Source organism: Cyanistes caeruleus, chromosome 1 (genome assembly GCF_971803275.1).
Source record: "Cyanistes caeruleus chromosome 1, bCyaCae1.hap1.1, whole genome shotgun sequence".
Taxonomy (NCBI): Eukaryota; Metazoa; Chordata; class Aves; order Passeriformes; family Paridae; genus Cyanistes; species Cyanistes caeruleus.
The window spans coordinates 99,149,332-99,726,047 of NC_141701.1; the positions used below are offsets into that span (position 1 = coordinate 99,149,332).

At 37.9% G+C, this 576,716-nt stretch overlaps 7 protein-coding genes and 2 long non-coding RNA genes across 26 annotated transcripts; 5 read left to right on the forward strand and 4 right to left on the reverse strand.

The window, feature by feature from the left end:
- Positions 1–4,885: 4,885 nt before the first annotated feature.
- LOC147655767 (uncharacterized) lies at positions 4,886–20,067 on the reverse strand. Its single transcript, XR_015274664.1, has 3 exons — positions 19,871–20,067; positions 9,589–9,700; positions 4,886–8,185 (listed from the first exon to the last, which is right to left on the reverse strand). It is a non-coding gene; the product is annotated as an uncharacterized LOC147655767 (long non-coding RNA).
- Positions 20,068–20,102: 35 nt separating this feature from the next.
- On the forward strand, positions 20,103–25,126 carry YAE1 (YAE1 maturation factor of ABCE1). The gene is made up of 4 exons (XM_023919537.2): positions 20,103–20,377; positions 21,222–21,541; positions 23,155–23,276; positions 23,737–25,126. The coding sequence occupies exons 2-4, from the start codon at positions 21,425–21,427 to the stop codon at positions 24,158–24,160; spliced, it is 663 nt and encodes a 220-aa protein (XP_023775305.2). The 5' UTR covers positions 20,103–20,377; positions 21,222–21,424; the 3' UTR covers positions 24,161–25,126.
- On the forward strand, positions 20,315–83,251 carry RALA (RAS like proto-oncogene A). Of its 7 annotated transcripts, XM_086844580.1 has the most exons (6): positions 52,788–52,833; positions 53,920–53,975; positions 71,804–71,958; positions 72,816–73,024; positions 77,404–77,578; positions 81,299–83,251. In XM_086844580.1, exons 3-6 carry the CDS (start codon positions 71,845–71,847, stop codon positions 81,419–81,421), a joined length of 621 nt encoding a protein of 206 aa, XP_086700706.1. In that variant the 5' UTR covers positions 52,788–52,833; positions 53,920–53,975; positions 71,804–71,844; the 3' UTR covers positions 81,422–83,251. The 7 variants fall into 7 exon arrangements, with proteins under 7 accessions (XP_086700738.1, XP_086700688.1, XP_086700706.1 ...); XM_086844612.1 differs by lacking the exons at positions 52,788–52,833; positions 53,920–53,975 and adding an exon at positions 20,315–20,377; XM_086844562.1 differs by lacking the exon at positions 53,920–53,975 and having other exon boundaries at positions 52,703–52,833.
- On the reverse strand, positions 25,486–52,523 carry LOC111923673 (mediator of RNA polymerase II transcription subunit 1-like). The gene is made up of 18 exons (XM_086844545.1): positions 52,382–52,523; positions 52,123–52,231; positions 39,673–39,776; positions 38,456–38,540; positions 38,045–38,099; positions 37,472–37,604; positions 36,421–36,449; positions 34,210–34,281; positions 34,042–34,116; positions 32,825–32,895; positions 32,419–32,484; positions 31,908–32,016; positions 31,092–31,213; positions 30,629–30,741; positions 28,749–28,944; positions 28,337–28,432; positions 27,791–27,899; positions 25,486–26,723 (listed from the first exon to the last, which is right to left on the reverse strand). Exons 2-18 carry the CDS (start codon positions 52,187–52,189, stop codon positions 26,453–26,455), a joined length of 1,773 nt encoding a protein of 590 aa, XP_086700671.1. The 5' UTR covers positions 52,190–52,231; positions 52,382–52,523; the 3' UTR covers positions 25,486–26,452.
- A 6,843-nt stretch (positions 83,252–90,094) lies between the features above and the next one.
- Positions 90,095–91,633, reverse strand: LOC111923912 (uncharacterized). The gene is made up of 2 exons (XM_086844746.1): positions 91,458–91,633; positions 90,095–91,333 (listed from the first exon to the last, which is right to left on the reverse strand). Exon 2 carries the CDS (start codon positions 91,255–91,257, stop codon positions 90,130–90,132), a length of 1,128 nt encoding a protein of 375 aa, XP_086700872.1. The 5' UTR covers positions 91,258–91,333; positions 91,458–91,633; the 3' UTR covers positions 90,095–90,129.
- An 8,722-nt stretch (positions 91,634–100,355) lies between these two features.
- Positions 100,356–147,920, forward strand: CDK13 (cyclin dependent kinase 13). Of its 5 annotated transcripts, XM_086844671.1 has the most exons (15): positions 100,356–100,653; positions 101,472–102,173; positions 112,116–112,721; positions 115,886–116,053; positions 116,315–116,454; positions 118,367–118,537; positions 126,962–127,151; positions 129,629–129,685; positions 132,351–132,452; positions 132,570–132,647; positions 134,600–134,716; positions 135,655–135,786; positions 138,109–138,314; positions 141,168–141,728; positions 142,817–147,920. In XM_086844671.1, the coding sequence occupies exons 1-15, from the start codon at positions 100,649–100,651 to the stop codon at positions 143,671–143,673; spliced, it is 4,092 nt and encodes a 1,363-aa protein (XP_086700797.1). In that variant the 5' UTR covers positions 100,356–100,648; the 3' UTR covers positions 143,674–147,920. The 5 variants fall into 5 exon arrangements, with proteins under 5 accessions (XP_086700797.1, XP_023775635.2, XP_086700779.1 ...); XM_023919867.2 differs by lacking the exon at positions 100,356–100,653 and having other exon boundaries at positions 100,837–102,173; XM_086844653.1 differs by lacking the exon at positions 100,356–100,653 and having other exon boundaries at positions 100,837–102,173; positions 141,345–141,728.
- An 11,628-nt stretch (positions 147,921–159,548) lies between these two features.
- MPLKIP (M-phase specific PLK1 interacting protein) lies at positions 159,549–170,580 on the reverse strand. Its single transcript, XM_086844762.1, has 2 exons — positions 168,517–170,580; positions 159,549–163,626 (listed from the first exon to the last, which is right to left on the reverse strand). The coding sequence occupies exons 1-2, from the start codon at positions 168,868–168,870 to the stop codon at positions 163,423–163,425; spliced, it is 558 nt and encodes a 185-aa protein (XP_086700888.1). The 5' UTR covers positions 168,871–170,580; the 3' UTR covers positions 159,549–163,422.
- Positions 170,581–170,646: 66 nt separating this feature from the next.
- SUGCT (succinyl-CoA:glutarate-CoA transferase) lies at positions 170,647–486,266 on the forward strand. 8 transcript variants are annotated; one of them, XM_023919527.2, is made up of 15 exons: positions 172,872–172,920; positions 173,006–173,948; positions 174,790–174,841; positions 174,939–175,012; positions 177,155–177,240; positions 178,020–178,070; positions 181,892–182,012; positions 207,696–207,787; positions 215,484–215,627; positions 232,797–232,892; positions 288,334–288,405; positions 293,024–293,121; positions 304,396–304,498; positions 434,224–434,287; positions 485,931–486,266. In XM_023919527.2, the coding sequence occupies exons 2-15, from the start codon at positions 173,819–173,821 to the stop codon at positions 486,092–486,094; spliced, it is 1,347 nt and encodes a 448-aa protein (XP_023775295.2). In that variant the 5' UTR covers positions 172,872–172,920; positions 173,006–173,818; the 3' UTR covers positions 486,095–486,266. The 8 variants fall into 8 exon arrangements, with proteins under 8 accessions (XP_086700834.1, XP_086700808.1, XP_086700826.1 ...); XM_086844682.1 differs by lacking the exons at positions 172,872–172,920; positions 173,006–173,948 and adding an exon at positions 171,020–171,244; XM_023919524.2 differs by lacking the exons at positions 172,872–172,920; positions 173,006–173,948 and adding an exon at positions 172,476–172,711.
- Positions 486,267–567,558: 81,292 nt separating this feature from the next.
- On the forward strand, positions 567,559–569,564 carry LOC111923964 (uncharacterized). Its single transcript, XR_002861372.2, has 3 exons — positions 567,559–567,663; positions 568,448–568,518; positions 569,433–569,564. It is a non-coding gene; the product is annotated as an uncharacterized LOC111923964 (long non-coding RNA).
- Positions 569,565–576,716: the final 7,152 nt, after the last annotated feature.

A 576,716-nucleotide genomic window follows, 5' to 3' on the forward strand; every position in this document is an offset into this window, starting at 1 on the left:
TGTTTGTTTAGTTTATTTTTATTTGCAGGTAAAAATTCTCCTTGAGACTGAGATTACTATTAGCCTTGGAATATCTTCCAGATGGAGTATTAAAACAAGATTGAAATCAGAGAACAGGGAGGCCTTCTCTGAACTGGTCTGACCCTGTTAGCACATTTTTCTGGGGTATTAAATATACACATAAATTACTGGTATAAAACAACCTAACATTTCTTCCAGTTTCTGAGTGCAACCGCTTTAGTCTCTATAATCTGAAACTGAAACCTTTCTTATGCAGATAAGAGGAAAAATTCAGTGTGTTTTCCTCACTCTTCAGCAGCACTTGTAGAGAACTGGAGCCAGAAGAGAGCTTAATCCCAAGTCTTATAGCATCACCTGCTGTTCAAAATATATATACCAAAAAAATAAATTCTGCTAAGTTTAGTAGGGGAAAAAAGCCTGCACTTAAGCCCTGTATGAAAAGGAGCCTGCATTATTGAGAGGCTGGAGTGCAGAAAGTTCAACACTTTTGATAGTCCAGGGTTTTGTTCCTTAGGCCAGCCTTCCAGCCATAGTTTGGTAAGGCTAATGTACTATGTTAACGAAAGTTCTTCACCCCTGAGCTGAAGGAAATGTTGTAACTGATCTGCTCTCTTCCTCCTGCATCATGTTATTGTGAGGAATAGTCACTCTAGGATCTTTCTGTCCATAAAGAAGTATTCAGTGGGACAAGCACTAGTCTAAGTATCAAAGTCTTGAGGTAGAGTCTACTTGCCCTGGCTGACTGTCCTCATGATCTAGATAAAAATCTTTGTTTCTTCTTGTGTCAGTCCTCTCTGTAAAATGTAAAGTAGGCAATGCTCAGACTTGGAAGATCTACAGTTCCTAGCTCCCTCATTTACCAGCTGCTTAATTTTTGGCACTGTCGAGCTCTCCAATTTCCCTACCAGTAAGACATGACCAACAGCTCGTAGTTTGGTAAGAATAATTCAGCTACGCATTGGCCCTTTGCTAACCCTCTGGAAGATATGAGATATCAAAAAGACTGAGATGCTTAGGTAGCCAGATGCTGAAGAAATCTACCTGCATTTGATATAAGGAATCTATACAGTTGGATATATTTCAGCTTTGTCACTCCAGAAAGCCCTCCCTACACCCAGGATACATGAAAGGCCTCAGATGACATTATGTTCAGTGGTAGTCAAGGACAATAAACCCTTGAGATGGATGAGAAAGATCTGACCTAATGAACACTGTTGTATGTCACTATAGAGATTCTGTGAAAATATGATAAATGAAATGGTTCTTATAATGTAATGAATTAATGTGCATACTTGAGTGATTTTTTTCTTTCTAAGACACATGTAGGATAGATTTAGACAAATAAGAAAAATGCTGCTTTTCTGCTTTCAAAGGAATTCTTTGCACCCTGTTATATGAATTGTTGTATTTCACTACATTTTATTTCTTCATAGCATATTGACAAGATCTTCCCATTAGTATCCCCTGTTCAGTGGTTTTAAAATGAAAATAAGAATCTTTGCATTTATTGTTGCAGTTGTGCCACTAAGTAGTGGTTAAACTACAAAATTAAATATTCATGCTGGGTCCTGAAAGTTAGCATCAAAAGACCTTAATGTTTTTAGTCTGTAGGTGCCATCTGATGTCAGTGCTCCATAGTCAATGCTCATGAACAGTTGTACAGAATCAAAGTTATGATGCTATCAATTTCCTTATGATGTCAGCAGTCCTGCTATTAGCTATGGTAAGAGATGCTGGAAGGACCTTGTCTCTAATACTGCATACTCAGTTTTATGATGGTGCTGGAGGTCAGATAAATGGTGGCAGAACAACATACTGCATAACTGAATTGAGGAGATGGGACCAAGACAACCTAAGTTGCCAAACATTAGGCCTCAGTGGGGTGTTAGTAAAAGAAAAAAGATTAATCAATGATAGATTCAAATGTTTTAGTTGTGTTGGTGAATCTTCAGAATCTTTATTTCTGAAACAGTATTCTGCTTTCCTGAACAAGGTATCAAACAAGACTATTATTTAGCCATGGCTAGTTTAGTCAAAAGGGATACACTTGAAAAGCTTCTTCACATTGCTTTTTCTTAAGGCCAGCATATGACATCCTACTACTGGACTGTCTGGGAGTTTTTTTATTGACCACTTAAATTTTCACCTTAATACAGCATTTACTACCATACAAATATGGTTATGTAAGTATTTTCTTGGGTCTCAAAGTCCTGCATGGTACACCTGAATTATCAAAAAACTCTTGTTTTTTGACATATCCCATATCCTTGTTTCTTGATTATCCTCAGTGCATTTGTATTATATTGTTAAAACACAGGGCAGTCACTACTTCAGGTATATTGATGGAGCATATTGTACTATGTATTGTGGCTGTTCTGCTGGGAAAAGGGACCCCTTGAGCAAAGTTGATTCAGGCCACTCTCCTCTGCATGGCAGGCCAGGGATACGCCCCTGAGGCCAGGCCCCTGGGCAATGTAAAGCTACAGAGCTGCAGAGCCCTCTAAGCTACACGGATGAGCCCCATTTAGATCCTCTGAGGGGATAGAACTCCTGCCATTTGGTGACCTGCAACCAGAGGTCAGCCATTGCCTTAATATCAGTCCAAGTCCATTTTAGTGGGATTTAATCTGAGCCATGAAAACACAATTCATTTCTTGCAGCTTCACAGTCTCCCTGGCATTGTGTCCATGTACCTATTACTATTTTCTAAGTCATTAAAACAATCTTTGTTTCCTGAACGACAGCAGAAGACTTTGACTCTCTCCTTCCACCTGTGCACGTAAGAAAACACAAAATAGGCATGATTCTCTTCCTCTACTGAAAATCATTATCTACAATCACTCTTCAGTCATTCCCCACTCTTAATAAAGCACTTGTCCTTATACAATCCAACACCTGATCCCCAGAGTATAGGATGCAGTTTCATATTCCATACAGATTTCTTCCACTCTGCAAGTACACGTGCAGCACACATGTGGCTCACTGAGGTTTTCACATCAGGAATCTTCTCTTTTTTCAGCAGTAATGGGTTCAAGCAAGCTTCTAGATCCAAATAACACAAGGTTCTCCTTTTGTCCTCATGAATTTCACCTAGTGTGCTGTTGCTTCAAACTTGAATAAAGAAACAGGGAAAACAGAGCCACACACCAGCATGCTTAAAGCAGACCTGTCCTTTTGCACCTAAAGCAAGAAAAACTTTATTAGGATCTGTCTGATACAGACAGACAGATCAGGAGATTACAGCTTCATAGGTCATCAGGAGGGAGCAGCAGTAATAAAGAAGACAGATGACCTGTGGTACTCCTGACAGTCGCTGCTGTATCAACAGAGGTGCAAGTGTTTGTACCACATCTGGACAGCTGATACCATTGTTCTGAAGGTACTGCCTGAATGATGAGTGACACAGCCCTAGACAATGCACTGTGGGGTGTAGGTGGGGACAAATGTTGCCCCTAAAGTCTCTCTCCGACACACAGGGCTGCCTCATCCTTTGTGGTCCAGCAGGGACCTTTTTGCTGGTATAATCCTACATGTAAAAAAATGTGTTACAGCAAACATTATGCAGTCTCTTACTGATAAGACCGGTCTCTTTCATGCTCAGTTAGAACATTTTTGTTATGCCAGGAGTTCTGAGAGACACACTGTAATCAAAGAGTCTTGCAGGAAACTTCTCCTTTAATAATGATCTTGCTTCCTTTTTTCTGTTCTCCTGCAATGAAAGAAGTGACATTTTTCCTTAATAAGAAGGACTGGAGGCACTGAATACCACGGTATAGTACAGTATGCTGCTGCTGTTTCAGTGGAAGCTTTGTCTCATTGACAGTTGCTGTCACAAGCATCAATAATTTAAAGCCACAGACACTGTGAAGTTGTAAATAATTTAAAAAATGTAATTCATGTCCATTCTTATTGCTGCAGCTCAGTCAGGATCCAAACAGTTTTATACCTGTATTTATACAAAGGAGCAGACACAATAGCCAGCCTGCAGCAGTTCCCTCAAAACAGGTCCTATTATTTTTATTTAGTTAACATTTCAATATTATGTACTTGAGAACAGAGGCTCTAACGTACTGTAGCACATTGAAGCAGCAGATTCTGAAGTTCATTCAGTCAAAGGTTCCCCAGAAGAATGGGAATATCACTAACTCATTGAAAACCCTTAAATAAATAATATTTTTGCACACACATGCTGAAAACCCCACAATAAAAGCAAGCAAGAAAAAAAAACAAAGGAACAAATCAAAACAAAACCCCAAATCTACAGTTCTCATTGCTTGCCAGAATGTTTTACAAAAATATACCAAGTCAAAGGATAATTGAGATGTGCTGTACTTAATTCTTCCTCAAAGGAACATTAAAATAAGAAAAATCTACAAAAACTACCCAAAAACCCCAATCCACAAACAACAACAACAACAACAACAATAATTCTGAAGTTACATAGGTCTTGAAAAAGCTACACATCTTTTTTTCCCTCTTCACAGAATTAAGAAATACTGGTTGCAAAGACACTTAGTAAAATTTTGCTTAAGGAAATCTTCCTGACAAGGACTCTTTTGAACAAATTCAGATTCCTTTCCTGATATGAAGCATTCATAAATTAGATTCTAATTACTTACCAGGGTTAAAAGCCACGGGGCTAGGCAAGTCTCCCAAGTGACATGTGCCTCTGAACCACAGGCATTACAGTATTATTGAGATATATTGAGGGATTAATTCTTATTTGTAAAAGGAAACATCAAGAATAAGTGCAGTTACACTCATGAGAATATTCCTGTTACCAATGTAATTTACATGCATTAATATTTTTGTCCATACTCGTAAAGTTACTGAGTAAGGCTATTGAACTTGTTACTCTGTTACATTTTTTTTTTTCAAATTAAGTTAATAGAAGTCTTTTAATGTGAGCCTCATATAGGGTTTCAGAAAGGTTTTTCTTATTTATTTTTTTGTTTATCGTTTTCCTTGTCTTTCATAAAAGGAAGAAAAAGTTGTGAATTTTGTATTGGTTTGAGCAATAAGAAAAATAAAACTCTCTACAAATCTCAGACTTCTGTATATCATTATGATATGCCAGCTTTGTGGCTGCATCCAGAACTGACCCCAGATTTCCAAAACTTAAACTAATATTCTTTCCATTGGAAATTATGGGTCGTAGACTTATGTCTTGCCCTTTTACAATTAAAGAGCTGATTTTGACCACCTTTTTCTGCAACAGCAATTCAAGCACACTGACAGAGGCAAGGTACACAGTAAGTTTCAGCACCACTTTCTTACCAGACTGCCCACCAACAGACTGAAATAAGAGACCACAAGGCAACCCCCCTTCCAGTCTCCTCTTAATAGCATATAGTGTCTGGCAGACATCTAGTGTCTGGGATGGATGTGTCTTAGAAAAGAGGCAAAACTCTCATAATCTCCCAGCACATGGTGCTCTTTGTGTTACAGCTGACTAACAGGTAATAGTTAGGAATAAAGTGTTTGATGAAGTGTTTCACTGTGCAATGTAATCAGCAATAAAATTGTTATAGAGCATGAGCTGCAAGCTTCAGTTAGTCTATTTTAAGCAGGTTTTTAAATATTTGAATCAGGGTGAAAATATCCAACTATTCAAACTGGATTTGAAAATCTTCTGAAAATATCCATTATTCCTTCCAAATGCAGCCTTTAGCTCTTTATAGGTATGGAAATGCTAACTCCTTTATTCCAGGTAGTTGGAATAATTAATAACATTGAGATAAATTCATTCATCATTCCTGCACCAGATTGTATGAATATCACAAAATAAAAGAATAAATTAATACAATAGTAAGTTGACATACAGATCCACATCACAGAAATGTCTAGAGCTCTCAGTGTATGTTTGATGAGAGTTTCTTACTCAGAATTACTAAGGCCTGGTTTTATGCTGCAATAATTTGAAATCCTTAAGTTAGATCTTTCTATAAATGAAAATGTTTACAGTAATAAGCAAGAAAATCTTGGACTGTGTTATCTAGTAAAGAGGGCTTCATGGTTCTTACCAAGGATTCCATTTTTACCACCTTGGGTCCCACAACATATATATATCTGGTATTTTTCAAATGACATCAAAGACTTTTTTACCATTTCTCCTTGCCTTTCAGGCAAAAGGAAGGCTCAAAATAGCAAGTTACCAATTCTAACTCATCACATGCCTAAATCTTTAAATTATAATCATTCTTGCACTGCATATTTATGCACAGGATATTGAGCTTTCCTTTTCTAGCCCCATTTTTTAGGTAGTTATTAAAGGGAAATCTTTAAAATACCATTATCAAAACAGTTCCTAAGAATTAATTTTTATCTGTTTTACAAATATCCAAGGCTCCAACACCTCTGTCCTTGATGAACTAGAATTCCCACAGAACCTTCCACTGGAGGAAATTATGTCCTTTCTCCAAGTTGTAGGAGCTGAGCACTAGCCAATCAGACACAGAGCCATTGAACACAACCCTCTGGCTACATCCATCCAGCCAATTCCTTATCCACTGGAAGTCCATCCATCAAATCCATGTCTCTCCAATTTGGAAATCAGGATGTCTTGTGGCACCATGTCAAAAGCCTTACAGAAATCTTGATAGATTACATCTGTTGGTCTTCTGTTGTTGACTGTTGCCATCACTCCATCATAGGATTGATCCTGACCACCCTACTGGTCAGGCTGCTTTCCCCAGCATTCACTGGTGCTTCTTCCTGTGGCTCTATTACATCTACAGTTCAACACTCTATGCCTTGAATAGGAACATGCTGCTCTTTAATATTTTCATTCACTTCTCTGGGCCTTATCTGACTTAGATATTAAGAAGCAAGGGTGAAAGGAAAAATGGAAAAAGGGTGGAATCAAGACAGGCAAGTTCAGAGCTGGAGGCATCAGGTTAAGAATTTTGAGAAAAATGGGGTTTTTAGCTGAGAAACATAAGAAACTTCACCTTTGTAGGTAGAGAATGTGCAGTGAAATATTGTGTGCTTGTCTATGTACTAGAGTCATTTATCCACTTCCAAAACTTCAGTATATAACAGTACTTACCTAACAAGAAGCCTAACAAGGCTTTTCAGAAAGTTATTTCAAGAAGACTAATATTTATCTATTTCATCCATATTCTGACTATGACACCTACAGGCCAGAGGAGAGTTGTGCAATAGAGTGAAAGTTATTTTTAGGAAAAAAAAATTGTTGCCCACTGCAACACAAGAAAAAATATTTATGATGAAGAATATACCACTCCTGTTATTGAGCTAATAACAGTTCTGAATTCACAGGCTTTTTTTTATTTCTTTTAATCTGAAGTGGAGCAAACAATTGCCTTCCTAAATATCTCCAAGGATATTTTTAATAGCATAGTGGTAGATTAGTGAGAAAGAACTTTACAAAAGGATTGTGTAATTCCTGGAAAGGAATTACATTATATTTCTCCATATAAGAAAGCACAGAATGTTAAATACAGTACTTTTCACTAATGGCTATTGAAAAGTTACTGCCTGAAGAGAACTGTGACAGTTTTTATCTTCAAATTGAAAGAGGTCAGGAAAAAAAGAGCGTTTGCAACAGGGTGAGTGATGCTGTAATTTATGTTTGCACTGGGTCCCACGAAAAAATGAATTTAAGTTGCCTTGGGCTGGTGAGGCATGGTGTTCAACCCAGCTGTGATTACAGCTTTGGTAGTGACTCTACAAAATGAAAATTTGTTCAGGAGAACTTGACCACATGGGGAAGGAGGTGAGGTGTCAATACAGAATAAAGAAATAGAAAATGCATGGTAATATTTTTATCTGCTGAAGAACAGAAAGGTCACTAGTTTTATTTTTTTCCCTGTGATCTCCTTAAACATGTCACATTACTGGGGAAACTACTGGGATAATACATTACATCCAAAAGATCAACATGAGTTAACATCAGACACTAATATATGGTTATCAGCTCTTTATAATATACAGTACAGATACACAACAGCCTTAATCAGGCATCAGAGCTGCTGCCCAATGCTTTTGTTCTTTTTGTTTTGCGTGCCAACTATCTGGTGACTGTTTCCTTGGTTTCCAAATCTTCCAGTCTTTGCTTTGTCCTCCTCTTCCTCCTTTCATAGAACAATTTCTGATTCTTCTTATGTATTCCTTAATACTTCCCAATGGTAAAAACCATATCCTGGGTGAGAAAATGGAAAGTTTATTTCAATCTACTCTGTGAAAGAAGTGGAAACTATAGGCAAAACTCTATTTATTACAGTGAGAGATTTCTAACCATGACTGCTGTTAATATTGCCAGAAACTAACAAAAGACAGTTTAATGATTGGATATCTTTCACCACCAACTTCATCTACCATCTTCTGTGGTTACTCTGGATTTAATTTGGTTTACCAGAAAAGAATTTTCCTCTTCTAGTCTACACCAATTAATTGGTACCACATCCTCCTTTTATTCACTTTTATTCATTTTTATTCACTTTATTCAATTACTATTATTATTGCTACATAGATATAACTAATTCTTGTTTGCATTGTATCTTTTTTAGACAATGGTCTATGGCATCAAACTCAATTTATTTTAATTTTCCTTCAGCATCTTGTCTTGTGACTTACTGATTCACAATTGAAGGAAAATAATTCAGTTATCTTTGTGCAGAAACAAGGGACTTTTAGAGCTAGTATTTTTGTCTCCTGGGTTTACTAAGGTGGTTTTTTTGCTTTTATTCTTATTATATATATTTATGTAGCTGTGTTAATTATATTTTGGGTTGACTTTGCATGAAAAGCATATCTCTGATTATTAGCTGAATTTTGCAAGATTAACAGACCCGGGAGTTTTTCATGTCAGTTTCTCTGTCTGTACATGGAAGGATTTTCATTTCATTCAAAAGGTGTCCTTTTGCTGGAAATTTGCTAAAAGCTCTTCCAGTATTCTTTAGGAAAAATCTTTTTGAGGACATATGATCCAGCTTCTGTTCATAAAGCTTCAGCCATTAAAGACTGGAAGAAGCCTATTCCATTGTCTGAAATGATGAAGGATTTCTCACGGATTCCAAAACTTTTGTGTGTCTTTCCTGTTCCAGGAAGAGATTGAGAGAGGGGATTGGCTGGGGTGGAAAGATCAATGGGAAAACAATTCTATAGATGTCATTATCTCCTCCTGTAAATGAAGGGCTGAAATTTGTTTCTCATACAGGAAGCCACCTTGCTTCAACCAATTGTCATCTCAACAGCGAGGGCTAATCTCGGCTCAGTGAATCTAGTACAAATCAGGCTACTCTCCTGATGGAGATGGAGTGAAAGAATTAGGCAGATATTACTTCTTACACAACTCCTGTATTGTGCTTATATTCCAAAATTAGGCACTTAGGACTGTGTAAATGTCTCAGGCAATGAGATCTTAAAGGCTTGTGAAGAAGAAGCCTTGCTACTAAAAAAAATTCTTAGAAAAGAATCTACTTTAGCTTCTTCTCTAACTTTAAATCCCCAAATTCAACACTAGGAACACACTAAGATTCACATTTTGCTTGAGAATCTTATCCCTAGAGCCAAAATACAGATCAGTTCAGGCTTTTCTCTTACACTATTATTTGCAATCATAATGTGCTTCCTTTACGCTTAGCGATAACTTATCTATGATGTTTAATATTGCTCAGTTTCTTCTTTCACATCTTCATCATGCAGACACTCAAATCTGAGACAGAAAAAAAAAATTCCTAAGAAATACTATGACAAATAAAGACCATCTGGTAGGCATAAACATAAATGAGATGCAAAACAAAAATCTCAATAAACATTGAATCAATCCAGTATACATGCAAAGTCTCAAAACAGAATTATTTTGCAGTGAATAATGTGTACCAGTGCAGTACTACGCAGAGTGTGATTAATTTTCACAGTCCAATGAATTTCCCCACCAATAAAAAAAAGCCAGTTCAAATTTATTTTGCAGTATCAGTCTTAAATTTCATTCATTCATTTACTCTAAAGTACATTTGTTGTGATTTTTATTAATGACACTGTACTGGGAAACATGTTTCATAAACCTAAACATATATTCAAACAATATTCTTATTATTTTAGCTTCAAAATCTGAAAAGTTCCTTGCTTTCTGTTACAGATTGGGAAAATGTATACAGCAAGAAAAAAGTAACATATTTAAGGTCAGGCCACTAGTTCTGATCTGGCAAAGAATTGATTGCCCATAAAAAATTTGACAGAAGTTTCTTTTTGTTGCAGACACAAAATGCTACTGAACAGCCCCCACCTTAACACCAAGGACTACACTGTGTCCAATATTCAGCTGGGGCACATGGCTTGAAATCATGCCAGCCTAGTCAACTGTTCAATCAGTGTCAGCAAAGTTGCATCCAAGGCTCATGTCTCACTACTACACCCTGCAGCTCAAAAACAGGGCAGGAGAGATAGCGAAGGGATGATTGGACTTTTTGCAAGTCCACTAACAGCTCAGTGAAGGGAGGACATCATGTCACCTCATATGTAGTCTTCTCTCAGAAATAAGGTTTAGAAACCAGCAGCTAATCTGTCAAAGATTTAGTCTAAATCTTAAAAAATCCTTCTGGTTTCCATTCCTGATATTCATGTCAAATTATGGTACATCCACTGATATTCCATTTTCTCTTAATCTGCGCAAAGAAAAATTTTAAAATCAAGATTTTAAACCAAAGAAAGCTCATAAAACTCTCCTTACAGGTCTATACAAAAAAACAAAAAAAAGGCAAAACAAAAAACCAACGAAAAACAAACACCACCACCAATAACAACAACCAGGGGAATGGGTATAACTTCAGGAGCATGCCAAATTACAGAAAATTTTAAATTATTTGTTAATATTTAATGAATGAGTGATATACACTATTGCATCATTTAGCAGCAGAGTGTTCTTTTGCATGGCTTTAGATTCTGTAGATATTTTCACATAGTACATCTACTTTCCTTTTCCTTTATTTTTTCCCCCTGAATACTTAGGAAATATCCACTGAATAGGGTAGAAACAGAACATCTACAATCTCCCTCACTTTTTTGATTGGGTTCAGCTACTTTGAATCTGCTGACTTCTAGCCATACGGCAACATGGGATCCAAGCCCACAGTGGTTATTGAGACTGCCTTTCCTCTCAGCTGGTGGTAACGTGAGGGATTAGGCCTTTTCTAAGCTACAGAAGTCACAATGAGCATTTCATCTTACAAATGGTTCTGCTCTCACCAGAAGTCCCCATGCTCTATAGAATCTGTCAAAGCCACATCATATATGGCATCTGCTGTGAAAACCCACTGACAGAACCCCCTAGCTTTAACCACATTTCTGAAGCATTTTAGAAATGTGGTAAGCTTCAAGTGTGGAATAAATAGCTGGTTTCTTAGAGTTTATCTTAAGAGTTCATAATTGTTTTATTTGACAATACCATCCCTACCTCAGCTGAGCTCTAAGGCTACGTGGTCCTCACAATTACTATCTTATTAATATCATAGATAGCTAAAGAAGAGGAGGTGTCCTGTGAACAGGAGAAAGGTACAAAAATTCCAGGTTTTGGGCGACCCTTTTTCCACACAGTCTGCACTATGCTAAACATATACATTCACTTGTGTATTAAATACACCTGTACCACAGAAAAATGTTATTACACCCTTCTCCTAACACTTTTCCCCATAAAATTTCATTTATCTGGTGGCTATTCTGTGCCCTTCCATATAATTCTTCGTATTCTGTACAGGTAATATTTGTTTTGATTTCCCCAAATGAAGCAAGATTTTTCCCAATCTGCCCTCTTTCTCTCTTTATTTTATGTCACACCAATTCTTCTGTACTAATTTCAAACACTTTTTGGTCTCCATTCTTATGGAAAGACCAGTGGGTACCAGTGGCCCTTCATCATATTCCTCTCATTGTTTCCCAGTCTCTGGTTAGAGCTCTTGGCACCATTCTTGCAAATGATGCATTACAGGAATTCTCATCCTTTAGTACTAAAATAAATTATTCATATTCTTTATAAAAAGAGCATTTTTATTGCTGCTATTTAAATAATATGCCAAAAATACATGGTCTGCAATATTTTTTGTCCATCAATCAATCCATGAATTATTAAGAAATATTTGTATTAATGTGTCTCTGGCACTAGTTCTTTGGAGTCAGAGAGATAGATAAATATCCTCTTAACATAGAGTCTTAGACTGACAGATGTGGGAGGCAGTGTTGGTAGTTGCTGTAGGCATTATGGGAAATACCTAAGAGCTGGCAGAAAAGAAAATATACTTTTCTTGTAATTACAGGGTGATTTCTTCTTTCCCCTTCCTTTCAGAGAGGGAAGGCGCTGCAGTTCAGTAATGAATTTGTTGTACACTGAATCCAGACTGAATCTGGAGGGAGACAATGAATAGGCCAGTAGAAAGGATTGAATGCTGATGTCAATTAGACCGAAACCATGAAATAAATGAGGGGCTCTGGTAGTTGTTCTTCATAACCACTTCAGTTTAGTATGCAAGGGAATGCTTCTGTTTTATTGCAATAGTAAATTTCAGAGCCCAGAGAAAGAAAGAATATTGGCGTTTCAATCAGGGGAGCTTCACACACATGCAGCCCACTCAACTCAGTGTTGAAAGCTTTATGAAGTCAGGCCTGTAGGATATCCAAGAGATTACTTACAAGATTCTAAAGGATGGATTTTTACAAAATCCTTATAACACTGCCTGGTGCCCTTGTTGAAGTGAATTTGAAATACACTCATGAGCTCCTCAGAGTCTGCAGACAATACTTGTAAGTATCAGTGTGTACAAGCCTACCTACATTTAATAAAACAAACAGACAAATGCTTGCTTCAAATACAAAGATAAGGTGTCAATATTTGATTTCTTTTTTTTTTTACATCAATGGTGTTTGTAAGGGCTACTAATAATTTTCATTACCCCATCAGTCAATCAGAAAGCAAGCTTTGTCTCTGTTGTTTTAGCTCTGAAAGAAAGCTGGAAGCATTGCACAGGAATATGGCAGAAGGAATGACAAACAAGACAAGGATTTATGGTCTCATGTAATCACAGACTACACCATCTTATGTCTTAATATATTCTGAGAACCTTCTTGAGAAGCTAATATTGTATGAGGAGACAACGTAACTCTCAGCACTATATACTCTTTCTTTTTATAAAAAAAGGGGAACTATTCCATCTGTGCTAAGATGATTCTCAGAGGACCTGCAGATTTTCTTTGGTGAAATTATTAAATAACAATCTCTTTAATAAACTGGAAATTTCTTTGCCAAACATTGTGATAAAGGGTGCTACGCAATGGAATCTGACATTAAAAAAAAATAAAAAAAATAAAAAAGTTTTAATTAGTTACTTTATTCAGAAAAATATTTTACATGTGAAATTTTTATAGAGTTCTGGTAACAGTACTGACAGTTAATTTAAGTTTATACCATACTTATAAATAACAGGAATGGACCCGGATATTAATATTCCTCAGACAAGTAGTACCTTAAAACCTTACGTACCATTTTAATATTTATACATTGTATAAACCATATATACAATGTGATCAGTTTGCAATTGCTACGTAATTAAAAGTACGGCACAGTTCGCATTTTGACATGTATTTTTCAACTGAGTTGAAGTATCTGAGCAAAGCTTCTCAGAGTAATTGATGCCTGTACGTGAGTCAGAAAGAGAAATGCCTGGAATCTGGTGGAGGAAGAAATAAAACTAAGTAACCCATTTCTATAGAGAGCTTTTTGCCATCTCTGAGCACAGATTGCCTCAAATCAGTTTCCTTTACATTTCATCTCCTGCAACTTGGAGTTCCTGAAATGTTACCATGGAATTTGATTCCTTGCCTTCATGAGGTGCTGAATTCATCCTAGTTTTGCTTGTATAATTGCTGCATTACTTGTAAAATTGTTTAGTTGCAACTAGTTAGCTGATGCATTGAGTCAGTAGTAAAATACAATCCATAGTTTTGCAGATGTGACCTCATTTTTTTCACAAAAAGCAAGGAGAGTTCATAACTCTTTTTTCTACTTCTTTGAAGAACTTTGAAGCTCTTTATTGCTGTTTAAAATATGAGTCAAGCCTGAGTGGTGTATCTCACCGAGCCACTCATTGCTGCTTTCGGATGAGCAAAATAAGGCAGCTTCAGGCTTTGAATGTATCATATGTTTACTCTAAAGCTGGGCCTGAGCTTGCAACATGAGCACTGACATTTCAGCTTTCTTAAAGAGCTAGAAAGTCTTCCACTGCAGAAGATTTGATGAGAAAGTTCACCTTCTCTGTGATTCTGCACACTGAGAACTGTGTTACCCTGAGTGCAAACCCACAGCAACTACCTCACTAGCCTCAATACTTCTCCTCAGTTTAAGTCAGGGTGACGGATACCGACTACAATAATTCAATGAAAAAATGTACCTAATGTTACTTGCTTACATGTCAGTTAATTATTGGGTCAAATTAACTGCATTTGTTTGCTCCTGAGCAAGATACTGTGGAAAAGTTTGGGCAGGTAACTGCATGTAAATTTATATAGTTAAGTCCTGTGAAATAAATTTGGAGTAGCTGTGAGAAACCTTGCTCCATCTCTTCCAGATTAATGAGCAATGCTCAAGACATGCCCACTGAAGATTTCATCTTGTTTAAAATGACAAAGTCCCTGTACATTTGGCTGCATGACACCTGCATTTGCTCTTCAAGACAGCACCTTCCACTGACACCAGTGATAATTGTAAAGGAGGAGCATATCTGAATTCACAGGTCTGAGAAAATAACCCACAGAAGTGATAAAATCCCATCCAAGGAAAGGCAGGAGAATAAATCCCTATTTAGCTACTATCTGAATGTTATCACCTTCGGGAAGTTAAGCATAACTCAGAGCCATAAGCGTACTTGCTCTTCCAGCATTGGTTAAGAGCATAGGACTGAGAATGGGAGAAGAAAAGGGAAGGACTTTCCCTAAGAGAAGGGAAAGTCACTGCCCAATAGCCCTGCCAGGGATGGTGCAGTAATGTCAAACATGTCATTTGGTTGCAGCAGCAGCAGTTTTAAAGTAAAAAATGGGCAAAAGGAGCATAAACATTTTTCCATGCCCAGCATTATACTGTCCTGGACAATTGTTTTGTCTCAGTTAGCAGGGCCATCCTCTGGGACCTTAGGTAGCCATTTACAGGTGACAATGGCTCTGTAGGAGGCTGTAGCTCCCTGTTAAGGGAGTCCCAAGAGGTCCAGCACTGCCAGCTCACTTTCTTCCTCAGCTGAGATATGAGTTCCCCAGTAGCCTTTGTGCAAGCACAGTCAGCCAACCAATTATACACTGCAGATATGGCATACATGCTGCACTGGAGTTGCTCCAGTGTAATCCACATGTAACTCAAAAACCACCATTTAACTACCCATGTCATAACCTCCACCTTTCTGAAACTGTGCGTTGCCACTGAAACAATTGTTTTCTCCTGGTTTCAGGTGCCAAGAAAATTAGTGCACTCCACAGGTTTTACGACTTCTAGCAGTTCTATTCACTTCAGACAATTGTATCAGCATTGTACTACCGCTGCTATTCCTGCAGTTTGTCAGCATTTGCCTGAGTTTATACAAAGGATAACACAGAGAGAGCAATTCTTCTCTGACAAAAGCAAAAGGCTGGCATTTCTCTCCTGTGGAAGAAATGAAGTGTGACAAAAATTCTGTGTAATTTGAATAGAGATGCAATTCGCTGGAGAAATCCATAAGCAGAATACAGCATTCTACTTGGATCAATTTCATTGACAGTAAACATTTGCATATTATGGTCAAGTATCATACAAACAAGAAAGGCAGCTCTGCATCAAAAATAATCTTATTTAAGAATATCTGAGTCAGAAAGCTTTGGAGTCCTGATTTATTGATGATACAAACCCAGTGATACTCATCTCTAATATTACAATTTCAGTAGACACATGATTCAGTTACACAACTGAAATGTAGAACTTATTTCATTTTCTTGCCCTTATTGACATAACCTTTTTCTGTTCATGTGGAATTTCACACAGTAAAAAGCTCATTGTCAACAGATTGAAGACATTTAGGAATATTCTTTCCTTGTTTCTCTGTTGTATATTCTAAAAATAATACTGTAGTCCCTACACTCTCTTCTGTCAACATTAATTTTGAGCTGGGATGTGTATACAGCTCATTTTGATCTCAGCCATGCTATCTTTTTTGTAGTGTTAGAGTTGTTATCAGAGCTCCAGAATAAAAATATGGGTTACTTCGAGGGACAACAAATTTTTCTTATTTGAGGAGAAAACTAAGGAAAATAACAGAAGGGAATTGTTTTGGTGTTAATAAAGTGTACATTTTGCTCTGCTTAGTATGCAGCACTGCAGAGTACAGTTTTCCAGACTGCAAGACCTGAGGACATTCAAAGAAAGCCTGGGGAAAGCAGGAGGTAAAAAAATATTCGTTTGCTTAGCTATTTCTGCTTAAAATTCAGTTTAAGCCCAACTGCTCGAAGTTCATGAAATGGACAGGAAAGGTTTCTTTGCCAGGATCTGAAATGGTAATGATTCTGCAAATAAGAAAACTGTCCTGTTGTAATATTTAACTATCAAAGTTCTGTGCTTTGGTTATACAGGTGAAGGAAGAGGTAGAAAAAGTATCCTCTCCCTTGAAAACACTTGTGTAAGAATTAATGGCAAGAGAGCTTTAAAGACTATTGTGATGCTTGGAAGTGAATGCTAGACATTTACCTTTGATATATTCTTTACCATATTCTTCCATTTTCTTCTGACATTAAATTTGACATTTTGACCCAGAGAGTTTTTGTTGTAATATTATTGTATGCTATTAAAGAAGAGAGAAGTGATTTCACAAAAGCAGAGAAGTAATTCATATGTATTAGTAACCTTCATCAGAAGAGGGTGACAGGGCTTCACTAGTAAATTGTCTTCATACCCTGTGTGAGAGATATAATAGGAAAATACAGAAGTGTATGTTTATTACCATGCCCTGGTAATGATCATTGATCCTAGAAGTTTATTTTAACCCTCTTTTTCAATTTAGGGGCATTATAGTCTCCTATGCTATGAGCTGCAATTTTTAAAACCTCATTAAACCTATGACCTTGCACTTAACCTGTTTGCTCACTGTTTCCTTCTCTGTGGTAGCAAAGGATTTATGTGCTGGAGGTCACTGTATCATTACTGAAATTCAGCCAGCAGTACACAACTCCACAGCCCATCCATGCATAAAGAAAAGATGCACAAATCCAAGATCAGGACAGAGACATCGACTGTGTGTGGGTATGTGTTTCTTGATGCCATTGTAGGCAGTCCTACCAGTGCCCTGTTATCATGATATTCACAGAAAACAGCCTAGAATCTGAGCAGGCAGTAGAGCCTCATACCTGGAAAAGACTACAGAGCTGACCATAGAATATGTACACATTTTGGGAGAGGCTTACGGTTTAATGCTCTTTGGAAACACTGTGCCATGTTTAGTGTTTGCATACACCATCTCTATTTAATATTGATGGTTTCCATTCTCACATTTTGATAGCTTGATCTTTTTCATTATGTTTTTGTCTTGTTTACTATAGAAGACAAGTAAAAGTTTAAATTATTTAAGTGTTGAAATTTATTCAAATACAATTTAAGAGCTGTGCTTTCTTAAAAGGATTATATTACTCCCAAAGTTGGAGTCAATGAAACACATCTCTGTCAGTCCAAAATCATTGCATGACTGGAGAATAATTTATGTTGTAAATAGTCCTCTGCCCTGGGTCCTTCACAAGGCTTTACTCAATTCTGCCTGAAACAACAGTACACAGCAACAGAAATTGCTGTAGTGAGAAGGAAAGGAACCCGCTCCACAGAGTGGCCTGTATACAAGTCCTGGACAAGATAATCAACCACCCTTCAAAAAAGCTTGAAATCTTGAGGTCTCTGCATTATGACAAAATCCACTGGATGCTCCCATCAATTTCCATTTGAGAGACAAAGTTGTATAATAATGAACTGAATAAGAGCTTTAGCTGAAGCATTATAAGCATTATATGCAATAAAAACAGTGCAAAGGAACCTTATGCTCATATATTTCACTTCTGGAGATCACACATGGCTGATTGTTTAACGGCAAAACTTACTGCTAAGATGAAGCCGACAGAATTCCTGTGTAATGATCTCCTGAAATCTCTCAGTACTGCTAATCTCTGTGTACTGACCCCTCTAGAAGCTCTCCCCAGTACACCAGGCAAGCAGGGCTCAGTAGCTGCTGAGATGCAGCATGAGCTGCTGCATATTCATGTTCCAGAAGTACCTCTGGTATATCAAATACCCTAAAATTAGCCCAGTTTTAAACTTAGATATTCCACTGGCAAACTTTACAATGGGACACAAGTCAACTACTCTGTTTTGCACAGTTTCAGGTCACTTTATTGTGCAACAATATCAGAATTGTTTTTTAGCTAGTGAAATATTGCTCTCCTGTTTTGATCTTCTGATATGTGTCTTGACAGAGTGTCACTATAATACACAGACATTGCCCCATTTAGAACAAATATAAGTGTGGAAAACATCCACACCCCGAGGCACCACACCTCACCCCCAATCCCAGCACTCCTGTCCAGGCCATTAACACAGAATCAAATTGTCTTCAAGTTGTAGCTGTACTTGGTATCCCAACAATGTTGCTCTAGGTATACAATGATTCACCTAATTATCCACCCACAACTGAAAACAGAAAGGGGTGGAAATATAAGATTTCTTTTTTTCTCATAATTATAAGGACTCGTTCTTAAACATGTGTGTGGGATGATCAACTTTGTTAAATTTAAGACATTTAAACTGATAGTGTGAACTGGGAAACTCTCAGCTTCCCTGAGCCATGACCTGTGTATCTTTTCCAGAAGAGCAAGAGGCAGAGGAGACAGAGCAGAAGATGATAAGTAAAGGGTTAGTCCAAGTTTAATAGTGTTGTTGCCAGATGAAGAATTGTTTCCACCTGGTGAAAATTTGCTAAGTGTCATTAAACAGTTAATGTTTCTGTTGCCAGAAGGGTTTTTCGTGACTGTGCATTTGTGTGTGCAAGCAATAGTCAGTGTTTCTATCAGGTTTTTTGGAATAGCAGAGCTAGGCTCTGCCAAACAGGAGTTGGAAGTGACAGAAGTGGGCTAGGAAATCAGCTGTCATTGACACGTGTAGTAACTGCTGAGGAGCAGATATGCAGTTGTGGTCATATAGAGGCACCAGTGTCATTTTGACACCTGATACACGAATTTTTAGACAGATTTGGGTTACTTGGCTACTCCTACCTCGGCGTTCAACCACCAGCGAGCATCCAAGATGGGCCAGAAGCAGGAGGACAAGGCTATCTGCAGAGCAGAAGGGAAAGGGAGTGCAGTAGCTGCACAGTTTACAGCATACGCTTGTTCATCTCCTGGTTCCTGCAGAGCACAGACAGGCCCTGCTGCTGTGCTTGCAGTGTCCCAAGCCGTGCTGTGAGGAATGTCCCCAGCCACCCCGGGACAGGAGACGGGACAGCCGGCAGTGGCCGGGGAGTGCGGGCCCCTAGAGGAGCATCGGGCTGCCAGGGGCCGCAGGCGCTCAGCACAGGGCGGCATTTACTGTACAGCCTCTGACAATTCGGAGGAACAGGCAGCTTGAATTCAAGCTCGATGTACTGTGTGTTCATGAAGATAAATCAGCTTTAAACGTTTGCTCATAAACCAAATGCGGCATGCACCAACATTGTCGTAATTTATGTACTATACTTTATTGTGTTTTATTTATGTCAACAGGATATTCCTGTTCTAGTCAAAGTCGGCAATGAAACACTTGACTCCCGCTGGCACCTTTCATATTAAGAAGGATTTATTATTCTAATACCTGGGTCTTGTAGAGGATAGCTTAAGGGCATGCTTCACATAAAGTGCTTGACGATTCTGAAAGTCAACAAGGCAGATTTTTTATTTTAAATTCCACCGTTTGTGACCGGAAAGAGGATGAAACCTTCGTGCCCCGAGGAACACTTTACCCTGGAGTTGTCCTGAGGGCAGTGTGGCAGCCACGCGCCACCGCCTCCCGAGAAAGGGGCGGTGCTGCCGGCGCGAGGGACCCCGACCGCGGCGGCTCCCGCCCCTCGGCGCGCGGGGCCGCCCCGCCCCCTGCAGGGGGCTGCGCCCTCACTCAAGATGGCGCCTCCAGGGGCTCTGACGGGATATGACGTCAGAGTGCCGCTAGCCAAGATGGCGGCTGTTTATCTGCAGCCTCCTCGGAACTTGCCCTTGTCCAACATGGCCGTAGCAGTCCAATTACTTCCGCCGGCAGCGACGTCCGTGTGCCCTCAGTGAAGATGGCCGAGCGCAGCGCGGTGTGCCGGTGGATGCAGTGAGGGTCAGTGTGCGGGCCGGGCTGGCGGCGGCGGCTGTGCGAGCAGCGCGGAAAGGCGAGGCGGGGGGAGGCAGCGTCTGTGGCCGGGCGGGGGGCAGGAAGGCTCCCCCAGCGTGGGGGCCGCTTCTGGGGAGATGGGGCCCTGCGCGGCCGTGAAATGGCGGCCGGGGCCTGGCCCTGCCTGCGGCTGTGCGGCCGGGGGATGCCCCGCTTGCCACCGCAGGCTGCAGGACCCCAGCCGCTTTGGCCCAGCGCCATGGGTTCTCTGAGAGCCGCCGGTGTCTCCGCAAGGAACAGTGTGCGTTCTAACAATTTACAGCGATGCAAATGAATTAGTTTTGAGACGCTTCTCAAAGTTTTCGTCGTAGTAAAAGACTAAATAATCCGAGAATTTCTCCTGTGCACTGCAGCAGCACTTGCTGAATTTTATTCAAAATTGAAAGAACCGTTTCAGTTTTATAAGACAGTTAAGTATTTGGCATAAACAACAAAAGTGTAACTCCAAGGTGAAAGTACTTTCCAGTTGTTAATTCTGTAGGTGTTAACATAACTTGTGTGTAGTAAGTTGTGTACGCAATACAAATATAGAAAACTGTGTTTGTACATACAGCCTGTATTACTTAGGGCACCACATGGAGGCTCTATATGACTATTTGTCAGCTGCTGCTGGAATCAAGTCATAAAGTTGTTTCTGCCAGCTATCCTTGTACTGGCAGTATTCAGAAATGATTTGTTGGTGTCTATATATGTGTCAACGCCATAAAGTGGGAAGGAACTATCATAAATTGCCCTAATATATCTCAGAAGTTACTTTATGAATGATGGTCTGACTGCCTTTTCTTGACAGATGTACCCCAATGGCACACAGCACCAAGTTCCCATGTACAGCTTGAATAATCAGCTCCATACCTGGCTTCTCTTCAGAGCTCACAGCTTTGGCAATACTTCCAATATGACACTTTGTCAGAGGCACTGAGAATGTCTCTCAGAAACTTCTGAGAGTTTTTCAGTGTTTTTTCCACATAAACGGGGTCATAGGGCACTGCTGTTATGTCTTGGGTACGAGTTGCAGTGAGCCAATCCAATGAAGATATATTTGATGAAGATGCAGATGAGATGTATCTACTGCAGAAGGAATGGAACAGCACTATGAAAAAGAGATTGAAGGTATTTCTGTAAAAATGGTTTAATATTCTTTTTAGTCATTTTAGATTTACTGACACATAACTTGATACACATGTGAATTATTTAAAGGGAATAGTAAAAGTAGCTGCCTGAAAGTTACTGTGGCATACTTTCTTCTGAATATCAGGAAAATATGGCAGAAATTTACATAAGGACTTCTTAACAGTCACTAGAGCAAAGTACTGCTTTACCAAAAGACATTGTCTCCCTCTGCACAACCATGTGCATTTATAAAAGGCAGTGCTGAATTGTGATGCAAGCTACTTCCCTTGTACTTGTAGGTATACTCCTAGTAAATATAGGGCAACAGAGCTGAACAGTGCTAATAAAGGAATGTGAGATGACTGGGGTTTTGAGTAGAGTTACTCATCAGTCAGATTATAAGATGTGTGACTCCATGTACAACCACAATTGGGCGTTGTGGTCTGTGTAGGTCTTTGGTTGATTTATTCTCCTAGTGAAATATATATTTTATTAAAGCTGCTTTCCACAGCCCTTGCCTCTCTGAAGTTCTGCAGGGAACAAAACAAGTTCATAAACAGTTTAGTTTGACAGATACTGCATCATTCAGAGTGGGCCCAGTAGGGCTCATCTGGTAACAGTTGAGTAGAGTTTGGCTGAAGAACATGGATGGAAACTATTGTGTAGGCTATTGATGAGGAATGGTATTACAGCAGATCTGGTGTAGTGTCCTTCATCTGAGTTCCATGAAAGGACTGTTTTTCGTAGGGAACTGTTCTTACAGAAATCCCTCTGATATATTTGAGTAGATTCTGCAAAATCATGAAGCGTTGTTGAAATTAGAGTTGTATGTTGTGCAAAATAAATTTTTGTGTTCCAGACTACTTTTCTAGCAAGGCCACCATGAGCAAAAGGGAGTTTTCACTTTCACAGCTTGCAATTTTGGTGTGAAAAAAGTTAAGAATTATTCTATGTAATGTTGTAATGTAGTTATAATAGAAAGTATTTCACATTACAATCATTAGCTTTTTACTTAAAGAAAGCAGTCCCAATGTTAAGTGTATTTATATGTGACTCAGTCAATCACTGTCTCCTTTTCTGGTATAACTCTCAAATGCAGTGAGGTCCAGCAAATAAAGGAGAAGTGCTCAGCAGTTAGTTTTGGGAAAAATAAATGGATTGCATGCAGATGGATTACAGATGGGAGAGTACCTTTGCTAAAGGGGAAGCTTGGCAGCCTGCATACCATTTTAGATAGAAAAAAGAAGTCTGTGTGGTATTTTTAAGTCCATTTCTCTCAAAGGAGTTGGTAATCATTAAAAGCAAACATGCTCTTTTTTTTTGCTCTTTCTAAAAGAAGTTTCCCTATTTTCTGACTTTCTGGAAATCCTTTTGGGAAAAGTAAAAAAAACTTCATCTTACAGGTCGGTAAATCATAATACACTGCAACAAGCATGTTTTGGTTTGGCAGTGGGGGATGTAGCTGCAAAGGATGTTCAGATACAGAAGCTGTAACTTGAAGAGATTAAATACTTCTGATACTTGTTTAAACTTTTTTATTATTATTGTTACGTATTTGTCAGAGGTCTACTGTGTCATGTTGTGAACAACCTGTTTCGCTGCTCTTGTTACAGGAAGGCTATAGGGATGGAATTGAGGCTGGGAAAGAGCTTGCTCTCCAGACAGGCTTTAATCAAGGTTACAGACACGGTGCCGAGCTGATGATTACATGTGGCCAGTTCAAAGGAACCCTGAAGTAGGTTGAAAACTCCTTAAGGTCAAGTGTATGTGGAGGGTGTGTAACAGGATAACATGCATTCAGGTTTTTGTTTGTTTTAATTTAAAAAACAAACCAAAAACTAAAATAAACACACAAAAACAAACAAACAAACAAAAACCAGAAAAAGAAACAACTACACATTTTAAAACTGTCCAAAGTGAGCAGCCTGAGAATTCCCAGATCTTGAAAACAGGGAATGCCTACCTGGGAGTAGAAGTATAATTTCTAAAATATCTCTTTCAGTTGCTCTTTCAAAATTGTCTGAATCTACATATTTAAGCTTAATCTTTAGATCTACTGCCTGAATTTTCCATAAAGTGTGAATCACACATAAATGTATTTATGATTTATAGATACCTTGTCACATTGCTATCTACCTCCACCAAGTGGAGATCTATGTAGATGAATATAATCACTTTTGTTGTTTACTTTTCAGTGCTCTCTTATCCTGGTGTCGTTTTAATGGACATGATTCTGCTTTAAGTACAATAAATAATCTTCTTGATGTGGTTGGAAAGCACGAAGATGATGTGCTTAAGTATCTGAATTCTACTGAAGAACAGCCACATCTTGGACACATTTTAGACTCAGTTCAGGACATGGACCTTAATCACACAGCTGGGACAGAGTACAAGGAAGTTAAAGATGGAAAACACGAAGACTCTGGCAGCTCTGGTGAAAACATTTGTAGGAATAATGGTGAGGTTGGTTCCTTGCAGTCTGAGTGCAGCAAGGAAAACCTCTGCACAGATCCTGAAAACTCAACCCTTGCTTGGGTTAAAAAGCAGACTGTGTGGTTAGTAGAGCAACTGGGCTTATCCCTGGATGTACTCCATCATGTCCAGCAACTGGAACATTAGTTTTTCTGTCTCGTGGTACTTAAAACTATCACAGGTGGTTTTGATTCTTAGTTTGTGGGCCATGTACAGGCTGATGCATTGCTTTTGTTTTAGGAAAATCTGATTTTGATGCTTTACAGTAGAAGTTATTTTTGTAAATCTTCACCATACTTTTGGCAAATCCCTTCACTTTCAATGTTGAAGGTAACATTCACAGAAAGGGGCAGTGACTTTAAAGCTTTACAAAGTTACCAAACATGTTTCTGTTTTGTATCAGGAGCTCCCATTTCACCCTCATTTTTTTTCTTGACAGCAGTTTGGAAATAAAGGAGGTCCATTAAATAGCCCCTCTAAATTGGTCCCCTCCAATATCAAAAGAATAAATGCTCGGTGCTATGGAAATGGTCAGTGGTTTTGCAGAATAAGCTGCTGTTGATGGTACGCTGTATGCAGAATGATCCACTGCTGTGACCTTTTGTCAGAATTCTTTGTGTTATCTTTTGTACCCATGATGCAATGCACTTTCATTGTTAAAAACTATTTTCCGTCCTTAGGTAGCTATATTTGTCACGTTTGCTGAAAACACACTGTTTTCCTCAAATGCAGAATTGCTGACAATTCCATTGTTTTACTTTTAGACATCTGTTCTTACCATGTCAGCTTGCACTAAACATGCTTCTAGTTGAACAAACATCCTTGTGTCATTTTTGTATTTATTTTGTCAGTCCCTCTAGCCTGAACTCTTTCCCATATTCCAATAATGCTTTTCTCAAGCTCCTCAAGGAAGCAAAGCTTATTCACTACCTCTTAGAAACACATCAGCCACACATGCCTATTTCTGATTATTTCATATTTCTGTAACTATTCTATATTTGACTTGCTTTCCTTCGCTTCCCTTAACTGTAGCTGTAAAGTGCTCTGTTCAGAAAGTTTTTTCTTTGTGAATGCCTCTGTTTTACATTAATTAAACTGATTTATAGTAAGTTACCAGTTTACTTGTTGGAAGTTTCTTTTAACTCATTCATATTGGAGACAAAGGAAGTCTAGACATAGGCAAAGTAAGATTTTGAACAGTAAACTACAATTAAAAAAAAAGCACAAAACCATTTCATACTTTGAGGCAAAAAAAAAATCTAAGGCAAAAATTTCAGAGGCTGAGTTTACAACATTCTTACTAAAGACTGTTTATCCTGTCAGAGTTGACAGAGTATAAGTTTGGTTTCCTTTCAGTGCCACTTCTGCTTTAGGGGTAAGCAGACCTGTAGTTCAGAGTCTTGCACTGAATGCATTTATGAAATAGTGAACAGAGAGGGATGTCTGCATTAATTGTGTATATACAAAAATCATTCAAGTAACTTTTTCTCAATTTATTTAGCATAATGTTGATATGGATAAATATCACTTTTCTTCAAATGCCTGTGTTGTGTTATAGACTGTATCATGTATGTTAGACACAGATTTCTTCCATATGTCTGCACCATATATATGGTGCAGACAGTGTTGGAAGTTATATAACTTACCTAACTAATTTTTAAATAGTTGTTTTAACCAATTGTAAGCAGTGTCCACTTATAGCCAACACCAGTTAAGTTTCTTCACAGACCTACTATGATCTTTAAATCACTGAAACCTTAAGATTGTTAAAACCAAGCATAACAATCTGCAATAAACAAAGCCAAAGGAATTAGAAGATTTGGCATCTGGGATCTTAAATTTATGGCCATTCAAGGACATTCGAGTAACTGGAGGATATAGAGGAGATTAAGGCCTGGAAAGTTGGAGACTGTCTGAGAAAAAGATAAAAGGATGAGGACCAGATTAGCATGAAGAGAAAGAAATCAATAACTAACAGGGTATAGAATACTAATTAAACCAATGAATAAATTAATGTCTTTGTTTGCTAAAAATGCATAAATAAGTGAAAGAGTTTTGTATCAGGGTCAGCACTGAGGCTGGAACTTTGTCAGCCACACACATCTCTTGACCAAGAATAAAGTAATGCCTTCCCTTCTAACAATAAAAAAAACAGTTTTAGAGGGAATCTTATTTACCAAGACAATTTTTGAGGTTTTCAGTAACAAGACAAAATAATAGAACAGTTTTAGACTTTAGAGATTTGGATGTTGAAAAATGCAGATTCAAGGGAACTACTTTCCCATATGTAAAAGTTTGCATAGAGGAGATACAATTCACAAATTACTAAGTAGACTTTTTTGTTGTTGTTTGTAAAGCCATCAGGTTTTTGTCTATCATATCACTTCTATACCAGCTATGGAATTACTTTCCTCCTAAGTTTCAGTGCATAGTGAGAGGTTACTCTTTTTCCATGTTATCACCCAGAGTTTCCAGTTTGGCTGTAGAGAAATCTTCTTCTGTGCTGTCTGTATTATTTGGCTTATCTGTCACTACCCAATCTTGCTGACCAACCCCAGAAAGGCTTTCTTTGAGACTGTTAGAATCTGTAGTTTGCTCCGATTGTGGTTCAGGTTGTTGTTCCATGTCCATGTCTTGTGTTTCACTGTCAGCTTTCACCTTGGCAGCATTCCTGAAAAGAGCTCTCATGACAACTGGGACTGACATGCAACTGAAGAAGGAAATGACACATTAGTCACTACTACAGACTTCATTCATTCCTTAAAGTACTTCTGTTTTTTACACTGTGGCTGACACATGAATGAAAAACCACCATTACTTCCTTTCTGTTTCTGTCTTGTACAACCTGGTGTTACATTGTAACTATAATATAAACTGCATGTGCTGTACCAGCAATACATGTTAACACACTAAAATCTAGTGCTGAACCTTTGAAGTTGGGTGTGCAAGGCAGCTTTGACTGAAAGAGTGGGAGGGTCTTGGTCAAAAAAAAAAAGTCATAAGGATGCTTCTAGTGAAAACCAAAACTAAGAATATTGAAATATATTAATTCTTGTTGAGTTTTATAATTTTAACCTTAATTTTTTTATGTAACACAGGTACAGAACATATCTTTTCTAACACACTGTATTGGAAGAGGTTTTTTTCCCATTCTTTACCTGGTTCCAAAAATAGTACCTAGTTTAAAATCATGTTCAAAATCCAGACTACATTGATTTTGTTGTCATCAAACAGATGATAGCTGTATACTAGCTTATGCCAAATCAATTAGTGCTCTTAGACTATGTTCTGAATCAGTTTGTCTAGCCTATACTCATGTATCACAACAACTTGCTCTTTTGGAATTTGTTCAGAAAACAAGCCAGAGACAGTGTTGTAGGCATGCCGTATACAACTCACTTTCTGAAGAGAAGCACTGATTGCTATTAGGCAGATGTGTAAAAAGACCTTTCCATGCTAAGTTGCACTAGACATGAGACTGTCATCAGCTAGAGTCTTCAGAAAAGCATCTTTTTACAAGGTAAAGCTCTTCACTCAATAGTCTTCCCCTGCTCCCACATGCTTTCTACTAGAAACACTTCATCGCTGTGAACGTTTAAAATTTTTGAAAGAGCTATTTAAGACACTGAAGTAACTTATTCCCACTTTTGTATTACAGCATTTTACTAGAGAGAAGTTTTCCAGTTGCTTAGTTTATGGCATTATGAATGCACATGATATTACCATTAAATGGACATCTGATGTTCATTCCAACTTTTATAAAATAAAAGTACTTACCGTTTCACAACTCTTGCTATGAAGTCATCACTAGAATTTAGAGTTGGATCTTGAGGATTTAAATGAAGGTGACATTGGACTTCTCTAGAGCTTATAACATCAATTACAACTAAGAAGGAACAGAACAGAAAAATGTTTGTTTTGAAATACTTACAAACATTGAAAACCATCCTTTCATTTTGATGCTTGAAGAGACGTAAGACTGAAATCACTGGAAAGAGGTTTGCAGCAATATATTTGCATTACTTGCTTTTCCTTAATATAATTAAATCAAAAATAGAGGAAGTTACAATTTATTAAATAAAGGCAGTCCAAGACAAAACAGGACTTGAATATTTGCATTTACTTCCTGTATTATTCTGAGTACAGAGCACCTTCTAGTAAGGAGTTTATATACAAGTGTATACACTTGGTGTTTTTCATGGGCTGCAGACTGTTGAGTGGCCCTTAGAATATTTGTAACTGAGATACAGTGCAAGAGCCTAGATAGAGCCAAGTCCCTTATCAGCTCAGTAAAGAGGACAGTAGCAATTATTCCACACATACCACAGGCTAAATTCTCTTTCACAGGATGAAGGAAAAAGACAGAAAAGCTGGTGTTCTTGTGTGGTACCACTTCAAAGTAAAGCAGTTCTGAATCATCTAGAAATAAAATTACTGGTTAGCAGTATCCACCATTGAAGTTTGACTCTTTTTGGCTGAATTACATGCCAAAATTTAAAAAATACTGATACAATAGTCTAATTACTCATTACTTTGACATCTTAGTTTATGTGCATAGAGTGAGCATAAAATCCAAAAAAAAAAAAATCAATACAATGTTAAGAATTTTTTATCATTTACAGTACTCCACAACTAATGACAGTTTTGGCAAGGGAGCAGTAAAATCTGTCAACACCCAACTTAGAAACTAGTTTGTCTCTAATACTGTGCCATCACTTCCAGCCACACAATTTACCTTCATTTATATGCTTCTCAGAGACACAGCTGCTAATAAGAGTGTTATATGCCACTTGATGTCGAAGAATCTCTATTACGCCAGGCACGCACTTTGGATGGCTAAATGGGATTTTACTGACCAAAGCTCCTGCTAAATCTGATTTTTCTGAACCTTTGTTTATGAAGTAACAGTGTTTTGGGCAATCTGGAAGAGACTAAGCAACAAATGTGGTGATATTTCAAGGACTGAAAACAGGAAAGTAGAGATTGATGTTATCAGGCAATTTTACAATCTACAACAAATATATTTTTGAAAGGTACATTTCTAGCATGTCCATCATACCTTTGCATTTCTAGTAGAATCCTTAGAGGGAGCTAAATGACATCCACTCCCATCCAAATATATACAAATTAGGCAAATACACCCAGAGCCAAGTTGTCAGGAGTTCAAATGTCACCAATTCTTCCAAAAACTTTTCAGAGCCCTATAGGCTATAAAAATGTTAGTGACCAAGATAATACTGTCATAGTAATGCTGCTTGATAGTTGCACAAACAGGATAGCAGTTGTACCAGAAATCAGATGTGCCAACCTCCATCACTACTACTTCTTCTTTGGAGAGGTATGTTTGGCTGGAATATCTCCCGAGATTCACTTGAAGATGAGGAGGAATAGTAAGAAAAATTTATTACCTCTCCATGTTAACAGTGATTCTCTGATGAAATTAGAAGTGCCACTATTATGTTATCTACTTCAGGATGCCAAGTGGCAACTGTCCCCTTAAGAACAGGGCAGGGCAGTTAATTAGGAGGGTCTACATTAATAAAAGCTGAAGAGTTTTTCCTCATGTATTCATGGATCAAAAGGATTTCCCCTACACTTATTTCAAGATTAGAATGCAATTTAGTAATTCTAGAAATTAAATCTTTAAACTCAGAAGTAAAACCTTCTTCCACCAAGTACAAATATTTTAGGGAATTCTTGAAAAGTTACAGAGCCTTTTCATGTGTATCTAATAGAATTGAAAGATTAATTCCATCTTACAGAACAGAAGAGCTTTGGCAAACATTATTTTAGCATGGTATAAATTTACTACTACCTTCTTGCACCTCAAGGTGCAAGAACTAAAAGGGCAATGGGCTCTACAAACACTGCTCGTAGAACAGAAAAAAGTGCTCTCTTCTTTTGCTGCCATGAATTGCAAAATTAATGTTTCCTAGCAAACAGAAGGAGCTCTTTGAAGCTTGTCTTGTAGTTGCCCTGTACATAAGTCTGCCAGAAAGCATCTTAGCCACAACTTTCTATTCTAAAACTTTACATATAATGCAGCCTGAGCAACTGTATTTCAATAATGGAGTTATTAAAAGGAAGTTTTACAGTTAAACAACCTTGTCTCTCGATAGCTGTTGGCATCACTCTTGTAACACTTTATGTGTTTCTTCCTGCCAGTCTGTTTAAAAAGAATCAATAGTCCCACTGTTATCTAATTAAACATCCCTTTTGTTGAAACAGTGTGACATGCAGCATGATAAAGATCTTCAAAAATCTAGGTAAGTACCTTCTTGGGACTTGATCCTCACACCAGTCAATAAGTTTCCTTCTTTTTAAGGCATTAATGATAAAGTTCTGAGCAATTTTTAGAAGAGTAAATATTTGGGTTACACACAGACAAATTAGTATGACTTCAGCAGCCAAGCACACAGTGTTTCATTAATGAGGATGAGAAGCTCACTTACATGAAAGGATCTAATACTGCTTCATAAACTGAACTATTTCCTAAAGAGCCCTTTTGTTGGGATTCTGGGAAACCTACATTGCTTGCTTACAGGGAAATGGTAATTCAGTATATATATATCATGAGCAACAGCACAGTGTATGTCAAATGCACACTATACTTACCACAAAGAAACAAGATTTATTTGTAGACAAGTCTTCACTGCATTTTTCTTTAAGAGTAGACTGAACAATTAGCTCATACAGTGGAGCTAGTTTCAAGCCAGAAATCTGAATTCCTGAAACCAGGTCATTTTATTAGCAATTAGGTTATGACAGTAGGTTATGAAAGCTACTATTAAACCCAGTGTTTTGAAAAGACAAAAATATTTATTTTCTTTTTTATTCCCCTTTTTTGCTATTGAGAATTTGAGGTAGGAGTGTTTAACTTTGCCTGTAATTGTCATATCTTTCTTAGAACTTTTGCATTTTGCAATGGTTGTTAAATGTTACACTTGGACTGATAGAACAGAGTATGTTCTGCCCCAGAAGCAACTTGTTCTTGCAACATTAACACGGGAAAGTAAAAGGCAAATGAGCAATACATAGTCACAGTAGCACTTAGTCTTAAAAAACAATTACAACATGCCTGTGAGCCTCTGTATCTCTTCAATACTGGATGAAGACATTGGAACAGGTTGATGAAACTTCAGAACAAAAAGAGCTGGCAAATCCATGCTGAGTTCATCAGTCAGTTGCAAAAAAACAAGGCTGCTAGGGAAAAAAACTGTCAGAACGAAAGCTTTTTTTCACAGTAATTGCCATAACAAGGGCTCTTAGTGCAAGGCCACTATCAGGTCCCTAGCAGTTTATTATGTTCCATACATTTTCTGACTTGAGAAATGTTTTGCATTATAAATGTAACTTTAATACTTTAAAACATAGTTTATGTGAAAACTGACAAAAGGAAAAGTCAGACACAAAAACTGAGCCGTGTTTTTTACAAATAATTCCAAACTATTTTAGTTCGGAAAATTACTTCAGACTTTCCCTCTAGACAGCACTGAGGTAGAGAAAGATGAGGTGTCAGTATCCATAGTGGGATGGCACACTATTTTGTGTATTGTAGGTGTAATATCTTTCAGTATATGCTTTCTTTATTATGAATCTGTGAAGGACTTGCTCGTTGAATACTATGAAGTTCAGTAATATTTGAAGGCTTTCTGCCTTCAAATCTATGAATAAATTCATAGTGACACAGTTAAATATGAACACAATACTTTCAAAGTCCATTTGGGAAAACCATAAAAGTCACAGATTATAGAGGGTGTAGCTATGGAGCATAAAGCCATTAATAAAACAAAGCTTCCTACTTTCAGCAGAGGCTAAAAGTAAGTTAAATGCTGAAATCAATGCCAGTGTCTTGTAAATCCATTTCTGTACTGACAAGTGTCCAGAGCCTCACCTGTCCTCTCCAGCTTGAGGATCTACAATTAATGGAGACAGAGGCAGTTTGTGGAGTGTATCCATGCCTTCAACAGTTACAACTGTTTTTGTTCCACATACCTGGGAACCTGAGGGAGAAAGAGAATGGCATTATTTTCCTTATTTTAGTGTATATTAACTCTATGCATGCAAAATGTACAATGGTAAGGACTTGGAAGGTCAGGTCCAACTGACAGCCACAGTGGTGTGGGCAACAAAGAGAAGCCTGCACTGATGACCAAAAGGCCAAAGTTGCCCAAAGAGGATAGCAGCAATAGCTGAATCAACAACCAAGAAATGGAAAGTAGTTTCCTGATGGACATTAAAACTGTGCTAAAGTTCATCACACAAACTGTTCTACTAAATTAGAATTTTAAATTTTATTTCTGAGTTTTCATTAATTAAGTTTGCTTAATGAAATGGTTAGTATTGAAAAACTTTTCATGTTAGCTATTTCTGATGAAACAGCAGAATAGCTGAAATAGCTTTACCATGATTTAGTTCTGCTTCCAAAACTTGATAGGGAGAAATGTAGAATTCAATGTTCATTGGGGTTCCTGAGGAATAAAAAAACAATCATTACTACAGAGATCAGTAGATGAAATATGTTGGGTACCTTGACATAAAGGTGAAAAACCAACACTGTAGATGGGCATAGGGGATTTCTTCTAAGAGCACATCTCTACTTAAAATATATGTTCAATATATGTTCGGTATATGTTCGGTCTGTGTATTATCTGAGAATACAAGCACAGAAAGTCCCTACAGCAGGTTTTATTTATAGTAGAGGATCTTTCCTGTACACAAAGAGCAACTCAGTAGTGTTTTTTGATTACAATTCTTTGAATTCAGAATAGGGAAAAGGGAAAAAAAAAAGAGAAAAAGAAAAAAAATCACCTCCAGTTCTTGGCACCAGGTGTCCTACTTTTCCATTAAGTACTTCAGTAACTCTGTTTAGATCCTGTGTTCTATTTCAAAACACATCTTAATTAGTGTTTCCTGCATTGCAGTGCTAGCTAGGCTAAAGTAATTTCTAATTTGTATCCTTAATCAAAAGAAGACAATGCTTCCTTGGAAGCAGATTGTATGTCCAGCTTTCAAAACACCACAACTCCACACATGCATTACTCCTGGGACCTGGGCTTCCAATTTCCCTGTATCTGAGCTGTTTCATGTTGCACAGAAATGAAGGGGGTCAAAAATATTAGAGTGGCAACTGCTTGAGCAAAGAATGAAGAAATAACCTAGATAAACTAACTTGAACTGAACCAGTCTCTGACTTCAAGTGTGTTCATGTAGCTGAACACATACAGCCATACATTTAGATAGCTGTGTACTAACTCTGCAGTGCATTAATTTATAGCATAGATGGGACAAATAATCTGTTTAACTTATAAATAATATTTACTGAGATATCAGTGACCAGCAAGGATACAGCACATTAGTTCATAGTGTTATTATGCTTCATGAGGGAAAACTGTAAAAATAATCCAAGAGGCTGTTTCAAGTTACAGGAGGCCATACCTGCCAAGGTATGTGTGTATGTAACATAACAGGCAAGATATCAGAGAAGATATTTCAAAAATGCAGAGGGAAAGCACTACCCTCAACTCTGATTTTCTGAAAATAATGAAAATCCTTGTACAATTACCAGAAGGTTTAGGAAACTCTTCCACATCTATCTGTAATCTTACTCTTTGAAAGGAGAAACAAGAAAAGGAAAGAGGAAAGCTGGCATTCACTACTCCTGATCTAAAACCTGAGGACAAAATGAGATACCCAAACAGCAGAAGCCCAGAAGGTCTATTTTACTTCTGCCACAGGGAGATTTAAAGGTTACTGCTGTTTGCTCTCAGTGGGTGGTCACATGCACACAGCCCCAAGCTCTGTAATCAACAAGTTTCCCAGGAAATCCCTTAGATAAAGCACAGGAGTTCAGTAGATTGTTTCCCTTTGCCATATCTGGGGTTGACAAAGGCTTCAAGCTTCCCAGTAGGAGAAAACTCATTAGCCTTCCACATCCTGCTCTACAGTTAGATCCATTAACTTGTTTTTTAGTGAAATGAAGGGGTGTGGGTAGAGGTAAAGAGACAACGACATAAATTATAAGTTACCTGTCCAGAAGAGACATTGAATAAAGATCTTTTTCAAGGGCCTGCAAAGCAAGATATCCCTTAGCTTTCATTTCGCTGGAAGAGAGAAAAGACAATTTATTATTTTTGTAAGTAAACGAAAGTTAGGCTATGGATTTCAAAAGTTTTTGAGTAAAAAATAACTGCGACCTGTTTCCTGGAATTTGATACATATTTGACAGGTCTTCTAGAATCTTGCCAAAGGCATCATAGTTCTTCATCCTAACAAAAAGAAATAATGACTATCACACTACTAAATGAGTTGGAAAATAACTTTTTTACATAACTTGCTAGAAAAGGCACCACTTTAGAATGACAGCGGCCTCCTCCTTATCAGATCAAGTAGCAGTACTGATTTTAAGTTTTCTTAGAAGATACCAGAAAATGTGAACCTCTGGTTTTGTTGCAAGAAGCACTGTAATTATAGCTGAAGCTGGCACTGAAGTAGGCACTACTGAAAGCAATAAATTTACATAAAACACAAATATGACAGCTCATTTGCTGCAAAACACTTTTCCTGATGTTCCAATAAAGCTAGTAATGTAGTACTACTTCCCTAAGACCATGCATGTGTACATTGCTCTTTTCATTAAAATATAAATATTACTTAAATATAACTGATAGATGCATCAATCAAAAAGGAAAGAATGGAACAAGTGGCTTGATTTGTAAAGAAATGGTTCAGACTGCTCAAACCCCAGAATTGCTGCAGATTTTGCCTTGGTGTGACAGCCTGGAACTGTGTTCAGACTAACCCACCAGGTATTTACTCACTTGCTTAAGTAGATTTTACATGAGTTTTACAAGTCTTACTAAACTCTGGTGCTGCAGTCACACAGACAGCTCAAGACTTTCCTTCCCTCCCCATGCAGATGTGGCTGCAACATGGATCAGCAGAGACAAAATGAGCCTGCCTGAACTTTGACATTGGGACAAACTCTTTCAAACCTGGAACCTAAACAAGTCACTCAGCTCTCCTCAGTCTCTTTCCAGCTAGACTAATGGGGAAACAGGGAAAAAGGAGGGAAGCAGGCATGCATAGTACAGGAACAGACACAGCACCAGCTGTGCATTAGCTGGCTGGTTCATCTTAATTTTATAGTTACTTTGAAACACAGGATAACATTACACAGGAAACATTACACATATAACAAACTGCCTGACAACCAAATAAAATAATACACCAAGAGGTGTAGAAAGGGTACCTGTTCTTCGTGACAAATCTTAACAAAACCAGGAAGGCAGAGAAGTAGCACACACAGTACCAATGATAACTATATGCCAGTGCTCAGAGCCAAACTACTGGCATTAACATCACTGGAAGTCAAAAATCTAGGAAAGTGCAAATTGAAGCTTTAAGTCATAGCTGTTTACACCCATAAAGCAAATATAACTTAATTTCTGAGGAAAAAGAGAGATGAAACACTCAAGGTCAATGATTATTCTGTCTCTTTTTATCTTCCCTTTCTATTATTTGGGTATAGTATTTAAATAAGAATCCAGTTTCCTAAATATACTCATTAAAATCTGGAACCTTGATCATATTCACTGAAGAACTTATAAACAGACTTTTAAAGTGGTGACCTGACCTGGAACAGCAACTATTCAGACAGAACAAAATACGGTAATAATAAATACATACAGTGCCCTACTGCTATATGAGAAAATTAGGGTCACATCTCCCCCTATGTATTTGCAAAGAAACTCGGGCCATGTGATAACACCTTGCTTTTATTGCTGTGAGAGAAGCCTGAAAGACATGCAGTTAAAGTATTTGTATAAGGACAATACAAAGACTATTTAGTATTTGATGAAAGGAAGAGAGGAAAAGTAATACCTAGTCTGTGTTTGTAAATCAGTTCTGAATTGTCATCATCGGTCCATTACCAAAACCATGGGTCCAAATAGTTCTATAATTCTTGCAGTCAAAACAAAGGCCAGTATTCCAAGGCTGTGTTTGACTGGAAACTAGGGCCCATGTATTGGGGATTACTCTTTATCCTTGCTCAGTTGAAGCAGATGCATTTGGTGGAATGACTTGAGAAATACATAATGCCTGGAGTATCTTTTCAAAACTATATTTGCTGCAGTTTTAGCCTTCTATTTACAAATTTGAAGCAAGTAATAATAGTTACAATGACAACCAACTTCCAATATGGAGGATTGGAACCAACTTCCCTAAGAAAAATGGAATCCAAAATGCTGTCTGTTCATTCTTCTGTTGTTTTCTGGATTCATATTATTGTTCCCTGATTGTCTTTTTTTTTTTTTTTTTCCCCTTCTTCAGTTTTTAAACTGGAATAGTTCTAGCATCAGGAATTCCTTTCCATTCAACATGAAACCCTATACATGATTATTTACCTTAGTAGCTGGACCAAGTCATCACAAACCTATAGGAATAAGAGAAAGGAGTTTCATCTTTCTTGCCATTTCTGATACATGTTTTATAAACATTTCATTCGTAATGATAAGCTTGATCCCCATTACTTTGAAATAGCTGCATGGTTAGCATAAAAAAGACCCCAACACTGAAAAGCAAGACTAACAGAAGAACAAAGGCTCTGTGAAAGTGGATAAAATTCACAGAAATAGTTTGTTGATAAACTCTTTCAGAAAAAAAAATTGCATCTTGGCCAGTTTTTCTTTTATTGGTTGTGCTAGAATTCTCTGAATATGCATTTTCATTCTAATGATATTGTCCAGCACTCACTGATCAACAGACCTGTGCTGGTTAAATGAACAATTTGAAATTCCAGGGCTGACTTCAACTAAAAATAATGGACAAAATTAACTTCAGGGCAGTGTAATAATTTGGATACTTACTGACAAAAAACAGAGTTTAAATTCCCCAACCCCCCACAACAGCTTGTTATATCTTTGATCAGAAGGATTGTCTGTAATTCTGTAACAACTGCAGAACATGATATGTGAACTTTAGGGTGATATGCTGTGAATAATTTAATAGAAATTTTGCTAGAAAAACATCTCCACTGGTAGAAATATATGTATTCCTAAAGAAGGCAGAATAAAAAACAGAATAGCTCCAAGGCATCCATTGAGAATATATATTGCACTACACTTTGGTAGGAAAATATTTTAAGCCCCTGTTATTTACTGTATATTGGTTACATTGAAGCATGAAAATAAAAATATTTATGCATGATACCAAAAAATTCTTGGAAAGTGGGCCTGTCAGCTGACTATTACAGTAATACTTAGCACTAGAGTATTTAGTATGTGTAACTGAGTTGTAAGTTTGGGTGAAAGAGTCGGATACCTAAAAAGGTAACTAGTGTCATGCACAGGCTTGCAAGTGTGACAAGACCAAAAGGAAGTCAAAACCTTTCTGACATGACAGCTGGAAGCCAGGTGGAAGACTACAGGGTCGTGAGACAGAGAAAATTAATTTTACCACAGGAGCTTCTTCAAAGTGAGCCAGCTTTACATCCATCACATCTCCATCCTTCTCCAGCTGAATTTCTACATAAAACATCATTGATGTTATGTAGCAGGCAGTTCCACTGGGGCTAACATGAACAGTAAGTCTGAGAAAGATGAGAAAAAGAAAAAAAAAAAAAAAAAGAAGAAGAAAGGTTGTATATATAAAAATTCTGTAACTTTTAAAAGGAAATTAGTATAGTTCACTTGGTTGTGGGAAGAGACACAAAGAATGCTTCAAAAATAACACCTCCTTGCCTCAGCTTCTGAAACCTATCCAACCAGGCATGTATTTGTGCTCTGCTATTTACATTATCATGTTTGTTTGATCAAAACTATTAACCTCAGTCTGCAGCTTTGGGATGTAGGCATTTATGCCTTCTCTTTACCCAGTAACCTCCTCCACATAGGGCTAATCAAAACAGCAAATACACTCCATTAGAGCACTGAGCTAAGAAATAACATTGTTGACAAGCCATCCAGATGTATTCCTCTCTGGACTTGAGGCCATGCTTGCTCATTTGCATTTATTCATAAACAAACTTACCCTTTTTGTCTGGATAAAAGTTCCAACGTATTCATCACAGAAAACATGGATTTAGCTGAAAAAAACAGAAATTCAGTTTAATCAAACTGCATTGATCAAGAAGTAGAACCAGTATTTTCTTGCTTCAAAGGATATGATTTAGGTAATGAGAAAATAGTATCTCTCTAATGACTTTTTATTAATGACAACTGTTATGATTATTAAGTGCTGTGCTGGGTAGAAAGTATTCTCAGGCTTTAAGACTAGCTTTAGCCTGAAGGCTTAGCCCAAAGAGGAGTTACAAGTCTTGTCTCTTATCCACCTCTATGTTTGTATATTTGACCTTGTTGTGAAGAACATCAAGAGAGAAGGATTGTTAGATTCCACACAATATTTTAAAAATATACTTTGAGTTATCCAACAGCTCATTACCATTTAATGTCCTCTCTATCTTCTCCGTGCAGGAAAGCAATAGACCATCTGGAGCATTACTGACAGGCTTTCGATGTGGGTTACCCTAGCACATTTGTGAAAACAAAAGACAGAGAAAGATTCTTTAAATTACTAGCTAAGAGACACAGCACACAGATGCCCCATACAACAAACCTCTGGTTATTTGTTTTTGTCAGACACAGAGGTTACCTATGACTGGAGCTATCTCTGAAATGGCAGCACTGAATGGATTTGTGAAGACATCATTGTGCAGTAATTACATACCAGATGCCTTTGGAGCAAGGAGTGGCTTTCCATTCCCCTCTCTTTTGAGCTGATCACTAGATGTGTCAGCTAATTTCACTGTGAAGCTAAACTAAGAAAATATTTGTGTTTTTAATTTTACAAAAAATTCTGCCCGGGTGAATAGATCAGTAAGTGCCACAGGAGTACTTGGTTACGTTAGGATACAAGTTTCAGTTGATGATATTCACTTCAGTAGCAAGTAAACTCTCCCAGTTTCTCTTCAAGTTCTTGTCTGAAAACTTCTCACATTTCACACTTCAATTAACAAGCACTCACTGGTGAAGAGTTTTCACTTTGTTCAAATTCAGGACATTGTTTTCAGAGTAAGGCTTGAGTTAAGCATTAATAAAAAGTATCATGGAAAAAAGTGGGAATTTTTACACTGAGCTCACAGTAATTGTGTTAATATGCTCTTTATGAAGATTTAAATTAGCTATAGAAAGGCAGGAAGCATGGAATGATTTAAGGTATATCACAGCAGCACAAAGTCTAGATAGCAGATTTCGGACCAGTTTCTAAAATACAATATTTTTTTTCCCAGTCCTGTAGGCAATAAATTGTCTTTACATACCATGAACATGGTAATGATAATGAATGGAAAGCAACCTCAACTGGTAGACAACCAGTCTGAATAATTACCTGAATAATTAAAACAACAGAAGAAACAACATCTAAAGTGTTAAAATTAGGCAGGAAACTTTTATAATCCATGGTCCTAAGAAAAATGGGGAGGCAGGCTATACTAGGCACCAGGTTTTTCTGGGGGTTATCTTTTGGTTGGTTTTGGACTGCATGGGGTTTTTTTGCTTAGTTGGTTTTACTTGTTTTTGAAAGTCAAGCAATTTTTTAACTAACTTGGAAACATACTCTTATACCACATAGCCTTCTCCCACCTAACCTGTGATTCTTACCATGCAAAAATAAACAAGTTTTAGAGTTTCAGTCCATGGCCTTTGTTGATATTTTAAACGCAACTGTTCCATTAAAGCATTGGTAGAAATAGCTGTCAGAACACCTGAAAAACACGTCAAAATGTTCTAAATATAATGGCATGTATTTACATTGGCAACCAGAAATGCTGGAGGAGGACAAATGTAAAACCTTGCTAAGGTCATAGATATTATGCTTCAAAGAAGGAAGTAATAAAAATTGTTTTACTTGAATTTTGCACATACAAGCATCTAATTTTTGTAAGACTGAGAGAAAAAGAGTAGGGGGAGATTTGTATAGGCAAGTATTCTCAATATTAAATACAGATATGTAGCCCAATCTTCAGTTTGTTAAACAATTAGGCTTTCTTTACCTATGCACAATTTCATATGTGTACTCTTAATAAATACCAAGGCTTTGCCATGGACTTGAGAAATCCGGATACACCAACCTAGAGCTCAGTAAAGGTAATTTCAATTAGAGATAAAAAATCAGAGATCATTTTTTATGATGAGAGTGTTAAGACATTGGAAAAAGTTTCTCAAAGAAGGGGTGCATGCCCCACTCCTGCAAACATTCCAGGTCAGGTTGCACAGGTCTCTGAACAACCAGTTCTAGTTGAAGATGTCCCTGCTTATTGCAGGAGGATTGGAGTAGATTGTCTTGAAGGGTCCCTTCCAACCCAAATTATTCTGTGATTTTTCAGAGGGTAATCTCAGTGCAGGGATGCAATTTTTTTTTCCCTTGGGATGGTAAGGAATGAGAATGGGGCTGGGAGAAGGAGCATATTCAGTCCATCAACTGCCACCTTTCAAATATTCTTTTTGGCCTTACAGAGAATCCAGATGTACAAAGAAAGTTTTTTGCTGAGATTTGATACTTCCATAATCATTACTTCAATCAGGAGAAAAACAGGAGTGAATTTCCTAATACATCAGTCTGAGAAAGGTAGGAAGACCCCAAAGTTATTAACAAGAAGAAACTGAGTCCTGCAACGTGCCACCCACTTTGCTCTGCTCCAGAACCAGAAGAAATATTACAAAGGGCTTTTTTTCACTTAGTGGGCACAACAGCTGAGGAGATCTGGCCCCTCTGAGCCAGCAGTACTGCATGGGGAAAGACTAACTAGGAGAGGGATGTATACACCTTTTGCATACACCAAGGAGGGATAGTGAGAAGGGACTGGCAGCTTCCTCCTCCTGCAGGCAGGATGACAGAGCAGCAACCACTGTCCCCTATAAATCAGGCCACTTCAGCCAGCTGGAGGAAGGGGAAGAAGTGGAGCCAAATCAGATCTTGCAAGCACACTCGCTGGGAACATGCCCCCACTCACCCACGCCTTCATGCTGATAGAAGGGCTGCCACCCACCCTCTATCTCCATTCACATTACAAGAAACCAAGCCTCCTATTTGTAGCAGCCACAACACAGCACCCATAGGTGCTGTGCAAGGCAAAAGTCTTCATAAAAGTAGTCCCCAGAGGTTAGTGTTTGAACTTGGGGCTTGATAAGCATGGTAACATCACCTCTGCTACTCTTTACAAGAGGCACCCTGTTAGCCATGTTCTTCTACATCTAGGGTATAATGTCATCTTTTCAGAAGGTGTAGTATAGAGACTGAATTTAACTGGGAGACAAAGGCAGGGGGGTATGATAGTAACAATCACTCAGCAAAACAAGAAAGCACTCCAAAAGGGGGTCTTTAGTCTCTGTAGTGGAGGGAGTTTAAAAAAGGTACTGATAATGTTTGCATTGCATTTGTACAAAAAATTGTGTATTTTGTGGTCACCTCAGGTTGCAGTCTGCTTGTACATATGAATTGTACACATACACTGCACAATGGCAGTGTGAGGTTCAAGGGTTAATCCTGGACCTTTGTCCAGACACTAGCTCGAAATGTGGTTGCTGTGGGATGTCAAGGTCTACAGCAAGAAGAGTGTACCTCCTACATAAACCCTACATAACCCTACATAAACCCTGGGTGGCACTTACAGCAAACCTTCTGCTTTCAGCTGTTATCTGACACGCTGCACTGCCTGAAATACTCTATTTTATGTGGTATGAGACTATTTTTCACTTGTATGTAGAAACCTGAGTAGAAACTAAATAGTTCATTGCCCTCACTAAGATTACAGAAAAAAAAAACTAAGCATAGGCCTAGGAATCCCAGGAGAAGTATACATCAAAAAGTGGTATTTGTCTCCAGACAAGTGTCAAGCATACTAGTTAGAGAAAATCAATGCAGCTGAGTGAGTTAAATATATTTATGCTTCAGCTTTTACAAAGGAGGTGAAATGTGATCAAGTAAATTGATGACGTAATTCTGCACTCTTAAATCACTCTTCTGTAAAATTATTAGCTTGGTGTATGGTATTAAATATTAATTTAGTTTTTGACCTGACATTAGCAGTGACCATAGCTATAATCATAGCTATAATCATGAGCTTTACGTGTTAATTGGTGTATAAATTTAAAAACATGTTTTCAGCATTTCTAGGGAGTCATTTTAGCTTAGGTTTGTTTGAACAATCTATTGAAATATTTTCTGCTGAGCAAGAACATGTACGATGGCCCATGTAAAGTAGGTTGCCTCAGTCCAGATCATAGGAATGGGTATGTGCAAATATGACATACCACAGCTTGGTAATGCTTAATATTTTTGTGGCATTTTTCATAAATGTTTGTCCAGAGCTCTTTGGAGTCTCTATGATCTTGATACTGACTCAAGTGCTTTGATCATGTCCTGAATAAGCAGAAAAATAAATTATTTGCTAACTATCTTGAAGAGAACACTTCCAAAATAATGGAAGGAAACATGCCACAGCTTACCTGGTCTGCATAATAGCTGTTCTGCAAATAAACAGAGGACTTCAAATTTAATTAGTCACAGTACATTATGGCTGATAAACATAAAATACACTTTAACTTTTAAATAAAAAAGCCTTTTCCATTGTGCTAAAATGTATGTATTTAGGTAAATTAATTTGCATCATTTTTCCAGGATAGAAATTGTGCCAGATTTTCATAACAAGAAAAATATTCCAAGACAATTATTATCCTTCACATAAAATTGCAGGATTGGAAAAAAAAAAAAAAACAACACATATAAGAAACAGAAGCTTAAATGTTCCTCAGAACAAGCAGAAAGTTCCTCAGAACAAGGTGCTGTTCCAGTATTTCGAACTGTCATATTGAATTACTGCACTTGAGAGAAGAGTTAAGAGTGATGAATAATTAAAAATGTTCTAATTATAGCTTCTCAGGCATATTAAATACACAAATGTTTAACTGGGTCAGTTCGTGGAATAAAGAAAAACAAACCATCAACTGGACATGCATTATCATGAGTATATATTATGAAATTACCACACAAATCCTGCATGCCCACCTGCTCTGGATTACTCTCTCTTTGAGTGCTTATCAAAAACTGCCGCTGAAAGAATATTTCATGTGCACAGTTACTTAATAAATCGTCCCCAGATTAAATCCTCTTCTGCTCTCAAATAATTGAAGGTTGACTTATTCTCTTTTAAAGGGTAAAGCAGGTATGCTTCTTCAAGCATTTTTTGAGAAATTAATTATTATTACTATTTGGTTGTTTTTTGTCATGGTTGTCTGCATCTTGCTAGATTCCTGACTGTTATATGCTTCACAATGCATGGCCTGCACACATTATGTTTCATATGAAAATAGGATTCTGTAATTTCATAGTTCTAACATTTCTGATGATTTTTCCATTTCACTGAATGGTAATCTCTTTTTCTGAGAAAGAATCAATATATTTCTCATTCATTTTCTTGCATATTATTTTTATTTCAATTTAATTATTTTTTTCAGTGAAGATACTCTAGATTTATTATAGAATGTAAGAAACCTTGGCTTACTGTTGATACATTTTAGTGACATCATTTCTGAAAACATTCCCGGTATTCCATAATCAGTGTAATACTGGTGGGGTTTTTTGTTTCTGGTTTCTTTTGGCACACTGGGAGTTGCTTTTTTTCTCTTAATCCTATATCTAGTATTGATTATTTTTCATCTAAAGAAAAAAATTAAAATAAATCACCAGCAATATATCTTCACTGGCCTGCATCCAGCACTTTATTGGAATTACATCTTTCCAAAAGCCCTCAGCTGAACTTCTGACCAGAGAAAACAGCAGCTACATAACAGCCCACAGTAAGTCTAAATACAGAATTGAGGCCTGGGGCAGTCTGTGAAAACCAGTGGTTCCAGTTAGAATTGCAGGATGTGTAAGAGATGTTGCTGTAATTATGAGGTCAGAGCTAAAACTGTGCTCCTTCACAAAGTGCCATGGGATTTTAGAGCGATCAGCAGTGACAGAGCTATAAAATGGGCGTGTAACTGGAACATGAATACAAAAAATGATGAGCATTCAAACAATTCTTTTATCTGTCCTAGGTGCTCTTCTATCTAAGGCAGAATGGAAGTGCTGCTTAAAGTTTATGACCTATAGTTTAGTCTGAAACAGTCTACAGTTTATGGCTTTACAACCCATAAAAACTACAGTATGCTTTGTCATCTTTCCTTCATTCCTTTCTACATCGTGTCCACAGTTACAGAGTATGAAGAGTTAGCTCCTGAGAGTAATATCAGAATGTTGGTGTCTGCATTTTATTTCACTACAGCCATATAGACTGAGCCAGTTTTACTTCACAGCTTACTGAATAGCACTTCTGGCACTTAGTCTGAGACACTTAACACTGGCAGTCTTTGACAATTTCCTGCTCCTTCACTGAAAGTGATTAAGATTCTTCAAAGCCAAAAGCTGTATTGACAAACACCGGAATAGGTTCATAGCAAATGAACATGGATGTAGAAAGACAGGGCACATCTTTTCCTCATAGTCAAGACATGGCTAACATTTGATTTCTGCTTGACATTAGCATTATAATCTCCAAGTAGTTCTTGTTTAAGTTCTTCTCCCAAAAGCCCTAGATCCGTGTAACCATAATTTAAATAACCTCATGAACGAACACGTGAGGGCTGCCTTCATGTGTGCGCATTTGCTCTTTACAGGGTTTCATAGGACACCATGATTGCTATTCATAACTGAACACATCTTCCTAAGAGTCTTATGATCATTTTTATAACTAAAATCATTCTGTAACTAAAATGGTGTTGCACCATCATTCATATTCTTTACTGACATCAGTCAGCATGAAATCAATGGAACCCATCACTTGAGAGCTGCCACAGCTCTCCTTGAAGAGAGAAATAAAGTGAATGTAGCTGACACATGATCTGCACAAAATGGCAAAATCAGTAATACCCATACTATGCTGAAGGTCTACATTGAAAATGTTACTGGTAGAAGAAGCAGTTGGAGGAGGAGGGAAGGAGAAGCAGAAGACTAAGAATTGAGGAGCTGAAAATAATACTGAGCACTGAGGAGATCACTGAGGTAGAGAAGAGGTGTAATACAGAAATGTAATAATTGTGCTTAAAGGAGCTTTCCACCAGTATGTCTCAAAGCTAACCACGCAGCAGCCAGCTTATTATCTTGTTTTTCCAGACTGGGATGCAGAGAGATGGGGAGAGGAAGTAACTCCTGAAATGCTGGCCACAGAACTAGAAACCAGACTGCAATTTTCCTGGCTCTATTCTAGCACATCCCCATAAGAAGAAAGAATTAGCAATGAAAGAAAGAGGTGGAGAAAGGCATCAGAAAATCACAAGAAAAAGAAAAAAACATGATACAAATATGAAACCATATAAGGTCTGAAACCAGAATTAACAGAAAAAGAGGATATGAAAAGCAGAAAATGCATAGAAAGGAAAATATTAAATAATTATATAGACAACATTAAAATTTGAAAAGTATACAGAATTTTGTTTTACTTTAATAACAGAAAAGTGAGATGAGATTAGATCTACTCTGAGCTATTTTAAACCAATATTGTTTTGGAGATGATTGTTCAGCTTAAGGGTTCTGTTTGAATATATATAAGGCTATGGATTATATAACATGCAGACTAAAAAAGAAAAAGCACTCAGTGGCAAATACTGATTTCAATAAAATAGCATGTGGGAAGGACACATTTTTCAGGAAATACCATTTTCAATACCATAAAGGAGCTCAATCCCAACAAATGTCAATTGAAGGTATCACAGCAGTGCCATGCAGACAGGAACTCTATATAAAGTACACATTTTACATCACTCTATGTTTGTTAAACAATTTCACACTGCTTTTCATATCTTACATGTTAAAACTGAAGCTAATTAAACTATGAAGATTTGTTAGAAATACATACAATGCACATTAAATTATACATTTTAATGCTTTCATATTTTTTGACACTTGGTAATTCCTTAATTATGTTCTAAAAATGTTTTTGTCCCTTCTTATATACTTGAGCCAACTTTGCTATAACTCTCAACTCTCAGACTTCCAGATTCCTAGTCACCTATTAGAATGATATCATTTGTCCTAACTGTTGAATGACAAGATGAATGACTGTAAACTCATCATTACTCATGAATTCCTTGTTCTTCAAGTCACTTAGCCTCATTTTCTCTAGGGATGATGCATTTGGGGATGAACCTTTTCAAACTGGTAAGAGAGCTGTAAGTGTTAAGAACCATGACTAGCTCAGATGGAATACTGAGAATATTTTCATTTGGACAGATAATAGAGCTGAGGAAATGCAAGTATCTCAGTACCCAAAATCTTATTACAGTCATCCCACTATGGGTTTTTTAGGGTGTATTTTGTTTGCAAATGTAGGGATACACGTGACAGGTTTGCAGGCAGCCACAGATGAAGCTTCAGGGAAACTGGTAGATTAAGATGTCCTTGCACTGAGCAAGAATAGAAGTCCACACAGCCTCTGTGTCTGTGTTGATTTCTTTTTCTGAGCGTTCAGAATCTGTATTTTATTTTATGTTTATTTATCTGTGCATGCCACAGATAAACATTTCCCAGGTTGTATGGACTGAAAAAAAATAAAGACTGTGCCTACAGAGCTTAACCTCTAAGTGTAAAAGGCAGATAAAAGCTGGGATGGGAAATGGAGGGACTGGCCAATACACTGTGAGGGTATGCTTTAGTTTAACCCCAGCTGGCAACTAAGTACCTTGCAGCCCCTTGCTCGCTCCTCTGCAGTAGGGTGGGGTGAGGACGGGAAGAACCAGAAGGTTAGAGGGCTCAAGGGTTGAGATAAATATAGTTTAATAGGGAAAGCAAGAGCCACGCACTACAAGAAAAGGAAAATAAGAAATTAATTCACCACTTCCCATGGGTGGGTAGATGTTCATCCACCTCCAGAACAGCAGAGCTCCAGCATGTGTTACTTGGGAAGAGAAATGCCAACACTCCAAATGTCCCCACTCTTCCTTCTTCTTCTCCCACTTTTTATTGCTGAGTATGATAGCATATGGTATGGGTCATATAGCACATCCCTTTGGTCAGTTGTAGCCAGCTGTCCCAGCTGTTTCCCCTCCCAGCTTCTTGTGCGTCCCCAGTCTCCTCCCTGATGAGACTGTGAGAAGAAAAAAGGCCTTGAGGCTGTACAAGCACTGCTAAAGAGTAACTAAAACGTCCCTGTGTTATCAACAGTGTTTCCAGCATAAATCCCAAGCATAACCCCACACTATCTACTGCAAAGAAAATCAACTCTACCCCAGTCAAAACTAGCACAGAGTAGAACTAAGATTACATGGATTCCAATTCAGTAGTCTGTCACTTAAGACCTGGAGTTGTACTGCCTAGCAGGCACCAAAATAAGCTTTGTCACATCAGATTTTCCTGCTAGTTTTCAGAGACAAACAGGCACACTCAGAGGGAGATCTGACCACACCCCCCCCACCAGTAGATGTACCACTGCCTCACAGCAGCTATCACTCTTGGTTGTGTGAAGTGGGAGCTACTTCCCAAATCTGCCCTTGGGCATGCCAGTTATGTACCTCAAGAGTAGTACGTCCTTAAAACCTGTCCCTTACACAGAAGCAGAGAAAAGCACACAAAAAGATACAAACTTTAGAAGTATGAGTATGTTAATAATCAGCCAAGTAATTGTTTAGCACATTCTTCACTCATTGTTACTTATGTTTTCTCACAACTGGTACAAACTGAAGGTGGATAAAAGCTTCTAGCTCTTTCATTCTCCTCAGAATGCATGTGGTTTTGGGCTGGGTGATTTCTTTTCAACTGGCCTGCTACTTAGAAACTCTATCAATTCACAAATACATTTTATGCATCCTTACACATTGGTAATAAAATGTTGTCTAATAAATTTTAATACAGTTGTACCACCAGCCTAAAAGAGAAGAAATTAACCATAATACCAGGAAATCCTACCTCCATGTATTGATTTCAGTTCAGCAATACTTCACAACACAAAGGCCTACACACCCACAGACCCAGCAGATGCTGGGGTAATCAATTCTGGGCTGAAATAGGAGGATACCCTCAAGAACCAGTAAGTGGTTTTGTTCATTTTCTCTTTTGTCCATTTATAAAATTAAGTCTCTCTCACCGTGGAAGATTTATTGAGCACTTGAAGGAAGACTGGATGTTTTATGCATGATAAGATGGTTTTCCAAAGAATGTGGTTCATTTATTCATGTCAACAGAAATCTAAGATAAAATTACAGTGTTAAATTATGCATACTTTAAATATAAATTGTGTGCTAAACTAAAGGAAACAAGTATTTTTTGCTCTGTGGGAATGGAAGCTGCACATCAATGTTTTTCCCAAAGATTCGGACATGCTTTGTCTGACATGTCCAGTGTATCTTTAGCTTTTTAAAATAAATTAAATCTTTGTCAGTTGATTTCTTAATTGTATTAAGGTACATAATGCAAGTACTACTAGCACACAATTAATTACATTTCTATCCAATTATTCTTCATAATTTTTCCCTTAAAGAATTTTATATGCAGAGCTTTACTGGCACATATGCTAATGCACAACAAAGAATATTCATTACCTACACCCTTTGTAGCCACATTGCAAATGTCTACTACACTGCCTGTATGGTTTTAGGTACCTGTGGTAGCATTTAAACACCAGAGAGAGTGCAATTCAAAACTCTTGTTGCCTTGGGCTGCGAACCCTAAATTCTTACACAGTCATTGGAGTGAAGTAGTTGCAATACCTACTCTCCTCTGAGAAGTTTCTCTCTTACACTGAGAAGCCAGAGTCATGCCATAAAATATTCCAGGTGCTCCAGACATGCTCTCACTATGATCACTTGTTAGCAATTGCATAAGAATTATTAATGTGCAATTTCATGGAAATACTTCTTTTATTTTTGGGTTAAAGAGCTCATTTTTTCCACTCGGTTTAGGTAAGGTGCCAAGGGACTCATCCAAGCAAAAAATGAAGGGTATACTATAAACTGTTTCATTGCATTACAACATGAAGTTTGGGCCACAAAACAAAAACTAAAAATAATTTTTTTGTCTTAAGATAGCTCTAAAGAGAGATAAAAGGACAAAGACCACATTCATAACAAACAGCATGGTGCAAAATGGGGATGAAGTCGCTCCCACTGTAAAGTGAAGAGCAGGTTCAAGACCACCTGATGCAGCTGAATAGCCACAAGTCTGTGGGCTCTGATAAAATGCATCCCAGGGTCCTGAGGGAACTGACCGATGTTGTTGCCAAGCTACTCTACACCATATTTGGAAAACCCTGGCAGTCAGGTGAAGTCCTCAGTGACTAGAAAAAGAGAAATGTATTTTTAGAAAGGGGAGAAAGGAAGATCCAGGGAAGCACATACTGGAGATCCAGGGAACTATATACCTGTATATAACTATATAACCATATACTGGAAACCTTCTCTTTCCTGGGAAGAAAGAGAATCTGCTCTGTGGAGGAGATACTCTTGCAACAATGTTAAGCACATACAAGACAAGGAGATGATCCAAGATAGCCAGCATGGCTTCACTAAGAGCAAATCATGTGTGACCAATCTGGTGGCCTTCCACGATGGAGTGACAGCAACAGTTGACAAGGGAGGACTATCAGATGTCAACTACGTAGACTTCTGTAAGTCCTTCTGTAAAGCGGTCCCACATGACATCCTTATCTCCAAATTGAAGACATGGATTTGATGGATGGGATATTCAGTGGATAAGGAATTGGCTGGATGGATGCAGGCAGAGTTGTGGTTAGTGCTCTTATGTCCAGGTGGATGCTGGTGATGATTTATATCCCTCAAGGGCCTGTCTTGGTATCAGGGCTCTTTAATACCTTTATCAATGACACTGTCAGTGGGATTGAGTGCACCCCACCAAGTCTGAAGCCATGAAGCTGAATGGTGCAGATGGCACAACAGAAGGAAGGCATCCTATCCAGGCAGACAAATTTGAGAAGTGGGTCTATAGGAACCTCAAGTTCAATAAATCCAGGCGTAAAGTGCTGCACCTGGGTCGGAACAATGCCAGATGTGAGTCCAGACTTGGAGAATAACTTGTTGAGAGCAACCATGCTGAGAAGGACGTAGAGAGTTCACCTTCAGCCCAGAAGGCAAATGGTATCTTGGGCTATATCAAAAGAGGGGTGGCCAGCAAATCAAGGTAGGTGATTGTCCCTCTCTAGTCTCCCCTCATGGGATCCCAAGAGGAGTGCTGTGTCCAGGTATAGAGTCCTTAGCATAAGAAAGATGTGGATCTGTTAGAGAGAGTCCAGAAGAGGCTACAAAAATGGTCAGAGGACTGAAGCATCTTTGCTATAAAGACAGACTGAGAGAGCTCAGGTTGTTCAGCCTGGAGTAGAGAAGGTTCTGGGAAGAGCTCATTGAGGCCTTCCAGTACCTAAAGGGTAAAGAGCAATGTCTTATAGGGGCATATTAGTGTTAGGACAAGGGGAAGATGGTTATAAACTAAAAAAATTAGATTTAGATTAGATCTTAGGAAGAAATTCTTTATTTTGAGAATGGTAGGGCACTGGAACAGGTTGCCCAGAGATGTTGTGGATGCCACGTCCCTGGAAGTGTTAAAGGCCAGGCAGGATTGGGTTCTGAGCAATGTGGTCTAATGAGAATCATCCTTGTCCTTGACAGGGGGTTTGTAACTTGATAATCTTTAGGGTCTCTCCCAACCCAAACCATTCTATGCAAAGGGACATTGCCAGAGAATGAAACAGCTGCTACCAACATCCAGATAAGTACACTATATGTCTTACAGGGCAAAATTTATTTTGTACTAGCTCTAGTTTTGAAAGAATAAGGAAGAACTAAATGGCTGCAGACATCAGTATTAATGAGACCTTAACTATGACTCACCTTCTCTTGCAACAGAAGGGTTCTGGAATAAGTATTAAAAAGTAATACAGCACAGAGATACTGAAAGGGCTGCACAAGTTGGGCCAGGATTTCTTGAGGACTCCTGAATCATTATTTTTACACAATCACGCAAGGACTCTTCCAACCTTTTCATGGCATCTTAAAAAGTCTAATCACAGATACAGTGAAAACTTTTCCCCGTCATGAAAAACCAAAAATGTTTTGTGTTTTATTTTGGACATTTGGTTGACTCTGTGTTACCAGCTTTCCTTTACTCTTGTCCTTTTTTCCCACCCTCTCCATTTAACAGAATCCAAATTTCTTTATGCAAATGGATGTATTTTGATATTTTAATCAGAATTGCATCTGGATTGCTATCAGTTTCTCACACTCTACAGAATTTGCAAAAATTAGCTCATACTAAAATGTGAGGGAAACAAAACTAAATTCTAGAGGAATATATACTAAACACTGGATAAATTATGTCAGAATGTCAAAACGTCAAAAATTTCAGAAAACAGAGCACATTAAACAACAATGAAAATTTTATAGCGCACCTGCTTTGCAAGCAAAGTGCAGTGGCTCCATGAGGTGAACACTGAGGCTAAAGTTTTCCATCCAAGGTGATAAAATCTGGAATTTCCAGACTGGGAAATTACCTTCAGCCAAACAATTACGTGGAGGAGGGGATGCTTCAAAACAATTTGTATCGTCTCTGAATGGTTACAGTGCGAAAAACAAAGATGCACACTGAGCAGTCAGTTTTGATATAAGCATATTATGCTTAGGTTTCATTACATCACTTATATTATGCGTTTAAATCATGTTCTGTTTGCACAAAGCTCCCTTTTATGCCCACAATTTAGCAGTAAAGGATACAGTTATTAAAGCACTATTGTTATAATTATTTGAATTATTGTAATTAACATGGAAACTCTCCATATTGGCATCTATAAAATTCTCCATGTATGGAGTGGTCCATTACTATAAAAAAAAAAAACACCCGAAACTCTTAAGAAGATCACTGCTTCATGTTCCCTTCTGCCAGTGACCATTTTCTTTAAACTCAGTATATTAAATGCTTTCTCAGCTTACATTTATGCCCTGAGGAAAGCTCCACTAAAAATAATTGTGTTTATAAACCTAGCGACAGATGTCGGGAATTTATCTCCTTACCATGGCAGGACACGCCTCCTCTATTCTCCAGATGGGGGATTAGCTGGGGGGAAGGAGGGACAGACATCGAGCTACAATGTTTTCTCACTATCACCCTTAAGAGTTTCGGCTGAAATAAAGGAGGAGAAGCGGGAAAGGAAAGCCGGTTCCTTTCGAGGCTCGGGGTTACGGTGCCGCGGGACAAGCGAGACACGGCCCCACACCGGAATGGCCCTCCCGGGGCAGGCTCCGGCCCCGCCCCGCCCCGCCCGTTACCCACCCCCGCCGCGCCCCGCCTGGCCCGACCCCGCACGCGCCTCCGACGGAAGCAGTCGTCTCCTTCCGGGACCGGGCCCACCCGCGCGCGCACCGGTGACCCGGGCCGGCCGGCGCACCCGCCCGCGCCGCCCCGCTCCGCTCCGCTCCGCTCCGTTCAGCCTTGGCCGGCGCTGCGCTTGCGCGCCCCGGCTCTTGACACCGCGCCCCGCCCGCGGAGCGGGGGCGGTGGGGCCGCGCCCGGTGACGACGCTGCGGCCCCTGCGGCGGCGTTCTCCGCCCCGGCCCGCCCCGTCCCGCCCCGGCCCGGCCGGGCCCGCCCTCCACCCCGGGCCGCGCGCGCCGCCGGCCGTGCGCGCGGGGGCGGTGCCAGGGCCTCACCTCGCGCGCCCCGCCCCTCCCCGCGCGCTCCTCGGGCGGGCAGCGGAGCGCGCGCCGCCGGCACCACCGCCGCAGGTGAGCCGGGGGCGCGCGGGCCGGGCCGGGGTGAGGCCGCCGCCACCGCGGCCGCCGGGGCCGGGGGGAACGCAGGGAACCGGCTCCGCCCGCGCCGGGGCAGCTCTCCGGCGTCGGGGAAGCCGCCGTGCGGGCGGCGGCTTACGGCGGCTCCGCGCCCGGCGCTTTGCGCCGCCCGGGGATTGGTGTCGGGGATTGGTGTCGGGGTGCGGCTGCCGCCCCGCCGCCCCCCGCCGGCCGTGTGCGCCTGCCGGCCCCTCCCCAGGGTGTGGGGACGGGCGGGCGGCGCCCCGAACCTCCTGCGGGGGCCCGGTGGCCGCTCCCTGAAGGTTACGGGCGTCGACCTTGGCGACCTCCGGCCGCAGCCCTTCGGGGCGCTGGGAACAGCGGGGAGGGGGCGGCGGGGTCCGGCCGCCTGTTGCGGCGGGGGGCGGGTGCGGGTCCCCGGGGCTGCGGGGCGGCGGCGGGCACCGCCCGTACCTGCGGAGGGCGGGGCGCGGCCGGGGCTGCACCCCGAACAAAGGGGCCGCGCCCCGGGGCCAGCGGGGAAGGGGGTCGGGGCGCTCACCCACCGGCCCGGCGGGACCGAGCGGCGGCTGCAGCTGCGATTCCTGCCCCGGCCGGCTGCCGGAGACCCTGTACGTTTATGTGGGTTCTGCGGTTCTAGAGTGAGTAAGAGCAGGGTTTCTGTAACATTTAATTGCTGCCCGGTTTCATGTGCTGGGCTTTTCTATAGTTGCTGGTAACTAGAGCTTGTGTTTGCTTTTAACGCAAAGGAGAAATGCTATTAAGTTCCCCAAATAAAAGAGCCTTTCGCTACTCACCTATTTGGTTAGGTAAGCGATTTGGTGTTTGCTTTTGGGTTTCTTTTAAATGGAAGTTAATAGCTTCAGCTCCTTCCCCTTAATTGAGTCTTTAAATGTAAATGTTAAGTGGGCCATACGTATCCCCAGAGTCACCTGGAGATCGATCTGTGTGTTTGTTTTGTGGCATCCCCAAACCAGCCTGACAGAAAGACTGCCAAAATGTGTTTTTTTTTCAGATTCAGAATGTTCCTGATGTTTTGTTTTACGTTTGAATTTACAGTTCTTATCGGAAAACGACTTGCATTCTGCACTTCAAAACATTACACTTCCACGAGTGTAAGCGATACGTGCTTCTGCTGGCATTCTAGTGTCTGGAGATAGGTTATGGAGAGATCTGAACATAAAACTATAAGTTGTTCTTTGTCTTTTCCACTGAAAGTTAAACTGAAAAGAGAGGAGCTCCTGAGAGAGGGGCTGGACTGGGAGAAGATACTGCTCTTCTCTTAGTTTTCAGGATAATTAATAGTGATTCTATTAATCCAGTGATTAACTGGATTCTTAATTAAAAATCCTCTTCTTTTCAGCTGACTTGTTAATCTAATCGCATGTACCTTAACATTTAAGTCCTGGGAAACTGAGCATTCTTAACAGAATGAAGAACAACTGTTTGATATGTCAATCTCTGATGTGAATTTAAATCCTTCTGTCTGCTTGCATGACAGTTTGTCAAACATTTTTTGTGGAAGCCTCCAAATGGTAGAAATTTTATGGATTGATAGTGCTAGTCATGCTTACCCTTTATTATTTTCTGTAGAAATAAGAGAATATGACATAATGTTGCACAAAAAGATCAAAACAAGCCTTCAGTCCACTTCATGAGAGGTCAGCTGTGAGGTTAAATAAACTGTGGTGCTAGATAGTGAATGTACTCCTTCACTACTGCAAGATCCTTGTCTTAGTCTTTGCTTTTTAGTGTTTTTTTGAATTTGAGGAAGGGAAAGATTACAGACATTCTAAGGTGAAGTATTTTGTGTTGTGTGTTCTTTGACAGTGTTGTAACATTGGTTTTTTTGGACCTTAAGGAGAGAATATTTAGCCATGAAAGTGAAAACTGGAATGTGTCCTAGCTGTGCATTCTTTGTAACCTCTGTCACCTGTGGTTACATGCTCTCGAGATAAATAACCCATAGAAATTTGCTATCGAGGGGAAGGGATGGGCATGGGGAAGTGGTGCAGGAAGAGATGTGACTGTGAGGATAAGGCAGAGCTGGGTAAAGGTGACCAAGGAGGAGCACAAGACTGTTAAACAAGTGTAGTTGGAGACCTTGCAGTGGTCCATGTGTCTTCTATATTCAGACTGACTTCCAGTTTCCATAAGGGCAGTTGTGTTCTTAACCTCAGTTACTGAGTCATGCACTGACAACCCTGTATCTACCTTTTCTGAGGGATTACACTGAAACAGAGGTGTTCCATCTAAGAAGTTTTTTAACAGGTTTTGCTCCTGTTAAATTTCAAGTGTATCTGACTTAGAAGAACTTAGAAGAAGATAATTGCTGAGGCAAAAAATGCTGCTGTCTTAGAAACTGATATATGGCAGTCTCCAGTATCAAAGGATACTGTAACTGACAACAGCATTATTTTTGCTGCAGTTTTACAACTGAAGGAAGAAATACCTATATGGGAATTATTTTTTTTTTTAACTTTGTGATTAGATTTGGTTGCTTTGCCACCCCAGTGAATGCTGTAAGGTATAGTGGTCCTGGGAATCAGTGGCTGATAACATGTCTCCTAGAAAGGGAATGCCCCACCTCATTGAAAGTCCTTATAACCAGCTCCCAGTAAAATTCTAATGGCTCCAAGCTATTGAAATTACTTTGCATCTAAATTGAAATCTATTTTATATGAACAAGGTAGTTTGTTAGGCTAGTGACAGCATTCCTTTGAACATATTGTAGCCTGCCTGCCTTAAACACACAATTACAGGACAACTGTGTTAAGCCTCCTTTCTATTTTAAAAATAATTTATGTGAGGAACCAAATAAATAGAACAGTTGGTATTATGTATGTCCACTAAGTGTTCTGCAAAAATACTCATATTTTATAAATTGCTAAGTAGGGAAGAAATTGCTATATTTTATTAATCTGTTGCAGTACTTAAAATCAGCTCCCAAGATAGTTATAAAAAGTTATTTTTAAGGCTTACTGTCTGCAAAATCTGAAATTGGTTATAGTCCTTGTGGATATAAATAACTTGGAGTCACTTTATAGGAAATGTACCTTGCAGACCAGGGGAGTGTTAAACTTTGTTTTGCTACTCATCCTGTTTTCTTGACTATTGTGAGTCAGAGTCAGCACCTAAAGCCGAAGGATTTATCAGTGGTTGCAGCTGCTTGTTGAATCTCTTTGGTAGTTGTGCAACCCATAATCATCAGGTTAGACTCATACTCTGGAGTCTTAGGGACTCTTTACAGCAGGAAAAAAATTCTGAAATTCTCACAGCAAAACCAGAATTGGATTGAAATGTAGGAACAAGTTGGAAAGAAATGTAGTATAGATTAAGTAATGCTGCCTTAGAATGACCCAATGTGAGAATTCATTGCCTTTGCCCAGAGAGAGGCTTAGTATTTACTTGTCATATATTGTTTAGAATTTGGTTTGTCTCTGTCAAAATTCCCAGCACCTTTGAGACAATAGATTGGCAATACTGAAGTGTCTAGGCTTTGGGGGGAATAATGGAGAAAGGTGTGTTGAAGATGTTAGATGACATAGGCAGTTACTATAGAGAATTCAAAGTAAGCTGTGCCATAATCAGTTTATAACAGAGAGGAGCCAAGAATGCAAAGAAGGTAGAACAAACAAGCAATGTAGAGTTGGTTGCATAGTAACTCTGCAATTGTTACTTTAATGGAATTTTTGATGCTTATTTTGTGATAGTAGCTCCTTAGTTGCAGTAATTATAATATACGTTGAATTCCTACCAGTAAAGTTCATGCATTGTATGTATGTATAATGTGTTGTATTCTTCTCTATAAAAGTATGTTTACTACATCATTTGATGCAAGAGTGTGGGAATATCTGGTGCAGTGGCCCACAAGGTTTCATTATAAAATGGCACGTAAATATACTGTATGACCAAGTATTTCTGCAAATTATGGAAAACGCTGTTTACAAAGGTGCTTTGCATCTGTGCTTAGTAGGTGGGCAGCAGGGATCAGCCATGTATTCAGGCCTTGGTACCTGTTTCATTTTACTTTCTGAAATACTAATTTAATAGCCTTATGCACTACTGTAAGACTTGATCTTTAACTCTGATCCTTATTTCTGAGACTGAGAATGCTCTACATATAGCACCCACATCCAGACAGGCAGAAATGTTTCTGTCAACATGAAATAGATTGCAGTAAACATGGAAGTCTTGCAAAAATGAAGCATCTGTGAAGAAAATAAAAAGCCAGCTATGTGTGCTACAGTCCTTCTCTTTACTAGTACTCCCATTCAAGCCTGTCAGATGGCATAGAGTAAAGGAGGTCTGTCATTACGAAACATAGCAGTGTAGTCCTATTGGTATAGCTGTGTTGAGAGGGCTTTTAACACAGAAGTACTTAATACCAGCAACACCGTGCCCAGTAGGATTTACTTCAGACCTCAAAATAAAAGAAATTATACAGACAGGAAACTAGTGTTCATGTGACAGACATCTGCATGCCATGTCAGTCACAAAACCCACACTTGATGAGTGAGATCACAAAACGGGAGGTGTTTGTATAGATGGACTGAAGACCCTACTTAAAGCAAGGCTGGTAGGAGCTCATCATTAACCATCTGTCACTGTTACCCTTGGAGATCAAAGTAAGCAAAATCAGTGAATGCAATCACTGAATCCAAGTGGCTGCTGTGTGGAAGAGCTTTAGGATTTTGGGATGACACCATGAAATCATAAAGTTCTTGCATACTTGAACACCTAAATTAGTTTCACCTATGTAGTGTAACATGCAAATAAGCTTCATTCCAATCATCAGAACACTTATATTTTAAGAAATAACACTGCACACTTGTAAGAACTGATTTTTATAAGGTCAAAATTTATATTGTTCAAATTAAGAGTTCATTGCAATGCTTCAGTGACTGGTCCAGTAGAGTCATGACTGGTAGCTCAGTATACTTTATCACAACTTGAGTTCTCTGATTTTTAATAAGCCTACATTTTTTAAGTTGTCACTGATTTGAAAATTAATGTGAAATTTATTTTACATTGATGTAGTTTACATATTGAAGTCGATACAGCATGGGCCTGTGTGAGTGTGATTTATTAGAGCATCTTTCTTTACTGGTCCAGATTGCATATTTTTTGGCTGCTGCTGGTTAGATCTGATGGCTTTGAGGTTCCAGGCTTTATATTCAGTGGAAGTAAAGTATATAATAAACCAGAAAAACTTGAAAGAAAGAAAACATTGCACTCTGGACTCCTTCTCTATGCAGTGCAGTGTTGTCACTCAGTATTTAAGGAGCAGGTGCATTAGACTAAATATCAGAAACTGCTTTCAGTTCAGCAAGATTGCCGTCTAAAATGTTACTAAATGGTTAGTATTGTAAGGAAGAAAATATAGCTACAGGTAACATTCATAATTAATTCCAGGTATTCTGCAACATCTCAGAGTACCCTGTAGGAAAAGACCCACTAATTTGAGATGTGTGAAATGGCGGTACTTGATTATTTTCCCGGTTTAATGAAGACTCTGATAAGAAAAATAATGAAAACTTAAGTTACTAATAAAGAGTAAGAAGGCTGCTCATCTGAATTACTAATTTGGTTTGCATCAGTAATCGTTTTATTTCAGTGTGTAGTGTAACATAAAGGACTGCTTTAGAAAAAATAAGTAAAGAAATATGGATGATTTTTTTTCAGAAATATTAGAGCGTTAACCAAGTGTTCCTCCAGGTGCAGCATTCTTTCTGCAGATAACTTGTTTCAGGTGTGGTTTTATAATAACAATTAAGCAGGAGCTTAGTTGCTGCAATTTGGACTTAGAGGAGTTAAATTCTAAATCTTAATTCAAGATATGTCTCTGTCCTATTTCTCACATCTTGTTTTGATAATAAGTTGGATCTTAAGTCATGATCTCAACTTTTTACCCTTGTGCTTCTGCTTTTATGGGAAAATACTCACTTTTGACCTATATATATTCCACATCCTAAATACCTCTGTATTCTTTGCTAAAAAATCCCATTGCAGGCATTGCCAGCTGGTTTTTCTTGTGTTGAGAGTGTGGCAGCTTATAATTTATAGATTCATGGTGTTGAAGAGGCCAGTAGCTAATCCACAAAATATTTTAGGAAAGCCTGTATGCGTACACCCATGCAACCCATCTCCCTGTTGATCACTAATTTTGGGCATGTAGTTATTAGTTTACTGATGGGCTTAGAGTTACACTTACACTTAAAGATTGTATAGTGCAGCCACTCACAAAAATTCTGGAATTTCTCAGCTCTTCTTTGCCCCAGAACCAGAGTGAGATATGAAATGTTTCAGTTTGGAGTAATTCGGAAACGTGATTTTCGAGAAACTTCTTCACTGTTGTGCCTCTTGAATGTTTTTCATTTGATTATAATGAGAAAGTTGTTTCTTCTTAGGTAACTTTGTTTAGTACATGTTGAACTTTAGTAGAAGAGCATCTTTTCCTAAAAGTTAAGTGAAAGTTAAGCTGTATCTGTTGTATTTTCTGTCTTGCAAAGGTTGAATTTTATGGCTCTTTCAGTCAAAGCATATAGATGAATGAAGTAAACTAACAAAAATATTCTCTGCAAGATGCCTCAGTTAGAACTGAGACCATGTTTGTAACACTGCAGAATTTGTGACATTTTCTTCAGACTGGAGTATTTTGAGGAGCATTGTAAAAGCAGTCTTAAGATCTAGTGATCTTAAGAGTAGTTTGGAAAATTTGCAGAAAACAGTCTGTTGAAGAGTGAAGTTTTATATTATATATAAAATTATAATAAGTTTATAATAAGTTTTACTACAATTTTAGAAGAGGATACTTTTTTTACAAATATGGGGGAAAATATGTTTCTCTGAGGGAAAACTGAAACAGAAACAATCTTGTAGCCAAGTACTAGGGTTTCTTTTAAGATAGTATGAACAATGAAATACAATATGATAAAATACTGAAACCTAACCCAGTCAGAATGGCATAGTTAGACGGTAAGGGGTTTGAAGGAGATTTTTTCAGGAACGTAATTCCTGTTTTACAATCAGCTAATACTGGTCATGCTATCATCTGTGAACAACAGGAATGGGTTTTAATAGCACTGACTTTTCTAGACCTTATGCAGGACTCTGATGCATGTGCGTAAGGTAAAAGAAGTAAGCCCCTTAAGGAGAAAAGCAGTAAAATTAGCTTCTGACTCTGTGGTGAACTGATGCTACTAGAAGTACTGCCACTGAAGTGGAAGCTTGCAAGAGACTAGCTGAAAAGAAAATGTTTTTGTAAGTCAGAGGTAGTGAAGGTTTCTTAGACTGGAGAAAATCATGCAACACTGAAAAGATGCTAGGTCACATACTTCTCACAGGAATTTAAAAGGTTGTGTACAGAAAGGAAAGCTGCTCACTCTTGGTACTGTTTAGCATTGTAACATGTAGATTTAAATTAGTTAAATGTTGATAAAGATACTGGATTTCACTGTAGACAGACTTCTGTAGTAGTTTTTCCACAGGGAGACTGGCCTTTAAACTGAATTTGGTCTGTGACTGCTGCTAGAATGCCTTTAGCTTTTGCATTCCGTGTCAGGTCACAGGAAGAGAGACACACTTGAGACCTATCTAGTGATGCGCAATAGTACACCATCCTTAACGGTGCCTTTTTCAAGCCTTTGGAGTATGATTTTAAAAGTAATTTTTAGGTTGGTTATCAGAAATTTTTGATAGCTGCTTCACTTGGTTTTCCAGATAGTCAGAAGTGAATGTTATGCTCCTGTGTTCTGAATTTGATCTATGATTTTAACATACATGGCTTTGTAAAGAACTTTTTTTTGATAGTCTGTTCTCTTAAAACTTAGAGCTTACGTGCTTATATTCTTGTAAAGTCATTTAACAGTTCTGAGTTACTTTGTGCATTGTAAGAGCTGTAAGAATTGAAACAGGAGCAAAAAGCAAGTTTTAAGTTTGGGAGCATTCAATTTGAAAATCTGTTCTGTGGTACTGCAAGAAAAGTGTGATCAGTATTTTAAGCAGGAAATTATGAAAACCACCTTGCACTGGCACTTGATGTGAAAATTGTTAAATTGACATTAATATTAATAATTTCATATTAATTTTATGAACTGAATGCCCTCTGGTTTTAGCCATTGAGAATTTAAGGCCCATAATATGTGAAGTAGCCATGAAAGCCTATCATGTATCATATGATTGGCAAGCCTTTATTGAACTAAATGACAATTCATTGGCTGATCGAATCTTTTAGGTCTATTAGATTATCAATTTTTCAAATCATATATCTAACAGTTTTAGGATAAATTACATCTAAAAATGGGGAGGGATCTGCCTGACTGTTTCAGCTTTATGAGTGCTGTATTACTATGCAACATCAGGTCTACAACCAATTGTGTTTTTGAACCAGCTATTCAAAAGGTTTTTGTGTATTCGCAAACCAGTCTCATTAGTGAGTTGTGCATATGAAATACTTTTTCTCTGAATAAAATAGAAAAAATTCTATGGTTTTAGGGGGAGAAATTTGCTCTGCATAGAATATAAACAGAAAGAGACATTACCGGAACAAAATATAGCTACAAAAGTAATGTTCTTCCAATAATACTATAAAAATATACTTGTGCATTTCTAATTAGGTGGTAAAGCAGATGGCAAAGTCATAAAATGACTGAAGTAACTTACTTTGCCAAGTCAGATTTCACTAAAGAAATTTGCTGCAGCTGCATGATTCCTTAGAGGAATAAAAGGAAATTTTTGAAATGCAAATCCATCATGTTTGTATTTCATTAGGTTCCATTTGGCTGGTGTATTGATGCAGTCTGCTTGTGGGGAGAGAGAACACTTGCCTTTATTTGTGAAGAGGAGACAGAGAACTTGGTGGTTCCCACTTCTTGGTGTTCCTTGTTAATGCCCTGCATTCAGTCCTGTCTGCTTGCCTCATTTGTGCTGTGTCCTTTGAGGTAAACGTGCTTGCACCTGCTGGAGCACTTGTTTCCTGCATCCTTCATTGTTAGGAGTTGTTTTATCAGCATGAGATGTGAAGGATAATGTACTGCGGTATTCCTGCTCAGCCTTTGCTTGAATTTCATTCACCTAGGCACTGACTTGTGGGAGAAGGCAGTGACTGCCTCAGAAATGCTTTATTTGAAAGCTTAGACTTTTTCTTTGTCAAGAATTTCATAGGAGTGTTACTCAAACAAGGCTTCTGTGTTCATTCTGTCTGTACTAATACTTGAAAAAATTTAAGGGTGTTCATGTGAGTTTTCACCATATTACTATTATGACTGGCTAACAAGGAAAAATAGTTGTTTGAGCAGGATAAATTCCCTGAGCTATCAGCATCAGAACTTGTCTTGGTGTGACAAGAGATGCCTGCAAAACAACAAGGCTGCTTCTACTGGGCAGAACCCTAACCTATAGAAGAGATGCTGTCTCCATTCCTTTTATAGATTCCTTAAGATCGTTGGGTGCAGCCTGCCAAGAGTCTGATGACTCTTTTGCTTTGCAGATACTATTTGTTTCTAGATTTCTCAGTCACAAGTTAACTTTCCTTACTGTAGAGCAGGGAAGATGTCTGGGTGCAGTTTTAGGTTTAGTGAATGTGGATCTTGATAATCATTCTTTCTGTCTGTAAAAATGACCATGCAAATATTTGCTGTTTCTAGAAAATGTACATCTGACATTCTAAACTTCTAAAGGAAGACTAGGGGTTTTTAACAATTAAAAAGATCCTTGTGTTAGAGGAAAGCCTATCTTATTTCAAGTATGTCTTTGGGAAGCCATCTTCAGACTTTTCTCAAGGAATTTACTTCATCAAGCCAAGACAACGTGCTTACATTTAAATCTTCCTAAAATTTCTATAGTGTATATTGAAGTGTAAATGTACAGGGGCAAAAAGGACACAGCAATGTGGTTGAGATTCCCTTTGAAATATAATTGACAAAAAAACCCCTGAATTTTTGGTACTGAATATGCTGTGAACAAGTTTTGAATGCAGTGCTCTTGAACTGCTTTTAAAATTGCACTGCTGAAGCTCATGCTGCAAGCTCTGGCACCATGCCTTCAAGAGAGCTCTATTCTTGTTGCTTTCTAGAACAGCTGGAAGCAGCAGCCCTGTGCAAGTGTCAGTGAAGCCTAACTTTTCATTAATCAAAAGTTAGCTTCCAGATGTGCTTTCTTGTACTCGAAACACAGAATAAAAATGGCTCTATCTTGTATGTCTTAGGTGGCACTAACTTAAATGTGTTCTTGAAATGTTTCACTGAGTTCTTATTAGAATAGCACTAGTTAAGAACCTGAGCTGTTGATTCTGCATTTCTAAAATTTATCCTTGTAGGCTATATATCTTGACTCGTATTTTGAGGGGGAGGAGGGTTGGGAGAGTGTCTTTGTTCTATATGAAATGCATCTCCCATGAATGTAACTTGACTTTTGATTACAGATAACTGATGTGGGAGGCTCTTCCACAGATGTCCCCCTCATATGTTTCAGCCTTTCATGGTAGAAAATCAGCTGTAGTACCACAGTACCTGTTTGTCTGCCTTCCCTCTGAATCCATGCAAGTCTGTGGATAGTTTTGATGGGCTAGTGGCATGTAGTTGTAATTGCTCATTATTCTATTGTGTCTGCTGTGACTGTTAATTCTCTCCTTATGGTGTATAATCTTAAATCAATACAAAATGAATGCATTCTATTAATATGCTAGATTACAGATCTTCGTGTTTACAAATAGAATATGAAAGACGACATGACCCTTATACTTTTTGTTAAAGCATTTTAGCACTGTCAGCCTCAGAAAGCAAAGTTCCCTTAGTGATTAGATTAGACTGGCAGAGGGCACCAGCCACATACTGAACTTGTAGAAGCAGGTACAGCATTCTCGACTCTTGTGTGTATATTACCAAAATTATTTCAGTGTAACTTTGGTCGTTAGACTATGAAAGCAAGCTTTAACCTTGTGTTAACCTTGGTGGTGGGCTTGAGTTTGCTGCTCTTCCCATTGATCTCTGCATCAGTTCAGATGGGTATCCACTGCAAGTATCTAGAATTCTTCCCAGTGTTTTGTAATAGCCATCACATAACTTAAAAAAAGTAAGAAATCTTCAACAGGTGCCAAATTTTGGTTGAGGAACCCTAGAACACTTGCATTGTTTTGCCACAGTGTTTATATAGGCTGGTAGTGCTGTTTGCTTTCCCCATGCTCAGCTATGTGTTTTTCTGGGCTATCTTTGGTACTAGCAGGCTGGTATCTGTTCGAAAACCAGTATAGGTTAATTTTTGTCTAGAGCAATTTCTGAAGTGCTTTGCCACCTAATAGTTGCACCAGTGCAGTTGGGAGAAAGGATATAGGAATATCAGACAGACTGTTGCAGGTTTAGTTTATATCAGCCTTGCAGACACACACAATTGGGCTCCAGGGCTGTATGTTTTGTCAGCTGTTTATGTAGACAGTGATGTAGCTGCTTTGTTTTCTTTTCAGTACACTACAGGGTTTGAAATCTTAAGACCTTGATTTTGTTCTAGACTGTTTCTGTTGTTCAGTTTGTCAGGGTTTTCATGTACTGTTCCATGTGGTTTCAAGAAATTTCCTTATGGAAGTTCTTCCCCAGAAATCATCTTGCAGGAAGCCAAAGAGGCCTTTTGGTAAGAAATTACTGGAATGATGACTTAAAGCATATGAAATGCATATATGTTCTTGCTTCAGAAGGTGCTGTCTACTTCATGGCTATGTCCAGAAGTTGTGACTAAGGCCCTGTGGAGCCTCAGGGCTAGAAGTCTGTGAACTTGTTTCTCATGTTTTAGTGACTTCTTGGAGAGATTACAATTCTTCTGTTGATGTCTTAAGAGTATAAAGTTGTGGACATGTGGGAACCACTCTTCTTTGTAACAACACAGTGCAATTTATGGGATGGATGGGCTTCTGTTACTGGGTGAAGAGTTCACTGGTTGATATTTCCAGTTTAAGTGCTTATGATTTGAAGTACTTGTCTCAAGGAGCTGGGAAGTTTAGGCCTTTTGCCTGAGGAGATTTGCTTCTGCTGAGAGATAGAACTGAAGTCAGTCTTCTACCCTTTATTTTTGTTAGTATATGTGTAGTTAGTCACCATAGTAAATTTGTTCTGTGGGTGTGGGAGGCACAAGCACCTTCTAAGGTGTGCCCTAGAAAGCTTTGGAAAGAAGGATTCTTACGAAACCTTGAATGTTATTTAACTGCTTGTTAAACTCATGGGAAGCTCCCAATCCTAATTCCTAGTTAAACATGTTGATGTTGAAGGATTATTTTCAGGACATAGGGAAATACTTGCTGTGGAAGTTTTAACTTGTTATGAGGCTGAGTTTCAGGAGGCCTATTTCATTATCTAATGAAATTACTTATTTCTGAGATCGTTTGAACATTTGGGTTCATTCTTCTCTTTCTCTAGACTACTATTTAAAGTTTGCAATGATTATTTAACATTTTGAAATACTTGTTCTACCTTAATAAAATACTGATGTTACTTTGTGACGAGTTTGGTGGATGTTGTGCGTTTAAACTGATTAAACACCAGTCAAACTTGATGGCGCAACAATAATGCTGATCTACCTTTTAAAATGTCCTTATTCTCTAGTTCTTAAAGCAGCTGGCATAATGTCCCATCCTGTGTCCTCACGTATCCTATCAGTTTCTGGGTCATGGGGTGTTTCTGCTGATCTGGTTTAATTGTTGTAATTGGAACCAGATGATGGGAGGGTTAGATTCTGCTTGCCTGGAGTTGCTTCCCTCCTTTACCAGGAATGCTTTTGTTGCAGAAATATCTGAATCATTTGTGAGATGTCTTCCAGATATTTGGCACTTAGTATGCTAGTGCTATTTTCAAACAATACATTCTCAAATATACTTTTGCTCTTGTTAGCCAAACTGAAACTATGGGACTTGATAAACAACGAAGTAACCAGTTAAATTTGTGATACTTTCACAACACGTGAGATTATATTGCTTCATGGTCCTTGGATGTGAGATATGTTGCCACTTTTCAAAATTATTATTCCTGTGTTTGTTCTTAGAAAATTGAAACTTGTGATTTGTAGGTCACGTGAGGCAACAGTTTTGATTCACTTTGGGGAATTACAAAACCTTGGAGAGTTCTTAAACTCACTTTAGAAAATGCTGTCAAAAAGTTTCCATGAATTTTCACTTCAGGATGAAATAAATCTTGGATTGTGTTTCTAGAGGTGGTAGATTATAGTAAGTATAAAGTGCAGAGTAGTGCAGGCATTAATTTCTTCAAGTAAAAAAAAAGTTATTTGTTTAGAGCAATCAGAGTTTTCATTACTAAATTTTCTTTAATTGTTCAGTAAATAACTGATAATTTTGTCTCTCCGGAAGTTATTTTGGTCAAAGCATATTAACTAGTTCTTAAAACTGTGCAAGCAACTCACGTACAGCAGTTAAATTATTCCTGTTCCTTCAAATGTATCAAGTTCTAGCTCTGTTAAACAGAGTAAAGGTGGGTGCTATAATGTATCAGCTAGCAGTTTTAATTGATGCTTTTTATATAAAACAGTCTTCAGGGAAGAAAGTTACTCATCATAAAAGTGAGTGGGTAATGAGGTTAATATGACAGAGTTTCAAATCTTTATGTAATCTTCTCTTAAAGGAAAGGAAATGAACTAGGATTCAGTTTTGATGTATTAATTTTATGTAGGCTATAAAATTGACAATAAAAATTTGTTTTGCAATTGAAGAGAGGCACTGCTATCTCTACTTATTAACTAGAACCAGCTATGCTAACTGTACCAGCTATCTGTAAATACAAAGCTATGTTTAACTAATCCCCTTCAAACAAATGCCTGCAGCAAATCAAAGTCCTCCTGTTAGGGACAACTGCATATTCACAAGGCCTGCATTCAGCTTTATGTATAGTAGTGCAGAAGATGCCAGCTGAATTTGTGCCTGTAATGATGTGACTTTGGTGTAATGCTTTTCTTTTCCTGATCTGTTCTCATTTACATTGCATTTACAAGACTCCAAGGAATTAAAATGGGTGGAATAGCTTCTTGACTTCTTTTGGTCACCTTCTCTAAGAAAATGAGACTGATCATGTGCTCTGTCTTTTGTTAGTTTTTGGCCTCTTGGCCAGTTTTGGGTACATTTTTACAGAGATGTGGGTGTCTTAGATATGACTGTTTGTATAAATTTCTTCAATATTTGTTGCTGGCTAAGTAGAGGGAATTCTGTACCCTGTGATCCACAGTCTTCCCTGTGAAGGAAAGAAAGCAAACTAAATTGGGTGTCTGTTGCCCTCTTTGGATGGTACACAATTGTTCTGTTGGCCACTTTTTTGCTTTCCCTTAGTGTATGAACCTGGAGATTGTTGCACTGGGGACGGATGTAGAAGGCAAATGGAATGGATATGTAAGGAAACGTGCTTTGATTGGTTTGGAGCAAGTTATTCTGTAAGAAAAAGCCAAGTGAGGAACAGGATAGTTTAAGAAGAGTCATCTCAGTTTAATCAGATGAGCAAGATGAGTGAGGGATAAAGCCCATAAGGTTTTTTCACCCATAAGCATGTATTTATCTCAATTTATTTGGCAGAAATAGTAAATAGGAGGACAAAATAAAGACTAAGAGACCAAGAATTCCTGCTTTTTGGTTTTTTCTTTCCTAACTTGTATTTGCAAAGATTTCTCCCTGAAAATATTCCCCCTGAAGATTAAAACTGCTTTTTATACTGGCATCTGATGATCTGTCTTACTCTTCTGGTTCTGGAGGTAACCGTTCTGTGTTTCAAGACTTTATGTGGATGTTAACATGATACTTACTGTGTCCAAGTTGTGTTACACTATCTGGCTGACTCCTCTAGTGGGTGGAGCTGCACTATGTCTGTCAATCCATGGGGGACTAAAGGTAACATTGTATTTTTTGTGCAGAGGACCTGTGCAGGCTGTCATGGATAAAACTTAAGAGAAGTATTGATACAGGTAGAAGCCAGTTGCGCATGACAAGCAACAGCTTTACAACTCCAGAAAGAAGTTCCTTGATGATCTTAATAATGTAAAAATAACTTGAAAGTTATTTAGCTACCTGCTCTTCTGTCCTTTGATCGGATTTCTAAATTGTTGGACAAGATTCTATCACTGATGCTAGTATGAATTATAATTCCTACCCCTGCAATTCTTAATTAATTGAATTGTCCCCTAGCCTGGCAAAAAAAATAAAATAATAATAATAAAAAAAAATTATCCTGGCTTCAACTGGAAGCTTGCCATTAAATGGAGCACAGAATCATGGGTGTGTTTGTCTGCAAGCAGGCAATAAAAGAGCTGTAGGAGCTTTGAGAACTGCTTACTTTGTTTGAGTTGTCAGATATTCATTTGTTTGTGTCAAGGGCAGCTTCCTAGGAGTTTATCTGCAGTGGAGTTGAGGACGGATCCATAGTATGGTGGTTAGACAGTGCTCTTGCCCTTTCGGGTGAAGACACTGCAGTACATTGCTGAGCCAGTTAAGCTTTTGCTTCCTTTCCAGCTTGTTGAGCTATATGAAGAACTGTTTAAGAATAAACTTTTGTATACATTAGCATCTGAATTAATGTGATGGGATTTCCAATGGGTGTGGTAAAAAACTGACCTGTATAAATGGATGATATAACTATTGACAGCATGTGTTTGGCTCTTTGTGAACATCTTTCTGATGTAGCTGACATAGGATTTCACTGCAGGATAATCCTGTGTTTATCTTCTGACCTGCAAATAATTTTACACTGTGAAGATTAAAATAATAACAAACCCCATGGTATGCTTAGTAAGGATGTATGCTTTTTTGAGCTTCATACAACAGGGTTCTTGCCATAGTCTTTGTCTGTTTTATTGTAATTATAAAGTAGGACAGTTCAGTAACTAGATGTGACCCGAATTAATACTTCCTATGAATATAAGTCAGGCTATATCAATTACAGGCAGAAAGACTTTGCATGAAATTTCATCTCAGGTGCTTTACTGTTAAAATTGGAATCTAGGTTCCACTTTGTTTTTCAAAGCACACTGAAACAGGTAGAATCGTGCCAACAGCTTAGAACTTACCACTTTCAAGGTCTTCTCTCTGGCATAGTATTTGCTGTGAAGCAGTCTCTTTGGATTAAGTGTTGTTTTCACAGTATCATACTTGCATTGTTTGTAACTTATTGCTCTTTCCACATTGACTACTCAACAGACCTGACTTTTGCCAGCATTATATCTTTATTGGCTTGTGAAAAACTTGGGAGCAAACTGACATCTCTGAGCTGCCCTCCTACTACAAAATGTGGCATAGTGTTTATGACAAGCTTATCTTGAACATTTGAAGTCTGTGATAGTGTGAAGTTTTGCTATTTTCAGAATCTTAATGGAATGTTGTTTACTGACAATTATTTGTCAGGATCAAATTGGAAATGGAAATGTGTTGGGTTTTTTATGGGTCAGCTGCTGCAGAGTATAAAAAGTGGCAACTTGTTTGTCACACTGGGACACTATTTGATGAATTGTAAGTTGAAGTAAAATACAAATTTTCACATTGCTCAATCTACTTAAAGACTGGAGATTAATTTACAACAAATATTACAGTGAAATATTGCTAGTGTGCATTTGAATATTTTTCAGACTGTAGTATTGTTAGCCCAAATTCACCTGAGTGAGGTCCTGCTGAGTTCATTCGGACTTGTTCCAGTATTGGTGCACTTACAGAAGAATAGTCTTTTCTTGCTCAGTAAGCTTAGAGTAGGCTATATCCAGGTATATTTTGTAATCTAAGCTTTGCAAACTGGGCTGCTGATAGAGGAATACAGATGAATTTTCTTGCTTACTTGTCTGACATACATACTAAGAAGCATGACTTTCATGTTTTTCCTTTTAAGTGCACGAAGACAAAACAATGTAGTAGGTTGAAAGCATGCACATGGCTTGGAACTATTTTTGTGTTCTTGTACTCCCTCTTGAGTAAAAAGAAAGCAGTGGTTCTTTTTAAGCCAAAACAGAAAACTGTGGTTGCTCTTTTCTATCTCCTTTTGAGAAGAACTTGTAGCATGATATTAGTTGTATTTCTTTGTTATATCTATAATGAATATATAGTATCTTACTTAAGCTTATTTTGCTTAGATAATCTTTCTAGGAAAAATAATTTGACGTAATTTTTAGTTGCATTTTCAGAATTCTTTGATGGCAGAATGAGTAGCAGTGCTGATGTGATTCCAAGAGTTTTTCACATAGGTTGTGGCTTTAGTGTGGTAGGCAGATAAGTCCCACTGCTTGCTTGCTCCCCCTGCCACCAGTGGGAGCGGGGAGAGAATTGCAAGGGTAAAAGTAAGAAAACTTCTGGGTTGAGATAATTATATCTTTGCAAGTATTTTTTTAAAAGGAAAAGAAACCCAAGGAAAGTTACTAAAAGAAAATTTGCTCACTGCTAGCTGACCAATGCCCAGCAGTTCCTGAGCAATGGCAGTGCTGACAAACCTCAAACCTCTCTGCCAACTTTCATTACTAAGCTGTGGCAGGGTGATATCCCTTTGGTCAGCTGGTCCAGCCGTATCTCTCCTAGCTGCTTGCTCATCCCCAGCCTGCTTGCTGGCATGGCAGTGTGAGACCCTTGATGGCATGTATTTATTTTACTTCTGGGAAAGACTGGCTTAATCTCCAATGAAGCTTTAGTCATCATGCTTTTATACTACTTGCATCACTGCTGACGAAGCCTTAGTGCATGGCTTCAACTAGGGTTTTTGATATAAGTTTTAAGAAAGTTGTCATGCTTCATGTTCTGATTGTTTAAGCTGCAGTGAAGGTTAATTAATTATGTAGTAGGATGTAATTTTAGTGTTACATTGTCAAATAATTAGGATGGCTAAAGGTAACAAGGTAATCATACCAAGTAACTATGCTGTGTTATTATCTGGTAGTTACATAACTGAGCTGTGCTGCCATGTGAATGTGCTCCTTTTGAGTTTTTAAATTTAAAATATATAAGTTAAATTTGGTTTTTACTTGCTACCATAAATCTTTCTTGTATTTATATATGTAATGTAGATGTTATTGACTCTTTTGGAGTTCAGACCTTGTTTTGACCTTAAGTCTCTGAAGGAGAATGCATTCTGTCACTGTACAGGAACTTTCCTCTGTTTTAAGAATTGTGCAAGCATTCACAAATACTTTTATTACTACTGGGATACATAGAGAATTAAACAAAAGTTTGGGAAAATAGAGATGCACTAAAACTATAGCATGCATGTTTTGGTTTTTTTTAAGTTTACAGAATTGCTAGTTTTTGTGCTTGTGCACATATATATTTAAGTATGTGAATTAGCCATCATAGAGCCCTTTGGTGTTGGTGAGATGCAGAGATTTGTGTTTAAACAAGCAGTCATGGGACTGAGACAACTACTCCAAATACACCAAATAATTACATTTGTAGGCAAGTTGAATTTTTCCACTCTGTATAAACTAGATTGTTATTTTGGTTTCTGACTTGCTGAAACTTGGTATTTTTAGATTTTAAGTTTGCTTGCTTTTCCTGTAAAAGTACCCTATCTAATCCTTGCTGCTGTGTCTTAGCGCTTGCCATTTAAACTGGAAATCCTTTCAAAAGTCTGTTTCCTTCCCCTGTAGTTGTCATATCATGTTTTCTTATATGATGTTAACTCACTGTGACTTCCTTTTTCAATTCTTGTGTAGTAAACTATCAAGAATTCTTGACACAACTGCACCACTAAAAGAAAATGCTACATACCAAAATGCTGTTTCCAAATGGTGAGGGATTTCTTTGCTTAATTAAAAATTAAAAAAAAAAAACAACAGCTTAATATAACTTGTGAAATGGTTTCCAGTGGAAGAGCAGGTAGCTTTCAGTAAAGCAGAACTGAAATTAAGTCATTAAATATGCAGGGATTTGAAAAATCCACGTTATCAGTTCATGTGGGAGAAGGAAAAGAAGACTAATGAAGAAATATTTTTTTCCTAGATTTTTTCATTTGACACCTGTGAATTTTCTGCAATCCAAAGATGGCAGCAAATAAACCTAAAGGACAGAATTCATTGGCTTTACACAAAGTCATCATGGTGGGAAGCGGTGGTGTAGGAAAATCTGCTTTAACACTACAGTTTATGTATGATGAGGTAAGAGTCTGTAGTAGAAGTTGTCTCAGCAGGTGTGTGCTACATAGTGTTGTTCAAGTTACATTTGTAGAATTATTTTCTGAAAGGGTCTAAATGTATGTGACGTGGTATGAAATTCAGCAGTTAAGTGGAACAAAAACATGTTTTGAGATTACTGACTTTCCTTCTAGAGGTACCTGTGAAGGCAAAATTTGGCCTTTTCTAGACTTCTCACCTTTTAGATACTCTGTCATATTACTGGAATATTTTTGCATTGCTCACTAGACCTATTATAACTTGGTTATTATAGCTCAAAGCTTCTTCACTTAGTTGAGTTGCATGACACCTGAAACAAACGATTTATTCTGGTTTTTGTGTTGCTGTTGAAGAGAGGAAAGAAAATTAGTTTTTCTTTTCCTTTTTTTTTCCAGTGAAAGTCATCCCTTTTTATTAAAAGTCAGAAGTTAAGCATTCAGTGTACTTTAAAAGTTGATACTAAATATATCCAAAGTCAGGACTACCTGATTTCATAATGGAACAAAGGCAGATATTGTGCTTGAACCAGAAGAAGAGGTTTGGGTTGTGCACAGATACTTCACAGTACACAGTACTGTGTACTACATACAGTACACAGATATTTCAAAACAGATGTTTTGAAATTACCTCTACATTTCCTTGTAATGGCTGAGGAAAGCAAAAACCTAAAACTGTTTAGCCTTTAACTAGGAGTTGTTTGAGTACTTCACAGGGTCTAAATGCACAATGCTTAGTTATTAGTTACAGTACCAATTTAATATGTTTGCTATATCTTTATGTGCAAACAGAAGCAATTGCTGTGTACAGGCATGATTTTACTTCATGAAGGGTTTTTTTTCTAGTTTGTTGAAGACTATGAGCCCACCAAAGCAGATAGCTACAGGAAAAAGGTGGTTCTGGATGGGGAAGAAGTCCAAATTGATATATTGGATACAGCAGGGCAGGAGGACTATGCTGCAATTAGAGACAACTACTTCCGAAGTGGAGAAGGGTTTCTTTGCGTCTTCTCTATTACAGAGCTGGAATCCTTTGCAGCGACTGCAGACTTCAGGTAAGTTACAAGGTGATATAATAATTCTAATTCCACTGAGATGATTGAAAGTGGTGGTTTTTTTGTGTGTGTTTTGTGTTACCCTTTTGATGGTCCAGACTGGATGCCAGCTCTTACTGTTGTCACATGTGTTTTTAACAGATGCCTAGCCAGACTTTTGCTATCTGTACCACTTCAGATGTCTTATCTGCTGTGTTTCTGAATACCAGAAAGGCTATTGCCACAGAGCAGATACACAGCAACATTCAGGAGACAGCTGCTTCACCATGGTCTCAACCACAGGCTGCATCATATTAAAACTCTTAAGATAGTAACAGAACATTATACAGGTAGGGGTATATTATAGGTATTTCATTTCAGTTGAGAGAGAAAACATTTAAATAATCCACCACTGTATTTTTAAAAAAAAGACAGATACCAGAAAACAGTTTTACCAGTTCAAAGTGTAATGAAATAGAAAGGGCCATACTATTTGAAAGAAAAATAAGGAAAGAAATAAAAAAAGGAGTTATCTGCATCCAATTGAAATTAGTTTTCTTGGAGATGCTGTTATAGTTCAATTTAGCACTAAGTAGCAGCATATGTTTAAGGGAGGAGAAGGAGGTATGGACAGGGGAGAAAGTAAATTTTTCATCTTCCAATGTTTTTTTTAAATTTATTTGTGTTTCTATATGTCTGTTTATATATTTTGAGAGAGGGCGGAGCAGACCATTTTTGTTTGTAGGTTTTTGCTGGGTACTGTCAATCATGGAGGACAGTTTAGTATAGTTCAGCTCCCCTAGAGTGCAAAATTACGTATTCAAATATGTTTAAAATCATGCCAGTGCTTCAAAGTAATGATCTTTGGCCTTAGAAAAAGTCCTACTTTCCAGTAAAGCTAAGAGTTAACAGCATACATGTTGAAACAGGAAAAATGAAATAAAAAAGTCCCTTCAAATAAAGGTATTAAAATTGTCCCCAATCCAAATATGAAAATGAACCATTGAAGACTAAATGCTAAAATATAACTCAGAAAAATATATTTTTTCTGCTCTGTGTAAAAGTAATCTGTATCTCTTGAAGGTACAGTTAAAGTACCTTTGGCACTGGTGAGTAGTCTGAGACCATACTACTCTACTAGTCTGAAAGCAAAACCACTGAGAGATTCCAAGTCAGAACTACAATTTACAATGGGAAAATTGAAATAAAAGCAGAAGATGGGTTTAAACTGACAGAGCCAGGATACAACCTGACACCCTGTTGGTCAGGGTGTTGGTAGCAGTCCGATCAAATGGTGGCTGCAGTCCTGTTGGAATGATAGATGTGGTTCTGTTGAAGAGGTGATCCTGGCCTTCCTCTGAAGGTACAGTGGTGGTTATGTGGCTCTTGTCCTCTGTGAATTCAGTAGGTAGGCTGCACGTGATGTGATGTTCCAAACCTCAGATTATGTCCAGGTAGAAATGCTTGGTTCCTCCCCCTGGACAGAGCACTTAACAATGGGGTGATGTAATTTTATCAGTCATGCAGTGAGACTTGATGGCCCATTAGCAGAAGACATCCCCTGGAGGGAGTTAGCAGGGATGAGTCATGGAAGAGATAAAGAATGCTGCCTCACCTGGTTTTAACAGTTTATGAAGATGGTGCTAGAATATATAGTTCTGGTTACAACTTATATTGTAACCTAAGACCACTACTTAAGGGCCAAGTATTAAAGAAAGTGACAAGAACTTGGATGTTTGTTTTTATGGAACTTTGTTCTGCTGGAGTGGCAGACCTTCAACAGGAGAGCTTTTTACTGCAGTTCAGTGAGGTTCCTGATATGCTCTGAAATGCCATTATCCAAGTAATTTTATCAATAGAATACAGACTCTACTTTTAAATACTTGAAAGATTGTTTCTTAAAATTTGGCCTTGCTTTGAGTAGAATTTATCTGGCTCTCATAATGTGGATTTTTTTTATGTTCTAGATTTCAAGCTGGCACATCATTAATTAGATATTTCTTGTTTAGTCTTCAGAAGGGGCTCAGAGGAGAGTGTGAATATCATAATCTGAATTGCTGTTAGGTTAGCATTTTACATGGTGAAATTGTTTGGCATCTGTGGTGGTTTGACTTGGCATTTACCCAGGTACCCACTAAAGCCCCTCTATCTCTTCCATCCTCAGCTGGACAGGGAGCAGAAAATCCAATGAAAGGCTGATGAGTTTAGGACAGGAGGAGATCACTTACTGACTACCATGATAGGCAAAACAGACACCACTTGGGGAAAGGAATTGAATTTATTGCCAATCCAAATCAGAGCAGAATAATGAGAAGCAAAACTAGCCTTAAAAATGCCTTCCACTCCACTCCTCCTTCTTTCCTGGGCTCTGCCTTCTCCTTCCCAGCGGCCTAGAGAGACAGGAAATGGGGGTTATGGTCAGTTCATCACATGTCATTCCAGCTGTTGCATCTTCCTCAGGGAGAGAAATCCTTCCCCTGCTCCAGTGGGGAGTCTCTCCCATGGGAGATAGTTCTCCATGAACTTTTCCAGTGTGAGTCCTACCCAGGCCTGGAAGCTTACTAACTGCTCCTGCATAGGTCCCTTTCCATGGACTGCAGTCCTTCAGGAACAGAGTGCTCCAGCATAGGTCCCCCACAGGATCACCATTCCTATCAGTAAACCTACTTCAGCATGGACCCCTCTTTCCAGGGGCCCACAGTATACACACCTGCCAAGAGCATATCCCAGCATGGGTGTCCTCCGTGGACTGCAGGGGAATCTCAGCTCTGGTGTCTGGAGCACTTCCTTCCCCTTCTTCACTGACCTTAGTATCTATCTAGTTGTTCCACTCACACATTCTCACTCTTTTCCTCTCTGAGTGCAATTGTACCTGTGCAGTGCTATTTTAAATAAGTTATCCCAGAGGTGTTGCTACCATTGCCTCGGCCCTGGCCAGTGGTGGGTCTGTCCCAGAGCCAGCTGGCACTGGATGTGCCAATAACAGATACTGGGGAATCTTCTGGCAGGTTCTTGTGGAAGCCACATCTATAGACCCACCACTAACAAAACCTTGCCATGCTAACCCAGTATAGCATTGCCTGGATAACCAGTATTGAAAGGTACTAGATTTTTACCAGAAGTCTTCTTTGCACAGATACTGGCATGATGCACTGAGTTTTCTTCTGGCCACTTTCCTGATCCCCTGGCTATTCAAACTACTTCTGGATAGCTGCAGACTCTGTTGAAACATTGGCACTGGTATTTGTGTGGAAGAGGAGAAATTTTGCTTTTTAATTATACCTCATACATAAATGTGATGTCACAGTCTGCCTCAAATGCACAGTTTTAGAAAAAATTATGGACTATATGCAGTTTCTCAGCTTTGTGAGTAGGCTTCTTCCACAAGACTGCATGCTGTTCAGAGCTTTTTGTAATGTGAGCTTCCTGCTGTATACCAAATCAAGGCCCTTTAGAATATCAATTACTTAACTGTCTTCAGCTTCTCTCCCTTCAGCTTTAAATTTGGTTTCACCTCAGCTATCAAAAGACATTTATTTTTCTGTGCTTTTTGTCAATCTTTAAGGAATTGCTCCATGATAAAGGGCTACCTTTCACAACTAACTTTATACTTCTTTTTTCATAGACAAAATACAGAATATTCTTCTGAGACAACTTTTCTTCCAGATAATTAATGCATTTTCAATTAGAATAAAACTTTCATTGTTTTTAAGCGTTGAAGACTTGTATAAAAGTATTTGTAGTATTGAGTTTTATTTATAGATCTAAACCTTTCATCCTCGCTGTTAAAACAGTAGAAAGGTCTTAAAATCTGTCCTTAAAAATCTGATGCATATATAGTTTGTGTCTGTACACAGATTTGCAATTAAATTAAGACCTTTGGAGAAACTGAATATAATTGACTTGAGAAAGATACTTGAAAGGAAGAGATTTTCTCTTGATAGGCTATGGACCATTTTATCAGCTTTAAAAATGGCACATTTTGTTAGAAAATAATTAGTTGTAAAACTGAAGCTTGGATAGCTTAAAAATGTCCATCAAAAATAGTAATGTAATGACAGTGGTAATGCTCTCAAATAACACTGTTAAAGAATAAATTATTAATATAAATTCTTACCTAAACCAATCCTGTTCTATTTTTTTTCATTTCTTACTGACTCAACTCCTTCTTTCCTTCCTTGAGGACTAGTTGTCTGTCTCTGTCTTCATTCTGTAAAATGTCATAATGAGGTTTAAAACTTCCCTGTTATATAAATTACATAAAATGAGTAAGTGGCTTTTCACTGTAAGATATAAAAGTATTTAGTCTGAGTTCTTTTTGTGTTCTAAGAATGATGCTCTATGAAAAGCTTAATTTTCTTTTTCTTTTCCTTTTTTTTTTTTTTTTTCTTCTTCTCCAGGGAACAAATCTTAAGAGTAAAAGAAGATGAGAATGTTCCTTTTTTGCTAGTTGGTAATAAATCAGATTTGGAAGATAAAAGACAAGTTTCTGTGGAGGAAGCAAAAAACAGAGCTGATCAGTGGAATGTTAATTATGTGGAAACTTCTGCAAAAACACGAGCTAATGTTGACAAGGTAATAACTGGCCTCTTAAACATATCTGCCCATCAATTTTTACTTTATCCCTCTTTTTCATGGGTCGTTCTCCTTAAGTTCTTAATTTTAGCAATAATTTTGTGGAATTTTAATCAAATGCTTTTCTTCCTTAGCTTGCCAGAAGTGCAGGACTAGGTGACTCCTTGTAGAACAGTGAAAATGTTGGGCGTAACACATTTATCTCATTCTAAACTGGAAAGAATCATTGTTGTCATGACATGACACAAGACCTTATAAAATTGTCTTGGGTCAGCTCTTTTGGCCTAGACTTCAGACTGCATTTTCTGTAACTAGAGGAGAGTCTGCTTCTGAGCACTTTCTGATCCTCATAAGTGAATACTTTCTGGTCCTCAGTCAGAATAAAATACCTTATAAAAGCAAATAAAGGAGGGATTGAGCCTTCCCTACCCTCATTTAGCCACCTGCCTCTTTGTATGGTGTTTCAATAAAGAATGGATGAATAAAAAAAGCTATGAAAAGCCCAGAAGTCTTACGAGCTTTCAGAGATGGTTCAGAAGCTCATAAGATAAAGAAAATATTTATCTCCAAGAAAAGAAAATGCAGCTTAGTTCTAAGTGCTTCAGCAAGAATGCAAGGTCTTGCAATTCAGAATAACTGTCAGCCTTGTAGACTGTAAGAGTTATTGTGTGGCAAAAGAAATAAATTTTAGCAATGAGCCAACCTTTCAGAGCTGTTGACAAAGTTCATCCCACATTGAATCACAGGTTTGTGATGGAAGGAACCTTAAAGATCATCTAATTCCAAATGCCCTGCCCTGGGCAGGGATACCAGCCACTCAGTCAGGTTGCTCAGGCTCCCATCCAACCAGGCCTTGAACACTTCCAGAGTTACGGCATCCACAACTTCTCTGGGCAACCCTTTCCAGTGTCTCACTGCCCTCACAGTAAAGAACTTTTTTTTTTTACAATTAATCATTTAATTCTCTCCCCTTTTAGTTCAGAACTGTTCCTGCAAGGCTTTTATCACAAGCTGCCCATGTAAAAAGATGCTTTCTGTCTTTTTTTTATAAACCTTCTTTAAGAACTGAAAGGCTGCAATAAGGTCTCCGAAGCATTCTTTTCCTCAGTATGAACAAGCCCAGCTTTCTTAGCTTGTCTTCATAGGGGAGCTGCTCCAGCCCACTGAGCATCTTTGTGGCCTCCTCTGAACCCACTCTAACAGGTCCATGTTTTTTCCTTTTGCTGAGGACCCCAGATCTGGGCACAGCACTGCAGGTGGGGTCTCATGAGACAGTAGAAAGGGACAATCACCTCCCTTAATCTGTTGCAAATCCTCTTTTGCTGCAGCCCAGGATACCATTTGCCTTCTGGGCTGTGAGTGCACATTGCCAGATTGTGTCCAGCTTTTCATCCATGAAAGCCCACAAGTCCATGTCTACAGGGCTGCTCTCAAAAAGTTAATCTCCCAGTCTGTACTCATGTCTGGGGTTGCCTTCATGCAGATGCTGCACCTTGCACATGGTGAAAAATTCTCTAATGTAAATCCATATGTATGAGCTGTCAATTACAGCATGAGAGCTGTAATGCAAATTCTCTTTTGTAATAACTTAAACTCAACTGTTAGTTGAGTCCTATCAGTTACCTTACTGAAGAAACTGATTGTTCAGTACTATAGTGATTTACCCTACAGAACAGCAGAGTTCTTAGTCAAGTACAGCAGAACTCATCCTCATTGTTGAATAAAGGTCTGATTTTTTGTTGTTGTTATAAAAACTAACACATCTTTTATTTTTGGTGTATAATTGCAGTTAACAGCCATCTACTACAGTTGTAAAATTTCAGCTCTTCAAATCCACTTCATTACTGTTTAGCACCTGGGGAAAAAAATGCATGCAATATATTTTTTTCAATAGCTCCTGGATCAATAGTCTTTGCACATACATGGTAAGCTACCAGAGAGCTCCAGGTTTCTTTTTGGAGCTGGTGGCATAATGGATGCAGATTAGCATGTCATATAGATTTAAGGTTCGACAGGCCATAAATGAGGCCGCGTTGGCACAAGTGAATACTGGGTATTCTCAGTTGCTTGAAGCATACGAAGTTTTGGAGTTTGCTACACAAACTTGGTTTACTATTGTATAAGAAATCTGGCCTCTGAATTCCAGAATAGTGATTTTACTCACTTGGGAAAGCACAGCCACCCTCCACTCATTTTGGCAAAGGTGACCCAGTAAATATTTTCTCAGAAGGTTATGTATTCCAGACAGCTAAATACTGTTCTACAGTATCAGTACTTAAGCAAGCTGACAGTTGCATCTTGCTATTAGCACTGATTTAAATACAAGCAACTTAGCACACATTTAAAAATCTAAATGCGATCTCATTTCTTCATGGAAATGTTTGGTTCCATTGATTTTCCTGGGATTTTATGTGATGAAAGTTGATACTTTTCCTGCAGTCAATATGAAATTAGTGTCATAAAAACCTACTGAGCTCTGTAGAGAGCTTTTCAGCCCCTCCACTGTTCATATTTCACAGAAATGGATCAAGTCTCTTGCTGTAGATGTATTTCTTAGTTCAAAGTATCTCAGAATATTCTGAGTCGGAGGGGACCCACAAGGATCATTGAGTCCAACCCTTAGGTGAATGGCCCATATAGGGATCAAACCCATGACCTTGGTGTTATTAGCATCATGCTCTGACCCACTGAGCTCATTTCAGGGCTGAAAAAAGAAGCCAAGAGCACCTGGTATTCCCAGGTAGTCAAGATTTAACCAGGCCTGATCCTGCATAGTTTCCAAGATCAGATGGGATTTGGTATTCTCAGGGTGATAGGGTATCTAGGGACTCTCTCTTGAGAGAGAAGTTTTAGAATTGCTCAGCTGATTTCCTACAGTAAAATTAGAAAGATGTATACATATTATTTGTTGTAACCTTCTATAAGTCAAGAAATCTGCTGTTCAAATTGGTAAAGTAGCTTTAAGCAGCCCGGTCATAGAGCCTTAACTGTCTGTCAGTAGGATCTCTCTTACCTAAGTGGGTGGTGTATCTCCAACTTTGTCCTAAACCATTTGATGAAAGTGAACTTCACGTGTATTTAAGATTGTAATATGGCAGATGCAGCCGAGATTACCTGATGTAAGAAATTGTTTATGTAGTTGTATGATTGAAAACTTTGCTTTAAAGGAAATGCTGGGCTATTGGGTTTTTTTCTCTAGTCGCTTTATGCTTAGACTTGCATCATGGAACATACCACACAGCATACCATATGTACATTTCAGTCTATGCTGCTACTACATAAATATGTTTCTAAAATTGAATGTTGCACTTTTTCAACCTTTGCAGCTCATCACTTAAAATACTCAAAAGGTAAATTGATTTCCTTAAGTTTTCTCAGTAGTATGTACATACAACATCTGAAAATCTTGGCTGGCAATGAGACCCTTGTTTCAATTACTGTCTAAAATTGCCTGACATTCACTTGTGAATGCCTGACAGGATTCATAAGCAAATAACAGAAGACAGGGTAACATTATGGGGCCATGAGACAAGCAGGATTATATCATATCAACTTGGCCTTCAAAACCAGTGACAGATTTGTTGTGTCTATATTTGTTTGCTCAAACTGGTTGCATGTAATTGATTCTGTTTGAAACAACTCAAGTGGATGTCAGTGATAGCTGAAATTAACTCATATCTGTGATTTGTTTTTGCATTTATCTTCTTATATCTTTTCCAGGTGTTTTTTGATTTAATGAGAGAAATTAGAGCCAGAAAAATGGAAGACAGCAAAGAAAAGAACGGGAAGAAGAAAAGAAAAAGCCTAGCTAAGAGGATCAGAGAAAGATGTTGCATTTTATAATCGAAAGCTTGGATTCCTTCCTATCCTGACCATACTAATAAAAACCATAATTTATAAGCATGCCATTGAAGGCTGAAGTGACTGAAATTACCCTAACATGTTGGAAAATGTAATGTACCACTAAAAGCATGATTTGGAGCTGCACTGAAAGCCAAATTCACTGAAAACAAATTATGTGGCTTCAAGAGAAGCAAAGTTCAGTCCATTTCATAATTGCCTACCTTCTCACATTTCTTCTGAATGTAGTGTTTCATAGGTAGTCTTTTCTTTAATAGCGGACAGAGGGGCAAAGTATTACTTTGTGGGTTCTTATAAAGCATACTTTTTTATCACTGGTATTTGTCAATTCATCTTGTCTTTTGTTGCCTTGAAAATTACAATTGTGAACATGATACCTAACAAAGCAGTATGCAGCTGTTTTGCCATGGAGTTATGCAAATTAGAAAAGAATAATGTATATGCGAACAGCTATGTTGAGGAAAACTATATGTGGTTCTGCATTACCTGATTAACTTAGAAGAGCGATGTAATCTTTTACATTGAAACATTTGAATATGCCTTAATTTTAAAACCCAAACATAGCAGGTCGCTTAATCAAGGGTGTATTTTCAACTCTGTTGCATGGAGACTGTCCCTGTGCATCAGTGCAAGACTGCCCTCTCTGTGGAGTGCAGTTATGTGGATGATTTCACTCACTAGCTGTCTGCTAGCAGTGTCTGTTTTTTAAATGTGTGCCATACTCTGGTAATGTGAATAATACAACAGAGCATATTCTGTCATCTGTAACTTGGTAGACAATATGGTATCTTAAAACTAAAAGGTCAGAATACACATAAGAATAAGACTGAAGTCATATGTCTATGGCACATCTAAGCCTGGAATGGTTGTTTAAAATTTAACGTGCTGGTACCTTGAAACTTCCCTTTTGCACATAGATTTTTGTCTAGATGTTCCTTGGGTTTTAACTCCCTGGAATTGGGTGGAGTGGGGCTGATCTAGTAGCGCTTATGTGTTTTGAGTTAAGATGTTGTCTAGGAAATTCTGGTTAATTTCTTTTGTGTTCCTAATACTTAGCTATTGGAACATGGTGTGTTATGCTGAAGCTCTTTGCAGGTTTTGTACTGTTTAGTCAATGTTGATTTTCAAATGGGGAACAGTGTAGCTACTTTTTCTAGTTAATGTTGATATCAAACAATCAAACGTGCTTTGCAATACAGAAACCTTTAACATGCACATCCAAAATCCCCAAACAAAACATACTGCCTCAGTTGCTTCAGAACAACAAGAATACTAGCACATGGTTAGTGTGCTACATCTTAACTAAAAATATACCAGAATGTTTGAGGGTTTTGGACTCCTGGGGTGAGACAGGCTAGATCAATTCCACAAACTGTTATACTTTTTATACATGTATAAGCCTATAACTGACAGTTTAAAATGTGCTCAAGCAAACTAGGTAACAAATATTTAACTTTCATGCTAACAGACGTTCTAGGGACTCAAGACTTAGGAGTTATATTTGTCATGTTCAATATTTATCAGTAGGAATTTTGTATGTGCATTTAGTAGACTGCCAAATGCAGAATAAAAATTACTCATATGACTGGCAAATATAAGCCAGTTTTCATCTTACTGTGTACTCATTTGGGTCTATTTAGCCAGGGAGTCTAACCACTAACATTGTGACTTTGCTTTGGAACCTGTGTACTGGGAACTGAGGTGTTATGAAGCCACTGGACACACAAAACTTGTCTTGGCTGATGCCTTATCCTGTTCTTTTATTTGCTATTTGAGCCATTGAAAGATGAATAAACTTCCATTTTTCTAAAATATTTGTGCAGTGTTAATTGATAACTGTATTATTCATAAACATCGTTATAGCCCATGCTAATTAAACCAAAGTACTCTAAAAGACTGGTTTTTGTGCATGAAGATAATTGTACATGAAGCCAGATTAGTCTGATAAAAGGACACTTTTTAAAAGCCGAGACTATATATCTGCTACCTTCTATTCATAGGTAATTTGCTTAGTTGCTACAAGACTACCTGAAAGCAGGCAACAAACTGAGGTAAGCTTGTTCCAGAATTACTTTTCTCTAAGAATGGAAAGTGAGATTTAATAAACTAACAAACAACAACAGCAACAACTAAAAATGTCAAACAAACAAAACCCTGAATCAAAAAAAGGACAACCTACATAAGTTTTAATAAAATAAAAATGCATTCTAAGTAATTTTCTTTTGGCACACTCAAGGAGAACCTAAGTGTTGTTCCTCAACCTGCAGGGAATATAGCTTGCATCATGTATTACAGGATTTGGGTATATCTTGAGAGAGTAATCTAAAGTGAGTGTTATATTTGCATCACAGAGTGTTTTGTGTAGCCTGCTTGGGTGTCTGACATTCCTAGGTCTAGCTGCTCAGAGTGCTTCTGTGCCTGAGAGCACTTTTTATCCCCTATTTCTTTAAGAAGCTGAAGACACACTCTTCTCTGGCAAGATCAGATCCTTCCATGGTAGTTCCCTCCAAGTTAGCCTAATGCTGGCAGTACTGTTGCTCTCTTTTGTGAAATGCAATGTGTGGTAAATCTGCAGACTGGAGAGAGATGCCTTAATTTGTAAAAAGCTGTAAAGTTGAGTCTTCTGTGACATATGAAACCCATGTTGAATTTTTATGCTAACTTTATTCTGTAGCTTTCCATAGCTTTAAAAACTCAATTGACTTTCTATGGATGCTAGCTTTGGAGCAGGCTGCAGTGAGCTGCAGAAACTGCAGGCCCATGGCCTATCAGCCCTGCCTGAGAAGCTAGCTGAGAAATTCATGGGAGGATTTCAAAACAATCCTCAGAGACAGAAAACAACTGCCAGGTGCCGTTTGTCTGTCCTCTTGTTCTCCTTGCAAGAGAAAGTCAGGGGGGTGGTGAGCCCCACTGACCAATGATGGTGATGTAGCACTTTGCTAACCAATAAGTTTCTTTTCTATATTTTCCACGTATCTGTCTATAAGACAAGCCTAGAACAATAAACTAGAGAGATTCTCCTGTTGTGACTCCCTTGAGAGTCAGTGTCGTTCTTTATCGCCGTTCCCAATCAGAATGACAACTTTCAAAAATGTTGGCTAAGAAATCTATGGTGTATTTAGTAATTTCTATAGCCTCTTGCTGAACATACAGTAGCTTGACAATAGTGGTGTCTAGCAATTTTCTTTGACTATTCTGCAACAGTGTGAGGGTGTGCAGGAAGTCTTTTCCCATTCATAGAAACCTTGTTAACATCAGAGCAGAATGACCCTTCTGGCAATTCCAGTTGCAACCATAATGCAATAAAATACACTCCATATCTGATATTTGTGCTCGCTATATTCATGGGTAGGAACCAAATCTTTTATCTATTTATATGTGATATGGGCTTGCTGAAAATGCTGGCTCCATTTTGGAACACCAAGGTTTGCAGTGCCTCTATGAAACTACAGAATCAGAATATTCTGAGTTGGAAATGACCCACAAGGATCATTGACTACAGCTGCTGGCCCTGCACAGGACATCCTAAGTCACATCATGTGCCTGAAAGCATTGTCCAAACACATCTTGAACTCTGCTGGGCTTGGTGCTGTGACCACTTCCCTGGGGAGCCTGTTCCAGTGCCCAACCACCATCTCCGTGAAGAGCCTTTTTCTAATATCCAACCTACATCTCCCTGACAGAACTTCTTGTCCTTTCCTTGGGTCCTGTCACTGATCATGGGAGAGGAAACAGTACCTCCCCTCTGCTTTCCCATAAGGATGGTGAAGAGTGCAATGAGGTCTTCCTCCAGAGAGGAGGTGTCCTGTACTTGATTATAGTTCAATGCAAAATGTGGAGCAGCAGAGCAATGGCTGCTATCACGTGAGTGCATGCAATACATTTAGCTGTGTCAGAACTGGATGAGAAGGTAAGACTGAGCCTATGACAACTGGGAATTGAAGAGGAAAAACTAATAGCTCACCTTAATTTCTAAGTTTTTTCATTGTTAAACATGTTGGCTCTTGCATCCATGTGGATGCACAGTCAGTCATGTGCATAAAATATTTCTTTCCAAATTCACTCCTACCAATTTTTGGCTGTAAATATTTTTGGGTATGTTTTAAAGAACTGAATTATGAGAGAAACTTCTTGCATATTTTTGTGATAACTTCAGCTTGTTACTAAAATTGAGTGGTAGGAAGTGTGCCAGTGTTGCTATTACTGGAGCATACGTTAATATTTGATCTAAATACATTGACCAGACTGGGATATTTTGGTTGAAGCTTCATTGTCAAAAAAATGCTGAAATGCATACCATTTGAGATCTGCCTAGGACTGAATATATGCCAAAGCTCTTCCCATTTTCAAAAGACCCTGAGTAGATATCTATCCATGTGTTTAACTGGTATGATCCATTTTGTTTATAATTTGGTTTGTGTGTGCTCTAAGGTATTTTCTTTTTTCAGCTTGTCCTGGACAACCCAAAGAATGTGTATTCCATTTTTCCTTAGCATCAATCCATGCAGTTTGTGTTAATGTCCCTTTCAGACCTGGTGGCCAGAAGTGGACCTGGAGTGTTTTACCCTGAAGGGGTAGGTTCTGGCAGTGGTGGGAGGTTCAAGGGATGCCTTTAAGAGACGGGGAACAGGTGCACAGGGTCCTCTTTCTTGTTTCTTGCTGAGATGCCAAGGAATTTGCCTGGCATAGGTCTCCAAGAAACTGCTTTTTTTTTCAGTCCAAAACTGTTTCAGAGGGAATTTCACAGTACACATCCGCAGTGCCGAGCTGGAGCTGTTGGGGCCAGGGCTCTGGTGCCCAGTGTGTCAGTTTTCTTTTCCTGCAAAGCAGCAGCAACTCGGAACTGCAGTGCCCAAACCAGCTGGGCCTGGCAGGCCATAAAGAAGCAGAAGAACTGACACCGCAGGTTGGGAGCTGCCCCAGGCTGTGCCAGTACCAGGGAACTGACACTGCAGGGGGAAGGCTGAGCCAAATGGGGCTTCTCTGCCATCTCACCCTTGTCCCCTGGGCCACACGGTCTTCTTTGGAGGCCACCGTATCAGGATGGGGCTTCTCCACCATCTTGTTTTCTTTGTTCATGGGGAGTTCATGTGAGGACTCAGTACCTTTGTACCTTGTGATTATTGCTGTTATCTAGGTTGTGGATACTTTATTTTTTAGTAAACTGTTATTTTTTCACTTATACCTTCTCACATTCATCTCTCTTTATCAGTGAAAGCTGAGTGGTTAAAATTAAAGGGGAAGTAGCTCATTTCTCAGGTTCCACCCCATAATTTATCTTAACTTAATCATGCTGTGCAGAATGTTGATTTGAAAATATACATCAATTCACTTAATGAATTTGGTAGCAATTACATTTTTTTTCTACTCCATTTCTATTTGATTTGGCCATGTTTATGGCAGAAGAGCAAGGAGAGAGGAGGGGAAGCTGATTTCTGCACCACCTGAGGGCAAGTCACCATCATCCATGGGCAGCTGTGGAAGCATAGGGCAAAGGGAGAAATCAGGAAGCGTCCAGAACTCAGATGAAAGCTCAGTAGGTCTTTATCAGGAACTAAAACTGTGCACACCATGGACAGGCACAAAGCACTCGCATGCTCCTGGTGCCAAAAGCAAGGTGGGACAAATAGCCAGTGAGGCCCACAAAGCTGACAGTGCCAAACTGCACACTGAATATGTGCCTTCTTTTTGTTTCCTCTTCCTGGCAGCATCAGTACTGATTTTCAGGTATTTTCTTGCTATCTGAGTAACAGATGAGAGAGCATCTGCAGCAGTGTTGGACCTACATTTGCTCTACTCTAGTGTCCTCTTCACAGACCTCACTCTCATTCCTCTTGGAAAGGGAGTAGGCAATAAATGGTCACAGAGTGTGAGCCACTGATCTGGTTAATGTTGCTTCCTGTGCTTGTGCTCTGAACATAAAGAGGTTGAAGGCAGATAGGAAGAAGCTTCATCCACAGACCCACTGCAGCCATGACCAGAGCTGTGACAGCACCCTTGCATTCTTTTTCCATGGCATGTCAGAAGGAGGATCTGGGACCTTGAGGGAGCCTAGTGTCATTCTCTCTGTGCCTCTTATGGGTTGTCCGTTTTCCACCCTTTTGTTCTTGATTGATGCAGTGAAAGTTTACTGTTTGTCAGAGCCCCAGGCACAAAGGAGAGGATCTAGTAAGATTGAGCTTGTGTTTCATTGATGTCCTGGCCATGAGTGGAGGCATGATGATAATCAGCAGTTAAATGCTATATTTTAGACACTGGCTGAGGTACTGAAAGTAATGAGTTGAGGTTTTCCTTCAACTGAGCTCAGCATGCTTGGTATGCTTCTGTTAGTTATTTTTTGCTTCTTCTATGAAGGAAAACTTATTAGATACGGTTGGGGTTTTTTTCAGTGCAACAAAGCAGGCGTGTTAGCTAAAATGCTGCCAGACTAATGTGTTAATTATTACTCATCTCTAAAGAATGAGTCTAAAACAGTAATCCTTCTGTTTTGTTTGATAACTGCCAAAATGCCTACTGAAATAGATGGGGGAAGTGTCAAAAGAGGGGTTAAAAATAATGTACTGTGCCTACGGATAGCACTTTGCTATGGGTGGTTGTAAATCCTGTGAGTGTCTTGAGGAGGTAGGTGCTAGATAGTGTGAAGCTGAGGATCCTGTATCAGACTGAGGGCTTGATCTTTTAGCCTTGATGATGTCAGAGGTGTGGGGGTTTGTTGTCCTGTGAAAACCCAGTGAAACTGGATAAACCCAGCAAAATTTTAAAAAGCACTTTTTGCAAATTTATGCAGATGGTTGCATTATCTCGAAATGATCCACAGCTCTCCCCCCACCCCCCTGAGAGGGTACATGCCTTCTTACCATGAAATGACAGAGCCAATGCCTAGACTGGGAGATGATTGTGGGTATTTAGTGCCCTCTGTTAGTCCAGAGCTGGGAAGAAATGTCATCAGGGGAAATTTCTCTGTGTGTACAGGTCTCAAATTTCTTGACATGGTGGCCTTCCCGAAGTTTCACCAAGAGGACCAGTGGAGCACCAGAAGCAACACACAGAAATTAAAAGACAGAAAAAATAAAACACAGAGAAAATACTTTTTTTTTTCAGTAGACATCAGACGCAGCAGCACAGGAAACACAGAGGTGCAGCCAGGGACCTACAATGGTAGAGCTAAAAAGCGCTGATAAACCCACAAAGGCAGGAATAGGCACAACTTGGTTCCCATTTCTCTAGGAAACGGAGTCTACAATGAATTGTTTATGGCCCAGAGGAGAGAGCTAGTGCTGGTGCCTCATCCCCATGGGGAATAATGCCTTTAGACACCCAAGCATGTGCACAAAAGACTGTCCTGGGTGCCAAGTGTCAGAATTTTCCAGGGGGGGCCTGGGGAGCTGCCACAGAGTTCTTTCTAAGCCCTGCACAGCACCATCCCTGGCCATCCCTTGCTATTGAGCTGGACTGATTTAGAGCAGTGTTGAGAGTTGGGAAAGATGGGCAGGGTAGACTGGTATGGACACTTTTGGACACCCAGGAAGTCTGGAAAGCTTCTTCCTCCCAGCTGTGGGCCACAAAGCCCACTTTGTGGAGCATGAGCAGCAGTATGTGGTCAAAATGGCCCAAAAGAGCCCTAACAGGCCATTGCTCAGTGCAGCAGAGGAAGGTAAAATAACTCCAGGTACCATTATCAATCTGTCCCAGGAGAAAATTCCTTCCTGACCTCAGCGCCGGTGATCAGCTATTCCCTGAGCACTTGAGTGAGACATTTCACCTCCTTGTCACATAGGGTGGTAAACCGCCCAGGAGATGTCCAAGCCATATTCTGACTCAACATGGAGGCATCTCAGGGGCTTGTAAGAGTAGCCACGTGCCCCCAGCCTAATAGATCTTGAAGCCAACATTCCTTCCCATGTCTGGCAGGACACCAGTGAGTGCTCCAAAGCCTGTAAACCCTTGCAACATCTCTGCACCCTATATCTTAGCACCGCCGCCTCGTCTCTGCAGGGCATGACAACAGAAAGCCCAGTAGTGTTCCTCCTGAATGGATCCCCTTTGGTCTTGCCGTGCTCTCCAGCAGATAAGGGCTGAGACCCTTGGGCACCTCCTCATGTTCTAGATCTCTGCGCTGCCAGCAGCCCCATTCAGCCCCCTATTCCCTTCCCTTCCCTTCCCTTCCCTTCCCTTCCCTTCCCTTCCCTTCCCTTCCCTTCCCTTCCCTTCCCTTCCCTTCCCTTCCCTTCCCTTCCCTTCCCTTCCCTTCCCTTCCCTTCCCTTCCCTTCCCTTCCCTTCCCTTCCCTTCCCTTCCCTTCCCTTCCCTTCCCTTCCCTTCCCTTCCCTTCCCTTCCCTTCCCTTCCCGTTTCAGGTGCCTCCCTGAGAGCCTTCCGAGGGGCGAGCAGAGCAGAAAGTGAGGGTAGGTGGACAGGGAGGAGGACTGGGTGCAGGCTGAGGCCGTCGTTCCTCTGATAAACCCGCTGTCCCCGCAGCTGCAGCGGCATTCGTTGCAGAAGAGGCCGCGGCTATGGCGGATATGGCCTTGCGGCTCCAGAGGCCCACGGCCGTGCCCAAAAGCCCTAAAGCAAGCAGCTGCCACCCACGGTGAGGTTTGAGGAGAGGGGGAAGATATACCGGGAGATAGGGAAGAAAGCAACCCTCAGAGACCGTGTCAAAGAAACAACCATTTATTTCCTATTTCTACAGTTAGGGGGTTCTTGGCTTGCGCCGTTGCCGGCGGGTCGGCCTCTTCGGGGGCTGGGGGGAATCTTCAGGGCCAGAGGCCCTTCTCTTTGCGGGGCGCCGGGGCACCTCGGGCGAGTCCCGGCCAGGAGAGGAAGGGCTGCGGCCGCAGCCCTGGGCAGAGGGGCCTGCGACTGCTGCTGGCCCGCCCGGCTCTTCCTGGCGCTGCTCGCGTTCGACAGGAACGGGCACGGATGGAGAGCTTCCAGCCGGGGCTTCCACCGTTCCTACGTCCGCTTCCACGTCGGACACTACGGGGCTGCAGGAGGCCAGGATGGGGGAGGGAGTCCCCTGGCGGGAGGCACAGGGCCCAGGAATGGCCGCGGAGCCCTCCTGCTCTTCCTCCTCCTGCTCCTCCTGCTCCTCCTGTTCCTCCTGTTCCTCCTGCTCCTCCTGTTCCTCCTGTTCCTCCTGTTCCTCCTGCTCCTCCTGCTCCTCCTGCTCCTCCTGCTCCTCCTCCTCCTCCTCCTCCTCCTCCTCCTCTTCCTCCCCTTCAGCATGGGAGTTCAGGAGGCTCATCTGGCGCAGGATCTCATCACTGCACCTGTCAGCGGCGATGTCGATGAGCTGGCGCACAAATGTTTCCGTCCGCTCCTGCAGCATGGGCTGCAGCTCCCGGACCAAGTCCTGCTCACTCAGCCCGTAGCGGCACAAATTGGCTACGGTGGCACTCTGTGCCAGAGCCACGTCCCACCAGCGGGTCTGGAGCAGCTCTGATAACTCCGCGTTCAGCCAGGGTAGCACGGGCTCGAGGATTTCTGAGCAGTCCTGGAAAAAACCTGCCCAGACCTCAGTTGGGAAGCCAGCTACGTAAGTTATGGGCACTGGCTCCACAGCCCCTTGCTCATCCTGATGGCCAGCAGCCGATGAGTCTGAGGAACTTGGAAGAACTATCTCCAGAAAGTCTTCCTCTGACCGAACAGAGTAAATGATGCTGTTGATAGCCTGCCTGCACAGGGGGCACAATGGTTTTGTCTTGGCCCACCGCACAATGCAGCCCAGGCAGAACAGGTGAATGCAGGGTGTTACAGAAGCGATTTCACCTGGAATGTCATGGCAGATAGGGCAGTTCCAATCTGTCTCCGTGGCCATGTTTGGGTGTTGCAGTAGAGCTGGGGTCAGCAGCTGTTCCCTCTTGCTGGTGGGACACGCTGCAAAATGCCCCTTGCTGTCCCAGGGATATGGGTGGTTAGAAGAAATGCCCAAGCCCCTCAAGAGGGACACACTCACAGCTCCCCAAACACCCACCCACCCCAGGGGCATCCTGCAGGCATGTTTCCTGCACTGCTCACCTCTGCTGCTGCAAGCACCAACCACAGTACTTGGCTTCCTGAACCACGTAGGGCTAAGGAAACAGGCAAAATCTCGTGAATGAGAACTGAGAGTTGCTGATAGCGGCTCCCAATGACCTCACAGGCTTCCAGTCTTCCTAGGCACTCTTGCCAGGAGTCCAGGCGCGAGCGAGTCTGAGCCAGACTCTGCCCGTACCCAAATATAAGCGGTGAGGCACGTGAGGTCACAGTGCAGAGAACCCTTAGGTTGCTATGCATGGAAACTGGGGACCGCTGATGTCACAATCCGCTGTTCTGTACCGGCAGCCTTGACTGCTTTCCAGATCTGCCATAGCAGCCCTTTCTCCCCTGAAGGTACACGGCATCTGGATAAAAAATGGAGTGCATGGGCCATGCTGTGCCAGCATTCATTCATGCCTCTGACTTTTACAATTGTTTCGAGTCATTAGGCCAAGCACTTCTCCTTTAGAAGCTCATTACCTCCTAGTTTTACATTTTTGTCATGGGAGGGTGCTGTGTACATTAGGCACATGGGTTGGCATATTTAAGTATGGTGAGATGACAGCCCATATTCTCTATTCTCAGTGCTTGCCTGCACCACTTGGAGAGTTAAGAACATCCTGACATTTCATGCCAGTCTCTGCACAAACCTCCTGCTGGGTTGTTTTTAAATTCGGATTTATTTTCTTCTCTACAGCCCCATTGGATTGGCGTTGATGGGCACAATGGTGTGGTCATTAGCTCAGTGACCATTAGAACCCTCTGTTGCTCCCATTCCATTCAAAAATAAAGTTGAAAATGGATAGATAACTGAAAAATAACCATCAAGAACAGTTTTGGGAAAACCAGTCAAAAACGTGGAGAAAATCTATACTGTCATTGACTTTTAATCTCCCTTGTGATAGTGCTTGCCACAGACTGGGCTACCCAAGAAAGGGCAGGTCTGTCTGTTCTTGCTGTGCTTCCCAAGCTGCTTTGCCTGCAGCTTTCAGGGAGCTGTAAATCACTCCAGCCAGGCTTGCAGCTGGGCATTTTCTGCCTCCTTAGGATGTTTTACCAGAACTAGTGGGAAGGGATCAACTGAGTTACAGCTTGAAACCAGCCTGGGAGAGAAGGGGATTTTTAGAAGAGTTTTCCTGTCTCAGCTTTATCATCTTCTTGGGAATATCTTCTAGAGAAAAAGCCCTAGGCATATCACAGGATCATCCCTACCTTCTTGAACCCTAAAAATACATAACTTCAGTCAGTGCTAGCTGAGCAGGAGTTTAGTTCATGTTCAGTGTGAAGTGGAACTTCTAAAAGCCAAGTTCCTGCTACTGCCTTGATGAATGAGCCCAGTATCCGGGGTTCTCTGTTGGAAGGCAGATGTGTGTGTCAGTCTGAGCCTTTTCTTGGGTCTTTCCCTGCCCTGACCCCTTCAGTGCTGAGGGCAGCACCAAACTGTCACCTGGCCCCTCCCTGTGCCCAGGCTGTTGTCATGTTTAAGGGCAGGATGTTTTAGAGGTCCCTTGAAGAGTTTTGGTTTATTATGAGAGGGAAAGGGTGAAAAAAACAACCAGTCATCTATCTCTTTGGATTAGGGACCTACCTGAGCATCCTTGGAGATTCTATCTAATGTGCCACTGGCAATTGGCATGGCTGACTCTGGGTTGTCCTGTCCAGCTGTCTCTGGTTAACAAGCAGGATGAGATGTGGTTCTCTAAGGAAACTTGTGTTTCCACTGGGTCCCTTAATTCCAGAGCCCATTCTCAGGGTGGCCAATCAGTAGCACTCAAGAAGGAATTTTTCCCCAAGGCAGATTTGCACTGGTTCCTGGGGTCTTTTGCCTTGCTCTGTAGCACGGCATGACCACTGTTCAGGGCTCCTTCAGTCCCTTTTGGCTCAGTTGCTGCCTGCTGCTCATGCCCCATGAAGATGGCCTGTCGTGCCCTGCAGTAGTGGGCAGGAAACTTTCCAGACTCCCAGGGTGGGCCCCAAGAGTGGCCTGGGGGTTGCTTCTTGTCCTCCTGTAGCACTGGGCACAGCCCCCTGTCAGGGCTCCTCTGGGCCCCTGTGGCTCCGTTCTTGCCTGCTGCCCTCACACCTCCAAGGCACCATTCATGCCCTGGTTTTCTCTGACTCTTGCCCATTGCAAGCTTGGAGTGGGGCTGAGCTCTGCTCTTCCCTTGGCTCCATTTCCCATGGGGTTCTCACATCCATCCAGAAATGCCATTTTTCTGTTCTCCTGCCTGCAAGCACAGGCAGAGAGTGCTTTTCATGCATCCCTGGCCTCAGAGCACAGCAATGAAGCAGATCTTGGAAGGTAAAAAGTGTGTTTGTCATTGATGCATATTACAATTTGGAACATGCCCATGGTAGTACACACCTTTTGTGTTGTTGCTTCTGATTCTCATTCTTCATGTTCTCACCCTTCAAGGAAACGACCTGCTGGGCCTGTATTCCTGCTGTTACATTCTGTAGCTCTGTCACTTGCCTTTGCTATACTACAGAGGATTTTTCAAGCTAAACTGAAGAACAAATCAGCGTGCTCCTGGCTACACATGCACATTGTGGTAATGGTTGTGAGCATCAGCTCTGAAACTGATCCAGAAAAACAAAAATTAAAATAATACCCTATTTCCAGTTGTAAGCTGTGTGTCATATGTTCTTGAATTTTGGGTTTTTGGGTCAGAAACTCCCTGGAACTTCACACAAATAATAGTCTTACCATCATTTGACTCAAGGTGAGTGGAATACAAAAGAACAGAGCAGTTATGCCATGTTAAACCCAGAGCTCTGCATGACAAGGTTTGACCCAGGTCTGAGGGCTCCATCCTGTAGAGCAGCTCTCTGCAGTGCAGGTCCCAGGCCCACCCAGGCGACAGAAGCAGAGACAGGCACACCTACAGCAGGGCTCAGGCACGGACTGAAGGTGCCAGGATGACCTGGGACACATCCCCTGGGCCCTTGGCAGGAGCTGGTGGGGCTGGGGGTCCCAGGGGAGGCCAGTCCCAGCCACTGAGGCCTGTGAGCACCCCCAGGACCTTGTCAGGACTACAGTGCTCATGTGCTCTTCTTCAGACACTGGTGGTTGGACACTCTGGAGACAGAGTATTGGGCCAGAAGGACCTTCCCTCTGAGGGAGTGCTGCTGTCCTCAAGCACCTGTGTTTTAGTATGTTCTTCCATAGAAATCAAACCAGACATTTCTAAAAATGAGTACAAGGAGCAAAAAAAGAATATTAATGGGGAAATGAACAGGTATTGCTCACTTCCAAGTGGTTTGCAACCATTTAGATGAGAAGCACATCCTGCACTAGACTGAAAGCTTGATCTTTGAGCCTCACTAGTGTCAGTGATGTGGTATTTTGCCATCCTGTGGAAACCAATCTCAGCTGAACACTGTTGAGTTTAAAAAAAACCACTACACTTGCTTTTTGTGAATTTTTGCAGATGGTCCCTTTATCTTGAGATGATCCACAGCTCTGATCTCCCCTCAGAAGATACACACCTCGTTCCCACAAGGTGATAGAGCCAGTACCTAGGCTGAGAGATGGTTATGGGTATTCAGTGCCTTCTGCTAGTGTGGGGCTGGGAAGAAATGTCTTCAGAGATTTCCCCAGTGTGTACTGGTAGGGAAAGATGGGACACAGAAAAGGGAAGAGGAAGAGAAAAAAGGGAAGGGAAGGGAAGGGAAGGGAAGGGAAGGGAAGGGAAGGGAAGGGAAGGGAAGGGAAGGGAAGGGAAGGGAAGGGAAGGGAAGGGAAGGGAAGGGAAGGGAAGGGAAGGGAAGGGAAGGGAAGGGAAGGGAAGGGAAGGGAAGGGAAGGGAAGGGAAGGGAAGGGAAGGGAAGGGAAGGGAAGGGAAGGGAAGGGAAGGGAAGGGAAGGGAAGGGAAGGGAAGGGAAGGGAAGGGAAGGGAAGGGAAGGGAAGGGAAGGGAAGGGGTGTCGTTTTGTTGTTTGTTTTTTAATGGCTTTTGCTCATGTGAAAAATTATATTGTTTCATGCACTTATTGGATAAACAGAGATAAAGCAGTGAGACAGTCACAGTACAGTTGTACATCATACAGGCTGTCTGCTCTGAATGTCTGATACTTTTGAAAAGTTAATTTCTGAGGCAGAACCCTCTCCTTTAGGTCCAAGGTTATTGTGTCATCTTCCCAGGCAGTATCAAGTTGATAAAAACATTAGCTTTAACCCAAAAGTTTGAGTGAGCAATGACATGAATGATTTTAGTTTACTGTTAGAGTTAACAGCTGCCCCAAGAGCAGCAGCTGTGAGGGCACTTGGAGGATGACACATTTCTTGCAGCAGAAGCAGTGGGAATTCATTTTCTGGTTTAATCTTTGGTATGCTGACCTCTAGGGAAACTTTTTTGCAAAATGGTTTGCCAGTGCATTTGTGTAGGGAGCTATTGTGGCTTCAAACAAGTCACAGACCTTTTTCTAGGGACCAGGCATTTGGTGTCAAATCCAAACAAGGCCCTCACATGAAGCTGCTCCCTCAGGTGGTTCCAGCATGCTTGTGCGAGTAAAGGTCTTAGTACATTTAAACTTAGTCAGTCGGCAGAGGAAATACATACTGAGTTAAGAAACAAGGTGATTGTTCTGAATATTTGTGAACCTGGTAGTTGAAAATCTAGAAAGTCCTCTTGGCACTGAGTTTGTGCAGGGCAGCATAAGCCTTTCCATCCATGGCTAAAACTGCTTCAGCAATGGATGAAATTGCTAAACAATTGAATCACTTAAATTCTAGCCTGATGGCTTTGGGAAGCATAAATAGATTGCTTTCCCAAAGGAATTGGGGTGAGTGGCAACTGTCTCTCATCAATAAACCTATTTCAAAAGACTAGGCTGAAAAGCCAAAAAGCTGTGCTTTGACTGTTTGTTACTGCCTACACTAACTCTGTCTCTTAGGGCACATAGTCCTTCCTTCTAGGTGTTTATCTCGTTTCACAGAATCACGGAATGGCCTGGCTTGGAAGGGACTTAAAGATCATGTAGTTCCAGCCTGCCTGCCGTGGGCAGGGACACCTTTCCTAGCCTCTAAATAAATTTATAGAACACTTTGATTTCCTGTCTTCGTTACACTAGACAAATCCCGCTCTGCCAGTCTCCTCTGAAACTGAGATTTCAGTTCACCGATGATATTCATAGCCTTTTTTGCTCCTGTTGTGAATTTATTTTTCTCTGAATGAGAATGATCAGGACAGAGACTCAGTGGTCTAACAGTGACTTAAAGACACCATTAATCTTTCTCAGCTGTTTAAGTGTATGGGTTGTATTTCACTGGTAAATCCACTTGTGTCCCAATCAGCCAATACACAGGTCTTTATCCTCTGTTTTTTTCCAACAGCTGAGTTCCCAGATCATTGCAACATTCTTGTTGAGAAGAATAAATATGAATAATAGTTAATCTAGTCAGTTTTTCCACAGGGCCTTGGGAAACATGAATTATTGCACTCTAGTCAATAAACAATCTTAGGGCAATATACAAATACAATTGCAGCAAAGAAATAGCGGAGGTAGCAACAAAAACTACAGCAACTACACAAGACAGTATATGTAGACATCAGACTACTTTTTGTAAAATGGTTAGAAACATGTGAAAGCATACAGTACATCAGAGAGTAAAAATGTCTAAGACTTCCATATTTACCTAAAAAAACAATCAAACAACAGCAAAAAAAAATAAACCTAGAAATTTGAATTCCTCTGTGTGCTTGGGATAAATTGTTCTTTTAGGAGAAAAAACAGGTTGCTGCTGGAAGATTGAAAACAAAACTTCAAAGAACTCTAGGTACATGTTATTGCTTGGGAAATAGAGAAAACCAGACACCTTCCCCCAGTCAAAAAAAAAAAAAGAACCCAAACCAACCAAAACCATCCTTAAGGAAAAATGCCTACCAAGTCAAGAAACAAGCCATGAGGAATTCTGCTGAAAAATAAAGATCCTTAAACTACTGAAGACTTTACCTTTATCTCTTTTTATCTTGGTGGATTGACACTTTGTTCTGCACCAGAAGGATATTGCAAAGTTTTTTTTACACATGGTAGCACAGACAGGACACAGAAACTTTTTTTAAAAAGAAGAAAGTACAACAAAAGCCTTAACAAAAAAAGAAGTGGTACCATTATCCATGACATGTAGCACAGCCTCCTCCTTACCTGTGACCAGCTCAGCATCTATTTGTACCAATTGTGTTACACTAAAGCTGGTGAACAGTTACTCAGAACAGACTTAAATGTGCAGATACAACAAAGTATTTGCATGAAAAACAGAATATGAGTTGAAGAGGATTTTTTTTCTTAAATAAAATTAAATTACATAAGTGTTAGTCCAAGTTTCCACCATGGGATGTTTGATAGAGAAGTCATTTTCCAAAGGTTCAGTTTCTAGAGCTGGCATAAAAATACTTTTGGAGACGATAGTATTTTGGCTGCAACTTTCCAGGTGTGTTTTTCCCTAGTGTTTACCACTGTTTTCATGTGCTGACCATACAGTATTACTTTGAAAGATATGAGATTCCTGCAACCAACATTCCTACGGCACAAAGTTTCAGCTTCTTGTGGAACAACCATCTTTACAGAGTACTGGTTCTCACACCATTGCAGGTGCCACTGCCAGAACCTTATCTGGACCTCCTCTCCCTATTATTTGCTCTTCCATGCTAAACCTTGTAGAAACAAGCTGTTATGCATCTTGAATTTTCTGCCTGTGAATCCAACAATTGGCACTATGCCATCCATGTTTTCAACGTTTGTGAAGGATTTTATTCTCCGTAAGGAATCTGTTTCAGATCTGCTTTGTTACGTCAGGAATTTATGGATAGGTTTCCATTGTCAAATCCTGTCAGCTGACAGGTGACATGATTGCTGCTGGCACATCCCCTTACAACCTGGTGTAGCTCATTTCCAGGCAGAGCAAACTTGCTATCATTAGCAGCTTAGCTTCCAGTTAAGCTTCTCTGACAAGTCATAAGGCTCACTCCAGATGCAGAAACACCAGCATTCTACTGCTAATGACATAAGTCCTTCAAATAACATATTATTTCAATAACATACCCCTCCTCCAGAAATGCCAGGTAATGCTTGGGAATAAATTAGAAATTGCAGCCTGTGTTGCTTTGTCCAGATCTGCCCTGTGTAATTTTCCAGTCTCTACAATTGCCTCTGAGATTGAGGGTTGTTGGCTTTCTGGGTTTTGTTTTTGGTTTTTTTTCCAATGTGCCAGAGGCCTGATGGCACACTGGCTTTGCTGAGTGTGCTGCAACAGCCCTGGAGAACCTCTTGGTTGCTGAATATTCACATACAAGGTAAGCAGAAACGGATGTCAGCAAAGCTGAGCTCAGCCTCCAGACCACTACTGAAAAATAAGCTACTCCCCAACCCCAGAGAGATGCACAGTATTTCCGTAAGGCACGGCATGCTGATAAAAACCCACAATCTCACAAAATATGAATGGAATCACTGCCTAGGTTAGAGTAATCCTTCTTGGACAGGGACCTTTTCTCCTGAAATGGGAGGTGGGCCAGCACATCAGGCTTTTTGTGTACAACTAGAAAAATAGGTAATGAATGCTTTGATGACAATGTTTGGAAGAAATCTGAGTTGGAACAGAGAAGTGAAGGGTGAAGTACTCAACACACTTGTGAAAGGAGATTTGCTGGGTCGCAGATGACACACGGGACCTGGACAGGAAGAATATTTTTGCTTGGGTTGAGAAAAGAGGAGACAGAGAGAATCAAGGAGCTGAAATACAGCAATGAAAAACAGGTGGGTTCCTTTGTTTTGGTTTTTTATTTGCGCTTTGCATTTTACAACAAATGTAACCAGTCTGTATATAAGCTAGCTAACAATTTGATAGCAAGGTGGCGAGAAAACCATTAAATCCCTAAGGGAAGGCAATAGAGTCTGCTTTTAAAGTGCTCACAACAGCATTCAAGATGGTATTGCAGATAGCTCATAGAAGATAGTCATCCCAAGAAGCTGAGTTGAGGCACACTCAGTTTAGGCTCCAGTCATGAAATTCAGTAAAACCATGAAAAGGCAGAAAGATAGAGTAGGCAAAAAAAAAGCTTGAGTTTTTCATTAGAGCATTAAATTGGTAAGTTGGGAAAGAAACCTAAAATATCCTAAGTTTCCTAAGTTTTACTTAGTTTCAGTAGTGCAAGACAGAAAAATACTAAAAAAAATTTACTTTTCATGGAACAGCAAAGTGACTTCACTGTTTCAGAGTGACACACCTATTTTAACTGAAGGAGTTTTCTCTCACGCCCCGCCCCCCCCATTAATAACCAGGAATTACGTACAATAAAAGCAGGGAGAACCACCTCCCAGAACCTGACAGTTCCAGCTCACAGAACGGGCGAGGTGGGCAGGGACCACAATGGGTCATCTGGGCCAACCTCCCTGCTCAAGCGGAGTCATCCCGGAGCACATTACACAGGACTGCGTCCAGACAGTTCTGGAGCACGTCCCGTGAGGGACGCTCCACACCCTCTCTGGGCAGCCTATTCTGGTGCTCCGTCACACACACAGAAAAAAAGCTTCATCCTCGTATTCATGTAGTACTTCCTGTGCATCAGTTTGTGCCCGTTGCCTGCAGAGTGAGCCGGGAGAAAGACAAGGAAGGAGCCAGGCGCCCCAAGCACCTCTAGATCAGGCCTCGCTCGCGGTCCTCGCCGAGCGCCATCTTTGGTCCCCTAGCATGGGACCGCCCACTCTCGTCGCCCGCGGGGCCCGCGGCGCAGATACCGCGAGAGTGGCAGTTACCGCGAGAGGCACGGGGGACAGGGGGGAGGGTGGAATGAAGTATCGCGAGAACAGGGCGGCTCTCGGGCATGCGGGCGAAGGCGGTGGCGCCGCGCGCGATTGGCGGGGTGCGTTCCCCCTCCCCCGCCCGCTTCCGGCGTCGCGCATGCGCCGCGCGTCGCCGGGCCGTGTCCGTGTCCCCCCCGGTGCGTGTGTCACCCGCGCGCGGCGGCGCTGAGGCCGCGAGAGCGCTCCCGGGTACCGGCGGCGCGGGAGCGGCCCCGACACGTGCGGCCCCCGCCGGGCAGGAGAACCGCGATCGGAGCCTCGCAGGGCCCTGGATACCTCGCCCGGAGGCGGCCCGGCCTGGCCTGACCCAGCCGCCCTCCCGGGAGCGGCTGAGGGAAGAGGTGGAGGAGGCCCGCGCCCGGTGTCCGTGTCCCTGCGCGGCGGCCCAGAATGAAGTGAGGAGGAGCCCCCGCCGCCGCCAGGAGACACTTCCGTGTTGCGGAAGAGGCCGCACAGGCCTGCGGGACGCTGCCGGTGCCGCTCCGCCGCCGCCGCATCGGGCAGCGCGCCCAGCCCTGGCCTCAGCTCGACCCCGTATGTATCGGTGCGGCCCCATGTGAGGCGGACGGGCGGTGCGGGAGCGAGCGAGGCCCCGGTGCGGCCCGCGCGTGTCCGTCCCGGTGCGTGTGCGCGGCGCCGCCGGGTCCCCATGGCGCCCTGAGCGCGACGGTGGCGGCGGGTTCCCTGGGCCGCGCCCTCGGCCGTGAGCGAGCTCGATGCCGAGCACCTCGGACGCGGCGGCCGGCGGGAGCGGGGGCAGCCGGGGCTGGGGCAGCGGCGGTGGCAGCAGCGCGGCGGTGGAGGCGGCGGCCGACAAGAAGCGGCTGCACCACCGGAGACGGAAGCGCTTCGCGGCCCAGCCGCAGCCGCCGCCGCCGGCCCCGCACCCGCTGCTGTTCCCGCTCCTGCAGCCGCCGCTCCTGCAGCCCCCGCTGCTGCAGCCGCCGCTGCCGCCACAGTCCCTGCTCTTCCTGGCGGCCACCGGCGCCTCCTCCTGTTGCGGGGACGGCGGGGAGCGGAAGCGACCGCGAGGCAAGCGGCGCTCGGGCTCCCGGCACAAGCGGCGGCGGGGCCGCGGCGGTGGCGGCGGGGGCACCCAGGAGGCGGAGAAGCGGCGCGGTAGCGGCGGGTTGAGCACTCTAGTGGAGGAATACGACGACGTGAGCTCCCAGTCCGAGGGACTATTGGGCAGCGGCGCGGCCGGCGGGGGCAGCGGCGGGGGCAGCCCGGGCTCCTCCTCGGGCGGTGGGACCCAGCGGCAGCGGGGCGAGGCGGAGCGAAGCGGCCGGTCCCGTCGGGAGCACCGAGGCAGCAGTGGGCGCTCCAAGGAGCGGCACCGAGAGCATCGCCGGCGGGGAGAGGAAAAGGCGCAGCAGGAGGGGACGGCGGCACCGGGCCGCGGGGCATCCGAGCCCTCCTCGTCCTCCAAATCCCGCAGCCGCCACAACCACACTGGGAGCCAAGACCGGGAGGGACTCAAGAGCAGCAGCAGCAGCGGCGGTGGCAGCGACGGCCGCAGGAAGGGCTCCCTCGCCTCGCCCAGTAGCGGCAGGAAAGACCGAGAGAGCAAATCGCACCGGAGCCGGACTAAAGCGGCTAAGGAGCCGCCGTCGGCATACAAGGACCCTCCGAAAGCTTACCGGGACGACAAGCCCGAGCCCAAGGCGTACCGGCGGCAGCGCTCGTCACCCAGCCCCGGCCGGGATGACAGCCCTCCTCTGCACCGCTCCTCGCAGAGCCAGCGCAGCCGCAAGTCGCTCAGCCCGGTGGGCGCCCGCTCGCCACTCAGCCCCTACAGCCGACGCCGATCCCCCAGCTACAGCCGGCACAGTTCGTATGAGCGCGGCGGGGATGTGTCGCCCAGCCCCTACAGCAGCTGGCGCCGGTCGAGGAGCCCCTACAGCCCCGTTATCCGGTAAGTCCGGGCCCGGGGTCACAGGCGGAACGGGGTGGGGGCCCGGTGTATGGAGGAGGGGAGTAATGACTGGGGCAGGAATGCCGGAGAGGGCGGAGAGGTTTGCGTCCAGCAGCGATCCGTCCCCCTTGCCCTTTTGCTGCCAGAAAGCTAGGATGAGGGGCAGGGGAGAGGGACAAGTACAAAGATCTTCCTGTCCTGTCTGTCTCCCGGGGTGAAAGGGAGACGCAGATGTCTGCAACACTTCTGCGGCTAGTTTGTCTCCGTGGGAGACCACCTGGCTGAAAAAAGGCTTTTAAGTGTTTAAGGGCATGAGAACATTTTCAGATGAGAGTGACTGAAGAAAGATGCTCCTTGGAGGACAGGTCTTCTGAAGGACCAATTTTGATTTTTTAAATCTTTGCTTTATAAAGTACAGATGTTTTGTGGTACATTTTTATGTATCCTGTTCCTGGGTAAAATAGGATGCATATCGAATATATTTGGGTTTGGTTTAATTTCTGCTAATCTAAAAAGAAAGGCAGCTGACAGGCAATTCGTGTTTGCAGGTGTTTTCTCGTTCTTTTTAGAGGTCTGCAGAAGGACTTGGGCTTTTTGTTTTGCTAGAAAATTGAGTCAGTGTCATGTTTTGATAAACTGTCCTGTGTTTTACATTAAGCTCTTTCCCTGGTATGGTTATGCATATATATAATTAATGTATGCCTGCAGATAATTTTTCTTCAGTGTTAGTGGGAACTCAGGGTGTAAAGATCAGCATTGCATGAATTTTTTAATTTTATGTGGAGAGGAATGTGGGCTGTATCTTTCTAAACAGATGCAAACCGTGTTGTGAAATTAAAGCTCTTCATAATATTTTGATCTGCAGAAAAATGCACTAGAAATTTAAAAGTATTTGCTTAGTATGTGTTTAAAACTGAAGATTCTTATTTTCTATATTAGCATCTTGCTATGGTCCCGTTGTTTGTAGACCTACTTAAATTCATGTCTGGACTGCAATTTTAAAGGTATCCAGTAATGTGTTGTTCCAAAGGCAAGAATTTTGTTTACAAGGTATCTGGTGGGTTGTCTGAGAACTGTTCTCTGGTGTTTTTAATAAGAACTTTGTGTTGATCACTATTTGAGGTGTCCTGTAGTGTATTTAGGGAACATGATAAAGCTGTTCTGTGTTTCACTGGCTCTTGGGTGAGTTTGCTGTACTGGGTGTACATAAAATGCTGTTTAAAGAGCAAAGTAACAAAGCTGTGTCCTACTTTGTTCAGAGAGATAGAGCTGAAGTGCCTTGGGATAAGAATAGTGATTGTCTAAAGGTGTGGTTATATGGAATAATTTTGTAAGCAGTAGGGTGTTTCAAGAAGAAAATGCTGTAATTGCTCTGAAAACATCATGCTGTTCTTCTGTGAGAGTCTGTTACAAGTGGTTAAAATACACTTTTAAAATTATTTGAATAATAGCATAGCAGGAATATTATGTGCATAGTTTGATTTAAATGCCCTAGGAATCAGATTATTTTCTGTAGTGGTTTGTATCCTGTAATAGGAAAGCTAATAATGATACACTGAATTATGTATATGAGGTTTGCATTTAGGAATAGTCAGATTGACAGCCCAGTTAAGTTCAGGGTTCTGTCTTATGCACTTTCTAATTGGGTTGTAGTGGAGTTTTGCAGGACTGTTCTTTTTTCTCTTGGTAGTGAGCCTTTGATTTGAAGCATGAGCGTCTAAGTCTCCTGATTTTGGTATTCACTCTGTAGTGAGTAAGTTTTTCTTGCGCCTGCAGATCTGTTTCTAGGAGTTAGCTTTGTGGCTCCCTGCCTTGCTTCCTCCCTCCAGTTGAATGTAATTTGCATTCAGTTTTTAACTGCTTACAGATAAATAAATGCAGACTGTCAGGTTTACAGGAGAGGGGTTGTAATGGCTGAGTGAAAATGAGAGGTTTCTATATGTATAAGGAAAGGTCTGTCCTAATGGTGCATTCGTTGCAAAAAACACCTAAATTGTGAAGATTAAATCAGTTGTTGATAATGCTTACCTGTTGTGGAGAAATGGAAACCACTGTTTTTTTTCCTTCCATACAGCTATTGATCATAATGTGTATTGCAATGGCAGTGGGGAAATGGAAAGGAAGGGGTTTATACTCTTTTTTTATAACCATTCAAAAACTATTCATAATCAGAACTATGTCATAATCACTTTTTGCTTGAATGCGTAGTACTACAACCAGAATGCTGAACATTTTTGCTGTCCTGTTTGATAATGGCCTTAGACTTGATAGAATATTACAGTTTCATGGTGGCAACAGCTTCTTACAGCACCTGTGTTCTTCATCTGGATGATTTAAAGGCTTAATTCTGGGCTTGTATCCAGTTGTAATGATGTTCAGACATCATGAACTTTTTACGTGACTGAGTATTTCAGCCAGTCTTTTTGCTCTTTTTGTTTTATGTCTCATATACATGCCTTCTCTAATATTATATAAATTATCCAGTTATTTTGATGTGTAGAAAATGATTACGAAGCAGTTCTAGCATGCTTGGAAAGCCCATGTGTTTAGTGATGATTTCTTAATCTAGGTGTCTGAGCTGCTTAAGGAGAAATTTCTAGTAAACAGCTAAAGAGAAACAAGTGAAGTCAGCTTTGCTCCTTTGAAGCAGCAGCAGTGTGTTGTTGCTGTGAGGTTTGAATTGCAGTCCTAACTTTGCTGTTTTTAGGTGGTATTGTTTGGCTGTGGGTTCTAAGGAGCAGCAAAGACACTGGATATGTGTTCCAGACTTGGTGACTTCTCTTTGAATGATTAATTGCCTTTTCCATTATAATAGCAAGAAAAGTTTGTGTTTTGGATAAACTGATTGAGCTGTAGACACTTGTCGAATGAAAGTTCTTTACTTGCTGCTGGTGGATTTGTGTTACTCTGTTTTCTTGTGGATAGGGTAACACAGCTGTTCTAAGTAGCACATGCATATTTTCAAAATGGAAATTCTTCCAAAAGTATGAGGTATTTATTTCTCTACTGGTAAAATGACTAGATTAAAGAAAAAATTCTCAACCAAACCCCATGGTTGACAAAAGAAGCAGACACAGTCTCTTGCTTCCTACAATTTCATGTTAAACTAGTTTCCAGAGAATTACTTTATGTAGCTTGAGTCAGGTCATATGTTACGTGATCACACATTTAATTCAGTTAGCAGTATAGATGAGTAATCACATTTTTTCAAGTTTGGATACACCTACTCATCTGCTTAGATAAGAGTAAGTGGGTGGGGCACTACTAGCATAGTACTACTATGTGCATAGATGTTGCATATAGAAAAGATACGAGATTTCTTTTAATTTTGGTACTAGAGAGTCATCTCAATCTGTATTGGTAGCTAGTCTGTAGTAGTAGTGAGGGTCTGCAAAATATGGGTAATTTATGTGCAAAATCACAACAAGTGTAGGGAAAACAGTAAAATATATATTCATCTAGTAAATGGAGAAGCCATGGTGCCATACACTGATATGAAAATAACTTTCATTCCAATAATTCTACTGCTTTTGAATTTAAAAGATTGAGAGTTTGACTCCCTGCCTTGATTAGTAAAAGTAATTTTTTTAAAAAGTTGCAGCTCTTTGTTTTTGTTAAGTAAAACTGTATTTTGCAGAATTTAAAATGGACTGCTCTAGGTTTTCACTGTTTCGAGTAGCTAATTTTTCCAGTGCACATTGCTGGCCTCTGCCTTTTGCTCATGTGCCTTTCCTTTTCCTTTTTGCTGCTGCTTCTTTCCTTATTTGAAAAAGGAAAATTCATATGAAAAATTTAACTTCAAGTCTGTTTAAAACACAGATTTTGAGTGGACTTGATCTTTTTCTTGTTGATTTTTTTGTAGGCTAAATTCTCATATGAAAATAGAAAGTTTTAAAACAGGTTCAAGAAACAAAGCCCAGCTCAGAGTTTTCCAGTATGTATTGGAGACCTTTTTTAAGATTTACAGTTTAAATCAGTAAGGCAGGTTATGTAGTCTTCATGTACAAAGCAGCTGAGTAGGAAGTTGGTTGCAGAGCTGCATAGAATGTAACCTTGAACTAGGGGCTCGAGAAAATAAAACTAATAAATAAGATATCAAGTGAAAGAATACTATTACAGTAATGGCTTAAAGAAATCAACTATATGCTTGCCTGCTGGAGCAACATGGAAAAACTATACTATGAGCTAAAATGTTTTGTCAAGGTGGTTTATGTCACCAAGGGGTTGTAAATGTTTTGGAAGGTCTGTAGTGAAGCCAGTTGATTAAATTTAGGTCTCTATTCAAATACGCTCACTGTGCGGGGAAGGATGGCACTGCTTAGTCAGTAGTCCAGCATTACTCATGGGTTCAAGAAAGAGCTGGGCTACACTGATTGTTTTAACCTCCTTTGGACTGTTAAGTTTCTTGGTTTTGCCTTTGTGTTCTCATAAAACCTTTTGTGTTTTGCCTTGTTAAAAAGTTACTGACAAAGTTAGTTCGCTTATTCAGCTGACAGACCTCTATGTATTTCAACTACAAAATTTTTTTTGCTTAGGTAATGTGTAGCTGGCCACCAGCATGATTTAGCTTGCTCTTACAGCAGTCAATAAAAAAAGAGGTTTTTAAGTTTAAAAATGAGAAGATAACACATGATTGTTCTGATTTGTCAATGAAATTAACTTTTTTTTGGTGTTAAGGGGGTATTGAAAGGGTACAGAAGGAAAAAACTAGAAAAGTAGCATGGCAAGAAAAAGCATGTAAGCTGAATGAAATGTATTCCTGGAAATCTGATGTAGGTAACAGTTTTCTTTCCTCTCTGGTTTCAAATATCAAGACAGTAAAAGATAGCACTCTAAGCTACTATTTGGATGTATTTAATTCTCTGCTTGAGAATGTAAGTGGTGTTACATCAGTAGACTATTTTCTTTGTTAAATTAATTAGTAAATTTGCTGTTTGGTTATTTATTAGTGAGCCAGTGAAGTGCAATAAAATGTTGCAAATGTAACAGTTTTGAAACCTGTAATTCGAAACATTTTGATCTCTTAAGTAGTTTTTTGTAAAGTGACTAAGTACATTGTATGAAGCAGAGAATGAATACCTGTTTGTTTTATGAAATGTTGGGTACTAGGCAAAACCAAAAAATTAAAAAGGCAACTGTGATACCTAAACCAACATTATTTTTTATTTTTTTCCCCCATCTTTTGTGGGCTTTCTTGGTCTGAAAAGTGGAGTTTTGGTTTCAATGTGGCTTCCTTACTAGTGCTTTATTCCTCTATCACTTCCTTTAAATTTGCCTTTTCGCCTATATGATTTGTAGATAATATCTTAACTGCTTTTTTTTGTGTGTGTGTGTGTTTTTTTCCTTTTATTTTATAGCTATAGCTAAAATGTAATTTTTTCCATGTTCCTTTGCAGCAGGTTTAGTTGTGCTCACAGGCTTCTTTATTGTCGTCTCTAGGGAAGAAACAAAGCAGCTTTGGAACTTCTTACTGATACTTCTGGTCTTAAGGCATATCAGTTTTCTTTTTGTCTCCTCCATATATAAAAACACACTGACATCTGTATATGGCTCAGAAGTGATTTTCCAAGTGTCATGAAGTGTGGCAGTTGTCCTGTTTGTAGGAATCCACACTTGTGTGAAGTGAATTCAAGGTGCTGATAGAAGACTATTAATGACTTACATGGCAAAGGTACTCTAAAATGGGGCAGAACTTCTGGGTGCAAACAGGGAGAAGCATCAAAGGAAAATTATCTCCTTAGTAACTTAGGCGTCTTATTTGCCTCTCCCCTTGTGTGTTAGCAGCACATGTTGGTGCTTTTAAGAGAGTGAAATGTGGCCTTTAGGTTTAGTAAACTTCCTGATCTCTCTTTACTTCAAGAAGAAAAGTTTGAATTGTGTTCTTTGATGTATTTGCTTTTTGCAGATCTGGGCAGTTGCAGCCATCATTCTTTTGTTCCTTTTTTTCTGTGTTAAAAGCTGCTGACTATGTCTGAAATAGTTGGTGTCAGATAAGGCATTTTACATGTATGTGTATGCATGCACACACATTTATTAGAGACCTGCTGGGAGATTTAGGCCGTGTACCTCAGATGTCTCTCCTGGTGTTTTTTCAGGGTCTCACTAGGTAGCCAGTGTCCTATTAACTGGCAGACACTGGCTGTTGTGTGAGCACATTTCTGTGCTGCTGTGACTTCATCTTTCATGTCAAGTGAACAGAGTGTGCTGGCTGGTTGTACCATGTATAAGGCAATAGTTCTCCACTCTTGAGTGCTGCATAAGCTTTTGAGGGAAAGGTTGTAAATGTGTCCATTTTTTGGATTTGTGCCATTTTTATAGGTGAAAACTTGTACATAAGTTGTTTAGTCTGTTGGGATTTCTGAACTACACAGATGAAAGAAAGTGATAGTTGGGTGTTTGAAAAGATTATTAGGCTTATGACAACAGCAGGTTTTATTGTAACTTGAACAACTAGCACTTCGACAAATCTGCTTTTTACTTAAAATTCAGGATTTGTCTGTTTAGTTGAAAATGTTAATGTTTTTGCTGTATTATCTAGGGTCCAGTTCAGTGGTTCAGGTACAAGGGATTCTTGCTAAGGTTTTTGGGATGCTAAAGGTACTGTGTATAGGTAATATAATAGCTTTTTGAAACATAAATAATGAAGAGTGTTGGAAAATTTAAACCAGTGCAGAGGTTATAATCAGAAACATATTTCATAAGTAGGCTGCTATCATTTTGATCTGCTGTTAAGATCTGTAATAGGTACTGGGACTGAAACTTAACTATTTGTGTGCATATGTATCTGCTGTCTCCCACATGAATGCAGTTCTGACATGAAAAAGTTATGCAGTTGTCATGTGGACTGTGAAACCCACAATGGACAATAGTTGGGTTTGGTTTGGTTTTTTTAGCTGAGCTTGCATAAATTCACGTTCATTTCACAAACTCTCGTGACTAGGATTAGTAAAGTACAGACATCAATCCACTGTCGATTCTTATTTGAAGTATAGTAGTTTAGGTTATTTTTGCCCTAGGTTTTCAGAACTGCCTCTTCCTCACTGAGTTGTGGTAGCTGATCAGATGATCATATTAATTGTCACTGATCTGAACAGATTTTTTCATTTTATCCTTAGTAGTGAGCTAAATGAAGCTGTGTTTTTTTGTACTGAAGTGGAACAGAACCAGTCTGAAAATCAGGCATGGTGTCTCACCAGCTGTGTTTTAAGTTGCTACTTCTCTTTTCTACTGCATGTGAATTTATATCTGTATTTATTACTTAACAAAGAAAGTAATCACGTTAGGTATCAATCAAAACGAACAAGAAACCTCATATCATACTTATGAAAGAAATGGGGTTCATTTTGAGACCTTTAGGACATGTTTTAAATTTAGTACGGGTTGCAGTGAAGTACTTGGGATGGAGGTTATGTTCTACAGGTAATTGGAGAGAGAGTCAGTCTGAAATAGCTGATTCAAAACAAGATGTGCAAGGAAATTTTTTCCAAGACAGGTCAGTGACATCCTTGCAAATGATGCACCATTTATAGAAGTCAGTTTAGGACTAACAGGGACTACTAACTTGTGCTTGATGCTGGAGATACATAATTATACTGATTCTGGGGTGGGTGCAGATCTGCAGCAGTAACACTTCTGTTTGAGATCTACAGTAATTCCTCTAAAAAAGTGAGATAGCAGTGTGAGGAGAACTCTGATCTAGCATTTGAAGTGTGTGTATTTTCTAGATTTTCTCCCTTTTTGTTCCTGCTACATTGGCTTAACTCTGTATAATGGAACTTTGTACCTTTTTAGTTTTACTCCTGTTCAGCCAAACTTCTGAAAACATTTTGTGGGATTTAGTACTTAGATTTTCAAAATAATGAGAAAAAATAGTTCAGCAACAGGATTCATAATGGAGAAGAAGTGAGTTTTCAGTGTAATTTTTGTGCCCAATATTATGATTTTATTTGGTGTTTATTAGACATGAATGTTAATATCTCTTTACTGAATAAACCAAGCATCAGATTTTGGTTGAAAATTGTTAGAAGAGAATTGTGAGATTTTTTTCAATTAAAGAGTAAAAATCTTTCAGGATTATTATTATTACTATTATTACTATCTGTCATTGTTACCTTGCTGTGGCAGAAAATCCTAAAGACCTGCTCCCTGGCATGGAATTGAACTGTTGTAGCTTCCAAGAGTTATCTTTATCTGGGATTTGATTTCTTTTCTTTCATGAGTCTCTAGCCATTTGGATAATTTCACCAGTAAAATTTTGAAGCTTGTGCTGTACTGTACAGTGTGTTTACACGTTATTTTCAGTCACTTTTTGATTGATCTGAGTGACTTTTTGTTGGGTAAGAGTTCTTGCATTATAAAAATAAAAGAATGTAAATTTAGAAATTAATCACTATTGAACACGAAAGAAGTGTTACTGCACAAGATCAAATATTTGTTCAGTTGAAGCATTGAGATGAAATTTCTTGTGTTGATAATTAAAACTTAATTGATTTAATTGTCAGTAAAATTAAATTTGGTGTGGGATGGGTAGTCCTGATCACAGGGATTGTAGTTTGCATTCTTTTTTTGCTTTTTTATTTGGTTTCTATTTTTTTGTTGATTTGGTTTGGGTTTTTTATTTCCTTTTGTTTTGGCAACCTCCATACACTGGTGCTATCTTTTGAACTCTGAAATTCTTGTTTCTTTGGGAAGTCATATTTTTGCTATTGCTTGATACTTTTTTTTTTTTGTTCAGCTAATGAATACTGGGTGTTTTTAATCCTGAGTATTCTTTTTCCTCCTCTTCAAATGATAAGCAAAATAGATTTCCATCAAACTTTAATCAAGAAAATACTTGTAAATCTGATGAACATCCTTGTTATTCTTGGTATGGTAAAATAGATTAAACCCCTTACATTTAATTTAATTTATTTCATAACATTACAATGTGGTAGCAGTGGATTAGACTATTTAACTTGTTCTATGCCTTTCAGCTCGATTAATTTTTTTCCATTTATTTCTTAATGAACAACTGACTCAAAACTAGTACTAGGCAAATTAGAATATTCTTTTGAAATTTTGAATGAAAAGTCATTCATATGAAATGGTATTGTTGTACAGTAGAAGTTTAAGACTGCCCCCTCCCCCCCACCAGTTCTAGGCAATTTTCTTGCTATGATTTTGTAGACAGCTTAGGTTTGTTTTTTTCTTCTTTCTATTAGTGTTTGCATTCAGACACTTTTATAGCATAGGCCCATTTGTGGGTTATGTTTGCTATATTTGTACCAACAAATATTAGGTACTTGGGCTTTTTGGGAGGGGGGAAGGTTGTTTGTTTTGGTTCTATTTGAAGTTGTAAAATTAGATTTAAAAAAGGAAATCTGTCTTTCAGTTGGCTACATTGCAGCTTTTTTTGCTTTAGAATTGCGTTTTTTTCTCAGTTAATTTAATGATATTTATGGAAGTGAAAATTCAGAAGTTTCTACAATTAATGCTTCAGTGTTGTTTAGATTTCTCTTGTCCTGTTGTAATTTTAGTTTAATTTTGTTGACTTCTGACTATGCAGTCAGTTGAATTTTTCTCAAATACTGTATATACTAAAGGTGTTCGTACAAGTTACATACATTGAAATTTTCTTTAAGGATTAAAATATCTATTAAGTAGTGAGGAAAGCAGAACATTTCTTGCCTCATATAAGTATTGTATTTCGCAGTTCTGTGGGAGGAGAAACTACATCTGAGAGTTTTAATGTTTTCTAACAGAAAGGTATAGAGTCTTGATTAATTAACTATGGATTTTTATTTTTTTAATGCATGGTCTTTCCTATTTTATAGACTTGTGTTTATTCTGTGGGCATGGTGATAATAGTTGGTTTAAGAAATGTAATTTGTCAAAAAAGTAGATGTGCTGGGAGAGCAGCTAGACGTAATTTTACCTGGGTAAATCTTTACTTTTTTGAAACAGGAGATCAGCAAAATCTCGAAGCAGAAGTCCATATTCATCAAGGCACTCCAGGTCTCGTAGCAGACACAGATTATCTAGATCCAGAAGTCGTCATTCAAGTATTTCTCCTAGTACACTGACTCTTAAGAGTAGCCTAGCTGCTGAGCTGAACAAAAACAAAAAAGCAAGAGCTGCTGAGGCAGCCAAAGCCAGTGCAAAAGCTTCCAATACTTCAACACCTACTAAGGGAAGCACTGACACTGCTGTAAGCGCACCTCAAGTGAACAATGTTAAGGACCTGAAGAAAATCAAAACTGAGCATACACCCTCACCTACCAGCAGTGCAAATCTGAAAAATGATAAGGCAAAAGCGAAGGTTTCGCTTCCTGAAACAAAAGCGGAAAATAATTTAATTGCAGACAAAATTACTAAACAGAAGCCTGCAGCAGCAAAAGAGAGTAAATTGACTGTTGTGAAACAGCCACCAGTCCCTGTAAAAGAAAAAAGCAAACCAAGTACACCAAGTGTAGTAGCCAAGGAGAAGGATCGAATTGTTGCATTACCAACCTCCACACTGCCACCCTTGCCTTTGCCTCCCACGCTGCCTGAAGATAAAGAAACTGATAGGTGAGTTGTGACAGAGATTTGCTTTTGGGATTGTTTGTTCCTTTTTATGGTTATTGTTATTTCCTTTGGAAAATAAATATAAAACTATATGTTAGATCAGGCTAATGCATTATTTAATTTGTTCTTGCTTTTCAGCTGTTTGACTGGTGATTATTAGTGGACTGGAGGGATTTGATCTTAAAAATAATTTAATTAGCTCTTGAAAAAAAAGAGTTTGGTCTAAGAAGAATTTTTCTTTAAAAGGTCTACTAACGAAATGTTCTAAAAATTGCTGGTACATAATAGATTTGGGACTAATGAAAGGATACATTCAAGGATTCAGGCTTTCAAGTTTGGTGTGAAAATTCTGGGAAAAAGTTGAATTCTGTAGCAATATGTGAAAACTATTTAGCTGGTGTTTGAAGCAAAGATTCTCTTCCCTTTTAAAGGCAATTGTTTTATAGCTAGGTGTTATTTTTCTGTAACTTATTTCAAAGGTCAGTATTATTTTGAGTATGTATAATGAAAGTGAGGTTCATGGCTTGTCATTTGTGTTAATTTTGAAGTGTAAAAATTGGTCTGTAGTAAAGAAATTAATTTCTGTGTTCCAAGTGTCATCTGAATTTTTAGACTGTTAAGTGTGTTTCTAGGCCTAACAGAGAATCTGTAATGTGATTTGTATTGGAAATTTATGCTGTTAGAGAAGTTCCTGGTTTTTTTTAATTTTGTTTTACTGAAGGTGCTACATGTCTCTCCTATGTATGCAAGAAATCACAACTAAGCCAGAAATTTTTACCTAGAAAATGTTTCTCTTGTGTTTGCTAGTAATTTAAGTTTGTATAAAACATTAAGGGTGCATAGAAGGCCTTGGGAAATAAATAGAACTTAACATAGTATTAGACAGTTACTTTCTTTTTTTTTAAGTTGTAAAAAAGAAATAGTTTTTTGCCCTTCAGCATTAAACTCTAGCAAATGTAATAAAGGTGTAGCAAATGTATAATTGCATTTACATTTGTGATAAAGCCATCCTATCTAAGTAAATGAGAATCCTAACACTGTAAGCAAGATTTACTCTTTTATCTAGTAACTAGTCTATCTAGTTTAAATATGAATGGCATTGCATTAATTGCATCATCATGAAATAAGATTTCATATTGAAGCTGGCTAATTGCTTTTGATTATTGTTATATTTTAATGGATTACCTGTTTTAAGTTGGGTAAAATGAGTTAAACTGCAATTATTCAGTGGTTCTTTCAGCACTGAGCTCATTCTCTTTTCAAAACAAAAAGCCTACTGCATGCAAACAGCTGCATTAGAAAGATTAATGAGAAGTAATGAAATGTCTTTTATGCTTTGCTTAGTTTTGCCTATAAAATGTTATAAACATGTTTATTTATAAAATATGTTTTTAATGGCAGAGGAGGGCAAAGGTATTTGCCTTGGGCTCTGAGTTAGTATGGGGAAATTGTGTCAACAAAGAAAGCTTGATGCTGTGCAAAACTGTATGGTTCCTTCAGTAACAGTCTCATAAACTGACAAACACGTGACCTAAGGGAACATCAGTGTTGCAACCCCACAGTGCAGGTTAGCTGAAAGGGAAAATTGCCCTTGTCATCAATGATGTGTGATTTAGTAGACCTGAAAAAAAAAGGCTGCTCTTGGCTTTTCATGTGCCACTTTCAAAATCTATGTCAGAATCTTTCATATGTTATGCTTTCGCTCATATTGAAAATTTTGTGGGAAAATTATGAGAGAAATACTAATATACGAATTTTAAAAATAAGAGTATTTTATTGCCATGGCAGTTACCTGCACTGCTCAAGGGTGGTTTATTCTTTATGGCATGTTAACCATTGTATTTGTGGAGAGGGCATTCTGTGCTTCTTTGTGATGCTTCTTGAAAATGGGGCTGTGGCAGTTTAGGAAGGTGGTAAAAAGCATAAAAGTGTTCAGTTTTCACAGAGAAATATAGATATATGCAAAACACTGGAATGCTTTATTTGAATATATAAGGATTACTCATTGCAAGAAAAGTAAGAAAAAATTTATGCATTCTCTATTATGGGAGTTGGCAGTATATTTCCATTTAGAGAAGCTCCTGCTTCGTCTGTGAAACTAAGCAGGTAAGAAGATGTAGAAGAACTGTCACAGAGAAGGATGAATCATGCAATTTGGCAAATGCCGCTAACTTAGAAAATGTTCACTCAAAGCTTGACTTAAGTTTTATTGATAAAAAAATATGGTGGAAGTTAAGAGTGACTCTTTGTGAGAGTCCTGTAGGGGAGAAACAATTATGTGATTACATGAAGTTTAGAGATGGTCATGGCTTTAAAATTACTGGATATGCAGTTAACTGAACAAATATAGCTAAACTAAAAGAAGTTCTGGTAAAATGGAGCCATGTATTTAAAAAAAAATCCTGCAGCAGTTATGATTCCCCATTAGAATGGAAAGAGCATTTCTAAGATCATTTTGTAATTGTTAGAAGATGCTGTACATGTGTTTGGGGATTTTTCTCAAGACAGAGATGGACAGTATCTCTTATCTAATTATGGCTGGTTAAAAATCAGTCAGATATCAGTAACCCATGTCAGAAAATCATTATCATTTTTTCATCTGATTTTTTTTCCCCCACTTGATATGCATGCTGATTACTAGAAATGTGTTGAATCTGGAGTGTTTCAGCAGATGTATGCAATTAGAATTTGTAAATTAGGTGATGTGGACAGCCTCTTGATGCCCTGCAGTGTTAATGTAAGCATGACGCTCATGATCTGTGGAGACCAATTTTAGGGAGAGCTGGGTTAGTCAGATCTTGTCTCTTATATGAAAAGTCATAGTAGAGATTTTATCGCTATACTTTTGATGTCTGGCAGGACCTGAGCTCTAAATATTTTTAATAGTCTAGGCCATAAGCTTGGAAAGAAGCTTATGTGGCAGAAAAAGTCTGGCCTGGTAAGGCTCCCTGTGTCATCTGACCTTAGCTTTCACCAGAAAGGTCTGATTTTACACTTGTGTAAATTGTGGTGGTTAACTGTGAATCTGCCAAAGAGCTATTTGTGAGTCATTTATCCAAGTAGTCTAGAATGTGTTTGTTTTAAAAAAATTTTTTTTTTGCTTTTATGTTAATAATCTATCTTCAACTAATTATTCAACTTAGCAAAATGATGGGTTTTTTTAATAGTTTGAGAGAGAATGTTTCAGTGAAGACGGTTAAAGAAACAGAGAAGAAACTTCGCCATCTGCTTGCAGACTTGCCACTTCCACCTGAGTTGCCTGGAGGAGCTGAGGTACCCAAAAGTCCTGAAGAAAAGAAACCAGCAGTTCAGTTACATAGCAAGAGAAGACCAAAGTATGTTTATTAAACATTTTTTAAAGCTTATCAAGCAAGTAGAAATAATAATAGTTTCTTTAAAGTATGTTCTTGTCCAAAGAGTTCTCCTTTTTGACATTTTTAATATTATTGTGGCTTGACTCAAACAGCGTGGTTTATTGCCACTGAATAGTAATAAGACAGTTAACTAATAATGTCGCAGTGTTGAGGATGTCTTCAAAGTTAAGACAATGCCTAGATATACTAGCTGTATTCTTAAAAATATCTGTTGCTTTCTAGAATATGTGGACCACGACATGGTGAAACGAAAGAAAAAGAAATAGACTGGGGAAAGCGCTGTGTGGATAAATTTGATATCATTGGTATTATTGGTGAAGGCACTTATGGGCAAGTTTACAAAGCCAGAGATAAAGATACAGGTGAGTTCAAAATAAGTAAATGTAATCCTACAATTTAAATGAACAGGATGGTTGTGGTTTTTGTTTTATATTGAGTAAAATTTGTGGTATTCTGCCCTCTTATGTTTAGGAGTTTTTTAGTTGTTGGTGTGTTCAGTTTTAGGTCTAGCATTTGTCTAAATCAGAAGTTATGGTTTGTTGCATTGGAAAATCGTTTATCTATAAAGCTGTGGCTGAAAACAAGCTGAGTAGTCTTAAATTCTAATTCTTATTTTTAAAGTTTTCATACTCTGTATAAAGTTAAACTAGTAAAGAAGAGAGGCTAAATGTCATGGGGGAGCTAAATGTCACACTAGACAGGTTGGCAAACTGTAATGAAGTTTGTAAAGGGATGTAACTGGGAGAAGCTATGCATAAAACTTGGTCATGGTTTTTTGTACTCCAGTAGTCAATAATTCATAGTAGGAGGAGAATCTGCTTCTGTGCAACACAGCCCTGAAGAATTGCACATGGGACATTCTTGCAATATAATTGACTTTACAACAGTGACATTATTTTTTAATTTCATGTTTTAAAACTGTTTTTGAAATGCGTGAGCAGTCACCAATATGATACATAGTATTGTCATTACTTCTAAATAGATTATCCAGATTCTTTATATATGCTGTATGATTATTTTGTGTTCAGTTAGTAGCTCTTGCCATGATTGCTTGCCCTTCTGGCTTATTTGTGCATGCTTTGAATGCTGTACCATTTTCTACTTCATCAGTAACTGAATCCCATAGGACCACATACCAGCCTCAGTTCCTTCTTTGTGATTGCTAGAAGAATAAGCAGAGCAATTATAAATCCTTCTTCATTCTTTGCCTGTCCTGGTCTCAGTTTTGAAACTTTAGTTCTAGTTGAACTAGATTTTTACCTATACCTTGAGAACCTTTGCAAATCATTGTTGGGATCTCCTGAAGTTCTCTTATTTGCACATTTGCGTTTTAATCCTGCCATAACCATATTGCCTTTTTGGCAAACTTGAGGTTATTTGTGTTTCACAGTAGTCTCTTAACCTCCCCTAGAAGTTGTTGCTTCATGCATTGAAGGCGTCCTTACAGGTACAGCAAGTAGATCTATTAGCTTTGGATTCAAAACTGTGGAGAGTGGCATTAAGGCCTTTGAGATACCATAGAAGAAGCTGTGTCGTGGGCTTTCAGAGCAGGTGGATGTGGTGGTGTGCTGGGATACAATCTCTTGTGAGTGAATTGTGTAAGTTAGTGTAGGATAGGTACTTTTTAGAACTAACAAAGACATCTGGGCTGTTAGTAAACTTCCCATATACAGCAGTAAACTTACAAGAACAAAACAATTGAACTAGCATCTATGGTCTGTAGACATCCTCCATCCTGAGTTGATCGTATTCCTGCCATTTTGTAGAATCCAGTTTGATCCAACCCACCCTGCAGTAAAATAGTAAGGGAAAATGTCCTCACTGTAAAAATGGCAGTGCCACTTGTGCTTGTAGAAAGTATACTGATGAATTTGAGAGCTCTTTAGTCATCTGCCTCATATCTTGAACTATGTAGTATTTCTGGCTAGATATATGCATTCTGGTCAGTGGTGATGCAGTATTAAGAAATCCAGAGCAGTCACAGGCCTCTGTCTCTAAAGCTGCTGCAGATAATCACTCTTTACTGGTAGACATGGTGCGGAATGTCCCGATACGTGAGTGAGTTGTGCAGGACAAAGAAGAACAGCCCTTATAGTGTGCAGCTGAAAATTGTCATTTGTAGTTTTGCTTCTGTACATGGTACTGATTTCTGTTCAGCACAGTGCTTGATATAAGCATCATGTTTGTTGTTGAAAAACAAACATATACAAATCAATACCAAATCCCATGGTTTGGCTGCTAATCTTAATGGGTTTTATTTAAATTTTCTCTTAGGGGAAATGGTAGCACTGAAGAAAGTACGCCTGGATAATGAAAAGGAAGGGTTTCCAATTACAGCTATTCGAGAGATTAAGATTCTTAGACAGCTTAATCATCAAAGCATTATCAACATGAAGGAAATAGTGACGGATAAGGAAGATGCTTTGGACTTCAAGAAGGACAAAGGTATGTATGCTAACAGGGCTTGCTCTTTCTGCACCTGTTCTTAATGTGATAGTCTGCTATGCTGGATTTAAAGTTACACTTCGTTAAAAAATATGTTTGCAAATTGTGATGCTTGATGAGGGATTTTAATTTTGATTTAAATACTATGAGAAGTTGTCTATTTAACTCAGCTATGCATTTTGCTTATAGAAACATTTTCTGCAAATATTTTGTGGGACGAAAAATGCATTGCTTGATTGAGGTTTTGCTGTAGAGGAACAGATGTTTGACTCCTTGACACTCATGGATTAGGGAGGCCAGCAATAATAGGAAGCTCTTAATTGTGAGCTTTTTTAACCTTTTAGTTTTTTAGTACTTTCTCATACCATTTAGAGCATAGTAGGCTGAATGCTGAAGAGATGTTTTTCATTTTAGGCCTTGGTTTTATTTGAATTGTTCTTCAGATACTTTTTTATGATTAAGCATGCGTGATCTGTGTGCTAGAAGAAGAGTAAAATAAAAGAATGAAAAGCAAGACTTGTATAGTCATAGTGTTTTTCCCCCAAAGAGAAGGCATGCAGACTTCTACTCTTGGTTCCTTCAGCTTTAAGTCTGTCTTGTTTGAATTGCTTCAATCTCCTTAGTCTAGAGATTCAAGCAAACGGAGTGAAAATCATGCAGTGTTGTGGCTTGGTATGTTTGATATTGGAGTGGTATTTTGCCACTGAAGGCATTTCATTTTAGGTCTAAGTGTTGGAAACCTATGATTTTGGAGTATTTTAGTGTCCTGTGGGCAATTTGTTACATAGATTGGCTTAGGAGAGTGGAATGTGGTACCTGTTTTCTTCCCTGCTGTCCCTCCCTGAGTCTCTACAAAGCATGCCCAGCAGCAGTTCATGTAGAAAATGCTGTATGTACTGCATGGCCAGCTGAAGCACCAGGTGATACGATGATTCAGGAGGTAAATATGAAGCAGGGATTTGGATTTTTTTTTTCACAGCATCTTTAGAGACTGTAATACCTTGAAGCATATACAGCACTGACATGCTTAAAAGTGGGAAGTATCTAGCAAGAATTTCTTGAGAGTTGTGCAGGTTCAGTGGTCAGGCGCCACTCAAAAATCCTGACAGTCTGCAACAGCCAGTTTAGTCTTTGTATGTGAATCTTGCACTGTTTTAATTAGGTCTAACGTACTTGGCTAATGAGACCACACTAAGTCTTGACTTAATACATAATGACTCATTAATGAATTTTCTTTCTTTCTGTTTAGTGCCATGTTTACAACTGAATAGTATTTTTTTTTGTACTTCAAACTGTGTCTCATTAATTTCAAATTTATTTTTTTTTGGTCCAAGTCTGTATTTGTGCTTTTGATACTACTTCTAATTTAATTTCTTGTTCTTATTTAGCAGCATATTAGAAGTGTATTTTCTGGAAATTTACAAAGGCAGGAGCTTCTCTGGAGATGCTAGAATAGAATTGATTTCTGATAGTTGAGTAAGTTCTGATAGTTTCTTGAAAACATTAGCAGGATAATGAGACTGCTGTTAATAGTTCTCTGTGAAAAGATGGAAGTTGTGGTTTTTTTTGGGCACTGTATTCTGTATTTCTCTAATGAGTAGCTCATTGTGAGATAGAGATTTCTAGCTGAGCTGTGGCCAAATTGTAGTCTGTGCAGGGAATGAATGCAAGTGGGAGGAAGTTTGGTCATTTTCACAGTAAACTGTTGCAAATGCAAAAGTAGGCAGCTTAACAAGGATCCATTAGAAAAGTGGTAGTGGTATCTTACAACAGGCAGAGCTTACAGTAAAAGCAGGGTGTTTTGTCTATATGATGAACATGCTTATGCTTAATGTATGTTACATGTTTACCATAACTTTGAAATATGACTTGGAAAACCTTGCTGCTGTCCCACTTAGAAGAGCAGGAAATGAGAACATTTTTGCTATCACATGTTTTTTTAGTTAGTATGAATGTAGGTAGTTTTGTTTCTAAGGATGTGTATTATATTCTGACATAGTACTCATCTGCTTTTTCACTTAAGGCAATGCGGGGGTTTTTTTTTTGGTTGGATGTCAGTACATTCAGTTTTCTGACAATAATGGAAGTGTTGGGCCTACTTTACTTGATTTAAGGATACTTTTTAAGATAGTAGCATTGGACTGCAAGCCAGCAATATCTTGGCATGTACAACTTTGTCCTGATATTTTGAGCTACATTATGTATTTATAAATGATACGCTCAAGTCTGGAAGAGAGAGGATTACTGGTTCCCCATGTTAAAGCTTGTCTCAATATTTTCAGCATCTTTTTATTTTCAAATAAAATGGAAGAAATTATATCTGTGTTTTATCCTGGCCAGCTTGAACTATAAATTTAAAGATGTGAACAGCTTTGATAGATAGTTTTGGGTTTATTTTTTCTTTAGTAACCATTAGAAAAAGAAATGTAACACATTGGAGCAGTGTGTTACAAATTTTGTAATTTTGCATGCCCCTCCATCAGTGGAAATCAGAACCTTAAGGCAGCACAATTGTTTGTATAAATTGGGCATATACAAAGCAGAGTGGGTGATACAAGGGTCTGTATACTGATGATCAGAAGTTTTTCACTTTGCAGTCTTCATTATGCATGAGATGTGCTTGATGATAAAGTTGGTGAATGGCATTACTGATTAGTAATGTAACGTCTTGGTTCTCAGGCACAATCCTGACAGATAAAAGATACATGTTGTGTGTGGCCATAAGGAGTATCCATTTTATATGTTTCTTCTGTAGGCTTTTCTCACCTAGCTATCATTCAGAGGGAGAGAGGTGAACACCCAAACTTGATGATGGGAACTGGTGACTTTGAGGTTGTATTCCATCTTTTGTGTATTGAGCCACCTTATAAGTTATAAAATAAATTATTGGGAAAATGCCCTTCTTACTTTGGGCTGTTCACAGTTTCACTTCATTTCCTTTGTGAGTGTATCATTTATATGACACTAGTGTATATCTTTTTACTTTTGGCAAAAGATGGTTTTTCAGTTCTCAGTTGCCTCTTAACAGCTGGGAGATGTTTCCAAGTGCTCAGAAGTGTAGCTATGGGATTGATGTGATCTCTTTTTACTAAACAAATGGAAAATGCCTGACTGAGCTTTTGTTGCTGTGAATATAAACACAGTAAGTGTATTGCCTGACATCTCTTCCACCTTTTGACTGGGATAGGTGTTTTTGCTAGCCTGAGGGAGGATGTAAAACTTGGCATGGAGATCAATAATAAAAGATCCAGTTAACATTGCAGCTTAGGGGTTCTTTCCTGGTGTTTGTGTATGTGTCTGTGAATTACCTGTTTATGTATGTCTGTTTCTGTAATTAATTTTAAGATCTAAGTTTACTTAAGATCAAATTTTGAATTGATTTGCAGTACAATTTTGCAACCTTTTTTTAGGTATGAAGTTGGTATTGACATTATTGGTATTTGATTGTACTGTAGTACAGGATGGACACTGACTCTGCAGTACATTGCAATGAGACTGACAGGTTTCTTTCTCACATCATTCAAGGAGTGCTTATTCTGAAATCTTGTGGTTTGGAAGGAGTCTGTGAGGCTAGTCACATAGTCAATGTTACATGGTAGCTAGTTTTGTCTGTGTTTCCTAACAAGTTGAGTGAAAGCAGAGATCTGAATTTCAGAAACTTCTAATGCTCTACAGCTCACCCTGCTGCTCTGAAGACGACTGATAGAAACTTACCCAAATAGTTTTCATGCTAGAGCTAAGTTATTTGGAATAGTGTGACGACTTCCTATTAGTCTAGACTTCGTACGGTGTGGTGCTTCCTATTTGTGTGTGGTGTACTGGGCTTTGGTCTGGAATGAGTGGAGACCTAATTGTGTAGCTTTTCAACTTGCTCTGTGTCAAAATGAGAAAAATCTCTGATTATTAATCAAAGATTTTTGTTTGTCTACTTTAAGATTTTGGCTGTGGTTTAGTTGTTTTGGTGTTTTTTTTTCTTATTTCCCTGCATTATGTGAGGAAACAAGGAGAGTACTCCCAGGGCTTCTGTATGCCCTTTGCTTGTATTCCTATTTCAGAACATATATGGAGTTCCATCAAGAGGAAAATGTAATTGAACTTGAAAGGGGAGAATAACATTGTCATTAAATAAAAATTTAATATTGGGTGAACATGTAAAAAAAATAAAAATAGTATAGTAGCAATGTTTTCTTTAGTCTTAGGGTGATTTATTCAGTAGTTATGGCTATATTTGTTGTTCTGGAAATTAAAGAATAGATTAAATGAAACCTGAGTTGAAAGAAATGATGAATGTCTGTTGAAGGACCTTTAAGGAATTTAAGTGTAAGGAACTTAAAGGAATTGGTGGACAATATCTTCTTTAGTTTTCAAGTTCTGGTTGGTAAAATCCTGTTTAAAACTCTTGGAATAGTATGTCATGAGTACTAGAAGAGAAATGTTAAGGAAATAGAATAGTAAATGTATCTAATGATATTTAATCAGTAAAAGGTAAGAATAATTTATGTATTGCATAGAAGTTGGAGGAGGTTTACTAGCAGAATGAAAATCTGATGGAGTCTCATTTTGAAAATTGAGTGCAGAACAAATGTTGATAACCTGTTTCACAACTCAGTGTTGTACATAATGTGCACTGAATGAGGCAGGGATACTGGGGTTTCTTTAAAGCATTTGTGTATTTTAAGATACTATTGTAACACATTTATACTATAATTGAATTTAAATTTGCATGTGATGAGACATTTCTGGTCTCCTGGCTCCTCAGATTTTTATCTAATCAGATATTTTGAGAAACACTAAACAGCTTTCCTATGAATTACATTTGGAAAATACTTGCTTAAAAGCCATCATCTATGGAGGCTTTTGGATCATTCTCCCCTGCATTACCACCCTCCACTCCCAGTTTGAAGCACTTGGATCTTTAGGAACAAATGGTGTCCTGTTTTGCTGGATCTGTGTGATTTGAAGGCAGTCCAAAGAAATCCAGAGCCTGCATGTGTCACAAAAATGCAAAGTATGTTTTGTTAGGATTTTTTGGCCTTGGAAAATTCACTGTTTATTGCAGATCAGTAGTTCCATGTTTTGTTACCTCTCTTGTATGCAGACCTTTACTGCATTATACTTGAGCTCATTTCGTGTTAAGAAACTGCTTCTCTTAGAGCTCCATGACCTGAAACATAGGACCAAGAGGAAGAGATGTGTTAGTCCTTTAATTATTCTAAATTGGTACCTCACTTGCTGAACCCCATCAGTCTGAACTGATAAAATGTTCGGAAAGGTGCATTTTTCCAAGTGCAATCAGAAGGAGTAAGGTGAGCATTATTTCCATCCATGTGAATCTTTTATTTATTGTGTATCTCCCTAGTAGATTCAGCTGCTCTCTCTTATCCCATATTCAGAAATAGGCAGTGTTTCTGCTGTTCAGCTGTTCCAGCTGCTGCTCTGTCAACACATAGTGACATTAAGATTTCTGATTATCTCAGTAGCTGAAGGAAAGTAGATGAGCTTTGTGGTGTTGGCAAAGGAAATGGGCCAGGCCACCCAGAACACAACCCCTCTGTTAGTGCATTGTTGCAGTGCGTGGAAATGGACTGTAGGCTTTCTCCCACCCCACAGGTGGGAAGTGCAGGTCTTCAATACAACAGCAGTAAGACGAGGAACTTTAAAGTCAAGTAAATAATTCTGAGTTAATTTGAATTGCATGCACTTCGTTGTGAAGGGGCTTTAGGTGTTTTTGTGATACTGCTTCCCAAAATGAGGACTGGGCAAAGCTAGCATCAAGCAAAACATAATTTTAAAATGTAACCTCCAAGTTACATAATGTTTTGCCCTCATAAAAGAAGAAACTAATATTTTTTCTGTTATGTTTTCCTTTTTTGAGAAATGGATATTTGTGTGGCATTTGTTTTGATAGAACTGGAGTGTGCTTGAACTCAGACTTAAGCTGTAGTAAGCACGCTTCTGCCTTTGCATAGTTAATTTGTGCTGTCTTCCATGACTGTGTCCTTCTTTCTGAATGACTAGCTGCTTTCCCTTCTATGGAGGATCAAATCCCTCAATGTGATGAAAAATGATGAAGATTTGAAATTATCAGGTGGAATAACATAACATTTTTGTTGGCAGAAACTACAGATCTCTGTCAGAAAAGGGCACCATGTTTGTCTAGGAATAAATTAACAGAAGTTCCACTTTAGTTTGCTTGGTAACTTTTTTGCAGCTACAGTCCCTTCTAAATATAGCTTGAGTAATACTGAAAATCAGTCTTGAATGGTAAGATTGCCAAGATTAATACGAAGACTAATCTTCGTATTTTCTCATACTGAATGAAGATTACCAGTTTTTATTTTTAGAGCAAATTTTAGTAACATGTAGTTAGGAAATACTCGATCTTATAAGGAAAATATTTAGCATTTATCCTGTTTTAGTGTATGTTTCTTCATAAGAGTTGCAGAGAATGTAAATAATTAGGTATCACCTCGCAAGTACTACTCTACTTTGTTTATGAATCTTCACTGTTGTTGGCTTTCCCTCTTGCATGAGGGTACCGATTTTGATTGCTGGTTATAAATAACAATGATAAAATCTTGGGAGTTAGTGACAGAGCAGGAAATTGCTCAAGGCATGGATCCTGCTTTGCATATAAACAAGAGGTCTCCATTCAGCTGTCCTCACTAAACAGTTCTACAGTCAGTCCTTCTCCTTGTAATATGCACACATACAGCCAGCTGCTATGACAGACTTAACTTTCACTTAACACCAGAGCAAGAAAGTATCAAGATACACTGGTGTTCATTCAGTTTCATTGAGCTGACATCCTCTGAAGGCCATATCTAGGTTATTCTGATACTGCAGCACTAATATCAGGTGTTTTGTTTCGAGGCATTTTAAAATATGTCATGGTTTATACTTCAGTCATCATTGAAGATGTAACAGCAGATTGCCAGCTATCCAATTTGGAAAGACCAGGATTAGGAGCCTCTGTGCTTTTCTATGTTGAACTGGTGAACTTGATTGGTGAACTCAGTTGTGCAAATAGCAACACAGCAGAATTTTGATTATTCGTAGTTCTTAATACTTCCCTCTCTCCTTGTGAAGTGATTGTGTTGTAACTAACTGCTTGATTCACCTCCTGTTTCATCCCCTCTGTACACAGCAGCAGGGCTATTTTATAATGAGTATTTTGCTTCCTCTGTATAATACACAACAGGACAAAAGTACCCAAGTCAAAAACAATGAACTCTTGAATGTCTTATGCAATGACCTGTGCTTTAGCTAATGTACGCTGATTGTTTTTACAAGTTTAACACTTATTGTATGAGTAATCCTTTTCCTCAATAGCAGATGGACCTAGAATTCTTTTTTACCCTTTTCAGCTACTAAACAAGAAAAGGAGTCAGTTCCTTAGAATGCGTCCATGTATGTGTACAGCTTCTGTCAAGCTAATTTCTTATTATTTCTTTCACTGTTTTTTAGGAACAAGAATGCGTAATGCATTCTTGTTGGGCAGAAGCTATTTGTAGTGGTAGATTTAAGGAGGTTTTGGAAATGCAAGGTAGACAGACCCACTTGAATGTGGTTTCTGCATTGCTTCCTTTGCTCTGCAGGGGCTGTACTGTTCTGTGTGTCCTAAGGTGAAGAAGGGAAAGAATGAAGTACTAAAAAGTAGATTGTACTGGGAATGGTTGTGTTGGAGATTGATTATTGCTACTTCTGAATTACTCAGCACTTTGCCTCTTTAAGAATGCTTGTGTGTATCAAAGAGCCTTTGCTTTAATAGCTTTATTGGTAGAATTATACAGGTTGATGTGAGATAACAACAGGTTCTCTTGTGCTTAATATATGCATGTGGCAACTTAAAATATGAAGTATGTCTTTGCAGAGCTGCTGGTACTAGTAGGTTAGTTCTACTTTCTCATTTCATCCTGTTTTACAGGTATTTTTAGTCTGAGAAAGGCAAGCTTATTTGTGACCCTTTTGCTTATAAATCTTTAAAAATATGAATCACTGAGTCATGATGATGAATAATAGTGCACAATAATGCTTGTACCTATTTTGTTTCTAGATTTCTCTCCAAACTTTACATAGATAATTTTACCACACTTAATTTTTCTTGAAATAAAATGGATGGAGCTTGAAGGCTGTAGGGAGAGCACATGTTTATCTAGACTAAAGCACCATGTGGGAACATTATTTTGCTTTTCACAAATGTTTGGCTAGTATAATTGCTTATATGCAGCGGAAATTTATTAAAACTTCACTGTACTATATTTCATTGGACATGAGATACAGCTAAAAATACTGTAGAAAAGCTAAGCAGTTGTATGAAAAATGCTTCTGATTTTAAAAAGTAGGCAACAGCATTGCTTTGGACTGCTGACAAATCAGTTTTTCAGTCTGTGTTTCTCCTACCCTTTCCCTTTCTTTTTGTAGGTGCATTTTACCTGGTATTTGAATATATGGACCATGACTTGATGGGACTGCTGGAATCTGGTTTGGTTCATTTTAATGAAAATCATATTAAGTCCTTTATGAGACAGCTGATGGAGGGCTTGGCCTATTGCCACAAGAAGAACTTTTTGCACAGAGATATCAAATGTTCAAATATTCTACTAAATAATAGGTATGGACATAAAAAAAATTGTACGTTACCAACATCTTTAAATCGTTCTTTCAGTCTTCATAGTTCACCCGATTGGAGTCATTAGCAAAACTTATTTTCTAAATTGCCTTGTTTCCTTAAAAATCAATTGCAAAATACTAATCCAGTAATCTTCCTGCTTAACACTGGAGCCTGCAGCTGTGTATTAAACTAAATCTGTGTTAAAAGAGAAGACTCCATTTTAATCCTGCTAAGTCAGAGTACTGGGGGGAAATTATTTGAGTTCAAATATATGGTAACAGAATTGTAGGATATAAGTGTTTGATGTGTATTCTTTCTGCCATCTCAAGATTGAAGTATGGCTAGGCTGGTTCTTCATGACAGTTCTGAGGTCCTTGTTGTTATCAGTCAAGATGATGCTTTAAATGAGTTTTTGATCAGGCATGTTCAAATATGCCTTAACTTGCAGTTATTGCTATAATCAAAGGGGGACAATAATTTGTTTTTTACTACTTTAAAACATGGTAATTACAAATCATATTAGTAAGTGTGGTGTTTTCAGTGTGCAGCAGCAGCAGCAACAAATAAAAAGCCAGTGTGAAGATAGTGGATGACTTCATTACCAGCTGTTGTGCATCATAACCTGGAGTACTAAATCCAGGGAGCAACATAAGAGCAAGATTTATAGCAGCAAGAAAAGGTATAGTTAAAAAAAGAGCAGGTAGTCAGCTCCTGGGATTTGTTGTCGCCAGAAGTTTTCTGGGTAGTGTCAGGAGTTTCAAAGATGAGACACATTCAAGAGTAGGATCATTTACACCTGCTAATGGGAATGGACAGGGATCCCTGTTTTAGCATCCTTAACACAGTGATTGTGGGTCATGGTTAAGTATGAGGAAGATGAGCCCCAAAGGGAATGGGTTCACATGTTCTCCCTAAAAATTTACTGCTGCTGTTGGAGATGAAATACTGGGGAAAATTGATCAAGGGGCCATTCTGATAGGCTTAGTTTTCTCCCAGATTTCTCCAAATCAAATTTTCTGTTTCTTCCTCCTTTTTCTCTTAGAGCCAACTAACACTAGACTACTTTCAGCTCTGTATCCTACTACAGCTTTGCCAGATTATGATAGAGATTCTTAAACACATGTACTTGTTTCTCCCCATTACTCACTGTGCCCACACACATAATCTTATTACCTGCTAATCTCCAAGGTTAGTGTTTCTGTGCAGACCTTTGGGAACTCAGAAGCTGACAGTGGAGAAGAGTGCCTTATGGTAGAGGAGGAGCTGGTTATTTCACTGTGCTCTCCAATCCAGGTTACAGAATTGGGTTTTTTCCCCCCTAGGGTAGTGTCTGAGCATCCTTAGATTTTTCTACCAGTAGCAGAAAAATGTGATAGTAGATCTGAATAATTTTAAGCCAGTATTTCAAAAATCCTATTACTAGTTACAGCCTGAAGCCAAACATGTAGATTATGTATCTTTTACATGGGCAACTTCAATAAATTTTTGAGCATATACATTTTTCTTCTACAAATACATTCTCAGAAATAAACACATAAATTTGAGGGGAACATTTCTTTGTTTATGGGTGCTCTTCAAGAAATCAGAGTAAATGTCTGAGAAAAGTGGATGGAAACTATAACCTGTATATTTTATTATCACAAAATGGTCATGTACATGCTGTTACCACAAAATTGTCATGCTAGCAGCAAATCTTGCTATAATTTGATAAAAAAACCGTATATTTGAAAGTGATGTGAGTTAGAAAAAATTATCAGTACAGAAAAGGAAAACCACATATAACAGTCCAACATTCATTTTATGTATTAGAGAAGCTTGCAGATAACTTTCTGTTTGAATCATCTGGACTTCATACATAAATAGTATGAGTTTCTGGTCATAGGGCAGTTCCTTTTAGCTGTGAGAACTGCCAGGCAAGTATCTTCTACTCTTCCCCTCATATATGGAAAAACTCAGGAATAGGTTAGGGGTTATGTCATTCAGCAAATTGGCTGCTGGCAAAAATAGAGGCCCTTTTCTGCTTGGTCACCCTGATGTAAAGGCTGTATTTAAAATTATAAGTGCAGAACAGGACTTTGATGGCTTCCTAGAAAGAAGTATGATTGCTGATAGTTGTTTGCTGTACAAATGCTCATGCTAGCAGTAAGGCCCAAGAAAATAGCAGTTTCTTCCCTCTGTTTCTTCCTGCACAGTTACTGACTGGAATATTTTATGGTATAGACCTAAATTTTGACTAATATCCAGTAATGTAAATGCCATTTGATAAGCATACCTAATTTTCCTTACTTGTCTTTGCTATTCAGTAAGTTAGCATGCTGTTTAGTGAAGAAATGAAGAGATAGCAAAGCATTGCCTCTTCATTAATGTGGCTTGGTGAAGATCAGTTGCAGCTGTTGCAGTCTTAAGCTTTACCTGATTTTGAGGGAAGAAAGCTTAACAGGATTAAACACTAAATAATTCTTTGCTTTTTCCACCAGAGGGCAGATAAAGCTTGCAGATTTTGGGCTTGCTCGGCTGTACAACTCAGAAGAAAGGTAAGATACAATTGTACTGTGAAATAGCATTCAGAAGTTTAATCTTTTTGCATAACTATTATGAAGGACAGACTTTTGTTTCGAGGCAATGTTATTGTGCTGTAATATAATTGCTTAGGAAAGGTAAAGAAATACATGTTGTCTTACACCGCATAAAACCACAAAAGTCTCTTTGTGCAAGTGTTTTGCTTTTCCAGGTGTTCTGGTTAAATAATGGTAGAGACTGGCCATATATTGATTGGAAATTAAGTTGCACTCCTAAGTTTCTGGTCCTGTAAACCTGACATATTTCTTCTCTTGGTATACCGAAAGTGTTATTTAGGGAAAGCAAAATTTTTTTTAGTGCTGACACAAAGTATCATACAGTTCCTATTCAATAAGTATTACTTTTGTGTAAAATTTAACTTTACATTTCAAGGGGTTCATTGTATTCTTTAGGCAGTCAGTGCTGCTGACTCTGCTGGAAACACAGATACAAGTTTAAATAAAAGTCATTCTGAAACTTCTCATGACTTGTGCTTCTGTTCTTGGCTTCATTATGCTCATACTCTAGAAAACAGGTGCACAGATTTTTATGGTTTAAGAACTTTAGTATTTACTTTGTAGTGTAGCATTTGTCATGTGGAACTGGCTTTTCAAAATCCAGGCTGAATGTTCACTGCAGTAGTGTGTCTATGAGGTGGTTGGATATAGAGATGGTTGGATACCTGAGCTTACTTTGATTTCTGCATGTCTAATTTGGGAAATAATACCCATAATGTTAGGGTTATGAGCTTGTTTTCTACACAGCTTTTAGGTTCTTGATAAACATGTTAGCATTAGTTTCTCTGAGCTGTTGTCTCAGAACTCTTATTTCAGGAAAATATGCTTAAGTACAGTTATGAAAACTGTTGACTATAATAGCAAAGTGAAATAATTGTAAGCATCTGCTATCTATCTCTTGGTTTGGATGTACTTAATAATAAGAGGATGTTACCCTGTCTTCTTGTTTTAACATGCACCAAACTGGCCTAATGTTTTTCCCCTCTGGTTTACCATGTTTTGCTTGTTTTTTTTTAAATTAATATAAATTTTGTTTGTAAAACTCACTATTCATTAAGGATTAAAGGTTCAGTGTCCTTATAATGCTCATAACCCATTTTACTGTACATGAAACGGAAACATTATTATGCCATTATGCATAAATGAAACCAAGATTAAGATTTAATTAGGCTAGCTAATAGAATTGCCAGTTGAACATGGGAAAATAATTAGACTCTCTGTAGATTTTTGGCAATTCTTTTGTCACTCATTTTCCTTCTGACCTGCAGTAACAGATGTAATTAATGTAGATCAACAACTGTACAATAGCTGCTGTTGTAAGTCATGTACTTTGCATTTAGTTTACCGTTGTTTAGAATTTAATACTGTTTGAAAGGGTACAGAGCTTAGTAGGGGCATAATGGAGAGGAAATAAAAATTTAAGTAAATTCCCATTGGTTGTTGTAGTTGTGCTCCTTTAAATGTTATTCTGGTAGATTTAACATGTTTGGACTAGGAGATACGACAGTTTGCATGACAAGACAACTGTTCAAATAAAAATCACCATATACTAATACCTATGAGCAATGTATCTGTAGATATAGTCCATAACATGTAAAGATTTCATAGAGGAATGCTTGCTTCAGAGATAAATATGATAAATGATCAGATTGTTTGCAAAAAACATGCTACCTTCTAAAAAGGAATTTGAGATATGTGCATTAATGAAAGAAGGACTCAAATGATTTTACAGAAATTACACCTGTACTACTGAGAATGCTGTAAGAGCTTGTTAGGCTTCATTCTATGGTTGTTCATACTTAATGTTTCTCTTTCTGTTTGGAGTTACTGAGTGTTGGTAACAATGAAAAACTGAAGGAAACCTGAAAGAATTCTGGAATAACTTTTAAAGCACCCTGGTTGAAACAAAATGAAAATTGAACATCTCTTTTTATGCTTTCCATTATGAACAGTTGATGGAGTAGTTCAGCCTGTGCACAAAAAAAAATTGTGTCTGCATTAGTAGAACTCATTGCTTTAGTGAGAGGATGGAAAGGATTATTCACAGTGACCAAAATTTCTGGTTAGAGCTGTGGAGAATTAAAGATGTTGTGAAATATAAGAAGATACTAGAAGCATTCCAGGCTTTGGAATCAAAATTTGTCAACAATGTAGTTCCAGAGAAAGGCTTTTTATCTCTTTTGCTCATACTTAAAGAGGGAAAAATGACTTTTTTTTTTCTTCTTTTTAGAGTGCTTGTAGAGGTCCTATATTCAGTATGATAATAGCCAACAGTTGTGAGGAAGTTACTGGTTTTATCTTCAGGTTCTGCTCCTGAAATAACTAGCAATGTAATAAATACACAGTATTGCTTTCTGAATAATAAGGGAGACACAAAATTCAGATAGCATCAAGGTGGCTCTGTGATTATTATTTATATCTTCAATTTGACTTTTTATAGCCTTCATCAGACAATTGTGTTTGCTTTTGTAGAGTTACCACTTTGCAGGACTAAAATTAAAAGGGAGTGAAGGATTGTACTGTTCTTAAACAGCATCACAGAAGTAATGTCCTTAGGGTATGATTTTTTCAGAAGTGTGATCATACTAAAATGATAGTCCTCTCTTTTTCCTCCTTCCAACAGCCGACCATATACCAACAAAGTTATTACATTATGGTATCGGCCTCCTGAACTTCTTCTTGGGGAAGAAAGATACACACCAGCTATTGATGTCTGGAGCTGTGGGTAAGAGTTTGGATAGAAGCATAGCAAGGATAAAAACAAGCCAAAAATAAATCTTAAAGTTTCTTTCGATCTGTGCTGAAAGCCATAATGATGGAATTTTGAAAAACTGTTTTACAGCTGTATCCTGGGTGAACTTTTTACAAAAAAGCCAATATTTCAAGCAAATCAAGAACTTGCTCAACTGGAACTCATAAGGTAAGTAGCAAGCACTGCTACGTAGTAGGTGCCTCCTAAATTGTCAGGTTTCTTAGTGTTAAAATCTGAGATAACACACTGCAAATACTTGCAAGTGCTCAGTTAGTGCCCCAAATGAGATGCTCAAGGTTCTGAGGGGCATGTTACAAGTGACTTTGGCACAGACATGAAGGTTTCTTTGTGAGTGTTCTGTGCTCCTAGCTGTGTACAGTTGACGAGTAAGATATGCTTTTGTAGAGTAGCTGGAGTTGCCTATTACTGAAATTGTAAAAGCAGAGTCATCAAAATGCCTGTAATTTTTTAGATGATGTTGCAACTTACTTGCAGCAAATCAAAATGAGAACATGGACAATAATAGGGACAAATGGGAGGAGCAGGTATTTGGCATGCTCATGCCCATGAGTTCTTGTTTCAAGCCTACCATGTACACACCTGGGCTTTATTACTTTTGCAGGAATATTTCTGTTCCCTTACAAACTGCCAGACATTTGGTGGAGATAAAAATTCTGTTTCTTTCTTCGTTCTGAATGAATCATAGAATGATAAGTATTTAATTCATTGGAATTAAATCCACTTTAATGGATTTAAAGTGCATCATCCTTTTTCCCTTTATTCAGCAAACAAAATTTGTTCTTGATTATGATATCATAATTGACATTGTAAATGAGGAGAGGTGCTCTTCCTAGAAACAAGGGAAAGGAGGGTGAATCCTACAGAACTTAGAGAAAGTGAACAGTAAATGGTCAAATTAACTTAATAAAAGATCCTGCAACGTCACATATCGAGATGTTTTTCAAAACAGATTGAATGTTTCTGTGTAACATGTTATCAGCTGTCCTGAAAAATTGAAGGTATTAGGAAATACAAAAAAGATCAGTGGTTGTTTTTGGCATAAGAATTAAACTCATGAGTTTGGGAATTTTTGTTTTTGAGCACTAGATGGCATTGAAGCACATAAGAATGAATAAATCAAAGTTTTTATTTCTTTGTGTTTTACCTCTGGTACAAAACTCTAAAACTTTGTGATGTCCTTCTGCTGGAAGCTTCTGTTTGTAGCTCGTTTCTCGTCTTCACTGATGCTATGCATTTTTTGCTGTTTGAGCATAATATATCAGTTTTATCACCATCTCTGCTGTGATCATGTTGCAGTCAACAATTATACATTTATCTTTTCAAACTTTATCAAAGATAGACCCGAAGTACATTCTGATAGTAAGAGATATATATTTTATGGCTGCCTGCATCAGAATTTGAAATCTTGCATATATGAAAATACTTTATTATTTCTTCTGCTCAGAATTGTGGGGTTGATCAACTTGTGCTTAGCCATCCTTGGCTGGAAAAAAAGATGGGGATGGAATGTGAGGCATAAGAGTATGGGCAGCCCCATTTGTTGAGATAGATAAGGCTTGAGACATAAAACTCAAAACTGAAGTAAGAAATACAGAGGTTTTCTAGTGGTTTCTGTCTTCAGGATGTACTAAATTGCTTGTTTTGTTTTTTTTTCCTTACGTCTTCAGCATTAAATAAATTCTCAGTGTAAACTGCTTTTTCAGTTATTTGGTATATCTTTCTTCAGTGGGGTTGGGAGCTAAGGACATAAAAGTTACTCTAAATGTGGGCTATCCAGTTCTTCTAGTCAAATACCTGGAGTGTAGCCTTCAGATGTAGTTGGTTGGGTTTCTCAAAATATTTGTGTAAAGGATGTGTAGGCTGGACTGAGGCAGAAACAGTAAGTTTAGTCTCTGTGGAGTGATTACCCTTTATAGACAATTCACCATTATTTAATGGTGTGGGGCATTTGACAGTGGAGAAATTTTAGCTAAAAATAACCTGAACATGAAAATTGAAAATTTTTTTTGTTTTCACTGTACTTTCATTAATAAAAATGACAGCTGTGCTCATTTGTGGTTTTGGATCTCATACCCTTTTTTCCCTTCTTTTTGGTACAGCCGAATTTGTGGAAGTCCTTGTCCAGCAGTATGGCCTGATGTTATAAAATTAGCTTATTTCAACACTATGAAACCAAAGAAGCAGTATCGTCGAAAACTGAGAGAAGAGTTTGCTTTGTAAGGATGAAGAATTAGTTTAGTCAACTCTAATAGCATTAAGTTTTCCCAGAGACTTTATGAACTTCAGTATTTTCTGGAGAACAAGCATAGACCAAGTGTAAAGAAAAATGGCTTTAGGTTCTTTTCCTTCCCATGATACCCACTGAGCTTGTATTAACCCTTATTTAATAGGAGCACCAAGAAGAGGAAAGAAGGCTCTAAAATGTCAGCCACCTGTCAGCTTTCACCTAAGGAAACCTAAGGATTTGTTTGGTACACCTGCTTGTTGCCCTGTCCAAAAAGCAGCTCAGAGTACTTAATTGTTTTTTATTGGTAAACCTGGCTACAGCTAAATGTGTAGTCTGGTTAACATTACAGTCTTTTGAGTCATAAACTCATTCAACACAGAGGAGTTACCTGAACCATTATGTTCTAAAGTACTACCATTGGACTAGTTTTGTGCATATATCGCAAGTGAAAGGTATGGAAAACAGCTGTAAGCTTATTTTAAAGGGGTTGTTCCCCTCCTCAGGTACAGTGGGTTTCAAGAGAAATGCATAATCCTTTTCATACTAGAGACTAATATCTTTGAAGCAATAGAATTATTGGTTGGGAATCAATCAAAAGTCCAACTCCCTGGTGCTAAATTCCAATATGTAGAGTAACAATATAGCCTTGGCTTTAAAATGTGGGTGTGGTTTTTTTAAGGTCAAGGTTTCAAGGAATGAAACAACACAAGGCAAAGAAAGTTTGGGTTATATAATAGCACAGGTAGTAAAAGGTGAATTTTATTTCTGCCTCTTACTATCAAGCTCAGGTTGTGGGTGCATTTTATTACTATGTAAGTTACCTGAGGACTTAATGATCATCTTGGAAGGGATATGTTAATTAAAATTTTCCACATGTGTGGTACAAAATAAAGATGTGACGATTTCCTCTGTTTTGCACTTTTGTAGCATCCCACCAGCTGCATTAGATTTATTTGATTATATGCTTGCCCTGGATCCCAGCAAGCGCTGCACAGCTGAACAAGCTCTTCAGTGTGAGTTTCTGCGAGATGTGGAACCATCTAAAATGCCTCCTCCAGAGTAAGTAATTTCCATTGGTAATGCCACTGACCTCTAGGAAATGTGAATGTGCACTGATTTCAGTAAGTTCATTGTGGTTCAGTAAAAGAGATGGTGGCAGAAATGTTGACATATATAGTTACTGAAAGGTGATTCTACAGTAAAATGCTTGTGTAGTTAAGTGACTCTTATGTAACAGATAAGAGTTGATTTGTCATTTCTAGAACTAGTTACTGAGTTACTACCTTTAAAGAAGGCTCTTCTATGAATGCTTCTAATATTTAAAGAAGGCTCTTCTATGAATGCTTCTAATATTTAAAGAGCATAACTTCTCTTTTATCTGTTTATCAGTGTCTACTTTTTCCAGGGATTTTGAGGTCCTCCATGAACCTGAATTTTCTTTGGTGATAGAATGACACTGGGTATAGAGTTGTGCACAGGTACCTGAGAGTTAAAGTGAAATACAGTGAATTGATTCATGAGCCAGATGAGAGCCTTGGTTTTACAAGCAGGAAAAGTGAAACTGTGCAGGGTTGTTCCTGTCAATTTCTCTAGAGGAAATGTATTGCAGTGTCCTGTAGGATTTTTGCAGTGACTTTGCAGTCATTTTTAGTCAGTACAAATCATATTTGGAGCATGTACTGAGATAAACGGTGAAAAGGTACTAGAGAATCTGTAGCACTCATTCTTTCCTCATTACAGCTGTGAGAACATAGAATCTATGATACTGTTTGAGTAAACTGAATCTTCAAGGCAGCCTATACTGACTTCTTGTTATCTAGGAATTTTATTAAAATTTTTTATGGACTTACCTGTTACATACACAAGATTGTTACACAGAATCACAGAATGAGGTAGGCAGGGACCACAGTGGATCATCTGGTCCAGCCTCTGTGCTCAAGAGTGGTCCCGGAGCACATGGCACAGGATTGTGTCCAGATGGTTTTTGAGTATCTCCAGTGAGAAGATACAACAACCTCTCCACAGCCTCTCTGGGCAAATATTACTGATGTTCCTGAAAATGAGCTGAAGAAGGTTTCATTGTCTGAATATGACTATATCACTGTGTGAAAATCAGGAATCAGCAAGCTCAAGCTGTTTGCTGAAGTTTCAGAACCACTTGTGCAGCATGTTGCTTATGTGCATTTTAAAGTAAGTGAATGGGAAAATCATCTTTTCTTCAGGGATGTGGTAATACATCCATTCTAGAAGCTGATATATGGAAATTCAAAGCAAACTAGTCACTGGTGTCATTCTAAAAATTAGGAGGAACCACACTCACTTCTGGCACAGCACAGGAAAATGTCACCTGTTCTCTTGAGAGACTGAAGTTCTGTTTTGGGAAGGAGAGCTGTTCATCCAAAGAAAGTGACATGCTGATTGGAAGGACCACAAAATACTTGTCACAATGAATTTTTGCTTCAAGTTGTTTTTCAGAGGGAGAGAACAAAGGAAACAGTTGTCATAATTGCCTTTTCAGTCTCTTGTCATTTGTCAGCTAGTTTTTCCATGTTCCTGGGTGACAGAACTGCCAAGACAGTTAATATGTAATAGGAAAACATAAACCAGTATTTTTACTACCCATCTCAGTGGGTCTTCGTGGCTCTGTGGGTCTTTGTATTTCTGTGGGTCTTTGTGTTCCTCAGGAAATCAGAATTGAGATGCCTGCAGGGAACTGTAATGGAAGGACAGAATTACTGGCAAATAAATTTCTTAGGAGAATTTTCCTCTGCATTCATATGTCTTAAAGGATATCCCCTTGTTCTTCCTGGCATCCCAGCTTTGCTAGTGCCAAGTGATATATATTCATGCAACTTTTTCCTTTTTTTTCCCCACCCACTTTCTAGGTTGGGTGAGCTGTACACTATAAACACTAGATAGCCATGTCTATTACTGTGGACAGATATGTGACCTACTGACTCAGCAATACTTCCATAAGCAGACAGAAGGACCCTGCAAAAAATGCTTTCATATTGATAACTTAGTTATCTAGTAGTATGCAAGCTGTATTTCATAGCAACTGTGCAGCATTGATTTTAAAGTTTTGAATTACACAAATAATTAGGAAAATAATTCTCATTTTAAGATACTGTCTCCCCTTTTCTGCCAGGAGGACTTGTGCTTCTGAAAGAGGCACTCCGTAAAGAGTTTTCAGCCAGAAAAAGCAGGTCTGATATTTTGCTGGCTTTTAAATGTTTCCTGGTGTATTTCTGAGTTCCAGTAGATTCATCTTTCAAGAGTTCTATTATGTATAATTTAAGTGGTTTTAAAATCAGTGTGATTAAAAAAAAAAAAAGATTAAAAATAGGGACAAAACTGATTATCTCAAATCATTCTTTGCAGCCTTCCTTTGTGGCAGGATTGCCATGAGCTGTGGAGTAAGAAACGCAGAAGACAGAAGCAGATGGGCATGACTGATGACTCTACAGCAGCTAAAGTCCCTAGGAAGGATCTGTCCCTAGGCATGGATGAGAGCAGAACCAACACCCCACAAGGCATGCAAACTTCTTCCCAACTCAAAACTCAGGGCAGCTCTAGTGTAGCACTTGGTCAGTAATATTTTCGGTTCTTATAATTACCTACTACTTGGATTGCACCTCTAGAAATTTTAGATGTTATTTGCAGAGTATTGGCATTCCCTGGATTCTTGAGGGAGGAACAGTATTGTAAGTTTAATTTTTGTTAAAAAAGATTTGCTTTTGCTTTTGGAAAAATAATTGTTCCTTACCAATTTTACCTAACTTTTCAGCCTGGTTGGAGCAACTAACTTGCTCTTTATTTTGAGGGGATTTTAGCTCTTGCTCATCTATAATTCTTTGGTAATTCCACAAGCCAGTGGCTGTTCTAATTTTGTCACAATATCCATAGATTGGATAAGCTTTATTGGTATTGATAAACTGATCAGCAGGCAAAGTTTAGAACAATTGTCATTTTAAATGGAACAGATTCAATCTGCATGTTATGTTAATCTTCAGCTTTCCAGGTTGTTGGGGCTAAATGAAGTTGTAAAAAGCCCAAAGAAATGCCAAACACCAAAACCACCCCTCTCCCAGAAGCTGGTATAAAATGAAGTATCTACCTCTGTGAATTGTACTGCCAATAATTCTGAAATTAACCAAAGTATCTTGCTTGAGACAAGCTTTACAAATATAGCAAAAAAAACCTAATGGTTCCAGTATGGAGACCATTTGAAATACTCAGCAGTTAAGTGATAGTTCTTAAAAAAATATGTAGAAATACAAAGAATAACAACACCAAATGGATACCTGAAAGTTGAATGCAAGATGGTTTTTAATTGTGCAAAGTAACAATAAATCCTGCGGCACTGATAGAGGAGTTCAGCTAAAAAACAGTCTGTGCATTCATAGCAGCTGACAATTCTGCTGGATTTAATACTGTAACCATCTTGAATCAACCCGTAGTTTAACAGCAGAGCAGAGCTCCAAATATTCTCTGCAAAGATACATAGAAAGTAGTTGTTTTGATCTTATTTTTTTGCAATTCATTGCCTCTTGCTCCATTCATCTGGTTTCTCACTGTAAACCAACTGTGAGATCCATATGTTTAGGCTAAAGTTTTGGCAGCATTTTCAAGAATGACTTTCTGTAACTTTTCCCCCATCAATGAAACTACCTTAGAAGTTTAAAGAGTCCAAAGGATAGTTAGCTTCTTTGTGCTTTTATAACATAACAGCCTGATGAGATACTGCTGTTAGTCATTAACACTGACTATGGAAAAAAATCCTAAGCAAATGGAGAAGGAATCATTCAGACCTATATTGCTTTTTACCCATACGTACACAGAAAAATATATCTAGCTAGAAAAGAAGACAATTTAATTTTCAGTGGAGCATAGAAGCATTTCCTGTATTAAACAAAACACTTCTGGAAGCCGTAATGCACCTTACATAATATTGTAAGACACATTATATAACACCGTGACCAAATGCATGCTTTAGCCAAAACTCTTGCATTTTTTTCTAAGTACTCCAAAAGGAAAGGTTAAAAAGACATGTATCGATTGCCAGTGTTCTGATTCATGAATGGGACCCCTGGTTATTGCATTTTGCAATTTAACAGGAAATGTTGAGAGCTCAATAATTTTGTTATGACAAATTTCCCAGAAAACAGTTTCCTGTTAGAATGAACTTAAAGCTAACCAAAAAGTGTGGAATAGTTTCCCTGTTTGGCATTTTTCTGATGAATTTTCACTGAGAGTCTGAGAGAAGTTTTAGTGTTGAATATACAGATGTGACAAAATCTTCTGTTAATCACAAGATCTAAGTGAGAGTCAGCAGTACAAGGCATAAGAAATTGTGATTTCTTTTTTTGTATTGCTGAATAGAAGGTGGATTATATTCATATAGATACATAAATATTTTGAAGTCCCTGGATCCTGCTTAAGTAGATTCCAAGTGCTCATATCCTGGTGCACATCCACAAGTAGAGCTGTGGGTTGTGGGTTTTGAAGCAGTCTCCAGCTGTGCTGCTCTTCAATCTTGCAAGGCAAATGTTATGAATTAATATATTGGTAAGACAGAACAATGGCAAGGATAGAAGAGGACTGAATGTGTTTGTGCTGTCCTGGGTTAAGAAAAATTCAGAGCTCAGCCAGCCTGCTCACACAATCATTTTGCAGTTTCTAGCTGCTTTCTTCCCTAAGTCATTTGCTCATAAGGCACGTTGCAGTCCATGCTACTTCACTTCTATCAAAGTAAATCACCGCAGTGGGTGATTGAAGCTCAGAAGCTACCTTGATATTCAAACTTCCTTATTCATATTCCCCTGCATCATCATAATTGCTCTTATTTGTGGCAAACTCCATTTAATTGAATTAACTGATATTATCACATATTTCCTGCTACTGAGGGATTGACATCTTGTCCCTCAAAGTCAGCACTTCCTTTTGCATTTATACTGTGAGCTCTTAGGCCACTAGAGCTGGGTCACTTGGGCAGGTGTTAAAACCCAGATGCTGAATTAGAATGGGCTGGAATATACTTGGAAATGGGTTTTACAGATGGCTACTTTTTAACAAAGAGTTGTGATATGTCAAAGATAGGAAATTTTATGGGGATTGGAAGTCTTACAGCTGCCTAAAGCAGGTGGCCTTAAGCCCCAGCTTAGTTATATCATGGAAAATTGAGCTCTAGCTTGGTGTTTTTCCATCTGTCCAAGTGCATGTGTGCACCTCATGGAAGTCACTTTGGTTATATTGGATCTTACTGTTCCATTTCCTATAGATACTCCCCAAAGACAGTTAATATGTAAAAGCTTTCAATTTCTGTGTTGTCCAAACCCATGCTTTGCCAGTCATGTCAGCCATGCTAGATTAGTCTTCTTTTGAGTTTCTGAAATATGCCAGTTCTAAATAATACTTAAAAACACCTTTTTTGTCTTTAGCAAAAACAAGCACTGGACAGCAGTTAAACCAGAATGAAGTGGCAATCCTGCTAAACCTGCTACAGTCTAAAACAAGTGTTAGTTTGGCACAGTTTGCCCAAGTATTGAATATTAAGGTAAACCCAGAGACTCAGCAGCAACTAAATAAAATAAATCTTCCTGCTGGAATTTTGTCAGCAGGTGAAAAACAGTCAGAACAGCAGCAGCAGCCGCCGCCTCCTCCACCACCACCTCCAGAGCAGGAGCCTCTAAAACAGCCGATGGTCACGCAGCCCCCTGTGCCACCTGCTCAGCTGGGTCAGCCTAAGGCTGAGACTGATGCTGCCCAGGCAGCTGTGCAGAGTGCATTTGCTGTTCTGTTGTCTCAGTTAATAAAGGCTCAGCAAACAAAACAGAAAGATTTTGCGTTGGAGGACAAGGAAAATGGATCAGGAAATGAAATGTCATTACAACTCAGGCAGCCTCCAGAGCTCGCCACTCCTGTGTCTGTCAGCCGAGATGACGTGGAATCTCCAGCACCTGGCTACCCACATCTGATCAAGTCATTATACATGTCTGCAGGTACTGTAGGCCTTTATTGCTAACCAGCAAATACCTGGAGCACTGGAGATGTAATAATTTGGGAGTAGAGAATTGACATGTTTGCCATATGAATCTGTGCAAGTATAGGAGATTAGAGAATTTGTCTCTAACAGGTGCCATGCAGACAGAGCAAACTGTGATACCCTACCTAAGAAGTATTAGTGTTGAAACATTGTAGTGGTTTAGGTTACTATCCTGGGGGTTGGGGTTTTCTTAGTGGTGAGTATGGTGGTGAAGACAGTTTTTTTTCTAGCACATGCATAGATATAATTTGCCAGTTTTGACTGTGTGTTTAGGTAAAGCTTATTTTGGTGAGACAGTATTCTTTTTTGGGTTTTAATGCTGACTAGATCAGTTCCTTAGTGTCAAATTCAGCAGTTACCCATTAACTGTCACACACACACATGGCTAAAGGTTTCCATTGAGGTATAGTATGGCTTCCATAGTCTTCCCACAGTTTAGAGCTCTGTTCATCTTTTTGGGTTGCAAATTCAGATTTATTATGGTGTGGTTCATGTATTCTTTTGTGGTGTTTCCAGCTGTTGAAAGAAATACTCTGAACTGAATTGGGGCTGTTCTTGGAGGGTTTGGGGGGAGGGAGGGGGTGGGTTGAGAGGTGTGCTTTTTTGTTCGTGTTTATTTCAAGCCTTGAGTTTTGCTGTTCTTTGATAAAGTGGCCTTTTTTCCCCTTGAGATTTCTATCCTGTGAATCTTTCTTTATCCTTCTTTGAATTTTTATTGTTTGTGTTGCTTTTGTTCTGGTCATTTGGTTTTGCTCGGGTCTTTTTTTAAGGAGCTTGAACTGTTTTTCTTTAACTGACTGCCTGGTAATCTTACTTCAGGGAGTAACCTGCATCGTGCTCCTGATACAAATGAGCAGTTGCCAGATTTTGTACAAAATAATATAATTACTGCTAAATTTAACTAATAAATTCATGAGAATTTAAGTTATCAAACCTCTATGTTTTTCCAGGAAGGAGTCCTTTTCTTTCTGGTCCTGTTATTTGTATACTTGTGTATTTGTGTACTTTTATTCCAGAGCTTTTCTTTTTCTTCTTTTATCTTAGGTCAAGAAGATTTGGTTAGGCAGTCTGAGATGAGGCTTCTGAACCGAACACCTGAGCAGGAGCGCCCCCGGATCTTGCCTCCGGACCAGCGTCCCCCTGAGCCACCGGAGCCTCCGCCACTCACTGATGAAGACCTTGATTATCGGACAGAGAATCAGCATTTGCCTATAAGTAACTCTTCAGGAACAGATCCTCATGCAGGAGTGAAAGCAGCTCTTCTGCAGCTGCTGGCTCAGCATCAAGCTCAGGCGACAACGGAGGAGCCAGTACAAACGAGTGTGGATTATCAGGCTAGAGACTCCTATGTAACAGGCCCAGACTACAAGGATAACTTTGGATCATCATCCTTCTCATCTGCCTGTTACAGCACTAGCGATGGAATTGGAAGCGGATCATCAGGAGTATTAGAAAGGAGGAGTTTCCTTGGAAACTCGGATATTCAGTCTTTGGATAACTACAGTACTGCTTCATCTCACTCTGGTGCTGCCCCTCCTCCATCAGCCTTTCCAGAATCCTTTCCTAGCTCAGTAACTGGTTATGGAGACATTTACCTCAACGCTGGCCCCATGCTGTTCAGTGGAGATAAAGACCATAGGTTTGAATACAGCCATGGCCCAATCCCGGTTTTGGGGAGCGGCAGTGATGCTTCCACAGGGCCAGAGAGTGCGCACTCTTTGCCCACAAAGATTCACAACTATAGCTATGGAAGTAATTTACAGGAAAATCCCACTGGCATCAGCCACATGCATGGACAGACTTGGACTTCTCCTGCCCAAGGACCTGGCTATTCCCAAGGATACAGGGGACACATTAGCACATCTGCAGTAAGAGGGCGAGGCAGAGGATTACCATATTGAGTATCTGTTTTTCCTCAGGCACATCATTTTTATCTGGAAAAACATTTTTTTTTCCCCCTAGCTGCAATTTAAAGCAGCAATTCAACAGACTTGAATAATGTTAATTCAACAGCTTTATTTTTATGTGGAAAAGGGTCTTGCATACAGTAGGAAAAATTTAAAAATGCTTACAACTCATGCTGTCTAAAAACTAGATGACTTGATTGTACATGTTCACAAACTCTAGTTCTGACTTTTATTTTGTATTTTGGCAGTTTTAAGTGGATGCTAAATTTAGGGACATCAGCTTTTTATGGCACTCTTTCAGATCTTCTGAACTATGCACATTTGTGCTTTTTTTGTAAGTTTGGACCAACTTTTATGTAAAAAAAAAAAAGAAATTTTACAACAATCAAAGCAGGGCACTGATTTATTTGGTATTTTTCTTTTTACAGAACTACCTTTAGTCAAAGGTCACTGTCAGTCTTTGCACTGCTTTCAGTGTTATTGTGGAAGGTGTATTTCGTGCTCATTTCAGATAATAAAACACAACCTTTCTCTTGATGCAAAATTTTATAAATATTTGGTCAACGTTTTTTTTCTTTCAAGAAAAAAAAAAAGGGTGTTCTGGTAAAATGTTCTCTCCATCTCCCACACTTGTTTATATAAAAACTGTTTTACTTGAATGGTAAGTGCCTTAACTTGTAAGCTTAAGGTCTGCAAAAACTTGGAAGTACTTCATAGGTCACTATGAACATAATGCCTAAACCTGGGTAATTAACAAGAGAATTCAGATAATAATAAGAAACTCGAACAGGTCCTAATCTTGTGGTGTTTACTTCACATGGGCCAGTTACTTAGAGACCTGATCTTACCTAGAAAAATTTGTAATTTCCAAATTGAACTTCATGAGAAACGTTGAAAGTGAGGAGAAGAATGAAGAGTGTAGTTTTTCCTCAGCTCCCTGTTGGAGTTGTAGTAAGTGTTTTAGTTCCTCTGCCAAATAAACTATACTTTATATGTCCTTACCAAGTAATGAAATAGTTTTTTTCTCTTAAATGTCAACAGCAGTAATTTCTTTACTTTGTGTGAGAAGCTGACACCGTTTGTCTTTTTACCCCAAATACTGCATTGTAGGAAGTAACCAAAGGAAAAATGACCAGTATTTAAAGCAATGGCAAAATGTTTGACACTTAGTTGTAATTCGCTGTAAACTTGTGATTGTGCCAATTAATTGATTTTTATCTGCTATTCCACAGAACATTTTAATATTGGAATTGAGTGTCTCGGAACAACTAAAATTTTTATAGTTAAAACTCTTACCAAGAGCCACTCCTCATACTAATTACAACTTCCAGCATGGTATTTTTTTTTTGTTTCCTCTGGCAACAAGTGGTCTCTCTCCTGCAGAGGGGAGGTATGGTTTTGTTTTGCCTGTACGTAAAATGATGTCTTGAAGCCCATATTGGAAACAATTTTCCAACTGATTATCCAGTTGACAAATCGGTACCTTATGTAACTGAGTGTTTAAATACTACTTTTTAAAAAGTAAAATTTCTACTTACACTATTACATATGTCTTGTCAATGACTTTTTGGATTTTCAGAATAGAAGCCAAAGCTGTTGGTGTTTCGTTTTAATTGAAAAACTTGATTCATATATAGCTAATTCCCACACTGTACAGCATGGAGAAACTCCCTTTGCTGACTGTGTTGTGTTTGAGGATCTGGCAGATGAGGAATGGAGAGAGTCCTGCTGCTTACACTGTCCCCAAGTCTGGCAGTTGCCTTCACTAGACACAATGTTCCTATCCTGCCATCTGAAAATAAAACTGTCCAGGTCAGAAAGAAATACAGCCTGAATAGCCTGTGCATAAGACAGGCAAAAGCTTCACGTGAATGACAGTGCCCTGGGCCGTCTTTTCCTTGAGTAAGGACGTCCCCATAGCATTTTTCTCCTAGTAAAATTTCAAAGACAAAAATCATTAGTGTCGTTTAGATATGGACAGTGTTGGCTAAGGCTCTTTGTTTACCGATCTTTAAAAAACCCAGACCCACAAATATATACACAGATTTCTCTTTATTTTGTATTGGTTTTTTCTAGAATCAAGCAAAATACTTTTAAAGCTTATATGCACTTACTTTCACTAAAGATGTGCAGTCTGGGGTTACTCACCTGCACTTTAAGTGTAACTGCAGGCAATAGCTGGTTAAAAACACAGGTAAGTTCAAATGGAGAGTAGATCTCAGAGAACTTAATTATAATTGACTTCCAATACAAAAATAAAAGGAAGAAATTGTGTCTCCTACCTTCCCTTTCGGACATAAATTTTCAAGTCATTTAGTTAGCTTCATTCAATGCAGAGGAGTTGTTCCCCTCTGCATCTGTAAATGAGTGTGCAGTTTCCTTATGAGCTGGCAGTACTTTCAGACATTGTTCTACCAGAATGGATTTCAGTCTTTGGCCATGAAAATCCCCGATAATCTCAACACAAGTAATCCTGACTTTGAGGAGAGAGGAAGTGCAATAACCAGTTGACTTCCAGATGAATCAGAAACAAAATCTGGTATACTGTAGCAGATGAATACTGTACAGTTCCTTTTCCCCAGCGTAAAGATGACTAGCCTGTGACTTTGAACACTGCATTTGCCTGGAGCAACAGTGTTGGGATAATTTGGAGGGAAAGTGAATGTGTTTCCATATGTGATAACTCTGAAAGGATTACAGCCCAGGGAATCTTGCTGGGTCTTTTGCTGATGCCTTTCCTCCTGGGCTCATGGAGGCTGGGTGCAAGTGAGGAGCTCTGCCCTTGATGGTGTGGCAGGAGGATTAGTGCCTGCAGCCACTCTCCCCTGGCCTGGAATTGTCTGAGCAGGTTAGCAGCCAGGGAATTGTCCAGATCTAAGGACAGCAGGTCCACATTTATTTGTACTGGACATTACCTGTCAGCGTTTCTCTTGAATTAAATCACACGATGAGGTGCTTATGGCAGCATTTTACCCTTACGTGTGAACTGCACTCAGCAGAGAGTCTGTACTAGTTTGGCATTTTACATCATGTGGCTCTTGCATTTTTGATGCAGTAGTAGGCATTCTGAAAACAGCGTTGTTTTTCTGTGGAGCCATGGCTTTTATTACTTTCTCCCTCATTCCTTTGGGTTTATGTTTTCCGTGCTGCGATTCCAAAGTGAGCTACAGAGACCTGGATACTACATCAAAAAGTAAGTGTTGTGTGTTTGTATTTTTAAATAAATATAGTGAAATACTGTAATAATGGACTATCAAATAGCAAGTACTTCATTATTTATATTAAGTGGTCTTTAGGCATACCAAGAGGAAGAAAACAAGCACGACTGGACTGCTTATGACCATGACTTAAAACACTTAGACTATTACAATGCTTAAATTCAGCCAAAGGAAAAGGAAACCGCTTTTATGGATCACTAGTTGTCGTTATCCTGAACAGAATGAGCAGTGCTAGGGAAGAGATATAAAAATACATGTATCCTTAAATGTTAATATAATTTCTTGGAAAAGTAATTTTTAAATGGCCAACGTCTATTTTCTTACGTTTCCATAAAATGTGGTCTCAAATTTTCTTCATCCCACAGTAGTGTCAGGTGCTTTCTAGCAGCAGAGGCAGTAAGTGCCATGTTTGTAAGTTCTTACGGTTTTGAGCGCTCTTCTCCTTTCGCTTTCAGTTCTGGTGGAGGCAGTTTCAGTTATGGTGAAGTTTACAGTTGGATGAGTTTAATAGATAATTGTGTGTTAAAAACTGAAGTACTGAAGTAACACAGGATACCTCTTGTCTGTAGGCAAACTAGGTCTTGGACCATGAATTCTGTTTCTGAGAGAGAAAAATGTCAGATGTACTACTTGCATTCTTCTTTTCATTAATAAAACACGCAAGTGTTTTACATACAACATTTCTCCAGTCTGTTCTGTTACAGTGGTTTTTTTATATGAGGAAATTTTGGCTGTCACCCTTCTTGAGAGTTTTGGGATGTTCTGTATTTGCAGAAGTGTGTCATGAAATTTAGGAATCGCCAGAAAATCTATTTGAATTCTATATTTAAAAATAAAATGACCTTGGGTTGACTTCAAATTAACTTGCTTATCAGGGTGAAGAAACTTTATTGCAGGAGTTATTTCGAGACAACTTAATTTAAAATAAATCGTTATGCTTCAGCTTGCTTACTCTTTGTTATTTTAAGCCATTTGTATATAAAATGTATTGTGCGGCCTGTAAATAAAATACTGAAAATTGAAGTCTTTCCTTGTTTTCCCTCTCTGATTGTCAAATAGCATTTCAAAAGAACATTGGGTTAAACTGAGAATGTTTTCAGTGTATTGAAATTCTGCAAGTTTTTAATAAAACCCATTGACTGCTCCTGTCCTGTTTCAAAGGAGCCCTGCAGGGACTGACAGTGTGAGCCTTTGCTGGCAGTGTGGGAGCCAAGGTGCAGCAGAGCATCCCTCGAGCACTGGTGGTGCCCCAGGAGCAGGCAGAGTGCTGGGGCCTGGGTGTGGGACAGGGGCTTTGCCAGTGCTGAGAAGCTGCTGCTTCAACACCTGTGAGCTGCTCAGGATGGTGGGCGATGGACAACGTGGTATTTTTTCTTTGCAGTTAATATTCACCACAGTCTCATTGAAGGGTGTGTATGTTAGAAGCAATGGGAAATCAAACCCAAGCAGCCAGGTGTTTTCAGTGTCTGCTGAGACACTGAACTGAGCCTGGCTTAAGCAACTGTGCTTTGAATGCCTGAGGCTTTTCTTGCTTTTTTTCCTACTCTATTAATCTAATGAAACCTTTTGAATCTTTCAATAAATGCTATACCTTCATGCAAAGATATGGCACTTGTTCTTCAGTTCTCTTGAGGTTGGGCAGAGTGCTGCTTCATCACTTGTTATTGATAAAGTCAGTAGATGGGCATTCCAATTGAAAATGCAATTGGAAGTTACAGGGGCCAGCAGCAGTTACATAGGTGTCGTTTGACATTAGGCTGACAAGATGTGTAGCTGCAGCCCAAAACATCTCACTCTGGAAACAATATTTTGGTGACTGCTACAATTAAAGCCCAGCCTTCAGTTCTGGTGACAAGCTCAGGCTGTATTTCACAGGGTGTTGACTTGCATGTAGCAGATCTGGCAGTTGTGTGTAACCAATTCTACGTGTCTGCTCAGTTTTTCTCATGAAAGCTGCTATTGCAACTCAATTATGAAGTTGAGACAAAGTTGGCTCTGGTTTATGTTGGAGCATGAACCCGAAATGGTTTGAGAATGGTGTGGCATCCCTTTCATTGAGCTCTTACTGCCGTAGGGGTAGCCGGCTGTGCAGTAAGGTACCAGTAATAATTCCGGTGGGATCTGCATGTCAGTCGATATCCTCAGCTGCAAGTAAAATAGCATCAAGTGAAAAAGGAGATACACAAGTAACTGCAGAACAGTCTGTATCAACACAGAGCAAGGAATGGCTCTATGAAATTGGTGGCAAGAGGGGAAAGCAGTCCTCTTGTCAAAGCCATGAATTATTGCCTGCTAGCTTTGAAGAACAATGCAGTTTTGCAGAAGTTTCTTTTAAATCACCTGAACCAGGATTAGATTGCTTCTATTTTTAAGGAATGCCTGTAAAAACTGACAGGCCATCTGGATGAGCACGATTAGAGCTACCAAACTCCCCCCCCATGTGGAAGAAAATGAAAGTTGGAGCACTTTGCAGTTGCAGCAAACATGGGCAGAGAGAACTTAATTTGACAAATAAGAGTAACTGTAGCTTTCCCCAATCAACTGCATTTGCTTTGATGGAGCTTGAGAGTTTTGTTTTTAAAGTCGTTTACTTGTTATGGCTGCTTATTTTGGGCTTTTCTTACTTCCTGTGGAGAGAAGGCACAGTCAGAGGAACTTTAAGTTTTATGGCCGTGTTTTGTTTTCCTTCAGTTAGAGCAGCCCTTAACAACAGGCAGTACTTGAATCTCTTCACACAGCACGGCTTCAGTTCTTGAGCAGTTCCTCTGGGGGCACTATGGGTGTACTATTGATATGGCAAATTGTCATAACATGGTGAATGTACCTTTAATAGAACTTTTTGCAAAGAGCCTTTGTGAAGATTTTTTTTTTTTATTTTAGGAAAATTATCAGGAAATACAATGTAGAGAAATAGCTGGTTGGAAAGGGGGAATACTCAAGTGTATTACAGAAACCAGCCTTGTATTCACAAGCAGATCTGACAGCTATATGCTGCCCTTGAGGTAATTTGGGGGAGTAAGTGGTTAGTATTTGACAGATGTCTCTGCTGTACTCCCTCCTGTGGGCTAGGCTGTGCTGTTAGTTGCTAGAGGACATAGCTGGAGGCAGGTGTTTAATGTGCAGCAATGTCTAACACAGGTGCCTTTTTTCTTTCCTCCTGCAAGTTCTTTTCAGACCTGTTTTACAAATGTGTAAAGCATGTCAGCAGGTTCCATTATGGGGTACAGCACACTCTCTACAGCCTTTCCAGGACCTTGGTTTTGCCCAGTGGTCAGGAAGCACTGATGCCTGCTTGCCCTGTGTTTGGGAGCCTCTCCGAGCAATGCCCTAAGTGCTGCCAGAGCTGCTTCCTCTCCTTGCTCTGTCTCCAGGTCACCCTGAGAAAGGAATGGGCTGTTCAGAGAACTGAATAGAAGCCTGACTTTAGGAGGTGATTTTCTCTGAACAAAGAGCAAGGAAGAGACCATTACTTTTTTATTTTCATTCTCCTTCATCCTTACCAACTGCATAAAGGATCTACAGGAATGGTTTCAAAGCAAGACCTGGTTTGGTGGTGGTTTTTTTTGTTTGTTTTGGTTTTGTTTTGTTTAATTTTTTGTTTTGCTTTACTGGTATTACCCTTCAGAGAGCATTTGGATGTTAGAAACCACCTGCAAATCAATCTAGGATTGAGAAATTGGGACTTCTGCTTTGCAGCTAACCCAGTAGCAAAAAATACATGGAAGTTACAGAAGAGGAGCAGGCCATTCCCTGCCTTCCTGCACTAGAGCTAAAATTAAAACACATCCCCACACTGGGAAACAAAGGATGATGTGCACAGTGGACAAAAACAGCAGCCAGAATTATCCATACACAGTCCTGTAACCTTTCCTGCCCCACAAATACTCCTGAAAACTCGTGTCGTTCCATGGCTGGAATCCTTGCCCTCAAGACAAGGAAGGCAGAGGACCTTCTAACTGCACAGGCACATTCCTACTTTCTTTGCAGAACAAATTGTGACCATTTTTTAATCCAGTTTTTTCTAAAAATTGTTTGTGAGGGGGAGGGGGTAGGGAACGGACTAAGAACTACAGATGACATGGGAAATGAACAGGAATCTATTAATGCTATATATGAGAAGTAGAGTAGTAAATAATAGTTTAAAACTTATCTGCAGATGGTTTGGCAATTCCACATCAGGAAAGTATTACTCTAAACCTGGCAGATTTTAGAAGTGATATACATTTTTCTCCCCAGACTGCTTCTTGTTATTGATTACAGATCCTGCTGTGAGACTTCCAAGCAAGCACATATGTTTACACAAGACAGTGAAACAAGACATGCAGGTAGTAGTAATAATTTTTATTTCCAAACTGTACTTGCCATGACAATGTTGCCTTTTGGGAATAATGACAAAACAGCCAACAAATCCAAGAGAACTTTGCAGAGCTATTCTATCAGCCCTGTTTCAGCTTCTAGCATCAGGTGAATTGGAGATGACTTTCTCTTTCAAATGATCTGGGAAGCTCCAGGTCAGTTTGGGTTTAGGTGTTTCTTGCTAGTCTCAACTGTTAGAATGCAAATTGTTTCTTCATATCCAGGGAAACATTCTGCATACTTTATTTAAAGTGCCTGACATTTGTTTCTACCTTGCAGCCTCTTCCACTGTTTGGTTTTTGGGTTTGTTTTTTTTCTTTTTCATTCCTCAGCCCTGAATTAAGGTTTCAGTGTTATGGAACTTTTGTATTGTAAGCATCATGGGAAGCTGTAAATCAAAGCACTGAATAAGTATTTCCATCAAGTTCTAAAAATATCTGATAGTTTGAGTTGCAGTCCCAATATGAGGCTTCCTCCTGTCTTGGCTAAAGTATGTTTCTGTCTAAATATTTAATCTATATGGCATGTTTGCAGTGCCAAGAGCAGAAAGGGAGTCAGGAGCATCCAACTGATCTAAATACAGTCACTGCAGTCCATAATAAAATAAGGAATCTGGTAGTTTAAATTTAGGTGAAATCATCCATTTCCTCTACAGAACTGGGAAGAAAAATGCTATGAGAATAAGAGGGATCAGTTATATTGACTACATAAAAATAATGTCTAAAATCTTCTTCTTACATCATAAGAGGCTGCAGTTAACAGGAACAAGTCAGGATTTCATATGCAGAATAGAAAGAACATCAAATATAGATGCTTCACAGATACTCAATTTGAGGGAATCTATTTCTTGTGTTTTAAGTGTGATGGATATTTAAAATAGCTCCTGCTATAGGAAATGGTGATGACTGACCAAGGTTCTACCCAATGTAGAGACAACAGTTTGACAAGACAAAATCAACAGGAAAAATCCACAAGCACTTGTTTTGCTCTGCAGAGTGTTTAACAGGACGTGGGCTCCACCCTTTCCAAGAAAGCACCACTTGGTTGTGGAATGCCTTGACAAGTCGTCTAACTGTTGAAGGATTTCACAGGACAGGAGAGAGAACACATCCACAGCATTATTAAATTCATCAGCATATAAACAGACCCAACAACTGGGATTAGATTTCTTATTGGTAGGATGCTCCAGAGTGCACTGGGGAAGCTGGCAGCTCCTACTGTTCTTCAAAGCAGTTCTAAAACTGTTCCTAAATGGGAAGGCAAAAGCTGCCTCAAGTTGTCATTAAGCACTCTGTAAGTAGTCATAAAAAGCAGGAAATCAGGTTTGTAACACTTGTATTATTCACCCTGTGTTTCGCAAAACATCATCTACGTCGTGGAGTATTACATATTGCTGGAATATAAATTCAGCATTTGCACAGTTTGACCAGTATTAGGAATGCATTAACATTTTTAGGCTTGATTTTCTGTAGCTTTTAAAAAATAAAATGCCTGAAAAGACTTATAATTATGGTGGCAATTCTATGCTTTAGAAAATGATGATGTCACTTAAAGCTCCTGTCTAAAGAGTCCCCAGTGATAAAACCATTCAGACCCTGAAACCTCAACTCTGGAAATCAATTTGTGGATTATTTTTCTGTTTTGAAGCATGGAAAGTTTATTACAATACATTTTATAATACTGTCACAATTGTCTTTTTGATTCATTAATCTGAAAAGCTGAACCACTGGAGATTGAAAGAGCAGGTACTGCACCAGATTAGGCATCAATCAGTTATGAAGATACTGGTCATTAAAAAATAAAAAAGGTCTTGTTAAATTAATGCCTAGTGAGCTAAAGACTGATTTGCTCTGTGATAATTGCTTGAGAATCTTCCACTGGAAGGGGCTATGCTTGTGATTACAGCATAAATCATTTCCATATGCAGTGAAATTCAAGACAGTAAATATTCCTTTTCTAAGGAGATTGTGACCTCCAATGCTATGGTGTTGTGACTGAAAACTTACAACTATTATCTTAGGTTGAAATTGTTCCTGCTGTCATTGCAGATTTTACTTCAGATTAAGGACAAAAACCAGAACCCCTGTTAACTTCAGCTGGGATTTCCATTTAATTCTCCAGTGTCAGAATTTCCCTTTTAAACAGAATGTTGGGGGTTTTTAATGAAACTACCTTCCATTAAAAAAAATTATGTATAATTTGGCATACATATTTTGGCCACAGAAGACTGTCTCCTGGAGATCTGTGAAGCACACAAACGTAGATTATCAAAGAAATCATGGAAATTCTCATCTATTCTAAGTCCTTATTCTTTTGTTAAAAGCTGTTTCTATTTGTATTCTCAATAGTAGATTTGAAGGAAATCAAGGAGTTATTTTCAGAGCTCTGTCAGAATTTGGAATATTTAATGAACAGTTATAGCAGAGTGAGAGATGCTCACAGAATTAAACAGCTACCACGTATCATTAGCATGTGTAGGAAACCATGGCTGACTTTCTGCTGGCATCCCTCCTCCCAGGAAGGCAATGCATTTGAAACTTAATCTGAAAATGTTATTGATTAGGGAATGCAATAGGGAGAGCAGAAAGCATCAGGTTCTCTTCTGCCACTAAAAAATAATAAGGCTTAAGCAAGACATCTCTTGGTATTCATTTATTTTCCTATATGCAAAATGCTGGACTAATAATGTTACCCCATCTGAAGACTGATGTGATGCTTAATGAAATACAATTAATGTGTTGGTTTGGATTTATATTAAAAGCAATGTTTTCATCTGTAAGGTGAATTTCTGTTAAGCAGGATATAGAGATTAAAACTCTTTCTACAACTGTAAATTGCTGTTCTCCTGTTTGCTCAGGAGTAACAGTTTGCCTGTCTGGAGTAACAGAGGCAAAGTAATTAGAAGATGAGCCCTGATTTCTAAATCTGATAGAAAGAGGTTGTTTGTACCACCAAACAGAAGCACAAGAGATGGAGAGGCTTCCACTAAAATCCCTGACTTTGCCTAGAAAACTTTTTTGTTTTTTTAGATAGCAACTCTAGTTTAATGGTCTTCTTACCATAAGCTTACAGTATTTCACAATTTCCTTTACACACTTCAGGTGTATAAAAATGGTACAATTTTGTATACTTTTTATATGAAAAATAAATTTGGTTTGATACTAATTTCTGACAGAATGAATTGTATTATTAACTTCAAAGTTTAACAAAACTCATAGCCAGAAGGTTCATGAAATATGTATGAGCCCCAGCACTTCATCTGCCTTGTTACTGGATAAAGGCATGGAGGGCTGGTGGCTGAAAGTGGCCTGGTCTGGAACTCCCTCTGGGGTTCTTCCTATTCTTATGAATTTAAAAAAAGGATGAAGTGACAGCAAGCAGATGTCTGTGTTTACATGACTCCAGAACAAACCTCTCTAGAGACAAGAAGGAAATTCCAAGAAAAAGCTGTGAACTCTTTTAACTCTTTCTGCCTGGGATACCACAAAGGCAAATCTTTAAATATCAAGTGTCCTTCCTTGTGGTTTAAACAGAACTGGTGGTTTTATGTGGGAGTTGCCAGGTGAGGTTCAGATGTAACATTGTGCAGGATTTCACAAGATATGCTTCTCTCTACCACAGACAGTGAGATTTGTGAAGCATTTCTGAGTAAAAAGTGTATTTCACTGATGCTTTAGTTTATGGATACTGAGAAGGTCTATATCCCATACCTCTTCACAGCTAGAATCATCCAAGTTATTAATTTCACTCACTCTCTGGGACTCAATATGTATAGATACTACTTGGAACTTAAAAACAAATTTTTCTTTACCATTTTGAAAGATTCTTAAAACTTGCAACTAGTAAAAAGAAACAATAATAACCAAAAATTCATCAGGACCTCAGGACAAAAATAATGAAGCAGGAGTGTGAAAACTGCAGGCAGAAAAAACAGATGTGTTACAGATTGAAGTACCTTTGTAAATAGCTTCGCAGTTGATGTTGCAACATTATTATAGAAGAGATAGTCACTGGCAGCTCCCATCCTGAGATTCACTGTTGGAAAAGCTCACTGGAATTAAATTTCTTGTTCCAGCCATCAGCAAGTTTAGTTTAAAACACATTTTAAACTATTAAATTATAATCTCTGATTTGAAAACATTTGTATTTTCTTTGTCAGAACTAGTGGAACAGTGATGGTTAAGAATGGAAAAATCTTCTTGAGATACAGATAGTTCTGAATAATAAATTCAATGTTTATTTTATAATAAATAAATCAGTATATTAAAAATTAAAATAAAAATTTATGGGTTGTTTAAGTCACAAAAGAGTGGAAATCTTTTAAGAGAGAAGTGTCAGCCACAGAAAGCACATTGGGAATAACTGGTGGAAAGTGACTCCAGAGAAAATGCAAGGCTTGGCCACAATGTTGTGGATCCTGTGAAGAAACAGAGTGAGAGACTGAATGCAGGCCTTACCTTTCTTCAGCTTTCTACCCTTTTGTGTCCCTTAGGGGGACACTTTTACCATGTCCTGGACTCTTGCCCACGTTCTGTGCTGATGCTTTGTGATATTACAAATGACTGAGAATGACTTGTGCAAATGGTGTGTTTTTGAAGGTGCAGACCCTCTCACTGGATTGTCTCCATGCCAGGAGGTGCTGGAGGGGCAAGTCAGCTGAACTGATGATCCTTGCCAGGCCCCAGACAGGATTATTTATTTTGGGATGCTTACCTAGAAACAAAGTAGTTGCTGCTAAAGCCATATGCTTTAACTAGACATTTTTCTGCTGGTTTTCTCTGACACATTAATACAGTTAGAATGACACCAGAACCTTGCTTTTTCCTTCTGCTCATTGAAAGGTTTCAAGACTGAAAGCAGTCACTCTGTAGCAGATCTCAGGGCTGTTCAAAAGCATCGAAGTAGAAATTAGCACTGAAGTAACTAGTGCCGGACTAAATTTGAAATTTTTTTTAACTGGCAGTAAATGATTAAGTATATTGAATAGGAGAGATTCCTAGGCAGATAACCTTTTTATTTCTGCTGCCCACCAAACTCATTTCTCTCAGAAATGCACATCTGCTCTCTTGTCCTTCATGGATTTAAAAACCTTAATAGAGCCTGTGGCTGCTGGAGCAATACCTGGTTTTATGCTTTCATGAGGTAGTTTTCTTCCATCCAACTTGGTGTAGTATCAATGAAGATCTCCTTAGTGGAAATAGAAGTATTAAAGAGATGGTTGTGTTGGGAAGCTACCAGAAGGGATTGGGATCAACACAACACTTTCCTTGTGCCTTCTTGCACACTTTTTCTGTTTCTTTTTAGAGTGACTTTGCCTGTTTATTATTGCTGAATTTGCAATGTTTAACAGAGATTTGAGCACCACTTGTCTGCACGTTCAGTAGTTGCTTTTTTAAAATCTCAAGGGTGGCCACCATTGGCAAAGTCATGTCTGTGTTGAACAGTTCTCACTGCACATCTGACAACGAAGTCCATCACTCAACCAATGCAGGCTCATTTAGATGAGGCAGGGGGATCTGTGTGACTTTACTTGTTGTCATAATTCTGTCATTTCCAGCAGTGTAAACTAACAGGACTGAAGGGTGAGTGTGGTGGGTGGTTGGATGACTCCTATTCCATCAAACCCTCCAGCAGAGCCCTGCAGCATGGAGTGAGCCTATTTCAGTGGAAAGAGCAGGGAATGTATGCTCATTTCCATGGAAAACCAAGGCAGAAGAGCCCTAACGTATGGCTGCTGTATGGGCAGTACTGAAAAAAAAAGGGGGAAAAAAAAGAGACAATAGAAAACCCTTTGGAGGGGAAAAATTAGGGTAAAACTGCCTAAGTTAAGTTATCTTCTCTGGATGGAGTTGGGTGGGGGTGTGTGTGCTAAAGGAAAACAGCCCACTTTTGGTAAGTCCCTTTAAACTGTTTGCTTGAAATATAAAGTACACAAAGCCTTATGGATATGTTTAGTAATGTACTAGAATGTACTTTGCAAGTTGTAAGACCATAGAGGTTTGGTTAATGCATACTGGGATGATCTAATAGCAGAGAAACTAAACTGGGCTGTTACCAGTAGTACATTCACAAGGTACAGACAGTAACTATTTCTTCCTCATGTCACAGCAGTGAGGATTACAGGCTACAGGAGAGCCAATGTATAAAACATGCAGCAATTGTTGCAAGAGGAAATTAAGTACTGTCATGCTGTATTTAAAAAATACTGCAAAATGCAAAAATGCAACCAGGTGCAATAGATACCTTAAAACCAGGGATTCAAAGGTTTTTTTTCACAAACTTTCTACATGCTTTGAAGTTTATTTTAGAAACCATTCTGGGTATAGGAACACAGCTGATAGTCTAAGCTGTCTTCAGTTCCACCAGGGACACAATTTGGCAGCTCATTCATTTGCAAACAGTAATCACAGATTCTTAACCTGTTGCCCACAGCGTGCAAACAGTTTTCCAACATGTGGAAATGAACCACCCAGTAATTTTCCTTAGTGTAATTTAATTATTATAGAAATCAGGAGGCTATTAAAAATTTACAGACAAGGGAAACAGCCTTAGGAAAGTGCAATGGCAAATAATCAATATCAGTGCCTTCTTATAGTTATTAACTCAAGTTGTACTCTTGGACCATTTGCAGATGTTAATTCTCCCTTTTCTTTGTTACAATCCCTGAGATTTTTAAATCCTGTTTTTTTCACAGCTAAAAAAAAACAAAAACAAAAAACAACAAAGAAACTAAACTTCACAGACAAGTGAAGACAGTCTCTTCTGCAAACTCAACTGTAGGAATAATAACATTAATTTCTAACATCTTAAGGGAATACAGCTCAAAGCCTTATTTTACATTAACCTAAAAATCTTCATAAAGCTACAGGAGGTGGTGGTTTAAGAACACTGCAATTGCTACTTACAATGGAATTATCGATGATACTACTCCCTACCTGTCAATCTGCTTGTTAAAGCTTATGTTAGCTCTGTTATTTGTGCTTCATGCTGCACAGGCATCCACAGAAGCTGTCAATTAGCTTGATTCCTCCTCCCTTGTTTTAACATTAGCTCTGTCATGCTTGGAAAGAGAAAGATTTGCATCAGAAAGAGGTTTTGTTCTTCCCTTTACTGGTATTTATACTAACAGTTGCATTGACATGATGTTCAGTGGTTTGAACTCATAGGAATTTCCTCATGCATACAACAAAGATTTGAACTCACTGACTCTACAGTAACAGTTTTTAACTACCTCGAATACACAGCAATTAGACTGTGGCAAAATACATACGGATACCAGGTTTAAGTGTAGTTTAATACAGCATCAAACATCGAGGTTACTGTTACACAGAAGCAGGGTAGTACATGCAGATTTTTGGTGCAGATTGTAATAGCAGGCCTGTCAGCAGAATTAAAAATTTCACTCTGGAACTGTACTGTTATGACCCTTTTTAGCTGCAGGAGTTACATTCTTGTATACAAATGTTTAACAACGTGCAACAGCCACAGACAAGTGAAACAACAGCAGTGGAATTCACCTGTGATTTTACTGCAGAAAATGCTGATGAAGTTTAAAATCCGGGATGTGTACTAACCAACCCCCTGATGCAGTCTGAATCCCACATAGAGCTGGGGATGCAAAATGGATTACTATTTGTCTCCATATAAGCAGCCTCTGGGCCCTGCTAGACTGGCATGGTGGGAGTCTAGGGGTAACTTCTAGGACAGGAAGGGCAGCCACACACCAAACATCTGCCCAGCTGTCTCTAGCACAGGAGACACAGGTTTCTTAGTATCATCAAGGAAGCAATGGGATGAGATAAAGCCTTTTTAGCCAGATCTAAAATAGATTAAAGGGAAGCCTAGATTTGAGATCTATCACTCAAGAGTTAGTTATTTATTTTGTAAAAGAAAATTCAGAAGTTCAGATTGAGAAATTATTGTTAAATTGTATGTCAGTAAAGCACACATTTAAGTGAAAATGGCAGAGAATGAAACTGAATCAGTTTGTGCCTTTTGAGATGTACAGACAAGAAGTTATTTTAGGCAAAAAAATTTGGTTGTGAATTAATGACTGAATGCTGAAACCGCATTACTGCTGAGTGTAAACACAACTCGGTTTCTTTCATTTCTTGTGATGTAAAAAATTGTTTGAACCATCTCAAATGAGAAAAAAAGTTTATCTAGTTACCTATGTATGTTTCTGAAAGTCTGAGACATGAAAATCATTAGACAATTCTTCACCCATCAGTTTAGGCAACACTCCCTTTCCTCCACCAGTTCCAAGAAGATAGAAGGAAGGCAAGCAAATCTTGATTTGGGGAAAAGAGAATAGTCTTTACTCTTGAGAATTTTGGAAAATATTACAAGAATGAGTTTAATTAATTTCAAGACAGTCATATAAAAAACACATGTATGAATTCAAATTCAGAGTAATTGCTAGGCAGAAGGATAAACTGCAGTGCTGGTAAAAAACACTGACAGATAAATGGATGACAGAATTTTCAAACTGTAACATTAGATACTTATACATCCCAGATGTATGAACAAATCCTCTAACTTCAGTGAGATTACTCAGAAGCACAGCTTGAAAACCAAACACACTATAAAAAATTTTTCTTTAGGAGGAAGGTGAACAGCTACTTGTAGAATTTCCATATAATGCGTTTTTCAAATTCCCCCCTCCCCCGCCCCGATCTCTAATGAAATAATTTATGTAAAGTTAAGAGAACATAAAGATGTCCTTAACAAGAAAAGAAACCTGACTGAAAAAGTAGTTATCCATTCTGCTGACCAGCCACATTTTACCTTGTAAATGTTCCCAGCTCTGACATTAGGAAAATGCCACATCTCAGTTCATTACCTCTAATCTAGAGGAGGAGTTTAACATGAACTTTCAAAATCCCATTTTAATTTAAATTCTAATATTTTAAATAATTTAACAATTTCAATGTGTATACTGAGTGCCACAGAAGAATGAATATTATAAAGCTGGAAAGAAAACCCTAACCTGAAGTTTGAACTATTATAGTGCACATCTTGAGGTAACTACCTACCCAGTGTGTTACACATGTTACACACTGCATTACACATGTTCTCAGCTGATTTAAGTTCTTGTTAATGTAGTAGTGATGCAGTTCACTCTTAAACACAGGAGCAAGCAGCAACAAGCGAATTAAATTTTTGCTGGAAGAGTTAGTCATGAGTTACACTTTATAACAACTGAAGAGAACGTCAAAACACAAGGCAAACAAAACAGAATGGAAAAGTGTGTGAACCCAAACTTCCGAAAAAGAAGCTAACTTACCTTGAAATCCAAGAAGAAAGAGCAATGTCCATATACTCAGTGTGTTCATTACAGAAGAATCCCTTCATTAACAAGACATAAGCACAATTTTGTGTTTCATGGGCTCATGAAGAGAAGATGTATTTAGTGCTTTACATTTTATCATCAAATGCTATTTCCAGAATCATACTGGTACTATGAAGTGGCTTCATTAACAAATGAGGAAGTGATATACCCTCTCTCCACAGGATGTTTGCCAAATGGTAAAAAGGAAAAAAAACTGTAGAGGAGATATGTCCTTAAGCTTCCTGGATATCACAGCAAGAAAAGCAAAGCTTAAATTGGCTTTAAGTACATTATATTTATAGTTCTGAACATGTGTTCATGCATTTTACAGGTCTTCAACAATGACATATCTAAATTTTACTGTAATTACAGAATTTCTGCCAGAAGCCAGAAAGGTGAATCCTTTTTAAGTTTTTGGTGCTGATGCTTGACCAAATGACTGTAGCCTTTAGCAGTATGATGTACTTAAAATTGTTGAGTCATATCATGATGTGCACTGAAGCAGCAGTTTAACAGATGGCATTGTGGAAGGTGTGCATGGATTAAACAGGGCTTCAAGATTATTTCCTCAGTTCTCTTTCTGGAACATTTACCTTCACTGATGTCTGATACCTAGTTCCAGGAGTTAAGAGTTATTATCAGAGGAGTCTGGCTTTGATGCCTGGGTCAACTGCAATGCTGCCAAAGTGGAAAAATCCATCTTTGCAATGTGCAAAGGTAGCTCATGCTGGCTACTGTGTATGAAGTCCCACCTCTTAACAGTCTCCTTTCTCTCAAGAATTCCTTCCCTTTCCTTTCTCCCTTCCAGACCCAGACTCTTCTCGTACCTGAGAACACATCATGTCTTAACTCTCTTAAATAGAATAATTTTTGTTTCTCCAAGATCAGCAAATGTTGCAAAACATAAATTGCAATTCAATTACATGGGAAACAGCAACAAAACAGGGCGCTTGGTTAAGCACACTACAACTTTTTTTTTTTTCTGTGAGCTTTACAGCACAAGGTTTAAAAAAAAAAGAAAAGAAAGAAAAATTTACACTTCAATTTTCACAATGGCATTGATTAACTTATGTATAAATTCTAAAGACTACAACTTGTCAAGTCATTTCAGTTTCACTGGTACCTATTATAGATTACAATACTGATAGCTGCCATTTAAGGCACCACTTTTTGATTCTGGGATGAAGATTTAACCATTCTTGATATCCAGCAGGCATTATGTTCTCAGCTCTTGAGGCAGCCTTTTTGGATATAATACTAGTTCAGGGCCAACTGGGGAACGACAGAAGTGACATACTTTAGATTGTGGTCCTATTAGTACAAGAGACTCAGCATATTTCAACACATTAACCCCCCCCTTACAGTTTGAAATTGTTCTCAAAGGCAGTGCTAACCTAACATGCTGAAACAGATAAAGAGTACTGAGGACTATTCTACCTTGGCAAAAGACAATTTACTAAGAACAGTTTAATGGGATTTCCTGTGCTTTTCTACCTAACCATGCCTCAGGACAACAAAAATATGTTTTGAGTATATAAGAAGCTTAAAAGAACACATGTATTTTGAAAACCAAACTAATGGTTTTATTTAAGCAAGTTTTTACACTGTACCTTGACTTAAAAGTCAAGATCAACAAACAAATAGTGGTATGTTCAACAAAAATGTATCTCACTACTGCAGGCTTAACATGGCAAGTTAAGAACATGCCTGCAGCTGGAACTATTTCTTTTTTATTCTAGATTATGATATTCACTCCTGTATTTAAGCATGGATCTTCCACATAAAGACAAGCTCTAAAAAAAACCCCAACTCATTGCTTTCCTCTTCAGTATAAAAATATAGCATATAACAAATAAAACAATCCTCCTGGCAATGATGCCCTGCTGTAAGTAATAATAAAAAATAATTGAAAAATATAAAACAGATTAAAAAAAGATGCTATGCATGTACTAATGTCAACTATGTAACAAAACCTGTTATTTATTCTGTACTATTCTAGCAGATGGGTCCAGAAAGAACATTTGCATTTATGTAAGCTTGATGTTTTGCATCCTTTAGACCTAAACTGTCACTGAACAGACTTGTTACTATAATCCAGGAATTTCTAATATTGATCCAAATATATATTTTTTAAACATAAAAACAAGCAATTCCAGAATTGAGTTTGTGACTCAAGAGTTTGTTCAACAAATTAAACTTTCCAAAACCCATACATTTGTTTCCTGAGATGGCTGTAAGTCATGTTTCAACTTTACATTACACTGCGATTAACAAGAATTACTATGCACAAAACCAGATGTTAACTACAGCATACAAGCACATTTACAGAAGTCACCTAATTTCAGTGTTGAGAACTACTGTGTTAACGTGTACACCTTAACAAAGCTCCTAAAATATTCTTTATACATTACAAAACAAGGATTTACAAAACTTTATTTTACTTCCAAGTTATTTCATTGTAAAATTGTTGAAACATAAAAAAATACCACTCCCTAAGATACTTCACAATAAAAGGCAAACAATCTGGCATGGGAGAGGTAAGTATATGGAAACTTGTTTTAACAGTCACAAATCAGTCGCTGGTGATTAAAGAACACTTTGTTCTTCAGAGCTGGTAGGCACTTCCACATAGCCAGAAATATAAGTTTTCCTACCACTCCTTTTGCCTCCCACACATAAAAATATCCAATGCAATAAAAAAAGGTAGGATAAAAGGGTGGACATGTGATGAAATAAAAGTATTATCTAAGGTCTTGATTATTGTTCATCTTGTGTAAGTGTAAAGATTCTGTCCCAAAGTTTTCCTGACAAGATGGAGTTATTTGGCCTTTAAAAGTGTTAGCTGAAATACCTCCCTTTTTTACCAGTACATGTTGTTTGCTCACTGCTGTATTGCTGGTTTATGTCTGTAACAGAAACTGGCTCTAGGCCAGCCCATGGGTCCTCAAGCATTGAAGGTCTGTAATAGTTTTCCACATCATTAGACACTCTTTTCTCTCTGCCATGCGCTGTACCAAATGGAGTAGATGTCCTGGGTGATCCCTTTGGAAGAAAACCATCAGGTAAAGAAACATTTAATAATCTAATTCAAACTAACAAAAAAAATTAAAAAAAAAAAATAAAAAAAAAATGTTTCCTTCTACTGTAGTAGAGCTCTGAAGCCAATTATTAATCATAATTACTACACTTCACTTGCATCTTCCTCAGGAAATATTAACTTCAATGTATTTTACTTATGAATGATGATTTACCAGGATAAGAAAAAAGCACCACCACAGTCTTCTCCCAAATACTTGTTTACATCACTCTGGCACATAGCTGCAGAAAAGCAGCTCATGCTATTTTTCATAATCTGTCAACATGTCTAACAAAAGCTGAAGAACAAAACAGGGAGTTAGATGCTCAGAAAGAGTTGACAATATTAACAAGAGCAGAAGTCAAATATTAAGTACTTACAGATTGAACACAGCATTGTATAATGCAAATAGTTACCAAGAATTCATTGGAAAAAAAAGTCCTCTTTTAACCAAATCAGTGTTCTGTAAAATTTGAGAACAGATGACTTTATTTTTTATACAGTCTCAGTGGTAATCAGTGACTTAGTGGGTACTGACTTTTGCAGAGAGCTTTTGATTTTTTTTTTTTTTTAGATCAAGGATTATGACAATTGCTTCTGTAAAGCTGCTACAAGTCTGCAGCTTAAGAGTGCTGTGACATAAAGAAACTACTATAATAATTTTCTCCTGTTAGCAGCATCCCTTTTTGACCTCAGAGTCACTCCTCTAAAAGGTGAAGTTCTGTCTAAAGCTGTACTTATTTAAATTAATTTGTTTTAACCAAAGTTAAGCAACCCACACTACTGAGATACACAGTAATCTCCAAGCATGCCCATTACATTCTGCATGACTACAGCAACCTCAAGGATGCCTTGTGGCTCATTATCAGATTCTGTAAAGCAGGGTAAAAGCACTTGATTAATGGCTGCTTTCCCCCACAACCCTGCCACCTCTGAATTTTTGGATCAGCAGGGATGGTATTTGAATTTGACTAGTAAGCCCTAACAGTATCTATGTAAATAGATCACATGAAACAATTTCTGAGCAAAACTGAGAAATGGTGCCATAAAGTCAAAGACCCAATGTTTAGCCAGAAGAATAGATTTCACTCAAACAGCTTGAACCTGTTTCTGCTAACATGCTGTGGCAGGAACATGTTTATGGGGTTCCAGCAAGAACTTTTCAAGTACTGAAGTTCAGTGATAATGGATATATGATCAAATGTGGGAACATCCATGTCTTATTTACAGGGCACTTGTTTCTAATGATTCTTTGCAGCTAGGTTATGTAGCTGAGAGGATGATCTCAAAACAGAAAAAATTCTAAAAGGTGGTGAATTACTATATTGTATCAAACCCCAGGAAGGTCAGAAAATCACCTCAGAATGCATCTAAAAAACACTCTAAGGGGCTTGGAGTTTCCTCGAGTAAGCTGACATGTTCTAGCAACAGTGACATTTATGTTAAGCACTCACATTTAGCAGTGAAACAGCAGTACCCAGTGCATTCTGTCCTAAATAAACACAAAACCCCACCATGTCTAAACCACCACATTTAATGAAGACCTTTTAATTTTGACAGATTAACAAAACTGATTGAATGTGGAGCTCATTTATTGCTGTGTTTAATCTGCAGAAGGCAAAAAAGGCATGAGATGATATAATGATCTGCAGTACTCAGTGAAAGGGAGCAAAATAATTCACTGGTAAGGCTCATTTGTATGGATTTATTTAATAATTTAAATTTCACTACAATATGATGCAGGTCATCAATAACCATGACATTTTAGCATTTTTGAAATCTAGGAAATTTATTATTATGTAATACAAGACTGACAGCCTTCAGTACATGTTTAATTTAAGCATGTGGATTATTTTAGAATACTAATCATCATATGCTTTTTCCCCCTGAATTTTTTTTTAGGGAAGACAAACAAAATGTGATTATTCACATTATAGGCCAGTGGAAAAGGAAATCAGCCCCACCTGTACAAGAGAAACCATTCAGTGCAAGAGGCACTATCTGGTACCCAAGACAGCTTTCTCTTAGTTGTCACTAATGCAAACAGCCTTTTCTCAATGAACTTTCCTTAAAGAAACAGCCAATCTATCCTCTGTACTTTTTCTCCAGATAACAAATCTCTCTTTGGAGTAGAAAAAGTTACTGAGTGGAGTAACAGTGCCTTGAAACTGAGGACAGTCATTTCCTTTATCAGCTTGCTTCACCTGATGTAATTACAGCTGCTGGCATGTGCACAAAATACAAAAATTAGTCAATCCTCACACTGTACCATTTCAAAAGGGTAGTATTTGTTTTACTTTCTGTAATAATTTTTGATCCACACCACTCCATAGCTGTTGCTAGCAGCTAGTTCAGTAATTCCTGCTGAGTCTAGGGAATGAAACATTACCACTATTTGAATTCTAAATGGAGATAAGAAATGCAACAAAGACAAATCACAGAATGGTTTGGGTTGGAAGGGACCTTAAAGATCATCTGGTTCCAACCTTCCTCCCAAGGACACTGATACTTCCCACTAGTCCAGGTTGCTCAAAGCCCCATCCAGCCTGACCTTGAACAATGCCTGGGATGGTGCATCCACATGTTCTCTGGGCAACCTTTTTCAGTGCCTCACCACCCTCACAATGAAGAACTTCTCCCTAATATCCAATATAAGCTTACTCTCTCACAGTTTAAAGGCATTCTCCCTCGTCCTGTCACTACAGGCCCTTGCTTCCAGAAACATGTTTTCATAAAATATAAAGCAGAAGCACCTCTGTGGAAAAAAACAGAAAGTGCTGTAAACTACTGGCCACATGAAGGCTGTTAGCCATTTCAGTATGTTTTTCTTCAAGTTTTCTGTTTGTTTCAAAGAATGAAAGTCTTTGAGCACAAAATGGATACAGAATGCTAACGGCATGACATTAATAGAACACTAAAGTAAACGTAAATTGGCTTTTGGATTTTCCAATGCAATTTTAAAGGGCCACTATCATCTCAAAAGTGACTGTAGCATCATAATTGTCAAAGGCAGTAGAGTTCACTTAACAGGATCTACAGAAGAGAGGGGACAAAGCACATGCCTCACGTGAAATCTGATGCTTAGAAAATGCAGAAAGGCCCTCTACCTGAATCTGTTTATGGCCTCATGGGCGGAGATCCTTGTCCACACCAAAGCAGATGAGGACTCATGGTTTATCGGACTAACTCCCTCTATGATTGTCTCTACTGCCCTCCCAGGAAGAACAGCTCATGTGTACGTACACACGTAGAAGCACAGACTCACACATTTCTTCAGTCCTGGGCAAAGCTACAGACATTCAACATCCTTTGAGTCTGAAGGAACTGCCATCAGGCCAGTGCTCCTAAACTACTCACAAGGTGTAAAGAAGGAAAGGGGAGAATGGAAGATGCTGTGACAGTCTGAGACTGGATTCAAACTTGTACCTTCTTCATGTCATGTTCCTAACCTGAGAATGTAACCTGACTTTATGTCAGGTTTCCTATATCAAGAACGGAGCCTATGGGAGGGTTCCTGTCCTCAGATCCTGACATGAAACAGTTCTGGCTAAACCAAAAGACAAAAGGATTCCTACATATTCTTCTGCTCAATTAATTTTAAGGCAGGCTTTGAAAAAAAACACTTAATTGAACAGCCAAAGAGTGATTTTTTTGAAGGGAAATTAGACATTGATGACATAAATTGTCCCTCCATCACCTGCAGCAGAAATGCCACACGCTTGGCTTTTTCAAAAGGCACTGAGGTTGTGCAATCTGTTGGCTTCCACACCAGGAGAGTCTCTGCTGTTGTGCTGAAGAAAATGTGTAAATTTTATAATGATCCCCTTCCACCAACTGTGAGGTTCCTGATTTAAATGCATCATAAGAAAAAAATAATACTAGTCTTCAATGGACACGTGACAATACAGTGCAGGCACATTAAGATTTTACTCATCTCTATTAAGATGTGACTTCATTATCATACTTTAATCCTTCAAGTATCAATAAGAGCACAAAAAAACTATCATTGTACTGCACGTGTCATTTGTTACACTTTTAAAGTTTCTTTAATATTGCATAAAACCAGTTATATGCATAAAGTTGTTATCCTGAGAACTGTCATCCCTGTGTGCATATCCCACATGCTACAACTAACACAGCTGAAAAACAGCTTAACTCACAGAACCTGTTGTTGATGGCTTTCAGGAAAACTATACAAACAGAAGCTTTCAGAGCAAAGCAGACTTTAAAATGAGAGTCATTATCACAACAGATGCTCTCATTTCTGCTTAAAGGAGCCTCAGCTTAATTTTCTTTAACAGAGCACTCCTGCTCTCTGTCCGTGTCCCTGAAAACTCCGAGTGTGGATAGGGTGTGGACAGGGCAGCTCCCACGCTGGAGGACAACACGGGCAAAGTAAAAGCACACCGCGCTTCACCACTGCACTAAAGAAAACTGATCAGAGGGAGGCACGTACAGGACAAAGAGGTGTTTGCTGCCGTTTCGGCCGGGGCTTAATTCTCGACCTTCATACGACAAAATATTAAAAAAAAAAATGCTGCCCCTTTGTGTCTTCACAACGCGCCAGGCCTGAATCTCTCTTCCCTTTCCTCATCTCTCTTGCCTTTCCTCATCACAGCTGCCTGTGCTCTGTCCCTCCTCTCTACTGCGGGGGAATGGGCGGGGGAAAAGCTGATGTTGCCCAGTGCGGTTCAAGCCTCGCTCTCCCCTGAAAATCCTGTTGGCGGTGGATGCTGCGCTGGCACAAGCCCTCGGCGTGCCTTCCCCCAGCGGGCTACGGGCCCCGCTTGGAAGCAGCAGCTCCCTCCCGCCTTCCTTCCCTCCATCCCCGTGTCCCTCTCCGCCTTGCCCCATACCTGGAAGTGCCTCTGGAAGCCGCCGGGCGAGCGCTTGTGCTGCGGCGGCGGGTGCAGAGGCGCTCCGGCCGGGGACGCGCCGCCGTACGGAGCCGGGTACCGGGGACTGACGCTCTGCGGCCTGCGCGGGGTCTGCGCCCCGGGCGAGGGGCTCCCGAAGCGCCCGTGGAACCCGGGGCCTCGGGGCGAGAGGCCGCTGCCGTAGGGCCCGGGCCGGTGGCCGTAGGGCGGCGTGTGGTGGGGGCTCCCGTAGCCCCGCGGAGAGGGCGGCAGGGGCCCTCCGCCGGAGGGAGGGCTCCGGAAGCCGCCGCCCGCGTAGGGAGGTGTCGGCGCGCGGAATCCCGGCCGGTACATGGCCGGGACAGGCCGGGAATGGCGGCGGGAGCGGAACCTGTGCAATGGCGGCGGCGCCGCGTCCGCTCCTTTCTCTTCCCCCGCCTCTTCCCCGCCAGGCGGGCGGCAGGTTCCGGCCTCTAAACGTTCCGCGGCGGGGAGGGCGAGGCGTCGTCCATCCCATCCCGCCTGGAAGCGGGAGGCGAGAGAGAGGGCCCGGCAGCCTCACACAGAGACCTGGCGCGCCGAGCCCCAGGGATTCTGCTCGCTTTCAACTGAAGGGGAATAATCCGGAGCAGGAGCCTCAGAGGATTCCCGCTAACTCAGGCGATGGGGCTCACGGGGTTTGTGGGCTCGGCGTGGCTGTCAGCGAATGCCCGCCGTTCTACAACTGCTAAAAACCAACGAAATGAACTCCTGTGAAGCAAAGCGAGTGTTCACCTCATATTTCGTGTCACTTCAGATATACTTATTGTGCGCCTTTGTTCTGGAGTCTTAATGTCTGAGGCTGCAAATGCTGTGTGTTACGGCAGCCCCGACTGAAAAAACCACAGAGTGACATTTAAAGAGCACTTTAATGGAAAGGGTTTTCCTCAAAATCACTTTGAACCGTCAGCAATTAAGTGAGCGGTAGCTCAGGCAGTGACTTACTCATTCAAAACCGTAGCAAAATGCTATTTTGTTGGAGAACTTCATATTTAGCACAAAGTCAATTTAACAGTGTTGTCTATTACAATTCCTGCTCTGTTCCCAGGTACCTAATAATGCAAATCCTCAACAGCTCTGTAAAAAATAGTAAGGATTTTTTTTTTTTAAATTATTATATATTTCTGTCAGCAAAGCACTACTCGATTTTAGGACATTGCAACATAGGAAAATTAAAAAGGGCTTTCAGAGCAGCAGTGAACGAAAGTTAACTATTAAAATAAGCAGAAAGTTTCTATGCTTTATATACCAGTCTTGCTTTTCTTTGGCTTTAACAGTATTTTAGTTTTTTTTTGTTTAATGACAACAACTAATTTTATATTCACAGGGAGCTCACCTCCCCAGTGTTATACAGTCTATGAAAAATGAGGCAATATCGTTTAAATTCTAAAATAGAAAGAGAAACCTGCTCATCTAAATTTTTTGATAATCCTTTAGTCTGGAAGACTATCTGTTTTTACTGTGCACACATGTCTACATAAGACACTTCATCAATTTAAGTTACCAAATTATCTGATCTGTCTCATACCAAAAAAAGCACAGTTTAATTTAAACCCTTTTCACACCACATGAATGAGAAATACGTATCGTCATGCACATGTTGAGTTATACTGGGGTAACTGTGCTGATGAATTTCTTCTTGTCGAAAGATCTTTGAGCATCTGTGTGATACTTTTGATTGCACAGAGCGTGTCCAGTCAACAAACCTGTCATGTAGATTTTCTCTATGTTCTTCCTCAGCATTTAGGCACTGACATGCGGCATGTCTTAAGCCTGTACTATTCATCATGCTCCTTTTCAAGCAGTCAGAAGTTTCGGCCGCTTTTGAGATACAGCAGTTGCCTTTTCCTCACATATTTCGTAGAAATAAGAGGTGAACCTCTGTGCAGGCTTTTTTATCCTATTGGAGAGGCATGAAGACACCATGCTGTTCCTGTAACAAGCCTTCTGCTCTGTCCTAACAGAGACTAAAAATAGTCTGAGGGTACATCGTTCAGGGAAGAGTTGCTCAAAGGTCAGCTCAAGCTAACCCTTCCATAACTACCCCCAGCTGAAGGCACAGCTCACAGTGTAAGTGATACTGCGCCTTCAGTGACGGCGAGCTGAGGTGAAGGATGTCCATCGTGCCCCTGGGTGGATGTAGTGGCACCCAGTGCGGCTGCCTGCCTCGGTAAGTGCGGAAAACCCTTCGGAGCGGTGATGTTGCGGGGTGGTTTCTACTTCTATTCCACCTCGGCAATGTTGTATGTCACAGTCTGCAGGCCGAACTGGAAGTACAAATTTCCAGCCACCACCAGCGGGATTCCCGCCGCAAACACGGGCAGGCAGGACGCCTCCCTGCCCTATGGAGCGCGGGCAGGAGAAGAGCAGGGCCCCGGCGCGGGGAATGCCGCGGGCAGCCGGGGCCGGCTCTGCGCCTGCGCGCCCCGTCCCGGCCGCTCCAGGGCCGTCCCGGGGCGGGAGGGGCAGGGGGCGGCGGCGCCTGCGCCGAGCGAGCGCTCGCTGCTGTCTCGAGTGGCGGGGATGCTGCGCGCCGCGCTGGGGAGAAGGAGCCGGGGCTGCGGAGGGCTCTGGAGGAGCCCGTGTGCCGCAGCTGCCGGAGGCAGCGCCAGAGCTCTGAGCGCTGCCTCTGCCTCCCCTTTCCCGGGCAGCGGCGGCGGGGGGCGGAGCGGAGGCGCTCCCCCGGCAGGTACCGAGCCGTGCCGCGCCCTCCTGCGCCTCCCCTGTCCCGCCGCGTCGGGCCCTCTGTCCGTGTGATCCCGCCGGGCTCTGGTGCCGCTGGGGCGGGGGTCGCTTGACTGGGGGGACGGGCGTGAAATACCTGCGGGAGGTTCCTGCCAGGGGTCCCTGCGAAGGGGTCCCGGGGCGGAGCGCAGCCCCCGGGCAGCCGGCGGGGCTCGGCCTTTGCCCCGCGGCCGTGCGCGCTGCCCGCAGCTGCGCCTCGCCTGTGACACGGAGCGTGTCGGCTCCCCAGGCAGCCTGGGCTAATGGCATGCCGTGCTCCAGGCCCGATCTTTTTTGTAAGGTTACCAAAGTCTAACTGCGCGCAGTTGTGCTGTTTAAATTTTTTCTTAAAATGAAATAAATCCAAGCTGCAACAAAGTGATCGTTCTCTGGCTTCAAGTTTCTCTGTTACTAAATAACACAGAAAAATAGTTACAATAGCGTTGGTGGCACTAGAATCGGAGGAAGTTTGCAGTTCTGCCTCCCGCTATGAACGTACCAAGTGTGTGCCAGGCTGGACTGTACCCACTGATTGTGAATTAGACTACGGTAGTGATGGACTTGATTATAACTCACTGCATGGATGAAGTGAAAAAATACTGATTGTGCAGTCAAAGTAGAGACAATAGACTTGAGGAGTCGTGTCTTCTGGAATTGAAAGTAAATGGAATGGGATCTGTTAATTTGCATTGTTGCAAAAATTATTTGGCTCTCTTAGGTTCCCTCTTCTGTCACAAGTATAAAGGAAATCGTTTTGGAATATGACAGAAGAATTAATTTCTATTCTATGGAACGATCTCTCTTGGTTGCTTATTCATATTGTTAGGATAGGCCAGCCTTGGGACAAGCTGTTGAGCTTAACTAAAGAGTGTAAATCCTATTGAGAGTGAGCAGGTCTATTTATTATTAATCAAAGTTATTTATGAAAGATACATATGACAGTCTAATTCACAGTAAAGTCAAACATTGTGGGAATCAGGAGTTTACAAGAGGATACAGTTAGAGCTCAGAGAGTGATTTTTTCATTCAGGCATCAAGTTACTGGTATAAATATAAAGCAAAAATACAAGAGAAAATGTGAGTTTGCATTTTAGAAAATTTTGACTGTTGAGTCAGAATTCTGACAAAGTCAAACTTTGGGTATGTGCCTGCTTAGGAAGCTAGTGATGAATGTAAAAAACTCAGAAGATGTTTCTAGTTAATGCTGATCAATTCTGATCTTGTATTTGTTTATGACGTGGTTTTGTTTCTTTTTGTTCCTACAATAGATAGCACTCCCTTATTCAGGATTCCATGTACCAGAACTGCGGATGTCAAAAGGCTTTCTACTGCAGTTATTTCAACAAATCAGTGTCAAGCTGCATATATTATCTAGCTCTTATATATTTATATTTTGGTGAACATCTGTGTTCTATTCTGAAGAGACTAACAGGTCTGTTCCTCAATTTTCAAAAGCAAACTTTTGATCTCACTTCTTTCTTGCATTTCTTCATCATCATGGATATCTGTTACTTACTGACATTAAAAAAAAAACATTCACAATGGTCTGTTTGTCTTCAGAGCAACAGTTGTGCTCTCCTGTTCTTTTCTAGCTATGGAAGCATCCTAATCCCTGAATGGAGTGTTAGATGATGCCACAATGTGAGTGATACGATAATTAGCAAGGGTTCATCAGTTTTAATTATGCATAAATACATATTTACAGCCTAATCTTAACATTTTACAGGCTTTTTTGAGAATTATCTTTATGGATTCCTACAACTTGGCTGCAGGCAGAGAACCTGTTGGCTCTGAAAAGTTGCTGTTGTTATGGTACTGTATCTGTGAGTAGCCCTAAATACTGGCTCAGGATGAGAATAGGTGAACTACTAAAGTGCTGCTCTAAAAGGTGTGGAAATAATAAAGAAAGGTGGACCTTTTTAACTAAGATTACATCTTTTTAATTTTTTGGAGGAGATTCAGTAAAGCTTTTTACATATTTTTGGAAAAAAGTGTAGAGTTTTTGTGGAGCAAATTGTGCACCCAGCTTGATAAGACTGAAGTTATACTGGAGGGTCTGTGGTGTTTACCAGCCACAACTGTTTTCCAGTTGGAACTCACAGAGGTGTGGAGCACTGAAGGGAAGTAGTGGCCTGAGATTTTCCTAAAGGCTCTGAAAGTGCAAAACACATGGCCGTTCCTAGATGGGCATGTTTTCAACATGCTGCTCAGTCTGGATTTTGTATTAAAGCACAAAATCTGTTAAAATGAAATCTGCCTGGAGTAAGTGGTAATAATGGAGGTAAATTTCTTAAAGATGAGCAACGAGGATGCAAGTGTCCTCACTGAGAGCAGTACAGTTAATGAAAATATTTTAGCAGAAGCCCTGAATTTCTAATGCTGCTTCTCTGTAGCTTTTAAAAGTCTCTCTCTCTCAATATAAATATCCTTCTTCCCGTAAGTAGGAAGGAGAGTTGAGAGTGACTGAAGGACGGTTCAGGTCTAATGAAGGGAGCGTGGAACAGGTGATACAGGCATGCACTGCTGCATGATATGAGAGATGCACCACACTGGTCTGCAGGCTTTGCATGAATGTGGTTTGATTCCCACCCCCCCACCCCCTCCATGCCCCATTTTGCATCTTTCTCTTACCAGGACAAGTGCCAAAAAGGGATTCCTGCCACAAGCTGGTATGTGTCATTTTAGTGGTGTTACTGGCCAGGTGCGTTTGTTTTGTGTGTGATACAAGACCACCTTCCAAATTGTAGTTGAATGACCATTTACACAGGATGATGAAGTGTTTGTGTCCCTATCCTACAATTCAAGACTGAGAGAAAAGAAGATAATTCAAGGCCACCAAAGAAGTAGTTGGCCAACCTGTGGTCTAGACTGTGAGATTCCTTGCTCTGTCTCTGATGTTTATTGCTATTACTGATGTTTCTTAGACCTGGTCAGGTTGGAAAGAGTGAGAGAAAGGAAAGAAAGCACTGTGATTTCTTAATCATTATCTTGCATATGCAGCTGCCATTGAAAGAGTACTTCTTTGGCTCATATATTCTGCCTTAAGTTTTGTAATGGGGATATTCTTTTTTTGTGTGTGTGATGCAAGTGGTTAGGTCTACACAGCTCAAAACACTTTGTGAGTTCTACTATGCTTCCCATTGGTCTGGTACCTTTACTTTTAGCTTGTGTCATTCTGATGTTGCTTGCTAAAACACTTTTGGCTGTATCTTTCTTCAGATTAGTCTTTAAAAGCTGTTTGAGTGTTTGTGGAAGGCACACATAAAATATCCCTAAAGTAGGTTTATTGTAGACTTGCTAGGGAGTTAGAATAGGTTCTGAAATGTCATACATAAGGTTTTCCAACTTTGAAAGATTTTACTAATGTAGTACACACCTAATAACCAGCTTGTTTAGAAAGCTTTATTATCATTTGTTAGGGGAGGGAGATGAGTGAGGATGACGAACGTCATAAAAACAATGTGTTAGTTTTTTTAAAGATCTAAGTCACTGTTTTTTATTTCCTGTCAGGTGCTAGTAATGTAAAGCCATTGGATGGTGTGAAAATTCTTGATTTAACAAGGTTTGTGTTTAGTTTGTTATTTGTGGCAGTGTGTCTAAATGCAAATATTCTGACTGGAAAAACTAAGAAAACAATTTTTTTTTTTTTCATATTAAAGGGTTCTTGCAGGACCATTTGCCACAATGAATTTGGGAGATCTAGGGGCTGAAGTTATCAAAGTGGAAAGACCAGGTAAGATTTTTATTTATTTTAGATATAATGAGAACTGGATATTAAGTATATATATATATATATATATATATATATATATATACACACACATATACATATACTATGTGTATCTATATATACACACATACATATACTATGTATGGACATTGGATATCCAAGGACATTGGATAATTAGCTGAATTAAATGTGTATTTTTAGCTTAACACAATGGTTTCCTTCCACTCAGCACATGCACTTTTTATCCAAAGAGTTGCTAAGGATTAGGTAATGGTGAAAAAAGGCTTCATTCTTATGGTATAGCTACACTTTTTAGTTTGTAGGACTGTATAAGAATACCATTGCATGGCATTTTTAGAAATAGTCCTCTCACTTGCCTCTAAGTTTTATGCATCATTACGTATTTGAGGTGTGTAATTACATCATCGCAGCTGCACATTATGTAATGTATTTTTTCCTTTAAGTTTCCATATTTTAAGTTCCTCTCTTTTGGTATTACTAGTTTTGAAGCTAGTTGGTGAAAATCATTGAGATACTAAACAATATTACACTCCCTAAATTTTATAACGTAACAGTTTATAATAATTTATGACATAAATGGAGATATTAAACATACTACATTCTCTATATTTTGTTTCTGATAGGAAATATTGAATATTTGAACATTTAATGAAACACTGAATGTCTGAGAAAGGTTTTGTCACATCAGTCTATAGGTCATCCTGATTTACTGACCATTGTTATAAAGGTTTTCACTTTTGTGACCAAGCAAAATAAATTTTGTAAAGTCAGATTAGACTGACACTGGTGGTATTCCAAACATCTAGGCAGTAGGAACGGAGCAAGGTCAGCAATTAAGTATGAAGTAATGGTTTTGGAGCTTTGCACTGTTTATGATCAAAGGAGAAGGACAGTTCCAGAATTCTGAATTTCAAACATTTTAGAATGCGAGTAATCCTTTCTTTCTGTGAGATGATACCTATTTTCACAGGAATATTAATCCAAAAAGAACAGTAGCTCCACTAGTGTTCTACATGGAAAGTATTACCAAAATGTTTTGCTTTGAATCACTCAGAGTACTCACACAGAAAGGAGATTGCCCCTACCCACCTAAGCATCCTGCTTGAACCAAAATCTCAGAAGTCTTTTGAGATATTAAACAGTACAAATGTTGATAAGCAATTTATGTTTGCAGAACTTTTGCCACTGCAGATATTAAATGGCTGAAGACTTTTGTGTTACTATAGTGTATAGCATATTTATGACACATAAGGTTCTTCAGCTTGTTTCTGTATCTATGCCAGTATCAGTCTTCCGTGCTGCCTCACTAAGGAAAGTTTTCATTTATGTGAAGTTCGCAAGTAGATGAAGTCTAGATATTGAAATAGATACTGGAATGCACATGCTTGCTAACACTCAGGACAGTGATTGTATCTGAATTTGAATTTAGCTTTAATTATATTTAAAATAGATTGCTAGTCTTCATGATGTTTAAGAAAGGTTAAAAATTTGAAATTAAGCATAAATGATGCAGTGATATCAGTGTCTGCAGCACATTTATGGCAGGATTTCTGGAAGAGCTGGAGGTGGGACACTGCACCAGCTATAGCAAGCACTTCTTTTAGCTGGTGTTGTGCAGCATGCAGCTTAATCAGTTGTTGTCTATCAGTGGTATCTTGATGTCTGGAGTGTTTCAGGAATAGCTTAGTGACCAGATGAACTGTGTGACTTGGTGCAGGCAAGAGCCTTACTAAATTCTTCAGGACTGACTTAAAGAATTGCATTGTATTTCTACTTTAAGTTTAAACAAACAAACTACCAAAAAACTCCAATTCCCCTTTCCCCAGCCTCCCCAAGAAAACAACCAAAAAACCAGCCCACAAAAAACCTGCAAATACACTAGTGGTGTGGGGCTGTATGAGTATTTTAAAGACTAAATGGAATCCCAACACTAGCAAAAACTTTGTTCGCTTTGCTTAGTTGCATTCACTTTTAGGTGGTTTTTGATATAAATATCCTAAAATATGTATGTTAAACTATTATTTGTCCTGCCTGCTAGATGAAGCTTAGGTGACTTAAATGTGATATTGGAGGAATTTATTTGGCATGTGATATTGGGCAACTATGTCATGGTATTTTTTTCAGGGGCTGGTGATGACACAAGAGCCTGGGGTCCACCTTTTGCTGGGACAGAAAGCATTTATTTTCTCAGTGTTAATAGAAATAAAAAGGTAAATGGAGTGTGGAAGTGAACATAAGCATATATTTTCTGTAATTATAACTGAATATATAACATTTCTTAGTTTGATTCTTAACATATAATAGAGCAATACTTACATTGACCTAATGTTTTGATGAATAAATTTCAGGAGAAAACCCATAAGTAATTAGAACAAAAAGGGTTCCAAATCTCTGATAGGGTGCTATGAGCAGCTAAAGCAAAATGGAAAAGCAAGATTGATTCTGCTGGTCTTCAGTTGCTGGCATTAATTAACTGAAAATGAAACCTGCTGAAAGCAAGGGGTATTTTTTTGAGTGATCATTTTTTTCAGGTGCATCAGCTCAGTTGATCTGTGTCAGCTGTCAGGAGGAATGCTTCCATTATATGACAGTGAGGGTGGCTAAATCCAGCTTTTGAAACTTTGGGATTAACATGAGGTTTCATGACATACCTAAATTGTTTAATGGCTTGTTACCATTGAAACAAATGTTTCTGGTGTCCCCCTGTCTACTTCCAGTAGTGGGTCCTGTGTAAATATATAAGGAACAGGCTGCACATCTGTCAGACTGGTTTTGGTGCTTGTCCTATTCATTAATGAGATGTAGTTCAGCTTGCTTTGCTGAGAGAATTTTTTTTTTTTCAGGAGGAAGTGGGTTATGTGTTAAAATTTATTTATCCAAATTAACTATAGTGTGAAATTTGACTGTTGGTTATGTTTAGAAGAGGCTGATAATCCCTTTCACATAATTTTTCATATAAATTACTGTTGTATTTATTTTTAATCCCCAGAGTATAGCTATCAACATGAAGGATTCAAAAGGAGTAAAGCTAATCAAAGAGGTAGGTTTTGATAGCATGCAAGGCGTCCTTATTTTGTATTATTGTGATCCTGAGTAATAATGATTAAACTCTGCATTTCAAGTATTAATTTGATAATTTAAAAAATCTAAGTATGCAGTAAATTTTGTAAATAACAGTGTATAGCTTCTGTACTCTGCACTTTTGGATTTAATGTGCAGTGTAACTTGTAATTACTTTAGGGTTAAATTTACATGAAAATGTCATAAAGATGTTCAAATGAAATATTCTGAGAAAATGGTCTAATAGCCTATTCCATTCCTGTTACTGTTGCTGTACTACTACTCATCTTGCTGTACTACTGCATTAGAAAGATTCAAGATGGACTGATCAGATGAAGTCAGTGAGCAGTTAAGAGTAGATGCTGCGCTTCAGGAAATGCAGTTTTTTGAATGCTACAGGGTATTCATGACTTCAGTTGCTGTACATCTTCCTGAAAAACATTGTCCTGTAGGTGAGACTTAGTATTTATTTATTTTTCAGTATTTGACTTCAGGGTCTTTTAAGGTGATCCATTTCTCTATTTAAAAATAATTAAAATATCAATTTTCACATTTTATCAAACTTGTGTTTTGTCATCTCTTTATTAATTATTTGTTGAGAAAAGCAAGATCAGCTGCTTGCTAGTGCTGCATTTTAAGCCCTGCTGTAGTAGCAGCTGACTTCTGCTACTGTTTCAGTATCAGCTCCAATCCCTTTTTCACAGTGACAATGTGTGTCATGCAGTAGGTGGAATTCGTTGGGAGTATTGCATGAAATGGAAATAGATTTAAGTTTTCTGATGCTTTTGATTTGTTAGCTATGCAAAGGTACTTCATACAGAAATCTTTGGAGATTAAAAACCAAGAATTCCACAGTGCCTTTTCTTTTTGCAGAACAGAGCATTTTATTGTTGATTTGTTATGGAGCTGTATGCCTGTGTTCTAAAAAATTTGAAGCAGAAATTTTCATTTGGAAAAATTTTGCATGGTATGACATAGTCATATTTTTGTATAAACTAGTCATATTCTAATTAAGTTCTATAAATTTTTTTCCTCTTGTGGAAGAAGACGAATTTATTATTTGACCTTTAAAAATGGTGAAAGAAAAACTACTCAAAGTGTCCACTGATTCCACATGTGTGGGCTGAAGGTGTTTGAAGTGTTAAAGGCAGCTGGGCCTATGAGTCAAGATGAGGTGGGAGAAAAAATGGCATCACCTGTTAAATATTTACCACACTGGCTGCTTTTCATCCTTTGGCATAGCACTACAAAATATATTTTCAAGAGTCTATTCTTTCATACATGATTACTTGACTTCCACAAAGTTATTGCTTTGTCTTCTTTATCTCTTTATTCTATGTCACTTGTAGCCCTTTCTTTCCTTCTACTGTTTTTGGCTGACTGTTAACTGCCTCCCAAATATTTGTCTCTCTTCCTGAATGAAAACTATTTTTTTCTCTTCAGTGACTGTATGTGTGCTGGTCCCATGCTCTGACATCTTTTTGTAGCATCTCTTTTGAACATTATTTATCAGTTATTGTCAGAAACTCATTTTAAGAACCTTGAGCATACTTCTCCCATGTGAATTATTGAGCCTTGACCAATGAACTTCTTAATTTTATTTTTTTTTTATTCATTAAGAACTTGGGACTTTAATTGGCTGGGAGCTGATGGAACTTCTTTTCCACTGTGTTTAGCTGATAGGTCAATGTGTCTCATGCATTGCTTTCTTACTTGATAAAGAAAGCTACTCACATATATATATATATACATATATATACATACATATATACATATATATATACATACATACACACATATATGTACATACATATATATACACACACACATATATGTATGTGTATGCAGATTCTCCTCTGCAGAGTTTTTGTAAAAACCAAAACACAAAAGAAATCTCCATACAAACAATAAACCAAAAATATATGAACTGAAACTTTCAAAAGTTGTGTGTAGTTTCCTTTATAAAGTTAGTAGCATCATTTTTTGTTATTCAATTTACTTACTACTTTGGCATGAACTGTGCTGTTTATTATTTCCTGAGGCATGGATGTTGAGCCTATCAGTGCCCTCTCAAACAGATAGTACTCAAGTCAGCTCTGTGTTATATTGCTCTATTAGTAGGTGTTAAAATACAAGTGATGCTTAGGGAAGTTTTAGGGCATGAAGTTTTAGTTGACAGTGGACTTAAAACCCCATTGAGACTGAAAATCTCGGTGAGTTTTAAGAGCATATAGTTTGTTTGGATCAGACTATGTATCCAGTTTTCCACAAGGGCAGAATTGTTGGTTCGGTGAGCATCAGTGCTGCATGTAGATTGCTGCCTTTATGCATACTATTTCCACTGAAAACTTTAGATGCAGAACTGGCACAGTACTTATAATGTGTCTTGAAAACTCCTTTCTCTGACTGCACATACCCTGCTAAACTGGGCCCAAGTCATTATATCCTCACTTAGCACTGTGTTGCCCAGTCCAGAAATATGGTGCTTTCCATGTTACAGTACTGTGTGTCATATTTTCTTCCTCAGTGGCTTGTAGGAGATGGTAGTTCTTTAATATAACATGGACAATAACTTTCAACTGTTTTAGCCCATCCAGTCATTGTAATTTTCATAGATTATAAAATCACAGTGAAAGCAGTACACAAGGTGTAACCAATTTCATCTCTTGAATGAATTAGGCTAAAGCTGTAGCATTACCAATTTGAAAAGTATTTATGTATGAACTGTAATGGATTTAATTAGAAAATAAAGCCTCCTTAATTTAATCTTTCATAAAGGCATTGTGATTTGTGTTATGATGGCACTAGTTTATAGAAGCTTGTCTAAAATACTGTGACATGTTTAATTAGACAGTGACATGGCAGTTTCAGAGACTGAGACTCCTTGATCGGCTGCAAATAGCATTAAGCAATTAATATATCAGTTATGCTTAAAAATGGGTGCACAAACATGTGTACCTGTCAGAGAACACTTACTAAATTCCTGTGCATGCACACACACCCCACACAATTTACCAGGCAGAAAGCCTACATGTCCCTCAAGGCATACATCTGTCTTTTAACAAGTTGTTCTCTTGCTTCAGGAGTCAACTTGTGTTAGTCTTACTGAAATTTGCATATGTGTATCTGCTTATATTTTTTTATAAGAGAGGATGGAATGTAAAGCAAATCAAGATTATATGTTGATCTTAACATCAATAAATTTTTGGACTAGGCCATTCATTTGAAATGAAAAAAGTCATATCACAGAGGTTGACAGCCCTATTACATTTAATGTGACTTTAAGATCTTAATTTTAATTTCTTAATTTTAATTGTTGTTGGGCTCCCTATTTTATTTCTACATATAGGAACTTGAATATATTGTCATATCTTGACCTTGTTATGGTAATTGTAATAAATTATTTGAAAATGAAAAAGTAATTAAAAAGTTATTTCTATGATGGAGAAAATATGAATAATGGACAAATACCACTTCACTTTTATTGAAAGAAATGTATGTGAAAATTGTTCTGTGAATATTGTCAAGCCTTAAGAAACTGATGTGATTCTGATCATCTTACAGTTTTGTCTAATTACTTTAGGATTTTGTCAGTCTTATTTCTAGGTATGCAGTATCTCTAATATATAGTTTACACAGTCTGACAGACAAAAGAATATCCCTACAGGCTTGTCAATTTTCTTTTATCAGGAAGACCAGAGCCATTTTAATTAGCAAGATTTTAAAATTAAGTTGCATAGGAATTTATTCAAATTTTGGGAGCTAATTAACAGATTTTACTCGACCTTTTCTTTTTTAAAGCTTGCAGCAGCATCTGATGTTTTTGTGGAAAACTTTGTCCCTGGGAAGCTGGCTGAAATGGGTCTAGGTTATGAAGATATTAAAAAGATTGCTCCTCACATAGTGTACTGTTCAATAACAGGTATTTTATTTTCAATTCTTTATGTTCATTATTTCCTTTATTGCAGTCAAAGTATTATGAAAGTCATGTGGTTGTATAGAAGGATGTTCCTTTGATGTCAGTTAAGATAAACTGAGAGTTTAAGTGACTTCAGTTAAAAAACAGGTATGGAAAACATTTGAGGAAGCAACCATGACAACAGCTCAGTAGCTGTTCAGTGTCATTGCCATGCCAGCCTGACATGTTCCTATTGATTTATTGGGCTGGCCTCCTAGGGTTTTGCTTTAAACTAGATGAAAACTGGGATTTTTTTTTATTTATTTTTTTTTCCCTCTCCCCCAGCAGTTTTACTGAATCAATTTACATATTGTGTGCTTTAAATGGTAATATCAATGTTTTTTACTGCCCTGAGGTATCTCTCTTCAGAATTGTGCAGTTACCTGCTCACAGAAGCTTTACATGACTTTTTTACAGTCTATTGCTTAGTACCTGAAACAGTAGAAGAGTTGTATGTACTTTATAAAAGCAGGGAAGAAGGAAAAGGAGGTAGACACAAGTATGCAGTTCCTGTTATTTGTATAAAAATAATTTTAAGTCTGGAAAACCTGCTTAAAAAAACTCCAACAAAAGACACTTCCCAAAATCTTAATCAAGCACTAAAATGAAAAGTCTAATATTAAAATGCAATTAAATAACAGCAGAAGTTACAGATATTTTTAGACTGGTTTAAAATCTTAGTTACAAATCTGCTTTGCCCTTCAATTCCTGCTGAATACATGGCTTTGACTTTTTGCTTACTGGGTATGGATGTAATTTAATAGGAGTCAAATAGCTTTTTAGTATTTTCTGATGTATTTATCCTATTTGTGTGGCAAATGTCTGAAAATGTCAAGAAAAGAAAGACAATTATATTCAGGGCTTGCTGAGAATCTTGTTTAAATACCTATTTAGGTTGGTCAGTGGCTGGTTGCTACAATGTTTTTCACATTTGCTTGTATATATATAACCTAATAACTGGAATTTTTCAAGTGGGTGTGCGTTTTTTTTCTTTGCTTTTTTCTTTAGTTGCTGTACCCGTAACGATGAAAAATAATTAAAACTACATCCAAACAATCTGTGTGAGGTACAGCACCCTCTCATTTTGTGTCAGATGCTCCAGTCTCTTAATCAACTTTGTGACTCTGTGCTTGCCTCAATAAGCTGATGTCTGCCTTATACTGGGTAGCCCAGAGCTGGGCACAGGACTACAGATGTGGCCTCAGCAGTGCTGAGAAGAGGGGAAGGATCAACCCCCTTGGCCTGCTTGACACTCTTCCCAGGGTGCTGCAAAATACTCTTGTCCTCTGCTACAAGGATGCATACTTTTATGTTTTAAGTGCTCCCTCAACTGAAGGTAACTCTTTCTTGCTGCAGGCTTCTCCTCTAGTCTCAGGGACCTAGGACTCCTGAGAGCCATCTTTTTTTGGGAAATACTGAGGCAAAAAAGCATTAAATGTGTCCACCTTCATGGCCTACTGTTCATTTTGCCATAGGTCCATGTCATCTCTAGTCTTCCTTCTGCTGCTGATTTGCTTGCAGAATCCTTTCATGTTGCCTTTTATGTCTTTTGCCAAATTCAACTCCAGATCAGCCTGTGCTTTTCTCACCATATATTTGTATGATCAAACAGCACCTCTGTACTTCTAGGTCACTTGCTTCTGCTTTCACTGCTTGGAAGACAAGTCGGACAAAAATGACGTAATCTTGCTGTTTAGAGCTTTGTGTAATGCATAACTTACAGTTATGTTCTATAGTGGAAAGCACATAAGTCTTATTCATAGAGTATGACAACTTGAAGTTGAAAGTGTTTGGGTGGTAAGAGCTAGGTGATGTTTGTCAGGCACCCATAAAACAACTTGAAATCTTAAATTATGGTTGTTTAAGTCTTGGATACTCAAGAGGTAATAAGCAATGTCTATTTAAGGATGATGCATCTTTTAGGAATAAAGACATAAGCTCAGTGCCCTTAAAAAAGAAATCAGCTCATAAATCCATTGAGTTAAGACAGGAAATAGCAAAGCCTCAATCTAAGCAAATTAAAAGAAGCAACCAGACTAAGACCAAATGTGCATATGTGACATGCAGGAAGGGGTTTTTGGCTCAATCAGGCAGAAAACTGATTTAAGAAGAATTCCTGATTGATTTCTAAAATCTCTGTGATGTATATTACAATTCCTAATTATTTTGTGCTGTGGTTGCTGCTGCTGCATTCAAATATGCTTGGGGATTTTTTTGAGGGTATTTTCTGGTTTGGTTTTTTTTTTTTTTGAGTTTTTTTTTTTTTTTTTATGAAGAGAGATGGGACTAAGTAGAGGCTCTGGGACTCAAGGGTCAGGCAAGTGATAATGAAGATCTATCTGGGGCAAGTCTGTGAACCAGACACATTACAACTACAGCTGTACATAAAGAAGGATGGGTGATGGTTGTAGGTGACTCCCTCCTGAGGGGAACTGAGGGCTCCACATTCTGACTGGCCCTGTCCCACAGGGAAATCTGCCCTTCCTAGGGACCTAAGTAAGAGATATGACTAGAAGATTCCTTGGACTGATTCAGCCCTCTGATTATTACCTGGGTTTCCATGTCAGCAGTCAGAGTGACAACTCCTAGGACAATCAAAATGAACTACAGAACTTTGGGATGACTGGTTGAAGGGATAAGGGCAGAGGTGGTGTTTCCCTCAATGCTTTCAGGAGCAGGGAAGAATGCTGAAACAAACAGGAGAGCCCTGATAAACACACAGCTTAAAGGCTGGTGCCATTGGTGCAATTTTGGCTTTTTCCCTCATGGGATAGCTTATACAGCACAAGGCTGGCTGCAGGCAAATGAGGCTTGCCTGTCTAAAAGAGTGAAAAGAATTCGAGGCCTGTGAGTTGGCAGGGATGATTGAGAGGGCTTTAAACTTGGTTTGAAGGGGCAATCAGGTAAGACCAGATCACTAGAGATGAACCTGAGGTGACATGCCTGTGTCAGGGGTGAAATTGATTCAGCTGGGTGAAGTCAGCCCAGCTGAAGTGCATGTACATCCCAGTGCATGTACATCGTGCAGCAGGAAAGCTGTGATGTAGCTGCCATCACAGAAATTAAATGAGATGAGGCATGTAAATGGAGTGGTGCAATTCATGGCTACAAGCACTTCAGAAGGGACAAGTGAGGAAGGAGAGGTGATGGAGTGGCTGTATACATTAGGGAGTATTTCAACTCCCTAATTTCAGTACAGAGCTCCAGGATAGTGGTGACAGAGTATCTGTGGGTGAGAATCAGGGGGAAGGCCAACAAGGCAGACATCCTGATGGGAGTCTGTTACAGACAACCCAACCAGGATGAAGAATGAACTATGCTGTAAGCATCTGGCTGATGTTTCACAATTGCTAGCCCTTGTTCTTGTGGGAGACTAACTTATGGGATGTCTGCTGGAAACTAAACACAGTGGACAGGAAGCAGTATAGGAGGGTTTCTTGAGTGTGTGGAAGACAACTTCCTGACACAACTGGTAAGGGAGGTGCCCTGCTAGACCTGCTTTTTACAAACAGAGAAAGGCTGGTGGGAAATGTGGTGGTCAGATGATATCTTTGGCAGTGACCATGACATAACACAGTATTCAATGCTTGGTGAAGTAAAGGAGTCAACAAAACCTGTACTTGTACTTCAGAAGGGTGGACTTTGGTCTGTCCAGGACACTGGTTCAGAGAGTTCCTTGGGAAAGAGCCATTAAAAACAAAGGGGTCCAGAAAGGCTGGATGTACTTTGAGAGAAATCGTAAAGGCACAGGAACAGTCTGTCCCTGTGTGCCAAATGACAAGCTGTCAGGGAAGAAGACTGGCCTGACTGAATACGGAGCTTTTGCTGGAATTTAAGGGGAAAAAAAAAGAGTTTATCATCTTAGGAAGAAGCGGCAGGCAACTCAGGAAGAGTACAAGCGTGTTGTTATGTGATATAGAAAGAAAATTAGAAAGACAAAAGCTGTTCTAGAACTCAATCTGGCCACCTCTGTGAAAGATAATAGAAAGGGATCAGGCCCAGCCAGCCCAGTTTGTGAAAGGCAGGTCCTGTTTGACCAGCCTGATCTCTTTTTATGATCAGGGGCCCACCTAGTGGGTGGGGGAAAGGCTGTGGGTCTTGTCTGTGTGGACTTCAGCAAAACCTTTGATACTGTCTCCCACAGCATTCTGCTGGGCAAGCTGGCAGCCCACAGCTTGGACTGGTGTACACTTTCCTGGCTGAAGAACTGAGTTGGTGGTGGTGAATGGTGCCACATCCAAATTGTGGCTAGTTATAAGTGGGGCTCCCCAGGACTCAATATTGGGTCCAGTCCTGTTTAATAAAGTTACTGATGATGTGGACACAGGGATCAGGTGCACCTGCAGTAAGTTTGAGGATGACACCAAATTGGGAAGGAGTTTTGGTCTGCTGGAGGGTAGAAATTACTGTAGAGGGTTCTGGCCAGGCTGCATTGATGGGCTGAGGCCAATGGTGTGAGGTTCAGTAAGGTGAAGTACCAGATTCTTCACTTGAGTTGCAGCAACTCCCTGGAGCACTACAGGCTGGGGTAAGAGCAGCTGGAAAGCTGCCCAGCAGAAAGGGATCTGAGCATGCTGATATACAGCAGCTGAACTTGAGCTAGCAGTGTGCCCAGGTAGCCATGAAGGACAATGGCATCCTGGCCTGAATCACAAATAGTGATTGTCCCTCTGTGCTCAGCACTGGCTGGTTCAGTACCTGCTGGCATTTTGTATTTGTGGTTAAAGTTGTAGTAGCCATTACCCTATTTATGGTTTAGGGTAATTGCCACATCCTTGATGGTGGTTCAGATGCTGGAGGGCTGCACTCCTTGTGATACTGTTTTTGTGAATCCTGTTAAGTAGGAATTGATGTTTTGTACTGCTTGATCTGTGAGCCAGATCAGGCTGGGCTGTCTTCAGAATACATCACGTTGGTCACGTGGCAGTGCTTGGTTCATATGTGCCATGTGTCATATAACAACACTTGTATGTATTTCATTATTTCTCCTTCTGGTACATAAAGAGATGTTACCAGCTTACTTTCCATTTATTATTTACATTGCCCTCCTCGCTCTAAGCTATGGTATCACCATGAAGTCTAATCAATCCCCGTTCAAGTAGTATATGTTCCTTCTATCTTCCTTGTCTCATCAATTCTGATGGCCAACAAACAACAGCACTAAAAAAAAGCAGAGCCATGACAGAAAGATCTCTCACTCTTTCAAATCTTCATTCAAAAGAACAGAAGTTCTTGGTGTTTTAAGAAAGCAGCTGTAATTTGTGGGTTTTTAAATGCAGGAAAACAAACCTGCTTCCTTTTTTGGTTTTGTGTTTAAGAACAGCTGAAACATTCTGAGAGAAATTTTGAAAGCATTAAAACTTCTCATTCTTATACAACTTAAAATTCAAGATTGAACTCCATTACATAAAATACCTTTTGTTAATAAAACATATGGAGGTGACTGCTTCTGCTGAATAGTCACTTATTGTAGCAGAATATAAAATCGAGGAGACACTTTTCTTAGAAATCAGAAAATATGCTACTTTATAACTTAAACAGTAATGAGCCATTTTTCTTTAATACAGGAATGATTTTTGTGTGGAGTTGCCTCTCTACATTTTGGCCATTTGCAAATAGTAAAATTATATACAGTGATAATGAAATGAAGTGTAGTGTATTTTTTTCAGTAAGTCCAGGGTCATATGTAGGTGAAGAGTTTAGACATAGGTATGCCAGATGCTGTCTCTTTTATGGCATTTTGGAAGTTTTGATTTGAAAACTGAGTTCCTTATCCAAACAGCTCTGATTGAGTCTATACAGCTTTGCAGTTAGTGCTGCAGGCTTTTGAGGATATCTGGGATATTTCCTGATGTTCCTGCTGCTTTGAGTGCACTTGAGCTCCAAATTGCCTGTTCTCACTCACAAGCAGGCTTTGCTTGTCTAGAACTAGATTAAATATAATATATTTAAATAGTTCTGTGGTTGAGATTGGTTTAAATTCTGGAAAATTGGATGGTTAAAGAAAAATCATGCGCAGGTCACATGGGAGTGACCATTTCTGTACGGTCTGTGTGATGCTGTCACTAGGAAAGTCACAGCTTATTCCTGAACGGGAGGGGGCACTGTTTAAAAGGACAAGATGGTTTCCAAATCAGAAGTTGTTTTGGTTTTTTTTTCCTTAAAGCCTCTGAAGGTAATATGTTTTCAAAGAATTTTACAGTTTGTTTATAAATGATGAAAAGTACTCCTCTCAGGTTCTCTACCCCAGCCCTTTGCTCTGCTAATCTATGTGAATTGTGATTGCTCTTCTTTTTGTGCAGGCTTTTTTTGCTCCTTTTCTAGTAAGTAATACTTTATACAAAAAAAACAAAAACATATGCAAGTTGCTTTGTATGTTGCTGGTGGTATTAAAAAAATGAGTTTATTATTTTATAGCATTTTATTTCCTAGAATATAGATGTAATGCTTAGTGTTCTGCCTTTTAAGGAAATTTTACTCCTGTAAAGACTTATTAATGTATTTATACATGCAAGAAATTGAATACAGAGTTACAGAATCACAGAATAAATGAGATTGAAAGTGTGTCATATGCTCCAACCTCCTGGATGAAGCAGGGTTATCCTGGAGCACATGGCATAGGCTTGTGTCCAGATGGCTCTTGAATATCTCCAGTGTGGGAGGCACAGTAACCTCTCCAGACAATCTGTTCCAGTGCTTGGTCACTAGGTGCATTTTCCAGTGCATCAGTCTCTGCCCATTGCCTCTTGTCCTAGTCCTTGGCATCACTGAGAAGAGCCTGGCTCCATCCTCTCAGCACCCCCCTCACCAGGTATCTATACACATTAGTGAGGTCTCCTCTCAGTTGTTTCTTTTCAAGGCTGAACAGGCCCAGCTCTCTCAGCCTGTCCTCATGAGGGAGATGTTCCAGTCCCTTATTCCTCTCTGTTGGCCTCCAATGGCCCCACTCCAGGAGCTCCATGTCATTCATATGCTTAGGAGCCCAGAACCAGACACAGCACTCCAGATGTGCCTCACCAGGCTGAGTAGAGGGTCAGGATCACCTCCCTCCTCCTGCTGGCAATGCTCTTCCTAAAGCACCCGAGGAGACCATTGGCCTTCTTGGCCACAGGGGCTCACTGCTGGCTCATGGACAGCTTGTTGTTCACCAGGACCCACAGGTCCTTCTCCACAGAGCTGCTTTCCAGCAGTTTGGCCTCCAGCCTGGACTGGTACAGGGGGTTATTCCTCCCCAGGCACAGGACCCTGCAATTGCCTTTGTTGGACTTCAGGCACTGCTTTTTTCCCATCTCTCATTCTTCCAGTTCTGCTCTCCCATCTCTCTCAAGGCCCTTTTGAAGACAATTTTGAAGCCCTCTGGGGCATCAGCCACTCCTCCCAGCTTTGTGTCACCAGTGAACTTGTTGAGGAGGCATATGCCCCTTCATCCAAGTCACTGCTGGACAATACTCTTAAACAAAGCTAAGCAATAGTGGGCCAAAAACTGAACCCTGGAGACACTGCTTGTGACAGGGCTCCAGCTAGACCCTGTGCCACTGATCATGACTCTGGGATCTGTCATTGCAAATAGCGATAACTGTAAAAAACCTGCCATGAAAATAAATTTTCAACCAAAAGTAACTATGAAGGTAAGTTTATGGAACTGATATTTTTGTCAACTTTGTGTTACTGTAACAGTTTATATTTCTTAGGGATTTTCACTCTCTACCCCATAAAACTTAGTCGTAACTCTGACTTGACATATATTTTGACTACACTAAATTGTTTGTTGTAAAACAGTATCTTGCTAAAGAGGCAAAAATTAGATGGAAAGAGTAACAAAAGTTTTAAAGAAGTGTTGTGGGTCACCTGAGTTTTCTATGGGTGTGAATTTGTTGTGTATGTTGCTTTTATTTAATGTAGATGAAGTTGTAAAGATACATAAAGGAACATATTTCAAAACAGTAAGTCCTCTGTAAGTGTCTCTTGAGTGATTCTGGTTAACCTTTGAGAAGGAAAATAGTTCTTCACTCCACCCATTTACATAAGGTTTAGTAATAACTTAAAATAATGAGCATTTAGTAGTTCCCAGTATCTTCTTTTGTACAGATAATTTGTAGTGGTTTTCCATGAGAAGATGTAATGTTATAGTTTTGATGCATATCCTGCTTTGTCTCAGAAAAGACAGCCACAATGTATTTTCTGTTTTGTTGGGCAAAGGCTTGCCAAAGTGTTCTTCAGATCCTCTAATTTGTGAACTAATTGTGGTAAAATGTGGAATTGCCTGGATTAGGTACAGTTTCTAGACTCCATCTTATCAAATGTTTCCAGCCCATAAAATTTCACATAACTTTGAGTATGTGTGTTTTCATGCCCACTCATTCCCCTGATTATTTATGTTTTTGTGGCTTCTATATGGTTTAAGTCTGGCATAGTTACCTTATACAAACGGATAGATTACCTGCAAAAAAATGTTAGCTTCAGATTAAAAACATCATTGAGCAAAATAGTTTCTTGGTGGTGTAAATTATTTTTTGATAGCACACTAGTAAAAAATCAGATTGTTTTCAGGAGCTGACTCAGGCAATGCTTGTAGTTGTAGCTAAATAATAGCTGCTATATAATGGTCTTGAACATTAATCTGTTCAACAGTTTTAAAATTTGTGACCCAAAATTGTTAAAAATGTTCTTTGGGTTTTGTTGAGGTTTTTTTGCTTTTTGCTTTTTTTTTTTTTTTGTAATTACAAAAAAAATAAAACTAGGCACAACAATCTGGGGGAAAGAAAAGGAAAAACAAACAAAAAGGAAGGTTAAAAAACCCACCTGCATTGCAAAGTATCTGGTTGAGTCAAATAGCCAATTCAAGCAAGATGACGTACAGGATGAATTGGAAATTAGGAGAATTAACTGATAATTACCATTATTACTGACTTCTAAGTATATTAAAGCAGCAAAAATTTAATTTTAAATAAATTTAATTTAAAATTTAAATTTTATTTAAGGAATTTGGAAAGTGCAAAAATGAGTATTGAGTACTGTGGTACCAGTATTCAGTAAAATATATTAATAGAGTATTTTTCAATAAAGGTATTGTTTTCTATTAATGGGAAATAATACATAGTCTGATGTGTAAAAGAGGCATTGTCAGAACAAACTGGGCATCATGCTCCCAGTAGTTCTTAATGTGTTTTAATAATAAGGAGGGAGGTCTGGAAAATTGTGAGCAGCTCTTAAGCAAACACAAAAATCACAAGTTTGCAAGTCTTGAGGTATGAACTTAAGTGCTCACAATCTTAGAATAAAGCATTTGGAGGGGAAAAATCTGAAGCTTCTACCTGAGCTTGATTTGATAAAAATAGAGCCTTCCAGCATTGGAAAATAAAAATAGAGCCTTCCAGCATTGGAAAAGAAAATTAAGGTTCTCTAATCTATTAGTTTTGCATTATGCAGCTGGAGGATGGATGGATTAAAGAGTTGATCTTCCATTTTTTTGATAGCTTGAAGTTATCTGCATGGGCAGTTAATAGAAGTTTATCAGGGTCTAGAGATAAAATAGTCTGAGGCCATTTTTTGACAAATTAATTGAAAGATACACAAATTATTTTTAAGACAATATAATTGGCTGCCTATATAAGGATACTAAAACTTGTGCTATATATTGTGACTGTAGTAAAGTTTTTGATACTTTTGAGTAATGCTTTCATAGAAAAGCTAGGAAAATGTGATGTACAAGAAGTAAAAAAACTTGGTTCAAGAGGGAACAGAAGCTCTCATAGCTTCCTATAGATACTTCATGACTAAATGGAAGAAAATGCTTCAGAACTGATTCTGTTGGATTTTTTGTTTGTTTGTTTGCTTAATATAGGTGATGGATTACAATGTGGATGAATCCAAAATTCTGATGCCATCATGTGCTACTGGGGGCTTGTGGGGTTTAGATTTGAGAGGCAGGAAGAACCTGGAGCTTATTTACAGGTAGAAGGCATCACTTCCCTTACAGCCTTACACTGTCCTTTGGAATATTTTCTGGGGATCTGGCTGGCTCTCAGAAGAGTCATGGAGGGCTCGCCTCTGCTCAGTTTTTCTTACTGAAGCCTGGAACTGGAACCCTTCCTAAGTCTCTGTGTCAACACAGCCCCGTGCACAGTCATGTGATGAAGTCCTAATGTAAAAGGTCCATTTTTAGTGATCTGAGTGCTCTATGCAGCTCTGAAAACCCACAAAGCTGAAGGGAGTCAATTTATACAGTAGGATTAGAATTAATGATTACCTTGGTCAAAGTGTTTACATAAACAAAAGAAGAAGGGTAGAATTAAAGATTGGAACAAATACAATATACAGTGCTTAATCAAAAATAATCAAGTAATTTTAATATAGTATGGGGACCACTGGGTTAGAAGAGGGTTCCCAGAAGACTTGGTTGTAAGGATGGGAAATGATCAAAGCTGAGCATAAGTCAGTGATGATATCATTAGATGGACTAGTGTCACACTGGATTATATAAAGATGAATATGGTCTAAAGGACTGTTTCTCTACCCTGTTCCACGTTGGTAAGGTTAGAAGGTCAAGTCTACTTCTGGACACCACGTTCCAAAAACTATGTGGAAAACTGAAGAAAGAGCAATTTATAAGTAAAAAACATTGTGTATGAAAGGTAGCTTGCAACATGATTTTTAAGAAAAAATGCTGCTATGATCAGAAGGAAGTTCTGTGGTTGGCTATCTAACCACCTCTTCCTAAAACATTCTGTACATTTTCACACAGCAGTTCTGAAATGAAGATTCTGATAGTATCTGAAAGCACCAAAAGAACTTTGCTTAATGCATAGATTTAGCCAAAATGCTACTTGGAATTCAAAGAATGAGTGTGTTAAGAAAAGAAAATCTCAAGAAAAAATTTTGTAAGATAGTAATTAAAATAAGGGTTCACACCTGACAGCTGGAGAAGCGGCTTGTCTCTTTTCACAGATTTAAGTAATTGGGACTACATGTGCAGTGTACAAAATAAAAAATTATATGGATATTGAATACTTTGGTGCTTTTCTGCACTGCACCAATATGCTGCTTTGTAATTCTCAGTGTAAACTGCATATTTGTGCAGATTGGTAACTGGTTCCTGGTGCAGTAAAGAACCAGCTTTACAGCATACAGCAGGAGCTCTAAGACTTTATTATTTATTTATCAAAGAATTTAGATATTTATTATGCATCTCATGAGTAATTACTCTGATACCTGTGGTGGCCATCAATATATGAGGAAGTCGACTGAGGCTTTTAGGACTGTATTAACTCTAAATATGAATTTCTGCAAGAATTTGGAACAGTTTTAGCTTATATAGCACAAGTGGTAAATATTGCAAAGCCATAGCCTCATAAAGAAGTTAATTGTTACGACTGAAAGTTTGCTTGATGAAAATCAAAGCCAAGGAGCTAGTTCCCCTTATGCTTCCAGGCAGTAGGACAGTTTTTCAAGCTATGATTCCTTTTTTTCCACCTTCACCATATGAATAAAGCCACTAAAGAAACTGATGAGACAATTTTAATCTCTATTTGTATTACACAGTGTTTGCAAGCAGAATTCCTACCATTTAATATTTAAAAAAAAAACTTTACGTGGAAGAGGTAGAGTTTTGTATTGTCTCCTAAGTTCAAGACACCTGATTTCTTTCTAGACATCTAAACAGATTTGTGCCTTGGCCTGAAAAACTAATCCTATGTCATCTGAGTATTTGAGTTGTGTCAGTTTTTCCTTTTGGCTGAGCCATCAAACTAGAAAACTTCAGTGTAAAGAGGCCAAGTGTTTGCTTATGTGTGGAAATTAATTGGCAGAAATGCATATATCCAAATACTATTTCAATGATGTAAAAGAAAGTACTTTTTCACTACAAATTAGAAAAACAAAGAAGTCACTTGGTCCTGTGAATGAAGTAACAGTCCTTGTTTCTAAGAAAGGAATCAATCACCACAGCAGTGCATTGGCGTATCAGTGGTGGTACATAGTTCTGCTAGGTAAATTCCCTGGGAGAACTACTTTGATCTGTTTATGTAGGTTCTTTCTTTTACAAAAGGGAACTTTTGAGGCCAGCCAGAGTGCATTTACTTCATTTGATAGTGTTGTAGAAGCAAAAAGAAGATCTCCCTCTAAACCACCACGGTAAATTGGACCTTGGGTATTATAGCTGCACTGCTTTTGTGGCTGAACTTATCAAGCCATTTCTCACAGTGTAGCAATATGTAGTGTTGATTTACTCTCAGTACTTTTTTAGGAGCAAAAGATAATTTGTGTACCTGCTAAACTTTAGGAAGGAAATTCTGGAAATAGATGTCCATTGATTTAAAGTGAGGCAGCACTATGGCTGCTGCTTCCAAAAAGAGCCCTAAAATATCATGTTTTAAGGACTTGCTTCATTTTGGCAGTATGTGTTTAGACAGTTTTATGACTCTCCTTCTTGTAGAAGGTAACCTGTGTAGTCCCAAGACCACTCCTTGTGCTTGGCACAAGACTCATTCCAAAACAGTCTGATGCCTTAGGACTGGCACTTTGGGGCCAGGATTTCTTCCCAGGGTAAAGTACTCAGTATACTGAGTATAAACTGCAATCCTAAACACATGCAATTTAATTTTTGTAAATATCATTTATATATAAAATAAAGCAAATATTCTTATAGCCTTAGTTGACTGCTTTATTCAGAATTAAATGAGGAGGACCAATGGGAACTTTAAATTTCTGTTCTTAGCTCATGGTGTCAATTGCTATTCCAACTGTTTTGTATCAAAGGTGATCCATCTTTAAGGAGGCGTTTACCTCATCCTTTTCTAGACAAAAATGAAAACATTAAATAGGCCTATTAGACCCAGGGCTATTTTTTCTCTTTACTGGGATTAGTAATGTATTTGTTGTTTTTTCTTAATAAAGTGTTGGTTTATTTTGTGTTGATATCTACTTTTACTGAAAAAAATCTTAATGATTGTTATGAAAACTGGGAAACAATGGCTCCTAATCAGACTTGCAAACAAATGACATAATGGGACAATTTTGAATTACATCTGCTTTTATTGTTCACATATTTTTCATATTTCTTTTTAATAACTGTATGTTTTAAAAGCCTGATTCATAGGATTTGAATTCATTGGAACTGTGTGTTAAAAGTATTGTAATGTTTTTCAAAATACTCTGTTTTCTTTTTGGTTTATTTTTTTATGTAGTGATTAGGTAAGTTTGAAGTGTCTGCCTACCTAAAGTGCCTGAAAATTGCAAAGGTTTTCTGTGTATCTTACCCCTAAGAAGTTGATTTGAGAAATTTAGATTAATTTTATCTATTTAACAAGGAAGACTATCAGTTGTAAACTGTTGGAACATGGCTAGTACTCAAGAGTAGTGTTAGGCTTATTCTCTTCATCTTGTCATCTATCTTTCTCTGTTTCTGGAGACAGAATATGCAGCTAGGTCAAACTGAGTTTGAAAACAAATTGAGTCTCCATTTGTTTTCATATTTCTGTGCTGTTCTATGTTTAAATCCCTCTAAATACACTTGTACAACCCCTTTGGACAACGTGAGTTGCCAAGAGGTTGCAGAGTAAGATGTGAACAAGCAAGATTTGACTGAGGTGTGTTGCAGAGCAATTAAGCTTGGTAGCTCTTAATTGGAGGAGAAACAAAACGGACTTGAATTTGGAGTGTTTATACTTTTCGAATGGTGATGAAAAAAAATGTAATATACACAAAAATGTGTATTCAATTCTAGAGTGACTGAAATATAAGTACTACAATGCTGCTTTTTTTGGGTGTTTTACCATAAAACCAGACTTCAAGGTATCTCCTTCTACAGGATTAATGTAGTTATGCTGTGTCAAGATGCAGAACTAAAGGTTAGTTTTCTTACTTAAAGCACATTACTGTTGCTGTGGCTTTATATGTTTTTCTCTACTACTTGCAAAATTAGCATAGGCCTAAACAAGTCTGTTCAAAAGAGGATTCTGTAAAGTTCAGCTTGTTGATAAACTTTTTGGAACTGAGCAAGAGGCTGTTTTCTATACAACAGGCTTCTGTCAGCACAGCTGTGCTGGACAAGATTGTGAAGAGGTGCTAATGCTGACTGGTTTAGTTGTTTTGGTAGAAGCCATTAACAAATATGTTATTATGTTGACAAAACTTTTCTTTTGCTGGTAAAATTGTTCTTGGAGATGTTTCTTTGTAAATGGTTTTGCATTCTAGTATGAAGTGCATTTTGGTCTGGAAAGCTGTATTTTCCCTATATTTGCAGGGTTTTGCCAGTACTTCTGAAATAATAAAGGGCTCTGGCATTGACACAGACCAAACTTTTGAAATGTAGCGGTAACACAAACAAGTATGAAAAGGGTGGAGACTGGGAGGCAGCAAATCGAGGAAAGGGTTACTGTGAAATATACGGGAGCTGACAGAATCCCTTTTCTGTTGGTTGGATTGATATCCTTGCAGGATTCAAACCTGCTGTACACCTTCAGGAGGGTGAAGGTTTTAGCTGAGTAGCACTAAGTCTTTGACTTTTTTTCTGCTTCTGTTATCAACACAGCAGCAGCAGCTACAGCGCATTAATTTTTCTTTTTCCTGTGAATGATTGAGCTACCCTTTTGTACTGGCATTTAGCGTCCTAGCAGGAGAGCTTAGCTGTGTTTTCCACTATTATTTTTTCAGTGACACATAGCCTGAATGTCCAAAATACTGTGAGTTTAGGACCAAAAACCAGTTGAAAATGAGTGCTTTTCTGAAACACTGTGTTCCCATTCTCTGTTCAATACAAAGCATATAAAAAGTTTAATGAACCAGTCATAATTTTTCCTTGCTTTAATATTGAGTATTGACTTTCAGCAGTGCATGAAAGTAATGCTTTTCTTATGCCTTCTCACTCTATTGCTTGTTCTTCCATCTAAGTAGCAGTATTCTGCATAAAATTGAAAACTTCAGAACTTTGGACTCTGTCCTAATGAAGAGTACAATATCAGACAGAGAGCTTGTGAGTTGTAAGATTTAACACTGGGTTGGTTTACAGTGAATGAAAGCAGATTAGACACTGAAAATCCTGGATATGAACAGCACAGCACAACTGTGAAGGCACTTACTGATGGTTTAATATTTATTTTTCAGTAGCTATTATGCTTGGACTGGTGCCTAGCTAAGTTAAAAGAAATAAAGCTGGAAGGTTTTAGGCATCTTCGGAAGCCACGCAGCAGGCTTTTGTAAAGCAGTATTTATTGTGTTTGAGTTGTAATAGTCTAAAGAGAAGATGTTGATCATGAAAAATCATGAAATATTTTGTTATTACTAAAAATTTCTCTGCTTGTTTCTAAATGAATTATTTTTTAGGGAATCTTCTGTTTAATAGCATTCTTATCTACTTTATCTTGTTTTGTTAATCTTTTTTCCTTGTCTGATGGACTTGCTTCATGAAGATTGCGGGAGTTTTTCTTTGGTTTGTTTCATTGTTTCAAATGGTGAGGTTTTGTGATTTCACCAAAAAAGCAAGTATAACTAATTAAAATGGTGAAAAGATTCAGGGTCGTTGTGCCCTTTCTTGGTATTGTCTGTGGGTGTTGTTAGATTTGTAAGAAGACTGTAAGTAGCTGCTGTTGACCTGAAAATGTTTTCCAAGTAAGCATATGGTTTTCATTACTTGTGTTTTTAGAATACTGTTATAAAATAAAGCACTGTCAGTAGCTAGCAAACAGAAAGAAAACAGTCTTGGGTGTAGAAGACACGAACTATTGAAAAATAGCCTGATTTTTGTCATTTTTAGAAACCAAAATAGTGTCAGTATCTGGCACTTTTCCATGTACCTGATCATTAACAGCATTTTGTATCCCAGTGTTTATGCCAGCAGCTAGATCCATTGATCTGTGAGTTGTCTTGTAGAGAAAACTTAGACATAGGAAGTAGCAAATGTTACTATGAAGTAAGGATGTAATGAGAATAGGTTTGTGGATGACAGTCTTGTAAGTAAAATGTCTTGTAAAGAGAAAAGAATAATCTGTTATACATAGGACAAGAAGTGACTGTTAAAATTTCTGCAAAAAGAAGATTCCTATTAAACATTTAGAAAAACTTTCTAACAGAGAGGAGGCTTTCTTTTCCAGTAGAGTCCTCGTAGGTATTGCAAAGTCAGGATAAGGATACCTAGTGCCATTGTGATTGTGTCTTACAGTGACCTGACCACCATCTCACAAGGAAAATAGGAGGCCAAAATTTTGGAACTTCTTTTAAGAGGCTGCATCTTCCAAAATTATTTTATGGAATTGCAAGTAAAAGTTGCTTATTCATATAAAACTATATTCTTTGTACAATAAAAAGGGGTGTTATAGATCACGTGCCTGCTCAGAACATATGTTATATGACTGTTTGTCAGTTTATTTCTGTCAAAGTAATGATCTTAAAATATATGGAAATGAATTTATTAATTAATTGAACTTCTTGCAAGATTTAAACCAAAAAGAGTAAATATCTTTATTTCCAGACTATGTATTTTTTCGTATCTACTCTGTTTACATATTTATGTATGTGTAGACTAAAGAGAACTAAAATCAAGCTCAAAAAATATCCCTGAAGTTATTGAAAATATTGAAACAACAGCCTGGAATTCTAAGACTGTGTTGGCAAATTAAACTTGATAGATTTGTTTTGAAAATTTTGGAGGAAATTTTTGGAAAGTTTAAAAAACAATTACATACTGATTTTGAGTTTATTTGATGTGCTTTTCCAGCTCCTGCCCCTGAGGCACTATGTATTTGATCTTGGAAGCAGAAGTCAGGGTCATAGTATGTATTCTTAACCATGGACATGCAACCCCCAGGGGAAGTGTTTGGTTAAGGTTGGCTCCTTCATTGGACACAGCTGCACAGATCTGTCTGTCAACATAACTATGTACAGTCACAACAAATGGATGTCTCTTCAGGTAATATCCACTTCAGAACGTACATCACTTGTTTCAGATGAGAAATAGTTATGTAATTAAGTAACTACCTTACATTTCTGTCACGGGGTCACAGATAATCATGTCTTTATCATAGGACTTCTCTGAGGCTATCCTAACACAACATTGCTTGGCTATGGCATCATAAATATTCATGGAAAATACACCTTGCAGGTACTTAGTAGTTTTGCATGATTTTTTTCACTATAAGAAGTAGTAAGATTATTGATATCTGTTGAGCTGAGGTGTGGTGTCTTTCTGTTGACTCCTGACTGATTTCCAGGTTAGCCAGATATTTCTCATGAATATTTGCTCCCTTACCTCATAATAATGTAGCAGAATTGGGTGGATAGAACAGTGCTGGCAAAGTAGGTGAGGATATACAGAGGTGAGGACAGACAGCTTGCCTCAGTATTTAACTAATTTCTGTGCAAGTTTTGCAACCTGGATGTTCTGGGGAAATGTCATTGCTACACTGCTGGGAGTAATTCACTATTTTAATATTAGTTTTCACTATATAAATATTTGTAATCCTAATATCAGCTGTATCTGTACCAAGCATGGAACAAGGAGTGATTTTTTTACTTTTAAGTGTGTTCAGCTGGGAATATTTGTGTAAACCCAGAATAGCAGTGGGGAATTTGGGTGCCTATCAGCCTCCTTTAAGGTAGGGAGTGAAGTTTGAGTACCTAATCTCAGTGTCATCTAAAAGCTTTTAATTGAAATTTAGTTTTTGGAAATGGTCATCATGACACATTTAATTTCTTAGGTCATGTAGAGGAGTGACCCCACTTAGACTGGGAAGCTGCTTCTGCCTTGAAATTCAGAGAGTGACAGCTTAAACTTTAGCTGACTTCGCAAAAGAAAGTGATAGCATCTCTTGAGTAATTACAGTTTTAGCTATGGAGGGAGGGACGGCTTTCTTGTAACTTATATTTGGCATCTGACTTATATATAAAGCTAGAAAATATGGCCTAGAAGTTTTCAGGCTGATTAAAAGCCTTTTGAAAACCAAATTTGTGTCGTTTGGAGTGGTCTGTGGCTGTGTCCCAGAAGTGTGGTTGATGCCTTAAGAGGGGTTGTGTGAGGCTGGGTACACAGATCACGTGAAAATTGAATGGAGTTGAACAACTGGCTGAGGCTGATGTTTTTCCTCTTCTAGTCTTTCAGTAGCTAAATCTTAGCATAGATTTTTGTGTTTGATTTAACAACTTTGTTTTATCTATGCCTTCCAATTTATAACACCTGATTTCATTCAAAAGACAGGGTTTGAATGTCTAAATCAACATGTGTAAAAGCAATAACTATTGCTTTCGTAGTCATCAATTGGGAAATGAAATGTTTTTATCAGATTGGTCAGATTTTATGCTTGCTGACTTAAGGCTTTTTTATTTTTTTTAACATCCTTTCATCTCTCTTGACAGTTTGCTCTGACTTCACCTTTCTTGTATCTCTTCTGATCTCCTGTAAGCCTGCCTATTCAGGAAGTTGTACTTCCTTTCCTTCTGACCAACACATGGCAAGCATTTTCTGAAAGTCGTTACTCGTTTTGCTAACGCATTTGGCAGCTCTGACACTGCAAAGTTTCATATAATGCGTCTGTTAGACTTTGGCTTTTGTCATCGCAGAGAATTGCTTGTGTTCTTCTGCTTGTTTCATTAATCTTTATTAAGTAAAGATGTAAGCTGTCTTTAATTGAATATTTTCTTTTGGCAGTAGAACAAGCCAAAAGGTGTTTCTCATTAATTTGTTATTCAGCAGGGATAGCCATCTATCTGGATTGAATTTGTGACAATGTTTAGTTCCTATTTGTAGAAATGCCTATGTTGAACATATTTTTCTATGTTTTGCTCAGAGTATCCTATACAGCCTGACTTTGTAATGTCATTTGTCATCTGGGAATTGAACTACAGGGAATTGGTCTGTGTTGACAACATGTCTCCGTGTTGGTTTTCCCTATCCTTTTAGTACAATGTGTTTTATATTTGGCCTTATAAAGTTTTATCATGCTATCAAATCATGAAGAAGTGCAGAAATTATGGCTTTTGGTTTTCTCTTGCATGTGATACAAATATTTTGAACACAGGTCATAATGAGAAATGCTGACCTTTCTTTTTGTGACACAGAAAATCATACTCAGGCTGTCCTGTAGGATTTAATTATGAGGCCATCATTAGCTTGAAAGCATATTGTGTTGAAGAAATGAGAATAGCAATTTCAGGTGTTGAATGAGTTTTCGTTTCCCCTTTTGAGTTTCTGTGCATTTAGTAATTTTGTGAGATTTACTTATTTTTCAGTTGTTTTTTTGAAGGTGCAAATTGTTTGTGACCCACTATCCTGGGCTGTTAAATTTCATGAAATACAAATCAAATACACAACAAGCTGAGAAATGTAGAAACATTTTTGTTAATCTTCATAAAAATCCCAAATGAATCTAAACTAACCGATGTAAAAATACTTCTTTTAGAGTGATTGTCCCTAAAGTGATGATATTGCAACACAGCAGTGCCTGTTTATCCCAGATGCTTTCAGGCAGCTCCTAGCCAAAATGAATTGTTTTTTATACATGTTAGGAATTCTGTCATTGTATCATCAGTAACCCGTAGGCAAGGAAATAGGGTGTCCAAATGTGTGCTCTGTGCACAACTTGGAATAGCATAGAACCTACAGACACATGAAACTTTGTCTGAAACAAAGTTGTTTAATTGGCTTGCCTGCTTTCTAAAAATTTATGAAGAATGTCTTCCATAAATGTATCTAAAAATCCCACTGTCATCTGGCAAAAATGAAATAAAGCTATGTGGTAGCTGACATGGTATTAGAAAGCTAAAACTGTAAGAACACATTGGTCTGTTTTCTAACAGAGTTTTTTTCTGAAAACAGGTTTGGGTTGGGTTTTTTGCTAGCATTTTTATATTTAGTGTGACATTTTTGAACATACGGCAATTTGGATAGTAACACTTTTGTGCAGTCCAGAAACTTTTACTGTTATTACTTTCTTCGTAATCTTCAGTCTGACCTTTCTCGCTTCATAATATTTATTTCTGTGTCTCAGAACAGAATCATTTAGAGCAGATTGTAAGGCAAATTATGTCTCTCTTATGTGATAAATATATTGACCATTTAAAAGTAGATAAACTAACAGTAGTTTGTTATGACATGTTATTTTTTTTCCCAAACTTTTTTCCCATATGATGCCTGAAAGTATTATAATTTTTCCTGTGTTATGTTCCAAACCTTGAGTGCCATCACATGGCTCCTGCACACTAAGTCCAGAACTATAAGCTTTGTTGTGTTAGATAAACCTTCCACGTTTCAGAATAACTTGCCTGCTTTCATCGTGGATGAATATCCCACCAACCCTTGAAAAGTAGCTAAGATTTATTTTCCATTGAAGAATATATTTTTTATTTTTTATTTTTTTTAATATGTGTGTTTGATTTAATTAGAAAAATCTGGGAGAAAAAAATACTTTTAGTCTTTCCATTTGTCAGGAATTGTGGTTTATTAATTCAAATTTAATCAGATAATAGCAACAATCTCACTCTTAGATTTAATTGGAATTAAATTAAATTATATATTGCCAATATTCACAGGAAATTTATATGCTTCAATTCATGAATGTAATTAATGAAATTTAATTTCATAAAAAAAATCCTCAGTCAGATGGAATTAGTGTCTTGCATAAAGTTACTTCTGCAATGCCTCCAGCCAGTGATGAGTATCTTAGTGCTATTATAATTTACTGTTTATCTTGATGTGATTATTTTTCAGTTTTGCTAGATAAATATTTTTAGGCACCTTAAGTCTTGTTGCTCCATATCAAAGGTTTGGTCATCAAACAGCTGGAGACATTTTAGAACAGCTGTGAGCTCCATTATTACATAGTGACAACTTTATTTTATAAAACTTTGTCATATTTACCCAAATATTAAAAGAAAACTAGATGCAAGAACAGAGAGATATCAATTTTTTAATGTCACATTAAGCATATTGAATTTTGAATATTCATACACTATGTAATGCTGCAGACAAACAAGGAGTGATAGTGGAGATCTTGGTTGAGAAAATTCTTTAAAACTTTTCATGTAAAAATTTATTTTTACTGCCTCTATTTAGCATCTTCTGTTTTTTAGAACTTTCCAATTGGTTAAAGTCTCTTTCTTCCTTCGTGTTTGAGCTAAGGGTACCGGACTGCTGGTGGAAAGCTGTGGCATTGCTTTGTAAATGCCTGTGTTTTTCCCATGTTTCCTTTAAGTTGACAAGTAGCCACTGCTACTCAAACCCAAAGAGTAAAAGTTTCCACATTGTGTTATGTAGAAGATAGACTTGGCTGCAGGGTCAGAACAGGAAGATTGAGGTGTGATTATGCTGAATAAGCAAATACTCCTTTAGTGGTTGCCTGGGGAGGAATAACCCCCTGCACCAGTCCAGGCTGAAGGCCAAACTGCTGGAAAGCAGCTCTGTGGAGAAGGACCTGTGGGTCCTGGTGAACAACAAGCTGTCCATGAGCCAGCAGTGAGCCCCTGTGGCCAAGAAGACCAATGGTCTCCTCGGGTGCTTTAGGAAGAGCATTGCCAGCAGGTGGAGGGAGGTGATCCTGACCCTCTACTCAGCCTGGTGAGGCACATCTGGAGTGCTGTGTCTGGTTCTGGGCTCCTCAGGACATGAGAGACATGGAGCTCCTGGAGTGGGGCCACTGGAGGGCTATAAAGGTGATAAAGGGACCGGAGCATCTCTTGAACAAAGGCAGGCTCTGGGAACTGGGCCTGTTCAGCCTCGGGAAGAGACAACTGAGAGGGGACTTCATCAATGTCTCTAAGCACCTGATGGGGGGATACCAAGGGAATGGAGCCAGGCTCTTGATGGTGCCAAGCAACAGGAGATAAGGCAATGGGAAGAAATTGATACACAGGAAGTTCCCCCTGAACATGAGGAACAAGTTCTTGACTATGCTGGTGACCAAGCACTGGAAAAAATGGCCCAGAAAGAGTGTGGAGTCACCCTCACTGCAGATATTCAAAAACCATCTGGACACAATCCTGTGCTATGTGCTCTAGGATGACCCTTCTTGAGCAGGGAGGTTGGACCAAATGACCCATTGTGGTCCCTTCCAACCCCACCCATTCTGTGATTCTGTGTGATTCTGTTTGTGGCAATTTCAAAACCTTGCTATGCAGATTAAATAATGCTTTGACAATGACAGTTTTTAGGAAGGACTTGGAGATCCAACTGGGGGTCATTGTCTTGTGCTTGGTTTGATTCTGGAACTGGTGTACATTTTGCAGTAGAGAACACCGGCTCATACTGCAATGATTTTGAATTCTAGACACATGAGGATGTGACAGGTATCAGAAGAAATCATGTCTTCCTCCTGCAAGGTATAGAATGGGGATTTTGGGAGCTGAATAGGGGTTTAGTGTGGTGCAACTTTGTTTTGTTCCTTGCAGATTCTGTTTTACATGAATCTAAAGGTTACATGAGATTTAAAATCTAGGCAGCTGCCTGTCAAGCTGAAATGATTTAGAAAACACTTAGTTTAATTAAATTAAAATTGAAATTCTTTTGTCCCTCTGAAATCTATTCCCCAAAATAAAAATATCTACACTGGGTTTAGGGATCTAGAATAAATTCTTTACTGGTAGAGACTATTTAAATATTGACTGGAGCTTATGGTGATAAGATTCACTAAAAGGGAACAGGGGTGTAATAATCTACCTTATCTTACTTTCTGAGTAATCACTGTTAACCATCACTGTTAAATCTATTCTCTCTGTATTCAACTGGGATTATCTTTTTTACCCTAAAGTATTTTTCATTGTATTTAAACAGGAGCCTATTTTTAACAGGAGCCTATATTTAAGTTTGAGAGTGTAACTGCAAATGTACGCTTTTCACACTGAATTAAGTATGAGAGAACACAGGGTATTCAGACAAACATAAACTTTAGGTCCCATTTTTATCTTTAGTGAGTTATTTTACATATTTATGTATATATGTACACATGTATATGTACATATGTATATATTATAGTTACTGTTATCTGTGTACTAGGCTGAATATTCTCTGAATGTAATTTTGGGCTCTTCTTCAAGATTTTGTGTTTGTGTTCATAGTTATTTCTAAAACATCTTCACTGGGTTGTTCCATTGACCGTGAAAATAATGTTCAGCCTTTGATTTTTGTCTGGATAATGAAATCTTTCATTTTTAGCAATAGCTATTTCTCACTTAACTCTACTTTTTCCTGCAGGAATCTGGTATATCTGTAATTCCTGAGGAAAACAATTTCCAATGACAACAAAATTTCCTCCCATACTAGCTTTGTCCCCTCAGAATTCAGATCAAAAGCAGAATTATGACTTTTTTTCTTTTTAATCTATTGTGACCTATGAAGACTAATTAAACACTCCATATCAGTTCTAATATTTACCAGAAAGCCATAAAATAATACCTTTTATTTTGAAACCTGGCTGTTACAATGTGTGAAAAGAAGTTTAAAAATTTTATTCGTGAGACTCCTCTAGAAAAATGTAGATCTTGTTGCCTGTCATCTTTCTTGAATTCAGTGTTTGAGGGATGGATATTTGTCCTTACCAGAGGAGCATTGCGAAGTGTTGTATAGTTGTTATGTCTACATAGTAAATGTTTAATTTTCAGATGTTTGCTGTTTATGAAAACATTTGTGTGAGTAGATGTGTTGAGATGTCTTTTCTTTGTTAGTAATTGAGGCCAGTACGTAACTTCTCACTTACTTCAATATGCTTTTCACTATTCAATTAAAGTTGTTTTGAGTACTTTTTTTATTGAGCAAGATTTTGTTTTTGAAGTGGCCCCACACACTTAACTGGTTTTAATTCTACAGTTCATTCCAATGAGATAATGGTATATGCCTAGTTAGAGCTCTTTGGAACATTTTTGGGTGGATCCAGAATATTTTATTTGCTAGTCCTCTTATATTTGAATACCCTATTCTTTGCTGTAAACTTAAGAGTGCAAATATGAAAGGAAATGCCGTGAGGTCTCTTTGGGATCTCGAAGCTGTTGTCAGCTTTCAAATAAAGTTGGGTAAACTAGTTAATCTTCTCTCTTGTGAGTAGTGACACACACTTGACCATAAGAAAAGTAAAAAAATATTTTTTTCTTGCAAAATGTTTGTTTTGAAGCTACATTGATAAAGTCAGTGAAATGGCTATAGTATTCTGGTATTCCCTGTGACACTGAGTGTAGAAGCTGATTTCCTCCATAGCTTTGCACAACATATTTCTCGTGTCTCCAGAAGCAGATCAGGCAATTGAGATAGTTTGTGGTATAGTGGGGAAATCTTTGTGGTAAGTGGATATCGTTTTGCTTGGTATGGTTTATCAGTTGGAGTAACATAGTGCTTTTACTGCAGTTCACAGTCATTGTAATCTTCTCATATTATGCATTAGGAGTGGTTTATGAATTATGCACATAACAGCATCAACCCAAGTGGAGGAACTGAGGTAGGTTACCTCAATGAAAAATGATTTTTAATTGCCTGCTTTAATTCACAAAGCCAATGTTTAGACTGTGATGTCTACTGAACAGACTGCCTGTATATGGAGAAGATTTTTCCAGGCAAATTATGAAAAGAAATCTAGGACACTCAGGAATTTTTACCTTGCAGTATATGTTGATATAATGTAATTCTAATACTGTCCTCAGAGGTAAGAATTAAACAGAAATGTTGTTTTAAAACTACAGTTATTTGTCTGTGACAAATATCTTCTTACTGCTCCAAGGGATTTCTCTTAGAGGTATCAGAAAAGAAAGCATGAAAATAGCTTCAAATGTGCTTCCTCTTTTGAGGAGGACAAGTGATTAAATCTGATTATTGAGGGCTCTGCCATTATTAGAACTAGTAGAAACCATCAATCAAATATGTTGCTCCTTCCCTGTTGACTTCTACCCTCTATGATGGTGGTCACTGGTTCCAGTGACCTCCTCAGCTGCTTCTGCAAGACGTCCTCAATTGGAAGATTTTGTGGTTGTTGTTGGAAGAACATGATTACTATAGCAAAGAAAAGTAAGACAGCATCCTTCTAGCTACAGCTGTTTATTTTAAGTTAATTATACAGCTGAACAAAACTGTATTTAGGTAGCTCAGTAAAAATTATCAGTATTTTGGATTTTGTTGGTGCTAACTCTTGGCAAACAGATTGTATGTACTTGCTGAAGCCTTGCCATCTCTTGTAAACGATGTTTTATTTTGCAGGTAACTCTGTTTAGATACAAAATAAAGTAACAGAAATGAGGTGGGGAGTAATACATGTGTCCAAACCATAGTGTCATGATTTTAGTATCAATTGGGGTTTTCAAGGTATCCTACAGCCGAGTGGAGATAACACAGGCAAGATGGGTGCTGTTGGACAGCAACTGTACATCTGTAGAGATACTATAAATTCTCTGAAATAACATCTGAGTCCAACCTCAGCTGACACAGTGGATTAAAAAGGAAATTTTATCCCAAAGGAATGAAACATAGCAGGGATACAAGTCTGTCTAGAATTAAGATCAAACACATTCACAACCCACAGAGGATAAATCCAACTTTACTTTAAAAATGTGCAGGACTAAATAGACTACAACAGCATTCATTGGTTGTACAATCTGGACAGCTTGTTAACAAAAGCTGAGGAGCAGTAATAGTTTACGTTGTAATTGTCCTTGCTTGAATTACTAACTGTTCTGTTTCTCTTTTAGGTTATGGTCAGACTGGTCCAGTGGTTCAGAGAGGTGGATATGACTCCATTGCTGCTGCTGTTTCTGGTCTCATGCATATCACAGGGCATGAGGTATAGTGCACAACTTACAAATTTTATAGGATCTTTGTGCTGCATACCAAAACTGGCTGCTGCATGGAACAAGTCAGCCTGTGCTAACACATCTGTTATGCAAACCCTCCTGAGTCCAGCAAGAGGTCTCATCTCTGGGAATCTAAGAAAATAATAGTACTTATATACTTCAGGTGTCTCACTCCAGGCATGTAAAGAAAAAGGCTCAAGAAAGAGAAAATTAAAGAAAAAAAGAAAAATCCCAAGTCTCCTGTGAATAAATTTGCAATGTATGCTAACCTGTTAATGGCCACTCCTAGTCACTTCAAGAGCTGTAGTAGACACATCATTGACAGCTGGATGATAGAACCATACCTACAAGTGCGAGGTTTGACTGATGCTTGGATATTGATTTTCCCTTTGTAAAAGCAGGAACTGTGAAGTTATCTAGATAAATCTGAAAAAAGCTGGGTGTTTTTTATTTATTCTGCTTGCAAATAGGCAGACAGATGTCATGCATTTCTGGAAAAGCTTTACGTGCTGCCTATTCCTACTGACACCCAAAATCTTTGGTAGTTCTGGCAGTGCAGGAAGCATAACTAGTTTAGTTTCTGGATTCTAGAGGTACACCACATGTGTCTTCACCTCAGAAAAATGCTGGTCAAATAAGCATTTAATTAAGCTGTCTTGAATCACCTACAGAAGCCAGTAATGTGGTCCCCAAATGTCCATTTTCAAGTGAGGTGGTGCTACAAGTCTGTTCTATGCATTATAAATGCTAGATACTGCTCTGTGGGGGTTCTCCTGGTACTCTGGAAGCAGTAGTGCAGATCTTGTGAGTACAATACTTGCATGTTCTAGATAAACAAGGCATTCATAAAGTTTTTGTGCTGTCAGCTTTTCATGTTTGAGTAGGTTGTTGAAAGCTAACCACATATGATCTGGACACAGCTCTATTGTAGGGTTGATATTCTGCCAATAGACTTGTTTTCTACTGGGAACAATGGCAAACACCAGAAATTTGTACTTCTGGCAGCTATCGTTACCAGAGTTGTCCTTTTTATTAGGGAAAAAAGCCAAAATCAAGCATTTTTGGACTGAGTAAGCTGGAACATCTTGTGCCTAGTTTCCTGACACTGCCAATTTCTGCTGTGTTATTGGTACATACTCATAGGATGTCCCATCTCAGAACATGAGAAGATGTGAAATTGAGTGCAGTCCTTACAGGCACTTCCCTTCAAATGTATAATGCACATATGCACTTCACAATGACTGATCACAGTAACTGTAGTGTAAGTAAATTTAACATTGTGTCCGTAGCATGGGGGTAATACTTCCAACACAACACCAGAAACTTCATGCACACCTCAAAACATACCAATCAAAATGAAAAGATTATAAAAACTGTTAGGAGGGGGCAGATGTTGTTGGTACAACATGAATAAAGGAAAGTAGATAGAAAGATTGAAAACCACAGGACTTCTGTACAGCTTTTCAATGATATGTGAGTGCCAGAATAAATAACAGTTACACTGAATAATTGCATGCAAGTTATATTATGAAAGTAATAGTCCTCAGTGGCTCTTATGAAGATGGATTTTATTAAAAGATTGTGTTAAGATCTACACTGGAAAGCCAGATGTTCACATCACCTCACCATGACTTGAGGTAATGTAATCATAGGAATCATTTAGTCATTGTCAGTAACAGCTTGGTCTGTTCACTGGGGGCTTCTAACAATTCATTCAAACTTAGTCACTGTTTCACCTGATTAAAATAAACATGTTAAAATCTCCTTATTTTTCTTTTCTTGAAGTTGTTTATGTAGTATTTCCTCAGTTTCTTGAAATAATTTTTTGATGTATAGAGCGACAGTATTGTTTCAAAGATTTAAGCAGTCAATGACTCCAAAGAAACAAATGTGCTTTTTGTTGTCGTAGTGAAAACTTACCCAAGTGGCTGTAAAATCACAGTGTATGTTTGTTTGAAAGTTGCTTCAAAATAACAAACTGGTAATAGTAGAATCTTCCATTTTTTCTACATTTATGTTCATGTGACATAATTGTGTTTAAAATTTCACAAAACTAGGTCTGAACAAAAGTAGAAAGCCTTGCTTCAGTCAACATGTTGAAGTGTGGCCAAAGCCAAAAAAAAAATCTTATTATTTCATGCTGTTTTTTGTTTGTTTGTTTTTTTAATAAAGCTTAAATTATTTGTTGACGAGATTCCATGGAATTGATGTGCTAAAAGTAGTAAGTTCACTTGAATGTGTAGGCTAGGGTCTGATTTTCTTTTTTTAGAGTAAAATAGAAAAGGCCACTCATAAACTGGAAAAAAAAAAAAAGGACAAGTTATAACACATGGTGTTGGTTTTGTATTTAATTGTAGTAGCTATAGATAATCAGCATAACATCATCAGTGCAAGAGTGCTCTTTGGAAACATCCCTTTGGTAAACAAACCATTGAATGTTCATGCAGGATGGTCTTAGAGGCATCAGCTTATGTGGCAGACAAATTGAATCTGAGCAGCAACAAAAAAAGCATCTGCATACATGACTGAGATGATTAATGTTGAGGTATACATATTTATATTGAGTTATGCATATTTATGGTTCCTTATAAAACATTTTAATAATAGGGTACTAATATTTTGTCCTGCATCTGATATATACAAAACTGTACAATACAATAGCAGTACATATTCCTACCTATAAAAACAAAAAACAAGTTTGCTTTTTTTTCTCTTTTATTTTTCCTGGTATCACTTGATGGTAATAACTTTTCAATTTTTCTGAGTGATAGTCTGAACCTTGAAATCAAGCTATAACTTCTGAAATACTGCAAAATTACTCGCACAAACAACTGCATTTGTGCTAGTGTTGTTTTTGCTGATTGTATAAACCCAAGTAGAACAGTGTCTTTAAATCATACAGAAACCTGCATGTGATTCAAGGCCTTGGAAATGTACTTGATTACTTCTGTATTAGAAGTGTATCACACCTGTGAAATTTGAAAATCTTAATGTATTTATGCAGGGAATCTCTTTTGTGTAAATCGCTAACAAAAACCCATTTTGAATGAAAGTAGTTGCTTCAGGGCATGTTCAGGTTTTCTTTACATAAATTAAAATATGCTAAAGGACAAAGTTTGCACTGATGACAGTTTTATTGTCCTGGACAATGTAATTTATAGATACTTCCTGGTTAAACAGCACTTTCAAGTTTCATAATTGATGAACAGAAAGCTTTTACTTAATATATTCAGATACATCAATGCCAGATGAATATCCCTTTGATGGAAATTTCTATGACTCATCAAGGCAGTAACTTGAAATTAATTAAATAAAGCCCAATTTGATTACAAGTTCTCTTCCACCTCCTTGTGGAATATTACACATGGTCTTCAATATTTGAAGTACCTTTATGGTGATGTATTCTTTCTTGCGGAAAACCAAATTTATTTTACATTTTTAAAAAAAATTACAAATTTTGTTTAGCATTTAATCTGCAATCCAGAGAAGCCATTCTTAGGTTTAGTACCAAACAAACTGTTACAAAAGGATCCACATGTATATAGCTCAGAGCTGTTGAAAAATACAGCCATTGCTGGTTCATATTAGCTTCAGCAATTATTTCACATCTGTAAGGACTACTGGACTTACAATGCTTTTATTAAGCATGTCATTTCAAAACAGTTTTCATTTTAAATGGATGATTTTTGTATTATTGATGTAATTTTGGGAAGAGAAATTATGTCAAAGGGAAAAAAAAAACCCAATTCAGGAAAGGAAGCTTCTAACACATGTTGTGGCTATATCTGGGCCAGAATATGTCGACAAATTGTAAGGAATTTAGCAAACAGCAAAAATTAAGAATAAAAGTGTAAACTATAAGGTTGAGCAATAGCACAGTGATTTAAAAACAAAAGCTCTGCTTTGCTGGTATGAATCTTTATCATTTCAAATGAGGAAAGGGCAAGTCCTGATGCTGCACCTTATTTAGGGTTCAAGCCAGCCCTTGAGGCTGGATAGCAGGTTTGTTTGCTTAAGACACATTCTCCCTGGATAGGGCTACATTTGGTCTTCCTACCAGAACAATAATATCACTATTGTCTGGCAGGGGTAGTGGTGCTTGTCCTGTTTGAAATAACTTGCTTGAATAAAAGACACTGTGTACTTACTTTGCCCAGGTAACTGATATAATGCTAGCTACACTAAAGTACTGTTGTGCTGGCAGAAGCTCTGTCAAAATCAAGGTATTTCTATGTGTGCATAGATTTATCCTTCAAGTAAAGCAGCTTCACATCTCTTGTTCTGCAGGATAGTGATAAAAGCCTGGATGAATCCATTTCACAGTACTTATACTTGTGGATCCTGCCACAGGAAGACTGGTTTATGGCACAGGAGCTGATTAAAAATGATTAAATGGTGAGACCTGGCAGCTACTCATGGGTCTTGGTAGAAAGACCAGGGACGGCTAGGAATTGTGTGGACTGGTTCAGAATTATAGGTTGTGGAGTGTTAGGATAAAGCAAAGCCAGCATGTTAAAAATAATATAGCACTATAGTGCTAGTAGTTTGTAGTGTTCTTTAAGGGGAAATTGTGAAAGTATATTAGAAATAAAGGTGAACTTTTTATTGAGACAAAGGAAGTGTTTGCTTTTAAACATTAGGTAGTTCAGTACTTGATGAGAAAGGTTCTAGAATTCATATATAACCACATATTAAAATAATCCAAATTTCTCCATCTTCAAAATTTAGTGCTCTTCTTCAAGAGAAAAATTAATGACACTGAAAACAATGGAAAAAGCTTTCAAACTAAGAATGTTGCAGCACATCTCAAGTCTTTTTGGTTTCTTCTCAACCCACTGAATGTAATGAAGTGGTTAAAATAAAGAATAATTTAATGAATTGATTACTTGCAGCAGATAATGAGTTAATTTTTTTGGGTTTGGTTGGATGTTTTTGTATCTGTGTTTTTTTGCTGTGTGGGTTTTTTTTTTTGTTTGTTTGGATTTGTTTGTTTGTTTTTATTTCTCTGTGGTAGCTCTGAGGAGCAAAAACCTTCTCATGGGCTAATTAGTTTTCTTGGTAGGCCTGTGCATATAAAAGTGAAGAACAAACTTTCCTGATGTTTCCTGGAGTTGGGTATAATGAGAGTGGTAAATAGCTGGAACCTCTGGGTTGTGTTTTCTATTGGGAAGCTGAAGTAGCTTAGTGTAGAGTCTCGAGAAGGAAGAAATAAGAGATTCTCCAAGAAAGTACTACTTCTTAAAACAGTGTTCACCTTAATATTGTGTAGTTTATATATCATCTCATGGATATCTAGGCTATAGATAGTCACAGACTAATCCCTACTGTGGTTTGAACAACAGTAATTTTTAAATTTTTTTTTTTATATTTTATACAGATTTTGTAATTTTTAGTCAATTTTCATAATATGAATAAAATAGAAGCCTTTTCCATCATATGTAGAAAATATTGTCTTACTGTCTTTTATTTCAGAATTGCTCTATTAATGCAACTGATAATAAAATACAAATTTTAAAAGAAAAACATAGTAACATACATGACTCGATAGCAGGTTTGTGTAAATCCTATTGGAGTGCAAAGGAAAATGATGGTAAATATTTTCTTACATGAAGCCAAGACACTCTTAAAAATAATTATCAGGGAACAATTCTTACAGTCTTATTTAGAAGGTTATTATTACACATAGCAGTGTAATAATAAATAAATAATAAAACAGTAATTCCACTTAGCAGTTTAGACTTTATTGGCAGTTATTATTTATCAATTGTAATGATTTTAAGTTGTCTTATGATAGGCTTACTTGGGTGCCAGAGCTCTGGAAGTCTCATTACTTTGCACTGCTGCTTTTCTTCAAGGCTTATAAACTTAAAAAAACCCAAAAAGCAAACAAAAAATAGGACTTCAAAATAAGGAACTGCTGTGATAATCTGATCACCTGACCTCATACTTTTCAGAGTAGAAATGGAGAATATTTCAGAAGATGCACTATGATAAAAGCCTACCTGGGCTGAAATTAGGAGTTAATTTCACCATTGATTTCAGAGGGGACATATGTCATGCCAATGATTACAGAATTTCTGAAAGACATGATGTTAACATGAAGATTCTTCCCTTGATGCTAGAAAAGGGATGACATACAAGAAAAGGATATTTGAACAAACACCTTTTCAATGATTTCAGTTGGAAGGTCATGAATTTGCATGTGTTTGCATGTGTAATATTTACATGTGTAAACAAAAATTTGTTTTTGTTTTGTTATTAGAATCCTGGAGTGTGTATAATGGAAAATACAAAACTGAGCTTTGATGTGGGGAGGGACTGAAGAGGAGGAGGGAGAGAAAGGGAGTGAGAAGAATGAAGCAATATGGCTCTGCCTTTTAAACAGACAGGCATCTGTGTCAGTGTACTGTAGAAATTGTTTGGGCCTTTGGCTTCTAGACATAAAGTTCAGTCTTCACTAGCTTCACTTGTCTCTAACATTTTCTCTTTTATTTTTGCACTGCTGAGTTGAAGCATTATGTTATCAGGGAAAAAAAGTTGCGTAATAAATCATTCATGATTTGCAGTATGTGGCATCACAAAGTGGCAGTTCTGTGTACATGCTGCAAGAATACCTGGTTTTCAGTGGTAGTTTTTATACATCAGCTCACTCAAAGATACTAACTTCTTGCACTACCTGCAACTGAGTGCAATCATCCAACCAATTCCTTCTCTACCAAGTGGCCAGTTCAGAGACAAGCATGTCATGTGGGACAGTGTCAAATACTTTGCTCAAGTCCAAGTAGATGACATTAGTCACCCTTCCCAGCTCTACTACTGCTGTAATGCCATCATAGAAGGCCACTAAATTTGTCAGGCACAATTTGCCCATAGTAAATCTGTGTTGGCTGTCACAAATCACCTGCCTATTTTCCATGTGCCTTGGCATAGCTTCCAGGAGAATCTGCTCCATTATCCTTCTGGATAGGAAGAGGAGACTGGTGGGCCCATAGACCCCTGGACCTTCTTTTTTACCCTTTTTAAATATGGGGGTTATGCTTCCCTTTTTCCAGTCAATGGGAACTTCCTGGCACTACTATGACTTCTCATATATGATGGATAGTAGCTTAGCCATTCCCACTGCCAAATCCCTTGGGTCCTGCAGATGTATGTCATCAAGTCCAGTGGGCTTATGCACTTTCAGGTTTCCTAGATGGTCTTGGACCTGATCATTTCCTACAGCATGTGGTTCTATGTTGTCGTCTCTCAAACAGATATTGGGGTGGTTGAAGCCGCCATGAGGACCAGGGCTTGTGAAGGTGAGGCAGCTGTGATCTCTCGGTTGAGGGCCCCATCCACTCCATCTCCCTGGATGGGTGTAGTAGGATGATAATGTTACCTGCAATTGCCCTCCCTGTGCTCTCAGCTCTTCATTCACCCCCAGTGAAACTCTATGTGCTCCAGCTGGTCACTGACAGAGGGAAACACTGCCTCCTTGTCTCCTTTGCCTGTCTTTCCTAAAGAGCCTGTATCCCTCCATTTCAACGCTCCAGTCACAGGAGTCATCCCACCATGTCTCCGTCATGCCAATAAGATCGAAGCCCCTGCACCATTGTATTGTCTCTGCTTGTTTTCCTGCTTTAATTTTTAACTTGTTTATTGTTTTGTTTGTCTTGTTTCATTTTGGGGTGTTTTCTTTTTCTTTAGGATGGTGAGCCAGTTAGACCAGGAGTAGCAATGACGGACCTTGCTACTGGGTTGTTTACATATGGAGCAATTATGGCTGGTTTACTTCAGAGGTATAAGACGGGAAAAGGACTACACATTGACTGCAATCTCTTGTCAACTCAGGTAGGAGTTGTGAAAATATTGCTTTTTGTTGTGTAGATGTTTGAACCTAAGAATACCATTTGCATATCAATTAATGTGCGTTACTTAGTATAACTAATGACAACAATAATAATATTATTCTCTTATAATAATAATATTCTCTTAACCTGCCACTCTGGTAGTGACCATTTCATATGACATGGTTATTGTTGCTACTGAAGTAAGTTTGGTTTTCATTTTTTGCAAAGGGCTGCCATGTTCTTTGGAAACACAGATTAATCAAGGTTTATCATATCACTGAGATTGTAACAGTTGTAGTGAGTAATTGGATACAGACAAGCGTAGGTGGTGAAAGCAATGTCGAAAGGAAGGCTTTGGCACTGGGGAACGTTACTTATAGAGCGACTGAGTAACTTGCAAAATCACCTGGAGTATTAAAGGATCATCCAAGTTTCAAAGTAATGTAATCCAGGAGGTCTGCCTTCCTTCCCAGGCTCTGGGAGTTAAAGAAGGATGTAAGCTTGAAGATGCAGCATTTTTCCTAGGCATTAAAGGCAAAGTTGTTTTGATCATGAAAGATATAGCATATACTAAAAATAATGAGGATTTTAACTCTTCTTTGAATGTTTGAAGAACATTGGTAATTTATAATTAATAATAATTTTTTAACTTATAATTAAAGTATTGATTTCTAAAAACAATTTTTAAAAAGCAAGTGACATTAATATGAGCTGTATATGATCAGATGATACATTGTTTTGCTGATGTACGTACTTGCTGGTACCAACCATGGTGTGGAGGAATTTTTGTTTGTTTTAGAATGTATGTCAAAATTGTATGCAGTCATAATTAAAGCAGCTACAGTGCTCCATTGTTTTCATCTTTATTCAATTGTATTTTTCTTCACATTGTACTTGTCAGTACAGTTGAGAAATTACAGTGCCTGTTGTGCTAAAAGTTGGCCCAGGTGTGAGCAAGAGGTTGGACACCTATATCATTTTATGATAACAATGATTGAGACTAATGATTGAGGTTGCTCTTGTTTTAGTGCCTCCTGCTTTTTTCTGAATAACTACTGAAATCAGAAAGGAGGGGAAATCCTTGCTTAAATCAATAAAGAACTTTTCATTTGTTTCAGAGCAAATATTTGTAAAATTTGAACTTAATTATATTTAAATGTATTTGCAAATGTTGTATCTGTATTGGAAAAATGTTTAGAAAAAATGTTTATTAAATATTTTGTATATATATGGATGTAGGGGGGGCTTTATGTTTAAGGTACTGTAGTGTTATATATTATGGCAGCTGCTCCTTGATGTTTAAGTTCTAATTTTAAAAAAATACTTCTGATAATTCTTATTAATTTCCAGAGTAATTCTGGGAGGGGTGTGTGTGTTTAATTCCTTGTTCCACTGTTTTATTTTTGTTTTTTGTTTTTTTTTAAATGAAGTCTTGATTATTATTCAGTATTTTATCAAATGCTGAAAGCAATAAGAGTTCAAGTTAGGTGTTTCTGTAGCTCTCTTATTTCAGCTTATTTTGTTACCTCATTTGTCTTTATAACATTTTTCCTTGATTAGGGTAGATTTGTCTATACACAGAAGTGTTCTTACTGGAAAATTTCCGCCTGCACTTCCACATCATTATCCTTTAAGCCAGTCACTAGCATACACAAGGAAGAGATTGAAGACCTGGATGGATGTTAGTGACCAATGAATGTCACAATGAACATGTGACATGGTGTTTGTCTTCTACATGATTTGTTGAAGCAGTGCTAAATGGTCAAGGAAAAGCTTAGTAGTTTTTTCATGTTGTTTTTTTAAACATTAGCCCCTTCCCTGCTCATTATCAAATTATATTTATCTAAAAGTTATTAAGAAGTAATTCCATAAATGCACACTCTCATTGAAAAAGAGATGTTTTTTATTGTTTACTTCAGTGCTGGGTAAATGAAATTCAAATAATTTGTTATATTGGAGCAGAGTATGGATAAAAGATGTTATTCAGAAAACAGCTCTTTTGTTTTAGATTACCCTGTTGCTTCAGTCCAAATTAATTTTAGGGTGCTGTCACAAGACTGTAATGACAACATCTTTTAAATTGGAAGAATTATTTATGGATGAGGTTCTAAAGTAAAAAAAATAATAACATGTGATTAATCCCATTAAAAAGATGTGTTAAAATGAATGAAGAAAAACATAAGTAGCAGCTGAGTCGCTCTCAGAACACCTAGTTTCTTGGTTCGTTTTCTTTCCTCTTGTAAGAGTGGTGGTTACTTATATTTATATAAGGATGAGTGTGTCTACCAAGAAAGAGTAGTACAAATCTGAAAATTAATGTAAATAAATAAATTATTCTTGCAATACTTCTGATAGTAATGAGTTTTTTTAAAGGAAGTTAGACAATTACTGTGATATGATCAGGGTCTTTAAAGAGACATGTTTCTAAAGAGATTTTGATGTACCCAACTAGGTATCTAAAGCTAACTTTTCCTCATGAGATGAATGTTTAAAAAGAAGAACTTTCTGATATTTCTCATGGATGCTGCCAAAAAAATAAGGAACCTAAAGTTTTAGACTTTCTGTTTATTAGGTACTTGTTGGTGTTGATTAATGATAGGATCTAGAGGTGAAACAGACACATTGTGATAACTTATCCTGCAGCATGAGTTTTGCTGAAGTGTAGTAATTTTTAATGAGAAAAAAAGGAATCTTCTATGTGTACTGAACCATCCTATTTATAGTGCTGTGACAGCAGGGTCTTATATGAAACTTCTTGGTTTTGCCAGCATAATATAGCAGTGTGCTTGGATCTTTTCTTCATCCCTTTGTCTGAACCTAAAATTGTGAACCTGCCCATATGTCTTCATAGTTCAGTGTTGATGACTGACTGTCAGAAAGGAATAAAAACCCCAGGGGTTAAGTCACTCAGGTAATTAGAAAATCTTGAAAAAAACTGGTTGGTTTATTTTACAGGATAAGCCTTAGCATCTAAATGTCCATCTCTGTCTGTGCTATCATTTCTCTGTATGCCTTGTTGAAATGCAAGAGGATTTATATATTACATATTTATTTATTTATTTATTTGTTGTTGTTTTGCTGTTTGTTGTTGTTTTTTGTGGAGGGGAGGGCTGGAGAATGCTTTTGACACAAATTTCCTGCGCAGACATGCAAAAACAAAGTATTGAACTGAATTCAGCTGCCAACAAAACTGATCTGAAACTTTTTAAAGAACTAGTTATTAACTAACTGTTAAGTTAGCTTTGTATTTGTGATCTGTCTAGAACCAAATTGTGAGATCCCATTCTCTGAAGAAACATTATTTTTAGGATATCTTAAAATATGCATCTCTCTTTCAAATCCTATATTTTAAATATTTCTTTAAATATGTGGGGATTTCTTTCCCCACAACAAAATAGAATTCTAGGATTTTTTTGTACAAGAGATATCATAATTCTTAGGATGTGGTTTTGCTGTGAGCAGAAACTTTCTATATCTCTCATCTATAAACTTTTAACCCATGTCGTACAATTCCTTTGAAATTTTTGACTTTTAGATGATTCACAGTTGTAAGCTCCAGACCTTTCAGCATCTAAATAGTGTCCTTTAGATGATACTGATAAATAAGAAGGAAGTGGGGTTTGGATTTGGTTCCAATTATGCAATTGTGCCTTTTCTTCTGTTGTGGCTTAAAAAAATCTCTTGGAAGTTTTAATATCCTTCCTGTATTTAATTACGACCAGGCTCCAACAAATACTGTAATAAGTTGGTTTCATTTGGATTAAAAATCTGCAAGAATTATTTTATATTTAACATTTCTGCAATTTTTGAAGTATATTTTTTCCCAGGTTCCACAGACAGGATAATGTGGTTAATATTTTTTGTATAATATGATTGTTCATCAGACACTTCTCTGCTTCTAGTTCCTGTGTTTTAGTTTGTATTTGCCATAGCAAACACTCAATCTTCTTAAAATATTGAAGTGACTCTAGAAAAACCTAGAAGACTGGTATACATTATTTTCTTTATTTCATTTTTGTGCTTAATTAAACAGTTAGTTTACTGAGGGAATAGTGAGGGTTAGAAGCTATTAGTTTTTTGTTCCTACATCACATTTTCCCAAGATGATTCTGTTTAAGGCTTACCTATTCAAGGTGCTTTCAGTGCTATCTATTCAGGGCTTTCATGGCATGTCTTTGTAGCAGTTATTAAGTATAGGTGAAACTGGTAACAGCTGCATACTTCCTGTAGGACATACATGGCATCATAGAATCCTTGTAAGTTGTGTGGAAATATCAATCTTGGAACTTGAATGCTGCTCAGATGTCTTGTCTCTATCTTGTTGCTTCTCCGCTTGCTGAGAGTCATGAGTTGACTGAATACCAAAAAAAATGATCCTTTTTTAGAGGTTATTGCTTCTGGTGATTTTGGAGGCCAGCTATGAGGACTGTTACACAGTTGTCTTGTTTTTGGGTATGGTTTGAATAAGTGGTTTTTTTACAAGCTTATAAAGCATCATCTTTGCAAAACATAGTATTCTTAATCTCCATCATAGTAAAAAATTGAGCATGTGCTGTATGGAGATGTCATCTTTTTCACTATATACCTCTCATATGGAAAAATAACAAAATCTGAATTAATGTGAACATTTCTTTAAACATATACTGCATTTTAAACACTTCTTGGCCTGTATTCTTGACAATTTCCATTGAGGACAGCTGTATAACTAAGAACAGAACTTTTCCCTCTGGGTTTTAAGCAGCCAGAATTTGATTGAATAGACCAGAGGACCATACACACATGACAGTAACTCAATTTAATATTGGCCTCTGTGGAATGTGTGTTATGATTTCTAATGATTAGTTATGCAGTCATTGGTAGAACATCCTCCAACTGGATCTTGGTTTTATTTAGACTTTTCTTTACTCTGTAAACAGAGTACATATTCAAATTGCTAGGGAATTTCTTCTTTAAATGCTACCTAACTGTAAATCCTGTGTCTTTTTGTTCTTGTGCTAAAGAAACCAAGCCTGAATGAGTTGCAGCTTTATTTTCCTGTGTTGATCTGCCTCTGTCATTAATTAGAGAAAGACTAGAAAGGAGATAGAAAAAATATGCCCCTTTATTACTAAAAAAAAATTAAAATGGCTGCCTGGAGTGGATAGGGGAGAGAGTTTGAAGACAAAGGAAGACATTTCTTTTAATGAGTTTTTAATTTAGATGACCTTTAAATAAGGGTGTAATCTTAGAAATGGAATCAAGATGTTTATTACCAGCAGATCAGATTTCAGAATCATGCTGAGTATTAGGAGCAGCATAACCTGGGTAAATGAAAAGAAAGGGGAAAGATTTAAGCAACTAGTAGCAGAATAAATACATCTAGTGTACCCCAAAAGCTTATGTACCCCTCTAAACTCAGAAGTTTTCAGAAGTCATTCTATAAATTCATCAAATTATTACAGAGCCTTTAAACAGATTGTGCTCCATTTATTTGTGTAGATAACAAGTAAAAAGTTTGTAACTTGATGGAAGAGGTTTTAGTTTTATGTTATGGAAAATATAAAGTTAGCAAGACAGCTGATTTTTATATGCTGTTGAACTTCTAGAAATCTAATAAACCTTAACAGGTGTGGTGTTTTTGGGTATAACAATAGAACTCTAGCTAAGGGTTCAAGACTGCTTAGTTTGATTACTTCAGATAACTCTCATTAAAATTTCTCTGTAGATTATAATTTATTAAAAAAAAAAAAGGTGAGATAAAGGATTATGCTGAAACACATTTTAAAATACTTCCTTAGGTCTGACGAAGTCTTGCTGACAGAATTTTTCTTAGTATTCAGCACAGTATTGTTTCTGTATTCAGTATTGGTTTTGGCTAATCAGACTGCAAACTCTTTAGAGAAGTGACATCCAATTAGGCCAAAAGTCATAATTTATTACTTATTTTGTTATAGTGAAAGCAATGAAAAATGTGTTCAGACTCTAGTTTCAAACTTCTAAAACAGGTATCCATTAAACTGTCTAAAAGTCATAGAATCATCAAGGTTGAAAGAGACCCTTAAGATCATGAAGTCCAGTTGTCAACCCAGAACTACCACTATAACTCCTAAACCACTAAATCATATCATCCGAATCCAGACACCTCTTACACATCTCCAGGGATGGTGTCTCCACCCTGGGCATCCTATTCCAATGCCTGACCACCCTAACACTGAATTTTTTTCCCCTGGTATCTGAATCTCCTTTGTCTCATCTTAAGGCCGTGTCCTCTGGTCCTCTTGCTGAAGCCACAGTAGAAGAGACTGGTCCCCACCTCACTACAACCTCCTTTCAGGTAGTTCTAGAGAGCAGTGAGGTCCCTCCTGAGCCTCCTCTTCTCAAGAATAAACAACCCCAGCTCCTGTTCCCATGCCTTATAAGACACATTTTCCAGACCTTTCACGAGCCTTGTTGCCCTTCTTTGGCCACACTCCAGCACCTCAATGACCTTTCTAAAGTGAGAGGCCCAGAACTGAACACAGTACTCGAGGTGTGGCCTCACCAATGCCGAGTGCAGGAGGTGCAGGATCACTGCCCCGGTCCTGCTGGCCGCACTGTTCTGCATAGAGGCCAGGATGCCATTGCCCTTCTTGGCCACCTGGGCACACTGCTGGCTCATACTGAGCACCCCCTGGTCCCTTTCTGCTGACCAGCTCTTCAGCCACCCCTCCCCAAGCTTGTCAGGCTTCATGGGGCTGCTGGGACTCGAGTGCAGGACCCAACACTTCCCCGTTGTCCTCATGATGTTGTCCTTAGCCCACTGATCAAGTCTGTCCAGGTTTCCCTGCAGAGCCTTCCTCGTCTTGAGCAGATCAATGCTCCAACCCAACTTAGCATTTTCTGCAAATTTACTGAGGGTGCCCTGAATCCCCAGGTCTGGATCATCAAAAAAGATGTTAAACAGGGACCAGCCCCAAAACTGAGCCCTGGGGAACACTGCTAGTGACCCACCACCAGGTGGGTTTAGTTCCATTCACCACGACTCTCCGGGCCTGGCCATCGAGCCAGGGTTTTATTTACCAAGGTATTCACATAGGAGGATGATGGGGGAGGCTCTGTCAAATGCTTTACTGAAGTCTAGATAGAGTACATCCACAGCCTTTCCCTCATTTACTGAGTGGGTCACTTGGTCATAGAAGAAGGTCAGGCTGACCAAGCAGGACTGATGATGTCCTTTCCTAAATACATGTTGGCTGGGCTTGATCCTCGATTGTCCTGCATGTGATGTGATGGCACTCTGGATGATCTCTGATCTCTTCCATAACCTTGGTCAGAACTGAGGTCAGGCTGACAGACCTGTAGTTCCCTGAATTATCCTTCAGATAATTCTTGTAAATTGGCTTTGCATTTGCTAATTTCCAGTCAGCTGGAACTTCTTCAGTAAACAAGGACTGTGGTAGAGGATTGAGAGTGGTTTAACAAGTTCCTTCCCTTCCATCATTACTCTGGGGTGGATCAACGTGACCATCAGTGTGGGTGTCTATTAAGAGTCCAGTTATTTGAAAAAATGCCTTTCCTTGCTTTGAATGATTTTGGTAGTACTAGACTTCTCTAATAAATATACTTGAAGTTACTTTTATTCTAGTGTCCTCTGTGATAAAACATTTTGGGTTTGATACTACTTAAATATTTTTGTAGACTGATTAAAGAATAGCTTCCTTCTTCAGGGTATCATTTACAGTGTTGCCACTACTTTAAAACCATTGTGTAGAAGTGCCACATTTTGACTCCAGACTCATTGGTAATACTCAAGTCAAATAGAACTTTGGACCACATTTCTCTGACTTGCATGCTGTGTATCAGCTTAGAAAATAAGCTACATCTGCAATGTGAGCGGCATTAAAATACTCAAAAGAGCATTGTGGGCATTTCTTAACGATGCAAAGGCACAGAAATTAATCTTGTAAAACATCCTATTTCAAACATTTCATTCAATTGCATGTATTTGTTGCTTGTGGCATCCCTGTACTGAATTAGCACCTAAGTACTTAATGGGCAGTGAATGGAGATTTTCAGTGTTAGAACTAAAGCCATTGTTGCTCTGCTGAGGTAATACTGTAATGAATGAGAGATTTCGTTGTGATAATAGGGAGACAACATTTGCACATTTCTCACACAACCAAACAGGCGTGACTTGTTTCTGTTTGCACTGCTACAGCACAAGCTGTTGAAATTACTATTATATTTTATTCTTCTATTTGTTCACTACAGATAAAATGAAAATGACAATGTCAGTAGACAAACCTAAGATTCTTTTTTTCCATGCAAATATTAATGCTGATAAATGTGGAGACAAAAAAGATGAGTGCTGTAAATGGTTAGATGTATGCATATTTTCATTGTAAATGGCACTGTTCCTATCATAAGATCAAAAGTGAAAAGTGCCTTAATATACCTTGTTTTGGATGTTGATAGCTTTCCATAGATAAACATCCTTATTACAGATTAAATTAAAAAATAGTATCCTTCACAAAGTGTATATAGCATCCAATTTGGAGTCTCTGGGTACTACACTATTGCTAACAAGAATAAAAATTGTTATAGTTATTCTGTTGCCTGTCTTCACCAGTAATTAAATTTTATATGAACAAAATCTTTTTGTCTTTATCATATTTTTATGCTTTCATGTTTCCATTCTCAGCTGACAAATATAGCTACTATATTTAGAATAGAAAAGAATCATTTAGGTTGGAAAAGAACTTTATGATCATCAAGTAACTCAGCACTTGACACCAAGTCCACCCTAAAGCATGCCCCTAAGTGCCACAACTTTTAAATACCCCCAGATACAGTGACTCCACCACTTCCCTGGGCAGCTTGTTTCAATGGCTGTGAAAATGAATGGCTCTTCAGTGAAAAAATTTTTCCTCTTATCTAATCTAAACCTCCTGTGTTTAGAGGCATTTTCCTCTTGTCCTATCACTGTCCTGTCACTGGCCCCCACACTTCACTACAGCCTCCTTTCAAGAAGTTGTAGAGAGGAAAAAGGGTCATCTCTGAGCCTCCTTTCTCCAGTCTGAACAATTCAATCTCCCACAGCTGCTGCTTATAAGACTGTGCTCCGTATCTTTCACCAGCTACCTTGCCCTTCTCCAGACATGCTTCAGCACCTCTGGTATCTTTCTGGTAGTGAGGGGCTCAAAACTGAGCACTGGATTCTGATTGCAGAGCACTGCCCTGGTCCTGATGGCCACACTATTCTTGATCCAGGCCAGGATGCCATTGGCCTGCTTGGCCACCTGGGCACATACTGGTTCATGTTCAGCTGCTGTCAACCTGCACCCCCAGGTCTTTTTCTGCTGGGCAGCTTTCCAGCCAGTCTGCCTGCAGCCTCTGGTGCTGCCTGGGGTTGTTGTGACCCAAGTGCAGGATCCAGCACTTCTTGTTGAAGTCTTTGGCCCATTGATCCAGCCTGTCAAGATCCCTCTGTAGAGCCTTCCTACTCTCCAGCAGATCATCACAGCTGCCCAACTTGATGTTGTCTGCAAGCTGACAGAGGGTGCATCCGGTACCCTTGTTCAGTGTATTGTTGAAGAGTGGTAAAGAGAACTGTCCCAAACACTGAGCCCTGGGGGACCAGTGACCAGCCAGATGTAGCACTCTTCACCACTACTCTCTAGGCCCAGCTATCCAGCCAGTTTTTTTTTTATCCAGCAAAGAGTGCACCCATCCAAGCCATGAAAAGAAGGCTGTGAGAAAATGTCAAAGGCTTTACAGGTAGAACACAGGCACAGCTTTTCCCTCATCCACTGAGTTTCCTTGCCATAGAAGATCAGGTTGGTCAAGTAGGACCTGCCTTTCATAAACCTGTACTGGCTGGGCCTGATCCCCTGGCTGTCAGGCATGTGAGACATGATGATCCTATGCCTGAACCTTTAGGTGTTCCTTATATGTAGAATATGCAGCCTACCTAGATTCCTTTGTCTTACAGGACTTCTTCCCAAGAGGCTCTCTCAACCAATCTTCTAAACAGGCCAAAGTCTTCCCTCTGGAATTCCAATGTAACGGTTCTCCTGCCAGCCCTCTCCTTCCTTCTGCAAGAATTAAAAATTCTATCATTTCATGACTCCTATGCTCAAGACAGCCTTCCACCCCCGCCCAGAATTCCCTCTCTGTTCACAAACAACAGATCCAGAGGGCCCTTTCCCTAGCTGGCTCTCACCAGGTGCATCAGGGAGTCATCTTCAACACACTCCAGAGACCTCCTAGGCTATTACTATGCTAACCTAGACTATACCTGTGTTGTATTTTCAAGACATCTAGTATGTGGAAGTCCCTCATTAGAACAAGGGATAGCAATTGTGAGACTTCTCCCAGCTACTCACAGAATATTCCATCTGCCCTTTTCCCTGGTTGGGTGGTTTATAAGAGTGCCACCAGGATGTCTGCCCTGTTGGCCTTGTTTATTCTCACCCATGAATATTCAGCCCTATCATCACCATCACTCAGCCCTAGAAAATCAAGACACAAAATGTGTTATAGTGTTAGTGAAACCAGTATACAATGTAGCAGAATAAACTTTTTGTAAGTTGAATTTTGCCTGGACTTAGCAAAGCTGTGAAATACAGAATGCATTGCATTTAATATTTTAATGCATATATAGTCTTTTTTCAGAGAGAATAAAGTCTTAGGAAGATAATTGTAGAAGTTTATGGCTAAAGTTGTCTGATATATCTGTTATCAACACCTGATTTCATTTGTTAGAACGTTGCCAAAGTTTTAACTGTTTTGGCTAGATTTTCCATGTAATGGAACAGAAAAGGGATTTGTTTTCAAAGTTACTTTAAAAATGATTCATCTGTTTCCAGGATCATGTTATGGGAAAATCCATTGATAGACTTTTTTTTTTTTTTTCTTTTTTTTCATTTTTTTTCTTTATGAGAAACCTAGTGCCTTCAGTTTTTGGATTTTGCACAGAGTATACAGACTAACTTTGGAGTTCTTGGTATTTTTAGCTGTAATACTCTCCTTAATAGTTTTTTTAACTAACAGGTTCCTTAGAGATGTTCCTTTGTAATTATGAAGCTGAAACAAGATTTTTTTCAGTGATTGAAGTAGATCTTTCTTTACACTTTCAGAAAAAAAAAAGACTAGCATTTTATTGTAATCAAGAAAATGAAATTTATTCTTCCTTTTCGAATGTGTCTTTCTTCAATGGGAGCTCATTTAATTTTTTTTTTGTTTCCTTTTTCTCTTTAATGCCAAGAATGTTAATAGCTTCAATGGTCAGTATTTTTATTTTTGATCATCTACCTAAAATTCCTCTGAGTGTGTAGAAGTTTATTTTTTGTTTGTTTGTTTGTTTGCCCATTTAATTGGAGACTGAGGAGAGCTAGGTGTCCATTTAACATGTACTTACTCTTGAAACTCTGTGCTGAACAGTACATGCTTTTGAAATTACAAGTCCTACATCTGTTAGTTGCATCAATCTTTGCTATTGTTAATGCTAAATGAATCTTAATCAGGAGCTGATCTCCATGCTGTGGAAAGCACAGAAACATTCATTCTGGTCTTTTATGAGCTCTAAATAGCTCATTAAAAATAATTTGTAGATCAGTTCTTTTTTGTTGTTTTATTTCACTGAATGTAGCAGTTCTCTGCGATGTAAATGCATGATGTTTTTGAAGATGTCTTAGTTTCTCTATTTATGTAGTCTAAACTTTTTTTAATAAAGAAAAAAGATGTTATCAGTCATCATTTTCAGTCAAAAGAAGTATTTGCACAACTGTGTACCTTAAAGTCTGTTTTGCTTTTTTTATCTATCTTAACCTCTGAGAATTCATATTCTAGATAAGGTATTCAAATACATTACCTATTATTTTCTTATTGCATGGTTTGGGGTTTTTTTATTGTTTCTGGTTCAATTAACACCTCCTAGCACATCTTTTGTGCTATCACTGTGATTTGCTGTGTGCCATTGGTCAGGTGGCTAACTTGAATCAGTAAATCCCCCGTGCTGCATGTGATTGCTGTCACAGATTTGGATACCTGCCTAAGTGTCTGGTTGGAAGGTACAAGAACAGGACACTGTAGGGAGACCTCTTTTAAAATTATAGTTATTTGTCATTAAAGATTTGATTTTTATCTTAACAAGATTGTAGTTGTGGCTAGGATTATGCCATTTGCGGATATTTCAGTGCCAGGAGTTTTCTTTTGTGAAGGCTGAATTCATGACAATTTCCTGGAGTTTTGCAATAAGAGAAATCGGTGTCACTGAGTAGAAAACACTTTTTACTCAGAGCACAGTGTTCTAACATGACCACAGACATTCTTCTAAAATTCTCTGTAATAGTATTAAGCCTTGGCCTGCATGATAGTAGTTTTACTTTTTCCAGTTAACTTTTGCAGGCCAGACCTGCTGCCTTGATGCAGGGACACCACAGATGAAGCAGTATAATCTTGCTCCTTTGTGGGCAGTGTCTTTGCTGTGTATTTGTAAGTGGGAACTCTGCCCTACCTATAGGTGTATACCACTCTGAACTGATTTTTACCTCCTGCAGATCTCTCAGTTTCAGACTTGATGGGTGGCCCTTACAAGCCCAAACGTAAGGTGATGTTTGTTGACAGCACTTGGAATGCTGTGGTTTACTGCTGGACCCCTGCATGATGGGCTGCCTTGAACTGTGGCAGTTCTCTTGCCTCTGCACAAGGCTGTGGTTTCTGCTGCCCAGTTCATTCTTGCAGGAGTTTGAAACACAATTCTCCGTCTAAAAACTGATACAACACCGCCGTTCATTGTGGTATAGTGCCACATCCTGAAACAGTTGGGTCAATGCTTAGGAATTGCATAATTAGCTGTAAGAGTGGGGGTTTCCTGGTAGTTATAGAGGTTTTGGTTTTTCATGTGGGTTTTTGGGTTTTTGGATAATGCAGAAATGACTCAAAGAGCTGAGAGTCACTTGATGCACATGTACATGGAAGCTGCTTCCATAAGGACGATAGGGACTAACTGCAAAAGCAAAATTAGTCAAACAAACATTATCAGTGTCAAAATACTTACGGAAAATATAAACCAGTAAAATCAGTCGTTAGGTAAATACTAGCATAGGATCAGTGTGCACCAAATGTGGATTTTGGTCTTATGTTCACTTTTTTCTCATGTAAATATTTTTTTAATATGTCACCAGGAGTATGGAAAAGGTGTAAAAGGAAGATTATTGGCCTTTACACAACAGAAGGCAATGCAATATTCTAGAATGATTTTTTTCCTACAAAGCTGTAAATGAATAATTGTGTTGCTACTTCTGTAGAATAGCATAAAATAAGTCACCTATGCCAGTGTAAAATGTTTGAGTCTCAAAATTCATAAGTCTACATGCTCGCTTTAAGAAAAAACAAGCAAAGAATGAGACAGAAATAAATTAACTTGGCTTACAGTCAAAGCATTGTTAAGATACATGGCAGGACAGCAGACATAAAATTGGAGGGAGAAGAAAGTAAAGAATATAATTAAAATGTTTTTCTCTTTCCAGTTACCTGTCTTCTTTTGTTATTCATATACACTTGAAATTGCATGTAAATGATTGATTGACTCAGCGGACTCATTGTAATAAATTATGTTTGATGTGCTATCTTGAAAAAAAATCTTTTGAAATTCTGTCTCTTTTCTTTGTCTGCTGACCTTGTGGCTTTTAATATCTTGTTTCCCATCTGTCTGATTCTATCATAATCTGAGCATGAGTTTTCAGACGTTAATGCAGCTCTCTTTTTGTTCTGATTTAAGTAAGTCTGTAACACAAATATGGGATTTGGCCATCAACAGTAATATTAGAATGGAATGTTGAAATATGTGTTCCCTTTACTGATGTGAAATAAAGAAATACTTATCTGTAGATATTTGATAATGCATAGTTACAGTGCATAGATGTGTCCTTACAAGCAAATGAATACAGAGATCTCTGTATCATTGTAATACATCTGCTTTAATGTTGTAAGTTCAAAGGTTACTTTTAAGGATTATTTCTTAATTAAAGGAGAAAAGAAATGGGTCTATAAGGTTTCAGGAAAGCAGTTTTAAGTATAGATTTTAAAAATACTTAGCTGAATATGTCATACAGATGAACCCAAACTCCAGTTTGAGAGATTGATTGTATTATAGATGTTTTTACCACAAGAAGTGTCTCTAGCAGTGAGGTCCTGAGTCTTGAATTACAGGAGAATTTGGAAAAGTAGACTTATATTGTTACAAACATTTTTTTCTAAAGGATATAATGTCTATAAAAGTGTTCATTTGGGATATCTTTTTTTTTGCTTATAGTTCAGCAGTTTGCTTAACAGCTGTAAGATGTAGGTAGATCAATTCTTCGTGTTATTAATGACATAAATTATATATGCTGAAAGGTTGTTTTTCAGTGCCTTTTTAGTGGGACTAAACCTTTGGAGAGACCAAAGAGAGTGAACTGAGCCAGGAAGAGAGAAAAAGGGAAAGACATGGTAGTCTTGGGCAAGTTTCATGGGACCATAGAAATAGAATCATCTCAGTTTGCTGAACTCATCAGAGAGTTATTATGAATGTAGCAAAAGGCCACAGTGTTCACTCAATGGTGTATTTTTACGTAAAACACAAAACACCAATATATTCACTTTATTGCGGTCTAGTAGGTGATGATGCTACAGGTACTTTGTCGGGGTAATTTGACTATGAATCAGGTACCCAAATCAGAGATGGAAGTGAGAGGAAGCCAAAAGCTTTTTTTCCTGCATTATTTATTGGAAAAGCAATAATAAGCTTCTTCACACTAAGTAGCAAGTGGAATTGAGACCTTGATATAGTCTGAGCAACTGTTAGTTCCAGCATTGCCATCTTTACTAAGCTCTGACTTCCCTGGCATTTTCGGTCTCTTGCCATTGAAACAAGTGTGATGCAAATACTTTAGTGGTGAAATGTCAATATCCAGTGAGCATTATGTTTTAATCCCATTTTTCTTAGTGTACTGTGAACAAGTGCTTTGGAGAAATCTAGATGTGTGGTTTTTTTCCATTACTGAAAATATTACATTCATCAAGGAAGCTGAAGCCATTTGCAACACTATGTTAAGAAGATATATTTTTAGGGATAAAAGTTTTTTTTTTTTTGTGAAGAATTTTGTTTCTCAAACTCCAGTCCCTAATTCTATAGCATAGAATGTAGAAACAAATGGATAGCACGAGATCTTGGCTCAATTGCATTCAATATCAATATTTTGGGATTTCTGTTTCACTAGGTTTTAATTCACTGTGTCCTTCCCAGAGTTAAGTTTGTTAAGAGTTAAGTTAAATTAGCATTTCCTATATGGAAAATGTGGAAAGTTAAATGCATACTCTTGGTCTTTAGAATTCAAAACCAGTTGTAATGGATGAATCTTACCTGTCAGTGAAATTTGTGTGTAATGTGTCAGCTGTGTAGTATTGCATACAAATACAGAAGAATATATAATGAATAATATTTCATCATCACTGCAGAGCCATTTGCTGTGGCAGACAAATTATCACTATGGAGTGTGACCCCAAACTGAAAAATTACAGAAGTGATAGGTCAAGGCTATGTGTTACTGAATGACACACTCTTGTAACTCGTGAACTCTCTATAATCACAGTGTGTTTCATTCTATATTACTGAGGAAAGTTGCAAATTAGGAACAAAAAAAATATTTCTAGATACTTGCAGTTAATTTCCTTAACTGCTGAGATTTTCCTAAGGATCAAAGGACAGACATGGTTCAATATTTTAGCCAAATGAAGTGACACTGGGGTATAAAAAGCTGGACCTGTAATCCAGCTGCAAAATGTTTTCCAACAGTACTCAGGAATAGGGACTTGTATTTCTAGTTAGTATATACAAATACAACTTTTGTCAGTAGCTGGACTCTTATTTGCTGTATACTTAGGTTTTCTGCTGTACTAAATCACTGCATGCATGATTTACAGTTAAATATTTTCTTTAAATGTGACAGTGACATATTCACATTGTCTTTTCAGAATATATGGAGAAAGAAGAAGAAAATTAAATGGCTTTTGTTTCCTGGGAATTCTTATATAATTCACATATTGGAATATGAATGGTGGACTCTGAATTAATTGCAAGTTTTGTTGTAGACTAGACTGACTAGTAGGTAAAAAATAGTATAAATATTTAGATCATCAAAGCAAATTTCTTCCATCTAATGGGAGAAATATGGAGAAAATATTTTTGGAAACAATTGTTCATGTGGTCTACTGTTTAGGCAAGCACTTGCACTTACTGGTGCAGCTAGTTAACAGAATAAAACAAATGCATTGTGCCTGAAGAATTAGGGATAACCTTCCATGGTAACTGTAATGATTTGTTGTTTTCCATGGCTTCAGATATCATCACACACTGTGTTCCCTCAAAGAATTAAGAATAAAGAATCTGCTATGGGTTATAACAGAGCCATTGATTTTCATGCATTACTGCATCACAAATGTTCATTTCTTTTCCCTAAGATGTAATCATACTTATATATATTAAAACTCTCACATCCTGGTTCCTAAGTTAGCATGCTGTATTTTCCCAAAAGTTAATACTTTTCCAGTTCTGTCTGACTAATAACTTGCTAAATCTCTCCTTATCTTCTAATGACAGATGATTTATCAAGGCTCAGGACTTAATTAATATTACAGAACATGTGGGGGAGCTGAAGAATTCAGAAATATTTTCCATAGCTTGGACATGTAAAATGAGAAGCATAGGAGAAAACTAAAAGATAATCTTGTGACTGAGGGGAAAATCTTTGTGATTTAAGCATGGGATTGAGGCTCAGGAAATGGTGAGTTCTATCCCACAAAGCCATCATGCTTCCCACTAGACTTTGGACAAGACACTGCTGCAGCTGACCATTCTGTAAAATATTTAGGGTAACAATCTTTTATGTCTCAGGTTGGTTAAATGCTACATATGTCCAACATTGCTGATGTTACAGGGAACATATTAATTTTTGAGTTTGTTGAGTTGTAATTAAGCACTTCTGTGATATAGCTGTAGCTTGAGTTTTTCTCATAGTAAAAAAGTGTACAAAATGTATAACATCTAAAGGAAGCTTTTGTGATATAAATATGTTAACTTATGTATCTAAAGCACATAGAAGGAAATCTCAGAGAAGCTGTCAATGAAATTTCAGCTTTCCTGAATACTATACTTTTTTTCCATTTTCAGGTTGCATGTCTCACTCATGTAGCAGCTAATTACCTTAATTGCAAAATTGAAGCGAAACGCTGGGGTACTGCTCATGGGAGTATTGTTCCATATCAGGTAAGCAGAAAACATTAGGTTTTTTCCCCTTGGAATTAATTATTTTATGTATTATGAGATTGAGAACTGACTTTTCCCATGACCTGTAGTCTGTAATGTGTCTGTGTTGAGGTATGCCAAGGTTCTGTTGTTCATTGTCATCTCTGCATTTTTGCATATTTCTTCATCAGCAGTAGATTAGTAACAGAACACTGAAATAGATCAAAGGTGTTTGCTGAAACTGGACGACTTTAAAGCTAGAATGATGACTTGACTGGTTTTCACCTAACAGAGAAACCTTTTTTTTTAGGGCCACCTGACTTCCATTCCATACCAGTTATAAATGGAGATCTTTCAATCTTTTCCCTCTGAATTTTGGTGGTTTTATCTTGTGAGACTTCAAGAGCAGTCTAAATGACCAAGATAATCTGGCAGTGCTACATCTTTGTAATTTTCTACTGATGTTGCTACAAATCACTGCCTCAGTGAGATAACAGGTTGACAAAAGGAATTAACCAGAACTCAGATTTCCTCAGCAGAATTCGTACTCTGCTACATCTAATGAAGGGTTGACATTCCTTAAAATAACATGACATTCATCATATAAACAAACACAGGGGAAAAAAAAATCTCACTGCCAGTTTTGTCTTACTTTTGACCAGCATGGTAAACTCTTCTAGCAAACAAAAACTTTGTTCTTTTCTACCTGTTCATTTTGTGTTCTTAATGGAGGTTATTAATTTATGGAGACTTAAGCATGTATTTAAAAAATTGATTATTTTTTTTTCATAATTTTTGGCATTTCTTATCAAGTAGTCATGTTTGCATCTAGCTAGGCAGAGCCTGTATTCTTTAATTTATTTCCAGAGTCCTTTAAGCCCTTGAGAGGGGAAGTTTCCAGCATTTACCTGGGAGAACTGCACCCAAGGACTGCTGAGTTTCTTTACCCTCTCCTTTATTTTTAGAGAAAGTGAGGGAAATTTAGTGTATAGTCTTCCCAGTGGTGAAGATCATGGTGATCATAACTGAAAGATTGTCTGCTAGTGACTATAAAATCCAAAGCAAAAATTTTCCAGTATTATGCAGAACTCTCTCACTAGCTAGTCATAGCCAGACCTCCTCAGATCTAAAACCAAAATGAGCTGGGTTTGTAATGACAAAGTCTACTTAATCTAGGAGACTTTTCCCAATACTTGTACTGCATAATCCACGGTCTTGTTATGAATTAGCTTCAGCAAATGGCAGATTGTCTCAGACCAGTGGGGAGGTGTTGTGGCTCCTTCTGCAAGAATGAGTTTAGTCCTGCAGCATTCTTGTCTCCACTGCTACTGGTGTAGCAGTATGGGTGTGTTTTCTAGAACCAGCTCTCATGACCCAGTGTAACCAAACATTACACAATTTTTTGTATTTACACTCTGCTGTGTTGCTGTGATGCGACCTTTTGGTGCAAGCTTTTTGAACTTTAGCATGTTGAAAGTATAAAACAGATCTGAAGTATCTGAAGTTTGTATAAGCAAACTCAAAAAACCTGACTAAACAAAGCATTTTATCTTCACCATACGGCATTTGGCTGAGTAACTGAAACTTGTGCTCTTTTATGTCCTTTGGCCTTTGTTTTTCCACAGTCAAAATGAAAAGCATGCATTGAGTATCCTTTTTTTCTTTTTTCATAGACAGGTCTTTAGATTTAGGAGATTGTTTTAGCTGTTTTTTGATTTAATCTTAATTAGCCATTATGAAAAGAATTTTTTTTGGAAAAATATCTCTTAATAAAACTATGGTTCCTGTGTTTCTGTGTGCTGTTTCTGTAGTAGGTATTAGAAATATTACCTCAATATTATAAATAATTTTAATCTGAATTTTCTTGTTCATAAACCAATAATTAGGGTGGATTTTTTATGGGTGGAGTTGTGTGTGTATGTGTTTATGGCTTAACATTGCATCAGCTAGCATGGTTGCAATTCTGATTGTAACCATAAGAATATTTTGGGTTTTAGAGGTTTTTTTTTTCCTTTACTAACCTAAGCTATACTTAGATTGCAAAGCTCTTCATAAACTTGACTTAACCCTCACTGTTGCTATTGTACTAGTTTTATAGTTTCTCATACAGCTCATTTGTAATATTTGTAATACAGAACAGATCTCTGAAACCTGACTTTCATTCCACTTATTGAATATGCTGTCTTTTGCTTACTAAGCTAATGACTGTCACACCACTAATTTTTATAATTTTTTTTGTTTCAAGATATTTTATGCAAGTGAACTACAATTTGCTCAAATAATAAAAAACACATTTCTGAAAATTGAATTTTTATATATTTCAGAAGCATTAGATTGTAACAAACTGTTGGGTTTTTTCACATGTCCTTTATTTTGTTTCCTTTTGCTGTATTTTGAGTTTTTATACAGGTAATAAATTATGAAGTGGTATAGAGTATGCAGTCCTGTAAAAAGCATCAGGTTATGTTAAATCATGGAGGATGGGGCAAACATGAGATCCTCTTATAGATATTAAAAAGGCAAAATCAAGATAATTTACATCCTCTTTCAGTGTGAGAGATGTCTGATCAGAGTCACACTAGACTACTGACCAAAATAATAAAAAACCCTGTTAAGAGCATCCTAAAAATGTACGTAAAAAGTTTTTTTTTTTTTTTTTTTCTTACAATTACTACAATAAGTATTCTATATTGAATGTTTTGGTAGCTTTTATTTTACTGAGCTTCACCTGAATAAATTTGTTCAAAATATCTTTGCAAATGTCTCTATTTTTTTTCTATTTACAAGAAAAAAAATTCTATTTGCAAGAACAAATTTGCCTTTGACTGTATCTCTGTTATTTCACAGAATTTCCCTATTGCTTCTTGACTGAAACACTAGCATCATAATTTATCCCTGAATGTGTTCTCTAGATCAACCTTTATTGTTTTTCTTTGTATTTGAAAAAATAAGAATTAAGCATTAATGGGAAGATGAGTTTTCTCCTTCCTGAAACTATTAACACCTTTGAAAATCTACTTCTGGTCTGCTCTGAGATGTTAAGTTTGGTGTGCAAGGGCTTTCATATTCTTGAGGTTTTTCTCATTTGCTGACAATGTGCTGACTTTGTGACATGATCATCTGAAATGTCTTAGTTTTCAGTTCTGTGTGTTCATTTCCAGAAGCCAAAGGAAAGGATTTGAACATCTTTTGAGGATGTAATGTCTCCCAGGGTTCCTGTAAAACTAACTGTAAAGGTTTACCAAAGATTTTCAATGGAGGTGAAATTTGCAATGTGCCACAAAGATGAATTACTCTAGATTCCTATCAGCCAAAATCAGAAATAGTTTTTTGAGTCCTGAAACCTTCATGAGAAATTCCCTACTTTGAGCATATCTGCTGTTTAATCAGAGCAATGTAGCTTGAATAGGTCACTCCTATGATACTTAATGTAATCAGATTCCAGTTTGTTTGGTTTCAAGTGTTAAAACACAAACCTTGACTTCTGGGCTGTATCTTAAATATAATTAGTACAATTTTTTAAAAACAGTTTCTATAATGAGACACCTTGTTTAGCAACAGCTGTTCCATGATTATCTAGAGGAAATCAGGGCTTAAAAACATCCGGTTTACATAATGGTGCTGAAAAGTAAAGTTCTTACTTTCTTTCACTTGGGGTGATAAGGTCTTCCCTTGTTCTGGTGGTTTTCAGTAATGTAGTTCTCTTGCCTGTACCATGCAAGAGATCTGGATATTCACATTTTCATCTTTCAGTTGGCCCTCTTGGAATTCATTCTCCTGGAAATGTCTATCAAACTGGCATGCTTACAAGATGTTTCATGTGGCAGCTTGTCACCCTCCTGTCAGACATCCTGGGTGACTGGGCATTACTTTCAGAGACAAACTTTCAGCAAAAGGTATAGGGCTGTTTCCTCTCAGGCCATAATGATGGAAGTCTAAAAACCTGAGAATCCAATTCTTGCAGATATCGAATGGATACCATGTTATTTTTCTTCTGGGTTTGGTCCTAAGTCTCACAGGGTTTTCTCAAGTATAGTTCACTACATTTTCAGAATGTGCAAAGGGCACAGCCATTCTAAATTGAAGTTAAAAACATGAGACATTATTTAAAAAAAACCATGAGAAATTATTTTAACCAATTACCTTTTCTGTTGACTTACCTATGTATTGTAATAATTCATCAGACCCAACATTAATGATTTTTTGTATTAGAGCATCACTTAGATTCTTTAAGTACCAACTACTGCTTTTGCTAGGCATAAAATTTCCTTCATGTGAAGAAATTATCTGGGTGTCAAAGTCAGTTGAAATCTGTTATGAAAATCAAAGTATAAGTTCACAAGGAATTGAAAGGTATAAAATGTTAGGAAGATGAGTACAGTCTTAGATAAAGTATCTCTGCATTATTTTTAATCATCTGGATCTCATACTTTTTGGTTATAGAATTTCATGCTGTCCACGAGTCTTACAAAGAAAATCCCACACATGTCACTTTTGTCTCATCACAGGAACAGAGAAATTCAGTTATTGACCTGATTCATCTGGCAGAGATGCTTTTCACACAAAGGCACAGTGTGCACCAATTTTTCTAACTCAGCTCTAGAGAATCTCTCAGAACTTCAGTCTCCTTTCCTTTTTTTTTTTTTTTTTATTTCACTGAAGAGGACAGCAGAATTATGTCAATCATTTAGAAATTTCTAACTGCTTATTCCATGCTAGAATGGTGATATGTACTCATTTTCTTGTCTGTCTTTATGTGGTTTTGTTGGATACTTTTCAGTTAATGAATCTTGGAATCAAAAGCAACAAAAGATATAACTTTAATTATTTGCAAATTTTTGTTTTGTTCATGAGACTCTCCTAAAATAAATTCAAAATGGAAGAAAATCTTTCTTCTCTGTATCAGCCCAGTCTAGGAAAAGATGGAACTTATGCACAGGAAATATATTAAAATACATATTTTTTGAGGGGAAAGGGGAAGTTTTAAATTCAGGCAATGCAAGGTTACCTTTCTTACTCTGTGAATTTTATCTACATAATACTCCTCTGGACTATTTAAACTGCCTTGGCAGCCCACTTTTCTATATTTTCCTTCTCAGCAATGAAGCATATATACCACTAAACATGAAAATTAAACGTATTCACGGATAAACTGAATAGAAACTTTGTGTTCTCAAGCAGCAAAGCATGTTTTATCACTCTACATGGATAATATTTCCAAATAACTGTTTGGCCATCCTCACAATAAATGTCTTTACTCATATGATGGATACCCAATACTTTAGTGGCCTTGATCTAATTACCTGTTGGTTAGTTTTTCAGTTATCTGCTTCCTTTATGCCTTTATCTTACAAGGCACAAGAAAGAGTGAAACCAGAAAAGCTTGTGTCATAATGGATTCTGTAAAACAAGAAAACAAGAATATAATTTTCAGGACATTTCCTCTTTCTTTTTTTTTGAACAAGTTTCTATTTGTAGATTTCCTTTCTAGATTTTTTTCAGAAGCTTCTTACTATGGTATGATGAGATTAACCACTGACTGCACAAATGTTTTGGTCTTATAGTGATTATAGAGGACTAGAGTTGGCACTCTGCTTAGTAAGAAGTGCTGGAGTACGTATTTTTTCTTAGCCATTTCAGTAATTGAAAAAGTATAGTAATCATCTGTGGCAATCTCTGTAGAAAGCTGCTCATTTATGAGTAATTAATTCTAGTTATTCAAACCCGACAACATTATACTGATAATTTTGTGGGGATTGTCCTTCAGTGGGTTGTCAAGCCTCTCTCCTGGCAGAGCAGCTGTCTGGAAACCAGTTCAGTAGATTTGCCTTGGGCAGTTTTGGATATGCTCTCAGTGTATGATATGAGATGTAGTTATAAATTCATTCATATATATCCTCTCTTGTCAGAGACAGCACTTTAAAGAAGCTGACCTTGTAAGCACACAGACAGCTTCTACCTGTACACAGGGAATTTTCAGACTGAAATATAAAATGCATTTTTAATTGAAAATCCAGCACTGTGCACTGTGGGTGTTTTTTTTGGGTTTTTTTTGTTTGGTTTTTTTTGTTGGTTTTTTTTTTTTTTTTTTTTTTTTTTGTTAAGGAAATCCTTCTGTACTTTTTCATTTTAAGCAATGCTTGTGAGGTATTTTTAAATGTCTCTTTGAATTTTCAAAATTGGTATGAGTAATCACAATTATTGTTAAGGAGGGGTAGTTGACAAGTGAGACTGTCTTATTTTTGATCTCCTGGGAAATATCTTTCTTATAATATTTTTGTATATGTTCTTGTATATGTGTTTGTATTGACATATTTATTCACACTCATTTAAACTGAATGTACATGAAAATTATTCATCTGTCACTTGTCTGTGGATAATGAGGAAAACTCTATTTAAACTAGGATAGGAATACAGGTGTACTCATGTTCAGTGTAAATTGGTAGACATTTGTCTTTTATGTATACTGTTAATTTTTTAAATTTAATGTTCTCTTCACATTCCTTCGCATTTTTCCCATTGCTGGTGAGAGGGATCCCGCTGGTATTTTTTACAAGGCTACTGAATAGGACAGATTTGTATATTCATGTCAAATTTAGTTCTTAGGAAGAGCAGTTTAACAGAGCCCTGATCAGAAGAGGGCTTCTTCACTTTGTAGCTGGTTGGAAAGTGATGAAGGTAGGATCTGTGGGATCTACCTATCTGAGGAGATATTGACTGCAGGTGGATCACTGCTTTCTTCTAATCCATTTATTGGATCCAGGGCAGAAGAATGACCTTTGCTTTTCCTTTTCTTAACATATATTTCATACTCATTGTATTACTATACAATGCAACCACTCATAAGCTGAAACATGTTTAAACAGACTGAAAGAGAACTCAGAAATGTGTGTATCAGTATCACTCAATGACTTCTGACATAATCATCCTGCATATACATATATACATAAATAGGTGCTTGTTTTTACTGTGTGAAGCTTGTGTCAGTTTTGGTTGGGAAAAGTTGATTGTTATGGAAAAGTATGTCCACTAGATGTCATTCATGTAATCTAGTTTTTGTTACAGCATTTATTTCTGAAGAGCCATGTAGGATGTCAGATACGAATTACCAGCGTTATTAGCTGTGTTTCTATATTCAGTGCTTTTGACTTTATATATGTGTGGCATGCTACAAAGTAATATTACGATTGTCTCTGTCATGGGTTTGATGCACCACTTAGTTCAGAACTCCTGAATTTGGCTATTTTTGCTTACAGTAGCATTCATTGTTGCATGAGTAGATGTGTTATATAAGAGCACCCAGGTGAGCTGCATTTAGTTGGTAACTCTCTGCAAAGAGAGACATGAGTATGGAGGTCAGGGCATTATGCCCCAAAGGAAAACAAAAATTTCGTGTGATTAATGTAATTCCACCCCAAACGTGATCTTTTCTTAGCTCTCTATAACTAAAGTGCAGTTCTTTAGAAAAGTGCATATTTAGTGAGGAAAGGGAACTCAGATTTCAGAAACTTACACAAGTGGATTTATATCCTTACATATCTTTGCCACATAGCTATGCTTAGATATCTGAGGGACTTAAATTAGAATCACTTTAATCTAGTTTAAATAAAATACCCTGTATGTGGACAGGTCAGGAGTGCATCTGAGTATTCAATTGGGTGGGCTGATAGGATCTGTACTGATTGATATTAGCAAAGAGTTCTGTCACCCCCTGCCTCCCTCCACCCATCTTTGTAGTAGGGCATGTGCTAATAACTGCTAGACAGCTTCTGGGAAGCCACATTCATGCTCTCATTGAAGAACAACTGCTGCAACATTGGCCTGTGCTCTTTCCCACTTTCAGCTTGGAGCAGCTGCAGTGAAACTGGAAGCTGGAGATCACAGCTTCCTCCAACCTCTCTTTCCCCTTCCATATGGAATAAAGAATTTCTCTGCCCTGTGTAGTCAGCCAGAGGGCAAGATGGGGAAGTGATAATCCTCTTGGAATGAGCACTTGCATGAAAAATGATAAATGCTACATTGCATGGGGATTAACACTTGCTTACGAACTTGCTTTTAATAGAGTGATGCTTCTCTTTCAGCAATGTGAAGGTTCATTGTACTCATAGACACCTTTTAATTGAGATTAAGAACCTTTACCACTGTTCAGCCAAAAGGGAGCCATCTGCCACCTGAAACATAAAGCTGTTCAAAGCTGTTTCACTCTTTTGCATATTGTCCTCAAGAATGTAAACCACTTATTTTCACATAGCATTTACTTCCCTAAAGAAAGGCTCATTCCCCACATCTCATCACAACATTCTTCTTTCTCCCAGCATGAGAATTGCGTTTCTGTTCACATATAATGCATATGTTTGAAGTCTGTGCTTTATCTCCATGAAACTCTGAAACAGGACTCTCCAGAGCTAGTTTAATGAATGGAGTTGCTATATAAACTACATCTATTTTCATTCCTTTGATGGGACAGTTTGTGTTATGTGGTGAGGATGTTCACAGACCAGGTCAATCTGTGAGTGGAGTTTGTGAAGCTTGTTTGGTATCTCTAGAGATATTTGATATTAAGCACTGCTTCATAAATATTTGGTGCATAACCTGATTGCTACTTTGCAGGATGATCCCTTCTTTTTACAGTGAGATGACATGTCATCAAACCTGGTCATTAAGTTACTTTCCAAGCACTGATGTCTGCAAATAAATTTGGTATGGGCTATATTGTTTTCTTGAAAATTATTGCCTTATTGCTACAATAAGGTCATCTCCACTGGAATCACAACTGTGGTACTCCAGTACACTGTTACTCCTGAGAATTTAACAGGAAGGGTAGTGAGAGGCCTCCTATTCTATTTTCAAAAATTACTTACAAACTTAAGAAGTATCTGTCCTGTTGTCTTTCTAAAGTATTGAAGATTTAAATGCTAAATCTGCTTATGAATATAAGCTGTAACTATGCAGTCCTTTTAAATGTTGTTTCTGGTGCCCTTTGTTACATTCAGATATAATGTTGCATGATGCTAACACATATATTTTTATTAATGCTTTCACTAATAAAATTTGATGGCAAGAAACCTTAAAAATTGTAATCTAAGGCTTTATCTATTACTAAACCACTATTATTACCAAAAATATTTTTTGATTTCCTTACATCTTAATAGGTAGTAATTCTGTTGTATTGAGGGGGATGAGGGTGGAAGTGAGAGAAAAAAATAATTAAAGTAGTTCTCTGTTTTAACAAAATCATACTTCCTGACCATCACCTAAAACATGCAGTACTCACTGTCTGGAATTTACTCTTCTAATACAAATTAAGCTAGAAAAATTGATCTTACATCTGTATCCCCAAGGGAACTTCTACCAGTTTTATCCAGTCTACACCTTCAATTTTGTTCACTTATATCTAGGATAGTTTATACAGATGTTTTTTCTAATTTCTGTTCACCAGAAGTTCTGCAATATGTGCTAGAGTCTTGTTTATGTAGTTTTCCATGCCCACTGATAGAGGTAAAAGAAATAGCTCTACTGAGTGTGAGGTGAGGAAGATAGAATCTGCATTTAGGGATAGGTTTTTGGTCATACAGTTAGCGATGTGTTATGGTAGTTGATTACCATGTTGTGTCTAGCAAGTTTTTACATAGGTAAATATATGTACATCTACAGTGTTCTTATTCTGGGATTATTTGAAGTCAGTTCATTCACATTTCCCCTGAGGTTATATTTTTTAAACCTCTTGTATTTTTTTGATTTTATCTCTGATATGATTTCCACTTTGATCACCTCTTCAAGTGGTGTGTCCAGGTCCACTAAGTGTCTTAAGTGGATTCTACATGTTTCTGAGTAACACAAGGAATGTGTTTCACATGTGTTTAAGTCACCTAAGAATAACATGCTTTAACTTTTTAACAGCAACACCTTGTTGTGTCTCTTTCATCTAAAGCATTCTGTTGCCAGGGCAGGAGAACAGCATAGAGTTCTGTATATGTACATATGTACACCTGAACTTTGCTGATTGCTTACCAGCTGCAGCTTCCTTTGGATTTACTGTCAGTTGGCTTCCTTGGTCTGTATTTCATGTTTTTTTTTTTGTTTCACCATGGTTCATTGTGCACAATAGTTGTTATTTATCAGTTACACTGGTGACTCCAAATCTGGTGAAGCCTGCAGAGGTTACTCTGCTGGAGTGACCTCTAAGTCTGAGGTAGCAGAAGCCAAAGCAATTGCTGGACTGTGATCTTGGTTTATGTCAGCTGCAGCAAGTTGAGGGTACTCACATTTTGAATGATGATGTCCCTGTGTGGTTTGGTGAACTTTTAAAGTTTTGGCATGTTAGTTTTACATCATTAGTCATCTGTCTCTTCCTGGGTGTTTCTAGGTAGATGAAGCTGGAGATTTCAAAAAGTTGTAACAATATGGAAGACCCAAGTTGTGTTTCATATTTTGTATTTTATATTTTCTATATTTTCTATATTTTCTTTTTTAGAAACCTACCAGGGTAAAGAGCAGAAGTTAAATTATCTAAGTGGAAAGGCTGTTCTTTTCTGGATAAAAAGCAGATAAAAGGTTATCTTTTAATTTCCTGTCAGTTACTATTAGTTGTGCTTCATGTGGAATGGCCATAATAATAGACAAATAGGAAGTTGATGTGACTTCATTCAAACAGAGAAACATTAGCTGAATCTATGTATCAGTTAAATCCTAACATAAAGACAAGGAGTATAAAATATTACAAATACCAATGTTAGTCTCTTCTAATATATCTCTTCTAATCAGAGACAAGTTTTAACCTTGTCAAATTTGTCTTTGGCATATGTGTTATGGTAGTGTCTAGAGAGTTTTGACCATGAATAATAGTTGTAACAATGCAACAAAGGCTTTTGTAATATACACAAGTTATTAACTTAGCTCATTGGGGCAGAGACTGCATTTTAATTTGGCTTGAGACTTCGAACAATGGACCCTAAGTCTTATTTTAGTGCTTCCACAAAACCAAGAATAATTTTTTCCTCTTTTGTGTACAAGCATACAGTATTTTATTTGAGGATTTTAAATATGGGACTGAATGTCTTGAAGTAATTCTATGATTCCACTTTTTTTTCTGATGTTACACATTTTTACATACTCAGGTGACATTGGCCATTTTGTCAAATTTGGGAGATAAATGGGAAGTATAAAAGGCCTGAAGTATAAATGCTGAAATTAGGAAACAATCCGAGATTTGTTTAATACCTTCAGTGTTTACTGATGAATTTAATCTATGAATGATGAGGAAGGCCAAGGACAGCAATAGTATGTATATTTGCATTAAGAGTCTGATCAGGTAGCTCATTTAAGAGAATGTTATTAGTGAAACCTCTTAGCACTCCTGCATAATTATGCTGTCTTTTCACTGTTACCTTTTCAAACCCCTTGGAGATTCTTAAGTAATTTATTTCCTGCCATTTAACAGTTTTGAGTAATAATGATGATGAGAAAACAGTCAAATAGTTTCTTTTTTCAAGTACCAGGTGCTGAAAGCAACTGAGAATGTCAGTGGTTTTTATAGTGGTTTCCTGTGCAGGCATCTCTTGTGCAAGCTTCTTCGAACTTGAGTCGTATAAGCCGTTGTCAAATTAGAAAAGATAAAATAAATTATTTGTAGTCAAGACGTTGGACTAAAGCTAAGAAGTGTAGTACCATGTTTCCTTGCAAAATAGCTGTGTTGTTTCTGGTTTGGTTGCAACTTTCTTTAATATGACACTGATTTTTGGGAGAGTGCTCCCAATCAATTTTTAATGCAAGAGCAGTTTCTTTAAATTACCAGTTCCAGATTGCAGCAAGTAACAGAGTTATTTTCAGAATTTGTGCTGCTGTGTTTTTATCACATTTCTATGTTTTGAGATTTTAGTACTGTTTTTGGGATTTGAGTAGGGCACTAGTGCATGCCCCAGTCTCATCTTTTAAAGACCTGACCTATTCCTTCTACTTTTCTCCTGTTTGGTCTCTATTTAAATAATAGGCTGTTCATAGGATGTTGAAAAGAGATTATTCATGTCCTGCAGGCTGTGACTGCGTTGAACAGTGCAATGTACAGGAGCTAGTTTCAATGCTGCAAGCAGGGAACAAGCATAAACAGTCTTGGGTGCAGCTATCCCTTCTCTATGTAGGATCATCTTTAACAATATTGTACAAAGATATTTGCCTGAGTTATTCTTGGACTCCACAAACCCTCAGGCAGTTCATTCTATTGCTTCACTCTTCATTATCTCAGTGGCACACAAGGCAATATGCTAGGAATATTCAGATCAGACATTAAGAAAAGCTTTCTAATAGAGAAGACATATTCCTTCTTTCCTTCCTATTTCCAGGAGTCTTTTATGATCTTATAGGCTGGTATGTTTGAGACTTCTCTAGGCTAAATGCTCCCAGCTTGCTTAGTCTTTCCCCTTAGATCACACATTCTAAGGGGAATTTACTGTTAATCTCTGTACTTTCCTTTTGGAACACAACAGTTTTGTGGCAGCCAGAACCAAATGCAGGACACTACTCCAGTTCCAGTTTCATCATCTTGAAGTACAACAGAAAGAAAATTTTGTGAATCCTGTGGGTTCTGCTGATGATCTAAAATGCCACTTTAATATTACCTTGCTGTTGTAAAGGAGCCTTTGTTTAATTCGTATTCAGTTTGTGAAACATGTATATTCTGGATCCTTTTCTCTTCCATGAAAATTATTCATGTCAGTGAATTACTCATGCTTAATTGTAGAACCTCCCAGATAATTTTCATTGTTGAATTTTACCTTCTGCTTTCAGATTTCATCTCCCAGTTAGCTGCAAATATTTTCAGTTTTATCTAGTCCGCCCAGTACTTTCAGTTCCTTCTAGTTTTGTGGATCTTCAAGTTTGATGTACATCCTTTCCACTCTCAATATCTGTGCTTTTAATGAGACAATTGAAATGATCCATAAATAGTTGATAATATTTTTTCACATTGACAAATAGTTCATAACCCCTTTGGGTGATATCCAACCAGTTGATAATTTGTTTTCTCATGTGGTCTTACTTAAATCGTACTGCCCTTCCCTGAAGTCTGGTGTGCAGAGACAGACACCTAAGTCAATGTATTTGAACTTTAGAAGACAATATTGGCTGTTACCCTTCCTCTGGTTGCTTGGTGGCAAATGTACATGTGTCCTTCTGGGAGGGAAGTGCTGACATATGATTTACTTGATTTTATTATTATTTTTTTAATTCAATCACTTTGTTTGCACATTTCTAATCTCTAGTATCTCCTGTCCCCAAGACAATAGTGTGTAGCTTCCTCAGACTCTTCTGCAAGGATTCTAGAAAAAAATCTTAGCAAGTGCTTTATCAGAGCACTTGAAAACACTGTGTTTTCAGAAGTATGCTCTCAACACAGCATTTTCATGATCCAGCTCAAATTTCATTGCATGTTGCCATGTTGGTGTGTTACTGTACCCTTGCTAATGAATTCACTGAGTATATGTTTGTGTAGTGCAGAATAGAGTCAGTAGGTATTCTTTTAATGCAAATACCAAGTGACTAAAATAGTAACATATTACACACTGTAAATAGTAGGCAGATGGGTTGCTCCTGGAGATTGTGAATGTTCATAGGAATCAAGAGGGTAATGAGTTAGTTTCAGATGGCATTGATTACTGTGCCCAGCATCTTAGACACTCAGACTTAGTCACCAAACTTGATTACTGTGCCCAGCATCACAGACACCCAAATCCAATTGAATCCTTTAAAAGTGCAAGTTTAGTATGGCTTCAAGGACACGTAAGACCAGCTGATTAATTTCTGTGCTATGGTTTAAGAATTCCACCTGGAAACAGAAGTTAAAACATGATGAATGTGCCAATTGCCCTGATATTATGAGTTTCAAAAATTGCTTTGGTGGAAAAAGAGGGAAGACAGCTGACTCCTTCGCATAATTACCCAAGCTGACTTGGCAGTATGCTAGACTTTGTCTATCCTCCATTTTAATAAAAGCTTACTCGGTTATTTGGTTTTTGCATCTTTGATTTCAGTTCCTTGAGGGAATGTAGACCCTGTTCTTGATTTAGCGAGACTTTACCGTCCGGATGCAAATGGTATTTTTTTGGTAATGTATATAAGACTCACCAGATTCATCAGAAATGTATCAACTCATCAGGACTTGGAAGGAAAGGCAGCTTCTCCCCAAAGCTCCAAAAATACTGAAAGTGAAAAATGCTGATAGTTTTTGTTTTAGTGCATCTCATGGCTTTTAAGCCAGCTTTATGATTTTTGGGAGATCTGAGTGACTCTGAGTATGCTGCTTGGCATAATGTAATCATTCACTGTACCATCTGCTGTAATTCCATCAATACATGTTCCCTTTGACATCCCTTCCCCAAAACCCTTTCTGATAACATTGCTTCCATGCTCTGCACCCATGTCTTCTAGGGAATAAGCAGACCTTTAACGTCTGTAAGGCTGCTAAGAGACAAACCTAGTATCCGCTAAATTTAAAATGCTATTCAGATCCGCTGTGGTTGTTCTGATGTCTCGCTCCAAGAATGTCTGAAATCATATATGTAAAAGAGTTGTAATGAGAATTAGAAATGCTGCAGACTGAATGTCTCTGAAACCATTGTGGAAGTGGCTGCAGTGGAACTGGCAGCAGTTGGTGGTTGAGTAATGGCGTGATGGGTGTTTCAGCTCAGGCAGGGCAGATGCTGTGCTTGCCACATGTGAATTAATAGAGTGCTGCTTTTTTTATTGTTGAGGGATTAGCACAGCATTTTTAAAAAATATTTGAAGTATAGCAGAATAGGGGAATAGCTGAACCCATATTGCAGACAGCTGCTTTTTCGAGCTGATGAGCTAAGTATCTGCTCTAGCTGGGAAGCATCAAATAAGAAATTAGAACACTGCCAATGCATATGATAGGACTTTTAAAATACCAAGTAAGAGCTATGCCCTTCAAGCAAGTAACCAGAAAAAGGATGACAGACAAGAATATCTGCATGCCATTTGGACTAAGCTTTCCTGCTTAACAGTAATTTGTATCATAACCATTATTTTCAAGGTATTTCTGAGTCCATACTTCATGAATATCAGCCAGTGATAGAAAATATAATTACGAAAATGTAGGAGAGAAAAAGGGATGCTGGAAGTGATCATTTGAGTTCTAAAATTTCAGCAGTTATTTTTTATCATTCCAGTTCTCTGTTTTCTTCAAATATGAATACTAAAAACTGAAGAAAGTCAGAGAAGCTAGACTTTTTTTTTCTTGAATTTTGTAACATCCATGAGCCCAGTATTTGATATTCACTTACAGAACATATCTTGCTGCAAATGCAGGTTAAGTATTAAAAACTAGTGGAATGATTGCAAATGCATCTTCACAGTATGTAGAAAATTTACTTTATAAGAAATCAAATTCTTGGTTGTTGTTCATGCAGCTGCATATAACTGGGATTTAATCAATTGATATCATACTGCATTGAGCTGTATCACATTAAATCACCTTAGGGTGATCGTAATACTTACTTATCATAGTAAGGGAAGCATTCTGATGCCAGTATTGCCCTTTCAGATTAATCTGTCAATAAAATTAAGAATACCAAGTTCCTAGAATAAGAAGGAGTATTTGGACTGCAACATCACGCTCAGTTCTCTTGGAAATCAAGTGTGTGGAGAAGCAACCATAAAATTTTGCCAAGCTAGGATGTAACTCAAGCACATTGAGACTACAGTGATTAGAAAAGGAAATTGAATATTGTGTGGCTATAATCTATTGTTTGACATCCAGTGCCTGCTCCTGTGTAATTTACTTGCCTCTTTTGGTCACCTGACTGGAGACATTAAGTGGGCCACAGGGTAAGCCAGGAAATTCAGCTCTTGGCTTTCCAAGTCTGCAGCTCAGTTGTTTCCCCTTTCCCCTTCCCCCCTCTCTCTTTCTTCACAGCTGGTCAGCACATGCACAGTAACTGCTTAGGGCAGGTAAGGCAGATTTGGAAAGATACATATGGAGCACATGCAAATCTGCACTAAATTTTTGGAATCCAGCAACAGGGTGAAGTTAATGTAAAGCAAGATTTCTTTTATGTTTAAAGTTTTTAAAACTTATAAAAAAGAGAGACAACAAATTCACTTAATAACCTTTCCTTTTCTCTTCTACTACTAACTGAGAGGGTCTGGGATTTTGCCAAAATATTACACATTGCTCAAGAAGATTACAAAGAAATCCCAGACATGCACTGGAGAGTTATTAAATTTAACATTTCTAAAAGATATTTTCAACAGCTAAATTCTTGTTAGAGCATTGTTTTCCTCAACTTTCAAAAGTTGCCACAACTCAGTCACAGATAAGAACTTCCAGCTTTTTAATTGATATATAAATTGAGTTTAAAACCAAATCCACTACATTTCCTGTGGTAAAGGAAACACATACTCTTCAGTTTGGTTTGTCTCTAATTTGAAAATCATGTTCTCAGGAAATCCTGCATAATTTTTTTACATAAACAGGAAAAGTATTTATTTGCTTGGGGCTCTTTTTGTGTGGACATGGGGGTGAGCAGAAATAGTGTAGATTCTAGAACTCATGTCTTAATGAATGTATTTCAAAATAAAGAAAAATATATTCCAAATTAGGTGAATTTTCTCTTTGATCATGAATGGGCTAGTTGAAGGGGTTTAAAATGCTTTATTTTCTCCTTTACATGTTCTTACTGTTTCTCTGAATTTCAGTAATGAGGGCAATTAAAAATGAAGAGATGACGAATTTGTAGGGAAGGTGTCTTTTTATTCCTTTTCAGGTGTTCTTGCCTTGTCTGCAAAGTTGTTTTTCGTCATCTGGAAATGAATGATTTGTAAAAAGCAATTGTAAAATTGCTGCAGGATTTCAGCCCTCACATCCTTCTCTGCTCTCACCCCCTCAAGGCCCTAAATTTACTTTTGCCATTTGTAGCAGTTCAGTTGAGGGTTGAAATTCCCCTCCTGCTTCTTGTGAGCTTTCCTGATTTCACATACTGTTTGAACAAGATGTATTGGATTTAATTTTCTCTACGTTAGTATGAACTCTACACATCACACAATTGATTTTGTTTTCAGTTGGAAAATAGTGATACACATTTTGAGTATAAATTGTGCAGTAAGTAGGCTGCTTTTTTTTGTGTGGGTGGAAACAATCTGTAGAGTTATTGCGGGAGCTGAACCCTGTTTAGTTATAAAACTTTTGAAAGAAAAGGACAGAGATTTTTAAGGAACTATTTGTGGATATTTTATTTTTTAAACCAGGATGTGATTCAACCTATTATTTAACAAGAGGACTCGACAACCTCACCAAATGAAGAGAAAAATTAAGTATGGGAGCAGGTGCATGCTTGCTTTATTTGGATTTGTTTGTGTCATTTTCTTAAAAGTTTAAAGTTCAGTATATCACTCTAACAAACTGTGGTCAGAACAGTCATAGCTTCAGGGGAAAATTTGAAGCAGTGATAGTCTTAGCAGAAATGTTAACACTAAAGTTGCTCAGAGAACATAGTTTAAAGTGGAAAATCAGGTTAGTTTCCTCTTTTGTTTTCTCAAGGGTAAACAGTGAGTTAATGTAGTAACAAAATTATAGGTATTTCTTTATAGGTTTTTTAAAATCAGTGAAACAAACAGATTTTTCCAGTAATCATTCTAAGAGGTATTTTAAGTATGTTAACCCAAAATGGTAATTATTAAGTGACCATATGTTGCCATGAGAAATACTTTGTGTGTTACGTTGCTGTTCATAGCAGGACTTGCTGTGGAAGGGTATTCTCAGGAGCACTGAACACAGTTTGAAATGTCCACTTGGTGAAGTCATGCTTGTGTTAGATTAATAACAAACATATTTGCCTCTTCTAGGTAATCTTGGAGGGGTGAGCAGGTTAAGCGACTACAGATTAGATTTTCACCACACCTTTTATGTTTTTTCCCCTACTGTATTAATTTTGTAAGAACATATATCTGAAAACCTTGATTGCGTGTTCCCATTTCTCCTGGATGATCCAGGGCTTGAATTCTGATTGTGAATGTTTGAGACACCAGTTTGTAGGAAGTAGTAGTCATTCTCTTTTATATATATGGGCAGTGCCAGGTTAACTTTTTTTCTCTTTGAAACAAATTTTTAAATGCTCCATAATGTGATTTTTCTAGCTATTTCTATTATTTTTGAAGTTGATAACTATTTTGGTGGATAATCTTGGTGAGAGCAGGATGTGTGGTTTATACACAGCTGTGAATTTTATTCAGAGCCCTTGGATACAGTTCCAAAGGTAGAACTAGTTACCTTCTGCATGTATTTTACTTGTTTTTGAGCCTTGTGGGCAAATGTGGGTTATACCCATATTGTCTTTATGCAGGGAAATGTTAGGACTTCCAGGCAGAAAAGTGAAAAGCATCTGTCCAAATCATTCTTTATGAAGAGTCGAAAAGCCTTTACAATTCCTTTAATCAAAAATGTCAGGCGAGGAAAGAAATTTGTGGGCTACTGCTGCCGTGCATGTTTGTAGTTTACAGGGGTGAGTCTAGTGTAGGTGTTATTAAAGGATGTTTCCCAGAAAATAAGGAATAGGAAGCCCTCAGACTCTCCTCAGTTTAACATTTTTTATTTATACTTTGTGGGCATTTTTAACAGCTTATCTATGCTGTTCTTCATCACCAATAATTTTTCTCTGCCAGCAAAAGCTGCTGCTATTAGCAAATTTTTGAATACTGACTTTTTAGATGGGATAACAAACTATGTTTGCTTCTCACCTTATGGCCACGGACAATTATATTTTTCTTGTGCAAATTAAAAAAATATTATATTAATGTATAATTAATATTAATGCAATATTAATAAAATGTAGCCACAGAATAGCAGCCATTTCCTGACTTAGCCTTAGATCAGACAGGAAGGCTGTGAATTGTGGTGTTATAAATTGTTTAGAGTTGCTGGGTTTTTAATAGTATGTTTATAAAAGTCTTAATAGATCTAAAGAACATAATTTACAAGGATATCATTCTGTTTATACATCAAGATATTTCTTTTTTTAATATTCGTTCCTTTCACTTTTATTTCTAATCGTAACTTTTAGGAATCATTAAAGATAACATCTTTTAACAGGTATTGACAAGTATGTGGGTTTTTTTCCAAAACAAGGGGAAGATGATAGTTTATGAAAAATAAAAGTTTAATCCACCTCTCAAAATTTGATGTAAATCTTTCCTTAGACTTCATGGGGTGCTGCAGTAAGATCAGGACCATAATTCTTTCAAGAACTGCAGAGCTTCCTATCTTGGAAACCTGAAGTGAAACGCCTCTTCTTACTCATTCCATTAATCATAATGCTCTTCAGTTTGTGACTCTGGCCAATGAATTCAATATCAACTACTTGAAATAGCAAGTCTCCTATGTATTTTCCAAGGTTTATACTTCATACTTCAGAATTTTTTTCCCTAGAAATTAATGGAAGAGAAACCAAATCATCGTATTCATTTTACATTGACAATGCAATTTTCTTTGTTGTATCTACTTTGATGACCTCTTTACCAATAACCATGGGCAGAAAAACAGACTTTAAAGAAAAAGCATTAAATAAAATTAATTTCTTCAGTGATACAAGCATTATAGTATCACATTTTCATTGGCAAAACTCTGGGGTTTTATTTGCAGAAAATTGGCAGAAACAACTGCAGGCAATTATGGGCTCCAATTCATCAAGGTACCTAAGCATATGTCTAACTTTAATTGAGTGAATAGTCATTTGACTTCAGGGGATTATTCATGTTCATAAAATTAGACATATGCTTAAGTAACTTGGTGAATCAAGGCAATAGCGACTTAATTGAATGGTGAAGACAGGACAAGCAATTGTAACCTGCACTGTAGATGTTCTCTGCTCTGGTTGTTCAATAATAGTTCTTAGTGGGTGTATTTTCTGTTCCTTAATAAAATATCCAGTCTTAGCAACTGTGTAGTTTTGTGTTCATCTGCTGTGGATGGTACCTTATACCCAAAGAGCAAACAGCCTCTTACAAAAAAGTGAATTGAACCTGTGGAGGGCTGTTATGACTGTTCTCATGAATGTTAAATATATTTAATAAATCACTATTTTATTTTACTGGACAGCAGCCCAGGGGCAAGAGTACAGTGCATTTCCTGCCAACTGTTGTTTGTTAAATTTGCTAATTTGATTTACAGGCATGGTACATACCATAACCAGTTTGCATCAAGAGACATACCAATTTTCTATCTGAAGAGTTTTCTTTGCTATTTATTCTATTAAATAGAGTTTTTAGAGTTTCTATTCTATTTCTATTCTATTAAATAGAGTTTTTATTAAATAGAGTTTTTCTATTAAATAGAGTTTTTATTGCTATTTATTATATTAAGTGGTTTCTTGTTTTAAAGATGCATAGTGTTAGATAATTCTTCCTCAGACTCTCCTTCAAAGGTTTTGTGAGAAGGGTAAACAGATTTGTTTTGGAAGGGAAATGTGGTGATATTCTGAAGAGTAAGTGTTGACCAGAAAGAAACATAGGAGATGCAGTGGAGAGCAACTAGGAATTGCCAACTCAGATTACTTGTGGCTTAAAAGAGGAACATCATTTTAGGCAATGGTTTGCAGTTTTGCAGACATTTATGTAGATTGAAAACCTAGGCTTTCATCTTGATGTGCAAAGAAGGATGTAATTTTGTTCAGTTAACTTTGTTGATACCAAAATAAAAGAACTGATAAAGGAAAAACCTAAATTTAACTAACTGACATAATCACTGAAGCTGTACTGTTCAAGCAGAAGCAGCTTTTGTCCTACAAAGAGAGATGTGTACTCCTATATGTAGACAAAACAGGTGTTTTCACAGCTTTGATCAAATTAACCCTTTTCTAATTCAAATTTGACTATTCTCTTGTTTTTTTTGTTTAGTACTTTCTTACTTTTTTCTTCAATAAAACTGCAACCAAGTATTTGGTATTATTGCAGTTTATCAGTATAAGAAAAAAGAATACCTAAACCACTTCAACTTATACTTATTTTGTTATGTTTATTTTGTTACTGAATTGCAGAGTAGCGCTAGGAAACTTATTCTTTCTTAGGGGATTCTAGCATCTGGATTTACAAGTCAGTTCCTTTTTTTCCTCTCATCAGACTAAAATACCTTCTCAGGCATTTGACTAAGTGCATGATTCCTTTTATCATTACAGATAAGTTTTAAAGAAGGAAATTGTACTGCTGTGATTTGCCAGGTTTCTATGGCATTCTTCAAAAATCTGCATATTTACAAAAACTAGGAAAACAGAGGAATTATGATTAATGATTTTGAGAACTGGCAGTAGAATTAATTAAAGCTACATAAAACAGGCTTACAAAACAATGAAGATTGGCTATGGGAAAGGGACTTTTGTTATTCTAAAAAATGCAAGGAGAAAGCAAGAAATATCTGCAAGTGGAAGGAAGTATATCCATTTTGTCAGATGACCTCCAAGGAGCTCATCAAACTGAAGAATTTGGCACTTTCATTTCTGTTTATTGGATAATGGGAACTATAAGAAGGATAATGAAGGTAATGTGATCCAGGTGTACAGGAAGGAGAAAATGGATAGAGAAGGGATAAGATTTACATATCTGATGTAGATAAAGTATGTATGATACTTCTTATTTCCTTGGTTCTTTTCACTTATCACATCTTCCTGTCCTTCCAAAGAAACAACTGAACAGAGTGCTATGGAAGTACATAATGGACATAAAATTAAGCAGCTGCAGATTTTTTTGGTGAGAAATAAAATCAAACACAAGGCATAGTTTTATTGGTTGGAGAAGGCTTAAAATATTTCTACTCTTTTAGGTTTTGCCAAAATATTTTCTCCAAAGCCTCTGCATAATTAGGACAAATAGAAGTAACTGCCTGATTGGGAATTATTTTCTTATGCTGTTGACATACCAGGACATGAATAAGAAGTGATTAGTGAAAATTGGATATGTAGTCTATTGGAACCTTGAAGCAGGTGTGTGTTCCTAAAATTCATTTAAAACTGCTGCTTTCATGTATGGATGAGACCTTTAAAATTTCTTTTTCCCTGCCATACCTTATCCAGTACCTTGTTCCATTTCGGACGAAGTGTTGCTGTCTCTCTGCTTTTGAAGTTCTTCTGCTTTAGTAGAGTGATGGTTATGTAATATAACCTGTTACACTATGAATTTAAGATATTGAGAGATGCACTGCAAGGCCAAGACTGCCTTGTTGGAAGAAAGAATGGGGAAATGAGGCTCGCAAGTTGCGCTTTGATGGATAGTTGTAAAACCATATTGTTGACTACTTACAGTTGTGTCTAAACCAGAATTGCATGTAGAGAAAAATTTGCTGGAAAGATTCTTTGCCTTATAGGCTCTTTGAGGAGCAAGGCTAAGTCAGGCTCATTTCTCTTGAAGTAATACATGACAGTTGATGGAGATGTTTTCTTTTTTATATTCATAAATCTTGACCTGCAAGCTTAGTTGAAACGAAATACTGAAATACAAGCAAAATTATAGGAAGGCAAATTTGAATTACAGGAGTGCCATTTTTAATAGTATAATCAGAAAAGCAAACCCTCTGTACACAGAAAAATGATTCCTTCAACACACAAAGGGTCTCTTGAATCATTTATGGTTTTGCTCTGTCTTTCATTATTTAACTTTCAATTGTTCTTGCAAGCAGTAATTTAAATGGTTCTGAATTATAACATGTATCTCGGTAGGAAGAAAGCTGGGCCAATGAAAGTGCCACAAATACTCAAGTTTTTTCTTTAAATGCCAGGAATCAAAAACTAGTATATTAGATAGATCCTATTGGGAACAGGTGCTTCCTCAAGTTTGATTAACTGTATATGTAAAAGTAAAAAGAGCAGTTGAAGTTAAGCTGTACTGATAGATCCCAATCATGAGACATTTCTGAATGAAAATGTTGTTTCTATATGACATGTAGACATATTAATTTTTTAACTGGCAAAAGAAGGCAGATGATTGATTAATGCCTTAAAGCATGATAGCACGTGCCAGTTGGAGCATTCCACACAGCAAACTGCTTAGCCAGAAGTGTGTGTCAAGTACAGAATAATGACTTTCCTAACCTTGGGTATGATTCCTGTATTACATATGAGTTATAAGAAAATTTCTGTCTAGGTGGAGTGGGACTGCAAGTTGTAAAGAGTTAATTCAATTCCTTAGCAAAAAGTAAGTCATGTCTGGCTTTAAATTTTTCTCAAGGCTTCACAACTCATTTTTCATTTTATCTCAGAGTAACATAATGATTTTAGACACTATGAATTTCTATAGTGGACCTGTTGATTGACCACATACAATATGGCAGAGGGATATGTGGATATGATGTCAAGACAGAAGCAACTACTGTCTAAATTGGAGTAGAAAATGGAGGTGACTGCTGAGGTAAAGAGAGTACACAGCTGGAGAAAATCAGAAATGTTGTTGGAATGATGTATCCATACACACTGAACAATGTTGGATATCTTTATAGAAGAGTAGCTGGTATATATTATGTATTTTCAACAGTATTAGTTTCTTAATCACCCATATGCATAGACTGAATTTGTCATTGACTTCTATAGAATGGTTTCAGTTCATAGATTAGGGGCTAAATTAACCTAAAACTTCATGTTAAATTTTGTTCTATTCATTCACAAGTCAAATAGAATAGGGAAATTCAAAGCTATTTTGAGAAACAAGAATATTTTTCTAAAAAGTAAAACCACAGAGGTTTTTTTTTGTCAATTTTTCAACATGAAAAGACTAATTTAAACAAAATTAAACTGAAAGAGGCTTGTAGACTAAAATTTCTGAATGTGGGGTTTCAGCCTGAAGTGTATTTTTTCATGGCTGGATTGCAGACTTCAGAAAAAGTAATTTCTTCAGAAAAAGAAATGAGTTTTGAAGCAAGGTTATTGAAGTCCTTCAAGTCAGTGATAGTACTGTTTTTTACAGGGCATGGTATCTGTGTCCATGGCTATAAAATACAAGTATTTCATGGAACTGGTATTTACCAAAAGTTATTTGAAAACTATGAAATTCCTAAGTTTTAATGATTTATATATTTTTTTTTCATTTAAAATAGTTTTTCTTGTCTAATTTTTTTGTCTAATAAGAGTGCTATCCAAAAATTCTTTGGCCCTCAATTGTTTAGAACTGCTTGGTTCTTGAGTCAGTCTGACTTTTTTTAAAGTACTCCAAATTTTCTGGAAGTCCTTTACCCACAGGTATGTAACCCATGCAGTTCTGCATGTCTGGTTGGTGTTGTCAGCCCTGGAAGTGTGCCTGCATCAGCTGTGCCAGTCCTGATATTCTTATGCTTGCCCTTGTGGTGTATTGCCCTAATACTGGGAACTTTTAACATGTGGATAAGATTATCCGTGTGTGTGTTTGATTGGTTTACCAAAAGTTGAGTATAATATTGACAGAAATGTGCTTTTTCTTCCACTGGAGAAGTTTGTGCACCTGTATGAGCACTTCTAAGAGTGCCACTCAGCAAGAGTATGTTTGCAAGAACTACAGATTTTGGCCATAGAATCATGAAAATCAGTAACTGGAAAAAATGGTTTAGTTTATTAACTTTATGAACAGAAAATAATTCTGGCCTCTTTTTCTAAGTCACTCAACATGTTAAGGACATAAGGACTGTATTCTCTGCACTCAGTGCATAGAAACATTACAAAAACTGGTGGTGTAAAGATATAAAGGAAGATGTTTTTTGCAATAACTTGGTGGTTGAAAATATATAATCGACAATGATTTAAAAAAGCATCCTTATGCATCTAAACTTATGGATTTGTTTAAATTGATTCACATGAATTGTTACTGAAGACAATGAGAATATTTCAGTTGGAAGAGACCTACTTTAGTTTAAGTATTGCACAGAACAGAAATGGATCTAAGAATTTATTTAAGTTCTTTTTTTTTTTATGCTAGATGATGGGGTGGGATTCTTGTTAACACTCATCTTGATAAGACAGATAAAATGCATGAGAATTCAGTAATGAACTAAAGAATTGCTTTTGAAGGAATTCTTAAAGGAAAGCAAAGCAATCACTCTTTGTTCCAAACACAATATGAATGCTCAAAATACAAGCCACTTAGATGATGTCCAACTAAATTAATCACATTTGGAAAGCTCTAGAAACTGTTCACATGGATTCACCTGAAAATATTCCATTATCAGTAAGCAGACATGAAAGAAAAATCTATGTGTAGTTAAATAGTACTTAATAACAAAGAAATGACCCTTGTTTCTAAGGCCAAAGACATTTTCCTTTCCATAGGATCCTTTTACTCATTATTTTTGGATAAGACAGGCTGCTCTAACTTTTGGTATTGCTGTATCACTAGGGAATATTTCTGTAGTGGCAGCTAGACTACAGTCAGTATTTGTGCTGAGAGCTAGCTCAGGGTCTCTGTACTTAATTTGCAGTTTGTTCCATAACTGCAGTATCTTTCATTTCTCCTGCTTATAGTTCTTTAGTTACAGAAGAAAGGACAAAATAAATTTGGACCTGAATAAGTGGAGGTTAATATTTCCTGCTTCTTCCCAAGAAACACTTGTCACAAGCTGTCCTGTTTTGCTTCTGTATCATTCTTCTTAGCTGATGTATATTCATCTCTTGTAGAAAGTTGATCTGATCATATGATACATTGTTGAGATTCTTATATCAAATAGAATATAATTTATGCTGGGGTTTTTTGAGTAGTTAGAACTACAAAGAGGTGCTTGGAGAGTTCTCTGGAAGGATGACTCAGCTTAATTTACAACCCGGTCAACATCTCTTTCTTTTACTATGTCATTTGCTTAGATATATTAGAAAGTGTCCCATCTTATTTAGATGTGGTGTCTATGGTTTAACAGTTTGGCATAGACCCAAAATGGCAACCTGAGTAATGAGTGATAAAAGATACTGTGAATTTTGCTTAAATTTGGCATTTCCAAGCTTAAAAAAATAGGACAGATAAGACTGTTTTAGAATACACTTTCAATATGTTTTTTATCCAGATGGGATTAATTGCTTCACAATTAAAAGTCTCTGAAGTTGAAAGCAAGTGCATTTCTGTAGTTCATTTTGTGCTGGAGAGACATAAATGGTCATTAGTACCCTGTATTTATCATTATTACCTAATACTGAATTGGAATCTGCTGTTGAGTATCTCATACTCAATCATGTCTACATCTCACAAAGTGGTACACAGGCAGCAGAACCAGAATAACCTGTGCATTTGAACACTAGAAGAAACAAATGTATATTTGGCATACTATAATATTTTGAGTACACTGGCAGGATACTTCAGTCAAGAGAGCTTCCTTTAAGTCAACAACTTTAACTCATCCTTTTAGCCTCTTTTGGTAACATCTGTGTTTGAAAACTGGAATCCTTCTTATGAAGCTGTTTTTGCAGACTTCTCTGGAAGAGTGACTTGGCATCATTCACATCCTGGTCAGCATCTTTTTCCCTGCTATGACATTTGCCTGAGTGTTTGAAAAATTTCCCACTTTATTTGGTTGCATAACATGTGTCCCAGTTTAGTGCTGACTTGAGCTTTCTATGCATGTACCCTTTTGAGCTTGCCTTTCTTCCTGGAAAGCTAAACCCAGGGCCAGGTATACCAGTGTTACAGTCTTTTGCAGCAAATCTTACTCCAGAGATAATGTGTTGGTGCCAGTAAAATTAAGTGTGGGTCACTGTTCTCTAGGCAATGAAATAATTTTCCTTTGACACATGAGCATCTTCCTCACTGTGCACCCTTAAAATGACCCACTACCATCCTGTCAGGGAAGAACTGCCTGCTTTTAAGATTTTTCTAACATTTCATGTCTTCCATTGAATGGTCTTATGATCCAAAAAGGACTCAATGAATGAGTTAAGTCTAAAGACCATATTCATGTACATATATTTTTCATCTTCCTGTGATTTTAAGGAATATGTCTCTACAAATGGTGATATTTTGCATTGTTTATTGGCATGGGGTGTCAGCTTGGATTGAGGATTTTCATAGGGAGTTGATGGATCAGTAGGAATTAAGTGGGACTCACAGTTTTGCTATTTTGCATAGCCTCTCTTGAATGTAAATGAAATATTAATTGGGACCACTGGGCAGCCCACAGATGCTGTTCAATCTTACTCCCATGAAGTAAGGTATATACTTGGTACTGACCCACCCTGTTCATATGGGACATATAAATTCGAGTCAAACTTGGTTCTTTTACTTATTTTGTCACATAAAGAATGGCATTGGTTTTTAGTTATCATTTTTACATATGATTTGTATTTGTTATCCTTTGAGGACAAAGAATTTTCTCATGATGATTTTTATTATTTAGAGTAAGCAAATACAGTAAATTTGGCCTTGAAGTAGATATTGCATTCTTTTGATGCTAAGAGTTTTTGGCTGCTTTTATTATATAAGAGATTCAATTAAAATGTATTTCTACAGTTTTTAAATTTATGAGTTCTAAGGTCACTTGCAGGCAAATAAGAAAGTTATTACAATGGGAAAATTCCATTCTTTTTTATTTGTTTTGTAATCTCAGAAACACCCATAAGATGTATGAAAAGACATGATTTTTAATCCTTTTTAAAACTAGTGTTCGCTGTGGAAAAGTTATGACTGTAAAATCCAGACAAATAGTGACACAAAACTGTAGTTCCTGAAAACCTCTTTTTTTTCATTTCCCCCCCACTTTTTTTGTATAACCTGTCAGCTTTATTTATACTAAGAAATGAGGGATATTTTTATCTCCCTAATAAAAAGAGTGTTATTACTACATTGTTGAAATAAAATTCTTAGTGAGGAATGGTACATTATATTCTGCACCAAGAAAACATAGAGAGTGCAAGGGACACACTGCAAAGAATGTTCAGTTTTTGAAGCTCTCAGTTGCTTGATTTTTTCAGGGCATAGTGTTGTAAATGTCAAGAGCCTTTGAAACATTTGAAGCAGATGTTCTACTGCCAAAGTGTAGCATTTGAACTCAAAATGAATCAGTTCCCTTAAACCTTGACATTAAGTCTTAACAGTTTCACTTCCCAATTGGATGTGGTATGAAGAAGATAAATAATAGAACTGTAGCAGGATAAAATATTTATTCTCCCATGAGATGGAGAAGAAAAACATGTTTAGCATTTACTTTGCAATTTTATTTGTTCTGGCTCATTTCCCTCTTATACTCACATATATACATTTCCAGGCACATGTTAAAAGCAGTAACTAGGGCTTGGCTCAGGCCCGGTGTCCTTCCTTTCCCCTTCCCTTTCAGTCTGAGTTTCGCTCACAGCTTCCCTTAAACTGCCTCTTTGTCCCCATGTTCCTTCTGGGAAGCATTCATCAAAATGTTTTCACTTGTCCAAAATCTGTTCTGGTTAATCAAATGGATCAATTTATATGGAAGGCAGTGTCAGCCTTTTCAAATAGGAGTCTATATTTAATCACCACAATAAAAAAGTCTTTAATTTCCCAGGTTCTCAGTACCTGCTTCTACCACTGCCATTGGGACGGTGTGGGTGAGAAGAGGTCAATGCAATGAAAATATTTTAATTAGATGTCCACCATAACTTTGGAAATGCCTGTCTCAATTTGTTGTCTTGTGAACATGATGGAAGTTTCTGTCTGATGTGTTACTTATTCTATTGGCCTGATCCACATATCTCATCCTATTTGTGTTGTGTGCTTTTCTGCCTGACTGACAGCATCATGCTATAAATACTCAGAAGCACATAACCAACTTTTAGGTTCTGTCGCACATCCTTCTATTGTGTAACCTATGGCACTAAGGGTGTGCCTTTCTCCACACACTATAGTCCTGCTGTATTCTGTGCTTTCTGATCAGAGGTGCTTTTCTCCCATGCCTCCCTCAAAGTCAGTCTATTCAAAAATCCCCTCTGCTTGAGCAATGTTGGAGGAAGATCTGGAACTGGGCTGCAATGTGTTTTCTTTAAGCTAGCAGAAGTCATCCCTCCTGTGGCCACTCCTCTTCTTCTGTGAATCCATCCAATGGGGAAGAATGCAGGCTTGCAAGAGTAGAAGGGAAATTTAGGATGGTGGGTTTTTTGTTTTCTTTGAGTACTGAGAAAAAGTGTCATAGACAATGAGGATATTATTATTCCTGTAGTGATGAAGAAATAAATTCTAAGAAAACAGTGGAATTGTGGTGATCAGCACATTCTTGCATGCACACGCACACACACATGTATCTATATATCTGTATAATTTTAAATCTACACTGATAGATAAACTGATAAATTATCTCTTCTTACTAAATTTTCCCTGTCTTTCCAATTAGACAGCAGAAAGTGCTCCTTGATTGTCTTGCAGAAGAGGTTAATTAAAGACATCAATTAAAGCATCCAATTTAATGTGTAAAGTAATGGTTAAAAGGGATCACTCCATAAGCTTTATACAGGTACGTGTGCTTGAAAGTGATGTGTACTCTTCTAAAGAAATTTCAGTGTGAACATCATTAGAGTGGTACAGAATGTCTAGTATTTGTTGATTATAGGTGTGGTATTTTTGTTCTATAATAAGAGCTGTGTAGCAAAGTTGGCAAGAAATCTGTACCATGTACTTGAGTAGATCTTGGAGCCAGAATGTACAAGTGCACTTTCAGTGGTAACCTTATAAAGCAATGCTTTTAAGTGAGGAGCAGCCTTAACATGACCTGTATTAACAACTTGTACTGTGATTCTGTACTGCATGTTGAAGTAGGGTTTCATCTGCACTCTTCTGTCTCTTAACAATCTGTCTGCTTTGTTTGGCTTCCTATTGTAACCTGGTTTAGGAAGAAGATGATTTCTGTAAAAGCTGAAAAGTAATAATTTTTTTCTTCAGATCATCCTCTGTTTAGCCCCTTATAGATTAAAAAGCTTTACCTGTCACCCTTCTGAAGGCTTGGTTTGGTAAGCCTTTGTGATATTTTACAATATGCTCAGGAAGGTCTTCCAAGGGGGTAAGAGCAGAAGATTATTCAACATATATTCATAGGGGTGGAGTAGTGCTGTGGAATTCTGATCAAACTGCTCAGTTCCTGTATTTTCAGTGGCCTTGGAAACAAAATAATAACAAGAATTATAGATTTTTTTCTTCCCCTGAGAGTGTAAAACGTAAAGAAATTTGATTTGTCTTATGGAAGGGTAACTTTTTTGTTAGGCCCATCACAGTTTAAAGTTAAGTGAGGAGATGCATATGCATACACAAAGCAGAATATTTTTTGTGTAGTTTTATATACATATATTTGTATTCATATTCATACATATCATTTAGATATTACCTATCTGGATGAGGTTAATTCAGAAGCAGTTACTGATAGGATGGTTATAGCTATGTTAGGAACTAAATGTGTATGCATATAAATATAGACACACACATATGTATAGTTTAATATTTTGCTTTAGCAATAGTAATTACTTATATCAATATAGTAATCATCATTATCAAAGTTACCCTTTTTCCTATCATTTTCTATCTACATCAAAAGGTTCTACAGTTAGTCGGCTCATTATATATTCTATGTAAATGAGGAAGCTGAGGCAGATGTTAAGTAAATTGTCAGCCACCAGGTAGCAAAAGTCTGATTAGAAGTACCCAAAAAGGCACCAGTTTACTTTGTTTTTCTCCATTAAGCAGCACTGCATCTCATTTGGTAAGGTCAATATTTAAATAATAAATTTATGTTCCTTATGCTTATTATGAGGATTGCTTGGCCCAAGAGTGTTTCAGTAGGAGGATATTCAAATACAATCATATTTTAACCACGAGGATGGTCAGTGAGCCAAATTGTCTGGAGAAGTCTTGCAGCCTCCATCCTTGCAGTCTTTCAAAAACTGGTTCAATAAACCCCCAAGCCACCCATTCTGATCTCATTGGTGACCCAGCCAGAGGATAGGGTGGAGACTTTCTGAAGTTTCTTACAACTGACTTACATTGGGTAAGTACCCAATGATCCCATGATCAGAGGTTCACATAAATAAAATGTTCCCCTCTCTTCAGTTCCATTGTCAGTTGGAACTGCAGGAGAAGGGATATTCACTGCAGAGCATCCCTGTCATTATCCTGGTCATACAATTTCATAGGGAGGGCAAGGCCAGCAGCAGTGGCTGTTTAAAGTAATGTTTTATAAGTTGGTGCTGAATGGCAAAGGCAGCAAAATTATGTGTGCCAGCTAAAGAGTAGTGAGGAGCAGGCAGGAATACTGAATAAATGAGAAAAAGAAGCAGAAAGACCCCAGTCTTCCCACCCTTCTGGAGTATTAAGAGGGTCACCATTCATGTTGTTCTCTTGAAACAGTGATATCTGCTATGGCTCTGCTTGAAAACATATAGCAGCTGTAGTCTGAGAAAAACTGCCCAAAACTCTACAAGATTGTTTTTAAAGTAAAGTTTTAGCCTTTACTGTTTCCATGACAATGCTTCAGTCACACATTTTTGAATGGAGAATTTATAGGGAGCAAATGGGAAATAAGAATGTGACTCCAGCCCTTTGTAAAAAAGGGGACAATAAAGATCAGGACTTACTTGAGGTGTGAGCCAAACCCCTGCACCAGCATAGCTGTGATTTTGTTGTGCATCTTGGCTCAGTTTGCAATGGTGTGAAAGCCATTAGTGTAACAGAGGTGAAAGCTGCAGGCCTTCTGTGCCTCAGCTCTGAGAAAAGGCTGCAGGATGTAATGCTGCAGCTTGTATGGGACAGAGCCCTACAGCTTTAAACAGCAGGTAGGGAAGCATGGTGGAGAAGAGAATTCCAACCTATTTTTCACAAGCTAAAACTACTGAAGTAATATTTCTCTTTAATTCTACTTTTTCTGTTACCTAGTATATTTTGACATGTGAATTAAATTGAAATGGAAGTTTGTTTCAAAAGGAAAACATTTAACTCTGAAAAAGTAAAAATGACAAATGTTTTAAATTACTGCAACTTTTAATTTCAGTTTTGCCTAAAATGTATCTTATTCTTTGTCATAGTGTGTTCAAATGTATTTTTTTTTCTTTTCAGTTTAAATACTATTTTACAAGTGCAACCAATTTGTCTAGTACAGCTTAGTGTATTTCAAACAGAATAAGTATAAAACTGTAGTAGTATGGGTCCAGTTTCTGAATACTTGTGGTAAACATTTATGAAAAACAAGGAAGGTAGATTTTGAAAGCATGAGTACATTTAAAATAAAAATATACTGTCCGCCTCTAGGGCTTCTCTATAAGTTGTTGATTCACTGGGGCTCAACAGGGTGCACCCATATGGAGGTGACAGTTCCCAAACAGATTAAGTCCTATACTTCCCTGAACAGGAATGTCCAATCTTCTGAACTCTATATGTTTCTAATGTAGAGGACTACTGTATTCTAGGGTCTGAGGTGAGAACACTACAGGCTTTCCTCTGGAGACATCAGATTGGACACCAACTTTTCAATCAGTTAGGAGTGACTGTGTCAAATTTCAGCCTGAGCAATTACTGTTCTCAAAGCAGTTATCTCTTCTCTCTGTGTGGCTTGTTCAATTTTTTCCCAATATACTTTATTATTTCCAGTAGACTTCCTGTTTCTCATAGTCTGCCCATTTTCTTACATCTATTTTCTTATTTTCTTTTTTCCCATTTGGACTCCATCATGTCTTGAAATATATTAAAGATCCATTAATTTTCTCTTTGCTGTCATTTTCCATAATTTTATTAGATTTTGTACAAAAGTGCAAGGCCTTCAGCTGCTGACCTGGTGGGAAATGCAAAGATGTGGAAGATGCTAACATCATTAAAGCACTTCTGTTTCTAATTAAAGAGTTCCATGCAAGTTTTGTACTCTCCCAAATAAAGTAATATTGGCGATGGAGAGAGACGGGGAGAACTGAGTGCTGATCAGAATCCGAATTTACTGTGGGCTACATAAACTTATATACCATTCTAGGAAGGCTAGTAATTTGTTACTACAATGATTGAGTGAAACATCATACAAACATACAAACTTATACATTTTTGCAACATCTCTTCTACTTGATTAAATTTTCTCTGTCACCAGACGGATCCAATCTTCTTGCAATCTTCAAAGCTCTGTTTGTTCTTGCCAAGGCAACCTGATTATCAAATCTCTTATGCTAATCAGGTCCAAAGTACTTTCTGTTTTTGCCATAAAGTAAGACCTGCCAATTTGAAAATAAATGCCTATAGACTTCATTCAGACTGTGCAGCCTGGCACAATTTATTAATGATACTGTATTGCAAGATGAAATAAAATGTGAACCTGAACTCCGAATTAATCTGACAGAGTTGTATGACCCAGGTGTTTTAAGAACAGCTGAATTTGTTAACAGTCAAGCCAGCAATGTTGTCTAGTCATATTTTTGTAGTTACAGCAGACAACAGAATGAATTTCAAAAGCATAGAAATGTTGGAAGGTTGGATATGAAAACGTTAAATTTAAACCAGAAAATTTATTGAAGAGTATAGAAACTATACTGTTTAAACAGGAAGGGAAGAGAGCCCAAGATAAACATTTATCAGGCTCTTCAGAGAGTAATATTTTGTGGGAGAACATTATATCACTGCACTGTAAAATCCCAAGGACTGCAGGGGGGTTGTCCAGGCCCTTGGATCTGGTTCCACATAATACCATAGCATAGTTCTGTACACTGAAAATGCTGCTAAGTCCTTTCTCTGCAATTCTAGTAGAAAACAGTAGAGCTCACAGTTTTGGTGGTGGAAAGGAGTGACTATTGCACTAGATTTTAAACTAAAAATCTAAAAAAAAATTTATAAAATTATAAAAATTATAAAATTTAAAAATTTATAAAAAGCTTTTATAAATATGCTTTTCTTTAAATACATCTTGTTACATGTTTGTGTTCTCAATAGCCAGGTAAAGCTCTAAATACAACTCATAAACAAATAATTTCATCTGAAGTAGGAATGCCATTGTCACAGTCCTGATTAAATTGATTTAGACAGGCAATCAAGTCTGACTTTTTAATCTCGGAGCCAGCTTTATTTTCTACCAGGAGGAAAGTATACAGTGGTGAAATCATTCATGATAACTCTTTTCAGCCTCATGGGAAGAGTATGCATATATGTTTCCAGTCCATGCTGAAGTTACAGTCATAGTGTTTCATAATACAGAAAGAAGTTTATAAAATGATGTTGATATTTTGTGATTGGTGAAATGTGTGTATAAAACCTAGTTCATTATTAAATGTGACAGGTAAACTTTTGTTAAGATGGTGAGTAATTTGATAATAATTTGATCCAGTAGCCTAATTATATTTCAAAAAGCATTTGAGTCTTCACAAAAGTTTTGACAGCTGTACAAAAATGCATGTATTTATCATCAAATTTTGTTGATAATCTATGAATCTGAAGAAAACTTCAGACATGAGATATCTTCTTTGGTAGTTCTGTGTCTTGCTTATGAGTTGTATTGTGTGCTGATTGTGTGAGTTACTGGGCATCTGACCCATAGTGAATGAACTGACTTGTTTTTCAGAGCAAATAATGAGAAAAGAATGTGTAAAGGGTGTTTCAAACTCCAGTTTGTATGTCTAGGCTTTTGTTTATTTAAGAACTGTAATATTTTATCCTGACAGGTTTCATTTCATTCAATTTACTACTGGATTTTCTCCAGTGATAAAAGAACTAGCTTAAAAGAAGGCCTGCCTTTCTCTTGAAGTACAATCATGAGACTATTTTGTAACATTGTTTCTGGGAACCATGGAAGCAGTGTGTCTGTGAAACCAATGGAATTATACAGAGGAAAGGCTCATGCACTTAGGCAAATTTCTCTGCTCACTTTTGCTCGTCTGTGACTTTCCATATTCAGAATTACAGAATCAATTAGGTTGGAAAAGACCTCTGAGATCATTGAGTCCAACCTGTGACTAAACACCAGCTTGTCAATTAGACCATGGCAGTAAGTGCCACAAGTTTAAGTTTCGTTAAACACCTCCAGGGACAGTGACTCCACCAGCTCCCTGGGCACCCTGATCACTCCTCATGTCCCCTGGCACAGATTGAGTCTCTGTCCTCCCATCGTGTTCATTGCAGACTGCAGCTGCATAGAACAGTTTTATTCTATGTCAAGCAACTGGCACTTCTTCCATATCCTCCATATCCTTTTCCTAGGAGAAAAAGCATTCAGAAAATTTTTCCACCAAGGTTCATGCACATGTAAAATTTAGTGGCCTCAAAGCTGGCTGGTACTTCCATCATGAATTAAGAGGATCAGAAAATCCTGCTCCAAGTCACATCCCTTGTTTTTTAAATTTTTGGCTATAGATCAAATTTATATGCCTTTTGAATCATGAAGGGTAGTTATTATATGAGAACAAAATAGAACAGAAAGCAATCAAATGTAGCAGACGGGAGCTCTTAATCTTTACTAAGATTAAAACTGTCCCAATATGAAACACACATACACAAATGTGTTGTAAATTCAGGATAATTTGAATCATGAAATTAATCAAAGCCAGGAACAGTTGACTCAAATGTTTCTTGTAATTAATACAAGCAAGACACTGGTAATTAAACAAAAAAAAAATACTGCCCACCTCCTAATCCTACTTCATATGATGAAAATACAGCAACATTTCCTTTTAAGCATTGTTCTGTGTATCTTTTGTGTTGTTTTCCTCCAGCTGACAAACAGGACATTTGGGTTGACAAATTTCTAATAATCTTTCCATCTCACACAAAATCATATCACATGCAGACATGGGAAAATATGATCCTTGTAATGGCTTCACAAGCTAAGCTTGGCTATACTTTAAAGTGTCAGTGGCAGAGTCCTGTTGGTTAGATGTGTGGGAAAATCAGAGTTCAGCTGACACAGCCACACTGGCAGAAGCTGCACTGGAAACAGGAAAGTGGGGCTGCTTTCCTGGTATATAGATGTCTCAGGAACTCAAATAAACTATACCAGCAAAATAGCTTTTCTTACACTGTAGACTCTTGCTCCACCAGAAAAATTGCTTGCATAGATCTGCCATAGCTCCACTGCCTAGAATGTCTTGGACTTGTTTCTTAAGCTGTTGATAGAAACAAAGTGTTAGGATATAGATAGCTTCTTTAGCTTCTGAGGAAAAACAAAACAAGGAAAACCAAAGGAAAACAAGAGAGTGATCAGGTGTGTTTTCAGTGGTATTGCTGGTTTATAATGTGGCAGTGCCAGAGGCTCCTTCTGTATATACATAACAGTACCTACACCAAAAGAACAGAGATTCAAAGTTTAAACAAGAACCAGATATTCTTTTCAACAAAGAAACATTAAGTCTAATGAAACCTTTAATTAATTAATACCATTCTAGGTATATGGCTAATTTCTTTAGATAATTATGGAAATCTTCTTTTAATAATGATGTATATTCTTGTACAATATCTAAAAGCATTAACAGAAACAGATTTTAAAAGAATTTTGAAATGAGCTTTCCTCTAGATTTTTCTTGTCTTGACCACCAAGCGTTTGTAGCTCCATTTATCTTAATAAAAAGAAATAATTCTAGATTTTCTGCCAATTTGGATTACCACATAAACTGTTAGTTGTGCTTATTTAAAAAAAAAAAAAAAGAAAAAGACTGTACAAAGTTTTTCCTGAAGCAGATGAGAGAAGCTGTGCTAGATTAGAATTATTAGAATTCTTTTGCATAGCTGTTCATCAGCCATTTTTTAAACATCTTTTGAGTAATGTAGCTTGAAAGGTTGACTAAAAATTTGTTTGTTTGTTTGTTTGTTAGTTTTTCCAGGAAGATTAGTGAGATATAAATAGTGAGATTATGTGAGGCTCTATGACTAGTGATATTCTCCATCCTGGAAATATTGTATCTCCAGAGCTGGTCAACAAGCCTGTGGGGCCTTATCTTTCTTAAGGCCTTATGATACACTTCTGTAGAGAGAAAGCACACTTTATTTTAACACTAGATTTAGCTTCCTACATAAATAGTTACTGAAAGAAATAGAAAGATTGCATTTTGCATTGCACAATAATTCTATTATGCATTAAGAAAAGAAAATCTGTATTACTGTTTTCTTCTGTGTATTGGAAAGCAAGGTGCAGTGTGAAATTAATCTGTCTGTTTATACATCAAGAATGTGAATACAGGAGGGGTTACTTATGTGGATTATTTTATACCCTATCCTATTCTTCCAGCATTATATATTTAAAGACAGCATGTATTATCTGTGCAGAAATAATCTATTCTTTCTTTAATGTTTCCTCTGTTGGATATTTGGCCTTTTATTTTAGACATTTATGAGCAAGAAAAATATATTCAGTCATCTAGGTCCTGTTTTTTTTTTTTTCAAATTATTTAAAGATTAGACATCTTCTTTTGCGGTCTTTTTATTTCTTAATGTTTTAAAAACCTTTTTGTCTGATTATTCCAATAGTCAAATTATGCAAGATTATGGCATCTGTTTGGACCCTACACATGGTCAAACAACATTAATGGAACCAAGCAAAAGCCAAGCAAGATAAAAACAAGAGATGAGGTAGTCCTCTGTAGTGACAATGAATTTGAGAGTCACAGTGAAAATGGAACATGGATTTATGGATGGTGTCTGATCTGAATGCCAATCCAGTGTTACACTTATGCATGCAGATCACAGTGGAGACTTCTCCTGAAAGGGGAGAAAAGAAAGCACACACTGCACCTCACCTCCTTTTTGTGAAGACTAACACCATGGGCACCTCTAGCATATGACAGGTTCTGTATTCCTTGGGTAACAATACTTTTGAATTGCTCTGTGCATGCCATAAAAACAAGTTTAAGAAATGGGCACCTCTGTCTTCTGTTTAAAAATGTTGTAGGAGTGGAAACAGCGCTGTCCAGAGAGTAACCTGTCTGCAAAACAAAGGAATGACAATCTAAGCAAGGAGACTGGTTGTGCTATTCTTAGTTATATTATAGAATGTATAGTCTTAAAAGAAATTTTGTAGGTTAAGGTACCATTTACACTGTAGATTCAGAACTGATTGAAAGCTATTTTAATCTGCTTTTCTGCAGTGGATGCTTTTTTAGCTGTTAGTAAAGTTTTAGCTGGCAAATAAAATAGAGTGAGAGCATGCTTGAACAGCACCAGCATCACAGTTTTGAATCTGTGAGACTGAGTGGCATTGACAAAATTGAGGAAGCTTAAATCCCTTGGTAATGTACTTATATTTAGTGCAGAATGAGGATCAGATACAATATGTCTAATAGGAAGGTGAAACATCAGGTAAATCTTTATAATACTGTTAATTTATAATTAACAGTATGTTAACATTTATAACTTAAAGTTATGTTTTTAGAAGCCTGTCACATTGACTGTCTGAGATTAAAGGAGGTTTGCTTAAGGAAAGGAGTAGTGTTGCTTTTCCTGCCCAATCAGCAAGAGAAGTCCCCCTTCTATGTTGCTTAATAAAGACCAGTAGTTTTGTTCAAGTTCCTTTGGAAAATGTGAAGTTCTAAACCATTTTTTTTTATTATAGCCTTTGTCACTGCTAACAGATGTTTAACTTTCTTTGTCATCTTCATAATTGTTTTTTTTATGCACCTATATTTTGCATGGCCAGTATTGTAATAAAAAAGAAAATATTAGATTAAGGAGACAATAAGCTTGTGCAAATTTGCTTTATTTAATGAAATTATGTCTTGTTATTGTTTGTTGGCTGTAGTAAAGTCAAACCAGTTTGCAATGACTGAAGAGAATCTGGTGCAGAATTCAGTCATGTAGTCTTTACAATATAAGAACAAAGGGACTTGGTAATGCTGCTGAAGGTTCTTTCCAGATATCTTTTTCTTTTTCCATTTGAAAATAATTTAGAATAAATTTGGTGAATCACAATATTACAGCCTTTAATCATAAACATGCCTTCTGATCCAGACATGGGTGAATGACAATAAAAAAAAAATAAAAATCGCTTCTTTGTAATGAATCCATTATCATTCCAAGGGAAAAAAAAAAAAGAAAAAAAAAAAAGATTTGTTCAACCTTGAATGATATCATAGCATCTGGGTTAAACACTAGATTTTGATGATGTGTTACTTTGTGGCATCACTCAGGGTTGTATCATTGTATGTAAACACTTGAAAGAAAAGACATAGAAAATTACAAAAGGCAAGATTAAAACATAGCCATTTTTCTCTGGCTTAAGATCATAAAAGGGAGGAAATTCATAGTTAAGGATCCAAACCTCAAGTATCTGAGCACAATGCGATGCCAGCCTTAATTTTACATAACCATACCCTGTTATAAGTAGACATTGGTGGTTTGATCCTGAATGATGAGTTATATTGCTCTTAACAGCTGAAACCAGAACAGTAATTTTATTTTAATGCTTGGCTTTGTTAAGTGAATAGACTTTTTGAATCAGTTTTAATTGTTTTCTTTATGTTTTCTTGCCAATTGAAATAAAACAAATCCTAATAAATTGTTTTGTTTTGGTTTTTTGGTTCTTTTTTTCAAAAGTTATCCTTAAAAACTCTGCTTCATAACATTTTGCTAAAATGGAAATGGGAAATTGTGAAGAAAAGCCAGTGTCACGCTTGGATTTCAGGAATGTTGAAACTTTTGTGGCAAGTTATAATGTCTATAATCCTGCAGAAGCTTGATTGAAAAAACAAACCCAAACACTTAACTGATGAAGGAAGTAGTTAATAGTACAGTTAGCACAGAATATTGGAAGTAGTAGAGTTTTTAAAGTATCTGCAATTAATTGAACTTCTACTTTTGTTCTACTTTTTAAGAAAAGTTCTACTCCCCCTAGTTCTTGGAAATTGTAATGAGGATAGCAGAAACTGCTTTAAAGGATGTCAGACTATGGATGCAAAATGGAAAGGAGAATAGGCAATAACACAGAATCTTATCTTGACATTTTAGCCTAAGCACATTGCTTCAAGGATTCCAAAGAGAAAGATTAGCAATTTCCAGTCAAGACAGAGAAGGGCCTTCAACACTTCAAAAGCCTGAAGTTAAACTGCCAAACAGTTAAAGAATAAAAGCTAGTGTCTGACAAGGCGAGGCTGACTTGAGAAAGGAATGGTTGTAGTTTTTTCAGAGTCATTTTAATTCTGTCACTGTAGCAAGAAGCCACAACAGTATTTACGTGACTTGCACCCTTTCTGCCTTTGTTTCAGATTTGGAAGGATTCACTGGAGTAGAGCTGGGAGTTGAAGAGCCAAAAGCCTAAAATACTGTAACTTTCTTTCAACAGGAGGAGCTCTAGTCAGTTTTGAATGGTAGTTTACATCTTCTCTTGAGTAGAAGTTACTAAAGGTATGGGAAATTCACATTGCAGATAAACTAGTCTCCTGGGTGTTTCAGTGAAATGGAAAGGGCCCTGACCCACAGTCTGAAAAATTGCAGCCCATGAGATGAGAGAGCTGAAGTGTTCTGTGATAAATCTTTTGCTCATCAGTATAACTGTGGATATCACTAAAAAGATTTACACATGAAAAACAAAAGTATGGAGACAGAGGGACAAAGAAAACTGCTTTGTGAATATGAATGATAGTGCTACGCTGAGTAGCAGGGATAATAGCTGTGGTAGAATGATAGTACCACGGTAGACCCACAGTACAGTTCAACCATCAAAATGTTGCCTCAGAGAATTGCTGAATGTTGTACTGTCATGTCTGGGATTTAGTAGTTCCCATCTCTCTTCTAGTTCTGTAATCTCTTTAATGACACACTGATTGGGATTGTCTCTTATTGAAGGGAAACTGCCCCCTTTTTCAATGCCCATTCTTGGATTCTTCAGATATTATCTGGCATATATGTATGTGATACTCTGTCTATGAGAATGTCTCTGAGTTCCAGGGCTGGGGACTCCCCAGTGATTTTCTGATGCAATCTCTTTCATTTATATAGTTCTTTTGTCTGTTGTTGTGACAGACCTGCATGTTATAGAATCTCTTTCTCAGCTGCTCTCTCTGTTGATTTTGTTCTGGGGTTTTTTTGGGGTGGTGGTGTTTTGGTTCTGTATTTTTTTTGGCATACTTACTGTAAGGTGCTTTTACCATGAAACGCCTACTTGTAAATCCACATGCATGTCAGACCAGAGACCTGGGTCTATGCTGGCACTGGGCTAAGCACAGAGCTCTACAGGTACTTCCCTCAGATATGTCACTGTATGAGTTTTTCTGCACTGGAATGTGGGAAAGCTTTTCATCCACAGGCCACTATACAAAAACGTTTTAAACTTAACTAATTAAACTACATTCATGGATTTAGTAAAAGCCGGTAGCATGGCATGGATCCAAGTTTAGATGGTGATGTTTTCCATCTGTTAGCATGAATACAACTCTCATTTTAGGAAGAACAGAAAATTCAGGGCATGATGCAGTGAAAAAGCATTTCAAAGGTAGCTCATTGCCTTTAGAAGTCAGCAGCATGTTTTTCCAGGTCTCTTGTGCAGATATGGATACAGCTGATGCCCCGTATGGTGAGTAGCTGCAGAATCCTTATGCATCTTCTTGCAGATCTGGCACAGCTTCTTCTCCAGCATGGACACACTCTGAGACCTTCGTAAAGACCTTTGTGTACCTGTGCATAACAAGGACATAAAGATGAAGGGGATACCTTCAATACCTAAACTTGCTGTGGTGCTTTACTGCTACTTTACTGTTACTTGGTTTTGGCCAGTTATTTGCTGATGCCCACAGTGTGTAATTATGTATTTCAGTGACTTCTTCAAAGCCAGAGGGCTGAAAAATATTGATTTCTCTGAAATTACATATTACATTATTTTTTTTATAAGAGGAAATGTGAGAGTTCTGTTGAAGCCACAATTTTGCCCACCCTTCATCTAGAAAGGATAATACTTGTCCATTAGTCAAGTTGAGGTTATTCAGATAAAAGGTCCCTGAATGGGGGATATGGGAAAAGAACGTGTGACAGAGAGATAATCTGGAGATCCCATCTTTTCTATTTTTTTTAAATTTGCTATCAGCTTATTTGATTTCCTCCTCACATGTGGAGTCACTAAATTTAATTGTTTAACAGACCAGTAAATCTCAGCTACCCTGCCCCCAAAAAAAAAAAAAAAAAAAAAAAAAAAAAAAAAAAAAAGCAAAATGTGAGAACACCTATCAGCAGAATTTTTTTTGGTGTTTTTAGCAGTATGTAATTGCATGCTGCTGGTATGACTTGACCAATTGAGGCAAAATGGCATGCTCAGCCAATTTAATTGATAATAAAGTTCCTATATGGCTGCTCACTTTAGAAACTTACTGGCTTTCTGACATGTCTGAGGGGGAGCAGGGATGGATTTCATTAGGAGTAGGCTTGTGCCTGTAATCTGGCTACAGGCTGTTTATGATTCTGTCCATACTAAAAAATAAACAGTTCTAAAGCTTTTATTTTATTTCCAACTAGATGCCAGCTGGGCCAGGAAAACAAACTGATCTCCTGAACATTATCATAACTTTTTTAATCCAAGTTTGTGTTTAGAGCCACATTTATCTCTAAAATGATGACACATTTTCCAGTGCTTCTGTTTGATTCTTGACAACCCTATGTCACTCTAGACAGCACTTTTAATCAAATTCTCCCCCAAAAGGTCAATATCCAGATCTAACTCTCAAATCAGCTGTCAGTTTTAGATTAAGTACATCATTTTTGAATCAGATGTTTGCTTATTTCTGTGTACCTAACAAAGTTTAGGAACTACTTGTGTCTGTCATTATTCAAGTTGATGCTTGTCTGTATCCACAAAATACCTCTCTGCCAAACCTCTGTCTTGGACATCTGGCTGTGGACAATTGTGTGGAGAGCACAGTCTGCAGAGCTGTTAGTAGAATGATTGACAACTGCAGAATTCCCATCCCAGAATTCCCATGTCCTTCCTTCCCTTTCTTATGTGAAGATGTTTTTTTGGTTGGAATGTTGTCCAGAAAAATGTTCCAGTCCTCTCACTTTTGTTGTTCACTACTTCTTTTGTAGTCTGGGTGGGAGCAAATACAATCCCAAGTGCATGATAATAATGCTTTTCCTTTCCTTTTCCTGACACGCTTGTGCCTTCTACCACCTCATATGTGATCCTTGTTTTAACACATTTGTGTTGCAACTTCTTTTTGATGTCTAAGTTTACATTCTGCTGACATGAGAAGAGAAAGGAAAAACCTAATGGTGCCCTCTGAAGCTGTCTGTCTTCCTGCAAACCATTTCTTGTAGGTGGCATTTTAACAGTGTAAATGTAATAATGATCAGTGGAAATCTTCATTCCTTTCTCATTGCTGTCTAAGTTCATGATTCTTGATGTCAACAGCAGACTTGCAGCAGGAGGTTTTCAGAAACATCCAAGTAAGAGATTGAGCACTGCTGTTCAGAGGGATGCATGGTCCTGTACATAGGTATTATTGAAATACTCCTAAGTCCCAGCCTGCATACTATTAGCAGTGTATTCATTCTGGATTCCATTTTACAAGTACTTGTAGCAGCTCAGGAAGATTCTTAGGGTTCACATTTGGTTCACATTCTGCAATCAGGTGAAAATCAGGACAAATGTGAGGTCAGTTATGATAGAATCATAGAATGGCTTGGGTTGGAAGGGACCTTAAGGATCTTTAAGTTCCAAACTCCTTACCGTGGGCAGGAACACCTTCCACTAGAAGTGGAAGTTATCATTCTGCGTTGGCCTTGATACTTCTGCAGAGTTTCTTATAAAGGAATAGAAATTGTCTAGTCTAAACCTTGAAATTTTCAAACTCTCAGGGTAGGCAATCATTTGCCAGCATAGACTTCCTGTTATTTATTCTGTTTCCTCAGGTTTTAAGTCCAAAAAGATTTTTAGTGTGTTTTAAACTTCTCTGAGGGAAGGCTGCCCTCCTGTTTTATACATTTGAAACACAAAGTTTTCTTTGTATGTGAAAGGAATTCAAATCTTATTCTACAGGATTTTCATTTTCATCTGGAAGCTGAAGTCCAGTGCACAAGTATATGCCTCACTCATTTTAGTTGATTTTGAGTTCTTTATGGGAGTTTAAGGTTGCTTTGTTTGCTTATTCGGTGTATTTTGTTTTAACTTGTGCAGATTTTGAAAAGAAAAAGACAGATCAGGTAACTGGAGAAATACATCCTTTGTCTCCAAAATCTTATGCTTCAGTACATAACTTGATGTGAAAATTTGTACGCCTTCCTCCATAATTTTCTCAAGCAGCCATCCTTCCCACTTATAAGCACTGCTTTGTCAATGTCTAATAAAAAGCCCAAGCTTTATAAGTGTGAAAGGAAATGTATATTGGAAGGAAATTAAATATACCAGAATCCCGCTGTTAGTGAAACCTCTCTGTACTAGTTAGTATAACCATTTAAATATGTTTTGTTACTCTTCTTTTATCTTTTGATACTGTTAAAAGGAAGGTCTAAAACATCTCTATGCTTTTCGTCAGCCTGCTGTGGGGAGAAAGAGTGAGTGCCCTTACAAATCTGTGCACCTCTTCTCCTTATTTGTTCCTTCTTCCCCCTCCCCAAGTGAAGCAATCAGATATCAGCTTCATATAATCTAGGGACAGGAACCTTTTTTCTGTGAAAGGTTATTTCATAGCCAATTCCAGGGAGCAGTGGGCAGGCAGCACTTCAGGCTGTCATCAGGGGTGCAAAAACAGGCCAAGCTTCTGCCAGCAGCCCATTTTAGTCCTTCCCAGTACAATGGCAGGTCTGTGTGCCGAGCTTGCTGCTGCCCATTTGATGCCAAGCCCAGTGTCACCCGAAGGCCATCTGGATCATTAGGAGACCAGCCCTTTGACTTCGCCGGTGCAACAAAGGGGGAGGAGAAAGTATGATGGAGGTCAGGTGCCAGGCTGCTCCTCCAGACTTGCTGGCACCATCCCTTCACCATAGCCAGACTGGGGCCCTCAGCAGCTGGGAACATTTCTGTGACAAGACTCATTCTCTCTTTGTGAGATGTTCTCTCTTACAGGAGATCCTTGCTGTTTGCATGCAGACTGTAATGTGACTGTGCTGCTGTGTTTGGATTGTAGTAGCTGGATGGTGTTATACTTATTTGGCTACATGTGACTAATTAATTAAACTAATTTAACACTATGCTATGTATATTTGCTTTGGGTCACTTTCTCTAAACTATTTTTTATGAAAGTGTGTGAAACAATGGTGATTTTTGCTAAAGGCTCCAGAAGAAGCAGTGTGCGTTCACACTCACTTGTCAGTTGATTGAGGTGCAGTGGTGCTGTTACAATGGTCTGTCATGCTATAAAGAAGGCTCTTCAAAGCCCTGAGTGAAATAAGAATTTGTTCCTGCTGTAAAGAAGGCTCTTCAAAAGCCCTGAGTGAAATAAGAATTTGTGAGATTGCTGACAGACAGTCAGCAGAGGAGAACAAGGAATCAAGTGAAGACTGATGCTGATGAAATTCAGCAGAAACATCAATGAGGACATAACGAGTAACAGGGGTGTAAAATTTATTGTATAAAATATAACACTTTCATAACTTAAAATAAACAGTTTATGGCAATTATCTGTGGCATAAAAATGCAGTAATTTTGCATGCATTTTCCTGATGTCTCAGTGTTTGGCAGAGGTACATATAGTACTTAACCTTTGAATTCATCACTTTGGTTTGCAATTGGGCTTTTCTTTAGGTAAGTGAAAAGTAAGGGTTTAGATTGACAGTAAAAGTAAATTTGCTGGTCATGCCAAGAAATTAAAACTCTGTGGTAGTGGGTGGTCTTCAGAGTCAGAATCCTGCCCTAAATAAGCTCGGACTCCTATGAATCTCTCACGATTAAATCAGGATTGTCCTTTGGGTGTCTGCATGTACTGTCATGCATGAGAAACAGGCTGCCCCTCAGCCATCCAGAACAACAACAAAAAATATTATGGCAGCATAAGGCAAAATGAAACCTCAAAATAAATGTAGCAATTCATAAGAATGAAGAGTTTGTTAAAGAACAACAGGAGTACCTGTGAGTGAAAATTTCAGCGTTTTTTCCTTCCAAATCTGAAGGAGAAAAATGTGGGATCAATTTTGAAAACTGGAATTTTCAACTTCTCCTTTTGTCTCCTCCTACTATCTTTACACAGTTTTCCTGGCATACCTATGCCCATCAGATTTTGGGGCTACAGGAGTTGTAAGGAGATTTTGTAGAAAGGTAGATGTAGAATTTAGGGTGATAATAGAAGAACACTTATACTGTGTTGATTTTCCAGAGCATGTTATTTTGTAAAGGATAATTGTATTTGTTATGCAAAAGTCCTTTTCAAGATGTAGGTATGAAGATCTATAAAATCTATATTGGTGATAAAAACCAATATAGTAGCTACTACTACACTGATTTCCTCATCTCTTTGTCAGTAGATAATTTGACAAATTAGGTAATAGTGTGAAAATTGGTTAAATATTGGTCAGGAAAATAGTAAGCTGACAAAAGGCATAATATTTTGGTTTCTAATGGTAGTGATTCTGAAAATTTAAAAAGTTAAATAATGTTAAATTTTAGAAAACTAGATTTTAATTCCAGCAATGTGATATTAAATTTCAATATTTTTCAGACTAAAGGAGATGGTTAAAAAAAATACTGGATAAAATAGAAGTCTGAATTTTATAGTTTTAAGGAAACCTAATAGAACTTCACAGGAAAATTAAAAAGAAGTGGGGTTCTGACATTTTTTAGACATAATTAAGCATTCCACTCATCAAATTTATTTTTTTAAATTTTTTTGTTTGTTTGGGTTTTTTATTTTTATTTTTATTTTTTTTTTTTTTTTTATTAGATCTCACCAGCACTATTGTTATGGCCTGGCAATGAATTTTGGCATGCATTCAAGACTTTAAATAATGTGCATCCTAGATGTCTGGCCAGTTCAATATTTAAATCCTTGATTAGAGATAAATTTGTGTTTTAAACTAAAACAGACTACATGCAATAAACCTTAATGAGTCTGACTTTAAGCCACAAATCAAGGATACTGAAGAGTCAAGGTTGAAATATCTTAAATCCATCCTTAGTTCACTGTACTTTGTTTACTGAGGAGTAGATCGGATCACTTGAGAGTGTATTTACTGAGAAAAAGGTGTAAAATAGTGAAAAAAGCACATTAGCAGAATGGAATTTTGCTCTCTGCAGCAAAATGGCAGTTTTCAAACAGGACTGCTGTTTATTTTAAGTTATGGAAGTTACAGATTATGAAACTTTGCCCATTTTCCACCCCTGTAACTGTTGTGTCATCACTGGTATTTTTTCTGATTTTCACCCGCATCATTGCTAATTTGATTCCTTACTATTTTCTGTTGTCTGGTTGTTGAAAAACAAATTATTTCACTCAGTTTTTTGAAGAGGCTTCTTTATAGCAGGACACTGAGTTATAGAGACCTTTAAGTTCACAGCACTGCCTGCCCAGTCTGAGTTCTAGTTTACCTGCACTGGGTCATCTGCAGCTTGAGATCCCAGACTGATTTCAGGACTCAGCATGGCCCCTGACTCAGTATGAGTTGCCAAATAAGTAGGTAGTGTTACAAAACTCACCTTTGGAAACTGTACTGCTACAACACTTAATGTCAAAGAGAAGAGAGGGAGAAGGGACAGAAATAGTGACACAAATCCTGCTGAGTTCTACTAAAAACAGAAATAAGACCTCATTTAGAATTAAGTTCTAAATATCATTTTTAAAACCTCATATCTGAGTGCTCAGATTTTCCAGACAGCTATAGCTTATGATTATTGGAAGCTGTAAGAAATATTTGTCATTTCTGCATCACTAATGCTTGGAAGCCTGTATAAGGATCAGACTGTGGTCATGTGTGTTGTTTTCCAAAACAAATGTTCTCATTGCATTCTTTTACTTTAAAAGTGAAACAAAACTACAATGCTTACAATCCCAAAATTGGAAGAAATGGTATGAAGTATTGTGCGAGAAGAAAAAAGAATAAGGAAACATAGCTTGGATTCAAGCTTTTGAGACATTATAAATGTTGAGAAAAATATTGTTTAAAAACTGGCTCTGCAGTGCCCTTTAAAATCAGTAAGCGTCTATTTTAATTCCCATATAAGTAGTAACTGGCTGCTGTCTGTATATATACTTAAATGTTGCTTGCTGTATAAGACCTTGTTTGCTTAATTTCAACCTAACTGAATTTTTATGGCTGTGCTATAAACCTCTTGAAAATAGTGGCTTAAATGGAAATGCTGACACAACATTAATTACACTGGCTCCAGTGTGATACTGTGATTAAAGTTTATTTATTTTGTGTGTGTGTCTGTGTGTGTGTAATTTCATTGTTGAAAAACTAATGGAAAACTAATGTGGCAATGGAGAATGTGATTCTGTGCCTGATATTTTTCAACAGCAAAAAACAGTTTAAATGCCAGTTTACAGTACCAGATAATTTATTTTTAATTGAGGTATAGTTTAGGTATTTAAAATTTTAGAAATTTGGGAAAGTGACAAGTTTCCCACTTTAAAGCTGTTCAGTGTTCTTCCAGGAGTTTTTAAATGTCTTTTTGGGTGGTGAAGCTAAATGTATATTGCATTAGAAAATGAAGTAAATGGTTTCATTTCCTTGGTAGCATATGTTCTTTGAGATATTCTGGAGAAAAGTCTTGTCTGAAAGTATGAGGGTGTGCAATCCAAAGTTAACATTCTATTACTATAGAGTATGAAGTAACAACTGTAAAAGTCTATTTGGTAAATACTTTGCCCAACTGGTACTTTTAGGTTACAGACCTACATGTTGCATCAGGTCAACTGGGAAATGAACAGTGCAAATACCATATGGCCAGATGAGGAGTAAGGGAGGGTGAGAGAGATCCTGTCTCCAACCTGTTTCTTAGGACAATCAGCTGGGATTGCAGAAGCCTTGGATTCAGTCTGCTTCCAGCAGTTTATAATTCTCATATTAGGCAAGAACTGGATAAAAACATGACATGGTCCGAAGAGCAGTTCTAAGGTGCTCTGTTTCCTGAAGGAGTGTTGAGAGTAATACTCTCTATTGCCAAATACAGATATCCCTGTTTGATACTGTGATTTTGTGTAGACTTTGCTGCCCCTTCCAGGAAGGTGCATCCAGAGCACTTTTAGTGGTTTATCAGCTTTGATTGTGGATCAGTTAAGACAACAGCACTTTTTTCTGGATTCATGTATGTGTATGTGGAACTTGAAGGCTGATCAGGAAAATTGTCTAATGAGTTGTAGGTTCTGTAGAAGTGAATCGTATCCCTGGCTGTGGTGCCTTCCTTGACATCAGTGCTGGTGTGGTGCCTCATCTCAGGGACCAAAATAACCATTCCCACTCTTGCCATAAACACCTTTCCTAGAAGCTCATGGCATCCAGTCAGACTTTTTTTTTTCTGGTAAGAGAATATTTGCAGATATTGTTAATGCTAATCTGCCTGGTAGATTGACAGCTGTGAAGTTGCAAGGTAGCATGTCCCCCAACATGGTAGGGAAGCAAGAGACAAGAAGTGTAGGTTGAAAAGATCAGAGAGGAAAAGTGAAATATTTTCAGTTTGCTCCGTGAGAACATTTAGCATTCATTAATCCAGTCCATGAAATTTACATTTTTTTATTTTTACTGTTTGCTTTCACTGGAAGAGAGTGCAAAGTAGGCAAATAGTTTCAAAGTGTGTGGTCTTTATGGTTTATATGTATTGCTCAGAACTACTACTGACCAAACTTCTTGGTCTTGTTCCCATTTGTTACAGCAATTAAATATTAAGTTGTTATGAAAGGATTGTGCTGTACCCTTGAAAGAAAAAAGAATGCGACTCCTCCGTGGTTCTGTGGCACAGCTGATGTTTTATTCAAACTAATGTGCAAAGGTAGAGAGATTACGTGCGAAGTTTATTCCATCTGGAAGGAATTTAATGATTCTGGATCTGAAGCAAAACTGAGAATCTCCTACACTGTAGTTCATTAGGTTGGTTTGGAGAGAGAAAAATCAGCATATACTGTAGATACATTTGTTTGGAAGGACAAGGGAGCCTGTACAGGTCAGTCAAATCCTGAATACCTCACCTTCTAAATTGTAGCCTTTAATCTGCATTATGATTAGATAATGCATGTCCTTAATTGACCCTTACATTGAATTGAATATTGCACTGGAAAACTTCAAAATCTAATTGAAGACAAATTATGTAGGAAAACTCTGTGGTTCCAAGACTGCAAGAGACCAGCTCTTCTGTTTGACCACACCCATTAATACCAGGGAAGTACTTCAAGCTTGTAAACGAAGACCTGTGTATGGTCTCTTAGTGTCTCATTGATTCTGTATATGAGAAAATGGAGGAGAGAGGAAGGAGCGACACTTGAAAGGCAATCTCTTAAAAAATTGTTAATGACATATTTCAAAGCTTTGTTTGAGAATGCTGGCTTGGCTTTTCCTGGTGTTATGTTTAAGACTTCATAAGAAGGTGTCTTTGTTCTGTACTGATCCCAGCTGGTGTCAAAGTTTCGTTCAGCCTCCACATGAAGCTGCTTGCTCCTCTGTCAGCCCTGGGAGGGAGCCCAGAGTGTTCTGCCCTAATGCTATCAGAGAGAGCTGCCTGTTGTGCTGACAAAGATGTAACTTGCAGAAATACTGTGTCTTTATACAAGGATACCATCATTCCAAAATCTCAAGCAAGCTGATTGATGATGCCAGTTGAAGCAAAAGAATCATGCAAAAATTTAAGTCCCTTTAAATCTTGCTCCAGAAGTCACCAATACATGTCTGTCCCAAAACCTTCAACTGTTCCCCTCATGATTCATTGTTGAATGCTTTTAGGGATGCTACTATTCAAGTTTATGAATCAAAAGGTAGCACTGTCCTGAAAGATATTTCAATTCCAAGCATATCTAACATCAGGTATTCCCACTTTTAAGTATCTCTACATATCCTAATTGTTATTCACACTGGAACATGAGATAAGAAAACTCATAAATATGAGTAGTACATAATTTTTACCATATCTGATGTAGTTAGTACAAATTTTCTGCCAAGGGGAGATCTGAAAACTTTCAAATATTTCAACCATTGACAGCCATTATCAATAAACAGGCCAATACAGTACCTGGCAATGAAAAAATAATCACTTTTTCAGATAATTAACATCTCCTTTTAACCTCTCCTAAATATGGAAGAATCCTACAATTTGAAAAACCCAATGCTTTGTTTCTGTTGGTCTTTCTGAGTATTGTTTGGCCTCCAAAATCTATGGAATTTACACACTGGAGAAGAGTGGTTGATACACCATCCACCAAGATGTATTTACCACCAAGAAGGTGGTTGTGCTGCCATTCAGAGGGACTGTGACAGGCTGGAGAGTCAGGCCATCAAGAACCTAATGGAATTCAACAAAGGGAAGTATCAAGTTCTGCACATGATAGGAAATAATCCCATGCATCAGTACAGACTGAGGCTGACCTGCTGAAAAGCAGCTTTGCACAAAAAGGCCTGGAGCTCTTGGTGAGAAGAAAATGGAACATGAGCCAGCAGTGTGTCCCTGTGACAAAGAGATCATTGTGGTCTACATTAGGAGGAAAATTGTCAGCAGCTCAAAAGAGGTGATCCTTCCCTCTGCTCAGCACCACTGAGGATGAATAACCACTTAATCCAGTTACGGGTCCACAACGGGGTCTAATTCTGGGGTTTTGGGACAAGGACATGCTCATACTGAATCAGGTCCAGTGAAGGGCCAAGAAAATAATTAAGGGCTTGAAGCATCTTTCATATGAAGAGAGGTTTGGGGCTTTTAAGCATAAAGAGTCAGAGAGAAGGCTCAAGGAGATCTTACAGATGTGAATAAATGCCTGATGAAGGGGAGTAAACCATTACTATACACAACTGCAAATGTTCTAGTTGTTTTGATTTCTGTGGTTTGGATTCAAATACGAAAACTGACCTGGACTTCTGATCATTTTATTGGAATTGCCATTTCCTTTGACTGGTCTCTTATATTTAAAAGATTTTTTAGTGGAATCAACATGCAAATTGAAACACATGCAAGAATATTTGTGTATGATTGATGATTGCCATAGAACATATAGACTTAAAATTCATAAAGCAGGCAATAAAAAAATAAAAATAATGGTTTTTCATTAATGCCTTCAAAGCTGGTAAATTTTGAAAGGCTATTGACTTACAGCAGTAGAAAAAAAGGCTCTTTTGGCCTCATTATCTTAAGTCTTTGCTTGCTCTGGTAATAACTGAGGTTAAGTTTGGCCTGCATCTTTATTGTGTAGCCTATGTAACATATTTGGATTTGGAGAACACTTGTAAACCACATAAAACATCCCTGAAGGTGGATAGAAATTATATGCCATGTGTTTAGGGAGATTGAAGTATTTTAATATGCAAAGTATCTCAGGTATATAGTATGTTCTAGGATCAAAGCTGGAAAAGTGCTGACTCTTAATAAGGTCCTGTAAGATCCATTTGACAATGTCAGGGGGTGATGCATGCACACTGAACCTTGAGATGTGCCTTTGAGCATGCATGTGTTGATGTCATGTACTAGATATTCAATGGTACTTTACAGATTATTTTCTTGGAAACCCTCAAGTTTCTTCACCACACTGAAAAAACAATACCTTTATGATCACAGTCTTTCTCTGCCTTTTCCATGAATAAGATGCCAAATAATTGCTTGGTATTTTTTTCTTGTCTTCAGCAAATGATGTGCTGTTGTTCAGGATACCTCATGGGAGTAGCAGGTTAACTCATGATTGTACTCTGAAGAATTTTATAAGAAGGCCTCATTCTTCAGGAAAAAAAGGGAAGGGAAAAAGGACTTTTGCCTTGTGTGTGTAGTGCCCTTTATTGCACTAATGTGAAATAATTTGATGTGATGGACAGCAGTTTATCAAAACAAAATCTCATTAAAATCTGTCTGCACTTTGCCCTTACTCTCCTTTGTATAATAAGATTCTGAAGCTTTCTGTCACCAGACAGTAACCTGTGGTAACCTGTAGTGTGTGTACATTTTTGGTTGATGAATAAAACCATTGTTACCCTTAAATGTTGGCATCAATATTGTGCTAGTAACATTTGGAAGTTTCTGCTTTATCAGCAGCAGTGACTGGCAAATAATCAGCTGTTTTGTAATGGGAAGCTTAAAATAGCAGCTGAAGACATTTGAGTTAAGCTTCATGGAAAAAGACACTGCTGCATTTATTATGATACCATTTTTGTTGTGTAAGGATGACATGATTGTTATTTTAGCTTTTTAGACACACAGTGCAATTAAGAATAATCAGTTTTCCCACACATTCCACAAAGCAACTGAAGCACACATGCTAATAACCAGGCCCTTAAATTTAGAGTGACTTCCGCTGCTGCATGGGCAGCCAGTGGGTACAGATGCATGTCTCACAGTGGTATGCAGCTATTGTGTGATTGCATTCTTCTTACAGAGATGTATGTCTCAACAGAAGTTGCTGATAAATAATAAACTCTCTAAGATATGCCCATATTACCAATATAAATACATTTTGGAGTGCTGAGGAGGAGGATCTGTACATATGACATATACTGTAGGCTTTGTAAGCTGTAGCAGGCATCCAGACTAGAAGTTTCAAAGAATGTACAGAAGAATTCTGATTTGTGTTTACATGAAGTAGTAAGTGCTTGCACCAATAAAAATTATACTGTGTTATATATGCACACTGATATGTACAGTGTTTGACCTGTAATTTGTGTGACTTGCATGAGGCTGGTTTTGGAACTATGAACGTCAGCAAAGACAAATCAAGATTTGAGCAGGGTATTCAGAAAAGAGATTTTTCCTGTAACTAAAGGTGGTAAGTTTATACTGACAGTTTGAATTCATAGTTATTCCCACTAAAGGTCATTTACTGGAAGGGAGAGTCTTACATATTTGTTTACGAGGGTCTGCCATTATTTTTTTAGACAATATTTTTAATATTTAAAAATTTCATTTTTAAATGAACAGATTTAGCTAAAAAATGTTTATGTGTTCACATACAAATCTTTTTTTGTATTCTTTTCTCCAATCTTTTTTCTGTGCTTTCTGTTCTTCTCAGTGTGAGTATGTAGTACCTTTATATAATGTATGTTACTAAACTTTTCTGTACTGGGGCCAAGTCTTTCTTGCATGCTTGGGACTAATTGTTTGCAGAGTTTTATCTTTGCTTGCTATCTTAGACTGAACTACTTAATTAAATGTGTGAAAAATAAATTGCTAAACCTTATAATTGGAAAATACTATTTATCATGAAATGAAAGAGCAAACAGGTGATATTTTAACTATGATGTACAGTTACCTGCATTTTAGAGGACTGATTGTCCACATACAATTTTAAAATTGTGACTATACCAGATGGTAAAAAAGTCTTAGTGAACGTATTTGTGTCTATATGAAAGATTGCAAGTTGAGATAGCATAACACTCTTTGTGAAGAAGAATAAGCCACAGTGGCACGAGAAGAATTTTAACCATTAAAGTGTTTCCATTTCAGGACTTATATTTGTGTGTTATTTTACCAAAATTTATTGTGAAAATTCACACCTTTAAATGAGGACATTATAGCTCATTAAAAACAAAAACCAAGAAAAAGAAAAGTTTCTAGGAATGGAAGATGAGTTTTGCTCTCTGCAAGAAAGGGTTGCAAGACTTTGCCACCATTAGTGCACCTGCCTGTGCTGGCCTCTTACACTGAAGTCAAATTAATGGTGAAATAATTTTTCCCAAATGTTTGCCAAAATTGGGCTGGTATTATTTATGACTGAAACTGCAGTTATACACCTTTGTATAAGGGAGAGGTGTGGAGGAAAGAGGAATTGCATTATCCAATTTTAGAAGATGCCCTAACACAATGGTAAAAATTGAGGATGTTGCCAATTACAGATTTTCCTTTTTCCCGTGAAAATTTGAGTGGGATGGTTTAGATTGAAATGAAAGCTGTTATGTCCTACCCAGTTCAATGTTGTGTTCACCAATAGATGTGCCCCTAGGGCAAATGTAATGAAATCAAAAGTAAAAATTACGTCTTTAAAAGTTGGAAAAGAAGTCCCATTTCCTCCATGAGATCTATCTTGAGACCTCTGAACAAGGAGATAGCCTTATCTCCAGGCAAAGAGCTGTAAAGATGCAAAGTCTACCCCTTTCATTCCTGTGAGAGTTCCTAATTTGCAGTTGCTATTTGGCAATTACTTTTTTGGTGTGTTTGGTCAGGATCTGTGCAGGATCAGTGCAGCTGTCTGCTCTGAGTTGGGCTAAGAGTGAAGCTGAATAAATTCCTCCTGGCAAGTAAACATTATTATGGTAATCCTTCTCAGTCCTGTGAGTATGGGACACATCAAGTTTCAGGGTTGGTCATGACACATTTTTAGCAAATAAAATATCAACCAAGATAACTTTAGAAAAAAAATTCAAAAAGGGCCTCATCCATCTCTGCGGATGGATGACTTTGAGCCACCTTTATAGAGCAAGAAATTTGGTATGAATGGAAATGTTTAAGGAAGTAATTTGAACATTATTTACAAAGTTTCATTTCAAAGGTGTGCTAATATTTTATAGTCTAGCTAGAGCTTATCACCTGTCTTTGCTCTTCCAGGCATTTAAGACCAAGGATGGCTACATCGTGGTGGGAGCTGGAAATGATCATCAGTTTGTCACTGTGTGCAAGGTGTGTTAGGCAAGAGTACAGAAACGTGTAATAGTTTCCATTAAGATGCTGATTCTTATTTATTTATTTGTTTGTTTTTAAAATGGAAATAAGTGGTGAGTATAAATTCTAACCCTGAAGATCTGGCTGATCATCTAAGGGGAGGAGGGTCTGTGTTTTGGTCCTCAATTCAGAACACACCCGTTGTAAAACCTGTAGACACTGAGCCTCTTTTGAAGTCTGTGCACATCTGATCAACTAAAACAAAATAAAAATAAAAAATGAGACACCTAACAACCTTCCAGTTTTGGAATGGTGAATGTCACATAAAACACACTGGTGCTGTTTTCAGGAAGAAATGTGACACTATTTCTCCATAAAATACATGGTAAAGAATTAACAAGGTACCCAGGCACATTGTCCTTTCGAGCACTTACCATGTGCTGATCTGTGCTCACTGAGAAACTTGTGGACTTCTTAGAGAAGAAATGCTACAGGGCTCTGGGCTGATTTTGGAGTGGTGTAGAGATATGACATTGAAGAACAGTTGTTCTAAAAAAAAATCATTCTAAATAAAATGTATCCATTCCAACTATTCCAATCCAAGTATTCCAAATAAAAGACTCCAGTAACGTAAGATGGGAAAAGAGAATTTTTGCGTATAGCATTAGACATTTTTTAAAATTACAATTTTAGCTATTTTGACCATTGTGTTATTTCTCTAGGAACCTGGATCTTTTACATAAATTAATGACCCTCAGGAAACTGAGCATTATTTTTCTCCATTTGTTCATGTCAGGTATTTCACATTTCTGTGGAAGTTCTCCACTAATAACTGGAATATGTAGTATGAAGACAGTGCTGTTTTGATTCTCTTTTAGTACAATTTGGGGTATGTATCCCCACCTCACTGTGTGGAGGGGTTTTGTTTTCACTTACTTGAATTAGTTCTTAACCTCTTCAAAATTTGCTCAGTGGGTTTTGTTCATAAAGGTGTCTGAGCACTACAGTGGTCATTAATATGAATGAAGACTAACAGCTGAATAAGTGTCTACCTGCCACAACTCTGTTTTATTAAAGACTCATTATCTCATAAAGGAAATCTTTCCAGAGTGTCCCAGGACATAGCTGTGAATGTCTTCCTGGTTCTTTATCATCTAAAGTGAAGAATTATGTAGCAGGTGCTTGTCATCCTGCCATCCTTGAGTAAGACAGAGCTGAAGATCCATCACAGTAGGTTCTGACATCTTGATATGAGCAAGCAGGCACTAAATCTTTAGACCATGCACTTTACCTGATTTTAAGGTGCAGCTGAAAGAATTATGGTGTGCCTTGTTACTATATATTTTCTCTGTCATCATTAAGGAAAGAATGGAACAGAAGATGAAGCAAGATTTTAATAGTTTGTGTTCCCTCAGAATGCATAGGATAAAAATTAAGTGAGATGAATATTAGCCCTGGTCTGCAGGCTGATTTTTCTTTTTTTTTTCAATCCTTATAAATGTGTTCTGGCGTTCCTACAATTGAAAGTAAGAAGTACAGAGCATGGAAAAATGATGACTGCTTACATTTCAAAGGGATTAAAAAAGCAGAAAAAATAGTTCAAGTTTTGAGTAATTGTTAGATTTTTCTATACACCAGTTATCATATCTTTTTCTAAAAAGAATGCTTTTTACCCTTATCAGGATATTGTAGGTGTAGATTTGGGCTGTTACATTGCCCAGAAATGAAATGATGAGGAAGTCAGTGGAATGCTGGAATGAATACCCATTAGAGATATACTCTGTGCTAAGTCAAAGGTGATTTGGAACTTAAAACACTGTGAAGCGGGGAAGCCAATAAAAGAAATGAACTTTATTACAGGAAGGCCCACAACACACTAGTGAACTTTAGTAAATACAGAGACAACTAATTCAAACATTGGAATTGCTATTAGAGAGTCTTTCTGAGCTGAGTTGGTGCTGAAAGCACAGGCTGTATGGAAGCTGTTGCCCTGAAGACACATACTCTAGAGATGTAACAGCTGGCTCAAGCTGTAAACAATTGCAAACATTCTGTTTCAACTGTATCTCTTCAGGCAAGCAGAAAGAAAAATCTGGAATAATTCACTGTGATATTTTCAAAATCAATGACAACTAACCGTAGCTTGTTTGAGGACTTGGATAATTGCAGAAAAACTTTGTAACAGTGCTGGATGACATGCATTCATTCATTGTGGTCAAGTGTTACAAAAGCACATCCTGACCTGTGGCTGATTTGGTCTGATTAGGAATACAGAGTGAGAGTCTTCAGAAGGCTGAAGTTTTGTGTACAGCAAGGGGGAGTACAAACAGATATGCTAGTGTTGCAGGACAAAACAGAGAGCATAAGCTCAGAGTGTGCATGTGGAGCTTGAACAAGGCCTCAAATAGAGAACACCATTTTCATTCCAAATGTTCACAGTCAAATAAAGAAAATAACATTGGCAACATGATGCAGAAAGATGAATGGTACATTAATGAATAACTTCTCAAGTGTGCATTTGTTAGTCACAAAAAAATTGAGAAGAACATATATATAGAAATGCAGCTTTACACCAGATGGACATTAAGTTAAAGCTGAAATCAGTAACATTAATTAAAACAGTAGAGTGAGCAACTCCATATGATCATTTTTCATATAACTCATCAAATGGAACCACAGCTTTCTGATTAATTTCTCGTTCTTTTCAAGATCACATAAGTGTTCACTATCATTTACTTTGAACATCCTTGCAGGATTTTTTTTTTTCCTAAAGCAGTGATTTGTAACTCCAAAATAGCAGTATTAAAAGAAAGAAATAATTTTAAGGAGTACCAATAGTATTGATAAAGTTCCAGATAGACAAATTTAGCTATTTTCTAATGCTAAATTATAATATGTTGTGATTTCCATAAACTAGATTATATAAATGCAGAAGGAAAAGAAAATATGCTGTAAATTAAGTGTAGATGGAAGATGCTAAACTGATGTTTTATGTCACCTTGCAGATAAAAATCTGCAGAAGAGTTTTGTAACATCACCATTTTTCTAGCATAACTTAGAGATACCTTATTTCCATGCTTAGTTTTCTCACTCTAGGTAAAAATCATGTCAAAGATGACTACCTGTTTTTAATATCTCTTAATATCTGTTGAAAGAATATCTGTTTTGCTAATGGTTTTATGTCATCAACAGCTATTCACTTGTAAAGGAAGCTGTGTCCTTATTCACTCCAGCAAAGTCAGGAGTCATTAAATGACTGTGGCCTTGATCTAAATCAGTGTCAGAGGAATTAGTAGAATGTTATGTTTGAAGCAGAGAAATATCAGAGAGACTGGCACCAAATTACATGTGGCAGTACACAGGCATATGGATTGAAGGAGTGACTGGACATGTCACTCCTATCATAAAACATAAATTTATTGATGATTGCTAAATATGTAGAAAACACCTTTGACTCAGAAATGTCCTAATCAAGAGAGGACTGGTGTTTGGATGAATCTTAAGGAAGTGTTGTATATACTGGCCCTGTTCTTAAACTCTTTCTAAGCCCCAGACAAGAGGCAGAGATACAATGATGGGCTATAGGAACTTCAGGTTTGAGGCACTGTATTTTTTGTAAGCCATCTTAGAAATGGCCCTATAAAAAATGTAGCATGTTTAGAATGATTATAAGGCTCATCATAAGAAAAACTGAGCTTTAGAGTGTGCTAGTAAGTGAAAATACATGAAGGATATGTGACAGTTTCTTTCTTTATGTGATTCTATGCTGCTTTTCTCTGTAGCTGATGTAATTGGTGTATTTTTAGAAATCACATTTAATTATGTTTATTTATTCTATAGAAAGTCATTGTGGCACAAATAGGTAAATTATATTGATTTTCCACGTAGCTGTTTTTTCTAATGAATGCCTGTACAAAATTCTAAGACTCATTCTGCATATTTAATTCCCTTTATAAAATAGTACACATTGTCTTCACATGTTGTTTAAAGTTCTAATGTGGCAGGTTGAAGTTACACATTGAAGATATATTTCTCCTTTCTTAGAGGCTATAGCACCACTTTTCTTTATTAATTCTTTTGGAGAAAATAATAAAGAAGACCAATGGTGTTTCAATAGAAAAATACTTTTTTTTCTTTTATTTTTTTTTCCTTTTTGACAGAGAGTACTGAAGTGGAAATAAATAATCTTAGACATATCTTTTCTCTGTCTAGCATATGAAGTATGGACATATTTCTTATTCTGTGATATATAAGTTAGTGCAGGATAATCCTACAGATCTATCCACCCCCATGTTAATAACTAATTTTTTTAGCAATTCTATGGTAAGAATTTCTCATGGCTAATTCTGAAAGCTGTCAGCTAAGATTTGGATCTTCAGACTGATTTCTCTATTTTTCCTTTACGTGTTATGTAACATTAACCAGGAGGCTTTTTACAAAAAAGAGTAATAATTAATTTTTGATTTCTTTATATGAAATGATTGATGATAAATTGTGATAATTGGAAGTCAGTGTTTTTTTAAAAATCAGTAATTATTTGACTACATATATATATGTCTATATGTCTAGATATCTATCTATATCTATATATATCTCTTGTCAAGCACACTTCTTACTTACTTTTATTTTTACTTAGATCCTGAATTTGCCTGAAGTTAGTAAAGATTCCAGATACAAAACTAATACACTCAGAGTCCAGAACAGAAAAGAACTCATTGATATATTGTCAAAACGGTAAGTTAATTAAAAGGGAAGAATCTACATTTAATCTGTTAATGCCAATAGTACAAACAAATAGTACAAAAAAAACCTCATCAAGTGATGATGATGACAAACCCTCTTTTGAGATACTCTAGTTTTTATAATAAGTATTGCAAAAGGTTACTGATGTTAAATAGTCTGTCTTTTGCACACGGACTACAATGTGAATTAAAGAAGCCTGACCACAGATTAAAGTTTTCAGAAACCATTTTAACTTCTTGTTAACATTAACTTGAATTTTAGTGAAACCACTGCTTCCTGCTTTCCTGGATGACTGCAGCACCTGGAAAAAATGCTTGGAGCACCATTTGCTTTTGCTGTGGGATTTTAAACTTTTCAATGAGTGTTTCTGTATCCAGGGGAGTTCCACTCGCTGCTACTCCCTTACTGCTGATTCTGTATTGTGGTACTCTGTGCCACAAATTCTCCCTGGGCCATTCCTTTTGAAACCAAAAGGATATGTGTTTAGTTTTCTGTTTGGGAATCATCCTATGAAATAATTAAATTTTTTGAAAGAGAAAATTAAAAAAAACCCTTTTTTTGGGAGACTAAAATATCTTAGTTACCTTCCTCATTGTGTTTGAGAAGGCCTTATATCTCTGGAGTCCTCTTCTGTTTAATGGAGAGGATGATAAATTTATGTAATGAAAGCAAAATTGAATCTGTGTAAACCTTCCCAAAGGTGGCTTCAGCAGCATCTCATACTTGTGGGGATGAGCAGAAGAGGTGGTTATTCAAGAAAAGTCATACTCTCATGCTGTCGCTTGGCCAGTATTAGTCTTTGTCACCAAATGCGTAACAGTCATCACTGAGGCAATTTTACTGGGGGGTTTAGAAGTATGAAGTCAGATGTCTCCCCTTTTCATTACATCCAAGATGAAGAGTTTCACTAGCACATCCACACCCCCCGCTCTCAACCCCACACGTTTTGGATACTGAGAACCAGAATCATGAGTCATTAAAGAGTGTAAAGAGTTATTTTACCTCTTCTGGTTGCATTTGTACTTTTGTCTCTGTCTTACCTGTCCATTTTTAGATGTCCTACCCCTGTAGGGTAGGACATTTTCATTTTTGATGAAAAAATGAGGTACCAGGTGATATTGCATTTTGGAATAATTATGGTGCAACTGTCCTTGATTAAGTTATAGAACTCTTCTTTCACCTGCCTATAACAAATGGATTGTGATAGCACAGATGAGGCCACTCTTGCTATAAGTTTTGAGCCCCTGAAAGGCCATAATTTATCCTATAACTTTTGACCTAGTTTTGAGCTCTTACATTCTTGATGCATAGTTTTAATTTCAAAGTTGGTTCATGTTGACTTATTACTTGGACTGCATTTAGTATGGCATTTGTCTGATGTTCTCTGGTACCTTGAGAGAAGACTCTTTTTCCATCCATAGATCAATTACTTGGCAGCTCATTGCTTCTGGTTAATTTTGGATGTTGTAATTTTTTTCCTATGGGCAATGTCTGAACAAGAAGATAAAGTTCAAGCAACAGCTGTTCTTTGAATTTCCAGAATTACAATATGTTTTTATATCTGTAGCTATTAGTTAATCAAATTACATTATTGCTCTTCTAATTACTGCTTTATGTCTCTTCTTTTTTCCTCAGAGTTTGCGTTCTGTTTTATTATTATAATTTAGGCTGAATTTCTGCATATTATGTGCAAGTATGTAAATGTATACACACTTTTGGAGTAGACATTTCTGAAGTATTCTGTTATGTCATATTATTGTGAGTTCATCTGGCAATCAGTTATAACAGATATAACAAACACTTTCAATATTCTAATAGAAGTTGAATGTGTTTCCACACACATTCCATGGTAACTTTGCCTTAATTCACTAATGTACAGTTTTTTGTAAAATTATATGCAGTTTATTTTTGAAGTTACTTAGAGAATTAAATGAATAGTTTCTCAGTGCTGAAAAATGTCAACCCTTGAGAAATGAAGGGAAATGACAAAATAGTAATGATAGAATTTCACTGAAAAATACCTTAATTTACTCACTGATTGCTTGATAGTGTTACAGCTTCCAGCACATGGAAAATATAACCCTAAGGTGCATTACTTGGACAAAAACACCTGCAGACCCTTCCATTCACTCACTGAATGTGCACTGCTGTCCACCTTAAAATGAATTTGTGGAGATATGAGCTGGAGCAGCTCACAAGAATTATTCTTGGACACAGATTTTCTCAGCCTAGGAAATGAAGTACAGTTGTGTGAAGTACAGTAGTTTTGTTAAGAGGAGACACTCCTTTTTTCCCCAAACTCTCCTGCTGCCATTTTCAGTTTATACACCCTTCTTGTTCCACTAAGTCATTGGCATTTAAGCAGTATATATGGCAGATGCTTGTTACTCTGCAATTGCTTACATATAGCACTGCTGTTGTACAGTAGATATAAGCATATATTTTTTTCAAGCCTTCGAAGCTGTTATATTCCTAATAAACCAAGGTTCCACCAGAGCCTAGAGCAGGTTTCCACTGAGCTATCTACCTTGTCCTTTTACCCTTATCCTTTTTGAACTGTTTCTGGAACTAAGTGTCACATTTTCTTTTCAATTTTTTCTTACTTTTCGAAATGAACTACCTGCAATTATTTTCTAGGTTCTGAGCATTCAGCAAGTGCAAAAAGAAGGATTCTTTACTTCCTTCTCTTAAGGAGGAGGGTTTGCCCAGCTTTGTATAGGAATAGGTGTTGTTCAGACCTACTCACAGGGTCAATAACTCCCTGAAGTCTTGAGTGTTTAATTCACTTCATGTGTGGAGCTGAAATTTTTGAAAGCATCTGAACTCTGAACACCAAGGAGACATTTGATGGCTTTCATTTGCTAGAGTAAAAAATGGACCAACTGAGACTCTTTGGTCACAGTTTTATTCTAGATGTGTGCACAAAAGAAACATTAGGACAGTTGGTCAATGCTAAGGAATGCTGGGGTTTTTAAAGTAAAAGGCTCTATTTTGGGAATTCTTGACTCAAGTGACCTCTAATTTAGACCAATAATTCTACTCACTACCTGTGTAACCATGCCAGATTTCAAGGCAGCTAGATGGCCATGGGGATTATGCAGCTCTTAGGAGAAACTGACCTTTAAACAGAAGACTTTTCAAAAGGGTGTGAAATGTGTTCGAAGTGTTCATCGAAGTCAGATATACTGAACTGAGTGAGAATACAAGATGGGGATGGATATGGTTTCAGATGTATATATAACTTGGAACAAAAGCTCTGATAGGTGTGAATTGCTCCATTCAGTTCAGGAAGAATTTTCTCATCCTCTTTCTTCTTTGACAGAAATGAAGAGTGAAGCATGCCTGTCCTGAACTCTTCAATCCAGCTTGCTCTCTGTACATCTCAATTCCCTCTGTAGGGCACAAATGAAAGGTAGTGAGGGAGAGAAAATGAGGAAGGATAAGTTCACATATCCACAGAGAATGTCAGATCTCAATAAAAGTGACAGGAAGGTAAACCGCTGTGGAGTGGTACGCTGCTTCTAAGAGAGCCTGCTTTCACGCTGAAGCAAGAGGAGGGATTACAGAAAACAGTTCCATCTTGAGACATGGAGTGTCTTTCAGTTCCATAGTCTATGGACAAATGAGTAAAATGCTGCAAAAAGTAAAAACCTTCATGGGATATTCACAGGGAATAAGGATATAGTCCTGTGGGGAATTTTGAACTTATTGTTCTACTGGTGGTGTTGTCCCTTTCCCGTCTCTGGTCCTCTTCCTTCTATGCTATTTTCTGTCCCCATCATCTTCCTCCACTTCCTACAGGCCCTCTTCCCCCTCTTCATCTTATTTCCTCTTTCTCCTCCTACTGCTGACATTTGCACATCTACTCCTCAGTTAAAAAAAAAAAAAAAGAAAAAAAAAGAAAATAAAAATTTGATACCTTCTCTATCTTCCTCTCTATTTAGGTTACATTCTCCCGAAATGACAAGAAAGCAGAGCTCTGACCAAAGCAGATTGCCTCTGTCTTCCTTTCTGGTGTATGTGCCAAGAGTCAATTTAAAATGACCCTACCTGGGTGGAGGTCAGGTTCAATGGCTACCACTGAGGCCCCTGAGACTCACAGCTCATGTGAGAACTGACAGACTACAGAGCACTCTGTTTTTTAAGTTTCCAGTGGAAATCTCTGGTTTCTGAGTTAGATGAACATCTAACTCACAAACAAAATAACCAAATTTTAATTGTTGCTCTTTTCCCCCTCTGCATCTCTTCCACTTTTGCTTCCACTAGAACACAATAGATTAATAGATTAATATTAATAATAATTAGTAGAACACAATGCAGATTATTTTGCATGTGTATATATATGTCAAGACACACATATATATAGTGCACATGAAATTTGAGATGCATCAGTGCAAAAGCTAGTATAATACCAGTTTTAAAAGAAGCTGCTTTGAGAACAGGGGCTTGTTGACCTTCTTTTTTAAATTACTCCAGAATTTGAATATTAATCCTACCATGCACCTCAGTAATGTAGACAGATTTTAAGACAGGGCATCTAAATGTGTGCTCCAAGGTACTTTGGGAAATTAACCTGTAAATGGAACAGAGTGTGTGGGGGTGTGTGAATGTAGGTGGAAAGTGAGTCGCAGACATGCCCTCAGCCTTTAAATTGAAGCAGTTTCACATAAAGAAGAACACATAAATTCAGCATGATTAGTGCTCCTGCAGCTCTAACTAAATTATTGTAGACTCAGAAGTGTTAGGGCTGGAAATGATTCAGAGTGGAACTTCTATTCCTAGCACTTATATTTTAAAGCCTTATTCTTGACTGTACGCTACAGCTGCATGCTGCGTATATAAGTGTGAGGGGAAAAGGAATGAACAGGAAGGAAACACAGAGGAACTTGATCCTCACTTAATAAAGTCATTGCTAAATGGTTTCCACCTAGTAACAGAAGAGGAGGGCACCTAAAAGGGAAGGAGTATTGTAAGATGTTTAATTTTCCTGACGAGAAGCATTGTTAAATTCACACTTGTTGAGACACACCCAGACTTTGTAAATCTCCTTCCCTATCCCCACCATTTCCTTTTCTAAACCAAGAGACTTGCTGGCTGAAGTCACTGTTGATAACATTACAGGAATGAGCGTCTGGTTGTTTACAGCTTCAGCAAGAGACAGGTGTTTGAAGTTTGAAAGACAATTGACTTCAGTGTGGCATAGCTGGTAAGGTTTACTTTCCCCAGTCACCTACCTCACCATCAATCCAAAGAGGATTGAGCTGTGTAGATATGAGTTACCAGGTTGCCACATTTTGCTTTAAAATACTTCATATTAAATTATTGTTTTGTGTTGGCTTCTGGGTATACAAATGAGAGAGATCCAAAATGTCTCAAGCATCTGATTTTTGAACTGGGTAAGCTAATGTGTATTTTCTGTGTTCTTTTCTTACCATTTAATAAGCTTGGAAGATTTTCTTATCTGTGTGAAGTTCAAGATCCTTTCTGAAAAGAAACTTGCCGTTGCTTTTCTGATGACTTACATTTCTAAGATAAGGCTGCTGAAATCAAGGATTTTAAATGAACTTTTTGACCTGACCCTCATTAGCTTTTTAGTCCCCTTGCGTTAAAAGAAAACCAGCCACAAAATCAATGCAACCTTTCATCCTTCTCAATATACTTTTATTGATGTGTGTATACCTAGCTGATTTTCAGTTGATTTGCACTTCTTTTGTCATAACTATAAAAGTTATGGTCCTTTTTCGTACTTGAGTAAAACAGAGGAAGGTTGGAGAAAAGTAGTTTATTTCTAATGTGTACAGCTTAACATTATCTGACTATAAAAAGAACTAGTTCTTCTACATGCTGGATTAACTACTCAGTGGCCATAAGAAATATATTTTACAAGATATATGTGCTTCCCTCTGCCTGGTATACCACTCCTTAAAAATCATACCTGATTTTAAAGCACCACACAAATCTTGATAGAGGAACGAGAAAGTCCATTAATCTCTGGCACGAATTTTGTGCATAAAGGTGAAGGTTTATTTATGTAATATTTATAGCATGCAGAAATATAGAATAATTTTTCATATATATAAATTGGATTTGTGGTACCTGCAAATCTCCAGATGGTATTTTATGTAGCTACCACTTATAATCTACAGTATGTGACATCTTTTAAAGTAGTTGAAATATCTCTCAGCAAAACCTGTCAGTACAATCATGTTGATCCCAAATATTTTAATATTTTGTCCATTGTGGTTTTCCCAGTGATCCACTAGTAACAGGAGAGTAGACACTAACAGAGATATTTACAGACTATGAAGTAAATACTGTAATATTCACTTTGAAAACACTAATTCTCTATTCACTGTACACTAAAGGATAATGATCAGTTCTTTGAATTTTCCAAACAAATATTTTCTAGGACTTTTGTTTTGTATAGTGTCTTCCATAGATGCTACTGTAAGAAACTGTACCAACTCTCTTACTCATTTAACTACAATTAAAGAGGTGTTTGGTAGTGAAGAGAGAAAATACTGTAGGTATTTGGGAGTGAAGAGATTGTTGATAGTACAAAATGAAACAAAAACCATGATGCAGATTTGGGTTATGCTAGAAAACACAGGAATGCTATTGTGGACTTTAGCAAGAACAGAAGAACTTTTTGTGACTGACCACACATAAAAGGCTCTTACTAATCCTAGAAGTTGCTGTTCCATCTGTATTTGGTAGCTGTCCAAAAAAATTTCTCTAAATTAATTGCCATTAGTTTTCTGTAGAAAAGAGCAGTATTTTTCTTCAGTAGTTCTTCTAAACTTACTTTATGTAGAATTGGATGGTTTCATCCGTTAGAGAAACATGGTTACCCTTCCACATGAGACGTAGCAAGGATTGAAGGTTTCCTAGGAAACATAGAAAATGGAATACACACAAAGTGGATTCATTCAAGCTTTTTAAATTTTTGTTTCATTGAAAGACAGAATATTGCTAAAAAAAAAAGAAACAAATTAACAATTATCAGGATGAGAAACTTAGAAACACACCCAAGAACTATTAAAATACATGAACTCATTAAAACCATTTCCTCTAGCTTGCACAAGCAGACATTCTTTTTATGTTTTATAGGTAAAGATTCATTTCTTACTTTCTTTTTTATTTTAATTAAAATTTGTTAGAAAGCAGAAGGGAATGCAGATCATGCTTTTTAAGAAGCACTACTTCATTTGTAGTTTATGTAAGAAAACAAGGTGTAAAACTTTTTTTGTTTTATACTTAATTTTTTGCCTTTTGGAGGTTTTTTCTTATATTGTGCTGTAATGTTTTTTGATAAATTTGCTGAGTGTACAGTTTAAATTTAGATGATTTCATTTAATGATGCCTGCTAGATTTACTAATTGAAGAAAAATATATTTAGTTGGATTTCTTCCAATTTCAATTATTTCAGCTTATGCCATGCTTTCTATTCTTAAGACATTTTAAAGCATGAAATGCATTTAATGTTAAATGTTCCAGAATTTGATGCCTCATTTCAATACTGCAACTTCAGTACCTTCGTGAGTGCTGTGTAATTCAGTGCAGAGGAGGCTTAGAGTATTGCTTAAAATGCAAATTAGTCATCATGGAGACTTTGACCTCTTCAGGAAGTAAACCTCAGTTCAGGCTTTGCAGTAGATGTCCTAGGAATGGGTTTGTTCCTCCTTGGGGTACATATCCTTCCTTTCTCACAGATGCTTTCAGAAAGCATCTTTCAGAAAGCATCTTTCTGAAAGATCACAGATCTTTCAGAAAGAGCCTGAATTTGAGCTTCATACCACAAAGTAGTACAGTAAAAAGAAAATCCTTTTTAACTTCTAAAATACTGGTAGTGATTGCAGAAAGCTAAGTTACAGGTTTAAAATAATTCTGCAAATAAATCACAGATAATTTAGAGGGCATTTATGTGATTATATATATATGTAGCAGATGGAAAATTTTACAGGAAAAGGGACTCATCTGACAATATATGAAGCTGTAGTGTGAACAGTGTTGAGCCCTCCTGCAGTCACTGAGTATCTCTGAGGTAAAGATCCTCTTGCAAGTGTCATGTTTAAGAGTTTGGATGATCTACAGTCTTGGATTCTTTTTCTTTCCTACTAGCTCAGGTTTGGAAGATGGACCATTGTTTAGCCTAGTATGTTTCCATCACAGTGATTTTATTTATGTGTGTGTATATAATGTCAATAATTTCTTCTCCTTAACTGAAAAATATACAAAGCAGAATATTTTTTAAAAAGAACGAAAAAGCATACACATTTTAAAATGTGTTAAGAGAAAAAGGATTTGCCAGATCTTCTAAATTCCTGCTGACAGAACTTTCATTTTCAGAAGAGAATGTTGATCTTCTACTTGGAAGTTTTTACTGAGGGTCTTCTCTTGTTATTTTGGAGTGCTGAGCATATTGTTAATGGATACTTAGCAACCTAAACATCAGGCCTTCACTTTAAGTAAAGGTTATGGTATTTATTTGTGTAAGTATTATCACAATTTGTATTTGTTGAGGGAATAATACATACAGGTTAGTAAAAAAAAAAAAAAAATTGAAGTTTGTACAGCTGACATGAGAGGTAAAAATTAACATTTTTTATCCATGCCTTATCTTTTATCAGATTCTTGAAACAGTATTTCTCCCTTAATGATGTACAGCAGATGTTTCAATATATAAAACATAGTTGAATGAGCAAAATAGTTGCATGCTGTTGCTCTCAAAATCAGAATACTAGACCTTTATTGGCAGTGGTGATGTTCTGTTTTGGTTTTAAACAGTTTGCTTAACAATATGCTCTCAACAGCCTGCCTCTAACACAAATAAAGGAAGCTATTTTACATCAGAGTTAAATACAGAGTTTCAGTTTCAAGAGGAAATGCTGTGCGTGTCCCTTGAGGATAATAGACAATCTCTTTTTTTTCTACAAAATTGTGTTATTGGGTTTTTTCCTGTTACATAGGGCAGAAAAACCTAAGCATAATCTGAAATTGTAGAAATTAATATAGAATCACAGAAATTTTGCTAAACATATACAAAGGTTCTGCAATGTACGTATACAACTCCACAATATATTGAGTCACTCACAATGGTGTAACTAAAGAAGAAAATTATTCTTTATCTTGAATATCTTGAAAATTATTCAGATTTACCACAACTTTGGGAAGTAGCCTACTGGTTATAGAGATATGAATTATAGATACTCCCATTGAAAAGACTTAATTTTCAGGCTATCCTTTAAATGCAAAAGTTTTGGGTTTTTTAGGAAGATATTTATAAACTTTTTTTTCTTAAAGAGAAGTGCAGGAACATAACATAGCAGGACTTATTCATTACTAACAGTTCAACTGAATATGATACATACATTGAGAATTGCAATAATTGTCTTCGGCACCATGGTTATGAAGTTGAGTCCAAGATTCCTCTTGCAGCTGTCCTATCCTGTTAAAAGTGAGATAGTAGAATCTGAAGTGTCAAAAAGTAGTAGCTGAAAAAAGTTTTCCATTTACAACAAGAGATTTATTGGGTCATGAAATATGAAGCATCTCTGTTGCTAGCAGAGAACAGCATAGTTTTATATAAACAGTATGTGTAACTGAAGGGAAAAAGATTTGCATGTGAATCTTATTTGCATTGTGCAGTGGTATGAGCCCCAAACCTTAATAGTAGAGGGCTAAGAATAACAAGAATATACGGATTATGAGAATTGTTGTTGAGGGAACAACAACAGGGAAATAAAAATTGTATTTTAGACTAAAATTGCGGTTTCTTAATAGCTGCAGACACTGAGGAAGGAAGGTTATCTGCTTCTATAGAGTTACTTTTTCCACCAGTTTCCTGCAATGTACCTGGTTCTAGGTTTGGCTGCAACAGAGCACTAAATTGGGTAGACCTTGGATGGCTTCAACAGCAGCACTGTCTTTATGGCTGATTACATCTTTACCCTGAAATCTCTTTAATATTCAATGAAGTACATTACATATCATTAGACTGTGCAGTATTCTTTTATCTGTTTTATTTAGAAGCTATGCTGTGTTGTGCTTCATTTCTTCATGAGTCCTGCTTCATTTTATAATACATTTGTGCATTTAAGGCCTTTTATTTTGATTTATTTATTTATTTTTTATTGCTTACATTTCTTCCAGAATTGTTTGTTGACTTCAGGAATAAGACTTCTATCTCTGAGGAAGGGCCATCCATATTTTGTGCTAAAAGTAAAGCTGAATGTTACTGACATTGTTCCAAATTACTCTTGAACAGCAAACTGGTAGCTATATAATACCAGTAATTGAGTGTCCCTTTTAAAGGTTTCTATTAATTTCATTTCCATCAAGTCTTTAAATCTCATCTAATTTCTTTTCAGTGTTGGGTATATCATGAAATCAATCTTTGATTTCTAATAAGCTGGTAGGCTTCTGTGGTATTTATCTTCCTGAAATTTAAAATACTATCTCTAAGTAAGTTCACCTTTTATTTGGAATCCCAGATAGCTGCAGAAAATACCATCTCTCAGTGACTGGTATTGTTTCAATGGTGTGTTTTCTTCATGTACGCAACTTTAGTAGGCAGATGAGGAAAGAAAATCTGTCTAACAAAACAGGGAAATAGAGTGGTGTTACCAGATATAAAACTGAATGCTTAGAAAGAAATAAAATGAGTTTTTGCATGTGATACAGAGACATGGAGCAATGTGTTCCCCAGCATACAGGCACTGTTTATATATGCTGAACTGGGTGTCCTTAGGATAGGTTGTATGACCATACAACAAATAAATATGTGATCAGTCTTGTTATCTGATCTAAAAATGTGGTTTTCAATCCTGATGTATGTTTTTGATGATACTTTACATCAGCTTTTAATGACCCAGTATTGTATGGTACTTGCACTGTATCTTTTTGTTGTTAAGTATGTACATAATGGAAAACAAATGTGAAGTACATTAGTATAATTAAGGAAGGGAGGAAACCCATTGATCGTTATTTGAAACTGATGGTAAATTTAGCTTTGCATCATTCCTGCATTGCTTCAGATGATCAGATAGAAATGGAAGGCATTTCAGAGATACTTCTTCCCCTATGCCTTTGGGTTTGGCATTTCTGAAGAACATAGGTAGTACATTTTTGTTATTTTATTCCCTGACTGGGAAAAAAATCAGTGAAGGAGCATGGAAGCAGTGAGAGAGGAAGGAGACATGCTATACATTCCTTAGAATCTGAAAGTATGGTGTTGAAACCACATTCATTCTTATTTGCTCTTAGGTTTTCAGAAAAAGCGACGACTGAGTGGTTGCAGCTCTTTGAAGGGAGCGGGGTTCCATATGGCCCAATCAACAACATGCAGCAAGTGTTCTCAGATCCTCAGGTTGGTCCTCTCCAAGTCTCTTCCATACATCATTACACATCTTCTGCAAATGCTGAGTAATGATTGCTCCTCCTGCCACCCAGACCTGATTTTGGCTACCTTAAAATGGGACTTGAGAGGTTTTTGATGGATTGAGTTTCAGCCAATAGTATGTCATATTAAGAAATAAAGACAGATCTTTAAATGAATTATATGCTTGGGAACTCAGATTTTGCCACAACAAATTAAACCATAGGTATTCCATGTCTCACATAGAGAGTCTGTATTTCAAAACTGCCTGATAAAACTGCGAAAGAAATCATGATATAGTATATAATTGCGTTTTATCACATAAATAGGCAGAGAAGCACCTTTTTTGAGACCCCAAAAGAACTAATTTTCTGTATGGACTATGGATAACCAAAATAAAATCTGTTTGAAAAAATGGGCAACATTTTGATTGGAAAAAGAAAAATTAAGCACAAAATCCATATAAAGAAAGAATCTTAATCTTTTATTTGCCTGATTTCAGTAGTTGAAAACAGTTCACCTATGTATCTATTTTAAATGTTAAATATTATACTGGATTACACCTGTGTTTAATTAGAAACAATAGTTTTATATTTTAGTATCTGTAGAGTTATTTTCTCTTCATATTCCCTGATGCCTCCCCTGCTTTTTTACTCTCTGTCTTAGGATGGGTTAAAGGGCCCAAGATAAACTGAATTATACTGTCTTGAGTATTGTAACTGACTATTTTATGACTTTTCTAGTGTGTGATGACTCTCCTCTAAGCTGATTTTTACCAAAGAGAATAGCAAGAAGAAATGATTTCTTATTGACTCATTTGGTTTATTCTGATTTTGTACATGTCTGTTGTCAGAAGTGTTTGTTGTGACTGTGATTGTTCCATTGGGAAAATAAGAGCAGGCAAAGCAATCCCTGTCATGAAAGAATATGTTTATAATAAATATTTGTTATAAATATTATTATATTTTAGTCATGAAATAATATTTGTTAGGTGACTGTGGGGAAAGAATCTTTTCTTTATTGAATAAATACACTCTTTCTCCTTAGAATGATGTAGTATCGTGCTGTAGTGCATGCATGGGCCAAATTTTTCACTTCATAACTTTCACAAGGATTAAAGTTGAGCTTTGAAGAACATACAGCAAGAGTATTTTACTCAGACTTGGCTCTACTTGGGGCAACATTGGAAAAATATTCTGTGCTTTTTTTTGATGCTGTGAATTTTAAGAAGTTGAGTCTACTCTGAAAGAGACTGTTTTTAAAACATTATATGTCATGGACTGTTACCTCCCGAATTGGAAAGAGGTTATCTTGGCGACCTTGGTCTTGTTAGAATTTGCCTAAATAACATTTTTCGCATATGTATTATTATAATTATATATATTATATTTTTATGTATATGGCAGGTTATTGCTTAACATAGTTAGCTAACCTATAAAAGGTATCATGGTGATTTGCAGTTAGATATGGCATGGTTTTTTGAAATATTTTCCTGTAAAGGGGCATACTAATCTCTTCCTCATGAAACTGCTTTAAAGCCTTCTTTTCTACACCCTTCTTTAAAATACATGGCACCTGGACATTGCTATTGGAAATTTAATGCCAATATTTGTGCATAGCTGTATGTTATACCTTTATTTCATTTCTGAAAGAGCATTTTCTCACAGGTATTTTCAGTTTGAAGGAAGCAGGTAAAAAAAAGGCTGACTGGGGAAGATGTTTAGCACCTGAGAGACTCCAATCTAGGTATCCTCTGCACTATGAAATCCCAGGTATAATAGGAGAAAACCAGCATCCATCAACAAGAACATAGTCTAATCACAGCAAGATTTTTCACAGAATCATAAAATATTATGAATTGGAAAGGACCTTTGCAAGGTCATCTACTCCAACAGCCCTGCAATCTGCAGGGGTATCTTCAACTAGATCAGGTTGATCAGAAACCCTATCCAGCCCGATCTTGAGTATTTTAAGGGATGGGGCATTTACCACCTATCTGGGCAACCTGTTCCAGTGTTTTCCCACCATCATTGCAAAAAAACTTGAATATAGCTAATTTATATTGACCTTTTTTCAGTTTAGAATCATTAACCCTTGTCCTATCACTACAGGTCCCACTAAAAATTCTTTAGGTCCCCTTTTAAGTACTGGAAGGCCACAAAAGGGACTCCCCAGAGCCTTCTGTTTTCCAGGATGAACATTCCTAGTTCTTCTAGCTTTTCTTCACTGCAGAAGTGCTCCATCCAGCCCTCTGATCAACTTCACTGCACTCTGGACTCCTCCAACTTTCTTCTTCCTATATTGTGGACCCCAGAGCTGGACACAATACTCTAGATGGGATCTTATGAGAGCAGAGTGGAAGGGGAGGATCTCTTTCTTGAGAGGCTGGTCACACTTCCTTTGATGCAGCCTGGGACATATTTTGCTTTCTGGAATGCAAGCAAACATTTCTGGCTCATGTCCAGCCTCTCATCCACCAACTCCCTGTGTTTGTTCTTGGCAGGGCTGCTCTCAATCTTCTCATGCCCCAGCCAGTATTGATCCTGAGGGTTGCTTTGACTCAGGTGTAGAACTTTGGACTTGGCTTTGTTGAACTTTGTGATGTTCCCATGGGCCCATTTCTCAAGCACATGTGAGATGTGCGCTGGATGACATCCCGTCCTCTAGATGTGTCAGCTGCACCACTCAGCTTGGTGTCATCTGCAAACTTCCTGGGGGTGCCCTTGATCCCTTTGTCTGTCATTGATGAAGAAATTAAATAGCTCTGGACCCAGTAAGTGCCCCTGAGGGACACCACTTGTCACCAATGTCATGTCTTACTGAGACATTGACTCATACCCTCTGGATGTGACTATCCAACCAATTCTTTATCCACCTACTCATCAATCCACCCATTTTCTTATGTGTAAACCCAAACCCAGATTTTCACCCAAACTTTGTAATAATTCTTCCCAGTGCTCCCATTATAATGTGGTTTTCTCATACTCAATTCAGATCAGAAATTGCAGTTCTAAGAAAGAACTCAACTTATCGCTCAACTTGCATATGATAACCATGCATACTGATACTGTATGACATGTCAAACTCTTTAATTTTGCATAACACTGTTTGACCATAGCACAGTTATCTGCTTCTCATTGCCATTTGTTTTCAACCATTGTGAAGAGTCCATAAAAACGTCAAACCCTGTACAGTTCAATTCAGCCCAATTCTTATCTAATTCTAATAGATAATACACAGGCTTTGCTAATATCTTCAATTTTGTATGTTACCATCATGATTGTATCTAAATGTTTTATTTACTTCATTTATCGTCATTATCTTCCTCTTTGATCTTTGGATTTTTATATCCATAATAGAAACACCCTTCATTGTAAGTGTAGTCTTGCACTGTTAGTGACCAAGATGCAGTGCATGGATATCAGCTCAGCTGTCAGTGCTCTAGGGTGCTCTAGGCTGGTACCAGATGAAGACAGAAATCCTAGGAGAGGGCTGGAATAACGCAAGGGATGTCAAGAAGCACGTGTGAGGAAGCTGGGGGAAAGACAACTACAGGAGATTATTGAAATGGTCTAATGGAACTCAATTAGCTACAGGCAGGTTGTGTTTTCAAATTTTACTTTAACTAAAAGGACCACAGAGCTCTGAAGGCTGGGAGTGGCTTATATAACTCCTTCTATAAACTGAGATAAAATAACATATTTTTTGATCCCAGGACATTTCACTAATATCATTAACAGCTTCAGTTGGACTCCAAGTGAGCTGCCAAAAAACAGGAAATTTCTTTTTTCAACTTTCAACTAACTTGGAGTGCCAGGTGATACTGTTTTTCCATGAATGGAGTGAAATGTCCACTTTTCCCACTGATTATAATCTTTTATTCATTTGTGAAGTTAAAATGAGTACCACAGGCATTTGTACTGGTAAGTCAATCAGTCGGTGGAGAGACGTATGCGTGTACTAGTGCATATATGGAGAAAACGTCTGAGAGAAGGAGGAGATTGACTAGTTAAGGGAACAAATTTTTTAAAAATGTGAGGGAGAAAGGAATGTTTGTGAAAGTTCCTACAAATGCCTAATAGAACAGTATAGACTATTTTAATGAAAATTTATATAGTGGAACTTTTAAAAACTATTTTTAAAAAATGTGCTCTTTTAACCGGGCCAAGATAGTACAAACATTAATCGAACTCTTAAAACATTTAAAAATCTTATGAGTGACCTCAGTATGGTCCCACTTAACATACCCTGGGGAATATGTGTATGAAATACAATGTGGTTTGAAGCTTTCCAAACAAAACAAACTTAAAAGAGAATACCATTTTTAATAGAAACTATTCAAATTCTCCCAAAAGATAAAACAAAACAAAAACAGGTACGCACTGTACCGCAGCTAAGTATGCAAGACCAAAGATCTTTGCTGGTTAAGTGAGGCGACTGAAGGTGTTTTTTATTTTGTTTTGTTTTTTTTTCTTTAGAACATTACTCTTCCCTTTTTTTCACTGTAATTTCTTTCCACATTCTTTTATACAGTGTTCTTACTTTAATTAAATACTGGCATATACAGGAAGCAACAAAACAACCCATAAGAAATGGGCAGTTTAGTAAATTGTAATCTGGTGTTTTACTATATTAAATCCATTCACGTTGATGAATTTTACTATATCAATGTTGTCAGCTGAAAATAAAAGGAAAGCCATGCAGTGGCACTTCCCCCATGCCCCTCCCAACAGTTACAGTCATACCACACAAGTTGAGTACATCAGGTGTAAGACATCATCCTGATGTATCACTTCTGAGAAATATGGGGAGGGAAATATCGGAGCTGAAATATCACAGCTGGCCCTGATTTCAGCTCCTGCCAAACACCTGCAGACTCGAAAAGGATACCATAACAAAACTCCACCCTGTGGCAAGAGGCCATCCCTTAACAACCCTTCCCTGACTTTGAATCACTATAAAAATTAATTTAACATTTTTTACTGAAACCATAGTCTTCCTGTCCCAGAAGGCCATTACAGTTCCTTTAGCCATTTCTCTGAATATGCCTCAGAAAAAAAAGTCACAGAAAATTGAGTATTGAAATATCTGATAGCTGCCAATTATTTGATGTTTTAAGTTTATTATTTGTGGAAACATATGAAGGTGGTAGTTCATTTTTTTTTCATTAACCTTCAGATTGCCTCTTATTTTGGAAGTAATTTTGTGTGCATACTGGCAAAAATTTCCTAGCATCTGGTAAAAGCTTCTACATTCAGTATTTTCAACATATAAAACAGAAAAATTATAAAATGTGCAGAGTGTTTTTGTTTTGGGGGTGTTTTTCGTTGTATTTTTTTTTAAAAAAATTTAAATTTTATGGGATTTGGTGCTGGTTTGAGTTTGATTTTGGTTGGCGGTTATTTTGTTTGCTTTTTTTATTTTCAATATGACCATATTTTAATTGTTATTCTTTGGTTGAAATACACTTTTGTGGCATATTGAAGACTGTCCCAAGATGAATGAAATTATATTCAGGTTAATAATACTGTAGGGAGGTTTTTTACATGTAGAGGTTTCTGCAACTGAAAAGCAGCTGATTGAAGGCCTGAGGTAATATGATATGTCTGGAAGTAATTCCTAACAGACAAGAGAGGAATTAAATTTTTCATGTGTCTATTAAATAGGTACTAAAACTGGTTGGAAATCTTATGATGGAATGTTTTTACATTTAAAAATGCCAATTCATTGAAAGTGAAACAACTGGATGAACACATCTAAAATTAAACTGTACTTTGAATCAGAAATTCTCCTGTATTCATGCCTCTCCTGCTAAGTTGAAAATGTAAACTGCTTGGCTTTGGTGTTTCAAGGCAAATTTTTATTTCAATTTTTAAATTCTGCGCAATGGAAAAACACTACACCACCAGTCATACTCAAGCTTTTGATTTTGTCAAGAGTAGTTCTCTTGATTAAATTACAAAATTACAAATGTTTCAATTACTCAATTACAAATGTTTTCAAGCTTTTGGCCTGTGGGAATTTTATAAAAGTAGATTCTGTTCTAAAGGAGAATGCATTAAGAAATGGAACGTATTTCAAAGAAATAAAATGGAAAATCCAATTCCAGTACTGTTTGAAGTATGTGATTTTCACATATATGCAATTATGCAGTATATACGTAGTATGAGAGAGTTCTATATCCAGATGTTATAGGAAAGTCTCAAAATTAAACAGCACTTGTACATTGGTATGAGGAGTATTGTAATAGGAAGTGTGTTTTAAATTTTGGCTGTAGTGAAATCTGTTCCATGACTGTGCCATGTTTGTGCATGGCCTGCCCCTGTTACAATGACTCATGGAGAGCTTATAGTGGAGGAGTCTTGAAAAAAACCTGTATGTTTACATTAATGACAGGATTTTGTCTGTACACACATTTAATATACAATTATTGTCTAGATAAGAAAAATTGTTGTAAACGAGTAGCTCAGCAATTTCTATTAGGAGGTTTTGTTTTTGCTTGCCTTTAGCTTTACAGAATTTCCAGTGCTGGTTGTCTGCTTAAATCTCAAGTATATTGGAAACATTTCTGGTAAAATGACCTACTCATGTGGGATAAATGTTTCCAGAAATAAGGTTTTCTTTTAACCATACCAACGTATTCTGACAACTGGGTTTTGCCTGGGAGATCTTCTACTCCATTTTAGACAATTAGTTCTTTCTCCAAGAGAATTGAGCAGAAAGTTGATGGCAGGGTTATAGATATGCTCTTTTCTGTTCCATGTTTTTAAGGTTAGAGGAAAGGAGCTGGCTATTAGTAAGGAGGACTGGAGTCCCACACAGTGCATGTTTCACCTGTTGCCACATGTTCCCCAAGTCCTTTATAAATTTTGTGATCCCAAAGGTGCCAGTTTGGCTTGAGACCCAGATAAGAAATTGTCTAACTACACTAGATCAAATGTTTAGGGTTTTCCCATGCTTGAATTTTGATTTCTGTAAATGTTCCAATTTAGAGAACTTGAGAACTCACCACCAATTTTAATGTAGGACTTGTAATTCACATACATTGTTATACTTCTAAAAGAAGTGATGGCTTTCTGCTGTACCATCTCCCTGAAGCATGCAGGATAGACCTGACTGATCATTAGGAAGGCATTTAGTCTGCCTTCTGAATGAGGTTGTTGTCTGTCAAATTCTTAATTCATTTGATTCAAACTATAAAAAAGTGAAAGAGGTAAGAAGTTGCAGAAATATAGCATCTGTTTTTTGGAAGTTGAATGCCAGACAGGAATCTCTTCCTGCATCTGCCACATGGTTTCCACATGGTTTTGGATAAGGCACTTCAATCAAAACATTAAAAGGTCATTTCATGTGTGTGCCTCATGTTCTGAGTACCTACATGTAAAATACATAGCAGTGCTGAGTCCTCATGGATGTAAATGAAACTGTTTAAAGTGTTATTGGAGCACCTAAAAAATGTGATGGTGTTAAAATAAATGAAAAAACTAACATAGTAGGTCTATTCTTATTTTTCTCTATTTTGGCTTCATAGCCATGAAGTTGGAACTCTGAGAAGCAGTGTTGTAAAGGCACAGTAGTTATGCTTCTATAAAATATAACTTCTCATGTGAGAGCACCAGAAAAGTTGGGGAATTAAATTTTTTATCATGTGATTTAACTGATGTATATCAAAATAAGGCCTTATAAGAAAGAGCAACACTTTTGAACATCTTTACTGAATGATGGAGGAGCCTGACAGGAAATAAATTGAGCATCCACTTAGATTGCACTGTGATTTCTTTGTGCAAACAAGCAAATTGTTGTTCCGATTGGGAACGGCGATAAAGAACGACACTGGACTCTCAAGGGAGTCACAACACGAGAATTCCTCAGTTTATTGCTTCAGCCCTGTCTTATAGACAGATACGTGGAAAGTACAGAAAGGAAACTCTTATTGGTTAACAAAGTGCTACATCACTATCATTGGTCAGTGGCACACAACTCCTCTGACTCCCTCCTGCAAGGGAAAACAAGAGACTGCAAACAGCACCTGGCAGTTGTTTTCTGTCTCTGAGGATTGTTTTGAAATCCTCCTTTGAATTCCCAGGCTAGCTTCTCAGGCAGGACTGAGAGGCCATGGAGCAGCAGTTTCTGCAGCTCCCTGCAGCCTGTTCCAAAGCTAGCATCCATAGCAAATGATGCTTAGGAGCAGCAATTTTTTTGGTGCCCTTTTAAGTGTGTACATATATGAACGGTATGTCTTTAGCTAAAGTATTTTCACTGAGAAAAGCGTGATCAAAGTATTTGTGGGTTATGAAGAATATGAGGTTCTTAAAAAAGAGATCCATTCTCATGAAATACTCAGTTGTGTTTAAAAATTACTTTGCAGTCATGGCCGTTCAAGGACATGAATGGTCACCTAGCCCTTCTGGGCATTTCCTTCTAGAATCACATGTGTCAAAAGGCCATGCTTGGGTATGAAGAAAAGAGCCTGTTTTTGAAACCTCTCAGTCTTTGATGGGCCTCACTGATAGGAGTCTACATGTCCCTTGTGCCTCAGACTCTTGGATTAGCTTCTGGCTTGCAGGAGTTACACATTGGTTCCCTAACCTTGTAGCTCATCAAAGCAGCATCCGTTGGTTTCAAATAATTTGTGTTTGGTGTTTCATGCTACCAGAGTATGCTCAGGATAAGGCCATCAAACTTTGGTTTATTGAGCTAGATGATGTGTAAGGTCTGAGAAATTCCCTACGGAGTGTGAACCCAGCCCTCATTTCTTTTTGCATAACCTGTGTAACTGTAGGGTCAAAAGAGAGTTTTTAATTAACCCAGTTGCATTTATGTAATATTTGCTGAGTGTTAAGACTCTCACATGTATGGGAAAGAAAGGAATACAAATACATGCCTATCTCATGCAGTCTCTCAGCCTGAAGTGAGTTTATATGCTGAAGTAATTGATTCTTTAGAAGAAGTTGATTTTACTTCTTTTTTAATCTGAGTATTCAGTGAATCATCACCACAAAGTAATATTGAGTTAAAACAGGCATTCTTTACTTTCCCCACAGTATGGAAGTTGTGAGACTATCCATGACTGTTGGTCGCTTGGCTCAAATCGAATAAGTATATAAAATAAAGTAAGAAAACAACATTGTCTCTTTTAAAATATTTTTCTTAAGTAGATGTGACTTCATTTATTAAGCAAATTTTAAGTAGAATCATTAATAAACACTGTGATTTCAGATTAAATTTTAGACATGTGTCAGTATAACTTTGAACAAAGTGTTGCCTTTAATGTTTCCTACAATTTTTAAATTTTTTTCAAAATAAATGCAACCAAGTTCTCTCAGAGTTTATTCGAATATAACCTAGAGATTTTTTGTGATTCTCTCAGAGGACATAAGGGCTAGATTTTATCCTTGGTCTTTATTACTTATATTGATTACAAAGTTATTTATAAGTGGTGTGGTGAAGCTTTGTATTTTGAGTTAAGTTTTGTAGGCAAGAAAATACTAAAGATATTATGGAGAATACATATTTCAGAATCTCAAATGATTTTAGTTACAGATGATGATACATGTATTCCAGCAAGGAAGAAAATAAAATAGAAAATTCAATGACAACAACAGAAAGTGTGCTGAAACTGCAGAAATCATGCAAATCTGGCTTTACTTACAATTTGGTCTTCAGGTGCTTTACCTGAGTGCTCAACTTGATTTAAAAATCTTAGCTCAAGCCTTGACCCTGGCCTGTCATCCTGAAATTACAAGATTTCCCACACTCATTAGCCTAAGTTCATCTTGGAGTCCCACTCACTGCTGAAAAAAAAGGTGATATTTTCAGATGAGACGCTGACATGTTTATTTTACACTGTAGTTATGCAGTAACATTTAAAGAAAATGTACTCTTTTAGTTTTATGCCTCTTACTAACAAGGAGAAATATCTGAGCCATGAGAAGACAAGTGTGTAGGCTGAGTAGGAGTGGGTATTTGAAGATACAGATTTCCAACCACCACAAAAAGGCGTTAATTAGTCAGGTAAGCTTTCTCTGTCATTGCCATTTTCTCTCTCATCTCTGAGTGGTTTCATGTAGCTCTCTATTAAGATTCAAGCAGACAGTTTATGAGGAAGCAGGAAGTGTTTCCTCACTGTGCATGGCCAGTGAGGCCAGGAACATAACCATTGTCTTAAAGAATTCATTCTAAGTTTGATATTGCCTATAGCATTCGGATGTCAACACTCGGAGCAGCCAGCCACATGTTGAAATTTTCTTCACACAATTTGAATTGGCTAGTTAGCAGCCATAGCATTTAATTATAACAATTTAAATGAAAAACTGTGTGATTTTGTAGTATATGTTTTAAGCATAAAACTTCTGTTGAAATACACATAAATCTTGATTAATATTTTTGATCAGGGTGTTCTTCAAAACATTTTTTAAGTCCTGAAAAGCAATATAGATTTATTGTTAATTTAAAAACTAAACAACAGAAAGCCAGATTTTGATCAGATTTACAGAGAGAACTTTGGGAGGACCCAGCTGAATTTTAATTGTTTTGGATGATGCCTGAAACTCCTCATAGTTCACAGAATAAGAAAATTAAAATGAAATGACATGAAAGGTCATTGCAATGTGAAGGTAGTGTAGTAAATGGTAGTAAATATGAGATCTTGATTCACATTTAAGAGAAGTGAAAAACAGAAATCAGGAATTTGAAGCCAAGTTTAAAAATTGTAAGAGAAAGTCAAAAGAATACATTGAAATGACGAGCAGATGGTATTTACACCATAGATCCCAGTTTAACTTCTAAGAAAAAAACCCAGTAAGTTAAAAAAAAAAAATAAAAACAAACAAACACTGCTAAGTTACTCTCTCATGTTTTTCTACCAATGTTGCAAACATTATATTCTTCTGTGATGAGCTGTGTGGATTGGTGATCGAAGAGTTTGGAGAGTCAGGCTAAGAACCTACAAGGATCATTTTGAGGGATTTCTCTGTGTTTGCATGAGCTGGATTATGAAGAGAAGCTTCTTTCTAAACATAGTCTGATGCTCTCTTGGCATAGCACAGGCAACTGTAATGCATTTTCCTGTAGTCCTCAGGTCACACCCAAAGGAGGCATGAACAGAAACACCATTTTGTATCTGCACATCTTCTTTCTTCAGATACTGTATTTGCACAGGTTCACAAATGAGAAAGAGAGAAGCTAGGATTTCTCTACTCCTTCCTGTGATGCTTAAGACACCTGTTTCTCTAGAACTGTTGGTCTCTGTGCCAGTCAAGATACAGGCTTTGAGAAAAACTTTAAAGCAGTTATGTAATAACAGATCTTGTAATCTTCTCCCTCTTTTTCCTGATTCCCCTGAAAAATGGAAGTGAGAAGAATATTTACAACCTGGATGTGCAAACACCACCTGCCTCTTCTCCCATCCCTCTCCCCAATTCTTATGTTGTTATGGTCCCTTAGATTTAAAAGACTTAGGAATTCCCATCTTTCCATGACTTTACTGAACTGGTTTTGGATATGTGATTTCTTTCATGCTGAAAACTGCAGTAGCAAATTAAACTGCCCATTTTTGGTTTTTCTGTATACTCTGATACCAAGACAAGTTAACAAAATACAAATGCTTTCCTACTACTCTCATGGCATTGCTTTTCATCTTTAGGTATTTTTCTAACTATTGACTCTTTTTTTTTAACATTTCCCTTGTGAATTTAATACTAAATCTGAAACTTGTTTTTAACTGTCTGTATAATATGTATTTTGTGGTTGTAGCATTTATACCAAACTTATCCTATTGCATGGTATGTTCTAGAGGGAACTTAAATTCTGTTGATACAGTATTCTGTATTTCTTACTCTCCACCATAAACTGTTATATTTGAAAAGAGTTATACTTTGCATGGCAAGCCCTATTTTATTGTAAGAACCTTTTTCAGTGTTACACATTCTTATTTTTAGGGCTTAAGAATATGCACTTAATAGGAGTGCTCACTTCAGCATTTCTAAGTCATGTGTTTTGAAACAATATATATCTTGGATATAGAATAGCATTTCTTTAATTGTTTGTTTGTTTTTTTTTTTGTCTTAAGGCCCAGCTTCAGTAAATACACTGCTAAAACTAGTGTCAGTTATGTGTTATTAAAAGAAGATGACATTTAGTGTCTCCACAGTGAAATTTCAAAATATTGGGAAATTTCAGTAACATGGTTTCACATCTTTATCCTCTGAATATATATTTCAGAATCTAAAAAATCAAAATGATTCTCAGCCAAACAGCTATTGTAATTGAAATTAAAGGCACAGCAAGACTAGAGCAATTGTTAATCAAGTAGATATCTAACTTTATCCTTTATTGGAAGCAGGTTTATAAAAGTAAAAGCAAATTATGGGTTCTTGTGACATGTTAGCTCTTCTACAAGACTTCAATCCATGAATACTTCCTATTTTAGAGCAAAATGCAAATGCATTCATTCTCCTTGTGTACGTTTTACTTCGCTTTTTAGATTAGTGATGGAAAAATAAGCATGAAATGAAAGTACGTGGAGATAGTTTATATCTTTACAAGTCATCTAAGAGAGGGTGTAGAAGGAATTGTCACTGTGATTTCACAATACAAAACACTTTTCCCAGACTTCTTGTCAGTTTCAAGTGAATTTTTGTTTCGAACACACCAAATTCTCTAGGTACAAACTTTCTGCTGCTTCGAAAGAGAAGACAGGTGCACTCCTCACACTCTAGTTGTATTCTCCTTGAGATTATTGTCTTTGCATCAGTTTGGCCTTTGTCAAATCAAAGGAGCAAAAGCCAGTGTAGCTGTCTAACTGACCATCTGAAAAACCTCAGAACTCCATGGGGCAATGGGTGAAACTGAAAAGGTGTTTACTTAAGTATGAATATGGCTTTTATTTGGCTATGTCCTTAATAGAAAATTAATATGCAAACAATGTGGAGGTTTTTGAAAAGACAACAAATTACACTAGATAGCGAGTGAATTTAGTTTGTTAGTTCTCCATTTCCTTTATTTCTGATGAAACTTCCAGTAGGCCAGCCTTTGGGTGGCTGGAAAGAAATCTCAACGTGATTATTTAACATCAGATCACAAATTAGTTTCTAGAGGCTGCTACTTTACTGGAGGGGGTGTGGAGAATTTAGTGTTAATTACTCAGTCTTGACTTCTCAGCAGATCACAACAAAGTAAAAGATTCTTAAATAACTTTTAGGTTTTTGTAATAAGGGTATTTTTTCTATATTTGTGTCAGGAATGTTTTTTACTGCTTTTTGTACACATTTTCCAATTAAATGGGAAGAAATATATGTTATACTGAAATATAAAATCTATACATAGAAATTAAAGGCTTGAAATGTATACATATATAGGTTTATTAGGAATTATTTTACTAGTTATAGAATAAGAGAACATAGTGTTGCTACAGAGGAATCTTGACTGCTGCTCTGTGCTGTTACTTAATAAGACATCACATTTGCCTGAAGTTTTGAGTCAAAAATTGCATGTAAAATAATTGCAGCTTGATTTAACTGGATTAGAAATGATGAAAGGGGATAATGTGAGATTTGCTCTTAGAAAAACTCCATCTTTTAATTTGTGCTTATGAAGTAAGTTATGATCTCCTCAAAGGTATTGTGCCCCAAATTCCTGTTTCATGTTTAATTTCAGGATTTTCTCAAAGTCTCCAGAGAGGTTACAGAAAGCAATAAAAGTGTGTAGGGAGATTGCAGTAGTTGATAATATCCATCACGTTTTCTCTGTTTAGTGCCTGCATGTTTTAGTTGGTTGAGTTAAACAGTGAAGGTCTCACTTCTCATTCCCCTGTATTGGAGTCATTGCAGCTGTTCTCAGGAGAGTAAAAGATGAAGCATATTTGCTGACCTAACAATGTTTTCTGTTACCAAAGCAAAGAATTGTCCCAAATGTGTGTAGCCTTATGCTGATGTGCAATTTTCCTAGCAAAGAAATATTTGACAGATAAGTATTTCTTTACTGTTTTCTTGAAAAGGTAATGTTATGGCCTGGTTGTTGCCCCTGATAGGAAAACACAGCTTAGAAGCAGGTTGTAGGGTTCGTTTTTTTTTTTTTTTTTTTCTGTTCCCTTTTGTATTCTCTTAGGCCTTTGCTTTTTCAGAGAACAATTATGCTAAATAGAATGGGACTAACATTTTCAGTGAATGAATCACTAGAAGTATGGTTCTGGGAGAGATGAGATTATTTGTAATTTATATTATACAAATTCATTAAATAATTTTAAATTTTGTCAAAAGTTGAATTGTGAATAAAATAGCAAAGAGATAATCAAGCTTTTTTTTTTTTGTTTGGTTTTTTTGCTTTTTTTTTTTTTTAATATACTGTGTCCTGGATAAAAAGTGAAATCTGAAGAAGTGTTTCCCTTCACTCAGAAGGACGTTCACTAGTATAAATGTTATGATATTCTATTATGATTTTGGTACTATTAAGATGTGATTTTTTTTTCCCTGAAAGAGGAATGATGTAAGTACTGAGGTTAAATCAATCCAAGTCATCTATTTTTCTGATCCAGTGCGCTGCCTACCAAACAGCTGGAAACTGCAAGGTCTCCAGCAGCTACTTTTGACAAGTGTTAGTAAGAAGAGGGTCTGTCAAAGGAGTCTGGAAGCAGTTCACAGCAGAGATATATAAATGGTTGTCTTTAGTTCAATTAGAGCATCTCATGCATCTCATGCAAACTAGATATTTTTCTTCATACTGAGGAGATCTGAGGTTGGTTATTAATTATTCACCTGGCTCTGGTATTTAGAAACTTTAAAAGTAACTTCATGCCAAATGTGAAGTTCATCTTTTTAATAAAATCTAGCTCACTTATTGCCCCAAATATATTTATGAGCATTCTGACTTTCCATATTATTTGGAAGGTTTGTGATAAATTCTAGATTTTTGGTAAAATGTTACTTTTAAACCACAATTTTTTATGGAAAATGTGACTTTTGGCTGGAAAATCTAACTTCATACTCTCCTTTTTGTATTGTGGAAATAATACAAGCTTTTGGAACATTCGATTTTCTTTTATTTAAACAGCTGATTTAATTAAATGTCTTACACATTTGAAAACACTTCTCTATTTTTTTTTTAAATTAGTACTGTTTTATACTGCCATAAATCAAGATAAGCATAATGATGAGTAAGAGCAGAAGGCAGAATAGGAACACCTTTATTTCAGCTATATTCATTTTTAGGCAGAAGGTTCTTCATAGATTGGGTGAAGTTGCTTTTCTCCAGTGATTTAAAGCTCCAGCTTTAAAGTGTGGCTAGCTTCACAGCTTTGCATGCAATGGGAACAGTTGAGTGTTGATTTGTGCATTTTCTTGCTTTTAAACACCTGAGAATCAGTCATGTCTGCAAAGAGTGCTCCACGAGCAGTTTAGCATAGTTGGGCTTTGGAATTTATTTTGTTGTTGCTAAATAAGATAAGTGCCAAGAAAGAGATAACTGCAATAGAAACAATTTATATATGCTCTTTTCAGAACAAGATGGAATCCTCACCTGCTTGCATTTAGTTTGGCCTTTTCCTAAACTCAAACAGGGAATTGAATCTGAAAGGTGCTGAGCATTTTTGACCCCAATCCGTCAACCAGCATGCAATGTTGCGTTCACAACAGTGCGGTTATTCATGCTCTTTTTTTTTCTGCTTTACTAGTCTACACTTTACATTGTTTAATAGTTTCCATTTCATTATTGAAATTCATATATTCTTCCCCCATAAAGATTTTCTTTTATTTTTTTTTTGTTTCTGTTGTGACTGCCTGCCTCAAATGGTTTGCCTGTGTTCTGCGTGGATGAAAAGCTAGGTGGTGTTGCTGGGTTGCCTTTTTTTTGGAATTGTTTGCTGTGATGTTCATCCCTATATGCCTAGTCTTTTTCCCTCTGCTGGAAATGCTGTCTGTTCCTCATACCACTATTTGCAATGCAAATCCACTAGGCCTTTTTATAGATATGTGTGTGTAAATATATATATGTTACCTATTTTTTGCAGAAAATTGCAATTTTAATATCTAGATGCACTCATTTAATTCTATGAGGTGGTAGGGGATACACTATACTGTCATTTTTGTCTTGTGTATTTTATTGAGATTTTAAAAATTCTTTGGATCAGGGGGTGTGCTTCCAGCATTCATTTACATGCCACATTTCTGTGTAGCACTGAATACCTAGGAACAATACCAGCAATGTTAATTAAAGGATATGCATCAATGCAAAAATGCGTAAATGCCATTATAATACAGTGAAAACTCTAGCCATTGTACTATGCTCCCTAGCACAAAATTATTTCTCCAATTTAGTGAATTTACATATTTTTATTAATTGGAAACTTCTTTTATTTCATGCAGTGTTGCATGGATCATACAATGTAGTTTGTGAGTTCCGCCTTTGTAAACCCAATGGTATGTAAAATACTGCCTGTTTCCCTGGGGTCCCTACTGGGGCCAATATTGTTTAAACTCCTCATTAATGACTTGGACAGGGGACTGAGTGAACCTCAGCATGCTTGCAAGTGACACCAAACTGGGAAGAGAAGTTGATATTTTGGAGTGTAGCTGCTATTCAGAGGGACTTTCACAGGCTGGACAAATGGTCTAGCAGGAACTTCATGAAGTCCAAGAAAAGCAAATATGGGGTCCTGCACCTGAGACAGAAAAGCCTTGAGCAGCATTACAGCTTAGGGATTGACTGGATAGAACGCAGATTTACACATAAAAACCCAAAGTCTTCATAGACAGCAAGCTGAACGAGAGTCAGCAGTGTGCCTTTGTGAGAAATACTAATTCCTTGTTGCACTAAATAGGTAAATCATAGCACCAGAAGTGCATGTTGACATGGTAACAGGCAATGGGTGCAAGTTGCAGCAAAGAAAATTCTGATTAGATATAAGGAAGAAAAGTTTTGCAGTGGTTTTAGTTAGGTTTTAGATCAGATATGCTGTGAAATCATCATCCTTAGAGACAGTCAATACGTGCCTGAACAGCCTCTGCTTTACAGGGAAATTGGACCAGAAGACTACCAGAGGTCTGCGATGATCTACTAATGATGAATTTAAAATATGATTGCATTCATTGCTTCAAAGACACAAGTATTGGCCTCTGAGTAGGCATGAAACCTAAATTGTATGACTATGCAAACATTTCTTAATAGAGGATTGTTAGAGTGCAAGCAACAGTTAAAGTGGAGAAGTTAATATGTCAATATTTCAGTAATTTAGAGTCATATTCAAGCTGAAATTTCAGCAGGTCTGCTTTTATTTTTTTCTTTTTTCTGGTACCATTTCTGCCTTTTTCTGCACTGAATGAATTTTTTACACTAAGAAATTGGATCAGTTTTCCAGCACCTGCAGAACAAGGAGAAAGAGATTTTCCTGCCCAAGAGATATATTTCTGAATAAGCTGGGTTTTTTTTTTTAAGTCTGAAGAAAAAAAATGAGAAAGAAAAAAAGGAAGAAAGAAGTGATTTTTAGGGTCCACTCTATTAGGAAATAAAGGGGGAAAAAAAAAAGGTGTATAAACCAGACGGGTTTATTCAAAGCATCCAGAGCTGATAAGGGAAAAAAATGGAGATACAACACACAGGCTGCAAATGCAGTTCTCATGATTTAAATCTGGAAGGCTGTACAGTACATCTGTTTAACATCTTGCAATTTCAAGAACTGTGCCTTGAAAACCTTCTGTCACAGTGACACATGAAATAAAAGGTTATGTTATGACTTTCAGATGCAAACCTGTAAAAGCTTAATCTAACAGCATATCGTCTTTTATTAACCCATTGCTGCTGCTCACCTATAGTTTTCTTTTGCCAGTGATGTTGGGAGAGATTCTACTGTATAATAAATGTGAACTCTGTAACAATAATTTTGTAATTGCATTAAATTACTTATTTGTTGTATGTAAATGAAAAATTTGCATCTCTGTATGTTTCCTCATCTGTTTTCTCTATTGCTCTTATTTTTCAGCTATATATTTTTTTTTTTTGATTAAAGAAGTGGAACAGATTATTCTATTTCTGTCATAACCTTTGAGAACAATTAGAGTGGCTCAGAATAATTTCAACAGTTTGAAGATTTGTGATGCCATAAGGGATAAAATACTAGAGTGGCTTAAAGATAGGAATCTTTTTTCAGAGCTTTGATTTTAAGGCTATGAAGTTAAAATAAGAGTAGAATGGTTGCTTGCTCATTAATTTTTGGTACTTCTGCATCTTAGAATTTGAAAAATTATCAACTTTTTCTCACAGGAAGAAGGTATTGCATAAAAGTGGTGCTGTCAAAATCTTGACAAAGCTGTGCTAGGTGGTGTTTATCAGGCTAGGCTGAAGTTTGCTTAGCTATAGAAAATGTGATTAGCACATGAGGGGCTCTTCAGTGTTCTACGCAGCAATTACCCAGGAGCTGGAGGAGTGTTATGATACATTTACTGGAAAAATTCTTTTATCCTATTAAAATGGAATCTGGAGCAAATTGCTTTGGCTTGCCCACTCCTGGCATATTAGTACCAATATTGCACGTTGAGTCAAAGAGAAATGAGGGGCTTTATCCCCCAGAAATGCTTCATACCTTTCCAGATCAGATTGTATAGATTTTCATCTAAACATAATGATTGAAATCTGGTGGTTCCAAGAGTAGAGTCTGGAGGTTGATCATAATGTTTGTCAGTTCTGTGTTTTTTCAGAGTGACCTTGGTTAAATTATTCAGCTAGGTAGTGCTGTGTTTTCCATACTTACAAAATACGGAGAGTAATATTTACCTTGCTGAAACATGCTTTACTCACTGTCTGCCAAACACTTTAGAGGTCTTTGGCTGAAATCTCAATGAGTGCTGCTATTTAATATGTTGAAGTGTGATTTGTTGGTTTTCTTTACAAGGCACAGATGGTCCCCAAGAAACAATGGTGATTTCTTTACCTCAAGGAGCTGATGCCATGCACACAGCAGAAACATCACAACAGTGAGCTCTGCTGTATGACCTACACTGAGTGGGTGTGTGAAAGAGAGAGAGATAGCATTTCCTTCATAGACATACACACCCTCTGACCCAGACTAGGGAAGAATCTGCTTTGCAGAAGGTTTGCTTCAAGGGATTTTCCACATGTATTTTATTATGTTAAAGCTGATAGTGGTGACAAGTTGCACATTAAGTAACTGTTTCTTCAAAAATGTCCTGTTTATATTCTCTTTAGGAAAAGTGATGTAATACTGAGTTTCTCAGATAAACAAAGTCATTTGGTTATAGACTATGTTACTATTGCTTATGAACCTTGCTCTCATCTGCCCCATACCTATTCATTTTAGGCCTCTGGCTTTGTACGATGATTACTTGCATGTTTAAAGACAAATGTATTCATATTCACTAAGTTAGTAGCCAGTGGTTTTCACCAGGGAAATAAGTTTAGTATGCTGTTAGTAATTTGGTTTCAAAAATATCGGCAAGGACTTCAACATAAGAGTCAGTGAAACATGTGGTCCTAATCATGCCCTTAAGAAGGAGACATGGTCTATTTTCCATTAGCAATGGTGCTTACAGCAAATGAATAAATACAGAATTAAATTTACACATGTATTATAACTTTAGTGTGTGTGCATGCATTCAAACATGCATGTGCATGTGTATGCTTAGCTGTACTCCTAGTGAGTGTAAAATGATGACTGCTGTAACAGAGCCAGCCTTGGAGAACAAGTTGGTTGGTAGATAATTGGAAAATGCAGCTGTTTACAAATTAATTTCCCCCCGTTTCCCCAGCAAAGTTTTTGAAGCAAAGTTCAAAACGCACATTTGCATCATGTAACTGGCATGGAAGAGCTACAGTAAAATTCCTTGTAGGGGTGTTGGTCTTTTAATCTAGCCCTTACTCAGGGTTCGTAATGACAGAATTGCAGCCCTCACCCCTTGCAACATGCTGTTCCAGTACACAGAGACCTGCTTTAGCTAGACTGGTCATATAGGCACTGAGAAACGGATGTAGAGAGAACTGCCATACTTGGTAGGAGGTGTTTTATCTCATTGAATCACGAGGGCACCAAGAGTCTTTCTCTTGATACCTTACCCACTTCTCTCTTAGAAGAATTGCTATAAGAGGGTATATATTGACTTGGCAGAAATTAAGTCCTTTTTCTCCTTTGCCTTCTTGCAACCTTCCCAGTGCTGTGCCTGGAGCCTTCCAATGGCAGAGCAGCAAAGCAGAGCCCTCTTCTGCATTCCTCATTGTTAGATTTCTGTGGGACATTGGAGCTGGGGCCTGGATATTATTTCCACTTTCTCCGGTTTTAGCTAACTTTGTCTTTCTTGACTCTCTATCATGTCCAAGATAAAAACCAAGGGAGAAAGCAGTGCTTGGTTCTGCCATGAGCATATTTTGAGTAGACCAGGTGTGAAACAGAATGTGAACTATGACTTTTTAAATGAGGAATTCCACCTCAGCTTTTTCCCCTGAATTTGTTTCTGAGGTAGCCTATTCAAAGATGACTGTTTAATAACATTCCCCTCCTGATGCTGCCATAAGCAGCATCTTACCTACAGATGTACATATAGATTGGGATGAAAAAAGCCTATGAAAGGAGACAGCACACCATCATTTTCTTCTAGGCTTGGTAATGTCTGTGTTGTTACATCAACACAGTGTCTTGGTCATTGCTTTGTTTTTTAATTTGTATATATCACTGCATATGATCTTGTTAATTACTAAGTGCGAACTGTCTTAATAGTATATTTCAAAGATAAGAATTCACGCTGATGAAAGCTAAAATTTCATTCACAGAATTTTGGAAGTTTTTGAATACAGGGAGTTTCTTTCTCAAGCACTGAAGCTGCTTTATATTTGATTAAAAGTAAACCCATTGAATGGGCTTGCTTATAGTTTAATTTATTATTATCATACATTGGTTTTTTTGGGGGTTTTTGGTGGTTGGAATAAAGAGACAAATGACAAACCTGTGCTTTTTTTTTTTTAATTAAGGAATGCAAGCTAACTAAACTTAAATTATGGTTTTAAAGATGACATAAATTTTTCAGGCACCAGTGTGAATTTCTGTCATTTTCTCCTGTCTTGTGAGCTTTTCATTGGAGATTTAATGGCATGCTGAATCTGGCATCCTTGGAACGGGCAGCTCCAAGGCTGCAATATAAAAAAAATATTAGGGTCCACTGCTTATGTTGTGATTCCCCATTTAAATTAGTTTTTGGCACAGATTCCAAGTCATGTAATGGGCCTTGTTTTGCTGTGGTCTTTTCCCTTTCCTTCACTATGTACTATATTTTGCCTAAAGGATAACTCAAGAATTTTTTCACTTTGAACTTGTTACTTGTAAATCTTTATTGCTGCAGTGCAGTGCATTTTAAATGTGAAAGGTGTTGCTCTGACAATAGATCCTTACATTGGTGGCATATATAATACAGTCCCACAGCTGTCAACTCAATGTTTACCCTCTCGTTAATACTTGGGTTTCAGCTTTGAGGAAGCAATTTCAATGTATGCCAGTTCCACCTTGAATTAAACAAATTGTAGAGGCACCATACACCCTGGTCAGGTACTATTTTTGCCTGGGATAATTTAAAGATAGGATATGTTGCACTGGGAGCTTCACTGTGGACATTCCCTCTCTGTCACATTTTGGGTGTTGAAGTCATTGGTACCTTAGACACTGTCTAGTTTCTGTTGCATTTATGTGAAGTCCTGCATCCTGTCACTTTTGGCACTGGTTGCAGATTATCAAGATAAATCTGCCCTGTTTCTGCTGACTCTTGTATTGTCATCACTGATCCCCAGTCTTGTGTGTTATTCATGGTCTTGTTTTCAGATGAGGGAAGACATTAATTCATAAAAGTAAATGTGTTCATATAAGCTTCACTCAAGTCAACATTTTCCATTTAAGAAAACTGCTTGGGCGAGTCCATAACTTCAACAGGACTTTCGGCATGTACTTAAAATACTTAAACATTTAACTGGAGAGGGTTGGACTAATTCTTTCCTGAATCAGAGCCATAATTTCTGAAGTGTCAGTTACACAACCTATTGCAGAATATGCTTTGACAGATGGATCTAAGTAATGTGAAAGCCATAGAAAGGCATTTTTGTGGGGAAGTTGTTATTTCTTCTTATATTTCATTTTTTTCCCCCGTGTTCATCCTGGGAACAGCAATTACTACTGCTTACTTTATATATATATATCTTATGTGTACATATATATATATGTGTGTTTATATATGTCTACATATCTCTGTATATATATGAACATAAATTTCTCTATTTGCCTTTTGTTTTTAGGATTTGATAGGTGCTATAGCAGAATTTCTTTCCTTTGCTGCTGAGTATAAGAATATACGATGTTAATTGTTAATGTGTTAATGAAGTTATGAGAATTTCTTAAAAAACTTAATTGCTATTGTGTCATCTTTCCAGGAAGAGTAGGACTTGATGTAGAAGCCTTACATGTTCTCCTACACAGCTGAATGTTGCTTCTAATGTCTCATTTGAGTATCTGCCCAAGGTTGTACTATCCCTCTCTGGACAAACTGGAGAAAAGGATCAATAAAAAGTTAAGGTATACAGGAGGAAACATGAACTGTTTTAAGTCCTAGGTGCTTGATTAAAAATACCGCTTCATATACATTTGTCCCTGAAGTTTAGAAGAATCAGGTGGTAGGTAGTCTGTGGAAGAGCAAAAAGTGTTTTTCTAAATGAGTTAAGGTAGTTCAAAGGCATCTGAAAGAGGCTGAGTACTTCACTTTCAGAGATGAGCTTCAGAGGGAAAGGTGACAGTTTTACTAGACGATCTAATAAAATTAGTTTGAGGAAAATACACTGGCAGTCCCTGCTAAAGTCAGTAAGAGCTGACAACATCCTGTTTTTCAAAATTAGACCACAGTGTTGCAGATTAAAAGACAGACACATTCAGACAAAAGATGCTTTGGGGAAAATGCTCCCTGTGGACAATGTGTTGCCCTTTAGATCCTTGCTACTGAAATAAAAAATTTAAAAAGAGAGAAATGCTTATAACAAAGTATAATACTCTTGTAATAGGACATGTTTTATCTACTGTTCCAAAAGTTGCAGTTCCCTCCACCATTTTTCTGCTCTTGACATACAGACAGTAAGAAATATTTCAATTTACTTTGCCTAGTTGGTATTCAGATTACAGTTATTAAAGAGCAATTCTAAAAGACAAGGGAATTGCTGATGCTGGTCAGTGCCATTGGATAACACTGCATGGGAAGTGCAGTTGTCCCAGCTGGTGGTGAGAGCAGAATGGGTGTTTGTACTCAGCACCTCACTTTCCCCTCTGAGGAGTTTGACACTGTTTTCTTGTGTCTAGAAAGGTATGTACAAAAGCCACAAAAAGAAGGAAAAATTACTTTGTACTGCAACTGTGTTACTCTTAAATTTAAGAGCACCTTCTTCTTGGTCATGGTTGTGAACTCAGAAAACAAAGTTTTAAAGCTTCCAAGATGAAGTTATATTGAGAAGTCATACAGTTATTGCTAAGTAACCAAAAATATGGGCAGTTACTGTAGACAATTTCAAGGGCAAAGTTGAAAGTACATAGTTTACTAATTTTTCTAGTGATCAAATATTTTAGTTTCCCACTTGACTATTTTTATGTCTATGTTTTATATAAGTATATACGTTAAAATTAAATAATCAACTCTATAATTTATCCATTCCCTAGCATTTCTTATAAGTGGATCTCAAAGCTTTTTTGCTGAAGAAATTCAGTATCCTGAATCTACGAAAGAATGTCAGTATCCCTGTGTACAGGAAATAAAAGCAGTGGGGCACTGAACTGTCTTTACATCATTTGTATGGTAATTAGGATAAAAAATGGTATCGTGTCATAGTAAAATATTGCATAATTTTTTCTGCGGGGAAAAGATACTGGGAAGGTACAGGATATTTCAAAATTTTTTTTGCTGGTGTGTGTTTTTTGGTTTTGTTTTGTTTTGGTGTGTTTGGATTTTTTTCTACAATGTGACCAGTATTTAAACCCACAAGGATAAACTTCTGTGAACTAGAATTGTGCCAAGTATCACTGATTGACTGTTAATGTAGTAAAACATGGTGCTTTCAGTTTGGGGTTTCCCATTTATTTTTAAGTTTTCTTGCATCTGAAGCTTGAAGCAAAACAAGAGAGTATAAAAAAATTGGCAGAAAGAGTGATTGGGGAAAAAAAATACCCAAGCCTCACTCAACTTTATAGTATACCTTTCTGTTGGATAAAGAAAATGCAAGCACTATGCAAGTGAATCAAAACTATTCAGCAGAGAATTGTGTTCTTGGTTCATGTCATTAAGAAAATGGAGAGAGAGAGTGTGTTGTGACAACTCTGTCAAGCAGTGATTGACTTTGAACTGGTTTTTTGCATTTTGTTTTATTCTTTTACTATATTTGAATTCAGACTTTCAAATCTACTTTCCTATGAAAACCACTTTCTCAAAGAGTGGAGCTGACTGACTAAATCTGGACTGAAATGAGAAACCTCTGCTTGGCTTTTCACTAATACATCACACAGTGCGGAGATGATGCTCCTGTCCAGCTGGAAGTATTCAGTTCATTGTTCATCCATCGTGATCAGGATGTGTCATGGGGGTTGCCCTGTTTGTTCTATTTTTGCTTTGCTCCTTTTGCCTGCATGGTTTAATAATTTTAAATGCATAAATGATAACCAGGACTTCATCCTAATACATATGTCTGTGCAATGTTTTTATCAGTAACACTCTTTCAGGGGAAAGAGAGGAGAACATACCTCAATTTGAATCACAGTCCAGCTTCCACTGGGTTTGCATCCTGCTCCCTTTTCTTCTCCCGTCTATCTTACTATTTTCCTTTCTTGAGGGGTTTATTTTCCAGCTTAGCCATGCAGACAGATCTTTACTGCATGCTGTGTAGGGGACTGTGGTATCTGAGGGATTAAGCATAAATCTGTCGAGGAATATTATGGGTTCCAATTCAGTTTTGAGTGTGACACACTGTTTGACATTAGGAAATTCACTTAACAGTGCATCCCAAAAGGTATAAAGGTGTGTTTGTTAACATAAAAAAGAACATACTGAAGTTAATTTATGATGAGATGCTAACTGAAGATGTGTCAGTTTAGAAATTTTTGTGTTGTGATGGGAGGAAATGTAAAATAAATGCTGACCATGATGCTAGGGTTGGCTCACATCAGGTAGCACTGGTAGAATATTCTTAGTCTTCACTGTGTTTTTGCCATGTGTTAACTAACATTATGAACAACCAGAATGCAATAATGTTATTCTTTGTGATGAATAACCTCTGTGAAGTACATTTTTCTTTTTGAAAAATAGGTACAGTACTTCATCTCTATGTTGTGTTTTTAGAATTTATACTTACATATTTATTCACATATGTATATAATACTATAGTAAAACATTTCTGTCAGAAAAGAAGATACTAATTTCTTGAAGTGAACATTTCAAATTCACTAGAAAGTGATTAATTGGTGAGGTGTTTTTTTTAATTATTATTTTTTAATACTTATTTTTGTCTCATTCTCCTTAGTTTTTTGGGGTTTTTTTTTCATTTTTATGAACCAAACATTTTTAGGAAATGATTTCTTTTAATTTTATGCAAAAGATAGATCAGAGAGCATGAAATGGTCTTACATAATTTGCTTCCAAAATTTATTTCCTCTGCAAAGTACTGATGGGAAAAGAGAAAATTTATAACCAAAGTAAATGAACAATTTCCTCTACAATGAATATCTATGATAAATCCTGGCTTTTGGAAGGTACTCTATGAGATTTTGGTATTAACAATTTGAACAATGTCCTGCATGTGCTCACTAGTTGGATAAGAGAAAAGAAAGGAAGCAGTGCACAGTTGCATACTGAGTAAGAAAATAGAGGGAAAGAAAGCTGCATAAATTACAAATGTGTGGCTTCTGCCAATTTTTTTGTGAGAGTATAAATGTATTATTGATCACTAGCACAGATTTGAAACTTAGTTGCCAAATATTGTATAGAATAATTATGTTAGCAAAAGTGAAAATTATTAAATGTTTTTAGTAATTTTTAGAGATAGCACATAAAAATACTTCAGTGGTAATCTTTTTGACCTTTTACTTTACTAATTGCTTTAAACCTTTAGAATGAGATTTGATGTAGTTTTCTTGTGTTTTTGCAAGAGGAGCTTAATATATTGCCCTGGTGTACTTAATTAGTAGCAAATCAGCTTTTGTTATGCTTTGTAATATTACACAGCAATCAACTGAAAGAGGAGGGAAATTGTGAGTAAACATGAATAAATAAGGAAGTGATTAGATTATATGAAAATTGTTTAGATTCTGGTGGAAGTTTCTGTAATCTGCTAATAGCAGTAAATACAGCTTAATTACTAATGCCAAAAAAAGGAGGCTGAACATGGAAGGGGGGGAATCTTTCTACTTGTAACCATTTACAATTTTCTAAAAACTATCCATATGGGTCCACTTGGTCTGGACTTATAGGCGAGTTGGTCTCTAGCCAGATACTCCATCTCCTTGAGCTTGCACCTCTCTATAGAGCTCTAATGTTCCCCTGAAGAGTACTTTTTTTGGTTTTTTTTTAACTCTCTAATTTAGATTTGGCAGTTGAAGCATGATGGCGATTGAATGTTTTGGGAATGAGCAATAAATAAAGCTTTAAAACTTCCATTGTTTTGTCTCTCAGTTGCTGTGCTATGCAGTTGCATAAGCATCCGTAAGCTAATGTAGTGGAAATCAGCTTGAATCGCATCTGCTAAGGTCACATTTTGGTTAAGATTTCTTTCCTTTTTTTTCTCCCCCTCAAAATCTCCAACTATCCTCATCTGTATCATAAATAGAGAAATATAAAGGAGGAGTGCTTTATTTTATGAGTCAGTGTTCAACAAGGAATTGGTTGAATGAAGAAGGTAGTTGGCTAATTTGAACAACATACTTGTAATGAAACATGATTTCCCCACCCTGTTCCCTCCTCCAAATAAATACCATGTAATCCTCCTCTCTTCCTGCACCATGGTAACCTGTTGCTGGGCCTCTGCCTGTTCAATGTTTGTTATACAAGTCAGATGGCTCTTTCAAGCTGTGCAACCCCAATAAACCTCAGAGCTCTATGCATTTTTGCCAAACTCGACTAACAAGGCAAAAAGCTACTATCTTGGGGAAAACAGGAGGTTATCTGCAAGGTGGTAGTGTGCTCCCCACCCTCCTGTGGTGCTTTGAAGGCAGCAAAAGAGAGCATGTGGGGCTTTTCTTTACTGTATGGCATAAAGGTAGTTGGGTCACAGACTCACACCCGATAGCCTGGTCCTGATACTGGGATTGTAACAATGACGGGAATTTGCAGAGTACAGAGCCAGGGCTGAGAGAAATCACATGCAGATCACTGTACAGGATGTTGAATTTGAATGTCTACATGCAAAATTAGAAGTTTTGTGGTTTGTTTTGTCTTCCACTCTCTTGTGCAGTGTAGTTTTTTTAATGTAGATATCCAAAACCTGAAAAATGCTGAAATGACATTAAATCTGCAAATCTAAATTAATACAAAACAGTGTTCAGCTAAAATAAGATCACAAAACTGGGCACATGCAAAATAACTGATATTCTGCCATGTAATCTCTAAACTGTTTATCAGTATATTCACCTGAAGAAACCCAGAAATATCTGTTAAAATGTAAAATTTAATTTTATCTGATTCAGACTCAAGATCAAAACTGGGAATAACCAGCTTCTGTTTTTATTATTTGCTAGAATACTGTAGAGAATGTATTCAACTCCCAAAAGGGGGTTAAGTATTGTTATTTTATTATTATTAAAAGGTTGGATTATGTTAGAAAATGTTTGGATTCTACAAAGTTTGGAAAATCATACTGGAAATTTCATAATGTACTTTCTTGTAAAGCATCTGACCTTTTCTTCTTCTGATTGTGCTTTAACAACTGTTCTTATAGTATTCTGGGAATGATCTTTCTTGTTTTAGTAGAAGCAGGAAATGCATCTAATTTTGAAGGGGTAATGATTACATTTTTTGAAATTTCAGAAACAGCTCAAATTAAGGTTTGACTGAGATTTTTTTTTTTTTTTTTCCCTTTCAGGACTCTAGTTCATTAGAAACACAGTTTGGAGTTAGAGCAAATTATGGCTAGCAGGGGAATACAAACTGTCCTGCAATAGAGGGAGGAAAGGTTAAATACATGCTACTGCATTTCCTCATGCATTGTGCAGGCAAATGCAGCCTTCATCCTTCCCACCGTCTCTATCTCTCAACAGACAGTACCCAAGGGCAGTGTGTTCTTGATGCTTTGCTGTGTTTCTTCTTCAGCCAGCATCACATGTGCTTTCGTAGTTTGATTGTGGCATGTCTTCTGCTTTTAGCCACTGTGGACCACAGAGTGTTTTGAGCCTCTTGAGGTTAATTATATGTACAGTTACAAATCCTGCTTTGAGTTAAAAACTTTGGAATTTTTTTTTTCTGACAAAAAAGCCATTGGCAAAAGAAGTGACAGTAAGACTTCTTCAGTGTTTCATTCTAGCGTGCAGTGAGGATGCTGTTATTCTCAAAGGCAGACATTTTGTGGTTTTCCTTTCAAAGGGACTAAGTGGAACAATATAAAGATGTTGTCTCTTTGAAGTAAGTGGAGGGAGCTACTGGTCAGTAACTGTTTTTGGGCATTTTGCCACTTGCTGACCTTATTCCTTAAGCCCTAAATCTTTGATAGCATACCATGCTCCATCTTTGTTCAGAAGAAATTTTAATTTATTTTGCTGCGATGGTACAGATTTGACCTCAGACTGTGTTGTCACCTATGGGCTTGACACTTGTTTCATTAGCACTGCCAGTACCAATGGGTTGGGTGAAGGCTCCAGCTGTGTCAGTGAATGACATCTGGTCACCTACTTGTCACAAAAGTGTGTTTAGTCTTAATTGCTGAAATAGTAGTGGTGAGGTGTAGGGCAGGAAAACAAAAGGTTTGGTAAGTGTGAAACATCTGATATGCTGTCAGGTTGAACTGATATTTACTGTATTTCAAGACTAAAGGAAAATGGTATCCCCTGTAATTTTATTGTCTTTGTGCTTGATTATATATTTAAGGAAAGAATACCTCATTCTCCTAATAGTTTCCACTGCTTTTATATTCTTGTCTCTATGTGGAAGGACCTGTGATAAATCAAGAGACCGACTAATTTTCACTTTGCAGTTTTAAAATTGCCTAGGAAAGATGGATTGACGGATATAGGTGATCACTGTTGAACAGATGAGAAAGAGAAGGCACATTTAAAAGTGATCCAAGGACCCAGAAAAGCTCCAGGTTTACTGTCTAAACTCTGTGCAAGTAAATAATAAACTTTTGTTAAAGCCCCAAGGCTGCTAGGTGTCCCACCTCAAGTCAATGGTAAAGATTGAATTGATCTATTTATGTTTATTTTGTGCCTGAAACTATGTTTCTATATCTGTTGGTCTCTGAAGAGTGAAAAATTTATGAAATAAATTTAGGGATAAAATCTAATCAATATTTTATTCATCACTATTTGCCAAAGGATGGAGTGCTAACAGTGGCCTCAAGTAGCTTTATTTAATGGCACAGCAATACCAAGTGCAGCTTTGCTGGCAGGTGTGATACAAACCACAGATCATGCTATGTATGATATTAAAAACTAGAAAATTCTTTTAACAGATAAGGGGCTGGCCCTTCATGGTCACCTTTAGCAAGTGGATTTCAGAGTATTTGCTTTTGGTTCATATTGTATGCTGTACATATTTTGTGCATGTTGTAAAATATGCTTATATTATGGTCTGGATTTTTTTTTTTTTTTTTTTTTAATTCCCTATATCACTCCTTTCAATTCATCTCATTAAATATTGATTATCATCCCTATATTATGTATGCCCTTTTCAGCCTTGACTTCATTCTATTTTTGGCAAATTACAATAGATAATCAGAGTTTGCATGATAGTGCACGATAGTGGTTTAGGAGCTGAGAATGAAATAGCATTCAAAACAAAGAGATTGAAGGGGAGAGTTAGGAGAATGGGGGAAGAGGTGTTCTTTGCAAATTTTGTTGGCTATTTTGTGAGCATATTGAAAAGGGCTTCCATGGATATAAGAGTGGGTCTTAAACCAGCATGTACTTCTAGAGGGGAGGTAGATACCATGAAATTTTATCCTAAATTACTTGAGACTCGAGAGTAAGTATGAGGTGACCTGTAAAGCAAAAAGTTTCATTTTTATTTCTTTAAAGTGCTATGCCGTTGCCAGTTAACCAGATTTATGCTGTTGGAAATTACAGCTGTTCTATTACTTCTGCAGCTGAAATTTGTTTACTGTAATCATAGTTTCAGTTAAATTGAGATTTTTTTGATAGTATTAATGCATAAAGGCAAATAATTTCCTTATTTTTTGAAATAATAAAAAAATAATTCTTAATTTTCCTTCCTGCCCCTTGTGTCCTGGAGGCAGGAGCTAAAAAACTAAAAAATCTTTTATTTAAGTAGCAGAGAGACAGAACTTTGTTTACCTGCTTTTTTTAAAAGTTAATTTTGCAGGCATTATGGCTATATCCGCAAACTGTTCAACTGTTTGCCTTTTCAGAATGTGATTATTGCTCATAAAAGCAGTTTTAATTGGATACTTATGTCATGAATGGCTTGTAGCATGCTTAAAACTACATGCCTCTATTTATATGACTATAGTTTATTTTTTAGAGCTCCCTGTGTAACAATACTGGGAAATTACTAAAGGATTTTTGCTATTCAGCTGGGTGATTTTAAAAGATATTGCTGTTAGACTGGACTATTGGCATCGTTTCTTAGGAATAAAAAGTTAAGAAAATTATCCCTTCCCCCTTTCAAACAAAGCCTCATCTAAAAAGGTCACAAAAGGAAACATGCAATTCAAATAATCTCCTTGCTGTATCTGAGATTAACTTGGACACAGATGGTTCAATTTATAGTTTGATCTGGCATAATATATACATTTAACAAAATCCTGATTTGTATTGCTTCTATAAACACTAACGTCCGATAAAGGCATGCTGGCTTTTCTGCCATCAACTTGAATCAGAAACCTCTGAGCCAGTGCTTAGAAAGCAGGAGTCTGACATTCAGAGACCTAAGTTAACCCTTTTAGCCTTTAGCTGCAACTTTTCTTAGCCTTATCCCTGACTTTCAAAAGGCAAATTCATTTGTGGTTTTCTCAATTAAAGCTTTTGTAGATAATTATTAGGCTTTGTTCTTGCTGCATTTGAAGATGAAATTATTCAGTACTGTTCATTACAGCTCATTTCCAGGCCACACTGTAGACATTAAATTTCTGAGATGCTATCTGAGAAATCACTAACATTGTTCATATACCAAAACTAAAATGTTTACCCCTCCCTGCTGCTTGCTGGGCATTAGCCCACCTATCTGTAAAAGGAGATGGCTTTGGCATGATCAGGATCTTTATGGAAGCTCATGAACAAGCAGTTGTTGTTCTTTGTGGAAAGTTTCCCCTTTTACATGCAAATAGCATTATCTAAAATAATTAATTGCTTCCTCGCAATCACAAAATTCACTCAGAGTTCAGCTGATTTTTATATTCCATAGGTGGCGTTTCCTCACTTCTTATCTTGTATTTACTTGAAAATTTTGATCACAAAAAAGTATATTAGCTTTACTTTGAAAATAATAAGTGTATACTTTATTATTTTCAGCCAATTATCAAAAAGAAGTGGGGCACAATAAACAGAATACCTGACAGACATTCAGTGAATTCTCAGAATGTGAAGGATCATATCCAGTGTCTTGAATTTATCTTCACATTTTAGCTGGCATTGGTAATAAGGAGGTAAATAGTGCTGTACAAAGCTTTTATATGTTTATATGCCTGTCTGTAAACGGACTTCTGTTATTTCCAAAGCTGGAGGATTTAATTTTGCAAGCTTCTTAGTAGTCTTTGTAGGTCAGTTCACCTTGGTAGTTAATACATGGGTAGTAAGTGAAGAATTGTTCATATATTCCCTTAGCTAGGATATGACCATGGCATTTATGAAAATTTAAACAACAGTCATAGCTCTGAGGAAAATGAAGGAATCAACAAATGAGTAAATAATGAAAGAATTATCATGGACTTAACTCAAAGATTAAAAGCTTGAATCTGGAAGTGATAGATTCATGGAGTGATATAATACCATGCTTGATTAAATATACTCTGGGAGGGGGCAGGGTGGGGAGTAAAAGAAAGAAAAACATTTTCCCTGCTTGGCAAAATGTAGAAGTATTACTTTTAGTGGTACTCCATTACATTTCTATGAAGCTTGCTTGAAAGGCAAAACTAAAGGTAAAAAGCCCCACAGATTACTGCTGTATTGATAAGGCATGAGTTCAGTGAGATTAACCCAGCTGGTTGGGACATGGTGCTTATCACACCAGGGTTGTGTGGGTTCCATCCCTGTATTGGCAAGTCACTTAACAGCTGGAGACTTGTGGGTCCCTTCAACTCAGAATATTCTGTGATTCTGTGAGTTCACTGTCTGGCCTCCTTTAAAACTCCATTTATACAAGAGCCTTCTGAATTTCCCAGCCTCACACAGGCAGTGGTAGTGCAGGGAGCAGCCCAGGTTTTGGGCCCAGTTCAAGGTTTTGAAGAAAGGTAGATGTTGGTAGTCTGCTATGTTGTTTGTAGGGCTTGGAATTAATCCACCTGTTTACCTCCCTTGTCTGTTTGGTCTGCCAAAGTCCAGATCCAGCTGTGGACATGCATAACTGATGCGGTTGGTCCAGGCCCTGCATGTGAAGAGCACAATTAACAGATGTGCAGACAGCCATCAGCATGCCTGGCAAGCTGATCATGAGGAGAAAGGACTTTGGAAGCTGAGGCAGGAGAAGGTGATCTAAGAAGTTCCTGGGGAGAATTTTTTTTATTAATAAATTTTGCTGATTTTTCTATGTAGCCTTTGAAAAATGAGGGTGGCCTTATATTTGAAGTCACCTTTTATTTGGGTTGGTATGGTAATTCTGGCTATATCCATAAGAATGGCCAGAGTCTAGAAGGATAAACCACAATGAGGTGGAGAAGAAAGCATTCAAAATTTGTTTTGGCAGAAATTGGTTAATTAACTCTGTTTAGACTTACACAAGACCTTAGCTTGGCTAACTTGCTACCTTTGTTAAATATGTAGTTTCCCAGGAGTAAATCTGAATGAAATGTCTTAGTATTGTTTAACTCATTTTTTCATAATGAAAGCACAAAAATTGTGCAATTGCAAATATTGGACTGAGGAAATATATGTTTGTATTTTCCCATGAAACTCTCTTTTCCACAAAGAAAAAAATCTACAGATAGAATTACAGGCTTTAGCTCCTATATTGAGGGAAATTGCACTGTTATCTATGTTAGGCCCTATCACAAAACTGGAACACAGATTCTAACAGCAAAAGCTGAGAGTGATATATTAATGATAATGTTTTATGAACATTAATACAACAAGAACAAGACAAGGCCTGTTGGAGGTTAGGATTTTCCTTTTCTTTCCCCTTTTCTTTCTCTCAGGGAAAAAGATTTCTACCATTTGTTGCCTAAGAGATGGGAATAACTGATACTTAAAGCGACAAAGTATGTGGCTGGGGGAAGGGTGCAGTTGGCTGCCCTCCTAGCTGGGGGGCTTTCTCTTGGGAAGGGCAGAGAGGCTGTGAGATTTTAGCTGAGGGGTGACAGGCTGGGCTCAGCTCCTCCCTCTCTCTCGCTCTCAGGATCAGAGGGGAATGGTCGAGGTGCTGCTACCACAGGGAGAATTCACTGCCATCAGGGAGTCCAGCCCTTCTTCCTTACAGTGGGTGAGCCTTTGCTTGTAAGAGCAGCCATTGAACTGGGACCTTGTTTTTTTTACAACACCTGGTCTCACTGGAAAGGACCCTCACCATCTCCTCAGGTGCTGCAGGGGAAAACCCAGGACCCCGACCCTCTCACCTCCTATTCTGAGGGAGCATCTCCGGGCTGTTTGGGGGAGCCCAGCTTCTGCTGTCCAGCCCTGCTCCTTTCTGCCACTGCTTCAGGTTTTTTGCTACACTTTAACCTAACACCCACTGCCCACCTGGATATCCCCTGGTTCCTGCTATGGCTGTGAAGTTTCTGCTACATTTTATTTGCTATCCCGGGGTTTGCTCGCCTCTGCCATTCCAGCCTGTGGCTCCGAGGTTCCTGCTACAACCCATTTCACCATCTGAAAGGGCACTGTGACCGGCTGCCCCCCGTGAGTTTGTGTGTTTGAAGCCCCGCTCTGTCTCTCCCGCCGGCAGCGCGGCCATTGCCCGTGTGGGGAGAGGCGGCCGGGCCCGCGCCACAGCGCCCCCTGCCGGCGCGGGGGAATCATCGCACCCGCCCTGCCTGGCCGGGAGCCACCAGCGCCCCCTGCCGGCTGTGCCCGGAACTGCACCGGAGGGGAAAGTGCCTGCGGCCCAGAGAAGGCGTCACTGGGCTTGTGCTGCTGCTCCTTCTGCTGCCCTTGTGGCTGTTTGTCTGCCTTGTTATACAGATATATATTCTATTAAAGAACTGTTATTCCTTTTCCAATATTGAATGTGCATTTCCAGTATTATATATATATTCCGATACATGAGGCCTGAAAGCCCTATAATTTCAAAGGAGGGAAGCAGGTCATATTTTTCATTCCAAGGGAGGTTCCCCCTTTCCTTGGCAGACACCTGCCTTTCAAACCAAGACAAGGCCCTCCTCAGTGTCTCAAACAGAGTACTTGGTGTAAGTAGCCCGCATATTCTTCTAACTGTAGAAGCTGTTGTTAGATTTACTTTAACTAATATCTCTTCAGGTATGAGTTAGATAATTGAAACACATGTACTGAGTATTTTCAGTATTTTCTGACTGTAAGCAGTCTTTCATGGGGGAAGAATATGATTCTGAGCAGTCAAATGGGCTAAAAGTGTTTACGGAAAACTTTGAACATATAGGAGATTATAAGCTTAGAGATTTGCCAATTTTCTTCTCATTAATATATTGTATAGTTTAACTTTGACATACAGTAGACTTAAGTAGGTTCAAGGTCTATTTTTTCCCCCAAAATAGGAATAAATCAATGAAGGCATCAAAACATATTAAAGGAAGTTAATGGTACAAGGGAAAATTAACAGCCATTCTCTGTCTCAATGTACAGCTCTAGAGGTAGTTTACAAAAATCATCCAGTGAACTCAGTTCATTTTTTAATGATGTCTGTTAAAAATAGAGGTGTACTCTGTGAGTAAAATAAACCTAGAAAAATTTGTTTTGAAGTACTCTATTTTAGGCTATCTAGGCTTTTAGAGGCAGAGTGTAATTAAGAGGCTATCAGAAAGCAGTTCATTACTGGTTCAATTTAAAAGATATAACTAGGGTATAATTCCTCTGGCCTGTCTTGTTACCATAGCTATGCTGAGAAACCAAAGAGCTGTCCCTTATGTCATGGATTTTTGCAGTATAAAGGAAAGTATTGGGTGGTAAAATTTTCAGTTTCCAGGCCTATGGCAGTCAGATGTTTTTCTGTTATTTTTCTAATGGACTTCTACACACCCTGCTCCCTCCCCACACATACCCTCTCACACCCACTACCTATTGCACTATGAACTTCTAAAGCTTAAACTTTGAATATGATTTTTACAAGCAGCTGATGAGGAAGAAAGCAGTATTGCTGGTCAGCATTGTAAAGCTTTTGGCATTATCTTTTACAGTGAGTAGAAATTCAAGTAGCTATGTAGTGTTCTAAAATATTGTACATAGGCACCAATTATCAATCCATTGCTATCTTGCTATAAAGCTGACCAAAGCCTTCATCTAGATTATGCATCATTGACTCAGTTTTTTTTTAAATGCTCATAAAGAACTTTCAGTAAAACTGAATGTAGTGATTTAAGCATAGAATTCCTTTATACAAATGAACAAACTGTTCTGGCAATCTCACTCTTGGTTGCAAATGTAAAGGTAATGAATGGCCACTACAGTCTATTTCCCATCTGGTTTTAACAGTCTGTTTCTTTTTTATTTTCTAAAATGGGCCTCTGTTTAGCAAGTTTTTACTTTGGTAATTAATGAAGCACTATCATTTTCTAGTATACATCTGTGGAGCTTTTTGGATTGTTATTGTGCTGCCATGCTTAGGACAGCATCTTGAGTCAAAGCCAAAGATAGCTTTGAATCATTCGGTATCAAGGTACTAATGAGCTCTGCAGACATTTCAAATACAGTTTTTCCATTTTCAACCAGGTGTGGCTTAATCCACTCTATTTTTCCCATAAGCAATATGATGTCCAATATATAACTTTTTCCTCATACTCAAAAAAAAATGTTTCCAAAAGGCTAAAAATCATGCTTTTTGCAATATGGAAGAGCTTTGCTGACTTCTCTTTTCCTAATGTTAGATTACTGTCCATTTCCACCCTGAAATCTGATGGCTTGAGAATATTTTTTCCTCAAAATCTCAAACCATGAACTGTACTAGCTTTTAATTCTGATTAATGTGTATGTTTGCTACACTTAAAAAGTGTTTATGAATCAAAGTAACAAAGCTATTTCTAGAAGTTTAATATCAAGGATATTTTTTCTAAATTCTAGCTGCAACTGAGAACAAATTGCATTCAGACACCAAGGACAGAAATTATGGATTTAACACTGTAGGGGAAGCATACAAGTCATTGTAGATGAATTTATCAGGAATTAATTCCTCTTGATTGATGTGCTAAGTGGAATCATGTAGCACATTAAAAAGGTTTTGAATAAGTCTTGATAGTATTTGCTTCTGCTTCTGAAGAAGATGTGTTATGCTGTTGATTTGTTTGCAGCCAGATATATTTAAACTGTGAACTTTGTCTGCTAACATCTCTGTGCACATGTCACAAGAGTTCTGGTCTTTGCCCCAGCGGCAGGAAAAAGGGTGTGAGCTTTTGCCTCAATATTTTTGACTCATTCCAAGAAACATGATTTTGTCAACCCCAGTTGCCAGAAAGTGTTGGCTCTGCCATTTAAAGCAGTTAGCAAGAGTTTTTTCAAAATTGGTATGTAGTCAGTATCTTATATTAGTTCAGTATGCACTTTGTACCCTGTTCATTTTCTTCAGAAAACATTCAAGCTACAGGTTTGCTTCCCTAAGATGTCACCTAAACTCATTCTATGGTTTTATTTCCCATGTGGCAATTCTATGACATTCATCATGGTAATCAGTCCAAGGGCGATGAAATTTGGGATTTGATTTTTCTCTTGGGGAAGTCCATAGATTTTGCTTCTTATCAAAATTGTGAGCGTCCACGTGTCCTCTTTGTATAAACAGATAATCCCACAAAGCACCTGCATCTGCTAAAAATACCTCACTGAAGCAATCAAGACAACAAATCCTTTGATAATGCAGTAAAGAGGATGGCTGTCCTGTGGATATTTCCTTGCAGATGTTTCCTTTAGTACAGTCATTTGAAGGATTAAATGCAACAAAGTTTCTTTCATTCCTTTTCTACCAGCCAAAGTGTCTATCCAAAATGACAAATGCTTCATTAAAAGGACTTTATGTACAGGTGTCTTAAGGGTACTTGAGAATCTTCTTAAGGACCTCCATATACCAAGAAATATTTTTTTTAATCAACTGAATGAAAGGAATTCCCACCCAAAGAAAAATAAACTCATATCATGATTATTTTGTGTTACTGCCATCAGTCATGGGGTTTTTCCCATAGATAAAAGGTACACATATTAGAATTCAAGGTGACATGTTTTTTCTATCTTTCTGGTTTGTATTATCACTGATAACAGAATAACATGCTGTTTCTTTGGGTTTGGTTTTGTTTGGTTAACAGAAGCACAAGAAACTAACCACAAAATCTAAAAAGGGAAGTTTAAATGTATTTTTTATAGGAGCGGATCTGCAATAAAAACAATAAAACCCAGTGTTTAAGCTTTATAGAAATAATTTAATGACCAGCTGCAGCAATAAACACCTTTCCGTTTTGATTGGGTCTTAACTCCTCCATTCAGTGATTAATTGCTCCATGAAAGACAAACACATTACATTATACCTTAAGTGTAACATCCTGTTTTAAAGATTCCACTAGTGAAGTTTAAATGTTTTTGATGCTGTTCAGACTTTAAAAGGATATTTTGAGGACCCTCCATTTATTATTACTCGTTGCATATAATCATGACCAAAGCAATAACTGGCCAGTATTTTGTTTCTCATATACAACTTTGGCCTTACTTGCGTTTATATTCCTCTTGGAGAGAGAGTAAAATTGTGGTGCCACAACCTTTTTTTTTAAACACCATGCAAACTAGAGGATGGAGATTTCAATTTATTTAAATGGTGGGGGAAATGAGAACTTCTTAATAGAGTTATGTCACTGGTTTCTATGCAGTATGGAGCGTGCATTATTATTAAAGTCATACTCATTACAGATAACAAAAAAACACTAACACAGTGATTTTAAAATATTTTAGATATAAGCTAGATTTTAGCTGATGATCTAAGAGGGAAATGATAGTGAAATCTCTAATTTATCTACTCCCTTTCTTACACAATTAGGCTTCCTTTCCTGAGGAAGTGTGAAAAAGGGACTGTGTGACACTAGCAGCAAGAAATCTGGAGTGCATTAGCTACAGCAAAGGTTGTATTCTGTATCAGAAACAAGAACTTCATTTGGATTTTTTTGAATGGCATTTTATTTCACTTTGTTTTTCCACATCAATTCAAGAGCATTATCTTGAATTGCTTTACAGAATCATAGAAGGGTTGATGTTGAAAAGGAATTCTTGAGGTCCTCTGCTCCAATCCCTGTGCTAAAGTAGGGTCACCTACAGTCAGTTTCCCTTCATAGTATTTTGGTGGATTTGAATATATCCATCAGAGGTAGCAGATTCCACATCCTGTTTCAATGCTTAGTCACTGTCACAGTAAAAAAGTGTTTTTTGATGTTCAGACAGCACCTTCTCTTTGTACTTGTTGCTTCTTTTATGTCACTGGGCACCCCTGAGAAGACCTCATCGTTCTCTTCTTTACACCCTTCCTTCAGGGATTTATATCCATTGGTAACGTTTACCCTGATATGACTTCTCTCTAGACTAAACAATTGCAGCACTCTCAACCTTCTCTCATATGAGGGGTACTCCAGTCCCATAATCATCAAAGTGGTCCTTTGGTGGACCTGGTCCCAGAAAGCTCCATAACAAATTTTATTTATTTTACTTTATTCTATTTTACACTAAAACACTTGTTCTGGGATATGACTTTAATGACAAATCAACACAATCCAGCAATTATTCCTGTAATTGTTTCTCTGATGAGCCCATCCAGAGAATCAATAGATTATTGAGTGGGAACAGGGTAGAGGCAAGTCTGGGGATCATTTCTTCCTTTTAATTTCCTAGTATGTTATCATAAAATGGCCTGTGTTGGAAGGAACCTTAAAGATCATCTAATTACAGCCCCCAGCTGTGCACAGGGATACCTTGCACTAGACCAGCTTGATCTGAGCTCCATCCAGCCTGCTCTTGAGTACTTCCAGAGATGGGCCATTCACAACTTCTCCAGGCAAACCTGTTCCAGTGCCTCACCACCCTCACAATAAAGAATTTTTTCCTAATATGTAACAAAAACCTACTCTCAGTTTTAAGCCATTCTTTCTTGTTCTGTCACTATATGCTCTTGTAGAGAGTCCCTCTCCATCTCTTTTGTAGGTACTGGAAGGCAGCATTTACATCACCCAGAAGCTGCTTTATATTGTCCAGGCTGAACAAACCAAATTCTCTCAGCCTTTCCTCACAGGAGAGGTACTTCAACCCTCTAATCATCTTGGTGGTCTTCCTCTGGACTTGCTCCAACAGGTCAGTGTCCTTGCTGTGCTGAGGTCCCCAAAGCTGGACCAAGTACTCTGGGTAGGGTCTCAGCAGAGAAGAGTAGAGGGGCAGAATCCCCTCCCCGGCCCTGCTGCCCACGCTGCTCTGGATGCAGCCCAGGACACGTTTGTCTCTCTGGCTGTGAGTGCCCATGGCTGGGTCATGTCCAGCCTCCCAAACACCAGCACCCCCAGGTTCTTTTCCCCAGGGCTGCTCTCCATCTGTTCACCCCTCAGCCTGTGTCAGTACTGGGGGTTGTCCCAACCCAGGTGCAGCACCTTGTGCTTAGTCTTGTTAAACTGCATGAGATTCCCATAGGCCCTTTTGAGCCTGCCCAGGTCCCTCTGGATGGCATCCCATCTCTCGCAACCACACCACTCAGCTTGGAGTCATTGACAAATTTGCTGAGGGTGCACTCAATCCATTTGTCTGTGTCATTAATGAAGATGTCAAATAACAGTGGTCCCAATACAGACCCCTGATGGACACCACTTATCACTGATGTCCATTGGGACTCTGAGCCATCGACCACTGCCCTCTGGATGTGAGTGTTTTGAATAAGTGACATGTCAATCATTCATGCATAATCCTTTGCTAAGCTAACAGTCTGCTTGTTTGCTGGGTTTTCTGATAGCCACCCCAGAACCCAGAGTGAGTGAAACTTAAAATATACGTTTATGAGCTCAGAGAAATGAGGTGCTAATATCAAGACCTGTAGCAGCTGGCTGAGAGCATCCTGCTGGAAGCAAAAGATACCAATCTTATAGCATAAAATTCCTGTAGAAATTTAGAGCTTAAGGGTAGTGTTTAGTAACCATCCAGTTAAAAAACAGATATAGTCACTTTGGCCGCTGTGAGAAATAGGTTAGGTTGAGATAAATCTTTCTGCTCATTTCATGATCTAAAAGGAAAGACTTGACTAATCTAATTTAAATTGCAGCTAGGTGAAATGTTAAGACTTGTATAGACAATAGTAAAGGTAATGTAAAGTAAAAATCAGATATTTTTGTGCCTTGAGGTACAAGATTTTTGGAGTCAAAATCAAACCTTAGGTTGAATAATCTTTATCATTGAGCTTTAGAAAGTTTTGTAAATTTATAATTGTTAGCACAATTTGTATTGCAATTTGTCTACTTTATGCAGAAGAGCCGGTTAGACCATACAAACATGAATTGAGATGTTTAATTAGACTGTTCATTTAGGTATTCAAATAGGAAAACCTCAATCAAGCATTTAAATGATCTTAAAGATAATGGGTTAAACTATTTCTTGTTATTCTCTTGTACTTGACAAATCTGTCTGCATTTGAGTCGAATACAATAGTGGACTACTCTTCAGTAGTTCTAAGGGAATAACTGTCAGATATTTAGCTACTTCTTAAAAGCACAAACTCCTTGTTTAAACAGCTGTTTATTGGTTCCTATCACAAGTGCAACATTATAAGGGATTTCTAAAAAGGGGAGCAAACTGAAACTTTCAGTTATAACAGTGGAAAAGTGTAGTTTAAATATGCATACAAGAGGGAAAACAACCAAAAATACAATAAAAGTGATAAAAATTCAATAGAAAAATATTTCTATTTTCTATTTTCTATTTTCTAACAAAATTAATTTCAAGTGAGGATATCAGGTAAAAATCCATTCTTTCAAACTTTTCATTTTTTGGTAGAGATTTGTTTAAGTATTATTTAGATAAAATTTTTGCACATTATTTGGTGGATGAAATATGAAAATATAGTATCCTTTTATGGTAGTAAAGACAGATTTTATTAAAAACTTGTGTCTTTCATTACTTACGTGATAGTTTGTAGGTATCTTTATTAGTGCGTCTCTATTTTCCACAGAGATCAAAGCAGTAAAACCAATCTAAAACTGTGTTTGTGCAATCTTATCATATTATGAACTTTATAATCTGACTCCATGTAGTTAGAGATCAGAAAGACATGCATGGGATAGCATGTATAGTGGGACTCCATGTGTTTCATCCTCTAATTACCTAGTTTACTCCTTGGTGTTCTAGGTATGAAAGTGTCTGAGCAGACAGCATAATGTTAAGGAACCAATTCACTGAGTTTTGATATACATTTGTATTATAAGCACAAATTATCCTGCAGGATAAATTATCCTTTGTCAGAGCAGGGTTAAAATAGGTTTGTCATGCTCAGTTTTCATCATGTTATTTATTATATCCTAGACCTTTATGATTATATCTTGTTTTTCAGGCTTTTGGTTGAAAGTGTTCTGTTTCAGCCTGACTTTTTTATATCTTTCCCATTTCAACAGAGTTATAATGTAAAAAATACCAAGTTTCAAACTAACAAAAACATGAGGCCTATGTTAAAATTTCAATCATTACAGAGAAGACTTTAGATTTAAGATATGTTCATGTTTACATACACCATAAGTATTTTGATCCTTGTTATTAGTCTTTTCCTGGGTGCTAGTCATTTTTCTGCCTTATATATTTTGGACAGGATATTAAGGGCAAAATACCATTGATAAAGTGTTTTTAAAGTTCAAGTATTTCAGTAGTTCTCATTACTATAGACATGCCTGTACCTGTATCCATTGATTATTCCTGTGCAAAGTCAGGGTGGAATCATCCACTTAATAGTATGTAGTGAGAACAATGCAAAACCACCTGTAGCTTTTGAATTTATATGGAAAAACTGCTAAAAATAAATGCTCAGCACATCAAGAATTCCTTTAAGTAGTGCACAGGGAAATTGAAAATATAAATTGACAACAATCAATTTAGAGAGCTTTCAAGATAACTTCTATTTGTCCATTTTGATATCAGCTGCCACAGTGTATGGTGTGACAGGGCTGCATGGGAGCCAGCTTGTTGCCTGCCCCCAAAGCAACTGGTGAAGGACTGGTCCAGTCCCCTGATGCTTTCCTGGGAGTCCTTAGGAAGCTAGGAGGAAAAAAAGATCACATAATCTTGCAGTTCGCATCTTCTGGGGAAGTGGGGGCAGAAAAACAACCCAACAAGTGCCTGAAGATTTCTGACTTTGTCCAGGACTGTGGGTGTCCTTGTCTCTCTACTATTTATTTACATTCAGTAAAATTCAAACATAGCTTAGGAAGTGGGCCAGTTACTGCTGTATTGAAGAATATTATTAATCCATCTGATGGTTTGGAGGCAGACAACCCCCTCTCCTCCTTCATTCCCTCCATAATGCACCTGGCCAGTTGTGCAATGCTACCCAATGAACAGCTGCTAACAATGAGGAAATTGTGCTCATAAGAAGTAGCACAGGATCTGATGGTTATTATCTGGGGGAAAATTGAAGCACTAGGGATTTGTTTCTTGCCAGGATTTTTTTTTCTCCAATTGAAAAAGCTGATTCTGTGTTGAATTAAACACTTTTTATCTTCTTTGTTTATGATTTTGTGGAACTGGTTTCTTTAGAGGTACTCAATTTCCCCATCATTTTCTCTTCCCCTTCTCGCTTTCCCTCTCCTGCTCCCTCCTTCATCTGGGAGGATTAAGGATTTTACAACTGAAAAATATCTATGCATTGGGATAGCTGTTTATAGTATGATGGGTAACTTTTCCTAGCAGTAATGTTTGTCTGCATTAATGTTACCCATATATGTGTACATGAGTATATAGATGAGAATTATCATTTGGAGTACATTTTACAGAGTGTATGTATGCAGCAAGTATCTCATATGGCCTCTCAAAACATTCCCATTTACTGAGTGTCCATCCTACAAACATCAAGAAACAAAAAATCACAAGAAAACCCAACACAAAACCAAAATGTAGAGGCAAGACTTTAGGCATTATTGAAGTTTAGCTAATAACATAAAAAATTCCATCTATGAAGGGAAGTCTGTTCTTTGGGCTTGAGAAAATTAACAGAAATTTCTAAACTCTGGTGTTGTTCTAATTTGAGAGAGTCTGCAATCTGAATTTGGCATATGCCCCTGGAAGAGCAGTCAAAAGAATCAATATAAATAATGAACATAATGAATAATTTTCTTTGATATCTATGAAATTTGTACACTGAGTCATATCCTCAATCTGGTAGAGTCCTTTAAGTACACACAAATTCAATTCAGAGTGGCCAGACAGGAGTTTTGGAGTTACTGGCAGTATTTTTACCACTCTATGTGGAAGTTGCTGTATGTTTTCTTTAACAGTTTCAATTGATTTATATGCTATCAAGGGACATATAGCAATCACTATTAATTCATAAACTCATTATTTTAGTACCTCTTTCTCTATAGGCCTTCCTGTTCCATATGAAAATGATCCATCTGGAATACTCCATCACAGTTTGTTTTTTTTTCACATTGAAATAATTCTTACCAACTGCATACACTTCTATACTGGCATAAGAAAGTTAAAACTTTTTCTGGGTCAATAGTATGTCTGCTATAATACAAACAAACATGTATATTGTTCTGTATGGAAATATGAAAAAAGAGATCATCTTATAAAATCTGTTATAGCTGAAAGTTTTCAGGAATGGACAGAAAACAAGTGATCAGTAGCAAGCATGATTCATCATCTATTTAGCAATGGTCATGGTAAAGAAAAATCTACTAGAATCACTTTAAGTACAATTAATTTTCTCAGTTCTTCATCTTGAAATAGCCTACAGACCCCATCTAACAGAAAGTTGTGAAAAAGGATACAGTGAAATTACATCTCACCTCTTTCCACAATGAGGAAGAAGGGAGAGTACTTGTCATGTTCTAAAACTAGTGGCTGAGGCACCATTGAATGGCTGTCAAGCATGTAAGCAGCCTTTTCCCAAAGATCTTGATATTGTGCTTAGAGGATGAATTTCAGTGAATTTTATTGCTCTTATGACATGTGAACCTGAATGTAGCCAGTCCTGAAATAACTGTGAACACTTGGAAATTTGCACTGAATCTGACATTTTCAGTCATAATTATGGCTGCTAGTTCACAATATCTGAAAGTGTTCCTTTCAAAAAGCAGACATCCTTGGAATACCTCCAGATGCCTTCAGAATTGGAATTTCTGATCAGATCAGCAGAATCCATGAGTATCTTGCTGTGACCAAGGAAGCAAGAAAACCTGAAATCATTCATCCTAAGCCTTGCTCTGTTGACGTGACTTAGGCCAGTCACAGAGAAAGCATTTGAATCCTTGAGGAAGTTCTGGCTTACCACATAACTGATGAAAAGTAATGAGACCATCTGGTGTTCATAATAACCGAAATCATCTATGCCAGCTTCAGAGAAGGCAACATTCCATCATTCCTAAGCATGCCTAGCTAATTTTGGAGAAGTGTACATTCCATGCAAATGCCCTCATAAATTGTACCTGCACTTTTTCCTATCTCATCTCATGTTCTGTCTCTTTGTTTTAGCAAGATTGCAGAATTGATGGGAACTCTGTAGTATCTTGATTCTCTTAGAACATTGTATACTATGAGGTGAAGGAAATTATGCAAGCTCCAAGTGAAATAAAAAACTTCAACTTCTTGTTGTTAATGTCACTTCAGTGCTTGAGTATATGTACAGCCTATGCAAGGTAGAAATACAATATACATTAACTCTTGTAGGAGGTATAACACAGCATTTCAAAGGCTATGCCCTTTACCTCACCAGAATATCTTTATTCCTCTTTATTATCCAGGATTTCTGAGAGCAATTGAACTCCACAAAAGTGATGCTGTACAATTCAAGCTTGCAGTGGGACTTAAATGCAATGACTTTTCCTTAAAATATTATTTATTAATGCTAATATCTTAATTATTTCAAGATATGGAATTCCAGACTAGACTATTCCATTTGTTCTAATGGTGCATGGTTTCTCTAACTCCACTGAAATGGGTAGAAATACTTTGTAATTCCTCAGTCAGAATCCAGTCTGCAAATACCACTAACTGCTGAGGAAAATGCAACTGTTATTTCAATCTGCATTCTGAGATAGATGATAGGCTAGAGAGATAGATAGATAGATAGATAGATAGATAGATAGATAGATAGATAGATAGATAGATAGATAGATAGATGATAGATTTGGGGGTTTTTCCCTGCAATGTTTATTTTGCTTTCCAAAAACTGGAAGAGGCTTTTTTTTTCTGTCACAGCAGAGCAAAACACATTTGAAGAAAAAGGAAGAAGGTTACTATGAAAGACTATAGCAGAACAGATTTTTGGTATTGCAAACAAGCCACTGCTTAAAAAAAAATTTGGGCACTTGTCAAGGCACGACATGGTCAGCATCTATGCTGAAGGAATAATCTCAAGATTGTAATTCTGAGATAAATGTATGTCAGTTTCCAACATTTCCTGCATGGAGAATGGAAATAATTTGGCCTTATCAAATAGCAGGTAGTCCGCACTTTGCATAAGTCATGATTTTTATGTTGATGTAGTGTTTTTCAAACATGAATCATTATTTTGTTATGAGCATTCCTACTTACAGTTTTTTATACTTTTTGGTTCATTCCTATTGCTCTCAATATTCTGTACTAGCCTTTCTGATCTTAATTTTCTCAAGGACTCTTGTTAAGTATGTACTAGGGTTGGGCATATTTTATTATGTCTTATAGAGGCATCTTTACATATGCAAGCTCACAAGCCATTGTTGCTCATGCAGTTAGACCCACTGAAGTAAAGAAAGACATTTATCTGCATAGAGGCATGCAAAATGAACTCCCCAACATCCCAAGCTATGAAATTTAATCTTGTTAGCACAAATCTGGTTTGGGACTGTATGAGAGAACCTGCATGCATCTGTTTAATCCCTGGGGTTTTTACATCATTTCTCTGAATTAAGTTAATATGATCCACACTTCCCCCCTCCCCTCTTTTTATTTTGAATCATGGGAAAGTTTAAGATTTTACTTGTGATACATTTAAAAGATCAATCCACAGCAAGTCTTCTGAATTAAGTTTATTGTACAGTATACTTCAGAACATAAATAATAACAATAAGCAAATAAATGAAAACCAAATAATACAAACAAATCTATTCAGAAAAATAAACACCCCTATTCAAATATCATTGTTGGAGCAACCTGATGACTTGGTCTCTTCAAGAAATTGATGATTTTCAAAAAGTGAGAAGAACAAGTCAGGCAGGCTGGGAATCTGATAGGACACACCCTGTCTCACTTTCTCTGTCTTTCTTACTGTTACATCTCATTAAGAATTATTTTAATACCAAGAAGTTTCAGAGTTTTAGCTGTGCAGTCTGTTGACTTCAGAATTACTCAAACAATGTATGCTTGGTTGTCAGTTGTGCATGTATTCAATCCCAGATTTGAAGGCTACAAAATTCCTTTTGCAAGAAGCAGTTGAGATGCCTCCCAATGTGTACTGTTGGCACCTCACACACAGACAGCTGTCTAGGAGATCTCCCTGTCCCTTCTCTTTCCACTCCTGGCTTTGCCCATCTGATCTGGCTGAGGCCTGGAAGCAAATTCTCTCTATGATGGGCAACAGCAGAGGAGAGGTGCTAGATTAGATCTCCACAGGCTCTGTTGTGCTGCCCCCAGTATCTGCCTGCTCCCTATAGAGCTTCTCTGGCCTCAGGGTCATGACTTTGAAGACTGCTCTGGGTATTTGAGTAATGGGAATTGAATTCTACCCCTAGCTTTCCCTTTGTAGCATGATCATCAAGCCAAAAGCAGTGAATAATGTAATTTCTTCTTGGAGTCAATCTCTAAAATAATATTTCTTACTCCTCCCTGATATATTCCATCAAGAAAGAGAGCATAGGGTATTATACCTAAGAGGGCAAATTTAGATTTCCTTTATTATTTGCTACTGAGAAGTAAAAGCACAGGGAAATTCTGTTAAATAGCTTGGAATGCTTTTGGACACTTTTATTTCAAGCAAGACTGCAGAATAAGTAAAGCCTCATGCAAATCATTCAACAGTATGAATTTGTAACAAAATTCAGAATGACATCTTACTCTTTATAGACTTCCTTTTTATATTCTTTTTTATTCAGTATTGCAATATTTAAAAGACATTTAAATACACAGAGAGTTTGTTTTGGCATGGGAAGACAATAAAAATGGTAATATTGGCAAATAGATGAAAAATAAATTACATAGAGACAAGAATCTGCCATTCAAAGACATTCGGAATTTTAAAAATTAATCACAGAATTGGTAAAATCAGAAGGGACCACAGTTGGTCATCTGGTCCAACCTCCCTGCTTAAGCAAGGTAATCCCAGAGTACATGGCACAGAAATATGTTCAGACCATTCTTGAATATCTCCAGTGAGGGAGACTCCACAATCTCTCTGGACAATCTGTTCCAGTGCACAGTCACACACCCAGTAAAGAAATTCTTCCTCTTGTTCAGGTGGAATTTGCTGTGCCTCAGTCTCTGCCTGTTACTTCTTGTCCTGTTTCTTGGTACCATCTAGAGGAGCCTGGCTTCATCCTCTTCACATCCTCCCTTCAGGTACTTAGAGACATTAATGAGGTCTCTTTTTAGTTGTCTCTTTTCAAGGCTGAACAGGCTCAGCTCCCGCAGCCTGCCCTAGTAAGAGAGATGATCCAGTCCCTTACTCATCTTTGTTGCTCTCCAATGGACCTGGTCCAGGAGCTCCATGTCTCTCATGTCCTGAGGAGCCCAGAACTGCACACAGCACTCCAGATGTGCCTCACCAGGCTGAGTAGAGGGTCAGGATCACCTCCCTCCACCTGCTGGCAGTGCTCTTCCTAAAGCACCCGAGGAGACCATTGGCCTTCTTGGCCACAGGGGCTCACTGCTGGCTCATGGATAGCTTGTTGTTCACCAGGGCCCACAGGTCCTTCTCCACAGAGCTGCTTTCCAGCAGTTTTGGCCCCCAGACTGTGCTGTTGCAGGGGGTTATTCTTCCCCAGCCATAGGACCCTGGAATTGCCTTTGCTGAATTCCAGGGAGAGAAGGCAGTTAACGAGTAGGTGTTCTATTAGTGGAAATTCAAATAGTAGCAGTCTATCTCTTCACACTATAGTATAGGTCTGAATTGAAAATTATACAGTCTTTAAAATAAAATTTGGTCTGTTTCAGCCTATGAATTATCAGTTTATTTGTGATCACATACTTTTTTAAATATGTAATCATGCCAAAGTTGTATACACAGAATACTTTTAGAACTCCATGTGCTCATCTTTCCTTGTATGTATGTCTTTCATTTATTGAATGATATTCTGTGATACTGGAACTGCCTGGAATTGTAGAACTATGGAAGCTTGAAGCTCAGCCCTTTATACTATCTTTAACAGGCCACACACTGAAAACCCACTGTTGTAGAAGTATGACAATAAAAAAAGCATCAAACATTTATTTCCCCTTTTTTTTAGGTGCCAAGTATATAAATGCAGCTACAGCCCTTTTTCCTGAGGTCAGTTATTGCATACTCTAGTGACTCCAATAAATGGCTGATGTTTTTTAAGATGAGTTTTAAATATTACTACTTGCTCCTATGAAAGGCTTACTAATACACACATGGCTACATTATTCCATGGGGAACTATGAATACAGAGTTTTTTTAATCAGTATCAAATTTTCATGGATAATCCATGTATTCATTTTGAAGAGAAGGTGCTCTCAGGCAAAATTCTAAGGCATGAAGCATGTCAAAACAAGCTTCATTTATTTGCTGAGTACCCAGAATCAGTGTTCAGAAGTGTGATTTCATTACTCTCTTGCACATTGCACGGTCTTGCAGTCCTTGACTGGATAAATATATCAGTTAAGTACCAAGATGTACTTCAGGATATCATCAAAGCCTGGAGGCAGTCAAATGTGTCCAAACAGGAAGAGTTTTACTATAGGCAAAATTCAAATGTTACATCAGCTGTAATGCTCTTGAGGCCAGTAATATAATTTAAAAGTGAATTGGTATCTGATACTTCGGGGAGTTGTCCTCTCTCATTACGTTCCAGTATGGTGTGACCATTTAGGGCTGTTCTCATATATTAATACTTGGCATTTGAAGACATAGCTTTTATATTTGTATGAGTATTTACTTGATGTTCTTTTTCACTTTACTTTGAGATTCATTCCTGATCTTAAATTGGAAAGACATATTAGGTGATTTTTTCAAACTGAGCTGTAAAGCATCTACATGTTGGGTTTTTGAATTCTTTCCCAGGGCACAGAATATTCCTGTCACCATATCTTTTGACAAAAATGGAATAGTAAGATAGCCACTTGCTCATGTTCTGAGAAAAGGACACTTGTAGCATCTTCCTTATTGCTGAAAGAAATAAATACTCTCTTGTTCCATGAAATTGGACTGCTTTTGAAGCTTCAAAATTTACAAAATAAAGTGCCTCTGGAGTTTTTCACAGCAAAACAGTGATTTTGATGGGATTTGAAAGGATGCAGTAATTTGTCCAACTTTCACATGCCTTTGTCCCGTAAGTCAGAAAAACTCTCCAAATACTGCAGTAGCTTTGCCAGATGAAGTCTTCATTGACCAACACTGCTAAAAAGGCAACACTTGGGAATGAGACTCTGCATAAAGTCAGAAGCTCAGTTCCATTTAGTTATATCATTAAGTCCTTTTCTCTTTGACCATCTCTTTTGGTTCCATTACTGAATTTTGTTTTTTTCATTTTTTTTTTTTCCAGCAATATTGCTTTCCTGTGGTTTCTCTGCTGAGTTTCTTTTCTACTTGATTTCAAGCTCCTAGTCTGCAGATTGATGATCCATGATGAAATGTCTTTGTGGTTGTGAATTGTCTAATGCCTTAATTTTCTTTCACAAAAAACCCTGAAAAACAAAAAAGCCACAAAAACCCACACCAAAAATTAACCAAAACCAAAACACCCCCAAAAAACCCCCAAAAATACCAACCTCCCCCAAAACAACTCCCCCCACAAAAAACCCCAAAAAACCAACCCACAAAATGTAACTAGTTGTATTACAAGCTGAAGTTTCATTCTATTTTTTCCAGAAGCATTTTGATAAGAATGCAGCCAGGCAGTGCAATAGATACAAGATGAAAAGTTTGAGTGAGTGGAGTTCGGTAAAAAGGTCCATGAGATCAATACCACTTATTACCTGCTCTGCTGCTCTCTGTATTAGTGCATGTGACAGCATTCTGGCTGGTCTGATTCTATGACATTTGCCTGATTTTGGACCCATCTCCCAAGACTGATGGGTCCTGCCCTTTGCCCTCCCTCTTCTCCATACATTGCCTAAACATTTTTTTTTTTTTTTTTTTTTTTTGCTTTTCTTATATACACCACTAGTGTACATGGATTATTTGCTTTTTCTTGTTTAAAGCAGTGATGGCCATTTTTGCTCTGAAATGACATCTCAATGTGCTCCTTCTCTGCTTTTTTCAGTCTGCTTGAAATGTTTTGTGTATCTTGCACAAAGTCAAATAATTCTTTTGATACTTGACCCCACAGATTACTGACAGCCCAGTTCTTTATTTCTGATGCTGTGTAACACTATCCTACTCAAAAAAATCTATTTAAAATAACATGATCCAGGAATTTAGCACAAATCCTGCAACTCATAGCCATGCTAAGTAGTGTTCTGTTTCACAAGTGGTCCCTTTGAAGTCAGTTGAGTTACACATGCTTACATCATGTCTGAACTCGGTCCACTGTGTTTACAACATGCGTATTTGATATTGCACAGTGGGTGTACATAACTTAAAAAATAATAAAACTTTTATTACTTTGAGTAGTGTGCACATTAAAGAACAGATTTTCATTTGCATCAAGGCTCTTTGTGCTCCTTTGGCTATGCAAAAGGCCTTAAAACTGGCATAAATTGCATTAAAGACCAGCTGAAAAATCCCTTTTCACAGCCAATGCTGTGTAAAATGGTGCTGCATGTAAATCAAAATGGAGCCCTTCACAAAGGAGATTTTTTTAATTTCAAGGCAATATTTTCACTTTTTTGTTCTATTTTCCTGTAATAAAAATACAATAGAATTAATCACTGCAACTTCTTTTTTCTTACTTTTAATGTACCATCTTGTAGCAGACCTTCTATGATTAGCAGTTGACCTTTTTTATCCTTGTGAATTTCAATCAAATGTTAGCACTTTTTCTATTTACCTGCAAGCAATGTTCACATAAACAGTAAACAGCCTGCTTATTTCTTGAATTACCTCAAAGAAGAAAAAGCAAAAAGGACTAAACCACGAACATAATGCTAATGGGAATCTGTTTTTTTTAAATTTTATTTTTATTTCTGGCCCCCAGCTTGGGAAAGGAAGGAAATACATAAAAACATATTTTTGAAGAACATTGAGGTACATTTTTATGTCTACATCTTCTCAAATCTATACTTTGTTTTTAAGCTCCACTTCTAGTCCATATGCCTAAAATAAGCATTTAAGAAGCTACACAAATTTACTGAAGCTTCAGAAATCTGGACAGTCTGTGTTGATGGGCCAAAGCTCAACAAGGTGAAGAGCCTTGGGTCTCAACAACCTCTTGTAGAGCTCCAGACTTGGAAAAGAGTGGCTGGAAAAGCTGCCCAGTGGAAAAGGACCTGGTGGTGCTGGTTGTCAGCAGCTGAACACGAGTCAGCTGTGCCAATGTGGCCAATATGTGGCCAATGGCATCCCGACCTATATATAGTATGGCCAACAGGACCAGGATCAGGAAAGTGATTGTGCCCCTGTACTCAGCACTTGTGGGGCTGCACCTCAGATCCTGTGTTCAGTTTTGGGACCCTCATTGCAAGAAAAACTTGGAAGTGCCAGAGAAAGCCCAGAGAATGGTAATGGAACTGGGGAGGGGTCTAAAGCACAAGTTGGATGAGGAGTGGTTGAGGGAGCTGGTGTTTAGCCTGGAGAAAAGGAGACTGAAGGGGGATCTTATCACTCTCTACAACTACTGGAAAGGAGGTTGTAGTGAGGTGGGGTCAACTTCTTCTCCCAGGTAACAAGAGCCAGGATGAGAGGAAATGGTCTTAAATTGAACCAGGGAAGGTTTGGACTGGACATTAGAAATAATTTCTTCACTGAGTGGGTGTCCAGGTGCTGGAACCAGCTTCCCACAGAAGTGGTGGGAACACGGTTCCTGGAAGTGTTCAAAAAACACTTGTGGATGTGGATGTGGTACCTGGGGTTATGGTTTAGTGGTGAACCTCGTGGTTCTGGGATTATGATTGGACTCAATGGCCTTAGAGGTCTTTTCCAACCTTAATTCTGTGATTCAGCTTCTACAGAAAAAATAATAAACAGTTAGAAGTAGTATAAGTGTATTAGTTGTTACCTGGTAAAGAAGTATCACCTCTTCAAGATGACATTGTACTTGCAACACTAGACAAGAACTTGTGGTATTTGGATCCATTCCTTGACTGCAGCACATTGATTTTTTGACTCTTGGTAATTAATTTAGTCAATGTTCATCACTCTATTGCTCTGTCAGCTTGCCTGTTCACTTGTCTGTTAATCCTTCTGCCTTTCAGAGGTAGTGTAAAAGTAATGACACTTATGATTTGTGTATGGGATTCTACCTAATACTGTAGGGATTTGTTAGAGTGGGAAAAAATGCTTTATGTTATTGTCAGTCTTCCCTGACTTTTCATGTTATTCTCCCTACCAGAGAAAAACAAAATGGCTGCTGCAAATCTTAAGGGAGAACCTGTGCATGTGAAACCAGTATATATCTGTGAAACCATGTTTGAAGATCTTTCAGTAGAGAGGTTTCCTGCCTTGATATAGAATATTTTGTTTCTGATGTATAGAATGTTTATCCATACACAGCTAGTTTATAGCTTTTCTATATGGTTCCTGATTACATCCTTCTCATCTTCCTTGTCCCTTTTTAACTGGGAAAGTAGGCATGTATTGGAAATTTTTCTTTATGTGCTGTAGGCTACACTTAAACATTGAGGTCTCAGTAATTTATGTTTTTAATGCATATGGCTTTTTCCTTTTGGGTCATTTTCACAGAGAAACCTAGGTTGTCCAAACATTTTCTGAAATGCGTTAGGGGATTATGGTTTCAACACATGCATGCCTAGGGCCAAAGTATGAGTAACATGAAATTTTTTGTTCCATTCCATGAACAAACCACTGTTTTGTGGTGTAATACAAAACATATCTAAGCAGTTTAGATCACTATCAGGCATTACAACGTTAGGTTTTCTATTTATGTGACTACCCAAAGCTCATTAGAAACTCATTTCGTAGCTCTAGGGAAGTAAGAATAAAAAGCAGTGAAAAATAGTACATTGTATTCTGTTCTAATTATACTCTATTTACTGTACATACTTATATATATCAAGTGTATAATTTTATAGTTGCTGAGCCCAGCTTCCAAAACTTGTGAAGTCCAGGATTGTTCATAAAATTGTTGTGCATGCAGCTTAACTGTGCAACTTTGATTGGACAAACTAGCTTTTTGTGCATGCAGGCAGACTGTTAGTTGTGGGTGCCTTCGTGTAATATGAATGTCCTTGGAGTGCAGTGTTCTCCAGTTTCTCATCTTCACCTGCTCTTTGGCCCACAAGAATGTTAGTGGTTGCCAGGCCCAAAGGGATTATCAAGAGGAGACAGATCTCAAATATCAGAAAATACTTGCAAATATAAGAGCTCAGATTCTGGCTGTGTATTTTCACTATTCAGCTCTATGCTCTGACTGCTAGTGTGAGTCTCTTTATAAAAATCACACCAGTGCACTCCTTAGTCATGCAGGCAGAAGTTTCATGTCTCCATCAGACAAAGCTTGTGCATGTGGGAAGAATCTGATGTGTTGACATAAGGTATTAATGTATGAGAATGTGATAGACAGTAGAGCAAGGAAGGTGGGCAGGACATCTCCTTTTTGAAGGGACATTATTTTTAATTCTTACTGTATTGCCATGGTTTTCTTTTAAACTACAGCTCTGTGCCCTCTCTGGCATATTAGCCTCACCTTTTAATGAAAGGATAAATGCAGAATACAGCACAGAAGAGTACTAAAGAATCCCCAGTTAAGGGCAGAGAGAGGCAAAATAAATCCATTAGCCAACAGAAAAAACCCAATATTTTGGGCAACCTAGTTAAAACTCAATTATAATCCTCATCTGTTGCCCCTCACCCAGAATTTTTGTAATAAAAGGAGAAGCTGCATAAGCCAAACCAAAAATGAGTGTTAACTTCTTCTTTAAAGGTAAAACAAACCATTTCCCCAGTAATTAAGCTCTTATCTGTATGTGCAATAGTGGAATAGAAGCACACTTCACAGGTGGTGTAACACACAGGTCTGAAGTATACCCAAGGCATACACTGAATCCTAGCGGGGCGCACTCAGTCATGGCATATATTATAGGAGCATATGTAACAACGTTTTAGGTTATATAACACAGTTTAAAATAAGACATGTAAGCTTGTTGTTCTAACAGAACATGTATTTTAGGAGAAAAGCTATGCATTAAAATGCTTCCTAAAATCCAGATAGAAGAATCCTTTCTTTCTGCTCTCAGTGTAGCCCATTACAGCAATAAAAGGAAAGGACTAGGATGTAGACTGAAAAAAATATTCCTGCTACACAAAATAAATGTCAGTTTATTATCTGTCTTCTTGTGTATTTCAGTGCCCATACACCCACATATAGTGAGAAGATGTCACTAAATTAAACCACAGATATTTGTCCCCAGATTAAGGTCACTTTCACTTCTAGGCTGTCTTCTTATTTATTTTTAATTAATGAGTGAAAGCTCTGTTTTTCTTCATCTTTAGCCTTCTTTCAGGCTTGCTGTTATGCACCTTGTTATAAATTCCTTGGCTTCCAATCAGGGTTTTATGAGCATGGAGGATTGTATTTAAAAATAAAGATTCCGAACACCCATATGTTTTGAGGTACAATTCCTTTCCTCAGAGGGTATGTAAAACATAAAACAAAAAAGCCTATTTTATTATGGAAATCTGAAAACAATCAGTGAGCCTCTTGTTCAAAGTAACACCAGGTTTGCTTTAACTTTCAACAAATTCAATTTTCTTTAAAGTGCCGTTTATATGCCCATGTTGAATTATAATAGTTAGTAGTAATTTATTGGGGATATTATTCCAGGATTTTTTCTATCTTCTTCCTTTGACCCTAGGGATGTGATAGTGGGGTACAAAGAATGTATGGTGTAGTATGACACAATATATAGTGCAGGAGAAAGGGTACTGCAGAAGAAAGTTTGTTTAGAAAAGACACACTGATTGTGAAAAAAATCACTTCCATAGTGTTTATACACCATGAGGCTACTATCTACCATTGATTTTTCCCTTTTTTTCCCATTAAACTGTCTTCACAGCCAATGCAGTTTCTTGCATGATTCTAGAAGAGAGATGTAGCACAAAAATTAGGCAATGTTTTCCCAATTCAAAGCTAGTGGTAACAAATAGAAAGTGTCTGCTGTGGGTTTTGGATGACGGCAAGAATATTGTTTCTCTGCTAGTTTCTCTGTATAAACTAAAGATTTTGTGACAGGATTTGGGATTTTCTTCATGTTATTTGAATATTTTTTATTTTTATTTTTTTATTCATGTTATTTGAACTCTTTTAATCTTTTTAAGCAGAACCTTGCCATTATTTTCTTGCAAACGTTTTGTTTAAATATTGCAAGATACTGTTCATATTTTCACAGAGACAGAATAGACCAATAGCAATTTCTAAGACTAAAAGTGTGAAAATGTTTTATTGGTGCTGTATTTTTTCTCTTTCTCTTTTATTTTTATTCTTTTTTTGTAGTTGCCTCCTGTAGTATGAGCTCTGATTTAGAACTGTGGGGAAACTGATATTTACAAATCCTTTTGCATGCTTTATGTCTGGCATCAGAAATTTGCCCCATGTCTTTGTAGTAAGTCTCAAGAGACCATTTGAATGAAGAAATAATGCATCTTCCTTCTCCAGCCTTCATCATCTGACTGGAATTGAGGCTGTTCAATTCTGTGAAGCTGAAATCTCATCCTTTGAGTTAATCTTGGTCCTTATGTAAGAGAGACTGACCAGGCAGAGCTATTTTTGCTCTTGTTTGGGGGATTTCTTTGCTCCTGATGTTAGATTACATTCATATTTGATGAACATCTTACCAAACACAAGAGGGTTATTTGAGATCTGAGAAATATTTTAAAACACAAAAACTAACAAATGGTAAGATTTATACTAAAATGTCCCTTAGCCTCATACAGGCGTTCAGGGGATAATATATAGTGTTGATGGCCCTTATTCCCTCTCTACAAAGCACTGTTGTAGGCCTCAAGCCCTGGGAGATTAGATTATATTTTCTGTGGCCTCACAAAAATTTGATTATTCAATTTCTCTTTTGTCTCTCCTTGACTAGGAGACCCTTTGCCTAGCCTTTATATTTGTGCATGTAAGAGTTGCCATTTTTGGTTGCCAGGAGCAGGAGTGCCAGTTCAGCTGATTTAGCAGTATCATTTCTGCTAGGCCATCCAAAAGACCAGTGAGCTGGCTGTCAGCCTGTAGTCAGGTGTGCTCTGCTTGTAGATGTGCTCTTCTTATACTGCTGCCATCTCTCCAGTAACACATCATCACTCCTGCACTGTTTTGATGATATAGCATGTTTACAGATTGCTGGAGCAGCAGCACTCTTTGACAATGTGTTATTGCAATACATCGTGAGGGACAGCTATTCTCAGTGTTTTACTCCAAGGCTGCTTTCATCTCAAGCAGTACAGCTGATCTCAGGACTGCCTTTGGAAAGTGTTGAGACAAATAAAACTCCATCTTTCAGATTGACCTATAAATGATAGAAGTGTGAAGGTGCAACCTCTGAGTCACAGAGGGCCTTGCGGCAGCTCTCTCTCTAATGGGATTTTTTGTGCAACACTCTCATATCCTCCAGAATGCCTGAGCAACAATAATTTGTGTTGTTTCTTGTTTTGCAGTATAACTGAAAAATCATTGTTTAGTGAGAAGTATTCTTGTTTTGTTTTAATCATTAGGTGGCTTTTAAGATGTGGGCGGAAGCAGGCATGAAAACAAAGGGCATCTGAGCTCTGAAGACTGAGAGCATGGTAGCAATGAATAGCACTTTGGCACAGCACATTGGTGGTACAGGATAACATTTTATGTAACAGGATACAGACCACACGGCAGGCAATTGGCACTGCAGGAGAGCACTTTATGTAACAGGAGAGATAATCAGCATGTGGCTGGCATCATGGCTTAGTAACACATACAATGAGATGGAGAACAATTACATTCTCTCTCTCTCTCTCTTTCTGAGAGGTTACTGAGGGGAAATCCCTTCTTCCCTCTCTGAATAAGTATGTGATATTAGATATATTTACTGGGGGAAGACAGGGATTCAATTCAATTGTGCTAAGCTTTTTATTTGTCTTAATTTATTTTTTAAAAACATGCCCTTTGCTCACTTGCTACTGTTGGGGGGATAGACTAAACAATTCAAAGCTTTTCTAAGAAAAAGAGTGACTTTTTAATCACTGCCGTGAGCAATAATTTTTGGCAACACTATTCTACTACCAAGAGGCAATTTTAATAAAACAGTCCAGTGCTTTAGAAGTTCCTGAACTAGTAGCAATTTTAAGGAAATATGAGGATATATTTCTTTCACTGCTTCTCTTTTTAAACCTTTAAAAGCAAACCACAGTGCCCCTTTGGTGCCTCTTAAGTGGACACAACTGTTGATTTAAAAGAAAGACGAGCTGGTCTTTATGGTTAAGCATTTCAGTCCAACACCCTCTTTAAAAAGCTACATACTTTAAGGTTTTGTTTAAGGTTGCTCACTCAAATCCAGTGGGACTGTAAAATGTTGGCTGTGGAAAGCCAATCTCCCCACACCAAAGTTTCTTTGGTAGGACTCCAGGAAGGCTTTGGGGCATCCTGATTTCTGTCCACTCTTTGGTTTATAGTATTTCCTCCTTGTCTACTGAATGGATGAACTATTTTCACTTGTTTATGAAAAAATGACCTGATGTATGTTTTGCCATAGTTTTTATGCTGGTGTAAATTCATGTATGCCAGTGTCAGGGAAAGCAGAGCAAGTTAGACTGCAACATCTATAATTTCTTATCAAACTAATTATCTGTTGCATTGGATATCATGTTCTGATGCAGTCTCAAAATTCAGTGTGCCAGAACATTTCAGATTAAATTGCACTCTGGGGTAGGGTAGAAACAGGGAATAATTTGTCATTATCTCTGGTAGTTCAATGTCTGTCACTTGCTTACCCTTTGGAACACATGATTTGTATACCTCATTTCCAAAACTGGGAACCTGTGCCCATGCAGTTTTACACAGGAAGATACTTAAACATGTGCATTTCTAAATTTACCAACTGTATCATAAAATTGAGTAATTCCTGTAATTACAACATTAAGAATATTGGTTAAAATATGTAAGTGTGCAATGGTATATGGTGCAATACCTTGGTAATTCACAGAGTTCCAGAATCACAGAATGGCTAAGGTTGGAAGGGTCCACAGGACCCTTGGTTGGTCATGTAGTCCAACCTCCCTGCTCAAGCAAATATCTAATGCTGATGCTAGTGAAAGAAATGTGTGAATGCCTGCTTGCAGCACTGTTCCTACTATTAATTGTAAAAAATGTATGCAGAAAAATATTACAGCCAAATTTTAAAACAATAAAAGTTACTCATGTAAGTTTATATCACATGCATGTAACACAATGCTAATACACTGATGCAGCTGAAATCAGGCTTAAGATGGACTCAAATGTTGCCAACTGTAACGAGTATATCTTCTTAGAGATTGGTGTCTACAGCTCATTTTGGGTAGAATGCAACTTTTCTTCATATAAAAATGAAGATTATTATTCACGCGGATATAATGAAGATTGTATGCTAGTACTGACATTCTTTCTCTTCCTCTTCCATGCAATCCAGTTTTTGAGTCTCTATGCCTACAAATTTTCTCCAAACAGAGTATGTATATGTGCACATAATTTACCACACACAATCGACATGTTCATTTCAAAGTCCTTTGTCAAAAAGTAGTCCCTACATGAGGAAGCTTATTACCTTTTAAAGGCTACAGTAGTGAAAAAAGACCCCAACCTTATTCTTAATGACATGTATCCAGCTGACAGTTTGAAAAAGCTTGACAGTAAAATTTTTCCCTGTTCATAATAAGGTCTGGTTTAACCTCCTCAAAATGAACCTACAGATGATGTCATTGCCCTTACAGGTGAACTATCCTGGTTTTAAATCCAACTATGTTTCTTGAAATATTCACCAGAGACAGAAAGAGTAGGGAAAATATATATTATGAGTTTATTACACTTCAGTTACTTATGGCAATATCCCGTCTGTTCCTGTACTGAGAAAGGAAATTCCAACTCCTGCTTTAGGCTTCTGTCAGAGGTCTGATAATGAAGTGCTCAGATGGTTGGTCTTTGCTGGGAGAGTTGCAGAATATAGAACCATTGTAGCAGAATGTGTTTGCATGAAGGATTTGTTCTGGTTTTTTGCAAGGTACACAGGTTTGCTTCTCCTTCAGTCCAGAACATTCTAAATTAATAGATTTTCAGTATAAAATAGCAGTAGTCAAGAATGTACAGTTCATTCACAGTTTTCAATAATATAGCTCTTCTATCCCATAAATCTTGCTTCCATCTTGATCTTCCTTTCCCTATTTATTATAGTTTTCTACACAGACTTAATATATCAGCTAATGCATAGAAAGTTATCACTATTGAAGTACAATAAAGATGATCTTTTATATCTTTTTTTTTTAAAAAAAAATTAGAACAAAAACCTTGAGGTTTCAGGCAAAGTTGGGTTCCCTTTTACATGGTGAAAAATGCCCTCTAGATGTATAGCTCCAAGGACCCTGGTCCTGATTCAGAAATGAAAATATTCCAAGATGGAGAGACACTGATGCTTAACAGAACAGTGATCAAGAGATATTTTTTTAAAAAACCTAGTGAATGTTGTCTTCAAATTGGATGTGTTGTTGAAGTGTACTTGAAAATTTTCCCAGTTGTTCAGTTGTGTAGGAGATTACAACTTCATAAGCTCTGCAAGCAAAACATTTTTACATAACAAGGTTTTTTTTTCAAGTTGCTAGCTTGTCTGGCATTTTATTTCCAACTGTATCAATAGTATGGATCTTACCTGAAAATTTAAAAAAATGTACTAAAGCCATTTATCTAATTTATTTGTCTTATGACATACATGTAAATACAAGTAAAGGCAGTTTTTTTTTTTTTTTTTCTCTTGAAAAACTATTAGAAAACAGGATCTAATGGCAAACAGTGTTCTCTTCTATTGCTTCTTAACAGCTTAGGATTTCACTGAAGTGCAAAGTCCTCAGCTGCACTTTGGCAGTCATGCTCTTTATGGTGTATCTAAATGAGAGCACTGATTTTTTATGTAATTTAATTTAAAATCCTGTTGATTGGAACTTTCAGAATACACCTTTTACAATCTAGAGTAGATTGTAGTAGTTCGAGTTAGACTAGTTAGAGTTCTTAGAGTTCTACACTTTATTTTAAAGGAATGTGCTTCCAAGTGAAATAGTTAAGCTTAGATATCAAAGCCCTTGATGGAGGCTGTGACAAAAAGTTATGCTTCATAAATTTGTCTGTGAAAAACTAACAATAAAATACAGTAAAAGTTTGTTTCTTACTAATCGATTTCCTGTCAGTTATAAGGGACGATTAGTATTAACCAAGAAAGTAGTTCTTTTGAGATGGAATTGTCAGCTGTTTGACTAATGAAGAGCCACATTTCTCACCTTACAGTGGGGTGGAATTTCTTGTTATTTCTTTTTCATTTTCAAGTGAAGAAGGAAGTGTTAGTACCAGCAGGATGAAAAGGTGTCTTAGTGTTAAATTTGCTTAGAAGCATAATGGACAACACCTGCATTTAAGGATTGGAATCCTGTTTTTTTTAATCTAAAAACCATACTGAAATTTAAGAGGTTTTGAAATTTTTGATTCCTTCAACATTAGTAATTGAAGTGTAGTGATTAAATGATTTTAAGGGTCTTTCGCCTTTTAATATATTGCATTTTTTCTTGTTTTGATTTATTAAAATTTTTTTTTTAAAATTTCTCTTTAGTCTGGGTATAATTTTGTAGAGAATTCCTGAAGTGCCATTGACAAATAAAATTCCTGTGAATAAAAGTATTATTTGCTTTTCTTCTAACTTACAGTAATGATTAGGGTATTAAGTGTGTAGAAACATGTTCACTCAACAGCTTAGGACAAAAAGAGCAAAACACATTTCCTCTTCTGAGCTTGTTTGGTTTGTATCTCAGTTGGTGGAGAATATTGCAATATTCATCAAGAATATACATCTGACCAAAGGCTGTTAAAATACTTTTCTTTTAACCTGAATTTGTCACTTATGCAAACACTTGATCAATCTGATGAATATTTACAGTAAGCACTTCAAAACTTGAAGTATGTAATTTTAAATTGTTTTTATTTTTCTGCCAAATATATTTTTGTATTACTCGGAGCGACTAACTCCAAAGAACTGTTTCCAGTGTAAAAGACATACTGGGGCTTCTTTCCTTTATTGTAGGAACCCCAAAGCACAACAGAAATTTTAATGCGATCTATGCTTACATGATTCCCTGGTTTTAACTCCTTTACTGTAGTGCTGGAAAAAAAAAATCCTTATGTTTTTCTTAATATAAATGGCTACTTCAGCATCATGAGGGTGCTTTTCATTTCAGTGACTCTAAGAAATATTAAATATGTGGCAAAGCATGTGAAATAGTACATGGAAGGCAGTCATCTTTCTTAAGTGAGATTCAGGCAAATCTTTTTATTAGATAAAACTTATCCATCCATTGCCAGTGTAACTTCTTTATTATGACAGGAGCTAGTTTGAGAAAAAAAAAATGCTTGTGCTTAGCCATGGTCTTGTTTCTGGTGTTTTTCTGGGTTTTGGATTTTTTTTTATAACCTAATACTAATGAATATAGAGCTATGAGTTTCATTCTCCCTGTGTAAATTGGGATAATCCTACTTCATTTTTCACTATTTATCCATTTTATTTACTGACATGCAGAGCTTTTTGGTGCAGTTATTTGTTTTATATTTGTATTTCAACTATACCAGGCTCAAATATATTCCTGGCAGAAACCAACAGATACAGTGAAAATTATTTAAAAAATAAACAGCAATATAGAGTCCACATAACAGTGTAACAGATTTGTACTGCTTAACCTCATATGGTTTTCCTAGAAGATATTGGGTTACATCTGCACAGTGCCTCAGATTTCCAACATGTGAGGAAGAGGTTTCTGCCTGAGCTGACACTTGCAATGTTTAGATATTTTTTGGAGAAAAAAAAACATAGCAATCATAGAAAAAGGAAATTGTACTTTATCCTTACAAATACATCTTGAAGACTGTGTTGTGGGTCTACCTCACTGGTACTATTAACATTGCTGTGTTAATAATAATGCAGCTTTATTGAATGATGATTGCCCCTCTTTTCCCCTGACACATTTATTATGCAAGGTCAGGGACCAGGTTGTACAAATAACTTTTAAAAAAATCTTTGATTTTCAAACTTTCAAAATTTGGATGCTTGGTTGGGTGGAACTAGGCAGATGTGAAAGCTATGAAAATGATTGCCATGTTTTCTACAGCAGGATTAGCTAGCAAGAATCGGGAGTCCCACACCTGCAGAATTCCAAGACCCCAGGATATCCCTTGCCCTTTGAACCTTACCTTTTGTTTTCTCCCCTTACTGTTTTAGTTCAACTGAATATACAGCCACAATCTGTGGAAATGGACAGATGCTGCATGTATGGCAATATGCTGCCAAAAACAGAAAAAAACACAAGAAAGGGCAGCCTTCAATGTTGTATCCAGCTGCCTACTGTGATTTTTTCACTGAAGCACTAGAGGGATATACCAAATGCACTGCCAGCTTTACATGATCTGTAATAGGCTTTAAAATGGATAGTTTTGCATTCTCCTGTCTACTTTACATGTTCTCTTCCTTCCCACTTTTTTGACATCCACTTCTACCCATGACAATGAGATAACTAATTTTGGTTTTGTTGTTACCATCTTTTAGGTGAAGCTAGAGGGAAAGAATCTCTTGAATGAAAAACAGTGGTTTCATTTGGCCTTGTAATGCTTGTGTTCATGAACAACTGTACAATATGACTTGGCTAACAGGAATATTTATTCTAATAGTGAACATTACGTGAACAAACTTGTAAAACCAGAGAGATCAAGTTAGTGCCACTATGGGTGCAAGTGGAGGGATGCAGTACATGAGTGATATACTTCCAAATTAGTTTCACTATTCTGTGTGTTGATGCAGGGGGTAAATAGGATCTGGGCCTAATTTCTCCTTTTGATTTCTAGGGTTGGAAAAATTAAATGGGCAGGCCCCACATTTCTGGGAAAAAGTTATTGTGAGCAGCATTTTTACAGTTGTGTGAAGAGGGGGAAGCCTTTTGCTCACCTTCTTGCAATGATCTAGTGACAGCTTAGAAATGTGTCAATAAGAAAGTGTCTTGGATCATGAAGCCTGAAGAAGTAAATGTGTTTTTGTGTGTGAGGCAGTGAGAATTATACCCTTCAAATTAGAGAACTGACATATCATGCAATATTTGTGTCAGATGTCAAGTCATTAGCTCATCTCAAAAACCAATATTAGATTTGCTGTTTGTCCTTCAAGACAGCTACATAATTTCTGGAATGCTTACAAAAATTTTTCAGTAAGGGATTGAAGAATACTAAATTACCTGCATATAGTTATCAGACACTGAACAGTAAAGGAATCTACTGTCAAATCTTTGTTCAGGGTTTATTTGATTAATTTACCATGCTAACAGAGGGCATGATGGTAGTGATAAGAAATAGATAGAGCAACTAAATCTGAAATTGAAAGTTTAAGAAAAAATTATCTAAGAATTCACACACAAGCTAAGTATGCACCATGACATTGTGCTTTTCTCCATGCAGAAGTTTTCCTTATGCAATTGCCTTTTTGAGACCCTCCTTGAAACAGCTCAGATCCTGAAGCACAACACAGTGAGCATCAGCCTAATACTTGCCAAGGGCCTTGCAGGTTATGGAAGTGATGAGTCTTTGACTTAGAAAAGTTAATTGGATCCATCACTTGTTATAGGATCAAATTTTGCATGTGCCTTGCCAAATGTGAATGCAGTTGTCTGAGAAACAGAGGGTAGAAGCATGTAAGTTGCAGTGAGTGAAGACTGGATATTTGAAGGTTTGTACTCAATATGTAATCTGCTTTTCACTTATAGCCCAAGATTTTCTGCCTGGCTCTACCACCATCCTTCAGAAAACACAGAGAACAAGTGTCTTTTTGAAAAACTATCAAATTTTTGCTTGGATACAATGATATATTAAAGTCTTCCTGAATTCCAGTTCTTTGCTTTGCATACTGCATGAACAGCTCTTTTAAATTCCTCATTTATGTATTGTTACATAATTGCCCTATTGATTATCTATTTTGCTTTTATACAAGTTATATTGATACTGTCATGTAGGATGTGGTAAGAATAATTAGAGATATTTTTTTTATTATCATGTCTGTCTCTTTTGAGGAAGTGCTAAAAATACAATTTATGTCAGACAAACCTAGGTAAAACTAAAGTTAATATTCTATTCTCATGAATGATCAGTGGGAAATTGTTTAGACATGAAAGTAAAAGTGACTGGTATATAGAGAATGGAACCAAGGCATGATTGTGCTTTGAGAGCTTTTATGTGGGGAATTTGGGAGGGCAAGAGTACAAGTTAAAAAGTGTTCCCTGTAGGCTTACAATAAAATCTTTACTGATGTTTGTCACTGCAGAAATAGTGGCAAAGTCTTGGAACCCTGGGTAAGGCATGCTTGCTTCTAGCTTTGGGAAATCAGGCTATTTTTTGAAAACCACATAAATTTGGAAGTACTGAGCTGGTGACCATTGCTGGTAATCTCCCATTAGCCATCTGCATAATAAACACATTTATTTTGCTGTTTGAGGCATGAAAAATGGTTATTTGGCCCATTTTGAAGGCTGAGTACTCTGCTTGGGCTGACAGAGATTCCTCCCCATGATATCTGAAGCTTATGGGCAATAGAAAGTAGTAAGTTAAGTTCTCCTTGCTGATATTTTGGGATGAACAGAAGTTTTCAGATTTTAGGGCTGTCAGGCTAATACTATAATGAGAACCATCTTGAAACAAAGGGAATTGAGAATAAAATAATATGTTTAAATTTGCCAGCCTAAAAATATTTGGGTTTTGTATTTTTTTTTTTATTTCTATTTTTGAACAACTTAATTCCAGTGGACATATGAGGCAAGGACAGATTGTTGCAGCTGTTGAGCTTATTGTTTTATTCTCCTTACTATATTTCCAGCAGAAAGAAGAAGAAAATTTAAACTTTATGTACAGACAAAAAATTATTCTAATGTCAGAGGGGAGCAGAAAATAGGGGAGTTTTGTTTTCCACCTTCTTTTGAAGTACAAGCTGTCAAGCATTGCTAAAGTTTGTACAGCAGATATGTAAGAACTCAACGTATGTGGTGAGGTCTATGTAGCTCATAGAGTGAAGATAGACAAGATGCAAATGTTGATATAATATCTAGCCTGTGTTTCTTCTGAGGTGCATCCCTGCCACACTAGAGCTGCAAGGACTTACTTTGCTTTTAGTTTTCAGCTAATTACAGAAATAGAAGAATTCTGCGTGCTTCAGTCAGGCTAGCTGTGAGTGCATGACACACTGTTAATCCCTTAGATGGTGTGGCTAGCAATACTCTGAGTTCTGTGGAGTTATTTAGGAAAGATGGAGTAAAAGAGTAAAGTGCAGGAGATGTAAATATCAAAGTTATGTCAAATTTTATAAAAATTAACTCTCCTTTAAACAATACAAGAGCTAGTATCTGGAATGACTAGGTACTAGCCCTCCCAGCAGCTTCTAATATTTCCAAGTGATCATGAATACAAGGCTTATGCAAGATAAATATTGACTTGTTGTGCTTAAAGAAGTAATTCTGTCTTTTTTCATATTTTCCTCAGTTTTGTATCCATTCTGCCCTTTTACTAAGTAAAAATTGATGCAAATAAGAATTAAGTCAAGGTTTTTGCAATGATATATTTACTGTATGTGTCTGGTTGTTACATTATACTACTGGGAGAGAATATGTATGACTAGTTCTGTCAATACTGGAAAATATATTCATCTTGCTTGGGCTTTTCTGTGCAAGTCAGATGAGAAGAAACTGTTGCTTTTGGATCTTATGAGTTCTTCTCTTAATGCTACATTTTATGTTGTCAGGCAATGAACACAGGGTTGCTTTGTGGCCAGTAAGAAAGCAAATTGAAGAGGGTTTCTACATGCGACTCCTAGAACAATGACTATGGTACTTAGGAGACACATAACATATCAGAATTTTGTTTCATTTAATCATCAGTATGGTAAAAAATGAATTGCTGAACTGGAAAAGTACACCTGGACCAAGAAGGTTCTTCTTTAAGTTTATTATATCCCCTTCTGTCTGATTTATATCTATTGCATCCTTCAATACCTTTTTCTATTTCTCACCATAAAAATGTTACAGTGTTTTTAGGTTCATTTATATCATTTGTTTTGATGAATAAACTTGTCAGCCCTCTCCATGTGCTCAGTAGTCATGGAGTGATGTATTGGAGTCCTAACTAAATTCCCTTTTTATACCTGTAGTGCTTTACTTATTTGCATTCCAACCTGTCCCAGACAGATTATTTCTTTTTACTTTATCAAGATTTTAAGGGATTTTAAATAAGATTGGCACTGTGTTACCTTGAACCATGTCCTTGTTATTTACTTTTGGCTTACATGTGTCAATTTCTTCAATTTGGAATTATGCTTTATTTCACTTCTGAAGAAAAAATTTTCTTGGTTCCTAGTAGGAGTGCAATGAATTCACCCCTTGTCCTGTTGCTATCGTAGGTCAAAATCACCTTCTACATTCAGATCACATGCTTGTGGCCACTGTTTATCTTTCCTTTTCTCCCCTGTAAATACACACTGACTCACTGAGCTTGCCTTTAGTATCATTTGCTTCCTTTAATATCATCTGCTACATTGCATACATACTTGCTAATAAATCATTATTGTTCATTTTGGTGTTTCCAAATAAAGGTCTTGCTCCTTTTCCTAAAATGTCACCCAGCTGTAGTTTCTCCTCTTGTTCCTAACAAGTTATCTACTCTTGACTCACACAGTTCCATCTTGTGATTTTCCTTACTTTTTTTGTTTTTCTCCCGCTTTGATGCCTGTGGTGCTGCCTCCTGAGGACAACCACATGGTTGATGTGTCCCATTACCCAGCTTTTAGCAGGATCCACAATAACATATTCCCGCTAGCATGTCTAAATGTGATGTGTGAAGAGTGAAACCTTCGGCAGAACCTTTTCTGAAGGTACTGCTTACTATTTTCCCCATTCCCATGCTCAGATATTGTACTTCAGATAGCACAATAACCCTTTCCCTATGAATATTTGAAAAGTAGTAGATGCAACTTCTGAGTTGATAAAGACAGTATAGAGGAGTAGCATTCCAGAAAATCCCAAGAATAATATATGTAATAGACTAATTTTCTGCTTGTTTCTAGGCATGTTATTGCATTTTGAAAGTTAATACTAGAATCTAGTTTACCTTACTTTCAATCTAACCATATCTGACTGAAATATTGTGAGTGCAAATGGACTGAATACGAGCAGGAACCCATTCCCACTTTCACATTTAAGTAATAATGTTAAGGAATTTCACATGGTGATTGTGAGGAGCATATACATATATGTATATATTAATACATAATCTTATTTTCCTTTGCTTGTACCTTTGTGTGTTGGTTTGAAAGACAAGTATCTGCCAAGGAAGGTGGGACTCTCCCTTGGGAGTGAAAATATTATCCCCTTCCCTCTGAATAACTTTAAAATCAAGGGGCTTTCAGGCAAAGATATGGGAAAAGGAATAACAGTTCTTTACTAGAATATATCTGTATAACAAGGCAGACAAACAGCCACAAGGGCAGCAGAAGGAGCAGCAGCACAAGCCCAGTGACGCCTTCTCTGGGCCGCAGGCACTTTCCCCTCCGGTGCAGTTCCGGGCACAGCCGGCAGGGGGTGCTGGTGGCTCCCGGCCAGGCAGGGCGGGTGCGATGATTCCCCCGCGCCGGCAGGGGGCGCTGTGGCGCGGGCCCGGCCGCCTCTCCCCACATGGGCAATGGCAGGGGGCTGGATGGCAAGAATGGGCTGCAGCAGGAACCTCGGACCAGCGGTGGAATGGCAGCGTGGGCTCACCCAGGGCAGCAAGACTTAGCAGAAACTCGGCAGCTGTGGAGGAGACGCTGGGAGTCCCAGTAGCAGGGGGTGCTTGGCTACAGTATAGCAAAAGAGGCTTCAAAGCAATGGCAGAGAAAAGGAGGGAGCAGGGCAGCGGTGTCCCGGCTCCCAAACACGGCCAGGAGAGGCTCCCTTGAAGGGGTAAGGAGCTCAAGGTCCCAGGGTTACCTTTGAGATACCCAAGCAGATGGTGGAGAATTCTTTTCCAGTGAGGTAGGGTGTCAGTAAGGTTCCAGTGCAATGGCTGCTCCCGCAAGGAGCGCTTCCCTCATGGTACGAGAGGGCAGTCGGAGACGGAGTCTCGCAGTGGTGGTGCATTCTCCCCACAGGTACCGCAGCCTGCTTCCTCACATTGCTGACAGCAAGAGAGAGCTACAAGCAGGGCCCAGCTCCTTCCTCCAGCCCAATTCTCCAAGGGTCTTTGCCCCTCCGAGAGAAATCCCTTCAAATAAGAAGGGAGCCAGCCGCACCCTTCCCTTGAACCCTAGCAACTTCTTTTTTCTCACTTAAGTATTGGTTGTTATTGTCTCTTGGCAATGTATGGGAGAAAATTCCCTGAAAGAAAGAAAATAAAAGGAGCAATCCTAACCTCCAACACTTTGTCAAGCCTAACACATATTCAGCTCTAACTAATCACTTAGAATTGTCAATATGTAAACAAGCATAATTTCCTATTGTCATTAGCCTCTTTTTCTTCCATACTCCTCATCTGCTGAATACATTTGATTTTTTTTTTATTTTTTTATTATTATTTTTCCCTGCTGCTAACACTCTGCATTCCATTCTTACATCTGTGTATTTTGGGTCTCTGGTTAGGTTGATTTTTTAATTTTTTTTTTCCCCACAATTAATTTGATACTGCAACACTAGCATTCTTTTTAAGTGTTTTTTATAGAAAATAAGAACTAGAGTGATTTTTTTTTTCATTTAATTCCTATCTCTGCACAACACAGAAGACATGTATTTTGACTTACTACTGTTTTTAAATAATTGTTAAAAATAGTCTGAAGTTAAGACAGACCTGTGAGCACCAGTTCGTAACACAAGAATCTAAATTCTGGAAAGGTAGGGTGCGTACTCTTAGGAAATGGTTGTGCACTTGTGCAGCAGAGTGCAGTGATGAGAGTAAAAGCAATTATTTCTTCTTGCCATGACAAGGACAGTAAGAGTTCCCCATTCTTGACACATTTTGTGCTTTTCCTTTACATTGTTGCTCAGTTAAGTCTGATTTAAGACAAGGCTTGGATACAAGTTACACTAAAATACCACTAGAAACTAATAACAAAACTACTAAGCAGCTTACCATGTCTCATATTATATTAATTCTTCTGCATACACTAAAGGTCATTAGTGAACTTAAGAAAACATTCATTTTATTTTTTAAAAGAAATTTAGATTTAGAGAAATTTCTAAATTTTAAGATTTAGAAATCCCGAAATATTTCTGAAAATTTGCAGTTATTAAAGAGTTTCTAAGGCTTTTCACAAAAAACACAGGATATATTCTAACTTTTCTTTGCCACTGTTATTGGATATTTGTTGGATATAACATATCCATATACTGGTAAGGACCAGTAGAAAGGCGAATGGAGTCCAGTGTTCCCTTTTATCTGTCCTTAGGCTTTGACACGGTTTATATTATCTTTTCAGTTGTACATAGCCAAGTATAATGATACTGTAGGAATGATATGGTCACTGGAGCATTGCACAAATACATCTGCTGCAAGCTGTATTATGAGGTTCAGCTGCACATCTTCAGTTTCTGATGCTGCTGCTATATAAAGGTGTAGTTACAAAATTGTGCAAGTTGATTTCCTCTCTGCATATCTTTTCTTACCATCTGTTAGTGAATGAAGCAACTGTGTTTGCTTCCTGTTCTCTTTAAATTATGTAGTTGAAAACATAAGAATTTCATTTGAAGTTTCACAGGTTCTCTGTGGACATCCAAATATTTCCTGTTATAGAAAGTTGATAAGATAGGAAATTTTGTAGCTAAACTAGTTATTCTGTAAAAGGTTTTTCAGGAAAATACTCAAAAATACTGTACTTATTTTCCCTTTTGATATTGAATTATGATCTTGGATATTTTACTGTTTCATCTGTCTTTTATATAAGTATTCAAATCAAACCAAATCCCACATCTGTTCATTTCTGACTTTGGAAAACTGTGGAGTCCCCCTGCCCAAAGAGGCAGGGATTGATTTTAGACAGGCAGTCTTAAAGTGAGGGGCATGGCTTTAACCCTGGGAAGAGTTGCTCCACCCCCACACCCCTTGTAGGGTGTCAGCCCAAGGTGTTCTGCCCTTCTTGTGTTGTTATTCATTGTATTCTGCTACATTAACCCCTCCTATTGTACCCCTATTAGTTTGTGTCCCTTGGTGTGTCCCTGTTGGACCCAGACCCAGACTCTACCCTGGCTCGACCCCACAAAACCCACCACCACCTCTGTTCGGGGTTCTCCATCTCTGGTTTATGCTGGGTTAATTCCTGTGTTGGCTATGCCCCAATAAATGGATTCCCGAGTTTAACCAAATGGAGACCCCTCTCATTGATTTCCCACTATGGTCACGGGTGGCTGCACCTCCCTGGACATGATACTGTTGCAACAAACAATGCAACAGAAAATCACCTAAGAAGAGAAAATTATCAATACTTAATTCTCCTTTATGAAATATTTGGAATAACCTAATTTTCTTTTAGGAGACCATTAAGTTGATTTTGATACTAGAATTGAGAATCAAAAGTTCTTTCTCTCCTCTTGTTCTATCTTTTGCAAGTCTCTAAGCCCTTAGTCTATTTGGCTTTCTAAAAGCTTTTTTTTGGAAAAAAGTGTGTTTTAAGGTGAAGTCACAGAGGAAGTTCAGCCCAGATGCAGAGTATTTTTTGGGCATATGAAGAAAATAGAAACTCTTTTCCTAGATAGTTAGTAGGTTTGGGTGGAAGTGACCTGTCCAGAGCAGCCAGTGACAGCTCACAGCCATACATTCACATCTATCAGCTTCCAGTCTTCTCTTTACCCCACATATCATCTCCTACCTGCTAGAACTTTGTTTTTGCCTGAATTTCCTGCAGCACTGGGATTCACTGAGACTTACTCTCAGTAAGTGAGGACAGGAGTAAGGTGGTTATCAGCAGTCCAAGTGCTGAATTCACCACAGCGGTCCAAAGGAAAGACAAGCAATAGAGTTAAATGTATTATTATGCCTCTTAACTGAATGTTATAAGATAAAAACAGGTGGAAATAAGTTATGGAAGAATGAGCATTTTAATAGAAATACATTATATAGAATACCAAAAGTATTACACTTTTAGCAAAAAAAGTCATAGTTTGAGTTAATTTTCAAGCTCTAAATCCATTTATTTAGGCATTGAATTCTGTCAGTACTGCTTTTGTAGATGCTTTTATCTAGAAGGGATTTTCTTTCATGAGACATTTGAATTATGGTATCTGTTAAAAGACATTAGTTTAATGTGTGTGTTTTACTAGTTTTTATAGGACAGTAATATACAGGAATAAGGAATAAGGGATAAGGAATACGGGATAAGGAATAAGGAATTAGGAATTAGGAATAAAGAATAAAGAATGAAGGTGCCCAAGGATGCTAGATAAAAATGCTCTTACATGAACTGTTAGTATGCTGCTATATGTTATTTAGCATTTTTGAAAACAATTCCAGACAATTTTATTGGAATGGAAGGATAAAACAAAGGTCTTTATTGCTCAGTGCTGTTTCCAGTGACATGCGTTCCAATAATTCTAATCTGATTTTTCCTTATCCTGCAGAATCTGAAAAGTCTATTATTTTCCTAAACTTTCACAACATTGCATATCCCATTATAGTAGTTTTAACTTTTGTTTTGTTTTTTGTTTGTTTCCTCTGGGTGAGCCTGAGGCCATCATTCAGCTGCACTAATTCTGTAAAGAAGTACTGAATAAATGCTTATATTTTCTGTGCCATAGGTGCAGAAGGCACCTCACTAACTTTCTAGTTTTACATAAAAGCACTTATATGTAGCCATTCAAGATGGAACTTTTTAAGGTTTGCAGTATCACAAATGGAAAACACACTTCTATATGTAATTGTTAGATTCTGACAAGGTTTATGTTTTGCTGGCTGCCTTTCCAAAGAGAAAAACATGGCATAATTTCTGTGTTGATATATTTACAATGCTTAAAAATGATTTGTGTTTACACAGTCAGTGCCCATGTAGTCTGTGTTAACTTCCTGTCATATGAAAGAGGAAACAAACCATTTTAAAATAATCTTTTTTTGGCACCTGAAAGAAACAGAATGAATAGAACCCTTTTCCTTTCAGCTTGAAATAGTTATCTGAGTTGGTAAACATTATGGTTGTCTTGAATCATTAGGCAGACCAAATCTGCATGCTGGATGCTTCATCTATAGATGTTACTTGATTCTTGTTTCCAGGATATTATATGGGTATTGGTACAAATTTTAGTAATTCTAAAATATCCAAAACCTTTTGGTAACTGGTATTGATAGAGAAATTAGTCACTTTCTTGTGGTTTGCATTTTTTTCTTACAATTCCTTTCAAATACTTTCGGGAAACAACTCTTTCAGGTTTCAATAAAATTCTGACAGAATGGGAAAATTGGTCATACATATTTATTTTTATGTGAGGCAAATTTATCTTTTACCTACATGGACAATTAGTGCTTTTTACTCAGTTTTCTACCTTCCATCCTTCTTCCATTTTTCATATAATCTTCCACGTCTAGATTTGTCTTTTTGAGTAGCAATAGCTTTACCAAGTGTTTATCTATGCTGCTGCTGTCATGCAATAACAAAAAGTTAAATTTGCTTAAATATCAGGAGAAAGAACAGCATGTCTTCAATAACATGATAACCAGTATAGTCAATTTCCACATTATACAATGTCAGCACATTGTTAAGGTCATTAAAGTTTGTGGGAATCTTTCACCTGCTTTCAGTAGTCTTCAATCAGATCATATTCTCTGTTTACCATAAAGCCTAACCCTTTCCCAAACCACATTTTTTCTATAATCTTCAGGTTATTTCAGAAGCAGAACAACACAAAAACAGAAAACAAATTTTGAGCAATGCCCCCCTAAAACACTAGTAGTAGTAGTTGCCCATTAGAAGCAGCAGATTATTATCTCCCTCTAATACTGATGATAACCAGTCCATTTAACAGTACTCAGAAATAATGAGCATTTTTGCTGCCGAGCAAGGAAATAAGCTATGCCAAATTGCAGAGGTGAAAGAAAACATTTATATGTGGTCTCTGTGTTCTATGTAAACTTCAGTACATTTTGAAGGAGAATAGCAATGACAACATTGCAACAGTTTTGGACTATGTACAGTTTCCATCTGTTCAATGAACTTCCACCATTGCTGAGGGAAGATCTGTAATGAGTTCAAGAAAATTATATCTAGTTCTTGGTGACCAAAATTGCAATTAGCAGATTTTTCATGTGCACCTGACTGTGGGATTTATTTCATGGTACACTACCTACATATTTTGGTTTTAAAATCTATTTGTCTTAAGACAAACAGTACATGACTGGAAGTTCTTGTTTGTAGTTCTGTCCAGTAAGAAGTGAATTATGCCTTCAGTCTGCAAAGCAGGAGAGCACTATGCAGAGTGGCATCAGAATTTTCACCCTTTAAGTTCCCAAGTTAGAGGTGTGCTTGTTTAGATCCTGTTTTCCAGTTGAAAAGATTTGGTTTGACTGACATTTTGACTTTTTCACAGAAACAAAATGTAGGTTCTAGGCTTGTGCAGAGGCTTTTGATGCACCATTCCAGTAAAGAAAATCTCCAAATCTTAAGGTGATATAGATCTTTCTGATAAATAATAGCAAAATTATAACTTGGAGGTATGCATGGAGCATGGCTAGAGCTGTGCTGGTATTCATTAATTTCTGAAAATTTTCCATTCTGAAGACCAGCAATTCTCACTGACATGAGAGCTCTGAGATTCTTCTTAGTTATCCTTAGACCCCAAATCACTTCCAGCCATTTCTAGCACATAGAAATGCAAAATCACTTGTATTGCATTCCCTCCTTGGTTATGTTTGCTGCATTTTATTTCTGCATGTCTGTGACCTATGCCTGGTTTGCTTTATGAGCTGCTACGAGATGCCATTTTGAGTTTTCAGGTGTGAAATGCCTATATTCTACAGCTAAAAGTATTTCCCTTATATATGCTTTTCACTATTTTTATCTAATGTGTTTTTGAACTTGAGCTGTAGATACCTAGGCTGTATTTCAGCATCATATAAAAATGTTTGCCTAAATACAGATGTAGAAGTATTTGCATTCAAGTTTCAGAAAGTAAAAATTGTTGTCATGTAGCATGAGAAGTACAATGTGGAGATCTTGCAGTGTTTCCCAGCACAGGCTGTTTGGGCAACACATACACAAAACCTGCTCAGGTCTGATGGTTAATGTAAAATGATGACTTATGAGGTGCAGCATAGCACTGGATTTTTTGGGTTTGGGCCAATTCCTGAAAAAAGTCCCAAGGGCAGCTCTGCAACACATTTACCTTCAATACAAATAGTCCTATTAGGATGTACATATCAGGTCTGTAATAGTCATATCTGGACTCTGCATCCAGTCTAACGTAAAATGCAGGACAAGAGGAAATTAGTTCAGGGCAGGTCAACATGCAGAAGAGCTAGAGCTTGTAGGCTGAGATAAACCTGTCCTGTTGCAGTGTAGGAGCACAGGGGAGCAGTTGTAGTGAATTTCCTTGTGCTCTGGTTCTGAGGAAACACTGCAGAAACATTTGGATTATGTATGCATGGAGCCAGATTGGGGTTGGCAGGTGATTAGTTTAGACCTGAACACAAATGATTGTACTCCTCCAGGAGCCAGCTCTGGATGAAATTAACTAAGATTTGTCTGGAGCACCATACCTAATAGACTCTTTCAGATTCTGTTTCTTGCATCCAGGCTTGGGTAAGATACCCATCCCCATGTGAAAGGTGAGCAACCATAAATGTTGGTAGGGCATGTGCATTCACAGGCAATAGCATTCAGTAAATGTATGGACTAGTCAATGTGTATATTTTTTTTATTCAGAATGCTATCTTCACTCAACTGCTACTGCTGTAATAATAAAACTTAACAACATACTACTGATTTATATGAATTTTAGGATTCCTAGCACCTTCCTTCATTTCGCATATGTTATGAGGTCATAGAAAAAAAGACTCAGTTGAAATGAATATACACAATGGGGTAGAATTAAAGTTGCTGTGGGAATGTCAACTCTGAATTTCCTGCTTTTGTTGTGATCTAACTATAGAATGAAATCTTTCATTAGTCTTAGGTTTTAAACAGTCTTTAACATAATTAAAATAATTTGTTAAAATTAACCCTTTAGACACAGGTGCCACTGTAACAGTCAACTTTTACACGTTCACAGTAGCATAAAGGGTTTTATTCCTAATCAACTCTATTCATAACATCATACTGAGCTCTTATTGAACCTGGACCCAAGATTGTTACTTCTACTGGAGAAAATAGATGGCCAGCTGTAACAAAATTCTGAATGCTTATGGACTATAAATATTCACAATTTAAAATTACAGAGTAAAAAAATTATGAGTTGTTGTGGCAAACTTTTGTTTGTTTGTTGTTGGAGTTTTTGTTGTTGTTTTATTTTTGTTGTTTTTGTTTTTGTTCTTGTAGGGTACTGGTATAAATTTCCTTGCCAGAAATAAAAATGTGTGAAAATTGTCCAGTAAAAACCATACAAATTTCTTTGGATGTTGCAATTTTTCTGTTTCTGTAGTGCCTTGCTGTACAACAGTGTTCTGTTGTGACTGATAAAATAGGTAATATAACTATTCATGGGCAACACAAACAACATTCCTCTGTAGTATTAATATAGTTTCTACTAAATTCTGTCGATCTTTCTTAGCCCTAATGAAATGTGTACATTGATGGAGTTTAAGACAAGAGATGTGTGTTACATTTCATCAGAATGTAGAGGGAGCAACAGTTTTTATATAGTAAATAGACTTCACAGGAAACAGAGCTAAAAGATAAAGACAAAACCCTCCCAAAGCAAAGCAAATGGTGTATTTATTTAATGCAGACTGCAATATTTGTCTGGTGTTCTGTTTGGGCTTATATCTCCAGGTATTCAGTGTAGATTTTGGGCAATTTGTGCATCTCCAAATAACAAGGATAAGACCCAGCTTCGGGAAAGTAGTCGGTAAGGGTTTTACCCAAAAGAGTTATTTTGAAATTCAGGTAGTGTGATTTTTGTATCTGTTGATATTATAGATGGAGTATGCAAGTTTTTCCCACAATAATTGAAATAAAAATAGGTACCAGTGGGTGTTTTTTCAAGTTTCTCAATTGCTTTTAGACTTTCTTTTCCCATATAGGGAAATTTGACCCTGACTTGAGGAAGCAGGCTAACTAATCTGGCATAACCCCTTTTTTTGAAAAAGTGTAGTCAATCTTCATATGAGAAAGATAAGCTTGTGGTTCAAATCAGTTTTACAGTGTTTCTTCTGGAGAGCGATTGGCCTGCTCTCATTTGGTTGTACTTATGGCTGAAAGGGACCCAAGTCCCAGCATAGAGGGAGGCTCTCAGAGTGTGCAGTTACTGAAACTTTCCTTGAAATTGCTTCTACACTTACATCTTTCCATTATGTACAAAAGATGTAGTGACCCCATGGAGAGTTGCTTGAGATCACATAATGACTGAATTTTTGAATTTCTGGCCAACAGAAGGAATACATTTGACTTTTTTCTCAGGGCAATTAACAGCATTCATTTTTGCCTCTAAGTTTTGGGAGATGGTGTGTTCTTCTTACACTGAGTTAAGAGCTGAGCTGGTCTTGTTTACACAGATGTACATTGGAAGGAATTTCTGGTTTTAATTCAGGAGTGAATGCAAGTCCTGGCTTTGTAAACATATATTTAAAATGATTTAGTGTTTAATAGCTTTATATTCATTAATTTATTTATTTCCATCTCAGACTCTTTTGTGGGTGCAGGTACATGCCCTCTAGATCCTTCCATTTGCAAGAGATTCTGCATAGTGAATTATTAAAAGACAAATTTCAATTTCTATTCATGCTACTTGCATTTTGTGTCACATGGAGTCACAGTGGCAGCTGGCAAAACTGTGTGCTCAGAGCAGAAACATATTTTCAAAGATAATCTGCTTTTTTTGTTCAGTGGAAAGGGGTTAAAAGAATTCTGTGTTGCACTGTCTGTGCCCATGATCTCTGCCTGTAGAGGAGGTGAGAAGCAAAGCCCCAGGTTAAGCAGCTTCTGTTGTTTCAGCTCATCTCCAAACAGCAACAGAGGGAATTTCAGGGGGAAAAAAATGTTTTCCTTCTCTGAATGTCTCTTTATTGAAACATTTCTGAAAGTATTTGCAGGTTGGTTACTCAAGGTGAATGTACCACGTTATATGCAAAACACTTGTGCAATGGTTAAAAAAGCCCGAGATCTAAGGCAGAACCTTCACCAGTTGAAGAGGATCACAGCAGAAGAGTGGGAAATATTTTTTTCACTCATGCAGTGAGAAAGGCGTCCTACTTCTTCCCATTTCTCCATATATAAACTCTGGCTATGCTCTGTCATAGTCACCTCATCCATGTACGATCAATTAAGAGCAGTTCTGTAGTCCATAACTGTGCATGGACTTTTATGTATAAGGGACTGAATTTTTTCTAGATAAACTTCCCCTAAAGGAGCATAACCTTCATAGTAACAGCCTGGCTGTAACTAACAGGAGCAAAGCTTTGCTGCTGAAGTTGCATACCAAATAATAAAAAGAACATCTTTTTTATACCCAAAATGATGGTCCCCTGCTGTGGAAACCAGCAGAGACAGGGGTTTGGATGCATTGTCTGTGCATACTATGAGGAAGATTCTTCCTTTGTACTTATCTTTTTTATTTACTATTCAATCATTTGCCTTGTATTTGGGGAGGCAACTAACACACACGTATTTGTGCGATGGTTTGCTGTGGCGCAAAGTTCCAGCAGTCTGGACTACTTCCAAGAGCATTTTGTGAGCAGAAATTTATTTTCAGGACTCAGATAAAACATCCTTCACTAGCATTATCTTTTGCCAACAGGGCATTATATAATGATCAAGCTGTCTGTCCATCTCACTGTCTGTCTACCTGTCTAAATCAAATGTCTGCAAATGTACATGTAGACCTGGTTAGCAAAATATGTTGTTTTCTCTAACAAAACCTTCAGGTTTTGATTGGCTGCTGTATCAGTAGACTGGAATACTTACAGCTGTCCTTGGAGGCCTTCTATAAAACTGCAGGTGTTCAGCTTTAGCAAATAGTTCTTATTATATGGATAGACTTTTGGCAGCTAGTAATGATGTTTCCTGAAATTGAAAAATTATTTTCTACCTTACACGCTGGTTTTACATTACTGGAATGTTGGAGGAGGAACCAAATACCTCTCATCGAGTAGCACTGAGACTGTTTTGGTTAGTTGTATATATTTTCTGATTTGTATATTTTATACTGGAGTGCAAGTTTTTTCCTTAACTGTTGTGGTCAGATTTGAAATCTCTTCCAGCAAAAGTAAAATTTTGAGGAATTAAGGAAGTGTCTGCCAACAGAGGTAAACCTCTTTATACAGAACTAGCAGCTGGCTTGCAGTCAGTGTACCACCAAAACCCAAAGAAAGGGGGTGTTGTAAACCATTTAAAAATATTGAATATTATAATAGAATACTTTTAGAAACTTTCTTTTCTTTTTTCTATCACTGAGTAAGGCATATACAAAGATTTTTTATGGCTATATATTTAACCCATTCCCTACCACCATCATATAGTGCTGGAAGAAAATTATGGATTATTTTGTTGCAATCACTCTTTTGGACAGTGAGATTGATGGCATGTGATATGACACTTTTGGGGAACTGTAGTTTAATTGCAGGGAGTTAAATAAGTTATTAGGATTGTATTTGTAGTGTATTTAATTATCCAAATGCTTGGCTGGATAACTTGGTGCTCACGTTTTCTTTATTAAGCCTACTTGACCTTTATAGTGCTAAATCAAGATTCTCCTTTCCTAATTTTTATTTGTTTCCGAAACAATACCTTGTTAAAATAGGGCTGAGTGTTTTAAGTATACAATATAGGGTCTCAATGTACAAAACTGAGTCTCTTCTAGACAATGTAGGCATGTCTCAAGTCTATCAAATCAGAATGCTTCCTCAGGGAAAGCACTGATCCTTTAAAAAGGAGTGCTGGGAGGTTGTCAGTTCCTATTTTTTTAAAAAAATTTTTTTTTGTTTTGCATTTTTTTTGTGGTAGAAAAAGAATACTGAATAAAAAGTAAATGGGAATTTCTGACTTAAATAAATAGAGGCTGTGAAAGCCAACTCAGCATGCCTAGGAGACATACAAGGGTGGAAGGGGCTTTTAATTAATTTTGTTTATTTTATTAATTTGCTCAATCTTTGAATATATCTTTTGTTTGTCAAATGCAGTCCAAGAAAAAAACCTCTATGCTTTGCCTGCTGTATGTTTGAAACCTCTATGTAAAAAAACCACCAAGTACAGCTATTAAGTGTAAATCTCAAACTCTTAATATCATTTTATCTGATAAGCTAAGCCACAATGCTACAGACATGAGTTACTGCTGGTGGCATAAGTGTATGGCCATATTTACATAAAGGCTCCTCCTTGTCTCCTTACCTGTATTCCCTCTCGTGTTTCTCACACCCATTTGCCCAGAGTTCTCCAGGTTTTTTCATCGTATGAAAGTATCATTTTCAAAGGCTTTTGCTTCTCGCATCAATGTCAGCATTGCAGATCAGAATGTGACAGGGAATACCTGGTTGCATAGCTCCTTTAAACCTGAGCCAGTAGTGCTGCAAAATGTTAGGGAAACCATCCTTTCATCTCAAACCATCCACCACTTAAAAGTGAAAGGTTTGTTGATGTAATCCTATTTTCAATCTATAGAGGTCACCTGTAATACACTGCTCTGAGGATAAATTCCGAGTACCCTTTGATGTTAGAGCTTCCTTTTTTTAAAGGCATATTTAATGATATTTTGTTTTTCCAGGATACTGTGTTGAAAATTTTGAAGAGTTCAGCTGCTTTTAAACTGTTATTAACCTTTCAGTCAATTGTTAACAACCCTTTCCAGACTGATATTTTCATTATTTCAATATGCTTCAAAATCTTTTGGTTTTGGAAAAACTGGAAACTTTGAGGTAATCTATGATGCAAGATGTGGTAAGTACCTTCTAACTAGCTCTAGTTCTTCCACTAAACCAAATGTTTATTTCCTTGGTAATCAGTGACAAAGATAATATTAATTTCACTTGTAGAAGGATTGCATCCTGCCAGTACATCACAGAGGAATGAAATGTAGACCTTAGTTTATAATGTAGTACTTAAAGAGTTGTGAAACTTACATTCAGGAAAATTATTTTTTTCTCTTTAAGTACACTATTGGTATGTATAGGCCATACTGTTTTGCCCCAGTAATAGGGTAGAATTTTATTTCACAATTAGCTCCACCTACTTTTGCTAGGATGGGCTTTTTTATTTTATTTTATTTTATTTTCATTATCCTGACTGATATCAGCAGATAAAGATTGGTAAAGGCTTGCTGTAGCCCAGATGGGCTTTTGGGTATGCCTGAGGATTTGTCACATTATAGCAGGAATTTCTTATCTATAACTCTGTCTGTCTGGGTAGCAGAAAAAACCACTGCACCTGTAAATTGTTCAGCAGACGACTTTCACAGTGCTAGAGCTGCACATGAATGTTAAACACTTTTCAGAGCTGAGCTCCCTGCTTGCCTAGTGCAGCAGTCGTTCTATGCTTGTAACTGCTCTATTCCCTGACCCAAGCAGTCATGTGGGGAGTTCAAGTTAGGTTAACAAGAGCAGGCTGACATAGAAAAGGCTTAATTTCACTAGATTTTACACTGAATCCTGTCTTTTTATTGTTAATGCCCTTTTGTTAATTTTTGTTTCTTTGTTTCATCTGCCAGAGAGTTCAGCTGGCAGCAGGGAGAGTTTCCTGAGCTGACTTGGCCTGGTAAATGGCATTTAAAGGCTTGTTGCTTCAGAAGGAACCCACTTTCCAGGGCTCTGCCACTTTTCTTCTTTTGATTTTTGTGTTCAGTCCCTTCCTTACCATTCCCCACATATGGTATGCACAGTTGCAATGACTTGCATCTGTCCAGAAGTGTGACTTTCTTAGAGCTGATTCTCCTGTTCCTTTGTGCCTGAGCCAAAAAAGGACTGTTTTACACAAGGCTGCCAGCACCCTTCTCCCAAGAGAACATGTGTGGTCCCTCACATTCATCTGAATTCCTACTAACCCCAAAGATCAAGAATGTTTAGACTTCTTCCTGTCTCTGGTGGCCACCATTATCAAAATGACACTGTCTGCCCAGAAAGTTAAAACTCTCTGCTATTACACTTCCAGTTCTATCAATGATAAACTATGGAAAACATCAGTGTCATATATTGTGTTTAACATGAGAAGCTGTTTGACACAGTGTATCCTTGAAATGTTTATAGTGAATAAGCAAAACTTTGAATTCATTTAATAAAACCTCCCTTTAACCTCAGAAATGGAGCCTGTACAATGAAGTTTTATCTCCCTCAGTGATGTTCACTCATATTTGAAGGGCCAAGCACTACATAATAAATGTAGGCAAGGATACATTCTCCATTTTGTTATGTCCTTTCATTGAATTCCCATAACACTGAGGTCAGTTGGTATTCCTGCCCTCTATGTTTCATTCCCAATGGCTCCTGTCCCTAAGGACAGTACAAGGGACAGGAAGAAGAAAGTAGAATATATACAAATAAGTAGAATATATGCCAACTGATTTTCATTAGGAGGTGGTTTATTGCCTGCTTAATTTCCCTCCTTGTTGGCCATTCATGTTGTTTCTTTGAGAAAGAACTCTTATTTGATAGATGTTAGCAATTGTCTTGTCTGTCAGTGTCTTTAAGCTTGTTCAAAACACAAAGGAATATAGGAGACTGGGATGGGATGGGATGTTTTGTGACTTGGAGACTGAGAAGGAGACCTGCTCAGCAGCTCTAGAGGAAACTACTCATTTGTTATGAGGGGATCCAAAATGGTTTTAAGAGAATGTGGCAAAGCAGAATTTTCTCAGTCCTAATTTCACCTTACTGATAAATGCCATTATGCTTCCCTGAGCTTTTGCTAAAAGGGTAGGTGGGCCACTGGATGGCCAAAATTTCTATATCAAATGTCCTTAGATGCAGTTGAACTGATATTGATGGTAGTTGCTCCAGTTGCTCCAGTAGTTGATTTCAGTCTGCATTCCAACCACGGGAGAAGTAGCTTTAAATTAAATACTACTCAGACATCCATAATTTTGATGCTTAACAGTTCTCTATAATAATAGCTTAACAGAGCATGCCAAAGAACATTAAAAGACCTTAAAAGAAGTCCCTAATGTTCTCTAATAGGGAACATTAATGGACCCCTTCCTCTCACTTTATCCCAAGCCCCTCTCACTTTATTCCAAGTGACCAGGAGAGGCAGCAAAGGAATACTTTAGCATGCTTTTGTATGGGGGTGTTACATGAAGTGGGATTGATTCACTTGCATTGAAGAAGTTCCAGATGGAAGTTGCAGGCCAAAATTTGGCATGAGAATATGCTGGAAAAATGTCCACATATTTGTCCTCTGTACAACCAGACATTCTTCCGTTGGACACTGAACTGCATGGACTTTTGATTTGACTTGGTCCAGCCATTCCTTAGTTCTTAACTTGCGCTACATGTGAAAAAAGAAAATAGGTCATTGAATAAGACCCACAGCTTTGTCTGAGGTGAAAATTTTCTCCTTGGTTTAAATACAAATTATCTTGTGCCCTCCGCATTTTACTTTTTAAGCCAGATAGGAGATTTTTTAGTGGAATCTTCTGTGTAATACATGTATGATTTCATTTGCTCCTTACAGGCCTCCTCTCAGGCTATAATTCTTGATTTCTCCTAATTAGTTGCTGTGGAAATGATTATGTCATAAACACAAACAATGGGAATATAAGGAGCAGATGAATTCTTAAGAAGCAAAGATTTGTTTTCCTGTAAATGACAAAAAAACACCCCCCCAAAACCAACAACCCAAAGGAGAGGCATTGTAATACTTTCTGCATTGTCTTTCATCTCAGGATTTTACAGCACTTCTCAAGTATTAATACATTAAAGATTTTTGAAAAGCTGCTGCAGAAATGGTGTTGAAACTTTCCATCTTAGTTGTCCTTGGTAATTCATGATCAAGTCATTGTTGCTTGCAACTAAAATTAAGCTTTACTTGCAAACTGAGCCTTTGCTCTGAGGGCTATCTGAGCTCTTCCCAATGCACACATCATCACTAGTTACAAAGATTCTGTTGACCAAGTTATTTACACCTGTGCAGTCCAATTTGCTTCAAGGCTCGTTTTATCCCTCTGCCTTCAGATTCGTTGCCTATGAGATTTGTAGGCAGTTCTAATGCTTTCAGTAATGTTTCCTCACCGTTTCCTCACATTATGTGAAAGAACAGTAAATAATTGTATCAATGGAATATGAGGTGGAATGGAATCTGCAGCTGTATCAGTCTCAGCCATGTTCTGCATCGGGTGAAAAATAAATAAAAATATATATTTTTTTGCCTATGAAGTCAGCACATGTGGCTGTGTATACTCTGGGGAAGGAAATCTATTATTACTCTACTCAAGCCCACTGTATAGCAATGGTCCCATTAAGTGCTCAAAATGGGGCTTGTAGAGAGCATAGGCCATATGAATTCACGTGGATTCCACCAAGGGAGAAGCTTGTTGAATCAGAAGATGCCTTTTTCATAGTCAATTTTCAGGGCTGTGCTATATTTTTGGCATTCACAACATCTCTGTCATGTGAGTATTTATAACTGGTGCCTTTTACAGATGTAAAACCCAAGGCACAGAGAGATTATATGACTTGTCTAAAAGAGCACAGTTGGTTAATGGCAGAGTGAACACAGAGCTCAGGATTTCCAACTCTGTCTCCTAGACTCCACAAAACATTTCTAGAGCAATATTGAAATGATGTAATGTGTAAACAGAATTGTTTCCAAACAAAAATATCTGTCAGGTTACACTAAATATCTGCAGCATCTCTTCCAACATGCAAGAACAGATTGATTTTAAATGTATTGGTTTTAAATATCTTTTCTTTAGTGACGAGAGGGAAGACATTCTTAAGTGTTAAAATATTTAATCTCCCATTGATAAAAAAAGTAGATATTATCCTGCTCTTAGCTGTGGAATAGGAAATCTACATGGCTCTTAGGCTTCCAGCTAAAAAGTTTTTTGAAACTGAAGCTATAAGTGCAAGTGAGTAAGTAGGACGTTCTTGTCAGCTGCCAGCATCTGTTATTGGAACTATACACTAGTACATGTCCAGCATTGCCTTACAATATGCCAATGGCAACTTTATAGAACTCAAACATACTCAAGAAAGATATGTGAAGAAGGGCAAAATGCTTTTGCATAGTTTTTATATTATTCACACAACTGGAATGTGTACAGCATAGTACAGAGTGTAACAAGAGCAAATGCTGAACCACATCAAGCTGTTCCCTTGTCGTGCATGTCATTTAAATATCAAATCTATAAGGGCGTTTGCTGTGTTCTTCACACACAGAAAGACCACAACTAAGTGACTTAAAAGTATCCCATGAGTTTTTAAAAATGTGGACAAACAACTCTCTTCTTTTTGATAATTGCAAATACATTGTTCCACTCTGTTGGTTCTGCAACATCTGGTGTTTTATAAAGCATTTTAAAATGTCATCTCCCTTCCCCATTTGCCCACACCCTTCCCACTGCACCTTAACCCCAGCATACCAAGAAACTTTAATTTGTAAGGAAATCTGTGGAAAATCTTACCAAACAGACTTAAGGAATTGTGTCCCTATAGATTTGAGCTATTCCTTAAATTAAAGGAAGCCGGGTCAGCAGTGTTAGTGTATGGAAGATTTCCATGAGGAAAAGGAATAAGATTCTGGGCTGATTCAGTGGAAAGGTGTTATTAAATGACTCTTGCAGATGAGATTACTTAGAACATTTTGGTTGGTAGTGTTAACTTGATAGTCTTGTCATCAAGTCTTCATAAAAAGATCACAAGGCAGTTTCTCAAGAATGAAAGACTGTAATCCCCTCGCCAGTCCTGGTATGTGTCCAATGTTTGACTTGTAAATTGAGTGTAGTTGCTTCACAGTTAGCAAGTTAGTGAACTTTGTAGTTTGTGCTTCAGGATGTGCTTACAGGTTAGGGAATTGAAGGGGATGGAAGGTAAGGCTGTTACTGTGTACCATTTGTCCATAATCAGGGTGTTTTTTACATTTTTCATAGGCGTTCTTATCAGTCCATTGTAGCATAGAGTGAATGGAATACTTTGAGCTGTAGAATGTGAGTAAAAGTGCAAATCTAATATAATAGAATAAATGGCAGAAAAATCCCAAAGCAAGGCATCTCTGTAAATATCATGAGTTGTGGGAGGTCATCTTGCCTAATTGTAGCTATCCATTAGGCCTCAGCAGTTTGTTTAGCTCCCATTTTCAGTGAAGGCAAAAGGAGTGGGGACACCTCTAGATGGCAGTTCATCCTGCGTGTCTAGGTGAGACTGGATGCTCACTTTCCATCTGACTTTGGATCTCACCTTTATGGCTCAGCACAGATGAAGATGCTTCCCAATCCCGTACATTTAAAGTAAGATTTATTTCCTTAGCTCTTGAAATCCATGGAGGAGATTTCTTTTGTGTACAAATCATGAGGGTTGAAGAAGAGTACAGTGAACAGTTTACTCAGTGAAGCAGCCTTTTTTGTTTGTCAAATGTAGTCCAAGAAAAAACTTCTATGATTTGCCTGCTGTATGTTTGAAACCTCTACATAAACACCAAATGCAGCTATAAATGCACTGTAAATGTGTGTCAAATCCTAAAATAAAATACATCTAGCTACATTCAGAAGGCTATGTTAAATGACTTGTGTATTAGTTTCTTTTTACATACCTGGTGAAAATTGGCAAAGTTTTATTTATAGTGACAAAATGTCATGTTGAAGTATGTTCTTAAAAGAAGACTGGCACACACTATACAGTTGATTTCTGATCCTAATCTTGGTGATTAGGATATTCAGTGTTGTCCTCATGGTCACACTGGCACCTCATGGTCACATCCCTTTTTCCACCTACTGTAGATTAAAATTACCAAGTACTATGAGTACCCTAGACAAAAATTTCTTAAGAGTCTGAATAAAAGTGCAGCATTTGAGAAATTCTTTTCCAAGTTCTTTGTTGCCTTAGCTAGAATGTTATGAGTATCCAAGGAGATGCACTGGGACCTTATATCATTAAACTTTTTCATGTCTGTTTTGCTAGAGCTTGTGACTGTCAGATAAGTAGGGATGCCCTTACCTGTTTTTTTCTCACTGAAGCAAGTAACAAGCAATGAAAGTACAATACAGTAGCACTGTTTCAGCATGGTTTAGAAACCAGAACATCTGTTTTAAGCTCCCAAATAAGCTTGTACCTGTGTGCTCTCCTTTCATCTGCTCTTCTTTCTCTAACAGTTAATTCCTTAAGATTTTCCAGTTTGTGCTGCATTCAGACTTTCATTTTCCTAGCAAGATATACTCCTTATAAAGAGCACTTCTTGTTTAAATTAACAAAACAGAAATGATAGGGACTAATTTTACTCCCTGTAAATAAATTAAAGGGGCAAGTTTTGACTGGAAGATGCATTTTTCCAAGTAAAAGCATAGTAAAACTGTTCATGAATGTATTTAGGCTGGAAGTTTTAGAGTGATGTAGAACATTTCCATAGGGGTGGTGGACACAAGCATTCTGACTGTGACTGAGATTGATAGCTTTAAGAATGGGCTTATGGAAGGTTATAGTTTTGAAGTCCAAAGGCCTGAATACCAATACCTGAATATAGACATTAAGGTGCAAAAGAACATAGTGAATCTTTCTTCTGAAGAAGCCTTGGTCTTCTAAATTCTTGGATAAAATAATACTTTTTTTTATAGTTTATGGATATAAACTTTGCTAGCTGCAGTCTTTAAGAATCTGATAGTTTCTGCTCCTTAACCTTCATTCCTTGTGTTATCTTCTTCACTGTGATGAATCACCCACATGATTGTGATACCAGCAGTATACCATCAGTATTGTGAACTCAAATCCTGTTACTATGCAGACATTATTGCTGGAGCCCTAGAAGTTTAAGAAATAAAGGGAAATGGTGCATCCCTTTTGACCATCTGCCACGTGACCTTTTGTTCTCACATGGTTTAGTCCCTCTTCTATACATGGCTTCCACTCGGGACTTTTTGGGCTTTTTTCCATTTTATTTCAGTTAGCATTTATTTCACACATCGTTATGAGAAGCACTGGTTATGAAGATACACAGCTCTAGTCATAACAGAAGTATTTTGTATGCACCTGCAATTTGACATTTGTGTTCAGGGAATATTGTAGAGTGAATAAAAAAACTGAGATAATTTAGGGGGTTTTGGCTCCACCTGCTATGGAATTGTATTTTTTGGAGGAAGGGTGTTGTGTTTTTTTGTTTGCTTGGTTTTTTGAGGTTTATTTTTTAGTGGTTTTTTTTTTTTTCCCCAAGAACAATATGAAGGTGTGTTTGTGGCGTTAAGGAAAAGGTACATTGTAGGTTACAATGCTATAAGCGGAGAAGAAAGGAAAATCTCTAAGACAGATGGCTACTAACATGGTGTAAATATCCTATTTTTAAATGCAAGGGTAAAAAGGTGTTCCATATAGTCTTCAAGCTGCAAGCTTCATGTTTGTAATAGTACCATGGCAATGTGCAAGTATTAATCACTTCCTGTTTGCTATTTGTAACAGCAATATCAAAAAACGCTGTTCAAGAAGCTTTATATTCTTGTTGATTTTGATCATCTTCTGATGTACCTATTCAGGTGCACTGAATGCCTTAAGACCACCTCTGCTGCATGTGCACACATGAAAGGACCTGTAACCTGCTTGTACCTGACTCCTCAGAATCCCCCTGGTGCATGAAGCTGTTTGCAACTGTGCCCAGTTGTCCCACCACCCCTTCATCACATACTAGAGGCAAGAAAGGGGTGAGTGTCAGGGTGTGCTGCAGCTGTGTTCTGCTAGGTCTCAACCAGGTGCTCACAGAATTAGGGAGCTGTGAACGGTTTCCTGATTGTGTTCCCCAGCCTGCCTTCTCAAAAACTCACAAAAACAGCAGATTTGGCATTGAAACTCTTTCTCGCTCTCATTGCAGTCAAATGGCTTTAGAATGAGAATGAGCTAATACTTCAGCAACTGCAGTGAAATTAAGAGTTCAGTCTCATGTAGCCATGTTAAGTGGAAAGACAAACAATTTGAGTTATGTTAACAATGCCTCTGTAATAGAAAATGTTGATACTTAGGCTGATGGGAATTTTCTCTAATTGATCTTCTGCATCAAGGAACTGTTATTGGAAACTGATATTTCACACTTTCATACCACAGTGATTGTTACTTACTAAGTTCTTTTATATCATGATGCCTGGGAGTAAAGGCTTCCGAAATAAATGTTAATGTTCATCTAACTTGTCAAGTAAGTTTTTTCATTACGTGGTGTGACTGGAAAATGATCTCTTGTAGGCTTAGCTTTAATTAAAGGAAAATTTAAAAAGTTGTTTCAATTAATTTTTTTTAAAAAATTAGTTTTACCGTTTCATTCAGAGATTCTGTATTTTCATGGGAAGGGAAGGTTGTTTTCAAGGGGAGACTTGCTTGGCAAGTAGTCCTGGTCTATTTTTGTTGAAAACTGAATGTCAAGACAGGACTCAAGTTGCAGTAAAGTAGCTTACGGTAGAAGGTAAACTATGTTTCCATGGAATATATCTTGTGATGAAAGCTTCTTTCTTAAGTACTCACTCTCTAAATATGCTTTCTTTCCAGACACAGTTGCTATTTTTTTCTTTGTCAGGTAATTACAAGCTTGCTCCTCAGAAAGTAAAAAAAAGGAAAGTTAGAAAACAAAGATGAAAAAAAGCCATACAACTACAGGAAAGCTTTTAAAATGTAGGTACTGCTTAATCTGGTTTAATCTTTGCGTATATAAATTCATATGGTTTTTAAGAGCTTGTTTTTGAAATTTGAAGCACCATTCTGTATTTATTTCTCAGAAAGTTTTTGCAGCTCTTGTACTATGAGAAAAAAAAGAAACCAATGCTGGCAATGAGTTTGGGTATATAACTTAAAGACTTTTTGAGATGCATGATTTTTTGTGGTTCCTGGTTTTAACTGACAAGTTATTACCACCCTCATAGAACAGTGCCCTAAAATAAACCTAGCAAGTTTGCAAATGATGTTTGTGAATTCATTCCTGAGTTTGAATATAATGTTTTATCTCTGAATGTGCAGTTACAGAACAATGTAAGTTTTCATGTACCATCCTCATTGCACAGAAGAGTCATGAAATAAAGAGAAAAAGGAAGGGAAGATTTAGAGAGAGGATGTGACTCAGGGATTCAGGAACCTACCAGATCGATAGAGCAGCCCCAGAAAGAGAATGACATCCAGCTGCTGCAAATGGACAGATGGAGAAGAGGCCTAGGATGAAGAAAAAGATTAAGAAGTGGAATAAATATGGTCAGAAGTGGAGGCCAGAGTTGGTCCTTTTTGCATTTCAAAAAAGAGAAGAGAAGCAGTTGGATTTGGGAATGAATAAGATCCTAGTGAAGGCAAATGAAGATTGCTTCCCAGAGTGAGAGGATTGTTCTCTGAGACTGATTTTTAAATTTTTTTTCAGTGAAACCAAAGATACAGTACTTTTTTTTTTTTTGTGATATGAAATGGTTTCCTGCAGTCAGATGTGTTTAATACTGACATCCCAAATTTATTTTTTTTTTTTAAATTTTAAAATACTTAAAAAATTCTTTAATTCCCTTTAAAGATGAGTCTCAAAATGGAAATGTAATTTGAAAGCATCCAGTCTGGAATTTGTCTAAGTGATATGTGTTAGGTTCTGTGGTATTTTTCCAGTCAAACACTGCTGATTTCAACCTGAAATCATTTTCAGGTGTGCTGAAAACGGATACATTACTCACTGAAAGTACTACCCAGCTGTATAAATCATGAAATATCTTGTGTCTTTTTTCAGAAAGAAAAGCTGTGTAAATTGATAATTGCTTTCAAATCCTGTAGATACTATCTCATACAAGTGGTTTTGAATCCAACCTGCAGTTCTCAGCCCCTAATTGCATGCCAAATACCTGTGCTATTTGAGAGTTCAGATTGTTTGTTCATAGTCAAGAAAAGAGTACCAGCTCACACTGTGTCAAAGATCATGAGTTTTTTGCTGTTTCCTTCTGCCAGAATCAATTTTATTTGCTGTGCTGGGTCATACACCCTCTATTTGTTGGAAGCACTATTCTAGGTGAGGGTCTTTGTAAAATGAGGTTCCTTAAAATGGAAGCATTCCTAGTTATTTATGAAAAATGTCTAAATTTCTTTGGCTTGGCCTCAGTGAGAAATAGAAATAATCTTTTTTATCCGTTTGTTTTGCTTAAAATCATGAAAAAACATGAGACCTCTAAACAAACAAATGCTTATTTTAGTGATAAATGATGCATGATGCTGAATGCTGGTAGATCCTTCTCTTTTCTGATAATTGTCCCTTGGCACATTCATCACTATGTGCTGCTTAGAGGCCTGTCTGATAATCTTTAGCTAGTTTTAAATCACAGATTTCTCCATATGCAGGCCACATGTTAAACAAAGTACTGAAAGTTCATGTGTTCGCACACATGCTCTCAAGGGCTTTAAAACATCCACAGGTATCCTTAAAGGGTACATGCTAAGAGAAAAAGTTAATAGGGTGTGGTACAGGAAGGAATGTCAGAACAAAAGCAAGCTGTCAGATATTCATAAAGGTTGTACAAAGTTAGGAGAGAATTCTGATTTCTCTATGATACACTTATTCACCAAGACTGTGTTGTCTTTCACAGGCAAATTGGAGCCACGTGGGAAATAGTGTTTATCTCTAAGACCATTGCCTGTAGGAATTATGGGAGGATATTTGTGATAGTTTGGCGTAGGACAAGTTGTTGGTGACATAGCATTGTTGTAGATGCATTAAAATTTTATGGCTAACTTGGAGTTATTTCCTGTAATCTGAGAAAGAATAATCTGGTATGACTGAATGCCAGTGCTACTGAACACAGCAAGTTCTCTCGTAGATTCCCTGCTGAACCCCTTTGCTGGGCCACAACCCTTCTGTGGATTGCCATGATATATGCACATGGTGTACTCACATGCACTGCATACACTCCTACCAAATTTCAAGATTTGCTTCCAGTTAAAATTTGAGGATGAATATAGAACCTATTCTCCCTCTTCTGTGTTGGTGAAATCATTTATCCAAAATGTAGGCTTTTATCTGAACATACAGTTTGCATTTCTTTTGAAGGAGCCTTCAGGTAAAAATAGCTAATTCATGTAGAAAATAATAAACTTTGGTTCACGTACTCACTCACTTGTTAGCAGCATTAAAAAATTAAATTGAATTTACCTCAAATATGCAAACAAATCTGTATCTTTTCAGTGACTAAAACAAGAACTGTGTTATGGGTAAGGTTCTAAACAGCTTTATTTCTGACTTCAAACAAATCATGTCTAGAAAACCTGACTGTAAAGAAGGCTGCGTTGGCATTTTGTAGTTCTGTTGTCTGGCACTGTTCAGGTAGTGAGGAAAATACAAATCCTCACTATGTTTACAGTCGATTTTCCACCAATTGAAATAAAAGAATACTTGTCAGTTTGTGGGATAGTTGATCATCTGTTTGGTATATCTTGCTCTCCTGTTGTCTCTGTATCACTCATTCAATGTGGAAATAGTGGGGAAAGTGCATCTGCTATCCATGTCCCATGAACGAAGGATATATGAAAGATTCAGCAACACCCACTTGTTCAAAGGGAATGCAAGAGTAAATTTTAGAATTTTAGATAAAAGGTGATGTCACATCTTTGAAAAAAGTTGTAATTTTGTTATGATTGAACTAAAGATTTTTTAAACCATCTGTTAGTAATGCAAGTTTATTGGGTTGTTTATTATTATTATTATTATTAGTAGTAGTAGTAGTAGTAGTAGTAGTATTAGTATTATTATCGATCATAAATAGATCTGCATTTAAACATGGAGTTAGTACATGCACTCAAAATGAAGCAAAGAAGTCCATTGTTGCTGAAATATACACAGCTATTATAAAATTATATGCTTTAAAATTTCTAACATCTTAAAATTGAGGGAGAAGACTTTTCCCTTTCAACTTTTGTTTTGTCCTCTTCTGTGTGCTGGGAATGGTGTTGGTTCTTGTAACAATAGGCTATAGTGACTAGACTAGACTGGTGACTGACAAGACTCCACTGGTCATCAGCAGCATTAGAAGTGGTGGGAAAGAGAAGTGTATTGCAAGACCAAGTTTTAGGTTTTTATTTAACTGACAAAGCAGCTATCTCTTCTTACAGCATCTCTATGACTTTATTATAGCCCTTTAGCAGTTAGGACTATCTATGTGCACAGAATGAATGGCCTTACTACAGATACATGAAGTATACTTGAATATTTTGTAGTTTAGATGTGTAAAACTGGATCTGCTAAGGGATGACTGGGGGCAAACTGACCTACTTCAGGAAGAGATTTGGCAAGGAAAGATTTATCAACATAATTTTCACACTTAAGAAAAAATGATGGGTTATATACTCCGTGATGTATTATTTACATTGTGCACTGTGGATGACATAAATAAATTATATTTTAAATTGATTTCATATATTCTTTCAGTGAAGAGAGTCGGTATGTTGTGGATGTTCATGGGATATTTATTAATACACTTAATCCTCATAATATAATACTTAACTTAAAGGAGTTATATAATGATGATCTTTTATAAAATACATAAACCAGCTTGTTTAGGAAAAGAAAATCTTGGATGGCTAAAAGACTATAACTGTCAGGCAAAGAAATAATAGATCACCATAGGAACTTCTTACTGATGGAAGTGGGCACAGTGAACAGCATTGGCATTGACTAAGTTTGTCATAAGTTGTATTGGGAACACCAGTTTTCCATGCCGTTGGCTGTTCCTGACTATTAACAAAGATTTTGGTCACATTCCAATGTTTTTTTCATAGTTAAAGGTCTCACAGTAGCAATAATTTCAAGTCTCCTGTGTATTAAACTGCAAAAAAGCCCACATAAAAATAGTCTATCTTTCAATTCCAATAACTTGGGAAAAACCCAGAAATGTAGTTGTTGCCTGTACAGAAGCTGCTGGCATTTTTCGTAGATAGAAAAATGGCCAGTGTGAACAGACCAATTTATATTTAAAATAAATTTTATTGTGATTTACAGTGTCAGATGGTATCTCATTCTGAGCAATCTTGTCAACACATCAGGGAACAGCACAGTCTGCCTGAAGTAGTATGTGGGTTGAAAATAATGCATTACCTCAAAAAGACCACACCCTTTTTTCTATAATAAACTTAGGCAAATTTAATTTTTAAGTAGTTATATTAGCAAGTATTTTATGGAATGTCAAAGGTATAAAATATAGGAATGCTAGAGAGAAGAGTTTTGGTAAGAGGCCAAATAGGAGCACCTTGTATGTGTTTGTGTGTTTATGTATGTATCTGTATATATATGAGAAAGAAAAGGATCAGCATCTGAATTAGACTGTTGCATCAGAACACAGAATACTGCCAATGCAATGCAACAATAGAGCAGGGCATATGAGCTTAGCCTAACAGGAAACACAAAAGTTTTCTTTGAATCTGGGGATGGTTTTCATCTGTTTTTTTCAGAGAACTATGTGACAGCTCTGTTCAGTTCCTCACCCAGTGGAAAAGTCTTTTCATTTAGCCAGAAAAAAAAAAAAGGAAAAGCATTTAAAGAGATAGCCTGTCCTTAAAGTAGCCCAATACAGATATGGACAAGGTTTGGATTTTTGACATCAGCTTTTCCATTTCTCCTCTTGACAGATAAATCAAGTAAATAATACTTATGAACTTGGCATAGAGTTTATAAAAATAATTAAGAATCTTCATTTGCTCCCAATGATTCTCAAATTTTAACCTATCTTTTTAAAATTCCTCATTATAAGATTGTTATGTAAACACAATATTTTCTGTTTTTACTTGGCAAGAGAAAGATGATTTTTAATATGGAAGCAAATGGGGTCTTTAAAATAGATGTGTCCAGTCCTTCTCCAAAAGACCTTCAGTGGCTTTTTTCAGCTTTGTGAATTTTTCATGTCACAAAGTGAAATATGATCTATTTTTTTTCAAATTACAGATATATTGACTTCATTAACTGAATTAAACCCTAACCTTATGGCACATGTGTAGAAACAGATATTTAAAAGATGTTTAGCATAGATAAGCAAGGAAAAGTTCCCTAAGCCCCAAGGTAAAAATTTTAGAGCCATGTTATTGAACAGTCTGTGTATTTCTGCCATGATAGATGAGACAAAATTTTTTTTGGAAAAAAGCTGCCATGAACAAATCAGCATGAACAACAGTGATCTTAAAATGTGATTTTTTTTGTATAGGATTTGTTTTATTCACATTCGGCAATCAGAAGGAAAAAAAAAAAAAAAGGAAAAAAAAGGAAAAAAAGATATTTTTATCCCATGGTGCTAAGACCAAAATTCAAGTTTTCATGAAAACTCATTGTAAATCAGGTATTTGGTGGAGGCCATGAACTACTTTAATACATATTCCATCATTCTGGGCTGTATTTTTTTTTCTTGTTTTTATTCACTTTAGCATACTGAATGATTGAAAATCCAGCTACAGCTAGCATAGGCTTCATTGTTGGAGCTGAAGCCTTAGATGTGCACTGAATGGCAAGTGGTGGACCCAGAAAACTTACTGCTGTCTAAAGGAAGAGAAGGGCCAGGGCAGTTGGATGAATACTTAATTCCTTATATCTGTTTTATGTCTCTAGTCAGCCTGGAAACACAAATTTCCTAGTGAAAGAGCTGCATGGTCTTTCCAAGAACTCTGTTCTCTTGCAAAATAAAAGATTGGCTTCTATGAAAAGTGTCAGCAATGAAGGAAAAGTAGGAAATAAGAAAAAAGGTATTGTGTAGGAATCTCAGCAGAAGAACTGTTTTTTAAAAATAACATTCTTACTGGCACAACCTCCTGGCTTATAATAAAGATTGAATCCTCAAATGACAGAACACTTCATTCCCTCATGTTAGAAAAAGGACACTGTCTAGTGAAGACTTTCAGTTGCCCAAAGTAGTAATTACTAGCACTCTGGAATGAGTCAAGAAATTGCTTCTTTCTCTTCGATAAATTCTGTGACAAGAATTTAGTATCCTTCATGAAAATCTCCCATGACTTTCCTGTGGAACTGTAAGAAAAAAACAAATCTAACCCTTCCCCAAAGAAACAAGCCTTTACAGTTTTTGGATTCAATCTGCAGAATCTGTCAGTTTTCTTCCATCTGTCATTTATTGTATCCATAGCTTTCCATTTTTAAAAAATAGTCACTATAATTTACCACTTTACAGTAATAATTGCTTATGTCAGCAATCAAAATTTTTCCAACAAGAGAAGGAAATTTATATTTTGACTTATGTTTTCAAGAATTAATACATATGGTCCATATATATGGCAGTTCCACTGTTTAATATTTTATTTTAATGTTTAATGAATAACCTTGTACTTCTTGTACTACTATCCCAAATATACTACTCATTCAGGATAGCTATGGGAAAAATATAAGCATTCTATTTGATCTGTTTGTGTGGAAGGATAGAAATTCAAAAGCATCATTGCTTGGCATGGAAACCCATCTGGTTAATTCAGTGGAATAATTCCCCTTTGGCCATCATTCTAATTATTAGATTAAAACATATTCTGTTTCTTTTTCCACTCTGGCCTCTTGTACATACACAAACATACAATTGAGAAATTGAGATTCCACTTAAGAAGCATTTGACTTCTTTCTACCAGTTTCTTCAGTCCTGGAGTTTAATATGCATTTTTTACACAGAAATATAAAAGTTTATTTGTTTATGTGTCTCCTCTTATTCTTCATTGTCCCTCTACCTTGATCACATTTTTCATAAATCTTTTCTTTATGTTGCTGAAGTATTTTTATTAATGCAGCACACTTTATATATATATATTATAAATAATTGTAATGGATCAGGCTATAAGCATTCATCCTTGTTGTTGAGGGAAGACCTGCATCATTTTAACAAATATATCTCTTGTGTACAAGATTTCATGTTGAAATTTAAGCTTTATATTTTAATCCTTTATTCAGTAGTTGAGAATTACTGTGTCAAAACTGTAGTCTATACAAAAAAATATGGTCATCCATAGCAGAAGACATGGATCCAGCCAGGTGAAATTATAAACAATGCAGCTTTGTGAATTTCCAACTAGGTATCTTTTTTTTTTTTCCTGTTATGGTTTCCCCAGCAATTCTATTATGGATGCAAATGAACATGGAAATTATGTAGATTATGCAAATGTAAAATATTGTCAGAATAATAACTTAATATCTTTTAGAAGAGTTCCAAGCATAAACAGACACAATCTTTCACACCCGTGCTACATTATAGGTCCCATTTTAATAGGAACACTAAAACTGGTTCCTTTGATTCTCAGTTTTGTCACTCAATCAAACCTTTTTACCTTAATTAATGTTTTGGGGATTAAAAATTATGTTTTAAATAAGGCAAAAGGGGAGTTTGAATCCAGATCTTTTGACATTACAACTTCATTACCAACATAAAAAAATATGATTTACAACAGCCTCCTCTCACAACACAAAGAGAAACAGATATTTTCTTTATTTTTTTTTGTCATAATAAAGCTCAAATTTCAGTCAGACTGTGATCACAACATAGTTTTAACAAAAATACACAAAAAAATTTTCATTCAATATAGTACAGATTAAAAGAATTCAATGAAACCTCAAAATTTGCCATGAAATAGAGCTATCATCTTCACTGTTGTTACTTCTAATCCTTCCAATCAGTTTTGCCCATTGGCTTCAGTATAATATGGTAAAACTCTGTCATCAGTAGATTCATTCCATCCTCTTGTCTTACATGCCATCCTACAGCATGAACAATAATTTGACTATTCTTGGCTTTTATCTTTAGTGTTGGTATATTTGCTTCTCCTTCAAAAATATGTGTATAAAAATACTGATGCCTTTAATTTTTGTGAACTTTGTTTGTATCCAGTATAAATAAACTCAGTATTGAATAGAAACCTTCTATTTTTAGGTAAGTTCAGCCATGTTATTTTTTGAGGCACATTTTACAAGACAGTTCTGATCTCAGAAAAGCTGGTAGCTGTCTGTTTTTTCCTAATTAATAGATATGAGATCAGAGCTGAGGCCTAGGCACAATGATGGCTTAAGGTATTCAGGTTGTAAGAAATAAGGTATCTTCACTTTGCCCAGATATTACTGTAAAAAGTCTTCCTTACTTATGTGAAGGGTTAATGAAGACGGTGTTTCAGCAGGAAGGAAACCTTTCCATCTAATACTAACAAGATTTTCTTTTGACACAAATATGTTTAATCACCCAACACACGAGTATAATCATTCAAATTTATGGTGTTCAGCCAAATGTAACATCACAAACACTGAAAGGCTTGAGTTACACATTCTTTCAGATAAAATAATTTTTTTTGCTAGCTTTACAATTGAAAATTGTTAGTGTCTGTGTTTATGTGCCAACAAGCGCACTTGGGTGCCTCTTGTCTGATCAAGACTGTCGCCTTCTGTGTCCTTCAGGAAAAGAGAACGCCAAACACCACAAAAGGTGACATTTGAGCAGACAAGGTGCTGAGCTGAGTCCATTAATCTCTTATTAATCACTCTGACATTTTAAAGGATGATATTCTTGAGCAGGGGGGAAAAAATTCTCCCAATAGCTTGCTAGATATTGTGAGGATTGGAAACAGGATGGGTAGTCAGAGGCCATCGATTTAATTTTCTGTTACCTTGAAACAAAATAAACAAATGTGTTTCATCCTGGGAATGTCTACCTGGAGAAGAGTTCTCAAGAGACAGTCATTCACTAGGCTTTTCGGCTTCTTTGGATTGGGATCAAGCTCCCAAGATAATTCCAAGTTTTGGATAGCTATCCGAAACATATTTCCCTATCACTTTTCGTACATGTACTTTTCCTCATCACTAAGGGGTTTATCTTTTTAATATGTCTGGAGAGATTGGTTAACTGTTTGCTCCTGCATTTCACATCAGCTTTAAGTTTATTGACCAAAACTGTTTATTGCTTGAATCTGCTGTGGTAACCAGCCATTATTCCTGCTTGACAGTATTTCCTCATTATATTTACATTCACTTATGTTCACTCACATTCAGGTACACTTTCAGAAGTGATCATGATAGGGTGTCCCTGTGGGAGGAAGGCAGTACTGTCTTAACTGTCATCACATTTCGGGTTCCTTGGGTGCATTTATTTGCTGGTTTTTGTGCTTGAACAGGACTGTGCTCTTACTGCTCAGTTATCACATAAAACGTCTTTATATCAATGCTTGAGAAGTAAATACATTATTTCTGTTATATCTTTTTTTCTCTAGCTTACTATTGAAAACTCTGTTTCCCCTAGGTACAGTCATAATCGCACCAAAAGGTCCTCTTCCTTATTTTTTTTTCCTTCTTGTCTGTCATTACACAGCACCCTAAAAAGGGTGGTTTGCCACTTACCCCTCTGCTGATAACAAATTGCATGTGGTCTAAGACAGAATTTATGGACACACATGGACACTGATGGACATAATCATTACAGATGCCTCTCTAAATGTTTTCTGTGACTCTAACAGCTCTAAAGCAATCTTTTTTAGAGTAAACTTCAGGATTCTTTGAATAATTTTAAAATTATTATTATTATTATTATTTTTATTATTATTATTACTACTACTACTACTACTACTACTACTACTTCTACTACTACTACTACTACTACTACTATTTTACTTTCTGGAAGTCTTGAGCATTTACATCTAGCAATTATTGAAGAGATAAATAAATTGCCAATTTAAACAATATGACAATTTAAACCCCTTTTTTCCTTCCTTTGCAATTCCAGAGAACTACAAATAATATCTCATGTGAGATTACCTTTCTACCAGCCCTCAGGATCATGCAGCTCTGCTATATTCATGATGTCTGCATCATTTTATATATATATATATATATATATAAAATCTCTAGGATAAATTCTTCAGTAATTCCCAAATTCCCATAGATTTTCATCCAGCCCTGACAGCATTGCAGTTCCTTCTGTCAGGTTTTTTTCTCAGGAGGTGTTTCCAGATGTTACAAAATTCCAGTATAAATGCTTTATGTGTAGAAGTCACCTTTATTAAAAAAAAGCCAGCAAAGCAACAAAAAAACCCGGAAAACCAACTTAAATATTTTCTCTGGCAGAGCGAAAAGTTTACATTTTGTCTGAACCTACCTGATGTGTTTTGGAGTGTTCTCACAATAGACACAAGTTAAAAAAAAAGAAAATCAACCACAGAAAATCCTAGTGTTAATGTTTATGGTATTTGTTCATCTTTTTTTCCAGTGTCTTATGAAAATAAAGCACATTACAATTAAAACCAAAGTGATTTGCTTAACATTTCAGATTCAAACAATATAAGGTCTGCATAGACTCCATAATGTTAGGGGGTTTTATCTCCAATAGTTTTGAATATTATATTGCTCTAAGTATCATATATTAACAACTCTTTGCATCATTTTAGCTATCATCAACAACTGTTCCAAACTGGTCAGTTGAGGTTCATTTTGTGTAGCTGAGATATTGCATATCTGTTGCCTATGTTCCTTAGTTTTATATTTGAAAAGGACAAACTATACCTCACTGACTGTTGAATCTTCATGGTCATCCATTCCCAAAGAAATTTAATTGTAGAAATGAGCTTATACATTTCCTGCATATACCTGGTGAAGTAGTTTTACAAATCCAGATAGAATTAGGAGTTTTAAAAGTTCACAGGTTTATTCAAAAGTCAGCTGAAAAATATGTGCTATTATCTTCCTTGGAAATTGCTGTGTGATTGTTTTCTAAATTAAGTATTAAATACAGAGTAAATAAATGCATGCAAATTAGTAGATCAAAAGTGAAATGAAATTTTAAAATACAGAAGTAAAAACTATTCTACTATATTATTGATGAAGATCATCTCACTGCCTGTGTTCTCTTTTAGTACTATTTTTTCTTCCCCTTCATGGATTCCTTGCACTACAGATTAGTATCTATGGTATCTAAACGTCATCAGCATTGTTATTGATATTATTATTGTTATTAGTCAGAACAAGATTTGTATAACTGTGGTCTTTTATGTATATACACATATATATGTAATAGATGTTCATTCTTGTAAAGGAAGGCCATAAAATACCTTGAATATAAAACTGCAGTTTGAACATGATTTGAAATGAAGTGGAATCTACTGTAGCAGCTGTGATTCTAAAGAATATGCCATGTTCTACATCAGAATAGTCAGGATTCTTGAGTCTCTGAAATATCCATGTCTCAATAGATTGTCTTGCTGCTGGTTTTGGTTTAGAGGAGTTAAAGGGCCTTTACAGTGTTAGTTATTATGGAGCAGTCTTGTACCTTGTCTAGGCTGACAAGATTTATGGTGATTCTGGTCAAAACAGAGATGAGTTTAAAAATATATCCTGTTCCAGTACTCACTAACTAACCACTGATATGCATAGAAATGGAAAAGTGGCTACAGGCTCCTGAATCCTTTTTTCGCTGTCTTCCAGTGTAGTTGGCTGTTGCTCAGGATGGTCTGTTGGGGCAGTAGCTATCTGACAATGAAAGGAGTTACTGATAAAGTTCTTTACCGTCTCTATATTGCTAAGACTTGATTCAGCACTGTTTCAGCTTGCTGTTCTATGTAGATATTGAAAGTAAGTGGATGGGAAATTAATGGTTTTGAAAGCTCAAAATAGCATTGTTATTAAGAGTGTATTTCAGGTTATGCAAAGGATTGCCACTGAAGTCCTTGTTTATGCTAGATGCTGGGTAAACAAAGAGGTGTCGATCATCAGTAGCCAAGGAGCTCACAGTCCAAATAAAGCAGGGCTAGGGTGGGGTAGAGGTATGAGACAAAAGCTGTGTGAACAACGTGATATTTGGGATAAATGTAATTTCCACAGTTCTTGGCTTCTGTGACTGCCTACACAGTATGAGGAGTCCATTGGTGGATGTGGTTTCCTGTCACTACTTACTGGGCGTACTTCTTCAGGAAGGACTCATAATTTTAGAGCTCTACTCTCACTGCAGAGGTCCAAGATGATGGGAACGGATATCAGTCCTTTGCCCACTGATGGGTGGAGAATATTCATCAGTCTCCTAGGTGGTGTCAGTTGTGTGTCCTGGCTTGGCTCCAGACTATGCTGTGAATAAAAGGTTAATTTCTACCAGATTAGAATGTCCTTGGCCTTTGACTAGCTTCTCCATGGACTTGCTCGTGGGAAATTTGATACTGGGCGGTAGTTGGCTAGGATCAACTTATCCAGGGTGGGTTTCCTTTCTGTGGATAAACAGAGCATGTGCATATCCAGGAATAGGAGTTTGGCATCTTCTGCCAGTTCTCAATTAACTTGGGGTGATCAAAGGTGGTTCTTTCCATTACAGAGGTTCAGTACTCTACATAAGCAATATTTGTATTTTCCAGCCTATCATATATATATATATCTATCTCATATGTCATATATGATATAACTAATGCATATCTTTGGCTGCAGTATTTCAGCTGATTTATCTAGTTTACTGTTTATATGAATTTGTACTGTTCGTTTTACTATCAAAAAGCATGGGTTAAAGTGCTATGCAACCTATTTCTGCACCCTGCTTTGATCTTGCTATATCTGTGTATGATGAATTTAAGTTCATGAATGCTGGTACTTTCAGTGTCAGTGAAATCTCTTATGCCTTCATTCACTTGTAGCAGAATCTTTAATTTTGTTTAACAAGTACATTTGACAGTATTTGCAGCTAAAATGTAAGTTCTGATTGGCTTTTTGTAACTGCAAGGGATGAGAACACCTAATCTCTTCTTCAGCCCATATTCCTGTAAACTGTACTTGCAGAATTAATATAGTGTTTAGAATGTTCTTTAGTTTATCTTTATACTTCATTCATATACATACTAATACCAAGAATTATGGAATTTTGGCTCTAAAAATGAATTTCACTTAACTGTAATGAACAGTGAGTCTTGAATTTAATCTAAGTTTTCAGCACTAGATTTTTATAAACAATGGAACAGTTGAAACTGAAGTTTTCATTGTAAACACAGGAAGCTGTACTGAAGGGACCAATACTGTACTAGTATAGTAATCTTGCTCTCACATCTTACATGTGTCAAAGCAAATTGAGCTGCTAAAAGTTGTAGCCTTTTATAGGCTTGCAACTTATAGCTACTTATAGCTTCTTGCTCTAGTGGTGCTTTACATGTGGTAATCCCCATTGTGAAAGCTGATGATTATCTAGTATAAACTTAACACTTCACTAGTCCTGCTGTGTTGTACCAATCCTATATAGGTAGGTTTGGTAATATGAAGAGTTGATAACTGAAGGTAGAGAATTTATGTCTAGTCTTATCTATATTTTATGGCCACAGATGTTTTAGTTGATAGCACCATTAGTTATGATGACAAAATATCTGTGCTACTATTATTGTGCTATTGAATAACCTACTTAAGGTCAAATAAAAGAAACCGTATTAATTTTTTCCAGCATTATAGAAGATTATCATATCACTCAGTGAAAAAGACTCATCAAATATTAAAATTGTACTTTAAATGCTATTATCGTGTTTAAAAACTGAAAGAACCAAGATTCAAATAATGCTTTTCCATTCCTCAGTCTGGAATCCTGAATTGTTTTTCCAAAAGGTTAGGTCTGAGGTCAGTACCTGAGTTATGTTCCCACATGTGCTTTATATTTGCTGTCAGTGAACGTTTGGTTGAATAAGAAGTAAAAGGTGTGAACAGAGCTTAGTGGATATTGTCCACCACAACGCAATAGAAAATGTCTTATTGTGTTCTGAGATTTGAATCTTCTTAAGGCTTGTTCTAGCACATGCTGGTAGGAACCTTTTTGGTTTGCTTTTTCATATACATGCTTTAAGGAATGGATTACTGTTGGAGTGTAGATTTCTGATTTAACAAAATAGCAATTCTTATGTCCATCCTTCAAAAAGGATCCAAATTTGGAGGATTCATACTTCTTCTTACCTCAACTTTAATGTTCATTATTATAACACTTCCTGTTTGACATACATTTTACATTATTTTAATCTTCACACTTGTGGTAATTCCATTGTAAAAAGATGTTCCTAATGTCCCCTGAACATTTTTCAAACATTACCACTGTGATGAAAAACAAAACAAAACAACCTTTAAGCATTTTTTTGGTGCAGACACAGCCGTTCTGCCTATTACTTTTATTTCAGCCTCTAGGCAAATGTTGGCTTTAAAATCTGTCATAGTCTGATTGATCACTTTCCAGGAAAACAGGATTCAAGTAATTTTTAAAGTAGATTCATAATGGATTAACCAGAGTTGCCACATAAAGAAGAAAGGTTTTATTCCTTTTAATGTCAGAGGAGCAGATATGCTCTGTTTAGCAGCATAACCTACCGAATAGCTCAAGCATTCCCCAACTACACAATCACAAAAACTAGACGTAAAACAGGAAGGAGAATTTAATTTCAAGATTTAGTAATCTTTTGTTCTAAACTGTTGGATTAATACAAGTGAAATATATTTAAAAACTAGGTCTCACTAGACTTATCAGAAGTACAAGCCTCTAGAAATGCAGCACATAGTATTAAGTAAAAATTAAGGTGAAAACCAGACTTATTGAAGTCAGTGGAAATTTCACTGTTGAATTCCAGAATTTTGCAGTTTTAGAAATGTAATTATTTGAGGTTACAGTTTAATGGAAGCAAGATTGATTCAATGGTTGGCAAGAAGATACTCTGAGTTGCTGTGGAGGATTTTTTTTTAACATTTAGAAAAATAAACCTTATTTGCCCTAAAGATAGTGTTGAAGACCATAATTTTAGATGATCTTGGTATTTGTTTAATGTTTTCCCCTTTAAAAATGGCTGAACTTGGTTACTTTAGAATCATATGCTGTGAGTTGCATTTATGTTTATGTTTTTCTCTATAATTTCATCCTGCTAAGTTGTATCATAAATGTAAAGGAATTAACATTCTCAATAAATAAAAATTAATGCTTTTAAAAAAAGAAAGAAATGGAAATATGATAATGTATGTTACTCTTGTTAAAAATACTAAGAAAATACTAATAAAATGCTTTCTGGAATATGGTCCCCTTTATGGCACCTCATTTTGTACATCTCAGCTCTCTAAGTAAGATCTGAAAATGTTCTCCAATAACTTTTAATAAAATACTGAACTAAATCAGATTGCTAAGAATCAAACATTGTAGCTAACTTTTAGAAAATAGTATTTTCTAGTAACATCTACAAGTATTCCCATTGTACATCAAAGGGAAACATTTAAGCCATAAACATATGTTTAGCCATTCTTCAAAGTAAAGAATTTAGATTCAAAGACGCAGTGAGTACTTGGTAAAAGGGCCTTGTTTTCATACAACATGATGTAGCAGCCAAATAAATGAGACAAACTTTTTCAGTGAGATATGTTTCCAGAAGGAATAAAGCTCATCATTCTTCTGAGGAACCTAGAATCTCTGTTGTGACAGCTTACTGTACCAGTTTCTTAGTATGGCCTATTTTCCTGAAGTTCATTGACATCATTGGTATTTAACTGGAGAGCTGTACTTTTGCCAGGTATGAGGTAGATATAACAGCTCCTCTTTGCTGTTCAAAGTGGGATAACTCCTCTTACCATTCTATGTAAGTCTGCAACGCAAGAGTAACTTATTCTGCAAGTAATTCAACAGGATGTGTGTAGATACGTGCTGTCATCAGCTGATGTAGGAGTAATTCTAGCACTGCTTCAGTGATAACCTAGTATCAGATAACTGTGCTGTAGGTTGACTTCCAGAAAAGAAACAAAAAAACCCCCAGATTTTGAAGATATTACCATATTCTTTTGCCAGGTTACTGTGCTCTGCAATTCAGGTGTTGTATTTAGCCTTTAAAGAAAACACAGTATAAATAAATGATGTAGAGTCAGATAATGACAACAGTGTATTGAAGCTGTATATGCTTTTGCAATATTACAATGCAGTAATTTTCATATTTTGTAATGCTGCATTGCCCTTTATATATCATTTACACTAATGTAAACAGTTGTAATCCCTATTCTTTAGAACAAATATGAGAACAGAGCAGATGAATGACACCATATTTTTTCTTACCATTGTTGGATAGCCATCATTATAATCTTGAAAGTTGTGATGTGGTTCCAAAAGTCTAAGAAAAAAGGAGTTATGATAATAGTTACATGTGATAGTTTGAACACTTTTGTGCCCGGCAGAAGTTTGGATTCCTATGTCTTTACAGATTGACTTCATTTTCTGTTACATGAAGGAAATTATTTCACTTGTGGATTTGCAGTTTCAACTTTTTCTTAGTTCACAATATAAAATAGAAATTTTCTATGTTTAAGGTTTATCATGAGAATGCAAACCTTGTGGTGTTCCAGAGATTTGCAGTTTGGCACAAATTAAAATATGTTTCTCAACCTTTTCTGGTATTTAAATGAAACCGTGATTTTTTTTTGAGTGTGCTCTAAGGATTGTTTCTGAAAACCCATTTTATAGGGACCCATAGTATCATCTGTTCAAAAGGTAAAATCAAAAAGCTTATTCACAGTATATTTCCACAATCTGTTTCCCAGCCTTTGGTTTACAAAGAGAATTTTCTTTAAAAAAATACTTTTCTGCCTTGCAGTTCAATTTCCTGTATTACTGGTTATGTTGAGAATCACAAGCAAAGTATTCTCTGAGTTTGTGGATTGTGATATGCAGCCTAAGCTGGGAGGGGTAGAGGAAAAGGAGGGAGGTTGAAGGTTCCTTCCGTTCTTAAAAGTAATTGTCCTGATGTGATGGAAATTGCAGTCACCTGCCTAGTAGTGGAAAATCTTGAGCTATAAGGAAATCCACAGCAGCATCACTTCATTATAGTTCCTAGCAACCTCATGCTGGACAGCAGCTTTGATGGGACTGATAAAGGCAGTGTTATTGAAACAACAGACGTGCTTGGGGGACCATAGTTACAAACTTTAAAGAGCTTCTTGGTAAAGCTACTGCATAAAAACTGTATGTTCTTGCAAATTATACTTGGAGCAGAATTTTGGGACTTAGTAACGTGTATCTGTACATTTTTTCAGGGACGTCAAATGAGTTATTCAAATGCTGTGTGAGTAGAAATTAGATCAGATTTCAACCCTATGTTATTAAACTTCAATTTCCAATTTACCAAGAAAATTTGTGTTAATCACTACTGTGGTTACCATGGCTGAGTATTTAAAGCAACTGGTCTTCACTACTCAGCACATTTCAAACGGAGCCATTAACTTTCCTCCATCTTAATTGCCCACTTTTAAAATTACTTGCCTTATAGTGCTGGAATTCTACTGGGGTTTTTTTTATATATTTTATATGGGTCTCCTACATATTTTCCCTGAAAGTGTATACAATATGGTGCAAATACAATCTTTTGGTTTTTAAATGTAAAGAGGAATTCTTACCATGTAAACTTTCAAAATAACAGGCAAGCAAAGATGATGGTTATTTCTTTTTACCGATATCAGTGCACCTCTCTCCTTTGTTCTCCTAATTATGTCATAGAAACATCTGGAAACTTTCTGCCTAACTGTCAAATTTCTATTTCTGTTTTATTAGCTGAACACCTGCATGCCAGCTGAGTATGTACAGACATTCCTGAATATCAGGAGTGTTACTGCCTGCCTGACTTGCAACAAACTTGCAGTGTGATAGCACAAGAAGATTATCATGTTACTAATTTACAGATTAAAAAAAAGAATCTCATAAATCCTAGTATTCAAGGAACTATCTTATTAAATCACTAGTTTAATAAATCCATGATACTTTAGTGCACTACAAGTAAAATATAGTATTTACACTGATAAATATAACATGTTCCTGCTTATCTTCTTTATTCTTTTAATTTCACTGTGTGAAAAGTTATTCTTGCTGTTTTTCTGGATTATCAGTTAGCTCAGGATAAGCTTAAGTCAGAATCTGTATTTTGGAAATTTTAAGTGAGCTGAAAAATTCATATACAAATAGAAAAGTTAGTTTAAAACTGTGTCAGGCCAGTGACTTAAGACTGAACTACAATATGAACTAAAATCTACAAAGAGAATAAGTCAAATAACACTTTTATCAAGTTACATGTCATTTTAAAAATAATAGCTGTAACAATAGAAAGAACTTTTTACTAAAATATTCATAAACCAATTAAAAAGAGCTAGTAATTAAAAGAAATTACTAAAAAAGGCTTGTGTGCTTGTGAGATTTTGTGTTCCAGCTATATCAGTTGAGCTAATAAAAGATATTGTCTCTCTTTCCAATTCCTGCTGCATGTAGCAATTTCCATTCCATGTTCTACATTGTTATTCTAAGAGCACCTAATAATCAAAGGCAGTGTTTCTGCCTTTTAATCTCACTAGAATAATAGAAATTTCTTTTGTTCCAGTCCTCTGATTTGTCAAATGGGATTGATAGCATTTCCAATTGAGCTTTACCTGGCTGACTGTTTCACGTGTGTGCTCAGTGAAAATCTTGTATCATGACATAGTCCTGCTATTAGACATAAATTATCCAATCTATTGCTTCTGCTCTCTGTTAGTTCTACCTTACGTACCCTCCTTCTGCAGCTCTTGGCTCCACTTGCTTTTCTTCAAGACTCACAACTTATTCCCACAGTCCTCTGACTATTTTCCTTTCTAATTCCCTGTTGGTGATTAATCCCAACTGGGTTATTTATGTATGTCAGTTCTGGCAGTCCCCTCTTGGCTTGTGTTTGCTAATTCTGGTCTGAAATCTGAGTTCTGATTGTTTGGGAGGGGGTGGTGAGGTGGTTCTCTCCCTTGATATCTGAAGTCACCCAGCTAGAAACTCTCTAGTGCCTTAGTTGTCTTTTGTGTTTCATAATTTGCCTTTTGTGTCTTTTCTTTGTCTTACTTTCTCCCGCATTATTTGTCATTTTGGGTTGCATGAATAGGGATTTTACACAGTACAGCACAACTCTTTGGGCAGAAACAACATAAGTGAGATGAGACACGGTCAAATCATGGGTGACGAAGAAGGGTTTTTAAAGGGAGAATGTAGACTGAACAGCAAGAAAAGAGCTGCTGTATGTCAATCATTATCCTGCAAATGAAACCATAGGAGATTCAAATGAGACTGGAAAACTTCAGCATGAACAGCTCTTTAAGAAATAAGTGGGCCTAAGTAAGAGAATGGCCTTGATGGCTGACCAGATTTTTAATGCTTCTCATTCTTCTGATTCTAAGAGAAAGTGATAAAGAGGAAGGTGATAAGCCATAAGGGCTGTTTTGTGCAGGGAAATAATGATAGAAAATACAGCACACTCAGCTGCTCAGAGCAATCAGAAACTTATATTGGAAAAATCTTAAACAGAGTAGGGTTAAGTCTGAGACTATAATTCTTAGAAAACATGTTAGAATTCATATGAAAAAGCTTTAAGGACTTCATTTTAATTGACCTTGGATACACACCAGGTCATGGCCTTTTAGGGAATTAGAACCAGAGCGTTCATCAGGGAACAATACAAGTTTAGAAGGTCAAGAACTGATTCCTAACCATAAGTGCAAATGTTCTCATGTGTGTTTAATATGAACCGGAAATACTTTGCAACATGTTGGTCTGGAAGAAATCAGAGCAGAAGCCTTAATATGTATTTTTTATATTAAATATGATATTTTGAATATGTTGCTTAGTACCTCCTAAAGTCACAAGAAAAAGTATAAAGTGCCAGACATAGCTATAACCACATGCTTTTTGTAATAATGAGATCAGTAAAGAGCTGAGGCAAAGCCCTTCCTGATGTGTTGTTGAAAATTTAATTGTGAAGACATCGGTTCTAACTAACTTGTTTTACCAAAACAGGAAGGGGGAGTGGGTGCAAAGAGTTTCCCACGTTAAATTTAGGAACAGTCAAAATAAAACAAATGCTAAAATTACCCAATTTACTCCAGGCTTTGTGCGGAAGAATGGGCAAGTAATTGTCAATTATGAAGTGGGATTGGAATGCAGGTTGTAGAGAGATAATTAATTGAGAGATATTTCATTTTGATTAGTGTGGCTTGAAAAATTGCCATCTGAAGTGGTTTCAGGCCTGCAGGGCGGTCTGCTGATGATGGGCGAGGGACTGGCATGCAGCACTTTAATGGGGTTATGAAGGGATTAGAATCTATTACAATACTGAAAATAAAATTAAGGATTGAGGAGAAAGAAAGTATATCTTATGATCAATGGTTAGGTCTCTCTACTGGGAAACCTGGGATTGGTCCCAGCTTGTGCCATGTAGTTCCTGTGTGGCCTCTGTCATGGAGCTGAGGGCTGCATTGCACTATGTTACAGGGACATTCATGGAGGGCATAAAGCAGCTCCCCTGCCAGGATGATTAAATTAGTTCCCTTCATCACTGGTCCAGCTTGGCCATTGGGAAAGGGGTAGACAAAAGCATTAGTGGGTTTGTTGTTGGTACTTCTCTTTCAATTTCAGCAGGTGCAGTTGAGCTGGGAAGGGTCAGACTCATCTTTGCTGAATTTCTCCATCCTGCATGCTGACCCCCACCTCAATTAAAGGGCTGCTGGGAAGAGCTGTGATTTGGTTAGTGCTATAGATGTTTTTCAGGGTGTCTGTAAAACAGCACATATGGCAACACATTCTTCTGTTTCGTATCCCTTCCTTTCACTGTCTCTTCATAGCCCAATAGATTATTTGGAAAAGGTAATACTTAACATTATCTGAGGTTTGTTTATCTAGTGCAAAGAATATTGAGATCTTTGGGAAAGATAAAGTATGACTATTAGTTTGCTTAAAATAAACAATTACTAATTTAGCTGAGTGAGCTATTTTCCTCGTTTTCATTTTGGTGAATAAATGAATTTGGGAACTGAGGCTTTGAGGCAAGGATATACCCTCTTTCCCCATGTTCTCCTAGTGGGGACTTCAGGATGATTTAGAGCAAGGCTCCAAAATGGAAAATGTGGTTGCTGTGAAGAGGCATTATTAACGCAGTATGTGGAAGCAGGCTGCCTACCTTCCTGCACAAACCATTTTACCACAAACAGATTCCTGTTCTGACACACAGCTTTCAGCAAAATCAGACAACAACTGCTAGCCAGACATGAATGTCTTTGGCATTCAACAAATTACTTGCACATAAGACAGCGCTGATTACAACCGGAAAACAGTATAAATATCACATTTTATATTACACTTGTAAAATGGATGCTTTCCCCTTTGAGTTAGTATGCCAAAAAAATTGTTCATTGTGTATGGAGTTCAAGGGGATAATTCTGACTGCAAAATTACAAATAAACAAATGAATACACATGACAGTATCATGCTCTTTGGCTGATGGCATTTTCACTTATCACCTGTTTGCATTGGGCACATCCTTTGCTCAAATAGAGTTTTTACTTCTGCTGCATTTTGACATATGTATTGATTAAATACGAATCAAATTATACATTTGTCTATATTTTACATTTCTATAGCTCTTCCTTGCCTTTTTGAAGTCATAAATAGATTTCTCAATCAAATAACTTTAAGTCCCGAATCTTTATAAACTATTTCATTTGAATAGTACTTACAAGGAAAATACTTTGAAAAGTTCAAATGAATACTCGATTTTCTCAGGGAAGATAAATCCTGATGCTTCTTGTGTTCTTTTCTTCATAACTAGTACTTACATAAAAATGCTGGATTGAGGCTGCTGGGAGTTCTTGAAGGTAGAAAGGATGGTCTTTCAAGAAAGCAGAAAGAAAAGGAGAGGCAGCCACCTTGAAAAGTAGATTTCAGAAATGACCATTATTGATAATTTTTTTCTGAGCCCAGAACAGAAGGAATATCTTGAAAACTAAGAGAATTAAATGTAAATTGCATCAGTTTATGTATTTTGTCCTTCCTGTTTTCCTTAGCAACTACAAAGCTATCGGGAAAATTCACACTTTCTCAAGGGGCTGAGAGTTATGTAAAATAGCATAGGAATAATCAGGCGAAAGATAATTGCAGCAGACAAGATCAACATCCTACCACAGATTTTTTCAAGCCTGTAGTTGAAAACATGAGAAATGGGATAGGACAACATCTTCTACTACTTCAAAAATCAGGCCATCCTTTAAAGCTCTTCTGTGCCTTTGAAAGGAAAATCTTCAGAATTCCTTAAGTAAGACACATCTTAAACCATATGAACCACTTTTCGTGCTGACAGAATTTAGTTAAAGCTCATTATGTAAAAAGGTGCTATAAGGAAACTTTATAGAGTGAATGCTCTTTATAAACTGGAAGCTAAGGTTCAACCAGTTTCCATTTAATCCTCCAATATTGCCTGCAGCAGTCGAGTAAATTTCATAACAGTCTCCCTCCACCCCAAATGAAAACCATGTGCCTGCTTCATTTTTTACTCCTTTCCTAGTCCCTCCACTCACATCTCTCCTCTTTAGAAAACCTTGCAAGTATTGAAGGAATCGAGATAGCCAAGTCCATTCTGGTTCTTTCTAATTAGGCCACATTAGCACAAATACTGTTCTTCCTAAAGAAATTTAATTGCAAATTAAATTGTCACGTGTGTATTTAAATGGAAACTGTTAAAAAGCACTGTCTATTCAGGAGTTTCCAAAATTAGGGATTGCATTCTCCATAGTGAAATTAACTTAAGCAGGGAAGCAAATGGGCATTTGTGATTTGTGATTTGATAAATACTTATTTTATTGAAATTGATCTAGGGTAAGAAGACTTGATTTTGGGCTTTTTCTTATAGAATATTTGAATGTCAACGCATTTAGAAATAATGTATTCATTGCTTATTAGTCATGTAATTTCAGATTATTTTCCCCTAATTTATGTTGTTTGAGACTTCTCCTCTAAGAGGAAAACATTTCCTGAACAACCATAGTCTTTCTTAATGAACACATCATGTTAGCATATAAAACTCAGCAGGCATAAACATAATCAGAAGTCATGGAGATGTCTGCCCTTCTAGATCCTTCTTCTGTCCCTCAGAGATCTTAGTTAGAATCATAGAATAGCTTGAGTTGGAAGACACCCATAAGGATCATCAAACTTCAAGTCCTGGCTCTGCACAGGATATCCCAAGAGTCACACCATGCATCTGAGACCATTGTCCAAACACTTCTTGGACTCTGTCAAGTTTGATGCTTCCTGGGAAGCCTCTTCCAGTACCCAACCACCCTCTGGGTGAAAAACCTTTTGCTAATATACAACCTAAACTTCCCCTGACACAACTTCTTGCCATTCCTTTGGGTTCTGTCATGGGTCACTATAGAGAAATGCCACCTCTCTGCTTTCCCTCATGAGAAAGCTGTAGATTGCTACGAGGTTTTCACTCTGCCTCCTCCCCCCCAAATTGAACAATACAAACTAACTCAGCCGCTCATTCAGTGGTTCCCCCACTACACCATTCTCCATCTTCATATCCTCCTTTGCATGCTTTCTGATAGCTTTGTGGCACCCAAAACTGCCTCCAGAACATGAGGTCGGGCAGCCCCAGTGCAGAGTAAAGTGGGAAAATCCTCTCCCTTGCCCAGCTGGTGATGCTGGGCCTGATGCACCCCAGGATATGGTTGGCCCTCCTGGCTGGCAGGAATTGCTCACTCATATCTAATTTGCCATCAACCAGGACCCCCAGATCCCTTTCCTTGGGGCCTCTCATTCCTCCCTTTCCTTTCCAGCGTCTCATTTCCCAGTCTGTCCATACATACAGGGTTGCCCCATCCCAGGTGCAGAATCCAGCACTTGTGTTCATATGGTTACTGATTTCTCAGCCCTTTAATTTGCCCAGGTCTCTCTGCAGGGCCTCTCTGCCTTCGAAGGAATCAGCAGCTCCTCTCTTAGTATCATTGTCCAACTTACATAGTATCCCTTGCAGTCCTGTGTCCAGGTCATTTATGAAGATGTTGAAGAGCACAGGGCCAAGGATGGAGCCCCACTAGAGACAGGTCTCCAGTCTGATGTCACCCCAAGCACTGTAACCCTTTGTGCCCAACCCATGAACCAGCTAGGTTGTGTGTTACATACACACTGCATGTCATGGTCAACGACTGGCAGTGAGCCTCATCATTTCAGTGCTGCAGAATGACACAGATATTTCACTGGCTTTTCAGATTGCTGAGGGAAAAAATACTGAGAATGATGGCTCTACTAATCCTTTCTTATGGCTGAAATGCAACTTAAAAGTACATTTTACATAAAACTATGTATCTGAAACTCTGCATACAAGGATACACAATTAGCAGTATCCAAGAGTCTTAAGTATATAGGAGAAAAAGTCTCAAGAAAATTTTAGGAGTGTCCCAGAAACGATTTTATGTCTGCTAGAATTCATTAATCAACCAGTGTATTTAAAAATGATGGGGTTGAACTCTTTTGCTCAGATTGCTGACATCTTGTTGAGAAAACAACACTCATAATTGCCTTTTATTATAACCAGTTTTAAAAAAGACACCAAAAAGCACTTTATGCCATGAAGACCATGAACCTAATGCTGCATCTGCTGCCATATCCCTAGTGACAGGAAGAGGATTCTTCCATCATCATCATCAAGTAAAACTAAAAAGAATTCTTATTTTGAGGTACCAGTGCATAGAAGCAGGAGATAGGGTAGAAAAGATTTAGGGTTCCTTTAGTGATATTCAAAGATTAAGAAAATTGTAAAAAATAGAAGATTATATTCTGAAGCTTTCAATCAGTGTCACAATAAAGAGAAGTTAAAGCTAATAGGGAGAGTTTTTTTTATTAGAACTAGCTTTTCTTAATTTTTAAATGTGAATTATGATTTTTTGAGTTGAAGCTTAAATACTTTTTTTTTGTATTATGTTTCTTCCTTGACAGCGTTATTGATAGTAATTTTCATTACTGATTTCTAGACTTCTGTCTTTACATGTGATAGATTTGTTAATCTTTGTGATGATTTTGGGAAGCATTTTGGAGACATATTTACAAAGTTAAAGGGAAGGCTAACTGATCTCTATTGTCATTTGATCACAACCACCAAATTTTAACATAGGGTTCTACTGTTCTGAAATTAATTTGGAAATCTTGGCATTAAAGAACAAAAGAAACATATACTTCTAACTAAAGACATCTCAGTACTGCACAGTAGCACAATGATGATGAACTATTGTGTGTTGTGTGTTTTATTATACATAAATCTGATTTCAAAATATAGCAAAAACATTTTTCTGGACCATAATCCATCAAAAAAGAATGCTGTTTTGTAAATTTGAAAAATAAAATGGAACCATTTATACTGGTAAAAAAAGAAGACTTTTTGCTGTTAGGTTCCTCTTAGTAATTTACTATGAGGACAAGAACTGGACTAAGAATTTTTGGAGGGGTTTTTGTGTTCACTCTATTTGCATCTCAAATAATTCTGTGGTTACACGTATTTTCTAAGATAAAAATAGATGGTTTTAAATCACTAAATATTTTCAAGCCCGTTATTTTATTTCAAATTTGAAATATGAGTTATTTCTGAACTTAAAATCAGTTTCAGACTCTGACAGCTTTTGCAAACAGAAAAGTTTCAGGATAAAGATTCAGGCATGACATGACAATCCATGACATCCATGACAGTATCACATTGGTTCAATATGGATGGTTCAATAAGGATGCCTTTAGCCTGTTACTTAGTACTTACACCTAACTAGATGCATGAAAATGGACAAGATGTATTTGCTACTCCAATTTTTCAAGAGACAACTAACTATAAATGTCCACTCTATTAATTTGTCATTAACAGACTAAAATGCAAAACCTGTCTGAACAGTCTTCCAACATGTTCTGGGTTTTGCTGGAGCTCGTTTGCATCAGTAGAAGTGGAATCTCTTTTCTTGCTAGCTAATCCACAAACAACCACAGGTAGTGTTACAAATTGTGAAGATCACCAGTAACATATATATATATTTGTAAAATTATTCCCACTTACAGTAAGAATTAAGAATTTTAGGTCCATAAAGCAAATCTCCATTCACTATGCTGTGGCTCACATTGTGGAATTAACTCAGAGAAAGCAGGCTGGATTCTAACTCACTTTTCCTTAAAAGACTGCAATCAAAATTAAACATCTACAATGTAGTAATCAAACAAAAAGTTAATATAAGATAAATATCTTGTAGCTATATTTGAGTGCCAGCTACATATATGGAACATTTCTAAATATTTTTTTTTATTGGAACCATGCTTCTTAAGTTTGAAATGGTCCTAGCTTAGCATGATTTAGCTTCATGAAGTTCACCAAGACTCCATGACCTTGAATAGCTGAGCAGTAATACCAACAAAAAAGCAAGCATCAGATTTATGACAGCTCTGTTTTCTTTGATGTCTTCTTGAGTGACATGTTTATGCTAGACAAATAAGTAAGCTGTATCTCCATGAGGCCTCCTTGTAAAAACTCCAGATTTTTTCTGGAGATGGAGTATCTCTTTTCTCTTCAAGTATGTGTTGATGGATTAAAGGAAAATGCAGGCAGGTCCCAACTGTCAACTGCCTGTAAGTAGAGTTTGACTGAAGATTGAGAATTTTGTCAGTCCTGAAAGGGAAAACTGGATTGTACACACATCTGAGCTGTCCTTTAGCACATTAGACACCACTTATTCAGGGCACATTTTCTGAATGAATTACTGCTTTTTCCTTCAACTCACAGTGACTCTAAGCCTGTGAATATTCTATTATATATATAAAAAGGAAACAAGTGATAAAGAACATCTGTGTCAATAGATACATGGAAGCAGTGACAGTGAATCCCAGAAACACTGAGGATTTTATTATATAGAGAAAATTCATTTTGGTGACCTGTCTCACCTCTACTGCTGTAAATCAGAAGGCAGATGAGTAATGGCCAGTGAACTGAAACCAGCCCAACACGGTATCCTTTCTGTATCTTTCAGTGTCCCATGTGCCTTTTATTCTTCTGAAAATTTGTGGAAATATTATAAGAATATAATATATATATATTATATATAATAAGAAAACTTCAGACTAATTAAACACCTGAGCAAACTGGTGTTTGGAGTAATTAGTTACAACAAAAAGAAACTAGTTTTATGCACTCCACTGTATGTAACATTTAGATACATATAAATGAGATACAAAGAAATAATGCTTTCCTTTTTTAAAAGTATCCTGTGATGTTCTCCTAAAATATGACTTACAGTTATGTAACACTTGCTTTGTTATACAATACTGTTTTCAAACTAGCTTAATGTATCAAACATTACAGTACTTTCTGTTTTGGTCTGAAACACTAAACATTTTTTAATGTTAATCTCTCCCAACAGATTTCTTGAACAGTAGGTGATCAACTGGAAAAATGACAATAGCTTCAGAATATCTCACATGATGAAAGTAATGGACTGGTTTCATTCACCAGCAAAATTGTATTTAATTTTGTTGCTACAGAATTATTTAATGAACTTCTTCTCCTGGAAAGTATAGAAGATATTTTCTTTGATACTCAAATGAGATTATCTATGCAAACTTTTTGTGACATACATGGAATAGTATGGTATTGGAGACATTTAATATCCAATAGTAGTTCTAGAAGAAAAGTCCTTTTGCAAGACTGGAGTTTATTAAATAAATTTTCCATTTGTAGGAAATACATACTCTATGATAAGCTAGTAGCATTCTAATCAGAAGAGTCAAAAATGAAATTTTGAAGCTTTTGTATTATATATTATAAATAAATTTAACCAAGGTTAGAGCTAGTCTCACAAAGCAGTTGCAAGCTGCAGACAATTCCTTTTATTAAAATATTTTAATTTCGTTTTATTAGATATCATACCTCTTTACACTCATATAGTTTGATTACCCTACATTTTAGTTATCTTCTTGAATAGTATTCAATAGAACATAAGGTCTTATACAAAGAAAATTTTCAGAATAGCGCTTATGGCTTGACATGAGAGAGTTCTTCTGGTTATGCAACCTGTTTCAACTAAATTCAGATACAGTGAAGTGCTGTAAATTTATGGTATCATGCAGGCTCTGAAATGGTTAAAAATGTAGACATGTAAAAAATGCTTTTCCAATTACATTGCTTATTGGCTTGTTTAGGAAAAATGTTCTTCCATCATTATTGTCAGTGACATTTCTATTGCTACCACATCCTAGAATTGCCTTACGTAGTATCATACAGCATGCAAGGTGTCACTGCTGAGGTAGAGAAGAAATCCTCAACACAACGCTGAAGAAACAAAGTTGAATATAACTTACAAAGCACATTAAATGTTTGAAGACATGCATTTACCCAGTCTCTTGATAGGAAAGACAGGTGTCTGCAAAGGAAGGTGCGAACTTCCCTTGGAATGGAAAATATGATCCCTTTCCTCCAAATTATTATAACTTTTAAATCAAGGGACTTTCCGGCAAAGATATGGGGAAAGGAATAACAGTTCTTTACCATAATCTATCTGTATAACAAGGCAGACAAACAGCCACAAGGGCAGCAGAAGGAGCAGCAGCACAAGCCCAGTGACGCCTTCTCTGGGCCGCAGGCACTTTCCCCTCCGGTGCAGTTCCGGGCACAGCCGGCAGGGGGCGCTGGTGGCTCCCGGCCAGGCAGGGCGGGTGCGATGATTCCCCCGCGCCGGCAGGGGGCGCTGTGGCGCGGGGCCCAGGCATCCCTGAATGCAGTAATGGCGGGTGAAGCGAAGAGAGAAAGAGACAAGGGGATTTCCTTTGCAAACTCACAGGGGGACGCCAGTGTCAGTGAGCCTCGGGAAACTGAATGGACTGCAGCAGGAAACCTTGGAAGCAGCAAGCAGGAATGGCAGAGGCGGGCACATCTGGGATGGCAAATTGTTATAGTTAGGCAATGTGATGATTGGCTCTGGCAATTAAGGGATAAATATTGTGTGTATGTTAAGAGAAGTTTTATTGACGTTTGGTTATGTTATTGCAGTTTGTTGTTTGGATGCCTCCTGTTCTCCCCATAGTCCCCTTCCCCCCCTCTCTGTATTGTTGGCTCTGGGCAGCCTTGGTTGTCAGGGTCATAGGGAGGGAGAGCATGTTCCTGTGCCCCTTGCATGTAGCAGGTGGGAATGGGGAGGTTTGTTACTTGGAGGCTTGGCATGACAACAGTTCACCTCCAATCAGACTGCAAGGTCACCACCAATGGACAGCAAAGAAGAGTTGACTGACAGACCTTCGGGGGTCAGGGCTGCCTGATGCAACACCAGGGCTACAAAAGGTGGAACAGCTATTTTGTGGATGAGCCTGTGGCAGTCACACTCCCAGTGCTGCCCTTTTTCCTTATTCAGTCCTTTGTGGGATTTGTTAAGGTTTAATAAACCTTCGAAAATTTTTAAGTGAGCAGTTGTTTATCACACAAAGCATAGCAGAAAACTCTGGGTCCTGCCAGAAGTTGTGGGGGGCTGGTTGTCGGGTTACAGGTGTAGCAAGAAGCCCTGAAGCAGCAGCAGCAGAGAAGAGCAGGGCTGAGCCAGGAATCTCTCCCCTGGGTAGCTCACCAGTGAGGGCTGTTCCCAAGATCGGGCTGTGCAGAGCGGGCAGTAATTGGCAGGGAATGGGGTGCTCACAGATCCCAGCACAGTATGCACTGACTCTGGGCTCCCAAGCAGCAGAGAAGCAGAGAAGCAAGCCAGTAAGCTCCAGTTACACTGCTGAAGGAAAAGAGTGTAAAAAATGGACAAAAACCCACACAAGCAACAAGTATCTCTGATCAGAGAGATCCCAGTGCTTGGCTGTGGAGAGGACTCGCCTCACTGGAAGGAAGGAAGGAATTGCCTCTCACCCCCCACAGCTCTCACAGAAAATCCCAGCCTGGCTCTCGCCCATCGCAGAACTCCTGGAGCCAGGGTCAGGGGTGGCATGGGATGGGGGTGGGCAGTGACCCTCCCAGACACAAAACAAAAACAAAACAAAAAATGGATAGGGGATAAAAATCCATCCCTAAGACACCCAGGTGAACTATTTGGTGTGTGTGTTTGTGCAAATTTGTATAAGAATTTAAGCGGAAAAATCTCTCTTTGGTACTTTCCTTTATCCATTTCCATCTTGGTCTCTCAGCTTCTCTAGCAATTTGTATTGCAAAGTTCATTGGAAGCATCATATTTAAAACTGGTGTTGGATTTTTGCTCACAGTTATATATGTAGTATTCACAGACTAATTGTTTTCTACATGAAACTTACAGAGCATCAAATGCACATCGATGACTAAATAACTATGAAATGTAGTGTTTTCAAAACTATGTTCTGATGATTTTTTTAATGATGTTTATTTCTTAAAGAAATCACTTCTTTTGTGTAAACACTCATAGCCCTGAAATACCTTCCTGGCTTTAGTTTCTTTTTGTTTTACTGCAACTTGGAGAGAAATTTTATGGTTGGGAATAAAATTAATAACCAAATGCTAATGATGGAAAAGTGGATGACAGCAGTTAAGTACTGAACTGCTGGAAAGGAGTTGAAGATACTCATACAAAGTGGGAACTTACTCTTCACCTTCTCCATGTACATTTTTCATCTAGCGCCCTTGAATCCCAATTCCTTGGTGTAGGCACAGTTAGGAGGTCTCTGTCTTAAGTGGGTTTGTTACACAGGCTAATGTTAACAAGGCAGAGTATAAAAGGCAGGAAAAATCTCCACGTGCCAGAGTTTCTTTTGATGAAAGTTCCTTCCTAGATGCCCAGGATATCTAGCAACACTCAACAGCATCTATGCAGTTTGCCACTGTTATCTGCATGTGTTGCTATACAGAATTCTTTTGACTTAATTTAAAATGCTGTGTTTCAAATCACAGTCAGAGTTCCTTTTCTAAAGGGCTACAAAGGTCAGTGCAAGACTGTGCAGGAATAAACCAGGAGAGGTTTTTAGGAGAGGTGTGGTGAATCTCTGCCTGCAGTAGACTGAGGGTGTGCAGGGAGATGGTCTCATCTGGATGTACTTTGCAGTACTAAGCAGGTGCCACTGTCAAGTGGCATTCCTCTGAGGATGGGCAAGTTTTGCAGTCCTGGGAAGGGTTAAGTACTCTCAGCTGACAGACCAGCTCTAATGTAACAATGATGTATAAATAAACCATAACACTTACATGAACATGGAAAGATGGATGGGGTACTTAAAAGAAGGCTCTTGAGAACTCAGGGTGGCGTGCAAAGTCAGAATATGTATACTGATTATGTACGTTGTATTTGGCAAAACAAGTGATATTCCCAAGGATGATCAGAAATCAAGTGATATTTTAACATAATGTACAATGCTTTTGTTTAATGGCTCCTATGCTCACTATTAGCCTGATATTTGTGAATTTTTGGGGCTTTCTGTGTATTGAGATATCTTTTATGTCTATAAGTTTATTATTGCCATAACACGCATGCCTATCTGTAAAAACACACGATTTCTGTAACAACTCTTAGTAGTGTTCGTTGTGCAGTTTGGTTGAAGATTGTACATTTTGAAATAGCAATTCCCTTATACGGTAGACAAACATCTCAGTCATTTTTCAATCCAGAGTTGCAGCTGCATGTGACTTATTTCAATACCACATGGAAAAAAGTGACTTCTGAAAAATCTCAGTTATGCAAAGCCCTATCAGAATTTTCTCTTCATCATCTCCAGCTCCATAGGCAGGTCCCTTATGAATGTAACAAACATCCACAGAGTTGTTATGAAAAAAATAGCAGTGGAAAGCTCCTTGGCATTTTTTACCCCACCAGTTTCCCACTTCTGGCACACATTACTTGAAGGCATGGCAGCCGTAGCTTATTATCAGTATAATTAGTTAGGAAATATAATTGCATTTCACTAACTAGTCAGTTCCCACAAAAGAAAACATCTGGGAACCTATTTTATGGTTGTTTGATATAAGAGGTAAATCACAATGAAATAAAATAAATCCTTTCATGTGACATTGTGGACACCAAAATAATATAATGTATGTACAGTCCGGGATACTGTTCTTAATTTTTACATTCACTTGCATCTTTAAAAATTAGTTGTAATTAGGTTTTTCCATGCTCTGTTTTCAGAGAAATGACAAGCATAACATTCAAATGTTGAATATAGTATTTGTAATAATTCAAAGTAGAAAAAATATTATCAAAAGCCAGTAATTTTTAACATCATTGCTAGCAGAAAATTACTGTAAATTCTGACTGAAACAGGGAAAAAACCAGTCAGTATTTCAGACTGTTCCAATAATAAAATCAATCTGTTTCTGTAAGTCCAGGTGGTAAGTGTGGAGTTATCAGTTAGGAAAGCTTTGCTGAAGCTAGAGACAGACTCTTATTGCAGAACCAGTGCTTTGAATGTAGCCACACCCTGTCTTGCTACCAGCATGAGCCAGGTCTTATATCCAAAGAGGAGTACAGCAAAATATCTTTTCTAAAATATTTCTGTGAATTTACACATTCAAACCCACCAAAAGTATGGTTTTACAATCACATCAGTTCTCAGGGAAAAAGAACATCTGAAAAATATATGTATTTTTTACAAATAAGGACAGATTGTTTCCTCTGCCACGTCCCCAGACTGATTGTGCAAGAAGTTGACAGGGAACTATACTTGGTCATCTGAGGGAAACAACCTGGTTTTTAAGCATTGAGACAGCCCCTTGAAATCAGGGTCAGGTCTGCAACCTTGAAAATTGGAGAATTTATGTGATTAAATACAGACTTATATCCGTGAATTTTTGTATGTTTTGGCCCAAGTTATAAATTCTTATTCTCTTAATCTCCTTGCTATTTGTTACAAATATTAAACATATCACATGCTAATAAACCCCTTGGGAATACTTCCTTCTCCACAAGAGTTAAAAACCTGATTCTTTATTGTAATATGGTCTGCTATTAGAATAAAAGTACCTTATTTTACTCTCATTACTTTACAATACATCTGATGAAACCATAGGAGATTTATATAGACTTATTTAGCAGCTGTCTCATATTTATTTAGATGGTGAAGTATAAATTGAATTTAGTATTTTTTCTCAAAAATAAGTATGTGTTGATGATTAAACAATGGCAAAGGTGTTTCTGCCCTGTTAGAAAAGGATTCCATTGTTTAATACTTTTTGTTTTGTTTAATGTCTCTTTTGTGCATTATACTGTGGTTGATTTAGCACCAAGGACTTTTTAATTTTGTAGCAGGAGGTGCTAGGGGAAGCAAAACATTAATATAAGAACTATTCTCAGTATCAGGGTCATACCTTACTTTGATTATGAATTTGGAACATGATTTAGGAAATAGAATTACTAAAGAAGTTAATAGCCTGTTCATATTGGCCCCAGAAACAGTTTGCTGAGTAGATTCTCAGGGTGGAAGAAAGTGAGTCTGTGAACAACAAAGTTTCATAGGGTGCTTGAGAAGGGCTCACTGTGATGGATATATTCTGTTACAGTATTATGAACCACTAAAAGGATCCTGGAAACTTACCCAATTCCACCAACTTTATGCTCCCTGCTGAACTGAGGTCTAATTTTAGTTTAATGCACAGGTTTCATAATTTCAGATTTTTGATATTTCAGTTAATGGATGACAAATAGGATCTCCACTGGGACACTTACACAGAGCTTTGTGGAGAAAGAACCTCAGTGGAAGGACTTGTGTAGAGCAGTAGTAAGAACAGATTGCTGATGCAGGAAATTAATGAGTGTGGTCTCATGCAGGAGTTGGTTCACACCATTTAAAGACATCTGTTAGTGATGTCAGTCATACAAAGAGTGTACAGGACAAGAATGTAATGTGCAGGATAACAGAAAGAGGAGAAATTCTGGAAAGGTAATACAGTGCCAAATTTTAGAGCTAAAAAATGATCTGGCCAACTCCCTGCTTCCCCAGATGTATATAAAATCTATACATATCTCTATACCAACATGAGCTGTGTAAGATTAAAAAAAGTGACTTGAAGTTTTTGGCAAAGAAGAAGGATCTTGACATAGTGGTCATTACTAAAGAACATTGGAATGACAAAAATTAATAGGAAAGTGTTATGCCTTCTATAAACTGAACAGGATGGACAGATTAGGTCATAGAGCAGGGGGAGCTCTATTAGGGCTATGCTGTTGAGCCTTCTAATCAGGAAACATTGAGTCCAAAGGAGATAAAAGAATCCTCTAAGCCTAATGAAGTAGTAATAACGGATGGATTCAACTGCCTTCAGCTGGTCAAAGGTCACATTGGGATAGAGTGTAATGGAAGAAATTTCTCACCAGTCTCAGTGGTTGCCTTTTGAAATGTTTAGTTCTAGAGTACGCAATTGGAAGTTCTTGACTTAAGTGACATAGCAGAATGCAGGTAAGAAGCTCTTAACTCCTGTATCAGAATGCACCTTTTTAGATTAAAGTCATGGTTACTGTAAAACCTAAATTCAATGCTAAAGAGCCAATAGCTAGTTCGTAGGACCACTGTTAGGCTAGAGGATATAAAAACTCTTTAGACAAAAGATATAAAAGTAAAGAAATTAAATTCTGATAATCAAGAGGGAATCTAGGTGAGGTGTTCTGTAGTAGAACAAGAGATGCAGTGGAAAAGTGTGAAGTATTTGAATAATGGACATGGATCAGGATAAAATGTCAGGCCTCAAAACCCTATCCCCAGGGATGTCAATAAAAAGTAATTTTGTCTATAGCATATAGTAGAAAATACGAGGCTGTGACATAAGAAAGGCTTTGTCAAAGCCATCCCCTCACACGCACAAAAACCCCAACAAGTTTGGTGAAGGAAATAATCTGTAAGACACTGTCCTGTACAAAAGCAGCAGTACAGGATAAGGACATTGCAACAAACTGTGATTTTCCTGTGTGTATTCATATAATATCACAGACATGGTGCTAGGGACCTAAGAGACTTTAACATACAGTGTTCACTGCGTCATAGTAAGGGAATGGGAGAAAAGAGTTAAATTAATAGGCAATTGGAAACAACAAAACCAGATTTTATTAATTCAAAAATTTGTTAAGGAAGCAAATTAAATTATGCCCTGTCTCATGGAATGGTAAGAAACTTCAGATATGAGAGACAGATGAAGGTAAAGTGGAGATAGATGTGATTCATTAATGCAATACTTAGATATAGTAGAGAGCTAATATCTTCTCCAAGTGACCCCTGCATATTAGAAACTTTGAAAAGAAGAATAGTAAAGTTATTAGTGATGAAAGATAAACTTTGCAACAGGACTTGAATATATTGGGATTTCTGCTTTGGAAAGAACGTGGTGGTGGAAAACATGCTGACATGCAAACCATTCTGTTGTGCAACAACATTCTAGGAATACAAGACCAAGTAGAACCAGGCATCAGATGTGGGATATATTTAATATCCTTTCCAAATTTCAGATGACTTGACATATTTTTATTGGGAAAGGGGTAGTTTTAGGATGTGGGATGCAATTCCAATATGGCATTTGCTTCACAACATGTGCTGTTACTTCTTCAAGGGGTGATTATGACCATTGCTCTATGTTCAGCATGTACAGGGAAAACTGTTATTACTTTTTTGTGGTTTAGAGGCACAAGTAGTAATTATGTTTACCAACAGCCAGCTATCTTGTGGCTACAAAAATATGGAGAAAAGGGTTATATCATTTCCTTTGTGGCCCTGAAAATCCTTTTCACTAAACTCTAGATGAATCTGTGAAAGAGTAGTACCTGTAAAAATGCATATTTTGAGTGCATAGCTCCACACTAAATAGAGCTTTTGCATCTGGGAAGGAGGGAGGTGGGAGCTACAAGGTTTGATATGTTTCTGATTCCAGTATCTCCTTTGGTAGGGATTTCGAAGGTTACCTTTGGTAGAATTGAGAGAGGTAGACTTGAAACTTTGCTGGCAGTTTTAAGAGAAACCATGTTGTTATGGGTGTTTAATTACATGTGTCATCAGAGTTGAAATTATGTCTTTATCTGGAATAAAATAAAATGGTATCACAGAATCAATCAACTAGGTTGAAAAAGACCTCTGAGATCTTAAGTCTGAAAACTATCATGTCAGCTATATCAGGTTCAGTCTTTCCTTGAAAGGGACTTCTCCCCTCCAAGGACAGTGGCTCCACTGCCTCCCTGGGCAGCCCACATCAATATCTAATCACCATTTCTTTGAAGAGTACATCCTAATGTACAACCTAATGTACAAACCTCCCCTGGAGCAGCTTGAGACTGTCCTCTTCTCCTGTAACTTGTTGCCTGGGAGAAGAGGCCAGCCCTCACCTGACTGCAGCCTCTTTTCAGGTAGTTACAGGTCTCCCCTGAGTGTCCTTATCTCCAGGGCTGACAACCCCAGCTACCTCAGCTGCTCCTCACAGGGGTCGTGCTCCAGATCCTCCATCAGCATTGTTGCCCTTCTCTAGACTCGTTCCAGTACCTCAATGTCCTTCCTAAATTGAGGGGCCCAGAACTGGACACAGAACTCAAGGTGCCATCTCACCAGTGCTGAGTACAGGGGAAGAGTAATTTCCCTAGTCTTGCTGGCCAGACTGTTCCAATATGTTTTAAAATGTTTTTACTGAAAGACTGAAGACTGTGCTTCTGATTTCTTTACAGTGATCTCACTGTAAAATGCTTCCCAAACATTATTTGATTCAGAAAATCTCACGTGGTAACAGATCATATAGTATTTCTACTCTGCAACATAATCCATATGGAAAAAACATTCAAAAACTTGATCTATTGATTGCCATAATATTTTTCATGATTCTCTTGATTCATCAGTTCCTTATTATGAACTCAGGCGAATACAGAAACAATAGAGGACTCTACCATCTATTTCTACCAGAAACATCATGACCATTTCAGCTACACAAGACAATGGAGGAGAAAGCCATTGAGTTGTGTCTGTTACCTTTTCCTCTGGTTTCTCGTCTTTGATGATAAAGGATGTGAACGTTGCATTCTATCAAGGCTAGAATGCAGTAATCCTTCATGTTTTTTAAGAATGCACATGAGAAGTTGGTGAAGGTTGTTTTTTTTTTAATTTTTTTTTTTGAATCATAACAGTGAAACGCATGGAATGGGAAATTACACAGTTATTTTAAACAGTGTTGCTGATGTAGGGGAAAAAAATCCACAGTTGTTGACCAGTCATTGCTTGGTGATTGTTTTCTTCAAAAGAAAAGTTGGAACTGAGTATATCAATGTAGGCTTAATTACTGTAGAAAATAAGATTAATAGAAATTCCAGTGTTTTTGAGAAGGAATATATATTATATATATATCTAATATATATATATTATATATCTGAGAGGGAAATTCAACCCTGTACTAATAATGAAAATAATAAGGAAGCTTGACTGCATCTTAAGCAATTCTTTTAAAAGGAATAGTGGTGATTCTCAAAGATCAGGGGTTTTGTAGTTCATTCTGTAAAGAAAAGAGATCTGGAATTTGAGTCTAACAAAAAAAGTCTTGTAAAAGCAATTTATATCTATCTTATGAGAATAAGGATTTAGAGACTCAGAACAGAGAAAAGCATGATTTTGTCTAGCCCTGAATAACTGCTAGACAGTTTGTATGTTTTTCTTTAACCAAATGGAACCACTTTTAGGTACATGCTTCAACTTGCTATCTAAAGAACTGCTTATTCACCTGAGCTTGCTGTGGTTTCAAGTTCAAATGAATGTGTTTTCTTGCATTCAGGTCCCAGACACCAAATATATACATAAAGCAAGCTTGTGTAAGTAAGTTTTGGAGAAAGGAGACCAAAATTTCAATACTATTTGATAAAGGGCATGACTGGAAAGTTTCTAAATATGAATTAAAACAAGCAATTATATTTTCTAATTCTGTCATTTGGAAAAAAAATTCTGGATGTCTCACTTGAATGTCTACCAAAATTGCCCTTAACCTTCTGAAAGAGAAATAGAACTAATGATTTGGTATACTGCCAAACAATTAGACTAGTGAAGAGATATTGTTCCACCAGCATCTATTATCGGAAATATCTGGATTTCTAAATGTCAGCTAAATAAGTTCCCCCCACAAGCTAAGAGAAGGCTGACCTGACCTTTTGACACCACCTGTTCAGGAATGGGAATTTTTTAAGCAGGCTATTCTACACAGATAAAGGGTTCACCAAATTTGACCTGGAAAGAATGGTTAAAGGAATTAGTTTTGTTTAGTCTAGAAAAGAGCCGACTGAGGGAGGATGTGATTACAGTCTTCCAGTACATAAAAGAATGTTATAAAGATGATAGTGATTGGTTTTCTGTGTTCATTTGGGGAAAAGATGAGAATAAAAATATTTAATAGACACTTAGATTATGTATCAGGAGAAAAAATTCTAGTAATAAAAATGCAAAATAAGGTACAGATTAGATAAGAAAATTCTCAACTTGTTATCTTGAAATTTTAAAGATTAATTAGACCAACACTTGTCATCAATAGTCAAGGTTGCTAGTGTTGTTCATGGTGCAAGGTGAATAGGTAGATGCATTACATGATCACTTAAAAGGGTTTTCCCATATTTCTTTTTCTATAGCTGATTCATTTTCCAAGACATTCTAGATTTGTTACATTGGATGTGAAAATAATTGCCTAGTGGGTGGCTATTTAATTTTTTTTAATAATTTTGATTATATGATTAGCGTAGCAGTGCTACAAGGATGGAAGTATAATAGGTAAAGAAATTATAAATATTGTTTAGTGGTTTTGGGTGCAGAATTATATACAAAAGCAGTGAGTTTGCTAGTATTAATATCTTTTTCTCTGTTACTTGACAGTTTTGGTATCCCACATTGTTTTCTGGCTGAGCCTAATAACAAGGATCTGAAAATTGTGATGAATAATCATCACATATAGATTTACACAGGGCCTCAAGCATGGCATACCTACTCAAAAGAATATAAAAAACATAGAAATTATTTAGTCTTTTCAAAATGTTTGATAAAGCTATTAAGACAGCATTTTGCATTATGATCCATCACAAGCTTAAAACTAACAGTACAAACAAGAGAACATGGTTTATGTATAGGCCCTTAGTACATATTGCAGGTTAGTATGAAAGGGGGTGAAGGTTTTAATAGCCAGTCTGTGTTGGTACCAGTTGTCTGTTGGTGGTTGAAAGTGTGATGTGCTTACAGCTCAGTTTCTTATGTTTGATGATGACTATAAGAGTTTACAGATATCTTAGACATGTGCAGTGTTAGTGAAGCATTTGTTTAACTGCATGAACAAAAAGTAATGTCAAACATCAAAGCTTTCATTTTACACATTAAGCAGACTATTTGTGTTGTAGCTCCTTGTATTTTCAGAGTCTGTGAAAGAGCATGATACTGTTTATCTCTTTTTTCCCCTCTTGAGTTTAGGAATTTATTGTATTTTATATTGCATACATGTTTTGTTTTGTTTTGTTTTGTTTTGTTTTGTTTTGTTTTGTTTTGTTTTGTTTTGTTTTGTTTTCCTAGGTACTGCACAATGGACTTGTGATGGAAATGAATCATCCAACAGCTGGGAAGATAGCTGTTCCAGGTTAGATGTTTAATCCTTTTTTGCTAAATTAAATGTTACATGACATCCTGAGTGGTTCTGGAACTCAGCTGAGGATATGATGCATCTTCACATTTCACTCAAATAAAAGTTTAACCAGGCTGACATTTGTGCTCACAGTCATTCCAGTAGCAGAAAAATGGGTTAAAACGTGTGTCAGAATAGCTTCTGGTTTCCATCCGTCAGTTGTCATAACATGAACATGAATTTGATAATATTTGCAAACTCCCACTGCTAGAAATGTTACTGCTAAATCGTCTACACAAATATGAGAATCTGTTTTTGATTTAGTTTGATTTTGCAAGGTACCCAGGCTTCTTTTAGGAACGTTTCTGTTTAAAAGAAAAATAAAATAAAAAAAAAAAGGAGATGAAGAGGAGGAAAAAGGAAAATTTGTACTGAAGACTTAATGAAGCTCTGCATAATGAAATCTTAACTAGCTATTTTGTACTTTCAAAGAATACAGAAGTATATACAAAAGTTATAAACTAGTCTCTCCTCTTCACAGCTCTAAATTGATTAGGAACTGGTCTAGCTTTCCTTCCATTAGACACAGTTTTGTAATGGGATTAGGTTCAACCAGAGCCATTATGAACATACAGATTCTTGCAGTTGTTTGGTTTTGATAGTTGATCCTTATCTGGTAACTTGTTAGCTATTGTAGTCAGTTTTTCTGCTTCTCTCTGCTTTTCTTTCTCCCAGGCCACATTGAGAATTGTTTTCTCCTCCATTCAAAGCACTATGTCATGTCTATTTTTATAAGAACAGCTCCTTACCTTGTGATTTTCTGTGCCAATTCCACCCTCTGACACTGGATCCCGTTGCCATCAATCTCAGTTGACTTGAGCACATGTAGTGTTAAGAAGAATTTGACCCATAACATTTTGCTTAATTTGCACATCCTGGAATCACACTTGGATGCAGAAAGAATTATTTGAGAGAAACCAATCCCATATTAGATCCTGTTTTTGTCATGAATGGAGGGGATGTTTGTGTGTGTGGATGTGTATGGTCCATATTTGCTCTTTATTACAGTTTCCATTGCACGTTTGTTTTCAGTAGATTTGAATGTTTGGTTGACTGTATTAAAAAATGCTTCTCTTATTTAGATGCACATATCTGGAAAAAGCAATAATTTTCTTTTAATTTTCTTACAGCAAAGTAATCCTGGTCTATTTACCCAAAATGAAAAGACATATAAAAGGTTTTTGACTTAATTCCTTTTTAAGAAGTAGAAATAAAAGCCTTACAGATGGTAGAGGAAGTGTGTAAGGTTTTCATGTTGCATACAATTTATAATCTATCTTAGAGAAAGCAAATACTCCTTAAGGGGATAGCTTAAACTGCAAGAAGAGGAAAGAGATGAAAGGAATGTTCTAATGTCTGTCAGCAGCGATAGAATGTATTGGCAAGAGAGTGAGTTTTTACATAGGTAAGCCATAGTACTTCCCAAATCCTTAGTTATTTTTTATTTTATTAAACTAGTGACACTGCACTAAACTAAAATAAATCATCTTAGTCTCTAATGGTTTGCCATTTAGATGGACTTCTATGAAGAGTTTCTTGTATTGAAACAGATGGCTGAAATGATTATTGGATATTTGAGCAGGAAAAGTAGAATTCCTTCCTTTCCTGGCATGGGAGGATAAGGAGGGGAGAGACAGGGGAGGAGAGGAGGAAGAACACTCATGCAGTGTGAGCAGAATGGACCTATTGATATCACTGAAAAGACAGTGCATTACTCTGTCCCAAAACTAAAGTGAATTTGGCCACTGTTGATAGGTAATAGAAGTACCCTGAATTTGTCCTGCTCAATGATATATCTGAAGAATACAGGGAAGAGTGTGCAAAAAAAACCTACAGTAGATAATTTCTTCTCAATGACAGTTAAAAATAGAAGGTTTTTTTTTAATATGATTATATTTTAGTATCTTGTATTTAGTAGAGAACAAGTTTATTAAGCTTTCAGTTTCTATCTAAAATTGCTTATTAAGGAAAATTAACTTATTAATGTGAATGTTGAAACTGAATAGGCTGAAAATGTTTTTCTTTAAAGAGACTGGGGAGATTCTAATCACAAAATAAAAATAGGTAGCTGTTATTTCTTAATCATATAAGCCGGATTTTAATGTGTCCTTTAGTAATTGAATTGGACATCACACTTGAGGCACTTGACAGAGGTCTGACTTTCGCTGCCAAGTTGTGAGTGCCGTGACAGACACTTATTAAGTGAAGCATGCTGGCAGATTTCAGCTCCAAGTATTACAGGTGGCCTCTGTGTCTAGCATATTGATTTGCAGCAGTCCTTCTCCAGGCATGTCCCCAGTTTGAGAGTTAATTCAAATACGTGTATGAATCCTCTGTTGTAGATCTTGCAGATCTACAAATTGAGAGATTTTGATATTAATATTACTGTAGGCTAGATTTTTAATGTTGGACTTGGTAATTAATATTCCTCCTTTGCTTAAATGTCTTTTGATATGGTTATTGAATTTGTTTTTTTCCTCACCTTTCCCCCTTGTTTTTTTTTTTGTGATTCCCAGCCTAAGGTATACTGTGTGCTGATAAGTGCATTTTGTACTGGTGAAAAGGGAGTGGGAGAAGTTGTACTGCAAAGAACAGTTTTCTAGTAATTTTTCTTTTCAGAATGTATCTTTATGGTAGGAAAGAAAGAGACCTTGCATTTTGATATCTCTTGTTTCAAGTATTCATGAAAAATGTCTATGTACAAATATATTGTGCATTGCACTGTTACTAGTATCTCAAGGTATCTCAGATTCAAGAATGAATGTGAAAAAGAAAGTTCATTGTGTCTGTTTAAAATTGACTCTATAAAAGATTGTGAGAACATTCTGAGAAAAATATGGTTCTGTGGTAGTTCAGTGGTTTCATTAGGGTAATGTTGCACCTATATAATTCCATATATTCATGTCATGATGTTATTCTAGAACTGACATACACATACACTTGACATATCTTATATAGAATGTGCAATCCTGTGAGAGAGCCTTGCTTAAGTCATTCTTGCCAGAACTGGTTCATCTGACTGTAGGGCTGAACTAATGAATCTTTTCTGTTTCTGTACCTGAAGGCAACTTAATCATCTTTAGTTCAGGGCAGTGCTCCAAAGATGATCAGAAGATGGAGCACCTCAGCTGGAAATGTAGAGCCAAGGGAAAAGGCAGCCTCAGGAGAGCCTGTCAGAAGCCCTCCAGTACCCACAGGAAGATTATCAGTGTGAAGAGCTGGGTTCTTCATAGCATGGTGGGAGGATGATGGATAAGAGAGATTCAGCCTGTACAACATAAAAATCTTTTTCATCATGACAACAGCCAGGCACTGGAGCAGGTTGCCCAGAGAGATCTGCATATTCTGTTCTGAGACATTTTCAAGGAACAGCTAGGTAAAGCCAGAGGCAACCTGATCTGACTTAGGACATAACTGACCTTATCCAAGTAAGAGTAGAGTCCTCCTGAAGACCTTTCCAACTTGGATTATGTTCTTATTCTGTGATTAACTTCAGTACCTCCTCCTCAGCTGTGGTGTGCTTAGCTCTTTCTACAGAGATCTGAAGGAGAAATTACACTTTAATGAAATGAGAAATGTAGAGCACAGAAAGTATTCTTTGAGACAAAAAAAATGTTTTATACAGTGCCAGGTTGCAGATGATAGTGGATGGCACAAAGACACTACAGGTAAGTGAATGGACAAAATTTCAACAAGTTTTAGCATCTGGGTTAGTCTTGAACTGCTTTGCCAATGAGCAGTGGACTTTTACAAGGAGTGGTAGGTAGTATGTGAATTTTTGGAAGCCACTGAGTACTCTGAGTGCCAATATGGAGCACAATGGGTGCCCCTAACACATATTGATTACATAGAAAAAACTAATGGATGCAATACAATCATTCCCAAACCTTTTCAATTACAGTCCACTTAGATGTTTTAGGAAACTCAGATAATAATACGCCCAGCTTCTGGATTATCTAGTCTCTAATGTTGACTTTTAAAGACTGCTAGTTATTTTTTAAAGTCAAAACAATGTTTTTAGTAATATTTTTTTAATAAAAAACCCATGATGTATTTAGCTGTCCCTAGCAAACTAAACTTTTTAGAATTTATTAACTAACAAGAACCTTTGTGAACTAAATTTCATTTCTGACCCCTTCTAAGCCTTAGCAAACTGGGGATTTGGATAAAAGCCTAGACTTCAGAATCATCTCTGATCAAACAGGAAACAATATAACTGTAGAAATTGTGTAAATCACCTCTTCCAGACAAAACAAATATTCTTAGTTTTGATAATGTTTGTGTTGTATGTTCTTCTCATCCCCATTTCCTGAGTTGATAAACACAATGCCTGTTCTTTGGCTCATGATGTGCATCAAGGATTACTTTATTGCTCAGAAAGGCCAATTTCATACCTGGCTTCATAAATTCCTTCTGTGCTCTTGAAATAAAGTGTTTGAGGGACTACTCCAAGCTCACTTAGGGAAAACTGTGCAGGATTCCTCCTTGACATAGATTTCTTGGACTGAATTCAGGCAACTTAAGTTAATTAATCAACCCACTCAGGAGAAATGTCCCTTTTTCCGGTCTTCTGTCACTGTGCATTACAAATATACTACTGAAACAGGAAAGAATTTTTTTTTAGAGGTAGGCTTTTCCTGTTGTATGATTCATTAAATGGTTCCATGGTTCCATGGAGACTAATTGCTATCAATCTCTTAGAAGAATGATTTTAAAGAATAAGACAAAGAAGAAAGAAATCTAATAGGACTATTAGTGCCACAGATTTCTTATTGCCACAGTTCTTACTCTTAGTGCCACACTTCCCTATTGTGCCACGGATTTCTTCCTTAACATTGGACAAATCACTCTGTGTCACCAAACTTTTTTTTTGTTTGCAGATTTTTGGATCTTGGTTAATAGTTGAAAACTATTTGATTCCTCAGGGAAGGAATTTATTGGGAAAATTCTGTTTTAATATTTATTTATATTTGTTATGTATGTATTTATACCTATTTTCTTCATTTACGTGGAAGATTAGTTATAGTTAAGGAAACAACTGTGGTTTGTATTTGATCAAAGAATTTCAATACAGAGAGCAAATATTACTGTTAGTGATATAAGCTGTCTTTTTTGACCATTTAATGTAAGTGTAGTAGAGGAAGCTTCAGCAGGACCAGATATAAAGCAGAGAAAAGTGACTTCCACATGGAGGAAGTTTGCAGGAAATTAAGGAAGTCTGTACTCCAATCCATTATTTCATGCAGCTAAGAGATCCTTCAATATAAGAACAACAACAACAACATAAAAGTCTCAACAATTTTTTCAAGATCCTTTTCTTGAACTTCTGATCCTGTCTGCTTGTCATCAGGTGTTTTTTCACGTGTGTGTGTGTCTGTGTATGTGCATGCATGCATGTGCATAACCAATGTTGACTGAAAAATTTTAATTTCACTTCACTATTTATGGTACATTGGAGACAAACAGCTTCACCAGCATTACTGTTACCTCATTTGCCTTTTATAGTCATCAGGGCTGACTATTTATGTCTTTTACATTCACAGAGCTGATTTAAATTTTGAGAAGTCCATGAAAAGTACAGGAACTTACACAAATAATGTATGACAGCTCACCTAGCTATCCTCAAAACACTTAAATTTAATAAATATATGAACAGTATATTCATACTGATTGCAAAAGCAGAAAAGAGATGGTGGGAATGGCAAGGAATATGTTATTTGCTTCAGGTTTATGTAGAAAGGCTAGTTCATATTTTTAATGAATAATGCTTTAATTTGGAATCTTTTAAGAATAATTTAATAGTAAAACATAAATAACAAGTCTTTTAATATTTTTGCTCCTCTGTCATATGTTTCCACAATATTTTTCTACCACACATTTAAAATTTGCTATACCCTCTGGAATGGTCTTAGTGCCACAGTAAATACTTTAAAAGTTGTTTTCAGGAAGAAAAGGCAGCCGTTTCTTACCTAGTTCTGGGACTTCAGCTGTTGGAGGGAATTAAGAAATAGTGGAAGACTTTTCCATCAGTCACAAGTAACTGAGTAGCAGTACTGGCTGTGTCACTCAAGCAGTGGCTCTCCAGTACTGCTGTTCAAGGTCTCTGAGCCAGACTCTTCTCTCGTCAGACCCTAGGTTTCTTTGTTGGTCCTTAGGATCTGACTATCAAAGTTGTTTTTCTTGCATCACATATTTTTTTCCAGGATCTGGTACTGATACATAAGGAGGAAAAATAAAATTTTTTCAGGGGACAAGTGGGGACATTTTCCTGCTCTGTACATAATAAGTCGAGTAAAGTTGTGGTTGAAGTATTGAATGTTGATTGGTAATTATACTTCTAGTTACCAGAGAACAGTTTCTTTATATTTTCCTCCATATGTCCTAAGATATACTAGGATTTTCTTTAGACTGGACATAATTCTGATGGAGAGTTAAGAGTAACTCATTGCTGTCACATGGTGGGGGGAGGGAGGGGTGAAAGCTGAAGTATTGACTGAATAACTAAATGAACTAATGAGTTTGCCATCAGTGTCATTGTCCTAGAATTCAACTTCGTCTAAAATGAAGTGTTTTTTTCTTCTGTTTGAATGTGTTTCCCAATTCTTTCTTTATAAATAACAATAACTTAGAAAGTAGTTCCTTAACCTTCACTCCATAACAAGCACAGCCAGGTGCTCACACAGTTCAGGGTGTGTGATTATAAAGAAATGTCTGCATGCCTCGGGTGTATTGTAAAACAGCCAAATTACTTCAACACACATAAATTTTTCATATATCTTTATGATCTTTAATAATTATTGGATAAGAAAAGGAATCTACTGTCAGTTAAGAAAGGGTTGGTTTTATTAAATGTAAAAATATGTTTTAAACATTTAGACAATTTTACTTAATCCCTAGGACACTGACTAGACTAATCCTCATTTGTTTTTCCTCCATGTCATCTTGACCCTGCCTTCCCATCAGTGGTAAGAGTGATTTGGCTTACCCTGTTTTCTGTGAATTTAGACTGAGCAATTTTGTGGTCAGCACTGGCCATTAGGTCACGTGCTTTGCCTTTTTATCACATTGACCATAGAATGTCATCAATTTAACTCTTTCACGTATGTTTGACTAAAGTTTATCTTTTTCAGAAGTCCTCAAGAGGACTTATCAAGATGGAAAATTTGCCAAATATCTGCACCTGTCTTTAAAGGCTTGACTAAATGGTTAAAAAAACATTATCTGCAGTTTGTTCTAATTGCTAAAGATACACCTTTTTTTGAAAATAAAACTATCTTGTCCATCCTAACACCGTGCGCAAAAGGTTTAAACCAAGACAGAATAGATGTGAACTAGCTTAATCCAGGGTCTGTTGAAACACTAGGCATTGGGTTGAGACCTGATTAGGAAAATCTTCTTGTCACAGAATTCTGTTAAGGTACAGAAAAGACTTCCCTAAGAAAATACAGAGCCCCTGTTTAGCTTTCTGAAATTAGGCTGAAAGGAGAAAATAAAAGCAGATTACCCATACAAAAAGCAAATAAATAATCTATTAAATGAAATTGATAACTTAATGAATTTTAAAATGTAATGTGAGTTCCTTGCTTTGAATTAGAGCTCTTTAGAGATTGTGCCTTTGGCAGGATAATAGAAAAAAATTAAATTTTGATTTGTGTGTAAGTGGAGTGTTCCTCATCAGTTTTCAACTAGATGCAGAGATGAAATGAAGCAGAAGTTTGCAGATTAGAACAAGCTTTTTAATATTCTTTGCAGTCTGTTTTTAGTAACATCTCATGGAACAGAAAATGAGGCCCATTTGTGAAAAGAAGCAGTACGATTTATAAACATGTGGGGCAAAGTTTTAAGGCTGATGATGCACAAGTACCCAATTCCAGTCATCCAATTTATACAACACACAACTTCATGCACACATCTGCTATTTCAAGCCCAAACACAGACATGAAAGCTTGTATAGACTCATAGCAATTTACTAGTATTCTAAAGAAATCACAAGATTAGTGCTAAAAAATTAAGCTGCATTGCTTTGATTATGAAATAGATCCCTATATGAGTGACTATGACGAATGCTCTACTGTAATTTGAAACATTCTAGTTTTCACATTTGTTCATACATAGGGGGCTAGAAAATATTAAAAAGTGCCATAGATCATTGTCCTGGTAGTATTTACCCTCGGTACCTTCTTAAAAGGATGGAATAAGGACTTGTGTTGTAGTTACTGAAAAGAAAGTTTTATTTTCTGACTTCCTCACTACTCACAAATCAATGTCCCCACTGTATAATTTAGTAGTTTTATTTCAAAGCTGAATGTAAACTTTAATAGCTTACTTTCCTACTCCTCAATTTTGCTTGGATTTCCTGAGGGAAAAAAAACCACATCAGAAATGCTGACCTGTCCTTTTGCTCCTTGTAGATTCAGATACCATGCTCTAGCATTTATTGCCTCTAAAAGTGTTGAGTGAATACATGGGTAACATGTAGCTTTGACATGGCTGCCTGGCAGTGTTAGATTGCAAGAGACCACTTTACCATACCCTTCAAGCACTTTTGTAAGAATGAAAATGTAGAGAAGAAACCTGCTGGAGGAAAACAAGATGAACTGGGGGAGTAGCTCAGAATTTAATAGAAAACCCTTAGTATCTTCCAGTTAAGCCATTCACCTTCTAAGAGTTATTATTCTGGCAGATTTTAAGCTTTTCAAAATGTCAGCTAGTGTGGAATCTTCCTTCCAGTTGACTTCAAGAAGAAAGCAATACCTTGTTTACTACTTTAATATGACTTTCAGATTCTCACTGCTAGAAACTCACCACTCAAAGCAGCATCACCCACCAACAATATCAATGAGGCAATGTTACCATTTCCATGAACTTTAATTTACTTTTTTACTTTTAAATTTTTTTTATTTGTAGTTTTGGGTTTTTTTGTATGTAGGAAGTTTTCACTCAGTTGCTATATTTTGAGGCATAGTATAGACTTCTCATTTTCAGGTGTTTTCATGGATTGGTATTTTTTTCCCCAAGTGTACACAGACATGAATCAAAATGCTTCATTGATTGTATTTAGTAGCTATAAATCTAAAGTCTTATCTTACTCTTGGAATTTAATCTTGTACTGGGCACCAGTTACAATGAAATATAATAATATACTTCAATAACATAATTATCCATTAGACTTGTATATCTCATGTGAATATAAATAAATGTGAATAAACTCTTCTGCATTAGTGAACCAAGGAAGTTGTTTGGTGTTAAACTATAGAGAGAGAAGAATTAGGTCATTACAGTGCATATAATTTATAAGTAGAGGTGATTCAGAAAATTCAGAAATTTGAATGTTTTTGTTTGGTATATAAACATTTTTCTTTATTTTTTTTTTTTTTTTTTTTTGACAAAATCTTGTATAAAGAAAATTATTGTAGTTGAAAACAAAGTTAATCCTTGGTATCATACTGGATTTTTACCTGCTTATCTTTGAACACTATTTATGGGCAATTTTACTTATCTTTGATATCCAAGAAAAAATAATTTGAAAGCCAGGAAAAAAATAAATTATTTATAAACCAGATTTCAAATACTGGGTACATTGAGGAAACTTATATACTCTGATTATTTGTTGTAAATACGCTGTTGATGTTAAATGCCTTAGTAAATGGTGGATATTTTTTAAACTCAGAATGAATGAACTGAACAGATGTTTTCTTATTTGCAGTAAGACATGTCCTAAGTAAAAGTGCTGTGGTCTTTTTTCAAGACTCTATTTGGAGCTTTGTCATATAATTTTTCTAAATTTACTCTAAGCAATCAACTGAAATGTACTATAAAATAGGGAAGCTAGTATATGCAAAACAAAATGAAAGATTCCAATCCATGGTACACTTTGAAATATAGTGACTGATAATTATGCAGAAATATTAAAAGGATCCATTTGTAGAGGCTCTTTAAAAAGCCAAGATATAAGATTGAAAGCTCAATAATAATTTAGGAAATTTCTGTCTTCTAGTGCTTAATGTCTTTACCACAAGAGTTTTTAGTAGTTTTAAGATTAAGTTTTGTATATTATATTTCAATAATATAACCATTACCATCTCCTATCTTGTAAAAAGAAAGAAATCCTGGAGATTTCTTTCCAGGACATTTGAACTGCACTTTGAGGAAGGACTGTATTTTGGTTTGCTCTTCATACTGGGACAATAGCCTATTACTATTTCATTGCAGATTTTAGCTACTTAACTAACAATACCTACCCAAAGACACCAATTCAGGCAGGAGTGTGATTATATTCAATTCCAGAGTTATGTCTGGGTGCAGATGTCATTGGTGTACAACTCACCCTTTGAAACACAGCTTTTGATTATAGATTGGTTTCTTCCACAGGTCTCGTATTTCCAGTCTTTCCTAAATACTGAAACTGTGAAATAACTAGACATGTTGGTTGAGAAAATGATTTTGCCCTGAATTTTAAGATACAGTGAATATAAAATTCACTCACAAGTTGTCTTCTTCCACTGGTAACATTCAGCCTGTGATCAAACCCCAGGTGATCAAATGGATTCACATCTATGCAGCTATCAGAGAGCTATATAACAGGAAAAAAATACAAATTACTAAGATTTGCACCGGAGTACAAGTACTCATATAACCACTCACCATAGAGGATGTGACACAAATTATCTTTTCTAATAGTCTTGCATCTATTGACAAAATAAAGGGAAACTATAGCAAAACTGTAGTTTTTCTTTCCTTTGTACTTCTGTTTCAAAGGCTTAAAGGATGGATTTAAGCCATACATATTATGCATTATGGTTATATTATCTATATGATGCTGAAATTTATTTTGTATTACTTTTGTTAAAAAGTAGGTAAGTTTAAATTTATGGGTATTTCCATGTTTTTCTAAAATTGTGTATTAGCATTCACTGCCTCCACATCCACCCTAGTTTCTCTGACATTTTTTTTTTCAGTAATTTAGTTTGTCCCAGATGTCTATAATGTGGACACATACACTCTGTATACTGTATACTACAATAGATCCTACACAACAGGATATGCTGATAGTGCCATTTACACTGTCCATTTGGGTTAGAAGGAATTAAGTAATTTTACGTGAAGGTATGTTATCCCTTGAGTGTTCCTTCCTTTAGTGTGTAGAGTAACACTAAAATATGTGCACTTGGTGAAGGACAGGCTGAATGGCAGTGTTCAACGGGTTACAGTGAGCAGGGCAATATCTCTCTGGTGACCAGCTGCCAATGGTGTTCCTTAGGGCTCAATTCTAGGGTCAGTTTTGTTCAATCTTTTTGCCAGTGATCTGAAGGCTGCAGCTGATGCACGCTGAATAAGTTTGGTGGTTCTACCTAACTAGGATGTGCTGCTGACTCTACTGTGGGACAAAAGGACTTGCAGAGGGATCTGGAGAGATTGAAGCATTGGGAAATCACCAATGACATGAAACAAAGCAAGACTGACTAGATGTCAGATTCTGCACCTGGGATGGAGTAGACACAAGTCTGAACTGGGAGAGGAGTGGCTGGAAGAGGTTGGCAGGAAGCTCAATGGGATCAGCAGTGGGTGTGCCCTGGCAGCCAAGAGGTCAAACCTCACTCATCCTGGGGTACATCAAACACAGCATCACCAGCCAGCCAAGAGAGGCGATTGTCCTGCTGAATTCAGCACTGGTGCAGCCTCACTCGAGTACTGTGTGCAGTTCTGGGCCCCACCATTTGAGAAGGATGTGAAGGCACTTGAAGGTGTCCTGAGAAGGGCACCAAAGCAGGGGAAGGGGCTGGCAGGAATGTGCTCTGGGGAGTGGCTGAGGGCACTGGGCTTGTCTGGTTTGGAGAGGAGGAGGCTGAGGGGTGACCTCAATGCTGCCTACAGCTTCCTGAGGAGGAGAAGCGGTGAGGGAGGTGCTGAGCTCTTCTTCCTCTCCCAGTGCTAGGACACTGGGAATGGCTCCAAGCTGCATCCATCAGGGGAAGTTCAGACATGACATGAGGACAGTTTTCTTTACCCAGAAAGTGGTCAGACCCTGAAAAATGCTCCTGGAGAAATGGTCGGTGCTCAATGGTTGTCGGTGCTGAAAAGACATTTGGGAACTGCCCTGAAAGCCATGCTTTAACTTTTATCAGCTCTGATGTAGGACTAGATTATCACTGTAGGTCTCTTCAAACGGAACTATATTAAATTCTATTTTTATTCCATTCCATTCTATTCTTCCTCCTGAAGCAGAATGTGCTCACCAAATAAATGGTTGCCAACCCCAGGGAGCCCTTCTTGAGGCCTCTTCTGGGAGTCTAGAAAGCTTCATTCAGCAGATGAGGAGCATGCAGGCTGCCTTTGTGGAACAAGACCGGCGGTACATGGCCAACAGCCCAAAGGAGTTCTGACAACAGACCATGCTCAGTGCTGCAGAGGGAGATAAAATAAATCCCAGGGACACTTTCTAGTTCACCATGGGCTAAAACAAAAGGCATTCTCCTCCAAGCTGCAGGGCATGAGAGGACATCTTCATGGGGTATAAGCAGCAGGCAGCAACTGAGCCAAAAGAGACTGAAGCAGCCCTGAACAGTGCCACTCTGCTCTAGCAGAAGAGTCCTTCCTGACACCAGTGCTGGTGCTTGGCTATTTCCTGAGCACGTGAGCAAAACCTGTCACCTCCCTGCCTCACAGACTGTTCACACCTTCAAGGAGATGCCCAAACCCTAAACTACTTGGGCTACTTGGAGCCATCTCAGGGGCTTCCAAGAGTGGCCAAATGCCCCTGGTCTGATCTACCTTGAGGGAAAAAATCCTTTCTAACAGGACATCAGTGGGTACTTCAAAGCACTGGGACCCCTGGCAACATCTCTGCATTCCATTTCATATGACTTCTGTCCCAGGTTCCCCAGGGGATGAGGATGGCAAGCTCTGCAGTGATCCTCAAGATGTTCCCTTGGTCCTGCCACTGCTGTCAAGCTGGAAAGGCCTGACATCCTCAGGCACCTCCAGGGGTTGGTGAGTCATCTCATCTCCTTAGGGGCTTGTTGCCTGATGAAGATGACTGTCACAAATTGGGAATTTAGCTCCCTGCTGCTATTGCCATCACATCCCCTTGTCCCACTAAAACTAGCTACACAGCTCCTGTGTTAAACATGGCCACTGGCCATGCTTATAAATGATGTAAAACACCCTTCAGCCACAGGGTAAAACTTTCCCTTTAACCTTTCTAAGAGTTATTTTCCTACCTTGTGTTTAGGGAAGATGTTCAGGTCTTAGCTCTAACCCCATCAAATCTTTTCTGCCTTTAGTATTTAAGATTCAAAGTAATGAAAAACTAAGGAAGGTATTGTTCTTGTCATTTTGTACCTTGGTGCCAAAATTAGTATGCAATTTCAGACTATGTAAATAAGGGCATTTATATCATATATAAATATTTTTGTTGTGGTGATGCCAGAGATGAAAGGCAGGGGTTTGGCTCCCTGGGCATGCAGGGATATAAAGAGCATGCGTGATTTCCCACCAATTCACCAATGAACATTTGCCACTACCCTGTTTATGATGAGGTTGTTTTCTTGGAAAGAAGTCCCAAATGGTTTTTGTGTTCTTTATCATATTTTTTCTTGTATTTCAATAGCTCCTTTTCTTCCTTGGCCTTAATCATTTATCCCTTTCTTGAAAGTGATGGTAGGCCTCCAAGGCTTTGTACTGCTCCTTCCAATTGTCATTTTCTTCTGTAGGCCGTAAGTCAGGGGACTTAGTTTTTGCCTGCATTCATTCCAGAGGGAAGTTACTTTTCTTGAACCTGATAAATAAGAAATGTTTATAGTGGTACAGGTGAGCTCTCATTAGGGCTTTGCACAATGCCTGCCTTTCCTATGGAAATATCTTTCCTGACACACAAGAATGTATTTGCCTCTATCACATTCATAGCTTACAGTCATCCTGTGTTCTATTCATTCCTCAGGAAATATTTTCCTACTCTGATAGTTCTAGAGTGGAGCAGAAGCTCATGTTATTCCCCCATACGTGTTGGTACCTATTTCTGGTCTGCAGTTCTTCATGTAAGGAATGTTTATTGATGTAGGAGATGTCTCTTCTGTCAGAGCTTCTGCTGGTGGGGAGGATGGGGGCTGTAGAACTATACCACGAGACAGAGCTTCTGCCTCATGAATGCCATGAAATCCAGAATAAGATGTGGACAATGAAACCTACATTTATTCATGGTTTTCTGAAATCTAAATTCAGAAGATCTGACCATGAACTTCCCTGTTTCCTACATTTGATGACAGCAAAGCATGAAGGATGGAGCCTGAGAGATGCTTTAATGAGGCTTCTACCCATCAGTACCCTGCTGGAGTCAGTTCCACGCAGTCACAACCAGCAGATCCAGCCATCCACTAGACAGCTAGAGTGGTGAGACAGTTAGACTAGATATCTATACTTCTCTTCCAACTCAACTATCCCAGTTCTTTTCTATTTTAAAAACCTCTTCATTTACATTTTCCTTAGACCTTCTGTTCACCTGCGTGTCTACCCACCTCCCTCAAAATTTTTTTCTAGCAAGAAGTAACTTTTTATTTCATCAACTTAATTCTACCCTTCCCTTCCAGCCTAGCCTTAGAATTATGGATATATTCCACAGGCTATATTAGATGGGCACCTGACAACAAGACAGCCTTTATGAAGTTTCTCTTATATACTGGTTCTCTGATTTACGGTGGGAATGTCTCCCTGAATTATGGAAGGAACTGTTCTAGGCTTTTTCATAGAGACAAAATGCATTATTCTCTCTCACAGTCATAGTGTGTCCAAGGCCATCAGAGGTTAAAAAACTGGGTTTCTTTGGCAGATGTTTCTTGTTATTCTGCCAATTAAGTCAACAATAGGTATTCATAATCCTGGGGATGCTTGGAGGTCATAGAAACTACAGGGCAGGCAGAATAGCTAATGTACAAATAGCTGAAAAAGAAAGCAATCTTTAGGGGATTCCCCCCACCTCCCACCCCTTTTATTCTGCTTGTCCTAGGGGCTGTCATCAGTCAGTGACATTGTGCATTGGCTTCACCCCTACGTTCTGGCTGCAGCATTCAAGGTCCTGAATGACAAAATCTTGGTTTTATTGTTTCAAGGGAGATATTCTTCTACAGTTTGTCTTACACTCAGCTTTCAGTGCTTTGTATAAGTGTTAAAACGTTCTTCTGAGCAACTAGTTTAAAATAAATTGTTGGAATACTTCTTAGGAGAGAATGGGGAGCCACCACAGAATAAAGATAGCAGTTATTGTGAGGCAGCATGTGGTGTAGAGAAGTCATCTGTTACTTTACCAGCATAGAGAAACTCATTAGATTCTTATTTTCTGGTCTTCTCAAAATTTTATCCTTGCTGAGAAAGACATGGAGCTGGAACAGAGAAGCACTGACTTTAAGAGGAAAAATGGATATGGAGAAATCACTAAACAGCTAGTTTGTGTGCTTTTGGCTGCAATGTTAATGGCAATTGAATGATCTCTGCAGGTAATGTAATAGAGTACATTGGACTTCTCAGATGTGGGGCATTCTTCTGCTTGCCTTAGGCAGTAAAGAACAGTCTGACACAATAGTCAGATGACACCAACAAGAATAAAGAATTACTTAAAGACAAAACAGGAGCTTTAAAGAGAGAAAAGAAGCAGCCATGATACTTTAAGTCCACTAATAATCTGAATTCCCCTATAAAAAATTCTTACTCAAGCATGACAGCACTAATATATAGTGAATAGAACATTGGCTGGGGAGTGTAATGATGAGAAAAGTATAATCAAACATTTCTGCTATCACTTCTGGTGAAAAAGAGAAGTGAATGATACAGTTGGTACAAATAATATGTAAAACATCATAGCAGCTAATAAATGTATTTGGTATACTGTGACCCTAGAAGGAATGTGACTGTGTTTTTATCTGAACCCAAGAAACATAAGGGGCAATATATGCCTGCCTCACAGTTATATAATCTGGCATCCACATGTACTTTTGGAGATACAAAAGATCACTTAATTAGAGACAGAAACATACATGGGGCAAATGATTCCAGCATATAGGGGATAGTGCTGAAAGAAACAGATAAATTTCTTCAAATGGCAAGGGCAGATGAACTGTCTAGCAAGAGGATCAAAACAGTGTTATCAGTGCAGAACAGGGACAAACTAAAGGAAATTTGGAAACAGGACAGAGACAGACTGGACAGGAATGCAAGGGTTGTGTTGTGGGGTATGTACTGAGTGAAACAATACACAAGACAGTGCAGACCCTGTCTGGTTCCCAGCAAAAACATGGAAAAAGCAGAGAGCATAGCAAAACTTTCTGTCCTGTGTGTTGTAGCTCAGGAAATAGAGAAAGTGGCAATAGGTATGGAGGACACAGAGATGACAGTTAAAAGAAGGATGTCTTCTGGTTGTCTTGAATAAGTCCAGCTAAATCAGTTGCACAGAAGGATGCAGAAGAACGATGTCGACCTGTTTATTTTCAGAACTGTTCTATCAGGTCTTAATCAGTTGACTCCAGTTGGATGGTGAAGCTATCAGCAGCCTAATCCTACTGAGCTGGACAACTTTAACCCGAGAATTAGAACTCATGATGCAGGTATTTGAAGCCAAAGAGCAAATGCAGCCAGTGGAGAAAAAAAAAATTGACAATCAAGAGATTTTACATATACAAGGTATTAATTTTCTGAGCATGGTAGAGGAGAGAGTGTTCTCTGTGTGTGTTCTCCTTTCCAGAAAATGTAAGGTTATACTTCAGGGAATCAGACACACAAAAATGAAGTGGAAATCAGAAATATGCCTCAATACAGTGAGATGACTAAAATTCAGTTTTTGATAATGGCAGAGTAATAAAAAATAGTTGATAACTCTACAAGAATTTACATTATTATGTCTATTGAAACTTTCAGGGAATGACTCAGATGCCTAATTGTTGCTGAGGAAAATTTGTAGTAAACTGAGGATCTTCATTTAGCCAAAGCCCAAAACATATAATTGCATGTATGCATGTCAGCACTAATAGAAACTAGATTCTATAAACTATCATCCATATAACACCTCTGTTTGACAGGTTAAGATTTTACTCTGTGATTTTTAGCCGTGTGACAACACTGACTATACCTTTTGGAAGATAATGGCCTGGTGAAAATGCTTTTGACCTGTGCCCAACTCCTAAGGTGTTGCAATGTAAATTGAAGCTGGGAAGGATTCCCAAACATGTGGCTTGAAGCTGATGACAGAGCTATTAAAAATTAATGATCTGACAAAAGAGACAGTCAATGTCACTATGTAATAAGCAAAATATGAAGTTGAATGTAGACATGTAAAACTTGAGTAAAACTATGTTTTCTCTGTTAGTTGTCATCTGGAGATATGTCAGCAAGACCCTGAAAAAGTCAGCGCAATTAGGAAAGTACTCAAAATGAAAGCAGTCCAATGTCTATTAGACATAGTTATTTTTTTCTGGAATTACCCAAGGTCTTTAAACAATGAGGAGGTACTGCTTCTAAGACTCTATAGGGTAGCTAAAGCAAAACTATTTTGTTCTGAAGGAGCTTAGGTACAGTGCTAATGCACACTGAGCAGCCCAGAACATTTACTGAAGACAGGAAATAAAAAGGGAACACAGAGCCATGCTTTCTGAAATGCAGTTTGTTCAATTCACCTTTCAGCAGTAGCCCAAAATCTGCTAGAAGGAAATTGGACAAAATTGTGGATTTGTACTCAGGTTTGTTCCTTCATAAAACTTTAGTAGTATAATATGAAAATAAGGCACTTACCTAGAAAATCTCTGCACATAGTATAGGCACACAACAAGACTTGCCTTCCCGAATACTGTACATGATTTTATAAGACAAAAACTGCATCTCCAGTTGTGGGCTTCACACAATCCCCTGAAGACCAGGCAGTGGTAAATCAGCTTTTCTACTAACTATGGCAGTCTGAAGGGGCACTTATCACAGGAAGTTACTCTGTTTTAGTCTGTGAGAGAGGTACTGTACATGCAAAATAGATTTGTTTTGAAGGAGACCTAACAACAATCCTAGAAGATATAGAGGGTGCTATGGTGTGCCTGAAACATACTTCAGACCTACAAATATAGATCTGAATGAAATGTCAACCAAGACTTCAAGATAGGAGCAAAGAAACAACAATTTGAGGTGCTCAGACTTCTGAATAACCACAGAAGGTCGCAAAGCTTCATGAAATATCAGCTCTGGTAAAAAGCCAAAGAAGAAAACAAAATAATAAAAAAAAAACTGAGAGAAAAGCTTTCTGCTGCAGCTGCTGTAAGACTTGTTGGAGGACATGTAAACATAGATGGTAACAGGAGCTAGGGCATATAGCATATTTTGCAAAGCCTGAAGTACCAGACTGTCTGAAAACTTAGGATGCCTGTCAATAGACTTCAAAATTATCTCAAAATAGGCCACATTAGCCTGGATATTCAAAGGGAAACAGGGGAGTCAATCTAGAAATTAAGAGCTTGTAAGCAAGAAGAGTACTGGTGAGTAGTTCTCACTTTGAATTGTTCAGCTTTTGCATTTCTGCATCTCTTCCTCTTCACTTTTCCATCACCCTTTCTAATTTTTACCTTGACAGAGAAAAACCAAGTCTACTGTGCGAAAAGGAAACCATAGATTGTGCAATGAACTGGCACTGAACTGTAAAAAATCAGTAAAAAATGTTGATGATTTGATACCATTGTGTAGATGAACAGGTCTAGTTCAGCCATCAAAAGTCCACTTGCAGCAATAAGAGAAACTAAAGGCTGATGTTACTAGCAGAGGGAAATCTGAAGATAGTACCCATACAAAATCCAAATCCAAATCAAAGTAAATAACAGTGTAAGGGGAAGTAAAAAAAAATGAAATTTGGTGCCAACAGATGCTCAAAATCTCATTTGTTTCAAAAATTGTAATAGTTTGCTTGAAGAAAAAGTAAAATAAAAATACATATGGCCATGGCAATGGCAATATTAAATTATAGCCTTGATTCATTGAGCTTCAGAAGAACTGTTCTACAGCCCATTTTGAAGGTGTTCTGTGTTCAGAACTGGTTACTACCTCTGTACCTGCAGGACAATGAAGCACTGGTGTGGTGTAAATGTTCCCACAATTTCATTACAGTGTACCTGTGAGCAGTTTATAGAGTCTTAACACTAGGAAAAAAAATCTTTAAAAACACTTCCCATTTCTTTCTGCTTGTGCCATGTACCCTTTGTAACATCAGGACAAAACACAGAAAGTGAAAAACATTTCTCCCTTTTGATGACAAATCCTGTGCTTGAGAGAGCAAATGCAGCCTTCCAGGAAGGTGCCTGACCTGGCAGGTTTGATCTGCTTCTCCTCAGTGCTCTGAGAAAGTGTGTGCTATGTACTTTACAGGTTAAATAAAGTTTTGTGTTCTGAACCTCACTCTGAAAAGAAGCATTTCATTAGGCAGCTGCCTGGAATCAACTTAATATGGAAAAGTGAGAAAGCTTGAGAGATTTTAGAGTCTCTAAGTATATAATTTCTTGCTCTTTCACACTGTTACACTTATGCAGAGATAAACTTTTCTGAAATTTCAGGCTACATTTTAGCATACATATGTTTCTTAGAATGAGAACTTCACCGTGGCTAAAATCCTTCTCCCAGAGAAGAGAATCTGTCCTTGCAAACCTTGCTAGAAGGTGGTTTTGTCACAGTCAACTCAGGACTGAAACTCCTTGTTGAACAAAAGCCTTGAAGTGTCATGACTCTTAGCCCACTCAGGATTTAAGAGTTATGGATACCTTTGGATGTGTCAGGGAGAACTTTTACTCTAGATGTGTCTGCCAGTGTGTGGGTTCAGTGCACACTCAGGAGTCTGCACAGCACTCGCCTGCACTCAGTGTTTTCCTCAGCTCTCCAGACCCTTTGCTTCCTTGTCAAATGGCAGGTAGTGCAACATCTCACTAACAGCACCACAGATGTGCCCTGTCAAGCAGATTTGGGTTCACATCAGACCTCTTGGGAAGGTGTTGGTGTGTATTCTTTTCCTTTGAAACTTCATGAGACTTGTGGGACCTTTTATTTTTGTCTGTACTTTTATATAGACTGCCTGCGTATTCATATTGTGTTAGACATTGTATTTGCATACAAATGTCTAACTACATCTATAACATACTGTTAGACATGAAGAACTTGGTAGATGATAAGCTAAGTATGTGCAGATTAAATTATATTAAAAATATTCTGAAAATTGGAATAAAAAAATAATAAAATTGGAATAAAAAAAATTTGAACTAGTCAAGTAGTCTGCAAGGGAGTGTGGGAAAACTGTTTGGGACTTGGAAGAGTAGACTGGACAAAGCAGTAACAATCAAACTTTTTAAAAAGAGGAATAACAATTGGAAGTAATTTGCAGTGGTGGGAGAGCAGAGCATAAGTGATTTCTTAGACCTTTTTTTAAAAAACTTATTATCTGAAATTATCTCTTTGAAAGGTTTTCTCCCTGCTTTAATGTAATGAATTCCATAGCAGTGATGATTAAGTATTTAGGGTTTTTTACCAGGGATTCTTTAGAAGAGATGATGAATGATTATTGGCTTCAGTTGCTAATTGACGCAATAATCCGTGCCAAGGGATTCCTCTCTAGTTTTGAAACTATATTCTAAAAAGAAAGGAGAATTGATTTGTTAGATAACACACTGATGTTGAGATTAATTGAAGCATGATAAAGACTCATGCCTCTCATTTTTTCTTAAGAAATTGTATAATTCTTGTCTTTATGTTTTTGTTTCTTGTAATTTGTGATAAAAAAAATGTGCAATTTTAACATACAACCTATGGCACTAACTTTAAGTTGGAGCTTCACTATGCCAAAAAAAGAGGAAGCTATCAAAATAGTCCTATAGATAGTCTGAATGTCTTAATTTTTCTTAAAAAGGAGAAAATGCACAGACTAGGTTTGCCCAGCTACCTGTTCTACAGAATCACTAATTTTCACCCCGAAGAGGTCAGGCAGATTTATGGAATAAAACAGGGCCTCAGGCCATGTAACATGATTGTGAGCTAGTCAACCACTCATTTGTGCCAAGTAAATTTTGGAAATGATTCTCCTTTGCTGACAGTACCCTCATTACCGATTGTGTAGAGTAATTTATCAGGCATTTCTTAAAATAAACCGTTCATTTATGCTAATAGGACTTGGCAGGGAGGAAAAATTGGCAGGACTTGAAGTTCCTAGTGTTTTTCTTTTTTAAAACAAAAACTGTAAAGTCCTTAGTATTTTGAGCAACCGTTATCACAGCCGTGCATATAGTTTATTAAAGTGACAACTAATTGCATAATAAATTTTCACAATGGGAGAAAATTATTCCTATGTTAAGTTTACAAAAGCAAATAGTTTGGTAGTATTGTAAAAGCACAGTCATTAGTTTCATACTTGTACATTCCTTATTGGCTAAGCTTCTGTTATTAATGAATCACTTAGCATCTTTTCCATGACTCATCTATTCTCAGTGCAGTACCTCATCTTGAAATATCTCTTTGTTCCTTACCCCTCATGTATTTTCTGTTTGGTAGCTCCCTCCAAGGGGGTGTTTTTGTTCTGCTTCATAGTGGGGCTTTGATCCTGCAAACAGCCATGCACATCAGCAACTCCTGAAGTGAATTGTCCCGTTGAACCTATGGGATTGGTCAATAGGTGCAGTTAATGACTTCTGCATGTTTGTAGCACCCAACTGCAGCCACTCTACAGAGTTTAGCTGCCAACCTTTGCAGCTGACTAGCTTATATTTAGTTCAATACATTTCACATTCAGTTGTCTTCAAAAAATAAATATATCATTTCCTGAAAAAGCCATCCTTCCTAGCCCACAAGAGAACATCCAAAGCTCAGATTGAGAAGAAAGTGTGCATTGAAACACACAAATAAGGTCTGCAAGACTGATAAAATGACAGCTGTAGCAAATTGTGACTCACCAAAAAACAATGCTTTAATCCAATGCCTGCTGAAATGTAAGGGGAAGTCTTCTGTTAACTTCACTGATGGTTAGATCTGGTCCTCATTTAACAAGGCAAAACTAGATGCATCTCCAATTGTATATAAATTATGTGATAAGGGTTTTTTTGTGTGTTCAGTTTCTCAGCAAATGGCAAGATCTGTTGCATTGTTGAGTAAAACTAAACAGTGTTGTTTGTGTTGTTGCTTTTTAATGAAAGTAAATATGGCAGTGAGTAAATGCAATTAGTACAGAATATACTGTGCTTCTTATAACAACAAATTAATCGTGACACATTGACCCCAAATTTTCATCATGCCTCAGCCTTTAACTGCAAATGCCAGAAACTCAGACAGTCTTTTCAAAGACAGACAACTTCAAACAGCCAACAGAACCTTAAATTGAAGACTAAACCCTAGTTTAATAATCCAACTTTCAGGGAAGCTGTGTGATGATATGCCTTAGATTATGGCTTTAAATTTTTGCTGTCTTGTGCTATTGTACTTCATAGTTTGTAGAGCTGAAGGGACACACATCTAGTAAAATGGAGAACAAAGGTTCTCTAACACTTTGCAAGTTTTCAGCTTTTTAGACATGAAACTCAAATTTAAAATGTGAAGCTCATTCCATGAACACTTACTGAACCTGGCCTTTTCTGTTACATGTCTATTATTCACCATCATAATTAGAATGTCCTTGCAATGGGTCTAAATGTTTCTGCTAATGTTTTCCACTTCTGTCTGCATTCTTTTAATATTGTTTCCTGCCATTAATGCAATAAAAATGTCAGCCGCAAATACCAGATTCCTAATGGAAAAGCAAAACAAACTAAAACCACAGCCAGCACCACAGCTGAGAAATATTATTTTTCCTCATATTCCAAATTTTTACTAGGCAAACAATTATTTGAGGTTGCATCTACATTATGCATTGTTAACTAAGTTACATACATTTTTCATACACGGAAATCAGAATCACTGACACTCACTGTAACTGTTACAGAGTGGTTTCATGCAGGCATTTGGGTTGTCTGATCAGAGAAAGATGCTATCTTGTTTAAATGAGAGGACCATAATTGGTACTCTTGGCTTCTCCTGCTCTTGGAAAAACATCATAACTTTTAGTTCAAGATAGAATGGGGCAAGCATTACTTCTTTAATGTCCTCCAGCACACAGAAGATTAATGAATTTATACTTTTATTTTGCTTTGAGTTCCTAAAAGACAGAAAGCTCAGAAGAGAGGATCCAAACATCTATTGTTAATGCAAGATGGATGGTTCTTGTAATGTGTCAGCTTATTTGTACAATGCAATAATAATTTGTACAATGCAATATACTCTCTGGTTTGTTTTTTTTCTCATTACTTAAACCCTTAAAAGTTTCTGGCTGTTCTTAAATAAAATTAGATTAAACATTTCTGTTTAATTTATTGACATCAAATTGGTGAGGAAGTTAACTTAGAAATCTCAGTTCTGTGTGGGACAAATTAGCCGTGGTAGTGAAGTTCGTAATCGATTTATTATAACATATATGTTTGGAGAACAGATTCCATAAATGTGCTGTTCCCTCAACATAAAATAAAATAAAAAGTGCTCTCTTCCCCATGAACTCTGTAATCTTAAGTGTAATACAGGAGCAAAATTTGATAAAGATCATGAAGAAGCTTTGAAATAGTACAAGTCAGCATACAACAAATGGTTGCAGCTCTTATTATGACTATTTTAGTTCCTCACTGAAGATTAGTTTTCTGAGAAACTCCTGAGTTGCTTCTGGTAGTGAAGGTAAAGAGTACAGAAGAGATTACCTCATGGGTGATTTGGTAATATATACTTCTCCCATAAAACTATCTCTTAAGGAGCAGTGTGAGGTACAAAAGAGTAGGTTCTGTCTGCAAGGAGTTTAACATAGATCTTGGATTATGCAGAAAAGCTGAGAATTTTTTCACCTTTCATTTTAATATGGGTATTTTTATATCTCTTGTCATATTTTTGAGACTCTACTGCTGTGCAATTCAGTAATGTAAGCTCAGTCTGTAAACTCTTTGGATTAAGCACAGTTTTCTTCCAATTGTCTGTGCACTTCTTGGTTCAGCTGAGCCTCTGTCTAGTTTAAAAACAATAGCAATAACTCAAATTAAATTTGTACCCTGAAGATGCCTTCAAATGTCCCATTTTTTAATGTGAAAGTGATGGAAAATGGCAGGAGGTTCAGAAGACAATGGACACACTATGCTTCCCTTATTTAACTTTTCTTCTTCCCAAACCCCTTGGTGGTGATTCTGGAAGCATTGCAGCATAGGAATTGACTGCTACTGGAGAGTAGCCCTGTTTGTTCATTAGGAGGACTCCAGTGCCAGTGGGGAAGCTTTGCTGAGACATGCTATACAGTGGCCAGATTTAGTCCAATGTAAGTCTCAGGTCAAAATACAGGATTTGAAAACGAATTATAGTTGTACAAACAGGTAGCTGAAATATCTCTCTGCCTTGTGCTCTCTGAGAAGAGCTGTACAGCTATATAGCTGTATAGCTGCATAGCTGTATGTGCAAGGCCAACATGAAGAACGGTATTTTGCCTAGTCCTTGCTGCCAGCTCCTCTCCACATGTCTGTGTACTGTCATTATTGCAGCCACTGAGAGCAGCAAAGGTATCTGGTGCACACAGGAGGACAGCGGTGAGACTGTAGAGGAAAATGTCAGAGCTGCATATTTACCTTACAATAAAAAAAACAACAAACAAACCAAAACAAATGAGAACAAAACAAAAGCACCCCCAAAACTGAAAAGATGCTTTCTCAAGAGTCTGCTTAACAAGTTTTTGCACAGTGGTGTATAATTTGACACCACATGATTAAAAAAAAAAAATTAAGTGCAACTGAATGTTGTTTTAAAAGACTCTGCATAGACATTCCAAATGCAGCAATACTTCAGTAGTTCCATCTGGATTTAGTCTCAGCACATCAGCAATAGCACTGAAACTTATTAACACTCGAGAAGTTCTGTGTTCAAGATCTTTCATTTGAAAATATAAATGCAAAGCCAAGCAAAGTAAAACTTGAAAAGGTTATCCTTTATCTTCTCAAACTAATGGCAAAAAAATACAAATCTAATTTAGTTTGCATGAATGTATCATATTTTTGGCCTCCCTAGGCTGTTCCTCATTTTTCTCCAGCTGTAAATAATATGACTTAAATAGCTCAGTGAAGCAGCTCTATTATTTATCGGTCAAAAACATTACAAATGATTGATGGGTTTTTATGAAAGAGGTGGCTGAAAATTGTTCTTCCAATTGAAAGCTTCATGTTTATGGCATATTGCAGGGGCAATGTATATCCATTAGCAGAGAGAAAATCTGAAAAATTATCATTTTTTAAGGCTTGCATGTTTCTGTTTTCTCAGGTTTGCAAGTATTCAGTATATTTAAAACAATGTGAGTTTTTGAGAAGTGATTTTTGCATGCCGTGGTTGAGGTATTTCTAAGAAGTATATTGTTTTTTAGTCACTGCTTGCTGATCTGATTGGAACCAAGTCTGTTGGAACAGGCCTCAACCATGAGACAGGGACATCCAGGAGGTCCTCAGAATCACAGTTTACTGCTAACAAGATTCTTCACTCCCTCTGATTTCCCCCATGCAAAAGGGACAGGATTGCAGGCCCCATAAGCCTTTTGAGATTCAAGATAACAGCTTTGCATGACACCTTGGAAAACCTTAAGCCATATTTCACATTTTCCTGCACTGAAAGCAGGAAGAACCTTCTTCGATTGAAAAAAATAAATTTAAAGTCTAGTCAGTTAATCTCATACATTGCAGGTAGTTGTTGTTGTGTAGGAATGGTAGTCCCACTAAAGCCATGCTCTTTCCTTCCAATCTGAGGCACAAAAGGTAAAAATCACAGACTGAGATTTAGAACAATTTACTGAAAACAGTAATGAGGTAGGAAAACAAACATTAACAGCAACAATGCTAATGAGGGTATAAAGAAAGAAATTATTTCCATGGAAAATACCCTCAATAACAGACAACACCAGACAGCTCCTTCTGCCACATTCTCACAAAGAAGGAACCCCTTCTCCCTGAGACAGAGTCCCTTTCCCCTGCCCCTGGCAATGGCCTGAGGTGGAACAGAACAACCTCCAGGTCATAGCCATGCCCCCTCCAGGCTATTGCAAAAATTAACTCTGTCCTGGCCAGGATCATGACACAGGTAGAACTGAATTTTATTAAAAGTGGTGTAACACCATATTTTAGATCTTTTATGTGGTACACAAGTTCAGTACAGTGCAATACAGAAGACAACATTGATGGAGACTGCTTGTGATCCTCCTGTTATTTCTTTGTCAGATTTTACCCCTTTTCCTTGTGTCAGATACTGAGTTTATCACTCTCATTACCTCATCAAATGAAGGTATTCAAATACCAGGTTTACCTCTGCATGTTCTTTAATCTTACTTGCTCAAGTGAGTCATGAACACCATGCTTGACCAGGGGTCTATTACCCATATGGTCTGCCTGGAGATAAATACCAAAATTGTTCATAATGGATGCTCTGCATTCCAGAATCCTGCTGGACAGAGCAGGCTAAGTGCTGAATTCAGGCCAGGTTCTTTGGACTTTGTTGAGCCTTGAAAACCTCAAGGATGAAGATTCCACAGCCTCATCTGAAAACTTTTGTGAAACCTACAAATAGTCCATGTTGGAGTAGTAGGAAATAAAACCCTTCTTTTCTTTTAGTTATAAAATTGCAAAGTGTTATCTGACACAGTAGTATTGAAAAAATAGGAGACCTAGCATTATTTAAATATTGACAGTATCACCTTAAAATAGTTATGTTCTAAATGTTTTATGTGAGTGCTGTGGAACAGTAACACATGCACATACTTTTCCAGCTGTACTGTAAAATTTATGAACCTCACACTTCTGGAACCATTGGTATCACTGTAAGGACAATAGTTTAACAAGAACACTATTTGTATTGTGGTATTTTGTGGGTCTATTATTAGAAGGGTAGGAAGACATGGAGTTTGTTTGGGGTATATTTTTAAACAGTAAAAGCTTTTATTTTAACTTTATATTTTTATTTTTAGGAAAAATAAGATCATAATACATATTCTTTTAAAACATTCCTAAAAGATATTTTTTTTCTGTCTGCAGCTTTATCTTCAAGATAAATTCATTGCTAAAAGCAATTTCTGAACAACTGCAGAAGTTGAGACTGTATCTTGAAGTTGCTTTCCTTTTCTTTCTGTGTGAAGCTTAAGCCCATGCAGTTGACTTTTATCAGACACAATCCATTCATATTTTTTCTGTTTTCTTTCTGCTGTCTTTTGTCAAATCAGCTGCTGGCCTCTACCACACCGTCCCTTAGCTCAGTTATTTCACTCCTGTTCCTAACTGCATTATTCTCCGAGTCAACCACAGTTGGCTGAGCGCATTATGAAAAATTCTTGTGATCATAAGAATTTCCTCAGCTGCAGGTGATGACTCTGTTTCACAGCTCCCATCTTCTTGCTCCAGCATTTTTTCTGAATCTCAATGGTAAGCATTTCAGTCACCATTTCATCACTTTTAACATCAAACTCTCCTCTCCTCCTGCTCTCTCTAGTACTTTGAGTCCTAAACATTTAGGGCCCAATAAACATTTTTTATGTTTTCCTCCTTTTTTTTTTTTTTTCTTTTTTTTTTCCTCCATAGCTGTGTACTCTCACTTTTTGTGATTCCTTCCTCAATTTTATCTTCTTCATTTTAATTTTTCTAATCTGCAGCTATTCCAGGATTAATTTTACAAATGTTTCATGCAAATTCAAGAACTGGAGTTCTCAGCCTATGGCAGATAGAAGGTCTGCATCTCATATTGTCTCTGACAATGAACAAAATTTTGGCTCCCTTGTCAGAAAAAAAAAAAAGGAAAAAAAAAAGTGGAACCCCAAACAACCCCCAAACTTCCTTTTATGATTATTTCTGTCATCAGCTAAAATCAAAACTCCTTCAACACATCTTCAGAGCAACTACTTGAAGCTCCTCTTTCTGGCCCTCTTTTTTTTCAGGAAAAAGGATGACAGAGTCCCTAATGGTTAAATTATGGGTTGCACTCTGTTCTTTCCAGAAGTACCAGAGTATGCCCCTCCAGAAATGCATCATTCCTTGAGTTAAGCTATGGGATAGACCCTTGATGGTTGCATTTTTTGACCCTGTGATAACAAATGACTCTGAGGTTTATATTTTGAGACCAAATATAAATGAAGAAGGTCTTCTTAGAAATTATATTAATTGAATTAAATGTCCCATTTTTAAGGGCTGCAAACTCAAATCCTGCCCTTATGATGCACTATTGCACTTTTTTTTTCTCTAAGTGACCCAGCTGGAGTTGTGCCTTTTCCTCACTAGTCTGCCAAGGAACCTTTGTGCTGAATCACTGACTATTTCTACTGTAATTGGCTTGGACTTCTAGGGTGAGGGGTGCACTGAATACATCTCGTTTTTTGCCCACTAATTGTTTTCTATGCCTCATGGGACATTTTCTTCAGGTTTTCAGTGCTCCTGTAATATTTAATTTGGAGCTGGATGTGTAGCAAAATGAAAATTATTTCAATTAGATTAATTTCTTAAGTGTTGCTTGTCAGTTTAAGGAAATTTTGAGCAGTCTTTCTTCTTGATGAAGAGGGAGTTTTAGAGTATCTAAGGTCTTCCTGAAGGTAACCAACTGTCAAAAAACATACTCAACTGTTTTTTGTTACAGTTATTTCAGCCAAGATTTGTGTTTATCCCTTTATTGGTCCTTTCAGAATAAACAAGAAATAATGGAGTATTTGTGCTTACAATGCCCTATTCCCCACTTCCCAGGCAAATCAAGGGTGTCTCTCAGCAGCAGATGGATAAGATTAAGTTGTGACTAGAGCCATTATGTGGGGTAGCAGGACGTTGATAAGAACCAGTGTGCATTTTCCTGAAGAGCTGTATTTCAGACTGCTCTTTCTGTAGCAAAAAAACAGAGTTTTTTAACAGATGAATCAATAGTTTACTTTGATTTCCATTGTGTTGGCATTGTTTCCACAAGATTACTTGGCATCACATCACTGTAGGCCTGTGTGTGTGCAGGTGTAACACACTTGCCAACTAAAATGACAGGAGGAAAGGATGGCACAGAGGCAGAGGTGCAGGCCTAGCTGCAGAAGACAGGCATGTAAGTGTGGTTGTTCTATGGGTAGGGCAACACCCAGATTTTGGGGATGACTAGGAACAGAAAATATTAGGAGCCTATGTGACCTCACTGGCTCATCAATGCTGAAAAATCAATCTATGTGTGATTTTCAATGACAGAAAAAGGGAAATCTTTTAAGGAGATAAAAGCATAAAGAGTGACACTGAAATGCCTGCTGTGAGAGGGTTAGAAAAACTTTCTCAGTTGTAGGTCCCATCAGGTTTGGCCTCAGTTCTCTCTCTCAGTTCTTTTCAGTTCTCTTTAAAGTGTAGAGCACCTTCTTTTTACTTAAGGTTTCCTTGTTTCCTTAGGAGTGTATCTTTTGAAAGAGAGAACATCCAATTGTTTCAAAGTATATTTCTTTGAGAAGAACTCACAGAGGGAAAAGAACCCAAAACAAACAAGTGTTGTCTGATAAAGGAAATATTTCACTATTCATAAAATATTTGGGTTATTTGGGAAAAGAGGAAATTGCTAAGGATTAGGTTTACAGCACATGAGCATGTCTCAGAAGTGCTACTCTGTAAAGCTTGTCAAGGAAAAAAAAAAGAAAATGAATCCCAGTAGGCTTGCAGAGTTTTGCATCCTGTAGTTTATTACATTTGTCAGTAAAAGCAGTAAGGATTAGGGAAGTATATTTATTAATTTTATGAAATCCTGGCATAAAGGATTGGTGGCTTTCTGATAGAAAATGAAGTTGAACAGTTTTGTGAAAGACAAACATTGTGTACTTGTACTGAAAAGTTATTATTGCAGCAAACCTGTTGCAAATAAATCACTCTAGTTAATCTCCTGGAAGTTACTTGCCTTAAAGACGATGGGATTATGTTTTATGTCTCCTTGTGCAAAGGAAGATCCTTGGTTTCAATGGGTGTTCAAATTCCTTGGGGCAGTATACAGAATTAGAAAAGCTAAACAAAAACAGAAAAGTTTCCTGTTGCTGTTTTAGCATTTGTTATTAATGCCTTAAAGGCACACTTAATGTGTGCTTAAATGAAGGTTTATTTTCTTTACTTTCAGTATCTCATCCTTTGTATAAGGTATCCTTTGGAAGACTTCATAATACTTGATCCTTTTCAGAATCTGTCATCTGTATGTTAAGAGGAAACTGAGGCAAGGATGGTAAGTTGTGCTCTAGGAGGTGTTAATTGAAACATGATGATTAGATCATTTTCATGTATGACAAAAATATGGCCATTGAGATCTGAATTGCTAAAAGCTTTTTCTCCAAGTTATTAAATCATATCCATCTGAAAGCAGTTGTAAGCTACTTGTATAAAATCACTCCAAGGACTCTGTTCTGATCTAGTAGGCAGGTAGTAGGCACATTCCTGACTAGGTATGTGCATCAAAAAGATAGCAGTTTCACTTGTCTCTAAATAATTTGGAACTTTCAGTTGGTATTGGTGATAAAGTTCTGTTTTTTCTTAGAAATTTTTCTTCACAGGAGAAGGCTAATGCCTGTGCATAAATGCTCAAAGTGACCTTGCTTTTCTCTTTGAAATAAGCAAGGAAGTGTCCATTCTAGTATTTCAGTATGCCCTTAGTAATCATAGCAGTCTATTTTATTTTTGTCACAATTAGAAATTAACTCATACAAAATTTTAAATTAAGTTTGGCTTTTTGATAGTACCAATGTTAACCTTTTTTTTTTTGCATAAATTTAATTGGAAAATACAGGTCCATTTTGCCTAAGATACTTTAATGGATCTATTATCATTTTATCAAAGCAATGGATATAATCATAAACCTCATCTTGGGGACCACTTAAGAACTGTTATCCCCATTTCACAGGAACAAAGAGCAATTTCCCTAAAGTCACAATAAATGAATTTCTTGTCCTTGAATACCTACTCATCATTAAGTCATTCTTTCCTCTCTGCAGAGGAGCAATATGTTCCAGGCTCTGGTTTATCGCTGCTCCTTCTGCTCTTTATGTCTGATCTCTGCAACCCAGGGACATTCACAGCTCACATATGTGGCTGGCTAAACATCCCCACTCTCTGTGGTCTGCACTCTCATTTTCCCTTGCTCTCACCTGCCCTAGTTAGTTTTGGAAAGAAAACAGGATACACCAGTGCACATGAGACAATGGCATGCCTATCCAGACTGTGGACAATATGGAGATTAGAGCTGAGTAGGACACACATCATGAAGGGAAGGTGTGCACTGAGTATAAAGTTCTCAAGCCTGTTGCAGCCAGGCAGATTGGCGTGGATCATAGGAAAAATTTACTGTTGTTCTAAGGAAAGTTTATTGGTCATACTGGTATGACCAATGCTGTATGCTGTAGCTCTTCTAAAAACTTCCCCTCTCCATGCTAGTGTTACAGAGATCTTCTCAATTACCTAAGAGTTAAGTCAGCAAATAGCATCATTGCTCATTGCAGCTCAGGAGGTTGGGTTATTTAAGCACATGCTGAAATGGTTAGGTGGATCACAACTACACAGAGTAACTACTTTATGTAAAGCAATATAGCAAATGAGTGCAAGTGGTAAAATTTTATTTTTATTTAGTATCTAGATTTAGAAATCCATTTTTATTTAGTCTATTTTATTTAGTCTCTATCCAGTGGCTGCTTCCCATCAGATTTGTACAGGGAATGTCAAAGATGTTATTCAATAAGGATCAAACTTTTTTGAGAAGGTAGCAATCTGAACTGAGGTGAGCAGTGCATCTCCTGTTGTTAATAGTATCCTCCATGTGGACAGGAAGCACCTGAGAATCTCAGTGTCTTAGAGCTAGAAGTGACTGTATGTTTGTTCTGTGTCTATCTATCTATCTATCTATCTATCTATCTATCTATCTATCTATCTATCTAATCTTGTAGTCATCTCAGTGTAAGTGCAACTGTGCATGCATCTATATAATACCAGTACATCTGTGTATATAAGTAGGATGCTTATCTGCATGTAACTAGCTGAAATGTAAATCTATATGTTCTGGTATGGATTTTATTTCTTCTTCAAACTCTTTACACCACTAATTAATGTAAATTACTCACTGTTATACTGGAGTGTAAGATCAAGAGCTTATACAGAATTCATCACATGACAAGTAGTGGGGTTTTTACATTTATTCATTCTTATGCACAATGTATTGCAACTCTGTAGAGTTTTTCATCTTTTTTCCCCTCTGTTTTAACAGTTCTAAAGAACTTATTCCTATATCACAGGCAATATTTGATTTGCACTTAAGGGAAACACCACACCTTATAGATCAGTCTGCTAATAAACCTCAAGACCTTCACTGTTTCTACCACTTAATTTAAAATTCCCAAATCTTGGAAAGAATACATTTCAATGTATTCCCATGCCTATGCTACAGTGCTGTAGTGCAGTCAAGGAATTTTTCCACCTTGTCATGTTACTATTATTGCCATTGATTTTGATGTGTCTGGATGAGGATTCAGATGTGGATGAATGTAAGCACTTTTCCTAAATCACAGTAGCATTTTCTTCCATTATTTTTCCACATTTATGGTTGCTTTCTCTTTTCTCCCTTCTTTTTCCTTCCTTTCTTAAGAACTTTCCTTTAACTGCAGTTTCTCCCTGAAAGGTTATTTTCAACTTGGTACTAGTTTGTAATGAAAATAGCACATTATTTATATGTCTTCATTAGCATTTTTATCCAGAATAAAAATAAAGGATTTTAAATCATCAGTGATTTACTTTCCTGACATTACCAGTTTGTAGCCTCTCAGAAAGGGACCTTATTTCTGTGCTTAGAAAATCTGAAAGCCCAGATTTACCAAAATATGTTGGTTCCTAAGTTATTTTTTACAATCTTTTAAATTGATTTTACACTATGCTTAAAAGACTAAATATTTCTTGAATCTGGTTCTAAATCTTTTATTTCAAAGCATGACTATTTATGGTCTCTGAATGTGGTGGATATTGAGAGTTGAAGCTTAATTTTAAATCTCAGATCTGAACCCCATTAAAAACTTGTTGTTGTAAAATATAACTTAGTATGAGTGGGATTTAAGGAAATCATCACTGCTGTCAATAAAAATAATGAAAAAAAATCAGGATATTCCTTTATGTCTTTCTCAGTCTAAAACCATCCAATGTGAGCAACTTCTGTGAAACTTGTGGGTTTGCTTGTATGCAGATGTAAGGATTATTTGCATGCTCTTGTTTGCCATAGATTTCAACAGCAGTTTCCACATGTCATGGGAAGTAGGCCATATAAATCAGATGTGTTCTTCTCGTGTGTAGAACATACATGTCTGTGTCTCTAAACCAGGCAGAACAGTTATTTTAATAGAATTTGTACTGATATTGTATAATATTTTCAAAAGGATTAATAAGTTTTTACAAAAGAGATCAGCTAGAGCACAGAAGTGCTAACTGGGACAAACCTTTCAAAGTTGATAAGTGATTTGGTTTTTTGATTTTGATTACCCAGCTGAAGCTGTATTAAGGACTGAGCTTCAGAGAGTGCACTTTATTTCAATTAGGGCTACCACAAGCAGCTCAGATCTAATAGTAAAAGCATCCTGAGTTCCTACATAGTCATTTGTGAAAACTGTGGTTTTATTTCTCTCTAGTCATGTTATAAGTAAAGCTGGCTGAGAATAAAGATGGAGAGGAAGCATTTGCTCTCCTGGATTTGCCTGTTGCAGGGCCATGCTCATCAAGCTGAGTAAATAGACTTTTAACATTAGTGTCTACTCCTCTTGGTTGATCTAGGAGAGTGAATGAAGATGCACTGGCCATGTCCTTCCTTTGAGTCACTGAAGGAAACAGGATTTGGATTTCTCTGACAATAAAGGCTGTTTCTCATATCTGATATAGAAGTCTGTGGTATCCTAAGACTGCTGTTGCATGTACATAAATGATATAGTTTCCCTGAAAGTTCTAAATAATGTAAAATGAAAAAAGTCCACTGTATTTGATGTTTTGATCTGATTCTGATCTGATTCTGTTTCTGTTTGGTTTGTGGTCAGCCTCTAATGAAGACTGGATGACCCAGACAGAAATTACGAAAAGTTCTATGTATTAAATTTGCATTACTTCTTTCATTATGAATTGAGGTTCTGTTAGCACTTTCAGGAGTCATTAGTGCTTTGCTGAATTTTCCCACACCTGCTTAAAACATGTTGGTGCTGCAAAATGGGGTTGCTTGGCTTATCATTAAGGATAAATCCCAGGTGCAGAGATCTAAGAAATCCAGAAAAATTCAACAAATATCAATTTAGTCAGAAAGACTTGCTAATCTTTCTGTCTCAGTCATTGCTTTTACTGTACAATGTGCAACTGGTCAGCTTTATGGAAGAAATTGGTGAGGGACTACATTGAATAATAAAGAAAATGTAAAAATATAAATAGTGAGGAATATGATACATTTAGAGTATTCTATATTTAAGGTCAGTAGAAGGTTTTGGAGAAGGAGTGAGAAAAGGAGCAAGTGAAAATAAGGTTTAGGCTTCAGTGGAAAATGCTGTGGGGACTTGTGGGCTTTGGGAACAAAAAAGAGCATTAAACGTTGATGAGTAATTGAGCTCTATGGGATAGATTATCTCATGGTGTATTAAGTTCCCTGTGTTGATTAATCTCAGGATGTAGGCGTTGGTTAATAGGAGACTAGGGAGAGGGATTTGGGAAGAATGGGGCAGTATGCACAAGAAGAGGGTGGGATACTGGAGCTAAATGGTGAATTGCTAGAAGCTGTAAAACTATCATGGGGAAATATTTGACGTTCCTCCTGTATTCTCAGATGCCTTCAAGGGCATCTACTTTTAAGCATTTTCAGATACTGGTCTTGTGTACTGAGACACTATGAATGTTTTTCTGCTTTTATGATAGCTCTTATGGTCTCTGTGAAAGGGAGAAGTTTGTCCACATGTGGTTATAGCTGGCAAATGAGGCCAAAGAGTAGTGCCAAGCAGAGAAATATGGAAATGACTTAGCTGGAAAGGCAGACCTCTCTGTGGTAACAGGTAATTGGTTAGGCAACCTTAGGATAAGGACAGAGAGGAATTAGAAGGTGTTGGGATTAGAAGATAAGGATGGGAGTCATTACCTTCTCCTCTAGAATCCTTAATCCTGTTCTCTAGAAGAGTTGTGTTTTCCCAAACACAAATCCATTTTTGTGATTTCCTGAGCTTAAAGAACATTTCTTGCAACAACCCACTCCACCCCTCATCCTACTCCATTCATCCCCTTCACCCAGCTTACTTTGCTCCTAGGTTTACTAATGCTTTCTGACATAAGGATTGCAAAATGGAGAACTCTTGATTGAATAGTACTGTTTGTGTTGGCACTTCAACCACAACCATAAAAATTAGATTGAAACAACAAGTAACTTCATCAAACAATCTCGCTTTTCTTGAAAAGTGTGTTTGCCTCCAGCATTTTCAGTACATTTTAACAATATGGAAATTTTTGTATTTTGTTAGCAAGATGTCTTTTGACTGGAAAGCCATAAGAAGATTAGATGTACGCAGAATAATTTCTGAAATATTTACTCCACATTTGTGTTTGGCAGTCTGATATCTGCCTGCTCTATGTACCCATGGGAAGAAAAGATGTTGGGGTCCAGCTGTTTCTAGAAGCTTGCCAATGGGGTCTGTGTCATATCAGCAGTGTCAGTCATTCACCTTTGAGAATAGGATATAATGTGCACATCCACAGAAATGAAAAATATTACAGAAAAATATCATGTGCAAAGATACACTTTAGACTTTAAAAGTTTCAAATCTCTGTGTCTTTGTAAAGTTAAAATTATCCTAAAATGCTTAGCAGAAATCACAGTTAATTTTTCGGCTCTAAGTTTGTGTGCCACTTATTTGAAGGAGGTGCAGAATTCATTACATTCAGCGCAATTGTTTCTGCCTTCAAAGAGTAACTAAGCCAGGCTAAGCACTACTGGAGTCACTAAAATCTCAATAATACTTTTTGATAGCTAGTTATTATTTAATTTTAATTGCATTATATTGCACATAGTTCAACAGAGTACCTAAATATCCCAGTCAAGATCAGGGCTGTGATGTTCAAGAGTCTGCAGACAGAGGCCAACATGTGTTTTCTACCATGTTATGGGAAACTGTTTCCACCCAAGAGTTAGCTAAAAGTTTAATCCTGCAATTAGTATGCTCTCTGCCCAGAAACTATCATTTGCTGCACGGCAAGACAGATGTATTTTGGATTAGAAAGAAATATTTCCCACCACAGAGTAATGCACAATTTATCAGATATAACTTGGGACAGTGGTTCACACTCTTGTGAAGCATCTCTGGGAGACAGAATATCAGAAAATTGTTCTTTGTGTTTCATTCCAATACAAAGTGGGGCCATTCTCTCAGTCACTGTATAAACAAATAGTAAGCAGTGACTGGAGTTCCTAACATTTAATAATCTAAATAGACAAATCTATCACAACTGTACAGGAAATACAAAGGTATGGCAATGGAACATGATTTGCCTGTGATCACAGATTTGATTCGTTAAAATCCAATTGCTTGAATTCCCAGCTCAACAGTCTGTACTATGGTTGACCTTACTATTAGATGATGATTAGTTTCTTCTCATGAGTTTTGTATATTTTCATCATTTTCCTTTGTATTTGGTGTTGTTTCTTTATCAAAATTGCCCTACAGAGAATAAGCCCTGTGAGGAGCAGGAAGTTAGTTGCACTACTTATGTGGGAAAGAACAAAGCTGTAATAGATCTATAATCAAGGTATATTTAAATCTTTGTATCTCATTGCAAGCAGTTATTCTTACTGGAATGTAATACATATATAGTATGTATGTTTAAAAAGTGTACCATCAAGGATTCCTTTAAACAAAAATAGCATCTGGCTTTGAAATTAATGAATATAATCTTTAACAGGTACATATATAAAGCATGAAGTAATTCCTGGCATTCTTCTGTTGATATAGTATCTGAAAGTGGGAAGAAAACATTAGAATCCAAGAAAGCTACACAAATTATTTGATTTTATGATATTGTTTTTTTCCTGCAAGTAGATGAACAAGCATTACAAACAGGCCCTACACCTGTAAAATCTAGTTATAGGGCAAGTAACTAGGGAATACTCTGGTTTACAATGAAATCTGCACATTGAATCAGTCTGAGAACAGCTGGCTTAGAAATCAGCCTGAGAATCAGAATAATCTATGAAAGGTATTTGTGTTAGTATTAAACATTTTTGCATGCTCAGTGTAGAAGATAGCCTCTGAGCTTTGTGGATTAGGAAGTGGCTGGTATGGTTTTCTGAAATTGGGCTGCCTTGTTAAGAATGGAAAGCTCAGTTAAAATTTAGTTATGAAAAACCTACTTGTGATGTACGGCTGAGCAATGCAAATTCGTATTTTAAAAGGCAGAGTTTTCAGTCAAATTGGTGTCAAAGTTATTAGCAAATAATGTTCTGGTCATTTCTGCAGCATGTAATTTCTTTTAGGCAAGAGCTATATACTGATATGTATCTGATAAGCAATAGAAAGGCAATGAAAAAAGAAGCTGTTCTTTAATGGTCAAATACAAATACAATTGGAAGATTAACTAAAACACAGATTTTGGAAAGGTATTTTTGGATACAGGGAATCATTTCCTTATACTGGAAGTGTAATCTGATGTTTAGACTGATGATTAGACTTTGCTAAATTGTACTGTGCTCAGGAGCAATCTACCTGCACCATGGCAGAGCAGGTATTCACTTACTTCAGCATCACTCCAATGGTGTGATGTTGTAGTGTATGAATCACTCCAAATGTGTGATGTTGTATGTTGAAGTATGTGAATCCCATTTTTTCAACAAACTGACATGAGCACAGCTACTTTTAATCCATGCTTTTATATATGCTATTTTATATATGCTATTGTAACCTGAGTATAGATGCTTTTTCCTTGGATTTTTGTTAAGATTAGGCCTATAAAAAAATTTACATGACCTCAAAAAAGGGAAATTATAAGAGAAAATTGACTAAAGGAAAATCAACCAAAAAGATTAAAATTAAATGGAAACAAAGCCTGTTAGTATGGAACAAATGTGCCCACACACAGTCTTGCTCAAAATAATTCCATGAACTAAACCCAAATGTTATATTAGTTCGGGTTGGTTTTTATTTTGTTGTTCATTTTGTTTCTTGGTTTGCTGGTTTTTGGGGTTGGGTTTTTCTTTTTTGGTTTGTGGGTCTTGTGTGTGTGTGTGTGTGTGTGTGTGTGTGTGCAAAGAAGCCATAGGGCCTTTGGCAATTAAAATCTAATTGTTCCTGTGGCACAAATATTTACAACCAGTCTAAGGCCCTTTCAAATTGCCTTTGGCAAAAAAAAAGGAGACACAGCATTACCGAAAATGAAGTCGGAGATAGCAAGACCAGAGGCAGCAAGGCCTTTCATATTTTATATGGGTTTTAGGAGACAGCATTTGCCAATTGTATAAGGTAAAATAAAGAAGAGTGGTTGAAGCGTTTGCAGTGAAAAAGCAGATTGCTGAAAGCAGAAGAAATACATTAAATGAAAACCCACAAAAACAAATGGCAGAGGATAAAAGGTGAGGGGCTGTGTAGGAGGGAGGTGCAACTGATGATCTTAGACATTTGGTGACGGAAAAATTCCATTAAAACCGAGCACCTGCTGCTTAAGATTTGGGCTTCAAAATTACAAACCATGTCAGTAAAAGCATTTTGCTTTGCAGTTTAAAGGGCAACTGAAGGAAACAGTCAAAGTATTAGGAGAAGGTAAAAAAGAGAATGGGGAAATATTTTATGAAACTGAGCTGCTCACATTTAAGGTGGAATCTTGGTTAAGCATGACTGGTTTAAATTTGATTTTACTTTTTATTCCCCAGCTCTGCAGTTGTCTTTTTAAGCAAAATTAAACTTTAGTTCAATTTAGTTTAGTAAGGAGGTAGGCGACCATTCTTTGGATGGCTTCCTAGTCTTCTGCCTCATTCCTATTTATGGGTGTGTCTGATTTAAATTTCTGGTTGTTAATCCTACTCTAGTCTTTGCGGGGGAGGAGAGATGATTTCTGACTCTTTTGCCCACTGTAGGGTAGAGCACAAAACTGAAATCCTTCTGATGGAGTAAAGGCTGGCAAATGTTAGAAACCACAAGAACTTTGATAGAGAACCAGCCTATACTTAAGTGACATTCACACGCTCGCACTGGCACACCCGCAGAACCAAAAACCATACTGAAGGCTATTTGGTTTGACATGGCTGTTTCTCCTGCCCATACTGCTTTGATATTTGGAAGAAGATGAGTTGAATATCACATGTCAAGGATTGGCAGCAGACAATGGAACGCAGGAGAAACTGTTCCCAGCCCTCCACACTGAGACAAAATTGATCAAGTTGTCTCTTACAAATCAATGGAAAAACCCAGCCTAATCTGCTGTGTGCTCTCTCCAACCCCATTTACAGACTCCGATTTAAGCACACTTCTTCCTTTTATAGAATTTAAGATTAACCTGAAGATTTCTTTTGAATATGAAATTGGAAAAAAAAAAAAAAAGAAAAAAAAAAGAAATGGCTGAAAGGAGTTATATGTCTAGAATTTTACTTTCCTCTGCTCAAGGAAGGATACTCTCTCTTCTTGTCTACTTTGAATGCCAGATGTCTCTGCACAGTCAAATTGAGGCATCCTGAAAGGGAAAGATTTTCAAATGTCCTCAGCTTTTACTGGAAACTGGGCCCCTTTAAAGATGTCTCAAGTATGACACTCAAAGAATCATCCCAGATTTCACAGAGCTTTTCAAAACTCAGCCAGCATTTTTAGTATCCTATGCCTCAAGGAGTCTGGGCACCTTACCCAAAAACAGCTAAAAATGTAATTTGCAGTTCTTCAAGTAATCCAAAACAAAGTATCAAATCCCTTCCCATCTTCCTTTGCCAGGGAAAGTCCCTGTGCACTAGAAGGGGCCTCATTTTGCTACACAGGGGACAGCAGAAGTAAATGGAGGGTGGAGTGGGAGAGCTTTTGGAAGAATGATCAGGCTGTGCACAGTGCTCAGCCCTACTTAATCATAGATGTCTTGCTTAAAAATTGAGTTCCAAATATTTCCATGGTGCTCAAACATAGAGTTACCTGGCTCTCATCTGTGCTGAAGAATTTCAACCAACAGAATTTCCTTGGCTGTGCTGCAACTGATGGCTTTTCCCATTGTTTAATACTCACTCTGAAGACGCTTATTCTGTGTAGGTCACCAGCCAGGCAAGAAAGTATCAACTGACTGTTGAATTTTCCAAATGTGGAGGTTTATGTGCCTGTGTATTGTGGCCACAGAGGAACAATCTGAAGACATATAGAGTAAAGGAGCGTGGCAATATCTATGCAGCACATGACAGACATATGACTTGAAATCTAACTTGTCTAATCTAATACGTCTAATCTTTACCTTTTAAAAATAACATACTCCTTCTGAGAGTAAAACCTTTGGCTATAAAAAGGGATTGTTGAGGAAAAATTAATCAATGTAAAAGTCTTAAAAAGTGGCTGAAAGCAGTTATGCTACAGGTGGAATGAGGAAGGCTTTCATTTCTCAGTTTCTTTCTCTTGCTGGGCTAAGATAGATGTTAAGATAGATGTTGTAAGACATTAATCATCCTATATAAATGAATAAGTAACCTGTACTAACATACAAGTGGGTTGTGGTGAGGGTAGGGAACTTAAGCAACGTAGTTTGGTAAACTGCTCCTTCCACAAACCATTTGCCAGCCAGTTCACTTTCTAGTCTGACTGCCAACCACTGCTGTCGAAGGAGATGTTACAGTGGGGTTTAATACTATCAGACAGGAATGCCAGAATAGGACTGTGGAACAAATACCTCTGGTTTTGAAAAGAGACTTAAAGCATGATGGGAGCCATCAAAAAGAATAATTTTAACATAAATTCCCATTACAAGGTGTGCTGAAAAGAGTAGTTCTGGTCTTTAGAGGCATAAAAAAGGTACATAGAAAAATGATTTGTCTTCCGCAAAACAATCTATGCTGTGTTCTGATGTCCAGGCTTACAGAAAGGTACAGAAATAACTAGAGGTATACTTAAAGGACAGACCACAGAAAAATGTTCCCTAGGAGCTCGAATATCAGGCTTGTGAGCCTTGTCAGGACGTTTGAGAAGAAGAAATGCATTTTCAAAAGTTGCTTAGGAGAGCTTTTTGAGTATTCTTTTGAATTTGTGTAAATGGAAGGCCCAAATGTTTTTAATTTTTCAGTTATTTTCACCAGTTGTTTGGAGAAAGCTTAAAGCTTCCTATCCTGAAAAAAGTGCCCCTTGAGTAAGCAAGACAAATTATACCCAGACTTTGGATTAGGCTGTGCATGTCCTTCAGTGTGCATTGTCTTGCATCCCTGAATTATCAGCTTCATGTATCTGGGCTTCAGCTGGTTGCCTAAAGAGTAGGGAAAAGCTAATCTGCAAGGAAGAGCTCATCTGCTCCCACTCTGATGATGCACAGCTGGCCAAGAGGATTACTTTTTGAGTCTCTGAAGAGCCAAATAATCTAACTTATAGCAGGAGACAGGACACAGGAAAGGACAAATTGGTATACTGAGGAGATACAGACACTTTCTGGCTGGTGTGTCTTATTCCAAGATGCAGGCTCGCACTAACCACAAGGCATGGGACTTGGAAATAGTTTTCACCAGGCTCAGTAGGAGAGCCTCCAGGAGCTGCTTGCTTTCCTGTTCAGCTGGGGGCATGATTCACCTTCCAGATCATGTGAGTGTGTTGCAACTAGGCAATGCTCTGTCCTTATGAGAGGCTCATTTCAGGTAGCATTTTGGTTTCTCTTGTTCCATGCATGTAAGCATACTTGTCTCTACTCTCCATACAATACAGTAGTTAAGGCCTTTGGGCTTACAGTAAAGATGCAGCAAAAACTATATGTGGCTTGAACTTCCAAGTATCACAGGAGATTCAGACAGATCATTTTAACCTGTTGCATGGAAACAGTGTTGCTTATGGGCATTTCAGAAATTCATCTGCTTTTTTGCTGAGAAATAACCATTGTGATTGTACTATGATCTGACCTCCTGGGTAGTACAAGTTCAGCTTCACTCTGTAATTTCTGCATTAGGTACACAACCTGTGGTTAACCAGCATCCTGTGGTGGGATTATGTATTGCGTTTAGTATTGATTAGGTTATGACTTGAGACAAATTATGTTTTTAGCTTGTATTTTCAGTAGTTTAGGCTTGTGCCTGCAGTATTTTTCCTTTTAGAGCTTTGCAGGGATTCTCCCAGAAACTTGTTTCGCCATGTATTTCTTCACCTCGTTTCTGCAAGAGCAATAGAAAAACCCCTAGAACACTCCTTCCACAGTGCTGTAGAAAAGATACTTAGAAGAAGTCTCTTTTTATTCTGGAACTAAATATAATTTTCCTTCAAACTTATATTCTTGATAAACTCTATACAAAATCCTCATTATGACCTGAACTATCCTCATGTCCTTTAAGCCTTGTCTCCCCAGAGGAGTACAGTATGTGCTAGATGCATCTGACTGAGCTGTGTCTGTTCTGTACCGGTAAGCCTTTTGCAGCCAAACAGAATATATAATAGCTGGATTCTTTGGTTTTGGTTTTTTTTTTTTATGTCATCAGGGCAGTATTTTGGGCACCTGTCCTTCAACAGTTGCCATTTTTCACAACAGTGTTAAGAACTTTATTTACCTTGGGATTTCTACACTTTTGTCAAGATTGGCAGATTCAGAAGTTACTGTGTGTGGCGGGGACAAGGCAGACAAACATGATTAGAAAGACAGCACAGACACATAAACTTGTTTCCTTAGGAAATGGAGCTCCAGATTATTGCTTAGGGAATTTATGGTTCTTTAAAATTGCTACCTCTGGATACTCTTACTGGTCATCTTCCTTCCTGTCTTTCTTCAAATCTTCTCTTGAGGTCTCTGGGGGTTTCAGGAAGGAGTGGGACCATGTCAGTCTATACAAAAAATTGGGCCAAATTTTCAGCACTGCAAGGCAGTACATGTGGGAAGAAGTAGACACACTATACTGCAACTTTTTATAAAGTTTTTGGGTGCCAAGACTCCTATCATAAAATTGTGTTACTCAGATAGCACCATTATGTGGGATTACTCTCAAATATGCAACCAGAGTGACTGACAAATTATTTCCTTTACTCCAGCTGAAATGCAATATTAATTAGGTACAGTTAGTTTTGTGACTGTTTGAAAATGTAAAGAATTACAGAAATGTTGAGTGGTATTTACACTGATCATATCCAGGTTGGTTGATAGAAAATACATTAAGTGTTTTTTAATGCATTTCTTTACATGCAGCTTCAGGTGAGAGAAAGTACTTTGATAAATGTACTTTGCAAAGGATTTTCAGAATTGTGTAGGGGATGCTTTGAATGACTAAGAGTTTGTTTAAAAGTGGTCTCATTTTAAACACCCATCATGGCTATCACAAATATATATTTACACTCTGCCTGTCAAGTCATCTCACAATGCTTGTGTTTTAAATTCCCGCCTTGTGTACAGTTGCGCTGTCCTCATACCTCTTCCACGGAAGTCAGAATTGTCCAAAAGAGAAAAGGTGGCTTGTAGATATTTCTAGTATTGATGCTATTTACTGCCCTACCAGTTTTGCTGTTTAGTATTTATTGATGATTTATATGTGTGTTTCTATGACATCTAGAACAAGGTTTACATTTTTATTGCCATTTGTAAGTTGGTCCATCCCCTCCAGTGTCAGTTACTGATTCCTACTAATCCTGCCAAAGTTTTCCACCCTCTCAGCTGTGCTGGATGCCAAGTGAACACTTTGTGTGACTGTGCTTTAAGTGGGGGAGGAAGTAGAAGCAGCAGTAAGGAAGGACAAGCAAGACTTTGAATATTATTTCCTTAATTACTTTTTTTCCAATCTATTAAGAGATGTTCTTAAAAGGTAGATCACCTGCTCTAATGTAATGCAAAAAAAATAATAATATTTTTCCTAGCAATTAAATTAAATTATAGATTCCCAGAAAGTCCCCCGAGTCCCTAAACTTTCAGATCTATGGTAAGAAAAAAATAAAATATGAGAATTTTCCAGTTAAGATGAAGCAGGTCATTAATTCTGGAGATAACTTTGAAGCCTGTGTGCACTACTCATACTAGCAAGAACTTTATAATGAGCTTTTTTTGTCTTGTGTACTTTTCTGCTTTGAGTTTCATCAAGGGGAAGGAGGCTGGTGGTGTAGCCAAGCAGTGCTGTGCCGTGTGCTTGGGCACACCATCTTCTCAGCCGGGAGCAAGAGATTGGCAGAAGTCACAGCTGGGACCAATGGGAAGGAGCCATACACAAAATGCAGTTGCCCTGGTCTGCTCATATCATATCACTGCAGACATTTCCAACATCCCTATATCCTCCATAGTAGCCATGAAGCCCCTCTCATGGACTTATTTTGTATTTTTTTTCCTTTTCATTGCCTTAGAAATCACTGCTTCTTTCCTGCTGATCTCCTTCAGGCCAGTTTCATAACCAGCTGATTGCATGCTCCAAACACTTGACCTGTAGCATATAAGGGATCTGCGTGCAAATGTGTTGGCTCTGGGCCATCATTCTTAACTGTTGATGATATTTCATTGGAATTGCAAAACTGTTGTGTAGCAATACCATGTTATTGAAAGAGGCATACATGTTTGGTTTGTATGGTGGGTTGACCCTGGCTGCACACCAGCTGCCCACCAAAGCTGCTTTAGCACTCACCTCCTCTGCTGGTCAGGGGAAGGGGTTGAGATAAGGACACAGAAAAATCAGTGTCATGAGCAAAACAAACTCAACTTGGGGAATAATTAATCTATTTCAAATCAAGTCACAGTAGGATAATGAGAAATAAAACTGTATCTTAAGAACACCTTATTCCTACCCTTCCCTTCTTCCTGGCCTTAATTTTACTCCTGATTCTCTACCTTCTCTCCAACAGTGGTGCAGGGGGTGGGGAATGGGGGGTTGTGAACAGTTCATCACAAATTTCTACTGTTCCTTTCCTCTTTGTGGGAGGGCTTACACTCTTCCCTGCTCTGGTGTGGGGCTCTTCTCACAGGATAGAGTCCTCTACGAACCTCTCCAACCTGAGTCCTTCCTGAAATCTGTAGTTCTTCATGAACTGCTCCAAGCTGGGTCCCTTCCACGGTTTTAAGCCCTTCAAATGGTCTGCTACGGTGTGGATGTCTGGAGGGTCACAGATCCTGCCAGCAAATCTGCTTCGGCATGGGCTCTTCTTTCCACCGGTCCCCAGGTTCCACCAGGAGCCTGCTCCACTGTGGGTCTCCAATGGGGTCACAGTCTCCTTCAGGCATCCACCTGCTCTGGCTTGGGGTCCTCCAGAGGCTGCAGATTAGTCTCTGCTCCACTGTGGACCCCCATGGGCTGCAGGGGCACAACTGCCTCGCCATGGTCTTCACTACAGGCTGCAGGGGAATCTCAGCTCTGATACCTGGACCACTTCCTCCTCCTCTTTCCTCAGTGACCTTGGCATCTGTAGAGCTATTTCTCTCACACATTATGGATTCTATCTTCTGGTTACTGTTCTGCAGATTTTTCTCCTTCTTAAATATGTAGCCCCTGAGCTACTACCACTGCTCCTGTCTGGCTCGGCCAGTCTGTCTTGGAGCTGGCTGGCATTGGCTTCATTGGACACAGAAAATTTCTGGCAGCTGCCAGAAGCTGCCCCTGTAGCCAAGACCTTTCAATGCAAACCAAATACTGTTTATTTTCATGTGATTCCTACATCTCTTTGAAATACATTGTATGCTAGGGTAGAACTAACTAACAAGTGGCGCTATGTTTCTCATTGCTCTTTTTTTTTGCACAGGTAGATGATATGTTTCAAGCAGAATGTATACACATCCATTAGCTCAAGTTTTCCCTTTTTTCCTCTTGTCCCACTTAAATAATAACAAATAATTGTGACTTTTCTCCTGAGCTTGGCTGTCCCCAGGCCCGATTTTGTCTACATAGTTTGAGAGTTAGATTGCTTCAATATACTGTAATGTATGCCGTAGAAAATGTGTTATCCAGTGACTGCTGTACAATGCTGCAGGACTGCTATTTGTCAGGACAAAGCAAAGATTATTATCTTTACCACTTTCATATACTATGGTTTGCACATTTAATATTGTTCAAACTCAACTTTAATTTCTGCTCTTTGTAGAGTGAAACTGACTTTTTGCTTCTGCAGCCCCAAATCTCAGCAATCCCAAGAGACACGTTCCAAAGACTGCTGTGTATTTCACCTGCTCAGGGTGAATGTTCAAAGGCATCTCATTCTTGCAGGATCCTTCCTCTGGACCTGTTTTAGTGGTTTTATCTCATTTTTCTCTTTTGCTTTAATGTGTTTGGTATGACTTTAACTAATAGCTCAGTGTCATGTAACTTAGAGTGCCATAATAGATAGGCCCCGAAGAAAAAGAATTTATAATGATAACACTCAGTTCAAGTATTCAAGATGTCTTGGTACAATTATCATTATGGTTGCAACTGATAAAAATTTTGATTAATTGTTTTAGTATTAATTCTTGTAAGTTAAGTGGTATGCACAGCATGTATTTTAGCAATGTGTCAAAATCAAAATAATTATAATAATAATAAAATATTAGCTTAGAATTTAAATGTGATTTACTGGCAGTGTGATCATAGCAGAAAGAGAAAGAGACTCCTTTTAATTTAACAGGACAAAGGTGAATTACAGTTACCACTCGTTCTTTCATTGCTTTTTCTGGGTGACAGTAAATGCCCCCTTAATTTCATGCTTGAATGGAGTATAGTGTCCTGCTGACAGCAAGGAGACACAGGTGACCACCACCTTACACCCTCTCACCAGTCACCCTGCTTCTACCCCAGCAAAGGCCTGTTTTCATCTGCAAGGCTCCTGTAACTCACCCACATGCAAATGCTTTTGACCTTAATTAAAGCAGTTCACCTCTCTCTGCCTCTAGGGATGGTTTCCTCATAAGGCAGTTGTGTTTAATTAGCATTTGCATAGCATTCTGCTGGTTGCTTTCCTGGAGCGTTGTTCAGTAGGAGCGTGGGATTGCTGAAGCCTGACTGGCAAGCTTTGCACCCTCCTAATTGACACAGAAGCCAAGTAGAAGTTACACAAGGAAAGAACAGAGAATCGTTAATGATGGATCATTAGCAAGTAGCTCCTTTGAATGAATGTAGATAACTTTATAACTCTATCAAAGTGAAAAGTAGCGTGATGAATTATGCATCAAACAATAAAAGCTCAAGGAAGACACTGGTTTTATAATTGCTGTGCAATTTTCTAGCATGCTCTAGTTTGTGAGATTAATTTTCTTTGGGAAGCATGAAGCATTCTGTCTGTTGCACACAATGTCAGTTTTGGTTTTCTCTCTTTAGAGATTTTATTCTGCTTCTTTCAATACCACTGCAAAAACTCCCAGGCTTTGAAATCCACAATTTTTATGTTAGCAAAAATTTGCACAAGCAAATGAAAAGTCTATAGCTACTAAACCTTTGAGGGCTTGCTGATTTCTTGGTGTAATGAGTTTCCAGATATACACACCTGAAATAAGATTGCCTTGTATCTTTTCTTTTTAATTGAAATTGCATAATAGCTTTGTAGCTATGATGAATTTCTAGACTAATAAATCTCTAAAGGGCATTTTTACTTTGAAATTATCGTCACAAGCATTTCAGTTGGCACAGAGATCATTCCTGTGGCTTGCACTAGTGCCAGTTCTGCCCTCATAGGGCTCGTACTCACTCCTAAGAAGGGGAATTAGTATAAATATTTCTCAGTGATGTCACCTTTCCCTTCAAAATGTACTGATTTCTCACTGAAGATTTCGTTGGAATATTGAACTCAGTGTATTTGAAGTAAATAGAATCAGAGGAACAAGTTAATAGAAAACTTATCCCTGGTGTGAGCTGTTTCTTAGCTTTCATAATATAGTAGGTGAAAGGGACGTGTATTAGTGGGTGAAGGGGTCTGTGAGAGATCTCATCCATCAGCAAGCCCCAGGGATCAGCTGTGGGATCAACTGGTCTAGAATAAATCTCCTTCCTAAAGACTGGACTAATACAAACTCCACAGCCTCCTTCCATGGCTTGTTTCAGGATTTTGCTACCCCTACCATTATAAAAGTTTATTCTTTCTTTCCTACAGTTTCCTTTGTTGCAATTTAAGTCAAGTATTTCTCATCATGGACATGAACAAGGATTTCTTTCTTCTTTCCAGGAAGTTTGCATGGATTCTGGGGGGATGATTAGGATTTATTTTGGTGGTAGGGGTGAGGCTCTTTCACATTTTTTTAACAGTTTTGAAGTTGTTTTTCTCTAGCCTTTCTGTTTAGGTCCATGATCCCACTTGGTTCAGTCTGTCATGTTTCCCGTGAAAATTTCAGTTGCTGTCTTGTGGAAGCTCTCAGGTGTTCCAGATGGCTGTGCAGTGGGGGCCCCACACCAGACACTGCTCCAGCTGTGACTTGCCAGCTCTAACTAGAGCAAAAAGATTATTTCATGTGTCCTGCAGGCATCTCTCTTGTTTGTACACCCCTGTATGATGCTTGCCTTTTTCGCAACAGCATGATGTTGTTGACTCATCTTCACTTCGTGATCTAGAATAACCCCTAACTATTCCTGCTTTCCTGTTTGTCCCCTGCCCTGTATTTATGTAATGAAACATAATTCCTTCCCCTTGACAGTACTGAATTTCACCCTCTTTTATCAGACCATTTCTCCAGTGTAGCCAGGTCATTGTGAATGTGCTTCACAGGAAGTTATAGCTTTTGAAGTCTTCAGAAAGCTGAGCAGGTAAGATCTGAGTTCCATCAGCCATCCAGGTAAAAATAAACTGATAAGTGCTTCATGCTGAACAGATTCTTCTGGAGCTCACTTAAAATGTTCTGTTTTAGAAGATCCCAAGAAGCAATTCTCTGAATATGATTTCCCTCTCAGTACTGCACATGGCTTTGGGTTTATCTCAACCTTGTTTCTTTAGTCAGTTTATGAAGATAGCAGAGAATTTTCTTTCTGAAAGTCAAATCTTGATTTGGCATCGTACTGGTTGAAGGGTGTGCTGGTCTTGTCTGGGGTAGAGACAATTTTCTTTACAGTCACTGGTATGAGACTCAGTTTCAGATTTGTGCTGACACAGGGTTGATAATATAGAGATTTTTTTTAAATTGTTGAGCAGGGCTTTCACAAAGCCTTTCCTGCTTCTCATATTGCCACATTGAGAAGACTGGGGGTGCATGGGTGACTGGGAGGAGACACGACCAGGACAGGTGACTGCAACTGACCAAAGGGACATTCCAGATTGTATGACATCAAGCTCAGTATATAAAGTGGGGTAAAGAAGGATGAAGGGAAGGAACTTTTGGAATATTGGCATGTGTCTTCCCAAGTCACTGTTACATGGCCCTGCTCCCCTGGAGGTGGCTGAATACCTGTCTGCCCATGGGAAGTGCCCTTTTGTGTGTGTACAAGGCTTTTACTTGCCCTATTAAACTGTCTTTATCTCAACCTGTAAGTTTTCTATCTTTACCTGTTCTGATTGTTCCTCTGATCCCACTGGTGGGGGAGTGAGCAAGTGGAGCTTGGCTGCTGGCTGGAGTTAAACCATGATCTGTCATCTCACCTGCCTTGATGTCTGGGTGGTAGAGCTCCCCATCTAGGGCACTTGTCTAACCTTTCCTTTAAACACGGGTGATGACAATTCATCTGGCCAGGTTTACTCATTTACCAGGGTCTCAGAAGACACTGTAACTGTGTACTTTCATCCTCAGTGTCTCCAGAGAGTGTCTAAGGAATTAAACTTATATATCTAGATTATTGATACCTAATTTTAGATGGGATGTATCTCAGCTCCAGCCCTTTTCCTGGTAGAAAGATAAGAGATCATGTACACTATTTGTTCTTAAGAGGTACATTCTTGCTGTTACTCATCTGCTGAGTATTTTCATGGTGATTATTTTTTCCAATATTGAATGGAGCTTGAAGTTAAATGATTTGGTCTGCAATTCCCCAGTTCTAACGCCTTTCCTTTTTAAACTCAGAAACCATACATAGAATCCTAGAATCACCTGGGCTGGAAAAGACCTTTAAGATTGTCAAGTCCAACCATTACTTCTTCCAAGAGCATACTTGTCACAAATGTACCAAATCAGCTTTAAAAAAAAAAAAAAAAAAAAATTCTAGGCACCATTTGTCTTATTTTGTCTTTCTTGGAGGTGGATACTTTACTGTATTTAACATTAGATTACAGTTCATGAAGACTGGCAAAAGATAATGGTGTGTTTTGGCATCCTGACTGACCTTTGTCAGCATCTCTCCTCAAATGAGTAGTAAATACATGTAGTTAACTTACCAATTCATGCTGTGTTTCACTTCCCCTGCTGGGCAATATTCTATTTCTTCAGAAATAAAACAAATGCTTTTCTGGCTTTTGAAATGTTCTTTGCATTTCTTTTCATTTTGCAGTAAAGATATAATGACATATAACCTTTTTTGTAAACTATTTTAATGATGTAATAAAAGCCATTATTAATAGAGGAATCCTTTTGCCAATAACATCAAAGGTTTTTCAGTTTTGTATTAAAGAAGAGTTTTCAGTTGGTAGTTAAGGAAACTATTGTCCTCTCTTTCTCCATGAGACAGGTAATCTTTCTATGCATGCACTGAGTGCCTACCTCACTTCTGAGCCTAGTTTAAATTTGTGGCTCATTCTCCAGTAAGGGAATAGCTGCTTTCTGCAGGGAGCTACACTGAAATCACTTCACTACAGAGCATCACTAAAACATTAGATCTGACTACCTGCAATAGAAGACAAAGTCTTCGTATCATTGTCAGCTTCCAGATTTTCACTTTTGAAATTATTTCTGCTAGAGCAAATAAATGATTACTGATTTTCTTATGTCTACAGATACTTGTATTTTTGATAAAAAATGTAAACCAAGCTGGGAAATACCATGCCTATGCATGTTCTGTGTCACTGCAGGACAATGGAGCACACTGCAGAGGTACTTGAGCTGCTGCCAACTGGAGATGGTGCTACCCATTGTCCACACACTGCTCTGACATCAGTGAAAATGTGTTAACATGACATTTTATTGTGTCCTTATGCTTGTGCTGTAGAAATGTGGGGATTTCTGCATCACATCCTGAGTGGGCCGGGCATTGCTGTTCAGGTAGCAGAGAGTGGAAGACCAGTGACATAATGTGACTCAAAGTATCCTGATATACACTGGGACAAAGGGGAGGACTTTGTTAACATTGGATGACTATCCAGCAATTCTGCATTTGAGTGAACTATTTAAAACTGGCATATTGGTCTATTATTGCAAACTGGAATCTTTTTGTAGTCTGTAATTTCAGAATACAACATTTCTATGATGAAGACTGAACTGGTATGAAAATGAGGTACTTTAACATAGACAATTCAATATAAATATGGATAGTAACTCTGGAAAATAATTTCCCTTCTATTTTTTTTTTTTTTTTTTTTTTTTTTTTCCAGGACCAGGTGTCAGATACAGTGAATTTGCTGTGTCACATCCAAAACCACCTCCACTTGTTGGACAACACACAGTGGAGATACTGAAGAGCATGCTGGGGTATGAGGATGACGCTATAGAAGAACTGCTTCGCACTGGTGCTGTGGCTCAGCATGAGGTCAGATAAGGAACATTAGCTACATTCCTTCACACTGAGTTCACATTACTTTGTCCTCTCTTTGCTCCCTTCAGTTTCCCTAATGGGACTCAAACAGAAGACATAATTTAATTCCTAATTTTCTTCCACGTGTGTTTGTATGATTTTAACACTGATGTATCAAATAAACAATCTCATTCTGTCTGAGTGAAAGATTTTCTTGGGGGGGTTGGGAATAAATGTAATTATGCAGTCCGATGTGACTACTCATTCTCTACTTCACATGGAAAATGGAATCCTTATCATAATTACAGTAATTGCCTAAACATTTGTCTGTCCCCAGAAAGACACGATGTTAGTGAAAAGAAGCAGAACCTTGAAAATCTGTATACTAGACTCTCCACTCACAGAGAGCTGCTTTGTATTTTAATAGAAAGTAATTTATTTACAAATTTGTAGTTGATCTGATTGATTTTGAACAGAATTATCCATCCTGAAAGCTTTCTTCCTCTCTATTTTAGATCAACAGTAACTATTGAAAAATTTACCTCTATTCCCTGGAATTCCAAAGTACTAATATGTCTTTATATTGCATTGCACAGTCATGACAATCTCAACATGTTAGCAGAAAGAAGCCAAAATTGGCACAGTTCTTCAGTTATCAAAAATACCTTTTCCAAGACCAGTTGAGAGACAAACTGTGGCTGAATAGTCTTCTGTAATTTTATTCAGAAAGACCCAGGGTACTCTTCATTAAACACTGGTTCACAGAAAACCACGTGCTGAATGTCAAATACCAAAAATTGCCAGATGGCTCAGTCTGGTTCTGTGGCTAGGTACTGATCCCTGTCTCTGACTCTAGTTACCATCCAAACCACCTTCATTATGGAGAAAGCACAGGTTGAAATCTGCACCATACTTTTGACTCGGTTCAACCCCCATTGTTAAAATGTGGTGAGAGGTGACAGATCTTCCTCAAATTCCATAATACCGTATTCTTTAATAGGATCACTCTTGAGAGTAAGGAACCATGTAGAAGAAGAAGGTGGAAGAATTTGATCCATGAGAAATAGCAAGGAAAAGATTAAAGGAGAGCCATTTATTCTCTATAAACCTGTCTGGCAGTTCTTCACTCACAGGAGACATCCCAGGCTCCTCTGTGACAGTATATAATTTACAGCTAAAGTAAACTCAGTGTATGGCAAGGGTTTAAGCTTTGTTGTGTTTGCACTGGGAGCGAGGCAAAGCCTTTCTTGTCTTAGAACTGAATAAAACTAAAATCAACACTCAACACACAATGTCCATGTTTCTTTCAAAGTATCAGAAACAGGACTGGCATTATAACTGGCTTCTCACTTTGTTTCCACTCTAACAAACAAGATCCTCTGTGTTACGCTTGAACTTCACAACTCTGAATTACCTTCTGGGGGAGGAAAAGAGATTATTACATAATCAAATTGCAGCGGAACCCCACTGTGGTTGCTCATTTTTGAATCCCAGTGTTTTGGTCCATTTTTTTTCTTGTTTTCTCTGGTTTTTGTGTTCTTCTAATTTTTTTTTCTGCACTGCATTCCTGGCACCAAACACCATACTCTATCCATGTGCTAAAGACATCATGAGATCCTGGAAGAGTGACTTCTAAAATAAATATAGAAGTAAGTCTGAACTGAGAATTGGGACACCATAGGGGAAGAACTGAAACTGAATTGGAAGGGGTTTTGATATAGTCCACCTTCCTTTTAATCTAAGGGGAACATCCCCTTTTTAATGAGAAAAGCAGAAATTTGAATTCCGCTTCATATAAAATGGATAATCTGATATTGAACTAAGCCTTGTTTACTAATGCAAAACACTGTCAGATAACACTCAGAAATAAATTTTCTGGGTTTACTTCCCAAAGGGTTCTTTTTTCCACATTTCTAAGAATCGCATACACAAGGTATAATAAAATATTGCTCAGTTTTGTTAAAGGATTTCTAAAAAAAATCAGGGTTTTTTTCCTGTGCTTTTCCAAGCAACGGAAATAGCTAATCACCACATCCTTAGCTACAGTAAATTGGCAGAGCTGCTGTGACTTTAACATAGTAATGCTGGTTTAAATAAGCTGAATATTGGGCTTTAAACTCCATAAAGTATTTTGTGCAGAGTTCACACGCAAACAGTATTTCCCTTTCTTTTTCTTTTTTCATTAGTGTTGCTCCTTTCCAGTTTGCTGTGTTGACAGTCAAATGCCTAAAGGGATAATCAGAGACATTATTTTGTCTCACCTCCAGCAGTTACTGCAACAGGAGGAATCCAGATACCATTTCTCAGTGTTTAAGTCAAACACTCACACACAGACTGATGCTTACTCTTTAAGTCAGAAATAAATGGAAGCCTTTAAATAGGTGGAAGCTAGAAAGTCCTTTAGCTTCCAGCATCTGATCATGAAGTTTTACCCTTTCATAAGGTTTAGTCTTTTGGTTTTGGATGATTTGGAAGACATTTAAATAATTAACATGATAATATTTAAGCTTTTTAAAGCATATTGCCTTTAAAAATGAACAAATAAATGCAGAAGAAAATAAAAAATAAATTTGCTGCACTCTTCCCAAGAATCTTCATGGATAAGTGTCAGTTGCATGAATAGAGCTCAGTTGCATTTTGAGAATATTGTAATTTCAAAATGGTTTTCTCTTGTACCTCAAAACTTGGAATCAGACATCACATGGGATTCTGGAACTCATAAACTGAGATCCCTCCACTTTCAAGGAAGAAATGTAGTTCGTGATGACTATACACAGCTGCCTCTAGCAATGAATGTTTGTTTTTCTCTGCTTAAATTGGAAAAGAATCTTCTGGTGCTGCCATGATGTGAGAGTGTGTATGGTATTTGCTTTAATTGACTTGATTTATACATCACTGTATTAAAAAAAAAGAAATTAAGAAAAAGCCCCCAAAAACAAGAGTGATATGGGACACCTCTGTTGTCTGGTTACATACTGAACCCACTTATGCAGTGTTTGTCAGGAAGCTTTAGTTATCATTAGAAAAGGAGCTTTCCATTTTGGCATCTCTTCTTGATGCCATGGTCCATGGCCACTTTGGCTTCGTTCTTTGTATTGGGGAATCCCATTGTTCTTGTATTATCTTCACTATTAAAAGCGTTTCCTCAGCCCTCCTCATATAACTGTCTTCCTTTCTTTTCCATGCAAGCTAGTAAAGCTCTAGACCAAGTATAAATCACCCAGAAAACTGCAAAACTGGTCAGGCAGAGTTGGGAGGATTTTGCATAGCCTGAGGATCTCACTGAGGGATATTTTAATGCATCAACAGAACAGTACAATCAAATAACAGTCAAACAGAAAGTAATGGATTTTTCTTGCTCCTGCATGGATCTTGTTCCTGGTAACTCTTCCCCAGAACCTTCCCATGCACTTGGGAAGTCCTCACATGCTTGTCTGCAATGGATGCCCGGGAACAGAAGTGCAAAAGTAAGTCTTTTTTGATTAGTGGCCAGGAGGAACAATCTGCTAACTATCAGAAGCTCACCAGGCTCAGCAGTGATCCAGCTAATGTGCAAAGGCCAGTGAAGCCATATTGATATGAAGAATGGTCTGTTAAAGAGAATCACTTTAGTGCAATGAAGGGAAATGCTCTTCTTCTTCTCAGGTATATAAAATAAAAATGTTATTTTTTAATTTGTATATCTTTTAATATATTAAAAAACATATAAAAAAAAACAAAGCAGAGAAAGGGAAAATATCCTTATCCTTGGCTTGTATACAAAATATGAAAATCCTTTTTTTTAAGTTCATTGAAATAGATTGATGCCTGATGATATTAATCAGAGTTTCGGTCTTGCTTCTTCAGAGATTAAAGCTTGCCCCAAACATGTCTAGTGACAGTAATATGTTGAGGCTAAAATAGCAGTCAGAAATAGTTCTTCCAGGGAGTGTACATGTGTACTCAAAAACTGAGGAGAACATTTTTGTTGAATTGCCATATAGCTCTGCCACTCACAGAGCACTGTAAATCCTCAGCCCTGGTAATCCTGGAGATAAAAGGCAGCTAGGCATCTCTGTGGTTAAAATGGCCTTGATTTCTTTTACTATCTAGATGACAAGGCACAGTTAATCCTTTGACCTTTCTAACATTATAGTACTGTACTAAAATGTATTTATTTCCCCCAAACATATTAAAATGTATTTAATTTCCAAAAGAAAGAGGAAAGGTAAAGTACTTTCTGAGTTCAGGAATGCTGGCACAGCTGCTCACATTTCATGTCAGTGACATTAAACAGTGCCAGATACAGTACTTTTCTTAACTGCTTGTACATTGAGTTTAATGTGACCTGATGAAATGTTAAAGATTATTAGCTGGTGAAAAAAAACCAACCAACCTTGGAGCAGTTCCTGTAGGATCAAGTAACTTCCCTACACAGAAGCCTTCGTGATACTGGCCAATGTGATAAAAAAACAGTGATAACAGTGATGCAGTCACCTTTTTAAAGCTGACAACCAATCAATTCAATTACTGTATGTTTCTGTTGTGGCTGGAATTTTGAACAGACATGAGAAAAATGCCTGGGATCACATATGGCGAGGGCCCATGAAACTTTTGAAAGATCTATTTTTTTGGCTCAGACCGTGTGAAACAATGAAGGGGGACCCAGTAAAGGGTTAAGGTGGAGACAAGCTGTTGATTTTCAAATATTTTTCTATTCTCTAGAGCTAAAAATGAATTAGTAAGTACCAATTAGTCCTTAGTTATCAAGAAATTCTTAAAAATCTTAGTGTGAAGAATATATGTCTGCCATAAAAAAAAACTCAATATGATTTAATTTGCAGTGAGCAGTGTCACACTGCTTATTTACAAGGTACTCAGGAAAGCAGACTGGAGAGGAGCTCACTTCATTGCAATTGCTTCTGTGTGTCAGCTATTTGAATATTTGTCTAACATCTACCTCAAACTAGCCAAAAGACCTTTTAAGTATAAAAAGAAATTTGAAGATGTGTAACCTGGTAGAGGAATGCATATGCAGGCCCCATTTCTTGGAGATCCATATTAGGAGAAGGTAAAGTTTCACATTAAAAAGTTGTGCATAAAAAGAGCAGTATGTACATTTCCCGCTGAGTCTCTCTTCTCCCTGACTAAAGCAAACATGTGAGAAAAGTAACAGTTCCCTGATAATATTTTTTTGGTATTTTCATTAAAACCTTCTCTTTCCCAAAGCCAACAGTGAGGACTTTCAGCAGAAAGACAGAAGTACTGATTCAAGAAAGCCACTGCAGGGTTTTCTGCAAGTTGCAATTGAAGTGTCTCATGCCCCTATCATCTTCAGGCCAGGTGGCCTTAAACACCAGTGATTTATGGTTTGTGTTCATCCTGTGAGTGTGTGGTGCTGCTTACACAGTTTAGTCAGAGAAAAAACAGGGAAATTCGGTTCAGTCAGAGAAAAATGGGATAATGAAGCAGTCCCTCTACAAACCTCTGCAGGTGTTATTAGGGTACCATTTTTCCAAATTCTTCATGAACAAACCACATTGTCCAACTGCCTGTACTCTGAGGCAGTTCTGCCCACTTGTATCGTGTCCGCTCTACTGAACTCTCCATGTGTGTTTGTTGGGGAACAGGTTGGGATAGAGAAAAAACCTTAGGAATAACCAGGATAAAAGAGAAAAAACACTGCTTGAGAGTTAGTTGCATCTGTGTTGATGGAAAGCTCCAGATTCTGTAGTGTGGTAGTAGGGCTGATGGCCTTGATTTCAGCCCAAGGCTCCGTGTGCCTCTGTTAGAACAGTTCCGATTGTAACAGGTCTGACAAAAGTTTACATTACCAAACTGAATCACAACAGATCCTGGTTGCAAAACAATATGAACTACCTGAAGTTTGTCTGAAGACCTGGTGAGGCTTGTTACTTTTAGTCAATGATGTTAAATTTGTAGAAGTATTAATTTTTTAACAAATTTGCAACTGTTAATTCTTTTGAAGAATCTATCCTGCTAGCTGACTCATTTTGTGTGGTTTTATGGACTTGATTTCTTCAAATTGCCTCCTAATGCACTGGTTGTCCTCTCTCCTTTGCATTTACAGCTACATTTGTGAAGTTTTAGAGCACAGATTTCCAAAACACTGTACTTCTAATCATTGAATTCATTCTCCTAAAGCATGAAAACTGTTTGAATACATTACAGATCTATTTTGTGACATAAATATTAGACAATTAAAAACCTAATCCACTGTCCTTTAAAGGCAAGGAAGGGCTATTCACATTGATTTCAGTAGGGTTGGAGCCTGAACCTTAGTACCATGAATTTGTGCATTCCAGGTACACAAAGCCTCATTGCTTTAAGTTCCTATGGTAAAAGCTCTCAGCCTTTTCTGTGCTCTCATTCAGAAGCCTTAAATCATTCGAGTTTTTATTCCTTTGGTAGGACCATTGTAATTTCACTTTAAATTATGATATAAAAATTGATGTGTTTCTTGCATCAAATGCCACACAAGGCTTTATATGGTATTTGTACTTGTCTTAATGACCATGCTATTAGCAATGTTAGTGACATCAGCAGAATACTCATTTACTGAACTGTGTTTGGAGAAGAAAGGAATTCTGACCTTTTTTGTGTAGCTTTTTGTGAGAACTGTTGACTTTTGCCAGCCTTGAACACTCAAAAAACTCCAGAATCAGACACTAAAATAATCAAGAACAGTTTGAAAATTCAGAAGAGAATATTATGATAGAACAATGTACCTAGATGTGATCTGAAAAAGAAGCTATGGCAAGAATTTTGTTAAAGAGCTGGCAACATCTCTTGTACATATTTGTCTACAGAACAAAATGCAGGTCATTGCTGGCTTCCTTGCAGGCCTGGAATTTGTCCAGCTTGGTTCTTTTAGCTTTAGGGAGCTGATATTTTTAGAAGTTATTTCTAGGAAAACATTGGAATTGAATAATAATGATGATTTTGAAATATCTGGTTGTTGATATCAGCAGCTGGATGCTGGGATCCAGTTGATGCTGTTAGCTAAATTGAAAAATGTTCTCTTTCATGTTATGCAACATGTATTTGAAAAGGTTGTATGCGAACACTTACAGTGCTACAAAAATAAAGATTGTGTGACTGAAAACAGTTTTAACTGCATTCCCACATCTTTCTATAAGTCAAATCAAAAACAGTTCTTCAAATTCTTCACAGAAAAGGAGAGAGAAACAAAACTCTTAAGGGTAGGATGAACCTAGCAGTAGCAGATACAGTAGCAGCACTTCTTAGAAGGATGGAACTTATCATAGCTATTTTGACTCCCATAGCTTTTAAGAATTTAGTCTCACATGAAGAGTATTGGTCCAGTGGTTGCTGGGCAAACTGAGGGCTATCAGAAAATCTGTATGCTACAGATTTCCTGTTTGATGCTGTGCAAGTCCCATTCCCTTCCTTTAGGTTATCTGTATGTGGTTTGGTACTTTCCATTCAGAAGGACAAAGTAAAGATTGCAAGCTGACCTGATAGCAGAGGCCATCTCTGTTTAGACAGATGGAATCCATTGTCTGTCTTGCAGAGGCATTGTGTTGATTTAAAAATGCATGTGTTGCAGCATAGCAGAGAAGTTAAATTCTTTTGCAAAGTGAGGACATTCTATTTTTCCTGTAAAACCAATATGAACAACCGCAGTTTCCCAATTTCCCATTACTGAAACAAGGAGAAGCCTCCCCAAAGGGCTTGTGAAAGACCTCCACAGATCATTTGGGTATAAACAGATAGTATCTTTGTACCTAGTGGTTGCTTACGTATAAAAACGAGATCACAAGATTTTAAACTTTGGCCTTTCTGGCAGCAACTGCAAAAAGTTCAGGAAGTTAATCTCATTTTCTGACTGGGATAGTGAATTTAAGGTTAAGGGGATTAGCTGCAATGTATATTCCCATGAAGAACTACTGACAGCTCTAGTAGAAGCTGAAAGAAGGTTTTATATCTAAGGCAGAGAAAAAAATAGAAGAAAAGCAAGGCAAAAAAAGAAGAAAAAATAAAGAGAAGAGGTAAAATAGAAAATAAAAAAGGAAAGGGGAAAAAAAAAGAGAAAAAGAAAGAAAAAAGAGAAGAAAGGGAAAAGAGATGATAAAACATGAGAAATTATAGGAAAAAAAAAAAAAAAGTAGGAAAGGCATAGAATGGGAAGGAAGGGAATGGCCTTGGTATACTGAGCAAAATCTGTCATATATATGCTGCCATGGTTGATCCTTGAGGTAGGTTGGATAGTGACACATAGCTTTAAAGCTGTGGTGAATGATCCCAGCCATGAAAAGGCAGAGAGCATTAGCAGTGACCTGGGCTAGCCTTGTGGAGAAATTTTAGTAGGGTTGCAGGAAGGGCCTTAGGCAACTGCATTGTTTGGTCACTGGAGTGTGCCTGGTGGTTACCAAGCAGAGGGGTGAAATTTCATGGGAGGGGAGAGACACATGGACAGACCATCAAGCACAGCTACCTCTACAACCAGGGCAGGGAGGAATCCAGGGACAGCTAACTATAAATTAAGCTCTTTGAATCTTGGAAAATGTGTTCAAATTACCTAGGCAATTATTCCAGACCAGTTCCCTGATCTGGAGATATGTGCTGACTGCTTTCCTGGTTAGAGAATTTCTCTAGAAGGGTGGACAAGAGACTTTGCCCTTCAAAAAGCACAGGGTAACACTATGTTGTTTTCCATATTCCTCACTCTGCAAATTTTCAAACGAAGGGCCTGATCCCATGCCAAGTGGAGCACATGGAATTACTTCCTTGCCTTTGATAACGTTCTGGCTCAGCATTTAATTAATAGTCCTGATTTTATAAAGTTTTTGGTTTTGAACTTTTCACTCCACCTTTCCCAGATAGAAAGATGGGACCCACACTTACCTCATTAATTTCAGATGGTTTGTTTCTGCTTTCAAGGTGTGCGTGTGGAGCCCTCTGAACTTCCTGGACACGAATGAACATTAAATCTGCCTACACTTAAAAGTAGGTCTCAATAATGCCAAAATTTCTGAAAGTGAGTTTCAGTCTGATTTTATTTGTAATGCTTATATGCATTCCAGGAAATACTGACATATTTGAACTCCAGAATAGCAGATAGCAATGAGAAGTGGATTGAAATCTTACACGTTCAAATACAGAAGAAATTTAAAACTGCTGAAGACGTGCTAAACCTGTCATTTGAGCCTTGCTGATTACTTACTGAAATCAGCCATTCAGAGCAAAACAAAATAAAAAGTCCATTTGATTTCAGCAAATATCCAGTTTTGCAATCTGCACCCAAAGTGAAAAATGAAGAGTAATTAAGTGGCCTATGCAGTCACATCAAACCATACACTTTAAATGTTCAGCTTCCATGCAAATAAGTGGAAATGCAACAGCTTCCAAAGAAAGAAAAATCAGGAGCTCAGGGTGTTGTTCATATTTAATGTCAGTAACTTATCTTTAAGCCCGCCATGCTCAAATCTTAATTTTCACATTTAAAGCCCTGAAGAGACTGAAAGTATGTGAAAATGTATTAGGGTCCAAAAGATACTTGTTTTAGACACCACCATCTGAAAAATGTTCTTGCTTTTACATCTCCAGACTACACTGCCAATGCAAAGAGGATTTGCTTAGGAAGAGCAGCTGTCTGTGGGTCCGCCAGCAATGGACTTGCTGCTTGACTCATTTGAGAGCAGCTCCAAAGCAGAGCAGTAAGGCAGAGGTGAGGAGTATGTGTGGTGTCCTCCTCTCTCCTTCAAGGAATGCAGCTGTGGGCGCTGCAGGGAGGAGAAGCACACAGCAGGGTGTGTTGGGAGGCAGCTGGGGTCACGGAACTTACCCCTGGTGAGAAGTAGGTCTGCAGGGAGGATTCAGTGCAGGCCTGGGGTGGAGGAACAGCAGTTCGGAGGGAGGCCTTGTAGGGTATTTGGAACCTGAAATTTGGGGTTGTCCCTCTCTTGGAAAGGAGATGACTCTGATACAACCAAGAATCATTTTAAAGCCAGGCAGGGATGAAGGAAGGCTTCTAGGCTGTGGAGCAGGGTAGGTCCTTCTGGCTGTTAGCTGAATGATTTGGGTCGCTCTGTCATGCCAAATCTGTGAGTGCCTGCCTGTGGGAAAGAAAGCCAGCAAAACTGCCAGAACATTTACAGCACTGCAGGTCTGCAGGTGTAAAAAGACCAGGGTGCAATAACAAGTGCCACCTGACACTTAGTTTCTCACATAAAAATTTATGGCAGGTAATCTGAGGGCATAAAAGGGCATCCCCTGAGCTCTTTGCTGACTGGCTTCACCCAGGATTTCTCTTTGCCACACTTCCTCCTCTTGTCCTCTGGTTTATCCAGTTGCTTTGCAATGTCTTGGGGAAGGACTGCCCTTGAACAGGCATTTCTGTGTGTTTGATCAGAATAATGACGTACTGATTTCACTTGGATGTTAGTGATATGAATAACTAGTCTTTTCTCATAGCTATAAATTTTGAGGAAAGTAGCTGTCTTTCTTGTTGTTCTTTTGGAATTTGTCACCAAGAAAGTATCAGATTTCTTCTATCACTACGGGTTTGGGCTACACTCAAAAGGCCTGGCTTTTTTTTTCTTTTTGCTTTTGTTCCTATTTCAGATCATCAGCTCTTAAAACCGCTGTATACTTATCCCTTAGATTTCAGACTTTCCCCCCACCCTATGAATGTTTTCAGTTGTCAAAAGAAGAAATGTGATAATTTGGAAGGTTCACAGAAAGCATGTTTTGTGATTATTGTTCTTGTGATCTGTCCAATGTAAACTGCTTTAGAAAAGCTCTGTTCCAGCCACTCTAATTCACTTTTGCAGAATACTGGATTTGAAGCTGGCTAAAGAGAAGGGCTTTTCTTTTAATGGGTACTTTGAGAGGAATGCAGTTTAACTGTTTTGTTTCTGTCCTGACTTTTAGCTCTTCCTTGTGGTGCTTGGAGGGAGTCCTATGCGGTTAACTTAAAACTAACCTTCCTTTGACACTTTTTCATTGCCAAAAAGTAGCAAATATGCCTCTTCCAGAGCTTCAAGTGTTGTGGTAGAGCAATTTGAGGGTGCCCTATCTAAGTCTAGTTCCTCATCCCTAGTGAGATCTAAAATAGTGACAAAGAATTGTGTATCCTCCGGCTGCTGCAGCTGGGGAACAACTGCCTGTGCAGGCTCGAGAGGGAGATTCCCACAGAGCCTCTGCACGCAGTTGTGTTGCAACTGGAAGCACTGGTGGTACCTGGGAGCACAGTCCCAAGAGGAGAGCTGAACCACACAGCTCAGCTTTCTGTGGGTGGAATGACACCAGTACACACCAGATGGGAACACAGCCCGGTTTCGTGTTCCGCTCACTTTGGAGCGCTTACACTCAGTGTTTACAAGGTTGCTGATGCTTGCAAAGGCAAGGCTATGTTCCCACATCTGACTTTTTCTCACTGATCCTGGAGAATTGCTGAACAATCTCTGGGGTGTATGCCAACTTGATAGGAAAGAATTGCCCTGACTCTCTCTCTTTTTGTTTGTTCTGTTGCTGTGGCCCCCTGGCAGAAACCATTCCAGGAATTAACTTTTCTAAAATAACAGGACATTTGTTTTCTCTAATCCTCTAACTTTAACTCTTGCCAAATCAGAGCAGAGGTGGTGGGGAACTTAACTAAGTCCAGTTCTTCAAACTGATCACTCCTGTGGCTGGACTTGTGCTGTTTTCTTCCCCTGGGAACTGCAAAGATCAGGCTCGCTTGACCCTTCCACTGTGTGGGAGGAACCAGGCCCACAGAGGGCCCAGAGATGGTGCTGATGGGAGTGTGCAGCAGGGCACTTCTGTGCAGACAATTGATGACTAGAGGGCTATAACTCATGGTTTGGTAAATGTGATGGCAGCACTCACCACTAGACAGTAATGTCCTGTCTTTCAGTACTGCTTCTTATGTGTTGAAGGACATAAACTTAACATCCTGGTGAAACATAGCCAAAGCCATGTTGTTTAAGAGCACTTTTAGTCCCAAATATAGTGGAGCTATGGAGTGTGGTCTCAACAGCCATCCTTTCCATTCTGGTGTCATTGCTAGACAAGTGTCCATCCAGGTAAGAGGGATGCAGCTGGTGTAACTGAGGTGCTGGAGTGAAGTTGTGCTACTTCTTACCATAGGACATACACTTCTGCTTTGAAAACAGATTCCTGGAAGATATCTAAACATAAGCTTCTGTAACCTCTAATGAACTTAAATCATGACACTTCACTCTTCTGAGTTTGATGTAGATGGCAAAAGTTTTCCTCAAAAGGAGCACTGGTTTTGTTTGGTTGCATGGCAGCTAACAGCAGTATAACAAAGCGATCAAATTTTAAAAACCTTTCTGATTCAGTTCAGTGTCTTGTTACTCTCTCTGATGCATCTGTTAACCTTCAGAAAGCTACGTGGGTGTTTAGAAGAATAAGGTGCTCTACATTAAACACATTCTTTATCTGCCTGAGATAGAGAATGGATTTTGGCAAGTGTTACAGAGGCAGGAAAAAAAATTGCATGCTAAAATAGGTGGTTGGTGTTTCCTGACCTTTCTTCATAAAAAGCAGAAGAAAGAGTTGGGTTTTTTGTGTTGCTTATTTTTTTCTTTTTTCTTTTTCTTTTTTTTAATACTACTCAATACATGTGGTGTAGTTGCCTTTTAAATTTTTTTTTTTTTTTTAAGGAAATCAGCAAATGCTTGAAGAAACTAAATTTGTATTTAGGGATTCTGGTGACACGAAAAATTCCTTAAACTTACTTTCTTGTGAAAAAATCAAGAATTACCTTTTAAATCAATTTCTAAACATGATATTTCTATTTTCTTTCTCTTATCTTTTTCTCTTAGACACTGGATGTAGGTTTGGATTATATGACTTGATTAATTTTTTCTTGATTTTCTTGCGACGTACTGTTATTAAAACATTTTGATGCATGCAATTAATCTAGTTCTTCAAGATGAATAGTGGACTCTTGCTGACTTGAAAATTCTGTAGCTCAGGTTGACATTTAAGCTCTCTTCATTGATTCTATTATATTTATTATATATAAGTAATTAAGCTTCAATTTTTACTTACATATGTATTCCATATGTCCATTATTTTTAACTCGTTCTTTTTCATGGTATGTGATACATCAGGTATTCCTTTTATGTAGTCCAGGCTTTAGTATTTCCATCAGTAAAAAGCTCTGGTCAAAGTTCTGCTCCTGTTTCACAGATAACTGAGCCCCCAACCCAAAAAAAATATATTTTTTTGCTAATCTGCATTTAACTAATGTGTCCTTCTGTTTCACTGAAGCATTCAGAATATCAACTCTGTTTGCGATGGTTTCTGCCATTAGTGTCCTAATGTTGAGACTAAAGATCACTTTTGTGGAGCAGGTGCCCTATGTGCTATGATGCTCTGGGCTACTGAATGTAAGAAGGAGGTGTAGAGTGTTTCTAGCAGTAGGATCTAAAAAGGCCAGATAAATCAACAGCTTTTTATTTTTAAATGCAGAGATGAGGCATTTTTGCCAATTAAAAGCCATTAGGTGAAAACTTGGAGTGCTTAAAGGATAAGTTATGTTCTTGCTGTGAATTTATGAAATCCTTCTGAATGACTGAATCAACACATGAATGCTATTTCTCTTCTAATTTAATTAAGTAGCACTTAAACATCATTGGTACTTGACATTTAGGGCCTAGTTTGTAGCAGAATCTACTGTTAGGTTTGGGAATCTCGAAATTATGAGTAGCTTATGGCCTGATTTTTACATATATCTTAAAAAACCTAAAATAATAATAATTTTATATATATATATATATATATATATATATATATATATATGTAACAGTATACATGTACACACATATGAAATATATATATATGTGTGTGTGTATATATATATATATATATATATATATATTTTCTTAGGTATTTGTTTCCATATCTGTGAATCTGTAGATATCAGCCTTCCCCTGACTGGCCATCCAGCATTATCAGTTGCCTTTAGGACAATATGGATCTGGGTCTTTGGCCCTGTTGCTCCCTGTCTGTGTGCACTGGAGAGCCCCCCTGCAAGCAGGCCCCGCAGTTTCTTGTTCTGTCTCCATTTATGCCAGGTATGTAAGCACAAGCCTCATGTTAAGCATGTTTAAGAGATCTTGTTGATTACAACGGGAGTGCTCCCACAGCTTATAGCTGTGCAAATGTTTACATACCTGGCCTGCTCTGGTCCTATATAAAGATCTGTCTCCTTTTCCCTGCAAAGCCTTTTCTGTCTGCTGCTTTGAAATTTCCCATGCTTCGCGCTTTCCCCTAGCTGGAGGGAGGCTGCCCAGATCCTTACTAGGAGAAATCCTTGGGTTGGAGGTTTGAAGGCTGCAGCTTGCTGGGAATTTAAAGGCTGGTTGAAACAACAACCCATGCCTCAGCAAACAAGTACATGCTGGTAATGAGCTTCATGTTACTGGAGAGGCTTTTTCCAGTATAAATCTTGTCAGGATTCCCCAAACTTCTATTTTGGATTTGCCCCTTATTCCTCTGCTGTCCCAGAGAACAGCCTCACTATAAGGGTCTGTTCCAGCTCCTGAATGTTCTGTAATTATTTAATCACAGTAACTACATACTTAAAAAAGAAGAAATAGACTTTGTGTGTATCACTGTGGTTCACAGAGAAGGTTGAATGTTGGGGCCACTGTATAAACACCTCTACTTACACATTCACATATGTGACTATGAATATGTCTGTATAGTATATATATAAAATGAACCTACACATACAAAGACATTGTCCTTTCAAAATAGGCTTTCTTTCCAGAAGCTGTAATAACAGGAAGACCAAGGAAAGGAATAACTTGCTGTTTGTTCCAGGGTGTGAATGCTTTTACATTGGTGAAAAACAAGCCTGGCCTTCAGTCAGTCATTCCTTCACTTGTTCTATTTGCTTGAAGATTACCTTGTTGCTCTATAGAAGGAAAAATAACCTCTGAAAAGAGTCTTTTCTGGCTCAAAAGATTTATGCTCTGCTTTGTTGATGTTTTGCACTAGCACTTATGTCAGTCCTGCTCTTAAACTGAGCGTGGTAATGATCCTTTGATACGTTTTGAAGTGACTTCTGCTAGCTCAGACTTTAAAAAAAAACACATATGTATGTAATAGCTGTACTGGCTTTAAAAAAATACCTTGCTGTTCATATGCTGTAACAGAATATGCAGTCAATGTTTACCTTCTATCAAGAAAATTCAATGTGCAATAGACTTTTATGAACCCAAGCCTAATTTTAATGGCTGTGGTACTGCCTGTGATGAAGGCCCTGATTCTGTTAAGCAGCTGGACAGGTGCTCACTTTGGCTCTTTAGTACTTGTCAGAGCACTGAAATGCCAAGAGCTTGCACACAGTGATTTTATGTCCCAGAATTAATGACACATGGAAGTGGCAGGTATATCCTTATTTCCAGAGTTCCCCTTGAGATACATGTTGGAACTCTATCTGTTCTGGAATTGTCAGTGATAGTGGCCGCGAGCAGGGGTGTGATAGAAAGAAGATCCTGAGGAAGATGCCAGGTGAGACCACACATCCACAATGGCTAATCAGGCCTTCCAGAGTGCCATGATTACTGTTAAAGATGTTTAGAGCTTTGACTTGTGCTTAATTAATGTTCATCTGGTGTTTGTTGTAGTCTCCAAACCCACAGTGCACTACTGAGAACAGTGGATTCAGTAGCATGGGTTTTTATTAAAGGATTTGTATCACTGCAGCTATGTCAGCTGCCCTGGTCAATTCCCAGTCTGTGCTGGGAATTGAACTGTGTGTCAATTTATTTGTAAAATTACTCTGGGTTTGTGGTTAAAGGAATATCCATAGGCATTCCTTTAGAGCAAATCTTATGCTTATCAATGGAAAATTGGCACCCTGGGTTTTGTGGTGAGAGACTGCTATGGAGGAGCTATCTTTTGAAATGCTACAAATGCTTCCAGCTTACAAGTGTGACTCAGCTTCACTGGGACCTAATGGTCTGGAAGAAGTCTGGGGCTGCATGTGGGCAGGGGCTGACAGACAAATGCAAGTGAACATTACATTAGTGGACATGTAGTGACAGCTTCAGTCTCTTTCAAGGAGTGACACCAATCCTGTTGGTAGACAGCAACAGCAGCATCTGACAGGTTAGAGCTAAAAAAAATAAATATACTGCAGCTGTACTATAGGTTTCCTACATGACCTTGAGCAAGCTTAAGTCACTCCCTGATTTGGGTCTGTATTACTAGAAGCAAGAAAAATATCTCCTGTATCTCCTATGTTTATATGGTGAGTGATTCGGGATGGAACGCTCTTACTATACCACTGTGCAGCACATAGCACAGGGGAGTTTTAAGCAACTAATATAAATAAGAGAAGTTCATCTTCCAGCTCAAGGGATAACAAAACCTTTAGAAATCTAGCTTGTTTAAATGAAGATAAACAGATTTGATTTGGTATGATAACTATTAGTGTGGCAACTATCTGTCACTACTGCTGCAAAGCAGAGTCTTGTATCTGTGTGGAAAAACATAAAAATAAAGGATTATTAAGAATATTGTTCAAGCCTTAGACTGGTTTTCTGGTATATTTCTTTTAAAACAGCAGCCATACTCATTAACACACTATTCAACCTTCTTGACCCTTGCAAGACAAAGAACACTAGGAAATGGAGTCCACTTACAGTAATTTGGACATCCCAAGATTCCCTGGTGCCTCCCTTCCCTTCCTGCTTTTGGCTTATTCTATTGAGAAAAGGAACACCAATATTGTTTTATGAACTGTTATCAGACATGTACACTTACTTTAAAGGCATGGTCAATTTTTACTGAGCCTGTATTTATCATCTGAGTACATTTAGGCTCTTTATCATAATGACTTTTTAAAACAAAAATACGTCCTCATAACAAAACACAACTTAGAAGCTTTCAATACAAAAACCAATTATGGTAGAATGGTTTGGGTTGGAAGGGACCTTTAAAGGTCATCTAGTCCAACCCTGTCACTGAGCAGAAACATCCTTAACTTGATGAGGTTGCTTTGTCCAACCTGACCTTTGTTTTTTCCAGGGATGGCATATCTACCACCTCTCTGGGCAACCTCTCCCAGTCTTTCATCATTCTCATTACCAAAAATTTCTTCAATATATCTAGTTGGAACCTATGCTAGCTTAGTCTAAAACAATTGTCCCATGTCCCTCTAAAATGGTAGTCCCTTATCCCTTTGAAACATGCCCTAATAAAAGGTCGGTCTCCAACTTTCTTAAAAGCCTTTAACCTGAAAAGCTGCAATTTAGTCTCCCTGGTGCCTTCTCTTGCTCTAGGCTGAGCAACTCTCTCAGCCTTTCCTTGCAGGAGAGGTGCTCCAGCTCTCTGATTATCCTCACAGGGAGGAGGTGAACGAGGTCCACTGTCTTTTCTATACTGAGGACTTCATAGCTGGGCGCAGCACTCCAGGTGGGATCTCAGCAGAGCAGAGTAGAATGGCAGAATCACTTCCCTCACCCTGTTGGCCAAGCTGCTTTTGCTGTAGCCCAGAACATGTCTGGATTTCTGGGCTGCAAGTCCACATTGCCAGGTCACGTACAAGTTTTCTTCCACCAGCACCCTCAAGTCCTTCTCCTCAGAACTGCTCTCCATCACTTTATCACCCAGCCTACACTGGTGCCAGGGGTTGCCCTGACCCAGGCTGAGGACCTTGCACTGGGCCTTGTTGAACATTGAGGTTGACGTGATCCCACTTCTTGAGCTTTTCCAGGGTTCCCTGAGTGACATCCTCTCTCTCAGATGCATCTACTGCACCATTCAGCTTGGTGTCATTAAGTTTTACCCAATAGCCATAATTATAAGTAGCCATAATACAATGTACCTAACACCTAGGACCCGGGTTCAGATTCTGCTCTTCTCAGTGGAGATGCCCATAAGCATATGAGTGGTAGATGAGGCAGTTGAAAGCATTTCTAACCCTCAAGGAGGTTTGGCTCTTGTTAGTGCTGCTAAAGAATTATAACCGTGGTGCTGCAAAAACTCCACACTTCATGGCAGTGATCTGTGCCATTGCTATCATTTTTGAGTTGCGATTGCGCTTCAGTAGAGGAGGAGGAATTTGGGGAAACTGTTTGGTGAGTCACAATAAGACCAGAGGAACAAGTCCCAGAGATCAGATTAGCTCAGAATCTGAACCATCTTTGTCAAGCACATTAAAATACTTTAGTACCACTTTTCTCTCTTAACAAAAATTTTATAAAACTTGGCTAAATATCAGTAGCTGCTGCTTAGAGTGATTTAGAATCAGGAATATTTGGCTTTTTGGTTTGTTGTTGTTGTTGTTTGGTATGGGGTTTTTTGTTGTATTATTTGTTTGTTTTTGAGGGGAGGATGGTGTTCCCCAAGATGAAAGTTGAAGGATATCATAAATCTCACACAGGCTTTTTACTTTCACTGTCTAATCCAGGAAGGGTAAAGCACACATTCTGAGACACTTGGCAATAAAAGGCCCTAAAATTGATGGATAACCTTTTATTTTATTGACTCTAAGGAGATGAAAAAAGCAGACACCTATTTCTCCTAGATGGAAATTTACACTTCAAATCAGGATGGCTTGGGGTTTTTTTGGTTTTTCTTTCCATAAAGAAAAACAAAAAAAAATTGAATAAAAATTTGAAAAAAAATAAAGTCTGAGATTCTCAGACTTTATTTATGTGTTTAAGAAGGATAAAAAAAAGACACCAATGTATAAATTTTGGATTCTTGCATCTCACAGCTTTAATCTTTTGTCAGGATTTTGTGGAAATTTCTTATGTTGGAATGTTGAATTTCCCATTTTTTATGAATATTTTTTCAGAGAATTTTTGCAAGGGAACTGAGCATCCAGATTTGAAGATATCTTTGAAATATCAATTTCTTAGCATTTCTGGAGTGTTTCAAATTTCAGTGTAGTTGACTGCCAAATATTTATGTTGTGTTAGAGAGCATCTTCAAAGAAATATCAGCTGCTGCTGGGACAATATACAGTGAAAGTCATGTGACTCAACATTTCCCCAAATTTACTGAAACCAGAAAAACAAGCAAGCAAAAAACCAAAAACTCTGAAATAACACCCATTCCAACTCTCCAAAAACTTACATTGCACTTTAAATAGAAAGGAGAATCTGTAAGTTTGATGTGGTCTTTCTGGGAGAAGTTCTTGTAATGAAGATCATCTCTAGTCCAAGATTATGAGTTCTGATTTCATCCAAATCTGTGATTTTAACCTTCCTATTTTACTGAAAGGTAAGAGTGGAAATGCAACACATTTTTGTTTTATTTAGTAACAGAGTAAATATTGTAAAAACTAGTAATAAAGTTGAATTGTTTGACCTGAAAGGACCCAAAAAGGATTTCTTAAATAAAGGTATACTCTTCTGTCACTTCAAACTATTGGTCATTAAATTGAATTATAAAGTTTCTGTTCACAACATATAAAAAAATACATGTAGATGAACAGTTGTATGTGATCACTAAAAACATATAATGAATCAAACAGTAATATTTTAGTATATGTATTGTATTTATAAGGTGGGGAAGCTGGTTGCTACCCTCAGCATCCAACCTGTGTGCAGGAGTTCTGCATGATGAAAGTGTTGTTATGAGACCTACCACTTATCTGTTCCTTAATAATTTGTTGTTGCTGTTCCATTGGTCACTGCACTCTTCAGTGCTGTGTGCACATGTATTTGTAGGACTTGAGCCACCTTCTGGTGCTGTGGAAGTGCAAAGTTCCTGATAAGCCACACTTAGCATCCTACCTGAGTGGATGGGTGAATCTAAGACCTGAACTTCAAGATAAACTATATCTGACATATATTGTTTGTGATTTGGTGATGCAGCAGCAAATTCTGTATTTCTTACATGAGGGTTTCAAGTGTACTTTTGGGAATAAAAAATGAGAAAGTTAAATATTTGCTCTACTCAGTGACATGTGGGTAAAATACTAAAGGCATGTTGTAACTGAAAGTTAGATTTACATGTCAAAGAATCAAGCATGTGAAGATAACAAGAAGAAAACCAAGGCCCAAATGATGGTTTTAGTTCTACCTTAACCTGATATATTAATTTTTGTGCGATTATAATAGTTATAAATATCTGTTCTGCAGGCCACTGAGAGCTCTTCTGGTATTGCAAATTTGGCAATGTGAGAAAGTGAGTGCAAATCTATGGGTTTGACTTAATAAAATGTACAAATGCTTTTTAAATCTTAAGGACAAAAAGATGTGTTACACTTTGAGGAAGTGACCTGTATATGTGAGTGAGGATAGTGGGATGTACAGGATGGTACAGGAAATTCAGTGGGAAGGACAAGGAAGGATTTTTAACATGTAAACCAAATTTAGCTCTAGCCGGTAGTATGCTATAATTTTTTTTGGGTAATGTGAGAATTACATGCTTCATGAAAGGGAAAGGAAGGTGCTTCAGTACTTCTATAGCTCATTCTCTTAAATCTGTGCCTAGCAAAAAACAAGGATACTGATGACTGGGCATGTGCATCTATGAAAAACTCAGAGAACAAATGTGGCAGAAGCCACAACTTCTCACAGGGCAGGTGTGAAGGCAAAACGTGTTAAAATGGAAGAGAAAATGGACCACAGGTATTTAGATCACATCAAGTAATGCTGATAACTGGTAAATTACAGTGCTTTACTACTGCTTATTGTTGCTATCTCATCTACTCTTAGCTGTTAAACTTATCTATTCTCAGCACCATAGGCTGATGTCATTTTGTTGCCTAATGCATCCCCTGGTGAGCCACTTAAGAAGCATCCTTAGCTGGCACCACAGGGAAAACAACAGAAAGAAGAAACATCTCGAGGATGCTATTAATACATTTGTATTCTTAAAACATGCTCTGTAAAGGTAAGTGGCTGAGGATTCTTGAAGAAATACTTATTCAGGCTAAATGTTCATCAGAACTGTGGTTTGTGGGCAGCTACACTTTCTTACCAAGAAATTGCCTCTTTGGGCACTGGCTTGAGGACTAGTTCTGGAGAGGGGAAAGATAAAATTAGGAGCAAGACAAAATGCATCAGGGCCTTGAGGAGCAGTGGGTTGCAGAGAGGAGAGAGTGGTGCACCCATCAATAACACTTGGATTTATCCTGCTGCTGTAGCATTGCCATTTATGTGCACACGTTACCTGCTGCTCCACTCCTACTGCAAGGCTGTCACAGCTCGTGAGAGCAACACAGTCAGCACACTGCCTACTGCTCTGGGATTTCTGTTCCATTTGACTGATTTTTATTTTGGCACAGAGTGGCTGAGAGTGAAAGAGAATGTCTGTAGCTTAGTTCTGGTTTGAAGGGAAGAAAGCTGGAAAGCTGGGCAGCACTAGTGCAGCCTTGGAACTGTTTGTGTGACAGCAAAAGGTTCAACAGCCTCCAGTGCCACATCAGTGGTGCTCTGCCATGCAGGGGAAGCAGTAGTAGGGGGAGACAGTGGGCTGAACTATTCCTGTCTAAATCTGTGAATGTAGATGGATTCATCAAGACTAATATCTGGAGACAACTTTGTATATCTCTGGTTTCAAAATAAGAGCAGATGCCTGGACACAGAGCCTCGTCCATTTAGGGCTGGGGAGGCTGAGGGAGGAAAAAAGACCAACCTTGGTGGAGCATATTGCTTTCTTGTTTCTTAATGGTCAGCATTCACCTTAAAAATGAGATGCTGCACACATGCCAGTGAAAATTCCCTCTTCAACCTATTAGGAAATTGGAGTGCTGAGGATTGGAAATGCTTACCTAACTGTGGAAATGTCCTTAACTTAATGCTAACCTATCTGTGCTACTATGTGTGGCTGAGGTTTGGGCTAAAACTTCATGGTTAACTGTCCATCCTATTCTAGCTAGTGACATGATGACAATGTGACAGAGATGAAACAGTAGAGAAGTCAAATATGTCAGGCAAGCCACTGGTACCATTGTACAGGACACTGGAAAGCATGTTTTGAAATATTTTGTGCTTACTTTAAAATAAAGGCGTTAAAGTTGAAATAAAACTAGAACATATGGAAAGTCTAGTGTGGATATTAAAAGATTGAAAATCCTATCTTATGGGAAGGAACTAAAAGAGATTGGCTTGTTTAGTTTAGCAAAATAGAGTTGAGAGACTATTTGACAGCACTCTATAAATACATCCAGGGCTAAATGCCAGAGAGGGGAAAAAGCTATTTAAACCCAAGAGCAATATTTGCATAAGAACAAGTGGGCATAAACTTGGCCTCGAGTAGGATTAAAATGGAAATCAGATGATTTCTACCCCTCAGTACAGTGAGGTCATAAAACTGCCTCCCAGTAGGAGCAACAGGGGCCTGCAGTACTTTTTGTAGACAAAGAGAGGGACTATGTTCTACAGTGCCCACAGTGACACAAAGTTCATCTGGTCCTGTGTTCCTAAGCACTTGCACTGGTGACAGACATATCCTGCCACTGGTGGTCATCCCCTGACATGAGAAGAACGTTGTCCAGCTGGAGATGAAAGGAAATGAAGCACTGGTGATAAATTATAGCTATGTCCTTTAATGGCCTGGTGAAGTTTCTTGCACCTCTTGCACCTGTTCTTGTAACTCTGTTGATGCCAAAATGCCTACTGATATCTTAGGAGCTTTCATATCAATAAGATTCTTCCTTTAAGGAAGGGATGAAGGATTAGGCTTTTAATTGTGTAACCCCAAGAAGGAAAAGCAGCTTCCCTGACTGAAAGTGGCAGAAGTATCTAAAAAGTAACAGCACAGAAAAGGAGGATTTTTATAATTAAAATGACTTTTTTAATGTTGCTAAAAAATCATACGACCTTTAAAGCTGATGCTCATGATTAAACATTTCTTTCTATGCTGCAGTTAGACTAACACTATTGTACACACTTAACAGATAAAGAAACCAGAGTGCAGAGGATTTTGGGATTTGGAGCTTGACATGATGATGTCAAGATGCCAGGATTTTGGTTTTCAATTGTAGGGTCTGCCTCTTGCACTGTTCATCCTCTTGAATGACACCACCCATGAAACTCAACAGCCTTTCTGTTTTTACCCACTCTTTTCTGTCACTAATTTCATTTGGAATCTTTGGCTTTTGAGCTGAAATTTTCCAGGCTTGTTGCTTTATTTGTCAGTGATATTTTAGGCACTTCTCTCTTTCCTAAAACTCAAAAAGTAAATGCCTGTAAACTGGGTGGTGGACCTCTCTATTGCAGAAAGAGCTGAGGAGAAAAATCTGAAGCAGGCACAGAAATAGCCTCCTGGGAAGCAGATTGACACGTAGTACTTTGGTAGCTTTGATTTGAGTCAGATGTAACTTGCTGAAATTTGTACTCTGTGCACAAAGGTACTTTCTGTACTGAGAGTTAATCTGGCAAAATGTATAGCTAAAGACAACCTTAAAAAAGATTGCAGTGGTACACAGTGTGTCAATTATAGTAATTTTCCCTGGGTTTTGATTGCTTTTCCTTGCACATCATATATTCCTTCTATGTAGGATAGGGAAAGTGTCTTGTCCTCACGTTGTCCATGGTGTGCCACTGTGTTGTGCCACTGATGGATTTCAGTAAGGAAAAGGTACAACATTTCTGCTGGAGAACCTTGCCCTGACAAAGTTAAAAAAAACCATTCTGGTACTGACCTTCATCATTAACCTTGCTTTTCATGCATTTCCCCCACAGCATGGCGTTAAGAAGAACGGAAGCTGGAGCCAAATATTGTGCTCTTGAATGCTCCTTAGGAGTCTGTGATGAAGGCTTTTCTAAGTATATAAGGTTTTCCCAAAAATTAGTTTTGGAAGGTTTTAAAACTTCACCTATTGGGCTGAATGCCAGTCATGTTTTAATTAAAGAAAGAGAATTGGGCAAGCCTCTTTCAACATTTTAAATAAAAAGTGTTACTTGAGAAATGCAGAATTCCTTCAATATTTTTGAAAAATATTTTCTTATGCTTTGTTTAAAACAAGGCTGTTAAAAAAAGAAACAACAAACAAAAATCTGACAGACACATCTTAAATAATCAAAATAGTTTAAAAAGAAAAATAAATCCAAGTAAAATGGAATTACATTTGAGAGGAGAGGTATCAAACTAGTTTCAGAGTTGGTATCAACTTTTATTGCTGTTAAGAAAGTCTGTTATTTGTCCAGCACTAATGCTTGATAATTCACCTTCTATCATTCCAAGCAAGCCATTTTCCTTCTTAGGACTTTAAATTATGTAAAATTACGTATATCCATGCATCTACATTACAGCTGTCACTGTGCTTTCTTGTCAGCATCACATTGTCATTTAGCATATTTGGAGGAGGAAAGGGAGTTTGTTTGTTTATGATTTCAGAGGAAAAGTATTTTGGCTTAAGCATTCTTTCTTTCCAGGAAACAAAAAAAACCCAGAAAACCACAGAACCTTTAAATTCTTTCTGTGTTTAAAAAATGAAACATATGTATCTTGGGAGAGTCCAAACATATGTAATTATCGTTTTCCATAGGGCCTAAGTCTGATCCACAGCACCTAAATTCTTACAGTAATCCAACTTCCAAGTGTTTTTGTTGTTTTTGTTTTTTTTCCTATATAAGGAGAGAAAATGAAATGAAATAAATTTCAGATTAGCAGATGGCAAATACTTAGCAGCCTATGTGAAATAATTTTTTGGTATTAGTCCAGTTCCAGGCGGATGGATGTCCTCATCCCCAAACCTGCCATAACAAATTGCTAAGAAAGCTGAATACTGACTCATTTACCACCTACTTTGGAGAGTTGTTCCCAAAGTCAGAGATAAGATAAATTTTGAAAGGGTAGTCTGAGGATGTCCACAGACATCTTTGTTACCCGTGTTTTCCCTTCCTGTAAATAAACAGAAGCCTGCAGTCTCTATGGCTGTCAGTGTAGCACCCCTCACAAGCCTTAAAATTCATCTTAAATAAAAATAAAAAGCTACTATGTAGGCACAACAAAATTTACTATAAACGAGTCTTAAGTACATAATTACATGATAGACCCAAATGGCTCCAAAAGAGTTGCTCCAGGCTATTGTGTAAGCAATACTCCTTTGAGAAATATATAAATACATGTAATTCAGTATATAATACACATGTTAAAAAACTACCTAATTACATATTTTCCCAGGAGAATGAAAAGGCTCCAAAAGAGCTACTCCAGCCTCTCCAGCACACAATGTGTGTTTTATAACCTTTCATGAATCTCTTCCATTCTTTTTCCGTTAGGAGGGGAAAAAAACAGTAAGGAAATTAAATACAAAACACCTACTGTACATTTAATTTAGAGGACAAAATGCGATGTTGAAATAACATTAAGGGTGTGACGCAAACCAAGGAAAGCCAGGAAATTGAGTGTAAAGGCTGTTACTCCATCCTTAACTCACGTCACTTATATAATGTTTCAGGCCACTGTTCGGTAATGGCAGATTTTAAATTTCATCACTTAGACCAGGGTTGTGGCCTATCTACACTTAGAGGTAATTACGTGGTTTTATACCTGCATACTCCTAATGTATTTATTTATGTGCAGGCATGTATGCATATGTTTTTAGGACCTTTTTTTTATTATTATTATTTAAGCCATCTTTTTCTTTCCTTGTGCAGAAATTGCTGTGGAACTTCCATTTACCTGAGAATATGCTCATGTGAACCAATGTGATGAAGGGAAAGAAAGAAATGAGTTTTGCCTTTGACTGGTGGTGGTGAGATCTGTGGTTACTCTGGGGATCTGCTCTGAAGTCTGAATCCTGCTTTGGAGGAAACCCTGCTGCCCACATTTACAAGCCCCCGTTTGCTGGCTGGCAGTTTTGTTAGTGCAGGGGACTGGATGTCCTGGAGAGAGAGAGAGACCACATCTCAAGTGCAATGCTGGGATCCCTATGGGGCTGGTGAGAGCCTGCTGTGAAGGCTCTGAGCTGCATGTTGCCTCTGCAAAGAGGCAGCCTGGAGAGGGTAGTGATGGTCTGGTGAGTTCATAGCAACCTACGTTTCTAAGTAGATTAGTATAAGCACTGTTTTCCTTTAGAGCAAGAACATAATTTGTTCCCTCTCTTTTACACCATTCCCTGAAAACAAACAAAGTAGTACATACACATTTTATCATTAGAAGGACATGCTACTTGCAAGTAAATTTCACAGTACTGTATATGAATTTCATCACAGAGCCCAATAGAATATGCTGCCTTTTGCTTCATCTGTTCTGGATTTGTTAATACTGTTTGTAAAATTCATACTGTGGGATGTCTATGTTTATCCCAAGTGCTGGCCCAGGCAGAACAACAGGATTACAGAAGACAGATCAGTTTTCCATTCTTATTAAAATGTTCAGATTTTTTTTTTTTAATTTTTCTTTTTTTTTATTTTATTTTTATTTTATTTAATAGATATGTTCTCTTCATGGAAGTGAATCCAAGGCCTTTGTAAAAAAACCTTTTTTAATTTACTTATTTTTCCTCACAAAGAGCAAGACAGTAGTCTCCTAGTATGGATGTGGGGTTTTCACCTGGGTTGCAGAAGAGTGAGTGAGTGTGTTTGATTAGCAATGCAGCAAAGTTCCCATAGGAATAAGCCAGAGAGCTTTGCCTGAGTATAGGCAGGTGTCCAGACAGAATAAGTGCCTGGTGTACAAAGTCTGTCAGTGTGCCTGTGGCTTGAAGGAGGCAAACATGGCTTAGGCCAGGTCCCTGGTGTCCTTATGAAGGGCTGTATGGGGAGTCTGTAAAGTTAGCTTCTGATCACAGCCAGGAAGATTTCTGCTTAATCCAACGATGCCATTTTTCCATTCTTCATGTATTCTGTATATCTTTCATGTATTCTTGCTGATTCAGATAATCAGTAGAGTTTCTTGAAAATCTGTTTTATCCCAATGCTCCCAATTTGCTCTAAAATTTCCTCAGATTTTTTGACAAGTGTCACACATAAAATGTAGTTAGAGAAAACCTGATCTTTCAGGTTCACGGGGTTGTTTTAGGAGAAACTTTGAAGAGTTTCTTGCTCATGTTTTATTCTAGCAAGCCTGACAGTAGGATTGCCTTTGTGATCCTATTCCTTTGGATGACAAGAAAAGGTGACTTAAAATAAAAAGGGAATTTTAGCTCTCAGGGGTCACAAAATTGGATGGGCTGAGAGGGAGCTGCTGTATTATGCAAAAGAGGAGAGGTAAAAGAACATAAAAAAGCACCTACAGAGTGTAGTCTTTACATTAGTGTGGTAATCTGCATCTGAAACTGGATTTAACAGTATTTTCCAGCTGAGTGGTGCAGCTGGTCATTAGCAGCCTTTAGAGTTGGAAGTGCTTCTTATATTATCAACAGACCCAGAGAATTAACTAGTTGGTATTTGCTTAACAGCTGTACAGATGACAGAGGGAAATGACAGATAATGTCTCTTTCCTCCACTTTCCCTGATGGATATCCAGTGTTTGCACATTGGGTGTTTTTGTTTGGTTTGGCAGCAGGCTTTAGGATTAGAGAAGCACTGGCTTGCTGTTAGCACTGGGACTGCTGGTCTTGTTTACAGGCACCTGAAAATGTTTGCATCCCAAGCAGGAAACCGGAGCACAGCGATAGAGTTGCTTAATGCAGTGCAGAACACCAGCAGCCTGTGTTAGCAGGGAACTTGCATGCTGGAGTGCAAGAGACAGAGAGAAGGAGGGAGCACCGTAGGAAAACATTGTAACCTGGCACAAGCAGCAGGTAAGTTGTCATCAGGCACCTGGGTGAATTACTGGGTACTGGCAGTATCCCCAGTATCCTGCAGTATCCCCAGTATCCTGCAGTATCCCCCTGCCTGTGGTCTCCTACCCTGCAATCCCCTTAAATGTTAGGTACCAAGCAACCCCTTGAGCTGCCTCTCCTCCTCTGCTCCTATTGGCAGGGTGAAAGCATCCAGCATGGCCTTTCCAGTTCTTGCTCTGAGTGTGAGGTTTCCTGGTTTGGCGTTGAAATGGAGCTGGCCTCAGGTTCTAAGTACACATACTTTTAAATCTGGATCTAAGCACTAGAATAGTATGGATCCTTATCCTCATTCATATATCACTTGCACCAGCAAGGGAATGATAAAATCAATAACCACCTATAGCACACACAGTAGATGATTTTTTAGCTCTAGGCTTTGCCTGGCTCTAATTTTAATAACAAATTTTCAAGTGAAAACTAGACTCTATTCTTGAATCAGGCAATTTATAATTATAGAGGCAGATAGTAGTAGAACTAGAGTAGTTTTAAACTAAAAGATGAGAGATGAAGATTAGATGTTAGGAAGAAAGTTTTCTCAGGGGGTGGTGAGGCACTGGAACAGGTTACTCAGAGAAGCTGTGGATGCCCCATCCCTGGAAATGTTCAAGGCCAGGCTGAATGGGGCTCTGAGTAACCTGGTCTAGTGGAAAGTGTCCCTGCCCATGGTGAGGCACGTTGGAACATTCAAGGTCACGTGACTGTTGAAGGTCACTTCCAACCCAAACCATTCTGTGACTCTATGATTTTATGATCATTTTATATAATTTTATATATCATCATATTATGATGAATTCTACCTTTATTTCCATAACAACAGCTTAGGATGCAGCAAACAAAATTATGAATTGGATTCTGGTTCCAGTTCTGTTTATTGAGTTCCAAAATATCTCTGTTCACAGCCTCATTATTCAGTTGATAGAGTGGCTAACTGAAGATTTCATCTGGCTTTCCTGATTTCTTTTAAGAGTCAATACAAAAAAAAGTCCATCGTAAGGAAAAAAAAATGGATTTCTAACTAGGCAAATAGAAAATTAGTTGTTTAAGAGGATGAGATATCTACAGGTTGCTGTTGAGTGAATTAGTGTTTAAATTTATAGCACACTGGTTAATCCTTGATTATTGTTTGTTGGTTAATCCTTGATTATTGTTTGCGTGCCAACTGTTTTAGAGCAGAAAATTTTAAGTATATTCATATTCAGTAAAAAAGTGAAGATAGCCTTACAGGGCTCCATAGGACAGATGAATTTAATAAATGAATATGCAGAAATAGTGTCTACCTTGTCCTGTTTGAACTTATTCTGCCTTTTAAGGTTAGACCAGAAACCTCTGACCCCAAGAGGGAGCACAGTACTGTATATGCAATCAGGAATGTGTTGAATACCGGAGTGTTCTTTGTTGCACTCAGAATAAAGCTCCAATTTGAAAGATCATGCTCTGTTTGTAGGGCTGGTAGGCAAATCTGGTGGGACTGTCTCTTGAAGTGCTTGAGTTTCATTGAAGCTGAGATGAAGAAGATGCAATTGACAGCGCACTGGCCTTGGACAGGGATGACAGAGGTTGAGGCTTTCAGATGATCACCTGAGCAGCGGTCCTTGCATTGCTCCAACTACCTCACTGTGAAATAGGGTTAAAAGCAGGGAAAATGAAGGCATCTGAGGTGTAAGGCCTGTGAGAGGAGACAGATGAGTACTGCAGATAAGCTGGAGTGCTATGGGCTGAAAAATGCATGTGAATATGTCCTTGGAGACAGGATCTGTCCTGAGCAAAGAGAACAAGACCAAGCACTTGCAGAAGAGAAGTGTCTCTTGGTGTGTCACTTGTTAAGGTTGGAGTCAGGCACACTGCCAGCGCATGCAGTTGACATCATGCTAGGGAAGTAAATAAGATGGCTTGCTCCTGATCTTATTACAGACTGGTAGCTTCTGCTGCCCCTCTTTCAAATGACTTGCTTTCTTTGAGAGAAAAATCTCATTCATCCCCATGTGACTCAAGTTGCATAGGGAGAATAACATGGAAAGTCACTTCTGCCAATTCACTTGTATGTAAATAGTCATGGCTGCAAAATTGGTACCAAGAGTTATTTGGGACCACCAGGTTTCTTTGATGTCTGTGTGTGTTACAGGCACAAGGGAATATGTTCATTTTCTAAAACTAGAGTGCTGTCGGCATTTTTAGGTTTTCATTTTATTTTGCATTTTGCCCTCAAACTGTCTTCTCAGTTCTTCAACATCCCACATCTTGGCCCATTTTCAAATCACTGTTTAGTTAACAGGGCTAGGAGTAGAGAATTCACTATACAAACTCATCCATTTTAAAGATGCTGGCGAGTAGCTCTAAAAGGTCAGGATACTTAGATTTTTCCTGTCTGATAGTGGTCTAGCTGGGTTGAGCCACCTCTAAAACACCAACAGTGTCCTGTGTAAACATTTAATTTCTGACAGCCCTTCCAAATGTCCTCTTCCAAATTTCATCTTTTTTTCCTGGACTATCACCACCCTCTAACTTTGGCTCCAAGTGTTAAAGACTAAACGTAAAAGAGAAGGGTTAAATCCACCTAAGCTGTGTTTGCCCTCTTCCTTCTCATCTGCCATGCCTGGGTCCCTGAAAAGGACTCATCTCTAGGTCTCCTGGTGTGACCCAGCCACATCCTCTTTTGGAATAGGGTAGCAGTTCTGCATTTGTGTAGTGGAGCAGCAGGACTTTATTTCAGTTAAAGACAGTTCTCTCCAGCACAGAAGAATCTATACAAGTCCTTGAATTCAAATGGTTTTAGCCTCACTGAATATTGCTTTTTTAAGTGAGACCACTAATCCTTGCTGAAATAAGAGGATTTCTGGAACCATCCTACCCTGGACATACTCCTGAGTGAATGTGATATGGTACACAAGATCATACCAAAACTCAGAAGTATACCATGAATGTTTACTCTCACTTAATTCCCCATTATTTCTAGTCTTCTATTTCAATGACTACTTTTTTGTCCCTTGAAAGACACTCTTCTCCTGACTGCATTCCAAGGTAGATGCGAGATAACTCACTATATCACCATTCAATTTATAACTTTGTCAGTCATTCAGTGAGTCATGATTTTAGTATTACAGTAATGCAACCCACAAACAGATTTCCCCCTCTGTCCCCCACCCCCCAGTTCAGTTTGTTTGGTCCCAAAGAAAGCCTTGGTGCCACATTGCCCAACAGACAATTACAGACCATGTTTCCACCCAGGGCTTCTGTAACTGCACTCTTTGTCTGATGGGTTTTTTGTTTGGGGTTTCACCCCCCTGCCTCTTGCTTCATCTTCCTTTCCTCTCAGTGTTCAAGTAGTTTCTCTGAGTATTGTTTTGTATTCTGGTGCTTGCAGCCTGAGCATGTAGAGGCACCTTGGAATTAAGTGTCTCAAACCTACCCCTGACCTGTGTTTTTGCTTTCAACCTTTGTTTATGCAGTAGTCAAAAGAGACAAATGGTGTGAGCACAATCAGCAAGAGTACACTGGAAATTGCTACCTCCTCCTCTCTTCTTCCAGTCAAAAACAACAGTATTTGTAACCAGAGAAAGCCTTATGCAACACACAAGCATCTCAAGTATGGCAAATTACTTCCAATTGTTCCATGTGTCTAAGTAATTCCTGGTCCTCCATTTCTGATATATTTTGTAAGTTTTATTAAGACAATCACTTATTCCTGTTCTGTTAGTGTCTGGATGTTTTGTATGGACAGTGTCTAGCACACTACAGATACTCTCTCTATGCTGAAAACTTCAGCCACATTAACTATTTAAAAAAAAGAACACACGATGAAATTAAGGATGGGATATACGAAAAGTCCCAAAGGGGAAATAAATATATTTTTTCTATATGCTTCCAGACAGCAAAAGTGGGTGGGTTGCTGCACTGAAAAAAGTTTCTAATGTTCAAGGCCTCCTGACTAATTAAGATCTTTCAAAATGCAAGTCCTCTTCCATTTGGAGCTTTGTTGAGAAGGTACAAATCATGCAATTGCAGTGACTTTTTTCAAGAAGTTGGCTGAACATTTCCAGTCTGTCTGGAAGGCCTCAAACCACCTCTGGATGGACAGCCCACTTTACAGACTAAGATCAGGAACCAGGTTGTACAAGAATTGACAGGTGATTTTGAAGTCCTTATTTAGGTCCTGAATTGGAGGCACTTGGATTTTGAGAGAAACATATTATTTAAGCATATATTTTGGGATAGGTCTTCTCACCTCCTTCTATTAATTTTACAATTACTCCTTCTATTAATTTCTAAAATATTACACTTGAAACCTCCTATTCTTAATAAAATAAGATATATATTAAAGCAGTGTCTGTCTCCTTATTTTCCATCATATCCTCTGAATTAGTTCTTTCCCTCCACCCCCCACTTTCATCTAGAAAAAACCTCTAGAAAAGGCAAGACCTCTAGAAAAAGTCTATCACTAATAAGGATAAACTTTTAAAATTTCCAGCATAAGATAGTTTCTTGGAGATTTATTTATTCATTCATTCATGTGACTGGATTGCTGGGGCTTCCCTTCTTCTAAAACCTGAATTGGTTTTAAATAAATCCTGGTGCTTTACAGCACAGATGTGATGGCAGTATCACTGGGATATGTGTCAGGATCATGTGCTAAGATCTGCATTTTACTGCTTGTGATTAACCCCGTTGTTCCATGTGCAGTGCAGACAAGTCATCAATTTGCTGTCATAAACATGTCTGTCAATGCTTGAACTTCATGTATATAGGGTATGGGAAGGAAAATAGTCATGGGTCACTGTGTAAAGACAGGAAAAATAAAAGCATGATCACCATGGTATCTGGAGCTGGCACATGGAATTGAGGGAACAAAGACTGGGATGTGGGACCTAGGGTTATATTAGCAGCATAAGAAGACATTCAGCCTATTCTTATAAGGACAACAAAATAGATTACATACAACTGTATAAAAGAAAGCTGTCTGATGGTTGGGAAACCTCATTTTGCAAACCACTGACTGTCATTCAAGAAAGAGCTGCTTATGACCTTATTGTGTCAAAAAATTCTTGATGCAAAAGTTTGCATGGGACAGTTTGTAGAGCAGAGGAAGGGAGATTTTCAGGACCAGGATTATGCTTTATGGCCCAAATAGGTGACAGTGGCAGACTCATCAGGCTGAGCTTTTGATCAGATACTGAAAAGCCAGGTAATTGCCTGCTGTAATATCAGCATGAAGAGTGAAAAACATCACCAAGCCTGCAGATCCTGAAATGAGAAAATGCCAGAAGAAACAGATATTTTATTTCTTCAGCTGTTATCATGAGATCACAATCCTGTTAAGCAGTAAAGCAATGGTGTTTTCTAAAATGAGGTACAAAATCAGAAGAATTCTTTTTCTGTTTTTTTTTTTTTTTCTATTTTCCTAATTTTTTTTTAAGTGACTAGTTGGTGTCAAATCCCGATTTTGGGGTTTCAAGTGAGAGTCACATCCACTGGGTCTGACTTTTTTTTAAGAATGTGTTAAACACTTCCATTCCTTCCACCAAAGCCATACTTTGGGTTGTGTAAAAGCATCAGAAGTTCTATAGGGATTTCTTCTGGAGCTAATATACAAACAGCAGTTTGAGGTCTCCAGCTTTTAAAAGTATGGAGAACCTTAAATGGATGGGCTGGGATAACTCTAGGACGGAAGGAAAGACATCTGTTGAGCTGTTGAAAAGACATATGCTCCCAGCACTTCCTTTGTCATGCAGTTTGGAAATCTTTTCTGAGTTTTTTGCTAATATTGAATTTAAAACCAAATTTGGATTGTTGACAAAATTATAACTTGAAAATGGACACTTCTCCCCTCCTCCTTCCCAGTCTTGTCTGGGCAGTGTTTGCTCCTCCATTTCCTCCTTCCAGCTCATGTACCCTGGATTGTGCTGGAGAAAGGAGGACCTAACCCTGGCTTTGGCCTTATGTGAGAGGGAAAGGTTGGAAGGGGAGTGGGAAGAGGTATTTTCCAAGTTGGTAACATCTTGCTCCTCCTGTTCTCCTTCAGGATTGTAATTATGTTTATATTGGATGGAAAACGTGACTTTATTTGTGTGTGTGTTTGTGTATGAACACTTAATGACATTTCAAGGCATCCGACAAAAGCTTAATTCCTTGGATTGGTTTCGTCAAATAATAAAATGACTTGACATAAGTATAATTGAAAGCAGATGTGGAAATATGGACTTTTAGCAGTCATTCTGCCCCCCTCCCCCTGCCTTTTTTTTCTTAACTCTGTTCATGCCAGAAATATTTTCATTTTTGTTTCCTACTTCCTATCTGCAGAACAAAGCCTGGGAAGGATGAGTTCTGAGGCAAAGAACCAAAGGGTATTCATTTCACATTTTAATGTCTTCTTGTAAAATTTCCACCTTTTCTGAGTTAATTTTCCATTATGAAGGAAAGTTCTTCTCCTCTCATCCTGAACTCATCTGCTCTGTTATGTAATCATTCCTGTCCACAATGGCTGTTTACTGCTATTGCTTAAATCTGAAATTGTAGGTTATGTGTTGGGTTCAGCTAAGAAAGCAGCCTACATTATGTTTTTACCTCCTCTCTCTGGATGGACTAAGTATTGGATGGAAGAAATTGCAAAGATGCAGAAATTAAATTGGAAAAATTGTACATGGGAAAAAGGTGGAAAGGTTACTTCCCTGCATTTTACACTATAAAATACATAGTCTTTATTGCTACTCCTTAGCCTGAAAGGAATATGATAAAAGCATCAGTGGTGATCACAGAATCATTGAATGGTTTAAGTTGGCACTATTCCTGAGACTAGGTTGTTCAAAGCCCCATCCAACGTGGCATTAAATGCTTCCAGGAATGAGGTATCCATAATTTCTCTGGGCAACCTGTTCCAGTGCCACATAGTAAAGAATTTATTCCTAATATCTAATCTAAATTTATCCTTCTTTAGCTTGAACTCATTACCCTTTTCCTATCACTACATACCCTTTTAGAAAAGGCTCCTGTCCAGCCTTCTTGTAAGACCCATTCAGGTACTGGAAGGCTGTTGTAAGGTCTCCCAGAGCCTCCTCAACAACCACCCCAATTCTTTCAGCCTGTCAGAAGCAAAAGTATTATAAGCATTATTACAAGATCAAAAGTATTATCAGCTGCTTAAATGTCAGCAGTGGCTTTGTCACTGGAACAGCTCTTCCCAATGTGTCAAACCAGTCTGACTGGAAAAATTAAGGGCTTGAAGTAACAACAAAGGCAGTTTTAAGTTAACACTGATTTTCTTGAATCTTCAGTCATGCCAGCATCATGGTATCATTGCTAACACTGTTTTGGGAAGAAATGAGACTTATAAAAACTATTATCATCTTTGATTTTGTCATCTTTTGAAAAAGGGGCTTGTGTGCTTTAGAAGAGTGAGATACTCTGTTCCAATTTCAGTGGGATTCAAGCATAATATCCTGTCAAAATCCCAGCCTGGAGCTTTAACTGAGGTCTTTTAGTACCAAGATGCTTTTGTCTGTCTACCTTCCCTCTTATTTTTGAGCTTTTTGACCACTGGGGAAAAAGACATATATGACCAAGAGGACTGAAAGTCTCTAAGTTGTTTATGGTGCCACAAATTCCGTGCAAATGGCTGCTCAGTTAATGGAAAAGCTATGAAAGATGCATTGTATTACTTGAAGTACTCACATACAGGCTGCCAGCACACAAAATGTTGCCATCTGAACTTGTCCCATCCTAGAGTCTAAAGTCAGCCCACGGTCCACCAGAACTGAGGATCAATGTTTTCAGCTATCCATGAGATTGAGATTTGACGATTCCTTGCTTCAAAGATGAGGTGACTGGTCTACGCACAAAGAGGACCCACATCTGGTTTTTGAATTCTGAGCATTAGTTCTACTTCTTCATCTGGGGCAGGGTGGGCCTGGTTTCCAAGGCCACTGAGATGACAGGGCTCCAGTAGTTATTGTTTTTAGAAAGTGTCCATTAATAAGCTGTGTTAGTAATACAATGCCAAGTTTAAAAGCAGCAGATAATATCTGAGGTGAAATCCTAATTTGAATTATGGAAGGTGAAATACACAGGCTGAAGTGCTTAAAAATTAATCTTAGTACAGGAAAGCATCTGAATGTATTCAGAGTTTAAAAAAAAAGAGACAGGGAAGGAAGACTGGTGAAGCCAGCCAAAAGAGGAACTGCCAGAAATATGTCAGGAAAATAATCTGACAAAAAGAGTTCAGCAGAGATGTTAGTCCTGCAGAAAAGTGATGAAGAGGAGAGTGTAAGTTAAACAGCTTGCTCCTTTAGTGTACACTTCCATGTGACAGGCACACCTACCACTCCCAAAAAAACACCCTTCTATTTCAAGCAGGACTTCAGCATGGAAAGAAAATCTAGCATTAGACCAAACACATTGGAAACATTCTTCTAGCCCATCTTTTGCTGCCCTGTGAGTCTTAGGGCTCCTCTGGGCTGCTGGCCAACCCAAAATAAGAGTGCCGAGGAAACATCAGAGTTTCTCTGTGTTGGGCATTTGTTGTGCCAGGTGTCTTGAGTTTCCCCAGGTTAGCATGCACCTTCTTGCAATGCACGGCACAGCTGGAATGATCAGTTTGTGCCATGGAGATGATGCAAGCTCCAGACAGCTGAAATCAAGAGTGTGCTTGGTAAGAGTAACCCCCTACTCCGTTTAGAATACTCATTTCAAGAAAGGAAATATCCTAATGAGTGTAATACCTTAAAAGAGATAAAAGCTTTATTAAATGATCACTTTTTAAAATTAATAATAATAATTTATTAAAGGGTAGAAATCAAAATTTAACTTTATTTCTGGTTATTCAGGCAAGTTACATACTACGTAACTTTCAATACCAGTAGTGCTAAAGAGACAGATCTTACATTCCTTCAGGATACTGCAACAGGATGCAAGTACTCATAAAGTTAATAATTATGCTTACCTGTGTAACCACAAAGCATCTTGGGATTGGCCTACAGGGACAAAAGTTTAAAACCCATGTCTCCAATCTATCTTCCAAACAGATCAGTAAAACCATCCACTTGTGAAACTCTGATTGCATGATTCAGTTTGCAGCATTGCAATTCCTTCGCTGTGCACAAACTTATCAGATTTGTGTGGACAAAACAGAGATTTGCACAGTATTTATGGAAAGTTCATCTGTATGTTTTCTTTTTTGCCATATCAAAATGTCAAGAATGTCCATCAGCTTTTCACATGTACACACTGTTCTAAGTTTTGAAAACACAATCAGCGGAGGCATGTAGTCATTAGATCCATCAGGTTGTTTCGTCTTCTGTGGGCTTCTGTGTAGTGTAGAACTTCGGTAAGTTTTCTTCAGAGCATTTGTTAAACATATAAAAGTCAAGTATGCGACTCTGTTTCCTACACTGGGCTAATTTGGTATCCTAGACTAAATCTGTAATTACAAAGTGAATATCGCCTCCTGCTATGGGGTAAAACAATGTTGGCCACAAATATTCTTGGTTCTTTGCTGAAGGTGGTAAGCTTATGACTGAGAAGAAGTTTATCCCATTATTGAAAGAATCCTGCAAAGTCAAAACTCTCTGGGTCAGGACTCAAGGCTAAGTGTGGTTTAGCTTGAGTGACAGTGGGAAAAAATATGAAATGAATCACTAGGTAGGTCTTCTTATGATGCTTACTCTTTTTTTTCCTTGCAAATAGCATGGAAATATAATTGTGTCCCAAAACTATTAATACTGGCCCTTGCTTCCAACATTTGACTATCAAGCCCCCTAAGCTGTCAGTTTTGACCTGACTTTTGAAGGAAGACTTGAGAACTTCTTAAAATATGTGTTTGTGTTATTTCCATTTGTACCTCCAGGTCTGGAGACTTTTACACCAGAGTTACTCTTCTCTCCTAATCCTTCCCCACACTTTCCTTTTCCAGGCTTTTCCATCTCCCTTATACTACAAATCATGCTTCCATAGAGAGGTACATACTGTGGGTGCTCATCCTACTACGTCTCCCACCGTCTTTCCTGTGAAGGCCTTCATTTTTGTCTCTTCCTTACCACATCCTTCCTCCCATTATTTGGGAAAGTATTTCTTGGTGGATTGCATAATAAGCTCTATTGGAAAGATGGGATGGAAAGAGATGAGGGAGTGATACTGTTATTTCAGAAAGCATTAATGAATGTTGTCAGCCAAACCTTTGACCTCAGAGGGAGTGGTGGAAGCACAAAGCAGATGACGAAGGTTCTTTGCGTTCCCCATTACTGTTGTGCTGGTTTTCCTTGGCTGGGAGCATCTGGAATAGTCTCTAACATTTTTAATTGAGTAAATGCACCATTCCCAAGCTGTCATGTGACAGACAAAATTCAGAAAAATCTACAAAGAAATGTCATAAATTTGAGTGTGTGGGTTCACAAGATTGGTCAATTATTCACAACTAGAAAAATAAGGTTACATAAATGGTCAAGATTTTTGGGGAGTGACTAATTGTTTTAGATGTCTTATGCTTTGGATGATCCATTAAATATACCTCAAAAAGGCATGTGCTTTGGCAAACAAGTTTCCATGATTTGAAAATTGAGAGTCCTTACAGATATGACAGACAACAGGAACACCCAGAGATTATCAAAATCATTTTTAATCTAAAAGTGTTGTCAACAAAGTTATGCATAATGGCATTGTTTTCTGGTTTATATCAGTCTGTGAATACTCTCCACGTATTTGTATAGGGCTTTACAAATAAAGGTTAGCAGTATGTTTTATAAGTGATTTTGTACGTGGAAGCACTTTACTAGAAGCGGACTCAGTTGTAATGGTATGAAAGGTTGGGAAAGGAGGCTTAGAAAGAGCTCATCTGTTAGGTCTTGAATACAGAGCTGTTTACTTCCCACACACCAAGTATTTTAAGAGGGAATGGGGCATTTCTGGTGTCTGAAGCATGAGAAAAGCTGGGTGGTGCAGGCCCTGGTAGGCCCCTTTTTTAGGATGTCTATAACAACCCAGAACAGGGGTTGCCTGGGGTAGGCAGGATTTCTGTGGACACAACCACAAATTGGTCACTTGCAGCACCCTGGGAAGAGGCTGAAGAAAAGCAGCTGAAAGGTCACACAATCCATCCAGCTAAACAGTCCTGGTGGGTGGCAGTCTGAAATAATTCCTGAGCTATTAATTAGGAAGATGCTCTTCCAGGTTCCGGCCGAAGTCATAAGACATGCTGAGGCAAGGAGCCAAAAGATCAAAAGGACACTAAATATTTTTTTTTTTAAAGCATTCTGTGGAGAGAGAGGAGAGAGCTGTCTGGGTCTGGTTCATGCAGGATGTGTTGATGGGGTTGGGCTTTGGTCTAGGATGTGAAGAAGCAGAGTCTGCCTGGCTCTGCTCTCCTTGGTTTTCACCTAAACATCTAAACATGTTTTTTTGTTTTGTTTTGTTTTGTTTTTTTAAATCTTTTTTCTTTATCTTTTGACTTATCTTCTTTTATAAAACTTTTTTGCTGGTAGTGTTTTTTTGCTCTCAGTGTTAGGGTAGGCCAGTATCTTGATTTGAAAATGCTGTGTGATCACCTGTGTTAGCCATTTGTTACAAGCCCTTGAGAAGGAGTATTGCAAATGTTGATTCCAAGAAAATTCCTAGTTAGACATACATAAGCCCACCAAATTTTTACTTGAGAATCACCTTTAATAGCACATGAAATATTGAGTTAATCCAAGAAAAGACAAAGCAGTGATGTCCAGCTCCAAAGAAAAACGAAGCATCTACACTGTCTTCATGGAAACAAGAGCTGGGTCAAATCCATGTTTCATAAAATAAATCGTTAATGAATTGCACAACCCAAAGAGTCTTGCTTACCACAGACTTCTCTCTAAAGGACTTCTCTTGCTCTTCTCATTTCCATGAGTCTACTCTTTGTATCCTCTAATGTATGATAAAGGTATGTGCTGCAACCTTTCCCACATGGACTCCACATGCCAGTTTTCACTCATCTCACACCCACATTCTGTCATACCTGGCTGAAGATGAACGAGGAAGTTGAAATTCATTAGGAGGAAACTGATGTGAAAATATGACTGTTTGACAATCTCGAATCCTTATTACCAAGGGGACTTTGCTAAACAGTGTAAGTTTGGGAAACTGAAAGCAGCATGGAATTGATTTTTGCAGCAGTAGCCTGGTAGGAAGGACACCAAAGCATCTGAACTTGCCTTATGTACCATGGATTTGTTCCTTTTTTTACCCACCAAAATGAAAGGTAGGTCTTGAATGTGGAAGTAGAAGTTCACTTTTTGCAGGGACAAAGAGAGCCAATATTTTGTAACCCAAACAGGAAACACAAGTGTAGGTCCTGATTGTACAAAATCTTTCTTCTTCTGCCATTCTTCTTGTGGTTGCACAAAGGAAACCTCCTTTTAGTGGAATGTTTTGGTAGGGTCCAAACTGAGTCCGGCGGGGACTCTGTTGCAATTTTAAACTTGGAGCACCTGCCATCCCTCAATAACATCAGTGACATTTTGATATAACAGAGCATGTTCTCACAACCTTGGTGGAACTGACATAATCATATAATGCTAGACTAATATTTTCTTTAACTGTCATATTTTTTTTTTTAAATATCATCACTTTTTTTTTTTCCAAATGGCACTGCAGAAAGGAGAAGTCAGAACAATAGATTGCAGTACCCCTCAGCTGAAATTTTGGTGCCTATTTCTGATTGTATATGCATATATACAAATATTGAAGAAAATAACCCTTTATAATAAAGTATTATTGAAAGGCTCATTAGCACCTTTTTTCCCCATACACTTTAAGAGGGAAAAACAGAAAAAGGTAAACCTGACAATTGTTTAATGACATTTGTGCTAGTGAAAATGCACTTTTTTAGGGTCCAGAAAAAATTAGTCTCTTTACACTTTCTAAACCACCTGAAGGCTTTGAGAGTGCATGACTTGTAAATATGATTAAGATAAATGAAATTTGAGCTTCTAAATAACTCAGAGATTAGGAAAATACCACTGATTACTTTTTATGATGTGTAATGATATTCCTATAATGAAGCAAATAATACTGGATGACATTAACTTTCAGTAAATGTAAACTTTTATTCAGATTCAAAGGAGTGATAAGAGTCTTTCCCCTCCAGTAATCAAACATTTTTTTACATTTTCACTGTACTTGCTGGAATGTGAGTGCACATGTAAGTGAAGCTGATTATATGTCTAATGCAGGATCTGCAGAACACCAGAAAGGAAAGATCACAGTATCAAGCAGTTTATTCTCCTCAGTAACAGACAGATGTGAAACTAGTCCTCTTAACATGAAATCTCATTTTGATAATTGATTTAGCCTCTATCAGAAATATCCTATAATTAATTTTTAAAAATTTGATACAGCCATTGTTTTCTTCATATAACTAAAACCACTATTTCTTTCTGGTGTTTGAGGCTATTATATTATGCTTTATTTCTCTAAGCAGGAAGTCTAGGTTCTGCTCCAGCAATTTTCTTCTACCTATGATGCTTAGCTGAGAATATTTCCTTTATAAATTAATCATATTCTCCTGTTGTTTCAGTTCTTATAAAAATGAAACTTGTCAAAATCAAAGGCACCCTTTATTGAGCTGAGGGAGATCTTGCTATTAGTTTTCCATTCTCCATGCAAATGCTGCCTTAAAAGATGGCTGAGTGTGAGAAATTTATAGCAATCCTCTGCAAAATGATAAAATTTGGCACAATAGAGGGACTTTGTAGTTCCTGAGATAGCAAAGAGGAGCAGCCCTTCCTTTTCCACTACTCAAACTACTGATAGCTGGGCATTTATAACATATTAACAAAAACAGTTCCCTCCCACAGCAATAACAAATTGCAGAGTGTCTACCAAAGCTTGAAGGACAGCTCTCAGAAAGTGACAAGGAAAAGAAAACATGTTTGGAGTAATTTTGTTTCACAGGTGTGGACTTGAGCACATGTTGCCTGTAGTTTCTAGCATATGTACAGTAGCTTGTTATAAAGATTAAACTTGATCCTCATTGACAGCTATAAGACTGAAAAATATATTGGAGCAGTATATAAATCCGTACAAATGCTAAAGATATAGCAATGGAAAAAAAAAAGAAAGTTTCCCACAGCAGCAGTGAGGAAGAAACACGTATTTTAAATGTTTAATCTTGAGGGTAAGCTCTTCATGGTGCTGTCACGTGAGGCATTAACAGAAATAAGTGCCAACCTGGAATTGCTTGGTGAGACGTGCAAAATGACCTTCATGGAAACTGCAAGTCTAGGACACAGAAGAGATGAAACTTTGTCAAATACAGCCTGGAGAGTGGTAACCACGCAGCGCAAATCCCACAGAAATCCTGCCCTTGTGACCTAAAATGAGATTACCATTTAGAGTTTCAATGCAAACTGGAAAGCGCAGGTGACTCCTGAAAATTTGTATTCCTATGTGCTGGGGCAGACTGTGAGATTCCAATCTTTAATTTGTCTTGAGTTGCAATGTGTCCAAGGCACAGCTGTGCAGACTATCAGTGTCATGGAGGGATTCTCTAGTGATTGTTTCTTTGCCAACTGAAGACCTTCATAAAGGTCTTGGGCTGGGTAATGGGTTGCAAGGCCAGATCTCTGTCACTGACTTTGATAAAATAAGGCTTGCCCTGCCATGAATTCCTTGCCTGCTTGGGGTTTAAAAGGGAAAAATTACTCCATGGAGGGTTATTTCTACAGCTGAAACCTGCTGTTTCATTGTTCTGTCAGCCGTCTTCCTCTGCCTGGCACTGACGTGGCAACATTCTTGGTGCCTGGGAAGATCAAGCCACATCACTATGTGATTTTTAGTGGAGTGACCCATGCAGGTGTATCTGAGAGCAGATTTTGGTATTCTGTATGCCAGCTCTGTTGACAAAGCAACCCCAGCTCCTTAGAGTCTGGGCTCTCAGTGCAAGCTAGGCTGCCTTCTCCCACTGAAAGGGAACGCTACAGGATAAAAGTGACAGGCATACCTCTCCCACTTATTTATAGCTTTTTGCACTGTAATCTCCCACATATATGAAGAAGAACTTTTATCTCCCTGATTCTTTATGAAAAGGAAAAAAAAAATTCCTTGGCACCGCTTCTGTCTTTTCCTCTGAACTTTAGTTTCTCATATGCCTTTATACCCAACATCTGTTTGCTGGATCTGATTGTGAGCACACACTGGATGCCTCATTATGGATAGATTGTAAACTCTCTGAACATAAATTAATCATTTTACCAGTCTGGCTTTGCTGTCAACTTGTTATGTTGGTGGCCTTTGAGATTTTATTGCATACTCTGTTGATGAAAGAGAGACAGATTTGCATTAGAAATTATAAACTCCAGAGCCAAGGGGAGAGACAAAGTATGTTGAAAGAGGCTATTTCAAAGTCTTCCAGGAGAGAGGACAAGAAGAGCAGGTGACCAGAACCTCTTCTGTCCCAGAGTCTGGTAGCAGTGAGCAGAGAGTATTTTGAAGAGAAGATAAGGAGAGTGAAGCGTTTCCTTACATCCCTCTTGCTTCTGGCAAATTTTAGAAATGAGCTGAAGAATTTTCCTGAACCATTGTATTTAATAGCTAATGACTTTTGGTTAAGGAAATGTGATCCTCCCTTTGGTCAGTAATATGTGCTGAATAGTGTCTTCAGATCCCTGCCAGCCATGTCTTCCATGAACCTTTGAAGATCTGAGGAAATTTGTTTGGCTTGTTTTTCAGTTTCTCATTTTTCAGATCCACAGAGCTGCTCCAGCTGAGGCCATCTAAGGATGTGACCTTTGGATTTATGTCTGTGTTAGTGTGCTCTCTGCCATGGCTGTGGTAGCTTTCTGCCACTCTCCTCTCACTACGGATAGCTGAGTAATATAAAGAATCTGTCTGTCTGACCAGCAAAATAAAAAGAAGCAGGAAGGGAAGGCTGTTTCTTCTTTCTTCACGGCCTTTGGGACTGAAAAGGCTTTTCATTAGTTTTTAGGTGTGTATATATATGTCTGTATATTTGAGGAATAATTTTCCAAAATTTTACGGTCTCATAAACACGCTGGGTTTCATCTTTTAAAAGCATGGCCCTGGTACATGATAGGAAGAAAGAGCTTTTGTTCTGAAAGAGTTTTCTCAGTCATAAACCATGCATTTAGCTACTGAACTTGCCCACACTTTGTTACTGTTTTCCCTCCAAGTATACAATACAGTGTCAGATTAGACATTCTACAGTGTATTACAAGTCTTCCTTTTAGTTTCACATAAACAAAACTGATAAATATTGTCAATCAGAGTTACTATTTTTTAACTGCACATGGTGAAGCTGTGGTCATGAGCAGTGTGAGTCCAGGCAGCTTTTGTAGCCCCCTTTCCTGACACTAAGGTGTTCGTAATTTTCTTATTAATTTCTTTGAACTGTAGAAGGAATGTGCTGCAATGCTTTATTCCTGATGACAGAATATACAAGTCCATATGCCTGAGTTTTGGCTCAGAATTGTCCAGATAGATGTTTGTAGTTTTTTTCATGTGCTATCGATGATTCAAGGGTTAGATAAATTTACTGTAGTGGGAGGTATTGGCAGAAGTAGTACTTGTATAAACATGATCCTTTTAGTTATTAAAAAAAATGTACCACTAAATCACTTTGCTCCCAGTTGCACACACCCAGAAGTTCTTTCTCATCCCCTGGGACAAGATTTGGTAAGTCCTTTCTGGTCGTGACTTGCTTTCAGAGGATAATTTAAAGTGTAGATAATTTGTTAGGAAACGGGTTAGCAAACCAAATTAAACAGTATATTTTCATCCTGCTTTTCGGTGTCAAGGAGTGTAATGGAGATATACAATGATGTTGGCTTTGGTTTCATCTCTGTTAAGGTGGTCAATTGATCACTTGTAAGTAGCTGGTATGTGGTGCATGTCCATGTGCATCCTTGCAAAGTTGGTAAACCCATATGTAAGAGTTGTCTTTTATTTACACTAAGGCTGCTGATTCATTTGCAGATGTAGTTCCCTGCCTGGAAGGTTTTATGCAGTACAACACAAAAACCTTAGTTGTAGTATTTTTTTGTTGTTTGTTTTCAATCTAGTTGCCCACTGATTTGGAAAGTTCCTTCTGTGAATTGTGCTTTACTGTATTACTATAGCATAAAGTTGTCACGGCAGAGACAGAATTACTGCTTCAAGTAGCATTTGTTAGTGGCCCCCAAATTCGCATCCAACTTGAACATAAAATGAAAGATAATCATGTCTTTTGCTATCTGGGAATGACCTTGTAGGTCACTTGCTGGATTTTTTGATTCAGTGAATGCTTGACTTGTAGCTTCTTTTATGTCCTACCATGAAAACCTTTGTAGGCCCACGTGGTAATGATTTTTCATAGAAGAGAAAGATTTAGTTGTCCATTTACATAAATTTTTAGTTTGTGTTGGTTTGAAAAAAGTGAAAGATACTAACTAGAGCTCCCAAATACAGAGCTAGAAGGAAAATTTTAAGAACTATTTAAAATACATACACCTGAATGATATTTTGTGTAGTTGCAGGTGTCTGTGGAAGAACATGAAGTTGGTGTTTGTGTGGCTACTTGGGTATTTACCCAATAGATGAGTATACATGCATGTACAACATCTGATACATGACAAGAAGGCATGAGAAAATAGTAATGCTTTGATTGAATTCAAACTATGTTTTCACAGTTTCTTGCTGGAAAGGCAATACCATTAGTGGTGACCTGGAAACGTGCTTGCCACTTTCTTCAGTGCCTATTTATCAATCTTCACACGATTCAGTAGATCTGGAGGCCCAAACATGTTAGGACAGAAAATGGCAGTGTTGAAATTATGGTTCTTTGGGGTGATGGCCACTGTTAGCCAAAGCAACAATCCCAAAGAATCATCAAGAATTACTTGGTATTTCTCAGCATGGGGTGTTTCGTTCCCTTAGGCTCGATGATTATGTTTGGGGAAAGTTTGACTTGAAAGGCATTATTTTATTGGATTGACTTCAAGAAGTATTATACAATTACGCACACAGCTTTCTCGGTATGACTTTGGAGTGCGGTTTTTCCAGCTAAGAAATGTGGTGTTATCTACAGTGCAGGAAGGTTTTGTTTGACAGTTCTGGTAATCCCTTATGAACATCACCAGATTACAATTTTGATTTTGCTCTTAAGTTTTTTATCCCCACATCTGGCCACACATTCGTATATGCTCTATATGTATACACAGTCAAACTGTTCGGTTGTAGTGCCATGACTTATGAAAGAAAACTTCAGGAAGAAATTGTAAGCAAAGTTTATTTGGAGAAGCAGTGGATGGCACTGTTGGATTATATTTATAAGGCAATAAAACATGCAAATCATAAATTGCAATATCTTTTGAAAATACATGAGCTACATGTAATGTAATATAGTTCCTCAAAAGGTATGAATTGAAGGTAAACCTCAATAGAACGTGATATTCAGGTGAGAGTTCTTGCTCTGTGATGTATTATATAAATCATTTGGGTCAGTAGAAGGGAGACCAATCCAGTTTGGATTCCAACATATGGTGGTGTTTCTCTCTTCCCAGAACTGCTGCTTATAGAGAACATTTTTTTCATCAAGGGCTCCATCTCCTGAGGGGGAAGGAGGGCTCTGGTGGCAGCAAGAAACTGGATTAGAATGCTGGAGCAGAGCTGTTGCTTTTGCCTGTTTAGGTGGGCTCACATTTGCCATCAGGAGTTGAGAGGTCCTGGAGGGCACCAGCAGCCTACATTTCATGTAGAAACAGGGGCATCTCTTCCCATGTGGTGCAAAAACCTGTGTACACCTTGAATCACAGTGATCTTGACCAACGCTAAGAAAAGCATAAATTTTGAAATAATTTTGTGCTGGTTGTGTGTACTGAGTTGAATTTTACACTGCCTTAATATTCCTTTCTTGGGATGCTTGTTGTTCTCCGCATTACTTGGTATGGGTTGTGAAGGGACGTTTGTAACATGGTGGGCTGGCTTTTCCCTTGTGTTGTAAACATTTATTTCCTTTTTTACCACTCTGCTTCCAAGGATAGATTTGTGGAGTTGTGGATTACAAGGAACAAACATTTTCAAGTGTTTGTTCCACTGCAGCAATCAAAATATCTCCCATTATTAATTACCACAACCAAATTGAAGAGAAAGCAACAGCAAAAATAGGTGAGCTTGTGTTAAACCACAGCCTGATGAAAAATCTCCAATTTTTTCTTTGCAGTCAGGCAGATTTTATGGTGGTTTTTTTTTCTAGGTCCTTCTCAGGTGCAGGTTCCTCCTTCACCTCTTATGCTCAAGTGTGTCTCTATGTAGTGTCACTGTTCCTATGTTGCATCAATCTCTGGATGCTGCCTGTTCACTTCTACTTTATACCACGTGCTTTTCTGGAAGAGAAAATGCCTCTCCACTACTTTTAAGATTGCCATACTGTGCAAAAGGGTGATGCAGCCTGGGGGCCAGGGAGACATCCTTAGAGGTGGTTCCTCTCTTCTTTTGCAGAGTGCCAGGCCACACAGGTGTGTGGCAGAAGCTGTTTATCCTGCAGCTTACAGTGTTCAAACCTTATATATTTTTATGCCAGAGTCAGGCTGTCCTGAACAGGACTCATTGTGCTTTAAAAAGGGAAAACTAGTGTTTTGGAAAGGGGAAATTAATTCCTAAAGCCAGCCAAGGAAGGGAAAGAAATAAAAGAGGTTTAAAATAAAATATGATATGGTAGCCAGGAGGAATATACCTGCTGAACCACCCCTGAAAGTAAGCAGGTGCTTTCAGGCAACTGCTCAAAAAAGGGAAGAAATCTAGAGGTGCTGAAGAGATGGAGAGTGGCAGGGAGCAGGGAGCGAGAGGAGTGGCTGAGAGGATGGGGTGGAGGGTTGTGGGATCACTGACTGTACCTTCCCCTTAGCTGCTGTCCTTACCACAGGTGTGGTGCATGCCCCTGGCATTGCCAAGATGGGAACACGTGTTGTATGCCTTATGGAGGAAGGGAGGGGAGAGAATAGAACCAGATGTCAGATGGGAGGGAGGGAGGGAGGGAGGAGGAGGTTTTATAGAAATACAAAATTCTGGAATTTTTGGTTTATCTTTATTTTGGTTTTTTTTGGGGGGAGGGCATTATTTTGTTGGTTTTTTGGTTTTTTTAAAATAAAAATAGTAGGAAGTGTGATGAAGGAAGCTGAGTGTGGGTGGAGAGGAGTGCAGAAGGAAAAGAAAATGAAAGGAAGGGGGAGAGGAGAGATCTGAGGGGAGGTGGAAGAGGTGAAGGGGAGATCAGGGCAGTGGTCTCTCCTTTAACTCGGCATACCATTTGAAATGGCTATATATAGTTAAGAAATGCTAACATATGGCACTCATATAGCATATGGCACTCAAAATAGTTAAGAAATACACTTGTCTTGCAGCCAAATGCTGCTTTCATTTGCATGGGTGTAAGTGAGGATAGGATTTATTTCATACAAGAATGTTTCTCAAATTCCTCTGACTGTTAAATAAAGTAATGGGAAGGAGCTTCCCTTCTATTTTATCTTGAGCCCTCTTCCATCTGTGTGCAGAAACTGAATCTCAGGGCAGAGCAAGATACGTGTACCAAAAGGTTCCCCCCAACTTCCCAGTCTCTGGCTTTGAGTTCATAAAGGTTCTTGCTGAGGGTTCACGGAAGTCACTGGAGAGACTTACAGTCATTTCAACAGCCATTTAGAATGCTCACAGTAACCACAATCTTGAGACAGTTTTATAGGGTTTTTTTATTTTCCTGGTTGAACTTTCTCAAAATGCTTTTCTAAAATTTTATTTGAAGATTAAAGAATATGCTCAAAGCCATACTGCCAAAAGACATCTTGCTCCTTTCCTTGGAAAGTGTATGAATCTGTGAATTAAATGAGAGTGGAAAATCCTGATTTCTGTTTCTCATTCTGTCCCTGACTGGCCTTAGTAATCATTTGCATCTGCAGAACAGTTCTTAAATTTCCTGTTGCTTAGTAGTTAGAATTGGAGGTGCCATTTGAAATGGGAGATGAACTATGAGGGATGTTGCATACATATGTGGAAAAGAGTAGCCCCTGTTCTTTAAGAGTTTATAATATAAATAGACAAGAGACAATGGGGAGTGAATGGAAGGATTATCATCCCAAGTGAATAGCTAATTTTTTCTGTATGGATGAAGAACTTCAACACTTTAAGAAGTCCTTCCACTGGAATCTGAATACTTACAAAAATGTGCAACATTTTGCACCAATAAATGAGAAAATAATATTTATTCTGTCTAAGGAAGAGGGTTTGTTTCCCTGCTGTTATTTTTATTGAATGATGTGACCCTGAGAGTACTCAGCTACTGATCTCCTGTTCAACAGCATGGTCAAAATAAGAATTACAGCTCCACATATTAGTTCTCCTGATCCTGAGTCCTGAGCTGTGTGGTTTTAGACCACAGGGACTCCTTCAGTCTACCTGATTAACTTTTCTTTGCTCACTTAGACATGGCAATGGATATTTTTTGCCTGATTCTCAGTCCTGACTCCTGCTGTTCTACAGGGGTTAGTTGAGGCTATCTTTCAAAACATGCTCATTACTTTAGGGGTTAGCTGAGGCTAGCCTTTAAAACATACTCATTACTTCCATCCCTCAATAAAAGGAACACTCTAAGTAGGCTTAAAAATGAAGAAGAAATGCAAATGTGAGACAACATACTCAGTTGTGCCAATTTCATGCTTGGCACAGATGATGAATTCGTGTACTAATAATTGTACAGGGACATTATTGGTGAGGTATGATAGATTAGGAATAAGTTGCAGGAGGGAATCTACATTGGTCAGCCTGAAATATTTTTTTTTTTTGTGACTCTCTAGACTCATGTGTCAAGTGACACCTTTGCCATGTTAGCAGGAAGTAAAGAATACATCATCATCACCATCATCATCAATAACGACAATAACAATAGCAATAATAATAATAAACAATCCTCTGCATTCAACTAGCCAGTGGAGTTCTTTAAGTGCTATTCAAAGTGCTATGTAATTTAGTTTACAGGCTCAGCTTTAGGCACTGTTTTGCACTGTTGTGTAAAACCTAGGTCTGGTCCTTTCAAACTAAATGGACACATGAAACAGAGTTCCAGTATTGATGGAGGTGTCAGGAAAATAATGTCTCTTTTCTGATACATCTTCCTGCACAAAAGGATGCTATGAGAAAAAGTTGGGGGTTTGTGTTCTTGTTTTACAGTCAGTCTTGGTTGTAAGCAACTGAAATTATAGTCTCCATTTCCGCCTTGTACTAGGTTTAAACACACTATAAACAAGAAACAATGTGTATTACACATCCTATCATTTCGGTTGAGATGAATGAAGAAATGCTATGGCAAATCCACAACTGAAAGCATATTTAGTTGGTACTGAACTTACATAAACTATGAGGACAATTGCCTTAGTGCAAGCCATCCCTTCAGGCTCATAAATCAAACACAACAACCTGAAACATGAGCACACCATGTATTATCTCCCCCAGATCTGCCATATCTTGGGAGAGTTCTGAATTTTATTGAAGTCTGCTATCCTTTCAGAGTATGTGAACTTCTTGCCTCTATAGGACAGCAATGTATCATCCAACCCAATTAGATTTATATTACCATCGCTCCCTATCATTCTACTCCTGAACTTTTAGTGCTTCCTCCGCCTGCACATCCTCCGTTACCTTTGTAGTTTTCATGGAGATTTCCAGAGTGTGAGCCTACACACCACGAGCTGACCTGGAAAGCCATGCCATACAAAGTGCTCAGTGATGTGCGTGTTAGTCATCGGCCTAACTCAAAGTTACACTTACGCCAATTGCTTGCAGATACCCCAGGATGCTCTTTTGCTTACTGTAATTTCTCATTTAGAGCTCTTAGTCATTTCTTAGTCAGACCACCCCCAAGGGAAAAACTCTCCCTCAGATTTCTCATCTTTTTATATTTTTTATTATTTTTTTTGTGTGTGTGTATTTTATTGTTTTTGTTGTTGGTTTTTTAATGCAACCTCCAGAGTAAGCGGATTTAGTGAATGCACCTTGCAGCTTTGCATTAGTCAGAATGCTCTAATAACACGTCATTTTCCTTGCTCTCTCTAGCCTGGGAGCAAGTGGGGAGGGCTAAAGCATCTATTTTCAGTGTCAGCTTCTAGACAAAGAAAATGAACATTTTTGAATTCTTCTGCTAAGGAATTAGAAATGAATATCTTTTGTTTATTAAAATCCTTAGAGAAAGGAGATGAAAATGAATCTGTGATTAACAACTGATTGCTTTTTTTTTCTATTGAAAACCTTCTTTTAAAGAAACTATTTCAATAATATTAACATGCCTTCACTTCAAGACAAGAAGCTCATCAAGCTTTCAATATCTGTTCCCCCCAGAACACAGACTAGTTTTGCTGCAGGTGACCCTTTCCTTGCTATGTTCTCAGCTTTGTGACAGCTGGTGCCCCACTTGTTTCTCTCTGTGACACAGCCAGGCACTAATAGGTCTGTCACTGGGTCATTACTGCCTTCTCCATCACCACTGCCTGTCTCCCATTACAGTCTTCCTTCTCTGAGTCTGTTGTATCAATTATATTAAATAAACCGGAAATAAACATGTGCCCACTCCACAGTCTTAAACCTACACCACAGGGAGACTTCTCTTTTCAAGAAGAGGAAAGAATCTGAATAGCCTCTCCCATGAATATCCCACAGTCTTTATGTAACTTTTATAAAATTAAATTCATCCATGTTATGTCTATTCCTTTCCAATGTTTTCCTGATCGCACGATGCGATTCTTCCAGTGAAGACAACTGGTTTATATTCCTTTGTGAGTAAAGTGGAAACTTGTTAATGAAAATGTCATCACAGCAAATGCTTTTAATTCTCTCAGAACCACAGGCAGCAGTATGTATAACATTCACTTGCCAGTTGCCTGTATGCCTGTCCATTGCAGCTACTGCTAGCTCTGGGGCAACTGTGTGGTTCTCTCTACAGATGCTAGCAGAGGTTTTGGCTTTTCAAGGAAGTGTATCAATTTAATTGGCTAAATTTTGATCTGAAGGAAACTGCTTTCAAAATGGTACCCAGCCAAAGCCCTGGCTGCTCCTGATACTGAGAGTAACTCCTTGCATTTTCACAGGTGATATATAAAATAGAAAATCTTAATTAGCAGTTCTTCTCTGTCTACATATTCTACTGAAATTATGTAAGTACTTAGATATGTTCCTACCCTTTAGCATCTGGGTCTACGTAGCATATTACAAATATCTTTATGACTCATCTCTGGGCCTGAAACACTGTTCATTGAAACTTAGAAGCACCCAACCAAGACAAAGCCATGCTTAACTCAGTCCCAGTGCCAGAGGAGATAGATTAATGCATAAAGGGTAGACACCAAGGCTGTCAGAAGAGCAGTATATATACATAGTTCCATAGCATGTATAGATGCCACATCTACCTGGTTTGGTGTGTGTACTTGCTTATTTGTGAATCTACCCATGTAATTCCTCTTCAGCCACAAGTTTGGTGGCCAAAAGACAGTGCTTTAACTGGCCTGGGAACAGAAAGAGGGTAGTAAAGTAAAAGAAGGTTCTTTACAAAACAAAACAAAACAAAAACCAACCAAACAACAACAAAAAAACACACACGCAAAAAAACAAAACCAAGAACCAACAAACCAAGTAGAGCTCTAAGCAGTAAATGGAAATACTATACCAATATTTTTGTGCTCAGTAGGTTGTTGAAGGTGCAGCTGCCAGATTTTCACCTCATCATTTAGGTATTCTGCTGTTCAAATCTTTTCCCCAAGACATGTACCTTGTATTTACCACCAGATTAACCCTCATCCTCCTGGTATGATATGCTGGCTGTTTTCTGGCAAACACAGTTTGAGTTGCCTTTTTCAATAATTCACACCTCATTTTGTACCCTCATATAGATTGGTACCTTTTCAGTCCAGCTACTATTTTTAGTAGAAAATGTTTTCCCTGATGGAGCCAAAGAGATGTGAAGCAACAGTATTTGCTAAAAAATCCATCTGTCCTTTTTTCCCCTCCTGAATTTTAGCAACTTTTTTCATGTGCCTTAATATAATCTTCCTACACACATATTCCACCCTGTCACCGTTCTCCTGATAACTCATATAATCAGCGTCTTAGAAGACCTGTTAAGGTACAGAGCAGCACTGCTTCTGTGAAGGTGAACAAATGAGGGCTTCAAAACTGTCAGAGAAACTGAGAAAACCACCTTCAGTGGGCTGACCAAAGCTGTGTACTTTGTATTGCATGGGAAAGGGCCTGACAGCATTAGCTACACAGGATTGCAATTAAACCATCTTTTATTCTTTTTGTTTTCAGGTGGTTGTTTAGCAGCTGCAGCAGCAGTTCAGTTTAGCACTGAATCATTCACCGAGGGCATGGGCCTGAAAGGATTGTTCCAAAGTAAACATGATGCCATACCCTTAAATTAAGAATAGAGAAGTGCATTAACTACTGAAGCACTACTGAAAGTGTTTTAAGTGCTTTTCATTACTATGCTAAAGATATTTAGTGGCTGCGAAGGGGTTGGGTTTTTTGGTTTTTTTTTTTTATTTTATCAACTTTTAGAACTGTTTTAGAGGGACAACACAAGTTTATATACAGGTAGAAGTGTTAACAGGATTGTGGACACTGAAACCTATTAAAACAGATTTTCTTGGCCTTTTGGCTGGATTAAGAATTAAGTGCGTGTACTGTTGGTATATGGAAGATGATAGAAGAGAAAAGCTCTATATATGCAGTATATGCTACTGATGAGTTTAATTACTATGACTATTACATTACCAAGAGCAATCTGAGCACAATGATGATAACAGGAAAATTAGATTAAATATGTAGGAAAAACATACAGGAGAAATTGCTCTATATAGTTTAAAAGTCTCCAACATTCCACATTTGAGCCAAGCTGTTTGTTTTCAAATCTAGAGAGATTTAATTCTTAGTATAACATGTTTAATAAGCAAATTTTGACTGCTTCCTCTCTGGGCTATCTGAGCACCTTCCAGACAATAACAGATCAATCTCAACTATGCATGAGAAATTTTTAAAAACACCTTTTTTTCTCTATGTCATCAGGGATGCTTAAATCCTCAGAGCTGCCAGGGTTTACTGTGCTTCTGAGTGCTATGAGCTAAAAACATCAAGGGACTTCTAATTTTTAGGCACCTTAGTACTATTAACTCAGCCTAGAGTTAAGGAGCCAAGGCTGTATGCATTGCTAGTGGGAGCAATCTTCAAAGTAGCATTCACAACAGCTATCTTCAATGATACAGCAGTAAATTAAAAGGGAACAGATTTATGTGTTTGGTGACTGGAAGTGGGCTGATACTCATGTTGGGGGGGTTTTTAAGCTCAGTTTGCATGCATTTGAAGGTAAAAGTGCAGCTGGAAGCCGACTGGGGATAATGTGAATTCTCCCTCTTCAGACTTTAATTCGGGACTTTAATTCTGGTTTGTAATAAGGTACATCCTTCCCTTTAGTTTTGAAGACATCTTAAGATCTTTTGGTGTTGGATACTGGCAAAGATCATAATACAGCCTCCTATGAATGGATGGAGTCTCCGTTCCCTTATCAAGGTGGGAAGTTAATTTGGTTCTTCCCTATGCCTATTAGTTTCTTATCAGTTTCTGGTGCACAAAAGACAATACTAACAACAAGAGTATTTTAAGAAATAAGGGAGTAGTCTAAAGTGGGACTCAGGCTTGTGAGCAAAGAACCTACATCATGTCAAGTGTTCCCACTGATTAGCATACTGGTAGCTTTTGCTGGCCATGGCTAGACATCTTCCCAGCACTGACCTCCCCACAGTGAACAAAGGATTTTTATATTAAAAAAAATCAGCTAACCAAAACCAAAATTCAACCCCAAATTTTAGTGAAACAAATGCCTTTTTTTTTTTTTTTTTTTTTTTTTGTTAATTAGAAACAGAATAAAGTAGTGATATCAGAATAGAAATTTTTAAAAGTTTATGAATCTCTCCTGTGAACAATGTCTCACCAGGCTGGTTGCTGCTTTTAGCCAACATGGAGAGTTTCCTAGTAGCAGCAAGTGTTCGGTGGTCACAAGGAGGTGCTTCTTCACACCCTGACACCTGTCTATCTCTTTCATCATAAACACCCATGTAATTTGAGAGCTTCTTACTTCCTAATGCACCTTGAAGGATCAGGACCTGTACAGGTAGGTCTTTACACTCTCCTTCATAAAGGCAAATGTAACAAATAGCTGTCACAGCTAATTCTTGTGGCATATTTTTCTTACCATGTGAGTTATGGTAAATTCCACCCTGAAGCAAGCCTCTCCATCTATGAAACAGGAAGTTCAGGCAACTAAATGAGAGCTGCAGTTTGTATTGGACTGTGAGGGTCGGGTACCTAAAATTATTCTTCAGCGGGGGGTTGTGCACTTGGAGCTGGGGGACTAACCTAGAGCAAACTGAGAACATGATGCTTCTATTTTGCATAAGACCAAGAGGAGATTTTCCACAGGCAGCCTGCCCTCCATTTCAAACTCAGCTTAGATTCAAGCATTATTTTTACTGACAAAGGTCACTAACAACAGTTGTGCTTTGAAACCAACTACATAAAAGAAATACAAATATCAAAATGTAAGAAAAGTTGCAGAAGTTTCACTAAGCTGGGTTTTTGTCAGAGAAAAGGAGGTTAAAGGGTGTTAGGAGAGAGCAGGCTAACAAGAACTTGATTTTTCTCAAGTGTAGGAATATTGAAAAGTTGTATACCATAATTCTGATAGCACTTGTGCATTCAGTTTTGAAAGAGAGCAAACTGAGTTTAGAATAACTGCTTGTAAGAAAATCTTTAGGGTCTTCTAAAAAATTCAACTATAACTGGGATATTTGATAGAACATATCTGGGCTAGCTGAAAAGCACTAGGCCTTTCCCATGAGAAGAAAACTCCCCTCATTTTCTGTCTCATTTGACAGTGTCTGGTGCCTTTTCTTTCCCTTTTCCTGTAATCAGAGTTAAAGCAAGGATGTGTGTGTGGAAGCAGGACAGGAGGAAGGGCTCCTGCTTCAAGGGGAGAGGAAGTATCACTGGGGTGTATAGTACAAGAGAGGGTAAAATCCCACTAATAGTAACCACATCCCTGGTACCGAGGTCAACATTACATTTTTACACTGTGGTCTCTGTGACTGCTGCCCCCTACAAGGGTCAGTGCAGAGGTGGGCACGTTGGGCTGGAGCTTTGGTGGTCCATCCAGACAACATGCTACGAGCTGCCCTGGGTTCCCTGTGCTACGTTCTTCACCCAGCCGTGGCAGGGTGTTAAATAGGAAGTTAGAGTGTGGGTGTGTAGCTGGCAGCCTAAGGAAGGATTTTAATCAGAAAGAGTCCCATTCCTCCTTCCCTTCCTCTCATTTTTCCCTTTTTAGAAGGAAATTACAAGCACCTTTATTAGGGGGCAGCTGGGAAAAGCAGTTTCTTCATTTATCAGAGTCTTTGCTACTTCTCCAGTATTTTTTTTTTTTTTTTCATGCACTCAAGCTGTACCCTTGCTGGATTCCCAGCAACACAGGAGTGCTTCTGCAGTCATGCCACTCCAAGGGTAAGGCCATCAGCCACCATCAGCCAAACCCTATCTCTCCTTCAGATTACAGCACTGCTTTTAAACTCACAATCACATTCCTTCTTCCTCCCTTTCTCCCCATGAAAACATTCCATAGGTTGGAAAGTTGCCACGAATTTCCCCCCAGGATCTTGTATCCCCTGTTTTAAGCCAGCATGCTCTAGGAGCTCTGGCATTTCCAGACATTCCCTTGTGGCAGTAAATGGTACTTTACACTGTAGCTCAGGAAGCTTTCTTTTTTTTTCCTGTGTAGCTGAGAGTGTTATTGATAAGACTCAGTTCTCTAATGTTGCAGGACCATCTGTTACTGGAAGAGGAGAATACTTTGCATTTTTGTAGATAATTTGTTCTATGAGAAAAGGCAGCTACTGAAATGCATTGATGGCTCAGTCCTGGAAAAGTGACTTTAATGATAAACTCTGTTACAACATTTAGTATTAAATGGCATTAAATGCCATTATAGTGAGAGTCACAATGACAAGGTCCACAACTGAGTAGGCAGGGGTCACTTTTTTTAATTTGGTGAGTTTTCCAGTAGCAAAAGGTTATTTGAGAACAAATATTCAATGGATTAGAGCGGCCTCTTAGGCATCAGTCCTGGGACTCAGAACATTTTTAGGTGGGTGCCAAAGTGTTGGCAGTTGACACACTGTTTTGATTTATTTCTTTATTTTTCCATCCACAGGGAGGGGTATGAAGGTCAGTGCTGAACTACATTTGTGAGGTCCTCTTAGAAAGCTTGCACTACCTGCTCTTGAGTGGAACTGGCTTTGGATTCAACTAAGAGCTGTGCCTTTCATACAAGCCCTGGCGTTGCCAAGAACTGTCAAATGAAGAAGGGAAAAACTGGTACAGGGTTGGTAAATGTTTAACTCCAAAGGTGGCTCTTTTCCTACAGATGCTTGTGCAATGTTTAGGCTTTCTGTCAATTCCAGTCACTGATGGAAAAAGCCCACCCCACAGAACTGGCCAGAGGGAGGTGCTGAATTGAGGGAGGAACTGGCATGCAAAGATGACTTGTCCAAGTGAACTTGTTTTTGAATCAAAAGAGGAACTGAGGCTCCCAGTCTCTTAAAAGTGTTGTATTTGTTAAACCAGCAATTTCCAAACGCGGCCACCAGGGACTTTGTGTGCAACCACCGTGTAAAAGCTCACTTTTTATAACTCTGTTGTGTGTCTGGCAACCGTGACCACTGTGAATTCGCTGTGGCTACATGTGTGACCACAGCACAAATTAGTCTGAGAGCTCTTGAGTCAAAGGCTGTTTTCCTACCACTCTCCTTTGGAACTGTTGCAGGCTATCACATGCTGGTGTGATCGAAGGTATTTTAAAACACTGCTGCCAAACAGCAATTTTTGAAAGCTCAAAATTATATTGCAACAGACCATATTGTAGCCCAATCTATTGTCACATTTAGGATTATACTTGGAAATTGCCTGCAGTAACAGGTGGTTAAACCAATATTGTAGAGACTCACTTTAGCTGGTGTTCCTAAAGCTTTCTGTTTAAATAGCTGGCAGGAAAGGTTTTCTGTGAGTAAATGGAGCATTTATACATGCTTTTGGGTTACAGGCTTGAATTTCCATGGCTAGTCCAAAGGAAAATACCAACAGCTGAGCTGTAAGTACTGGAAATATGACATCTATAATAGGCATATTGATGCAGTCTTAGCTGTGGTAAGCAGCAGGGAGGGAGCACTATATTAGCACAGTCTACAGGAATAGGAGCCAATAAGAATTAAACTTTCCCATTTGAAAATCTTCTAAGTAAATTCCTGAGGATTCTATTTTCCAACTTATCTTTAATGTTATTAACAGAAGTTCTTTGTGGTAGTGCTAGAAGATGGAACACAGAGGCCCATTCAATATGAAGGGTTCTTTTATTGCTGTGATCTGTCTTTGAAAAGTTAAGCTTTGGGTCAGGTTGGGTATTCTGCTTAAGGTGAGGCTTATGGTACCTACCAGTTCTGTGAAGGTCCTACAGGCAAAGAGTGTTCAAACCTCTGCTACCAAGAGCATTGTTGTGTATTCTAGTGTTTTTTCTATTTTTGGATTTTAGCATTTTTCAGAACACTGTAATTACAACAGCAAGCCACATTAGCACCCTGTCATCTTTGATAGGAGCCATGCCCTTTCACAAGAAGATGTAAGAAACCACACAGATAAAATGCCACAGGTAACCAATAAAATAAAGTAATGGAATTCCTTTATCCCAACTGAAACAGGCCAAGAAGGTAATACTACATGAGTGGCTAAGAAGAGGGCTTAGTTGAGTGTGCATGCACACAACAATTAATATTGAATTTCTTTTTTCTTAAATTGAACTTTTGCTTTCTCTTACTGATTTAGAATCTATTAGTTGTGTTTTTTAAATAGAGAAGGCTTCCATAACAGCCTTCCACATATCCAGTGTGTAACAGCCCTTGTGTAAATGGGGGTGAGGTAATTCAAGGCTGAGGTGTTTACTACTAAGGGAAAGAAGAATAAGCTATAACACATCCATAAAGTGTTGATAGTGTTCACGGGGGTGGTTACTAAGGAGAAGCTGATTGGAGATAATTTGGTTTTGTGTCCATAATCCCTATCAGGATAATGCTAGCAAAAGCACGTATAGTGCTAGTCTCCTCAGGATTTGACAGTGAGCATATGCTCTACTGTCTTTCCCTAAATAAATCCTGAGAATTAGCATGACTGTCTTAGACTTGGTGCTGTTTGGATCTCGGTAACTAAAGAAAGTAGAACATTTAAACAGTCTCTCCTGCCCTCATCTGTCCCCATGTACACCATGAATATACACATTAACATAGGCTCTGTGTGATCACATGCCATTTGTTTCCTCCTACATCTCTGCCTTGTTTAGTGCAAGTGATTAGCTTGGCAATTTATATGACAGTGGAAACATGATAGAAGGAAGTGTGCAGCAATTCAAAGTGTGTAAGAGGCATACATTTCAGTATTCTTGTAAAATGCCAATATAGAATTCCCAGTTATGGTATAAGCAATGGATATAAAGGCAAGAGTAGCACTGCAAGCCACCATCTACAGCTTTTCAACAAGATAAAATGTGATTTATTTGATCTGGTACCACTTTTCTACATGCTAAGTGTAGTAGCATGCTGGTAACATGGTTTGCATTGGTGTAAGAGATAAATATGAAATTTAGTACTTCTGCCTCCGACCCCACTTCATCCACTAGGTTTACAAAAGGTTTACTCCATGCATACCCACTGCATAGGTCTAAACAAGGAGGGCCAACCCTACTAGAACTGTTGACATGCCTCTGTTTGACATCCCTGCTAGCAGGTCTTGGAGACAAGTGACAGGTTTGGCCTTCATATTTATTGCAAACATGTTTACTTTTGGGTTTTTTGTTTGTTTGTTTGTTTGGTTGGTTGGTTTTTAAAAATTTATTTTTTTAGAGGTCTTTTCAATTTGTACAGGACATTTGGAAAGCTACAGAGCTCTCTTACATAAATTGGAATGAAAGACAATTGTTGAGCTAGTCAAGAAAGAGATAAGATTTGGTACAGGAGAGGATAAAAGAAGCTAATTTAGAAGTACTGGCAAAGCTTTGAGTAGAAGCTAGCACAGCATCTGCTTCTACTATATTGACATTAGTCAGTGATATCAGATTTTTCTCCTCACTGCTTCCATGAGAACTGAATTTATACACAGAATTTAGAAGAAAAATGATAGGGGAATCTGTAGACATTGTCCTTGGATATAACTAGTGTTAATAATCTATAAATTCAATAAGCATCAGATTTAATCCTGTATCTCCTAAGAAAGCAATGAGGGAAATATGATATGGAAAAGGGGCAGCTGATGTTTCATTTTGAAATGAGCTAGCAGCAGTAGAAAATCCCCTTCATTTCCAAGTGTTTCCAAGAGTTTTGAATTCAGGATAATAATTTTTTGGGGGAAAAAAACCAAACATATGCCTTGTGCAATATGCTCTCTGTATCACTGATCAAAAAAATTCTGTATTATGGATTCTACTTAATGTATGCTTTACACAATATAGCTGCTGTAAAACACAATGGTATGAATTTAAGCATATTTTGGGAGAAATCCAGAATGTATGATATAAAATAAAGACCGTAAATTTTTGAATATATTTAATTGTATGCAGTTGACTGCAGTAATAATACTGGATCTGACACAACAATTCCTGGTGAATGATTTGATCTTTTATTTTACTACTACTGCTGCTGCAGAGCAGCCCTGACCAAAAGCAAACAAAGCACCTTGTTGGCAGTGTTTTCCATGCTCAGAGCACTGGAAAAATAATAATTAAATTTCATGAAATTGTTGTTATAGATGTGGTACAGCAGTATTGACTGAGGCTGGAGGTTTTATTATACCTGGCAATGTACTTCGATATACCAAGTCTCTGAAGAATTCATAAATGGACCACACAGATAAAGGTCATTGATAAGATGTCTCAGTGAGTGCTGGCTTGGAGAAGAGCTTTACAGAGGGACTTAAACTAGAGTGAAAAATAAAATGTCTTGCCAAAGGTGGCACAGAGTATCTAGTAGTATAGTTATGCTTTGTCACTAACCATGGACTGAATGAGAGATGTTCTGCTGCAAAATGAAACATTTTGATATGTAGCTAATTTTTAACAAGTTACAAGGAATCTGAGACAGCATTTTAAATCTCAAAGGAAATGATGCTCAGATAATGTGTCTGTTATCTTGAAGACGACCTAGCCTGAGAGCAGTCTGATATTTTACATATTCAATATTCCTCTCTAGATGTGCATGATTTACATGGGCTGTTTCCAGGCTGATACACGTCCCAGAAGTAAGAGTGAGAAGGGAAGGACCATTTGATGCTCAGATAGATTGGAAACAGGTCCATACCGTCAAGAAGACCTTGGTGTGAAAGACACCAGAAGGATCTGGGAGAGCAATTTTAGGCAAGTGGGCAGGGAACAGAAACAAGGGAGAAGAGTGATATAGGAAGAAGTGGAGAATATCATGGAAGTGTGAGAAAATTTCTCGGGAGTATAGAAAAGCCAAAAGCAGGATTTGAAGAGAAGAATGTGATTAGATGGGTGGGGGGAAGAAAGGTGAATTTTTTTTTTAGTAGTGTAATTTGTACTATTGACTGAGAAGGAATGAAGATACTAGTAGTTAATCAGTTCTTGGTAGAACGTATTACAAGAAATGTCAGCAATTCAGGCAGAAAATGTTTAGAGGAAGGGGGATTTTTTAGACCTAAACAAACATCAGGGGAAGAACCCAAAATTTACAGATGCTCTCATACGCAAATCACAGAGATTTCCTTTGAAACTTGCTTTACAGAAACAGAAGTTGTAGAAGATAATCAGACTAATAATTTTGAGCACCTAGTGAGTGATCAGCAGGCTCTTCATGTTCTTAGGTCTGCTGCCATTTGTCCAGAGATCAAAATGGGAATTTCAAATTAATTGTTTAGCTGCCTTTCCTATTGAATAATACAATTTATATTTTCTTAATAGTTTCTGAGTACCTTGGCATGATTTATAGCCAAAGTATTGAGCCTTTGCTAGAAGGAGATTGTGTTACTCTTGTGCATTAGACAGCAGCATGTGCTGCATGAGCAACAATCAGACCATGTTATGAGGGTGTACCTGTTTGGGAGCTGCTAACCCAGGTGTGTAGCTGGTTCCCATAGCCAGTCAACTCTCTATGTTTTTTAAGGAGAAAGAAGGGGAAAATTTTCATTTAAAACATGTAGGCAAAAGTATCTGGCAAATTGTACTGAGAATATCCATGCTATGTGTAGACCCCTGAACTGCTGCACCTGCATTTGACTGCTGGTGGAGGCTGCAGCATCCAAATGCAACACACAGGAAGGAGCCTTACACCAACACACACACACACAGCCACAAAACCATGGCGTGGTGCAGCTTGTAAAGGGATCTCTCAGCAGTCATCACCTGACAAGGGCTGCAGTTTGAGATTAGCAGGGTCACCCTGGTGGGGTAGACTTGACTAGTGCAACAGCTTTGTAACACATTTGTACAGTTAAAACAGCACCTCAGTGACAATGCATATAAATTTTAATCAGCTCACTTCATCTGGGCAATGGACAAAGATAATATGCTGGAAGGAGAGGGAGAATGAGTTGGGGGGGCAAGGGAGCAAGAGCTCTGCTGGAATACATATTAAATTTCAAGTCTTAAGAGGCAAGTGTGAAAACTAAGAAAACATATTATAGAAGTCACAAAGGGTATGCCCTGGCAGTAAATCATCCCTAAATGACAAGTGCACACAGGAAGATATTCTTTAATCATGTCCTTTAGCAGGCTGGCACCCTTACTAATTTGTCTTAGGGTGGGGGGGTGTGAGGGGTAAGCCCTGGCTGGGCCAGCAGAGCCTGGCTGTGCACAGCACAGCTGCGTTTTCTCAAGGTTCTTGAGAACCGGAAAAAGTCCTTTTGAGCCCTGGGCTGCTATGTTGTACCATCTTTTGTGCAGCTGTAATTTTGACAGGGGGAGCCAATTTGAACTTCTGTAATCCTCAGCCCCAGACACCTCCAACGCCTGAGACTGTGTGTGTTTTTTTTTTCCAAAGGTTTTTCAGCTGTGCTCTTGAGAAAGTCATTCCATCCAAAGAAAGGAAAGGAGGGGGGAGAAAAAAACATCTGTCTGACTTTGTCCAGGAGATTGTTTCTATAGCTGTAACATTTTGAAAAGCAGGGGGAAAAAAAAAGTTATTTTTCCAAGCCTGACTACCCATATTTTTCATTTTTTATATCCTCCTCTGTGATGGACATCATTTCCTGCCCCTCCTTTCTTTCAACCACTGTTGAAAAAAAAAATAAAAAGAAGGGGAAAAATAAACCCAAGAAACTGATTGAAACTTGACTTAGGATTGCACAATGATCTTAAATTTTCCCAAGACTTATATTTTGGGAAAGAGCTGTTTTATGAATGGATATAAGGCTGACACATGAAACGCGTGGGATCTGTCTGAGTGCCTTGTCTGGGTCAGCTGTGACATCTGGCTCTTATGAATCTGGCGTATTGTGACTCACTAATACACAAATAGTAATCCTTGATAGTATCCACTTGTGATGCTTTGCGGGTGTTGTCACAAACAACATCGAATGCCAGAGAACGGCCTTAATGCCGGCCTGCCCCGCAGCCCCAGGCTGAGACGGCTGTGTGGGTGAGGTGCTGGGTGGGGTATCAGCAGGCTCACCCCATTCCCTCAGCAGCCTGGTGGTTCCCTGTGGTGCTGCTGAGCTTGTGGGTGATCTCAACTCACCAGTCATAGAATCACAGACTCATAAAACACAATGAGTCAGAAGGAAAGAGTCAGGATCATCGAGCCCAACTCCTTGCCCTGCACAGGATACCCCAAAAATTACACCATGCGTCTGAGAGATTCATTCTGTAATAAGCAAGTAAACCCTTAATGCCTGAGGAAGATTCAGTCTGTGTGTTTCCCTTTTCATTTGCTACAGGGAAGTGCCTTCACTGGTGCATATCTTGTGCGTACTGCTGTTGATGGAGAGTGTGATTTGGGGTACAGGTCCTCTTTGATGTTCATTTCTGCTGAGGCTGTAAGGAGAGAAAATCAACATCCATCAGCTGTAATGAGGTTTGGTATCAAAGGGAATTTTGTACCAAGACCTTGATCTGTGTGTGGCACTGCTGCAAAATGGTCATAGTCATGATAGGGGAAAGAGTGCAGATTAATGTACCCCTCCTGATGCTTGTGAAATTTCCTAGACCAATTGTGATGTGATAAGGCACACAATGTTGTGACATGGCTCAGGATAAAGCACACCCAGAAACGCAGGAGTGAGTTGATGAGAGGGGAGTTCACTTCATTTAACTGCAGCATTTTTTTTCTAACGTGTTCCTGAAACTAAGGGACTCGTGAATTCAGGTGAGTTCAAAAGGTGAGACAAAAGTATGCATAAAGTCTGGCTTGTGTTTCCTGCACCTCTTCTAGCTGGAGAGACTCTTTAGGATGGGCTAGGTGTGAGCTCTGGTCTTATAGCTTTGGCTGTTTGGCTGTGGAAATCTTCATAACTGGTTTTCTGAAGTGCTGCGTAACAAATTGATGAATTTTTAAAATTTGCTGTCTTGAAGGGGGGCTGCAGGTGGACTATGTAGATATAGAGCAGTAACCACGGTGGGAGCAAGCAATGATGTGCCAAGAGATCATGATAACCCTAGCTCCTTTGGAGGGCAGGAATATCATGTACGAGCTCAGAGGATAGTCACAACTAGATCATTTAATCCCTAATGGCAGAAAAATGGAGATGAGCATTACCTGTACTTTTACATGGAGATGAATTTCAAGACATTAGGATTAAGGATCAGTGGTGTCAGGTCCTCCCTTCCCACATCTATTGTGGGAGTATAACATGCATTATGAAGTCAGACATCCTATTTTTTAGGGTATTTTGGTGTCACTGCTTGTGCTTGGCCATATGTCTCCCTGAACTTGTGGAAGAAGAGGAATTCTGGCCCACTCTGTAGACTGCAGTACCATATTTGAATGGCCTCAAGTGTAATCCCAGATATGTCTGGGCTCCTCAGAGGCTGCATTTTCATTCTCTCCTTGATGGTGACCTGAACCTGAACTAAAACCTAAGGTCTACAGGCAGCTCTGAGTCCCACATAGTTGCCTGGAGAGCCCCTGTATCCTCTCCTTCCCTCAGTCCTCAAGCACACTAGGAGGTAAAGGAGTCAGCTGTGTTGCAACAGTGAGTATTTTTTCTGTCATTTTTGTTGTAGCAAGTGAGGATTATTTGTGGATTATAGCTATCTGGGGAAAACTCTGCTCTAAGTCATTTTTATATGAGGAGGGATAGGCAGTTGGATTTTTTCTGCCTGTGGCTAGAGTTCACACATTGTCTCTGCAAAGTTTTAGAGTGGAGAGAAGGCAGTGATTTATTAGTGGTTTTGTATTATAGCACTACCTAAGATGCCTAGTGATAGGTGAAGGCTCCTGAAGCCCTGCATGCTAATTGTGCTAAGCAGCCTTCAGACACAAAACAACATGCAGCACTGAAAAACCGATCGTTCAAATGCAAGACAAGTCATGTGCTTCAACGGGATGAGTGATAAATCTTGAAACAGGAGAAGAAATGTGTTTCAGAAGCTTTTTTGTTGTTGTTTTGTTTCCTTGAAATTTCCCCACACATGAACAAAATCAATCTAGAAGAGCCAAGAAACCTGTAATGGATGAAATGTTTTACACATATGTGATGGAAAACTCTACTCTGTTAAGTCAAAAAGCAGCTTCTGAAAAACTTAATGTGGCTAGAAAGTCACAGGTGCCTGACCCTTCTGGCCCTGTTACCTCACTGCTGCATATGCTTGGACTTCTTTCACCACTTTTTCAAACCTGCCATATGGGGAGATCATATTCTGCTAACCCGAATCTTCCAGAACACTTTGCAGGACCTCGTGCCAGAGAAGATTCCCCACATCTCACCCTTTTATCCTCACACAGGAGCATTAGCAAACTAAATATCTCTCATTTCAACTTCCTCCCAGCCCCACTTTTTTGGCTCATGGATCATATCTCTTTTCAGCAGCTGTTTTTCAGCTGACATTTAAACTGAGTTCATATCCTTAAGGTTTATTTCTAATGTTTCCTCAGGAAGAAAAGAAAAAAAAAAAAAGAAAAAAAAGAGCATGCAAACACACATATACAGACACACATCCTTACCATGTGAATTCTTCACTGAACTTAAATAATTCAGAGCATTCGGTAATACCCGCTTCTGGAGACTGTTGTCATCTCAAGCTCATCTTTTTGGTGGGTAAACAACCATTCACCAGAGAGAAACCTAGCTCAAGGGACCAATAATGAGCTGTACATGAGGCTTTTGCACCTCTAAGATGCTGGTTCAAATCCAGCTCAGGTCTGTTGTGACTGTAAAAGTTTATTACCATGTGATATTTGTTTGGTGGTCCTCAACCAGCAAACAGGTGTCCAGCTCATAAAAGTGAGCAGAGGAAGACCGCTGTGGTTACTGCACTGGGCTGAAGCACCAGATTTCTTGGTCTCTTTCCCAGGTCTGCCCACAGATTTTATAGCCATAGGCAAGTCCTCTGTAAATGGTGATAATATCCTCACAGGAACATTGTGAGGATATGTTCATTAGTATCACTGGGATGCTCAAATGCATTGGGAATGAGGAGCTTGGTAGAAATACAAGAGCAGCTATTGTGTATTGGCAACGCCAGGGAGAGGCCGTGAGATGGATGGGTGTAATAAATGGTCTGCAAATGAGCTGCATGCTCATAAATGACCTGTACACTCTCAGCGCCTGGACATAACATCTCTAAATGGGAGATGAATTACTACCCCTGGATGACTTTTCCCATGGATATACAAATAGGAAACTGATGGTAGAGGTTTATGTGCTTTTTTTAAAGGGAGGTAATGCTTGGTACAAATACTCTAAGTCTCCCAGCCAGCTGCAAGCAGAATATATCAGCCTTCAACCCTGTCATTTTGGTATACCTCTGCAAATGACAGTCTTGTCTAGTCTTGCTTGGTCCTCTGTGTGGAATAATCTTCTGCTCTTCTCTAGGCACCCAAGGTATTGCCTAGAGAAGATCCTGCTCCATGTTTTTCAGACTAAACCTTTGCTTTCACCCCAGCTCTGCATAAGGAGAAGTAGAATGGGACCTAGCTATGCAGGTGACCCAAGTCACATTTTTTCTGCTTCCCCCAGCCTAGAGTGAGGGGACAGGATTTACAATTTGCAGGGCACCACAATGTTTCTGCTCTTTTTCAAGCTGTTAGAGCAAGAGGGAGTAGAAGCCAATATTACTTCTCCCTTTTCCAGCTGGTGCTTACCCCCTGTGTGTCCAGGCCCCCTGTTAGAGTACCAACACGACTGTGGTAAGAAGGAACAAGAGGGAGTAAGATTCTGCTGCCAGGAAAGCTCCTGCCTTCAGGAATTTTCCACAGAGGGTGGGTTATTTGGGATGGCCTTACAGCTCTTGAGCGATGCAGAAGGTATTTTTTGAAGTGTGAAGTATTTTTGTTAGGTCCTTAAATCCCAAACTTCGACTGTTTTGTAATAGCCCACCCCTGCTAACTTCTAAGCACCTGGGAACCACTTTGTTTCTGCTGATAGTCCTGTTGAGATTAATGGAATGATCTGTGTGAGAAAAAAGTAGGTATGTTTACAGGATTGGGCTCTGAGCTCATTCTGCTGCCTCTTACAGTGGTTTTGAAGCATTTTCTTATCTTGTTTTATCTTAAGTATTTTGCTAAATGTACATTAAATGGTTGGGATGGATTTTTTTTTTCTTTTTTGTTTTGTTTTGTTTTGTTTTTTTTTGTGGCAACAGAAACAGAAGAGCAAATGTTGCGGTTTGACATTTGGGAGAAGAGGAGCTAATTATTGTTACCCGAATTAGCTTTGGTCAGGAGCAAACTTAAAAGGTGGAGCCCCACGGAGAAGCGTTTCATTTACGTTAGGGAGCAGTTACCAAAGTTGTTCCATTGATTCACTGGGGCGGCTCCAGCGCATCTGTGCGAGCAAGCCCAGCGCAACCTGATCCTTCCAACTGAAAAATCCTCCTGCTATGCCTGCGTTTCAGACAAGCATGCTGAACTACTTCTGTGCTCAGAGTACTCTCTCAGAGTACTTGCTCCACAGTATTTGCAAAGCCTCTAACTGGCACAACTGCACTGCTGTGGATAACGTATTTTCCAGTGAACTGGAGGTCTGACTGTGAACACAGTCCATCTCTTTACGCAATGCTTGGTTGCTCTAGGCTGGGGAGTATATTTTACATCAGAAACTCAGGACATAGGTTCACATTTTTTAATTAAGAGCAAATAAAAAGGAAACTGCTGATACGTTCCTGAAAGAAACAGCTATAGATTAAACCAGAGAGCCATTCAGAGAGTTTCTCTTGATCTTTTGGCAAAATGCTGAGCGCTCCATGCTCTTGAGAATATGAGCTCGCTATTATTTGAATATCGTGCCAGCTTAACAATTCTTAGTGTCACTTGCATGAATAAGTAAAATTACTATATGTCATCTTGGATTTCCTTAAGCTGTAAAAATTAATCATGGCATTAAGTGTTTTCAGGACTTGAACTTTTAATATTATTTCCAGTGATCACGGCACTGGCGGGGGGAGGCAGGGAAGGACTGAGACAGAGAACTGAAAAAATCATATGTTGAAAATTTTATCATTTGATGGGAAAGTATCAGGTAAAACTGTTGCTGGGAAAGACCTGGTGGAAAAATGTGTTGAGATGTGGGTAAGTGCTGCCAACCTCCTGTTCCAAATTCTGCTTCTGTGCTGTCTAGCCTTGGTTTGGCCCTACAGAAGTCTGTGAGATTAGACCAGCCTTGTGTTGCATTCCTGGAACAGAGATATACGCCTTCACTGGTCTTAACCAAATGTTTCCTTTACCAAATAACCTTAATTTTTGTCCCTTTCTGAACTTTTCCATGTTATGAGATTTGGACTGAGCCATTACAGTCAGGCTCTAAGAATATATTTCCTGCCAAATTTGAGGTGCTTTGGAAGTAGGATTTTCATTCACTCTGTTCTCTAAATATGAATTTAATGTAACTAAAGGTTTGAGAATTCTCCTATCCCTCTCCAAAAATGTTATGAAATGTTGGTACAGAATGGAAGTGATGGAGCAGGAGAAGGAAAAAAAAGAAGTAAATTTATTCTTGTTCTTTATGGCTTTTCTACAGAATTATACTTTAGGGGGCCTACTGGTATGGTGTCTTTGTTCCTGATCTGTGTTCTTTCTTGAAATAATTATGTTTATTACTCAATTTATTTTTATATAAAGTGAAGTTTCTGAGCAGTATCCAGTAGCCATGACAGTTACTGCTTTGTGGAGTTCCTTTTCTCTTCTTCTTAGATTTGATCAAGAATGCTCATCCATTGTCCCAACAGTGACCTCAGCACAGTGTCCACAAGGGGATGGCTAATATCATTGAAGCACCATAACATTATTTATTTTGATCTGTAAAGTTAATGACTTGCCTGGTTGTTTTCTCATCCAAAATATTGAGCATTTTCTAAGCCAAATATATAGGAAATAAATCAGAGACAGAAATCCATCCAAAAGTCATTGCTAGACATAACAAAAGTCACACTGGTTCTCCAGCTGGCTCGGGTATGAGGGAAATATATCTGTTTAGGAAGCCATTTCCATTTTTTTAAAATCCAAATGTAGGGATACAGAAGGCATTCAGTAGTCAGTGTTATCTTGACCACTGGTTAATAATAAAGTCTTAAAAACTATTTATTCATAAACTGATTCTGCTCATAACCTCTTCCACCATGGCAAATATACCATTAGAAATCATTGACATCTGTAAAGGTCATACACTATGTCATGGCACTGATTTAAAATTTTGGTGAGTGATCTGCAAGGTTGCAGAAATAATAGATATTGTAAATTCTTCCAATTTTATAACTTAATTTCTGGACTCATGGTGTAATAGGAAACCTTTGAAAAGAGGACAATATCTCATTTGTAAAGGAAAGAAAAGCTTTAAAACCTAAATCTTAATAAAAAAGTAAAAGATTAAAACTGTCAGCTCTCTATTACTGATGATTAGTTAGTTTTTCTGCACATACAGAGTTCAATAAGATTTATTGTTTTACACACAAAACCATACTATTTTCAGGGATAGTAAAAATCCTAAAGTAGTATGGTATTTTTCAATAGATATTTTTTTCTGTTAAAATGAGGGCCTTGTTTTTATAAACAGGAACTAAAACAAAGGGATGACATGAGGGGGCACAGTGATTTCTGCAGCTCAGCTGTCTGCATGCCTGCCCCAGGACCACAGTTCAAATGGTAAAGCCACCAGAAGAGCTCCATATTAAGTTTTCCTGTGGCTCCAAGTATGGAAAAGGATGCTAGCAAAGGTCCATACATCTGTGGTACTGTCTGACCAACTTGCAAGTCAACTGGGAAGATGTCAAGTGAGATAAAACCAATGTTTCATCAATGGACCTGACTTGATGCATGGAAGACCTTAAAATGTCTCTTTACCACCCACCATTGTATTTCCTGTGTCAAGAACCCTTTTTAGCCAGAGTACAGCAGATACCATAGGTAAACACTGACCAAAGTAAGAAGTTCCCATGAAAATATGTAATAGCAGCAGGCATATAATAGAAAGGTTTAATGATTTTGATACATGAGCTTGACATTAACAGTCCTCTCATTCTCGGTTTTGATGCGTTAAAACATAAAATCAATCACTCGCATGTGATAATAATTAATATTAATCTGTGCAAATTGAGAACATTAATTCATTAAAGTTTTGGTTGACTGGTTAACATTTAATTCTGTGAGACAGACAGGAAAATATGGAGTGAAAAATTCAAGTAGGATGTGATATTTGTTGTGTACAGTGAGTGTGAGAGAATTAGAATACTGGAGATAGTTATTACTACTTTTTTTCTGCCTGAAGTGATTCAGTGACCTAATACAGACCACAAGAATGCTTTACCAATTTGCCAAATATCTGGGAGAAAATCTTCGACTTGAGCAGGATTATTGTGCTTGACAGAGAAATTTCTGAAGATGATTTTAAGTTCTGTTACATAAAATGGGAAATCAGACTGTCTGACCAACTTGGTACTTCTGATCTGAAAATGCACAGCCTTTCAAGAAACGGCCAAATGAATTCCTTCTTAGAGAAGAAGAGAAAAAAGTCTGATTAAAGGGATATTGCTGGCTGAATATATTTAGAGATACTTTCAATATTTTTGTAAGAGCAGCTTTTGCACAAACCAGAATGTCAGTGGATTTTTGGTGCAAATAATTTCAGTTGTTAAAATGGTCTAATTTGGAAAATCTTGTATTTCTACAGGGTAAAAAGGGTTTTATGACTGAGTTACTTTCAGGGCTCAGAAGCTGTAATTTGACTTCATATTTTTTTAAGAAGGTTCATTGAGGAGAAGTACCAGGTATCTAACAGTGCAGATAAGATAGTGGGGTGGTGACACACATCTGATGCTCCTACCCTGCTCTTAGAGCACCCTGTAGCCATCCTATATACCCATGGCCTTTCCTTTTACTTTATTAATTTCATCTGGAAGCTATTTCAGACCAGGTCTACCTTCCTGTGTGTAATCTGAATGGGCTCTAATCTCAGCTCTGCCTTGTAGGCGCCAATACTTGAGCAGTTCTGAGGTTTTTGAGGGCAGACAGAGGGCTATTAGATGGTCTAATCTGACAATATATTCACACTGGCCATAGGATTTTGGAATGCCTTCAGGAAATAAACTCTTGGATGAAGAGCAGCTGGCTCAAGTTGAATGCAGGCAAGACCAAAGAAATTCTAGTCAGAAAAGGGGAATGCTTTGAAGAGTGGGCCAAGGCACTGTCTTCACCTTCCGTTCATTGAAGACATATGGACTCTATTTATCAAAATTGTGCAAAGCCTGTGGGTGCTGCCTCTGCCTTCGATGGCCAGGTAGCATTGCTTTCTACAGGTTTCACAGCTAGCTGGGAAATATCCCTTCCTTCCTCCCAGACAATGATAACCTGAGGGCAGGAGTACACAGCCCTGGGTTATAGGAATTTATTTGACCTGGATGTGTTTTATCTGACAAATGATGCTTACACCGAGGATCATTAATGCGACCACCTAGTGGTGTGTTTAATGTCTGAAGATTTTGCTGCCTCCTTCTGTGGTGCTACCCTAGATATTCAAGTCCTCTCCTTTTGCTTGGTGAGCTCCTGATGTCACTTTCAGTACTGAGAGTGGTTAGTGAATCAACACCAGCTAATCAAATCCAAATTTTGATGTGTAAACCACCAGGAGGATTGTACTCCAACTAACTGAGGCAGAACACATCGCCCAGAAGAAAGTATGTGAGAACCAGATGCAAGACTTTCTGAATTGGAGAATGTGGAATTGTCTTGCAGAGAAGATCAGACAAACCCTCAGTCTGACTGATCACAAGGGAAGGCTGCCTTTTTTTCCATCTGTCATATTTCATAGTTCAAACAGCTCTTAATTCCTTAACTTGATATTTTTTCTGCTCTAAGTTTTTCAGCAATTTCGCATAAAATTCTACAATAAAAATTCGATTGAATTAAAAATCATGAACAGTAATATTGGAAGCTTCTACTACTTTAAAACTTTAAATTCTCAAATAATAATAAAAATATTAACAACAAGCAACTATCAAACTGCATTTGATATAAAAAACTTTTGTGTATTTCTATTTTTTATGTAGCAAGGGGGAAAATGTAACTTGTGAAACAGAACGGCAACTCTAAATGCCTTTGTAAGGCACGCTGAATACAACAAAGAAAGTATAAGGCTTGTGATTATCTTCTCCTAAATGATGGAATCATAAATAATTCAGGTTGGAAAAGACCTCTGAGATTATCAAATCCAACTGCAAATCTGAACCTGCCAAGTCCACCAGTAAGCCATGCCTTTAAGTACCACATCTGCATGTCTTTTAAATCCCTTCAAGGATGGTGACTCAATTCCTTCTCTGGGCAGCCTATTCTACTGCTTGATAACCCTTTCAGTGAAGAATATTTTCCAGATATTGATTCTAAACTTTCACTGGCACAACTTGAAACCTTTTTCTCTTGTCCTAACACTTGTTACTTGGAAAAATGACCTTGCTCTGACCTTGCTCCCTTCAGGTAGCTCTAGAAAGTGAAAAGAACTCCCCTGGACTGTCTTTTATCCAGGCTAAGCAACCTCAGTTCCCTCAGACACTTCATGGAGTGCATGGCCTAAAACTGAACACAGTACTTGAGGTGCAGCTCACCAGTGCCGCGTGCAGAGGTTCAATCTCTCCCCTGACCCCACCGCCCACATTTTGCTAATACTGGCCGGGATGTCTTTGGCCTTCCTGGCCATCTGGGCACACACTATCTCATGTTCATCTGCTTTCAACCAACATCCCCAGGTCATTTTCCACTGGGAAGCTTTTCAGCCACTCTACCCCCAGCTCAACATATGGGCTTGTTGTGGCCCAGTGCAGAACCGGACCTTCTACCTCCTTGAACCTTTTACACTCATCTTCAGTCCATTGATCCAGGCCTGTCACATCCCTCTATTAGGCCTTCCTAGCTTCCAGCAGACCAACACTCCCACCCAGATTGGCGCTATCTTGCAAAACTGACTGAGGGTTACCCTGTATCCACCCAATTGATATCACTGATAAAGATATTAAACGGGACTGGTCCCTATATTGAGCCCTGGGGACACCACAAGTGACCAGCCACCAGTTGGATGTAACTCCATTCACCACCACTCTCCAGTGAATAGAGTGATGGAGTAGCCAGTGGTGAAAAGACACCATCCAGACAGTGTTTTACCCAGGCAAGAATACACAATCCAAGACATGAACAGTCAATTTCTTCAAGAGAATGTTGTGGGAAAGTGAGCCAAAGGCTAAACTGAAATCCAGGTAGACAGCATCCACAGCCTTTCCCTCATCTACTAGGTGGGTCACCTTGCCATAGGAGACCAGGATGATCACACAGGACCTGCCTTTCATAAACGTGTGCTAGCTGGGCCAATCTCCTCATTGTCCTGCAAGTGCTGTGTATGTCACTCAAGATGATCTGTTCTATAACTTTCCCTGGCACTCAGGTCAGGCTGACAGGCCTGATGCTCCCTGAATGCTCCTTCTGGCCCTTCTCATAGATGGGCAGTACATCTGCTAACTTCAGGCACCTCCCCAGTTAGTCAGAACTGCTGTGGAACACATCTCAGTGAGCACTTCTGCCAATTTGCTTGGTTCCCTTGGGCAGATCCCAACCAGACCCACAGACTTGTGTGTGTCTAAGTGGTACAGCAAGTCACTGACTGTTTCATCATGGGTTACGTGGGCTTCATTCTGCTCCACATCTCTCTCTTCCAGCTCAGGGGTCTGGGAACACCTGGTCTTGCTGAGGCAAAGAAAGGCATCAAGCACCTCAGCCTTCCCCTCATTCTTTGTCCCTATGTACCCCTCTGCATCCAGTAAAGGATGGAGATTCTCCTTAGCACTCTTTATGTTGCTGGTGTAATTGTAGAAACATTTTTGTTTTCTTTCATGGATGAAACCAGATTAAGTTCTAGTTGGGCCTTAGCCCTTGTAATTTTCTCCTTGACTAATGTCAAAACATCATCCTTCTGAGTTGCCTGCCCCTTCTTCCAAAGGTCATAAACTAAGTAAAAGCAAATCTGTTTTCCTTCAATTCAATTCATTTAATTTAAATGAATTACATTGTATTATATCAAAAGAGAGAATGTGACACATCATAATCAAGATTTTTCCGGATTGGATTAGATTTATGAAAATATTTCATACCCACAATTTTTCCTATGGGCGGTAATAGTCCCTTACCTATTCTGCTTGTTGCTAAGATAGATCTTTAAAGTCTTACTATGAGAAATGTGGAGTAAATTGAATACAAGAAGAAAGAATTCAGAATTCTTTTGGTATCTCCAGCATGTCAGGTAAAATGTTGAAAATGTTAATATTAAAATATGCATCTCAGTTTCCAAAATTTATTTGAGACCTAGCATCTGTGAAGCATTTTAGTGCATTGGTTGTCCTCAAGCTAAATTGCTCCAAGCCAAGTTAAAGACAGAGACAAGCCCTCTCCTTTTCCTGTACCCTACATAAATACCGAGGCATAATGGCCTTAGTGTATACTTCCAAAAATTCCTTTAATCAATGAGACAAGATGTGTAAATGTTGGAGCTGAGTGCATAGCTGGATTAGGCGTGAACAATACAAATTATTTGCTTCAACAAAATCCCACATGGGCAAAAGATATAATGACATACAGAAATTAGGAGTATTTTGAACACTGAGTCAGGTAAACTCCTAAATTGCTTCCTCATAGAGAAGGAATAAGTACTTTTTTTTCTGTCTTCACACCATTCACTATTATTATTGTCATTGTTAGAATATCTGTATCAATTTTTCAGCTATAACAGCAGTGGAAAGACATAACAGCAGTGTATAAAAGTCAGCTATTCTCTGCTGCAACACTGGTTACTTCGGGCAATTTCCCCAAAGATGCTGAGAGTATGGAAAATAGCAAACATATTTCTTTCTACCTGATGAAACTCTTGAGTTTTTAGAATAATCTTTCTCTGAAAATTGAAAAGAAACATATACATAAAAGAACAAAATTAAGACTATGTATTGGAGCTCCAGTGTTATGCTTGGGGGTTTTTTCAGTTGGGTTTGGGGGCCCCCCAAACCTTCTGTCTCCTAGATGCAGGGTCAGCAGGGGGTGCCCTGCTTCTTCAGGAGATTGGTGAGGACTTCCTGCCCTAGTGAGAGACAGACGGGTTTGGTACATATGGTGAGGCACCACCCTCACTGACTTGTATATGTGGGAGAGAATTAATCACCGTAGGCCACATCCTTTTCTCCTTAGTGAGGTTTTGTTCAGTCCTCTTCTATCTAAGCAAGGACCAAGGAATAAAGTGAGTCAGGGCTGGTTGGTCTTTTCCTTATATCTGAGTAACACTGAATATGATCACTCCACTAGAGTGGAGGTAGTGTTTTGGAAGAGATATTAGTGAAATGAAGTTGTGAGTAGGTCCAGGACCTATTCATAGGTTATGAATAGGACCATATTCCTAGTTTTGCTTCTCTCATCAAGGACAGGTGCCCCAGCAACAGGAAAGGAGTTTTGTGTTACACAAGGAGGATAATCACTGTGACTGCATCCTCATAACACAGAGCTGCATGTGAAAGGTGTATGCAGCAGCACTGGGGACATATTCCACTTCAACAGATGAAACCTTTTCTCCCCATTGTTAGGTAGGTTACAAAGACAGAAATAACCAACAGGTTCCTGCTCCTGTTCAGGCTATCCAGTCTTCATAAACATTGCACCACAGCACAGAAAATAGCCGTTCAATAACCAGAAAATAGAACACAACACTATGCTATTAGGAAATTATTTATCTTGATTTGCAGATGACTGCAGAAGGGAGCATGGGCTTTATTCTGCTTTTCTGTGGTGTCTTACAATCCATGGGAAATTTCTTCATTCAAGACTCAATTTCCAAAGAGCAGCTCTAACTATCATGAAATTCTTGTTAGGGGATATTCTTGAGAGCAGTTTAGTGATGGTCCATCCATTTGTTCCTTCCCCTGGCTCACTGCATTCTCTGGAGATCATGAGAGGGATGTGGTATAGAGATGGCTCTGTGTATATCAGCTGTAACCTGCAGTGTAGCAGATAGTGCAGCCATCAAAGTGTTGGAGAAGAATGGGTACATGAAAGGTTTTTCAGGTTGATTTGCTTTTCTGGAGTGGTGCAGAGGCATTAAGAGCAAGAAAAGGCTGTAGCCCACTTATCCAGCCTCACAGTTGGGTTCACTGTGGTACTCTTGCTTTCAGATCAGGCGTCTGGGGGTGCACCTGCAAGCTGCAGGTTCTGGCATGGTTTTGGTGTGAGGTAATTGAGCAGGAAGATTGGACGTGTAAGTAAGAAAGAAAGGAACTGACCATTGCCGTGTAGATTTCAAAAGCCTCCAGAGTATGGAGTTTGGCTCATGATGACTTAGTTGTTATACCAAGGGATTAAGAACTTTTTATTCTTCCTGAACTAGTTACAAATACAAGCGGACATTTGACAAAATAAACTGTCACTAGCTATCTTAGAGAAACACTTGCAGACAACTCTTGCCATAATGGAAAATCCATATATGGAACATAAAGGTACTTCTTCATCAGTTTTTGTTGTTGTCACTGTTATGGATTGCTACATTGTGACTCTTAAGTAGTCCTTAATCTATTCCAAAGTCCAAAATGGGGAAGGGAAAACCTATAAAACATGTTGGCCCTTTAAACAATAATAAAAAAAAAAGAGTTCCTATGGTGCAGCTAAGGTCAGGAAGTAATTGATCATAGCAGGAGTCTGGATCCATGCCCTATTATGTCTGAAAGAAGTCTGGTTAGAGAGAGGCAGAGGATGTTACCTCTGGACTGGGGTAATTGACATCTGAGCCATATAGGAAGATTTTTTTTTCTAGTCCAGGGAAGAATACTAGGAAAGCAACATCTTCACAGGATTGGAACTGAGTGAATTCCTATCCAAACAGAGTAGCAAAAATTCACACTGAAAATGGAGGGACAGTTTTGCTGAGCTATGAATTGCTGTTCCCTACAATAATACCATTTGACATGATCTTCCATTAATGCATGAAACAACATAAGAGAAGGAGGAAAGACTTCAGCAAACTTAACAAATTTCAATTTTGAAGAAATGGAGCAGCCTATGACCTGGCAGGGTGCCCCAGTATGACGCAGGGCTTTGTGGAAATCAAGTTGCAACAGTGAACGACTTGAAACAGAGTGCTGAGCTGTCAGATAAGTCACAGTTGGTGAATGTTAACTTCTATTTGTTATGTTTGGAAGACAAATACCATACCCACGTACCAGACAGGGCAGGGTTAGACTGCGGGGGTGAAGAAGGGAGGAAGGCAGACCAAAGGAAGGAAGATATCCTCTGTAAATAAATAGAAATGTCAGTCTTCCCCGTTTACTTAGGGTGAATTGCTCATGACCCTGTTGTACCAGCAGCCAGCAGGGCGAGTCAGTGAAGGACCATTTCTGTCATCACAGAATTAGGACAGAGGGTGCGAGACTTATATTTTAATACATTTATTGACAAAATGTACAGTCACAGGCACATGAAAAATCCATGAAAAACATTCGGTCTTAATCTGTTACTTATTCTTTGCAGATACTATATAAAAATATGTGTAGCATCTCTGTAAACTACAATTGCCCATCACTACTTAATTGTTGTCAATGTTCGCATTACAATGGTGCACAGTTTTCAGTCAGAATACCTTTTTTGTGATTAGTATGTATAATAACAAACAGGAAAGGAACTTGTGGAATTATAATATAGGGTTCCATTTATACTTAGGTGCACTGGGAATACTGTGGTGATTACCATGATATAAATAAAACAAGTATTTGCACATTTTATTCAGTACACCTTGTCAGAGTAATTTTGTCTACATTTCCAATGGAAAGTAGTAATTGCGACTGAGAATGATGCCCCCTTAATCTCTAAGTGCATGAAAGACAAGTAGTTTTAAAATGTTTGAAGAGGTTACTAAAAATAATTAAAAACATATTTGTAGTTGAAAATTAGTATTTCTAGGAAAACCTTCATGTTTTCCTACTTTCCCTTTTTTTGACTGTGCTAGTGAAAATTTAGGAAAAAGAAAAAGTCACCCCCACTGTTTATTTTATTCTTGGAGGTTTTCCTTAACAAGGCTTGAATTGCAAATAGGGGCATAATTAAGGCAACACAGGAGTATTTTATAGATGCACAGTTATAGAAGTGGGGCAGAAAAAAAGTCTATTCCTAGGTGTTGGCTGGCACAGTCTGTTACAAGCAGTAGTGTGCTCTGTGCTCTCTGATGGTGCTCCAAAAGGTCCTAATATACCGTGTCAAGAACAATGGATACAACTGGGCCAGCAGTGTTACAGCTACTTTCTTGTTTGGCAAGTAACAGGATTTCCTAGGACTGGAATCTGATCCTGAGCCATTGCTCTTGCAGCCAACTGTCTAAGTAGTTTCTGAACAAGTTGAAGGCACCTGGCTTTGGCGTTCAGTGAGGTACAGAGCAGTGTCCCTTGCAAGCCTGCTCTGCAGAGATGACCCATCACACTTATGTCAGGGAATCTTCCTGCATTTTCTGCAAGTAAGGTATTCTCAAATGTTCTCCCCCTACTCAGTACTGTACTTTGTGCTGTTCAGCAGCATGGGTGATTTTCTAGGGAGCAAACACTGTATGACCCTCCCTACCATAGATAACTGCCTGTCCCCATGAGCAAGCTATGGAAGTGTTTTCACTTCAGGGCTTTTATTCAATTGTGTGCAGGAAAATTAGCCAATGCATTTAAACACATTACACAGCATGTGTTTATCTTGCCTTGCTCATTCACATTGAGTTGATATTGGCTGGTACAACCTACAGAGAAGCTCAATGTTTTTCAGGCCATAAACAGAATCAAGTGCTTCCAACAGCACCATACTCTTGCTTGGTCCCACTGGGGTCTTTGTTCTTGTGCAGTTAAGTGAATCTTGTGGCCTAGTGCCAAGGACTTGAGCTATCAGGACAAGGAAGTAAATTCCTAATTTGGCCAGACCAGCCAACTTTCTTCTCTCCCCAAGGCCATTCAGAAGCTTCTCTTGCTCATCTCTCCTTTATACAGCCAACCAGACACAGAAGACAGTAACAAGAGCTCCTTACCTCGTTCCCTGGTCATCCCAGGGGGTAAGCTAATAGTTAATGCATAAATTACAGTGGTGTTGGTAAGGTCCTGTGAAGGCCTTGTTCTGTTAGTTAACAGGGCAGTTCACATCTTTCAGTGTTGCTGTTTCAGCCCATCTGCAGATTTAGTCAAGCTTGTTACATTGGTTATATCTGATCAAGTTTCCAAAGTTTTCTTCTTAATCATCATAGGCTTGAAGCCCAGGTGTGTTTTTGTTTGATGGCTAAATTATTGATTTTGTTTTAGTAGAAATTGAATATCCAATGTCTTCAAGTGTCTTCAACCATGACAAGTGTAAGCACAGATTTGTGATTCTTTTATCTCACCCTTATAAAACCCCTAATTTGATAAAGAAATTGCCTGCAGGCCATGGTTTTATTTCAGAGTGCAGTTGACAACACACAGTAGAGATTCACAATCAAAGCCTGACTTTGAAGTATCAGAGGTTGTTAAGATGGCATGGTGCTTTCTAGATGTATCAAATGTGCTCTGTTTACGACCACTCTGCCTGCCACGCTTACGCCAGTTTATGCCCATTAATGAATGAACTGCTTGGACATGGTCTATAGCCTCTTGAGCAATTATTTTAGCCCTTGCTACTGCAGTCACAATTTGGCTAGAAATAACTATAGCTTTCTCTAAAGTTAGTTCTGGTTCAAGCAGTAATTGCTCACATAGCCGTGGTATGGCTGTTCTGTCCACAGGCTCCACAGAAATATCACCATGCTAGTAAATTCTGGGAGTAACATCATTACTATTGGGTTTGTTCATTTTATGAAAATGATGGATTATGTTAAGGAGGAGTTCTTCATATTCAGTTGTAATTACTAGCTAAAAACAGCAGAGAAAGTCAAAATAATAAGAAGTTGCAAAAAAAAAAACAACTAGAGTAGGCATTATGAGAGAGACTGACTTCTCAATATTTGGGCATCTATTGTCTTTAATAGCAAGACAATATTTCTGGGATTTTTTTTTTAATGCTTTATAGATAAATAATTATTTTTAATGATGTGTCTCTGTTTAGAGTCCTAAACAGGTTCAGCATCCTGCAGTGATAGGAACAGGAGAAACAGACATAACAAATCAAAACACGTAACTATCAAATGCAAGGCACCAAAAAAGGCCTGGTTAAGTAGGTTATTGGGAAAAAAATACCAAACTAGAAGTAATGAAAGCTGTATGAGGTTATGCACAGACTAGCTACATGCCAAATTTATAGGAGTCAGATGGGATAGCTTCTGTATTTCCACTATTCTCATCTTCTTCACTGAAACGAGTGTTATAGGAGAGAGAGAACACGCATGTTTGACAGCAAAGTCTAGGACTACAATACAGGCTGCATTTCTCTAGGACCTTCTGGCTAAAAGCTAAGGTTTTATCTCAGAAATACAAATAACTGTGGTGCCAGTTAACAAATAGTTGTACACTTCACCTAACTTGATGGGAAGAAAATGGGGACCTTCTGGGAGGGCTGACTAGAAAGAGAGTGCCATGTACCAGAGACTTTGGAAAAAGTGTATTAGTGAGTCTCAAGCAGTTGATATATATTCAAAAAGGTATCCAGAAATCTGGGTGGTTATCTGAGCTAAACTGAACCCATCATTAAGTTCATTCCCAGGATTAATGGCCATACAGTACAGTACGTGCGTGTTTAGTGAAGCCACAAATAAATTATGAAGGTTAATAAGTGTTTCTCTGAATAAGGAGAATTATTCCTCAGGGAACCATAAAATATGCTATTAAGACCTTAACAAAATAGGCGGCCTCTACCATTTTGAGATTGTGGCTTGTTTTGTTAAATAAGGCAGTAATTGTTTTTGTTTTAATAGTGTGACTGGCCAGGTATTCCTGCTTGAGCTCTTTCACTGTTTCTCAGGGTGAGAAGGTCAGATCCAACCCTTTAAAATTTGATTTGGAAAATGGAACCAAGGGGGGAAAAAGTCAAACAGAATGGTGTTATGTGTGTAGTTACAGGTCTATGGGAACACTCACTAACCAGGTCCTGCATGCCCAAGTCAGCAGCAGTCTTCTCCAGGGTGCCAGACTTCCCTGCCCTTTCATATACATAAATCTGTAAGTGAATCCATGCTGTGGGTTTTCCATTCAAATGGATGGGGATTACCTTTGCATAACTGCTAGCTGGGGTGACATTACAGAGCTCTTGTTTGAAATGTCTAAGGTGATGCTGCAGCATAACTGCCTTTGAGCATTAAGTACACAGGATTTGACAAATGTTGTCACTGGGAGGACAGTGCTGTGCTTGATCAGCATGGTGACACAGGGAGGAAGATCAATCAGAGAGAAACAGCTGTAAGGAGAACAAAAATTAGATAATGACAGTGACGAGGAAATAATAGAGCAACAAGAAATTAGCAAAAATTTATTGGTTATTAATTTGTTGCTTCTGGGAGACTTTTGGAATCATCTGCAGGATATATAGGCAGCAGTAATAAACTGAACATGCCAGCTGAATTCTGGGCCCTCACAGTAAGCTTCAGAGTTTCACTGGTTCCAAGCTGAAATGTTTTTTAGAAGGACAGATGGGCTCTTTTACAGCAATGACCACTGATTTTCAGAGACCCACAAATGAACATTGCTGTAAATACTACTTAGTCTGGGCAACAGCCGCACAGTTAAGAGGAGCTTCTCAGAGCTTCTGTTGTCCAATCTCACATGGCATGAAGCTTTTATGATTCCAATTTCTTAGAACACAACAGAAAAAAAGCCCAACCCAGCAATCTTTGGTTAGTGTAATGAATTTCAGACAAGCTGGTCCAAAAATGGACCCTGTGGTCATCATGTAAAAGTCAATACTTTCCAGGGGTGATGACATTTTGTTATCATAATATTTCCTTAGGGTTAAAAGAGGAAATAAATGCTCCATCTCAGATACCACTGTGTGATAGCTGTTGGCATGTATTCACCAATGTAAGTAGTTCCTGATGTTAGATAATTTAGTCCTGAAGCTAGGTGAAAGGAGCTCAGTTTTGCTGCAGATTTCTGGTTCTAAAGCTAGCAACAAACCTCAAGGCATGAAAATGAAGGCAGAATGACCTCATTCCAATTCAGATGCTGCACATGAACATTCTGTGGGCAGAATTTGAAATTTCTCTCTTGATCTGGGTCCAAATGCTGAAGCAAGAATAGTCTAATCAAACCAAAGAAGAAGCTTGCACAAATGCCTTGAAACAGAACCTGCCAATTTCTGTAGAGCTGTGCTGACAAGAAGTTATTTCTCCTGTGTTAATATCATTAGAGGAAAGTATTGGAACAAGAAAATAAACAAGAAGACACATTGACTAGAGATTGAGAGCAAGAATGAGGATAGCTGGAGCTCAGTGGGAGTTTTGCCATGGATTTTACTGAATCCCAGGACTTCCTGCATTCTGTTTTTCTGTTAATGTTTGCAGAGAACTGAGATGCTGAATGTTGAAACCAATATCCAGGTGACAGTTTGTGTCAAGAAAATGTGTGTCTGCAAATGACTGCGCACACACGTGCTCCTTATTAAGATATCCTTTTCCTGCTTCAAATTTAACTTAAAAACTGGTTTTTTAACATGTGGCACTGTCAGAAACACGGGGGCAGATCGATGCAAGCTGCTCTGAGCTATTTTCAGTCTGACTGGAAATTACCTTGCATTTTGCCCTTGGTTTACTCACAAATATTAGGGTCTGATCATGTCAAATCCACAGGTGTTACTTTGTCATGCTTTCACATAGAGATCACGTTCCTCATTTCCCTTCAGTAGGAAACTGTAATGAATTATTTTAGCCAGTGATGAAAGATTTAATGTACATATTTATTTCATTTCACAAAGGGTAATTGGCTTTTATTTTTAGGGAGAGCTGAATGTCAGCCGCATCAATTTTGACTTCCCTTCTTAGGAAGAAGCAACAAGCATACACTATGGAATCAGATATTGCAATGGATAATAAGAGAAGTTTTTGAAGAAGACAAAAATCAATTTCTCCCCCTGTCAAGTTTTTTGAGGTAAAAACAAAAAATCAAGAGAAGACTAGTGGGGATAAAGACAATTTCTGAAAGGGATTGTTGTTAGTGATAGAAGTTCAGAGAAGCCAGCTGAAGTTCTGGTTATTGAAGAGAAGGTCCCTGGCATTTCTTACTAGAAGCAAGCCAGAAAATACAGTGGAACATAAAAAGTCCCAGGGAGGAAGAGTGAGACTCAGTGTTTTGAGCTGATGCGTAAAACGTGCCTCTCGGTACTTGCTAAGGTTGTAACACTGGGAAGAAGCTGACTAGAGGTTGCTTTTGCACAGTAAGCTGGTGAGATGTAGAGGTGCTGCCTTTACAAGGGAAGAGTGTAGATATGTGTCCCAAAGTCAGAGAAGTGTGGAGGACTGCATGACTTGAGACAGATGTTTGTAAGCCTAGTGGGAGGTCCAGACGATCCTTAGTGACTTGGAAAAGTTTGGTAAACTTTTGCAAACATCTTGCAAGGGCCTTCCTTGGCTAATGTCAGCTTCTTATCTCACCATCCAGCTTCTTAATTTCTTTCTTCTATCCAAAAGCAATTGCATGTCTGGCTTGAGGATCCTTCAACTGTGAGAGTTTCAGTGACTACCAATATAGTTCTTCTTTCTACCTCATTGTTTGGTTTGTCTTCAGCAAAGACCATCACTTCGGTTTAGACAGAAGCATGTGGTATGGAACTTGTAAACAAACGCTATACATGGGAGTAATAGATAATTACTTTGATGAAGTAAACTACAATCTAGTCAGGATGGAAAATCCACTTCTGGCCACTGTTGTAGCAAATGATGACATTCAGAACAAATAACTCGATAGTGGAAACTGCTCAGAATTTATTTTAAATGGCAAGCACTTGCTTAAAATGCAACAATGAGCAAACAAAGTAATTTGTTGAGACTTGACTCTGTTTTAATGGTATGCCATAGTGTAGCAGGTGTCTATGCATATAATGGCTTGTTTAATCTGTGTTTCTGAGTTCCTCTAAGTCTGCCAAGAACAAATATTTAGTACTGGAAATTAAATCTTAAGAATAATTTGGAAAAGGCAATTAGCTGATAGGCCTTGCTGAGTTATAAAGAGTGGCTTGTGAGAATCTTCCCAAGCGAGAAGGTTCTCAGTTGAGGCCCAGGTGATCAAGAACTGCATGGTTGTCCTGCTTATACCTGTACACTACAGACTTAATTTCAGTAAAGGACAAGAGCCCCAGCTTTTCATGAGAAGTTATATATTTTATAAATTTTAATTTTTGCATCTATTGTCTAAATATGCTTCTATTGCCTTCAGACTCAATGGCTTTTATAGGTACAAGTTGGTTTGAGACATTCAAAAGAAGAATGTCTAAAGTATAGTCACAGGGATCTGTCCCTAGCATCATCCAGTGTCCTTCTCTAAGAATTTGTATTTGCTTGTTCTATGAAGGACCTGTTTATCCTTCTCTTTGATACAGCCCTGTAGAGTCTAGATCACATCTGAATGAAATGAAGATAAAATGAAGGTAATGATAGATAAAGGAGATAATAAACGTGGAATGATAACAAAGCATTTACTAAGGCTAATTTTCTCTCTTGTTTCAAAGAAAGTTTTATTATTGTTTTATCATTTTGTCTATTTCTCCATGATACTTCAGTGCCAGTTATTAGTGGGATTGAATTAATTTATAAAATCATGTAGATTACCTAAAATGATACAACTTCTGCTCTATACACAAAAAATTATGAATACATTTAGACTACAATTTTTTCTCTGAGGGAAAATTTGCTTAATTAAGTGACATAAGGCATTTTATTCTATAAATAAAGCACACCCATTCTACACCCATCAGTAAAAGACTGTATGTATCTTTTCAATGACTTAAAGATATGATTTTTCGATGCTCTGTGCGGAATGTCATCCTCATTTTCTTTTGATTTTATATAAGCATAAGTTATCATTTGATGGGTAAAAGTGAAAAAAATGAGTTTTGGTCGTATTTCTTATATATTTCAATTTTAGCTTAGGGTGCTTCCTTTCAAAGATGAATTATTTTCGTAGTGGTTTGTAAATAAGCACTGTTTAGGGATGATGAAATAGTTCCAATAGTACACAATACTGTGAAAATGCATCAATTCCAATTTAGCTTTACACAGAGAAGCATCAGTGAAAGAAAATGCAGTCTTATAAATGTAGGAGATAAACCTCTGTCTTCACTTTTCCAAAGGAAGAACCACATCCTGTGAGGTGCTCAGCATCTGCTGTCCTAATCAATACAGCTGAGAGTTGGCTTTTCTCAATAGGTTTGTACTCCTAGCCAGCAACTGTCCAGCTATAAGAAAGCATCATTGTTTGGCATGAGGAGAAAAAAAGAATTATATCTTTTATGGGAGATCTAAATCATCTTGTCATCATATAACTCAAAGATGGCCAAGTATGTTTTCCCTCAAATTTGTTTAAACAAACAAATGTAATTCTTAGGTTTGTGCTATGGAAGCCAAGTTTCCGTCCAACATGAATTTAGGACATAAAGATTTGTTTGTGATGGAAACAATGCCAGACACTTCTGCATAGCAGTGTAATGGAGCGCCACTAGAATGTAGCTTATAAAACCAGATTCAGGAAAACAGAGCTGCTCTGTCTAATTTGGCCTGCGCTTTGTGATCACAATAGCATAATTGTGCAGCTTGGAAGCCTTTCCCTCTCGGCTGAAATGATGCAGTATTCAAACACGTGTGAGAGTGTTTCTTCGACAAAAGGCCAGAGCTGAAGCCTCTGAATATCCCCCAAGCCTCCTCCGGGATGGGTCCTCCTCATGCCACCTGACTTCCTGTGGTGACTGTGCTGTCACCTGCATGTGTCTCTCAGGATATCCCAGTCTCCTGGTACAACCACATCATCTTGTCAGGGCATCTCATTTTTCTAGCAGTTTGTGGAGTAAATTTCCCCTAAATGGGAGTGTTTGCTCTTCTCCTGCTTTAGATAGTTGCACTGGTCAGTGAAGATTATTTGTGTCAGCCGGTGTGGATACTTGAGATGTGTATGAGGGGTGCTTACTGAGTGGAAAACACTCATAATTTGAATTCTTCTGGAGCTGAGTCCAAAGTTTTGTGGGAAAGATTTATAATATATGAAAAGAACTGAATTCCATTTCCTAGGTAAGGAGTGAATATACAATAATCTTGTTCCAACAGAAAGACAATGAAAGAAAAGAAGGAAAGCCAACTTTTCAGTATTGCAATATTTATCCCTTCATGTTCATAGAGTCATGTAATCATAGAATATCATGATTTGGAAGGGACTTGTAAGGGTCATCAAGCCAAACTCCTGACAGCCCTAATGCTTCTTGAACTCTGTCAGAGTTGGTGCTGTGACCACCTCCCTGGGGAACCTGTTCCAGTGCCCAGCCACCCTCTGGGGAAAGAACTTTTTCTTAATATCCAACTTAAATCTCCCCTAAGACAGCTTCATGCTGCTCCCTTGGTCAGCACACAGAAGAGATCAGGGCCTGCCCCTCCACTTTCCTCATGTTCAGTACTTCTGAATGTTTCATCTGTTTCTTTAATAAGTAGTGCCAACCTTTGTATATCTCTGACAAAGAAATAAACACACACTGCATTTTGGTGAAAAAATGAGAATTTCAATGAGCACTTCCTGTAAGAGAGATGATATAATAATTTCCCATCAATATATCATTTGGAAAAAAAAGTTATAATATTTTTCTTGTGAAAGCAAAATTATCTCTTTAAAATACTTAATTTTAGGTATTGAACTTTGAACAAAACCAATGTAGGTTGGTTGGAACCAACCAAAATATTAATGGAGGCTCAGAATAGTCCTCTGCTTCATCCCAGATCAAAGCTTCTTTTCCTTTTTGTTTGGGGAAAATATGAAGAAACACTATTAATTTATTCTTTTATTGATGATACAAGAGATGATGAGAACTAAATGTATTAAAATGTACATACAGTTTTATAGACTGCATGTTAGTTATCACTTTTAGAAGCCAGCACATGCACCTAAATACAGAAATGGTAACTTTGGATTATTTTTCTCTTCTTGGTTTCAAAATAACAGCTCCTGAGAAAAAATAATGGAATGTTTCTCAGGTACTTATATGAGAGACTTCTCAGAACACTCTTGCAATCTCAAGTTAGTATTTGTGCTAAATATTGATTTTTTTTTTAGTAGGAGCTTCATTCTGGGGGTTTTTTTCTTCTGCTAATCAAACATTTGATCTACTTTTAGAATATTTTGAGAGAGATCAGTTCAGTATCTTTTGATCCTGATAGCAATCAGGTCATGGCAGCCAGAACAAAGGTTTTAACCTGATTCTGAAGTCCAGCTCTTTCTCTATATTCAGATATGTTCTTTTAGTTAGAATGATTAATGAAACGTTAACTTGCAATTACAGCCTCTGGTCAAGAAGAAAGTTGGAAATACAGAAATAGTGGGTGTCTTTTTCTAATGGCAACTGGGGAGAGTAGAACTGGTAGTGGCAGAATCTTATGGCTCATCCCTAGTCAAATTTTGAAGGTCAGAATAAAGCTCAAATAGATAAAGAGATTTCAGATGTCTCATTGCCAGACTGTAGTGGGGTATAAAGTCTAAGCCTCCACTCCAGGAGTCATCCATCAGTCACAAAAATAAGAAAAATTTAATTCTGTGGCATGTGGTTAATTTGCCTTTAATGGTAGTGGGATCTGAAAAGAGACCTGTGAGTTTATTCTCTTAGTCATTTCTATTGAGCAAATTTAGCATACCCCTCCACGGGAGTTTCTTCTGACTCGTGACTGAGTAAGACCTGCTGAATATCCTGCTGACAGACCTTCAAAAGATGCTTTAGAGTTTACATTTTAGATTCTCTACTTGGTAAATCTTTTTGGGCTGCATGAATCACCTTGGCCCTCCTATTCCAGTGGGTAACATTGTCTCCTGAGGAAAGGTAGACTAAATTTTCCTCTCTGTGTGTCTGTGCAATTGTTTTTTAATGCATTCCCATGCCTAATGTCACTACTGAGTGCTACTGTCAGCAACAGCAGCTCCTGGCTTTGGCATGGCTTGCACACTGGTGTGATCTGTCACAGTTTGGAAGCTCGGGAATGATTGTATACCTCTTAGAGACAGATATAAACCATGTTCAAACACAGAAAAGGATGAAGGATTAGTTGCTCCAGTGGTGACAAGCTTTTCTTGTTAAATGTTTGTATATATTTTAAATTTCTTTAATTTCATCTTCAACTTTTGAACCATACCATCTCCTTTCTTCTTTTCCCTTCTGAATAGAAAATTACCAAAATGAAGCCTGCTCTTATGCAAACTGTGAAGACACTTCTTTGAGTGATTTTAGGTTAAGAAAGGAAGTAAGATCAGAAACCATAGACTAGTCTTGTCACCACATTTAGCCAGTGCCAAATGGAAATTGAACCACAGGTCTCAAATTATGCTCTTAAGTCCTAAAATGAGTTCTGCTCAGACAAGCTAGGCTGACTTTAGTGGAGGCAGGGCAGGCATATGAGCCTTCCTGAGAAAAGATTTTTGATTTCACAACAGAACTTAAACCCCACATATTTTAAGGGGTGTCCAAATATGGTAAAATAAGCAGAGAAATACTTCCCTTTTCATCATCCGAGAGCTGCCGTTCACAACACTAACACAAATCTTTCAGTAAATTCCAGGAAGTTTCTTACTATTAGGAGGAAGGGAAAAATCCAGCATAACAAGGGTTTTAGCTGTCTTTTGTGACTGCTATTGCTACCTTGGATGTAAACAGGAAAAGGATCTGATATACTTTAAATAACCAAGTTGATTTAAAGAGGGAATGTGTTATCCTTACTTCCTGTGTGTGAGACAGTTAATCACTGTCAGTAGCCAGCACTCCTGAGCACTGCTGGGTTTTCTTATGGAGAAACCCCTCTGTGTCATTTCACAGTAGGTACTTTGGTGGCTGTCTTGCTTCAAGATGTAGTTTCCTTTCTTCATCATCCTGGGATGTAACGGGGTTTTCCTGCCCTCTAAGAATTACTTTTTTTTTTCAATTCCCCTTAGCAACACTGACTAGATGATGAAGCCAAACAAGGAGATACCCTGCAGTTCCTATGATGACACATCTCACTGCTGCTGACTCACCTGGTGATATAAGACTTTCTGTTGGTATTTCTATAAATGACAAAAATAAACATCTGCTAAGAAAATTACCTCATTTGTTATACGTGACTTGTGTTGAGCTCTTTTAAGAACTCAAATTACTTAGTGCTAGGAAATAATACACAAGGATTAGAGCTGCTCTGCACTGTGTTGAAAGATTACAGTTTACCTGTAGCCTTTGTTTGTATTAAGGTTTTTTTGTGGTGAGCTAATGTGAGCCAAAGTGTTTAAATTCTTTTCTGGATCTGATTCCAGATTTCAGCAAGCTGGGGAAGGAATATTTGCCATAGCAATTCAAGATCTGACTTTGAAATGGATAGAGGGAGAAAGCTTATCATCAGGAGTTATAGCCAGTAACACTCCAAAACCCTCATTTATTTGTTTCATTTTGTTTGTGCCTTAATGTATCATCCTAGAGTATCTACGTAAATATACCTAAGGCTGATGTGAATGAGAGTAGAAACAAGCCTGAATAACACTGTATTTTGGAAGTCTAAAAAAACAAGTATTAGTGATTACAAAACAACTGCTAGCATTTGTATTCCTATTTTAACAGAAGACACAGTGGAGGTGTAAGCATTTGGACCTTGTGAAAATCAAGCCAGATACCTGGAGGGATAAGTGAAACCTGTTAGCTATAAATCTGTTAGATTTAAATAAATGTAAGCGTTGGTGTTCTTGTGAGAACTTTTATTTGCCTTCACTTTGTTATAAAATAACCCATATATTATTTGCCAGTGTGCACCAGTGTTCCACCTCAGCTATCCAGACGATCTAAGTCACTTTCTCACTCCCAGGTAACTTCGGCCTCATTATTACTGTGAGATGTATCATTGGCAGCTAAGTGTAGGCCTTGCCAGTAAAATTGCTGGATATGGGTATTCAGGGGAGACTCGTCTACAGGTAAAACCAGAAAACAGAACTCTGAGTTTCCAACAGCAATGATCCTAAATATGAGTGTTATTTTGAAAAAAATTAATTTCCTTGTCTGATGTAAAGCTGCCCAGGTTTCTCTG

What these genes read in the sequence shown, in the direction of transcription:
- YAE1 (XM_023919537.2), top strand. Translation starts at nt 21,425, where the DNA reads ATGTCTTGGGTACGAGTTGCAGTGAGCCAATCCAATGAAGATATATTT. An exon ending in CTATGAAAAAGAGATTGAAG is followed by an intron (nt 21,542 to 23,154) that starts GTATTTCTGTAA and finishes CTCTTGTTACAG; the next exon opens with GAAGGCTATAGGGATGGAAT. An exon ending in CAGTTCAAAGGAACCCTGAA is followed by an intron (nt 23,277 to 23,736) that starts GTAGGTTGAAAA and finishes TTTACTTTTCAG; the next exon opens with TGCTCTCTTATCCTGGTGTC.
- LOC111923673 (XM_086844545.1), bottom strand. Translation starts at nt 52,189, where the DNA reads ATGTCTGTCCCTCCTTCCCCCCAGCTAATCCCCCATCTGGAGAATAGA. An exon ending in AACTTGTTTATTTTTGCATG is followed by an intron (nt 38,541 to 39,672) that starts GTAAGAATCACA and finishes CAAATGTGCTAG; the next exon opens with GGTAACCCACATCGAAAGCC. An exon ending in GAAAGAGAATTTAGCCTGTG is followed by an intron (nt 27,900 to 28,336) that starts GTATGTGTGGAA and finishes GTTCCTTCTTAG; the next exon opens with TTGTAATTGATGTTATAAGC.
- RALA (XM_086844612.1), top strand. Translation starts at nt 71,845, where the DNA reads ATGGCAGCAAATAAACCTAAAGGACAGAATTCATTGGCTTTACACAAA. An exon ending in GCAGCGACTGCAGACTTCAG is followed by an intron (nt 73,025 to 77,403) that starts GTAAGTTACAAG and finishes CTTCTTCTCCAG; the next exon opens with GGAACAAATCTTAAGAGTAA. An exon ending in CACGAGCTAATGTTGACAAG is followed by an intron (nt 77,579 to 81,298) that starts GTAATAACTGGC and finishes TATCTTTTCCAG; the next exon opens with GTGTTTTTTGATTTAATGAG.
- LOC111923912 (XM_086844746.1), bottom strand. Translation starts at nt 91,257, where the DNA reads ATGGCCACGGAGACAGATTGGAACTGCCCTATCTGCCATGACATTCCA.
- CDK13 (XM_023919867.2), top strand. Translation starts at nt 100,975, where the DNA reads ATGCCGAGCACCTCGGACGCGGCGGCCGGCGGGAGCGGGGGCAGCCGG. An exon ending in CATAGCAAGAGAAGACCAAA is followed by an intron (nt 116,054 to 116,314) that starts GTATGTTTATTA and finishes GTTGCTTTCTAG; the next exon opens with AATATGTGGACCACGACATG. An exon ending in GCTCAACTGGAACTCATAAG is followed by an intron (nt 132,648 to 134,599) that starts GTAAGTAGCAAG and finishes TTTTTGGTACAG; the next exon opens with CCGAATTTGTGGAAGTCCTT.
- MPLKIP (XM_086844762.1), bottom strand. Translation starts at nt 168,870, where the DNA reads ATGTACCGGCCGGGATTCCGCGCGCCGACACCTCCCTACGCGGGCGGC. An exon ending in GCTTCCAGAGGCACTTCCAG is followed by an intron (nt 163,627 to 168,516) that starts GTATGGGGCAAG and finishes TTTCTTCCAAAG; the next exon opens with GGATCACCCAGGACATCTAC.
- SUGCT (XM_086844682.1), top strand. Translation starts at nt 171,079, where the DNA reads ATGCTGCGCGCCGCGCTGGGGAGAAGGAGCCGGGGCTGCGGAGGGCTC. An exon ending in GTGTTAATAGAAATAAAAAG is followed by an intron (nt 177,241 to 178,019) that starts GTAAATGGAGTG and finishes TTTAATCCCCAG; the next exon opens with AGTATAGCTATCAACATGAA. An exon ending in ATTGATATATTGTCAAAACG is followed by an intron (nt 293,122 to 304,395) that starts GTAAGTTAATTA and finishes ATTTGCTCTTAG; the next exon opens with GTTTTCAGAAAAAGCGACGA.